Source organism: Engystomops pustulosus, chromosome 6 (genome assembly GCF_040894005.1).
Source record: "Engystomops pustulosus chromosome 6, aEngPut4.maternal, whole genome shotgun sequence".
In the NCBI taxonomy this organism is placed as follows: Eukaryota; Metazoa; Chordata; class Amphibia; order Anura; family Leptodactylidae; genus Engystomops; species Engystomops pustulosus.
The window spans coordinates 29,247,721-29,732,342 of NC_092416.1; the positions used below are offsets into that span (position 1 = coordinate 29,247,721).

General features: G+C 45.1%; 22 protein-coding genes and 1 long non-coding RNA gene across 74 annotated transcripts; 3 read left to right on the plus strand and 20 right to left on the minus strand.

Moving 5' to 3' along the window:
• Positions 1 to 1,561: 1,561 nt before the first annotated feature.
• Positions 1,562 to 16,098, minus strand: PLEKHM2 (pleckstrin homology and RUN domain containing M2). 4 transcript variants are annotated; one of them, XM_072155316.1, is made up of 20 exons: positions 15,950 to 16,098; positions 11,423 to 11,529; positions 11,238 to 11,347; positions 11,067 to 11,166; positions 10,781 to 10,868; positions 9,657 to 9,843; positions 9,462 to 9,521; positions 7,608 to 7,851; positions 6,737 to 7,417; positions 5,974 to 6,043; positions 5,802 to 5,892; positions 5,659 to 5,723; positions 5,493 to 5,581; positions 5,268 to 5,400; positions 4,961 to 5,151; positions 4,816 to 4,881; positions 4,576 to 4,735; positions 4,240 to 4,419; positions 3,539 to 3,655; positions 1,562 to 3,425 (listed from the first exon to the last, which is right to left on the minus strand). In XM_072155316.1, exons 1-20 carry the CDS (start codon positions 16,007 to 16,009, stop codon positions 3,291 to 3,293), a joined length of 2,934 nt encoding a protein of 977 aa, XP_072011417.1. In that variant the 5' UTR covers positions 16,010 to 16,098; the 3' UTR covers positions 1,562 to 3,290. The 4 variants fall into 4 exon arrangements, with proteins under 4 accessions (XP_072011417.1, XP_072011415.1, XP_072011418.1 ...); XM_072155314.1 differs by having other exon boundaries at positions 7,608 to 7,989; XM_072155317.1 differs by lacking the exon at positions 9,462 to 9,521.
• An 11,641-nt stretch (positions 16,099 to 27,739) lies between these two features.
• LOC140134756 (protein DDI1 homolog 2) lies at positions 27,740 to 36,448 on the minus strand. Of its 2 annotated transcripts, XM_072155320.1 has the most exons (10): positions 36,183 to 36,444; positions 33,580 to 33,709; positions 33,145 to 33,372; positions 32,935 to 33,061; positions 32,551 to 32,678; positions 32,339 to 32,467; positions 32,114 to 32,217; positions 31,818 to 32,007; positions 30,311 to 30,369; positions 29,277 to 29,415 (listed from the first exon to the last, which is right to left on the minus strand). In XM_072155320.1, the coding sequence occupies exons 1-9, from the start codon at positions 36,399 to 36,401 to the stop codon at positions 30,353 to 30,355; spliced, it is 1,272 nt and encodes a 423-aa protein (XP_072011421.1). In that variant the 5' UTR covers positions 36,402 to 36,444; the 3' UTR covers positions 29,277 to 29,415; positions 30,311 to 30,352. The 2 variants fall into 2 exon arrangements, with proteins under 2 accessions (XP_072011420.1, XP_072011421.1); XM_072155319.1 differs by lacking the exon at positions 30,311 to 30,369 and having other exon boundaries at positions 27,740 to 29,415; positions 36,183 to 36,448.
• A 1,068-nt stretch (positions 36,449 to 37,516) lies between these two features.
• DDOST (dolichyl-diphosphooligosaccharide--protein glycosyltransferase non-catalytic subunit) lies at positions 37,517 to 42,320 on the minus strand. Its single transcript, XM_072155324.1, has 11 exons — positions 42,119 to 42,320; positions 41,140 to 41,250; positions 40,902 to 40,988; positions 40,554 to 40,657; positions 40,366 to 40,460; positions 40,190 to 40,283; positions 39,886 to 40,034; positions 39,618 to 39,765; positions 39,041 to 39,161; positions 38,852 to 38,958; positions 37,517 to 38,148 (listed from the first exon to the last, which is right to left on the minus strand). The coding sequence occupies exons 1-11, from the start codon at positions 42,264 to 42,266 to the stop codon at positions 37,999 to 38,001; spliced, it is 1,314 nt and encodes a 437-aa protein (XP_072011425.1). The 5' UTR covers positions 42,267 to 42,320; the 3' UTR covers positions 37,517 to 37,998.
• Positions 42,321 to 42,369: 49 nt separating this feature from the next.
• Positions 42,370 to 74,353, plus strand: LOC140134760 (uncharacterized). The gene is made up of 4 exons (XR_011856400.1): positions 42,370 to 42,663; positions 56,635 to 56,777; positions 71,945 to 72,069; positions 72,533 to 74,353. It is a non-coding gene; the product is annotated as an uncharacterized lncRNA (long non-coding RNA).
• KIF17 (kinesin family member 17) lies at positions 48,830 to 64,107 on the minus strand. Of its 3 annotated transcripts, XM_072155323.1 has the most exons (15): positions 63,496 to 64,107; positions 62,490 to 63,366; positions 62,261 to 62,407; positions 62,055 to 62,156; positions 59,710 to 59,899; positions 59,186 to 59,638; positions 58,546 to 58,634; positions 56,615 to 56,766; positions 56,303 to 56,360; positions 56,030 to 56,160; positions 55,494 to 55,725; positions 53,859 to 54,117; positions 52,049 to 52,113; positions 51,269 to 51,386; positions 48,830 to 50,674 (listed from the first exon to the last, which is right to left on the minus strand). In XM_072155323.1, exons 2-15 carry the CDS (start codon positions 62,718 to 62,720, stop codon positions 50,466 to 50,468), a joined length of 2,436 nt encoding a protein of 811 aa, XP_072011424.1. In that variant the 5' UTR covers positions 62,721 to 63,366; positions 63,496 to 64,107; the 3' UTR covers positions 48,830 to 50,465. The 3 variants fall into 3 exon arrangements, with proteins under 3 accessions (XP_072011424.1, XP_072011423.1, XP_072011422.1); XM_072155322.1 differs by having other exon boundaries at positions 56,303 to 56,364; positions 56,619 to 56,766; positions 62,490 to 64,107; XM_072155321.1 differs by having other exon boundaries at positions 62,490 to 64,107.
• SH2D5 (SH2 domain containing 5) lies at positions 70,044 to 84,278 on the minus strand. 5 transcript variants are annotated; one of them, XM_072155330.1, is made up of 11 exons: positions 83,871 to 84,068; positions 83,553 to 83,644; positions 82,049 to 82,206; positions 78,653 to 78,733; positions 77,705 to 77,779; positions 77,440 to 77,557; positions 74,722 to 74,952; positions 74,105 to 74,261; positions 72,520 to 72,604; positions 72,132 to 72,291; positions 70,044 to 72,048 (listed from the first exon to the last, which is right to left on the minus strand). In XM_072155330.1, exons 5-11 carry the CDS (start codon positions 77,716 to 77,718, stop codon positions 71,791 to 71,793), a joined length of 1,023 nt encoding a protein of 340 aa, XP_072011431.1. In that variant the 5' UTR covers positions 77,719 to 77,779; positions 78,653 to 78,733; positions 82,049 to 82,206; positions 83,553 to 83,644; positions 83,871 to 84,068; the 3' UTR covers positions 70,044 to 71,790. The 5 variants fall into 5 exon arrangements, with proteins under 5 accessions (XP_072011431.1, XP_072011430.1, XP_072011428.1 ...); XM_072155329.1 differs by having other exon boundaries at positions 77,440 to 77,586; positions 83,871 to 84,067; XM_072155327.1 differs by lacking the exons at positions 82,049 to 82,206; positions 83,871 to 84,068 and adding an exon at positions 84,127 to 84,278 and having other exon boundaries at positions 77,440 to 77,586.
• Positions 84,279 to 87,389: 3,111 nt separating this feature from the next.
• HP1BP3 (heterochromatin protein 1 binding protein 3) lies at positions 87,390 to 92,336 on the minus strand. Of its 2 annotated transcripts, none has more exons than XM_072155331.1 (12): positions 92,189 to 92,336; positions 91,215 to 91,317; positions 90,977 to 91,133; positions 90,740 to 90,902; positions 90,128 to 90,271; positions 89,943 to 90,023; positions 89,677 to 89,831; positions 89,456 to 89,546; positions 89,179 to 89,338; positions 88,979 to 89,090; positions 88,713 to 88,844; positions 87,390 to 88,617 (listed from the first exon to the last, which is right to left on the minus strand). In XM_072155331.1, exons 2-12 carry the CDS (start codon positions 91,297 to 91,299, stop codon positions 88,332 to 88,334), a joined length of 1,566 nt encoding a protein of 521 aa, XP_072011432.1. In that variant the 5' UTR covers positions 91,300 to 91,317; positions 92,189 to 92,336; the 3' UTR covers positions 87,390 to 88,331. The 2 variants fall into 2 exon arrangements, with proteins under 2 accessions (XP_072011432.1, XP_072011433.1); XM_072155332.1 differs by lacking the exon at positions 92,189 to 92,336 and adding an exon at positions 91,701 to 91,723.
• Positions 92,337 to 115,479: 23,143 nt separating this feature from the next.
• On the minus strand, positions 115,480 to 162,184 carry EIF4G3 (eukaryotic translation initiation factor 4 gamma 3). Of its 23 annotated transcripts, none has more exons than XM_072155334.1 (35): positions 161,764 to 162,157; positions 143,615 to 143,693; positions 143,075 to 143,206; positions 140,889 to 140,981; positions 140,194 to 140,226; positions 139,627 to 139,647; positions 138,578 to 138,760; positions 138,386 to 138,500; positions 137,958 to 138,064; positions 137,747 to 137,869; positions 136,775 to 136,916; positions 134,865 to 135,620; positions 132,974 to 133,053; positions 132,549 to 132,753; positions 131,146 to 131,345; positions 130,799 to 130,918; positions 130,513 to 130,689; positions 130,227 to 130,424; positions 129,987 to 130,133; positions 129,587 to 129,826; positions 128,807 to 128,911; positions 128,588 to 128,720; positions 128,417 to 128,511; positions 128,179 to 128,272; positions 127,938 to 128,052; positions 127,636 to 127,850; positions 127,426 to 127,532; positions 127,173 to 127,345; positions 126,879 to 127,004; positions 126,346 to 126,427; positions 125,606 to 125,704; positions 125,366 to 125,512; positions 125,083 to 125,164; positions 124,861 to 125,007; positions 115,480 to 116,815 (listed from the first exon to the last, which is right to left on the minus strand). In XM_072155334.1, the coding sequence occupies exons 1-35, from the start codon at positions 161,949 to 161,951 to the stop codon at positions 116,634 to 116,636; spliced, it is 5,241 nt and encodes a 1,746-aa protein (XP_072011435.1). In that variant the 5' UTR covers positions 161,952 to 162,157; the 3' UTR covers positions 115,480 to 116,633. The 23 variants fall into 23 exon arrangements, with proteins under 23 accessions (XP_072011435.1, XP_072011443.1, XP_072011442.1 ...); XM_072155342.1 differs by having other exon boundaries at positions 136,775 to 136,862; positions 161,764 to 162,156; XM_072155341.1 differs by having other exon boundaries at positions 136,775 to 136,865; positions 161,764 to 162,156.
• Positions 162,185 to 167,649: 5,465 nt separating this feature from the next.
• ECE1 (endothelin converting enzyme 1) lies at positions 167,650 to 233,599 on the minus strand. Of its 4 annotated transcripts, XM_072155357.1 has the most exons (21): positions 233,524 to 233,599; positions 227,463 to 227,538; positions 227,035 to 227,084; positions 180,238 to 180,327; positions 178,763 to 178,904; positions 177,836 to 178,045; positions 174,860 to 174,984; positions 174,636 to 174,782; positions 174,215 to 174,280; positions 173,941 to 174,129; positions 173,442 to 173,584; positions 173,146 to 173,260; positions 172,347 to 172,457; positions 172,140 to 172,238; positions 171,948 to 172,025; positions 171,654 to 171,757; positions 171,267 to 171,377; positions 170,786 to 170,853; positions 170,520 to 170,710; positions 170,210 to 170,305; positions 167,650 to 168,623 (listed from the first exon to the last, which is right to left on the minus strand). In XM_072155357.1, the coding sequence occupies exons 2-21, from the start codon at positions 227,485 to 227,487 to the stop codon at positions 168,447 to 168,449; spliced, it is 2,337 nt and encodes a 778-aa protein (XP_072011458.1). In that variant the 5' UTR covers positions 227,488 to 227,538; positions 233,524 to 233,599; the 3' UTR covers positions 167,650 to 168,446. The 4 variants fall into 4 exon arrangements, with proteins under 4 accessions (XP_072011458.1, XP_072011457.1, XP_072011459.1 ...); XM_072155356.1 differs by lacking the exons at positions 227,035 to 227,084; positions 227,463 to 227,538; positions 233,524 to 233,599 and adding an exon at positions 210,983 to 211,093; XM_072155358.1 differs by lacking the exons at positions 227,035 to 227,084; positions 227,463 to 227,538; positions 233,524 to 233,599 and adding an exon at positions 186,423 to 186,573.
• On the plus strand, positions 219,769 to 229,944 carry ALPL (alkaline phosphatase, biomineralization associated). Of its 2 annotated transcripts, none has more exons than XM_072155360.1 (12): positions 219,769 to 219,825; positions 223,639 to 223,753; positions 224,150 to 224,269; positions 224,359 to 224,474; positions 225,531 to 225,705; positions 226,800 to 226,975; positions 227,125 to 227,268; positions 227,825 to 227,894; positions 227,980 to 228,114; positions 228,221 to 228,412; positions 228,517 to 228,636; positions 229,203 to 229,944. In XM_072155360.1, the coding sequence occupies exons 2-12, from the start codon at positions 223,690 to 223,692 to the stop codon at positions 229,463 to 229,465; spliced, it is 1,575 nt and encodes a 524-aa protein (XP_072011461.1). In that variant the 5' UTR covers positions 219,769 to 219,825; positions 223,639 to 223,689; the 3' UTR covers positions 229,466 to 229,944. The 2 variants fall into 2 exon arrangements, with proteins under 2 accessions (XP_072011461.1, XP_072011463.1); XM_072155362.1 differs by lacking the exon at positions 219,769 to 219,825 and adding an exon at positions 221,997 to 222,184.
• Positions 233,600 to 235,093: 1,494 nt separating the features above from the next.
• Positions 235,094 to 282,331, minus strand: LOC140134770 (alkaline phosphatase-like). 2 transcript variants are annotated; one of them, XM_072155377.1, is made up of 11 exons: positions 282,264 to 282,331; positions 242,182 to 242,301; positions 240,852 to 240,967; positions 239,667 to 239,841; positions 239,361 to 239,536; positions 239,136 to 239,279; positions 238,713 to 238,782; positions 238,472 to 238,606; positions 238,120 to 238,311; positions 237,337 to 237,456; positions 235,094 to 237,259 (listed from the first exon to the last, which is right to left on the minus strand). In XM_072155377.1, the coding sequence occupies exons 3-11, from the start codon at positions 240,963 to 240,965 to the stop codon at positions 236,985 to 236,987; spliced, it is 1,401 nt and encodes a 466-aa protein (XP_072011478.1). In that variant the 5' UTR covers positions 240,966 to 240,967; positions 242,182 to 242,301; positions 282,264 to 282,331; the 3' UTR covers positions 235,094 to 236,984. The 2 variants fall into 2 exon arrangements, with proteins under 2 accessions (XP_072011478.1, XP_072011477.1); XM_072155376.1 differs by lacking the exon at positions 282,264 to 282,331 and adding an exon at positions 243,581 to 243,812.
• Positions 259,230 to 345,319, plus strand: RAP1GAP (RAP1 GTPase activating protein). Of its 13 annotated transcripts, XM_072155370.1 has the most exons (27): positions 259,231 to 259,824; positions 278,871 to 278,906; positions 299,348 to 299,436; positions 321,628 to 321,718; positions 332,434 to 332,469; positions 332,682 to 332,729; positions 333,395 to 333,433; positions 333,589 to 333,774; positions 334,027 to 334,130; positions 334,952 to 335,030; positions 335,117 to 335,170; positions 335,822 to 335,905; positions 336,133 to 336,233; positions 336,319 to 336,448; positions 338,529 to 338,684; positions 338,992 to 339,063; positions 339,167 to 339,253; positions 339,330 to 339,467; positions 339,726 to 339,857; positions 341,055 to 341,132; positions 341,648 to 341,757; positions 341,842 to 341,955; positions 342,041 to 342,161; positions 342,287 to 342,398; positions 344,775 to 344,881; positions 344,971 to 345,010; positions 345,210 to 345,319. In XM_072155370.1, the coding sequence occupies exons 5-26, from the start codon at positions 332,452 to 332,454 to the stop codon at positions 344,977 to 344,979; spliced, it is 2,079 nt and encodes a 692-aa protein (XP_072011471.1). In that variant the 5' UTR covers positions 259,231 to 259,824; positions 278,871 to 278,906; positions 299,348 to 299,436; positions 321,628 to 321,718; positions 332,434 to 332,451; the 3' UTR covers positions 344,980 to 345,010; positions 345,210 to 345,319. The 13 variants fall into 13 exon arrangements, with proteins under 13 accessions (XP_072011475.1, XP_072011471.1, XP_072011468.1 ...); XM_072155367.1 differs by lacking the exon at positions 299,348 to 299,436; XM_072155369.1 differs by lacking the exons at positions 259,231 to 259,824; positions 299,348 to 299,436 and adding an exon at positions 275,276 to 275,381.
• A 4,144-nt stretch (positions 345,320 to 349,463) lies between these two features.
• On the minus strand, positions 349,464 to 354,410 carry LOC140134772 (chymotrypsin-like elastase family member 3B). Its single transcript, XM_072155379.1, has 8 exons — positions 354,260 to 354,410; positions 354,105 to 354,190; positions 353,934 to 354,031; positions 353,631 to 353,765; positions 352,349 to 352,485; positions 352,123 to 352,265; positions 349,700 to 349,852; positions 349,464 to 349,598 (listed from the first exon to the last, which is right to left on the minus strand). The coding sequence occupies exons 1-8, from the start codon at positions 354,297 to 354,299 to the stop codon at positions 349,578 to 349,580; spliced, it is 813 nt and encodes a 270-aa protein (XP_072011480.1). The 5' UTR covers positions 354,300 to 354,410; the 3' UTR covers positions 349,464 to 349,577.
• A 3,095-nt stretch (positions 354,411 to 357,505) lies between these two features.
• On the minus strand, positions 357,506 to 370,596 carry LOC140134771 (chymotrypsin-like elastase family member 3B). The gene is made up of 8 exons (XM_072155378.1): positions 370,478 to 370,596; positions 360,374 to 360,462; positions 359,565 to 359,662; positions 358,943 to 359,077; positions 358,515 to 358,651; positions 358,002 to 358,144; positions 357,707 to 357,856; positions 357,506 to 357,630 (listed from the first exon to the last, which is right to left on the minus strand). Exons 1-8 carry the CDS (start codon positions 370,569 to 370,571, stop codon positions 357,613 to 357,615), a joined length of 864 nt encoding a protein of 287 aa, XP_072011479.1. The 5' UTR covers positions 370,572 to 370,596; the 3' UTR covers positions 357,506 to 357,612.
• Positions 370,597 to 373,018: 2,422 nt separating this feature from the next.
• Positions 373,019 to 377,676, minus strand: LOC140134778 (chymotrypsin-like elastase family member 3B). The gene is made up of 8 exons (XM_072155385.1): positions 377,607 to 377,676; positions 377,442 to 377,530; positions 377,265 to 377,362; positions 375,987 to 376,121; positions 375,551 to 375,687; positions 373,525 to 373,667; positions 373,216 to 373,365; positions 373,019 to 373,138 (listed from the first exon to the last, which is right to left on the minus strand). Exons 1-8 carry the CDS (start codon positions 377,644 to 377,646, stop codon positions 373,121 to 373,123), a joined length of 810 nt encoding a protein of 269 aa, XP_072011486.1. The 5' UTR covers positions 377,647 to 377,676; the 3' UTR covers positions 373,019 to 373,120.
• A 12,553-nt stretch (positions 377,677 to 390,229) lies between these two features.
• LOC140134775 (chymotrypsin-like elastase family member 3B) lies at positions 390,230 to 393,082 on the minus strand. Its single transcript, XM_072155381.1, has 8 exons — positions 392,959 to 393,082; positions 392,790 to 392,878; positions 392,511 to 392,608; positions 391,938 to 392,072; positions 391,520 to 391,656; positions 390,704 to 390,846; positions 390,410 to 390,559; positions 390,230 to 390,333 (listed from the first exon to the last, which is right to left on the minus strand). The coding sequence occupies exons 1-8, from the start codon at positions 392,996 to 392,998 to the stop codon at positions 390,316 to 390,318; spliced, it is 810 nt and encodes a 269-aa protein (XP_072011482.1). The 5' UTR covers positions 392,999 to 393,082; the 3' UTR covers positions 390,230 to 390,315.
• Positions 393,083 to 402,937: 9,855 nt separating this feature from the next.
• LOC140134776 (chymotrypsin-like elastase family member 3B) lies at positions 402,938 to 405,289 on the minus strand. Its single transcript, XM_072155382.1, has 8 exons — positions 405,138 to 405,289; positions 404,969 to 405,057; positions 404,707 to 404,804; positions 404,078 to 404,212; positions 403,659 to 403,795; positions 403,422 to 403,564; positions 403,113 to 403,262; positions 402,938 to 403,036 (listed from the first exon to the last, which is right to left on the minus strand). The coding sequence occupies exons 1-8, from the start codon at positions 405,175 to 405,177 to the stop codon at positions 403,019 to 403,021; spliced, it is 810 nt and encodes a 269-aa protein (XP_072011483.1). The 5' UTR covers positions 405,178 to 405,289; the 3' UTR covers positions 402,938 to 403,018.
• An 11,524-nt stretch (positions 405,290 to 416,813) lies between these two features.
• LOC140134777 (chymotrypsin-like elastase family member 3B) lies at positions 416,814 to 419,578 on the minus strand. The gene is made up of 8 exons (XM_072155384.1): positions 419,421 to 419,578; positions 419,254 to 419,342; positions 418,917 to 419,014; positions 417,993 to 418,127; positions 417,583 to 417,719; positions 417,346 to 417,488; positions 417,025 to 417,174; positions 416,814 to 416,948 (listed from the first exon to the last, which is right to left on the minus strand). Exons 1-8 carry the CDS (start codon positions 419,458 to 419,460, stop codon positions 416,931 to 416,933), a joined length of 810 nt encoding a protein of 269 aa, XP_072011485.1. The 5' UTR covers positions 419,461 to 419,578; the 3' UTR covers positions 416,814 to 416,930.
• A 7,548-nt stretch (positions 419,579 to 427,126) lies between these two features.
• Positions 427,127 to 430,904, minus strand: LOC140134774 (chymotrypsin-like elastase family member 3B). The gene is made up of 8 exons (XM_072155380.1): positions 430,753 to 430,904; positions 430,582 to 430,670; positions 430,381 to 430,481; positions 429,353 to 429,487; positions 428,034 to 428,170; positions 427,798 to 427,940; positions 427,339 to 427,488; positions 427,127 to 427,261 (listed from the first exon to the last, which is right to left on the minus strand). The coding sequence occupies exons 1-8, from the start codon at positions 430,790 to 430,792 to the stop codon at positions 427,244 to 427,246; spliced, it is 813 nt and encodes a 270-aa protein (XP_072011481.1). The 5' UTR covers positions 430,793 to 430,904; the 3' UTR covers positions 427,127 to 427,243.
• Positions 430,905 to 439,357: 8,453 nt separating this feature from the next.
• LOC140065884 (uncharacterized) lies at positions 439,358 to 448,854 on the minus strand. The gene is made up of 12 exons (XM_072113444.1): positions 448,759 to 448,854; positions 443,385 to 443,416; positions 442,463 to 442,888; positions 441,881 to 441,919; positions 441,570 to 441,614; positions 441,237 to 441,356; positions 441,080 to 441,130; positions 440,825 to 440,881; positions 440,398 to 440,433; positions 440,154 to 440,305; positions 439,682 to 440,041; positions 439,358 to 439,576 (listed from the first exon to the last, which is right to left on the minus strand). The coding sequence occupies exons 1-10, from the start codon at positions 448,852 to 448,854 to the stop codon at positions 440,257 to 440,259; spliced, it is 951 nt and encodes a 316-aa protein (XP_071969545.1). The 3' UTR covers positions 439,358 to 439,576; positions 439,682 to 440,041; positions 440,154 to 440,256.
• Positions 448,101 to 452,083, minus strand: LOC140065627 (uncharacterized). Its single transcript, XM_072113208.1, has 11 exons — positions 452,027 to 452,083; positions 451,102 to 451,536; positions 450,523 to 450,561; positions 450,213 to 450,257; positions 449,858 to 450,001; positions 449,701 to 449,751; positions 449,446 to 449,502; positions 449,003 to 449,038; positions 448,759 to 448,910; positions 448,280 to 448,646; positions 448,101 to 448,174 (listed from the first exon to the last, which is right to left on the minus strand). The coding sequence occupies exons 2-9, from the start codon at positions 451,533 to 451,535 to the stop codon at positions 448,862 to 448,864; spliced, it is 855 nt and encodes a 284-aa protein (XP_071969309.1). The 5' UTR covers position 451,536; positions 452,027 to 452,083; the 3' UTR covers positions 448,101 to 448,174; positions 448,280 to 448,646; positions 448,759 to 448,861.
• Positions 452,084 to 463,100: 11,017 nt separating this feature from the next.
• On the minus strand, positions 463,101 to 466,876 carry LOC140065628 (chymotrypsin-like elastase family member 3B). Its single transcript, XM_072113209.1, has 8 exons — positions 466,730 to 466,876; positions 466,559 to 466,647; positions 466,358 to 466,458; positions 465,330 to 465,464; positions 464,011 to 464,147; positions 463,775 to 463,917; positions 463,316 to 463,465; positions 463,101 to 463,238 (listed from the first exon to the last, which is right to left on the minus strand). Exons 1-8 carry the CDS (start codon positions 466,767 to 466,769, stop codon positions 463,221 to 463,223), a joined length of 813 nt encoding a protein of 270 aa, XP_071969310.1. The 5' UTR covers positions 466,770 to 466,876; the 3' UTR covers positions 463,101 to 463,220.
• Positions 466,877 to 474,455: 7,579 nt separating this feature from the next.
• On the minus strand, positions 474,456 to 478,721 carry LOC140065629 (uncharacterized). 2 transcript variants are annotated; one of them, XM_072113211.1, is made up of 12 exons: positions 478,628 to 478,721; positions 478,491 to 478,524; positions 477,520 to 477,945; positions 476,933 to 476,971; positions 476,639 to 476,683; positions 476,309 to 476,425; positions 476,156 to 476,206; positions 475,901 to 475,957; positions 475,455 to 475,490; positions 475,211 to 475,362; positions 474,735 to 475,098; positions 474,456 to 474,629 (listed from the first exon to the last, which is right to left on the minus strand). In XM_072113211.1, exons 3-10 carry the CDS (start codon positions 477,942 to 477,944, stop codon positions 475,314 to 475,316), a joined length of 819 nt encoding a protein of 272 aa, XP_071969312.1. In that variant the 5' UTR covers position 477,945; positions 478,491 to 478,524; positions 478,628 to 478,721; the 3' UTR covers positions 474,456 to 474,629; positions 474,735 to 475,098; positions 475,211 to 475,313. The 2 variants fall into 2 exon arrangements, with proteins under 2 accessions (XP_071969312.1, XP_071969311.1); XM_072113210.1 differs by lacking the exon at positions 478,628 to 478,721 and having other exon boundaries at positions 478,491 to 478,592.
• Positions 478,722 to 484,622: the final 5,901 nt, after the last annotated feature.

Consider the following 484,622-nt stretch of genomic DNA (forward strand, 5'->3'; position numbering starts at 1 on the left):
CTTGTTGAGAGGTAATGAAGAACCCCCAAGACCACTGTGGCTGAGCCCCAGAGATGCAGTAGGGAGATAGGAGCCTCTACCCAGTGCAAGACATATGAAATCTGCATTTGGTGTGCAAAACACATTAAGGATCCCAGACTATGAGAAATGATAATCTCTGGTCTGATGAGATGAAGATTGAACTTTTTAGAGAAAACCCGGCGCTGCTCATCACCTGCCAAATACAGTCCAATCAGTGACACATGGTGGGGGCAGGGAAGGGACTACTGGGTGTAATGGAAGGAAAGATGAATGCAGCCAAGTACAGAGATATCCTGGATGAGAACCTCTTCCAGATTCTCTGGACCTCAGACTGGGCCGAACCTTCCAACAAGACTAAAAATATCTACATTTCTTTTTTTCCTGTAAAGATGGGGCATAGTGCACATTAATGAGCAAAATATAACTTTTTTGATCTCACCAATTGGCTACAATGAAACAAAAAAAGTAAATTTAAAAAGGGGTCTGAAAACTTTCCGTACCCATTGTATAGTCTCTGCCAGTTTTCCGAAATCTAAAGTAGATGCAGTGGGGAAAGCAGGGAAACTCGCAGGGAAGGGATAATGTATCTCGTATCTCCTAAATGCCACCATAATGGCAGCTTAGCTACAGTGGTTCAGCTCTTGTATGACACATACAGTAGCTCTGCATTATGTATGATAGATACCTGTATAATATAGAAGGGATAAACTGTAGACAGTGAGGAGTGATTCTGCTCCATTTACATCCGTTATAGTCTTCTCCGATTGTAGTGATGGGAATGGAGTAAAATCTATCTAATATACCAGAAAAATATTCTACCGAAGCAGCACTCCTCAAAAAAAAGCAATGTTTCGCCCTCTCTATGAAGGCATTATCAAGCTTGATAATAACTTCATAGAGAGGACGAAACGTCGCTTTTCTATTATGGTGGTACTATATATTATTGATGCACCTGGATCAGCTGCTTTTGAAGACTTGCAGTCGTGATTTACCTACGCAAAGTGCTGCTCCAATTTTCTTGCTTTCTTCTATCTAATATATTCATCTCATCTATCTATATCTCCCTCTTGAGCCATCTCTCTCTATATATATGTATATAATTATATATTAGCACACCATGTCTCTGTCCTTTTTACCTAGTGACTAAGAATGAGAGGACCCGACATAAGGGTTTGGGTTCAGGTTTGGCCCCACAACCCGGACATATTGCCAGATTGGCGTTTGAACTGCCAATCCAGCAAATTGACTGTAGCAACTAGACAGGGGGGGAGAATCAGGAATGTCGACTGGTGTGAGGTCATTGGGGTGTAATGAGAGAAGCCCCTTTCAATTGTCCTTGGAATTTTATTGCTAAATGTCAAATGGTCCTCAGAGAGGGAAGAGAAGACGAGATACCTAGAACTGAATTGCATAAAATGCAGACATTTCCACCCTCTCCCTCCCCACCCAGTCCTTGCATGTGCTTTAAGGTGTACTCCCCTTTTCTCTTTTCCAGTTCTCATTGTCATGCGGCGACTATAGAAACACGAGAGGCGGTGAATAGTAGTGGCGGATTAGTTTATTTACACGTGGCCACCACAAAGTGTGAACAATTAGTGTTTATTTACATACATGGAGCAGATAGAATAAAAAATCAGGTTATAGCAGATCAGATCCAAGCAGTCGCCCCTAATCTTCTCTGCAAGTCAGGACTATGACACATCGTACCAAGACCCCTCTACCCCAAAATCTTATTCGGCCTACTTCCATCAGAGGTTTGGAGCACTAGTTCCCACAAATCCTAGGTCCGGCATTATCCACAGGAGGACAAATAAATACAATGTATTGCAAGGCACCAGAGAAACCTGTAACTATATATGGCAGGAAGCCACAGCTGGGGCTGAACCCCAACAGCGATACCTGTGTGACCCCCGCCTTAAAGGTGCAAAAGGGGAAATAAAAACAATGACACAAGGTGGACAGAGTGTATAAAAGAGAAGGACGATCCTTCCCTCATACAGCTCGACACCATGTGTCCAAATTATTATTAAAAAAAAATACTTGCTTGTCCAAGCTGCCATCATTCAGTGCAAAGGGTTAAATAAATGTGCAGCAGAGGACCCCAAAGTCATGCAAACAAGAAACGGCAAGTTAGGAATGGCGCCTCCATGCATGCAACGCAGAGGAAAGGCATCTACTAGCTGTAGTTTCCCATAGAAACATATCTAAAGACCCCAGAGTTGTGCGGACACCCACCATGACCCTGCTGTGATGGGTGTCAGCATATTTCTCTCTCTCGCTACTTTACATCCTATACAGCAATGCTATTTTCCATAGGAGGTAACGTAGTACACAGACTTAGGGACAGGGAGACTACACTAGGATGTATACGCAACCAGTACCATAGGAGGGAACCTATTCTATAGGCATGGACATTGCAAGAGGTCCTCAAAGATCTCCACGTAAATAAAAACATCCACTGTTTACGTCCCAATGCAGGAAACCCATCCTGGAATCAGACTTCTCACAGCTGAGCGTCTGGTCCAATGCTTTGTGAGCTTAAAAAGGCCTGAAGTGTATTAAATCTCCCAACTTGTACCAAACCCCTCAGCATTGCAAGCCATTGTGAGTTCCAGGGCCTCTCATCTAACCATCAGTAGTAGATGATGGGACAGACCTGGACAATCCGAAGCAAGAGAAAACATTAAAACCACCTCGTCCTACACAGATAGAAGGCACAATATGGAAGTCACCAGTCTTATCTTAGTCGTAGATGAGCACTGTGCCGCCTCTCGCCCTACGATGACAGTGATGACATTTGTAAAAATTGTTAAAATCTAAAAGCAGCAACGTGTTAGGGCACAATACACCCAGTTAATAATAAAGTCATCCAAATCTTATAACCGTAACAGCGTCCCGGCGGTCAGCGCTATAGTGACCACAAGCATGCACATGGCCTAGTCCCGGGAACAGCACTCACCCCCTGCTGCAGACATGGTGCACCCGGATACAAATCATACTGCGTTACATATGGTATATGTATATATGGATACAGCAGGTTAGTAGCAGCAATGTAAGGATCACCATGACCTGGTTGCACTGAGCCCTGTGACACAGAGCGGACTTCCTATGGATTGATAAGCAGCGGGTTGTAGCATATATATACACATTGTCCTATATATATACATAGATACATGTATAGTAGTACAGTCCCAGAGATATCCAGACCAAGAAGCCACCGGGACTGATAGTCATGCAGGGCCAACCATTGGGTGGCGCTGGTCTAGTTATCAGCACCAAGGGTCCCGGGAGGCGCGTCCACGGCACAGGCTGTCGCTGCGCTGCCAGGTGCTATGGATCAACGACAAGGCGTCTTCACACTTCTTCACACAAGACTCAGAAATTAGCTTATGAGGAAGGTCCACCTAAAACAAGGATAGAGTCAGACATAACAGGCTCCTGAGGGGCACCTAGAGATCACCCTCCTGATGTTCAGTCATTACAGTACAGGGAGCCATTGATTCCTTTAATCACTCACCTGGTATAAAGATTTCCAAGATGCCCTCAGCGTGGAGAGAAACCTCTCGAGCTCCTGTCTGCAACTGAAATACAGGACCCAGGGAAGCAGGAACTGACTCCGCTCCTGGCTGAAATCCTGTAGGAAACAAACCACAGATTTATCAGTGCTTCTCTGCCTGGTTTTGGGCGTAGAAGCACTGATATAATCTCAATTTTATTCCAGCGACTAAGCCACCTCCACGCCATGTCGTTGTGGAGGGGCAGAGCCGCCGGCGGAGTGGGCAGGCACGAGGCGAACATCACAGAGTATTCACTGGTTAATGTTCGCTGATTTTTACAAAACAATTGGCCAGGTCGGGGCAAGCTTCTTGATGTATCCCCCATGGCAGTGGGGGGAAGCGTTGCTTTATCATATCCTGGATCACGTCGTCTCTCCAGAGATTGTGGGGGACGTTGAGAAAACTTTTTTTTTTTTTTACAACTTTTTAGTGTAATTGTGACAAAATTAAACTCTATGGAGAAGGGAGTGAGAGAAGGACCCTGCTGTAGAGCCATGTGTCTGAATGGCACATCACTGTCTGATCTAGGTAATGAGGTGTGCCATGTGCGGAGGTCGCTGCCCATTGCGGAGCAGTGGAGCTTTTTTGGGGGGGGACAGGCATTGAAGCACATTTGTTACATTTATTGTGTGTGTCACTTGTAAGAGGTATAAATACTTACCAGTACACAGTACTCCTTCCCATCCACAGTGCTCACACACGTAAGGTCTATTAAATCATTAATGCCAAGGGCTCGGAAAAAGCTTGTTTGACAATCCTGGTGGCATGTGATGATTTTGTCTTTTGTCTGAACTAGACAGCAGGGAATACACGGGGAGGGGACATCACCTTGAGGTATGACCTGTGGAGACACAGTTATACATCATAACCAACCAGCAGAATAGCAAGTGCCGCTCTGGAGTATAACACAATATCAGCAGTTTACATAGATTATGTGTAATGGTAATAAGAGATAACATATAGTATTATATGTGGTATGCGTGGCACAGCGACTCACCCCTTTAGATACAGCTTGGCACAGATGTAACATCCAATCTGCCATTTCTTCTTCGTTGGCAGCGCTCAGCTCCAGGGAAGGCTGATCAGTGAGGATGATCTGAAACGAATGGGCCCTGTCTGTGGTGTTGGCCCTCCTGCATCCTCCACACTGCTCCCCCCTGCAGGGTAGCACAGGCAAATTAGTAAGAAATATAGGAACCAAGTACAATATAATCAGACTGCAATGTCAGACTCTTACCCCAGATTGACTGACAGCAGGGGGATGACGTCCGTCCTTTCTGGGTACTGGTATAAGATTCCATTACTAGAAGAACGCAGTTGCAGACGAGTCAGAGAGAATACATAGCAGCAGAAGTCACCCTCGTGACATCCTGACCTCTTACCTGAGAACCACGTAACACGTCTTCCAGGTCTCCCTGCCCAAGTAGGACACGCTTGCCTTGTAGTGAAGGATCCCTTCCTTGGACACGGCCTGGTCTCTAGATGAACAGTTTGGCTCAGAGAATCCTATGACTTCATCAAAAGGATCTTCCCAGTGCACAAGTCCATAGTAAAGCATGACCACCTCTGAAGCCTACAATGCAGCCATATATAAATGCACTTTCACTCTTTCCACAGCCATGACAGATGTGACCTAGTCCCACTCCCCTACAGCCGAGTACAAGGTCATAAGTAGCTTCTGAATTTTACCTCAATTCTGGACTCCTGAGACACAAATTTTGCCAGTGCAAGTCTCTCCATGGTGGCATCGGTCAGGATACCAGGGTATGGCGGTTCCCGACACCCATTTATCATGGCCGACTTTAACGCAGAGATAAAGACTCTAAAGGGAAAGACATCATGTCATCAGATGCTCCATCGTAAAAAGCGATATTGGTCGGCGGTTATCAGACCGCCATCTGCTGCCAGACTCACTCAGTCAGTGACTGGTCCGACGTGTCCACCAGAAACTGGCGCCGCCTATTTGTACACACGAGGGTCACAGCCTGCTGATCAAGCCCGACCTGTCAGAGATCAGGGAGAGAAGCCATGAGAGCAAGATCAATGACAAGCAGAGACCAGGACATGGCCAGACACCCACCGAGACATAGTCCAGCTCATTGTATGATACGGCTTCCTCTACCATGTACGGTTTATCAGCAGCCCCTGAGCAAGACAAACTGCAAGTTAGTCACAGACTGGACCCCAAAGGGGACCCTTACAGGATGCCAAAAGGGGTCTGACCTTTCCTCAGCAGGTAGATGTAACAGTCAGTCAGCAGCACATAGACCAGCTGCAGGTCTCCCTCCATGTGTCCTGTGCTCATCCGGAACATCTAGAGAAGAGAAAGGACAGACAATGTAACACAACAAGAAGCTGGGATCCCCTCATAGGCCACTCCGGGAGGACCCCTTACCTTAAACAGCTGCTCCTCATTCTCTTTGAAGACATTAATCATCAGTAGCAGGAGAAGGTTATTATCCACCCTGAGGAGACAAGATCAATGTCAGCAACAGAGGAGAAAAATTCTCTTATATTATAGCCAAAAGATTACACCTCCACTATATCAATAGCTGAGCTCCCTGGATATCCTAGAACAGTGATGGAAAATCTGTGAGTGCCCGCACTATAACCAAAACCCACTTATTTTTTGCAAAGTGTCAGCATGGCAATTTAAGCAGTAACTTATTGCTTCTTGCTTTTCAACAACAAAACAGTAGAAAGGAGGAAACATTTGGATCATCATAACTTCCCTCCTTGGTCCCTTGAACAGATAGAAACGCATAGCTCGGAGCAGGAGATCTAATGATAATCGAGCTCTGTCTACACCGCCTCGTCTCTTTAAAACAGCACTGAACCCGGCACATCCTGGTACTGAAAACTCTATGCTGGTGTGATGGCCTAGGTGCCCACTGAGAGGGCTATGACCGTGCCATAGGTTATCCACCACTGTCCTAGAAGACCAACTTATAGCAAATCTCCCCGAAAATACTTATCCTACTGATAAAAGGGCTTCTTCTATACCCACATACATAACTATACCAATATCTGGACTCCCTGTACATTCTTCTATTACCCACTTATACTGATAACAGTATTTTATATATGAGGATACCCCTCTATAGCACTAGGTGCATCTTGATAGTCACTGTACTCAAGGGCAGCCATGAGCATTGTACCTGAACTCGCAGGGATGAGGAGCTTCAGCAGGACTCCCTTGTCCTTCCTCTACACCGGAGTCTTCGGCGATGCTCAGCACTGGACTACTATTCCCACCAGAGTCTGTTGTAAGGTTCGGCTTGGTGCCTGAATGCTCCATTAGCTCTTTAAGCGGCGCTTCTCCTTGTGTTCCTTGTTCTTTTTGTCCAGCATTCTCAGGGCCACTAGGAACATGTGCTGGTTTGCTCTGGCTTGCAGGGTCATGGTCGCCACCACTTGCTGTAAGAGCGTTTGGACTCTCTGGGGTAAAGTAGTAGAAGTCCCTGGGATCCTGCAATCCCTGGTTAATGTCTTGGCTCTCAATGCCACCGGGGGTCTCTCCCGGGGAGCAGGTCCGAAAGGAATGATCTGTGGTTTCTGGATGAGAGTCCCAAATCTCAGGGTCCAGTTGTCCGTTCAGCTTTTCAATGACCTCGCTCAGAGGTTGTCCCACTCGCTCCATGGATGTGTCCTGCATCTTGGGTAATCTTAGGCCGGGTTCGTTCAGTTCACCAGATTTCTCTTCAGTGCCGCCATTGCAGACATTTGCGCTGTGCTCACTCTCCGGGTCATCTGGTTCTGAGGTGCTGGGGAGGGGTCGGTGGCCGCCGTCTTCTGAACGAGCCTTCTTACGCTTTCCTCCTCTTTTCTTTCTTACTATTCTGAAAAACATTACAAAAAATGTGAGCAAATAAACAAGCGAGAGTAACCCCGACTGAGGCCGATCAACCTAATGACTGGCAAAATAAGAGAGACTTATGATGTCACCAGCAATTAATAGTGGTCCGAGGAGGACAACGCTGTGCAGGCAAATACGACTGATATTCTGGGTTCCTGCTCCTCATCACTCACCTTATTACCTCCAGCTCAGAGTCGTTTTCCGTGTACGTAGTGATGTTGGCACTGTCGCCTATCTTCCGGGATGCTCCATGCACGGGGGTTGAATCAGAGGTGGAGAGGCCATCGGTCACATCTTGGCGATTGGCCTGAGGGGGTCGATTAGAAGACAAGGTGGTTTCTGAGGAGGTGACTTCTAGCTCTGAGTCTTGTGTGATGGGGTCACTGGTGTCCGGCGTCTCAGCTGCTGTGCCCGGCCCTGGGGTGACATCAGAAGGTGACAGATCTTGTGTGAACGGGTTGTATCGGTGCCCTGAAGGCTTCCCTTGCGTTTTAAGGCCATTGAGCACAAATGGAGCAGAGCAGGGGAAGCTGCTGCCGTCATGGAGGTCTCCATCTGTATGGGACAGGCAGGTGACAGGGGAGCGGGGAGATCATAAAGAATTGTTATTCACTCACTTAGGTATTCCAAATAAATCCAGGAGGCGATGGGGATTCCAAACAAATAAAGACCCTGGACATTTAGATACAGCAAGACTTCCAATTTAAAAGATGCTATTATTTGCGGTTATCAGCCAGGCCTGCACAGCAAGGCTGGAGAAAACCCCAATAATCCAGTATCCTCTTCAAGTGCTGGAATAACGGAAGTTCCTAGTTATTAGGGGTTTGTATACTTTATACTCTCACATCAAAGCCTATATTCTCAGCGTCAAACCTGACAACTCCAGAGCTGATAACACATCAACGTGCCAGCTCCTCAGCATGGCAGCCTTCGCATCTCACCTCCAGCTCTGGAGCTGTCAGGGGATAAAGAGATTAACCAAAAAAATGTCACTAGGGAGAGGGGAGATACATCACTCCACAGAGTGATGATTCAGGAGGACATTAAACTTTGGGGGAATCAGCGTCCATTGAACACACATGCAGATGTGCACACATATACAGGCATTATACATATAGATAGACCATCAGGTTAGCTGCAAAGCACAGAGCTGGTCGGTTAGTAACAAAAACACCTCAAATCAAAAGTAGCATCAACACAGAGGACAAGAGCGACCCCCGCTGGCCATCTGCAGGGTTGTGAGGCTATATAAAAGTATCTCATTTCACTACATGGACTCTGAAAGTGCTTTTTACAATACAATCTTCCTCTAGTATTCACCAGGGAGTAGTGCAGACGGAGGGATACAGCACAGGAGTCACATAGAACCCATGCGGGACACAGCGGTCTCCTATAATAATCTTTATTTATACAGCGCCATCAAATTTTGTAGCATCTCCTGTTCTGATCCATGTGGCTTCTATATGAGATCAGTGCACCAGATCCCTGCACCCAGTTTGGATTCTGCACATTCCCACCTGACTACATGCGGCTGATTTTCTTTCCAGCAAATACTAGAAGAGGATTGTGTGACATACTGCCGGAGTCTATACAGTGCAGCACAATGCAGAGGACAGTCTTGTATCTCCGATTTTCAGGAAATGAGTTCATTACTTTTAGTTCCTCTCTTTTGTCAGTGGATTCTGAGTCACCATGCCCCAGGCCCCTTTACAGGGGGTTTCATTGGGATTGGATTTTGGAACTGGTGTGAACAGGGTGCGTTAGTATCAACAACTAGCAGCGTTAGGACATGACATGGAGATTAGTGAGGACTTCAGCAAGACACAAGATGCCAGAAGAGAAATCAAATGACAGAAAGGGAGAAGTGAGGCAAGATGTGAGAAGTGGAGGAAAGGGATAGTGCAAAGCAAGGAGGAAGGGATAAAGAGAAAACAAAAAGAGGAGAAGAAAAAGAAGGAATAAGCAGTAAACGCAGAATACAAGGAGGAAGAAGCAGTTTAGGAAGCAGGAATACGGCTGGTCCCCACCTTCCCAGTCTGTGCTGGGGACAGACGGCACCGCAGGGTAAACATCTCCAAAATCATAATCTACAGAGACCAGGGACAAAAGAGTGGATTAGAAACCAGTGCAGACGGACCCTGAATCACAGCAGCTCCATGTTCTTAAAGTGTGAAATCCAGCGCCCCTAAAGTCACAGCTCCGAACCAGAGCACCACCCCTACCTTCACTGGACGGAGCAATGGCGCTGTCATCCCATTCCAAGTTAGTGGAGTTGATTGAGTTGAAGGAATTGAGAGACAGACTGTCAGAACCACGAACATTGCTGGGAAGACGGTCCTCAAAGTCAAGAAGATACTGGGGCTTGTAGTACTCTGGCATGTAAGGGGCCAGGTCCAGGTAAGGAGCATCCTGTAGGCAAGAAGAAAGCGTATACACTGTACAACATGGTCATCTGTTCACATATATACATTATATATAAATATATATGAGAGAGAGAAGAAGACAATGTAAAACTGCCCATTAAGGATTAACTAGCAGAAACAAAGTAATCCCTGTGCAGCCTTCCAAAATGAGAGCTCCAAGCTATACAGAGTGCAGGAACCCACAGAGTAACCACATGACAAAGCTCCTCACATGTCCTTCTCACTAAGGCTGCAGCAACAGGGTAAAGAAAAGCTTCTTCTACAACCTACATTACTTATCCGGTACTGATCCTGAATTATACTCCAGAGCTGCACTCACTATTCTGCTGCTGGTGCAGTCACTGTGTACATACATGACATTACTTATCCTGTACTGATCCTGACTTACATCCTGCCTTATACTCCAGAGCTGCACTCACTATTCTGCTGCTGGTGCAGTCACTGTGTACATACATGACATTACTTATCCTGTACTGATCTTGAGTTACATCCTGTATTATACTCCAGAGCTGCACTCACTATTCTGCTGATGTACTCACGATGTATAGTGCGAGTATTGTCCAAAGTGTTAATAATGTGTTCAGCAACAAAACATCCAGATAATTTTGTTATGAACTACAATCAATGTATAAAAGTTCAATGGAGTCCTGGAAGTGATGAGATGGATCCCGAATCCCAACCTCATCCAATCTGAGATTACATGAATAGAAAGCCTACATCCACAGATTATATGTGGTTAGTTCTCCAAGATGTTTGGAACAACCTACCTGCCGAGTTCCTATAAGAATCTATGCCATTTGAAGACAAAATGTTGTCACCTCATATATTAATGCGATTTAGATTTCTCTTTTTTAACATTTACTTTGCATATTGCCAACTGATAAACCATTAACACTTTTACATCTCACTAGTTCACTACTCACCAGCTCCAGCTCAAACCTAATGAACTCCAGACCTGACACGAGGGTGAGGAAGAGGGTGAGATGATCATGGCTGCAGACCAAGGCGTTCCTGGAAGAGAACACAGAACTTTATATAGCAAAAGAACAGGAGAAAGGGGGGGGGATGCCACGGCATACACAGAGAAAAAGGGGGGGTGTTGCGGCAAGAATGGAGCAAAGTGGGGGTGCACAGTGGCACCACGGCACATATGGAGATGGGAAGGGGAGCTGTGACATGTAAGTATAGGGTTCTGCACCCAACACTTACTTGTAATAGTATTTCTGTAGAAGGCTTTGGTTCTCCTGGAATAGCCTCAGGTAACTCTCCAGGGAATTCTCATTGAGTGCCAGGTACAGCCAGGCCCGACCTGCAGGAGACAGCAGAGGTCAGATGTCTGCAGCGAATCACTGCTGGTCACTTGAGACCACCAATACTCACTGCGGCCCAGAAGCGTGGCCACATTTTGCTGATCCTCGATCTGCTTCACAGCTTCTCTGCGGGTGAAGTGGACGACAAGCACCCAGTACCCCGAGGAGATGTCCTGCAGCCTGCACAGGAAGACACGACCCGGTCATGACCTCTGCTCTGACCCTTGATCTCACATCACATTAACTCCCACTCACCCGTAGAGCAGAGCATGGTCCAGGTGCTCACACAACCTCTGCAGGACGCGGTCATGGTTGCGGATAGCGGGGGTCTCATCCTCACATGCGGCAAAGTAACTCTGCAACTGAGAAGGAAAACAAAGGCGCGTTACTACAGAAAACCTGCATAAATCCTCTGTGCTGCTGAGGTGCGGCTCCTCCCATTATAGAAATCTCCATCAAATTCCAACAAGAAGAGAAAAAGGCTCCTGAAATACTCTGTGCTGCTGGCTGGTAAACACACAATTTATGTCACTAGGTTAGGAGTCTACGCCTTGCTCTGGAGCCTTACCATAAGCCGTTATTACAGTAATTTATTGCACATGTTCACACTAGGAAAAGGGAACTTCAGATGCCACAATGTCACATCACACGCAGTCACGAGATCCAGAGCTGATACTTAAAGGAACCACGACCTGTTAGACTAACACTTGCCCAAACCCATCAGAACCATGCATTTAACGGGTTTCAACTTAAAGCTGCAGCCCAAAATGGCTGATAACAGGGAGCAATAGATATTGATAACAAAATTTCAGCATCTAATGAAGGCCGTGGCGGCTTACACACAGACTGCAGGTGCCTTCCTCGTGACTCCGTAACTGTATTTCCTGATGATCGGGATTCTTCACGTCCATGGAGACATAAACTGGTCTCATAACATTTGCGGAACCCGTGCCATCTGCTATCATGCCAGCCCCCGGGCACTGAGACATGGGGGGGGGCTGGTAGTGCCAGTGGAAGAGCGGGTACATAAATCTAGGTTTAGTTGAGATGGCACATTACAGGAGAGGTGGGAAAATACACACTCCACCCCACAGATACAAGGGGGTCCTGCTGTACAAATGGCTATCAGGCCCCGGTTATTTCTGGCTCCTCCACTCTCTCCAGCTGGCACCAAGGCAGTGGCAGGGTCACTACAGGTCACAAGGTCTATTCTTACAGAAAGGCCACATCCTGACTTAGGAGGGCCCCAAAGTCTGCTGCCCGGCTTATCCAGGAGCCCATCAGTGGGCAAACAGCAGGTCAGAGGCAAAAACAAACATAAGAGGCAAAGCTCAGACATCTGGCCTTGGAGTCTGAGACTCCGCTCCAGGAAAACAAGCAGCAGATCCCAGGAGATTCCCAGTGACGTCAGTGCCCACAGTATACTACACAGGGAGGGGCATCTGCTGCCATCTACACTGTAGGCTTATAGCGGCCACCCACTGCAGCTCACAGCTGGCACCCGCTAAACACCATGTACCACAACTCACAGCTGGCACCCATTACCCCCATTGCACCAGTCCTCACAGCTGGCACCTATACTGCAATGTTTCCCTGCTGGCATCTATTACCCACTATGCAGACTGGCTCACGCCTGACAGATGGCACTTGTTACAAACACTACACCAAGGCTCACAGCTGCAACCATTACCCACATTGCACAATGGTTCACAGCCTTACCTACACTGCTACACCATGGCACACAGATGGCACCCTTTACCTACACCGCTGCACCATAGCACACAGATGGTACCCTTTACCTACACCGCTACACCATGGCACACAGATGGCAGCCTTTACCTACACCGCTGCACCATGGCACACAGATAGCACCCTTTACCTACACCGCTGCACCATGGCACACAGATAGCAGCCTTTACCTACACCGCTACACCGTGGCACACAGATGGCAGCCTTTACCTACACCGCTACACCATGGCTCACAGATGGCACCCTTTACCTACACCGCTACACCATGGCTCACAGATGGCACCCTTTACCTACACCGCTACGCCATGGCTCACAGATGGCACCCTTTACCTACACCGCTACGCCATGGCTCACAGATGGCACCCTTTACCTACACCGCTACGCCATGGCTCACAGATGGCACCCTTTACCTACACCGCTACGCCATGGCTCACAGATGGCACCCTTTACCTAAACCGCTACGCCATGGCTCACAGATGGCACCCTTTACCTACACCGCTACGCCATGGCTCACAGATGGCACCCTTTACCTACTCCGCTACGCCATGGCTCACAGATGGCACCCTTTACCTACACCGCTACGCCATGGCTCACAGATGGCACCCTTTACCTACACCGCTACACCATGGCACCCTTTACCTACACCATGGCACACAGATGGCACCCTTTACCTACACCTCTATGCCATGGCTCACAGATGGCACCCTTTACCTACACCTCTATGCCATGGCTCACAGATGGCACCCTTTACCTACACCGCTATGCCATGGCTCACAGATGGCACCCATTATCCAACAAGCTACACAGCTATCACCTATTATCCCCAGTGAACAATTAATCAAAGCTTGACCCATTACCCATCTGAAACCATGGCTCATTGCTGGCACTCGAAAGATTCATTGTGACAACTCTCAGTTGCCGGCCATCATCCACAGCGCACTGTGAAGCAAAACTGGCAGCCATTACTCAGATACCATAAGAGCTAACAGCTGGCACCCATTACCCACAGTGCACCATGTCTGACAGCAGTGGCAGCAGGGCTGGGGTGCGATGCTGCGTGGCGCCATTCTTGCCCAAGGCCTCTCAGATTCCTCACCACCTGTTGGGGAGTAACCTTAAAAAAAACAGGTCAGACTGTCTTGATCCCGCACCCACAACTAAACCAACAAGAAAAAATAACAGGTCAGACGCCACTGAGAAAGCATCAACGTGATCCAGTCCTAATGTAGACCCGCCATAGCGATGGCAACAAAAACACAATAGAAACTAAGAAAGGAGCCGGCATCAGAATATTATAGAGCATCCAGTGCATCCATGTTTATATATAATGCACAGTCTATATGAAACCCTGTGTATATATAATGTCCAGCCTGTAGGACGCCCAGTGTATATATATATATAATGCCCAGCCTATAGGACGCCCTGTGTATATATATATATATGTAATGCCCAGCCTATAGGACGCCCGGTGTATATATATATATAATGCCCAGCCTATAGGACGCCCTGTGTATATATATATATATATGTAATGCCCAGCCTATAGGACGCCCGGTGTATATATATATATAATGCCCAGCCTATAGGACGCCCGGTGTACATATAATGCCCAGCCTATAGGACGCCCGGTGTACATATAATGCCCAGCCTATAGGACGCCCGGTGTACATATAATGCCCAGCCTATAGGACGCCCGGTGTACATATAATGCCCAGCCTATAGGACGCCCGGTGTACATATAATGCCCAGCCTATAGGACGCCCGGTGTACATATAATGCCCCGCCTATAGGACGCCCGGTGTATATATAATGTCCAGCCTATAGGACGCCCGGTGTATATATAATGTCCAGCCTATAGGACGCCCGGTGTATATATAATGTCCAGCCTATAGGACGCCCGGTGTATATATAATGTCCAGCCTATAGGACGCCCGGTGTATATATAATGTCCAGCCTATAGGACGCCCGGTGTATATATAATGTCCAGCCTATAGGACGCCCGGTGTATATACAATGTCCTGTCTATAGGACACCCGGTGTATGTATGTATGTATATATATATAGATATATATATATATACACACAATGTCCTGCCCATAGGATGCCCGGTGTATATATAAGGTCCAGTCTATAGGACGCCCGGTGTATATATAATGTCCTGCCTGTAGGACGCCCGGTGTATATAAGGTCCAGTCTATAGGACGCCCGGTGTATATATAATGTCCTGCCTGTAGGACGCCCGGTGTATATAAGGTCCAGTCTATAGGACGCCCGGTGTATATATAATGTCCTGCCTGTAGGACGCCCAGTGTATATATAATGTCCTGCCTATAGGACGCCCGGTGTATATATAATGTCCTGCCTGTAGGACGCCCGGTGTATATATAATGTCCTGCCTGTAGGACGCCCGGTGTATATAAGGTCCAGTCTATAGGACGCCCGGTGTATATATAATGTCCTGCCTGTAGGACGCCCGGTGTATATAAGGTCCAGTCTATAGGACGCCCGGTGTATATATAATGTCCTGCCTGTAGGACGCCCGGTGTATATAAGGTCCAGTCTATAGGACGCCCGGTGTATATATAATGTCCTGCCTGTAGGACGCCCGGTGTATATATAATGTCCTGCCTGTAGGACGCCCGGTGTATATATAATGTCCTGCCTGTAGGACGCCCGGTGTATATATAATGTCCTGCCTGTAGGACGCCCGGTGTATATATAATGTCCAGCCTATAGGACGCCCGGTGTATATATAATGTCCTGCCTGTAGGACGCCCGGTGTATATATAATGTCCTGCCTATAGGACGCCCGGTGTATATATAATGTCCTGCCTATAGGACGCCCGGTGTATATATAATGTCCTGCCTATAGGACGCCCGGAATGAATAATGTCCTGCCTATAGGACGCCCGGTGTATATAAGGTCCAGCCTATCTGTCAGTACACACAGCAGAGCACTGCACAGTATCACATGCAGCCAGCAGGGCGGACATGACAGGTGTAGTATGCAGATACACGGGGGGGGGGCGTCACCTTCTTCACAGACAGGTTGATGTTCTCCAGGATCCGGTCCTTCACCTCCCGCGGATCCATCCGCCCTGACACACCGGCTCCCGACCTCCGGAGCTGTCATGTGACTGGAAGGAAGTGAGGCTACGTCACCGCGGGCAGGGCGGAGCTAAACCGTGCTGCGGGGGGTGGGATTATGCTAATTTAGAAAATACAATGCTTTATTCAGGCGGTGGTTGGGCAGGCGAGTCTGGGGGGCGGGGCCGCATAGTTGTTTTGATACATAACACGTGACTGATGCTAGTTCTGTTCTGAGATCATTAGCATTGCGCAGGACTACAACTCCCAGCATGCAACGGGTGAGTGTTATCACTACTGTTCATAGAAACCAATCACATTACAGCTATCATCACTGACTTGTGTCACCAGCAACCAGAGCTGCAATCTGTGCTAGCAATATGGCTGCAGGAGCTTCTGCTACATTAAGTACAGAGCCTGGCAGACACCGCACTGCGCAGACTCTCCACAGGGGGCAGTAACCTCCATCACAGGTATCAGATCTTCCTGTATGGTGAGGTGCACTGCACACACTCTCCACAGGGAGGCAGTAACTCCCATCACAGGCATCAGATCTTCCTGTATGGTGAGGTGTACTGCACAGACTCTCCACAGGGGGGCAGTAACTCCCATCACAGACATCAGATCTTCCTGTATGGTGAGGTGTACTGCACAGACTCTCCACAGGGAGGCAGTAACCCCCATCACAGACATCAGATCTTCCTGTATGGTGAGGTGCACTGCACAGACTCTCCACAGGGGGGCAGTAACCCCCATCACAGGTATCAGATCTTCCTGTATGGTGAGGTGCACTGCACACACTCTCCACAGGGAGGCAGTAACCTCCATCACAGGCATCAGATCTTCCTGTATGGTGAGGTGTACTGCACAGACTCTCCACAGGGGGGCAGTATCCCCCATGACATGCATCAGATCTTCCTGTATGGTGAGGTGTACTGCACAGACTCTCCACAGGGGGGCAGTATCCCCCATCACAGGCATCAGATCTTCCTGTATGGTGAGGTGCACTGCACACACTCTCCACAGGGGGGCAGTATCCCCCATCACAGGCATCAGATCTTCCTGTATAGTGAGGTGCACTGCACAGACTCTCCACAGGGGGCAGTAACCTCCATCACAGGTATCAGATCTTCCTGTATAGTGAGGTGCACTGCACAGACTCTCCACAGGGAGGCAGTAACCCCCATCACAGGTATCAGATCTTCCTGTATGGTGAGGTGCACTGCACAGACTCTCCACAGGGAGGCAGTAACCCCAATCACAGGCATCAGATCTTCCTGTATGGTGAGGTGCACTGCACAGACTCTCCACAGGGGGGCAGTAACCCCCATCACAGGTATCAGATCTTCCTGTATGGTGAGGTGCACTGCACAGACTCTCCACTGGGGGCAGTAACTCCCATCACAGGTATCAGATCTTCCTGTATGGTGAGGTGCACTGCACAGACTCTCCACAGGGGGGCAGTAACCCCCATCACAGGTATCAGATCTTCCTGTATGATGAGGTGTACTGCACAGACTCTCCACAGGGGGGCAGTAATCCCCATCACAGGCATCAGATCTTCCTGTATGGTGAGGTGCACTGCACAGACTATCCACAGGGGGGCAGTAACCCCCATCACAGGTATCAGATCTTCCTGTATGGTGAGGTGTACTGCACAGACTCTCCACAGGGGGGCAGTAACCCCCATCACAGGTATCAGATCTTCCTGTATGGTGAGGTGTACTGCACAGACTCTCCACAGGGGGGCAGTAACCCCCATCACAGGCATCAGATCTTCCTGTATGGTGAGGTGTACTGCACAGACTGTCCACAGGAGGGCAGTAACCTCCATCACAGGCATCAGATCTTCCTGTATGGCGAGGTGTACTGCACAGACTCTCCACAGGAGGGCAGTAACCCCCATCACAGGCATCAGATCTTCCTGTATGGTGAGGTGTACTGCACAGACTCTCCACAGGAGGGCAGTAACCTCCATCACAGGCATCAGATCTTCCTGTATGGCGAGGTGTACTGCACAGACTCTCCACAGGAGGGCAGTAACCCCCATCACAGGCATCAGATCTTCCTGTATGGTGAGGTGTACTGCACAGACTGTCCACAGGAGGGCAGTAACCCCCATCACAGGCATCAGATCTTCCTGTATGGTGAGGTGCACTGCACAGACTCTCCACAGGAGGGCAGTAACCTCCATCACAGGCATCAGATCTTCCTGTATGGTGAGGTGCACTGCACAGACTCTCCACAGGGAGGCAGTAACCTCCATCATAAGCATCAGATCTTCCTGTATGGTGAGGTGCACTGCACAAACTCTCCACAGGGGGGCAGTAACCCCCATCACAGGCATCAGATCTTCCGGTATGGTGAGGTGCACTGCACAGACTCTCCATAGGGGGGCAGTAACCTCCATCACAGGCATCAGATCTTCCTGTATGGTGAGGTGTACTGCACAGACTCTCCACAGGGGGGCAGTAACTCCCATCACAGACATCAGATCTTCCTGTATGGTGAGGTGTACTGCACAGACTCTCCACAGGGGGCAGTAACCCCCATCACAGGCACCAGATCTTCCTGTATGGTGAGGTGCACTGCACAGACTCTCCACAGGGGGGCAGTAACCTCCATCACAGGCATCAGATCTTCCTGTATGGAGAGGTGTACTGCACAGACTGTCCACAGGGGGGCAGTAACCTCCATCACAGGTATCAGATCTTCCTGTATGGTGAGGTGTACTGCACAGACTGTCCACAGGGGGGCAGTAACTCCCATCACAGACATCAGATCTTCCTGTATGGTGAGGTGCACTGCACAGACTCTCCACAGGGGGGCAGTAACTCCCATCACAGACATCAGATCTTCCTGTATGGTGAGGTGTACTGCACAGACTCTCCACAGGGGGGCAGTGACCCCCATCACAGGCATCAGATCTTCCTGTATGGTGAGGTGTACTGCACAGACTCTCCACAGGGGGGCAGTGACCTCCATCACAGGCATCAGATCTTCCTGTATGGTGAGGTGCACTGCACACACTCTCCACAGGGGGGCAGTATCCCCCATCACAGCTATCAGATCTTCCTGTATGGTGAGGTGTACTGCACAGACTCTCCACAGGGGGGCAGTAACCTCCATCACAGGCATCAGATCTTCCTGTATGGTGAGGTGTACTGCACAGACTGTCCACAGGGGGGCAGTAACCCCCATCACAGGTATCAGATCTTCCTGTATGGTGAGGTGTACTGCACAGACTCTCCACAGGGGGCAGTAACCTCCATCACAGGTATCAGATCTTCCTGTATGGTGAGGTGTACTGCACAGACTCTCCACAGGGGGGCAGTAACCCCCGTCACAGGTATCAGATCTTCCTGTATGGTGAGGTGTACTGCACAGACTCTCCACAGGGGGGCAGTAACCCCCATCACAGGTATCAGATCTTCCTGTATGGTGAGGTGTACTGCACAGACTCTCCACAGGGGGGCAGTAACCCCCGTCACAGGTATCAGATCTTCCTGTATGGCGAGGTGCACTGCACAGACTCTCCACAGGGGGCAGTAACCCCCATCACAGGTATCAGATCTTCCTGTATGGTGAGGTGCACTGCATAGACTCTCCACAGGGGGGCAGTAACCCCCATCACATCACAGGCATCAGATCTTCCTGTATGGTGAGGTGCACTGCACAGACTCTCCACAGGGGGCAGTAACCCCCATCACAGGTATCAGATCTTCCTGTATGGCGAGGTGCACTGCACAGACTCTCCACAGGGGGCAGTAACTCCCATCACAGGTATCAGATCTTCCTGTATGGTGAGGTGTACTGCACAGACTCTCCACAGGGGGCAGTAACCCCCATCACAGGTATCAGATCTTCCTGTATGGTGAGGTGCACTGCATAGACTCTCCACAGGGGGGCAGTAATCCCCATCACAGGCATCAGATCTTCCTGTATGGTGAGGTGTACTGCACAGACTCTCCACAGGGGGGCAGTAACTCCCATCACAGGTATCAGATCTTCCTGTATGGTGAGGTGCACTGCACAGACTCTCCACAGGGGGGCAGTAATCCCCATCACAGGTATCAGATCTTCCTGTATGGTGAGGTGTACTGCACAGACTCTCCACAGGGGGGCAGTAACCCCCATCACAGGTATCAGATCTTCCTGTATAGTGAGGTGTACTGCACAGACTCTCCACAGGGGGGCAGTAACGCCCATCACAGGCATCAGATCTTCCTGTATGGTGAGGTGCACTGCACAGACTCTCCACAGGGGGGCAGTAACTCCCATCACAGGTATCAGATCTTCCTGTATGGTGAGGTGTACTGCACAGACTCTCCACAGGGGGGCAGTAACCTCCATCACAGGCATCAGATCTTCCTGTATGGTGAGGTGCACTGCACAGACTCTCCACAGGGGGGCAGTAACTCCCATCACAGACATCAGATCTTCCTGTATGGTGAGGTGTACTGCACAGACTCTCCACAGGGGGGCAGTAACCCCCATCACAGGCACCAGATCTTCCTGTATGGTGAGGTGCACTGCACAGACTCTCCACAGGGGGGCAGTAACCCCCGTCACAGGTATCAGATCTTCCTGTATGGCGAGGTGCACTGCACAGACTCTCCACAGGGGGCAGTAACCCCCATCACAGGTATCAGATCTTCCTGTATGGTGAGGTGCACTGCATAGACTCTCCACAGGGGGGCAGTAACCTCCATCACAGACATCAGATCTTCCTGTATGGTGAGGTGCACTGCATAGACTCTCCACAGGAGGGCAGTAACCCCCATCACAGGCATCAGATCTTCCTGTATAGTGAGGTGCACTGCACAGACTCTCCACAGGGGGCAGTAACCCCCATCACAGGTATCAGATCTTCCTGTATGGTGAGGTGTACTGCACAGACTCTCCACAGGGAGGCAGTAACTCCCATCACAGGCATCAGATCTTCTTGTATGGTGAGGTGCACTGCACAGACTCTCCACAGGGGGGCAGTGACTCTCATCAGAGGCATCAGATCTTCCTGTATGGTGAGGTGTACTGCACAGACTCTCCACAGGGGGCAGTAACCCCCATCACAGAAATCAGATCTTCCTGTATGGTGAGGTGTACTGCACAGACTCTCCACAGGGGGCAGTAACCCCCATCACGGGCATCAGATCTTCCTGTATGGTGAGGTGTACTGCACAGACTCTCCACAGGGGGGCAGTAACTCCCATCACAGACATCAGATCTTCCTGTATGGTGAGGTGTACTGCACAGACTCTCCACAGGGGGGCAGTAACCCCCATCACAGGTATCAGATCTTCCTGTATGGTGAGGTGTACTGCACAGACTGTCCACAGGGGGGCAGTAACCTCCATCACAGACATCAGATCTTCCTGTATGGTGAGGGGTATTGCACAGACTCTCCACAGGGGGGCAGTAACTCCCATCACAGGTATCAGATCTTCCTGTATGGTGAGGTGTACTGCACAGACTCTCCACAGGGGGGCAGTAACCTCCATCACAGGCATCAGATCTTCCTGTATGGTGAGGTGCACTGCACAGACTCTCCACAGGGGGGCAGTAACTCCCATCACAGACATCAGATCTTCCTGTATGGTGAGGTGTACTGCACAGACTCTCCACAGGGGGGCAGTAACCCCCATCACAGGCACCAGATCTTCCTGTATGGTGAGGTGCACTGCACAGACTCTCCACAGGGGGGCAGTAACCCCCGTCACAGGTATCAGATCTTCCTGTATGGTGAGGTGCACTGCACAGACTCTCCACAGGGGGCAGTAACCCCCATCACAGGTATCAGATCTTCCTGTATGGTGAGGTGCACTGCATAGACTCTCCACAGGGGGGCAGTAACCTCCATCACAGACATCAGATCTTCCTGTATGGTGAGGTGCACTGCATAGACTCTCCACAGGAGGGCAGTAACCCCCATCACAGGCATCAGATCTTCCTGTATAGTGAGGTGCACTGCACAGACTCTCCACAGGGGGGCAGTAACCCCCATCACAGGTATCAGATCTTCCTGTATGGTGAGGTGTACTGCACAGACTCTCCACAGGGAGGCAGTAACTCCCATCACAGGCATCAGATCTTCTTGTATGGTGAGGTGCACTGCACAGACTCTCCACAGGGGGGCAGTGACTCTCATCAGAGGCATCAGATCTTCCTGTATGGTGAGGTGTACTGCACAGACTCTCCACAGGGGGCAGTAACCCCCATCACAGGCATCAGATCTTCCTGTATGGTGAGGTGTACTGCACAGACTCTCCACAGGGGGCAGTAACCCCCATCACAGGCATCAGATCTTCCTGTATGGTGAGGTGTACTGCACAGACTCTCCACAGGGGGGCAGTAACTCCCATCACAGACATCAGATCTTCCTGTATGGTGAGGTGTACTGCACAGACTCTCCACAGGGGGGCAGTAACCCCCATCACAGGTATCAGATCTTCCTGTATGGTGAGGTGTACTGCACAGACTGTCCACAGGGGGGCAGTAACCTCCATCACAGACATCAGATCTTCCTGTATGGTGAGGGGTATTGCACAGACTCTCCACAGGGGGGCAGTAACTCCCATCACAGGTATCAGATCTATAAGCCTTCTAAAGTAATTTCCGACTAAATTGCCCCTCCAAAAACAGGTTTTGATGATTTTCGTGATAATTTCACCTAAAGTTATAAACCTTGTAACATCTTCAAAGAAGGAAAGGATGTTCGAAAAATAATGCTAACAAAAGCATACGTATGGAAAATGTTATGATTATTATTAGTTATTTTGCTGATAGGACTAACTTTCCAAAAAGAAGAACATTTTTAATTTGGAAAACAGAATTTTTTTTAAAGAAATTTCACCGAACTGCTGTTTTCATAAATACTAAACATAGTTCCTAATTTTTTTTTAACTAACATAATGTACAATGTGCCATGAAAAAAACAAACAAACAATCTCAAAATCCCCTTGATATGTTATTGTTCCGAAGTTATGACCACTTATAGTGACACAGGGGCCGTGTCAGCAAGGTGCAAAATGGCCAAGTCATAAAGGGGTTAATAAATTAGTAAAAATATCTCTGTTTCTGTTTTATTTCGGTCAAGATGAGAGCGGAGAGTACATTTTGATCGGACCAATTGGCTGTAACGAATTCAGAGTGAAAAATTTAAAGGGGTCTGAATACTTTCCGAAACTACTGTAGGTAAACGGAGGAGATTTCACAAAGAAGAAATTCTAGAAAGGAGATTTCATACCCGACCTGAGGGAGCTGTAAGTTTAATGGGGTAAAATCTGTTCCCTTTGATAACGTACTGGGAAACTGGCAAAAAATGGTCTGTTTCTACAGTTTTCACTTTGCAGCATGAATGACACTTTCAATTATTGGGGGAGATTTATCAGAAGTGTCTGAAGTAAAACTGTTCTATTTGCCCATGGAAACCAATCAGAGCTCAGCTTTCATTTTAAAAACAGCTGTGGCAACCAATCAGAGCTCAGCGTTCATGTTACCACAGCTGTTTTTAAAATGAAAGTTGAGCTCTGATTGGTTTTTAAGAGTAACGACAACAGTTTTACCGCAGACACTTCTGATAAATCTCCCCCAATAATTGAATGAGTAATGCAGACATAATACACATAGTTACCTATCTCTGATTAATATTTTAATAGATGAATAGACAGGGAGAAGGGAGAAGATTGAGAAAAAAACAAAAAAAAACCTTTATTACACTCTAATAACATCCAGTCCTCCCATAATGAAAACCCAGAGAATCTAAACCAAGCAATAAGGAAAGGCACAAAACTGGCGGAGAATGGAGACCCCCGCACCCCACTGCCTGACACTTTAGATGGCGCCCAGACGGACACGTGACCATGGCCCCCACCATATTGATAGAGTTGTCCACTGATCATTGCAGCCGCCCCCAGACCTGGATTGTGTGTTATAGTGTATATATATATAATAGACCACATACCTCTGCTTGCTGTCAGTAAATAGAAATATTCCTGAAAAAAAGACTGAATAAGAAGCTTAGAAGGCCTTCTACTTTTCACAGCTGAGAGTTTGTTACTGTGTATCACTGTAGATAAACACAATTCTCACATCTTAATCATCTGTTTCAAAGTATCAGTCCGGAGCTTAGACACAAGTGCACGTCTAGTCACAGGCAAGAAGGTTTATATTCACTGTAATGATGGGTCGTTCACGTGAACGATGGGACTCAGCTCCCTTCAGTGAGCCAATTGCTCACTTAACCCCCTCCCCCTAATCAGCTAACCACTCCCTGAGGCTCCCTATTATGAATTTAATAGGGAGCCGGCTCTTCTTAATGATCCAGCTCACTAAAGAGAGCCGGACTTCACATCACTAATTCACTGACAGCAAACAGATTTTGAAGGGAATAAAATAAATGGCGACCTTTTCTTTCTCCAATGACCGGGCTCTATAGAAGGTTCTTACATCTTACATGTGGAAGAAGCTTTGGTTATTCTATCGGGAGACTTGGAATTGTTCATACTGGACGTCGGTCTACTCCTTGTAAGGCCATGTTCACACATAGAATTAGAGTTGCATTTACATCATGTTTTTCACTAAAACATTTGATTGCTGGGGAACAGGATAGGTGTAGAAAGCTAATATATGGTCCTGCACCCTACAATCACTGCAGCAGGGGAGACCCCCTATCAGATGTACAATGTATCAGGCTGTACAATGGGATGGACTGGAGAACGGCTCAGGCAGACGGACGCTTTTTCTCTTTGAAATGTATCGGCTATATTTTCTCACCAAAACTAGATCGGGAACCCAGTGATTTAACGCTAACAACACACGACCGTGAACTGGTGGTGATTCACGGACCGAACATGGATATGCGTCTCCAGCCTTAGGTTATTGTCCTGTACTAGTATCATCCTCACAGTGTGGGGCAGTCATAATGATAATTCACATGGGGAATGGGACTCCTGGCATTATAGAGGACGCTATCCAGTCTGTATTTCAAGGACTAAACCCAGGCGTGTGTGAATGGAACCTTAGATTGCATCTGTATTTGGTATGAACTAAACCTGACATGAGCAGAAGTTGGGCCGCACCAGTCTCCTCATACATCTGATTATATAGATGCCAGTGTCTCCAGTGATTGAGGTGAGGCGGCTGTGATGCCAATCTACTATGTGGCCCCAATGGGCCACATTAAGGTGTTGACTACAAGAACCTGACGGTAGGGACTTTATCTATAGTTCATGCAGTCTATAACCCCTGTTACAAAAGAGGTGAAAGGGTCAGAAATACAAAAAATAAACCCCTCTCCGCCCATGATTACTGCTCTACCCCCAGTGCCGTGACCCCCCCCCCCCCAGAGACATCATACGTGTGACTGATATATGGCTCATCTTATAACGCTCCTGTGTGGTTGTAATCTGCTGCTCAGGAGGGGTACAGACAATTTAAGGCGCCATCATCTAATAGACTTCATGTCCATGAGGTAAAGCCTGACACCATAGAACAATAGCATGGATGTAGCAGCATGAATTGGGGCGGGATGGTTCATGTCAGTGAATGGAGCTGCAAAATTTTTCTATTTAATAGATTTAGATTTTCAGCCCAAATCGTTTTCCCTTTTTGCTTTTAGGAGAGAAATCCTTGTATATTGTATCTATCTGGTGTATAAAGTGATGGCTGCACCCCCCTGCCGGTGATTCACAGCGATATGGAGCCACGTTATTCATCTCACTTGGCTTTGGCGCTGCATCTTATCCTCCAGTCATCATGCAGAGCTGCACCCACAATAGGTCTATAAGGATACAACCCTATACAGAAAGAGCACTGACAGCCAAAAACACCGTCAGTACCAATCTGAAACGGACTGGAAGTGGGTTCTTCCAAGAGTCAATGTTATACCTCATGGTGAAAGCATAACTACTAACTAGCAGGGTAAACCTGAGGCCGCATTCACACGGCTGTAGGGGAATGTATGTGCAGCTGTAAGCTTGCGGGCGTCCATACGTCCCCCATAGACCAGCAATAGCTGCATGGAGTGAAACAGTGCGCACACATGCGGCACCATACCACTCCGCACAAGGGAAAAGGATAGGGAAAGATAGGACACGTCCTATGTTATGGACCATGCGCTCTGGATCGCTATGGAGAGAGTAGGGGTCACCCATCCTACTCTCCATTGCGCCTGACGTAGGCCCGCCCGGCTGTAGCCCTGCAAGCATGCGTCAGTGTGAATGTAGCCTTACCTTGGGGATAACATGGAATACAACTCCTTTAAAAGGGAACCTGTCACCAGGAACCTAATTTTCACTAGACAGGTTGCAGAAGCTTATTACACCTGTATTGCACATCTGCCTTTCTGCCTTATATAAGCATTTGCATTACAATATAATTGTGTGTTATAACTTACCTTGCACCCTGACAAAATCCTGGGGTAGTCACAGGGGCTGGACTTTAGTTTGGATGCATTTAAAAAAAACAACATGTGACTTGTCTGTGTTACTCACTCCTCAGAGCTTGGCCCCCACCTTTGTGCTCCTGTACAGCTTCACCTCCTGCTCCTTCTCAGAGGTCACAGCCTGGTGAGATGACATCAGTGGGGGAGGGACAAGCTGTACAGGAGCTCTAAGATGGAGGCAGTCTGCAGCTCAGACAAGTCACGTGTTGTTTTTTGAAATGCATCCAAACCAAAGCCCAACCCCTGTGACTACCCCAGGATTTTGTCATAACACACAATTATATTGTAATACAAATGCATAGAAAAGGCAGAGGCATTTTTGCACTGCAGGTGTCATGGGCTTATGCAACCTGTCTTTAGTGAAAATGAGGTCCCTGGTGACAGGTTCCCTTTAATGGCATTAAATGATGCAAGTTATGTAGCGGATACAACTGCAAGGTCAATGTGGTTTTGATCAGGCTTTATTATACTCCAGAGCTAAAATCAGACTCTCTCCCACATGCCTCTAAAAGCTTGCAGATTTTTATAACAAGTAGTAGTGTAGTGAGTGCAGCTCTGGAGTATAATACAATATGTAACTTAGGATCAGTACAGGATAAGTAATGTCATGTATGTACACAGTCAAAATCTATGTCAAAATAACAATCTTTATTAAATATAGACAACAGGTGTATATGTCTTTTGTTGTCTATATTTAATAAAGATTGTTATTTTGGCATAGCACATGGCTATTTTGTATTTCTGCTTATGTATGTACACAGTGACTGCACCAGCAGAATAGTGAGTGCAGCTCTGGAGTATAATACAGGATGTAACTCAGTAAAGGATAAGTAATGTCATGTATGTACACAGTGACTGCACCAGCAGCAGAATAGTGAGTGCAGCTCTGGAGTATAATACAGGATGTAACTCAGGATCAGTACAGGATAAGTAATGTCATGTATGTACACAGTGACTGCACCAGCAGCAGAATAGTGAGTGCAGCTCTGGAGTATAATACAAGATGTAACTTAGTACAGGATAAGTAATGTATGTACAGAGTGGATCTGTATGTAGACTGCAATTATATACAGTATAAAATATAACTCAAGCTCTGATGTGAATACAGGTCCTGTATTTTTATGGACAGGGTCATTAGTGTAAACATTACTTTTCCTAAATGTACGACAGCAGAGCATTTCATTCCCAGACACAGAACCCTCAGTCGGACCTGGTAGCAGTACACATGCAGGACTGTACGTGCAGCTCTATATGTGACTGGAGTAAAAAACACAATGTAATTTGAGACAAAATATAAAAAGACTTTTGGGAATTATTATTTGGCTTGAGTGCCACTGGGAGTATAGTACAGCGGTGGTGACTCCTCTTACTCAGCGGCAAAAGCGGCCCCACATAAAACATTAAAAATACATTACAGGGGGAAGGATACAAAACTGCATTCATTATGGCTCTCAGATTTCTAGAATGTCCGATCCCTACAGCACAGACACAGAGATCCCTGGTTTAAATCAAACTAAATTGCTTCCATGGCTTGGGAGGCGCACAGTGTAGAACCAGCTCAATGACATTGATGCAGACAGTCCTATCAGGATCGCGCCCACAGGAGGACATTCAGGGTAACCGCTGCAGAGACAAGACGAGGTCGCAGGCCCCCGGCCACATGAAGCAGATCCTATCCATCTTCTGGACACAGAGGACAAGTTCTTGTATAACATTGGTGCAATAAATTAGGTGGGAACGACAATATTCCTGGCGAGTAAAGCGAGCAGCGCCAGCTCCACATTTCCATCAGCTCTTTCCAGGGCTAGAAGGGCATCCTGCATTGTAAACCCTGCGCCCACAATGCGCTCTACAGCAGCCGGGGAGAGGGGACCCAATGGCTGCACGGAGGGGCTTTGCTCTAGGCTTAGTTCTGGTTGCTGCTCATCCCCCTGAACTGGGTTATCGGAGTTACACACTGCGCCGGTGACCACATCACACAGTGTCTGATCAGGAACAGATGAGAACTCAATGCAGTCATCAGAAGAGTCATCTTTTGATGAACCCTGGAGAGAGTCTTCTGTGGTTTCTGACTCAATGTAAAGAGACGTCTCATCTGTGACTTGTCCACTTGTGACATTCTCCTGAGGAAGGTCATTGTCCAGTTCTCCATTTTGGCCAGACTCTTGTTGCCTTCCCTCGTTGACATCGGCTAGATCCGTCTCAGAGCCCATGGTTCCGCCATCATCTCCAGCCTGCACACCTCCTTGACCACTAATGAGCAGTAACTTGTGAAGTTCCTTCAAGGCAGCAGCCAAGGACAAGCAGTGTTCCTCTCCATCCTGGCCAGAGGTGCTCGGTGGCTTTGGTAAATCTTTCTTGTTTGCTACATCCATGTCTCCAGACCCCTGGGCATTAGAGGGGAGGTCAGTGCAGGGCATATGTTGGCACTCTGGACCCTGGACAGTGATGTTCTCCCCACTACTGCAGCTGTCAAGATAAGAATTTATCCGTGTATCCAATTCCATCGCATCTTCAGAAATGGAACAAGGAGCCTCCACCTCTTCTCGTCCTTCATCTTCCACAGGGGCCAATGTGGAAGGCGGAGGTGCATCCCCTTGATGAGGCTCCCATCCCAACTCTTTCAAAGCCACCAAATCAGCATCAGTAACAGCAGTACCAGCAGACCCGACAGCAGCCAGCAAGGGCCCAGGACCCCCTACATCAACAGCTGATGGAGAAGCTGGAGAATCTGCTCTAGGTTGGTTATCAGTACCTGCAGTCCCTAATGATTTGGATATTTGACCCAATTTGCCACTGGATTTTGGATGGAAACCACTGCTGCAGGCAACATCTCCGCTTTCTATGGCAGAAGATTGGGTTGATGTTAAATGCGCAGGCGGGATGCTGTCTGGATTGTGGACAGGGTTGGTAGATCCATCCATTGGTGGCACCAGTGACGGACCTGCCTCTGAGGTAGATTCCTTGTCTGGAAATGACAAAAGCAAGAATTAAGGTTCCATCATATAAACGGCTCAGTATCATTAATGTGAAGGCGAGCACATGTCAGAGCGCTGGAGAGGAGGAGGGATGATCGCTGATCACCCTTCCCCTCTCCATAAAGGAGCAGTGGACCGACATCATATATTTCCCCGTGTGCTCACCACACCGTGACCTGGCGCCATAGGCGTCAATGGGGACCAATATCTGTCCGCAAATGGTGCAGCCTTATATAGGTCTCCATTACATTTGTGTGGTGTGAATGAGCCTTAACGCCGACACGTTCCAAATAACAATCCTATCCAATGACTACCAAGCTACACTGACATCACTGGGAATGCAAGTCTATCCATTAACTAGAATACAATGGGGACATTACTGAGCATGTAGCTCATCCATTCACTACAGGTCCACAGTGACATTACTAAAAATGCATCCTGTGATTTACTCCTCTACTCAATTCCTGTAGAACCAGAGGTGTAACCACAGCGGAATCAGCGATAGCACATGCTATGGGGCCCACAGTGTAAGGGGGCCCCATCATCCTACCCGACACACTGCAAAGTGGAGGATGTGCACCCTTACATACATATTATGCTGCACATTGTACATATGTATATGTGTGATGTATACATGCTGTATGTTTGTATATGGCACTATGTGTGTGTATATGCTCGATATGTGTGCGCATGAGTGTATAAATGTGTGATTGTAGCTCGTATGAGTGAGTATAGAAATAAGTATTTATTTTAAGTGGGAAGGGGGGGGGGGTACAGTCTTTGTCAGTAGACTATGACCTCTACGGAGGCAGCAGGGCTCAGGATTCTATTGGAAGACATTTAACTTTGGAAGAACTAAATAATATAGAGCTTGAGATCAGTTACCTGCGGTACGGCCCCTCCTGCGGTAGTTTACACACACATGCATCACGGTTTCTGTTGGTCTGTGAGGATTAGGAGACAAAACAGCAAACGGGTATTAAGAGAACACAACACATGCAGTTAGTCACAAAACCCTAAGATACCAAATTTGTATAGGTTTATCATTTTTTCATACGTTTACAATTAAAACCTCCTGTACAAATAGTTTTTTTATTCAGCCACCTTCTGGCTCTAATATCTTTTTCATACTTCGGTGTACGGAGCTGTGGGTGGTGTTGCTTTTTTTGTGACTTTTGATGACTTTTTTAATGCTACCATTTTTTGGATTGTACGACCTTTTGATCATTTTTATAATTTTTTTTTGTATTTTTCAAAAAGTTCGACTTTGGGCGCTATTTTCCATTTCAGGGTTAAGCGCAGTGAAAAAAAAAGTTATTATATTTTGATTGAACTGGCATTATCGGATGATACCTAATATGTTTATGATTTTTATTTATATCACTTCTAGGGAAAGGGGGGGGGGGGTGTGATTGGAATTTTTAGGTTTTTTAATACAATTATTTTTTTTTTTACTTTTTTTTATTTTTACTACTTTTCAGACCCCCTAGGGTACTTTAACCCTAGGTTGTGTGATTGATCCTACCATATACTACCAAACTACGGTATGGCAGTATATGGGGATTTTCCTCCTCGTTAATTACAATGTGCTAATCGCACTTTGTAATCAATGGGTTAAAACAAGACAGGGTCTTTGAAAAAAGCTAGGCTGTCTTGGCGACCGATCGCTGCCCCTTGATGACGTCACAGGGAGTGGTGGCACCCATGTGCAGCCATTTGTTTGAAGAAATGGACGGGTATTGGACTGCAATATGCAGCAAAGACTTACCGGCTATGGAGAGGGTTCAGCCCGTGAGCCCTCACCATGCACCCGCACCCGACATGTGATGTACTGTTACGTCACATGTCAGGAAGGGGTTTAAGCTGCTTTTAGAGCCGTTGTGGGGACGTACATCTACGTCCCCATAAATGGCTATGGCCCCCAGTAAGTTGACCACACACAGGCATGGAAAAGAAACAAAAAAAAAAAAAAAAATACAACATGCTCTTATGTATTCCCGTATTTACGCCTTGCTTCGTTATGGAGAAGGGAGGGGTGAGCAGCACGCTCCCCTCCTCCTCTCCAGTGCACAGCTGTAGGCTAGCTCATGCTACGGCTGGGCCAGTCTGTGTGAGGGTAGAAAGGTGAATCTTCCAGTGTGAACTCATGTCCATGGATGACCCCACATCTAGTATAGTGAACGTTCTTATGGCTGCAGTCAGGTATCTATAGCCTTGTCTCTTGTTATTGAGACAGCAAAACCCATGCTGTTATATGACCATTTACTGGAGGTTAGGCTTGGTTGGGCGCTCAGGCACCATAATACATGGCATGCCGCACACAATGTAGTACACATGTACATAACCCGGCATACAATGCAGAACACATGCACATGTCACACATGCACCATACCTGCTTCCTCTGCAGACTTTTGCAATACTTCTGCTAATTCTCGGTCTGCAATGTCTTCAGGGCGTATGTCTTCTGTCCCCGGGCCATATGCCAATCGCGCACACTCTGGAAGTTCACCCTCCGGCAAGAAACTGGTCCGCGTTCCTGTCGTGCCAATGACTAAGACATTCTTCTCCAGGTCAATGGAGCACTGTAGGGGTTGGGATACAAGACCATCAGAAGGAGAACATTTCCCAGAAATAACAAAACTGCTTAAACCGTTTAGATGCTGAAGATATGCGCTAAGTAGAAAATACCTGATGTCGCTTTAACATGTCTAGTCCAAGGAGCATATCCATCGGTTGTTCTTCCAGTATGGAGAATGAGCAAGGCAGGAAATCTCCCTCAATCTGCACCTGAGCTGCAACACGCAAGACACTAAACATTAATATGATTTATCAAAAGACACCAGAGATCTAAGAAATAGCGAGGAATTGAATCATACAGTAAGAATGGACCTTAAGAGAAGGCGTCTGACTCACCAAGGTGCACTCTGCCAATAATCTTCTGTGTGCCCACGCCCTTGGCGATCCCGGCCCATCTCCTGTCCACCAGCCTCATGATGTGACAGCGCTCTGCACAGGCCTGGCTCATTATAGTCATCTGAGCTCCTGGGACAAGTAACAGAGAAGTGTGACCCCCCAATCGCGCAGAGTGAACCCCCACAATGTCCTGTGAATAGAGAGCTCCTCACCTGAGTCTACAAAGGCCTTCACTGGGTAACCATTAACTTTGCAGTTAATGTAAAGCATCACCACCTGGCCAAAACTTTCGGGAGCCTCCTCCATTGCAATGGTCATGTTCTCCTCAATGTTCTGCTGCCTGCAAGAAGAACAGTCACATTCACTACCAGCATTAAAGCGTCACATACAATGGCACAACCAGATCCATAATGTGCCCTCCTATCCTGCTGCATAACTTTATGGTTACTAACCCTCTAGTCACAACCAGAGCTGAAGATCAAGACTATAGTTTGACCAGACAGTGTCCGGCACGGAGCTTCACTATAACCATCAATGTCAGGACTGTAGCTGACAAGCAATATCAAACGCTGTAGATCCCAGATTATAAATCTCACCTTATGTCTTCCTCAATTTTAGCCTGAGCTTCCAAGTCAAACGGGTCAGCAGAAAAAAGCCGGATCCTTTCCTGTTCCCGTCGGGCTCGTTCCTGCTGCTGTTCCAGTAGAACTTTGGTGAATTTTTCTGTGTGAAATAAAAGATAAAAAAAAAAATGAAGCAGCGTTGTTCATTATCCAGCACCAAAGTAAGGGGGGCGTAGTACATACCCAGGTCGCCACTGAGCAGCGCCTCTGCCAGGGGAGGGTTCCGCTCTTTTAGCAGTGAAAGCTCATGAGGATTGGCCAGCAGCATCTCCCGCAGCAGAGCTGGGTTATCCAGCCCCTGAGGAAAGGAGGTGGAATCAGGAGCTGGAGGCCTTGGCTGAGGAGGGGCAGCTGGTGGTCCCGCGGACGTCCCAGGAACAGCAATACTACTGAAGTCTATCCGGGGCATACCTGCGGAGAGGACAGAAGAGTCATCTGGTGCAAACCTGCAAGCTACAAAATGATGGGCACAGCTCTCCCCCTTTTAAGGGGTCCCCTTTTTCTGTACTGCATTGTACAGCAGCAAACTAATATGCTACTCCTGGATGCAGCTCTGGATGTGAATGGTGTATAAGCTATATGTTACCTATGCAATACACTGGATCTATTGATTCTTACCAGGAAACGCTGGAGCAGGACGCGACTCGGTGGGATCTTTCTGGCGTAGGACCACCACGTCGCCATCTTTTAAGCCGTAGGAGGAGAGTGACCTCTGGTTGTCGGTCAACGGCTGCTCTGCATAGATGATCTACAAGACACAGAGGAAAGAGTCACTTCAGATCTACACAACAGCTTCTCACAGACACAAGATCAGGAAGATGGAATATAAGTACAGCTGGCAAATCTACAGTGACCCAACATGGGGCTCCCATAAGGCTTTGCTCTTTGGTAAGTAAAGGGTCGGAGTCCTCTGAGGTGGCAGCTGCTTTGTCTCTATGTTCTACCTGTCAGGCAGGAAATTCTAGTTAAAGCTGCAGCCCGAAACACACAGTCCCTGCATGTCCTCAGCAACCACAAGATGAATGCCATCACCTCGCCCAGAGAATACTGCAGCAGAGGTCTATCTCATCACATGACACAGAGCACTCTGCAGCAGAGATTTATCCCATTAAATGACCCAGAGCAATCTGCAGCAGATATTTATCATATAACATGACCCAGAGCACTCTGCAGCAGATATTTATCATATAACATGACCCAGAGCACTCTGCAGCAGATATTTATCATATAACATGACCCAGAGCACTCTGCAGCAGAGATTTATCATATAACATGACCCAGAGCACTCTGCAGCAGATATTTATCATATAACATGACCCAGAGCACTCTGCAGCAGATATTTATCCCATCACATGTCACAGAGTATTCTGCAGCAGATATTTATACCACTATATCACTCCAGGGGGTATTACAGCTGTGGTTTATCGCATGGTAATAATCAGCCAAGCAGATAGCAATAGATCCAAGTCACTGAACCGCACTAATCCATGATCAACATCTGTATCTCCCTGTGCAATCCTTCCCTATATACATTTATATATTCCGTATCTACACCCTCCTCCCTATAATTGCATTTTGCAATCCACCCCTCCCTAAGAATGTTTGTATCACTCCCACTGTACATATCCAGGTGGGGCCTGCAGCCTATTTCATCACCAAAAATCTAATATATATATAATCCCCAAAAGGTATATCTCCCCCTCAGGTGCATCTGTAATCCCTTCCCAAATATATCTCCCTCTTAAGTATCTCTGTACTACCCCCCTCAATTATATCTGTACCCTACCCAGTATTTAAAACTTCCCCACAAGGATATCTGTATCCAAAGGTGTATACTTTTAACCTAGCCCCTCAGATGTATGTACCCCCCCCAGGTATATGTGTATCACTTCATATAGAACCCCACCCCTGCAGATATATCTGTATAACCCCCCTATGTATATATGTATATACCTTCCTCAGTATAGATCCCCACCCCTAGGCACCCCAAGTATATTTGTAACTCTCTATATATTCCCCCTCTATGTGTACCTCCCCTCATGTTTATATGTATCACTCACTATATACTCCTCCTCTGTATCTCCCCTCCCCAGGTATATATGTGTCTCTCTGTATATACCCCCTCCCCCCAGGTATATATGTGTCTCTCTGTATATACCCCCTCCCCCCAGGTATATATGTGTCTCTCTGTATATACCCCCTCCCCCCAGGTATATATGTGTCTCTCTGTATATACCCCTTCCCCCCAGGTATATATGTGTCTCTCTGTATATACCCCTTCCCCCCAGGTATATATGTGTCTCTCTGTATATACCCCTTCCCCCCAGGTATATATGTGTCTCTCTGTATATACCCCTTCCCCCCAGGTATATATGTGTCTCTCTGTATATACCCCTTCCCCCCAGGTATATATGTGTCTCTCTGTATATACCCCTTCCCCCCAGGTATATATGTGTCTCTCTGTATATACCCCTTCCCCCCAGGTATATATGTGTCTCTCTGTATATACCCCTTCCCCCCAGGTATATATGTGTCTCTCTGTATATACCCCTTCCCCCCAGGTATATATGTGTCTCTCTGTATATACCCCTTCCCCCCAGGTATATATGTGTCTCTCTGTATATACCCCTTCCCCCCAGGTATATATGTGTCTCTCTGTATATACCCCTTCCCCCCAGGTATATATGTGTCTCTCTGTATATACCCCTTCCCCCCAGGTATATATGTGTCTCTCTGTATATACCCCTTCCCCCCAGGTATATATGTGTCTGTCTGTATATACCCCTTCCCCCCAGGTATATATGTGTCTCTCTGTATATACCCCTTCCCCCCAGGTATATATGTGTCTCTCTGTATATACCCCCTCCCCCCCAGGTATATATCTATCTCTCTGTATATACCCCCTCCCCCCCAGGTATATATCTATCTCTCTGTATATACCCCTCCCCCCCAGGTATATATCTATCTCTCTGTATATACCCCTCCCCCCCAGGTATATATCTATCTCTCTGTATATACCCCCTCCCCCCCCCCCAGGTATATATCTATCTCTCTGTATAAACCCCCTCCCCCCAGGTATATATGTGTCTCTCTGTATATACCCCCTCCCGCCCAGGTATATATGTGTCTCTCAGTATATACCCCCCAGGTATATGTATGTATATACGTGTATATCTCCCCTCCCCCGGTAGTCAGGCTCTGTAGCTCCCTCTCGCTCTCACCAGGGACTCTGCGGCCGGGATCCCGCTCTCCAGTTCACACAGGGCGCGGAAATTTTCCAGCTCGAATTCCTGATCCACATCCAGGGAGAAGGTGATCTCCGTCAGGTCTCGGCGGACGCAGTACACGGTGATTAACATGGCGACGGCCGCTGTGATCAACCACACCGAACACTCACAGCAACACCGGGGGGCGGGGCTACGGCGCCACTCATTGCGCATGCGCGGCTTCCGGCTCAGCGCATCACCTGACCATCACGTGGGCCGTAGCGCTTCCGCTCTGTACTGGGCACCGGTCCAGGATCCTCCCAGAATCCTCTACTACAGACTCTCATTGTTAGGAAAGAGGCTTCCTGGGTAGTGTAGTTATCTCCCCCCTCCATCTCACAATGTATGAAGCCGATTGTCCCAAAGTAAGGATAAAAACATCTTCCGGTCTCCACAGATGGCAATATGAATAAATGAATCAAGTTACAGGAATGTCACCATTTACAAGGCTGTGTTATATGTACAGTAGTGCTGAGCTCCTGTGATCAAAGTACTTTTCATGGATTGGGAATGGGGAAAAGGTTTCTACAAGACACCCATAGGTTGTGATCTCATCCTAATATTCCTAAAGTTTTGTTGGAAAGAGATAAAACTTGTGTGCAAACTCCCCTGCCAGATATAGATAAGACTCAAAACAATGAAGCACAACAAGTTATGTGAGACTAAGTGCATACCCCACCCTTCTCCCTCATTGTACGGATTTAGGCTACATTCACACCAACGTATGGGGGCCGTATATACGGCCTCCATACACTTCTATGGTCTCCCGGTGCCATGTGCTGTGTATTCCTATAGAGAGGGGTGGGAGTGAGTAGCACTCATCCCCTGAGCCAATGTATGCCTGTCGTACTGCGGGCAAACAATGTGTGAATGTGGCCCAAGGCTGAATTCACACGATAATACATAGGACACATACGTCCCCATAGGCAGTTATTGGCGCATGGAGCAATATGGTGCCGCCTACAGGTTAAAGATAGAACATGGCGTACATCCCCACGGAGAGGGGTCACCCCTCCTCCTTTCCTGCGCAGCGAACGTATGCCATACGTCCATGTGAATGTAGCCTAATTACATAAGGTTATAACGAGCTACATGTGGAGTAAATCATCGGCTGTGTGCAGCTCATACAACACCCATGACTGAAGTCACATCACTGGCGTCACTCTCACACCAACCAGACCTTGTTACATCTCAACATTGAAATGACTACAGGCTTCAAACCTATAAAAGCAAAAATAATTATTAATTCTATTGTGTCGGGATGAAATAAACTTCAAGGCAAGGAAGGGTTATGGGTGGAAAACAATTTTATTTTTCTTAGAAATGACCCAAATAAATTTTCAAGTGCCCATAACATCCAAAAAATGGGAACAACTCAAAAGAACAGCACCACAGATAAAACGTGACCAGGCTGCCATAGAGGGAAGAGCCTTCACAAATCTTTTCCTCCCTCGTTACGAGTCATAACTAGAGATGAGCAGAACAACATTCAAGTCTGGGTTCGACTACGTGACCTGGACATATTGCCAATTTTGCAACCGGACAGCCAATCTGGCAAATGGTTGTTCCCTAGCTACTAGTCATAACCCTTCCCCCAAACCATAGAGTTTGATGGCTTACAAAACAAATGGCAAATGTACAAAATCTCAACAAATAAAAATTCAAAATTTACATCCAAAATAATCCCACTCCCCCCCAAACCCATCCTTCTGGCCTACGTGGACCGGATGATGACTGCATTCTGTGTTCTTTAAAATTAGGTTAATTTTGTTTAATCAGATTTTTCTTTCTCCTTCATGTGCAGGAAGACTATACTGAAGATGAAAAGGCCGACCATCATGGAGAAGGCACTGGCGTAGTACGGGAAGGCAGAAGGAATGAATCGCTCATACTGGGTGTGTTGGAGAGGCCGTACAGACACCTGTAGAAGAAAGTCACAGTCAGGGAAGAAGGTGCAGGTATCCCATTAATGCAGAACACTAATATTTTATATCGTTTCCTAATAGAGAATGGATGGACCATTCTACAACCTCTTGCGTCAACACCCTCATCCTCATAGTCTGTAAGCTCTTGTGTCACCCCCTCATCCTCATAGTCTGTAAGCTCTTGTGTCACCCCTCATCCTCATAGTCTGTAAGCTCTTGTGATTAGGGCCCTCGCTCCTATTGTTCCATATGACTGTTTGTACTCTGTAATGTAATATTATATTCTTATATTTCCCCTATGATTTGTAAAGTGATACGGAATTTGATGGCGCTATATAAAAGATTATTATTATAACACTGGGATGTGTTCCAACTGTGTAGATATACTTTCATTCATTATCCAGCCCTGATCCTTACATCATGTTTTATACTCCAGAGCTACACTCACTATTCTGCTGATGGTGCAGTCACTGTGTACATCTTGACATTACTTAGACTGTACTGATTTTGAGTTACATCTATTAATATACTATCCTGCTGGTGGAGTCACTGTGTAAATAGATTGTCACCATTGTTGATTAGTGATGTATAATATAAGAGCTGAACTATTCTATTAGTTGCCATTTAAAACAGTCAGCAGGTTTGCAGAGCTACAAATCTTCGATGCATGAGGGGCACAGCATACAGAACAGCCGTTACCTGTGTGGTGGAGTAGAGATGAGTGTACCCCAGTCTGTTATAATCTACTTTAAACTGGAATACACCATACACGTCTGGAAGCTTGAACTGAACGCTGTATTTCCCTCCTGTAAGAAATGCAAACAACATAAATTACAAGTTCTAAAGTAAAATTGAGAGCAAGGAAAGTTGGATTGACAATGAACTTACCATTCTTCTTCAGGAAAGTGCGGACAAAAGGATCAATGCGCACAAATTCCAGTTGAATGTCATCTCCATCAAAGGGGATCCACTTCCCATCAGAGAGCTTCTCAATCACGATGCTGTATTCCTGAAGAGTGAACAGAAGAGGATCATGACCTAATGAAGAATAGTAAATAGCTATTCCACTGACTGAAAAATTCTAGAGCTATATTTTTTTCTCTCCTAGTTTGGCACTATAGTTTGTACGTTAATTTCTAGGAAATCCAGAGTTCACTGAGACACTGTAACAATATCAGACACTTGATCAACTGTATAATAGAGGTGCATAACCATGGCACTTCTGCTCCCAAAAATTCAATTTGCCCACAGAGCTAGTAGAGGTATTCTCACCCTCATCTAGCAGTCCAGAACCAAATTGATCCCTAACCTGGCTTTTGGTCACAGGCCATTGGTTAGTGAATACCGTTAAAGAGAATGCTGTAACTTGTGGATCCAACTGATAAAAGTGAGTCTGCTCAAAGTAAAGCTGGCTACACAAAAAAATCCACAACCCATTATGATTCTGCCAAAAACTCATTCTTACCACAAGGTCAGTGATTGTATAAGCACTTGGAGGTTGGGTTTCTCCAACACGGTGGTGAGACACAGCGCCAACCCTCAGTACACCTTCCTCTTTGAACACCCATCGGGACAAGGCAACAGCCAGTTCATAGTTTCCAGTCTTTGAGTATCTGATCAGGAAGGAAGCATGGATTTTTTAACGAAAACACATAATGATTGAATGTTAGAAAGTCCACACTGTGACCATAGTGTGATGTCACATTTAACTTCTATAAAGTTTGCAGACCTACCTGGTGGAGCCAGTAGCAGCCTTCTGTACAGCAGAGTTAAAGAAAGCATCACTGAAGAAATCCAGGGAGCCGCTAAAGACCACACGGGCATTATTCCTAGCCTGGAGCCCAGCAATCAGGAGGGTGTTCTTGCCAACTGCATGTGGGTACTAGGTAACAGAAATAGGGATATCAGATCCACATGTGAGCAAAAGCACTGTATTACATTATTTTAGGCTATTGGGGTACAGTGTGGTAACATCTGCATCACTGCCATGACAACACAGAAGCTCCCAATTATGTGACAACAAATTATCCTATTTACCTGGGAGATGGGTTTGTCAGGGAAGAAAGAGTAGGAGGTGGAGGAGCCAGTAAGGATGTCCAGAACCAGGGGGTTATCAGGATCGGCCACCATTCTGTACAAGACATGAATATGATTATATCACTGCAGTCATCTTGGAGGCAGCATCAAATAACACAATCAATGAAGAGACTTACCCCACACCTCTGAACAGGATGGGGTTCAGCGTATTTTTGCCCACAATAGTTGGAGCCTTCAGAAGGTTTTCGGGGTCTGCTACAATCAGTGTGTGCTGCAGGGATAATATGAAAACATGATCTAATTCATAGTTTACACACAATCAGCGGATTATGTATCCACCAGCTCAACTATGGAAGTCACTTACTTGGCCGGGATCTGACACGTCATAGTTGTGGTGGTCGATGACAGCAGTTTTTTCTTCATCAAATTCAATACCACATTCACTTCCCAACTCACGGAGAGGATCACCTAACACAGGACCCCAAGATGGTTACAAAATGGATACAAAATAGAAGTAATATGGCTCCACTGTCAATACAGCAAAATATTTTTAAAGGTTTTTTTTTTATCATGGCAAACACTATAATTTAAAAGAAAAGACTAGCTGTGAAAAAATGGCATCCCCAGCCACTGACCTACCCAGAGTGCTTTGAGGCCTGTCTATGCCCTGTAATGTAAACTATTAACCTATTGTTACCAGCTGAGTCCTTACCTATATCTGAGCTGGCCGCCACCAGAACGCTGCCACCACCATCTATGAAGGAGCTGATCGTCTCCACATTGATGTTTCCACCAAAATCTGCAAGAAGCAGCAACAGGGCTCATTTCACAGAGTAATCATTTAAGATGTAAAAAGATAAAAGATGACCCTTTAAGATACCGCAGCTCAAGAAAGCCCTGGAGTCTTAAAAAACTGCAAGAGCTTATACTGGAGGACTGGGCATACAAACCTTCTACTGACGGGGAGAAGATGATCAGATTGTCATACAGGAATTCTCCATACTTGATAAGGGACAGGCTTGGGTCATCTGCAGTCTTGAAGGAAAGATCGAATCCCCTGTCTGTAGATAAAGAAAATACATTATGGTCTAAGGAACTCTATGAAGTACAGGGGAGCAAAAAACTGACAGATGTATTTGCATTACCTTACATTAGGTACAGGTTGTGCCCGATTTTACAGCTCAATCCAATGCACTTGAATAGAACAGAGAAAGCTACTTGGCCCTTAAAGGGGTGTTACCAAGTTTGAGTGTTATCTCCTATAGACAAAATAGGGGGCAACAAGCTGATTGGTGAGAATCTGACTGCTGGGACCCCCCATGATCACAAGAATGGACCACCAGCAATTCAGAGATCCTCCTACTACAATCAATACTATGGTAGTACTAATATCAGCAGAGTCCATAGCAGATAAGAATAACAGTAGGCTTGTATTGTATTCCTACTTGTTATTAAAAACTAATAAACTTAAATATGAAAAAAGGGATAATAGTTGGTACAACCCCTTCAACTCACATAACCAGAGGGTGCACTATGAACAGGTCACACAGTCGTCTAACATCTTTCTTTGACTTGTATAAAGGTCACAACAGCCTAAGCTACAGGTGACCAACGAGACAGCCAAACAGAGTTATGGCAAAGTCTACCCCTATCCTAAGTATTGACAATCAGTATTACACTCCCCTTTAAGTCCTCTGCTTGCACTCAGTGAATGCATCAAATTATAAACAAATCCCGGACTGGAGAATGAGATACAATGTCGCAAACTCTGTGCTGTTTCAAATTTTAGAGGATTGTCTACTGATACATTGTAACAAAGCCTCAGCTGTGAGCAGACGGGAACATAACAAGTCTTCTTCCTGCTGGAAACTAATAGATCGGACATTCGTTGATGGCGGTGCGTAGGTTACGTATTACACAGGCTCTCACCGCTCAGGCTGCGGAAGAAGAGTGAATGCGTCTCCCGTAGGTTGATGTTCTCCAGCAGGACCAGGGTTCGGGATCCGGCCAGAGCCCCGGGGCTCAACGCCAAGGCGGCCAGGAGCAGCAGCGCGGAACACAGGGGAGCAGCCATCATTCCCGGTCCTGAGAGGCCACTTCCACGTCACCGGAAGTGCCAATGAGCCGGCCAATCACAATGCGCCAACTCCTGTCAGTTGTTAATCACGTGACCGGCGCTTGACCGCTATGGCTGCCATCTTAGTCGCGGGCAGCGTCCCTCCATGTCCGCGTTCTAGTCATCGCATTAGTTCATGGGAAGTGGGCAAAGCAATGCGCATGCGCAAGAGGGTAAAGAGTTTCTCTTTGACCAATCAAAGAAGGACAACGAGGTGCTCACGTGACGCGGTTTCAAAAGAAGCGGGATTTCTGAGGTGACTAGAGATTGAGAAGACTCTATACTGCCCAATGTCCATGCAGGTCATACAGGGGAACTACAAGTCTCAGCCAGCGCACCTTATGTTCAGCATACTAATGTATGTCAATTGAGTAACCAGCAGTTGAATTTTAAGTATTATTGTGGTAGAATTTTGTGTAAATTTAGTACAACCCCATTGTTGAAATTGAATATATCTGTGAGGCTCACTCATAATAATCTTACTTATAAATGTCTAATATAGGTCGTTTACTTACTCCACCCACACAGTATCGTTCCCCTCTCAGTAACCCCCCCCCCCCCCACATCTTCCCCTCAAATTGTGGCTTTCACATTTTTAGGCCCCTTTTGCATTGTAGCTTCCATCATGGTGTGCCCCATCTAGCAGCTCCCCATCATAGCAACCCCTCCTCCAGGAGCTCCCCTTCATAGTGTTCCCTCCCTCAGCAGCTCCCATCACATATCCTCTGCGTTCCGCCTCCTGGTAGTGAAGAGGTGCAGGACACAGCGGGGCAAACCAGGAGAAACTCCCAACCGCCTGGGACAGCAGGAAATTCCTGAAAAAAAACGGGACAGGTGGGAGCTATGTAACCCTCATGAGTTTATGGTGTTACTATGGTGATTGCTACAATGAAGAGCCTGTCTGGGGAGGTAAAGTTCCCTGACTCTGTTACCAGACGTAACACAGGTGTAAAATGGCAGAGGGCGGTTTCCCTGATGTATGTGATTATGGTTGCTGCAAGAGCCTTTTTCTGTTTTTTGCACACACCTCCCCTCAAAGGCCAGAACTTTTATATTTTACCATTTACATAGCTGGTTTTCTGTGGGACAAATTGTACTTGCTAGTGGCACCATTTAATATTGTATGCAATCATTTTTATAATACCTCTTTTCTAAATTCCCACCCTTGTCTTTGGCCTTTTCACTATGAGAAAAAAATATACATATTGTATATATCAGAGTATAAGCCAAGGCACCTGATTTTACCACAAAAAAATAATTAAAAAACATTGAAAACTTATTGACTCAAGTATAAGCCTAGGGAGAGAAATGCAGCTGCTACTTTTTAATAAAATGTCCACAAGCAGCACCTGCTCATCAATAAAATATCCAGCAGCAGCCTCCCCTCACTAACAAAATGTCCAACAGCGGCCTCCCCTCATCAATTACGAGGGCGGTTCAATAAGTACCCGTGTTTGATGACAGAGGGCGTTCCTGAGGGAATTTGGTGTTATCATTGTGTGCTGCCTGTCACGGGTACACCTGTACCGAGGATCGCGGGTACACCCGTGCCCACCTGGGCCGCACGCTCCCACTGTTGGGGCTCGCACGTGCCGACTCTTCTGCATTTAAAGGGCCAGCGTCCTCCTAATCGGTGGTGGCATTCCCGGCTCTGCTACATAATTCGGCGGCTCCCAGCATCCCCTGCCGGATCTTCAAGTCATTCTACTGAAGTGAAAGCCCCCTGTGCGTTTCCAGACGCCTTTGTGTTACCCGTGTTCCTGTGGTATTCTCGTGGTACTGTGTTCCTGTGGCGGTCCTGTATCCCCGTGGCCACCCCGAGGTCCTGCCTTTCCTGTGTCCTTACCTTGGCTGCCACCGCGGGCCTAGTCGTGACTGTAAGATCCGGCCATGCACCCCGCCAAGGTCATGTATCCTGCTAAAGCCCTGGACTGTGCCAAGGACCCACTCCAGCTACTGGCTGACCTTCCCAGCACTATCGCCCAGCAGTCTCAGGAGATTGCTGTCCACAAAGTTCACAAACTTCTGGACAAGCTCGCTGTCACTCTTCAACGGATGATTGCCTCCCAGCAGCAGGCTCCCGCAACTCCTCCTGTTGCTCCAGTCACCCCGCCATGTTTTCCGGCAGTAGAGTCTGGACCTGAATTTTTTATGCCTAACAAATTTGATGGCAACCCCAATTTTTGCAGGAGCTTTGTTGCCCAGTGTTCGCTGCACATTAAACTGATGTCCTCCCAGTTCACCACCGAACACACTAAGCTGGCATTTGTTTTCTCTTTGCTCTCTAGAGAAGCCCTTGTCTTGGCTACTTCTTTGTGGGATAGTGATGATCCGGACATGGCTACCTATACCATGTTTCTGGAAAAAAATCTGGTCCAGGATAGAACAACCTCAAGTTTGGCTTCCATGTCTGCCCTACTTGTCCCCGGTGTTCCCAGAGTCTCCCCCAGCCCGGCCAGAGGCCGCTCGGTAGTCTCCCCCGGCCCTCCCAGAGGCCGCTCCGGAGTCTGCCCCGGCCCTCCCAGAGGCCGCTCCGGAGTCTCCCCCGGCCCTGCCAGAGGCCGCTTCGGAGACGCTCCAGCATGCGGTGTCCCAAGGGCCACTCCAACCTCCTGCCAAAAGACGTTCTAGACGTCCTCGACTTGTTCCATGCCAGGTCCAAGCACCACATGGTTAGTCCTGTCTTCACTGTTGCTGCTCTCCTCCTCAAGTGTCCTCTGGAGGAAGCAGAGGAAGAAGTAGAGGATGCTGAAGAGAAGAGGGGTCCTAAAGGGGGGGGGGGGGGGTAATGTCACGGTTACACCCACGATCCTCGGTACGGATCGCGGGTGCTGCCGCTGTCCCCACTCCCCTGGGCCTGTACTTACCTCTCCGGGTTCCAGGCTGTGGTCTTCGGCCAGGCCGCACGCCTATCTCGCCTGGGCCGCCTGCCCTTCTTGTTAGGGCGCGCGCACCAACACTTCTGAGTTTAAGGGGCCAGCTTTCTTCTAATTGGTGCTGGCATTCCCGGGTCTCCGCTACATAATAACTAATGCTAGCATCCCCTGCCGGATCTTCAAGTCATTCTACTGAAGTGAAAGCCTCCTGTGCGTTTCCAGACGCTTCCGTGTTTCCCCTGTTCCTGTGGTATTCCCGTGGTTCTGTGTTCCTGTGGTGGTCCTGTGTTCCTGTTGCGGTCCTGTATCCCGGTGGCCATCCTGAGGTCCTGCCATCCCGAGGTCCTGCTTACCCGTGGTCCTGCCTTCCCTGTGTCCCTACCTTGGCTGCCACCGCGGGCCTAGTCGCACCCGTGGAACGACCTGGTGGCTTCCTGCCGTAGCAAGACCATCCCGCTTTGTGGCGGGCATTGGCGAAGACCAGGGGCCACTTAGATTCCGGTCCCGGGTTGCGGCTTGTACCATCATCTCCCGCAGTGGTCCAGGGAGTCCACAGACTTTAGCCTCAAGAGACTCTCCCACACCCACGTGTGTGACACTGCCATCTATCAAACTACGGCAAAACAAATTGCAGACTGATTGATTGGTTAGTTTGGATTTGGCAGCCATTTGAGTAAGACGTATTTTGTGATTTTCACTAAGTTACTATTATTATTATTATTAAGTGTCCCAATAAACAGCATCCAACTTTGCTTTTATCTCCTCGCATTTTTTCCCATCCAAAAACAAAAAGCAAATTACCGAACCATACTTCTATGACTACAATTAGATATTGGTTCAACGAATTTAAACGTGGGTGAACATCCATTTTTGATGAGGAGCAACCAGGACGCCCGGCAGACGTGGTTACCCAGGAAATCATTCAAAAAGTCCACGACATGATACTCACTGATCGACGAACGAAAGTGCGTGAAGTAGCAGAGGCCGTAGGTGTGTCGTCCAGAACGGCAATTAATATTTTCCATGATAAGTTGATGAAAGGTGATGAAAAAATTGTTGGCCCCAAGGGTGCCGTGATTGCTCACGTATTCGCCCGATCTGGCTCCCTGTGACTTTTTCTTGTTCCCTAACATAAAGAAATGGCTCGTGGGAAATTTTTTTTTAGCTCAAACGAAAAAGTAATTGCCGAGACAGAGGCGTATTTTGGAGAGTTCGACAAATCCTATTTTTTAAAAAAAAATCCTAATGTTTTAAAAAATGGTCTCTTCATTTCTAACACTTATTGAACTGCCCTCGTAAATATCCAGCAGCAACCTCCCCTTGTCAATAAAATATCCAGCAGCATCCTCTCTCATCGATGAAATGTCCAGCAGCCTACCCTTGTTAATGAAATATCCACAGCAGAGCCCCCCCTTTAGTGAAATGTTCAGAGAAGTGCCCCCTTCCAATGAATGAAATGTCTAGAGCAGAACCCCCTTTAAAATAAAAACACTGTACTTACCTCAGTCTTCTTCTCACCCAGACAATGCAGGCACACAGTATGATGTCACGCAGCCGCGACACCGTGAGGTGTAAGGGGTTAATACTCACGATCAGAGACGGCTCTGATTGCAGGTGTTAGAGCGTGGTGCCAGATGTGATATACAGCTGACACCCCCTGCTTCTGGTGTCGGGCTCCATTTGTGAGCTAGTTCCAGAAGCTGAATGTCATAGCATGTCCCAGTGAGGGATGTATCTTCCAGCAGGGACGTACTATTAGGGGTTAAAGATGGGCAGCTCAGTGGTTAGCACTACAGCCTTGCAGCACTGGGGTCCTGGGTTCAGGTCCCATCCATGTCAACATCTGCAAAGATTTTGTATGTTCTCTCAGAGTTTTCGTGGGTTTCCTCTGGGACCTCTGGTTTCCTCCAAAATATACTGGTAGGTTGATTAGATTTTGCAAGTTTTGTGCAGTAATCTGTGTGCGCTATGTAAATAGACAAATCATTATTTTTTATTATTAATAAGCAGCCATTTTTTTTACTTAAAGGGAACCTGTCACCACATTTGCACATACACAGCCAGTGACAGGTTCCTATAGAGGATAATAACTAACTGAACCCCTTCTATTAGCTAAAAATAGTTTTCTTACATCCACATAAATCACCTTTTATCTTATATTCCCTGGCATCAGATGCGGGCATGTCCTGCTTCACTGGCCCCTTACCATCTACTCCTTCCCTTGCCTTATGCCTCCTTACTAGTCACAGTTTATGTCATGTGACCAGAGTGAAATCATCTCAGGTCCTCTTAATAGCAAACTGTTCCCCATGCATGTATCTGACCACATTAAATCACAGCTGCCTCCATGGACTTCTACTCCTCCTCGTCTTCCATGGAGGCTGCTGTAATTTCATGTAATCACATACATGGTGTACAGTTTTCTATTCTTAGAAGGCTGAAGGACTGATCACATGTCATGAATGTAACACAAGGCACTGTGTAAAAAAAATTGACACAATATTTCCCATGTGTACAAATGTCTGTAGTTGAATATTAGCAGACGGTCCCTAAGTACAAGGAGGCAGAGCAGTGATTTGAAGAGACACAGCTGCCAGCCTTTGAGAGACAAGAGTCACAGATACCAGACATGAGTCAGAACAGCTAATTTGCATATCAGAAAAACGCCTCTTTAAGGTTCAGCCCCATTTTTTGTAATCTGACCTACGTCTCTTTATATGGTTATAACTTTTGAACACTTTACCTTTTTCGTTACACATGGTACTTCATGTTAGTGGTAAATTTTGGTTGACGTATTTGTGTTTATTTAAATTCAAAATTTTTTTAAAATTTAAAAAAATTCACCGTTTTCAAAATTGTTTTTTTCAGAGATAGTTAATAACTATTTTGGTTTGTACATTTCCCATATGTCTGCTTCATGTTTACATAATTTTTTAAACGTCTGGCTATTTTACTTTGATGTTGTGCAGCTTACAAATTGGTTTTCCGATTTTGTAAGTAATACATTCATTTAGCGCTAAAATTTACACATTCAAAGATAAAAAAAAAACCCCATCTTATATTTATTTATTACACAAATTCTCCTGTGTAATTTTTGTAGGATTAGATGCATTTTTCAGTGATACTATTTTGGAGGGGCTATGCTCTATTGATGAAAATAAGTCAGTACAATTGCAGTGATACAAATTTCAATATTTTTAATTTTTTTTACTAATTTGGGGAAAGAATCTATATTTTTTGCCATTTTTCTAGTAGCCTAACTCTTTTAATTTTGATCTATATAGCTGGTCGAGAGATTGTTTTTTGTGGTGCATGTTGTACTTTACAACAGTACCATTTTAGGTATGTTTTTTTTAATCGCCTTTCGTTGCGACAAGATAGGTAAAAATCATAATATTTGGTGGGTTTTACATTTTTTTCTTATATGGTGATTTTCACTTTTTTCATGTTATATGTATATTTTATATGTAATGGGGCTTTGGGGGCATTTTTATTGATTTATTTTTATTTAAAAAACTTGTTCCACTATGGGACATGAAGAAGCTGCCATTTAGATTTTTTGTTCATTATAATATGAATTATGGATTAACATGACTCCTAATTGTTACAAATACCTAAGTATGTAAGTAAATACAAACTATGACACTGTTAAAAGTGGAAAGACACTTTAATTCGATTTTGAGATGTATTACAATTGCGGAAACTATTCCAGTCAGATGCATGAATGCTACCACTGGCCATTTGTCTTCTTTATTTATTTCTGACCCGGGGCTGCAAAACATAGAGCTAGGTTACAGGGGTGGGCCTCAGCCCAATCGCATATGTGTTTCAATGGAAACGCATGCTATTGGTAACCAGAACCCGATGTCTTGCATTAAAACAATAGAAATATTCCATATAAACGCATACATGATCGGGCTGAGGCCAGTCCCTCAACCGTAGCGCTGCATTTGCAAATGCAGCACTAGCGGTACATGTGACCGCACCCTTAAATGTCTTGCCTTGATACCTGGCACAAACCTACTGCATGCAGCCGTTTAGGTACATCTCCCCCTCCCTACCGATGCTCTGGAATTCAGTTTCAAAATGTGCGACTGAGTTCTTAGGCCGGCGGCACACGTGGTGTCTGGAACCCATTGGGCCGTTTTTAAGCAGTCCATTAAAACGCATGCGTTTAAAAAAAGATAATTGGTAAAACCAGTCAAAAATGGATGCGTTTTTTAATAGACTGCTTAAAAATGGACCAAAAACGGGTTCATAACGCCACAGGTGCCACCGCCGTTATGGTGCATTCACTTGTGGCGTGTAATGCATGTATTAAATTGATGTTAACAATTTAATTGCACACATTAAACGCTAGAAGTGACTGCTGAGAAGAGGAGATTTGCCTGATTACATTGCTGTCAACATTGTGTTTACACCACATGTGAAAGCCCCTTAAATAACCACCCCTGAGGGAACTCATTGTGAACTCTCAGTCCTAAAAACTTGTGCCATTGCCAATTAACAATGAGGAAACACAAAGTAGAAACAGCTTGTGGAGTATCATGTCCATTAGGGTGCAGTCACACGGTGTGTTCTTGGATAGTTCTTGGTGAGTTTTTAAACGCACTGAAAACTTGAATGTGTTTTTGAATGTTTACCATGCGTTTGGCTGGTTTGAATCTGTTTATCTTCATTTCTAGAAGCGTAGGCAGCTGTGAAACAGATGGTAGTCAGCGAAATGCATGGTAAACATACAAAAACAAACTCACGTTTTCAGTGTGTTTAAGAACGCACCACGAATGGACCGTGTGACCACACCCTTAGCGTCACGTGTGAACGCAACCTCAACTGTGGTATCATGTAAAATCACAATATATTGATCACGGCTTGCTGGGGAGGACAGTCGTTGAGGCTAATTCACATTCCACAGGTGTTTTTTTTAAACCTATACTGTCCGTGTCCTACTGATTTCATGTCCATGAAAAATAGAGCACGTTCTTTTCATGGACCCATCAGACAGATTAAAGTTAATGAATACGTGAACTGAGGATCACAGATAGCAAAACTGTGGCTAGGAGTTAGTTACGTGGAGTCCACCTCTGGCCTCCAGACAGAATGCATCCTTATCCGTATTGTACTTTTTTAGTTCCATGGTAAACCAGCTTTCCCCCAACTATTATACACTCTGTGCCACGGGGAAGCGTATTCAGGCAGTGCAGGAGCATCTTATGGTCCATACTGAAGACCCTCCATACATTAAATCTGTGGGGTACTGGAGCAGCACATTGCCCACGAATGTTCAGAAAGCCTCTGAATTCATGTGGCTTTTGCTTTTCTTGCGTCTGGTTTTGGCAGATGAGACGGGTATCTCCAGGGACTCTAATCTAAATGGCCGGGGGAGGGGTGCATCCAGGGACTGAATCGGGGACACAGAGTTGAGACTCGCCGACAAGATGGAAGGGGATGTGTTGAGCGGAGAGCTGTATGCTGGAGAATTGCTGTGCAGGGCTGCAGGGGGACACAATGAACAATGTATCAATGTTACTGTCATTCAGTAAAATACAACAGTGGTCAGAGCTCTGTAAACATTTTTATATAAATCTATAGACTCCTCCTTCAGGTTTGCTCAGACATATTGGTCCAATATTTCCCTATGCAGAGGTTGCACTTACATTTTTCCAGAAGGGTAATAATACCCCTTTACCATTTTTAAGGAGTAATATCAGCCAAGGAGAAGTATGAAATTATCAAATAGTCAAATGAGACAATTATAGTAATTCATGTAATAAAGGGTGCACAACCTTTTTTTGATCTCCTTAGTAATCTACAGAGCTAAATATGACTGCCACTGCCTCCTCCAGACAAGACTATGGCTGATGCCTCTGACTTCCTTCCCCCCTGAACCTGGCTATGACTGACAACCCTGACGCCCCAGACCAGACTATGGTCGATGCCGACGGACCCTACTATCTACTAAACAGCTGGAGTAGATACATTTATACAGTAATAAAATTACATTCAGCTCCTTTAAAGCAACCATGAGGCTACTGTGGCCCCCTGGGAAAATTAGATTGACACCCTTTTTCTCCACAGTACACTCACCCAAGCTCTTCATCGGATCAGCACTGAGAATTTGGCTGGCACGCTTGGATTTGAAGTAGTTGCTTGCAAGGTTTTCACTGTCACTCCTGCTTAGCATTGCTTTGTATCGGTCTTCCCCCTGACAAGAAATTACATTTTGTATATAATAAGGATATAATAGTGAATCCAATTTTCAATATCGAATTGAAACATATGTAGTAACTTATGTGCCAGGATAAGTAACTAATCAAATCTGCCGTGTAACCTGGGCCATCTATACCCATTGCTGCACACCTGGAACCTGTATAACAGAGTATTCTCACACAGCACCAGGACAGTGCATGTAATGTAGAATGCTGTAATTCCTTATTATGGCCGTGTAACCTGAGCCCTTATTTACACGCATGGAGGGTGAGAGTCCAATATTTAGTCCCAAACACAGTAGTCAGCACCCATCCAAAAAAAAAAATCACTCACAGATGATTCCAGTGGGAACATATATGGCCCATAATTAGTATACAGAATTTATTTTTTTGCAGAATGGAAACTTAAAATCATCTGCTTAAGCACTTATTCCAGGCACGTTTAAGTTTTTCTTCGCATTGCCGCCAGTATGTAAATTTTCTAAAACAATTTTTCAATGTTTTTCAATTCTAATTACTGATAGATTTCAGCTGGTGTCATGACTCTCCACATCTTTTTTGCACCTCTCTTTTTTCATGTGTTCAATACTTTTTACTCTGTGTCATTTTCACACACTGTTAACAAGGAGTCACATGTGGCTAATCACAAAGCACATACCATGAGGGGTTCTCCGTTTTCACTTTGTGGTGTCCTCTTAGGTTTAGCTGATGGAAGACCTGGAGCTGTAGAGGCAAGGAGAACAACAGTTATCCCCTATAAGTAAATGAACATTGTATTGGTATACCCTCACTACCTATTACCAGACTGTGAACTTACTATAGGAAAGAGTGAATCAAATAAGTATCCATATTGTTTTGATAGGTCTTCAGGATAAAATCAGTGACTCCCCTAAAAATTTGTTGTTTCGTTAATCCTTTTATGACCAAGGGTTATTGGTACCTGAATGTCCAGGTCATTTTTCTGTTTCTATTCTGTTCTGCTATTCTTTAAGTGATGAAATCTTTAGACCAGCTATACACATAATAAATGTGTAAATTATGTTTTTTTCATGATGTGCGATTTTAATTTGATAGAATAGTTTTATCAAGTAAATGTTTTTCTTTTTTTATTTTAAAAAATAAACCTTTGTCATTTTGTCATTAAATTTGTATATTTTTAATAATAATATTATTATATAATATATCAATATAAAATAATGTTTTTAACTAATAAAATTGAATAAACTTTTACCAAAATATAAAAATTTATAGCGCCAATCAGCTGTCACGGGTGCCCCTGCAAACCATGTCTCCGATCGCAGGCACACCCTTGCCCCTCTCCATGGCGGCACCCTGTCCCGAATGAACTTACCTCTCCGCGTTCCTGATGGCCAGTGCACGCGTCCCTGCTCCCTGGGACGCACATGCACCGGCACTCGCAGATTTAAAGGACCAGCGCACTGCCGATTGGCGCTGGTCACTTCCGAGTTTCCTTAAAAGCTGGCTTCTCCCAGCAACCCCTGCCGGATCTTAGAGCTCTATGCCACCTGTCCTGACCTCCTGCCGGTCCCCAACCTTGAGACGGCCTAGCGTTCCTGTACCTCAACCTTGGCTGCCACTGCAGACAAGTGGCGCCTGTAAAAAAAAAGACCTGGTGGCACCATGCCGCAGCAAGATCGGGTGCCACTTAGATTCCAGTCCAAGGTGTCGGCTTGTGTCATCGTCCGCTGTGGTCCAGGGGGTTCAGTACCCGGAAGCATGACATCAGCTATAGATGTAGGACGCGCTCACATGGTGCTTTTTGAGGCGCAATTCAAAGTCGCTCAACTATGAACACATACTGTGTTTGCTAGATGGATAAGCAATGTTACTTCATGGAGGAAGCCTTTGGATTGTGTCTCCAAAAAACGCATCATGTGAATGCAGCCTCGGCTCGGTCTCCCTGCAGCTCCCTCTCCTTTCTGACTTCAGCGGACAAGCTGGAGTGGCGGAATTTCAAAAGGCTACAGTGGAACCTAGAAACACAATTCTGGTATCCTATTAAAAAAAGCTTCGCTTTAATATTTAATAATATCAGGATTGTGTTTTACAGAATCAGAAATATCCACTGTTAAAGATACAGTCAGAGAGCCGGGTGTAGTACCAAGAAAAGTCAATACAGAATGTATGGCAGTGTGTATGGCTATAAATCTGCAGCACTCAACCTTTATGCCAGTCAACTGGTGGGAAATGCCAATAACCAGCGCCCAGTAGCCCTTTAGTTAGGATTTGATTATTCAGAATCAGACAATGAGTCAGTGCTGAGCTCTGAGTAGATTTGAAGATATTGTGCTGCCACCGATAAGCATATCCCATGCCCATTTACTACACACAGGGTCTAATAGCCTAAAAGCCTTATTTCCCTCTTCCCTATTATGCACACCAAGTTAAAATGTTAATTCTTTATGGGGTGCTAAGCAGGCCTGGCATAAGGATCGCAGGACATTTACCAGAGGGAAGGCTGGTTTTCTGGACAACGATTTCTGGAATCTTCCAGCCTCCACTGTCTTCATCCCATGAGGCTTCTCTCCTTATTTTATCCAGGTTGCTGTAATTACAGTCTCTCCTGATCAAGGGCTGGATCTGATCTAGTATCTGCTGGAAGAGTATCAGGTCCCTTTCTTGACGTCGTATAGTAACCAGGTAGTCGTCTCTGTCTCGTTCAAATTCTGAGTGCAGATCTTCAATTTCGATCTCTGCAGCTTTCAGCTGTTAAATCCAAAAGAAGAGTAATGTGTGACAAGAAATTACTACAAGACGCTGGGGACATTGGATGTCTTAGCTGTCTGTATTATAAGTGGTGTTTATGTGTGTCAGTCAGCCTTCTTTTCATGTATAGTAAAGCTTAAAGTGGTTAAAGTCTTATCCTGTGTAAAGATGATAACATCCCGATTGGGGGGTTCAACCACCAATGGCATGGGATCTCAGTCGACTAAATCAATGAAGCAGCCGATCTGATAATTGCTGTGGTGCTCCACTGACTCACTATGGGACTACAGACTGGAGATAACATTAAATCTAAATTCCACCCAGACATAAGGTCCGGTTATAGATACTATAAAAAGAGGTACCGTATCTTTTTATTATTCCTGTACTACAACATGATTGGATCATCTGTGTACTAGGGCATAATAATACTTGGGCTACACTCACACTGCGTGTACCAGATCCCGGCAAGCACAGGGTCGGGTGAGAAAGGAGGGTAAGTGAGCGCTGCTAAGCACTCCCCTCTCCATTAAAAGATAAGCGGCCACGCTGCAAATCTGACAAAACAATTCCTATATTTTGCGGCCATTTGGCATGGTTGCAGTACGGCGCCACTGTATTCTGTGATGTAATGGTGACCTTTTTTGCATGTTTAGTTCATGTGCCTTAATATCCTTATGTGCATTACCTCTGTATTGTGTCTTAATACTACACAAATAATAAATGCAAGGACATACTTTGTACTGTGACATCACTGTGTATATTGTCCCCGTATGGTGACATCACTGTGTATATTCTCTGTATGGTGACATCACTGTGTGTATTGTCCCTGTACTGTGACATTACTGTGTATTGTCCCTGTACTGTGACATCACTGTGTCTATTATCCTGTACTGTGACATCACTGTGTATATTGTCCCTGTACTGTGACATCACTGTGTGTATTCTCTGTGTACTGTGACATCATTGTTTGTATTGTCCCTGTACTGTGACATCACTGTGTATATTGTCCCTGTATGGTGACATCACCGTGTGTATTCTCTGTGTACTGTGACATCATTGTGTGTATTCTCCCTGTATGGTGACATCATACTACAACTGTTATCCATGTTTTTAACTTGTAGGTGATAGAGGACATGGTGTAGTGGGGGGGGGGGGGGGGTTAGTACACGTTTTACTCTGGGACTTATTATAACTTGATGCCCTCCAGTCCCTGGGATACATCATACTACAACTGTTATCCATGTTTTTAACTTGTAGGTGATAGAGGACATGGTGTAGTGGGGGGTTGGTACACGTTTTACTCTGGGACAGTGGGACTTATTATTACTTGATGCCCTCCAGTCCCTGGGATAAATCTTAACGTAAGAATTTCTTACCTTCTTCTGGATCTTCTCCAGATGTTTGCTTTTGGCTTGCAGCTCTTCTTGTATAGACTCATATACATTAAGAAGTATTCGGTCACCGCTGTCCTCATCTACATTTTGCATGGCAGCGATGAGTTCCTTTTTGCGCTCATCCGCATACTTCTTCCTGCGCTTGTGTTTTTCCTTTAGGTCCTTGTTTTTGGCTTGTTCACCTCCAACCACTTGCTGCTCCAGCATCTGCAGCCTGAAAGGACACCACCACTTAGTTGTTAGGACACTGCAATTTATCTACTCTCCACTATGAGCCATTTATTGTGTACCTCACCGTGGTTAGGATTTATGATGTGTATATAGAGGTGCAATATATAGTATTTGTATTATAAGTGTAAAAACCTGGACCATAAATATGACTCAATACTCTGTATAACTAAATGATAATCAGAGAAATTGTATCAACCTGAAGCAAAGCAAAGATATTCAGAGGTGCCTCAGGGAGCATATCCAGTATCTTCTTTTTGGGTTAGAATTTACAGGCATTGTTGTCTCACCTGGCAAGTACTTGCTGAGGGCTGACGGAGCGTTTGCCCTCTTGTGGAGGCATGAGTGTGGTTGATGCAGAATCTATGCCCATGTTTTCTCTTGTTACGCTGCGGAGATGTACAGCCACTTGTGCTTCTGGCTAATAAGGAAAACAATAGACGCAAAAGGGAAACATGCAGTGAGAACTGAAAACCCAGAGAATTTCTATTGCGCAGTTTACATGCTACAATAATAGCGATCGTGTGATGTTCATTCATCTGTCAGAATGTTATCTTACATACCTGGTTTTCTGAGCCTTCTGCTGAGGCGCTTGGGGTTACTCCTCCACCATTAATACTGGTGTCTGAAAAATTGACAGGCTTGAGTCATATGTATTTAGCACTTTTCATCATACTGTATAATATCATATATGCACTGACTGCTAAAAAGGAACAATTCAATAAAATAAATAAATAAAATTCAGCCATCAATTGAAGTCTTTGATCAGACTGTAATGATGTATCCTAATGAAAGAGCATTTTGGGAGACCCACTTACACCTCATTACTAAAAGTCCAAGTGCATAACCCTGTAGTGTTCTATAAGACATAAAAGTCACCTGATTTCTTTTTCAGATCTTGCTCCATATCAGCCAGCTGCTGACTGTACGAGTTCCGCAGATTGTTAATGTCTTCTTCTAGCCGAGCTCGAGACTTCTGCTCCGCTTCATACTCTGCCTTTAGCCGGGCAAACCTTTCCTCATACTCCTGCAGACCAGGTCAGATTACAAGTTAATTGGAAATTATAGACATAAAGGGATATTTCCAAATCAGGTATTTATGACATATATACAGAATTTGTCGTAAATACATGGGCCTGCACCTATATTGAAAATGGGGGTCTCTCGATTCCCCCAGCCAGGCCACATGTGCCGCCACTCTCCATTCAAGACTAAGAGAGCAATGGAAATAACAGAGCATGGGTATGATATAAATACCCGTCTTGGAAATACCCCTTTAACGATATATAAAGTAAAGGAAGTAGTTAAAAGGGTTGTGTATATATAAAATTAATTGCATAAGATATCTAAAATGTTATATATCCAAAAGAATCCGCCCATCAGAATAGGCTTCATATATGTGTGTATGTATATATATATACACTCACCGGCCACTTTATTAGGTACACCATGCTAGTAACGGGTTGGACCCCCTTTTGCCTTCAGAACTGCCTCAATTCTTCGTGGCATAGATTCAACAAGGTGCTGGAAGCATTCCTCAGAGAATTTGGTCCATATTGACATGATGGCATCACACAGTTGCCGCAGATTTGTCGGCTGCACATCCATGATGCGAATCTCCCTTTCCACCACATCCCAAAGATGCTCTATTGGATTGATATCTGGTGACTGTGGAGGCCATTTGTGTCCAGTGACCTCATTGTCATGTTCAAGAAACCAGTCTGAGATGATTCCAGCTTTATGACATGGCGCATTATCCTGCTGAAAGTAGCCATCAGATGTTAGGTACATTGTGGTCATAAAGGGATGGACATGGTCAGCAACAATACTCAGGTAGGCTCTGGCGCTGCAACGATGCTCAATTGGCACCAAGGGGCCCAAAGAGTGCCAAGAAAATATTCCCCACACCATGACACCACCACCACCAGCCTGAACCGTTGATACAAGGCAGGATGGTTCCATGCTTTCATGTTGTTGACGCCAAATTCTGACCCTACCATCCGAATGTCGCAGCAGAAATCGAGACTCGTCAGACCAGGCAACGTTTTTCCAATCTTCTACTGTCCAATTTCGATGAGCTTGTGCAAATTGTAGCCTCAGTTTCCTGTTCTTAGCTGAAAGGAGTGGCACCCGGTGTGGTCTTCTGCTGCTGTAGCCCATCTGCCTCAAAGTTTGACGTACTGTGCGTTCAGAGATGCTCTTCTGCCTACCTTAGTTGTAACGGGCGGCGATTTGAGTCACTGTTGCCTTTCTATCAGCTCGAACCAGTCTGCCCATTCTCCTCTGACCTCTGGCATCAACAAGGCATTTCCGCCCACAGAACTGCCGCTCAGTGGATGTTTTTTCTTTTTCGGACCATTCTCTGTAAACCCTAGAGATGGTTGTGCGTGAAAATCCCAGTAGATCAGCAGTTTCTGAAATACTCAGACCAGCCCTTCTGGCACCAACAACCATGCCACGTTCAAAGGCCTCAAATCACCTTTCTTCCCCATACTGATGCTCGGTTTGAACTGCAGGAGATTGTCTTGACCATGTCTACATGCCTAAATGCACTGAGTTGCCGCCATGTGATTGGCTGATTAGAAATTAAGTGTTAACGAGCAGTTGGACAGGTGTACCTAATAAAGTGGCCAGTGAGTGTATATATATGATATACTTTACTTTTGAATTTGGTGGAAAAGTACAACCTTGCTTAGAGGGATGTAATGTTTTGCTTAGGATGTGCACCTCTATAATAAGCTTTTACAATGCCTGCATATTTCACCCAGAAGGTTGGGCACAGAGCTTCTGATGAGATTAGATTTACCTGTCGAATCATCTGCTTCTCAGACTCCACATCAATTTCATGTCCATTTATTTCTGTCTGTATGGGCTTTACCGGAGGCCCCTGAAATTCTGCAAATACAAGAGTGAATTGTACAGAATTTGATCTGTATTACTATTTGATCTGAACCAGTTTTGATCATACATAAATGAACTCTTCACAGTTTTTCTGAAATCTGTGTATGATAACTTTAAGCTAATGATAAACCTGAAGTACATGCACAACAGCTTGTTAACCCAACAGCTGTCTTTTCCAAACATCACACACTTGCACAATGCATATTATCTGAATATGGGAAGGACAGAAAGTTTGTGGGCTACACTGTAGGTACAACCCCAAACTCTTACAGGCAGTATAATATCAGCAAATAAGGAAATCACCATCATGCCCAAATACTAATATTAATGATGGTTACGCACAGGGTTAATATTATACAAAATGTACAGGGTTGTACAGCACTAGAATTACAGGATGTAAATGGTTTTGGTGCCAGGGATTATGCTGTCAGCTAATCTGCCAACTTTTCAATTTCCATTCTTTTTTATGTCCATCTTTACAATGAAGAGCACAATATCCCGTGGACAGTGGTATAATCCATTGTCAGTACTGCATAAGGACATACCTGGAAGTTCCTTGATGTCAGACTGTTCAGCAAGCATTGATTTTAATTTCTTAATCTCCTCCTGGTACTCTCTGAGCAGGGCATCCTTGGGGTCTTCGTTGATCCTTGGCTTGTTCTTGATATTTTTGGCTCGGTTAGCATAACGCAAGGTACTGAGGGTCTCGTCATAGTTGTTGTCAGCGGGAGACAGGCACGCCACCATCAGTGTCTTTGTGTTGCCTCCCAGTGAGTCTTGCAATAAGCGGGTCAGTTTGGAGTCTCTGTAAGGTATGTGTTTAGACTTGCCATCCACAAGGGCAGAGATGACATTGCCCAAAGCAGAAAGAGACAAGTTTATTTTTGTGGCCTCCTTTAGTCTCTCTCCAGTGGCTCCGGTTTTGGATTGTCTCTCACTCCCGGCAAGATCCACTAGATTAAGTTTCCCGGCACGAAGATGATCTTCTCCACTGTCATCTGCCGTCAGAGGAGAACCATATGTAAAATGTTGGCACCTTAAAACCCAGGCCCAAATGTGACACTCTTACCTGTGGTACAGATTTCTATGGTGATGGTGAATATGGAGTGTGACCGAGACGAGTCTTTATTCATCAATGTGTATCCTACAGAACGATTTTTCCATCCAGTTTCCATGATCTTCTCACACTCGGCCACACTATGCACTGTATGTTGTGACAGGGCTTTCACATAGACCCCCTTATCTGGGTGCTCCTTCAGCTGAGGACACAACCATTTAGAAATTTTAATATAAAACTATGGCAGTACTGATCTATACTATATTACATACAGAGGGCATCATACCATGGGACTGTAGGCAAATAGGAAGTATGGGTATAATCCCAATATACATATGATTACTGGGGGGGGGGGGGGGTGGTAGTAATTTTGTAGTAAACAAATGGTTTCATGCATCATTCAACAGTTTTTATGGACTACCATTAGGGACTGCAGGTCCAAAGCCAGTCCTTTACTTGTCTTTTGTAAAATAACCATAAATTACAACATTTAATGTTCCTCAATTAACCCAGACCATAATCCTATGGGGAGTGGTAGTAATTGTAGATAAAAGGGCTAACATTTGAGGTTACATTAAAGGAAATCTACCATCAAAATCAGGCATGATAAGTCAGGACACTTACTGCAGGCACTATGACTGGTAATCTTCTTATATTTGTTATCCATGGCCTCCTACCTTCTGAAATCAACTTTTAGAATTTATGGGGCGTTACTAAAGTTCCTCCATGCTGTGGCTTCACAAGCTGTTATACAGCACAGGAGCACCCCCCTCCCACTGTGCGAGATTACATCAGGCAGACGGATGTGGGAAGTGCAGAGAGAGCGTGGGGGGAGGATAAAATAGTATAACATCCTGTGACTTGGAGGACATGGTGGTGGCCTCCAATCTTTGTTACTATAGGGACAGTGGTACATTTGTCTTTGCCTCCTTTGCCTCGGGAGCATGTACCATGTCGACAGTTGTTGTAGAAACAAAGGGTCACTGAGAAAGTAACAAAGCTTGCCCTGTCAGACCTGGAAGAAACCTAATCTGTGGTGGCTTGTTAACCTAGTCCTGTCCAGAAGCCTTGTACTTCTGATTTCTAGTTACATACTTAATGTCTGCTTCTTTCTCTGAATGCTACAATGGCAAGTTATTATAAGAAAAACAGAGTCCTAGACTAGCTGTGTAGCTTTCATATCTGTGCAGCGTCCATAGGAGCTAATATGTATTCATAGTAAACAACTGGGCCTGCAGCCAATTGTAAAATGTAAAAAAATCTGTGAAAAAATGAATTTATGAGCACCATCTCTGGTAACAAGAAATAAAGAAAATCTACCATAAAAATCCAGCAAGATGCACTGTGACTGGTAATATTCTTATTTGTTATCTATGGACTCCTTACTTTTAAAATCAACTTTTCAAATTATGCTAATGAGCCAGAAAGGCTGGGGGGCCTCTGTGATGTAGCTTCACAAGCTGTTACAGTGTGCTGGAGCACTTCCCTCACCCTCTAAAGCAGTGATGGCGAACCTTTTAGAGACAGAGGGCCCAAGCTACAACCAAAATCCACTTATCTACCGTGAATTGCCAACATGACATTTTAAGCAGTAACTTATTGCTACCTTCTCTTCCACATCTTTCAATCGTATCAGCCCCTGAGGCCACATATACAGTTGAAAGAAGGAGGGCAAATTCAGACTATCATTGTAGCTTCTCTCCAGGGTCTCTCAGTACACGAAGAATGAAGGGTTCAGCAGGAGGACCTCCAAAGATAATGCACTTCTTTCAACGCCTTCTCACTTTTCCCGCAGTTCCAAACAGCCAATGAAGTGTTGCTTTAAAATAGCTCTGAGAGCAGCTTCTCTTAAGTTGCCTGGGACTTCAGGAAGATTTTGTGGATTTGTTTCATTCTGGTGAACTTTGTCCTGAGTGCCCACAGAAATGGCTCTGAGTGCCACCTCTGGCACCCGTGCCATAGGTTCGCCACCACTGCTCTAAAGCTTTCATGTCACACAATGGGAGGGGGAATTTATTCCCGTACAGTGTAACATCCTGTGAAACCAGAGAAAGGAGGGGCTCTGGTAAATACCTTCAGATCCCTTCTGTCTCAGCATAATTTTTAAAGTTGATTTCAATAGGAAGTAGGCCATGGATAACAAATATAAGAAAATGATCACAGTCACGGCGCCTGGATCAATGAGTAAGTGCCCCTGGTTTATCATGATGGATTCCCTTTAAAAAAATATATACATAATAAATTATCTAGAACCAGTGTCAATTTACACAGAATGGAACATGATGTAATTCCTGCAATTTTACAAGTTTTTGGTACCTCCCAGCCCCCTCCTCATGGCACACAACACTGTACAGTACCTCCAGTTTCTGCTTGGTGTCCTCTCCCAGCAAATCCCGGATCTCCTCATTGTAGATCTCCAGGTACGAGGCTCTGACCAAGAATTTGGTATTCTCCGCACACTGCAGCACAAAGACACAAGGATCATCATGGGTAACTTTTTATTGGAGAAATACAGATTTTTTTGGGGACCGTCAAGGCCTTTTTTTTTATCATCTGTTCTCACCTGAATACTTTCAAAGATGTGCTCAAAGGCGCGAGGAATAATGCCTCTCTGTGCCGGGGGGTCCGGGACCCCCTGCATGCTGAATGACTTCCCACTCCCTGTCTGACCGTATGCAAATATTGTGCCGTTGTATCCCTCCGTCACTCCCTGCAATGTGGTCACACAATATGTCATCACACTCCCCAGAAGATAGACATGAGGATTGGTATCAGCATCACCTGTCACTTACCTCAACCAGGGGGTAGGCGATCTCATTGTAGATCTGCTCAGTGCAGTGCTCCACGTAGTAGGCTCCATCAAAGGTGAACTGTTTTGGGGTCTCCTCCACACCTTCAGGTTTTCGGATGAAACATTGTCCCCGGCTGCTGTCCATGGTGACCACCGCCTGGCATTTCAGCTCTCGCTCTCTGTCATTCATGGGGCGACATCGCACCACCACCTTCACGCACTCTGACGCCATGATCTCCAGGGGGTTCAGCTACTCACCCGCCTGAAGACTAGTAGTGATAGTCAGTGCCCTCTACTCCCATTATGTGCGCCCCCATAGTCCACTATACAGATTATAGGGCATTGGATTTACTGTGGGGTGAAGGGCACAAACAGAATGTCTCTGGCCCAGTGCTAGGGTATCTCTCCACATAAAGCTGCACTCTCCACAATACAAGGTGGTCTCTCAACCATTACCTGCGCTCTCTAGCAGTATCCGGCTGTCTCTCAACCACTACCTGCGCTCTCTAGCAGTATCCGGCTGTCTCTCAACCACTACCTGCGCTCTCTAGCAGTATCCGGCTGTCTCTCAACCACTACCTGTGCTCTCTAGCAGTATCTGTCTGTCTCTCAACCACTACCTGTGCTCTCTAGCAGTATCCGGCTGTCTCTCAACCACTACCTGCGCTCTCCACCAGTATCAGGCTGACTCTTAGCACCAGTGTCTGCGCTTTACACCAGTACCAGGCTGTCTCAGCACCAGTACCTGCACTCTCCAGCAGTACCAGGCTATATCTCAGCACGAGTAACCACCCTCTCCACTAGTACCGGGCTGTCTTAGTACCACCCCCAGTATCAGTCTGTCTCTTAGCACAAGTACCTGCAGATTCCACTAGTACCTGGCTGTCTCTCAGAACCAGTACCTGCAGACTCCACTAGTACCTGGCTGTCTCTCAGAACCAGTACCTGCAGTCTCCACTGGTACCTGGCTGTCTCTCAGAACCAATAGCTGCAGTCTCCACTAGTACCTGGCTGTCTCTCAGAACCAGTACCTGCAATCTTCACCAGTACCTGCAGACTCCACTAGTACCTGGCTGTCTCTCAGAACCAGTACCTGCAGTCTCCACTGGTACCTGGCTGTCTCTCAGAACCAGTACCTGCAGTCTCCACTGGTACCTGGCTGTCTCTCAGAACCATTGCCTGCGCCCTCCACAGTACCTGGCTGTTTCAGCACCAGTACCTGCAGTCTCCACTAGTACAGGGCTGTCTCAGTACCGGTGGTCACCCCCAGGATCAGTCTGTCTCTCGGCACCGGTACCTGATGGCAGGCAGTGTGATGTCTCTCCCTGGCAGTGTCCGGCTATCTCTCTCCGGTATAGCCGGTCTCCCGGTTATAAGGTGCGGCCCCGGTCTCTCTACTGCTGCCCCCGCAGCGCCGCCCCCACACAGCGTTCCCGTTACTTAGCAACCGGCGGCCGCCGCTGAACGACGTCATGAGAGGAGGCGGAGGAAAGTATCGGGCAGATCGCTCCGCCACACTACACACCGCTCATGTATACATCTGCACCGCTCAGACAGCGGTCTGCACCGGGACTGCTCACTGTACAACCATTCCAGCCACTGATTAGGATACATTTTTGGGTGGTTGCTCCTGGTGGGCGGATCCGCCAGCGATAGATTAGTGGCCTGTAGGTGGCAGTAGAGGCGGAGTGCGCCGAACACTTACTAGGGTTGATGCTGAGCCCAAGAATTAGTTATGTAGTATATGACATTACATTCTGTATACCCAGTGTACACTGCTAGACCCTTATGTGACAAAGGAACTGCTCAGGCACATCTGATTGGTGGAGAGACGGCTTTCTAGTGTTATAGGGCTGGTCACATGGAGCACAATGGACAGGAGCTCCATGCTCCTAGAGTGGCCACATTCACACTCAGTATTTGAATGTGTTTGCACGGAGACGCTTGAAGTTGGGAACAGGAACCACGTGTTTCTGCACCGCTGGATTTAAGATATGTGCCAGTCTTAAAACATTCGACCTGTTGTGTTCTTCTTAGGGCTATCAGAGCACGCGCCCCGGGGCCTCCACCACTTACCTGTAAAGGGGCCCCCACCAATCAATGGATTATATCATTCGGGTGGTCACATGGTTGTCCGAATTGACCACTATATGTCATTGTTCTGGTGCGGGCACCTCAGTGACGTGACACACTGTGATGTCTGACTACTAGAAGTAGGAGGTCGCGCCATGAACAGGGGAGTGGGGAAATAAGTAAGCAAAGGTTATTGTTTTGATATTTTACTGGGGAGGGCTGTATGTATGTATTTCAGTTGGGGGGAGGGCTGTATATATATATATATATATATATATATATATATATATTGCTTTTATTGGTAGCCGGAACACAAGTAAAAGACAGGAAAGCAGTCCTTGTCACATTAGCAGTATACACGAAAAAAGAAGAAAACAGTGTAACAATAAGTCATATATGAATGATACATTACATATAATCACTTTAAGTATTACTCATAAGCGTTCGCATTCCAGCCTCCACCGCACTCCAGCCAATCTAATAGTGCTAAGCGGATAATATATGGGGGAGCCTTCAGACCGGGGGTAGGGGGGGTTAGCCAGGAAAGACTGGAGGAGAGGCCCCTCCAACGTCTCCAATGGATTGTCTGTAGCCAGTAGATTGTTGGAAGAGGATCTATGGTTGCCAGGTTTTATTGAACTTGGCATATGTGCCATGAAGAGAGGAAGTGAGGTCTTCCATGCGCATAATGTCATTGACCTTATTGATCTACATGGCTATTGTCAGAGGAGTGGTCCGCTTCCAAAGTATTGGGATGCAGGATCTGGTTGCCATTATTAGGAATCTTAGGAGGAGGAGAGGAGGATCTAGCCTTACTGAGTCTCCACAGACGTTGTAGGTCGTGCCAAAATGGGGTGAGAACCCGGGCTGCATATATATTTATTACTTGCAACATTTTCTTTATTGAAATTTTTGGATGTTTTAATCACACAAGATGGGACATTCCACTCTTCCATCTATCGGAAGTCCACAGCAACTAATTTGTTGTTTAGATGGGATAGCCATCACCCGTTCCCCTTACGGAAGGGCATCCCCAAGGGCCACTACATGCGGGCAAGCAGAAACTGTAGCTCTATGAGCGAGTTCCACACACAGGTGAACGATCTAAGGGCCAGATTCCTGGAACGGGGCTACCCGGATGGGATCCTGAGAGAAGCTTATCAAAGTAGCCTTAGGGCTAACCGCACTGATCTCTTACAGGGTTCATGTACAGTAAAAACAGAGGTGGACAATAAACTACGGATTGTAGCTACTTTCGATAATGGATCAAGGGAAGCCAAGGCTATCCTGAAAAAGCACTGGCCCATCTTAATGATGGACCATGATATTAGGGACCTTGTGGGGCTCATAACAACAATTATGTTTCGTAAAACACGCTCTATCAGGGATAGATTGGTGAAGAGCCACTTTGTGGCTCCCAAACCCCAAGGGACATGGCTGGAGAGACGACCCATCGGGAGTTTTAGGTGCGGTGGCTGTATCGCATGCCCATATATCCAGACAGGCAAAACATTCACAAGTAATGTTACAGGGAAGATCTACACTATCAGGGATTACATCTACTGCAAGAGTACTGGTGTCATCTATAAAGTTACCTGTGACTGTGTACTAGAGGATGTGGGTAAAACATACAGGGAGCTATGCAGAAGAGTAGGGGGACATCTAGGTGTTAGCCTACACCAGAGAGATAGACCACTGTCTAATCATGTTGCAATGTACCACAATGGTGATGCATCAGTACTGCGCTTCATGGGTATTGAGGTTTTCCCTCCTCCCATACGAGGGGGCAATTGGGATAGGACCATCCTTCAGAAGGAGGCGAGATGGATTTTTACCCTTAATACCACTCATCCTGGGGGTCCGAATGATCAATTGGTATATACACTCACCGGCCACTTTATTAGGTACACCTGTCCAACTGCTCGTTAACACTTAATTTCTAATCAGCCAATCACATGGCGGCAACTCAGTGCATTTAGGCATGTAGACATGGTCAAGACAATCTCCTGCAGTTCAAACCGAGCATCAGTATGGGGAAGAAAGGTGATTTGAGTGCCTTTGAACGTGGCATGGTTGTTGGTGCCAGAAGGGCTGAGTATTTCAGAAACTGCTGATCTACTGGGATTTTCACGCACAACCATCTCTAGGGTTTACAGAGAATGGTCCGAAAAAGAAAAACATCCAGTGAGCGGCAGTTCTGTGGGCGGAAATGCCTTGTTGATGCCAGAGATCAGAGGAGAATGGGCAGACTGGTTCGAGCTGATAGAAAGGCAACAGTGACTCAAATCACCACCCGTTACAACCAAGGTAGGCAGAAGAGCATCTCTGAATGTACAATACGTGGAACTTTGAGGCAGTTGGGCTACAGCAGCAGAAGACCACACCGGGTGCCACTCCTTTCAGCTAAAAACAGGAAACTGAGGCTACAATTTGCACAAGCTCATCGAAATTGGACAGTAGAAGATTGGAAAAACGTTGCCTGGTCTGATGAGTCTCGATTTCTGCTGCGACATTCGGATGGTAGGGTCAGAATTTGGCATCAACACCATGAAAGCATGGATCCATCCTCCTTGTATCAACGGTTCAGGCTGGTGGTGGTGGTGTCATGGTGTGGGGAATATTTTCTTGGCACTCTTTGGGCCCCTTAGTACAACGCCACAGCCTACCTGAGTATTGTTGCTGACCATGTCCATCCCTTTATGACCACAATGTACCCTGTAACATCTGATGGCTACTTTCAGCAGGATAATGCGCCATGTCATAAAGCTGGAATCATCTCAGACTGGTTTCTTGAACATGACAATGAGGTCACTGGACTCAAATGGCCTCCACAGTCACCAGATCTCAATCCAATAGAGCATCTTTGGAATGTGGTGGAACGGGAGATTCGCATCATGGATGTGCAGCCGACAAATCTGCGGCAACTGTGTGATGCCATCATGTCAATATGGACCAAAATCTCTGAGGAGCTTCCAGCACCTTGTTGTATCTATGCCACGAAGAATTGAGGCAGTTCTGAAGGCAAAAGGGGTTCTAACCCGTTACTAGCATGGTGTACCTAATAAAGTGGCCGGTGAGTGTATATATACACCTTTCCTCTAATGTCCTGCATGTTTGGCCTGCAGATAATGATAATATTTTTTATTAACCTGCATGCCACTGAGTGCTTAACCTATGCCTCTGGATGCATTACTTTAGACCGTGGCTGTAATGAAGCTTTATTGTTAATCCGTGTTCCCATAGCAGTACAAAATTTTTAAAATACACTGGGAAACAATTATAAAATATACCTGTTCCGACTTACATACATAGGACGAACCTAAAGAACTCATCTTGTACGTAACCTCAGGACTGCCTGTATCAGAGGTTGTGTGCTACCGGGCTAAGTACCGGGCCGGTTTCTGGATAAAATGCTCTATGCATCTGCTAAATTTCTTGAAAACTATGCAGGGAACATAACTTGATCATCATAGTATCATATACTTTGTATAGACAGATTCTGAAATAAGGACTAAGGCTGGCGCCACACGTAGCGCTTTGTCTGCGCTTGCAAACGCCTATGGAAACGCCTGCGTACGGGAACGAGCCGCCGGTGTTTCGCATTAAATTAACGCAAAACACCGGCGGCTCGTTCCTGATCGCAGGCGTTTCCATAGAAATGCCGATACGATCGGGCTGAGGCCCGCCCCGGTGGACGCGACTTTGTTTGCGTTTGCAAGCGCAGACAAAGTGCTACGTGTGGCGCCAGCCTAAGTCTTAGAGAGTCTTAGTCCTTTTAGCTCCACAAAAGTTGCTTCTTTTTGAGGATTTCTATACTTAAGTAGTTTATGCCAATGTAGGCAATTGCAATATAGGGTCATACAAATCATAGTAGAAATCAAGGAATACATGTCTATATGATTAAATACTCAGTACATTCCTAAAGACTACCCTATGGCCGGCGGCACACGTGCTGTTTTGTGCTGTTTTTAAGCAGTCCGTTAAAAAATGCATGCGTTTTTGACCGGTTTTACCAATTATCTTCACTAAAATGGGTCAAAAACGTAAGCAGTTTTCAAAAACGCATGCGTTTTTAATAGACTGCTTAAAAACGGCCCGAAAACGGGTTCAAAACGCCACATGTGCCGCCGGCCTATGAGACCAGTAGCTTAGGAGAAGTGAAGCTGCACACTTGCCTCATACATAGATGTACACTCACCGGCCACTTTATTAGGTACACCATGCTAGTAACGGGTTGGACCCCCTTTTGCCTTCAGAACTGCCTCAATTCTTCGTGGCATAGATTCAACAAGGTGCTGGAAGCATTCCTCAGAGATTTTGGTCCATATTGACATGATGGCATCACACAGTTGCCGCAGATTTGTCGGCTGCACATCCATGATGCGAATCTCCCTTTCCACCACATCCCAAAGATGCTCTATTGGATTGAGATCTGGTGACTGTGGAGGCCATTTGAGTCCAGTGACCTCATTGTCATGTTCAAGAAACCAGTCTGAGATGATTCCAGCTTTATGACATGGCGCATTATCCTGCTGAAAGTAGCCATCAGATGTTACAGGGTACATTGTGCTCATAAAGGGATGGACATGGTCAGCAACAATACTCAGGTAGGCTGTGGCGTTGTACCAAGGGGCCCAAAGAGTGCCAAGAAAATATTCCCCACCCCATGACACCCCCACCACCAGCCTGAACCGTTGATACAAGGCAGGATGGATCCATGCTTTCATGTTGTTGACCCTAAATTCTGACCCTACCATCCGAATGTCGCAGCAGAAATCGAGACTCATCAGACCAGGCAACGTTTTTCCAATCTTCTACTGTCCAATTTCGATGAGCTTGTGCAAATTGTAGCCTCAGTTTCCTGTTTTTAGCTGAAAGGAGTGGCACCCGGTGTGGTCTTCTGCTGCTGTAGCCCAACTGCCTCAAAGTTCCACGTATTGTACATTCAGAGATGCTCTTCTGCCTACCTTGGTTGTAACGGGTGGTGATTTGAGTCACTGTTGCCTTTCTATCAGCTCGAACCAGTCTGCCCATTCTCCTCTGACCTCTGGCATCAACAAGGCATTTCCGCCCACAGAACTGCCGCTCACTGGATGTTTTTTCTTTTTCGGACCATTCTCTGTAAACCCTAGAGATGGTTGTGCGTGAAAATCGCAGTAGATCAGCAGTTTCTGAAATACTCAGACCAGCCCTTCTGGCACCAACAACCATGCCACGTTCAAAGGCATCAAATCCCCTTTCTTCCCCATACTGATGCTCGGTTTGAACTGCAGGAGATTGTCTTGACCATGTCTACATGCCTAAATGCACTGAGTTGCTGCCATGTGATTGGCTGATTAGAAATTAAGTGTTAACGAGCAGTTGGACAGGTGTACCTAATAAAGTGGCTGGTGAGTGTATATCTTGTACATAGATGGTAACGACAAAAACCACTGGGATTAGGGTTTGGATTACGAACCAGCAGAAACTGACATGCGTTGTGTAAAAATATATTTATTACTGCAATAAATTAACACCTCTATATATTACACAGGAGAGAGAAATTCTAGAATGGGAATTTATCATATTGTATGATAAGAGGGACCCATATTATTTTGCCTTAAAAGGTGTCTAAAATCTTCTCTGAAAGCAACCATAATTGATAATCAGGCATTTTTAAAAGGCCACGAGTATTAGTGACGCTATTAGTAGCGCTACATGCACAAATGGCGATTACATTGCATTTTGAAATGCAACACAACGGCTGAGGTGAGGAGATTCGCTTAATAACATCGCTGGTAACATTTGCAATGTTAATGTGATGTAATTACTTGCCAACAACACCCCATCTTCATGTATAACTAAAAATACACAATTGTGTTTGGTACATGTATCCCGGACTGTGCACCGACTGGATTTCATTCACCAAACACCGTACATGGGATTCCAAGCATCATAGTTATATATGATGTAAGGAGTCCCTGCTTCCTCACACAACAAAAGCAGAACGTGATTACCATGTGGCACTGTTGTCCTGAAGTTTTGCAGTGGTTCCTTTGATCATATATAACTTATCATGCTTGGAGTCCTGACACAGTGTTTAGTCCGTGTATACCAGACCATGTGGTAGCTGGATTTTACTTTATAGTGTTTGTAGCCTTAGGGACAGCCTGGCAGTGGAGGATTCTGTAGATCAGCAGTGTCAGAGGAGTCTGGCTGACAATCCTTCTATACAATAGATGGAGAGTGCATAGATCTACTTAGGATGACGTGTCCTCTTATTCGTGTGCGTTCACACGTTCAGTTTTTCTGATGCAGTTTTTGATGTCCAAACCAGGAGTGGAGTGAAAAAGAAAGAGGGGGAGCAGCTTCTTCCAATTATTTGCTCTCACCCATTATGATCCACACCTGCTATTGTCTGAACTACATCGGAAAAACTAAACAGGAAATCAGGAAAATTAATTGCAGTTTTCTTAATGCCGCTGCCAAAAAATACACTAAATGGGTGCGTCACATACACACTGACACCTCCCAATCGAGCCGAGCTGCTGAGAGAGGTCCTAGAGGTGCCCGTTATGTCATATTGGTTTAGCTTCCAGCACCTCCCCAGTGGGTGATTTACTCCCATGTTAATCTGGTTATCTCCCTATACACATAGGTTCTGACGAAAAAAACTCAACTCTATCTAACCTCGGGCAACATCATAGACATTAAATGGTCTTCTGCCCTACAAAAATCATGGAAAGTCTAGAGTTCCCTCCCGGAAAAGAAAACTATTTGCTTCCTAACAACAGAGAGAAATGGTTACATTGCTTCGCTCCGGATGTACAGAGGTTATTGGGGAGTGACACTGTTATATCCAGTATACAAACTATAGCGTTATACAGTAGTTACATAATGACGTAACAAAAAATGCAGAAAAATGACATCTCAAGTCATACAAATATACAAAATGTATAAATAATAATAATTAACATGTAAACTATTCACATAACTTTGGCCACATGGTAGTATTGTATTACACGTGTAGTCGTACAGTATATATTATGTGTTCACCATGTTTGGCTCCTTGGCTGACATAATGGTCATGGGCCCAAACTAGAGCCTTGTCGGCCACCTACTACGAACATATTGTAATTTACTACTAGTGCCGGCCTTTACTTCCGTACATTCAAGTAGTGGTAGCGAGACTTATTTTCTATGATCAACATTTACAGAATTCAGGGCAAGATTCTAGAATTCCTGTTGGGTTAGATATGATATATGGGCAGCACTGGTTGGGCGGCGAGGTCTATGTTTGTGGACTGTTCTGTCTCGGCAGAGTCTTTTAGCTTGGGCTCCAGTATGGATTTGTGTTGTGTATGGGAGCGCTGCTGACAGGTCCTCGTATCTTGTGTTTCATAGCATGGATTTACCCGACCGTGAGCCAACTGGAAGAAAAGACTGCTGTCTGTGCCAGAGTGATGGGCCACTAAATCTGTGAGGCTCGCAAATTCAGGCGGGAGATGCTGAGGGGAGAAAACATTGAGGTCAGTAGTTATAATCATCAAGGCTCTGGGTTATTTAAACTGACGTTCTATGGATAATCTACCTCAATATAGTACGAGGCCTGTGGCGTAGTGTAGATCTTGTATGGGATGACCCCACATTTGGTGCTCATATACAGGGTAAATTGACCCCCACACTCCGGGTCTGATCGAATTAGGAACGCTCCCATACGGTCATTCTTCAGGAGATTGATAGATTGGTCCCTACAATAAGTACAGAAGAACATTGTTACAGACTGAATACACAGGGAACAAAAAGGAGGCATCTTGTCCTACATACTGTATCAGAAACAGGAGTGATCGGCAAATGTGGTTAATTTTTCTTCATCTAGTGATGGTCTAATAGTAGATGTTTACATAAAATTAAACAATTATAACTCCTATATTGTTACTATAATATTAATAATAATACTCATTAATCTGTTTCTTCACCTCTCAACCCCAGCACAGGACCACACAGTATCCTGCAAATCCTCCAGCTTCTCCGAGAGCTCAGCCACGACACACTCCGATCCATCTAGAAAACAAAACCAATATACCGTATATACTCGTGTATAAGCCGAGTTTTTCAGCACAAAAAATGTGCTGAAAAACCTCACCTCGGCTTATACATGAGTCAATAAAAAAAATAAACGTACATACTCACCTTCCGGTGCCCCCGATGCTCGTCACGGCTCCCGATCCTCGGCGAAGCTCCTCTTCTGCCGCATCATAGTGTGTGCCGGCCGGCAGATTGCATGGCCCGAAGCATCGCAGAGAAGACAGAAGAGGCGCTGCACCGAACATCGGGACAACGCGAAGGTGAGTATGTAAGATTGTTTTCTTTAAGTGCAGGGCAAACTGGGGGATGGCTACTAAAGGGGGCTGTCTGTATACTACAGGGGAATAGCTGTATACTACAGGGGGTTGGCTGCATACTACTGGGGGCTGGCTGGCTGTATACTACATGGGGCTGCTTGGCTGTATACTAGTAGGGACTGGCTGGCTGTATACTACTGGGGACTGGTTGTATACTACAGGGGGCTGGCTGTATACTACTGGGAGCTGGCTGTATACTACAGAGAGCTGGCTGTATACTACAGGGGGCTGGCTATGTACTACTGGGGGCTGGCTGGCTATATACTACTGTGGGCTTGCTGGCTATATACTGGGGGGCTTTGACCAATTCATTTCCCACCCTTGGCTTATACTCAAGTCAATAGGTTTTCCCAGTTTTTGGTGGTAAAATTAGGGGCCTCTGCTTATACCCGGGTCAGCTTATACTTGAGTATATACGGTAATACTGGTACATGCGACTGCTCCAGTGACAGGGCTGTGGACAGCAGAGGCTATTTTTGGCACAGTTGTTGGAATGCAGCATTAAGGCTCCATTCACACTCGCATCAGAATTGTGGTCCTATAGCAGCTAATTCCGAATTTCTTTAGGGTTCTGTATCTATAGAATTTCTTTTTATTATGGCTATGTATTACATATAGGTTCATTTAAGACCCTACTTCACATTCATGTTAGATGAAATCTACCATCAAAGTTCCAGGGACACTTACTCATATAACCAGGCACCACGAATGTGGTAATCTTCTTAAATTTGTTATCCATGGCCTCCTTCCTTCTAAACTGTTAAAATTATGCTAATGAGCCAGAGGGACTCCTGGGGGTGTTACCAGAGCCCCTCAGTACTGTAGCTTCACAGGTTGTTATACTGTGCAAGAATCACTTCCACCCTCCCACTGTGTGCTAAAACTCCCTGCTGCCGTGAGATTACATAAGGCAGAGGGAGGAGAAAAGTGCTGAAGGAAGCAAGGGGGAGGGTGTGACAGTGTTATAACCTGTGAAGCTACAGCACACCCCAAGAGCTCTTCTGCCTTCTTCTTCTTCTTTAGCTTACTGGTAAAAGTTGCTTTTAGGAGGAAGGAGGCCATGGATAACAAATATAAGAAGATTACCACATTGTGTCCCTGTGTTTATCATGATGGATTTTGATGGGGCATTTCCTTTAATGAGATGGGTAGAACATACCTTTTCCTCCTCTTTTTTGAGCATCAGGCTCATTTTTTGGGCAGCGATAGGCCCCAGAGCGGATGACTTTGCTGCGGATGGCCTTCTTACGGACCAGAGTAGGGGAACAATGAGACTCCACCGATGAGCTTCTCGGCACAATGCTTAGAGCGTCAGTCTGAGGAAGAAAACTTTCTGATTATGAAAGAGGAACACTTTTATAAAAGAAATATTGAAATAAAAGGTATTGATTCTAAAATGGTTTGTGACAGTGCCTTTTAGCTGCAGCCACGTGTCAGTCTCCCAGTTGTTTGGCCAAAATTAGTATAAATTGGGCCAAAGTGCTAAAACATACGGTCCAGAGCTGACCACAGGATAAATGGTGCAAGAAATCCCTGCTTCCCCAGCTTAACAGCAGCACTGATACTGTACAGCGTTGACATTCCTGTTTAACAGGGATTCCTTGCATCAAAGATCAATATGATGTAAGGAATATCTTCCCTTAAGTGTGGACAGCCTGGGAAACAGGATTCTGCATGGTCTGTGATCACAGGCTGATCATAGTCTGAGAAGTAGCTTTCCTTCCCTTTAGGGAAACTAATGGAATTTGGAAATGTTTCAGTATCCTAGGGTCTTACTTGGTCGCTTCCATTCTTCACCTCTGCAGTGACTGACAGCCTTTTAAAGGACACCAAGGCTTTCACATTCTGAGACACTTCTCCAGGGTCAAGTGGCTCCCTCGCCATTACACCCCTTATGCCCTGTCTCTGCGGCTTGCACGCTGTAGACTTCTGTTCACCAACCTCGGGGTGTATCGCCAGGTACAGTAGCTGGAAGGAGCGGCACAGCAGCAGGTTCAGCACTTGGGCCTGTGCAGGAGGAAGACAATGTTACTGGTCTGATGGAATTTATGTACATTATTGTGCAAAGGTTTTACACTTTCCTGAAGCAGAACGACATAAACATTAGACGTGTTCACAGAAAAGTGCAACATTTAATGTGACCATTTCCTAACAATTAGAAACAGATTTTGATGGAACTCTGCAGGGAGGTTGTTCCCAGTATGTTGGGGCACATTTACTTACCCAGTCCCTGCGCGATCCCCGATCCAGACTGTCCGACGAGGATGAACTCTGCCGCAATTCATGAAGATCATGCGCCTGATTTCCTGCATGTGTCACTTCCCCGATCAGGTCCGCCAGAGTTCACCTTCTTCTTCCTGGTGCATGTAAGTGTTTGGCTTGTGACACAAATTTAAATGTGAAATCCCGCGCATAGTCCGAATACGTCAGATCGTCCAACGGCCGCCCGTTTTCCCTGGCGCAATCCCCGAAAAGTCGGGAAACCAATGAAAATTCCGCCGCAGAACCCTTAGTAAATAAGCCCCTTTGTGAAACTGAACACCTCTCTTATGTGGATGTACACTCACCGGCCACTTTATTAGGTACACCTGTCCAACTCCTCGTTAACACTTAATTTCTAATCAGTCAATCACATGGCAGCAACTCAATGCATTTAGGCATGTAGACATGGTCAAGACAATCTCTTGCAGTTCAAACCGAGCATCAGTATGGGGAAGAAAGGTGATTTGATGCCTTTGAACGTGGCATGGTTGTTGGTGCCAGAAGGGCTGGTCTGAGTATTTCAGAAACTGCTGATCTACTGGGATTTTCACGCACAACCATCTCTAGGGTTTACAGACAATGGTCCGAAAAAGAAAAAACATCCAGTGAGCGGCAGTTCTGTGGGCGGAAATGCCTTGTTGATGCCAGAGGTCAGAGGAGAATGGGCAGACTGGTTCGAGCTGATAGAAAGGCAACAGTGCCTCAAATTGCCACCCGTGACAACCAAGGTAGGCAGAAGAGCATCTCTGAACGCACAGTACTTTGAGGCAGATGGGCTACAGCAGCAGAAGACCACACCGGGTGCCACTCCTTTCAGCTAAGAACGGGAAACTGAGGCTACAATTTGCAGAGGCTCATCGAAATTGGACAGTAGAAGATTGGAAAAACGTTGCCTGGTCTGATGAGTCTTGATTTCTGCTGCGACATTCGGATGGTAGGGTCAGAATTTGGCGTCAACAACATGAAAGCATGGATCCATCCTGCCCTGTATCAACGGTTCAGGCTGGTGGTGGTGGTGTCATGGTGTGGGGAATATTTTCTTGGCACTCTTTGGGCCCCTTGGTACAACGCCACAGCCTACCTGAGTATTGTTGCTGACCATGTCCATCCCTTTATGAGCACAATGTACCCTGTAACATCTGATGGCTATTTTCAGCAGGATAATGCGCCATGTCATAAAGCTGGAATCATCTCAGACTGGTTTCTTGAACATGACAATGAGGTCACTGTAGTCAAATGGCCTCCACAGTCACCAGATCTCAATCCAATAGAGCATCTTTGGGATGTGGTGGAACGGGAGATTCTCATCATGGATGTGCAGCCGACAAATCTGCGGCAACTGTGTGATGCCATCATGTCAATATGGACCAAAATCTCTGAGGAGCTTCCAGCACCTTGTTGTATCTATGCCACGAAGAATTGAGGCAGTTCTGAAGGCAAAAGGGGGTCCAACCCGTTACTAGCATGGTGTACCTAATAAAGTGGCCGGTGAGTGTAGGTTTGCTCCAATCCTTGGGTCTTCTCTTTTAATAAGATCAGGACTCTGTGGGGATCATATCATCATTTTCAGCCCTTGTGCTTCTTTATGCAGTTTGTTTTGTTTTTTCTACATTTCTATTTTGTAAAGTATTTTTGCTTTGCAATATATTTTATTTTACTGGACAAGACATTCCCCGAAAATAAGACCTAGTACAATTTTGTTCAGGCTTAGAAATACAAGGCCTCCCCTGAAAATAAAACCTAGCGGCAGTCATTGCAGCAGCTCCCCCCACGTAATACATTAGTATTAGTAAATCTTTTAGATGCTGCAGAAGGTTGTGACATGGGGAAGAATTCATGGAAGTAAATCACTGGCTGATGTGCTGCAAATGTGATCCCAGCAGCTCCCAGGATAAGAAGGGTCATTTATGGAAAGTGCTTTTACCCAAACATGAGAGATCGGGGCCAATGATTCTAATAGAAATGGAGTCACAAGAAATACAGCCTGAAATTCAGAGTTTGGAGAGTCATACGGATGTTAGAGAAGTTGATTTTTTGTTCAACGATAAATGTAAATTCTTGTTGATGAAAAAATAAGACATCCCATGAAAATAAGACCTAGTGCCTCTTAAGGAGCAAAAATTAATATAAGAAACTGTCTTATTTTCGAGGAAACAGGGTATTGTGTGCAGAAAAAACAATTCGAATCAATGAATAAAATCATCCATGTCCTGCGTTGTGCATGTGCGTTACCTCGCTGGGCTGACTGCCGACATACAGGTGGCAGAAGAGCTGATTTGTTTGGCCTTGTGGGTTACGTGACACAAAGGCAAATTGACTGTCCTCCAGCCGGCACGTGGTGTACTGGATCCTACGGAGAGCATGAGCCATTAGCAGCGTCTACATGTAGGAATATGATGAGAAAGGATGGACATTAATATGACTTTTCCTTGTTCACATGGTCTCCACATGAAAAGTCTAAGGGACTGATAACAGCCTATAATATAACTTTATTTACCTCTCCATCAGCATCGTACATCTTCACACCCTGAAGGCAGAACTTCAAGATCACAGGTCTTCGTCTGCCGCAGTCCTGTGGACATAAGCTCTTGTTACAAATAATGGAGTGACTGGGGATCATGTCTTAAGTACAATTTAGGATGTACAGGAAATCTACCACCATAATCAAACCTGATAAACCAGGGACACTTACTCATAGATCCAGGCACCTGGATATTTGTTATCCATGGCCTCCTTCCTTCTAAAATCATCATAATGTAATTATGCTAATGAGGCAGAAGGGGCTGTATGGGTGGTACCAGAGCCCCTTTGCACTGCAGCTTCACAGGCTGTAAAGCTGCCCCCCCTGCTAACTTTTTAAATATGCCAATGTGCCTGAAAAGCTTTGCAACTTTACCTGAGCTCCTCTGTTCTCCGTCTTCACTGGCTGTTACACTTTCTCATTCTCCTTCAGCACTTCGCCCTCCCACTGTGCTGCTGTGAGATTACAGGGGAAGTACAGAGGGAGCAGGGGGAAGGTAAGTGTGACAGTCCGCGAGATAACAGCACAGGGGGGCTCTGGTAAAACCCTTCTGTCTTATTAGCATAATTTAAAATTTTTATAATATAAGAAGATTACCGCAGTTATGGTGCCCCTGGTTGATCATGCTTTATTTGAGGGTAGATTTCCTTTAAAAAGTAAGTATCATTTGAGATGGTTTTCAATATCTTGGGGGGGATTGGTGTGAATGTTTTTCTAATATACTTCATTAAAAAAGTTTGCTTAGTTTGCAAAGTTCCCCCTCAATAATATTTTTATCTCGGTTGATATGTCAGATGTTTTGAGGATTGGTTCTACCTATATATTTGTACAGTGTGAGAGACTGTATGAAACCATGTGTACACATGTGATGTAAGTGAATATTTAAAGCTGTTTCAAATAGGGTTCATCAAATCTACTACTGACCTTCAGGACACGCATCTGTTCCTCTATGATCCACACTCTTCGCTTTGAGTCGGTTTCCTTTACTGCAAATGAGCCGACATACTGATGGAAAAATTAAAAGGGTATTCCAGGAATCAGTATAATTCATATATAAATGGGTCCTTAAAATATAAGCTTATATGTAATTAGTTGTTATTTAAAATTTTGCTCCCGTTAGGAGAAAAATGCTGGTGACATAGACTGTAATGAAGAATTAAAATTCTACTGGTCCTTTAATCAGTCCGTTAATTTCCTCCACGCGGTCCTTTGCAGAGCATACACAGGACAGAAGATGGCCGCTGGTCACATGTCCACATCACATGTCCTGGGCAGGTCATGTGATCACCACTATGTTTGGCTGTAGTCGGTTGGTTGCAGTGCCTCCAGTATGGCTGTGTTTTGGTGATGGCAGTTACACATCATTACTATGGTAACAGAGCAAGAAAGTCTGTTATATCATCACTGGGAGCAGAGCATAAGAGGGAGGAGGAGTTACTGAGAACTAAAGGATCTTGGGACTTGTAGTTTCAAGTGACGGCCATCTTGGTGATAACTTTAGGGAGGCCATAAAATTTTGTGAATCATAAAATAAAACTATTTAAGCTCCATTGTGTGACTAATGACATTTGTTACATTAATTTATTTATAGCATTATGGGGTTTTCTATCAGACATTCATATTCCCGGAATACCCCTTTAAGGTCAGGTCAGAAACTAAGGATCTGTACAAGATTGTGATGTTATAAATGTACATATTTATTCAAGGAGCAGAATATCTGGAGTATAATACGTGATTTAACTATCCGCACAGTATAATTAACATAAGGATGTAGCTCAGTATCAGTGACTGCACCATCAGAATAGTGAGTGCAGCTCTGGAGTATAATACAGGATGTAACTCAGGATCAGTACAGGATAAGTAATGTCATGTATGTACACAGTGACTACACCAGCAGCAGAATAGTGAGTGCAGCTCTGGAGTATAATACAGGATGTAACTCAGGATCAGTACAGGATAAGTAATGTCATGTATGTACACAGTGACTGCGCCAGCAGCAGAATAGTGAGTGCAGCTCTGGAGTATAATACAGGATGTAACTCAGGATCAGTACAGGATAAGTAATGTCATGTATATACACAGTGACTGCACCAGCAGCAGAATAGTGAGTGCAGCTCTGGAGTATAATACAGGAGGTAACTCAGAATCAGTACAGGATAAGTAATGTCATGTATGTACACAGTGACTGCACCATCAGCAGAATAGTGAGTGCAGCTCTGGAGTATAATACAGGATGTAACTCAGGATAAGTACAGGATAAGTAATGTCATGTATGTACACAGTGACTGCACCACCAGAATAGTGAGTGCAGCTCTGGGGTATAATACAGGATGTAACTCAGGATCAGTACAGGATAAGTCATGTCATGTATGTACACAGTGACTGCACCAGCAGCAGAATAGTGAGGGCATCTCTGGAGTATAATACAGGATGTAACTCAGGGTCAGTACAGGATAAGTAATGTTATGTATGTACACAGTGACTGCACCAGCAGCAGAATAGTGAGTGCAGCTCTGGAGTATAATACAGGATATAACTCAGGATCAGTACAGGATAAGTAATGTCATGTATGTACACAGTGACTGCACCAGCAGCAGAATAGTGAGTGCAGCTCTGGAGTATAATACAGGATATAACTCAGGATCAGTACAGTGTCATGTGTCGTTTGGACTTAAGATGAATCAGGATAGTGAATGAAAAATATGAAAAATAGTTTACAGTGGAATGTATCTTGAAGGGTGACTTAACTGAAAACGCAATGTGACAAGGTTGGTGTGAAAAAATTCTGCTTAAGGGGACAGGCCATTTATCTTGATAAGTGAGTCTGCTTGAGAAGCCAAGGGCGCTGTCACACATTCATGGTTTGTTCTTGGTGCGTTGTTGCATGTTTATCATGCATTTAACTGGTTTTAATCTCCCATTTCTGGAAGTGTAAGCAGCTGTATTAACATTTTCACAGCTGCTTACACTTCCAGAAATTAAGAAAGGAGGATTCACACCAGCCAAACACATGGTAAACATGCATTTTCACAATGCACGCAATGCCCAGGTCCCGGCCCAGGCGTCCTATACATTTGTGTGGAAAGAGCATTATACAGACAGTCATGTAACTGCAGTGTTACTGTTTTACTCCTACTGCAGGAACAATCTTTTGTCTTCTTGCATAGTACACATTACAACCTGGTCTCAAATTCCCTAATAGATCAGTGTGTTATTAGGTTGTTTCTCAAGGGAAAGGTCACTGATTTCAATCAAGGAGCAGCCATTCATAGTGGTCTCTCAGGCAAGAGTTGGGCATTGTGACAAAATATTGCTATCAACAAGTGGCCTCATCACAAGGTCTACAAGTTGTGGCTCGACAAACCTGGCAGTGGAGGAGTCACGTATACATTGTAATAATGAGATCACAGAGATCCATGCAAGCACAATGATAGTATCAATATTACAAGTCTATAGATTGGGCTCTCATGGGTACAATTGGGTCTGGAAGAAGGATGGAGGAAGTTTTATGAGGGTTGTTTCATAGCCAAAGGCAATGAATACTTGACCAGCATTGATGGTGGCATTACTGCTGCACTAAATGTGAGTGTCCCAAAAGACGAGTTACTTTATACACTTGTGTTCTATAGGCAGGAAAAGGACAACAATGACCTAAAGCTTATGTTGAGCTTGGAGAAGAAATAATTCAAAGATAATGAAGATTCTAAATTGGCCATCACAGTCCCATGACCTCAACACAATCCAACACTTGTTGGTAGAAAAGAATGAAAAAATTCAAAGTTGAACATTACGCACTAACATTGGAACGTATAGAAGAGACCCGGAGTCAGATTTTTGTCAAGACATGGTTGAATTTGATGGAGAGAATGACCAGAAGGATTCAGACAGTGTTGTCTGATTTACAAAGGTGGATTTATAAATTAATTCAAATTGGCTTTGGAAAAGTCTTCAAGTTCCTCCAACTGCATTTTATTGCACCGCCTCAGTTGAGTTGGGTTTGATTCATATCAGGTACCATGTGGTTGGATTTTTGGATTCTCCCACTGATGACATGGATAGTGATGGCCACACAGACCTGACTAAATGGACATTTTACACTATAAAAATGCTGTAGATCACTTGGTAATCTAAAGTATATTAATCACTAAAAAAAAGTATCTGGTATTTTCTAATACTTTTTTGTAAAGGAGAAGCAACAAAAGAAGACATGGTACTATGTAATGGGATTGAGGAGCCTGGCTTAGGTATAAAGTAAAAATCTACCTGGCACCAAATACTTTCTTGCAGTGGAAAAACATCAAAAGTAGCTAAAGAACTGACCTGACTGTGCAAGCCAAGTGATAGCATCTTCCCTGTAAACGTACATGATGCTTTCATTGTGCACATCCCAGGTAATATATACAGTCTTCCACTTATCTCCCCGGAACCAAATTATGTAATAATCCTCAGGAATTCAAGTTGGACCTCTTTGACACAAGCTGAAAAAACAAAGGGTCTTTTACATTTATGTTCAGACAACAGTAGTCAGTGCACAACCTTGAGGGACCATCTTTTCTACCTTATGAAGAAGGAATTCACACCAGCAGGGGAGTAGACTTCCGCATAACACCCCTCTCTCAGTTCTGATCTCTTATGCTAAATTGTCCTTAATATGACCACACAACCCAATATACAAGCTATTTCGCCACCATTGAGGAGAGCATCCGCAGCTGAACGGGTACCACCTGGTGCTAGCCAGTGCTATACTGTTCTACCCTGACTAATGTAACTTCAGCAGCAGGGTAAAAATGTGTATCATGCCACAGTTACCCTTTCAGATCACATCTATTGAGAACACAGATGAAATACATTGTACCGATGAATGAAACCCCAGCGTCAGCCCCAATGAGTGTAGTAAGAATGTCATCTGCCACCAGACCAACCAGCTAGGCCTCAGCATCCACATTCCCTGTTAGGCCCTGGCAGGCATATTGCACCATGACCTAAAGAAACTGCTATGCACTGTTACACACCTTACTCTAGATAATGGACATTTTTATGTTGTGCTTAAACTGGAACAGGAATATTGTGACAACTAAACAAAGGTTCGAAATCTATGGAATTTCCTGCTATTGACCCTTTAACCCTTCTACAAGGAGTCCCCCAGTAGTTGTCCCTGCAGTGATTGCAATTTGCCAATGGAAGCACAAATGATATGAATACATTTGCATTTGAAAATGACCCTTTCCGCGTCCATACACCAGGCTGTGCCAAACTAAGGGACTCTCCAGAGAAGTGTCCAAGGTAAGTGTAGTCATGAATCAGGAAGGAAACAGGAAGGAAAGTAACTCCATCTTGAAGCAGGGGATGCGTAACAATTATGGATATAAACTTGTATTATAGAGATATTTATTCCAGGAAGGATGATGATCATTATGGTTGTGATCTGCCATTTTTACCAACTACCATCTTTTTAGCTTCTGTATTACAATGTGTATCATTACACATGATGCTGGTTAGAGAAATAACCTTCTGCTGTATACACACCACATGTAGCGAGCCTAGTGCAGGTTAGAGCCTGTTACCTTTCTGACTATATTCTGATCTTTCCTTTCTACAATTTTAGGGAGATCATTTCTTGTGAACACATCAGTTTCCAAGAGACAATGCCCTCTGGAGCTGTGGTGCCGGTCTTTGGGGAGAAGGTTATGACACACTAGTCTACTCCAGGGGACTTCATCCTAGCAACCTCCTGTGATTATCAGGTGTGTTAGCAATATGAATATATATATATATCTATAGAGAGCGAATGTGTGTATTGTATAGACAAAACATTAGTACAGACCTCTGTAAACTTGGTTATGACCCGCTCCTTCTGACATCCGCCGCCGGATGACTCTTGACAAGTCTTCTCCATGTCTCAATCTGTTAGTTGTTCTGTAAGGAACAAGAACAGTAAAATTTTAGGAACTAATATTTTAAATGTCCATTTTTTTCTGCCGATCGCAGCCAATCTTTTCCCCTGCAAATCAGTGAATGCCCCACATTGCTGCTGGGATGTACAATCTGAACTATGCTATGTATCCTATATGGTGGTGTGTATAGGCGATGCAGGGTTTGCAAGTCCAAATGTGTCTCTGTACTTCTATAATCAAAGTCTAACCTTTACAAATTCACCCAAGAAGATGTGATGGATGGACAGTTTTCACAGTGACTTCTCCATCCATTCATCCCCGCTGCTGTTCCCAAAGCTCTGGTGTGTGATGTAGTGTCTGAGTGCAGCTATAATGAGCTGTCCATCAGATTAGCTGTGCGGATTACTCATGATTACATCCAGGTTAGCCGTGTCTGTAGTGACGTACACCCTGCAGAAGGGCCCATCCTCAGATAAGATCCTGCATGTCTTGTCGCCCACTCACATAGAGATGAGACTTTTCACACATTGTTTAAGAGATTACAGCAGCGTCCAAGATTCTGTATGGAAAGGAGTGTTTCTGGCTCTGCGCCTTCCAGATTGCTGGTCCTAGAATTAGGGGTTGTGGATCTGAGGGACGTCATACTGGGCAATCGTCAGATTAGGGTCACTTTTTATTCTGCAGAAATCAAGAAATGGAGCAATGCTGTGTCTAGTGATCACATATAAAGTATATACCGCACACTCCTAACTATATCATATATCCTTAAGCACTGGAAACAGTGTATATATATATATATATATATATATATATATATATACATATTAAAAAAAAAAAAAATTATATATATATATATATATATATATATACAGTGAATTCTCTCCAGCTGCTATCAGTACAGACATGTGGAGCACATTTCACCGCCTTGTGGGGAAATTCCTGTCCAGGAACAATCTAGATTGTAGCGCATAACTTTATGAGGCCTGTTCAGAAAGTTATAAGGGTTGTAATAACTTGTAACCAGGAACTCCATCCTGTCCATAAGAAAACATAGGATGACGGCAAGGAGTGTGAAGTTTCCATTGGGTTATTTATATACTATGCAGCTTCACCTGATCTAAAATTGTGTCCAATTGGCTGAGGGACACATTTCTTGTCTATTTAATTCCATTACAGTTTCTTAATACCGTTATATATCTCATTTTTTCTGGATGCTTTACATTAGCCCCAGGCTGCAATGATCACCTGTAAGGTGTCTATAATGAAGTTTTACTGACTCTAAATCGTCACCGGGACAAAAAAAAAAAAAGATTTTGTCTCGAGCTACAATTATAAAATATATAAGTTCAAACTTACATACAGATTCAACTTAAGAACCTATCTTGTACGTCAGTGGTCCTCAACCATTTTGTATTCGGGGACCGTCTGCACCCAAAATTTGTGCCCAGCAAATACCCCAGATTAAAAAGAGAAGAGAGAAAGGCAATACAGGCGCCACATGTGTGAAAGTAGTTTCTGACTTAAGTGAAGGAATACAATTAGTAATCTGCTCACCTTCTATGGTTGTATAGTCAGTACAACACGTGAAGTAGCTTTAATATTGGGGTGGTTTAGGCAGCCGTCCTGGATTCCTTCTGGCAAAGAGATTTGCCGGAGAGCAGGGTAAAACACTATATGGCGATATTCCAGGCTACCTTCTGCGCCAATCACTCAGAATTGTTCCTTTTTATAACCAAATGTCTTTACCGGGCTCTTCTTCACTTGTATAGAGCCCATATGTAACTGAAGAAGACCCCGGTTCGGGCTTGAAATGCGTATTACCAATTTGTGAATAAAGACATTTGATTATAAAAAGGAATAATTGGCGCCAAAGATAGCCTGGAATATCGCCATATAGTGTTTACCCAGCAAATACCCCATATATAGCCCCAACCCATATAATGTGTCATTTCCTGCAGCCCCCGATCCAAAATGACCCTTTTTCTGTAGCCCCCCTTTAAGGTGACCTATTTCCTTTTCTGTAGCCCCTCTTCATGGTGCTCTCTTTTATGTAACCCCCTCCTATTACTGTATCCTCCCTTTATAGTTCCCCCTTTTATGTACCCTCTCCAGATAGTGCTCCTTTTCCTGTATCCCTCTTCTCATACCACATATACTCGAGTATAAGTCTACCTGAGTAAAATTCATTTTTAGCCCTAAAAATTACCCAATCACATGTAATAAAAGGAAATGCACAACACAACATTGGTAAATATCTCACATGTGAATGAAGGCCACCGCTCCGGCATTTGTGAACATTCAGTTTTCAGGGTGGCTTCCTAAATCGATGATGCAAAGTGGATGAGGCAAAGTAAAAGAATTGCTTTTTTTTTTTAATGGGCAAGGTTACTGCTCAACATGTCCAGTCTAAAGGGAACCTGACACATTTTCACATACACAGTTAAGGGCAGGCACCCATAGAGCCCTATTAACTTATTTACACCCTTCTTTTAGCTAAAAATGGTTTACATTACACCCCCCCCCCCAAAAAAAATCAACTTTATAATCTTACCTGGAATACAGTCAGACATACAGTTAGTAGATAATAGGGCTCTATGGGAACCTGTCATAAATTGTATTTTTGAAAAATGTGGTGACAGAGCAGTGTCATATATGTGGGTATAAACTACTGTCTGGGCAAATGTTCAGAGAAGGGGCACTTGTGCAATGTTAAGCACAGATCTAGACCCATTGGTTTTTGGAAACAACATACCGTATATACTCATGTATAAGCAGAGTTTTTCAGCACAAAAAATGTGCTTTAAAACCTCACCTCAGCATAAACATGACACCCTCTGGTGTCCCAGATGTTTGTTGCGGCTCCCGGCGGCACCCTATGTCTCCTCTTCTATCTTCTCTAGCCGGCAGAGTCTCGTCCATTAAATCTGCCGGTCGTCACACACTATGATGCGCCGGTGTCGCCACTGATGACCTCATCAGATAGAAGCCGCGACGAGCATCGGGGACACCGGAGTGTGAGTATTAAGTTGTTTTTGTTTTCCTGTATATTACATGGGGCCAGGCTGTATGCTACACCCTCAGCTTATACTCGAGTCAATAGGTTTTCCCAGTTTTCTGTGGTAAAATTAGGGGTCTCTGCTTATACTCAAGTATATACGGTAAGATATAAAAGAAAACCAAATGGTGTACTGAACGTTATTATTCAGATGTATTGCATATATCGGTTATGTAGTTATAGATAGGATGGCAAAAACTGAATGTGTACGCTGTGTGGAGTACATTGTGCACACAAAATCTTGTACTGCTTTTCTCTAGCTTTTAAGATGCATTAACTCTTCTCTCCTGTAAACTCTAAACCTGGGAAATCCTGTTGCAATTTTGTTGCACTGTTGAATCTATACTTTTTTTTTTCTTTTTCTGGATGAGAAGCCTTTTTTCATCAGCCCATTGTGTGGTGTCCAGAACAAAATTTTATTTTTATATTCTGAGAGGTTTAAAAAAATTGAAAACCATAAAATAACTTTATATGGGTCTGTACGACAAGGGGAATACTGTTGCATATAATATATATACATACACAAACCCATTTTTGGTATAGCATTATTACACTGGCTATAAAGCAGTATTTTTTTGTTGGTACCAGGACTGTTTTGCAATGTATTCCTTTTTTTGATGAAACACTGATGACTATTGGATTTTCATCAGTTCCTCAAGTGAGTGAAGAGAATGTATGACATGTCACCTACAGAGCAGAACAACAACAACACTTACTAGCAGAATCTAGTCTTTTATTGTAGCAAACAGCAGAATACCCATTGGTTCACTTTGTCTATCCTCACCCAAATCTTTACAAAATGGCAAACATTAAAATAAAGACACAATTGGTTTAAAAATAAGAAAAAAAAGTTGGATTTCTGTACAACATGCTATATCTAATCACTTGCATGTAGACCTACAGATGCCAATAGCTCAGTGTGAGGACGATGGACCAGGTATGTCTGGTGGAAGCCTTATTCCAGGCAATGTATTGCAGGAGGTCACAGCCATCTGCTCCTCAGTTACAACATGCCCGATCTCCGCTGCAGCGGACAGAGACATAAGGAAGACGGGTCAGAGGCAGGCCTCTCATCCCTGGCCCATCATAGACTCGCTAATGGCTGATCTGATGGTGGAAGGGCTCAGATTTATCTGTATCCTACACAGCTAAATGTCAGCACCATCAAAATTATTTTTTTTTTTTGTTATTTTTCTCTCTGGAGAGCAACTAACGGATTCCTTATCAAGCTCCCAGTAACATTATTCTCTACTGAATAAAACAAAAACAGGAATTCCTGCAGAAAAGGGGGCGTTCATAAATAGTAAAACAAATGGTTAAACATTGACATTGATCTTTTTGTTTTAAGCATTTACACAACCAAGAAACCGTCTGGGAATTAAGGAAACTGAAATGGACCATTTGCTGGTTTCAGTCATAGGACAACACTGGAGTAAGGAGGGGCGGGGGGTGCACAGCGGCTACTGCTATACCAAAATAAAACTGATGTGTGAATGCTGCACCATCTCTGAAATCAAACAGGGAGTGGGAGGGGGAGAAAGGAGAAAAATAAGAAACAACTTTAGACAAGTTGTTTTTCCTGGAAATAAACCACTGGAACGGTTTCTCTTTCTCCTGGCTGTTGTCTTGAGGTGCCCCGTTTCTGCGCTCCGGCTTACTTTCTAGACCTCAGCGACTTCCTCGGGCTGGCCTTGCCTTTTGCTGCAGGCTTTACCGCTTTCTTTGCAGGTGCTGGCTTCTTTGCGGCCCGGCTGGCTGGTTTTTTGGCAGGGGGAGGTGGTGGGGGAGCAGCTTTTCCCTTCTTAGCTTTAGGGGGAGGTCGTGCTGGGGCCTTTTTAGGGGCGCTCTTTGCTTTACCTCGAGGAGCCGGAGCGCTCTTCTTGGGCTTAGGAGGTGGAGCTCTAGACCTGGATTTGGAAGGAGCTGCCTTCTTCTGCATCCTGCATACAAAGACGAAATATCATTTTATAAGCAATCCATATCCAGGCAAAATGTTTGTGTATATGTATACTGCTTCTATTGCAGGTTTAATTACCTCCTCTTTGGAGGGGGCTCCTCGTCCTCAGACTCTTCTTCAGATTCTTCCTCCTCCTCTTCCTCCTCTGATTCATTGTCAGACTCATCCTCCTCTTCCTCTGCTGCCTTGTCTGGAAACAGGACATAGGGACTGCAGAAAAGAAACAAGACATGATGCACTCATGTTAGCAATTCAGCGCCAACTGATAAAACCCCGAACCACAAGCATAGAAATAGTGTCCACATAACCGCACTATAGTATATATTAAGGACAGCAATTTATACCTGGGGTAATATGGAAAGCTGAGCTGGTATGTGCCACTGAAGCCTTTCCCGGAGATCTGCTCCATCCAGCCATTCTTCTCACACTTCTGCAGGGTTCTCTTCAGTAAGTGAACTAAGGTACAGAAAACAAAGAAAATTAATTGAATGTCATAAAGTAAAGGGACTCTGTTACTTAAAAAGGTAGCAAAATTCTGTCTCACCCTGGAAGCTGGAGTTAACTCCAGGGTGATTCTCCAGCACATATTTCTTGATTGCAGTGGTGGAGCAGGTCTTGGGCTCATTCATGGCTGTGATGGCAGACAGGATGGCATCCTCAAACCCTCCTCCACTCAGGAGGGGTTTATCACCTGCCCGCTTCAGCTGCAAGACAGAAATCATGAGTCCTAATTAAACCCTGGAAACATCTCCCTTATATAGATGCCCCACTGTGTCTAAAAGGCATCACAAACTCTATTGATTTTTAGAGAGCAAACACACCTGGAATGTGCCAGAAGCTCCTTTTCCTGTGATCTGCTCCAGCTGTCCCTTCTCCACAGCTCTCTGCAGAGCGTTCTTCAGGAGCTGGGGCCTGCCAAACCCGAAACTCAAGTTACTTCAGTGCCAACTTCTTATAATACTGTAATATACACCAGTCTATAGACCATAACCCAAGGGTCTTGACTCTCCACATATACACTGACTACAGAAGCAGATCTCACCTGACATCCACCTTGAGCTTAGGGTAATACTGAGACACGTATTTCTTGATGAGGCTGTAAGAAGCTTCCTTGGGTTCACACAATCTGGTGAACGCCAGTGGCAGGATATCTTCCAGTTTCACATTAGGTTGATCTCCTGCTGCTGAGCTGCTCTTCTGTGAAGTACAATATAAGAGGCAACAAGTGAAGATGTGACCAACCAATGATTTTCCAAATCAGAAACTAGGACACATCTGGGAATACTATATAATAATAACATAACACACCTTCTTGTCCCTGGACTTTGATGCAGATTTTGAAGAGTTGGACACAACCACAAAGCTGCCGGATGCCCCCTTCCCCTTGACCTGGTGTGAGGAAACATAACAAATTAGACTTCAGATGTATTAACCTGTTGTTAGCGGAAATTACACAAGGCATCAAAACATGACAGTCCTAAGTGTGCGCTCACCTGGCGGATATTTCCTCTCTGCAGCGCTCTCTTCAAAGACTGCTTGAGAAGGTATCCTCTCTTCTCCAGCTCTAAAGAAGGATACTTGCTGATGATGTATTTCCGAATCGACACAACAGAAGCTCCCGTCTTCTGGAAACATGCCTGCATGAGCAACCAAACATTAAAAGGGGCATACACCTCCACTTCTACCACATAATCCAAAAGACCTGACATTACACTCAAGAAAACATCAGGTTCAGACTACACTGGGTTTATTTATAACCTGTAACCATGAAGATAGAATGCAGAACATCCTTTGGAGGCCAGGCCACATGTTATCATATGCTGTCAGCGACAGGGTACAGAGGCTTAAAGCTTATGCTGGGAGAGCTGCAGTGTGACCAGTGACATTCCTGCACTCCGTACTATGACGACTATTTCATTGTTTGTATCTTAGGCCACAGTCACGCTAGTGTTTTCCTGTGGAGCGGTGAATACTAGATCCCTGCATGTTACAGATGTGGCTACAATACTTCTAGCTCTGCATATTGTGCCTGAAGTTTATGATTCTTTCATGTATATTTGGGCCCAGGTGGCAGCTTTTTGGAGAACTCTTCCTGTATTATTTACCTTGATGGCTTCAGTCAGTATCTCGTCCAGCTTGGGGCGTGAGGATGAAGCCATATGGGTCTGTTTCTGTGCCCGGGCTAGCTGGCTGGCAGACAGGGTGGCCCACGCTGGAATGGTCTTCTTTACTTTCTTCTCCTTCTCTTTGGACTGCTCCTTTTCCCCACTGAAAGCACATGGGGCGTGTAAGTCATTGAGGGAGACACATCACAGCCCGGCTCATGGTGCCGTGTCACTTACTCTTTCTTGGCCTCGTCACCGGCCTCGCCCTCATCCTTCTTCTCCTCGTTGGTCTCGGACTCCTTTGGCTGCTCGGCCTCGCTGGAGGTTGCGGGGGGAGTTTCGGTCTCTTGCTCCTCTCCAGTGGATGCAGACTCCTCGGAGCTGGCGTCGGCCTCTACAAGACAAGGCAGAGCTGAGTTCACGCTGATCACGGGGAGAGCAGAATGATCTGTAGCCGTCACCCTGGACACATTACCTGCTTTCTTCTCCTCGCTTTCTGCAGCCCGGTTCTTCGGTGCTGCCTCCTGATTGGAGGAATTGACGGAACGTCGGATCGGCATTGTCAAATCACTTGGTACCTTCAGAGAAGAGCGAGGAAGAAAGATCAGATCTAATGCTTTTTAATAAAAAACCTGTCCGATGTGAACAGCGACTAATCCAGGTCACCATTAACCCTACGCGGCGCTGTGTCCTCAGGAGGAGGTGGCGGCTGCAGGTAATTGTTTATAGCCCGGCGAGCCGTCCTCCTGAGCAGCCATCTTATAGGTTATGATTCAGGCAGCACTTGTCAGGACAGAGTCTGGTCTAGGGGGCGACCTTGGATGGTGCTGCACAGTTTTGGGGTGCGGATGCTGATTATTGGGGGCACAGTGTGACTAGATGGAAGGTCATGTAACGCAGAGTAGACGCTGCACGGGGGGGGGGATGGGAGACAGCACGGCAGCACAGCTCATTCACTTACAGTGCCAGCAGCCAATCAATGTCCGAGTGCTGAGAATGCAGCCAATCAGCGCTCAACTGAAAGCGGGAGAAGAAAACACAAAACAAAGAGGCAGCATTCGGTGGGCGGGGCCTAGCTCAGCCAATCAACCGCCGCAGCATCTTTTAAACGGAGCGGGGAAGATGGGCGGGGCTTGCGCCTGCGCGGGGGGGTCTTATTGGGGTTAATAAGGATAGAGCCACAAATAACGGCTAAGAACCGGGGGAAAAAATGCACCGCCCGCTAAACTCACCCCCGAGTAATAACCCGAGCTCCGCGGGCGCACAGCACCGTGCAATCGCTGTTATCTCCGTGCAGAACATGGCGCCGGCCCCCTCCCCCCTCTATAAACTCAATGGCGGCTTCTCCGCATCTCCCCCGCTGACTAACGGGGCTCGGGCTCTGCTCTCCCCCTACAGTCTGCACATATTGCGCGTAACGCGCCCGCCGCCCGCGCCCCGGGATCTTACCTCAAGCTACGGAGCCGATTGAACGCCCTGCAACTCGCAATATCCAAACCTCAGGACACGCCCCCTCGACGTGTGCGCGCCCGCCGACGTCTGCGACGTTGTCTCCATGGCGATCGGGGGCGCGCCCGAGCTGCCGTACAGGGAGCCGTGTGCTGCAAGACGGAGAGTGCGCGCCCTACATGTACAGTACAGTCACAACACTGCTACTAACCCGGGAGCTGTACAAGTATCCACAGACACAAACACATGATATAGTGACCCAAAGTATCCAAATGCATCTGTGGTCACCCCCGAGCCCGCAACATCTGACCAAGGCCCAAATAACATCCAATGCAAACTATTTCCTTTTATTTATCAATTATTTGCAGTGTGTGGCAGTGGCCCCATAGGTTGGGCCAATCAGACTGTACAGGCCAGGAGTCCTTGCATCATTTAGAGGGAATCTTTACATCATATTTCTGTACAGCAAGGACTCCTGACCCGTGCCAAGTATGCAGTCTGTTAGATAAGCCAAACATACAGGTTCGTCGGGGCGATTTCACACCATGCGTTGCGTCACATTGTTTTATGCTTTTTTTGATGCATTCCGAAGGCTTCAGCTAGCATCGCGTTCATAACACGGGAAACACATATGTGATCGGCCCGAGCCCCGCCCTCTGTGCGCTAGCGTCGCATTATGAATGCGACACTAGTGGAGCGTGAGAACGCACCCTGAACGCACCCCCACGTTATGTTTTTGGACCATTTTAAAGCATGCATATTTTAATGTTAAACAGTTTCAAAGCAGCCAAACGCATGGTTATCTTAATTTCTAGAAGTGTAAGCAGCTGTGAAACTGATTAAATCCAGCCGAACGCATGGTAAACATTCAAAACACATGCTTTAAAACGGTCCAAAAACGCGACATCTGGCATCAGCCTAATGATGTCACACATGGCGTTTTTAGGCCGTTTTTAGTTAGTGCGTTTTCAGATCGTAAAAAACGCATGCGTTTGTCAGTTTTTAATTGCGCAAATTCAGAAAACCGGACAAAAACGCATGCGTTTTTCAAAAATGGCCGATGCCACACATGGCGTTTTGAATCCATTTTTGGCCAGTTTTTAAGCAAAAAGCATGCGTTCACTCATGTTCACAGAGCTCGTTCCCATTAGCAGGAGATGGCCTTAAAGCACATACCCAACTTTTATTTGTCCAAAGGCCGCATCATCATACCTCTTTATTTTAAAGGGCCAAACCAGTAACCAACACCCTAGAGCAGTGATGGTGAACCTTTTGGAGACAGAGTGCCCAAACTACAACCAAAATCCACTTATTTACCGTGAAGTGCCAACATGGCATTTGAAGCAGTAACTTGTTCTTCCACTTCTTTCAATCATATCGGCCCCCTGAGGACACCAATACAGTTGAAAGAAGGAGGGCAAATTCAGACTCTCATTGTAGCTTCTCTGCAGGGTCTCTGTAGAGCAGTGGTTCTCAACCTGTGGGTCGGGACCCCAGCGGGGGTCGAACGACCAAAACCGGGGGTCGCCTAAAGCCATCAGAGCCGCAATTCTACTGTGTTTTTACTGCGAGTTTCATGGTTTGGGGTCACCACAGCATGAGGAACTGTATTGTGGGGTCACAACATTAGAAAGGTTGAGAACCACTGCTGTAGAGGAAGATAGTTGGGTCCAGCAGGAGGACCTCCAAAGGTATTGCAGTTCTGCCAGCACCATCTCACTTTTCCTGCAGTTCCAAACAGACAATGAATTGTCGCTTTAAAATAGTGCTGAGAGCAGCATCTCTTCCTGGGACTGCAGAAAGTTTTTTGGTTGATTTGGTCCTATTTGGTGAACTCTGTCCTGGGCAATGGTCTGAGTGCCCACAGAAATCGCTCTGAGTGCCACCTCTGGCACCCGTGCCATAGGTTCGCCACCACTGCCCTAGATGCAACAACCACCACAGCACAAAATACCACCTCAATAATGTATACGGACTCAGACCAGGCAATACATTAGAATCCAGACCAAACAATAACAAAGACCAGATAATAGCAGCCAAATAATAATACTGGAGAGCCATATAGCAGACTGCAAATAATGGAGACCACTTATACAGAACACCCCCATATCAGGCCTAAAGTTACTGTCACGCGGTGCATTCTTGGTCCCTTTTTAAACGGACTGAAGACACATGCATTTTTGTATGTTTACCGTGCGTTTGGCTGTTTGAATCTGTTTATCTTCATTTCTAGAAGTCTACAGAGCTGTGAAACTGATTGAAACCAGCCAAACACATGGTAAACATAAAAAAGCATGCGTTTTCAGTCCGTTTAAAAACTGACCAAGAAAACCCCGTGTGACAGCACCCTAAGCCAGAGACCCCAGATAAATAAATAGTCACATCCTCTGGCTCCTCTTCTCCCACTTTGCAGTTTCTTTTGTGCTACGGGCGCCGCTCTTCTTCTTCCGAGAGCGGTGAAAACAGCTGACAATTACTCACCTCTCCCGAATCATCTCTTCCTCCGAGTGTCGCTCGGCTCCAGGTCCTGATGCAGACTTATAGAACCCAGCACCACACTGCTACCATCTCTATCAGAGATGTAGGTGCTCATTGGACCTGCTGGGAAGTCCAATGGGCAACATTGTGCTGGGCTAGAGCTAGGCACATTCCTGTTTGCGGCCCGCTTCACCTGGGTGTAGATGGGTGCTCACCCCTCCATCTCCATAGGAGCTGTTCAGCCACAGTATAACACTGACAGGAGTAGCGGGGGCACAGCTGTGCAGTTGTCCGTTTTCCAGAACTGCTTACAGCTTATACCGGAAAGAATGGGGAAACATTAGAAATCTGGTAGGGAAACACCCCAACAGACTACAGCTGTAAGTTGTAGGGAACCTTTCACCACATTTTACAGCTAGTGGCAGGTTCCTAGAAAACCCTATAGAAACCTATCTGACCCCTTTCTTTTAGCTAAAAATTGTTTCCCTCATATCCCCATAAACTTGCCTGATATCTCGAAATCTATAGAGTGATTCAAGAGGAGTGGACTAATGTCATGTGACCAGGGTGACATAACAATCCTTTAGTCTCTTGCAAACTGTACCCCATGCACATATCTGACCACATAGAAAAAATCACAGCAGACTGCATGGACTTCTACTCCTCTCCATGCAGGCTGCTGTGATTTCATGAGATATATGCTTGGTGTACAGTTTTCTAATGTTAGAAGGCTAAATAGCCTACAATGATGTCACCCTGGTCACATGACGTTACTGCTGCATGCATGGGCGGAACTGCTGGATTTGGCCCGAGGAGGCCACACCCACCTCAACCTCGCTATAGACATCCTTGAAAACTCTGTAAAATCATAAAGTAGTATACATGGGGATCTGAGGGGAAAATTTTTTGGCTAAAATAAAGATGTCAGTTCGCTACAAGGGCTCTATGGGAACCTGCCTCTAGTTGTATTTGTGAAAGGTTCCCTACAAAGTATTGACTCAGGCAACAAATTTGCAAAAGAATATGTAATTATTATTTTTTTTAATATTTATGTTTTATTAGATTTTATACAAACATAATATACAAAATTTATATGTAATTTTCTGTAGACTTCAAACATACTTAATATTTTATGTGACAGAGCAACATAAAATAAATGAGTTTTCCCTGTAACATTTACAAATTAGGAAAAGTTCAAGGTGTCTGAATACTTTTGCAACCCTCTGTATATACAACCACCATGTACAGGCAGTCCCCGATGTAAGGACACCTGACAGCAGATCCCTAGTTACAAACAAACAAAATTTTACTGATCTTTATCCCCAGGCTGCAGCAATCAACTGTAAGAGTTAATGAAGCTTTATTGTTAATTATCCCCATGTTTCCATTGCAACCTAAAACTTTGAAAATCCTATTGTCAAGGGGACGAAAAAAATTCTTTGTCTGGAGTTACACTTACAAAATGTACCAGTTCCAACTTAAATACAAATTCAGATCAAGAACAAAACCTATTGAACCCGTCCTGTCCGTAACCCGGGGACTGGCTGCATTATACACCTCACTGCTACATGTGCTGTACAGCCATGGATAAGACTACAACCTTTACAAATTCTATTGTTCCACATAGGACTAAAAAGGATCATCAGTTGGTTGTACAATTATGTAATTAATTATGGATGGGACAGATTCCCATCCAAGGATAACTACTTAAAATGGCAAACTTACCACACAACACATGGTTATCATCCGCACACATGTACATTATTTTTTACATGACATAAAACTATATGGGAGATAATATTAAATACAAATTGCCCCTTGTTGGCTTAATTTGACCCCAGAATACTATGCTATCCAGACACCAGGGACTGGTTCCCAATTGTAAGCATTTAATTGGAAACGCATATGCGTTCCCAGAGTGTGGGAAGGGACTCTCTAAGCAGACACTCCATGATCCCTCTGTGCTATGAGAAGATGTGTGCTGACAATGTGCTAAGATTATCAGGGTCCAGGTTTATCTACACTTTCTGAACTGACACATGGAAAAAGAGAGATGAGACAGATCAGAGGTGATGAGATCCATGAGATGGATAGAAAATACATTGACACTTTCCAGCCCTGCTATATCTCAGCTATAATTCACAGTCAGCTCTGCTACACCTCCTTCCCCTGCTTATCTATAGCTTGTAGAGTAATTTTCTGCATGCTGTCAGGAAGAGTCCATGTCTGATTTGGAGGGGGGAGGGGGGTGTGTGTGTGTGTCTGAATGCAGACAGCACACTGCATCGTGCAGAAGCTATTCATGAGAAGAATCTCTCCGACCATAGTCAGAAGATTTACGGTCGTATCCAGGGACAACCAAAATTGTATACACCAGGACTGATAGAGACAGGTTGGAATTATATCTGTGAAATGCTGTATATTTGTTAATAACAATGTGTTATTTTGTTATCCTGAGTATATTTAACCCCTTAATGACCAGGCCCTTTTTTGTTTTTGCATTTCCATTTTTCACTTTCCATCTTAAAAAATCTATAATTTTTTTTTGTTTTTCCATGTAAAGAGCTGTGTGAGAGCTTGTTTTCTGCATAAGAAATTGCACTTCATAGTGATGGTTTTTAGTATTTCATGTCGTGTACTGGGAAGCAGGAAAAAAATTCCTAATGCAATGAAATTGGTGATAAAAAGGAATTTGTGTCGTTTTCTTGTGGTCTTGAATTTTACGGCTTCCACAGTGCGCCCCAAATGACATGTCTACTTTATTCTTTGGGTCGGTGCGATCACGGGGATAACAAATTTGTATAGGCTTTCTGTTTTCATACATTTACAAAAATTAAAACCTTCTGTACAATTTTATTTTTTTTGCCATCTTCTGGTGCTAATAACTTTTTCATACTAAGGTGTACGGAGCTATAGGTTGTGTGATTTGTTGTGACTTTTGTTGAGATTTTCAATGCTACTATTTTTCGGGCTGTATGGCCTTTTGATCACTTTTTAATTATTTTTTAAAATGGCAAAAAGGTGGTATTTTCAACAGGTTGCGTACAAGATGGGTTCTGCAGGTTCTTAAGTTGAACTTAAGTATGCAAGTCGGAACTGTATATTTTATTATTGTAACTCCAGTCAAAAATTTTTTGTTCTCTGTGACAATTGGATTTTAAAAATGTTGGATTTTCATAAGAACCAGGATTAACAATACATCTGAATTATAGACGCCTGTGATAACTGTTATAGCTGATTATTGTAGCCTAAGGCTAATGTACAGTAAGTTACCAACATCCAGAGGTTCGTTTGTAACTAGGGCTCCTCTGTAAGTCAGGTGTTCTTAAGTGGGGGACCGCCTGTATATTGGGATTTTCCTTCTCATGCATTACAACGTGCGAAGGATAAAACGAGACCCGAGGCTGTCATGTCTACTGATCGCCGCCCCCCGATAACATCACGGAGAGCAACGATCTTCACCAAGATGGCGGTCATGTGCCGCCATCTTTTTGAGGCCACTGGCAAAGCTTACACCGTTTGTGGCTGTTACCGGTATGTTTTTGCTGCAATATGCAGCAAACTCTTTCCGGCTATGGAGAGGGCTCCTTAGTTATCTTCCATGTTAAAAAAATCAGTTTGTAAACTTGCAGTATATGCAACTCATCTAATTGAGTCCAATGATAGAAATGGGATCCAGTATATGCAGTGTTCACTGAACTTCTTCCTTGTTCCTGATTGACAGGTCTCACTGCTACAAACATGCTGCCTTGTGAATCTAGTACTTAGGGACCATCTGCCAATATTCAACTACAGATTTGTACAGCTCGGTTTACTTTTACCTTCAGGTCACAGTAGGAAGTTGAACACAATCCCTTGCTGGAACATTGAGAGAGAGAAACAGATTCAGCTCTGCTACATCATAAACCATTCCCTCAGACAGGTGGGTGCTGAGGGAGACCTGGATATCTAAAGAGAAATAAACCTCATGCTGCCTTCAGGAATTGTATTTGAAACATCCCCCACCGGGGCCTAGCCTTTTCTTGGGACCTGGAGACAGCCGGGGCCCGCAGTACCTGAGTGCCTGGCGGTTGCGGCCTAGGCACGCTAGTGTCACGGTGCTTGGTATGGGGAACCGGAGGGCTGTCCTAGAGCCTGGGAGGTCTCCAGCAGTCTCTGTGTGGTGGACAGGGTGCCCGTGATGGTGACAGCCGTAGTAGCAGGGAACAGACGGAGGCAGACATTGAACAAAAATAACTTACAGTTCTTTATTGGAACCGACAGGAGCAGTAGCAACGTGCCTTAACAGAATGGTAGAATGCTGGAGATGTAGTTGGAGGGAGCCACAGGAGTAAATCTTCAGCCTGGATGCAATGGCAGGCTGGGAGATAGCTGTGTCCTAGTAGGAAGCTTCAGCTTGTCCTGGAGTGCTTCAGATATCACCCTTGAAGGTAGGATGATACCGCTTTCCTCTCACTGACTAACTCACTACACTCTTCAGGCAGGGATCTGAGCTCTCCTGCTCTGGTCTGGTGTGCTGGCTGCACTGACTCTTCAGAGTCTGATCTGGTCTGTCTGACTGAGCTTGTCTCAGCTAACTGAACTCTTGTCTGAGAGAGAACTGACTCTAGAATTCCTGACCAGGGTTTTGTTACTCCCACTGGTCAGGTGGTGGCTACTCCTCCAATTACATCTCAGCTCACAGATACAAGATATGAACATATGTGATTGGATGACACATATTATATCACATAAAGCAATTAACTCCTGCCTTACCAGGCAGACTGTACCGCTGCAGTGTTCCCCTGTACTTATGTAGTGTCCTGCTGTGGGGTTGATCAGACCCTACACAGGCAAGCTACATGGTTGGACATATTCGCAACAACTCCTCTGCCTTGCATCGGCGAGGGTGTTGCATATTCAGAGAGTCACATGGCTCCCTCATTCATGGGGGAAGGGGCATTCTTAGCAGTGTCAGTGAGGTGGTGGGGTATTAAGACATGGTGCTCCTCCATGTGTCCTTTTCAAATACATGAAAACTCCCATCACTTGGCTTAGCGACACCCCCTGCTCCTCTACAGCCAATCCTAAGTGAGGCGAGTTATTCATATATTTGAAAAGGACACATGGAGGAGCAGTTTCCCAAGGGTGGGTGGGGGAACTGCTCCTTTCCAGCCACTCCCAGCGGATGACTGCCTAGTCACACAGCAGATGGTATTGAAAGGTACAATATAACATATCTTTTTTTCTGTAAAACCTATTTTTTATACAAAAACACTTAGGCAATGTATGTACTATGCTCTGTGGGGACTGGGGGAGTGCTAAAAATGGGTCTCAAGGTGACAGGTTCCCTTTAAGCTTTTACATACTCTTTTTATAGGATTTTTCTATTACAGGCCAGCTATATGCTCTTTATGTCAATGATCTGGACCTTAAACCCCTCCGATTCTTCTGTACATAGAGACATTGGCGTCCAAGTGGTTTAGAGAGAACAGGTTTCTTCTGCCAAGTCCTTCTACAGATATTATTGCTTAGTGATAATGATTGCCCATGTACCCTCCTCCCCCCGCCTGTCAATATTCTCCCTCCGTCCTGCCCGCAGACAGCCAGTAACGTCAGCCGGCTGTCTGCAAATCTCGTGCACGCACGAGAACTCCTCCCTTGCGCAGCCCAAAGTTTACAAGGAAGGAGCTATTGCGCATGCACACGATTTGCATTTGATTTGATTTTTACCGGATTACGGATGTCCTGGAAGTAGAAAACAGTGCCATCATCCCCTACAGCAGTGGTGCGGCACTCAGAGCCCTTTCTGTGGGCACCCAGGACATCACCCCAGCACAGAATTTGCTAGACAAGACTCAAGACTTCCTCCAAAATCCAGATTTCTCCATCTTCTTTCTATTGTATTGTTGTTCTCAGGACACCACTATGATTGAAACTTGTGATACAGCTGGAATCAATAGGTTACTGCTTACATTGTCAAGTTTGCACTTAACAACAAAAAGTAGGTTTTTGTTGTAGGTTGGGCACTCTGCCTCTAAAAGGTTCACCATCACAGGCTGGCTTGTAAGGACACTCTAGCATCAGTAATCTGGTTGTAGATGCCTTTCACTTACAGCATAATAGATCGCACCATTAAATGATCGCATGTCAAAAAGGAAAAAGAAGGGAAAAAAAAGTGAGAATGATAAAATTAAGCCACAAAATCCCCCATCAAAAGGTTTTGGTAGTGATGGCACAAGCCGTGCTGAGTGAGAGCTCAACCGCTCTTTGGCAACCCGATCCCTAAAGGGATCTCATGTCCCAATGGTCTGGGGACCTCACAGAATAGAAAGGTATCCAGCTAGGCCCAAAAACAGTCCAGTAACAACATCCTGAGATTCCTGGCTGCACATAGCAGCTCCCACTCCTCCATCACAACACTGCAGCGTGGCAGCCACACGCCAGTCAAGATAGTTCCTAGTTTGTGATCCGTGATCCTGAGGATATCCCTGGTTTCTGTGGAGCACTTCATCTTCTACTTTGCCATATTGGCCCTATGTTCTGGATATGCCTCGCTTCCAGTTTTCCATCTATTTTTCTCTGTTTCGGCATATGAAATCTGGAACCTCCAGGTGTTTCCTTTTGTATTATTTTGACATCGGTGGTTGGTATTTTGTCCTCTTATTGAGGAGTTTGACTCACAGCCTATTGGCTGGACATAGGATTTTGGGCCCTGGTCTCTTTCTCCTATGGGCGTACCTCCTCTCACCGTGGACCTACTACTGGATTATATGTAATTTTCCCTTAAAATGTTTAGAGATATATTCCACTGGATATTGCTCTCACTTCTTGAAGGCGCACCTCCTCTTGCTCTTGTTAGGTCTCTGATAAATATATTTGCCCCCCCCCGCCTTTACATCATATTTGGCATATTTGCCATTGTTTTCACCCAGGTTAGACACTGCTCCCTCTAGGGCTTCCCTGGTTGCTACCACTATAAGTAACACTTGTGTGACATTTCACCGTAGTAGCCATTGGTGAGTTGTTACTCTTCCAGTACCTTTATCTTCTTCTCTTTAGTCTCTTCTCTTCTGTAACCCTTGTCCTTTATTCCCCCCCTCCTCTGAGATTGCATCCTTTAAGGTGGGTACGCTCAACTTGAGGGGCTTCAATATCCCAGAGAAGAGAAGAGCTCTATAACGCTATATAGTGCACAAGGACGTGTTCACATTCATTTTCTCCAAGAAACACACTTCAAATCAGGTCATGTCCCTCCCCTATCTCAAAAATACTATCAAACTAGGCACCATAGCATTTATCCCGAGGGTAAATCCATAAATCCAAAGTAGTATTGGCATTCCCCAATCTCTACCACATGAGATCAAAGAGGAGTTTATTGACCCAGAGGGCAGGTGCTTAAATACAGCTAGTGGCAGATTCCTATAGAGCCCTTGTAACTTGTTTCCCCTCATATCCTCATAAAATCATAGTTATAAACTTGCTTTCTTCATAGCCACATCACTAACACAACACTTAGAACAACTCCTCGATCACACGGTCTTCACCATCCTATGGGTTGGTAAAGGAATACATGGAGAGCAACTATACTCCAACACCCTCCCCCACAGGGTATGTCCTCTGCACCAGCCACTCCACAGAGGAACAGCTCCACAATGTCACATGGTCCCAGGGTACTGTATCACCTAATAATATGTGGAGAAGTTTCCTATACAAATTGCATGCATGTAACATTTCAAAAGTCCATATGCAGGTGGTCCCCTACTTAAGAACACAGTTATCACAGGTGTCTGTAATGAAGCTTTATTGTTAATCCTGGTTCTTATGACAACCCAACATTTTTAAAATCCAATTGTCACAGAGACCAAAAAAATTCTGTCTGGGGTTACAATGATAAAATATACAGTTCCGACTTACATACAAATTCACCTTAAGAACAAACCTACAGAACCTATCTTGTACCTAACCCAGGGAGCGCCTGTAGTTCATAGAAATGAAACAATAGGCCAGTGATGGCAAACCTTTTAGACACTGAGTGCCCAAACTGCAACCAAAATCCGCATATTTTTCGCTAAGTGCCAATGCGTCAATTTAAGCAGTAACGTATTACCCCCTGCTTTTTCACAGGTTTAAAGTATAAAGGCACCTGAGGACACCGATATAGTAGAAAGAATAAGACGTTTGCATTATCATTGTAGATTCCTTTTAGGGTCCTGGGCTCTCTGGGACTGCAAGAGGCTTTGAGTCGTGTCTGGCGAACTCTGTGCTGGGGTGATGGCTCGGGTGCCCATAGAGAGGGCTCTGAGTGCCACCTCTGGCACCTGTGCCATAGGTTCGCCATCACTGCAATAGGCCATATCCCGTCACAGTTCTTGATCCTAAGGTTGATATGTCCTCGGGCAGGAACTCTGTGGGCGACTCTCTGTCCCAAAGACTGTGACTACACTTATTATTCCCCACTCCATGGGACCTATAGTTGCATTGACTGGCTCTTAGTTGGTTAGTTAGTAGATACGTCCCCCTTCTACTGCTATAGGCTCCATAATCTCTGATCTTGCCCCTTGTGAAGTTATTAAAACTGACGACTTGACAACAACTTGCTGATGGACGCTCTATGTGTAAATGCACCCAAGACTAAGATACACTCTTATACAAACGAGCATTGTGATGACCCAACTCCCTTGCCATTGCAATGGTCTACCAGATAGAAGACGGGTCTCTCCTCTCCTACTTGTTACACAGAGATAAGTAGCTCATGCAGCCTCCATAGACACATACTGTACAGGCTGGAGTATGCTTCTCTACGGGAGGGAGCAGCCTGATTGTTAAAGCCAAATTGCTTAATGAAGAATATAGTAAAAAATGTTCACCATATCCACCCAACATACTGTTAGGATTGGTACACAAAAGACAGGGGATAGTGTGCCCTGAGCTTGCCCCAACCTCTGTCCCTTCCTATAGCCCCCCCACGCTAAACCGTGGGGCGACTACTTGAAGACTCGAAATATTCTGGGTAAGTGTGGGAAGGGGAACACAAACAGACTGACAAACATAAAACATAAAAGAATCGTAAACAAGCCGGAGTCACAACTAGAGGGTACGTCAAAAGCAGAATCAGTAAGCAAGAGTCAAAGTCCAAAACTAGCCGAGTTAGCAACAATATAGATACAGATACAGAGCAATACAAACTAGCAGCAACCAGGTGGAGAAAGGGATTTTCAAACACTGGCACTGGTGACTAGTGAAGCTGCAATTTATGCAGCCAGAACTCCACCTCCAGAACCTGATAGGTGCTGGACAGCATCTGGGAATTAACCCCTCATGGTGCAGAAACAACCAAGCACCAAGCAGAGGTTCAAAGTCCCAGCCACTCCTAGACAGCGCGAGATCTTAGCAGCCGCTGCCCAGGACGAGAGGTGGAATTTGCGCGGATACGCGCCGGGGTTCGGAGAACGCTGCTGGTACCACCAGAAGAACCAGAAGTCCCAGCAATCTCCCTAGCGAACCTGACAGTACCCCCCCCCCTGACGGGGGGCCTTCGGACCCCTAGATCTTAAAGATGGCTTCTGAGGGTAGGTCTGATGAAATAACCTGAGTAACCGTGGAGCATGAACATCTCTAGCCGGAACCCAAGACCTATCCTCAGGACCAAAACCTTTCCAATGGACCAGGTACTGCAGGGAGTTACCTACCCATCTGGAATTCACCACCTTTTCCACCTCAAATTCCAGATTCCCCTCCACAATAGATGGAGAAGGAGGGTCAGAAAGAGGCAAAACAGGCTCAACATAGCGCTTCAGAAGACTCTTATGGAAGGTGTTATGGACCCGCCACCCTGCTGGAAGTGTAATCTTGAAGGAAACCGGGTTAACAATATGAGTAACAACAAACGGACCCACAAACCTGGGCGCAAACTTCAAAGAGGGGACCTTCAATTTAAGGTTTTTTGTAGATAACCACACTTTATCCCCCACCACAAACGTATCAGATTTAGTGCGCCTTCTTTCAGTTTGTTGGACCATAGAATTTTGTGCCCTCTGAATATTCTCCCGAACTTGTGACCAGAGCGAGCGCAACTTGGATGTAATGGCTTCCGCTCGAGGAATATTAGAGACAGGCACAGATGAAAAAGAGAAACGTGGATGAAAACCATAATTGCAGAAAAACGGAGATACCTGTGTGGACGAACTACAGTGGTTATTAATAGCAAATTCTGCCAACGGAAGGAATTTCACCCACTGGTCCTGACTGTCCGAGACAAAGAGTCGCAGATATTGAATCATCTCCTGATTCATTCTCTCGGACTGACCATTAGACTCAGGATGAAACGCTGAGGAGAATGACAGATTAACTTCCAGTCTAGAACAGAATGCTCGCCAAAATTTGGAAACAAATTGTACGCCCCTATCAGACACAATATCATCTGGTATACCATGGAGGCGTACAATGTTCTGTATAAACAAATCAGCCAATTCTTCAGCTGAAGGTAACTTTTTTAATGGAACAAAGTGTCCCATCTTGGAGAAACGGTCCACTACCACCCAAATCACTGTATAGCCTTGAGATGCTGGCAGATCAGTGACAAAATCCATTGACACTTTAGACCATGGCCTGGTGGGAACTGGAAGCGGAAGAAGAGGCCCCTCAGGACGTCTCCTGGGAGTCTTTCCTCGCGCACAGACCTGACAGGCTTGGACAAATGCGTGCACATCATTAGTCATGTGAGGCCACCAGTAACTTCTCTTTAAGAGATCCAAGGTACTCCGCATTCCCGGATGACCTGCCAATACTGAGCAATGCGTCTCCTCCAACACTCTCAAACGACAAGAAAGAGGAACAAATAATTTGCCTTCCGGAAGGTCTTTGGGTGCAGATTTTTGTCCTGCTAAAATTTGAGAGGAGAGGTGGGAGGAGACAGCTGCCAACACAACACCTGGAGACAAAATATTACTGTCCGTAGTCGCTGGAAGCTCAGGAGTCCCGAAGCTACGGGACAAGGCATCAGCCTTCACATTTTTTGACCCAGGTCGGTAGGTGACCACAAAATTAAAGCGAGAGAAAAACAAGGCCCACCTAGCCTGACGTGAGTTCAAACGCTTAGCAGTATCCAAATATACTAAGTTCTTATGATCTGTGAGCACAGTTATCGGATGAAGAGCTCCTTCCAAAAAGTGTCGCCAGACTTCAAATGCCCACTTAATGGCAAGGAGCTCTCGATTACCAATATCATAATTCCTCTCACAAGAGGAAAACTTTCTAGAGAAATATGCACAGGGCCTAAGTCTGGTGAGAGTGGAGGACCCCTGAGACAAAACTGCACCTACTCCTACCTCGGAGGCATCAACCTCCACAACAAACGGTAGAGAGAGGTCAGGTTGAACCAAAACTGGGGCTGACGAGAATGCCGCTTTTAAAGTTTCAAACGCTGAGCAAGCGGCAGGGGACCAGTTGTTTGGATCAGCACCCTTACGGGTCAGATCCGTGAGGGGTTTGGCGATCACAGAAAAGTTCTTTATAAAGTTCCGATAATAGTTAGCGAAACCTAAAAATCGTTGTAGGGCCTTAAGATTGGTAGGCCGAACCCAGTCCGTGAGCGCCTGAACCTTACTCGGATCCATCTGTACATCAGAGGGAGTCACAACATAACCTAAGAAGGAAACCTTCTGGACGCAAAAAACACACTTTTCCAGCTTAGCGAAGAGGTGGTTTTTGCGCAACCTGGTAAGTACTTGGCGGAGATGTTGCTGGTGAGAAACCATATCAGGAGAGAAAATCAAAATATCGTCTAGATACACCACCATAAACACACCGATGTAATCATGAAAGATGGAGTTCATAAACCCTTGAAAAACCGCTGGGGCATTACTCAAACCAAAGGGCATAACCAGGTATTCAAAGTGCCCCAAAGGTGTATTAAATGCGGTTTTCCACTCATCCCCTTCACGGATCCGAATCAGGTTATAAGCCCCTCTGAGATCTAATTTAGAGAAAACTTGGGCCCCAGAAACCTGATTTAAGAGATCCGGGATCAAGGGGAGAGGACCTGAGTTTTTTACCGTTATCTTATTTAATTCTCGATAATCAATACACGGCCGTAAACCACCATCTTTTTTCTCAACAAAAAAGAACCCGGCCCCAGTGGGCGACTCAGAGGGACGAATATGTCCGATTGCCAAACTCTCATCAATATAACTCTTCAGTGCCTCCCGTTCTGGTACTGACAGGTTATATATACGACCCTTTGGCAATCTAGCATCAGGAAGAAGGTCAATTTTACAATCAAACTCCCTGTGAGGAGGAAGGACTTGGGACAAGGGTTTTGAAAACACATCTGAGTAGTCCGAGAGAAAACCTGGAAGACCCTGATCTTCCGTCACTACTGTACATAGTGAAACTCTGGTCAGGTGATCCTTACAGTGAGGACCCCAATGAACCAGCTCCAGAGTTTCCCAATTAATTACCGGATTATGGATCCGGAGCCAGGGTAGACCAAGAATGACATTTTCAGACAGGTTTTCCATAACTAGAAAAGAACACCATTCTTCATGCATAGCTCCTACCATAAGCTTTATCTGTGGGGTTCTGAATTTGATCAACCCTGCCTGTAGAGGGGTCAAATCCGCACCCGACATCTGGATAGGAGTGGACAATGGAATCAATGACATGCAAAACTGAGAGACAAAATTATAATCGATTAAATTAGTCGCAGCACCTGAATCCAAAAAGGCGCGACCAGTGCAGGAAACAGACTGAAACTTAACCGTACAAGGTAAATACATTCTAGACACAATAGGGAGTACCTGAGCTCCTAAGCAGTCCCCCCGACTACTGCTTAGGAGCGGAAGTTTTCCTGCTGCTGCCTCTTGGAACAGGTGTTGATCTGATGATCAGGACTTCCACAGTAGAAACAAAGATGGCGTCTTATTCGATGTTGCTTCCGCTGTACAGGAGAGATGCTATCCAGCTCCATGGATTCCAATTCTGGACTACCTGGAGACGGACTGGCCGCTGGCTGACAGTCCGAGGACACCCGAGGTGATCGCCTGGATCTTAGGCGACGATCAACTCGGATGACCAGAGTCATAGCATCATCTAATGTCTGAGGCTCGGCATAAGCTAAGACTAAATCCTGTACTCTGTCTGACAGTCCGGACATAAATTGGTCTTTTAGGGCGCAGTCATTCCATTGCGAGTCAGTTACATACTGTCTGAACTGGGCACAATAATCTTCTGCTGTCCGTTTTCCCTGACACAGAGATCTAAGGTGGGAAACTGCAAGTGCTCGCCGGTCAGGTTCGTCATAAATCTGGCCTAAAGCAGAAAAAAAAGCGTCAAGAGAAGAACGGGATGGAGAGTCAGGTGGGAGAGAAAAAGCCCAATTTTGCGGATCCCCACGCAACAGGGAAATTACCACGCCCACCCTTTGAATCTCTGTGCCCGATGAACGAGGGCGTAAAGAAAAGTAAAGTTTACAGCCCTCCCGAAATGAAAAAAATTTCTTACGGTCACCAAAAAACACGTCAGGGAGAGGAACCTTAGGTTCAGGCGTGGGTGGCAGTGGATCCTGCGGTGATGTCTGCCGTGGAACCTGCATAGATTCCTGAATTTGGAGACGGGAGGCTAGATCCTGAACAAACTGAGTTAGGGTCTGGACCTGAGCGACCACAGCTGACAAAGGCTCCATGGAAGGAGAGAATGTAGCAGGTCGGATACAGGATGCAGACCTATGTGTGGCCAGTGTTTCTGTTAGGATTGGTACACAAAAGACAGGGGATAGTGTGCCCTGAGCTTGCCCCAACCTCTGTCCCTTCCTATAGCCCCCCCACGCTAAACCGTGGGGCGACTACTTGAAGACTCGAAATATTCTGGGTAAGTGTGGGAAGGGGAACACAAACAGACTGACAAACATAAAACATAAAAGAATCGTAAACAAGCCGGAGTCACAACTAGAGGGTACGTCAAAAGCAGAATCAGTAAGCAAGAGTCAAAGTCCAAAACTAGCCGAGTTAGCAACAATATAGATACAGATACAGAGCAATACAAACTAGCAGCAACCAGGTGGAGAAAGGGATTTTCAAACACTGGCACTGGTGACTAGTGAAGCTGCAATTTATGCAGCCAGAACTCCACCTCCAGAACCTGATAGGTGCTGGACAGCATCTGGGAATTAACCCCTCATGGTGCAGAAACAACCAAGCACCAAGCAGAGGTTCAAAGTCCCAGCCACTCCTAGACAGCGCGAGATCTTAGCAGCCGCTGCCCAGGACGAGAGGTGGAATTTGCGCGGATACGCGCCGGGGTTCGGAGAACGCTGCTGGTACCACCAGAAGAACCAGAAGTCCCAGCAATCTCCCTAGCGAACCTGACACATACAATATAAAAAATTATTTCAAAGGACGGCTATGCTTTAGTTTAAGTTATTCTTAGATACACACTAATGTAACTCTGTGCCCGGCCTCATAAGGAACACACTATTAACCGGACATTAGTCCTACACAAGATTTTGTGATAGAATGAGGATGCACACCTATGAATATGCAGATAAATGTGTCCGGTCTTTATCTAGACTCCTTCATCCCAAGACACAAGCGATGTACATACGTAATTGAAGACCTGTCATATGGAGGGACATTATGATTTTCTTCAAGAGTGGACTTGGACGTATATACAGCGCTCCCAGCTCTGCCACTGGAAACCGTCACTTCTTTGGACGACCATTGATGTGAAATTATTCGCTAAAGTCATTGCCAACAGACCTTCCCCTCATATCCCCTCTCTAATAGCAGATGACCAAGTGGAGTTTGTATAGGGATGGGAGGTCTGTGAGAATATGACCAAAACATTTCAACTGATTTCCCATGCTCAAAAGCGCGATATCCCGGCTTGCCTACTTTCGTACAGTGCCTAAAAGGTACTCTCACCCAAATTGGTACTGGCCCTCGTTACTGAGGAAAATCATGGCCCAGTATACCTCTCCTTCGGCCCATGTACATGTCAATGGGCAATTATCTCTGTTCTGGATTTACAATGAGCCGCAACAGGGGAGCCCTCTTTACTACTCTATGTCCTGACCACGGAGAAATGTTAACATCCACTTTCATTGGGACAAACTAACTGTAAACTTGCACTAGATGACCTATTCTTGCAGGTTACAGATTCACTGACCTCCATCCCCTCCATAATTTCAGACACCAAATCAGAGGCCGTTAACATTTCTGTGGCTCTAGTCACAGTCAACCAGCTTACTTACAACTTCTCTTTTAAGTGGTAACCGTGCTCCATTAAATACCAGGGGATGTGTGTTCCACCGGACTTATCAGACTTGTACATGAGAAATGACCCATTCCTCGAAAAACTCTACAGAGTCTCTGACTGTGACACCAGAGGCGGAGCATGATTGGGTAGGATTAACACAGTCAAAATAGACAGACCTTCTCCCTCATATTCTCTGCTGCCCCTGTCTTCCTCCTCTTCCTTCTTTAAACAGTTTGAGAAAGCCATCAGTGTGGGATCTTCTAAACTGCGAATCAGACTCTCTATTCTCTGTTTTCCTAAGTCCATTGGAGGTACTGGGCGGTCGATTGGTTCAAATGTGCCATCTATAAGCAATGGATGCATCTGGAAGGGAGCATCTCACAAGTGGCTCTTCAGTCCCTTCCTTGAGTTGCCCCTAAGCTTCGCAATACAGACAGACTCCCTTCCACATATTATCATCAAATCCTCTACTCCTGGGAACAACAGCTCTCTCGTGGCACACTTCCACCAGGTTAGGACCCCTTGCACCATTAGTTGACTATCCTGCTTTTCTTCCGGCCTCTGGAGGGGATTCATTCTTAATAATGATAATAATTCTTTATTTATATAGCGCACACAGATTACGCAGCGATTAACAAAGCTTGTCAAATTGGTCCCTGTCCCAATGGGGCTCACAATCTAAACAACCTAACAGTATGTTTTGAAGTGTGAGAGGAAACCGGAGTACCCGGAGGAAACCCACGCAAACACGTAGAGAACATACAAACTCTTTGCAGATGTTGACCTGGGTGGGATTCGAACCCAGGACCCCAGTGCTGCAAGGCAGATGTGCTACTCACTCAGCCACCGTGCCGCCTCTGGCATAGTCAGTCCACACTTGTCTTTCTGATCTTTTAGATCAGTGGTCCCCAACTTTTTTTTGCCCAGGAACCGGCTGTGAGCATGCATTTTTTCCAGGGACCAGTGGGCAATGGGGTCTGGTGTCATTGTCTCATAGCCAAAAATGTATGTTTGCATGCCCCACTATTATTCCCTGTGTGGCCAACTTTTATGGTCCCATTTCCTGAAAAAGCACCTTCCCACACTTATATTGTCCCCTACCTGTATAGCAAGCCTCCCCTGCTTCCACTGTCACCTCTCCTGTAGTCCTCCCCCCTTCCTGTAGCATTCCCTTTTTCCAATGTCCCTTTTCCTTCAGCATGCCCCCTTCCAATGTCCCCTCTTCATAGCATGTCCCCTCTCCTGTAGCATGCCTTCCCATTTCCCCTAAAAGCTACAGGAAATGGGACATTGGAGCGGACACAAATGTCCCTTTTCCTGCAGCATACTCGCCTTCTCCATTCCCCTGCAGCAGTCTGCTCTTCCTTCACTTCTCTTCTTCATTAATATGTGGCTCTATTTCGGCAGACGCAATGTCATGACATAATGCACTGCTCTATTGCCAGTGCGCGTTAACACGGAAATGAAGTAAAGGAAGAGAGGACTGCTGTGGGGGAAAGGGGAAGGTGAGAATTGCATTTTCTTTTAATAGAATTTTCTTGCGGCCCTGGACCAGGCGCTCCTCGGCCCGGTCTTGGGCCACGGCCCGGTGGTTGGGGAACAGTGTTTTAGAGGACTCTGACAGCCTGCCCTCATTAGTATCCTTACAGAGCTCCTGTCCAGAGACCATTCAATTATGATCCCAAGATAAATGTCAACTCTGCCGCTCTACCACTGACTGAGTTTTACCTCCTTGGTCTTACCCCTCTGACTTTCGCGACCATGACCAGATTCCTCAAGCACTCATTTGCCTCCTCCAGTGTGTCATCTGTATGCATCTGGGAATCCGAGCTGGATAAACAATTCTTGGAAGACGATTATCAAAAATCATTTCTGCTCGCCCACAAGCTTTCAGTCACTTGTTTCTATCCTGTCCTATTGGTACCGACACCATTAGCTCCTGCACAAAGTGCACTGGTCTGTACCGGAAGCCTGATGGTGCTGGAATGCTGATGTTAGCTCTATGCTCCATATTTGGTGAACATGACCCAAACTTTTAACCTTCTGGAATACAATGTTTACCCTCTACTCTTCATTGTCAGGCTCTACAATTCCCCTGTGGGCCTTCTTTCCATGATCCTGGGCTCATGGCCTTCTCTTAAGAAAGGTCTCTTCCTACATTTCTTGACAGCAGCAAGTGCTGTGATCCCACATCATTGGAAAACTACCTCTTGTCCTCTAACTGAAAGGGTTAATGTGATGAATTACTTGTTGAGGATGAAGGAAATTATAGCGGATGTTGACCATCCTGACACGTTTCCGCACCTGGTCTACCTGGCTTAGTAAGAACAGAGCTCTCCCTGTGGTTAGGGTTAGACCCCTGCCGAGTGCTCGTGTTGTGGCTCCTGTGTCCTGACTACCACGTGCCTTGGGGAGGCTCACCTGCCCTTCTCCCTTACATCTCTTTTCTCCATTTACTTGCCTATCTTTTGACTTTTCTATCTATGTGGTTGTTTGCAAATTATGTATTGCAATATAATCCGGTCCTCTCAATTTTTAGAATTTCGGCTTTAAGCCTCAGTGCGACACATAGGTCCATTACTCTGGTACATCGGTTAATGTTTATGTAGACATTACTTTGACCAGAACTCTGTTGCCTTCATTCATTCTTATTGTCAAACTTTGATACGGAAAAATTTATGTTTTTGAAATTAAAAACTATGAAAAATAATTCTCTGTGGTCTCCCAGCTAACTCTCTAACGCCTCTCCAATCCATACTAAACCCTGCTGCCCGGCTCATCCATCTCTGACAGCCTCGAATTCAATTTAAGATACTAACCAAGAATTACAAAGCCTTCCACAACCTGTCCCCTCAATATATCTCTGACCTCATCAGCCAATACCGCCCCACACGTAATCTCCGCTCCTTCACAGGACCTTCAGATTCACTCTATTACCATCCGCTCCTCCTGTAACCGTATCCAGGACTTCTCCCGTGCATCTCCCAAACCCTGGAACACTCTATCAAAACGTACCAGACTGCCCCCCACTTTCCAAACCTTCAAACGTAACCTGAAAACCCACTAGTTCAGGTTCACTTACAAACACAGATTAACTACTCTGCTCCCTCACCTCATGTCTCCATCCCCCCCCCATATAGATTGTGAGCCATCACGGGCAGGGTCCTCCCCTTCTACTTGTCTCATGATCACTGTAGTTAGAGCAACATGGAAATAATAGTGCTCTATAAATAAATAAATTAAAAAATAATAATTGTTGCACCGGAGCTAAACAACAGTCATCATGATATACTCCAAACACAGTGAACACAGATACAGATTAAATATATATATATTTTTTTAAAACTGCAGATCTGCTGTTTTTTTTTTGTCTCATGAGTCAGCAATAAAAGCTACAGGTCTTCCCACACAAAAAAACAACACCCTCCCACAACTGATAGAAGCAGCATAAAAAAACAAAGAAAAAAAACAAGTTATGGGTTTAGAAAGGGGAAATGCTATTTTAGATTAAATAAAATGGGGTGCAAATGTATTTATTTCTGCTCAAAATGTCTGGAAAATTTCCTAATATTGCACATTATGTGGAGGGATCTTACTTCTCTAGCAGAGGGGTTCTGGTTTTGGCACATGTCAGGAGACTGGCCTGACTGCAATTACTTGTGGAGGAGGAAGGATTGGCTTAGCATAATGATAATTCCATTATGTATATAGCGCATACAGATTGTGCAGCGCTGTACGGAGTTTGCCACATTGGTCCTTGTCCCATATGGGGCTCACAATCTAAACAACCTACCAGTATGTTTTGGAGTGTGGGAGGAAACTGGAGGACCCAGAGGAAACCCACACAAACACAGAGAGGACATATAAACTCTCTGCAGATGTTGACCCGAATGGGACTTGAACCCAGGACCCCAGAACCAAGGCTGTAATGCTAAACACTTAGCCACCGTACCACCCCTGTATTTTATTAGTTGGTCTAAGCCGCTTGGTTTCAACAAAAAGACCTCAGTTGACCTCAAGTTTCATACTTTGAAACAAACTGTAATAACCCAATCCTCCTCTTCAAACAAACACAAATTGTGTCACTCACTTCTTGCACGGATGATATCAATACTTTTCTTTCCAGAAATAGGTCATTTTTTTTCTGTCTTGAAGCCACTTCCTGAGCGGAGTCTTCCTTCTTCCCAGGTCTCTCCTGAAATTGTACCTACACACCAATGCCTTAACATGGCCCTTACATTATCTAATGAATGAGATCTCCATAGTCTGTACATAGTGAGTAGCCCCGCCATGTAGCCTCAGCTCCGGCTACTCCACGCCCCAGAAAATGTACATATTAGGGAAATAAAAGTTATAAAAAGACTGTGGTGACGTGAGGATTAGCCCGTAAAAGGACTATCCTCCCATCCTATAGATACACCTTTACATCTAGATCTGTGGTGGTAGGTTTCCTTTAAGAAACTTGTCTTTGTGGTGACTATTGTCAGGTACCCCCACTAAATCCTGTTGTGAGCGCAGTCTGAAGAATAAAATAAAGCCATTAAGGATGCAGCCAGTTTTGTTTTTTAAGAAGTTAAAACTTGACTGCAAAATCTAAAAAAATTTTTTTCTTCCTTCACAGCTCTGTATGGGGGCTCGTTTTCTACGATGTACTAATAAGTTGGAAAAAAAAGTGGGAAAGATTGCAGTTGCACGATTTTCAGATTATTGTCACAGACACAAAGGCTAAGCAGACATGACATGTGCCAGAAATGTGCTGTGTATACACCGAAGGAGTCAGAAGCTGCATAAAATAACATAATATCCACTAGAAAAGGGTCTCATGGCTGAGCCCACACAGACCTATCACTTATTGAAGTAGATTCCCCATTCCCACATCATCACTGAACGGTTTTAATATTCCCTGTTATGCACTTGTTGTCCTAGTAAGCAGAATTGTATCAATATGCAAATTACCTGCTGAGTCTAATTGGGGAGTGGAGCAGCTTCTGAGAGCTCCGGGGCTGTGGCTACTCCACGCCTGAGTGGTCTCTGTAGAACCCTCCCCCCAGGCACCCAGGTGCTTATGGACGCAGCCCAAGCAGGTGCAGTGGGTACCCTGCAGGCTTCATGGGCACAAGAGCCACTGCACTCACAAGTGGCACGGATGCGAGGGGGAGTTCGTGTGATTCTGTACAGGCTACTTACACAGAGGCAACTCCACGTCCCTCTTCAGCTAAATTGCCTATTAATAACATTTCATTTTGTGGCATAAAGGCTGCATACAAGGGAATATTACGGTAAATCCAGTTTACCTGTAGTGATACGCCATGAGGACTCTAACACGGGATCTATTTCAATCACTTGGGCTTAGACGCTTCATCAAACGCTATACTTGTGTCAGATATCGGCCGGCCCTTCTCTCCGAATCACCTCTCGTTAACAAATCTTGCACCTTTGCCAGGAAATGTGATATAAACCTAATCATAAACCTCTTTAATGATTCTACATTACAGTTACTGGAGAGAAAGAAATATAAAATTATGCAAAACTCAAACATATGGTAGAAAAAAAATAATGTAATAAGACATGACAGCACGCAGGGTACAGATAGTTTTATTAGCCTTTCTTTCCATAGGAAACCAGGCTAAAATGAATAGAAATACAACAAAAGAGAAAGCGTGGCACAGTGGCATGTGCCATTATTGTGGAAAGCCGCAGCTCGTACAGGCTCAGAGACACGCTCCCCCCTCCTCTGCACCACTGTATCCCCGGAGGGTTTTTTTTTATTACTCTTTTTATTTCTGCCGGTTCAATTAAATACTGAATTTCAACGAATCTTTCTGACCATGCTTTACACACAGATTTGGTGTTGTAGGGGCAGCGAGCTGGCATTTGTTAACGGCCGGTCTAGGGTCCTACATCGTAGGACTGGGCCGCTGCTGCGGTGCTACACACTGACTGGAGACCAGCGTCTAGAACCCGTCAGTATCGTGTACGGCACCAAAGCTCCAGTACTGGTACCCCAACGCTTTAGTGGCCTGTACTGCATCACTACCCGGGTATAGGGGTATTCTGAGCAGAGGCCAAGACAACTTCAAACCTTGCAAAACGAACCAGCGACTGCTACAACCTCAGGGAGCCGACGCTCAAACTTTCCATAAAACGTTTCATCTTTATATCCTTTTAAATATAAAAGGCAGGCTACAATGCGAGGAAGGAGCCGGGTGCCCGTCACGTGGCTTACGGTCCTGCTTCTCTGAACAGAGGGAACGCCGGCTCGTGTAGTCCTTGGATAATAAATTATTTTCTCTTTCTGAAATGATTTGTGGGTTTTTTTCTTTTTTTTTTTTCTTCTTAACTTTAAAGTCTCTTCTCTATTTTTTTTTTTTATAAAAGAAAAAAAAGCGATGTGGGAAGGCATTTAAAACAAAAAAATATTTACTTCTATAAATAGTGTGTGTGTGGGGGGGGAACCCTCCTTCCCACAAAGCTCAAGGGGATGACCTCCCCTTTAACAATTCTAAACAATGCTGGGATTGGGAAACTCCTTCATCACCTTGCTGCTGTTTCGGATCTTTAGTTTATTCTCTTCACGCTTGTTTTCCTCCATTTGTTCTGTACCCTGATTGGCGAAGAGACAGGAATGGGAGGGCGAAAAAAAAAAATTGTATATAAAGTTGCTGAACCTGACCCTGGCTGTGACTCCTCCAACCTGGCAGCGAGGTCATTAAAACGTCATTTGATTAAGTTTCTAGTTGTCCTCGGACTCCTCCTCTGCCTCTCGCAGCCACGTGAAAAAGGCAGTGACTGATTTTAGTGCTACACCTTTTCCATTCTGCTCGGCGGGGTCTTTACTACTTTCCCACCCGTAGAAGGCGTCCTCAGAAATGACCTCTTCATCGTAAAGACAGTCAAAAAACATCCGGAGCAAGTCTGCCAGGAAGAAACAGGAGAGAGTCAATAGCTGCAGCAATAATATGCCAGAATGCTGACCCATTACATTTTATGTATATAGATCACAACACTGACCCATCATTACATCACTACTGACAATAGATGATGTCACAGCTTATCTCCTCCCCCTCCCTGTACAATGACCTCTATATAGATAACACTGACCCATCATTACATCACTACTGACAATAGATGATGTCACAGCTTATCTCCTCCCCCTCCCTGTACAATGACCTCTATATATATAACACTGACCCATCATTACATCACTACTGACAATAGATGATGTCACAGCTTATCTCCTCCCCCTCCCTGTACAATGACCTCTATATAGATAACACTGACCCATCATTACATCACTACTGACAATAGATGATGTCACAGCTTATCTCCTCCTCCTCCCTGTACAATATCCTCTATATAGATAACACTGACCCATCATTACATCACTACTGACAATAGATGATGTCACAGCTTATCTCCTCCCCCTCCCTGTACAATGACCTCTATATAGATAACACTGACCCATCATTACATCACTACTGACAATAGATGATATCACAGCTTATCTCCTCCTCCTCCCTGTACAATGACCTCTATATAGATAACACTGACCCTTCATTACATCACTACTGACAATAGATGATGTCACAGCTTATCTCCTCCTCCTCCCTGTACAATATCCTCTATATAGATAACACTGACCCATCATTACATCACTACTGACAATAGATGATGTCACAGCTTATCTCCTCCTCCACCCTGTACAATGACCTCTATATAGATAACAGTGACCCATCATTACATCACTACTGACAATAGATGATGTCACAGCTTATCTCCTCCCCCTCCCTGTACAATGACCTCTATATAGATAACACTGACCCATCATTACATCACTACTGACAATAGATGATGTCACAGCTTATCTCCTCCCCTCCCTGTACAGTGATCTCTATATAGATAACACTGACCTATCATTACATCACTACTGACAATAGATGATGTCACAGCTTATCTCCTCCCCCTCCCTGTACAATGACCTCTATATAGATAACACTGACCCATCATTACATCACTACTGACAATAGATGTCACAGCTTATCTCCTCCTCCTCCCTGTACAATGACCTCTATATAGATAACACTGACCCATCATTACATCACTACTGACAATAGATAATGTCACAGCTTATCTCCTCCTCCTCCCTGTACAATGACCTCTATATAGATAACACTGACCCATCATTACATCACTACTGACAATAGATTATGTCACAGCTTATCCCCTCCCCCTCCCTGTACAATGACCTCTATATAGATAACACTGACCCATCATTACATCACTACTGACAATAGATGTCACAGCTTATCTCCTCCTCCTCCCTGTACAGTGATCTCTATATAGATAACACTGACCTATCATTACATCACTACTGACAATAGAGGATGTCACAGCTTATCTCCTCCCCCTCCCTGTACAATGACCTCTATATAGATAACACTGACCCATCATTACATCACTACTGACAATAGATGATGTCACAGCTTATCTCCTCCCCCTCCCTGTACAATGACCTCTATATAGATAACACTGACCCATCATTACATCACTACTGACAATAGATGATGTCACAGCTTATCTCCTCCCCCTCCTGTACAATATCCTCTATATAGATAACACTGACCCATCATTACATCACTACTGACAATAGATTATGTCACAGCTTATCCCCTCTCCCTCCCTGTACAATGACCTCTATATAGATAACACTGACCCATCATTACATCACTACTGACAATAGATGTCACAGCTTATCTCCTCCTCCTCCCTGTACAGTGATCTCTATATAGATAACACTGACCTATCATTACATCACTACTGACAATAGATGATGTCACAGCTTATCTCCTCCCCCTCCCTGTACAATGACCTCTATATAGATAACACTGACCCATCATTACATCACTACTGACAATAGATGATGTCACAGCTTATCTCCTCCCCCTCCCTGTACAATGACCTCTATATAGATAACACTGACCCATCATTACATCACTACTGACAATAGATGTCACAGCTTATCTCCTCCTCCTCCCTGTACAGTGATCTCTATATAGATAACACTGACCTATCATTACATCACTACTGACAATAGAGGATGTCACAGCTTATCTCCTCCCCCTCCCTGTACAATGACCTCTATATAGATAACACTGACCCATCATTACATCACTACTGACAATAGATGATGTCACAGCTTATCTCCTCCCCCTCCCTGTACAATGACCTCTATATAGATAACACTGACCCATCATTACATCACTACTGACAATAGATGATGTCACAGCTTATCCCCTCCCCCTCCCTGTACAATGACCTCTATATAGATAACACTGACCCATCATTACATCACTACTGACAATAGATGATGTCACAGCTTATCTCCTCCCCCTCCCTGTACAATGACCTCTATATAGATAACACTGACCCATCATTACATCACTACTAACAATAGATGATGTCACAGCTTATCTCCTTCCCCTCCCTGTACAATGACCTCTATATAGATAACACTGACCCATCATTACATCACTACTGACAATAGATGATGTCACAGCTTATCTCCTCCCCCTCCCTGTACAATGACCTCTATATAGATAACACTGACCCATCATTACATCACTACTGACAATAGATGATGTCACAGCTTATCTCCTCCCCCTCCCTGTACAATGACCTCTATATAGATAACACTGACCTATCATTACATCACTACTGACAATAGATGGTGTCACAGCTTATCTCCTCCCCTCCCGTACACTGACCTCTATATAGATAACACTGACCCATCATTACATCACTACTGACAATAGATGATGTCACAGCTTATCTCCTCCCCCTCCCTGTACAATGACCTCTATATAGATAACACTGACCCATCATTACATCACTACTGACAATAGATGATGTCACAGCTTATCTCCTTCCCCTCCCTGTACAATGACCTCTATATAGATAACACTGACCCATCATTACATCACTACTGATAATAGATGATGTCACAGCTTATCTCCTCCTCCTCCCTGTACAATGACCTCTATATAGATAACACTGACCCATCATTACATCACTACTGACAATAGATGATGTCATAGCTTATCTCCTCCCCCTCCCTGTACAATGACCTCTATATAGATAACACTGACCCATCATTACATCACTACTGATAATAGATGATGTCACAGCTTATCTCCTCCTCCTCCCTGTACAATGACCTCTATATAGATAACACTGACCCATCATTACATCACTACTGACAATAGATGGTGTCACAGCTTATCTCCTCCCCTCCCGTACACTGACCTCTATATAGATAACACTGACCCATCATTACATCACTACTGACAATAGATGATGTCACAGCTTATCTCCTCCCCCTCCCTGTACAATGACCTCTATATAGATAACACTGACCCATCATTACATCACTACTGACAATAGATGATGTCACAGCTTATCTCCTCCTCCTCCCTGTACAGTGACCTCTATATAGATAACACTGACCCATCATTACATCACTACTGACAATAGATGTCACAGCTTATCCCCTCCCCCTCCCTGTACAATGACCTCTATATAGATAGCACTGACCCATCATTACATCACTACTGACAATAGATGATGTCACAGCTTATCTCCTCCTCCTCCCTGTACAATGACCTCTATATAGATAACACTGACCCATCATTACATCACTACTGACAATAGATTATGTCACAGCTTATCTCCTCCCCCTCCCTGTACAATGACCTCTATATAGATAACACTGACCTATCATTACATCACTACTGACAATAGATGATGTCACAGCTTATCTCCTCCCCCTCCCTGTACAATGACCTCTATATAGATAACACTGACCCATCATTACATCACTACTGACAATAGATGTCACAGCTTATCTCCTCCCCTCCCTGTACAGTGATCTCTATATAGATAACACTGACCTATCATTACATCACTACTGACAATAGATGATGTCACAGCTTATCTCCTCCCCCTCCCTGTACAATGACCTCTATATAGATAACACTGACCCATCATTACATCACTACTGACAATAGATGATGTCACAGCTTATCCCCTCCCCCTCCCTGTACAATGACCTCTATATAGATAACACTGACCCATCATTACATCACTACTGACAATAGATGATGTCACAGCTTATCTCCTCCTCCTCCCTGTACAATGACCTCTATATAGATAACACTGACCCATCATTACATCACTACTGACAATAGATAATGTCACAGCTTATCTCCTCCTCCTCCCTGTACAATGACCTCTATATAGATAACACTGACCCATCATTACATCACTACTGACAATAGATTATGTCACAGCTTATCCCCTCCCCCTCCCTGTACAATGACCTCTATATAGATAACACTGACCCATCATTACATCACTACTGACAATAGATGTCACAGCTTATCTCCTCCTCCTCCCTGTACAGTGATCTCTATATAGATAACACTGACCTATCATTACATCACTACTGACAATAGAGGATGTCACAGCTTATCTCCTCCCCCTCCCTGTACAATGACCTCTATATAGATAACACTGACCCATCATTACATCACTACTGACAATAGATGATGTCACAGCTTATCTCCTCCCCCTCCCTGTACAATGACCTCTATATAGATAACACTGACCCATCATTACATCACTACTGACAATAGATGATGTCACAGCTTATCTCCTCCCCCTCCTGTACAATATCCTCTATATAGATAACACTGACCCATCATTACATCACTACTGACAATAGATTATGTCACAGCTTATCCCCTCTCCCTCCCTGTACAATGACCTCTATATAGATAACACTGACCCATCATTACATCACTACTGACAATAGATGATGTCACAGCTTATCTCCTCCCCCTCCCTGTACAATGACCTCTATATAGATAACACTGACCCATCATTACATCACTACTGACAATAGATGATGTCACAGCTTATCTCCTCCCCCTCCCTGTACAATGTCCTCTATATAGATAACACTGACCCATCATTACATCACTACTGACAATAGATGATGTCACAGCTTATCTCCTCCCCCTCCCTGTACAATGACCTCTATATAGATAACACTGACCCATCATTACATCACTACTGACAATAGATGATGTCACAGCTTATCTCCTCCCCCTCCCTGTACAATGACCTCTATATAGATAACACTGACCTATCATTACATCACTACTGACAATAGATGGTGTCACAGCTTATCTCCTCCCCTCCCGTACACTGACCTCTATATAGATAACACTGACCCATCATTACATCACTACTGACAATAGATGATGTCACAGCTTATCTCCTCCCCCTCCCTGTACAATGACCTCTATATAGATAACACTGACCCATCATTACATCACTACTAACAATAGATGATGTCACAGCTTATCTCCTTCCCCTCCCTGTACAATGACCTCTATATAGATAACACTGACCCATCATTACATCACTACTGACAATAGATGATGTCACAGCTTATCTCCTCCCCCTCCCTGTACAATGACCTCTATATAGATAACACTGACCCATCATTACATCACTACTGACAATAGATGATGTCACAGCTTATCTCCTCCCCCTCCCTGTACAATGACCTCTATATAGATAACACTGACCTATCATTACATCACTACTGACAATAGATGGTGTCACAGCTTATCTCCTCCCCTCCCGTACACTGACCTCTATATAGATAACACTGACCCATCATTACATCACTACTGACAATAGATGATGTCACAGCTTATCTCCTCCCCCTCCCTGTACAATGACCTCTATATAGATAACACTGACCCATCATTACATCACTACTAACAATAGATGATGTCACAGCTTATCTCCTTCCCCTCCCTGTACAATGACCTCTATATAGATAACACTGACCCATCATTACATCACTACTGATAATAGATGATGTCACAGCTTATCTCCTCCTCCTCCCTGTACAATGACCTCTATATAGATAACACTGACCCATCATTACATCACTACTGACAATAGATGATGTCATAGCTTATCTCCTCCCCCTCCCTGTACAATGACCTCTATATAGATAACACTGACCCATCATTACATCACTACTGATAATAGATGATGTCACAGCTTATCTCCTCCTCCTCCCTGTACAATGACCTCTATATAGATAACACTGACCCATCATTACATCACTACTGACAATAGATGGTGTCACAGCTTATCTCCTCCCCTCCCGTACACTGACCTCTATATAGATAACACTGACCCATCATTACATCACTACTGACAATAGATGATGTCACAGCTTATCTCCTCCCCCTCCCTGTACAATGACCTCTATATAGATAACACTGACCCATCATTACATCACTACTGACAATAGATGATGTCACAGCTTATCTCCTCCTCCTCCCTGTACAGTGACCTCTATATAGATAACACTGACCCATCATTACATCACTACTGACAATAGATGTCACAGCTTATCCCCTCCTCCTCCCTGTACAATGACCTCTATATAGATAGCACTGACCCATCATTACATCACTACTGACAATAGATGATGTCACAGCTTATCTCCTCCTCCTCCCTGTACAATGACCTCTATATAGATAACACTGACCCATCATTACATCACTACTGACAATAGATGATGTCACAGCTTATCTCCTCCCCCTCCCTGTACAATGACCTCTATATAGATAACACTGACCCATCATTACATCACTACTGACAATAGATGGTGTCACAGCTTATCTCCTCCCCTCCCGTACACTGACCTCTATATAGATAACACTGACCCATCATTACATCACTACTGACAATAGATGATGTCACAGCTTATCTCCTCCCCCTCCCTGTACAATGACCTCTATATAAATAACACTGACCCATCATTACATCACTACTGACAATAGATGATGTCACAGCTTATCTCCTCCTCCTCCCTGTACAGTGACCTCTATATAGATAACACTGACCCATCATTACATCACTACTGACAATAGATGTCACAGCTTATCCCCTCCCCCTCCCTGTACAATGACCTCTATATAGATAGCACTGACCTATCATTACATCACTACTGACAATAGATGATGTCACAGCTTATCTCCTCCTCCTCCCTGTACAATGACCTCTATATAGATAACACTGACCCATCATTACATCACTACTGACAATAGATGATGTCACAGCTTATCTCCTCCCCCTCCCTGTACAATGACCTCTATATAGATAACACTGACCCATCATTACATCACTACTGACAATAGATGATGTCACAGCTTATCTCCTCCCCCTCCCTGTACAATGACCTCTATATAGATAACACTGACCCATCATTACATCACTACTAACAATAGATGATGTCACAGCTTATCCCCTCCCCCTCCCTGTACAATGACCTCTATATAGATAGCACTGACCCATCATTACATCACTACTGACAATAGATGATGTCACAGCTTATCTCCTCCTCCTCCCTGTACAATGACCTCTATATAGATAACACTGACCCATCATTACATCACTACTGACAATAGATGATGTCACAGCTTATCTCCTCCCCCTCCCTGTACAATGACCTCTATATAGATAACACTGACCCATCATTACATCACTACTGACAATAGATGATGTCACAGCTTATCTCCTCCCCCCTCCCTGTACAATGACCTCTATATAGATAACACTGACCCATCATTACATCACTACTGACAATAGATGATGTCACAGCTTATCTCCTCCTTTCATCATAGAATCTAATGAATTGCTGCCTATGACCATGTTACTGCTGTAAAGCACATCACTAAATGCTGTTATTAAAGCACTGGCAAGATGGACAGTCAATAAAATATAAGCAGATTAGAAAATAATGAGATGTTTTGTTACCAGGTTTTTAAGGAGTCAAAATAAAAGTGAGACATTTCTTATAACATTATACTCACTGGGAGGTTGATCAAGTTTTACTATCAATGCTTGCAGTGCATAAAGTGCTTGTAGTTCTCTCTCTACATTGGAGTCCATGTACTTGAGTAAGACTGAAACCTTCTGTTTGAGAAAGGTAGTGTCCACACGGCAGGAAGAACAGTCCCCTGCAGGAGAGAGAGGTAGGTCAGCTCCCGGCTGTGCTCACGTCTGACCCGGCTGCAGTGGAGAAGACGACTTACCTATTATTGCCGCTTTGCACACTGCGGTCGTTAAAGCTCTCAGGAACGCAGAAGAACTCATCTGACCCTCGTCTAGATTTGCCTGAATAATGGGAAGATTCGGCAAATGTTAAAATACTGAGCAGTAAACTCCTGGACAACACAGCTCCCAACTTTAGGAAAGTGATAGTCACGTTGTCCTTGCTATGACAAAATTATCTGCAGCTGCCAAATTCAAGGTGATTAGGGAGACTCCAAAAAATAACTTAATCCCAGGATGATGTGCCCGAGTGTCCGTACTCACCTCTACCCAGTCAAATATCTGCTCATCACTCGCATTCTCCTCAATTATGAGCTGCTCCATCCGCTTGTTCAACTCCTCCGCCGTCATCTCTTTCCTGGAAAGACTTTCCGATGGGCTGCAGCAGTCGGACAATGTGAAGTCCAGGTTCTGTGGGGGGTAAGGATGTGAACACAGGGCTCAGATGTGATGTCACCCACATGGACAGGGTGCAGACACAAAGCAAAAATAACTCTCTCTTACCTTTTCACTTACAAAGCTCTGAACATCTTCTCCTTCTGGCAGCAAGTCTTTCCACCTTAAACCAGTTTCTCTCCATAAAGCAGCCACTTTCTTATGGCTCTGCAATGGACAGGATTACAGATAACAATCCTCAGCTCAGGAATATTTTTGTCCGATTTATGTTCGCTGTAACTTCTATTTTTCCATGATCAGCATAGGGTAAGATCAGATTGCCGGAGGGGTGACCTTCAGCACCCCCTAACCATCTGTGTACCTGCAAGTTCTCTACACTTCATGCTGTTCACCTGAATAAGGCGACAATCTCCTGCACCACCACCAATAAGAAGATGGCGTGCAGGATGATGTATTATCCGGTCTATACTGAAAATCTAACGTAAAGCTCAATATGTAAATCAGGGACCAAGCTTTAGTTCGCGACAGCTAAAAATACACAAACATGTTACAGGGATTGTCCAAGAGCAAACAAAATTGAACCATAGGACAAATTATCAAGTAACATACAAAGCAGCAGAACTCTTTTTCTGGTCTGCCAAGCTGATGCACTAGAGCCAAAGCGACAAAACATGACCACCACAGGCCACGGCTGGTCCAAGTGCTTATGTACAGTCAAGCAAGAAAACAGGAAAGTAATGCTTTGCCTGAATTTGCCCCAATTTACTTTGATCTTGTACAACCCCTTAAAGGGCTACGTCATGGCAGATCATTATGCAGCAATGAAGTTTCTAGACACTGATACATACCATTTGTTTGCATAGAAGGTGCAATATTTCAGACAGCAAGACACCAGTACGTCCCACAGGGAGCAGCGCCTTATTAAACTCTCTGTCAAGAAGAGAAATACATTAACATGGAAGAATACTCCAGCCACATCCAGGGCTGCATCAATCAGCCTCTGATGACTGTACAGGCAGTCCCCTACTTAAGAATACCAGACTTACATACGACCCCTAGTTACAAAACGGACCTCTGATAATTGGTAATTTATTGTACTTAAGCCCTAGGCTACAATGATCAGCTATAACAGTTATCACAGGTGTCTGTAATGAAGATTTAGTGTTAATCCTGGTTCTTATGACAACCCAACATTTTTAAAACCAAACAACTTCTGTCTGGGGTTACAATTATAAAATATACAGTTCCGACTTACATACAAATTCAACTTAAGAACAAACCTACAGAACCTATATTGTATGTAACCCGGGGACTGCCTGTATTTATATTTGTGCAAAAAGATAGCAGATAGAGTGCTGAAAAATCTCACAAGATGCCTTACGTGATTAATTCTTTTAGAGAAATACCCCCATCCTTCAACATGGGGGTCACCAGTTCCGCCAGGTACAGCCAAATATGTGGGATATCTATCGCCATATCATCCGCCAGCTCAAGCGTCTCCGAAAATCTGCACAAAGTAGTGACAGGTGTGAATACAGAGTGTTCTGCAGTTAAATAATACACAGATCAATGAGGACACACACCCAACGTGCCACATTCATCTATATGAAGATCGAGGGAGCAGACAAGTGCAAGCCAAGGTTCATGTACTAAGCCCCAAGGCAGGATCACTTACCCTGTGAAGAAATCCTGTTTGCTGAGCTTTCCGGACTGCACCAGCTGATACAGAAGTTGTCCCATGTGATCCCTCGTGATCTGACTCCTCTCTAGCGTAGACTCTACACCCACTCGAACGAAGACAGAAAGTGAACCTTGTAAGGCCAGCTCCTCCACACACTGCATGGCCTCCTAGAGACAGACAAGAGACCAGTTCAGAGGATGAGATGTAAGATGCAGATGGGTCCGTTCACAACAGCAGTCTATCTGACCTTGAAGTCATTGATGTGCAGGAACTCGTCAATAATGGCCTTAGACTTTCTTTCTAGCTCCTCTTCTGACACAGGGGACTTGTCGGACTCGGGAGTTTCACACTTGACTTTGAGAGAAACACAAATACGCGATTGGTCAATAATGACTACAGCAAAGGCAAATGATAACCCTGGGGCGTCGCAGGGCCCGCTCTACATGGAATCTCTCACCAGGTTCTCGGAGCTTTCGCTCTAAGCTTGGTGCCTTCTCCTGCTCCGTGGAGACTGGTAAGGTTTTTGGCGTGTGCAATGTCTCTCGCCGTGGCTCCTCTTGATTGTCTATTAGGTCTTTCGTACTGCTGCCTCGCAGGAAGCTGCTGGGACGAGTGGCCGAGGTGGAAGGGGGAGCAGGTTTGTCATTCCTTTCACGGCCAGTGTTACCAGGGCTAATGAATTAGTACACAATCATCATATGATGGTCATTGTATGCTCTATGCACAATCGAGGTGTCTGTTCACATCACAAACTGATACCTTGTTAATATCCTGCGGGTGTCTAGGTCTGAGACTGTGGAGGACGTGGTGGAAGAGACTGAAGGTTGCAGGGCAGAGAATCGATTCAGACTGGGGGCCCCTGGACGTAAGGATTCTGTGACAGAAAGCAGAGACTTTGTTCAAACCAAAAATAAAAGAGTAGATCTGATCTCAACGTATTTACCATCACATGCACAATATGATACGAGTTACATCTAAAACACCAGCATTCACCCCTTACCCGTCTCACTGGTCTTTGCCCCTCCGCTGCTTCCTTTACCCCAGCTGCCGAGCTGAGCTTTGGGCACTAACTGGATCTTCTCATCAATGGTGGGCTGTATGAGGAAAAGGCAAGCTGAACAAAACATATTGGTGCGGCTTCTCCGTGGTATTGATGTGATATACAATGCCCCCCCAGCCCTATAATACACTAATTATACATAATACACACTGCTGCAGAGAATCCCATCACTACTTACCTTGGTGATCTTCAGGAACTTGGTAGGGTCCAGGACTCTGTTATTCTTTGTACCTTGCACCATGTTCCATCCACCCTCCTCTACTCTCTGCACTCCTATGAGGACAAAAAGGCTACAATTAAAGCAACAATCTCCTTATCAAAAGCCAAAGAACTGTGATGAGGAACTTACCTGGCCGCCTCTTCTCTTTGGTCATCAGTTGCTGCACTTTCCTCTGTTCCTCCTGCTCTTCAATTTTGGCCTCTTTGTGGATCTGTTCTATGGTTTTGGGGCCCTGGTCAGCTCTTCGCGACACCCAGTTGCACTGTGTCAAATAAACAAAAGTAAGAGATGCGACACATGGATTTTACCCAATAAGCGAGACATGTAGTGGATGATGTTCGCACTTACCAGTCTCAGGTCTATAACATCCTGCAGCATGAAGCGGATCCGGGATGACGTTTTCCGCTCTTTTACAATCTTCTCCATTTGGTTGAAGTACTGGTCCATGCGCGGCTGTTATAGGTAGATCATACAACAGTCTGTTCAGAGTCCGGGTTTTGACCACAAGCTCTTTACCCATTTCTACCTACACCTGCACCTCAGTAATCTGTGCGCACAATGAACATCCCATTTCTGTGTGTGGGTCTTTACTGACCCAGCAATATTTACAAATGTAACCTTAAAGGGATTATCCACTTTCAGCAAATAATTGATGTGGTTTGTGTAATGAAAAGTAATACAATTTTCCAATATACCTTCGGTATCAATTCCAAACAGTCTTCTAGATCTCTGCTTGCTGTAGAAAGATTCTATGTTTACTTCCAGTGGATAAAAATCTGTCCATGGCTGTGTGATGTGCACCTCCACATGCCGATATAATCACGCAGCTCTGATTACTATCTGTGAAACTAACAGCTCGTGCACCTGTGTGTCCATCACAATACACAAATCCACTGCTAGTAAACATAGTTTTCTATAGAAGGACAGCAAGAAGAGATCTATAAAACAAAGAAATTGATAAAGTATATTAGAAAATTGTATAACTTTACACAAATAATATTACATTATTACACAAACAATATCAATTATTTGCTGAAAGTGGACAACCCCTTTAAAGAGGAAAGGGTCAGTACTATAGACGGATCCAACTAGGCAGACATAACACAATCTAGGATCAGTCTGTCTTACCTTTGCTTTCTCAAAATCTAGATCTTTCCCAATGGTGGTGAGCAGCCGGCAGAGACATTCCAGTGACTCCTCATCGTGGTTTTTTAGTAGTTTCACCACACAATCATGCATGATGGCCTCCGTCAACATTTTCAGCTTAAAAAGTTCTCCAATGAACTTAATGTTTCCTATGGATCTCCGTCGAGCTTTGTCTCTCGCTTCTTCAAGTTCCTCTTGAAGACGAGTCTTCTCCTCTGGCTGCTGAAATAAAGAGCAGTCACCCTTGAATTGCACACTAGGGCAAGCCACATCAACCAAACCCTAAAATACACCCTATGGATCTGTCACTAACATGCAGACACATTATAATCCAGCAATGGTCCCTCCCCAGGTAACCTTCCTACACAGATTCTCATCTTACGGTTGTAGCCAGCTCCAGATCCTTTTGCTTCTTCTCAAAGACGTCATCATCAGCTTTGTCCTTCTCAAACTCCTTCTGACATCGGTTGAGCAGTAATTTACGGAAGTTCACAGTGCTGCCGGGCTTGTCGGCCATCGGTACTTTTAACTGCAACCAAAAGAAAGACGTGTGGTCAGAAATGTGTTACCGGCCTACTACAACATTACACGTTAGAGTATTTGCCCACATCGACATACTCACAGTGGCGAGGCATCTGCACATGTTCGCGTATGCCACGGAGAAGCTAGGCTCATCTATCGCCTTCTCAAAAACCAGGTCGATCACCCCTTTTAGTCGCTCCTCTGTGTCCACAGTCAGGTCCATCACCTGCTTCATTAACTGGTTGAACATCTGAGGCGTCAGCTTGTTCAAAATGCTACGAACTTTCCGGAAAAGTGCCTGCGAACAAACATGTTCACGATATATACTGTGACTAAAGTCCGGGAGCCTCTGCTGCTCACTAGCAGCCATATTTGTACACACTCACCTGTGTCCGGACGCTTTCGGGGTCCTCCACCTGGGAATCTCTCTTAACACTGGGCTTCCATGCATTCTCAGCTTTCTTCAAGTGGACATCATCTGTCACTGAAATGTTCATGATTATTTTTCTGGGCTCCCTCCTCTGCCCTGGCTGTGAACGTCTGGGACCCCCCACATTCAGCAACTAGGGGACACAACAGCAAAATCCTTACAAGTTCACGTGACAAAGCTCAGGATTTTCTCTATGGCTCTGGGAACGCTGTGACTGCTGATGGCAAAGTACAGACACTTACAGGTACCCCACGACCTCCAGGTACTAAACGTCCAAAGTCTGCATAGGCAGGGGTGAAGTCTGGTCCCTTCTGCAGCATGCGAGGGTCCAGGGTCCTCATTGCAATCTTTGGCTGATTGATCTGTTAACAAAAAGTAAAATGTGACAAAAGGGTAACGAGAGGATAACACATCCCACTCACACATCCTAAATACGCAAACTACTACCCAAACATTCTTCAGCCGCATGCCTGAGTATTACACATCTACCAATACTCAGCCACAAACAATGGTAAATCCACCCCCACATCTCAGCAGGTTTGTGCTACCTCCTAACATGCAGCACATGAGACTGCACCTAGACACCTCCCTCTCTCCTCACTTTGTCCAGGACCACATCGCTGATGGGCGGCAAGCCTTCGGGCTTCTGCACACATGCCGGCATAAACTGGAACCCCAGCAGGAAATCCCGATCATATTGCCGTTTTCCTTCATTCTGCACATTAGAGGCTGGAGGTGCAGGGGCATCTGGGGAGGTCTCCTGGGATGGCTGCTCTGCTGCTCCCGATCCTATGACATTAATAACTGGTATCAGATAGTGGAAAACACACAAATATCACATCAACTGACATCACCTACAAGACCCAAGATAGTGGTGGTGAACCTATGACACTGGTGCCGGAGGTGGCACCCAGAACCATTTCTATGGGCACCCAGGCCTTTAACCCAGCACAAAGCTTGTCAGACAGGTAGAGTGACTGAAGGCCTCCTACTGCAGTCCTGGAAAGCCCTAGGTAGTGCTAGGGACCCCAAAGGGATGCTACAATATTACAAATTTCCCCTTCCTGCTTTCATTGGCATTGATGTCCTCAGGACGCTGATACGATTGAAAGCTGTGGCAAAGCTGCGATCAATAAGTTGCTGTTTAAATTTATGTGTCTGCACGTACTGATAAACAAGTGGGTTTTGAACTGTGGTTTGGGCACAATCACTGACCCTAGTGTTCATCTCTGATCACAAATTAATCACCAAGAACATGCATGACATTACTTATCCTGTACTGATCCCGAGTTACATCCTGTATTATACTCCAGAACTGCACTCACTATTCTGCTGGTGAAGTCACTGTGTACATACATGACATTACTTATCCTGTACTGATCCTGAGTTACATCCAGTATTATACCCCAGAGCTGCACTCACTATTCTGCTGCTGGTGCAGTCACTGTGTACATACATGACATTACTCATCCTGTACTGATCCTGAGTTACATCCTGTATTATACTCCAGAGCTGCACTCACTATTCTGCTGCTGGTGCAGTCACTGTGTACATACATGACATTACTTATCCTGTACTGATCCTGAGTTACATCCTGTATTATACCCCAGAACTGCACTCACTATTCTCCTGGTGCAGTCACTGTGTACATACATGACATTACTTATCCTGTACTGATCCTGAGTTACATCCTGTATTATACTCCAGAACTGCACTCACTATTCTGCTGGTGCAGTCACTGTGTACATACATGGCATTACTTATCCTGTACTGATCCTGAGTTACATCCTGTATTATACTCCAGAGCCACACTCACTATTCTGCTGGTGGAGTCACTGTGTACACACATGACATTACTTATCATGTACTGCTGCAAAATTATATCCTGTATTATACTCCAGAGCTGCACTCACTATTCTGCTGCTGGTGCAGTCACTGTACATTCAGTGTACTTTTTTTAGGGCTCCCATTGTTCGGTAGTGAGAGCTCTACCTGATTTATAGGAGTATTCTTCCTCTGTACCGGACGGTTCGACTCCTTCCCCTTCTGAGACGTTATCCGCCCCATTGCGCAGAGGTTCAGTTTCACCGTTCTCCTCCAGCAGCTTAAGGTACGGGTGCTCGGTCTCACCGCCGACGCTGCCATTTTCCTCTTCCTCCTGAACCTTCTCCTCTGTTGCCTCCCCCTGCTCCTGCAACTTAGACACAGACACCATGATAGGAGACAGTCACTCTGTGCCGGGGTCCGCCACATGCTATGTAACAGCTGCTATGAGACAGCACACTGTGACGACATCTCTGTGCTCTAAGCCTGGCATGTCATCAGTGTGATGTGTCTAGTTCTAGAATAGAACATGATGAGGACTTTGAGCGTGTTACCCTCCTCTCCCCCAAAATACCAGCACCACTAATGCTCACCTCAAGGTTCGGCGCCACAACCTCCTCAGCGTCGGGACTCTCATCTTTTGGCTTCTGCCACATCTTTGGTGCAGCTGCGACTGTTTGGGCGGTAAGAAGATCAGTACAATGTAAGGAATGCTTCACCGGGTGGCGACTGCAGTGCCATGTGATGAGCGGGCACGCTAAATTCATCTAGGATACATCACCTTTATATATACTACCAGCTGGCACACAGGACGAAGACTATGAAATGGAGTTATACAGTCCCTGCTGCATTAACCACTCACACATGTGAGAGAAGGGAGGCGCTATTCTCCTTACAGACGACTGCCTTCTCTCTCTGATACATTTCCATGTATAGCACAATCCCTGTCACCAAGGCAATGCCACATCATGTGGGGCAGATCCATGAACCCCAATCTCACAAAATGTTAACTCTCTGTTTGCTGTATTAGGACAGAGCCACGCTAGAAGCCTCGTACCACAGGCAGGGTCTTTGTAATGCCGTGTGTAGGTTATCAGTGATGTCCAGGGCTCGCTCACCCAGAGAGCTGCAATCTCAGAGAAAAGAAACGTCAGTAATTCCAGAGATAAGAGCTCATCGTGTTGTGTGCGGCCTCCCAGTCACCAATGGGACGTTCAGCTCTGCTTTTATGTCGTCGCAAAGAACGAGAGAAGTGATAATTCCCAAATTCGTCAAGTGAGCGTGACACAGCAAGAAGCGGCACAGCAGACTGTACACCACAACCGGCAGCAGGAAGCCCCTAGAGGACAACGTCCCCCTCCCCCCTATTCTCCCAGACGCCTTGCAATGTCATTGAATTCACAGATTATAACATCCAGCTTTACTATTCATTTAACTGGCTGCTAATAAGCTTTGCTCTCCTGAACTTCAGTTCATTTTCCTTATTGCCTCCAGAGCTGCAATCATAATTCTGAGTTTTTTTTATTCCCCATCTGAGGCTTCATATCTCCCTGACTGTGCAGTGCACTGTAGGAAGTGCAATATTCACATCAATGTGGCATGTGATCTTAGTGGAAGAATAGAGATGACGGCTCCAAATAAGACTAAAGTAGCGGATCACGAGATAAGAAGAACAAATATTTAAGATTTACTTAAAATATACAGGAATTGAAACAGTTGTCTAGGATTAACCAAGCAAAAGGAACATGGTGGTCCCCGCCGTAGTCTGCTTAAAGAGAACTTTTCAGATGAAGTAACCCACACTAACTAAACATATCTTTCAAAACTGCAATTACACAGAAGTACAACTATCCCTATAATGTTCTTCCCCATCTATGCACATTCATATTCTTCCGGCTCAGCTGCGCCTCCTCTTCATCCAAGTGAACGGAGCTCTGCAATCATCATTCAGCCCCCCCTCATGAATGAGAGAAACTATGTGTGACTTGCGGAAGAAAACTCAGCTCCTCATTCACCCATTCCTCAGGGATTCTCTTCTTCAGCAAGTCACACAGCCAGTGTCTCCCTCATTCCAGAGGGAGGAGGGAATGATCTGTAGGCTCAGCTGAGCAGGAAGGATATGAATATACCATACTCTGATCAGAGGAAAGACTCACCTGGGGTCATTTGCATAGATGGCGAGTCAACTTTATGAACAGACAGTGGAACTTTACAAGTATTAAGAAGAACAATATAGGGATAGTTGTAGAGTTACGCAATGACAGTTTTCACTTATATGTTTAGTTAGTGTGGGTTAGTTTAACTGACAGGTTCTCTGTAAAGACCCTTATACCCAATGGACAAGATGGACCATATGTGCCTGATGACCGAGGTCAGACCCAAGAGACCCCAAGCAATCCTGGGAATAAAGCCTTGTGATTCCTATAGGCAATGTAGCTCCATTCACCGCTTTGGAAAGGCAAGACATCAATCCAGAGCACTCACCTCCCACAGGACTCTTCCTGGAGCTGAAGCTTAGAAGTGTCACACTGGTTTCGAGTTCAGAGTCAGCTTCTACTCGGCCAATGTTTGCAGAGTCCACAGTCCCATCCAGAATGTCAGTTCTGGTGTCCTCCTGCTCGTCCACATGGTCAGAGCCGATGGATGGAAGAACAGCAGCAGGAGGGGAGGTTTTAGTGGTGCAATGAGCAGCAGCTATTAGAGGAGGAGGGGGGGAATCTGACTGTAGTGGTGATGATAGAGGCACGTTTGGAGATGTGCATTCTATGCTCAGATCTGTGGGGGGCGCCAGCTCTGGCACATCTATTGTACTTTCTTCCCCCATTGCTTTATCTCCCACAGAATTGTCCATTGTCGGAAGTTCATAGCTTATGCCATTCATTTCCTGAGCATCGACTGGGGCATCAGCAGCCACGGGAAGCCCCACTGGTTCCTTGCATAGCTCCTCCTCTACAATATCAGCGGTGGTGGAAGCTTCATCCAGAGATGTAGACTCCTGTGATGTATTAACATCCTCTACATGGCAGGGAAAGGCAGGAGCTGGTGCCACTACCACCGGAGCAGCCACTGTGGCAACAACAGGTATTATTCCAGATGTCTGGAGGAGCTCAGGTCTGGAGTCTGACTGTACGGGGTCTGGGATCTGCTCCAACACCGCACACTTGCCAAGGTCACTGGGCTCTGGGCGCAGGGGGGCAGGAGGAGAGGGTTTCAGGATGATCTCTGGTTTTGGTTTCTCCTCTACTGTAAGACAGGATAGTAACAATGTTTAGTAACTGCACATTATAGGCGGGAGGCTGCATGGAAGAAATTTATCAGGCCTGTGTACCCTCCTGGAAAACCTGGAAAAATATCAGCAATGCCTTACATACAGAAGATGAGGAATGGGCTCAAATTAAAAGCAATCCACCTATCTAAAAAAAAAAACATTAAAAAACCCCTATTAATACTCAGCCCCGCTCCTGGGAGCATAGGAGAGCGAGGCAACGTCACGCAAGAGGAATGAATTCACGACTATCACATGACGTGTATAACTAGCAGCACGGAACACTGGACATCTTGTCCCCTTGTTCCGGGCTGCTAATTTTAACTTTTCTAGGTGATCCCGGTGTGTCAAGACTGGCTACGGACAACGCCGGTATCAAGGTGAAGAGAGGCGGGGATGAGTATTAGTACGGTGTATGTTTTTTTAGGTGGTAGGTTTTCTTTAATACAAGTATCAGCCCCAAACAAATGTGGGACTCTGCTGTAAGATCATGTACAAAGAAAAAACATTGGGATTGAAAAATTCTAAGGGTTTTCCTGGAACCCAGAAAAATAATTTTTAATTATGATCCAGCACAGACACTGTATAATGTAAAGTGCTTGGCAGAAAGTTATGGGGCTGCAGTCCCCGTTTTATGTGGTCTCTGCCAACAGGTGACTAAAAAATATGATCATTTTATTGATTGCTGTCATAGCAATCACTGTCAGCAGCCTTTATGGAAGATTCTCCCAACCTGTGTTTGTAACGATATTGTATGATTGTCCTCCAGAGCGGCACCCACTATTCTGCATAGACCCAGGCTGTTCTTCCACATCAGAAGCAGCTGGAAACAGGTGATCTGATATTAGTGACGTAACCTATGAATGGTCACTATATTTATTTTAGGAGATCTATCAGTATCAGATCTATGCCAGTTTTTATGCAAAACTATGCCTGGTTGGACTTGCAATAGTTTTGTCCGCCAGCACAGCTGGCAAGCGGGCACATCGTGAGGCCTCATAATGTGTCTGCAGTGCTTTATCATATGCCGGCACACAGAGCGCCAGTGTATGATAAATCTCCCCCATAGTCTCAGTCTCCTGCATAGCAGCTCCAGGGATGCCAGACATGAAGGCAGAGGGGCACCTACCTGTTTTGTGTTCCCGGGTGGCAGTGAGATGAGGGCTCTCCACAGCCCCAAACACCACTGGGCTATGCTCAGGAGCCTGGTTGGGTAGCTGCTGGGATTTGAAGTACAAAAGAGGGTGATAATGAGCGCGAGAACAGAAAAACTAGCAAAACAGGGAGAAAAAGCAACGCAGGCAACAGACAGCACAACACAAAGATTCCAAAATGAGAAAGCGCAGGAGGGTGACAGACCAGCATGGAGGACGAGGGAAGAGGTAGGAGCAAAAAAATCAAGCACAAATCACAAACAAAAGAAAGAGGATCCAATTTAAGTAAATTTAAGGTGAGAAAGAAAAGGAAACGGATAAAAAGAAGGAAAGAGAAAGACATTACAATCAGGAGAGATTGACAGAGACATCATAGCATTGTCTGACACAAGAAGCTCACACCCGAGACCGGCGGCAGACCCCCCCCCCCAGATCAGTAATGTCTAAAGAAACAGTAAGAACCATGTATACCCACAGCCTCAAACACCACAAGAGACTAATGATCACAAGCCAAGTAACCTCTGGTCACACCGGATAAAATTCCAGGTCAATTAACTTCCCCTCTACTGATCCTCCATTACATCAGGATTTATACTAGAGTCACTTGAACCATAGAAAGTTGGAAATAGGGCTGGAAGAGGGTATGTTGTTATATACCGTGCCTACAAGCTGTATGTAGGGCTGGCAGAGGGCATGTTGTTATATACCGTGCCTACAAGCTGTATGTAGGGCTGGCAGAGGGCATGTTGTTATATACCGTGCCTACAAGCTGTATGTAGGGCTGGCAGAGGGCATGTTGTTATATACCGTGCCTACAAGCTGTATGTAGGGCTGGCAGAGGGTATGTTCCTGCAAAACTAACTTTATGGCTGGTCATTGTACTAGAAAGCCTTGGCTTCTCCACCAGAGCCGGTTATGGGTGTCCTTACACTATGGCGCTCCCTTACCTGAGGTGGAGTGGGTGTGGAGCTGGGTCGGAGAATTGGGGGTGTAGGATTTCTACTTCCACCCCCTGACATAATTTCCTCGGTGATGTCTTTGCCACCCTGATTGGGGTCTCTGATTCGGATCTAGGAATAAAAAGAATAAATATCTGTGAAATGCTTTCCAGGGATTTCTAGATAGTAGCCAGTTATCCAGACAGTACACGCTGCTTACCGGCTTCTTCTCCCTCTTGGTGGGAGGAGGGGGCTGCTGCGGTTGCTGTGTAGGCACTATGATCGGCGCTGATGGATACACCGGTTGACTGGGGTAAAACGGGGCACCTGGAATGTAAGCACCTTTACATTATCTTTTCATAAATATGCCCACTAGATTTAAATACACTAATCCCCCCACCCCCTGGTACTAGTTGCAGGTGATAAACCAACACCGTTATGTGTATATTTGCATACAGCTTTAGGACCTCATTGCTTAGGTTTACAGGCATGTAGAGGGATAATGAAGGGATAGAGGCAATGCTCTCTAATGGCAGTTTATGAAAATATATTCAGTTGAGGGGGTTATTTTGCCTGACGGGTTCTCTAAGTCTGAACAAGCTCATGAAAAAATCTGGATGATAGGATTAAAGCCAATGGTCTCCTTACCGTAGGGTGTAGGAAACTCCCCAGGTCCTGGGCCTGGATAGAAAGGGCTAGGCCCTGGGGGTTGTACGGGGTACTGCTGAGGGGGTCCCACATAAGGAGGAGTGCTGTGTCGATACTGGAAAAATAAGGCAGGAGAACATTATAGCAAAGGTAGAGGATGACATGGAGAGAGAATAAGTAGCGCTCGGGTACCTGAGGGATACAGTACTGGGGACCCTGCGGCATAGCATACGGCATGGGCAGGTGGTTCACCATCATTATGTGCTGGTTGGTCTGGTAGACAGCAGCGGTGGGGGTCTGTGCGCTCGCTCGGATGGAGGGGTTGCTGTTCTGTATGGCTGCACGTGGAGGCTGGATCTGTGGCCTCTGGAAAAACTAAATAGAGAAAGGAGTCTGAGAAAGGTGCATGTGAGGTCTATGAAACTCTGCATGGAGGGAAGGAAGTAACATGGAGAATGACTGGTGAAAGTGGCGAATAATGAGGCTGTTATCGCACCATGTCATCTCATCCTAGATGGGACCCTGCTGCATCGGACAGACTATAAAATGAAGATAAACACATTATAGACATCTTAGTCGTCGCAGTGTTGCCTACACATCCAGAGCTGCTGGTTCAGTGTCTCTTTACAGGGCACGTCTTGTGTCAGTGTAGCGCTTACAGTAAGCACCACACATTTATATTTGTTAGTACTTGACCATAACAGCCATAGAAACATGCATGCTTGGATCAACTGAGGGTGCAAGTATTCAAGCTACACGGAGAAGGGGATTAGCTAATGCCAGAAATCTCTGATGCCAATCAGAAATATAAGGATCAGGATAGTTTTGAAAATCTTTGGCAATGTAATTTTCTGTGGCTTCTTTGACCGCAGCTCTGGGTGTGACTGGAGTAGAAGACATGATGGGTATCAGAATCAGTACTAAAGAATTAAAGGATGCGCTGAATTACTCAGCATTAGGTGGTGGTTTTATGTCAATAATGTTAAAAAATGAATTTCTACAGTTCATCTGCCACAGCAGAAGCAGCAATTTGTCAGATGACAACCAGATAAGCGCCAGTCCCTCCTCCTGTGATACCCGGTCACCCCTCGCAGTATTACCTCCCCCTATACTGGGAGCATCCTGGTAAATGGCTGCCTGCACTGTGCACATATGACCGCTCCCCCGTTATTACAGCGCCGGCCAACATCCCACACAATATAGATGAAATGGACTCTGGATGAGAAATTCTTAACAATTACCTGAATGGGTCTGAATCCTCCCTTGAATAAATGAAAGCAGCAGAAACAAGGGGAAGTCAATGGAATATGACAGAGAAATCAGTAAAAAGGAAACAAACAGTCCCCCAAACCCTCCAAAAATCATCTGCTGGTACCAGCTTATCATAGTACAGCAACAATGCCAACCCCTCGTTCCCTGGGGGTTGCTAGTCAGACCCTCATTGATCAGCCGGCTAACTTGGCACAGCCGCTTTAAGTTTATGTGCACAGATAAGATTGTAAACTCTGCTAGGACCCACAGCACAAGGATAGTCAGTCTCCAGAAATCTACATTATTTGGCTCAATCAGTGGGGCAGCACTATCAACCCTTATCCCCAGATTTAAAGATGACACTTCTACTTTTGGAATCAATAGTACAGGTAGGAAAGGTATAGTTTAGGAAAATTTCCAAGGGTGATGTCTATTGACTCAACATAAAGTGGCCAAGAGACTTCTTTATGCATCTCATTAACTCAGTGCACATTACGAGGTAAGTCAGTAGGGGGCGACAAGAGAGCAGGACAGAAGGGTGATGAAAATTACGGTACCTGGTGATGTGTTGGTCGAGGTCCAGCTGCAAACTATAGAGAGGAGCGAAAAGACAATCACAAAGGAGAGGCGACAGACACGGCTCACATACAAGATCAAGCTGCACAGGAATAAGGCAGGGGACAGGACAGCAGCGGGTACACGGCCTAAAAAGTGCCTGGAGGATGTTCTGCTCTGTGACCATAACTGGGGCAGTGGGTGGTGGAGAAGAAATAAGGCGACACCACGGCTATAAAAAAATGGCGCCATCTTCAGATACATGGGTGTTATCTCTAACCAGGTGGTGGCAGGTATACATGTGCCACTGGAGGGGGAGTATAACGGCACAATAACCGGCAAGCTTTGACATCCAATAGTAATTGCTATGGGCTTGAATGACTGCCGGACATACAGCAGGGGGCGCTCCACTCCTTCATCCAGAATACAAGGCAGATGGGTTGTAGGAGTGAATGAAGCAACGGAGCCCAGGATTGTGCATTATACCAGAACAACTACAAAATGTTCATTTCCCATGTGCAGAAAACGGATCAGCACACGTGTACATGTGAGGGAGCAGTGACATGTCCAGACTAGAATATCTGCCCTAAAACAGCAGGGGAGGACACAGGCCCAGAACACCAGGCGGCATTCAGCGCTGGAGAGCAGCAAGTCATAAGCACATTATAATATATCAGTATATGAGGACAGGACTCACTGGTGAACGGGTCTGCGGCTGAGTATTCATTGTCTGCGGCTGGGGATACACCAGAGTGGGAGCCGCTGCACTTTGTCCTGTGGCGTATGAGGCCTGCAGAAAGGAGGAAATAATAAGAAACTCAAAAAAAAACAATTGTCTCAGCACATCATCTATAATGTACTGGGTGCAATTATTAGGATAATTATAATTCCTTTGTATAGTACACACTGAGTCCGTGGCGCTGCACAGAGCTTGCAAAATCAGTTGCTGTCCCCAATGGGGCTCACAAGGTAATCAACCTACCAGTATGTTTTGGAGTGTGGGAGGAAACCAGAGGACACCCACGTTAACACGGAGAGAACATACAAACATGTTGACTTGGATAGAACTTTAAGCCAGGTCCCAGCGCTGCAAGGCTGTAGTGTTAACCACCAAGCCACCATCTTATCCTGTATATATATATGGACAGTGTACAGTACCACTTCTCCTGTCCTGTATATATATATGGACAGTGCACAGTACCACTTCTCCTGTCCTGTATATATATGGACAGTGCACAGTACCACTTCTCCTGTCCTGTATATATATATGGACAGTGCACAGTACCACTTCTCCTGTCCTGTATATATATGGACAGTGCACAGTACCACTTCTCCTGTCCTGTATATATATGGACAGTGCACAGTACCACTTCTCCTGTCCTGTATATATATATGGGCAGTGCACGGTACCACTTCTCCTGTCCTGTATATATATGGACAGTGCACAGTACCACTTCTCCTGTCCTGTATATATATGGACAGTGCACAGTACCACTTCTCCTATCCTGTATATATATATGGACAGTGCACAGTACCACTTCTCCTGTCCTGTATATATATGGGCAGTGCACAGTACCACTTCTCCTGTCCTGTATATATATGGACAGTGCACAGTACCACTTCTCCTGTCCTGTATATATATGGACAGTGCACAGTACCACTTCTCCTGTCCTGTATATATATGGGCAGTGCACGGTACCACTTCTCCTGTCCTGTATATATATGGACAGTGCACAGTACCACTTCTCCTGTCCTGTATATATATGGACAGTGCACAGTACCACTTCTCCTATCCTGTATATATATATGGACAGTGCACAGTACCACTTCTCCTGTCCTGTATATATATGGGCAGTGCACAGTACCACTTCTCCTGTCCTGTATATATATGGACAGTGCACAGTACCACTTCTCCTGTCCTGTATATATATGGACAGTGCACAGTACCACTTCTCCTGTCCTGTATATGTATGTGGACAGTGCACAGTACCACTTCTCATGTCCTGTATATATATATATGGACAGTGCACAGTACCACTTCTCCTGTCCTGTATATATATGGGCAGTGCACAGTACCACTTCTCCTGTCCTGTATATATATGGACAGTGCACAGTACCACTTCTCCTGTCCTGTATATATATATGGACAGTACACGGTACCACTTGTGTCCTGTATAGAGTAGATAGTGATAACACCCATCATCCAGGAGCTAGAAGGGAGGATACAGTTATCTCCCTCTTTCTCTGTGTGACTGAGCATATTTCATGTTCATGGAGTGATGCAGTCACAAGACTAAAAATAAACTGCTATATTGAGCAATAATGGAGAAGGGGGAGGCTGCTCTTGGGCACCGGAATCTGCAATTTCCCTAGCTGGGGGCAGGGCTAGCAATTAGCTGAAACCAGAGTAAATTACCCTTAATTACTCTTCACACCCTCTGATGAAAAGCTCTCAGGATTTGGCAAAGTTACCAAGCTGCTACAATCAGAAGCGCCTGCTGCAGAGGAAACCAGTGCACCAAAGACCCCATCTACTGGGGTGTCCACTCCACCCACTGTGCAACTTTCAGTCCATAACCCCCTTCCCCAAACAGAAAGAAAGCATGCCCCTGCCCTGAAGTACTATGTGCTGTTGGGGATCACACTTTCCCTAGCCATATACTGGAATATTTTGTGCTGCTCTTGGTTTGGCTCCATAGCTTATGTACTTTAAGTCCCAAGTCAGGATCGCTGCTCTCATCTCTTAAATACTCTGTGCTGCCGAGTCTCAGTCTAATGTGTTAGGCCTCCTAAACCTTCCCCATTAAGTTCAGCATTTTCTTATTTGGAAACTGAAATTCCTTCTACTGTGTGTGTTGGACCTTGCAAGTCCACGTATCTCACCTGTGAGAGTCCTGGAGAAGAAGCATGTCCTGGTGGTGTCGCGGCCAAATTAGGATGGCCCTTAGTTAAGTCATGTGTGGAATACGGGGAGGGGGCCGGAGGCCCAGGTTGTCTGGCTACCTGTGCCGCAACCTGCAGAAAAGGAAACAGAGACAGAGGATGACCCCAGGACCCGCAGAATATTACATCTTCTCTAATGAAACAGATTTACTGGCTAAGGGCTCAAAATGTGTGTATTCCTATAGTTCCTATCGATGGGCTTCTCAAAATAGTTCTGCTTGTTGCGGTCAGCGAATGGATTGGTTTATATTCAGGGACTATAGACCAGTCCTGTTGACACAACTGAGGAGCTTATTACAATGTATCAAAGCAGATGAAACCTCTCAGGACTGTACAGAGATAGAAAATACACTGTAAAATAATCTCTCAGCGTATACAATGCTTCCATTCTCTGACAGCAGACCAGATCCGATTGATTAAAGGGTTATAAAGGTACCACTGGTCTGTGGAGCGGAGCCACCGGGGTCAGGATATACTTACGGTGCTGTAGACAGCAGAGACGGCTGCGGGGGAGAAGATACGTTCATCGAGGCTCTGCGGCAGCGCTCCCCGAGAAAGTCTAATGTTGGTGGTTAAGGAAGACGCAACATACTGAGGGGAAACACTGACACCTCCACTACCAGCGCAGAACCACACACAATGGGAGAGCTGGGTGCCAACCTCCGGGAGGACAGGGCACAATGAGGGCCTTGTCTGTCCACACTCTGCTTCACACCATTCAGAAGGCACCATCAGAAGGAAGCTCCGAGGACATGGACCAGCATAACCAAACCTGGCACCTTGCCCACAGCCAAGGAATAGGATGGCACAGAGCCTTGTAGGAGACGATATGGCCTCCCTTGTGGAGTGGGGGTGTCATGTAGTAGCTTTACGCCCCCCGGGCAAAGCACTTTTATCAACTATGGAAAGGAAACGATTTACCCTGCAAATACCCTGTCGTTGCTTGGTGCAGTGACCGCTCCCCGGCAGGACAGAGACGGCCTTTATTCCAGTGGGGATCAGTCACGTGACGGGAGGAAGCGTCAAGTCTCCTGTTCCAGAACAGAGCTGGCGGCTTTCGGCTCCAGCTGCAGCCCGTACCCCCCTCTCCCTCCCATTAGAATGGTTTTGGCTGAGCTAAGCAACGAGCAGCGTGTCAGGAGCAGGTTCAGTCCACTGCAGCAAAGAACAGCGGGGGAGCACACAGCCGACATAGGGAACCACCATCAGATGGCAAGAAACAGCCCAGAGCAATGCAATAACCCAAAATTTTAAAAAAATTAAAAATAGACATCACCAACCCCTGCATAATACATTCAACTATATAATAAATAATACACCGCTCAATAGCTATGCAGTCTCAGCTGTATTTCCTAATAACATTGGATGTATTTATAGAAAGAAATTTCAAGATGATATAAGGTCCATAATAACAGGCATGAGGCGAGTAGTGTGACACCACAGGCTGAACACTAGATGGCGCTCTCTGTGCCATGCAGGTGACTGGAGCACATTGAAGAGATCACATCCTCTCCATGTACAGATAACATACAACACAAACAAGGATGGTGGCGTCTATCCTACCTGCACATAGACCCCGGGCTTCCCCATCGTGGTCACAGCTGAATCTCCAATCTTGTGTCCAGTGCTTAGCAGAAGAGCAAAATGTCCAGATCCCTATACAGCAACAGATGCAATCATACTCCAAATTTACCGAATGACAGCTATGGAGGCGACCAATAGGGATCACATGATTGAAAGTAATATGGGGACCTCACAGCCAGATAGACTTGGGGGCCCTTGCACTTCCAGCAGTCAGTCTCGGGGATCGCACACTTCCAGCAGTCAGTCTCGGGGATCGCACACTTCCAGCAGTCCGATAGCCTCAGGAACCAAGGAGATCCTCAGGGTCCTTGCAGTTCTGTTATATAGTCTAGGGGACCATACAGATCCTCAGGGTCCTTGCAGTTCTGTCATATAGTCTAGGGGACCATACAGATCCTCAGGGTCCTTGCAGTTCTGTCAGATAGTCTAGGGGACCATACAGATCCTCAGGGTCCTTGCAGTTCTGTCAGATAGTCTAGGGGACCATACAGATCCTCAGGGTCCTTGCAGTTCTGTCAGATAGTCTAGGGGACCATACAGATCCTCAGGGTCCTTGCAGTTCTGTCAGATAGTCTAGGGGACCATACAGATCCTCAGGGTCCTTGCAGTTCTGTCATATAGTCTAGGGGACCATACAGATCCTCAGGGTCCTTGCAGTTCTGTCATATAGTCTAGGGGACCATACAGATCCTCAGGGTCCTTGCAGTTCTGTCAGATAGTCTAGGCGACCATACAGATCCTCCGGGTCCTCGCAGTTCAGCTGTCAGAGTCTCCAGTTCCTTGTAGCTCTATCAGTCAGATAGTCTCGGTGCTAGAAGTCAGGGCTTTGGTGCTCCCTCTGATCAGGAGCTTTGTGTTGTGCAGATGTGACTCATGTAGGCGCCTGGTAGAGAATGACAGCCAAGCACCAATCGCAGGCGGCTCTACATATCGACGAGGCAGAGACATATAATCCAGACACACAGGATGGGGGTTACTCCAGGTCAGAACACGACGTCTTGTCAGGTGCTGTACATCTACACAGCGGCAGAACGTACACAAGCTGAAAACATTGCTCAACCTTCACCTAGCGGCGGGCAGGGGGCTGGGGAACAATAGCGCCAGATAAGGGAGGGGGGGGGGGGGGGTGATCAGGCACGTAACACAGGCTACAAGAACCTAAACACTGCAGCCACACTCCACGAGGTTATATCCTTCATACATTGTCTCCTCTTCCAGGAAAACATTGTGTTCTGTAACCGTGAAGAGACTGAACCCACAGCGACACAGGACAAGACAATAGTCAGCTCTAGCCTAGACAATCCTCCATACCCCCACATCATGACACGGACCAAACAGACTATCCCCTAACTCCAGGGTCAAGCTCTTTTACCCATGGGGCAATTTAGGTAAGACAAAGGGGGTTACAAGGGCACCCCAAACAAATTATAATGTGTAATCTGGCTCCATTCTATCGGATCAGAACAAACTGTACAAGTACAACCTTCGCTCCAGATCACAGATTTTCCTTTCTCAGACCACAACATATAGAGAACGCTCCAGAACAGGGACCTATGAAACCATTTTTTACTTTTGGGAAGGGGGCCTCTTGATGGCCGCTAGACATACGGAGCTGACAGACTTTACAAACTCCCCCATCATATGCAGGGTAGTCTTTACAGCAAATTGCCTCTCATCTGGGCCAATCTGACTAGGACCCAGTTCACACCCAAGCTATTATCCTCCATCACTTAAATAATAACCAATCTGTTAAAATATCCATTGATTTTGAAGGTAATTAAAGCAGCAAAAGACAAGTGGGGGCGAGCGCCGCACCTCATTGTCCCCCACAATTCAGCTGGCATCACTGTCTCCCTACTCCGTCCATATAAACCGATGTGCCAGTCCCATTATTGGCAGGATGATATAAACACCTCAGGGATTATTATTAGAGCCCCCACCCCCACCCCCCATAGTCACATGATCAGCCTGGAAAATTACACAATGTTATACAAGAATCACAAAGGCTCAGCAACATCTCATAACATGCAGAGACAATGTAACGGAGGGCTCAACACCTCTGCTTGCTGTCAGAGAATAGACACATTACTGTTTATAGCCAAAACAATTATGATCAAATTATTCTCACAGCTGAGGGTTTGTTACAAATGCACCCAGTTTGAACCATTAGCTATGAAATACAAATATATTTTGTCTGTACTGATAAACGGTCCCAAAATATGATGCCCAGAGAGATTGTGTATCCGCACACTGGGACGCTTACTCAAAAATCCAGGCACTGTGACTGTGTTAATCTTCTTCTATTTGTTTTCCATGACCCCCTCCTTCCTAAAATCAACTTTTGTAATTGTGCTTAATAGCCTGTAGGGCTCTGGTGAGCGTTTCCAGAGCCCCTTAGTGCTGTAGTGCCACAGGCTGTTACAATGAGCAGAGCAGGTCTCCCTTCCCCTGCACTTCATGCTGCTGCTAGATAACACAGGCAGGGAGAGATAAAGTGCAGGGCACTGGGTGTGAATGTTCTGCTCATTGTAACAGCCCGTGAATCTGCAGCACCGATAAGCTCTGGTAACCCCATCAGAGCCCTTTAGGCTCATTATCATAATTGAAAAAGTTGATTTTGGAAGGAAAGAGGCCATGGTTGAGAAATATAAATATAAGTAAGTGCTCCTGGTTTATGGATGGATTTGCTTTAAAAATTAGTTGCTTGACAAATAGGCCTGCTTCAAATTACTATCTATAACTATATCTATATAGAGAGGCAGAACTTTTCTTCAAGATGAAGCTTTACTGACAGGAGCAGGTTTGTACTCTATAAAGAAATGCACACAGTGGATCCGCACACTGTCACGGACCTGAACTATTATGTGTTATTACACACTGACGCGGTTACAGCACCAGCCATAGATCAAAACTTACCGCCGAGTACTTCTATCATCTCCAGCGAGTGACTGCAAGATCTGGGACCCCAAACCCAGCTGTAAAACGACTCGATGATAGAATCCCCAAGAAGTGGAATCTTAAAGGGACAGATCCCACCAGTTCATTGGTGGCAGAATGTCCTATAATTTATGCTCGTTACCTGTAGGGGATGATGAGCCCGTTTTCAGATAGATCCTGAGCCTCCATATGATGCAGAAAAGAAGGTTTTAAAAATATGCAAATTTACCTGAGCCGCTCATGGCTCCTCTGCTACTTAAAGGTCGTCTACCAGCAGGATGAAAGGCTGTATGCAAATGAGCTCGAGGGGCTCCAGGCTCCATTAACACCTATGGAGCCTGGAGCCCCTCAGGCTCATTTGCATAAGGTCCTTCATCTTGATGGGAGATGCCCTTTAATTTACGCACATCCCCCGGTTCAGTAATATTCACCCCACCACCCTTGCGCACCCTGAAGGTTTCCAGGGCAGCGCAAGGCATACATGCACAAGATTTCCAGACATATAGGAAGTTATAGGACAGGTGACCATCAATAAGCTGGCGGGAGATATACGAGATGTAAGTCTGGACAAGGGTAATAACAGTACACAGGGCGCAGGCAATAACACGGAGCAGCCGACACTGTGTCAACAAGATGCAGAGACAACTTCCTGCTGAACTCGTCCAAAGGTCAGAGGGAGAAAACGAAAACAGAAAGTAACAGGATGAGTCACAGCGATTGTGCAACAGCCAACAGCAGCTCCCTGCTAAATATAGAGACATGGGGAGGGGGAACCCCACAATACACAGGGGAGCCCCACTACTGCAGGACCCAACACACAGGGGAACAACAGTACTGCAGGACCCAACACACAGGGGAACCCCACTACTGCAGGACCCAACACACAGGGGAACCCCGGTACTGCAGGACCCAATACACAGGGGAACCCCGGTACTGCAGGACCCAATACACAGGGGAGCCCCACTACTGCAGGTCCCAATAAACAGGGGAGCCCCACTACTGCAGGACCCAACACACAGGGGAACAACAGTACTGCAGGACCCAATACACAGGGGAACCCCACTACTGCAGGACCCAATACACAGGGGAACCCCACTACTGCAGGACCCAACACACAGGGGAACCCCACTACTGCAGGACCCAATACACAGGGGAGCCCCACTACTGCAGGACCCAATACACAGGGGAGCCCCACTACTGCAGGACCCAATACACAGGGGAGCCCCACTACTGCAGGACCCAATACACAGGGGAGCCCCACTACTGCAGGACCCAATACACAGGGGAGCCCCACTACTGCAGGACCCAATACACAGGGGAGCCCCACTACTGCAGGACCCAATACACAGGGGAACCCCACTACTGCAGGACCCAACACACAGGGGAGCCCCACTACTGCAGGACCCAACACACAGGGGAGCCCCACTACTGCAGGACCCAATACACAGGGGAGCCCCACTACTGCAGGACCCAATACACAGGGGAACCCCACTACTGCAGTACCCAACACACGGGGGAGCCCCACTACTGCAGGACCCAAAACACGGGGGAGCCCCACTACTGCAGGACCCAATACACAGGGGAGCCCCACTACTGCAAGACCCAATACACAGGGGAGCCCCACTACTGCAAGACCCAATACACAGGGGAGCCCCACTACTGCAGGACCCAATACACAGGGGAGCCCCACTACTGCAGGACCCAACACACAGGGGAGCCCCACTACTGCAGGACCCAATACACAGGGGAACCACACTACTGCAGGACCCAACACACAGGGGAGCCCCACTACTGCAGGACCCAACACACAGGGGAGCCCCACTACTGCAGGACCCAATACACAGGGGAGCCCCACTACTGCAGGACCCAATACACAGGGGAGCCCCACTACTGCAGGACCCAATACACAGGGGAACCCCACTACTGCAGGACCCAACACACAGGGGAGCCCCACTACTGCAGGACCCAACACACAGGGGAGCCCCACTACTGCAGGACCCAACACACAGGGGAGCCCCACTACTGCAGGACCCAATACACAGGGGAGCCCCACTACTGCAGGACCCAATACACAGGGGAGCCCCACTACTGCAGGACCCAATACACAGGGGAACCCCACTACTGCAGGACCCAACACACAGGGGAGCCCCACTACTGCAGGACCCAAAAAACAGGGGAGCCCCACTACTGCAGGACCCAAAAAACAGGGGAGCCCCACTACTGCAGGACCCAATACACAGGGGAGCCCCACTACTGCAGGACCCAATACACAGGGGAGCCCCACTACTGCAGGACCCAACACACAGGGGAGCAACAGTACTGCAGGACCCAACACACAGGGGAGCCCCACTACTGCAGGACCCAATACACAGGGGAGCCCCACTACTGCAGGACCCAATACACAGGGGAGCCCCACTACTGCAGGACCCAATACACAGGGGAACAACAGTACTGCAGGACCCAACACACAGGGGAGCCCCACTACTGCAGGACCCAATACACAGGGGAGCCCCACTACTGCAGGACCCAATACACAGGGGAACAACAGTACTGCAGGACCCAATACACAGGGGAGCCCCACTACTGCAGGACCCAACACACAGGGGAACCCCACTACTGCAGGACCCAATACACAGGGGAGCCCCACTACTGCAGGACCCAATACACAGGGGAGCCCCACTACTGCAGGACCCAATACACAGGGGAGCCCCACTACTGCAGGACCCAATACACAGGGGAGCCCCACTACTGCAGGACCCAATACACAGGGGAGCCCCACTACTGCAGGACCCAATACACAGGGGAGCCCCACTACTGCAGGACCCAACACTCAGGGGAGCCCCACTACTGCAGGACCCAACACACAGGGGAGCCCCACTACTGCAGGACCCAATACACAGGGGAACCCCACTACTGCAGGACCCAACACACAGGGGAGAAACAGTACTGCAGGACCCAATACACAGGGGAGAAACAGTACTGCAGGACCCAATACACAGGGGAGCCCCACTACTGCAGGACCCAATACACAGGGGAGCCCCACTACTGCAGGACCCAATACACAGGGGAGCCCCACTACTGCAAGACCCAATACACAGGGGAGCCCCACTACTGCAAGACCCAATACACAGGGGAGCCCCACTACTGCAGGACCCAATACACAGGGGAGCCCCACTACTGCAGGACCCAATACACAGGGGAGCCCCACTACTGCAGGACCCAATACACAGGGGAGCCCCACTACTGCAGGACCCAATACACAGGGGAGCCCCACTACTGCAGGACCCAATACACAGGGGAGCCCCACTACTGCAAGACCCAATACACAGGGGAGCCCCACTACTGCAAGACCCAATACACAGGGGAGCCCCACTACTGCAAGACCCAATACACAGGGGAGCCCCACTACTGCAGGACCCAATACACAGGGGAGCCCCAGTACTGCAGGACCCAACACACAGGGGAACTCCAGTACTGCAGGACCCAACACACAGGGGAACTCCAGTACTGCAGGACCCAATACACAGGGGAGCCCCACTACTGCAGGACCCAATACACAGGGGAACTCCAGCACTGCAGGACCCAACAGACAGGGGAACTCCAGCACTGCAGGACCCAACAGACAGGGGAACTCCAGCACTGCAGGACCCAACAGACAGGGAAACCCCACTACTGCAGGACACCAAATACAAGGGGTAACCCCACTACTGCTTAACCCCACAATACAGAGGGGATCCCCACTACTTCAGGCCCCCACAAAACACAGGGGGACCCCACTACTGCAGGGTCCCACAATAAACAGGGAACCTCGCTACTGCAGGAACCCACAATACACGGGGGAACCCCCATAGTACAAAACCCCACATTACACAGTGGAACCGGGCACCTTATATGCCAGGGAACCCACTGCTATAGGACAGAACATCCTGGGCACCTTATACACCAGGGGACCCACTCCTAGAGGACAGAACATCCCGGGCACCTTTAGCATTGGGTTCCCTGGTGTATAAGGTGCCCAGGATGCCTTTGTCCTCTAGCATTGGGTCCCCTGGTGTATAAGGTGCCCGGGATGTTCTGTCCTCTAGCATTGGGTTCCCTGGTATATAAGGTGCCCGGGATGTTCTGTCCTCTAGCAGTGGGTTCCCTGGTGTATAAGGTGCCCGGGATGTTCTGTCCTCTAGCAGTGGGTTCCCTGGTATATAAGGTGCCCGGGATGTTCTGTCCTCTAGCAGTGGGTCCCCTGGTATATAAGGTGCCCGGGATGTTCTGTCCTCTAGCAGTGGGTTCCCTGGTATATAAGGTGCCCGGGATGTTCTGTCCTCTAGCAGTGGGTTCCCTGGTGTATCAGGTGCCCAGGATGTTCTGTCCTCTAGAATTGGGTTCCCTGGTACATGAGGTGCCCGGGATGTTCTGTCCTCTAGCATTGGGTTCCCTGGTGTATAAGGTGCCCGGGATGTTCTGTCCTCTAGCAGTGGGTTCCCTGGTATATAAGGTGCCCGGGATGTTCTGTCCTCTAGCATTGGGTTCCCTGGTGTATAAGGTGCCCGGGATGTTCTGTCCTCTAGCAGTGGGTTCCCTGGTGTATAAGGTGCCCAGGATGTTCTGTCCTCTAGCAGTGGGTTCCCTGGTATATAAGGTGCCCGGGATGTTCTGTCCTCTAGCATTGGGTTCCCTGGTGTATAAGGTGCCCGGGATGTTCTGTCCTCTAGCATTGGGTTCCCTGGTGTATAAGGTGCCCGGGATGTTCTGTCCTCTAGCAGTGGGTTCCCTGGTGTATAAGGTGCCCGGGATGTTCTGTCCTCTAGCAGTGGGTTCCCTGGTATATAAGGTGCCCGGGATGTTCTGTCCTCTAGCATTGGGTCCCCTGGTATATAAGGTGCCCGGGATGTTCTGTCCTCTAGCAGTGGGTTCCCTGGTATATAAGGTGCCCGGGATGTTCTGTCCTCTAGCATTGGGTCCCCTGGTATATAAGGTGCCCGGGATGTTCTGTCCTCTAGCAGTGGGTTCCCTGGTATATAAGGTGCCCGGGATGTTCTGTCCTCTAGCAGTGGGTTCCCTGGTGTATAAGGTGCCCGGGATGTTCTGTCCTCTAGCAGTGGGTTCCCTGGTGTATAAGGTGCCCGGGATGTTCTGTCCTCTAGCAGTGGGTTCCCTGGTACATGAGGTGCCCGGGATGTTCTGTCCTCTAGCATTGGGTTCCCTGGTGTATAAGGTGCCCGGGATGTTCTGTCCTCTAGCAGTGGGTTCCCTGGTATATAAGGTGCCCGGGATGTTCTGTCCTCTAGCAGTGGGTTCCCTGGTATATAAGGTGCCCGGGATGTTCTGTCCGCTAGCAGTGGGTTCCCTGGTATATAAGGTGCCCGGGATGTTCTGTCCTCTAGCAGTGGGTTCCCTGGTGTATAAGGTGCCCGGGATGTTCTGTCCTATAGCTGTGGGTTCCCTGGTGTATAAGGTGCCCGGGATGTTCTGTCCTCTAGCATTGGGTTCCCTGGTACATGAGGTGCCCAGGATGTTCTGTCCTCTAGCATTGGGTTCCCTGGTGTATAAGGTGCCCGGGATGTTCTGTCCTCTAGCAGTGGGTTCCCTGGTGTATAAGGTGCCCAGGATGTTCTGTCCTCTAGCAGTGGGTTCCCTGGTATATAAGGTGCCCGGGATGTTCTGTCCTCTAGCATTGGGTTCCCTGGTGTATAAGGTGCCCGGGATGTTCTGTCCTCTAGCATTGGGTTCCCTGGTGTATAAGGTGCCCGGGATGTTCTGTCCTCTAGCATTGGGTTCCCTGGTATATAAGGTGCCCAGGATGTTCTGTCCTCTAGCAGTGGGTTCCCTGGTATATAAGGTGCCCAGGATGTTATGTCCTCTAGCAGTGGGTTCCCTGGTGTATAAGGTGCCCGAGATGTTCTGTCCTCTAGCAGTGGGTCCCCTGGTGTATAAGGTGCCCGGGATATTCTGTCCTCTAGCAGTGGGTTCCCTGGTACATGAGGTGCCCGGGATGTTCTGTCCTCTAGCATTGGGTTCCCTGGAGTATAAGGTGCCCGGGATGTTCTGTCCTCTAGCAGTGGGTTCCCTGGTGTATAAGGTGCCCAGGATGTTCTGTCCTCTAGGAGTGGGTTCCCTGGTACATGAGGTGCCCGGGATGTTCTGTCCTCTAGCATTGGGTTCCCTGGTGTATAAGGTGCCCAGGATGTTCTGTCCTCTAGGAGTGGGTTCCCTGGTACATGAGGTGCCCGGGATGTTCTGTCCTCTAGCATTGGGTTCCCTGGCGTATAAGGTGCCCAGGATGTTCTGTCCTCTAGGAGTGGGTTCCCTGGTACATGAGGTGCCCGGGATGTTCTGTCCTCTAGCAGTGGGTCCCCTGGTATATAAGGTGCCCGGGATGCTCTGTCCTCTAGCAGTGGGTTCCCTGGTGTATAAGGTGCCCGGGATGTTCTGTCCTCTAGCAGTGGGTTCCCTGGTGTATAAGGTGCCCAGGATGTTCTGTCCTCTAGGAGTGGGTTCCCTGGTACATGAGGTGCCCGGGATGTTCTGTCCTCTAGCAGTGGGTCCCCTTGTATATAAGGTGCCCAGGATGCTTTGTCCTCTAGCATTGGGTCCCCTGGTGTATGAGGACAGAACATCCCGGGCACCTTATACACCATGGGACCCAATCCTAGAGGACAGAACATCCCGGGCACCTTATACACCATGGGACCCAATCCTAGAGGACAGAACATCCCGGGCACCTCCTATACCAGGGTACCCAATCGTAGAGGACCCTCCACAATAAAAAAAAGAGACACAGGGGAGGTGAGAGTGTTACTTGACCTCCCCTCCCCAAGAATAGGAAGCAATGTCATGGCACCCCAATGTCAGGTTCAGATAATCCCTCCTATGTGCCCAACAATGCCAGCTTGGCACGGCTCCTCACTGGTGTAAATTTCCAAGCTTTCTGCAGTGTCCTTGCAGGTATCCCATGTGGAAATCACAGCTCCTCGATTTTCTTGACCTCACAGAACTTTCTGCTAGAAGCTCAGGAGATAAACCATACAGAGAGATATAATACTCACGTTCTGCGGGGCGCAGGTTCTCTTCATCTCTAGGGTCTCCGATGCTGTCGCCCAACACAACCAGGTTTTATTACCCAACCTCTACTTGTGTCTGAAGGGTTAACATGGCAGCGGCCCTACATGTAGAAGTATCCATTATATATATGATATCCATCCACCCCCAAATACCTACCACCAAAACACTACACAGTAATAAAGAACATAAGAGTGTGCCTTTTGTACAGTGGGGGGGGGGGGGGGGGGCAGAGTGCTGTGTGTACATTGGTGTGGGGGGGGGATGGTCACTGTACTGTGTGTACAGTGGGAGGTGGGGGGGTGGAGTGTGCACAGTGGTGGTGGTGGTGGGGGGGGGGGGCGCGGGCTGCCCTGTGTACAGTGTGTGTGTGTGTTTGTGGTGGTGGGGCGCGGGCTGCCCTGTGTACAGTGTGTGTGTGTGTGTTTGTGGGGCGCACTGCGGTGTGCGGTATGTACAGTGGTGGTGGTGGGGAAGGGCTGCAGTGTGTACAGTGGTGGTGGTGGGGAAGGGCTGCAGTGTGTACAGTGGTGGTGGTGGGGAAGGGCTGCAGTGTGCACAGTGGTGGTGGGCCGGCTGCAGTAATATATAATGTATATAATGTTGGGGCTCTGCAGTAACGTTAATAATATTGGGGGGCTGTGGAGGAGAGGCTGCATTATTAAATGTATATAGTGATAGGGGCTGCAGTATTATATATGTATATACAGAGGAGATGCTGCAGTATTATATATGTATATACAGTGATGGGGCAGCAGTATTATATATGTATATACAGTGATGGGGCTGCAGTATTATATATGTATATACAGAGGAGAGGCTGCAGTATTATATATGTATATACAGTGATGGGGCTGCAGTATTATATATGTATATACAGAGGAGATGCCGCAGTATTATATATGTATATACAGTGATGGGGCAGCAGTATTATATATGTATATACAGTGATGGGGCTGCAGTATTATATATGTATATACAGTGATGGGGCAGCAGTATTATATATGTATATACAGTGATGGGGCTGCAGTATTATATATGTATATATGGGTGAGATGCTGCAGTATTATATATGTATATACAGTGATGGGGCTGCAGTATTATATATGTATATATGGGTGAGATGCTGCAGTATTATATATGTATATACAGTGATGGGGCTGCAGTATTATATATGTATATACAGAGGAGATGCTGCAATATTATATATGTATACACAGTGATGGGGCTGCAGTATTATATATGTATATACAGTGATGGGGCAGCAGTATTATATATGTATATACAGTGGAGATGCTGCAGTATTATATATGTATATACAGTGGAGATGCTGCAGTATTATATATGTATATACAGTGATGGGGCTGCAGTATTATATATGTATATACAGAGGAGAAGCTGCAGTATTATATATATGTATATACAGTGATGGGGCTGCAGTATTATATATATGTATATACAGTGGAGATGCTGCAGTATTATATATATGTATATACGGATGAGATGCTGCAGTAATATATGTATATACAGAGGAGAAGCTGCAGTATTATATATATGTATATACAGTGATGGGGCTGCAGTATTATATATATGTATATACAGAGGAGAGGCTGCAGTATTATATATGTATATACGGATGAGATGCTGCAGTATTATATATGTATATACAGAGGAGAGGCTGCAGTATTATATATGTATATACAGTGATGGGGCTGCAGTATTATATATGTATATACAGAGGAGAGGCTGCAGTATTATATATGTATATACAGTGATGGGGCAGCAGTATTATATATGTATATACAGTGGGGATGCTGCAGTATTATATATGTATATACAGAGGAGAGGCTGCAGTATTATATATGTATATACAGTGATGGGGCAGCAGTATTATATATGTATATACAGAGGAGAGGCTGCAGTATTATATATGTATATACAGTGATGGGGCAGCAGTATTATATATGTATATACAGTGGGGATGCTGCAGTATTATATATGTATATACAGTGATGGGGCTGCAGTATTATATATGTATATATGGGTGAGATGCTGCAGTATTATATATGTATATACAGTGATGGGGCTGCAGTATTATATATGTATATACAGTGATGGGGCTGCAGTATTATATATGTATATACAGTGGGGATGCTGCAGTATTATATATGTATATACAGTGATGGGGCTGCAGTATTATATATGTATATACAGTGATGGGGCTGCAGTATTATATATGTATATACAGTGATGGGGCTGCAGTAATATATATGTATATACAGTGATGGGGCAGCAGTATTATATATGTATATACAGTGATGGGGCTGCAGTATTATATATGTATATACAGTGATGGGGCAGCAGTATTATATATGTATATACAGTGATGGGGCTGCAGTATTATATATGTATATACAGTGATGGGGCAGCAGTATTATATATGTATATACAGAGGAGAGGCTGCAGTATTATATATGTATATACAGTGATGGGGCTGCAGTATTATATATGTATATATGGGTGAGATGCTGCAGTATTATATATGTATATACAGAGGAGAGGCTGCAGTATTATATATGTATATACAGTGATGGGGCAGCAGTATTATATATGTATATACAGTGGGGATGCTGCAGTATTATATATGTATATACAGAGGAGAGGCTGCAATATTATATATGTATATACAGTGATGGGGCTGCAGTATTATATATGTATATACAGAGGAGATGCTGCAGTATTATATATGTATATACAGAGGAGAGGCTGCAGTATTATATATGTATATACAGTGATGGGGCAGCAGTATTATATATGTATATACAGTGGGGATGCTGCAGTATTATATATGTATATACAGAGGAGAGGCTGCAATATTATATATGTATATACAGTGATGGGGCTGCAGTATTATATATGTATATACAGTGATGGGGCAGCAGTATTATATATGTATATACAGTGGAGATGCTGCAGTATTATATATGTATATACAGTGGAGATGCTGCAGTATTATATATGTATATACAGTGATGGGGCTGCAGTATTATATGTATATACAGTGGAGATGCTGCAGTATTATATATATGTATATACGGATGAGATGCTGCAGTAATATATGTATATACAGAGGAGAAGCTGCAGTATTATATATATGTATATACAGTGATGGGGCTGCAGTATTATATATATGTATATACAGAGGAGAGGCTGCAGTATTATATATGTATATACAGTGATGGGGCTGCAGTATTATATATGTATATACAGTGGGGATGCTGCAGTATTATATATGTATATACAGTGATGGGGCAGCAGTATTATATATGTATATACAGAGGAGAGGCTGCAGTATTATATATGTATATACAGTGGGGATGCTGCAGTATTATATATGTATATACAGTGATGGGGCTGCAGTATTATATATGTATATACAGAGGAGATGCTGCAGTATTATATATGTATATACAGTGGGGATGCTGCAGTATTATATATGTATATACAGTGATGGGGCTGCAGTATTATATATGTATATATGGGTGAGATGCTGCAGTATTATATATGTATATACAGAGGAGATGCTGCAGTATTATATATGTATATACAGAGGAGATGCTGCAGTATTATATATGTAAATACGGATGAGATGCTGCAGTATTATATATGTATATACAGAGGAGAGGCTGCAGTATTATATATGTATATACAGTGATGGGGCAGCAGTATTATATATGTATATACAGTGATGGGGCAGCAGTATTATATATGTATATACAGAGGAGAGGCTGCAGTATTATATATGTATATACAGTGATGGGGCAGCAGTATTATATATGTATATACAGTGATGGGGCTGCAGTATTATATATGTATATACAGTGATGGGGCTGCAGTAATATATATGTATATACAGTGATGGGGCAGCAGTATTATATATGTATATACAGTGATGGGGCAGCAGTATTATATATGTATATACAGAGGAGAGGCTGCAGTATTATATATGTATATACAGTGATGGGGCTGCAGTAATATATATGTATATACAGTGATGGGGCTGCAGTATTATATATGTATATACAGTGATGGGGCAGCAGTATTATATATGTATATACAGTGATGGGGCAGCAGTATTATATATGTATATACAGAGGAGAGGCTGCAGTATTATATATGTATATACAGTGATGGGGCAGCAGTATTATATATGTATATACAGAGGAGAGGCTGCAGTATTATATATGTATATACAGTGATGGGGCAGCAGTATTATATATGTATATGCAGAGGAGATGCTGCAGTATTATATATGTATATACAGTGATGGGGCAGCAGTATTATATATGTATATACAGAGGAGAGGCTGCAGTATTATATATGTATATACAGTGGGGATGCTGCAGTATTATATATGTATATACAGTGATGGGGCTGCAGTATTATATATGTATATACAGAGGATATGCCGCAGTATTATATATGTATATACAGAGGAGAGGCTGCAGTATTATATATGTATATACAGTGATGGGGCAGCAGTATTATATATGTATATACAGAGGAGATGCTGCAGTATTATATATGTATATACAGTGGGGATGCTGCAGTATTATATATGTATATACAGTGATAGGGCTGCAGTATTATATATGTATATATGGGTGAGATGCTGCAGTATTATATATGTATATACAGAGGAGATGCTGCAGTATTATATATGTATATACAGAGGAGATGCTGCAGTATTATATATGTAAATACGGATGAGATGCTGCAGTATTATATATGTATATACAGAGGAGAGGCTGCAGTATTATATATGTATATACAGTGATGGGGCAGCAGTATTATATATGTATATACAGTGATGGGGCAGCAGTATTATATATGTATATACAGAGGAGAGGCTGCAGTATTATATATGTATATACAGTGATGGGGCAGCAGTATTATATATGTATATACAGTGATGGGGCTGCAGTATTATATATGTATATACAGTGATGGGGCTGCAGTAATATATATGTATATACAGTGATGGGGCAGCAGTATTATATATGTATATACAGTGATGGGGCAGCAGTATTATATATGTATATACAGAGGAGATGCTGCAGTATTATATATGTATATACAGTGGAGATGCTGCAGTATTATATATGTAAATACGGATGAGATGCTGCAGTATTATATATGTATATACAGAGGAGAGGCTGCAGTATTATATATGTATATACAGTGATGGGGCAGCAGTATTATATATGTATATACAGTGATGGGGCAGCAGTATTATATATGTATATACAGAGGAGAGGCTGCAGTATTATATATGTATATACAGTGATGGGGCAGCAGTATTATATATGTATATACAGTGATGGGGCTGCAGTATTATATATGTATATACAGTGATGGGGCTGCAGTAATATATATGTATATACAGTGATGGGGCAGCAGTATTATATATGTATATACAGTGATGGGGCAGCAGTATTATATATGTATATACAGAGGAGAGGCTGCAGTATTATATATGTATATACAGTGATGGGGCTGCAGTAATATATATGTATATACAGTGATGGGGCTGCAGTATTATATATGTATATACAGTGATGGGGCAGCAGTATTATATATGTATATACAGTGATGGGGCAGCAGTATTATATATGTATATACAGAGGAGAGGCTGCAGTATTATATATGTATATACAGTGATGGGGCAGCAGTATTATATATGTATATACAGAGGAGAGGCTGCAGTATTATATATGTATATACAGTGATGGGGCAGCAGTATTATATATGTATATGCAGAGGAGATGCTGCAGTATTATATATGTATATACAGTGATGGGGCTGCAGTATTATATATGTATATACAGTGATGGGGCAGCAGTATTATATATGTATATACAGAGGAGAGGCTGCAGTATTATATATGTATATACAGTGATGGGGCAGCAGTATTATATATGTATATACAGAGGAGAGGCTGCAGTATTATATATGTATATACAGTGATGGGGCAGCAGTATTATATATGTATATACAGTGATGGGGCTGCAGTATTATATATGTATATACAGATGAGATGCTGCAGTATTATATATGTATATACAGTGATGGGGCTGCAGTATTATATATGTATATACAGTGATGGGGCTGCAGTATTATATATGTATATACAGATGAGATGCTGCAGTATTATATATGTATATACAGTGATGGGGCTGCAGTATTATATATGTATATACAGTGATGGGGCTGCAGTATTATATATGTATATACAGTGATGGGGCTGCAGTATTATATATGTATATACAGTGATGGGGCTGCAGTATTATATATGTATATACAGTGATGGGGCTGCAGTATTATATATGTATATACAGTGATGGGGCTGCAGTATTATATATGTATATACAGTGGAGATGCTGCAGTATTATATATGTATATACAGTGATGGGGCTGCAGTATTATATATGTATATACAGTGATGGGGCAGCAGTATTATATATGTATATACAGAGGAGAGGCTGCAGTATTATATATGTATATACAGTGATGGGGCTGCAGTATTAAATATGTATATACAGTGATGGGGCTGCACTATTATATATGTATATACAGTGATGGGGCTGCAGTATTATATATGTATATACAGTGATGGGGCTGCACTATTATATATGTATATACAGTGATGGGGCTGCAGTATTATATATGTATATACAGTGATGGGGCTGCAGTATTATATATGTATATATGGGTGAGATGCTGCAGTATTATATATGTATATACAGTGATGGGGCTGCAGTATTATATATGTATATACAGTGATGGGGCTGCAGTATTATATATGTATATACAGTGATGGGGCTGCAGTATTATATATGTATATACAGTGATGGGGCTGCAGTATTATATATGTAAATACGGATGAGATGCTGCAGTGTGTATACAATGCCCCGTTCCCCGGTGTGTAGACAATGATGAGATATTACGGTGTCCCCGGTGTGACAGCTATAACGGTGGCCGGTGAAGGATACGCTGCGGCAGGCGGCGGTTGCAGGGCCCGGATCCCGGGGTGTGAGGCGGCTGCAGAGGAGGCCGGTGGGGGCGGAGGCACGGCGGAGCTGGGCACAGCAGCGACAGCAGAGGGGGGAGGCCCCAGCACCCCGGTCCCGGCTCCGGTGGGTGCGGCGGTTTTCAGGGCCGTCTTGTGCGGTAAACTCATGGCCGGACCGGGTTTAGGGGCGGACCCTCATGGGAGCGCAGTCTGGGGGACACGGGAGCCGCTGTCGGTCTGGGGAATGCGGGGAGATACCGGTAATTTTCCTCACTCGGAGACCGGAGCATCCAACATGGCGCTGTGTCCGCCTCCAGCAGTCCGGCAGGACGGACAATCGGTAATCTCCGGCAGTGTTCGGCTCCGCTCGTGAAAGGGGTGGAGTCAACGAAGACAGCTCAGCAGTCTTCGGAAACGCTCGAGTCAGTTCGTACCAGGAAGAGTTCCTCGGGTGCCGCACTCGTGAACCAATCGGAGGAGAAGATGGGCGTGGTTAATACCGGGGCGCAATCAATAACACAGCTTCGGAACACATCGCAGAGAGGCGGGGCCACGATGGAGTACAATCTGACACAGAGGCCGGCTACAGCGCAATGGGCGGAGTGTCAAAAGATGCACGGATTGAAGGGGCGGAAATAAACGAAGACTACTTCGGGATTATTCGGAAGCCTTCGGTTTCGTTGTGTTATCTATCACAGCGCTCCCCCTAATGGTCAATTATAGACATAACAGCGGAAATAAACCCATGTCATAGGAAGCAATACGGCTGGAAAAGATGTTACCTAGGAAACCGAGACCCGCCTCCCCCTCCACCAACCCCGGGGGCGGAGCTTTGATTCATGGAAAAGTGACAGGACTGGAAAGTCCTTTCATTGCTGTATCTAATCTTATGCTGTGTATCTAATCCTAGCATGTGCAACACTGGCTGCTGAGCTATTGTATCTAATCTTATAACATGTGATACTGTCTGCCCACCCTCTATACATCATCTAATCACAGATGTAACCGATTTTTTTTTCCCTCCCGTCACATTACAGCATAAACAGTAATAATAATCAAAAATATTTGTCATTCCCAATTAACAGACAGTTGCAGGGTATAAACATAGATTAATTATACTGTCTGTGCATCAAACTCTTATCTGTGAGATGCGTCATGTATCTAAGCTTATTGTGTGGTACTGTCGTGTTTAGTCTGTTGAGCTGCCATTTTTATCCTCCTGTAGCATGATAGTCTTCTAATACACTGTAGCCAAATAGCTTGTGATCTAGTCATCCAAGCTGGTGTATCGAAGCTCACCGGCCTATGGAGATACTGGGGTAGCCAATTATCATCCATGTAATTCCATAGTAGAGAATAAAGTGCAGTTTGAGGTTGGAGGCAGCAGTACCTGGACTCCCACTGTTGGTGCATCAGCCAGATTAGTCTTTCAGACCAGTCGCTACACAAATGCCTCCAGTCTTGGCACTGGTTACCCATCTCCTTCCACATACAGTTTAAATAACCACCCTCTTTCACAAAACTTTGCACCTCGCCTACCTCTTCTCTTAGTCTCCCCACCAAACCCCGTGCTATTCCATCTGTCAGGGATCTTAAATCATTCTGTTCAAATTAGTGGTGAGAATTCCAGCTTTTCAGTGAGCCGGCTCCTTAGGCTCCACTCACTAGAAAGAGCTGGCTCTTCTTGCTTCTTCTTAAATATATACTAAAGGAGCCACAGGCCAGTCACCCCGCTCTCATCCTGATTTTATTCAGTTAAAAAAAAAGGAACCAGGTGAGCTAGTTAGGGTCAGGGTTTAGTGAGCCAGCTCCCACCCTGCACGTAAAAGAGCTGGTTCCCTAGAACCAGCTTGTTCACGAATGACATCAAACCTACATTTACATCTCCAGGATTTTTCCTGAGCTACAACAATTCTCCGCAGTGTCCTACGCTGGACTATCAGACTTGGGGTACATTCAGACACCCATTATAGCCACGGTAATCTGGTTGCATGATATGCAAAGACTTCCATGGCTCCCGATCAGCACATGTGTCAAAGCACCAAAACCTAGTCAGACGCCCACTCATCTGCCTCTCCCAACTTCTCCTCTCAGCCAGAATCCAGTCTGGGTGAGCACACAGCCATCTACATGAACCTTATGCAGCCTGTGGCCACAGGACCCATTCTCACAGCCTGTACGCTGTGCAGGATCATATCTTTGGAGAAAAGCTGAGCTTACACAATTTCTGACATTCTGAGGCCACCCTGTGTTATTAGGCTATATGCAAATACAGTTTTCTAGATGGGAAGAGGACATCCACACCTGTTTTGCCACACAACACGTTCTCGGATGGATTGAAAAATGCATGCGTTTGGCTGGTTTTAATCTGTTTCACAGATGCCTACACTTCTAGAAATGTAGATAAACAGGCTCAAAGCACGCAACATGTGGCAACAACCTAAGGACGCCCCCTTATGATCAAGCATGACTTTCAAGAAGCCTAATGACATGATATGGGTTTAAAACTAAACCTGTATATCTATTCCAGAAGGAACAGACTCCTAACTGTAGACAGCGCTGTTTGGCTGTGGTTGTGTACAGCATTTCTCAGAATAACCTAGTGAAGCGTCAATGGCTGTAAGTATCCCCACGCCTGCAAGGCGGACTTAATGGAATTTATGGTGAGTTTGCCAATTAACATTGGACAGTGCTTGACCCCCAGCATGACCCCTGGCTAATACAGTAGTCATGATGGCGTCCGAAACCAGTGCGATCTCCCTAACACGGTCTAAAGAGAACTCTTATATCCTGAGCTTATTGGGCTCTAGAAATGCTTCTACAATTGCCAACAATTTCTAGGATTCTCGTTCTTAAAGGGAACCTGTCACCACATTTGCACATATACAGCTAGTGACAGGTTCCTATAGAGCTCTATTAACTGACAGATGCCCTTTTGCTAAAAATAGTTTCACTTACATCCACATAAATCACCTTTTATCTTATATTACCTGGCATCAAAGGGGTGTGTGTCCTGCTTGGCCAGCCCCTCCCATCTAATCCTCCCCATGCCTTATACCTCCTATTTAGTTTCGATCATGTGAACAGGGTGACTTCTCAGGTCCTTTAGCCGCTTAACAATAGCAAACTGTACCCCATGTATATATCTGACCACACCAAGTCACAGCTGCCTCCATGGACTACTCCTCTCCATCCTCCCTTCCATGGAGGCTGCTGTAATTTCATGTAATCATATACATGCCATACAGTTTGCTATTGTTAGCAATCTAAAGGACCTGCAATGATGTCATATGACATAGTTGTAACACAAAGCACCGTGTAAAAAAAAAAAAAAAAAGATGACACTGTCCTATAAGTAAATAGAGGTTTATATGTATGTAGTTGCATATTAGCAGACAGTCCCTCCGTACAAAGAGGCAGAGCAGTCACATTGGGGCATGGCTCACTGCCAGAAACAAGAGTCAAACCACTAGACACTAATCAAAAGCCAATTTGCATGTCAGAAGGACATCTGTAATTGAAGTACAATGCCTCACTGGCAGCCAGTGGAGAGGACTTGTAACTATCTGCAGGCAGTTAGTCAGGGAGGTAAAATTCTGGTGACATGTCTTTAAGAGACAGTCATGGTCTATCCTCATAGCGCACTTTTGGATTGAAACATACATAATCTATGACCATTTATTTATCTTTGTGAAAAAAGATTTTCATGGCATGGTTATAGCATCTGCAAATGAAATAAGGCCATGTCCTCACACTGCTGTGCCATTCGCTCTGCCACCAACTCACCCTGCTGAATGAAATGTGTACGCAACTTCTGGTTGCAAAGGCAGATCTCCATAAGGAAATTCGGTTTCGTTTCTTCCATCTATCCAAACTGGTTCCCTACACTGTACTGAAGAGATGCAATAAGAATGAAAGTGTCTAGTCCACAGGTGAAAACTGTTGCTTTTGGAGGAGACTAGTTTTTCTCTTATTCCATGTCATGTCTCTAGCCTGCTGGAAAGTGCAGGAGCTGCACGGGAAGACCTAGTTTCTCATCCTGGAAAACGTATTTTCCTACAAGTTTTTCAGTTGTATACCGTATATCAAGTCGCGTAATTGAAATGCAATGCATGTCTAGTTAGGTTCATTGATCAAGCAGTGTGCTAGTGTAGTGTTTTCATGGCATAGTTGAGGATTATACTCCTGTGTGCTGTTAAAGGAAACCTACCACTTGGGATAGGGCTTATAAGCAGGACATGCCTTGCACCAGCTCAGGGTGAGCTGGTGCCGACGCTCATCTTCGTTATGCTTTTAAACGGTTTTAAAGCATTTAATCCCTTTATTAATGTTTATATTGGAAGTAGCTTCCCCGCACCGAGGTCGGCGCACCATGCACTCTTCCACTTCCATTCAGGCGCGCGCACACACGGAGATTAGCGCCGGCACCAGCTCACCCTATCCGAAGTGGTAGGTTTCCTTTAACACCAAGTGTGAATCTTAATTTATTGTATATCGTGTTGTGGTCTGTGCTGCACCAGTATACGCTGTATGTATGTGCAAATGTATGGAATTTTGACTTCTGCTTTTTCAATAAAGCAGAGGAAAATGAAGCAGTGTAATGCTGGGAAGCACAGCAGTGTGAGGACACACCTGTATGGCACTTAGCCAAGCGGTTCCTTTTAATTGTGCTCCTTCTACAACCTTGGGGGAAACTATTCCAGGCACAGCTGCTTCCTAGGACTCCTCTTCCCCAGGTTTATAAGATTGTAGAGCTGCTGTTTGCTCTTGGAGTAGTTTATCTCTTGTGGATTTGGATATAAACCTGCACAATAGTACTGAAGCGGTAGTGAGTGCAGCCGCCCATCTGTGTTCAATGATTCGCCTACTTCCTGCGCTCACATTCCAGAGTAGAATCAGGAGCAGATGTCTAGGTCTCGGCCTGCGCAACCAACAAGCTGCACTGCATGCTGGGTACTGCCCATCACATCGCCTTACACTTCTGAGGGTTTGTTACAACTGTATCCAGTCTAGATAAATCAGAATTAGATGATCCGGACTGCAGATAGGAGACAACTGCACCAGACACCCTGCTGTGTACACGATGCATTTCCAGCCTACAGATGTAACAAGAATGTTTCGATTCAATGACAAGCATTAGTTTTAATAAAAAAAAAAAAAAAAGTTTAAGAATGGAACCTGTCAGCAGGTTTTATCAGGTAGATTGCAGACAGTGTTAGGCATTGACCCTGGAGATGAATAACCCAACTACGTGTTAGGCCACCCAGAGTGGAGAGGAGCAGGAAACACATCCAGTGCACTTTAAAAAGGAAATCTTCCATTACAATCCATCACAATAAACCAGGGACACTTCCTCATAGATGCAGGCACCGTGACTGTTAATTATATGTGTCATCCATGGCCTCCTTCCTTCTAAAATACATTTTTCAAATTATTCCAATAAGCCAGAAAGGGTCTTTGGGCATTAACAGAGCCCCTCTGTGCAGCAGCTTAACAGACTGTTACACTGTGCAGGAGCACTTCCCTCCCACTGTGTGCTGAAACCATTTGCTGCAGTGAGATTACATTAGGCAACGGGAGGGGTTGGGGGCAGTATAACATCCTGTGAAGCTACAAATATAGTAAGATTACCAGCGTCCGCAAGTGTCCCTGGTTTATGAGGGATTTTGATGATAAATTTCTTTTAAAAATCTGGAAGTTTTGCAATTTCTCATTCCTGGTGCTACTAACATACATAAAAAAGGTATAAACCAACTCCTCCTCCCCAACATTGTCCAAAGCCTTCTCATAGATCATTTATTGGATTATATTAAGTTGTGTGTAGTAGAGTCTAGATTTATCCAAGAGGAAACAGGAGGGGCAGAGATACAAAGCAGATCGTTGTTTATTAGGCACTGGGTGAAAAAGTTTTCAGATTTTTATACAAAATGGAGTAAAACGGATGACAAGAGTCAGAAGAGTCTGAGCCGCGCCGAGCGACATCTGACCGATTCTGTATTATCTGGGTAGAAGGACTCAGAGGATCAGAAATAGGCACATAATCGGGGACCACCTGGTGGCAGATCCCCACCCTGCAGCTGGTCACATCTAAAGTGATGGTGAAAGTCAGGGCCAGTATAAATATGTACAAAAGTCACACACACATATATACACATGGAAAAGAATATGTACAGTGAGGGGGATACAGTCGTGGCTATTGCACTGTTCTCCAGAACATGGCAGCAGCGCAACTCCCGCCATCTTGTCATTTAGACCAGGTTCACTTTTAGTGGACATCCCAAAGACCTACGCTACTGGGAACAGGTGGTGCAGTCACAGGATTTACCCTTCAGCTGCTGTGCATTTTAGGAGCTTGCATTACAGGAAGCCATCGATCAAGAGACCCCCATATACTGCAATAAGGTCCTCAAAGCAGGGAGCCGAGGGTCAGCAACTTCAGCAGCGTTACCGATAGTCGTCAGTGCAGCTCATATTGCAGAGGAGAAGTGTAATAAAAAGGTGCATAGTCTACAGTTTAGTGCACGGAATTGTCCGAAAGTGGAAAACGTCACTACAGTTAAGAAAGATCGCAGGTTGGCCATTTGTAAACAATCCCCCAATACTGGGAGGGAACCCTCCCATGCTGTCAGTGGTTTTATCACCCCCCTCATTCACTCCAGTAGATCACCACACTTCACATTTCTTTGCTGGGTTCATAGGGGACCCCTCTGGACACTGGAAATGCTTGGAGAATGCTCTGGAATTGGACACCGAGCCGATGACACGATAGCGGGATGGGCTGTGCGGGTCAGTCATGATCCCTTCATGTGAGCTCTCTGGAGTCCTCACTGAGCACCACACCTGGAAAGAGACAACCAGCAAGGGTTAAACCCCTAAACCCATCCAGTAAATTGCACTACTGAAATGTGGGGCACACCAATTCTGTCCATTATACAAGGTTCTAGTGAGCAGATTCTCAATGAACTGGTCACTAGGATGTCTCCCACACACAGAAAAAATCTTTATGAAGCATCAACAGGATCATATAGGACACTGCAGTGGAGCTCCGATGTGAAAATTCCTACTTGGATCCAGAATCCTCTGTCGGTACTTAGGTGTTCACCCATCTTGCCTTGTACAGGTGCAGCTCAAATATCAGCAGAGTTTTTTTTTTTTTTACAGCAATTCAATAATGTAAAACATTATGTAGAGTCATTACAGAGTGAACTCCAAGTGAACTAAGTGTTGGTTGGGGCTCCTTTTGCAAGAATGACTGCATCAATGCAGCCTGACATGGAGGGATCAGCTGGTGGCGCTGTAGAGGTGTTATTGCATGGAGGGATCAGCTGGTGGTGCTGTAGAGGTGTTATGGCATGGAGGGATCAGCTGGTGGTGCTGTAGAGGTGTTATGGCATGAAGGGATCAGGTGATGGTGCTGTGGAGCTGTTATGGAGGCACAGGTTGTGTCATAGCAGCCATCAGCTTGTCCGCTTTGTTGGGTGCCAGGTATTACCGTAGTACTTTTGGCAGTATGGGCAGATGCCAAGTCCTGCTGGAAAATTTCATCCTGGCAGAGGGAAGCATGAAGTGCGCTTCCTTTGGTCTTGATAAAACACAGCGGACCTACACCAGCAGATGACTTGAACCCCAAACCATCACAGATTGTGGAAACTTCACACTAGACCTCAAGCAGCTTGGATTGTGTCTCCTCTTCCTCCAGACTCTGGGACCTTGATTTCCACATGAAATGCATAATTTACTTTCAATGGAAACAACACCTTGGACACTGAGAAGAGTCCAGCTCTTTCTCTCCTTAGCCCAGGTATGGTGTTGTCCATTGGTCAGGAGAGGATGACACATGGAAGGCAACACTTGTAACCCAAGTCCTGGATACGTCTGTTTGGTGGCTCTTGAAGCACTGACTCCAGCATTGTTGACTCACTGCAAACTCCTGTGACCTTAACCCCATAGAGAATCTATGAGAGACACCAGACCCAACAATGCAGACGAGCTGAAGGCTGCGATCCTTTCCTTCTATAACATCTCTGCAGCGCCATCAGCTGATCACTCCATGCCACAGCGCATTGATGGAATCATTCTAGTAAAAGGAGTCCTGACCAAGTATTGAGGGCATTTACTCTTTTGGCCAACTTTTTTTTTTTTTTTTTTTTTTTTAAATATAAAGTCTTTACAGTTTGTCTAATATATTCTTCTAATTTTCTGAGATTTTGGCTTTTCCTTGGCTGTAGCCATAATCAACATTATCAAGTGTTATTCCTGTTAAAGTGCTCTCTAATGACCTTATACATGAGGTTTTACTTTTTGAATTGAATTACTGAAATATAAAAATGATATTTGTATTTATTGAGATCTACCCGTATAAAAAAGAAGGTTCTTAATCCTGTAGACAACAGCCTCCTGACAACCCTCAGTTATGAGCTTCTTACCTGAGCAAAACCAACAAAGAAAAGCTGATCATTGGTGAGCCCCAAGGACGGCAGCACCTGCTCCTCGCCATTCTTCTTCACCCAGTTCTGGTATGCCTGCAAGACAGCAGAGAACATTGAGAGTAGTAGTCACAACGTTATCCATCTGCATCTTCTAGTCATAGATACAGTTAAAGCTATCCGGTGCCTCCTGACACATACATCGGAGCAGTTCAAGGACCTTTGGAAAGTAATAGGAGTTTGGCTGTAGATTTTTCCGGGCACTAGATCAGCATTTGTGGTGGAAATGAGGAGCTACAGGCAGCCTTACCCTATAGGCAGCTTTGAGTCCTCCGTTGTCAGCAATGTTCTCCCCCAGGGTGTGCTTTCCGTTCACCGCTTCTCCATTCACCTTGTAGCTGCTGTACTGTTCGGTGATGCACTCCGTCTGCTTCTTGAAGGCCTCCACTGATGAGTTCTTCCACCACGGGCGTAGATTTCCATCCTTGTCATACTCCCGGCCTGAGCGGAAGACACAGAGGTTACTGAGGAATCAGAGGATGCAAGAAGCAATGAATAGCAGGATAAGAGACGCACCTTGGTCATCAAATGCGTGGGTCAGTTCATGGCCCATCACAACGCCAATCCCTCCAAAGTTCAGAGCCCTGGTAGAAAGACCGTTGAATCCATTATAAATCTGATAAACACCATAGGACATCATATTGTATCAGTTTTTCGGCTGCCACTTTTTCAGGTTTCCTGAAGTCGGCCAATTTAATCATTGCAATGTATCTCAAGTTTTTCCCCTTTGTGATACGCGATAAGTGTTTAGTCTCACTTTTGCAACTTTTTGTGGTGTGAGACTTTGGTCCAAAATAGTAGTTTACCAAAAGTACGACTTATTAGGCAAAAGAATGGGACAATTCCAAGCCCAAAAGTTGCACAAGTTGATCAAACATCTGGGCTACAAAGATAAATACTGTGCACCGAATGTCTATAGTAGGTGAGAGTTGCAGGGAGGTAGAAAAGAAGCACATTTCACCACCATGCAACTTCATAATAGCGGCAATAATCTTACGTGGGCGAGGAGCTGGTGTAGAACGGAGCCTGCAGGATTCCAGCTGGGAAGACAATCTCATTCTTGGTAGGAGAATAATAAGCATTGACTGTAGGGGGCGTCATACTCCATCTGAAATATGGAGAAGGGGTCAGAAACACCATCATACTGTGCAATGCTTCAACCATCTGAAGGGGGAAGCTAGAGCTGCATACAATTTAAGCTGCAGCTCATGGCATCTGCCTGAACCACCACTGCAGCTTCCAGGACCTCATCATCCTGCATATCTGGGTGTTGTAGTGCAGCAGTAAGATGCAAATACCCCCCTCCCCTAGTTGCCTTTCGTTCCTTGTCCATCTCCAGGGTCGCCTTCAAACACTAAATAGGCCACTTGTTACAACTACTCACTGGTCCCTGTTGGGCGGCTTGCGGAGTTGATCTGCCGTCACTCTTGCTGAGAAGTTGCAGAACCTCATGACGTTCTCAAAGTAAAGGTCCGACGTCACTTCATACTGGGAAACAAGACAGCAGTAAGGGGTTACTGACCCAATACCATGAGAAAAGGTAACAAAAGGCATCCTGGCTTTTATCAGGAGGTTATCCAAAATCAGTGTATCCAAATGTACCCCAAATTGCATTCTAGAACCTCCCACCAAGTTAAGACCCAATATACAAGCATATAAAAAAGCCACCGCCACTTACATCATTAAAAACCTTGTCCAACTCCTTGGGGTCCATGATGAAGTTGGGGTAGCCGATCATATCATAGATCGCTTCAGCCTAGGAACACAAAGAATCACATCAAGAGTAAAGGATACACAATGGAGGGAAATATGTTCTCAGGTTTCCTTTATGGGAAGGCTGATAACAGGGAACAATAGCTTGCGGTCTCACCTTCTCTTTGGCTGCTTTGCGAGTGTCTTCATCCATCCAGCTTATAGTCTCCAGACTCTCCTCAAAGGCATTCTTTATCCCCTTTATCATCTGCACGGCCTGCAAAAAAGAGCAAACGAGGTTTTCCAACGTCTCAAAACTGAAACTAGTGAATAAACAGAGCTACATAGTCACACAAACTGATGCCCTTACACTGTCACTACATACCCTGGTTTTGCTGCTGTTGGCAAATGAGGCCTTGACGAACATGGCTCCGAGAGCAAAGCCAAGGTTGTTATCCGTGTCAGCGATGCAGAACTTCCACCGTGGGGTGCAAGTCTAAGGTTAGAAAGAAAGAAGCTCCATGAAATAAGACAGATGGAATTTCATGTCATTGTCGCACAATTTATCAGAGATTTGGCACTGGCGACTGCACTGGATGAGCTGGATGGCTGCTGTACCGGAAGCAGCCAGCAGGGGGTGTGATGGGGACATTAGAATGCTGGCATCAGAACATTCTGTACATCACTGTTACATATCGCCGTCATCAGGGCTCCTCTACTAGCACTTAAACGTGCCCAGGTCACGCAGCTTCTCACAAAGATGAGCAAAGATCCATACAGGTTTTAAGATCATGACATATTCTAATACAAGTTCAACAGACATGGCCTTTTCTATAATACAAGGTTTTCCCCATCAGGCATGGGTTGGGGTTAGACATCTGCCATGACATTACTTGGGCAGTGTCGCTGATGAGCAGATTCAGGAAACTATTGGGTGCAAATCCATCCAGAAATACAATTTCTGCAGCAGTGACCTGTCCACCAGGGCTGAAGACACTGACCTGACCTTCCACAAAGGGTAGCGCTCCTAGGTGCAGGAAGTGTGGGGGATGTGACTGCGGGACTGTAAAGGGTGCAAATACTTTACAGAAATATCAAGTTTATAATCTGCTATAAATTCTGTGACCAGGGTACAACTCATTATCGCTGCATTCCTCAGATGCTTCATGCAGTCATAATCTCACCTTCTTGGTTCCATACATAACTTCAATGAACTTCTCTTCAGCATCCTGGAAGTGCTGATCCAGTAACATACTAGTCTTCCGCACCAGATTCCAGATCATGTAATTGTTCAGGATCCTGCAAGGAAAGAAGGAATTTCAGACTACACGATCAAGTTGGCATAAGGGTGGTCTCACGGGCTTCCCTGCCTCATAGAAGACACATGAGAAATGCAGTGGTGGTCATATTTATTGTCAGCAGTCCTCCCACTGCACTAAGGCTTTGACTATATGACCCCAGAGGTCGCTGCCCCCTCTACCTCTTGTCAGTGCTGTTGATGAGGTTGGACACTTCCTGCAGATATTCCTTTGCGTAAACCACCACGGGTTCTGTCTCATTGATTTGTACTGGATGGAAAACGGTTCGAAGAAATGAGATCCAGTCGACCACTGGCACCAGATCCTGCAGAGGACAGAGGAGTTTGTCATAAAATGCACATCAGGTAATATGGACAATGAAAATTTGATATATCAGGCCTGATTATTGGTACTTCAAAATCCACAGGGAGGAGACGTAGTGACAACTGATACAAGGAGGGATCTCGATGAAGTGGAAGTGATAAGTTCACAGTTCAAGTGACTACTCAGCTGCCATTCATGAACCCTAAACTAAGGGGGACGAGCCTGGCACTGGTGGAAGAGGGGGATTCAGAAGTGGAGCCCGATTTGTTCCAATGCTTCACCAGGTTCTCAGCTACCAACAAAGAAAACCCTTTGAGAAGGGTCGATCCTCAGCAGGAGAAAGCAAGCGGCACTTACCTTCAGCTCCCCAGCGGTGATCTTGTGGTAGATGAGCTCTTCATCTCGTCTCTTTTCTTGGGGGATGGTGATGTTGGCCAAGGCAGTTTCGAAGTCCAGGACCTCCTCCATCTGTGCCCGTGTGGTGTTCTCCTCTCCCCCAAGGAGAACACCCAGCTGCACCATGAAGTTGAGGTACCCGGTCAGGACCTGGAATGGTGAGTGCAAAAGGAAAAATTAACCCCCAATATGGATGAGAGGCCAGAGAAAAGCGGCAGAGAACATAAGTGCTCACCTTCTCATTTGCAGTTTTATTCAGGTAATATTGCCTGGACGGCAGCCCCAGGCCTGACTGGTCTATCTAGGAGAGAAGCAAAGAAAGCTTCAGAAATACAGGGGCAGGCAGGAACACTCACATTTATATAAGGATGTGGGTATGTAAGACTAAACATACTGTGTACTAGAGTCCAGTGCTACATGGCTCCGGAGCTTATACTCTAGTTACATTCAGAGCTGCTGCACAAGTCTACTCAACAGTGAGCACAGACTGTTCTGGTGCGTTGGAGAAGATGTAGAGCGGGATAATACTTTCCTCAGTACCCATACAAAACGGTGATGATTACAGCTCTGGAGGTTGCTATGTTTATTATGTTATCATGTTATTCTGATTTTGTCCTTGCCTTAATTGACCCTTGATATAACCCATCACTCCTTACCTGGATGACGTTACTGTTGGAGTTTTTGGAGTCTGCACTGACAAACACTGAGAAGAACGGGGAGATTCGGTAATAAGCGGTGACGGCTTGCAGGGTCTCCTGGAAGTTATCCTTATCCCAAGGGCCAGTGATGTTCCAGCCACCAAGCTGCAGGAAGGAGAATGGATAAACACGTGGTCCATACATGGGAGCGGACCCCATATGCCACCCCCGGACAGTCTTACCTTCTCTATCAGCTCCTGCAGAGGCTTGGCTCCGAGTGCCTCAATCTTGGACTCATTCAGACAGGCCTGGTAATATCTCTGAGTCTTGTGCTCGGCCACACTGCTGAAGTTCATGGTCGTGTTCTCTATAGTAAGAAATAGAGTACATCAACAATACAACTAGATTTTAGTACATATTTTATTATACCTATAGATTGTATCAAGGAGTCATATCTTCAGCGCTGGGCCAAGTTATAGTAGTCTGTGTACAGCTCTTATACCAGTCTCTAATGGTCGAATCCAGTTATATTGAGGGCAGAACCAATTTACACTAAGCCACTGGCTACAAAGAGTCAACCCCAAGGTGACAACAGACGGCTAATTGGGCAAAATTCAGTCTGACAGCGCTCAAACCATATACTTCACCACATTGATCTAGATGCCTGTATCCATCATGATAGCGACTCCAAACACCTCCAAGATGGCCACTGCCAGACAAACTCAGCAACTCTCCAGACCCAAATCCCATGGGACATCCTCAAACAGAACATGGAGGAGCGCAAGGTCTCCCTGACATCACAGAACTGGAAGAAGATTCCAAAGGCAGTGACCTGTGACGCTCCATTGTCCTGAACTGTACATCTACATTCCAACTTCTTCCCAGCAGTACAAGGGTCCCTACGTCAGTATAAACCGAGGGCCCCCAGGAGATCCATCTGGCTTCCATTACAGCCCCCAGCTTCAATATTATTGTAGCAGCCTTCGACACCTCCCCTAATGTCAACACCACAGAAGCAGAGTCCCACGCGTTCTGCTCATTCCAGATCCATCAAAGAACCAAAACCAGATGAGCTGCGAGGCCTCGAGAGCAGAGGGAATTCTCATCCGTGTAGAAGAGCTGGGAGCCGATGCCCGGGATATGCTGTAGTTCATAGAAGACGCTACAATTCATTCTAGAGCATTTTAATTTTAAGAGGCAATGTCCCTTTAACTACCCCTCCCCCACAGGTCAGAGTGCAGTGTACTAGCGCCCTGCCCCCATACTCTAGGTGCCCATTATGCCAGCGCCTGCATGTGCTGAGCACCTGTCTCCTAGGAATCACAGATAAGAAACTAGAGCCCGATAATCCATCCTGCTCATAGTTCTCAGGAAGGTTCTGGAGAGGAGGCAGCCGGACCCCATCAACGCCGACCCATCTGTGTAAACATCAAATTCTTATCTGCAGTGTTGACACTGAACAGTGGTCATGGGTGGGAGGGGGCCTTGGGTTTTGGTGAAGGTCAAAGACAGGTCTGTGTTGTTGAGATAAGAACCTCAGATCCTTGGTTTATCCAAGGTGAAGGTTTAACTTCTCAGATTCTGCCATTAGAAGTCTTATGTAAGAGGCAGCCATCACCGATCAACCTTCTTATATCCCCTTCACCAAAGAACGTCAGTATTTTAGGTCGCCATTTAAAAGATCTTTGCTTGTAAACATGATGTTACATTTAAGGGGTTAAATATCTGAGCAACAGTGAAAGGAAACATCTATATATAATCATCAAGGACTACAGAAGGGAAACAATGTATAAATAGCTAAAATGTAATGTCGGCGTACACAAGTATGAAACCAGTCACCAGCAGATCAATAGAAGGACCACTATCCCTTTAAAAATAACGTGTCAGATCTAGGTTCACCGTCTTATAGTCTCTCTACAATCTAACTGCTAATCCAATAGACATCCTGATTTACATCCTGTATTATACTCCAGAGCTGCACTCACTATTCTGCTGCTGGTGCAGTCACTGTGTACATACATGACATTACTTATCCTGTACTGACCCTGAGTTACATCCTGTATTATACCCCAGAGCTGCACTCACTATTCTGCTGCTGGTGCAGTCACTGTGTACATACATGACATTACTTATCCTGTACTGATCCTGAGTTACATCCTGTATTATACTCCAGAGCTGCACTCACTATTCTGCTGCTGGTGCAGTCACTGTGTACATACATGACATTACTTATCCTGTACTGATCCTGAGTTACATCCTGTATTATACTCCAGAGCTGCACTCACTATTCTGCTGATTAAAAATTGTAAATTGCAACCCACACTCCTGACCCAATATCCTGGCTGACCTCCCATAATAAAGAGAAGAATGGGATGACGGCATCTTGGGCAATAATGACCATTCTCAGAATAAATGGAAAAAAAAAAAAAAACACCAGATCAAACTCTGTACATTTACTACATGTTCATTCTGAGCACAGATTTCAGCTCTGGAGTATGTAAAACATACTAGATGTTCCATTACAGACAAATAGTTACACTGGGTTCTGCAGATGTGCAGTACATTGTGGCCATCTCACATCAATCCCCTCTTCCCCACATAAGACAATTAATAAGTAGCTCACAGGGCGGCTGCTGCCTGGGATGAACAACACTTTGGCCCATCTGGTGAGCACCAGGGAGTTACATAATCTGCAGAGTCACAAGGTCCTGGAGCAGTAGCATGGAGACATTTTGGCAGAATCTGCAAGTCCAAGAATTAACTAGATGTCTGATGGCGTCCCAGGTCCCAGCAGAATACAGGGTGGGGGCCTTCACACAACACACAGAGAGAACTTCCACCTCCACTGATGACAGAGAAACCAAACCACTAGTGCAACATTGAAATACAGCAGACAACCCATGTAAGGGCTAGCATGGAGTATTGGAAGGAAGGCAAGTGGTCATTCCAGGAGACAGATTTTTCTGCAAAATTCAGCACCCTCCACCAGTCCACAGAAAGGAACGCAGTGGAAATATGTCTGTTTGACCAGAACCTCCATTGTAAAATGGTGCTGAACCCCCAATGATATCCATTAATGGAATGTGCCATGGAGTCTGCAAGCCATAAACAAGGCCATAGTGGGCGTCAGTTTTCCCAATTGGGACCAAGCTTGCAATATATCGCAGTCCCACCACTTCCATACTAGAAAGCATTGATATCATTGATCCACCACTCACCCAGGACGTGCTTCATGATGGCCTGATTGTGCTCCCACAGCTCATTGAAGGTCCCCCAGCGGGAATGTCCATCAGGGACAGGATTGGCCTTGATCCATCCCCCACAGGCATAGCTATAGAAATCCTCACAGGGGTCCACGGAGCGGTCAAGAAAACGCAGGATAGAGCTGGTCACAGAGATGCAGGACTCCGACAGACAGGTGTCATTATCTGTAGCAGGAACAGTAGGGAAAAGTCACATCAAGAGGGCACAGCAGTGACCTTGACACTGAATAACACCCCTTTTTAAATGACATCTGGTATCCAAATTCAATCCCTAGTGTTCCAACATATGGTGAGCAAATAGCTTTTGGGATCATATGCGTCATCCACATTTTTTCTGGGGTCACAAAGTCAAGTTCTGTTACTGAATATTGCCTTGCACTGACAGCAAGCACAGATCTTGTAAGGGTCTTGTCTGCCTGAACGTTAAAATGTTTTGGTCTTACAATTCTTCCCTGGTTTAAGAGCAGCAAACACGGCTTATATAAAACTAATTGTGACAGCCATTCTTTCTTGATATTGTGTTATAACAAGCCTGAACGCCAGACAGCTAGGACTTCTGCTTTTATAGTGGTGGTCACACTTGCTGATGATCAATCATGGACATGTGATTAGAGACACCTGCCCACTATTTCTCTGAAATATTTTATCACTTTACTTTTTTTTACCTGAGGTTGTATTTACACAATATTAGGATGTTAAAGGGCCACATATCCTATAAGATAATGAAAAACAGACTTATAAAAAGGCAGACTCTTGATTTTAACTAGGATGTACTTGCTGTCAGTGGATTGCAACATTCTTGTGAACAGTAACAAGAAGGTTTACCATTTTATAAATTCCCATGTATATAAATCACAGTGTATAGCATCATGCTACACTCACTCTTCCGATACTGGATGACCAGGGACACCAGACACGCCAACAGCCCGAAGGCTAGGACCGCCACCAGCAGCAGCAGCCTCTTCTCTACGTGTGTCCTGTCCGTCCAGCAGCTGCTGCGGGGTCGTCCTCCTCGTAGACTCACCTGTGGAGAGGATTCCCTGCAGGTTAATATACAGAGTAGATAATGGCCTCCAGACTATGAAGTGTGTTTACTAGCTGACGTCATAAGAAAAGAGGAATTAGGAATGTACAAAACTCTACAATGTGAGGAAACCAAGGGGCCAACGTCAGCGGACACGGCACATTCCTGGCATTGCAGTCATAACCCCCTCACTGCCAGAACTAGGGGAACTTGACAGATCAGTCACAGGGTTATAGGTTTCTGATACATATCAGTCCATTGTATTTAATCACTAGTGGGGAGGAGAGAAACTTAATAGGAGAAGTTACAGAGGTGGACTGGTTTTCAAAATTACTTCCCCCACCCCCCCCAACTTTCCCAAGTTTAGAAAAGAAGCCAAGACCCCCCCCCCCCCCTTATACACACCCAGACTACTACAGGCCACCAGCGCCAAGAAGAGTAACACGAGATGTGGGAAACATTTACCTTGTTTAGATAATGGATTAAGACGATCTACAGACTATTCAGACAGAAACTGTTCAGAGAAAGGAAAACATCCAAACTCCCATATCCCTGACGGATCAGACGTTACAGGCAGGGGCTGGGGGTCATCATTCTGCTCACAAGGGATAAAGAGAAGGGACACTTTGCCCCCACAAATAAGTCTAGACAGAAGTTTGTAAGGAGGGGTGGGGGATCTTACAAAAGTGACCACCGCTTTATGTGAACGAATAGTTCCCTTCCTATCATTCTCCATACTGCGCGTTGCCTGCCCTTTAATTGTTGAATGAGAACTTAATCCCCGGTCTACCTTGCGGAACAAAAGTTGGCTCAGATTTCCATTGTGTTTTGGTCGGGTGACACATCTGGAATCTAAAACATTTCCACACGCCCAGATCCATGTTGTAGGTTTCCACATGCTCCCGGCTCCCACACCCCTGTTCTGGTCTCCAGAGCTTACAATCTCTGCACATCCCAGCTGCCTCTGCAGCTCTCCTAATCTGTGGAGAGGACAACACAGCAGGTCGAAGAGGGGAACGTGTATGCACAAGCAATCCAGGAGCACCCCAAAAACTACTCCTGAGAGAACCAGGAACTACAGGAACCAAATGTCCGGCAGGCCAAATTAGCATTTACACCTGTGTCCCTGCACGGCTATGCTCTAAGGCCCAAGTATGAAGAGCAACCTCATCACATACATAGCACAGAAATCTCCATCCCAAAAACTGGCCACACTTTAATTTTTTTTTATCTTTGATAACAAAGTTCTGCAGAGACACTCCAGGAGTTATTACTTAACCTTATGTAGTTAACCCTGTCCCCCAATATTTGGCACATAGGTGACCCCCCGTACCTGAACTCCGCTGGGGTACACCTCGCCCTCACGGATAGAATCCACCAGATCCTCCTCGTCCTCTCTCGTCGCTCTCTTGTAGGACGACATCTGAAAAGTGAAGTGTACAACAGAGTCTCTTAAAACTTCCATGAACAGGACTACAGGCGCATGAGGGGGGCACTGGGGGTCCTAAGCCCAGCTACTACCCCAGAATACCCCTCCTGCTGCCCCAGCCCTGCATCTCCTTCTCTACAGATCAAATCCCAAGGCAAATACAAGCGGAGCCACAGCTACAGCCCACAGGACCACCCACACAAAGCCTCCTTATGTAAGGCTTATCTGCACCCCCTGCAGGGGCACATGACCAGAACTAGGGGGCACATACTGCTGTTCTCCAGCCTCATCCTCTGGTCACTGCTGTCATCTCTGCCCCCTGGCCTGTAGCTTATTTAGTATTCTTTAACTTGGACTCTGCACCTCCCTCCTTCCTGCCATTATTGACTCAGCAGCCACTCACACAATGAGGGAGGGGAGGCCGCATTAACCCCTTATGTGCTGCTCCATGACGAGGAGGAGGAGGAGGAGTTCAAGTACTCAAACAGAAACAGATCTCCGACACAAGAGAAAGTACATGCAATTACCACAAGCATCCCATCAATGACTACTGACCACATCATCCACAAACAATCAACAATGTCAGAGCATCAGTGCAAGATGAGTGATGCATTATACTCCAGAGCTGCACTCACTACTTATCCCAAGACTCTACAAACAGAATAAAGTCATGTACACAGTTACTGCACCTCCAGCAGAATAATGAGTGCAGCTCTGGAGGTTGGTACCTTGTGGGTGGAGGCTGTGTGTGGAGCTGCTCTGCGTTTGTGCTCCTAAGCTCCTGGCGGAAGATCTACCCACCCAGGGTCTGCCCGCTCTTCTCCCAGGGAGGGAGTAGGGTTCCAGCGCAGTGGTGGACTTGGGCGAGACGTTCTACCAGAAGTTGCAGTAGTGTTGCTCCTACTCCCCTTGGGTCGGTGGAAACTCGACAAACCTGAAAGGCTTCAGATGAGCAGAAAGGCCAAGCAAAGCAGCAGAGTGGTCCTACCAGGGTCACAGCAGGGAAGCCGAGTGCTTCCAGGGGCACGCTAGCCCTGCAGAGGCCACGAGTGTAACGCCCATTGCTCCCAGCTCACAAGCCACGTCCTACTCCTACCTCCTATACAGAAAGGACGGCAACTAATTGCAAAAAGTCAAAATCTGCACCAAAGAAGTGGAGGACAATGAACCTGGAATTTAGGTCCCCCCTCGACAGGCAATGCAGGTTGGGAGCACCCCCGGGGAGGGGGAATTGGTCCTGTGAAGGTGGCCTCTGCCCGAAGATGCTGAGGCTGTCCTGCCGTCCGTTGTTACTCTCCAGCAAGTGTGAATGGTGTTGTGGATGGGGGTATGAGCAATGTAAAAACTCGTATTTTGGGCCCTAGGGGCAATATTTTGCTGCAGCGTCTCCTGGTGGCTTTGAGGAAAGGGGAAAGATCACTCACTGTAGGGGACGGAAAGGTTGCTCTGTCCTTCTGTATATAGCAGCATGGCCCTGGAGCCTTCCGAGAGATGGGGGGGGGGCTCCATTAGGAGGGTTTGCATGAGGATAATGGGGCATGGCTAGAGGAAAGGAGCAAGCAAGGCACAAAGAAAATGAAAAAGGGGGATTCACAGTCTTCTTCCACTGACTTAGAAACCTAAGGTAAAACCAATTCCTCTCAGGTTGGTCTTTTTAACCGGTTCCAAGCCCTTGATAACATCTCTGCTTCAGAGGTCGATGGGGAGAGCCTTCAGGGGAGGCAGAGTGGTGGGAGATGTGAGGACAAGGATCTCACCACCTTTTTTTTGGAACGACTAACTCCAGTCGAGATCTCCACAGTGAAAACTTTGCTGAAGTGGAGTCAGTAAAATAGACATCTTTGGCTTTTGTGTGGGATTAAGGGAAATGCTGCTCCCCCCCCCCCCAACCCTTAAGGCTCATGCACACTAACGTATGTGGGACACTTATACGGCCTTAAACAAGTCCCCCATAATTGTCTATGGCGCGTGGTACGTTGAGTACAACATAGGCTCACTGTACTGTGGCCCCAAAAAAGATAGTGTGCTCTATCTTAGGACATAAGAACGGCCATGGCGGCTCTATTCTCTACGGAGAGAGGAGGGGCGCGCAACGTTCGGCTCTCCTCCTCTCTACCATGCCCGACATATGCCCATACAGCTACGGCCGGGTGGGCACTTGGTGTGCATGAGCCCTTACAGAAACCGTAAGATGTCAGTGAGAAGTAAAGTTGTCACAGTACAGGATCCCTGAAAACATCGCGTAGAGATCCTGGAGGTCGTCAGATCCTTCTACTCACACCTCTTGGGCAGGAAGGATATAGATAGGGATGTGAAGTCTGCTTTCCTGGCTGAAAACGTTCCTTATGTTAGCATGTATTGTGTAGTCTTCGTTTATTTGAGAAAGAATAAATAAATACTCACCTGCTGGTCCAGCCCCATTCAGAAGAAAACTCCAGTGCAGGCTCCTTGGTCTCTATAAAATAAACTTTTCTTTATTCAGCATACACTTACATCGGGTAAAATACAATAGGTTCGGATCCGAACCCATTGTGTTTTACCCGATGTACGTCTATGCTGTATGCTGAATAAAGAAAAGTTTATTTTATAGAGACCAAGGAGCCTGCACTGGAGTTCTCTGCAATTATAAGCCTTTGCCTTGAGCACTCAGAGCGCGGCTGGCTGGTCCACTGTCAGGTGGGAGAAATTTGGAGCGGACTACCATGGGAGTTTAAGTTTGTGTCAAGCAGGTGAGTTATATACAAAATCTCAAATATATACAATATTTTGTGCATGTTATGTACAGAATGTAACTCTAGGGCAGTGATGGCAAACCTATGGCATGGGTGCCAGAAGCGGCACTCAGACCCCTTTCTGTGGGCACTCAGGCCATCTGCCTAGGGCAGTGTTCACCAAATAGAACCAAATCCACCAAATCTTCCTACCGCGCCAGACAACTAATGCAGCTCTCAGCGCCATTTTAAAGCGACAATTCATTGGCTGTTTGGAACTGCAAGAAAAGTGAGAAAGTGTGGACAGGGCTGCATAATCTTTGGAGGTCATCCTGCTGACCCAACATTCTTCCTCTACAGAGACCCTGGAGAGAAGCTACAATGATTTGCCCTCCAAATCTAAATTTGCCCTCCTTTCAACTGTATTGGTTGATACAATTGAAAGATGTGGAAGAACAGGTAGCAATAAGCTACTGTATAGAATTCCATGCTGGCACTTCACAGTAAATAAGTTGATTTTGATTTTAGTTTGGGCACTCAGTCTCTAAAAGGTTCACCATCACTGCTCTAGGGCAGTGATGGTGAACCTTTTAGAGCCCGAGTGCCCAAACTACAACAAAGACCCACTTATTTATCTCAAAGTGCCAACACAGAAATGTAATTTTTGATTTATACTCCCTTCTCTGTCACAGTTTTCATTGATACCAGCACCCTGAGGCACCAATTTAGCAGAAAATAGTCCCAGGTAGAGCTGTCACTTTAAAATACCTCTGCACAGCAAGTCCTGGACTGTCTGGGACTGCAGGAAGATACCTGGAGTCATCTCTGGTGATGGCCCGGGTGCCCACAGAAAGGGCTCAGAGTGCCACCTCTGGCACCAGTGCCATAGGTTAGCCATCACTGCTCTAGGGTATAATACAGGATGTAACTCGGGATCAGTACAGGATAAGTAATGTCATGTATGTACACAGTGACTGCACCAGTAGCAGAATAGTGAGTGCAGCTCTGGGGTATAATACAGGATATAACTCAGGATCAGTACAGGATAAGTAACGACATGTATGTACACAGTGACTGCACCAGCAGCAGAATAGTGAGTGCGGCTCTGGGGTATAATACAGGATGTAACTCAGGATCAGTACAGGATAAGTAATGTCATGTATGTACACAGTGACTGCACCAGCAGCAGAATAGTGAGTGCAGCTCTGTAGTATAATACAGGATGTAACTCAGGATCAGTACAGGATAAGTAATGTCATGTATGTACAGAGTGATTGCCCCAGCAGTAGAATAATGAGTGCAGCATGCGGTGCATAACCGCATTCATTACATTTTGTAACCGTTCTTATAGACCTCTATGGGATGTGAAAGGGGCCAAAATATGTATATATTCTCGGTTGTACATACACAGGGATATAGATGTAATGTCACATATGAGGGCCAGGTCCATGAGCACAGTAACAGCGGGTGCCCAGGGATCTGCGGCGCCCAGGAGAGGATTAGCGGCGGGTGATTGGCTTTGCTCCTGAGCGGCTCTGATCCCTGGTAATGGAATTAGCTGCTCATTACTTTTCTTATTAAGTTGTTTTCTTCCTGTTGGCAGCGCCACTATGTACACAGAGCAGAACTGGCGCTGGCTCCGTGGTTATAGCGGGGTTACATCACGGCCTTACGATAACTTCAGCCCAATGGTGGGTGTGGCTTGTGCTGATGACATCACTAGCGTGCAGTCTCCAGGAGAGCTGGGTGACCTCACCATAGCAGCCAATAACAGGCCACTCACTCAGATTTCCTGCAGCCGTAACTGGCATCACCATATGAGTTGGCCAATTAGCCATTATGGATGCCAACCCCAAGGGAGGGAAAGTGGTGGTTATTTGGCTTGACACCCAGCTTTCCCAGGAACAAGATTTCCTGCAATGTAAAGAGGCAATGCAATATCCAGGAATAGGCACAGAATAAGGGGAGGGGGGTATAGATCCTGCCACCCCTGATCTGCCACTATGCCCCATCACCATGTGCAGCCCTGTGAGTGGTTCACCCGGCAGGGGAGGGGCACAAGCAGCTCCGGGAATGGAGGGAGTACACAAGGTCAGCTGGCACAGACACCAAGCAGTGATCTCACACGGGCGCACACAGTCAGGAACTTCCCGGAAAACTTCTCCACTCCTGGAAAACCAGGAATAGTTACAAAGCGGAAGACTGCACTAAACTGGCACGAGGAGGGAATCTGAATTAACCCACTCACTGACCACCTGGACCGGCACATTTTTCCAGGGGTGGGATGCAGTGGGCTCCCCTGTACAGTAGAGGGGGGGGTGTGATGCTGCAGCGGGGCTCCCTGTACAGTAGAGGGGGGGGGGGTGTGTGATGCTGCGGGGCTCCCCTGTACAGTAGAGGGGGGGGGGGGTGTGATGTAGCGGGGCTCCCCTGTACAGTAGAGGGGGGGGGTGTGTGATGCTGCGGGGCTCCCCTGTACAGTAGAGGGGGGGGGGGGGTGTGATGCTGCGGGGCTCCCCTGTACAGTAGAGGGGGGGGTGGGTGTGATGCAGCGGGGCTCCCCTGTACAGTAGAGGGGGGGTGTGTGTGATGCAGCGGGGCTCCCCTGTACAGTAGAGGGGGGGTGTGTGTGATGCAGCGGGGCTCCCCTGTACAGTAGAGGGGGGGTGTGTGTGATGCAGCGGGGCTCCCCTGTACAGTAGAGGGGGGGTGTGTGTGATGCAGCGGGGCTCCCCTGTACAGTAGAGGGGGGGTGTGTGTGATGCAGCGGGGCTCCCCTGTACAGTAGAGGGGGGGTGTGATGTAGCGGGGCTCCCCTGTACAGTAGAGGGGGGGTGTGATGTAGCGGGGCTCCCCTGTACAGTAGAGGGGGGGTGTGATGTAGCGGGGCTCCCCTGTACAGTAGAGGGGGGGTGTGATGTAGCGGGGCTCCCCTGTACAGTAGAGGGGGGGTGTGATGTAGCGGGGCTCCCCTGTACAGTAGAGGGGGGGTGTGATGTAGCGGGGCTCCCCTGTACAGTAGATGGGGGGTGTGATGTAGCGGGGCTCCCCTGTACAGTAGATGGGGGGTGTGATGTAGCGGGGCTCCCCTGTACAGTAGAGGGGGGGTGTGATGTAGCGGGGCTCCCCTGTACAGTAGAGGGGGGGTGTGATGTAGCGGGGCTCCCCTGTACAGTAGAGGGGGGTGTGATGTAGCGGGGCTCCCCTGTACAGTAGAGGGGGCGTGATGTAGTGAGGTCCCCTGTACAGTAGAGGGGGTGTGATTAAGGTGACCTGTTTTACATTGTACCCCACCCATTATAAACCATACAGAGTTTTGGGATCTTCTGCAGATGACGCCCCAATGTCCACAGATGAGCCCAGTTCCTCCCCCCATACCGTGTCCCGGGTGTGTGTCGGTCGCTGCTGCCGGTGCAGTTGGTCTCCGGTCCCGGTTCTGTTCTTCAGTCCGCCTCTCCCTCTCCGTGATCAGATACTGGAGCCGCTTCCCGCCCCGCCCTCCTTCGCGAATGACAGCCGCACCGCCCAATCAGAGACTAGAAGATGCTTAACCGCTTCCCGACCAGAATAGGGGAAGTGCAACAATGTAACATGTGGATGTACAAGGGGCGGGGCCTGCGCGCCTGCTGGGACTTGTGCTCCCCGTGTCGGGACTGTGCAGTGTGCGGGGGGCGGCAGCTTCTTGGTGCATGGAGGGATTCAGAGGGGGAAACGGCAGAGATCTGGAGATTGAGTTCCTTAAAGTTAGATGCCTTGTGCTACATAGGAGCAGAACTTCCTGGTGGTGGCGGCGGCCATCTACAAGGGTCCTGCCTGGCACTCACCTAGGAGCAGTGCACACAGTATAGTGGGGGTCTGGCTGACAGGTGTCTGGGGTTGCAGCACTTTTATTTCCTCAGTTACATCACATATGATTGTCATGCCATACATCACACAGGTCCCTTTCATATCGTAGACATTTACAATGTGAGCGAGTCAGGGCCGGTTCTAGACAAAGTGGGGCCCTGCGCAAAACTAAAAGTGGGGCCCCAAAATAAAACTATTTTATGACCAGTCACAGTCAGTAAGAGGCTCCTTTAGTATGGTAAAACAAACTGTAATATGGGAGAATTTTATAGGAGATAGATAAATGATAGGGAGATTTATGGGTAGCACGGTGGCTCCGTGTAGCACTACAGCCTTGCAGCGCTGGTCAACATCTGCAAAGATTTTGTATGTTCTCTCTGTCTGCGTGGGTTTCCTCCGGGTCCTCTGGTTTCCTCCAACACTCCAAAAAATTACTGGTAGGTTGATTAGACTGTGAGGCCCATTGGGGAGAGGGACCGATATTTTCTGAAAGCAGACACTTGCCCCATTTTCAAAATTGCATCAAAGATTTTATAGACATAGGGCACCTTCATGCAATTTTGATTCTAATTGAAACATTTTATTAAAATACTTAAAATTTGACTTTGATGGCAAAAAATTTGATCCAAACAGAAAATGTTTACCTTCACATCTCCTAAATGTAATACATGGACACTTGTAGAGTTCACAAATGTGCCCTATTGATATGTTCACATAAATCCACACAATATCACTAAAACTGTAATAACTAGAGATCTGCTTTTCAGCTAGAAATTTTTAGACAGTCACAACCTGCAAAATATATCAATAAAACAAAACACATGTGTGTGTTTTTGGTGTTACATATAACTTTTCGGACATGTTCTGGTCGCGGTGTAGTCACATTAGGCTAAGAGGATTGAATGTTCATCGTATCAGTCAATTTTCCCAACAAAAAATAACTATCACAAAATAAAAGGGAATAAGAGAGAAAGGGCCACATTTATCACTAAGTGTAGTAGTTGCGCCTAAATTCTGGCGCACTGTTTTGCCAGAATTATCACAAGCTACAACCATCTGTGATAAGTTAATTTCCTGCCTCTTATTAATCACTTTACTTTAACAGTTTAGGCGCAATTTTGGCGCAGTTTAGGCCCAATGTTAGATTCAGGCACTTACATGTGATCCTGCTACAAGCTCCTCTCTGCTTCTCCCACAGCCCAGAATGAAGATAACACCCACAGCAGCACCCAGGTGTGTGACACCCAGCACCCAGTGACCTCCTCAGCAGGGGCTTCTCCTGGAGGGGATCCCCCAGTGCTGGTCTCCTGTGCACCCCTGTAATTCTGCACAGTATCCCCCTCAGACACACTGGTGATACTGTGCAGAATTACATGGGGGACACTTGTCAGTACTATCTGCAACATTCTGTAACGTTCTCTTCTGTCTTGCTCTGAGCTCAGGATTCTGCAGAAAGTTTTGTAAATAGAAGGTGATGAACTGTAAATAGAGCCTGCAGCTCCTGACTGCAGAGTATCTAATGTATCTATTATATGTTCTAGTGCAGTGGTGGCGAACTTATGGCACGCGTGCCAGACAGGGCACGCAGAGCCCTCTGCTGGCACGCACGCCATCATCCTCCACCGTGTGTAGAGGCCCGCAGGTCCTCAGTTTAGAAGAACAGCATCTGCCCCTTGCGCTCAGATACAGAGCAGGCAGGTCACACTGCACGGGGTAGATGCAGTTTTTCTAAACTGAGGACCTGTGGGCCCCTCAGATGCAGCACTTGGCCGGGTGCAGGGCAATGTCTGTGCTCCTGTCAGAGGAGCCGCTGCTCTAATAGAAGTTCCCAGTGCAGCGCTGGGAGCAGGAAGCAGCATGGTGAAGCTTGTACCTCCCCCTCCTACTAGGAGACCTGAAGTGGAGCCGGGACAGAGAGAGAGGGGGATGCTGTGACCCGGAACATCCAGAGGCTGCGGTGTGCCTTCCTCATAGATAACTGTAAGTTGTACAGTGTCTACAATTTGTTTATACAGTTCACATACATTTATACCTGTGCTATGCATATATGTGTGTGTATATGTGACATTTACACACATATGCATAACACAAATATATAATATGTCTTTGTTATGCACATGTGTGTGTTTATGTCTGTGTTATGTGTATATAAGTATATGTGTGTGTCTGTATCTGTGCTGTGCATATTTGTGTGTATATGTGTATATATACACTCACCGGCCACTTTATTAGGTACACCTGTCCAACTGCTCGTTAACACTTAATTTCTAATCAGCCAATCACATGGCGGCAACTCAGTGCATTTAGGCATGTAGACATGGTCAAGACAATCTCCTGCAGTTCAAACTGAGCATCAGTATGGGGAAGAAAGGTGATTTGAGTGCCTTTGAACGTGGCATGATTGTTGGTGCCAGAAGGGCTGGTCTGAGTATTTCAGAAACTGCTGATCTACTGGGATTTTCACGCACAACCATCTCTAGGGTTTACAGAGAATGGTCCTAAAAAGAAAAAACATCCAGTGAGCGGCAGTTCTGTGGGCGGAAATGCCTTGTTGATGCCAGAGGTCAGAGGAGATTGGGCAGACTGGTTCGAGCTGATAGACAGGCAACAGTGACTCAAATCGCCACCCGTTACAACCAAGGTAGGCAGAAGAGCATCTCTGAATGCACAGTACGTCGAACTTTGAGGCAGATGGGCTACAGCAGCAGAAGACCACACCGGGTGCCACTCCTTTCAGCTAATAACAGGAAACTGAGGCTACAATTTGCACAAGCTCATCGAAATTGGACAGTGGAAGATTGGAAAAACGTTGCCTGGTCTGATGAGTCTCGATTTCTGCTGCGACATTCGGATGGTAGGGTCAGAATTTGGCGTCAACAACATGAAAGCATGGACCCATCCTGCCTTGTATCAACGGTTCAGGCTGGTGGTGGTGGTGTCATGGTGTGGGGAATATTTTCTTGGCACTCTTTGGGCCCCTTGGTACCAATTGAGCATCGTTGCAACGCCACAGCCTACCTGAGTATTGTTGCTGACCATGTCCATCCCTTTATGACCACAATGTACCCAACATCTGATGGCTACTTTCAGCAAGATAATGCGCCATGTCATAAAGCTGGAATCATCTCAGACTGGTTTCTTGAACATGACAATGAGTTCACTGTGCTCAAATGGCCTCCACAGTCACCAGATCTCAATCCAATAGAGCATCTTTGGGATGTGGTGGAACGGGAGATTCGCATCATGGATGTGAAGCCGACAAATCTGCGGCAACTGTGTGATGCCATCATGTCAATATGGACCAAAATCTCTGAGGAATGCTTCCAGCACCTTGTTGAATCTATGCCACGAAGAATTGAGGCAGTTCTGAAGGCAAAAGGGGGTCCAACCCGTTACTAGCATGGTGTACCTAATAAAGTGGCCGGTGAGTGTATATGTCTGTTTATGCATACTGTATATATGTGTGTACTGTATATGTCTGTGTTATGCATATTGTATATATGTGTGCACTGTATATGTCTGTGTTATGTGTATATAAGTATATGTGTGTGTCTGTATCTGTGCTGTGCATATTTGTGTGTATATATGTGCCATGCATACTGTATATATGTGTGTACTGTATGTCTGTGTTATGCATACTGTATATGTGTGCACTGTATATGTCTGTGTTATGCATACTGTATATATGTGTGCACTGTATATGTCTATGTTATGCATACTGTATATATGTGTGCACTGTATATGTCTATGTTATGCATACTGTATATATGTGTGTACTGTATATGTCTGTTATGCATACTATATATGTGTGCACTGTATATGTCTATGTTATGCATACTGTATATATGTGTGCACTGTATATGTCTATGTTATGCATACTGTATATATGTGTGTACTGTATATGCTTGTGTTATGCATACTGTATATATGTGTGCACTGTATATGTCTGCGTTATGCATACTAATAGTGGTGGTAAAAACGTGGTAGTATTATTTGGCCCTTATGTAGGTAATATTGCTCTAAATTACCATGTTGGCACTTTGCGGTAGATAAGTGGGTTTTGGCATGCATTTTGGGCACTCGATCGCTAAAAGGTCACTGTTCTAGTGTCTGCAGAGCATCTCATGTCTGTATGATCTGTTCTAGTGTCTGCAGTGTCTGGCTGAGCTTTGCTGCTAGAAATGAGCTGTTCTTCAAAGGGGCTTAGTGCTTTCTTCTCAGATAACGCCACCTTCGGGCTGGAGTGTTTTTGCGCCTAAATGAAAAGTCGCAAGTGATGAATGAATGAATGAATGAATGAATGAATGAATGAATGAATAGGCGCAAAAACAACAGAAAAAAAACGATTGATACATGTGGCCCAAAGTGTGTTCTTAGATAGTTCTGCATAGAGAAGGGTTAAAAACATGAATATTAGTTGATATTATCCCTTCTCAGAATGTAGTAACATATAAAGTGAATATTTCCATTATCTGTGAGGTGCAGCAGCTCCTGTGTCCAGCAAATTCTCCCTGCAGCCTGATGGCTAAGAAACTGGATTGGGGGGTGGACACTTCAGGGGGCTGTATCTCTGGCTCTGTGACACATAGAACCTCACTTCTTTTTTCCTATGAAAGAAGAGTCTCCTCTTTTATGTGAATCTAAATGTGTGTTTCTAAAATGTAGGAAAACGGAGATATTAACTGTTAAACTGCCGTTGGGAGTGATTTTTATATATAAAAATGGCACCTGATATTCTCACTTTAAACCTGAATATCTCTGGATCCATAGCACCTAGTAACAAAATTCAAGATTCATTTGAAAGAAGAGATTCTCCCCTTTCTCCCAGGGGCCCTGGGCAATTGCCACCTTTGCCTACCCATAGCGCCGGCCCTGGAGAGAGTCCGTGGCCTGTGGACTAGTGGCTTGGTGGATGGACAAGAACTTACAATTTGGGCAGCCTATTATACTACTAGATCATTACTGCACTTTACAATGAGAAGAGATCTGCAATGATTGCCCCCGGTCATGTGACCATCCCCACCCAGTACAGTATATGGGGGTCATCCTTCTTGTGTCTTGTACTATAAGATTCAGGGCTGGATTAAGATTGGTGGGGGCCCCTGGGCACAAAATCTGGTGGAGGCCCCCACTGAATGTAGCATGTCCTCCTGCTCACCATCTACTATCCCACCAGTAACAAATCTACATACAAACCCCCTCACCCACCCAGTAATAAATTTAAATATACAGCTGCCTCACCCCCCCAGTAATACATCTATACACCTACCCCTGTCCAGTAACATTAACCCCCTGCACAGCACTCAGTTTTTGTGTATTGTAGCAGATGGCGCAGTGTGTAAGGTATACCGGCAGAGAGCTGAATCCAAGCATATAGTGAGCAGTTTGTGCACACTTGGTGGGGGCTCTGGGGCACACGCCCCACGCTCCCATCCTTTAATCTAACCAAGCATACATGTGGTAAAGGAAACTGTAGTTTTACAGAGTCCTTCCACTTCTAGGTTGTCCTTGACAAGACAAAAAAGACCCCAAGTACACAAGGATATCAACTAAGATTGGTTGAAAAATATGCATTTTGTAAATATCACCATTTAAGTGTAGGGTGCCAGCCTCCAGTGATTATTATAGCAGTACCTGGAACACACTGCATCATATTTATGGACCAGTTTCCTGTAAACCAGTCACTATATACATTACAAAGTTGGGCAACATGCCATAGAAGCACCATGATAGTCCACAACATTTGACTGGCATCACTTTATGGATTTGCAACCTTGACATTCCAGGCAATAACCTCTAAGGCACTTGAGGTGGGAGTCATGAGGCCCTTGACCTAAATTTTCTTAGGGACACAACCTCCAAAACACACCTATTCTAGATAAAGGAATTTATAGGCCCCAAAACCCTCACTTTTTCCACTAAGCACAGTCTAGCATAATGTATTACTGCATAGAAGGAGTAGTCACATTGTGGCCCCGCAGCCATGGGGCCATTCCAGCGGTGGTGAGGAGCTGCAGGAAAAATGTACTTGGCAGAACAAACAGCACAATGGGAAATCTACAGAGGATTGACCCTAAGGGAACAAACAGCGAAGACAATGAGCGCCAAGCATAACTACATGAGTACAGCAGTTGGTAAACAATGCGGCAGCTGCCATCAAGGAACAAGTGCCAAACATCAGGCAAGGAAAACAAACAGATACATGACCATGGCTACACTGTGGCTAAAATATAAATCTATAGTTTTGTATATTTTTTGTTGACAAATGTATTTTAAGCAATTGTGGAGTAGGAAACATGTTAACACTTCCGATACTGTCTGGTACCCTGTTAAAGATCCAGAAAGAATACAGAAATCCTGATTACTATGGCAGAAACATTCACCTAATCCTCCTATGGAACCCTCCTATAAACCAAAGGTTCCAAGGGTACAGATTATCCCACCTCCATTATCTCATTTATGCAAGTCTCAATTCAGGGCCGGCGCTAGCACTGGGCATACCCGGGCAATTGTCGGGGCCCAGGGATCCTGGGGGGCCCACATAAGGTTGTACATAAAGAATCAATGGGGGTGAGGGGGCTGTATCTAATGAATCCATAGAGGACGACGGGGGGCTTTATAATAAAATAACCATGAGGGGGCTGCTTGGTATCATATACCAACAAATATTTTAGGGAATAGGAGTTTTAGTTTCTGAATTTTTAATGCCGCCACGTGAGTCCACTGCAAAGGGGCCTATTGCAACCTGGAGCCGACCCAGTCTGAATTATGACTGGAATAGGGGGTCAATACCAATTTCTGCCAGCTAGTCACATTGGAGTGGATGCTGCAGGCCAAATCACCCTGCTGCTGTCTAACTCAGGGCAAACCTAACTTACATGTTTAAAACTCCTATCCAAACTTGTGTCTGCTGCTTCCATCTAAATGACACGTACAGATCCAATGTATCAATGGGTCAATGTATATTGTTTGAACCAAATAAAATATTTAAATTAGGCAAACCCTGTCTGTCTCTTTTCAGTTTCACATCACCTGGTGGCAAGCAGGGTACTCAAATTGTCTTACAGCTTAAACATCCAGCCACTTGCCTGAACCACCATCATTGGCCCATACTCTGTTAGGGTGCAGCCACACGTTCAGTTTTTCAGATGCAGTTTTTGAAGTCAAAAGCATGTACGGATGATAATGGATTGAGACATAATTGAAAGGTGCTACTCCTTCTCCTACTTTTACTCCATTCCTGGTTTGGATATCAAAAACTGCATCTGAAAAACTGAACATGTGGACGCACCCTCAGGCTCTGGTCGCCACGGGTTCAGTACAAAAAGTATTAACCGATATGAGACCGTCCACAACCTGTCATTTGCCGTGTACCTGGTGCCAAAATACATATAAAGATGCAATAAAAGTAATTTTCTACCATGCTTACTCCTGCAGAAAACTCACATAAAGTGGCCATTATTTGCACACATTACACCATTCTCCACATAATGGAACATCAATGCGCAAGGTGCATACGTGTTTATATTAAAAAGATGCAAATGGTTAGGCACACGCAACAAATACCTCAAAGTAGCTTCAGAATTTTTGATAAGTGCCACTTGTGACTCAAGTGGTAACACAGGAGAGGTGCCAGGAGGGTGCCAGGTAGTTAGGAATGTGGAGACTGGGCATGATAGTGAAGTTGGCACATCCTCCAAGTAGATGTGCTGATACATGTCCCGCTCCAGTTTTACGAGACAAAAATCAAGTAGCTACTGATGGGTCGTCTGCTGAGCTACTGTATCCAATCCATCAAGTCACTACTGCAGTGCTATTTCCAATTCTGGTTAGCGGCCATTAAGTAATTGAGGCTTTTATTCATAAGTCAATCCAGGAAAGGGTTAAACTTTAACCAAAGGAAGAATTTGGCAAGGCAGAGTGAGTGGAGCCGATATCTAGATGTTTTGACAGATTTTCAGGGAAGAGGAAGGAAAAGTCTTTGTAGCGTGGTATCCAGCAGATAGCGACTATAGAAATCTGGTTTTATCTCTTACAACGGCAAAGTTGGAAAATGACGACATTAATAAACCATTCCTACTGAAGGGACATGCTGCAAGTCTTAAAAGGCGATAAAAAAAATACACACAATTTATATCTGGACATGGAAAATAGGTGAAGTGACACAAAACAGATCCATCAACATGGGGAAAGGATAGAGAAGGACTGTAAAAGTTTTATTGTCCTCAGATTCGTTCACGGTGACGTTCCTGTTCTGTGTCAAAGGGAAAAAAAAACTTTGTCCTCCCGGACTCTCCTCAATGTTAGTGGTACAGGTGGTTCTGCCTCGTTTCTCCAACATATGAACCCCCAAGTCAAGTAAAACAGATATGGTATGAAATAATGTTGTCTGGAACCTGGGAATGTGGGGTCCTTTATCCAATCATCGTATGCACACAGGACGACCAAGTAATTCTACAACTCTACCAGGATGTGCCCGTGGGACCTAGTGGGGGCAGCACAGCTCAGGCAGGACAATAAGACTGCAATGAGTTCAAAATGCAATGTCTGAACGCTGCCTCAAACTCACACCATGAGCCGCTCCAATATTTACTACAATCAGAACCAAGTTTAGGCCGGCAGCACACGTGGGGTTTTGAACCCGTTTTTAAGCAGTCTTAAAAAACGCATGTGTTTTTGACAAGTTTTACCAATTATTTAATTAAAATGGGTCAAAAATGTATTTTTTTTTAAAAACCCATGCATGTGTTTAACGCCTGCTTTTTTTTTTTAACGGACTGCTTAAAAACGGGCCAAAAACTGGTTCAAAACGCCATGTGTGCCACAGCTTTGTACAGCTCTGTACTGCCCAAATGAGAGGCAGGGGAGTTTCTATCTGGGTGTGGTTTTTATCTTTTTGGTCACTTAGAAGCCGTGTAAAAAAGGTTCTAATGCTACAAAACTGAAATCACAATATCCTTGCATAATGCCAGGCATTGCCCTTACGGTCCCCTTTATTCCAGCTTCACACCAAGGGGGTGTTCCTGCCTGCGCATGCGATGTAGCCGGCCGACTTTTACATGAGGCCACAGCCTCCCGATGTATCCGGCGGCACCGGAGAGGCAGGGATTTCATCATACAATGTTACTTCACTTCCTGTATTAAACCATTCCCAACAGTGTCGGACTGGCCCACCAGAGCACCAGAGGATCCTCCGGTGGGCCCTCACTCAAGACAATACTGAACCCCAGATGTCCATTAGAAAACAACACAATTTGAAGGCTTCTAGAGTATAGGGGAATAATGAAGTGTGGGCCCTCAGATTTTCTCTGGTGGGCCTAAGGAAACCCAGTCCGACACGGATTCCCAATACAGACAACCGAGCAGTTTCGGATGCCTTAAGCTTTCACTAATAAAAATAATACAACTAAAAAGAGGAAGAGAGACTTCCTCCCTGAACAGTTCCAAAAATCTATAAAAATGGTAAAACATTAACATGCTCCCTGACCATCAGAACAGTGAAGCTCAGCAATAGTGTAGTTTTGGAATATATAGTCATTAGAACTGTATTATCTCTGCTCCTCCTGCTCATTAACAAACTTCCGGCAAATAGGACAACCACTCTTGCTCTATCACATGCTGGATACAGATTGCCTTGCAGTTGATAAGAAAACCTGTCATGTTTAAGATCTAATAGATATTCTATGGTGGCCGATCTATACAAGTAGTGTTTATGTGAGCAAAGTCCCTGTGTCTAATCCAGATGCTGAGCTGTATCTACTACTATAGTTAAAGTATATTATATAATAGTACTAGCAACAGTACTAGTTTGAGATATATACACATACGTACTATGGCATTGTAGTATTCCCCTGCAAGTCAAAATGTAGTATTACTTCACTCATTTATGCATTTCCCTGCATGAGTAGAAAAAAAAAATGCTGCAGCCCATAAAATTGTATCAAGTCTTGGGACTTTCTGCCACTATCTCACCGTTTGTCTTGTCCTATGTTAGGCCCACAAGTGAGACAAATCCATAGCCTTCTCTAAAAGGCTGATAAAGCAACACAGTGTAATTACTTGCAGAATGTATCAATTCTGAATGCTCACTGTACGTGAATTGTGGGGGTATTGGTTTTGATAGACTGTTGAAGCCGGACCCCCCCCCCCCCCATGTGACAGAGGCCGGTTATCACGTTGGGAGTCGGCGATACATTTTCATGTAGAAGATTATACTGAAATGCTGAATTTCAGTGTAAAATGGGATGAAGGGGGGCACCCTGTCCTCTACAGATGCTCACTGCTCATGGACGTTTTTGAGGGTGCGATAGCTGTGGATCCTTTTTCAGGCCACATTCACGTGTTCTGTTTTTGTGGTTTGACACATTTGCAAACTGGTCTTTGGCTGTAGGTGTTTATAACCCTAATCTCTTCTCCACCCCTGAAAAATGCATTCAGTCACATGAATAAACCAGCCTTGTCCACATAACCTCACATACAGATTATATTGCACCTCCCTTGAAGAAGCTTATATGCAACAATATATACACTAGGTCCTAATCACAACCAGATATCAAGTATATTCACAATTATGGATAAGATGAACATCTTAAGTGCCACAAAGCAAACCTGTATGATGGTCTAGATGGGAGGTCAACGGCACTCAGTGCTGAGAGTTCACACATGGCAAGGCATGGGTTTTGTAATTACGTGTCTCATGGCCTTATACTCTAGTATATACAGTGACTTTTGAACCCTTTTTTTTGGCCCGTTTTTAATGGAGATAAATTGGGAAAACCGTCCAAAAACGCATGCTTTTAATGGACTGCTTAAAAACGGGCCAAAAAATGGCCTCAAAACGCCACGCGTGTCACCGGCCTTAGCCGACCCAAATAAAAACCAGGTCTCCTAATTTTACCACACAAAAAAAGCCAAAAAACCGGAGAATATCTATTGACGGAGTATAACCTAGGGTGGGAAATGCATTGGTCATAGCCTCCCCCCAGTATATAACCAGCCAGCCCCCAGTATATAACTAGCTAGGCTGCCCCCCCACTCAGTTTATAGCCAGCCCCTAGTATATAACTAACCAGCCAGCCTGGTCATTACAAATGAGTCATTACTCATTTCGGACGCCCCCCCTCCCCCCCCGCAGGTCCTCTTACGTCTAGGAGGTCTTTGCAACATTGTGGCGCACAGGTTCCAACATCAGCCGCTGATGCCGATTTCCTAAATATCAATGTGATTGTGTTGTCCTATGTGGATGTATCCTAACTTGAGTAAAATAAAAATTTAAGTTTACTTCATTAACTATTCTAAAAGCACAAAAATGTAAATGTGATCATTGTAAAAGAACACGATTCTAAAATTACAAAACACTTTCATGTAGCGGTCACACGTGGTGCTCCGACGCATGAATTTTACATGAAACTATGCCTTTGGCCGCTTTAGAGCAATAGAAACACAAAAGCATCAATTTTAAACACACTGAAATTTTAAAGGGGATACCGGTTTAGGAAATGTAATTCACTTATTCAGTTCATGTTGTTCACCTGTTATAATAAAACTGCACCTAAAACATCAAAACTGTTTTCTGCAACGAGTTGTCGTACCCCCGGACGGTGCGGTCACATGTCACGTTTAACGCATGCCTTTAAAAACACATTGCAAAAGCTGAAGAGGGATTTGCCTAATTAAATAGCTGTGAACACTTGCGTTTACAAAAACTCAAGCGTTAACATTTGCGTTTCGTAAATCACTCTAGTTACACCCCTGTTTTTTTTTTTAGTTGTAGCCCTGCCTTTGGATTTTACTTGCTACCCTGGCGGTTCTGTGATTTTTACCTTTTATCTGGTGATCTTGTTTTTAACCCTTATTATTTATCTAGCTTGTTTTTATTGTATTGTTACACTTGTTACATTTGAAAATATTGCATAATAACCTGACATAACACTGCTGCCTGGTTTGTTCATCTCTCCTCTGTCACCATCTAGTGGCTAAAAAGTGCCCAACTCATTCCATGGAATATTAACCATCTGATACTTTTCCACAACCAGTCCCCTCCACACATCTCCGGGCTGCCATGGAGAAATTTCCGGTTACCCCATCCATCCCAGCATGTACGCTACAGTTTACCATTGTGCACCATATGACATTCATATAAAACACAGTTGGCGACTATATTACTGATCAGACACTGGTAGAAGGGGCATCCAGGGACTATCCAGCTGCTCTTGGGTGCAGACCATCATGACCACTTCTAAGCCATAAGTTATTGAGTCTTCAGATACTTGTGCGCCCCATTTTGGCCTTGATCTTCAAAACTTCTCCCCCATATACAAGAACTCCCACAACACAGAGAACCCAACTCTTCATTCAGAAATGCATGTTATTTTATAATCCAGCAGATGGTGCCATAAACCAATGGGTCGGTAGGGGCCCAGTGACTAGAATGGAGAGTGGAAGTCATTATATAATATATATAGTTTACGTGTATGGGAAGCCACCAGCAGGGGATGAAGTCAGAGGATCTGTGTCTCCTGGTAAAGTCTAAAAGTAGATTTTATGGTCAAACTGCTGCATTTTTATTTGCATCTTAAAAACCCAAAGCACTTTACATTCACAAAACAAATAAAGCCTATGGCCGTTTAGACAATCACTATGCGTTATATACTTTATAGCCATCCAGGTGAAATGGCTTCCCAGTAGAATAGTACACAACTATTTGTTCATGACTATTTGTTACGACTACTGCAGGATAGCATCTTCTCCAGGGAACCTTGTGCAAAAGATTACACACCTTTCCTAAAAAGGGGTATGCCCAAATTAGACATTAAATGGGGTTGTCCAGCTGTTAAATACCTAATCCGCTTTCTTCCATAAACCGCAGTAACCTGATCATGTATGGTGCAGGGTATTACAACTTCATTCCGTTTCTCTCCATGTAGATAAGGTGTCATACCAGCACGAGCCATGGTCAGGCGTGGCGCTATTTTTGTTCAAGAGCAGCCATCTTTTTCAACCTTCGGACTACCCCATGCAGCAAAACAATGCGGCAAGAGGATTATGGAGAGGGCTGACAGGTAGGGAGTTTCGTGGATAATGGGAACAGCAGCAAATTCCTGTTCTCATTTCTGAGCCTGACATTCTTGTAATGGTAATTCAATCCGTAACAAAATTGAAGATACCAATTCCTTAACTTCCACAACAAAGTTATTACAACATGAGTTTATATGGACAACGAGGAAGGGAAGGTACACCAAAATCTACAGATTTTTTACTACAGCAAATATTTGTTTAGAATAACCATTTCACCCTCTTGTCCCCTCATTTTTTGGTGCCGTAGCCCACAATCCTAGGGCGTTCGCTATGTGAAGCAGGAAAAGGGCTGAGGACAAGAGATGCAACTATCAAGGTGGTAGAAACCTTAAATTTGCCATCCAACCCCTAATCTTTCAGTTCACGGCCACGAGTAGACACCAATACAGTTACTAGTTCTAGGTTACCAATAGTTTTTCATATACAGGCAGTCCCTGGGTTGCATACAAGATAGGATCTTTAGGGTTGTTCTTAAGTTGAATTTGTATGCAAGTCTGAACTGTATATTTTATCATTGAAATCCCAGCCAGAACTTTTTTGGTCTCTGTGACAATTGGATTTTAAAAATGTTGGGTTGTCATAAGAATCAATATCACTAAAGCCTCATCACAGACTCCTGTGATAACTGTTATAGCTGATTATTGTAGCCTAGGACTAAAGTAAAATAAATTACCAATATCCAGAGGTCTGTTTGTAACTATGGGTCGTATGCAAGTCGAGTGTTCTTAAGTAGGGGACCGCCTGTACAAGCAAATAAGAATGAAAACAAACAAACTGCAAGTGGGACCCAATACTTGGACCTAAAAGTCTTATGGGAATAACTCTTACAATGCTCCTGTATGCAGAGGGATCCAACCTGCTAGGAGTATAGCAGTACAGTAATCCAATTTTCTTGTCCCATATCCAGATAAATTCTTTATTCTTCATCCATTAAAATGTGCGACAGGACAATGTGCATAGTCTGTGCAAAAACTGATGCATTTCGGGCTTTATTGTAAGCATTACTCATTTTTGGAAAAATCGGGAGTATGAGAACTGTTGAATGGGAAGCAGTATGGAAGGCATCACAAAAAACCCAACCCCCAAAAAAAAAAAACAAACCCAAACAAACGTTTCTCCATTCCATCACCATATCCCTTGACAGTGGTCTAAGCACAGCTTTGGTGCGCCATAAACAGAGTCATGGCACAGAGAGACTGGCGTGGGACACTGGGAGGGACTGAGGTGGTAAGTACATGTTCTCATTTTTTTTAAGCAGCCCTCCCCCCTCTACATTGCTCAGGTTTTTTCATCTTTAGACAACCCGTTTAAGCTGGCCTGCCACCTCTCAGCTAAGCGAGTCATGATTTTGGCCGCAGGTGCCCTGCACATGCACAGAGCGAGGGGCACACGTCATTCATGACTATTGGCAGGGTCGGATTATAGGGGGGGCTCCCGGGCATCATGCGATCGCCCCCCCCACGTGATTGGCACGCGATCCCGGTGTGGCTGAGGTGCATGTTACATGGGACTGCATATCTGGTAGGGGTGAACTGGTAGGGGTGTTACTGGAGATGAGGCTGGTGTATGTAGCCGAGTGACTGCTGGGATAGTGAGCAGTAGGATATGTACATACGCTACACAGTGGGGACCTCCACCAGATTTTGCGCCCATGGGCCCCCAACCAACCTTAATCCGGCCCCGAGTATTGGACCAATGCACCCAAGCAGAGAAAGCGTAGTGTACCCAGGGATGAACCCAAACTCTACTGCCTGGGGGAACTGTTAAACAGACCCAGAAAGTAAACACCTTCTCGATCTCATTTGTTTCATGGTCAGAAAATCTACTTTGAAGGGAGATTTAAAGTGGTTGTATAAAAAGTCGAGGCAGAGAGTTCAGCACTGAAGTGAAGCTCACCCTGCCACATTCTGACATCCATACATCTGGGGACATCAGTAACGCTCACCAAGTCTGGAGTATTATGTTAATCACAACAGGAGGGGGTGTCTCGAGATGTGGAGAGCTCGGCCTCCGTGCTGTACTCCCTGCCTCCTTGACTATATGCAACTAAATCAGTTGCTTCAAAAATTTTTTGGATAAAGCGCCCACACTGGGCAAAGATACATGACCTTTAAAAGTGTAAATAAGCTTGACAAAATTAAAAGGAAATCTATTATGACAAGCCAGGGGCACTTGCTCAGATCCAGGCACTGAGACACTGGCAATTTTCTTATTCGTTATCCATGCCCTTCTTCCTTCTAAAAATCAAGCTTATATAATTATTCTAATGAGCCTGAGGAGCTCTGGTGAGTGTTACCAGAACCCCTCAGTGCTGTAGCTGCTACAATGAGCAGAGCACGTCTACCCTGCACTTCCTGCTGCTGCATTACACAGGCAGTTGAGAGAGACATGTTCTGCTCATTGTACAAGTCTGAATCTTCAGCACTGAGGAGCTCTGAAAACACCCCAGAGCCCTTGTGGCATAATTATAAAAAAAAAATTATATATATATATATATATATATATATATATATATATATATAATTTTTTTTTTTTTTTTAGGAACGAGGTCAGGGATAACGAATACAGAAGTGTCACGGTGCCGGATCTTTGAATAAGGGACTCTTGTTTATCATGCTCGCCTTTCATAGTTTATACAGTTGAAAAAAGACACTTGTCCATCAAGTTCAACCAAGGAAGGTTAGGGATTGGATGAGGAAGGGATTTAGGGGAAACAATTCTATATAACATAACCACCTATGTTATTTAGGTTTAAAAAGGCATCTAGACCCTTCTTGAAGCTCTCTGCTGTCCCTGCAGTGACCAGCGCCTGAGGCAGGCTATTAAACAGATTGACAGTTCTCATAGCAAAAAAACCCTGTGTCCTCCGGTGATTAAACCTTGTTTTCTCCAGATGGAGGCAGTGCCCCCTCGTCTTTTGATTTGATTTAATCTGGAACATCTTACCACCATATTTTTTGTATGGACCATTCATATAAATTAATCATGTCCCCTTGTAGTCGTCTCTTTTCCAGACTAAATAAATCTAGTTTTAATCTTTCCTCATAACTAAGACCCTCCATACCCCTTATCATTTCTGTGGCTCTACGTTGAACTCTCTCCAGCTCCAGTGCCTCCTTTTTATGGACCGGTGCCCAGAACTGGACAGCATATTCCAGGTGAGGCCGAACCAGTGCCTTGTACTTGGTAATATTACATCCCTATCACGAGAGTCCATACCACTTGATACATAACAAGATCCTACTAGCTTTAGAGGCAGCTGATTGACATTGTGCGGTTATTCAATTTATGATCTACTAGTACCCCCAGGTCCTTCTCAACAAGGGACTCTCCCAGATTTACTCCCCCTTTGAGGGTAGATTTCTTTTAAAGGAAACCTACCATTTGATTTGATGCATTATGAACCAAACATACATTGATAATGCTGTAGTTGCACTGATGCAGGATCATATCTTGGTTAATCCCCGGAGGTTGAGTGGTTTTGCTGAAAAACAATAACATTCAGGACCTTGGGAAAGCTAGGTCAGAGTGGTTGCCTACATAAACACATTACACATGGAGCCTAGTCAAGACATGACTAATCAAACTAAGCTGGATCAATCATACACAGCAGCTGGGGGATGGTGCAGCAATTGATTATTCTTCCTTCAGGCACAACCCAGGGATTACATCATCCTGTGAAGCAGTAAAAAAACTAATGTGCTAGGAGAAGAGCTGGGCCAGGCACAGGAGTAAGCTTCATTATAATTTTATAATTGTTTTATCAGCAAAACCACTCAGCTCAAAGATAAGCCAAGATATGATCCTGCATCAGTGTAGCTACAGCATTCTCAAGGTATGTTTGGTTCATAATGCATCAAACCAAAATGGTAGGTTTCATTTAAGGGTTTATTGAAGTAATGTTTTCTTGAACTTGCTCTATTGATTGATGTATCAAACTCTTTGAACTTTGCCATTTGCCTTTGTCCATAAAATGGCTCGTCTGGATAGAGAAGCTGTAGATCTTTCTGCAACATTCAAAGGCTGCGAGGCCAAAGACACAGGGAGTGTCTCAGGAGAAGGTTCCATTGGAAACACCCAAAGTGGGCTTTTTACACTTTTAAGACTTGGATTTAAAAAGAGGTTTCACACAAATAAACCTCCACCTTGAAGGGAAACCTTTCCAGTTCAACAACTCCTAGTCAGAAACTAATGCGTCACGCCAGAAGATACAGAACAAGTAGACCACAGGCTCTTAATACAAAGCTGAATGAGGATCCTGGTCCGGGATCCAAAATAGATATCAATAGCATAGAGGGGAAAAAAAAACAAAACAAACACACCCACCACAGGCCAGGATCAGATGAACAAATGCAGAAGTGCGTCTATTCACTGCCGCAACGTATGTCTGGCTTAGATCCTGCCCTTGGCAGGTGCAGTGCATCAAGAGGCTTTACAAGTCCTGTAGAATCCCACATCTGTTCTGTATAAGGGAGGCTGCCTAGTCTATCAAGCCAAGAATTCCTTAAATCATCCCCAAGAAGTTATTTAAAGTGTCAAAGACGCCATCAAATTATGGGCGATATGATGGAAGGAAACCAACATCAACATGTACCAAAAATGGTCGCCCTGTGCAACATCCCCTCCAGGGCCTAGCCTTTATCGTGGTTGGGGATAGCACTAGTCTGTGGTCACGTGCTGGGTAACACGGAGCAGAGGCCTCATCCACAGCCTGGCAGGTCTCGTGCAAGTGGAAGTGCAAGAAATTGGAGGGAGAGGCTGAAGGTTTCTCCCTGGAGCAACCCAAAAGTAGATGTAGGGATCCCTGGTGGTTGTCAATGGGGCACCCTTGGTGTTAACAGCCTTAAACAGCGATCACTTTGAGGCAGGGATTGTACATTGACAGCTTTACAGTTTGTTCATTGGGAACGCAGCAACTGCCACAACAGCAGTAATATCAACTGGGTTGATATGGCTGGTTGGATATCGCTCCTCAGGAGAGGTGCTCACCGCCTGGTACAGGTAGCTTCAAGGGAGGGGATAGATGGCTGCTTTTGCAGTAGGATGAGGCAGAATCCTGAAGGTGGAGGTCTGCTTGGGGCCTGGTCTCCACTCAGGTCACATGTGTCAGGGCAGCGTCCCACAGACACGAGTGCTTTTATGAAGCTCAGAATCTAGAAGTCTGGAACTTTCCAGCCACATGGGGGTTTTATAAACTTTCTTTGAGAGGTGGCAAGCTCGTTATCCAACTAGCACTTTACACTATAGTGATAATGCATCTCATTGGTTGCAAGAAATCACATTCCTTTTCAGGCAGATATTTACTTGCTGTAGTACCATTTCCAGACACTGGAGGTCCCCCTGAATTGATCAGGTTCAGAGAAATCCTATGGTTTGTCGATTTTGCAACACTAGGTTTAATCCTGCATCGGCAGGGGTGTTGCAAGTGCAGATGGCAAAGGTGCTGGGGTTACAGACCTATTGTAGCACGGTCTGGGTTTTTAACTTTGTTGAATTAAACACCAAATTAAGCTTACATGGCCACAGTGCATTAACTAGTTTCATTAATACAAGAGCTAGGCTACCTACATAGATACCATAACCAAGCATAATACATTAGGCAGGTTCCTCCACACAGGCAGCACATTATTGCAATGTTTGGAAGCAGGAGGAGGGCGATTACCAGAACAGGATACGAGAAACTGGGGAGCACACAAACTTCTCACATGTCCATATAGAGCAAATGGTTCTCAATCTGGGGGGGGAGGGGGGGGGCAGAGAAGCGAAACTTTTTTTCTCTACCAAATGTGCTACTGGGGGCTTCCCTGTGACTGTGTCCTGGTGGGATAGGATTCATAACAGTAGCAGAATTACAATTATGATGTAGCAACGAAAATTTTATGGTTGGGGAGGTGGTGGTGGGTCACCACAATATGAGGAACAGCGAGAACCACCAATATAGAGGAACAATTCTAGGATCAAGGTTTTATTAAGACTAGTTAGAATTTATTTGCAACTAAATAGTGCAAGAAACATACAATGTGTCACATAGTGGCTTAAGCAGATGGATAGCAGAACCCCAAACAAAACCAACTTTGGTACCAACTACTAACAAGTGCTATTCCTCAAAAGGGAATGCTTTTAAACTTCATTACTGTTTCTATTAATAGAAATAACTATAAAGGGATCCCAAAAAACAAGGGAGCAGCTAGAAGGCAATTGTGGTAAGGAACTTTTACAGCAGTGAGCGGCTCTATAAGCACCACAAGGAATTGGAGAGCCACCACAACTGCTGTGCAGCCGTTATAAGTAGGTTGTCAGGTGCAGCAGATAGGCGGATGCATGCCTTAACACTTTGTCTGCTTTACAATTGGTCAATGGTTCACGAAAGGAGAGTGAAAATGGGGTGTAGGTAAGGTGGGGCCACCCTTCCTTCCACCCTTAAGGTGGAAGCCAGGGTGTCATTTCTGGCTTCCTCTTGGGACCACCTTCATGAGCGAAGATGCCCGCTATTGAGATAGGGTGAAGAGTTTGTCACGCAGCTGCGGGATAAGGCCCCTGAGGGCGATTTTATGGGAATGTAATTAAAAAGTTTTTGCACTAAGTGTATAACCTACAGGGAGATTAAGTTAATGGTTTCACCCACGTGACGGTAGGTACAGGTAGGACGGGGCTACCTGAGACATATTTGGTGCTCAATGTTTTCTTCTTAAACCTGCCACTTCAAGTGGTAGGTTTCCTTTAAATCCAGTACAGATTTGCAGGTCACTCGTGTTCCCATAGGGGGCAGTTTCCTTTGTTGTTGGCGCCAAATAATCCTAGATTTCTAACTAAAAAAAAAAAAAAAAAAATTTGACGCTCGGCATTTTTAACTTTAAAATGAAAAAAAGATAATTTTTGGAATCTTTGCTTTAATGGCTCAAATACAGCAATTCAGTGGTTAACAAGTTGGTATCCAGGATCATTCCTCAGCCTTGGCATGTATGAAATCTGGGAATTTCTGCACTTGCGTGTAACCACTGATGTTTTAATGGAATCTGTAGGATTGAGCAATGTGTAGGTTTAGTATAACAGGATCAGATATGAAGACTTTGATACAGTCTGACTTGCTGGCGTATCTCCCATGGTAAAAGATACATTGGGGGCACTTCATTCTCTGTGTTTGGCACGGTTGTGGTACAAATGCTGCTGTTTCGCCACTTTCCATTGCACCAAATGAACATAGGAGAATGCAAAGTCAATTTAAAATGCGCCAAATTCATTTTTCATAGAACCGAATTTGTGATTTGCGAGTTGGCACAAAGTTTCATTTAGGCGCAAAATGACTCGTCGCCCCCTGGTGTAGAAATAGGAGAAAAAAACACTACCAAATTTATCAAAACGTCAAGGGACATGTGCGCAAAACAAAAAACACATTTTGCAAAAACATACGCAAAAAAAACAAAAAAAAAAGATACCATGGGCTCACTTGATGAATTTAGATAAAACAAAAATGGAATTGAACAGACGACCGAGTCAAAGACAAAAATTGTAATGTTAAATTCCCCCATCGTCTCTGGAAAGTTCTTTTAATAGATTTAGTTCCATAGATACATGAAAATCATTTTCCTACACGAGGACAGGGGATTATTCATCGGTTCACACTGGAGATTCCCTGCTAGAAATAAAATGCATTGTGATGACCTAGTGCACAGGTGGCAGGAGGTGGCATCGCTCCAGTCCCCTGCACTGGCACTACCACCCACACAGGGCACATAACGTGAGAACTACCTCCACATCAACAAATTCAAAACATTGATCAAAACAGGATAATCACTCAAATACAGGGAAAGGCGATGTACACATGGATATTCTTTTCAGTAGCAATGGAGGGTCAGACATAGTGTGATATTTTTCAACGCATTGAAAATGCATGTGCTTTTACATGTTGCCATATGTTTGGATGGCTTCAAATAATTTCTTTATTGCGGGAACGGTCAAAAAGGAAGGCAACATGTAAAACACACGGGACTCTGCAATGCAAACAAACAAAACACACACACACACGTGCCATGTTGACCGCACCCTTAAAGTGCATGCAAGAGAGTCAAAATGGGTCCGATACCCTCTGTTACAGGGGAACATTGTTCCTAACTGAACCTTCTGCTCTGTGATATATATATATATATATATTTCATATAGGGGAAATGATACAGTATATACTGACAGCAGTCACTGATCTTCTGCAGTGAGGTCTGTTCCTAATCACCAAGTGGCCTCTGCCTTCATCATAAACCAGGTGTGACATTCTCCATTTTAGGGTCTGAGTGGTCTTGGGGGGGGGGGGGGGGGTGGAGTTATGGAGGGTGGGCAAAAGCTGCCCACAGGGATATTTGGGCTGGTGAAGCCAGAAATCTCTTGGCTTCCTGACCCTCCTGGACAAGCAATTTACCCAAGGAACCAGGTTATATTGCGTGCTTTCTGTGAATGTATAGGAGGAAGACTTTATACATTTACCTATAGATATTCCAGGTGTTCTGTGTTTTACCATACATAAGAGTCTGTGGTGCGTGTGTATATATTAGTGCAACTGCACGTACAACCTGTAGCTATATCCCATTCACACATGGATCCGTACCCTGCACGTGTAGTGGAGGAATATGCAACATCCCTGCCGATGCAAGGCAGAGGGGTTGTTGCGAATACGTCCTAACATGTAGCTTGCAGCCTGTGTAGGGTCTGATCAACCCCACAGGTCACTATATAACACTGCAGCGGTAGAGTCTGCCTGTTAATTGTCAAATGTGATGTAATATGTGTCAACCAAATCACAGTTGTTATAATCTTATGTCTGTAAGCTGGGATGCGATTGGAGGAGGAACCACCACCTGACCAGTGGGAGTAATAAAACCCCTGGTCAGGAAAGTTCTAGAGATCAGTGTGGATTAGAGACTCAGAAGAGTCAGTGCAGCCAGCACACCAGACCAGTGCAGCCAGAGCTCAGCTCACTGCCTGAGCAGCTCTGAGGAGCTAGCTAGTGAGAGAAAGGGGCATCATCCTACCTTCAAGGGTGAGATCTGAAGCAACCCAGGACAAACTGAAGCATCCTACTAGGACACAGCTATCTCCCAGCCTGCCATTGCATCCAGGCTGATGATCCATTCCTGTGGTTCCTCTCCAACTGCATCTCCAGCATTCCACCATTTGTCAAGGCACGTTGCTTCGGTTCCTGTCGGTTCCAATAAGGAACTGCAAGTTATTTTTGTTCAACATCTGCCTCAGTCTGGTCCCTGCTACTACGGCTGTCACCATCACGGGCACCCTGTCCACCACACAGAGACTCATACTCTAGACACCAAAGGGCTGCCCGAGGGAGAACCGCTATAGCAGCCTCTCCCTCATCATTTCTTGCCAACACCACCCTGCTGGAGACCTGCCAGGCTGTAGGACAGCCCTCCGGTTCCCCCGTACCAAGCACCGTGACAATAGCGTGCCTAGGCCGCAACCGCCAGCCACTCAGGTATTCCGGGCCCCGGCTGTCTATAGGCCCCAAGAAAAGGCTAGGCCCCGGTGGGGGATGTTGCAAATAGATATATAGATGCTATTGTGCATGAGTCTATATATGTACATGGTCAGGCACTGGATGTGACTCCTGCTACAGGATATATCCAGGAGCTGCTGACACACACACACACAATCCAGGAAGACCAGGAAAGGAAACCTCTGTAGTTGTGTTCTCCATGTAGTTTGTATTTTATGTAGTTACCAATTACCTAGGTCAGTGACTTGAAGTACAAGAGGAGCAAGGAGGTGTGGACAGAGCTGGATTATCATTGAAGCCCCTTAACAGGATGAATCACAGGCCCTGAGAAGAGGGAAGCTACAATAATTTCTCCATCTTTCTTCAGTACGTTTGAATCTGACACAGCAGGGAACCATAAGTTTTTCACAGTGCCAAATGCCAATTTAAAGTATGTGGCTTTTGGTTCCAGTTTTGGGCACCCAGTCTCTAAAAGGTTCGCCATCATTGACCTAGGCCATTTGATCGATCAAAGACTTATTCCATGTCTTATCACTCGTTCCACTCCTACCCCACTCATTTCTTCATCACTTTGAGGCTATACTATAGGCACATGTTATATACACTGAAGATCAAAATTAGGACTACACAATGACCTTCACATTTTTGGAAATTGTGTGTTCTCTATGTGATTATATCCTAATAAACATTAATAAGTATCCAGGAAATAGTCACAGCCCAATCTAAACGCAATAGAAAACCTCTGGAAAATCCTTGGTGACAAAGTTATGGCCAAGAAATCCACAACAGACACAGAAGTGTGGAAGAGCCTGGAAGCGGAGCAGATCCACGAGAGAGACCCGTGATATCCTGCGGCCGGTGCCAAGGTCCTGTGCACGGACTGGTAGAACCTTCGGAAAGTAATTCTCTGTGCTACTGTCATTGCTGTTCAGTAATTAAATTTTGCAAAATGAAGGTTTTATGTTGGTATATTTTGCTTATTTTGTAAAAACACTGTTCTAGTGGCATGATGTACACCCTTACAAAAATAAAGTGATAAAACATTGTTCTCCAGTTTTAATCTCCGGTGTGTGTATATATTATATATAGTGTACTCTAAAAAGAAAGCCCTTGGCAAGTCGACAGAATTCATATATGACTGAAAGGCTTGAGCTCCCAGTTGTTCAATAAACTATTCAGCAATATACTCAGCTCCACCTGCTCTGTAACATGCTGACATGTGTTAATTCCCACCAAACGAGATGCACAGATTGAGCAGAAGCGACTCTAGTGCTGTAGGATTGCTGGCAGTAGGGTGGAAGGGATCCCTTTAAACGTTACACAACCCTAGGTCTTACATAGGGCCGCAGTGTAGCAAGGTTAAGGGCTTTTGACTGTAGCTGAAGGTGGACAATTCCTGGTAGGAAACGTCAGTCTGTACTCCAGACAAAACACTTGATACCACTGTCAAAAAAAAAAAAAAAAAAAAAAAAAGGGCCACCTCACTGTATAATTGCACCAACCACCGAGCACCTACCTCATACGTGACATGTTCTTTTACTGTTCCATAGCCTCCACCAGATATTCTCTTCCCTCCTTGACCCCCCGGGTCACCATTACATGACCTCTGCATCTTCCAGTAAATATTCTGCAGTATATTACAAAGTCATTGGGGACGACTGAGGTAAGCAGGAACTGCTCATAATAAAGGTTTGCCAAGACTTCTCAGCCTGAGGCATTGGGTCTTTATCCAAAACACACAGAAAATTGTGACATCAGTTGTTGTATTTCTTTGGAATTATTGTCAGTAGTTACAAGTCGTCACTTCCTGTCAAATCATTTAATGGAACTTTACCAGTAGCTTGTACGGTGTCACACAGCAGTCCCTGGGGCCCACCAGATAATGGGGCACATTTACTTACCCGTTGTGATTCCGCGGGGCTTTGTCTGACAAGGATTTGGGTCTGCCGCGATTCACAAAGATTGTGCTTCCAATTTCATGCATGTGTCGCTTCCCCCGCTGAGGTCTGCCGGAGTTCACCACCTTCCTGGTGCATGAGAGTGCTGATCTTGTGACAATTTGGTTTTTAAATTCCGTGGTTTGTCCGAATCAGTCGGGTTGTCCGACGTCCACACCCTCCGATTTGTGTCGCATGCAAGCCGGCGCCGATGAGCCACAATCCGATCGCGTGTGCCAAAAACCTGGGGCAATTCAGGGCAAAAAACTAAAGAGTTGGGAAACCCGATGAAAATGTGGTGTTCAGGCCCTTAGTAAATGTGCCCCAATATCTCCATCATCCCCCAAGCAATAGACACTTAAGTGTATCTGGACTACCAGAGAAAGGTGGTTCCCCAAAAAGTAATCAAACCTTATGAACTATTACATTGACTTCTGATGGATCTCGTATTGGGTTAGAGCCTGGGCCCCACCGGAGTTTGGAGCGTGGCGTAGCCTTTGCTCTGAAAGCCCGGAGAGGCGAAGTCACTTCCCAGTAGCCTCTGCCAGAAATTAGCATATAGGCGATAAAGTAGCTTAAAAACCATCATTGGTTAAGGTTAAAGATAGATTTTTGTTTAGAGGGTTACAAGGAACCAATGATTAGATCTACCTTAATAGGTACATTGCTGGCGGTAGTTTTCCTTTAACCACCATGACTGGACCATTTTCTGGAAGGGGTCAGCTGTGTTATATACCACCAAGTATGGAGAGGGCCTGGTCCATGAGCACTCGTCACACACCCATTCACAACTGGCTGATATATTTCAATGTTAGTCAGTCGTAAAAGGGTTAAGGCAATACTGGAAAATAATTATCCTGTAGTTCCATAATTTTTTTTTTTTTGAACATATGATTCTACTTTATTTTTAACTCCACTACTGTTTTTTCCAGGCAATAGCAGACCTGCTATAGCAGACACACACTATAACTTGTTATCAACATCAGTCCCTTATATATACACTCACCGGCCACTTTATTAGGTACACCTGTCCAACTGCTCGTTAACACTTAATTTCTAATCAGCCAATCACATGGCGGCAACTCAGTGCATCTAGGCATGTAGACATGGTCAAGACAATCTCCTGCAGTTCAAACCGAGCATCAGTATGGGGAAGAAAGGTGATTTGAGTGCCATGGTTGTTGGTGCCAGAAGGGCTGGTTTGAGTATTTCAGAAACTGCTGATCTACTGGGATTTTCACGCACAACCATCTCTAGGGTTTACAGAGAATGGTCCGAAAAAGAAAAAACATCCAGTGAGCGGCAGTTCTGTGGGCAGAAATGCCTTGTTGATGCCAGAGGAGAATGGGCAGACTGATTCGAGCTGATAGAAAGGCAACAGTGACTCAAATCGCCACCCGTTACAACCAAGGTAGGCAGAAGAGCATCTCTGAATGCACAGTACGTCGAACTTTTAGGCAGATGGGCTACAGCGGCAGAAGACCCCACCGGGTGCCACTCCTTTCAGCTAAGAACAGGAAACTGAGGCTACAATTTGCACAAGCTCATCAGACCAGGCAACGTTTTTCCAATCTTTTACTGTCCAATTTCGATGAGTCGATTTCTGCTGCGACATTCGGATGGTAGGGTCAGAATTTGGCGTCAACAACATGAAAGCATGGATCCATCCTGCCTTGTATCAACGGTTCAGGCTGGTGGTGGTGGTGTCATGGTGTGGGGAATATTTTCTTGGCACTCTTTGGGCCCCTTGGTACCAATTGAGCATCGTTGCAACGCCACAGCCTACCTGAGTATTGTTGCTGACCATGTCCATCCCTTTATGACCACAATGTACCCTGTAACATCTGATGCTACTTTCAGCAGGATAATGCACCATGTCATAAAGCTGGAATCATCTCAGACTGGTTTCTTGAACATGACAATGAGGTCACTGGACTCAAATGGCCTCCACAGTCACCAGATCTCAATCCAATAGAGCATCTTTGGGATGTGGTGGAACGGGAGATTCGCATCATGGATGTGCAGCCGACAAATCTGCGGCAACTGTGTGATGCCATCATGTCAATATGGACCAAAATCTCTGAGGAGCTTCCAGCACCTTGTTGTATCTATGCCACGAAGAATTGAGGCAGTTCTGAAGGCAAAAGGGGGTCCAACCCGTTACTAGCATGGTGTACCTAATAAAGTGGCCAGTGAGTATATACAATTATCAAAAATATCAACTTGTCACCTCCACATCTCGGCACCTCACCTCTAGCATACCCCCTGCCCCTCACCTTTAACCCTCCATTTCTTAGCTCCTCGTCTGCACCCCACCATCTCAGCTCCACATCCAAATGCTCCCCAGTCTCAGCTGCTCACCCTCACCATGTGCATCAGCTCCTCAACCCTCAAAATAAAATGCGGCTCTTCATCACCCCTCATGCAGGGACAGACACGAAAATACCGGGCAAGTGACATCACACCCTCACGGGATTACGTACACTAACATGTACCATTAGCAAACTGTATACCATGCATATATCTAATGATATGAAATTACAGCAGCTTCAATGGACTTCTACTCCTCCCCATCCATCCTATGGGGCCTGCTGTGATTTCACGTGATTGGATATATACATGAGGTAGATGGTGCAGATGTAACTGGACCTTCGATGCAACAGAGCTCTCCATACAGCTGAATATCATAGCCTGTCAATCGAGGAACATCTACCGACCCTCATCTCTCAGCCAATACAACAGGAGGTTCATTTGGAGTCAGTGACAAAAAGGTACAGAAAGGGAATTATTTTTTTTCGAATGGATTAATAATTGTACTAAATTTTAACCGCTTAGTGCTCATGGAACTGTAAATGTTATGCAAGAACAGTGCAACCCAACAAAGGTAACCGTCTGTAGCAGTCCAAATGACTACAACAGATGCATTATATAGCTCATACACAACTGTCAACAAGATAAACCAGCAAAACATTTTAAGAGGATTATTCAGAACCTGTGTCCCTTCCACACACACACAAACCAACATTATACAATTTTTTGTAAGAGATCTTCCCGAGCCAGGTTACTTCCTTCTACTAAAGTTCTAAGAGGGTGGAGGCGACAGATCGTGTTAGTATCGGACATGGCACTTGCACACATCACTAATAACTGCAAACAAGCAAGACAAGGAACAATGCCCAGGCACCAGTCACAGGAACTTTCCCACACACCTGACATCTACATTCAATGTCCATTCATCTGAAGAAAACCGCAAGGTACAAAAGATGTATCTGCGTCTGAGCTGGGAACCAGGGAATACATTGTTACTTTAAAGGATCTCTCATATAGTGCAGAATAGTAGGAGGGGGGTGGGGGAGTCACATCCCTACAATAAGTGTAGGTTAATAGTCTCCCAAATATGAAAAATGCATTTGCATAGTTCAGTGATGGCAAACCTTTTAGAGACTGAGTGCCCAAACTATAACCAAAATCCACTTAATTACCGCAAAGTGCCAACATTGCATTTTAAGCAGTAACTTATTGCTACCTGTTCTTCAACATTTATCAATCATATCGGCCCCTTGAAGCCACAAATACAGTTGAAAGAAGGAGGGAACATTCAGACTGTCATTGAAGCTTCTCACCAGGGTCTCTCTGTACAGTAAGAATATTCTGCAGTTCTATCAACACTCTCACTTTTACCGCAGTTCCAAACAGCCAATGAAGTGTCGTTTTAAAATAGCCCTGATTGCAGCATCTCTTAAAATTGCCTGGGTCTGCAGGAAGATTTGGTGAATTTAGTCCTGTTTGGTGAGCTCTGTCTTGGGGTCAATGGCCTGAGTGCCCACAGAAAGGGCTCTGAGTGCCACTTCTGGCACCCGTGCCATAGGTTCACCACCACTGGCATAGTTCTACCTTGCTTGGGGGGAGAATACAGTACATGTACACTATGGGGGCTTCCCATTATTTTCATTTGGCTAGCTTAGATTGTTCTTGTTCTATATACTTGGCCTTTATATAGAACATTCATCCTGCGTGACTGGGAATCCATTGCTGTGGGATCAGGGAGAATCGTGCTGATGTGCAGACTTAATGTTTGTAGTTTAAACACCTCCTGGGACCCCTTGTGTTTGCAAATGTGGAGTTTTGGCAAAGTAAGTGATGAGTTTGTCATCTCACAACAACTGCTCCGATAACACAGACATGGGAAAAACAGCACAAAAAAGGAAACATCTCAACTTCCTGGAATGTCTTATCTATAGAGAGGAGCGTCTGGTGCCAGCACTCCGCAGGACATCGCATCCAAGAAGGGGGACAACATCCATACCAAATCCTCTAGATTCTCTGCAATGTCAATGACCAGTCTTGTAGAAATGTAAGGGGGTTAGAATTTAGCTCCCGAAGGACAAAGGAGACAAAAATCCATTGTTTCATTTTTGGATCCATCTACTTCTCTAGCCAGTGGCGTAACTAGAAGCTGATGGGCCCCAGTGCAAAGTCGGCGCCAGGCCCCCCGACTATAAATGTATGGTTTATAGTAATAGTCCTCTCATATGGGAAAGTGACACCATAAGGGCCCCCTAAACCTCTTGGGCCCAGGTGCGATCGCAACCTCTGCACCCCCTCAGGTTACGCCCCTGTCTCTAGCTCTGACACTAGGTGTTCGGCTGCAAGCAACGAGTGCAGCTCTGTCAAAAGGTTTCAGAAACAGGAGGTGCACAGACCTTACACAGGCAAATCCCAAACCAAGACTCCATTTTAGAAAGGAAAAAGGTTTACCGTAACTAGGATCATCAACAGGCCGTATAGAAAACCATTACACAAGAAGGTATATGCAGAGACTTGGGGTGGAATGAATCCCTTAGTCTACATTTTTATTGGCCAACTAAAAAGGATGATACATAGTCTGAAAAGCTATTCATCATATCTCCATCAGGTAGAACACCTACGAATAGAACCTAAATGTATACACAAAAGGAGTCAGAACACTCCAACGTTCTAAAGAGAATGGGAACCTAGCACTACCCAATGCCTAGTTATACAGACAGTCCCCAGGATTACATACAAGATAGGGTCTGTAGGTTTGTTCTTTAGTCGAATTTGTATGCAAGTCGGAACTGTATAGTTTCTAATTGTAGCCCCAGACAGAATTTTTTTGGTCTCTGTGACAATTGGATTTTTAAAAATGCTAGGTTGTCATAAGAACCAGGAATAACAATAAAGTTTAATTGTAGACACCTGTGATAATGGTTATAGCTGATTATTGTAGCCTAAGGCTAAAGTACAATAAATTACTAATATCCAGTGGTCAGTTTGTAACTACGGGTCATCTGCAAGTCAGGTGTTCTTAAGTAGGGGACCACCTGTATTATTCTTCTGCTGCTTCGGAGTGGAGATTAATCATGCGCCGGTGTATGATAGAAGCCCCGCCACTTTGGCACCACCGGAACAGAGGCTCCCTTTCGGGTAAATAGTACCGGATTAGTGGCCAAACACCCAATTGGCAAATTGATGCTGCTAACAACTAACCATTGCTTTGAAAGCTGGGCTCCGATTGGTTTCATGGGCAACTAGAACAGGTCTGCTCCAAGAGACTTGTGATAATTCTCCCCCATAGAGTACTACTGCAGGAACCCCGAAATAGGCACTGGTGCACAGCCAGGACTTGTACCCTTCTTCCCCACCCCCTCTTAGGCCACCCAGGGGCAAAACTGGCATAGAAGTGCTTAGTAGAGTAGTCACCTGCCAGCCCTAAGGAAATTGCCCCCTTTCCTGGGTTTCTCCAAAACACAACTACACCTAGCGGCAGCACATGATAAATCTCCCCCAATTGGTCTCAGACTGGACAAATTTGTCTACCAGAAAAATACTATTAAAAAAGTCAACACATCATAGGTATTAGCCATTAATGGTTCCAGTCCACACTACTAACTATAAGCTTTATATTATATATGTCAGGATTTTCCCTAGGTTACCAAGGGTTCGCAGCTGCACTTCCCTCAGTTTTTCCGATGTTTTTGGGATTCGTGACGCTGGGTCAGGTATTTAACTGGGGATTGTCTCACACGCCATCAGATTGTGGCATGGCTCTGCCGGTTTTCAGGTAACAGAAGTGGAGGGAGGACGGGACGTCGGACGATCCGACTGATTCGGACTGAGTGCGGGATTTAACTTTCAATTTGTGTCGCAAGATTAAGAAAATAGGTGGACTCCGGTGGACCAGAACGGGGAAGCGACACATCCAGGATATCAGGCACACGATTGTAGAGAATCGCGGCACAGTGCATTATCAGACAATACACTTTAGTAAACTCTGCAAGACCGGGTAAGTAAATGTGCCCCATTGTACTTTATGTTCATACACTACTTTTCTGGTCATGGACCAATTTGCTCATCCAGGGAAAGAGGTAGGTTTATTTCGTTTGCAGACAAGAAACATCCACTGGATTAGGATATTCTGTATAGAAGAGCAGACAGGGAGAATGTGAACCTGGGTACACTGTAGTACTAGTTCTAGGAAATGAGACAAGTAATGATCCGGTAATACAAATGTAATCCTCCAGCACTTCTGCTGAGAGGGACTGTATTCTGTGTATACCCCTGAGCAATGAGTCACCTAGTGAATGAACTGTATCCAAAAAGCTTCAATTTTTGCAGGGATAGACCCACAGAATTCTCATTTCACTTGTTTGCCTTTGTCAATTTTTCTGTAGTTTTCTACAGCTTTTCATAAAAACCCTGCACAAAAAAAACCCCAAAACACACACGGATGTGCCAGCCAGTGTGATAGCAGCTAGTATGAGGTCTACATTGTAACCATTTGGCTTACAAAAGGCACACAAGACATCAATTATCTAATTACCCAGTAACAATACCGTAGCCCATAAAAAGACAAAGAATTTACAAAACGCAGAACAAACTGATGACCAACTAGATGAAGAATCCACATAATGCGATGCGCCGAGCAGTCGCCTTCATTTGCAAGACAAAACCGGATGTGGATCCAAAGTGTGGATGAGGCACAAATCTCCCCATTAACATTTGTCTCTGGTGGTTCCACTCCTTTTTTGGTTTGCAAATACTGATGCAAAATTATAGGGAACAATGCATGGTCGTGCGACAGTGGTCTTATAGGGTTAAAGTCCAAGCTCGGGGAGATTCTTGATCTTTTGGCCAGATCTTCCTCTGACGGTTCTTATATAACACATATAGAAGTATGACAACAACTTGTGGGGGTCAGAGGTCAGGGCCTTTTCTGTTCTCACATGGAAGGTATCAAGTGACTGACTATACTACAACATTTGGTCACTTACAAGTTCTTGAAAGCGTTGCTTTGATCAAGGGGGAGAAAAAAAAACAAAAAACAGATGAGCAGAACCAAACATTACTGCAGCCATTGTGATTCATTTAACATGTGGAATAAAGCAGATACTGAGAGGGTAACCCTATAGAACGTATAACTTATCATAATCTGCAGGCTTAAAATGTGTTATAAAAAGTGAAATTCCAAGTACAATACCCATAATATTGTGGTCATTACGGTGTAGCTGGACTTGTGTCTTACCAATGCCTAAAGAGCAGCAGTATAGGACAGGGGTTTCACTCAATTTCTGTTCTGAATTGGCCAGGACGTGGTTAATTCTGTACATGAAGTTTCATTATAAACTCCTCTTTAGGGACCAAAGAGCAGAAAGTCACAGCCAAGAAATTCACTGACCCGTGCCACTACCATTTTACTAGGAATTAATTAACTTGGAGACGGGGCAGAAGAAGGGGGCCTGGGTGGGGGGTTGATTAGAGAGACCACCCCTCTATTTCAGATACTTCCAAAAAACTTTAGACATTGAAGAATATCCCCCAATAGTGTACACTTATAGTGGAAGTGATGGGTTATAAAATCACAAAAGCTACAAAAAACACATTGTCCAGAATAGTGAGAACTATTTGTTCCATATGCAAATCCAACCCCCATGTTTAGATAAATTGACCTCTTAATCCAGAGTCACCCCCTTCTTATTCCAAGTCCTGCTACCCTGACATTTACATTGTGTATCAAGATGTAGCAGAGCCAAGTTTGTTAATACAAGACAAGTGATGTAATATATGAAAACCACACACACACTCCGCTCTCCTACATGTGTACATTCATGCGCTTCCAGCAGAGCACGGTGACCCCAGATCAGGCAGCCCCCACCTCCCCAGGAAGTTTCTGGGTCAGCATCTCACCCACTGATGGACAAGTCCTGTTTATTGCACTGATTGAAAGAATGGAAGGAGGGGGGGGGGGGGGGAATAGAGGATGAGGATGTTAAGAGGGGGGTGTAAAGGGGCTGGGAGCTTTATTTGCATCTTAATGGGTTGTCCTTTAACGCAAAACTTCTTCCCCTCCTTGAACTTTTCTTCAGCTTCTCAGTCACAAGTTGCACAAGAACCCAGGAGACAGGTAAGAAGCTCTCAGTATCACATGCACTTTATAAGAGGTTCTCCTATCAAAGATATTATGTATGTGGGGGGGGGGGGGAATGCCATGGATGGGGGGGTGTTGGTATATGCAAGGGTGATGCCAGCGCAGTTAGCTGCTTAATGTGGGGTGGATGCCAGGGCTGTTTCATATGTTAATTGATGCCAGGGCTTTCCGTATATTTGTGGGTACGAAGCTTTGGCATTTCTGCATGTTCTTTACATAGGTGTGTTCCAGGACTGTATAGATGTAGGGTTGATGCCAGGGCACCAATTTGCACTATGAGGATGCCAGAGATTAATAAATTCACATTAAATTGTACAAGAACTTGATTTTTTTTTTAAATTTGGGGTTGATTTGCTCATAAATGCCTATTGGGGATGCCAGGGAATGAGGGTTTTGGGAATTGTCAGTCTTACGGCACAGGATTTGTAGATAATTGTGCTTACTATCCAAACTTATTGTACAGTCAGATCATGAGTCCAAGTGACAAGTAATCTGAAGGATCAGTATCCTGTCGATACAACAATCCACTACGGTCACAGAAAAGCAGCAGTCCAAAACATATAAAGTGACTTTTTTTTTTACTATACAAGATAATATGGAGGGGACTGGTTGGAATATTGGTTGGAATTTGGATAAACCGATATGTAAGGGATACAATGTATCTAGAGAACACCACGTGATTGCAGAAGCTGAACTTACTGTAGTATTTGTATACTTTATTGGGGGTATTATCATTGTTCAACAGCTCAATCCCATTTATTGCACCCAGTTATCAGCCCTAAATTCCACACATGTCCAGACTGGTGCCAAAAGTCTGATGGGACATGCACTTCCATTCACTGGCTGGTACAGATATAAGCAGCAGCTCTTCTCCGGCAGATTGATGGTCTCTAGCTCCAAGATACAGATTTAGTGCGGATATTCCCATAACTGTGGGGTACAGACACCCTCCCCCTTCATGGGCAGCCCTCACCCGGCATTCACTGCTGACCTACTTGGCCCTGTGACCAACTGCTCTGGTGATGGGAATATGTGCCCCACAAGCCAGAAAACACACAAAAGGGCAGCGTAAACTCATTAAAGGGGACCCTCCGGCTTAACCCATTGCATCACTGATCCTGTGGTCGGAATTTTTAAAGCATTAAGATTCTCTCCATATTTTCCCACAAACATTTGTAATACATAATACACCTCCATACAATCTATACTGCGGTGCTCCTCCCAGCGCTCACATGTGTAGTTAGAAAGCAGATTTTATTATTTCCCCCTATAGTAACCCCTCTTCTGTACGGGAACGTCCCGCCTGAAGACTTTGTATGAAGGGGGTCATATTACTGGCAGCAGGAGCTCATTATCCTGCGATTGTTCTTAGAGAAGACCCATGTGGTGGTGAAGGGAGGGTGGATGTGGGTGAACAGCATGAGAGGGATGATACTACCGCTATCATAAGGGGATGGGCAGGGTTTGTTTTATACAGCTCTGGAATCCACGCCAATCCAAGATATAAACCGTTTCAGTATGTAAATTACCATCAGGTGATGCTGAGGATATAAATATTAGGCCCCCCCCCCCTCCAAGAAACAAATGTGCACCCTGCAATGGTTTCCATAGTTTTCTTAGCTGTACTCCTTAATATAGATCTTAAAGGCGAAGCAGATGAGTTTAATGCCAAAACAGATATCCGTCTATTAAGGCAGATCTGTATTATACAGACATACAGACCCCCCCCCCCCCCTCATCCCATGTAACCCCCTCCCTCCCTTCAGCTGTGATACTTAACACTTCAGGTCATAACCCAGCATTTCACACCATGACAAGTCTGATGGCCACTGTATCCAATCTCATTTGTGTTCTTCACGTGTGGTCCTTTCTGCTAACCAATACTGTGACAAGCCATTGTATCTAATCCCATCCTGCGATACAGCCTTGCTGCATATATGATAGATCCCATATTTAGATACACACGGCAGTGATTTTTTGCCCTTCAGTCTGCATCCTTCACCCATCTAGTGACCCCCGGCACCCAGACTGGAGTCATGTATAACACTAGAGGTTGGTTACTTCTCTCAGGGATACTTAATCCTCAGGTATTATCTTATCAGGTCATAGTAAATCCACGAATCTGCTGAGTGAGACTGCTCTGCATTTGGAGAGTTCAGCCCCTGGCACCTTGTGCCCACAACATTTGTCCTAAGAGACCCCCAGCATCGGAGCCCCTACCTCGCACCATGGCGCTGACCAATGAGATGCATTTCGCCATTACCACCGTTGTCTGCTCCATTGTGGCTTTTATGGTGCTTCTATGTCTCTGCTACTTCACCTGCAGACTGGCGGGGTGAGTACAAGCCGAGGGGCAATGCCCCAATACCAGGCGGGAGGGTCTGCTCTATACACAAGCTGCAGCACATGTAGCTCCGGTTCCATTTACTTAATAGTGCATCATTACTGGCGCAGCCCTTAGGGTGCGGTCAAACGTTGCAGTTTAAACTGCATCGCAATTCGTTTTGCGTTGGTTTTAGGTGGTATTACTTATTTTAATAAGTGAAAGACATTTGTGGAAAAGCTTTCTCCTTCAAGATCAAATTCACCCATTCAGTTCATGTCTTTTACCTGTGAAATTGACAAAACTGCACCTAAAGCCACCTCAAAACTAATTGCGATGAAGTTTTAACAGCAACGTGTGACTGCACCCTTACAGAGGCACAACCCACAAATCACATAAGACTTAATTTCCACCTAGATAAGAAAAGCAGGTTGTTTTTTGTGGTTCAGGCTGCAGTGTAAAGAAAGGAGGGTTAGTTTTTTTTTGTTTTGTTACTTTGGATGAGTACAGAAAACTGGAAAATGGTGCCAAATAGAAACATCAACATAAGAGTTAAGCCGAACATGGCTTCTCCGCACATAATCACTATATCTTCTCCCATGCAAATCCCCACTATAATACTATAACTACTAATGCTGGTGGTGGTGGTGAAGAGAATGTGGAGCAGGACCACTGGTTGTAATTGCAAAAGTTTCTCACCCCTGGATTTGGGGATCCTCTTCCTTGCAGATGATACTTGTCCACATTAATTTTTTTTTTTCATCTTCCCAATAAGACTCCTGGCTGCACCAGCTCCAAAGTTGCTTCTACTCAACACTGAGCAGAGGGGCTGAATACTTATCACTGATATTTCAGTTTTTCTTTATTAATAAGTTTGTAAAAATATGTAAAGGAAAAGATTTAAAGGGATCAGAATACTTTCTGTACCCACTGTATAATATTGCACCAAGGGTGAATAGAAGTAGCCGACTTATCTCCAAGACCTTGGGGATGCAGCCAAATTCCTTTGCTACCAAGTGATGGACTATTTCCTCTAGGGTACACACTTTGTATAATACTGCCTATATTACAGAAAATTATATACATTATAAAACTTTCCCTTTGTACAGGATGGTTATGTTTAAGGTAAATGGGGTGAAAACGCTTTCCCACTACAATTGCATCATTGTGCACTAGTATCGCCGCCCCTCTGACCTTTCGTCTGTTTAATGCCAGGTTTTATTTTCAGCTGTTTGTTTGTACCTTGCTGTCGACTGGATTTTATGCTTTTATCCTTTCCATGTACAAATCTGGAGAGTAAATGAGGGGTTCAGGGGTTTGTGTGTTTGCTCTCCGGAGCCGCGGCTCAAGGGATGCACAACCTGCAATTTATGGGAATATCTGGGATGATTTAGTAAGGCTTTGAGTTATATTTAGGAGTCTAACCCCAATCAGGTCAAGCTTTCATTACCCTTTCTGGCCGGCAGGACTGCACACAGGGTGCTGGAGCTCTTCTGACCACGTGAAGGACAGACAGAATGGACCCGAGGTGGTGGTCACTACTGCTGGTCATCCAAGTGACCATGGGACAGAGCTTCCCAGGTAAGAGACCGCAAACTATTCCACAAGTCATTTGTTGTAGTGATCCAGAATCAGGTGTTATACTACAGACACATCCAGACCGACACAATGAGATTCATTGTGGGAACTCAGAAATGACACAAAGACTATCATTTACATGACCACCTACTAATTGTGGGTAAACCACACAGCATGCACCAACATCCCGCATAGTGGTGACTGCGGCTGTAGACGTGACATAATGATGGTCTGAATACTGGGTCTTTATATTTCACCTACAGCAATACATTACATTAGATCTTGAAAAAGGGCTAGAAGGTTGAAAGTTCATCAGAAAGTTGCAGAACTTTTCATATGTTTGTGCTGCAGAAGACTTCTCCTGTATACCTCTATGTAACCCAGTTTTATCCTCTTTAGAGCAAGAGAAGGACCCAGAATACTGGAGGAAACAGGCCCAAGACACCCTAAAAGAAGCTCTGCAACTGCAAAAGCTCAACACCAAGATAGCCAAGAACGTCATCATGTTCCTGGGAGATGGTACGAAAAGGGTGGACTTGGTACCTGGACACCCCAGACCCCTGACCCCATCAATTAATTAATGACCCTCTTTCCCTGGCATATTATAGGTATGGGGGTACCAACAGTTACAGCAACCCGTATCTTAAAGGGACAGCTTGCAGGAAAACCTGGAGAGGAGACCATGCTGGAGATGGACAAGTTTCCATATGTAGCTCTAGCAAAGGTGAGTCAAGTTTGTGCAATGAGAAGGTGGCATTATTTATACATGACACATGCCGGGCTGTGACTCCCGAGGGGCATGGGTGATGATTTCATGGGTGCATTAAGGGACATTGTGCAATGTGCATATAGTCACACCTTATACTATAGTAAGTGTTGTATCCAGCATGTACTGGTGTTGGTTCTGGATTTAGCAGTGACACCACTTACACTCCTGTTTATTCTTTATTTTCCATGAACTCAGCATTTGTCTCACTTTCCGTGGACAGTAGCCACAAACTCCGGGCATCACAGGGTAGGAAACCACCAGACAAGGAGCCTCCGTATACCTGTGGCCAGGGGAGATTGGGACAGCACCCATCTAGTGGGTGGTGGTTCCCAGCTTTTATGTACAATGGAGCAGAAATCTTTACACCCAAGACACCCCAAACAGAGGAGTGATGGGACATCACCACCACATTGTCTCCTAATCACTGCACACACGATACTATTACTACATCACCCTGGTCTGCTTCATACACACCCAGCTTACTCAATCACCAGTCACACCTTATACTACTGCATCTTTGATGTACAGAAATCTTATCTCTACAAACCACAAGTTAAAGGGAAAGTCAGATGAATGGGGGGGGGGGGGGGGGGTTTCTCATTTGAGGTCACAGGCACCTGGAGCAGGAGACAATACAAGAGAATGGGGACAATACTGGACTATGGGTATAAGAGATAACTACTTCAAACATCCCCAGACAATGCGGCCGCTTCTCTGTGTACCTATTCAGATGGGGCCCAAACATCACACAAGAAGCCACTAATCCCACCTGTAGTAAGTACTATCCCCCTTTATATGAGGGGGTGCGTCTACACCTGGGGAGGGGAACACTAGGGCCCCACAAGTCGTTGTTTCTCAGGAGAAGGAGTCTGGTTATTTACCTTCTATTCTGGGCCACAATATAAAAATTTTTTTATGGTTTTGCTTCAGGAAATGTAATATTAATTCCTTATTTATTAGGTTTATTAATTATAGTGCACATCCTGACCTCAATGCACTTTCCTCCTACAGACGTACAATACCAACGCACAAGTACCGGACAGCGCAGGCACTGCCACCGCTTATCTGTGCGGAGTCAAAGCCAACGAGGGGACGGTCGGTGTGAACGCTGCTGCCGTGCGGGATAAGTGTAACACAACTAAGGGCAATGAAGTCGACTCAATCTTAAAATGGGCCAAAGCAGCAGGTAAGAACACAGCGGGATCAAGACTAGGCTCCTCTCATTACTTCAGTCCTGACACTAGATCCGCCAGGTTGACCCCTATGACAGAAAGCACAACAGTCCAATATACTCCAGTATTTACTGTTGAAGGAAGGAGAGTATAACTGAGTGCATACTTAAGGGTGCCACAATTCGGTGGCCAAAAACGACTGCCCCTCAAATTCAGGAACACTCAAGTTCTAAGTCAACCTCTTATGCTATACTATATCAAAATTGGGTTTCAATCAAGCATGATGAAGGTTCCCACATGGCCATCACCCAGCTTCCCCAGACTAAGGAGTATTGCCCACGAGCCAAGATTTACTCGCATCGTAACAGTGTCTGAATGTCTGGTCCAAATGCTCAGAGACCGGAACTGAATGGACATGCCGAGTTCAGTTCTGTTCTCCAATTGTCCGGACCGGACAGTCAGGCACGCTTCTGATGAGTGTGTAGCAGTCAGCCTAATGGACATGTCTGCTCAGTTTTTTGTGTGGCCCTTGAGGTAGCCATGACAGATAACACAGCCAAGTGCCAATTAAGGGTCCGAGAAAACAATGTAGTCAACCAACTTGTTTCCACCTTCCTGGTCACTTTGGGTTAAAATAATCTGTTCTAAGGGACCAGGAAGCAGTGCCTTTACACTGCCTTGCAATTGTGCGCCAATTCCAGGTCACATGGTCAGCATGCAATTGCAAGCAGTGCTTCCAGGTCCCTCAGACAACATTATTTCTTTACCTATGGAGCAATTAGAAAGGTGGAAACAAAATTGAGAACATCAGTCAGCAGCGAATACAGACTGACTCCATGGATTCACAATTTAGGTGAAACTTGTAATGTCCCCATCTAACCTCACTTGAAATAGGCAGTTGTAGTAATCATAGTATTCTGCTGCAGCCTTAAACAGCAACTAGCTGTACAACTACATGGACCAGAGCGGCAGTAAAGACTAACACGAAGTTTAGAAAGATATGTAGAACATTGTGGTTTTATGTTCACATTGGACCTACCTGTCATGGCATTTGGATAATAGGCACAAAAACATACAAATCTTATCATGCAACATTGTTATTCACCAGGGAAATCAGTCGGAGTGGTGACCACCACCAGGGTAAACCATGCCACCCCAAGTGCAGCCTATGCCCACTGTGTCAACCGGGACTGGTACTCCGATAATGAGATGCCCAAAGATGCCATAGATGGAGGATGCAAGGACATTGCCTGGCAGCTCATGTATAATGTCCCAGACATTGAGGTAAGACCCAAGGAGGCGGGAAAGGGAACATTGTATGGATGGGGAAGTTAACAACTCACGGTTTTGAGAGATTCTGGCCGAAGCCAAATCTGGAGCAGGAGTGGCTTAACTGGAAAAAGAAGAACATACATTATAATAACTTATTACAGGTCATCATGGGTGGGGGCAGGAAGTACATGTACCCCAAGAACACCCCTGATGTGGAGTATCCAAAAGACGAAAGGGCGAATGGAACAAGACTGGACGGACTAAACCTGACCAAAATCTGGAGGGAAAAGAAGCCCAGCAACAAGGTAGGATGGAAGGTTTTAAAGCAGAATGATAACAGGATTTGTGAAGCAAAACTTCCCCCGCCCTTTCATTTCCAAATCTGCAGAAATACTCCCCTGAAATATTCCATCCAATACTCTCATTGAATAATACATTATAGCCTCCTCCCTTGAATGAGCATCACCCCAAGAGCAGAACTCACAATGAGGCCACTTACTTGTTTCAGGAAGTTTAAAACTCATGTCCTACGAGGCCTCAGTCCCAATCTTGCTGGAAGTTGAAGATCTTTACTCCTGGAAAGCAAGAAATTGAGAAAATTTGTTACAATAGATGTTGGCAGGATAGCTTGTTCACAAATTTTAACCTGATCATGTTTAGTGCCATTTATAAAATCCATTTAAGAAAAGTTCTCCCCGTCGACAGAGCTCCAGTATTCTGCATGGTAATATTTTTTCTGCATGCAGTCACCACCAGGGGGAGATCAGGAGCAGACAGCATTTGGCATTAGGGAGTACAGTTTCTCACTCTTAAGTGGGATCAAAATCATCATCCGTTTCCTAAATCTTCTCTCCACCACAGGCTGCACATTATGTCTGGAACCGGGAACAGCTAATGGCTCTGAAACCACAGGATGTCGACTATCTTCTAGGTAAGCCACAGATTTCCTGATCAGGCATAAAGGACCCGGCTATGGGATACCCAACACCTTTTTTTACTTTCTTCACCTGTTCCAGGCCTGTTTGAGCCGGCAGATCTGGTTTACGAACTAGAAAGAAACAAAACTACTGACCCCTCTCTCTCAGAGATGGTGAAAGTTGCCATTAGTATCCTGAAGAAGAACCCCAAAGGCTTCTTCCTTCTGGTGGAAGGTAAGTGACCTTAAGAGAAGACAAGCTGTAGAGTAGCCTAGATGTTACTTCCTTCCCTTGAGTTATAAACAATGGGGTGAAAATCATGAGTCCTCTTGTTTAACAGGTGGACGCATTGACCATGGGCATCATGAGGGAAAAGCCAAGCAAGCCTTAAATGAAGCCGTGCAGATGGACCTCGCCATAGGTTTAGCAGGGGAAATGACATCTGTGGAGGATACACTTACTGTTGTCACCGCTGACCACTCCCATGTCTTTACATTCGGGGGCTACACATACCGGGGCACCTCTATCTTTGGTAAGTTGGAGGACCGATCTTTGGAGAACACATGGATTGGCTGGATACAACTTACTGTATGCCCTGTCCATGATCATGACAGTCGTGGCTATTGTCTATTACAGGTTTGGCCCCTTCACTAAGCGACATTGACCAAAAACCCTTTACATCCATTCTGTACGGAAACGGACCTGGATACAAAATGACTGATGGAACCCGCGAAAACGTCTCCACTGTGGATTATAGTAAGTAGGAAACAGAAGTGAATTATTATATTGTTACAGTGGCAGCCCAGGGGCCATGTCCTTACAAACATCTCTCAACCACCCCCCCTGAGATGGATGCTACATTTGCTGGGAAAGTAAGAGTCAGTGTCCCATTATATCGGAAAGCTAAATTGTATCACTTTAATTTTCAAGATTATTTGCCAGCAGTGAATAGATGTTTACTGTTTAGGCTAATCAGTCTCCAAAATATGGACCATACGTTGGCCCTAGAACTACTCAGCATTGTAACCAGGATGATGGGAGTTACTGCCGTGGAGCAGGACTCCGCACATAGCATGGTTACAGTACAGGATTGTAATCTGGATCCCTGAAGCGTGTTCAGTCTTTAATGTCTGGCCAACGCGTGGTTTGTATTACAGACTGAATGCACAATTAGCTCAGCGTATTGTCTGGAGACGACACGACCAACAAACCCTCAGCTGTGAGAAGTATTTAGGCTTTTGGGGGTTTAACTTAAGTATAGACAGTGTTCCATTCACTGACTATACGCCCGAAAATAAATATCCAACTACTTCTACTTTCAGCTCAGGCCTCCTACCAGGCGCAGTCTGCAGTCCCTCTACGGCAGGAGACGCACGGCGGAGAAGATGTTGCCGTCTTTGCAAAGGGTCCGATGGCCCACCTGCTGCATGGTGTCCATGAGCAGAACTACATCCCTCATGTCATGGCGTACGCCTCCTGTGTTGGACAAAACCAAGATCACTGCACAACTGGAAGTGCGGGGCACGGCACAAGGGCCTCATTGGCCATGCTGCTTAGCGCCTTCATCACGCGACTCATCTTGTAAACAGCGGAGACGCCGGGCTCCTACCTCACACCGCTCTGCTCTGTGGTGGACGTCAGCTCTGCTACACCGTCCAGGGGATCGCTCCACAGAGGGCTGTGTCACACCCAGAAGGGTAAAAAGACCAAAGACTACTCCACAACCACTAACAAGCGGATCACACCAAGCACAACGGATGCCCCCCACACCCCAAGACTTATCCGTCCTGTAGTTGGCATCTTTTTAGTTGGGCATAATGAATTTAGCTGCCATGACTGCTTCTGTAGAAGATATCATCCAGCTTTCCCAGGATATTAAAAGGCCAGTCTAGGAAAGCTGAATGACAACGTCTCCAAAAGCGGTCAGGAAGCCCAATATCTTACAGGACTACTCTGAGGTTTGTATTTATCGGTGATGGTTACAGATTTATGGGGCAGATGATGATTTGTACATTTATAGGATTTTATTTTCATTTCTGTAAATTAAAAAACGACAAATTGTGAAACCTCAAAAAAAAAAAAAAAAAAAAAAAAGGGCAAATTACTGCACCAACACTAGATCAGTCTATTGTAGCTGCCCATTCCAACCTCTAGGGGGTACCACTGTCAAGTCTGAGTGAAGGAGGAGGGGGCGAGCCGGTTGCGTGGCTATAAATAGCCAATATTTTCCCAGCAGGAGGTTTTCCAGCCACAGGATCTTGGCCTGAAGACACAGGGCAGACACACGCCATTAACACGTCTGCCCAGGTTGCTTCTATTTGCGGAGATTCCCCCCTACATGCAGCGGGGTCTGGATACAATGAAGTCCAGTATAGTCCAAGATGACCAAAACCTTTCAGCCATTTATAGAATGGAACAGCAGGAAGAGCAAACATGCGCCAAAATACCTGCACCTAACAAACCCCCAGACACCGGGTGGAATAAACCAGAACAGGATAGTTCAAGGTAAACCATAGTGCAGTGCTACTACGGCTAGTTATACAAGGGAGAGTTGAATCCTGGCTAGTTTCTGGTCCTATACTCTGGACAGCGGAAAGCTGCGGCTAAATTGTAGCACAGGAAAATTTTCTAAATCCCTAGAACTTTTTTACGTTACTGCAATACTGTAATTTAAAGAGTTGTACCAGATTTTACCCCCATTATGCTACTCCCCCAACCTCAAGTAGGATGTGAAATGTCCTTCCTAGAATTCCCTCTTGTGAAATCTCACACATTTACATATAAAGAAAAAAAAATTCTCCTCCAAAGTCATGTGACAGTGAGCAGAGACGAGTCATATTTGCCACTTTAGAGGCTGCAGGGGAAATGGGGTCACTTAAGACAATCATCTTTTAACTGTTTACTATGACACCAGCAAGTTTCTAAAGATAATATTATCTTTCAGAACACATCAGGTTTGTGGTTTGGTGATCTAGTTTGAGAAATAAGCCTGATAACTGGATCTTTATCTGCAACTCTTTGGTTTTGTGATCTTCAGAACTGGAGATAAGAGTTACTTTCCTGATACAATGTAAAAGTGGATATCTTTAATATGACACCAGCAGCATGTTTATAGTGGTTATAGAACCGAAGACAGCAACTGAAGTGGCACTCCCCCCGCAGCCTCTTAATTTGACTCATCTCTGGCAAAATATGACTCTTCTCTAAGATTTTTAAAAGTAAATGGGAGAGATTTCACATAAAAGAGGGGGCCGATTAGTGGAGAAAAATCAGGTGACCGGTTCCCTTTAATACAAATCAGGAAGGGGCTTCTCCTCTTTCCATTGTGGGCCGGTTCGGCGCCTCTGATGGTTACCAGGACATTGAGGAATTGCCAGTTGGAAAGAGCAAGAAAAAGTTCAACCACACAACATTGTTTCCAAAGAAAATCAAAGAGGAGCAGTGACCACGCAGAGCTGGACAGGCGCCCGATGCTGCCCACAATCTGCCAGGAAGGTCATTACTGCAATCGCTTCCAGCCCTCAGAACAAGATGAAATAGTGAGAAGCTGCGAGAGCAACTAATCCTCAAACACACACACACACACACACACACACCACCCTGTGATAGTACACTTAGTCATAGTTTTACTAGAGAAAGCTGTGTGATGTCCAAGATAAAGAAGTCTAGTATAATGGTCTGACTACGACTACAGTCTTACTCAACTTTCCCACAGTCCTGAAAATCCCTGAAGGCAACATGCAATTGTCCTAAAGAAAATAAAATCTCCTTCCTCACTTCAACCGGCAGCTGAAGACACGTCCGGTAGTCAGATTGTTGTTTCCTGAGACATCTTCCAAGAAACACAAAGAAATGGGGAATAAGATGGCGTTGTGTGGTTTATGAAGGGCTGGTTTGGCGACGATCACTGAATCCCTGCACTGTCTGGGCCAATACCAGGGGAAGGGGTGGTGGGCGCACGGCAGGACATACTGTAATCAGGATATTAATGCTCTCTGGCACTCATTACCAGACCCTCCCAAATCCTAGTTCTGCTGAGTGTCAGCTCTTGTGTCAACAGAACAGCGCAAAGCTATGCAATGTATGCGATGTTCTGCAGACGTCTAGAGGATCCTGTGGTGTAATATTCTGCAGAACAAACCATAATGAACGAGCGAAGATTGCGATTTGCCTAAACCGCAAGCACTAGGGGGCGCTCAGTGCAGAGAATTAGCCAAAAACAGCAACTCGTTTCCCCTTCTCTGGAAAAAAAAGTCATTTAGAAAGAAATCTGATGTCTAGATCCTTATTCCGCTTGAATAACCCTCCTGGCAATCTGTTATATGCTCCCAGCACAAAGATACGTTACCATAGTTCTCAAACAGGGACATAGTAAGTTCTACATTGAAATACATGCGATTGGTAACGAGCACCCAGGGGTTTTTATTGTTCCAAATGGGTTGCGCTTAGGTTGATGTCACACATGGCGTTTTTGGTCCGTTTTTAAGCATGCGTTTAACAGACAAAACGCATGACTAAAAACTGGTTCAAAACGCCATGTGTGCCACTAGCCTTCAGTTGGCAGCACATGTGGCGTTTTGAACCCATTTTTGGGACGCGTTTTGAAAACTCATCCGTTTTTTAACCCATTTTAATTAAGAGGATGGGTTCAAAAACGGGTTCAAAACGCCATGTGTGGCATCAGCCTTAGGATCACAAGCCAACCAGAATGTGTGAGTGCAGCCTTGTCCTCCTCTTCTAACAAACACAGGGGTCAGTTCCCCCCCAGCAATGGTCTATTTAGAGCCAAACATTGAGGGCGCGTTCACACGTTGCGTTTTGACCTGCGTTTTCATTGCATTTGAAAAGCATATACAACAGCTGAGGAGAGGTGATTTGCCTAATTACATCACTGTTAACGTTTCCGTTTACAAAACGCATCGTAAACGCAATGTTAGGCAAATTACCTCACATCAGCTGTTGTATATGCATTTCAAACGCAATGAAAACGCAACGTGTGAACGCGCGTTCTGAATGCAGGTGTGGATCATAATGGATAAGCATAATCGAGAGGTAGTATTCCTGCTCTCTCTCACTCCACTCCTGATTCAGACATCAAAAGCGCCATCTGAAAAACTACATATGAACTCACCCTCATACACCAAGCCCATTGTAACCCACCATAGTTCTCAAAACTAACACTGCAAGACTCCCAGCATCATAGTCATCACCAACGATGCTGGGAGTCCCTGCCTCACACTAGTCATTACTGTTCCATACTGCAATTACAATTGCAGTCAATCTTACAAGGAGGCAGGAACATAGATGACCAGGATGATGGGAGTTGAATTCCTGCAGCAGTGCTTGGTCAGTAAACTACAGGCAACATATATGTTTGTGTGTCACCGTGTTATGACTACAACAGGAGCAAAATGTGACTAAGAAAAACCGGGCGCCCGATGTATCAGCAAAAAACACATAGGAAATACCACTATGCACACTATGCATGGTGATGGAGAACACATCATATACAGACACTGTAATGTCCTGTGAATGAAGATGACAATTACTATTATGTGACAAGCAGAAGGCCCCATGTTATAAGCCGGGAGCTCAGTGTAACCCACAGCTCCAGCTACAGCAATGTAATACAGCAGCACTTACCAGGCTCCAACCCTTCACTCAGGGGAGAGACCAGCACCCAGAAGAGCTGCCTGCACCCATCAGCCTTAATTAATAGTTGCTGCATTGCCACTCGTTAATTGCAAACACTAATTAACCCTTTGCCTCTCCAGTCTCCTCTGTGGGAGACCGCGTTCATCGCACATTGGAGCACATTTACTTACCCGGTCCTGTCACGGTCCCGTGGTGCATTGTCCGACGAGGATTCGGAGCTGCCGCGATTCACTAAGGTTGTGCGTCCAGTTTCCTGCAGGTGTCGCTGCTGCGCTGAGGTCCGCCGGAGTTCAACTTCTTCTTCCTGGTGCATGTAAGTGCTGATCTTGCGACACAATTCCCTTTTTAAATTCTGCGGGTTGTCCGACGGCAGGCCCCCCGATTTCTTTTGCATAAACGGCGGCGCCAATGCACCACAATCCGATTGCGTGCACCAAAAACCCGGGGCAAAATGGAAATATTCGGGATACCCGACGGAAATGCGGTCCACGGACCCTTAGTAAATGAGCCCCATTGTGTTTTGAAATGCATTTAGGGTGATGCCACATGTGGCGTTTTGGCCGCGGTCACACGTACCGCCAAGCGTCTTTTCATAACACGACGCTAACGCACAGGGGGAGGTCCTCGGCCCAAACGCACATTCGTTTCCAGAGAAACGCATGCGATCGGCTTAACAATCGCATGCGTTTCCCTGGAAACGCATGTGCGTTCGGGCCGAGGACCTCCCCCTGTGCGCGAGCGTTGCGTTATGACGGACACCTAGCGGTACGTGTGACCGCGGCCTTTTGGTCCGTTTTAAAAACGCATAAATTTTTGACCGTTTACAATGCGTTTGGCTGCTTAGAATCTATTTATCTTAATAAATAAACAGGTTCAAAGCAGCCAAACGAATGAGAAACACTGAGGTCGCGTTCACACATTCAGCTATAGTCGCGTTCATAACGCGACGCTAGCGCACAGTGGGCGGGGCTCGAGCCGATCGCATATGCGTTTCCCGGGAAACGCATGCGATTAATAACCCGATGGCATGCGTTTCTCTGGAAACACATATGCGATTGCCCCAAACTCCGCCCCCTGTGCGCTAGCGTTATGAACGCGGCGCTAGCGGAACGTGTGAACGCGCCCCGCAGGGCACAATCCGATCGCTTGCGCCAAAAACCCGGGGCAATACAGGGAAAATTACCGCAAATCGGAAATATTCGGGTAACATGTCAGGAAAACGCGAATCGGGCCCTTAGTAAATGACCCCCAGTGTAACCTCAGTATGTGATCCAGGCTGAAGCCCTTGGAATGCATAAAAAACGCATAATAAAACGCAACGCATCGTGTGAAAGTGCCCTCAGGCTTGTGCAACCAGGAGGCTTCATGCAGTATTCCAGATGATACAAGACGGATTATTTGCTCTGCAGGTCAGAATATCCATATTATTATTATTATTATTATAGATTAAGATAGATTATATAGATTGGAAAATCAGGGCTAGTTATGAAATGAACTGCAGTACCTTAAATGGGACAATAGATGGCAGCACAGGTCATGAGAAGAGCGAGCAGCCTCATTAGGTCTCTGGATTATGATTTTATTTTAATATTTTTTTAAAATTGTATTGGTGTCTGCAGTATGAAGTCCTCAGCACAGAGACACTGGATGCATCAATGCTAATGAAAACCACCAGTTAGGGTGATGCCACACATGGCGTTTTGAGCCCGTTCTTGGTCAGTTTTTATGCAGCCCGTCCAAAAACGCATGTCATTTTTGAAAACGCATCCGTTTTTGACCAGTTTTAATTAAGATAATTGGTAAAACCTGTCAAAGGCGGATGCTTAAAAACGGACCAAAAACGGGTTAAAAACGCCATGTGTGGCATCACCCTTACTGAGCTATCCGAGGGTCTAGAACGAGGTTTAAGGGCGCGTTCACACGTTCCACTAGCGTCGCATTCGTAACGCGACGCTAGCGCACAGGGGGCGGACTCAGGGCGATCGCATATGCGGTTCAATCGATCGGGTTATTAATTCCCGGGAAACGTATATGCGATCAGCCCGAGCCCCGCCCCCCTGTGCGCTAGAATCACGTTATGAACATGACGCTAGCGGAATGTGTGAACGTGCCCTAAGGGTGGTGGCACAGGTGGCGTTTTTAGTTCGTTTTTAGTCATGCGCTTTCAGTCCATTAAAAAAATGCATGCGTTTTAAAAACACATGGCTTTTTGAAAACACATCCGTTTTTTGAAAACGTTTGTTTTTGTCCGGTTTTCCCAATTTTTGTAATAAAAAAACGGACAAAAACGGATCAGTTTTTAAAAAAAAAAAAACGCATGCATTTTTTAAAAAACCCATCCATTTTTGACCAGTTTTAATAAAGATAATTGGTAAAACCTGTCAAAAATGCATGCCTTTTTTGACGGACTTCTTGAAAACGGGCAAAAACGGGTCCAAAACATGTGTGACCACAGGCTAAGAGAGCCTCTTACACCTCAGTTGTCAGGAGTGATCCCAGTGGTTGGATCACTCCTGATCAGTGATACACCACAGATCAGTAAATGATGGCGTATTCTAATAAGTTATACCTCCACTAGATGGAGCTCCTTACACAAAGACTAGCACCTATGTCATTTCTGATTTCCAAACCAGGAGGAGTAGCATCTCTCCTTTATGTAGTTCTCCACACCTGCTTTTGGCTTGTCAAACAGCATCTGAAAAAGTGAACGTGTGAACGCGCCCTCAGCGTTTGCATTCCGGATCTAGTGATGCACGTTTGGTTTCTTCCATGTACACAATGCAAAACCTGTGTTCTCATGACCAATGACATGATTCATTGGAACAAGCCCATCCCTGTTCTGAGTCAATTTCATTTTAAAACGCAATTCAACCGTAATGTGTGAACGCAGCCTTACGGTGATGGCACACGTGGCGTTTTGAACCCGTTTTTGGGCCTTTTTTCAGCTGTCCGTCAAAAACCGCATGTGTTTATGACAGGTTTTACCAATTTTCTTAATTAAAACTGCGTTAAAAATGCATTTTTAAATGAACTGCTTAAAAACGGGCCAGAAACGGGTTCAAACACCAAGTGTGGCATCACTCAAAGGGCGGATTCCCAAGTGACATTTTTGTTGTGTTTTTAAATGCATCCAAAAGGCAAATGGAAGGGGGTTTGGCCAAAAGGAATGTGCCAAACCCCCTCTAACTTTTGGCTGTTTGGATACATTTAAAACCTTGACAAAAACACCAACTGTGGGGCTCTTCTGCACCCGGCGTGTGCTCGCCTGGGATCCGGCATGGGCGAGCACACAGTAGGGTACATGTAGCCTGATAATGGAGGTTTTCCGCCTGTTTCATTTACTCCAGCAGAGATTTTGAACATGGTAACAAATTCATACAGAAAGTCTATTAGTCGCAGCGCTTTCTGTCTTCTGGCGTTATTAATGTATTTGAAACTGGACTGTCCCTTTAATATCCTTTTATGAAGTCTCCGGGGTGGGCATAGTTTTCTGGTGACAGCTTAGTCCCGAGGTGAGGGTCACCCATGTCTGTAGATTCAGCACAGTGATTCTGGTTGGTTCCGATACAGGCAGCGTAGCCCATGGCGTAGGGTAAATAGCTCTCCTCTAACACGCCATGCAGGAGATGAGCCATAGGGCCTTTTGCAAAAATGGCGACGTCTTCTCCTCCGTGTGTCTCTGATTTCAGGGGCACCGCGGACTGGGCATGGTAGGTAACATTCTCTGTTGATAATAAATGTATTAGTATGATATGAGAAGAGGAAGAATCCAGAGCACAGGATCCCAGGGTCAGAACTCACCTGTGTCCATGCCTGTGATGTTTTCTCGCTTCCCTCCATCTATTTTGAAGCCAGGTCCATTTCCATAGAGGATGGCTGTGTAAGGCATTTTATCTACATCACTAGGATCCTGGGCTAAGCCTGTGGGGTGAAGGGGGTCACATTATTTATGTCTAGTCACTCCTCCGGACATGCCCCATAACCATTTACCAACTCAGTGGGGCTTATTTACTAAGGGTCCTCGGATCGCATTTCCGCCAGGTTTTCCTACATTTTCGGGGAACACGCCGCTGGAACAGGTATTTAAGAGATGATTGTTTAGCATGCGATCGGATTTTGCCGCCGGCTTTCATACGACACAAATTGGGGGGCGGGCCGTCAGAAGATCTGACAGATTAGGACAAACCATGGGATTTAACTTAAAAATTGTGTCTCACGACAAGCACTTACATACACCGGGAGGAAGATGGTGAACTCCGGCGGACCTGAGCGGGGAAGCGACACATGCAGGATATCAGGTGCACGATCTTATTAAACTACCCTCTTCAAGAAACCCAAATGAATTACACAACACCTTTTCCCCAGGAGAGTCAATATAACTCAGGCGCCCTATGCTCTCACTTACCCATCTAAAGGTAGAGCCTATAGTAAAGTTCATACTGAGCCTCCGGGTTCATGAACAGAAGCAATAAACTGGTGCACTACAGCATGTGGTGCATTTGGGGTTTGGGAACAGTTTGGGAACTAACAAACATTTCCTTTGGGGCAGAAACTCAGACATCCTGGATCTGTGGACTATCTTACCTAGTATAGGGTTTCCTCTGGGCGGGTAACCCCCAAGGGTGAAGACGTGAGAGTGGTCTGCAGTCACCACGGTGAGACTATCCCCCTCTGAGGTCAGGGTACCAGCTAGGCCCACAGCTTTGTCCATCTCCACAGCGTCATATAGGGCAAGTTTTGCCTGTCCGGCGTGGTGGCCGTGGTCAATCCGTCCTCCTGGTGTTGTGATGGAGATATTAATGTTACACAAACTGGTACTGAAATCCTATTCACAAGTAGCTATACAAGATCCACTCCGCACCCATAAATATCCATGGGACGAAAAAAAAAGATGGCAGGTGCCACTATTGTCATAGATATAAGGACAACAGCTCACCCTCCACCAGCAGGAAGAAGCCTTTGGGGTTTTTCTGTAGGATTCGAATAGCGACTGAGACCATCTCGGAGAGGGAAGGGTCCGTGGAGGTATTTCTTTGCAGCTCGTATTGGAGATCAGACGGCTCAAAGAGACCTAATAACATAATGGAGATAAGGGGGGTTAGGGAGTTAGATATTCGGCAGCACCCCCATCATCATCAGCCACCTACACGGCATGAGACACCACTGCTACTACTTACCCATCAGATAATCCACCTTTTTTGTGTTGATCCCCAATAACTGCTTCCTGTCCCAGACGTAACGGGTTACCTAGGAAAGATTGGGGAAACTTTTTCACTTCCTAAACCTTTTTGTGTTTAGTTATGCTCCATTCCCATCTAAAGCTGATGTCAAATTATCTCTACTAGCACCTCTAGAGATGCATCCTACCCGCTATTATGCTGCTTTTCCTATGATCATACGCCCTATACAGCTATTTTATAATCAGTGGGGAGTGGGGAACAGGAGACAACTGCCCGGAGCTCACTGAACATCCTCTACAAACATAAGGATGGTGCATGTCAAAATTCAACATGTCCGATCCATCTTTCCCAACATTCATAATAGCCTTACTATGTAATAGATCAGAGCTTCAGAATTTGTGCTTTTTAACTAGTTCACACCTTGGAGGGTGGTTTCTTCTTGCACCATAGCTTCACTAAGTTTTGTCCGTCAAGTCTTGTACCGTTGGCCGTAGGATCCTCAGGGTATTCTACATCAGGGGTACCTTTTGGATACATGTATTTTCTGCCTCCTCCCAGAATAACCTGTGCAAAAATGAAGCAAGTGTCATAAGTACTCCATGGATTATATTTCCCATCACCCATCAGTGGCCCCGGGCCCCTCACCTCGATATCTTCTATGTTGTTAATTAGCTGCAGGGCAATATCCTTGCAGCCCTGCTGGATGGCATCTGGTGGCATGTCAGCATCTGAATACCAGTCACGATGAGCACTGTGGGCATACGCAGCGGCTGGGGTGGCGTGATTGATCCTGGTGGTTGTGACCACCCCAACAGACTTCCCTAAAACAGACATATTAACATCTATTACATGATCCTTATGTAAATCATATATTGTGAGAAGATCATGATAGGCTGTGAGAGTAGTCACTGGCATTACTATACAATTACATTGTGATCAGATACTACACACCTGCTGCCTTTGCCCACTTTAGGATGGAGTCCACCTCATTGCCTTTGGATGAGTTACAGTCTCCCAGCTTAGTGGCAGCGCTCAGCCCCAGGACTCCTCTATTGGTCTTCACACCACACAGGAAAGCAGTGGCTGTACCTGCGCTGTCCGGGACCTGGGAGTCTGTGTTATATGTCTGTGAAGACCCAACAGATATTTGTAAATCCCCCTAAGCAGGACCCCAATCTATTTGAGTAATCTCTCCTACATAGTTTGTTACTCCAGTTATTCCTGGTCCTGGGAAGTTAGAGTATAATGTTTCTAAGATGCATTTCATATGTAGCAAGCCCTTGTACTATGCAGTTCACCCATGATGAAGAAGAAGGTCATTTCTAAGTAAAGGAGGGGTAAAAAGAAAGAAGATGCTGCTGCAAGTGTAAGAGGGAGGGAAAGAAGGACAATGCTGCTAGTTGGGAGAGGGGATAATGTTGCTGCCAGTTGGGAGAGGGGATAATGTTGCTGCCAGTTGGGAGAGGGGATAATGTTGCTGCCAATTGGGAGAGGGGATAATGCTGCTGCCAGTTGGGAGAGGGGATAATGCTGCTGCCAGATGGAAGAGGGGATAATGTTGCTGCCAGTTGGAAGAGGGGATAATGCTGCTTCCAGTTGGAAGAGGGGATAATGTTGCTGCCAGTTGGAAGAGGGGATAATGCTGCTGCCAGTTGGGAGATGGGATAATGCTGCTGCCAGTTGGGAGAGGGGATAATGCTGCTGCCAGTTGGGAGAGGGGATAATGCTGCTGCCAGTTGGGAGATGGGATAATGTTGCTGCCAGTTGGGAGAGGGGATAATGCTGCTGCCAGTTAAGAGAGGGGATAATGCAGCTGCCAGTTTGGAGAGGGATACTGCTGCTGCCAGTTGGGAGAGGGGATAATGCTGCTGCTAGTTGGGAGAGGGGATAATGCTGCTGCAAGTTGGGAGATGGGATAATGCTGCTGCCAGTTGCACGAAGTGGCTTCAATGGAGGTACGTAACCTGCATTGGGATATGAGTTGCTTTTAGAAAGGCTTTTGGTATTGCACTGTAGTTTTGGTGTGTCTAGGGTATATAATGTGGACATATTTTATTGCTACTCTAAGAGGTAAAATGGTGGATTGGCCTTTATCGCCTTCTTAGGATACACAAGAGAACCCTATAATTTCTCTACCTTTGAAAGAGCCACAAAGGGGAATTTGTCCATCTCCAGGCAACTATTTTCTCCAGGTTCCTTATTAATCTGTCCCTTGAGGATGCGGGTGGCAGTGACTGTCGATATTCCCATTCCTGCAGACAACAAAGTTGAAAACTTTCATTACTAGGGATCAAACACAGTCGATTTGGAATTTTTAGACATTGACATTTCATGGAAAATCTGTAACATAAGAGCCAATCTTCAGTGTATGAACGATACGAGCTGCTGTGTGTGGAAGTATTAATTCGGACTCAGTGGTGACCGGTCCAAAGCACAGTCCTGGGGATGCAACAACAACACAAGGGGGTCAATGCAAAGTTTGCTTCATCTGGAAATTACTGTTGGTTCTACATGGAAACAATCAGTTGTCGCTGCAGCTTTGGATGTGGATAGAGTCTATTAGGGGATTTGAATATCATCTAGAAATTCAACCTATAAAATCCTGATAAGAGCTGAACTTGTGATTTAAGGAGCAGCACCCATGAGGATGATACATTGCACAAGGCGGTGACAAGGCTCTTCCTATCCTCCACACCCTAAGTACTTACACCCTTTAATTGAAAAGATAATAAAGCTTTTTGACAAGTGAAATCTCATTAATAATTCTGGGGAAAGTCCCAGGGTCTAAATGTGTTAAAGTAAATGGGTGAATCACATCTGGCTTTGCACCAGGTATCATCAGCTGAGCAAGAGCAAAATCCATGTGTTGGCAGAAATTGGGGTGCCTGCAGGTCCCCATCTCTAAATATCACCCATGGTTGAGCAATAGTAGGGAGAGCAGCACCGGGACATGGGATCTTTGTCCAGAGGTACGGCGCACACCTCGAATGAAACAGGTACAAGGTGCGTGTAAGTCACATCCAACATTTCAGCTCTTCCATGGCTCCATGCTGTGTCCTTATATCCTTCATGTCACTGGTGGTAATGTAGCTGTTGAGACCAAGGTGGCTGCAGGCAAGGGCAGCGGAAGTCGCAACTCAAAACGCACATGGAGGGGCTTGGCTTGATGGCTTGATGCGATCGGAACAAGCAGCACACGTTTCGCATTGTTTACAGGAAAAACACCTGGCGCTCATTCCCCGATTGAACTTGTTCATTGGAAATGTGTTTGCGATCGAGCAAAACCCCTCCCTGTTACATTTGACTTTTTCAAAACACAAGTCAGACGCACCATGTGAATGTGGCCTTACTTGGGTCTAGGTGTAACTGCTTGCGCTTATATTTAGAGATGTGAACATGGTCTTAGAAGACTCCAGAATTATGTCTAGCAGATGAGCTATGAGCAGGCACCACACTGTCTACCCACCATCTCCCAGGAAAAGGATCAGATTTTTGGCTATGTTGGTGTTCAGTTTCTGCAGTTTTAGGGCATCGTCTAGGGTCTGATGGCCGAGGTTTCTCCAGTACTTGGGATCCTTCTCTACATCTGTAACAAAAATGAATAGTAAGAGGTACAAGGAGTCACATACCTGCACACTAATAATAAATAATAAATTATTAGTGAGGTCTAAGCCAAACATAGCAAATTCTGATATCATGGCATTAATCCCTGCTACCCCATAGCATACAGGGGCGTAACTATGAGAGACTGAGCCCCATAGCAGACTTCTGAATGCCCCCCCCCCCCTTACCCATTAAAATATCTAATAATTTGTTTACTCACACATGAGTTGCATTCACACTTTATATATACACCATATATACACCCATGTATCATATACACAGACATATAGCACATACACCTAACATATACACACACGTATAGAGCAAATACACATCACATATACGCATATGTATAGAGCATATTCACCTAATAAATACACACATCTATAGATCATATACACCTAATATATACACACACATGTATAGAGCATATACACATCACACATACTCACATGTATTGAGCATATACACCTAACATATACACAAACAGCAAATACACACATACATACAATTCCGTATACAGTATATACACAACATGCACATATACAGTAAATACCCCAGATGCCGGGCGCCCTGATACTGCAGGCCCCATAGCAGCTGCTACCCCTGTAGTTACACCACTGATAGCAGAGCTTTTTTAGCACACAATTCAGACATTACCTCCACATTACAGCAGAGTTAATTCCAATTAATATAAATGTTGCGTTTAAACAAAAATGGTTTGATTAAAATAAAATCTCCATTCTCCTCATTCAGAGCAGCGCAGAAGGGCTGGAAATGAGCTCCCGAACCGTAGTCAGAGCTCCACAGAACATCATGTAACCCACCTAGTACAGAGACTACAGTATACAATGCCCTATACTCTAGTTACATCTGCTGATGTTTTATGCTCCAGACACATTCAGAGCAGCAGTCACAATTCTGCTGGTCTCCTCTTGGCTCTAATCTCACATCTCAATGCTGTCCCTGTTGGTTTCTTTGCGATACCTGCTGAAGGATATGTAAAGTATCTATAAAATTTTTACTGCCGCTCTGGAGGATAAAACCTGATGTAACTGCACAGACTGGCATATGAGACATGGTGTGATAATAGAATTAATTCTGCAGCTTTGGATGTGACTGGAGGATGAGATCTGACACATCAGCAGAACAGTGACTGAAGCTCAGGAGAAAAGCCCTCTCTGTGGAATCAGTAACAAATGATCATTTCTAAACATAGATTTTCTGTGTGGAGAAATGCAGACTTGGCGCGTGGCACTTACCTGGAAATATCCCGGGTACTGCCACTTTCACCAGCTGCAGCAATGATGCCCACACCAGGACTGTCTTCATGGCCTTGGTATATGCCATCTCTGGCCAAGGTGCCGCTTTATACTCTGGAGGAGTCTGTAGTTTGGTGCTTTGTTATGGGGCTCAGAATCTCATTGTTGGCACTGCCAGCTTGGATGCCCCTTCCTCTTGAAGGATTCCTCAGTGAAAGATGCTGGTGAGGTTTATATCTGGCTGGGCGTCCTCTCAGGTCACAGGGCGGGGGCCCACTTGGCATCTTTATTTATTTTCTTTCTTGTCTCAATTGCATCATTAATGCCTGCAGCATCAGGCATCAGTCCAAGGCTCCTGCACCCGACAACCCAAACCTGCAGGGGAGGGGGGGTCCCCGTACTATAACTAGGTCATAAACCAGTCCACAGCTTCACAAGACAATGACTTTCCATCTATCCATTCTATGGAAGCCCAAAATATTGTCCTTTACAGCTTTATTGTTAAAGGGGCGTTCCCATTTCAGCAAACAAATGTTATTGTTTGTGTGATGAAAAGTTATAGAATTTTTCAATATACTTTTCTGTATCGATTCCTCCCAGTTTTCTAGATCTCTGCTTGCTTCATTGTTTATTTACAGTGCACAGAACTCTGACCATGGTCACACAGGTGCACGTGCTCGTTATATCACACAGCTCTGATTAGTCTCTATGATACTAACGAGCCGTGCACCCTTGTGACCATGGTCAGATTTCTGTCCACTGGAAGTAAATAATTAGGATGATGACACATGTGGCGTTTTTGGACTGTTTTATGCCCTAAGGCCGGTGGCACACGTGACGTTTTGAACCCGTTTTTAGGCTGTTTATAAGCAGTCCGTTTTTTGAGAACGCATCCGTTTTTTACTGGTTTTACTATTTATTTGAATTAAAACGGGTCAAAAATGGATGCATTTTCAAAAAACGCATGCAGTCTTTAACGGACTGCTTAAAAACGACCGAAAAATGGGTTGAAAACGCTATGTGTGCCACTGGCGTAAACGACCTGGCCCTTTTTTGTTTTTTCATTTCCATTTTTCACTCCCCACCATCAAAAATCTATAACTTTTTTGTTTTTCCATGTGAAGTGCTGTGTGACGGCTTGTTTTCTGCACTTCATAGTGACGGTATTTAATATTCATGCCGTGTACTGGAAAGCAGGAAAAAAATGCATTTCGCCGTTTTCTTGTGGAGCGTGGATTTTACGGCTTTCACTGCGCCCCAAATGACATGTCTACTTTATTCTTTGGGTTGGTGCGATCACGGGGATAACAAATTTGTATAGGTTTTATAATGTTTTCATAAACATTTACAGAAATTAAAAACCTCCTGTACAAAAAAATTTTGGGGATTTTGCCATTTTCTGGCACTAATAACTTTTTTACACTTTGGTGTACAGAGCTGTGGGTGCTGTCATTTTTTTGCAACTTTTGATGAAGTTTTCATTGCTTCCATTTTTAGGACTGTACGACTTTCTGATCACTTTTTATTGAATTTTTTATATTTTTCAAAATGGCAAAAAGTGCCATTTTCGACTCTGGGCACTATTTCCATTACAGGGTTAAACACGGTGAAAAACCGTTATTATATTTTGAAAGATAGGGCATTTTTGGAAGCGGCGATTTGAATTTTGTTTTTTTAATATCATTTTTAACTATTTTTTATTTTTACTATTTTTAAAACTCTCTAGGGTACTTTAACCCTAGGTTTTCCCATTGATCCTACCATATGCTGCCATACTACAGCATAGTCATTCATCCTCTTCATTAATTACAATGTGTGAATCGCACATTGTAATAAATAAATTAAAACAAAGCAGCCTCGGGTCTTTGGAAGACCCGAGATTGTCGTGACAACCAATCGCCACTCTCCGATGACGTCACGGGGACCGTCAATCTTCGCGCAAGGCCTAACTGAGGTTTGTTATCATATATCAGTGGTGGCGAGCCTATGGCACTAGTGCCAGAGGTGGCACTCAGAGCCCTTTCTGTGGGCACTCAGGCCATCACCAGAGATGACTCCAGGTATCTTCCTGCAGTCCCAGACAGACCAGGACTTGCTGTGCACAGAGCTATTTTAAAGTGACAGTGCTATCTGGGACTACTGGAGGAGTGGGAAGGTGTGGACAGATCTGGATTATCATTGTAGCTCCTGCTCCGGCCCTGATAATTCTTCCTGTTTATGGGACCGTGGAGGGAAGCTACAATGATCATCCAAATTTCTTCTATTTTCTGCTTTATTGGTGTCCCCAGGGGGCTGATATGAATGAAATATGTGACAGAACAAGGAGTATAAATCACTAATTAGATTTCTCTGTTGGCACTTTGCGATAAATAAGTGGGACTTGGTTGTAGTTTGGGTACTCGGTCTCTAAAAGGTTCGCCATCGCTGCCATATATGAAAATAAACAGTGCAAATCTTTATTTTGTATCAGTAGTTTGTTACAATGTATTTATTTAGCCTCAGAACAATTGTAACAAAGTTTCAGCTATGTGCTGTAGTGAAATCCACAGAACTAAATCATTTATACAATCATCCTATCCCAATCACTGAATGTATCAGTCTTGCAGGAGCTTCTTGGTCCTCCATGGTTCAGTAGAGTCGTCTCACTTCCATCTCTTGAATCCCAATTCTGACTTTGTCCATGTGGACGCTCGGTATTAATGTATGTGCTTGACACAAAGTCAGTTGTGAAAGTGAAGAATATTTTTTATCTTCCACTTATTTTATCCGTCATGGAAATTTGGTCCAGTGATAGGTACTTTGTTATCGGTGATATAACAAAAGGACAAGTCCCATCCACTTATCTCTATAAAGTTTGTGCCCCCCTCCCTGTCGATGTCTTTTGTTTCCTGACACTCACTTCCCACGCAGTCGTTCTACTCATCCCACACGACTAGATAATTGCCGCTCAAAGTCGTGTGATCTGCATTCGGCTGACAATTGACAGGAGGCACAATGTTCCCAGCGCAGCCTCACGTGCAGGATGATGAGACTCCTTCACTGTCTGCAGCATCATCGCATATCACATGTGTGGAAGCGGATATGGAGAATAACCGACAATCCGAGAATTGTCCAGGAAAGTGTCAGGTAATGCCAGTGATGCCCAGGACTATCCTACAGTCACAGCCAAATGTTTTGAGAATGACACAAATCTTCTATTTTCACGTGATCTGTTGCCCTCTGGTTTGTCAGATGTTTTTATCACATACAGAGATACAAGTGCAATCATATTATGTAACAAAAGCTTATTGACAGTTAGAATGAGTTACTGCAGCGAGTCAGTATCTGCAGTGTTGTCCCTTCTTCTTCAGGACCTCTGCAATTCTCCCTGGCAGCTCTCAGTCACCTTCTGGACCCAATCCTGACTGATAGCCGTCCATTCCTGCACAATCACTGCTGCATTCTGTCACAATTTGTTGGTTTTTGTTTGTCCACCCGTCTCTTGATGATTGACCACAAGTTCTCAATGGGATTAAGATCTGGGGAGTTTCCAGGCCATGGACCCACAATCTCTCTGTTTTGTTCCCTGAGCCATTTAGTTCTTCCCTTTGCTTTATGGCAAGGTGCTCCATCATGCTGGAATAGGCATTGTTATCACCAAACTGCTCCTGGACGGTCGGGAGAAGTTGCTCTTGGAGGACATTCTGGTCCCATTCTTTATTCATGGTATTGTGTGTCTTTCCTATAACACTATTGTGAGGGCACTGTATAATGGTGTTATGAGTCCTCCTTATAACACTAATATGTGGGCACTGTATATCGGTATTGTGTGTCCTTCTTATAACACTATTATGAGGACACTGTGTCAGTATTATGTCTCCTCCTGATAACACTATTATGTGGGCACTGTATGTTAATATTATTTGTCCTCCTAACACTTTTATGTGAGCACTGTATGTCGGTATTATGTGTCTGCCTTATAACACGATTATGTGGACACCCTCTTTATAACACTGTTATGTGGGCACACATATGTCACTTCATGTGTGCCCGTTTTTAAAGTGAACCTGTCACCATGATTTTTAGATGATTAGTTACAATAGCCATTGCTCTCCTGATTTAAAAAGGTCAGCATTCTGGATACTGCCACTACTTTATAAAATTTTATTTCACATTACCTGTCTCCCTGTCAGCAGCATGTGGTTAGTCACGGGGCTCGGGGGCATTAGCTGCAGCCTGTGTCTTCTCATGTATTTTCCCTCCTGCCTACTTAATGCACATCACAGGAATAGGGGAAAGGTGGAGGGAGCAGGTGACTCTGGAGGAGAGGGACAATGCATGTGGAGCCTGAGACACAGTAGTTTCAGCACTTTATGACTATGTAGGCACTGTATGTTAGTAATATAAGAGCATGGTATGGCACTATTATGCGGTCACTACATGCCACTATTCAGTGGCACTATTATATAAGCACTCTATGGCGGCACTCTGTGTGAGCACTGCATTTGTTGGAAGTTGGAGTTCTGCACTGAAGTCTTTACTGACAGATCATAGTCTCAAGAGATGAACAATGAGCACAGACAAGTCTTCTACGAAAGTTCTGACAAAAGTGTCTCTATAGCAACATAACCGCACTTCTCTATCTCTTTCCTCTTGAGGATGGAAAACAGATTATCTAATGATTGTTCAGCATTGACCCTGAGCCCTAATGTGTTAATACTTACCGCCCCAGCGCTTGTTGCCCGGACCAGAGAGCCCGGCCGACCACGTCTCTCCCAGCCTCTGCCATTACAGTCAGGAGATCAGAGACCACACTTGCGCACAGCGGCGGTACGGACCTGCGGTTTTATTAACATACAGGGAGGTGGTGTAACAGGGGTTAATCTTTAATGATAGCAAATATTCGGCATGTCTGGCAGCGTAGTATATCATGTAGTAGATTAAAGGATCAATTTACCATGGAAGTTTCTGCACTTTCCTCCGATAATCTGAATGAAGAACTGTACAGTCAACCCATTCCCAGCCTTTAATGGCTGATAACAGCGAGCAATAGACTGTATTCACCAGTCTCTTCTTTTAATGAGACAATAGATTGTTGGTATAGACATGGCAGTGGCGCCATCTACTTGTCAGATTGTGGGAACTTGATTTTTCCATATTACGCTGCCACCTGCTGGATGGGAAAGTCATTACATGGAGACATGTAGCATTTACACCCCGATTCCCTGCCTCTCGTCACCTAGAATTTACATGGCGCCATCTACATAGTGCCGCTAGCATCGTGTCTCCGTCTGCTAAAGCGTTAAATCCCTAATTATCCTGAAATCTGCAAATTACTCTCATAATTAACCAACGGTGCCAAAAAACCCCAAGAAATCTGCTAATTATGTGTAGAGAGAACAGTGATTGACTCACTGCTTCCCTTCTACGCTCACAGCCCCAGAGACAGCAGCAGGAGCCCCAGGGGGGGCAATAACTCTTAAAGGAAACTCGCAGTGCAAACATAAACACCGAGGTGACGTGGCCACAGTAGCTGCATGTAAGAGGATTAAAAATGTTCTTAAAGGGGATGGCAAGACACGTCTGCTTCCTTCCAAAAAAGCCTTCCACAGCTCCTCCCCTGACCACAGGTGGTTTGTGATACTGCACGTAAGCTCCATTCATCTCTACACAGCACAAACCACGGTCAGGTCTGGTTCTGATTTTGGAAAAAGCAGCCATGTTTTTCAAACTTTGGACAACCCCTTTAACTTCAGGACATCGTGTTTGTACAGACCCCAATATTTAGCGCTGAAAATGGTTTCTGAGATTTCCATAAAACCCCCAGGGGGCTTAAAAATAAAGAATATAATATGTAAACCGCTCCGGCTCCATGTTCTAGTGTTGCGTCGTTCATCCGTTCGCAGCCACTTTTGGCTGTGCTGGAATTTTCGGTGGTCATGGTACCACTACTCCCAAACTGTAGTCTCAGAGGGCCCCAGTGACGTCACTTGGGGTAAAGACCCAACTAGTTTTGATTTTGGGTATTTTTATGGGTTACCCATTAAAATAACACAGTAAGTGGTGGGGAGGGGAAAAATCTCTGCATGGAGTCTATTAAGGCAATTCCAATTATATAGAAGTCATTTTAGAAATAGACCCTAGTCCTGAATGATAATCCGGGTCAGGAATCCACATCCAATACATATAAGAAAATCTATGGTAAATGTTGACCAATAAATATATCCCCTTTTGTTAAATATAACATGTTTTTACCAGTGTCATTAGCACACATCCCGGCCTCTTAGGCTGGGTGCACACCTTGTATTTACATTGTGTTTACATTCAGTTAACACCATGTTTACATGGTGCAATGCTTTTGTACCCACAATGTTCACGCAATGTTAACATATTGTTAATGTAATGTAAATGTGATGTGTAATCTCAGCCTTACAGACCATCTACATGTACAAGCGGCTGCCATGTGAATACAGGTCTGTTCATGTCACACAGATCTCTATAATATTTTGTACAATGCCTCTTCATTGTGCACAGACTTACCCTTTTGTACAGCTGACTGATGGTCCATGCTATATAAACTTTTATTATGTGATGTATAATACCGGCTGTACAGCAGACTGCCTCTCTGAACTAACCAGACTTGTATTATCTGCAGCAATGCAGTGAATGTGATTTTCTATAAAGTCTGTATTTATTACGGTACCTGCTGTGTAACAGACTGCCTTTCCATGCTATGGTGGTTTGTATTAGCTGCTGTATAATACACTGTCTGTTCTTTCTGGTTTGTATTATTTGCTGTATCGTAGACTGCCTGTCTGTATGTCTATGGATTCTGCATTATCTGCTGTATAAGAGACTGCCTCTCCATGCTGCAAAGATTATTATCTTCTGTGCAGTAATACTGCTCCTCTAAAGGGCACAGGTTTTAATTTCTGTTACTGACTGCCCTTCCTTTCTACAAAGGTTTTCTGCACAGGTTCATATTAAACACAGGGTCGGATTTACCAATAATGTAACTGATGCACTTGCTCGGGGGCCTAATACACATGTTTTAAGGTATAATTATATAGTACTAAGCTATGTCAGAGCAGAAAACAATGGAAAAATTGCTTTCCTATTAAAAGTTGAGCTATGCAATATGTGAACCCATAGGTATAAACTTTGCTTGGAGCCACCAAACCCACCCCTAATTATACACTAGATGGTCGACTGCATTCAAGTTCTAATGTGGGTCGTCACTTGATACAACATGTCATCAGACATGATTCATTGCCATTCGTGATATCAAATAACTTATTAGGAAAACCTACAGACAAAAGCTAGTTCTCCTGTGTCACAAAACACTGATAAATATGTCCAGTAGTGGATTATAATGTAGGTGTTTTGGGTGGTAGCCCGGGCCCCAAGCCTTCTAGGGGGCTCATGACCACCCCCACCAAATTTTATATTGAGAAGGACCTTCACCGATGAAATCCTGGTACCTGCTCTCATTACACATGTGCACAAGAGCCATTTCCCGGAACTTTGAAGGTCCTTAAAAGGTCCTGAAACGGCGGATTGACAGCAGCAGAAGGGACACATCCTCCATTCCCCAATATCTGATTCTAGTACCAGTTGTAGGAAATGATTCCAGACTTGTAGGGGCTATAATATTCATACAGCCCAGGGCCCATGGACGTCTTAATCAGCCCCTGAATATGACACATAACTGTGCACCATTTCCTGACGTTGTTTTCTTGTTTCCCGTGCAGCCAGGAAGAGGTTAATCCTGGGTAAATCTGTATAACTAGAGAAGCTGAAGATCTGGTAGGAGCTCCATGTGACTCTTTGCTGCTCCCTTCATCTATCTGCTCAGACTCATCCATGGCTGCGGCAGCCTGGAATCTCCCCCTGCAGCGCATCACCCCCTCCTCCTAATCAGACTGGCATCACTGCCACCCTCCCCCCTGCTTACAGCTTGGCATCTCAGGACAGCCTTCCCTCTGCCCCACAGGCTGGCATCTCCGGAGAATCTCTGGATTACTCGTCTCTCATTCCAGACGTGAACTGAGCATCTCTTTTTTTTAAAAGTATTTATTTTTGCAGTTTTTGAATTTTTATACAAACATAATAAACAAAACCAAAAATCAAGATTGTCTGTCACATATTTCCTTCCCCCCAATACAGGATTATTATATAACAGCCATGGTAACAGTCAGGATCTTACTGTGTTTCAAAACTACCTGAGGGATATTACACAGTAGATAACAGCAGGATACTGCAGCCAGACATCTTGTTACAACACAAATAACTATTGACACAGGGACAATCAGTCACACACACACACACACACCAGCACGCTCAGTCTCCTTCATCATGGAGAGGAGTATATATCACATGTGATTATAGGGCAGTATGGGGAGTCGCGCACCATCTGGACCAGATGCGGTCAAACTTCTGGGGACACTTCCTGTTGGTATACAGGGACCGGTAGTGGGGAATGACACTATTAATGAGTAGTATCCATCTTTTTAATGGAGGGGGCTCCTGGTCCTTCCAGGTCATCACCACCACTTTTCGGGCGTAGTATAGGACAAACCTAAAGAAAATTTTGTCATAGTGGCCATTGACAACTTCGTTTATGATGCCGAGGAGACACACAGAGGGAGATAGTAAGCGTGGGAAATCAAAGTATAAATTAAGGAACTCCAGCACTTCGGACCAGAAGACATGGACCCTAGGGCAGGACCAGACACAATGCAGGAAGGATCCGACTTCAGCCTGACAGCGAAAGCAAAGATCATTAGGCATTGCTCCCATGCGAAATAGTCTAGCAGGGGTGAAGTATACTCTATGGAGGAATTTAGATTGGATCAGGAAGTCCCTCGCACTCACTACAGATGTGAAGTAGGACAGTTCGACCTCCCTCCAGTCATCATCTGACAGGTCAGGGATATCCTGTCTCCAGCGTTCACAGGCTCTATCAAACGGTCTGGACTTTTGCTCTTGTAGGAGAGCATAGCACTGAGTGAGTGGCTTAGGGAGGTCCGGGGTACTCATCAGAGTCTCTAGTTTGGAGAATTTCACTGTCAGGCTGAAGGAGCCGAATTGGGCTTTGAATGCGTGTCGCAGTTGCGTGTAATGGAAGCTGGCCGTATTGGGTACAGTATGTCTCTCCCTTATCTCGTTAAAGCTGAGTAATTCTGTTTCCGGGGATAAGAGCTGGCCTACAAATTTCACCCCCGCTGCCCCCCACATTGTCCAGCCCGGGAGGGAGAGGAAGTGAGAAAGCCACGGATTGAGCCATAATGGAGTCCTAGGCGAGAGAGGGGGAGAGCTGCTCGGTTCTACCAGGGATTGTGCCCTACGCCAGCACACCGCTACCGTACGTAGGGGAAGTGGGGTATCAGATGGGGACTTATACCTGTACAGCAGGTTTGTAAGGGCCTCGTAGGAACCTACCAGGGCACCAGCCAGTGCAGTAGCTGCATTACCCATGTCTATATCTATCCACCACTGGGCATATACTAGCTGGGAAGCCAGGTAATAAAGATACAGATCCGGGGCAGCCAGTCCACCCCTAGACTTGGGAGCCTGAAGCAGCGCTAGACTGAATCGCGGGGCGCTACTCTGCCAGTAGAAGGACCTGAGAATGCCGTCCAAGCGTTTAAACAGACTCTTAGGAAGTAGTATAGGGCAGGCATGGAAAAGGTACAGAAACTTAGGGAGAAAAATCATTTTGAATATATTAATACGCCCGTACAAAGACAAGGGGAGAGTGGACCAGGCTTTTAGGCGCGATTCCGTTGCAGCTATCAGGGGTGTAATGTTTAACTCCGTAAATGCCTGGACCTTGCGTGACACCTGGACTCCCAGATATTTAAAGGTGGACACCACCCGAACTGGGACGGGGAGGGAGTGTACCCCTACATCAGATAAGGGAAAGAGGGCCGATTTGTCCCAGTTAACCCGAAGACCTGAGAACCCCCCATAACGTTCTATCAGGGACAGAAGGGATTCCAGAGAGGGGCCCACATCCCCAAGATATACAAGTGTATCATCAGCATAGAGAGATACCTTCTCAATAATAGTACCTCTAGTTATGCCCTTAATGCCCTCAGAGTGGCGGATCGCCACAGCAAGGGGCTCAATGGCGAGTGCAAAGAGGAGGGGAGATAGTGGGCAACCCTGTCTAGTGCCCCTAGCCATAGGGAGAGTAGGTGAGATGTTAAGATTAGTCCGCACCCTAGCCTTGGGATCGTTATACAGTAGCTTAACCAATGCTGTAAATCGAGGGCCAAAACCCATTCTAGGCAAAAGGGTCCACAAATAGGGCCACTCCACAGAATCAAACGCCTTACAATTGTCTAAGGATAATATAAACCCTGGGTCTGGAGACCGCTCCGCCTCTGCTATGTTCAGGTGTAGTCTTTGTATATTTATGTCAGTTCCCCTCCCAGGCATAAAGCCTGTCTGGTCTGGGTGAACCAATGATAATATTACTTTATTAAGCCTTGTTGCCAGAATTTTTGCTAGTATTTTAACATCTGAGTTTAGGAGGGAAATTGGGCGGTATGAGTCAGGAAGCAGGGGATCCTTGCCAGGCTTAGGAAGAACTACAATAAGGGCCTCTCGCATGGAGTCGGGGAGGGAACCACTATCAAGCGCATCGGAGTACAGGCTGAGGAGAAGGGGGACCAGAGTCTCACAGTTATCCCTGTACCACTCACCTCCCAGCCCATCAAGTCCAGGTGTCTTACCGGGGGGCAACGATTGGATGGCCAGTTCCACCTCCTCTGCCGAGAGCGGAGCATCAAGCTCCGATGACTGTGCCTGTGTGAGCCTCCAAAGTGGAAGACTGTCAAGGAATCCGGAGATCTCGACGGAAGAGGCGGACAATCTGGAGCTGTAAAGAGAAGAATAGTAGTCATGAAATACCAAGTTAATGGCCCGGGGTTCTGTGATCAATGCTCCGTTACCATCAACAATAGAGGGAACGGAAGCACAGGGGCGTTCAGCCCGCGATAAATACGCAAGCAGCTTCCCGTTTTTATCTCCAAATTCAAAGATGGACGCTTCCCTGGCTAGCAGGCGTTTGCTGGTGCGCTCCTTCACTACAGCTAGATGATTCCTCTGCGCCTGAGCCCAAGTCTTTTTATTCCCCGGAGTAGGTTTCTCTAGATAATCCTTTTCTGCAGTCACCAGTACAGCCGTCAGCCTTTCCTCCTGGGCATTTAAGGACTTCCTATGGCCAGCTACCCCCGACATGAATGCCCCCCGCACCGAGGACTTGTACGAGTCCCAGACTAGAAGAGGATCAGGATGGGTTGAGTGTACATCCCAGAACTCGCTGTGCGCAGCCCTAACAGTACTCTGGACCGCTGGGGACAGGAGCCAAGCCGGGTGCAGGCGCCATAAGCGGGAGTCGCTGGGGGGGCCTATAAGGAGACTAATGAACAAGGCGGAGTGGTCTGACGCACTGCGCGGGCAATAGGATATCTGGTCAACGTGCTGCATCATATCGGGGGAGACAAAGGCCAGATCAATCCGAGAGAAGCTCTTATGAACAGAGGAATAAAATGAATATTCTCTCTCTTGAGGGTGTTTACTACGCCAAACATCGGCGAGGTCTAGAGAGGTGAGCCACTCATTCAGACGGACCGAGCCTGTGTCAAGACCACTTGTACGATCCAAGGATGGGTTAGGGACTGCATTGAAGTCACCAATACAGAGTAACGGGCTTGGAGGCATAGCAGCCAGCTTACTGGATATTAGGTGCAATACTGCTGGATCAAAGGGAGGTGGGACATAAATAGACGCAATAGTAAAGGTAAAACCCCACAAGGCACAATGTATGACTACATAACGGCCAAAGTGATCCGGTGCTACCTGTATGACCTCTATGGGAAGCGCTTTGGATATGAGTATGGATACTCCCCTGGCGTAAACAGAGTAGGAGGAATGGTAACCTCTAGCCACCCAGGCCCGCTTCAGAGAGAGGACCTTCTGACCCGTGAGGTGTGTCTCTTGGATACATACAATATGGGGGGCCTGACGCTTAATGACATCTAACATCAGAGCCCTCTTGAATTTGGAGTTAAGTCCCCTCACATTCCAGCTCATTACCTTAAGTGAAGACATCTTAGCGGAAGGGAAAGGGGTGTGGGGAAGGAGACGTGAGCAACCAAGCATTCATCCTTTCATACCACAAAGACATAGACAGACAGACAACAGTGAGCATAACAAATATAACAGAACTGAACTAACAATCCCAAGAATACAAACCCCCTGTCTAACACCCTAACAGCAGTAGTGTAGACCTATACCCACTAACAGTCAAGTAGTAGAACAGTGGTCCCTAACTCAAGACAAACCTACACCATTTGTCCCGGGACCTTCAACCCTTAATGAATAGATGATCAGGAGGTTATTAGGCAGCCATATTTAGAGAGAACCAAGAGGAAATAGGGGAGGGGGGGGGGGGGAAGGAGGAAGACGCAAGAAGGTAATGGTAGGGGGAGGTAATGGTAGGGGGAGGTGGGAAGGGGGGGGAGGTGGGAAGGGGGGGGGGAGGGAGGGAGAGAATGGAGTGCCATAAATGGCGCACGGTCAAGATGACCAAGAAGAAATCACAAATCAATCACAGGGTACATTTGTGAGGCACGTAAAGTGTAAACAAATATTAGAAAACTGTAACAGTGATTTGGGACCCCTGGATAACTATTCAGGACTAAGTCCAGCACTGTCATTGCATATCAGATAAAAGGATATGTGAGTCCAGTCACTCAGGAGGTGCGGGCCTTGCAGCTGGAGCCCGTGGAGCTGCATCGGCCCAGTGAAGTGCTTCGGTTGGGCAAGTGAAGAATCGAGTCTTCAGACCATCCACTATTCGGAGCTTGGCAGGGTACATCATGGAGTATTTATACCCCTTGTCACGGAGACGGGCACGGACCTCGGTGAATTGTGCTCGCTGTTTCCTGACGGATGCAGAGAAATCAGGGTAGAAGGACACTCTGCTGTTGGCATAGAGAATTTCTCCCTTGGTACGGACAGCCCTGAGGATAGAGTCCCTGTCCCTAAAGTGCAGCAGCCGGGCCAGGAAGGGTCTTGGATTGCCCCCTGGAGGGCCAGGGCGGGATGGCACACGATGGGCCCTTTCCACTGTGAAGAACGGGGAGAAGGTATCTGCAGGCAGCATATTTTTGAGCCAATTTTCAAAAAAGGATACCGGATCAGTCCCCTCCACTTTTTCGGGGAGACCAACCACTCTGACGTTGTTCCGTCGCAGGCGGTTTTCAAGGTCGTCCGCTCTGTCGATGGAAGCAGACATTTGGCGCTGAAGCTCTCTTATCTGTGTCGGCATAGGCCTCTGGACATCCTCCACTTCAGATATTCTGCGCTCAGTTTCTGTTATTCGCTCTTTGGCTTTGTGAACATCGTGTCTTAAAAGAACAAAGTCCTGTCGCAGCTCATCCACCTTGGTAACCAGTTTGGATTGGCACCCATTAATGGCCGCCAGCACCTCTGCAAATTTGCGGTCCAGTTCAGTGGCCACGTCAGGCGGATCAGCGCCCTCTTCATAACTTACAAGCTGCGGCGGGCTCTGGGAGCCTTCAAAGAGGGAGGGAGAAGAGTTTGGGGACCCCTGAGGAGAGCAGGGCTGTGTGCGGGAGAATCTCCCCAACTTTTTGGCAGCGTTTGACTGAATCTGTGCAAGGACAGCTTGTGATGTGGAGCATTCCTGCGCATCCAGGGGTTCCAGGGACTGGAATGGAGGATCTTCATGGATGGATTCATCATCCGATGGAGGCGCAGACACCCCGGACGCTGCTTTTTGCAATTTAGCCGTCCTCCTCCGGTTACCCATGGCGTCTGGACAGGGGGGCCAGTGATAAACAATCGAGGAGCCTAGCGTCCAGTAATTAGCAGAGATACAGTCTAATCCCACGTGGAGTATTACAGCGGCACTGCAAGGGTTAATATAGAACAAAACCCAGGAGCAGGGGATCACTGGGAGTATGGTGGGCTGCACAGCTTGGGGTCCCCAGGTGAGAGGAGGGCAGCAGCAGGGGAATTACTTCCCTACCTTATTCCTGGCTGCAGTCCGGCAGTGACAGGGTTAACCCTGCGCGCCTAGGCCTCAGGCAGCGCAGGGGAGACCAGCAAGATGGCGCCTCCGGCCGGATACAGGGTTGGCTGGAGCGCTGCAACGATCCCCTGACAGGGCAGGTCAGCAGCACAGCGGGTCGGCGGCACAGCACGGGGGGGGGGGTTCCCTCCCCCGGTATTCAACACCGCTCCGGTGTGCAGCCGCGATATCGGGCGGCTATGGTCCCGCCGCCGCGCGGGACACGTGGGAGGCCGCAGGAGCTGAAGTGCTGGAGGGGACCGCACGGAGCCGGTGACCGCCGCGATACCGCCACCGGAGTATGGGGGCAAGTACCCGCGGCACCGGGGAGCAGACTGGAGGGGGTACAGGTAAGGATGGCTGCCTGGGAAGGGTGATAGGGTGCCAGGTCCCGGGAGCTCCGCGGTGCACGTCCTCCTAGGTCGGCATCAGGCCACGCCCCCCGAACTGAGCATCTCTAAAGCTGCATCTGTTTCCCCTCCCTGGCACTGAGGATCACCCAGCAGGCTCCTGTGGCAACGACCTAATAAGAACCCTTAGATTTTTCCCTCATCCATTCAATTCTGCTTCATTTTCCCTTCATCAACAAGCCGTGTGCATGACACTCCCAGGAGCCCATGTAGTGAGCAGGCATTGCAGATATTTCCATCTGACCCAAGGTGCTAAAAACCATCTTCTGCAGACTCTAAAATCAGCCAGAAAACCTCCAGCACCCACAATTCTGAAGCACATGACCATAAAAAACTATAGTGCACCCCATAATTATCTATAACCCTCTATCCTCTTTAGCTATACTCAGAAATCTCTGAATCTTGAATTCAAGATCCTCCAGCCACAGGATCCGCAGACGACATCTACAGAACTTGCGTCCATCATCTGCAGAACTTGCGCCCATCATCTACAGAACTTGCGCCCATCATCTACAGAACTTGCGCCCATCATCTACAGAACTTGTGCCCATCATCTACAGAACTTGTGCCCATCATCTACAGAACTTGCGCCCATCATCTACAGAACTTGCACCCATCATCTATTCCACAACCAATCTCATTGTCTTCATCTGTACCCAACAATATTCAGAACTCATTACCCCAGAACCCTTATCTGTCCTCTCTAGAACCTGCACCCTCGTCATATCCATCTGGGCCTTCATCATCTCTAAAACTTCACAAAATTCTGACAATCACTGCATATTTATTCCATTGTCTCCTGATGTTGGGAATCAGAATAAGTCCAAATCCTGCATTATCATCACTAGGTACATCAACCCATCCTATTTAGGATCTGCCTCCTCATCACTTTATCTAGAACCTTATCATCTCCAGCACCATAGCATCTCATGATACCATATCCCATCATACAGAGAAGCTTATATAGATATTAGACCCAGCACCCATCATCTCCAGCACCACAGCATCTCATGATACCATATCCCATCATACAGAGAACCTTGTATAGATATTAGACCCAGCACCCATCATCTCCAGCACCACAGCATCTCATGATACCATATCCCATCATACAGAGAACCTTGTATAGATATTAGACCCAGCACCCATCATCTCCAGCACCACAGCATCTCATGATACAATATCCCATCATACAGAGAACCTTATATAGATATTAGACCCAGCACCCATCATCTCCAGCACCACAGCATCTCATGATACAATATCCCATCATACAGAGAACCTTATATAGATCCCGCACCCATCATCTCCAGGGTCTGCCTAATCATCACTAAACCCACCATCCAATCATCTTGAGAAGCCGCCTTATCATCACTAGATCCAGCAGTGCATCATCATCACATTCAGCTTCCCCACATTGCCAGATCCTGCCCCGTCATCAATTGGTCCAGAACTCCATTATCTCCAGTGGTTGCCACATTATCACTAAATCCGGTACCCAACCCAATCTCTACAACCTGCCCTTGTCATCGCGGGATCCATCCTTGCATCTTAATCAGATTCAGCACCAACACCTCTACAGCCCCTGCCCTATCATCACTTGGTCCGGCACCCCCATTATCACCAGAACATCCTCTCCCAGCATCCTCAGCTTTGCTTGCACTGATTTTCAGACATGGGATAGACGGGAGCAGACGAAAATGTCGAGTGCTCTGTGTTAAGGGGGAAAACTACGTCCTTGAAGAGCGGTGAGTGCGGAGGAACCAATATGACGATATATATCTAATCTTTATCTGTGTATGTATAATAACTGTATTGTAATGCTATATCTATATATTCCTGCTGGTATATGTGCCATATATGTATACTATGTGTATTATACTGTTATCTATCTAATGTGTGTACAGTATCTTGGGTGAGATCAGATGCAGGGAAGGGCTATGTCTGGGTTTGGTCTGACTTCTTAGACTGTCAGCTCCTTGGGCAATGTCACGTCTTGTGGAGCTGTCTCTGGGGTCAGCATGTATACATTACATTGTGTGCTGCCTCTATTGTTTGCCATAATTGTGGTAATCTGATAACCTGCAGAGCTGTATGTAATAGCTGCATCCATTTCTATGTGCTTATCCTCCGGCAGCACCCCTTCTCAGTCTATGCTGAACTCCAACACATTAGCTGTGTACACTGGTCATGATATCACCGCATGACAAATTACAGGTCCTGTCCATCACCCCTATCCCACACCTGGGGGTGCACTGCGCAAGTGGCAATATAGAGATGTGTTTTGTTAACCCTGCAGTGACTGACTACAGATCTCTCCATACCATGTGCAGTTCACTGTGATCTACTTTTCCGTGTTATCAGACATTTTTTTGGCTGGGGAGAGACTGTAATGTTCATGGAATGAATAAGTGACAGCGAGTGCAGAATCATATAGCCGGTATGTGCTGCAGATCCCCGGAGACGTCAGTGGTGTAATAATCTGCAGAATATATATCACAATGAACAGCACAATCTCCTGAGAAATCAGTGGTGTGATAATCTGCAGAATATATATCACAATGAACAGCACAATCTCCTGAGAAGCCAGTGGTGTGATAATCTGCAGAATATATATCACAATGAACAGCACAATCTCCTGGGAAGTCAGTGGTGTAATAATCTGCAGAATATATATCACAATGAACAGCACAATCTCCTGAGAAGCCAGTGGTGTGATAATCTGCAGAATATATATCACAATGAACAGCACAATCTCCTGGGAAGTCAGTGGTGTGATAATCTGCAGAATATATATCACAATGAACAGCACAATCTCCTGAGAAGTCAGTGGTGTGATAATCTGCCTGTATCTGTCAGGAGGGAAAGGAGATGCAGCAAAGTTCTGCAGATCTCCGCAGAAGTCAGCGATGACATAATCCGGAGAATATATCACTATGTGATGTGCATACGTCAGGAGGTAGAGGGCACACAGCAACGTCCTGCAGATCTCCGGATGAATCAGTGAACTAATCTGAAGAATTTATCACTACGTATCTGTCAGGGGCTTGAAACGACCATACAAAGTTTTGCACAACCCTCAGGGCGTGTTCACACGTTTGCTTTTTCAGATGCAGTTTTTGGAGCCAAAAGCAGGTGTGGATCATAATAATTGAGAACATATCATTGAGAGAAGCAGCTCCTCCTCGCTTTTCACTCCATTCCTGGTTTGAACATCTGAAAAAGCAAACGTGTGAACGCAACCTAAGGCCGGCGACACACGTTGCGTTTTGAACCCGTTTTTAGTCATACGTTTTAAGTCTGTTAAAAAACGCATGCCTAAAAACGGGTTCAAAACACCACCTGTGCCACCACCCTCAGGCCGCGTTCACACGTTGCATTTTGAAACGCATTACAACAGCTGAGGAGCGGTGATTTGTCTAATTACATTACTGTTTACATTAACGTTTATTACATTACGCAATGTGTTAATATCATGTTTACAATGTTAACAGTAATGTAATTAGGCAAATCACGTCTCCTCAGCTGTTGTTATGCGTTTCAAAACGCAAACAAAAATCAACGTGTGATCGTGGTCTAAGGGCGCGTTCACCCGTTCCTCTAGCGTTGCGTTCATTACCGGGTTCATAACCGATCATAACCCGGGTTCATAACCGCGTTCATAACCCAGGAAACGCATATGCGATCGGCTTGAGCTCCACCCCCTATGAATGCGCCGTTAGCAGAACATGTGAACGCGCCCTCAGGGTGTGTTCACACATTCAGTTTTTCAGATGCAATTTTTGATGTCCAATCCAGGAGTGGAGTGAAAAAGGAGGAGCAACGGCTTCTCTCAAATTATATGTTCTCACCCACTATGATCCACACCTGCTTTTGGCTTCAAAAACTGCATCTGAAAAACGGAACGTTTGACTGCAGCCGCAGGGGGCAGAGGGAATAGTAGGACATTCTGTATAGGCGATCAATAAAATAATGAACAGAATATATCATTATTAGGCGGAATAGGGTAATGACAGGTCATTGGTTTGCTATTGGGCAGAAGATTTCACTATTAAAATGTCAGGAGGAAAATCAGTGGTGTAATAATCTGCAATCCCTATGCTTGCGACCTGAACCAGATGGGGCAGAGCGATGCTCTGCAGGAGTGTCTTATTTCCATCTGCACGTGACGGGCTGTGTTGCGTTTGCTGGAGCGTATGACGCTGTATCCAAGCACAATTGATTCCGTTAATTGTAGCTAAGAGGTTGATTATTAACAGTCAGTGACCTCATTAGTGAATGTGCCGCACAGGGAGGAGGCTGATGGCGGCCCAGTTTTGGAAATGCTTACATTTTGTTTCAATCTCAGTCTCAAGCCCTTTCCTCTAGGTTATTCCTCTTTCCATACATCCTGACAAGCTGATACATCTAAGTAGTTACGGCGCCTTGTAACTAAAGTATTCAGCCCCCTTGAACTTTTCTACCTTTTGACACATTTCAGGCATAAAGATATAAAATTGTAAGTGGGACACAATTATGAAGTGGAACGAAATTTATTGGGTATTTAAAACTTTTATAAAAATAGTAAACTGAAAAGTGGGGCATGCAATATTATTCGGCCCACTTTACTTTCAGTGTAGCAAACTCACTCCAGAAGTTCAGTGGGGACGCTTTCACACGATGCATTGCGGTTTTTGAGCATCAGACCCTGCAAATCTACCAAGGATTTGGCTCCCTCCATCTTCCCATCAATTTTAACCTCTTCCCTGTCCCTGCTGAAGAAAAACCCAAACCATGATGCTTCCCACACCATGTGCGGCAGTGGGGATGCGGCCTCCAACGTGTGCGGCAGTGGGGATGGGGCTCCCGCCGTGTGCGACATTGGGGATGGGGCCCTCGCCTTGTGCGCCATTGGGGATGGGCCCCCAAAGTGTACGGCAGTGGGGATGGGGCTCCCACCGTGTGCGACGTTGGGGATGGGGCCCCCGACGTGTGCGACGTTGGGGATGGGGCCCCCGACGTGTGCGACGTTGGGGATGGGGCCCCCGACGTGTGCGACATTGGGGATGGGGCCCCCAAAGTGTGCGACAGTGGAGATGGGGCCCCCGACGTGTGCGACAGTGGGGATGGTGCTTTCAGAGGGATGAGCTGTGTTGCTATCGTTTGTCATTGTGGACAAAAAATTGGATTTTGTTTTCATCTGACTTCATCTGCATCTTCTTCCACATGTTTGGTGTCTCCCAGGCGGCAATATTACTTACTTCTTGCCTCTTCCATAGAGAGCAGATTTGTGCAGTGTACGACTGATCGGTGTCCTATGGAGAGACTCTCCCACCTCAGCTGTAGATCTCTGCAGTTCATCCAGAGGGATCAGGGGTCACATCTCTGATCAGTCTTCTCCTTGTTTTAGATAAAAGTTTAGAGGGACGGTCGGTTCAGGATCAATCTGGAAGAAAACCTGTTGGAGTCTGCAAAAGACCTGAGACTGGGATGGATATTTATCTTCCAACAAGACAATGATCTCAAACATAAAGCAAAATCTAAAATAACCCTATCCAGGTGTTAGAAAAGCCAAGTTACAGTCCAGACGTGAATCCAGTGGAGAATCTGTGGAAAGAGCTGAAAGAGCTCAGCGTTGAAGTCAAGCTCTCCTCACCTCAGAATGAAGGAGATCTGATTAATAATGTTTCTGGATGCAGGACCATCAATTACAGTGAAGAGGACATTCAAGGAGAGCTTGACTTCAGTGTAAAATTCTCCGCCTCCTTGACTTTATACAACCAAATTACATGTCATTGCAAAATTGATTTTCTGGCTGATGCCACCAGATGGGTCATGAGATAGACATGACTTAGAAGTTGCTTTTAAGGGGCCCAAATAAAATTGCATACCCCACTTCTTAGTTTATTATTTTTTACGAAAGCTTAAAATATCCAATTAATTTCGGTCCACTTCACAATTGTGTCCCACTTGTAGATTGTCTCTCTGTCCCTGAAATGGAAATAGTGGGCTCAGGATGAACATGGATATGTGAATATATAATCACCTGAGTCTGGTACCTAATAGATGAGGAGGGGGGGCGGGGGATCATGGATTCTGTATCATATACAATGTATTATTCAGATTTTTTTGCTTGCTTTTTCTAGTGGTCATTCTTAGTGGTGTGAGTTTTGTGCAAGAGAGTGTTGATTCCTATGATTGTGATGATCCCTATTCCAGAGGACAATAAGGATCATACTATGATACTGGATAAGACCTGTCCCTGAGTATGTTGATGAATCCAGTAGTGATGGATAATTATTTGTAGTAATGGTTCTTGTATAGGGCCCGGTCTAAGATTATGATGATGATTCCTTTGCCAGAAGCTGATAATGTCTGTATTGAGGATGATAATTTCTGTATTGAAGGATGATGATTCTTGTGATGTTGTGGAAATATAATCGCTGTCATGAAGGATGATGATGCTGCTACCTGTACCAAAGGATGATGATGGCTCGATGCTTTGACTTGCGGATTCAGCTGTAGATGCTGCACATGTTGTCGCCTCGGGGAACCATCGGGTGCAGATGCCAACGATGCACAAGTTACATAATGTGCGCTGGTGCTGCAGCTGCCGCTCCTCCAGTGTGACAGGCAGGTGACCTCCTTGTGAGGACGCAGCCTTCGCTGTGTGACATGATTCAATATCCCTCCTCCCTTATCTGTATTCTGTCACATTATTATAAGGTCTGCTTCACATCAAGTGTTCATTTAGTGTGTAGAGGAAAAGTGTCTCCTTCTGGAACTGTGGTCCCATCTGGCTCAGAAGTCCTACACCAACTAATAAGCTAGCGCAACATCGATGGGGCATGGGTTATAGGTTACTTACTAGATTTGTATCACAAATGCTGACATCTGTCTATTTTTTGGGGGATTTGTGTCAATATACCCAAGGTATTGAGGGTCAACTGACATGCATCTTTTACGCCGATCCGGAATGTCCAACGAGGTTTCGGTGCTTCCGTGATTCACTAAGATCGTGCGTCCAACTTCCTGCATGTGTCGCTTCCCCCGCTGAGGTCCGCCGGAGTTCACCTTCTTCTTCAGCATGTGAGTGCTGATCTTGTGACACAATTTAATTTTTAAATTCTGCGGTTTGTCTGAAATAGTGGGGTTGTCCGATGGCCACGCCCCCCGATTTGTGTCGCATGCAAGCCGGCGCCAATGTGCCACAATACGATCACGTGCGCCAAAAACCCCTGTGCAATTCAGCGAAAAATGAAAAAATACGGGAAATGCGTCCGACGGACACTTAGTAAATGTGCCCCTGTATGTTTTAGGAGTGTACTGCTCCTTCCCTCCGCTAAAAAAGTGAAGAATGGAGATTTAATGTATCAGTTCAAAATCCCATTGACATCAATGTATATGTCATCCATTATGGTCAGTTTTATCATGGATCCGTTATCCATGCTTTTTTTCAAATGGAGGAAAAGTACTGCAGCCTCCGTCATTTTTTCAGTCGAAAAAACGCATGGATAACGGATCTCTGCCTAAACGGAACATTGCGGATAACATAAAATTTACGTTTATGTCAATGGGATTTTTAAGAGATACGTTAAAGCTCCGTTAAACCTTTGTTCTTTACTTTTTCAATGGAGGGAAGGAGTTGTGAAATGAGCCTACACAAAAATATCTATAATATAATATAAAAAAAGCTGTTTAAACAAATATATAAAGTATAAAAAAAAAATTGCACATACCCCAGAATAGTACCAATGAAATCACAACTGTCCAAAAAAAAAAAAAAAAAACAAGCCTTCAATTAAATCTGTTGGAAAATGAAAAAGTTGTGACATACAGTAGATGGTGATGCCAAAAAGTTTTTTTTTTATTGTGTGAATGGCATAAAATGTATGGAAATTAATGCCAGAATCAGATTTTTTGTCATCCTCCAGAATTCATTACGAAAATAATTAGTGAACACATTAAATAATACAGCTTATATCGCAAAAGTCACGCCCTCTGTGTTCTAAGGACCAATACTATCTGCACCTTGTAGAGGTTAAAGAAGCTCAAAGCTGGATCTGCCCTTATACAAAAGTGAAGCTGTAATTCAGGTCCTGTGTTATGGCTGATTTGGGATGGGCGCCCTTCTACCTCCTGCTGCAGCCTCCACGCCTAACACTGAACAGATGGAAAGAACGCGGCCCCTGGGAGCAGCGCCATGATCTGTGCAAATTGTGTTTGTTTTCTACTTTGGATCTTTGGAGTTTGGCTGATCCTAGAAATAAACAAGGATTTAGTGGCCGCCTACAGCTGTAAGGATACTGTGCTGGATGATTTGTCACCGTTTATTCCTAAAGTATAATAAATGAAGAGCTGTCATAGTCATATTTTGATGGGGACAAGCAGCTTATAGGTGAATCCCAATAAAAGGTTCTCAGAGTTTGGACAACCCTCATCACTACTATACATATTACCCCCTCGCCTTCCGCTCACTACTATACATATTACCCCCTCGCCTTCCGCTCACTACTATACATATTACCCCCTCGCCTTCCGCTCACTACTATATATATTATCCCCTCGCCTTACGCTCACTACTATACATATTATCCCCTCGCCTTCCGCTCACTACTATACATATTACTCCCTCGCCTTACGCTCACTACTATACATATTACCCCCTCGCCTTCCGTTCACTACTATACATATTACTCCCTCGCCTTCCGCTCACTACTATACATATTATCCCCTCGCCTTCCGTTCACTACTATACATATTACTCCCTCGCCTTCCGCTCACTACTATACATATTATCCCCTCGCCTTCCGCTCACTACTATACATATTACCCCCTCGCCTTCCGTTCACTACCATACATATTATCCCCTCGCCTTCCGCTCACTACTATACATATTATCCCCTCGCCTTACGCTCACTACTATACATATTATCCCCTCGCCTTCCGCTCACTACTAAACATATTATCCCCTCGCCTTCCGCTCACTACTATACATATTACTCCCTCGCCTTCCGCTCACTACTATACATATTACTCCCTCGCCTTCCGCTCACTACTATACATATTACTCCCTCGCCTTCCGCTCACTACTATACATATTATCCCCTTGCCTTCCGCTCACTACTATACATATTACCCCCTCGCCTTCCGCTCACTACTATACATATTATCCCTCGCCTTCCGTTCACTACTATACATATTACTCCCTCGCCTTCAGCTCACTACTATACATATTATCCCCTCGCCTTCCGCTCACTACTATACATATTACCCCCTCGCCTTCTGCTCACTACTATACATATAATCCCCTCGCCTTCCGCTCACTACTATATATATTATTCCCTCGCCTTCCGCTCACTACTATATATATTATCCCCTCGCCTTCCGCTCACTACTATATATATTATCCCCTCGCCTTCCGCTCACTACTATACATATAATCCCCTCGCCTTCCGCTCACTACTATATATATTATCCCCTCGCCTTCCGCTCACTACTATATATATTATCCCCTCGCCTTCCGCTCACTACTATATATATTATCCCCTCGCCTTCCGCTCACTACTATATATATTATCCCCTCGCCTTCCGCTCACTACTATATATATTACTCCCTCGCCTTCCGCTCACTGCTATACATATTACTCCCTCGCCTTCCGCTCACTACTATACATATTATCTTCTCGCCTTCCGCTCACTACTATACATATTACCCCCTCGCCTTCAGCTCACTACTATACATATTACCCCCTCGCCTTCCGCTCACTACTATACATATTACTCCCTCGCCTTCAGCTCACTACTATACATATTACTCCCTCGCCTTCCGCTCACTACTATACATATTATCCCCTTGCCTTCCGCTCACTACTATACATATTATCCCCTCGCCTTCCGCTCACTACTATACATATTACCCCTTTGCCTTACACTCACTACTATACATATTACCCCCTCGCCTTCCACTCACTACTATACATATTACTCCCTCGCCTTCTGCTCACTACTATACATATTACTCCCTCGCCTTCAGCTCACTACTATTCATATTATCCCCTCGCCTTCCGCTCACTACTATATATATTATCCCCTCGCCTTCCGCTCACTACTATACATATTACTCCCTCGCCTTCCGCTCACTACTATACATATTACTCCCTCGCCTTCAGCTCACTACTATACATATTACCCCTTTGCCTTACACTCACTACTATACATATTACCCCCTCGCCTTCCACTCACTACTATACATATTACTCCCTCGCCTTCTGCTCACTACTATACATATTACTCCCTCGCCTTCAGCTCACTACTATACATATTATCACCTCGCCTTCCGCTCACTACTATACATATTACTCCCTCGCCTTCCGCTCACTACTATATATATTATCCCCTCGCCTTCCGCTCACTACTATACATATTACCCCTTTGCCTTCCACTCACTACTATACATATTACCCCCTCGCCTTCCACTCACTACTATACATATTACTCCCTCGCCTTCAGCTCACTACTATACATATTATCCCCTCGCCTTCCGCTCACTACTATATATATTATCCCCTTGCCTTCCGCTCACTACTATACATATTACCCCTTTGCCTTCCACTCACTACTATATATATTATCCCCTCGCCTTCCGCTCACTACTATACATATTACCCCCTCGCCTTCCGCTCACTACTATACATATTATCCCCTCGCCTTACGCTCACTACTATACATATTACCCCCTCGCCTTCCGCTCACTACTATATATATTATCCCCTCGCCTTCCGCTCACTTCTATACATATTACCCCCTCGCCTTCCGCTCACTACTATACATATTATCCCCTCGCCTTCCGCTCACTACTATACATATTACCCCCTCGCCTTCCACTCACTACTATACATATTACCCCCTCGTCTTCCGTTCGCTACTATACATATTACCCCCTCGCCTTCCGCTCACTACTATACATATTACCCCCTCGCCTTCCGCTCACTTCTAAACATATTACCCCCTCGCCTTCCGCTCACTACTATACATATTATCCCCTCGACTTCCGCTCACTACTATACATATTATCACCTCGTCTTCCGCTCACTACTATACATATTACCCCCTCGCCTTCCGCTCACTACTATACATATTACCCCCTCGCCTTCCGCTCACTACTATACATATTATCCCCTCGCCTTCCGCTCACTACTATACATATTACCCCCTTGCCTTCCACTCACTACTATACATATTACCCCCTTGCCTTCCACTCACTACTATACATATTATCCCCTCGCCTTCCGCTCACTACTATACATATTACCCCCTCGCCTTCCACTCATTATTATATATATTATCCCCTCATCCTAAAAAAAAAAATCGGAAGAAGTTAAGGGTTCTCCTAAGTTTAATTGTAAAAGGGAACCCCTTCCCCTTCCCAGATTGGGAGATCAGACCCTCTGATATTCACAACAATTGGGTCCAGTTCCAGTTCTCAGTAATTGATGGAGCGGCAGGTTGAGTTTGTGTCCTGCTGGTTCATTCAATGCTACAGGCGCAAATTCTCACTTTCAATGTGACCCAAAATCTTTAAAATAGCATTTAAAAAAAACTAAAGTCATTAAGAAAAGTAAAAGTAAAATAATAACATGGAATAAAAATAGAACTAGCCAATCACATAGTAGTGCAGGGCGGACATCATTTAAACGGTTAACCCTGTATATACTTCTGCTGTCCTAGGAGGATTTCCCTGGCCTTTTCTTACTTGTGTTTTACTGCACAAGCCATAGCCCAGAAACAGCTTAAAAAACATAAAATTTGTTATTAGATGTGAATCTAATTGTGGGTTGACCTTTAGAGGGCGCTATACAGGAGATAGCCTTGTAGTCAGACAGATTTGAGGCGATTTTGCAGAAAAAAATTGGCATTTTAACAGACTATTTATACCCACTATGTGAATAATTTGGTTTCTCTGATGCACTGGGATAATTACCATGTGATGTGACAAAAGAGGCATAATACAAAGTGATGTCACAGTACAGGGGGAATACACACAGTGATGTCACAGCACAGGGATAATACACACAGTGATGTCACAGCACAGGGATAATACACACAGCGATGTCACAGTACAGAGGTAATACACACAGTGATGTCACAGTACAGGGATAATACACACAGTGATGTCACAGCACAGGGATAATACACACAGTGATGTCACAGTACAGGGATAATACACACAGTGATGTCACAGTACAGGGATAATACACACAGTGATGTCACAGTACAGGGATAATACACACAGTGATGTCACAGCACAGAGATAATACACACAGTGATGTCACAGCACAGGGATAATACACACAGTGATGTCACAGCACAGGGATAATACACACAGTGATGTCACAGTACAGGGATAATACACACAGTGATGTCACAGCACAGGGATAATACACACAGTGATGTCACAGCACAGGGATAATACACACAGTGATGTCACAGTACAGGGATAATACACACAGTGATGTCACAGTACAGGGATAATACACACAGTGATGTCACAGTACAGAGATAATACACACAGTGATGTCACAGAATAAGGAATAATACACACAGTGAAGTCACAGTACAGAGATAATACACACAGTGATGTCACAGTACAGGGATAATACACACAGTGATGTCACATTACAGGGATAATACACACAGTGATGTCACATTACAGGGATAATACACAGTGATGTCACAGTACAGGGATAATACACACAGTGATATCACAGTACAGGGATAATACACACAGTGATATCACAGTACAGGGATAATACACACAGTGATGTCACAATGCAGGGATAATACACACAGAGATGTCACAGTACAGGGAGGATACACACAGAGATGTCACAGTACAGGGAGGATACACACAGTGATGTCACAGTACAGGGATAATACACACAGTGATGTCACAGTACAGGGATAATACACACAGTGATGTCACAGTACAGAGATAATACACACGGTGATGTCACAGTACAGGGAGAATATACACAGTGATGTCACAGTACAGAGATAATACACACAGTGATGTCACAGTACATGGATAATACACACAGTGATGTCACAGTACAGGGATAATACACACAGTGATATCACAGTACAGGGAGAATACACACAGTGATGTCACAGTACAGGGAGGATACACACAGTGATGTCACAGTACAGAGATAATACACACAGTGATATCACAGTACATAGATAATACACACAGTGATGTCACAGTACAGGGATAATACACACACTGATGTCACAGTACAGGGATAATACACACAGTGATGTCACAGTACAGGGATAATACACACAGTGATGTCACAGTACAGGGATAATACACAGTGATATCACAGTACAGAGATAATACACACGGTGATGTCACAGTACAGGGATAATACACACAGTGATATCACAGAATAAATAATGACATCATACACTGGTATAATGCACACATGATGTCATATCCCTAAAGATGTAGAAAACCATTGTGTAAATAGTAAAGGGAGAATAAACCCAAACATTTTTTCATGCCTCTTTCCATCCCCATCGCACATTTTTTGTAACTCCCATGACGATGACGATGATGATGATGATGTAGCTGCTGGAGCGTGGGCACATATTGGCAGCTATAGGGGGCTCTGACAGTCACCTGTACATTTGCTGTGGCACTATGATTGGGAGGTGGAGGGTTAACCGCCACTAAGCGACAGATGTTGTTTACTTTCATTGAGGTGAACGCCATGCGGCGAGTGCGACTTTTATTCTCTGTGCCCAGGAAGGTGCCAGCTGTGCCCAGTGTGTTGTGTGCGGTGGATCAGATGATGGAGCTTCCAGTTGAGCCAAACTCTTTAGTTAAAAAACAGAAAATTCCTCCATCCGTCTGTCTATCCTTCTGCAAATCAGTGAGATAATTAAGAGCTGAGGTTTTGTTACAGTTGTATCACAATTGGTCAGCAGCATGAAAGGCTGCAATGCGCTGAATGCTTGTTGTAATGTATCAGTGGATGTGAAATGTATCCGTTTGGAATACAGACTTTTTACCTTACAGAAGGTTTCTTAGACTGGGTGCACTGTAACAAACCCTCAGCTTTAACAGGTATGTAAACAATAGCCCGTATTCTGTCATTACAGGGATTTGCCACCAGAGGCCGCTACATGTCAGAGGTTTCAATGAACATTTCAATCTTAGGTTTCATGATGGGGGAGACATTGGGGCTCATTTACTTACCCGGTCCCGTTGCGATCCCGTGGCGCGTTCTCTGACGTGGATTCGGGTTCTGCCGGCATTCATTAAGGTCGTGTGTCCGATATCCAGCAGGTGTCAATGCTGCGCCGAGGTCCGCCGGAGTTCACCTTCTTCTTCCCGGTGCATGTGAGTGCTGATCTTGCGACACATTTCGTTTTTTAAATTCCATGGTTCTTCTGAATCCGCCGGGTTGTCCAACGGCCACGTCCCCCGATTTCTATCGCGTGCGCCAAAATCCCGGCGGAATTCGACGCAAAATGGAAAAATTTGGTAAACCCGATGAAAGTGCGTCCGCAGAGCCCTTAGTAAATGTGCTCCATTGGGGCTCATTTACTAAGGGACCCAATCGCGCATTTTCGTTGGGTTTCCCGACCAGTTCCGATTTGTGCCGAATTGCCCCGGGATTTTGGCGTCGCGATCGGACTTTGGCACATTTGCACCGGCTTTCACACGACGGACAACCCGATGGATTCGGAAAAACTGCGGAATTTAAAAAAACAATTGTGTCGCAAGACCAGCACTTACATGCACCGGAAAGAAGAAGGTGAACTCCGGCGGACCTCGGCGCAGAAGCTACACCTGCTGGATATCGGGCGCACGACCTTAGTGAATCCCGGCAGACCTGAATCCTCGTCAGACAACGTGTTGCTGGATCACGACTGGACCGGGTAAGTAAATGTGCCCCATTATACTCGAAATAGAGCCTCAGATGCTGGGAGTTGTGGTACTTATGGAGCCCATAGTAGCAAGATGGACACTTTTCTATTTCTGCTTGGCGTCTGTGTCAGTCTTTACTGTAGTTCTCGCATTCAGTTTATGAACAAGCAAGGCTCATCCCAAAGGGGAATTTCAGTAGGAATTAATGACTATAAATACAAGGAGTCCACGATATAAAATAACCCTTTAGTTATCGCCAGTAACAATGCGGTGTCTGTGATATGGGGTGTAGGGGGGTGTCTGTTAGCGCCTCCCCTCGGATCCCCAGCGCTGAGCTCTATAGACTTGTGTTCTTGGGGATTGTGGATTTGTCTAGAGTGAGATGAAGCTTGTGAGCTGACAATGGGGTCATTCAGTCGCCCATCTCCCCCTCAACTGCGCGGAATCAGCCCCCAGAGTAAGAGACACAGAGAGATTGTAATGACACAAAATTCCAAGACTGTGTTCACACTGCCCCCTCTATGCCATCATCCCTGTGTGGGCACGGTCATATGTGTCTGATATTTATACATTACTATACATAGGAAGGAGGAGAAGGGGTTAAAGGCCCTGGAAACCCACCGCTAGCCCTTCTCTGTCAAGCTTTTGCTCCCTGTTATCAGCCGTTTCAGGCTAACACTAAAACGGATTAATAAAATCTATTGCTCTCTGTTATCAGCCCATGTTCAAATCTGCAGCAGAGGCTACATCCAACATTTCAGATGCTCTGCCGATGCCATGTGTGAACAGAGCCTGAATAATAATCTGTGCTGGTGCGAATTTGGGGAGCAGCACCCTTGTCCCCCCCCCCCTTGTAGGGCGCAAAAGGAAGACAACTAGGGGGGGAGGTCCCAGCTGTCAGTGATGAGCACAGTCCTGGGGAAGAGACTTCTGTCACTCTGCACAGCGCCACCAAGTACCACCATGAACCACAGGAAGAGGAGCTTCACGTTTGGGGGTTACACAGGGTAAGTGCTATAGAGACCCCCGACCACGGCGAAGACTTTAACTCTGCAGTGACCACAAGCGAAAAAGAAACTCCAGGATAACATGGAAATATCCAGCTTTTCACCCTAATGACCTCCTCAGACATCTGCAGAACATTGCTCCCCAGACAATGACACCACTGACCTCCCGAAAGATCTGCAGAACGTTGCTCCTTTTGCCTCCTGATATATTCCTGCAGACGCACAGCAAATCCGCAAAACACTTCTCTATTCTTTCTACCTACTAACAGATGCGTAGAGGTATATTCTGCAGATTATTACTCCCTAGACATCGGCAGAACATTTCTCTGCACCTCCTGACAGATACGGATATTTAGCAGATTTTTCCACCTCCCCCTTTACAATATGAAAGATTATAACACCGCTGACCTGTCTAGAAGACTGCAGAGCGTTGCTCTTCTCTGGTTAACCCTGTGTGGAGAGAGGAAGAAGGATTTACACATAACAGGTTATTACTACACCCTGAGCTTGTGAAAGAGACGAGAGGAAAACACGAGATGTGGATTTCCCATAATCCTCTGGTAGTGACCCCAGACTACCTGGGTAAGGTTCCTGTGACTTTGACCTCACCCCTTCTCCGGCTCTCAACTCTTTAGGTTTCAGGGAACGTCTTGGAGACTGCTGCACCTGAAATCTCTCGCTTTTATCCCATCTTAATCTTCCGCCAGCGCTCATTAGCGACAAATCTTTCCAGACTAATGCAGTTAATTAACCCCGGGGTGACAACACAATTACCGGAGACCCTTTGGGGACATCTGGGGACTGCGTTCTTATCCGCCTACGCAAGACATAATAACAATATTATTCGGATAGTTCCAATGGACACAGTAAAATCCGGTTAAATCAGGGAATTCTTATTTCAGCAATCTCCCACCCAGCTTTTTCAGCTTCCGTAATTTTGCAGCAATGAGGTATTGCTAACTAATTCAGGGCTGTGGGAAAGCTGGGTAAGCGTGCTGATACTTTTGCTGCCCATCGCTGCGGTCATCATATCTATTTACTCGATGGTGAGGGGGGAGCGAATATATTCATTGTCCAGATTACAAGGATTAGCAGCGAGCCGGCCGTCTTATAAACGGGCGCAGTCCTCCATGGATGTGGCATCTAATGATGAGCGCGGTGGCAGACTGGGCTTAACTCTCCTCATATCAAGGCAGGGCTTAGAAAAGTAGGGCAGAAGCGGTGTGGGCACTACGGGGTATTCATTCCTCCAGCTCCCTGACATCATTACACCACTGTCAGTCCTGTGCCCCGGGCGCCTCCAGCTGATTTATGCTGTGCCATTAAAATCCTTGCCGTTTCCAGCATAGGAGACATGCCAGGGTGGCGGAACTGCAAAGACGTGAGTCTGGGGGGGGTAAACGGGTGGGAGAGGGCAGAGGCGACTTCTAGGTAAAGATTAGTCAGTGTAAAATAAGTTCTGATATTTTCTTACAGACCTCTTGTCAATTTTCTTCACCGTTTTCAGGATCTCCGCTTGCTGTCAGTGACTGGAAACAGAAAAAATCCCTAGTACTTCTCACATCAGTCAACAACAGCAGCACAAGTCTCTTTCCTGTCCTAAAGACTTGTTACAATGTATCAGTTTGGAGGCAGACTGCATACAATGTAACATAACCTCAGCCGTGAGAAGGACCAATCACTACTACTTTCCAATAATGTTTCCAATAACTGACAACAAGCGGTGATCTCGGAAACGGTGATGCCTTTAAAGGAAAACTTTTTATTAGAAGCTGCAATGATGATAGGCAGTAATGGATAAGCGTCATTGCGACATATTTTACAATCGTTCTATGTTATGTCCTCATGAGATGCTCTACCTCTGTGTTACGTTTTAGAATGCGCCCATCTCCTAGTCATCCAAATTGTGTTCTAATGTGCGATATAGTTCTCCTTCCCATATGTCTATTGCTGATCATAGTAAGTTATATAGAAATGAGCTTTGGGTTCAACCTTCCAACAACTTGGCCCCAAACTACATCTGAATCCCCCAACACTGACTGCATGAGGGATCAGCCCGAGATTGTCCGTCATGGCTACTCGACCCTATACCACCTGGTATCCGTATATCATATCCGTGCTTTCTCAGCAGAATTATCAAGGATTCATAATCATATATTTGGGAGGGGGTTCTTGGGCTGACCCAGCAATACAGAACCCCTGCTTCACAGATGACATAATACAAGTCCTAAGTAATGATCTTACTGGAGAGATTGTGCAGGTGGAGCAGAAAGACTTGTTTCATTTTGACTTAATCCTTTGAGGCTCATAGTGGTCTAATAGCGATTGTATTACTGGTGCATTGAGGCTGCACATGGTTACCTCAGTGATCCCTCATTACAATGTCACTAATCCGCTTGTGCACTACAGATCTGCATACACACCACCATCTACCAGAAACCAAATAAGCATAATAATCACTGGATACTTCATCCAATAAGATCACTATAGCCAGAAATATACGTATTCTACAATTTTTGCTAATTGATTCACCAAGAAAAACTGGTGATGAGTATTCGACCCGCGGTGATGAGCATTCGGCCCCCGGTGATGAGCATTCGGCCCCCGGTGATGAGCATTCGGCCCCCAGGTGATGAGCATTCGGCCCCCGGTGATGAGCATTCGGCCCCCAGGTGATGAGCATTCGGCCCCCAGGTGATGAGCATTCGGCCCCCGGTGATGAGCATTTGGCCCCCCGATGATGAGCATTCGGCCCCCGGTGATGAGCATTCGGCCCCCGGTGATGAGTATTCGGCCCCCGGTAATGAGCATTCGGTCCCCGGTGATGAGCATTCGGCCCCCGGTGATGAGCATTTGGCCCCCGATAATGAGCATTCGGCCCCCGATAATGAGCATTCGGCCCCCGATAATGAGCATTCGGCCCCCGGTGATGAGTATTTGGCCCCCGGTAATGAGCATTCAGCCCCCCGGTTATGAGCATTTGGCCCCATGGTGATAAGTAAGTAAGCTTTGGTGCTGGTACAGCCAGGAATCTTCTTGGGAAGATCCTACAAGTTTCTCACCTCTGGATTTGGGGATCCTCTGCCTCTTCCTTGCAGATCCTCTCCAGTTCCCTCAGGTTGGATGGGAACGCTGGTTGAGGCCATTTTCAAGTCTCTTCGGAGATGTTCAATTGGGTTTAGGTCCGAGCTCTGGCTGGGCCAGTCAGGAATGGCCACAGAGATGTCCTGAAGCCTCTGCTGTGTTATTTTAGCTGTGTACTTAGGGTCATTGTCTTGTTGGAAGGTTCTGCCCAGTCAGAAGTCCAGAGCATTTGGAAGAAGTTTTCATCCAGGATATCTCTGTACTTGTCCGCATTCATCTTTCCTTCCATTACTGGGACTGTATTTGGCAGCTGATGAGCGGCGCCTTGTTTTCTCCACCACTTATAATTAACACCAAAAAGGTCAATCTTTGTCTCATCAGAGAATCTTATTCCTCATAGTCTGGGATCCTTCATGTGTTTTGCACACTGGATGCGGCTTTCATATGTCTTGCAAAGAGGAGAGTGATAGGTGACTCCCATCTCCCTACTGCATCTCTGGAGCTCAGCCATAGGGATCTTGGGGCTCATCTTTACCTCTCTCACCAAAGCTTTTTTCCCAGCCAGCATAGATAGGCTGGACAGCAAGGTCAAGGAAGAGTTGTGGTTGACCCATACTTGCACTGTGATATCTTATATAGACATGGGTGTGCCTTTCCTAATCAAGTTCAATCAGTTTAATTAAAAACAACTGAAGGAGTAGAACCAGCCTAGGCATAAGTTGTTTGGGACTACAAAGATGATATAGGGCAATAGTGGCGAACCTATGGCACGGGTGCCAGAGGCGGCACCCGGAGCCCTTTCTGTGGGCACCCGGGCCATCGCCCCAGCACACCAGAAAGGACTCAAAGAATCTTCCCGCAGTTCCAAGCAACTTAAAAGATGCTGCTTTCAGTGATATTTTGATACTGACTTCACTACTTGGGACTGTAGGAAGAGGGAGAATTAGACAGGGTCGAATTGTTTTTGGAGGATCTCCTTGTGGCCCCACGATTCTCTGTGAACAGAGGGAAACTGGAAAGAAGCTAAAATGATGAAAATTTTCCATCTTTCTACTGTGTTACTGTCCTCAGGAGGGCAATATGATTGAAAGTTGTTGGACAGGGAACAATAAGTTACTGCTTTAATTTTTGATTGGCACCTCGAAATAAATAAGCAGGGTTTTGGGTTGCAGTTTGGGCACTCGGCCTCTAAAAGGTTCGCCATCACTGATATAGGGGATTTTATGAGGTTCAATTAATGATAATATATCTTATATACTTGAATAATTGCTACACTATTAAGATATATTTGATCTATTATGGCTTTTTGTATGTAATTGTATGTGTATGTTATATACCATTTGCTTTAAATGAGAGTAATAATTAAAGCGGTATACTTTTTATTATACATTAGAATAGCTGTTACTGTAGTATAAAGGGAAGATCTTGTATCACAATGTTATTTTACATTATCCTATTCTATGCAATACACTGTTGTCACATGTCTTGCAACACAATTCTAAATGTTAAATCCTGCACGTTGTCTGAATCCGTCGGGTTGTCTGGCGGCCACGGCCCCCAATTTGTGTTGCTTGCAAGCCGGGGGCGATACGCCAAAATCCGATCGCATGCGTCAAAATCCCGGGGCAATTTCGGCGCAAAACGGAAACCCGACGAAAATGCGCTCCGCGGACCCTTAGTAAATGAGCCCCCATTGTGCTGTGTATGGAGGGGGAACGGCGTACACTGTCCATGCAGTTTAGTATTTGTAACCTAAACTGATCTCTCTCCCTCCTCTTCCTCACAGGCTGGATCAGTCAACCTTCTCCCACAGACGCCTTCGGTGAGTCACCTAATCGCTGCCATTATTATCACTCTTGTGTTTTATATTGTTATGTTAAAAAGCTGCAACCGTTATATAACACAGAGCATAAAAGGTTATAATTTCTGAGCAAAACTGCATCATATATTATATGTGGATAAGCGTTGGTGGAAGAACATGGCGAGCTGGGCCGTTCTGTATCACACGGGACGGGTTTAGATACATGGCTCTGCAAACAGTCTTGCAATTCAGAATTCAATGCAGAGGCTCAGCAGAAAGTATCACACATGATAGGCTTACATACAGCAGCTCAGCAGACAGTATTATATATGACAGGATTAACCACAATAGAATAGGTCTTATGGTTGTTACAGGGGATTTCTGGTCCCTGGGCCATTTTTGATACCAATGACCTATCAAAAAGGTCAACAATTATTAAAACACTGACCCTGGCTAGCCTACCACCGCTGACCATGCAATGTTTGTCAGAACACAATCTAATGTGGACTCCAATGTACTGAAACTGATCCTCAGAACACGCCGATTGTTTTATGTTACCCTCCGGTATCAACGGGCTAATAATCACACAGGGAAAACACTAACAGTAAAGGAGTCGTTGTCTCTAAGTGGCCATTCAATGTAGCTTTTATATTAGATTCATTTCATTTATGTCAATTATTCATTAAATTTGGGCTTGTCTTTGGTGTCCCATGGGTGGCCCTATGGCTGCAAGAAGATATCTCTTCATATACACTGCTCAAAGAAAATAAAGGGGAACACTCAAAGAAAAAAACTACATCTGAATGAATGGCATATTGAGTACTTTGTTCACTGAGGTCCAATGAAGGCTAATGCTTCATTCAACATTCAAAATTGACCAAAACATCAGCCAGAATGCATTGGTACCGAGAAGCGGTATGTGGTCCCCACCTACAGAACCACTCCTATAGTCAGTGTGTCTTGTTACTTTCCTGTGAAATTGATTGTCAATCAGTGTTGCTTCCTAAGTGGACAGTTTGATTTCACAGAAGTTTGATTTACTTAGAATGATATTAAGTGTTGTTTATAAAGTTAGGGTAGCATGCAGGCTTAGTGGTTGGCACTACAGCCTTGCAGTGATGGGGACCTGGGTCAACATCTGCAAAGAGTTTGTGTGGGTTTCCTCCGGGTCCTCCGGTTTCCTCCCACACTCCAAAACATACTGGTAGGTTGATTAGATTGTGAGCCCCATTGGGGACAGGGATTGATTTGGCAAGCTCTGTGCAGCGCTACGTAATCTGTGTGCACTATATAAATAAAGGATTTATTATAAGTGTTCCCTTTATTTTTTCGAGCAGTGCACATTTCCTCTACAAGACAGGTTTTTAGTCACTGAGACGCCAAAGTCCAGCAAAAGGCAATAAAAAGAGGTTCGAAGACTATGGATTCATGATCTTAGATAAGGACATCATCAATGAACCAGGCCCATGTCATAGAATTGGGGTAGATAAGGTTGAAAAAAAGAAATCGAATGTGTTTAGTAGTTCATGGGAAAGCCAAAATACCCTGCATTGGCTGATGCCAGTGGGGAAAGTTTCCTTCCTAACTCCAGTATGGCAGTCAGAACAGCTCCCTGGATCAACTTCAACTATTAACAAAATGTTTTGTTGATATAACCTTTTATATATTTGCTTTCTAAAAACGCTTCCAGGCCTTGAACATGAACAAAGTATCAACCATAATAAATGAAACAGTAAGACCATAATGGTGGTCCAGTAAGGATTTATTCTAGAGATCTCAGACCCACAGAGCATATATGTATGTATACCCAACGCATATAACAATTGCTTCTTTCAGACTAATATATGTGGAATCCTTGAGAGCTTCTGAGTTAAGATAGTTGTCAGAAAAAACCTTATCCAATGTTTCTTAAATGTCTCCCACCACAATGACTTAGTGTCACAAACACCCAGGATATCTGTGCCCAGAGGTCGCATTAACGCCTGTGCATCATCTCTCTCCCTCCTCTTCCTCTCAGGATGGATCAGTCCACCAGTCTGTCTGGTCTGTAGGTTATAGTTTCTGAGGAGACTAAAAAAAGGTTGTGCAGCCCTTGTTTAATGAAAAATGACTATAATTGCCTAAATAGCCAACTAATAACACTTAACGTATTTTTCGGACCATAAGGCGCACAAAAAATCCTTTGATTTTCTCAGAAATCAAAGGTGCGCCTTATAGTCCAGTGCGCCTTATACATGAACCGTACTTACAGACAACAGTTGCCTTGAACTGTGCACAGGTCTGCCCCCTGCTGGTCATTCATCCTTATAATCCGGTGCACCTTATAAATGAACCTAGACTTTTTAGCAGGTATTCATTGATGGTGCCCCTTATAATCCGGTGCGCCTTGTAGTCCAAAAAATATGGTATATATGAGTTATTTATTTAAATTACTCTAAATTTCATACTCCTCCTATGCTAAAAATACTCCTGAAAAATGGTAAGAGGAGTATTGTAACCCTTCTGGAAAAATGTTAGTGCGACCTCTGCTTTTGCTACTAATATATCTTCGGAGAGTTGACTTAAGCTGATCCAATACATGAGGCAGAAGTAGGGTGATGGTTAATACTTACATCTAAATCCTCCAGGAAAAAAAAAACCTCATCAGTGAAAAACAGATTAGGAAGGAAGATGATAAGATATATTACAAAGCTTCTGTTCACTTTTACAGTGCTGCACCTCCCTACTTCTCAGTCTATCGCCCCGTGCCCGTGCTCCTAGTTCCTGCAGTGATCTAAGATTACTTTCTTCCCTATTTCGCACCTCCCACTCACGTCTACCAAGACTTCTCCCGAGCTGCACCTATTCTCCGGAATGCCCTACCGCGGACTATCAGGCTAATAACTAACTACCAAACTTTCACACGTTACTTTAAAAAATCATTTTTTAGGGTGGACCCAGCACATTCCCTCCTACATGCAACTTTCACTTTCTTTTCTCTTAACCTCCACTGATCTCTCCTGTCTATGTGATCCCTCACCACTTGATACCATTAAACAGATTTCTCCAAATATCGATAGCTGCATGTGACTAGTTCCTTCAACATTTTTTATCTATTTATTAATTATGAATGGCTGGAACATTTTCCAAGTCACCTTTGATCCTTATTAATTGTAAGCAGAGCCTTCATTCCTATTGTTTCATCTGATTATCTTATTACTCTGTAATGTCTTCTTTTATTTCTATATGTACGCCCTGATCTGTACAGCGCTGCAGAATATGATGGCGCTATCTAAATAAACCTTTATTGTTCTTATTGATTTATGATCAGTTTGTTGAAGAATTAGTGGATGTTTAAAGCCTGTTATTTCAGGTGACTCTTTAGATGGATGTACTTACTCAATGCCAACCTCAGACGTCAGCCGGAGCGGCTCTCGAGTCTGCAGCAATGTATTTAGGGCTTGTTGCGGTTTCTCCTAAATCTAAATTACCAGGGAATTTATTTATAATGGTCATTTTGAGTTAATTGGGGATGTATATGAGGCTGGCACAGTGTGATGGGGATGTATATGAGGTTGGCACAGTGTGAGGGGGATGTACATGAGGCTGGCACAGTGTGATGGGGATGTATATGAGGTTGGTACAGTGTGAGGGGGATGTATATGAGGTTGGCACAGTGTGAGGGGGGTGTATATGAGGTTGGTACAGTGTGAGGGGGATGTATATGAGGTTGGCACAGTGTGAGGGGGGTGTATATGAGGTTGGCACAGTGTGATGGGGATGTATATGAGGTTGGTACAGTGTGAGGGGGATGTATATGAGGTTGGCACAGTGTGAGGGGGGTGTATATGAGGCTGGCACAGTGTGATGGGGATGTATATGAGGTTGGTACAGTGTGAGGGGGATGTATATGAGGTTGGCACAGTGTGAGGGGGGTGTATATGAGGTTGGCACAGTGTGAGGGGGGTGTATATGAGGTTGGCACAGTGTGATGGGGATGTATATGAGGTTGGCACAGTGTGAGGGGGGTATATATGAGGTTGGCACAGTGTGATGGGGATGTATATGAGGTTGGCACAGTGTGAGGGGGGTGTATATGAGGTTGGCACAGTGTGATGGGGATGTATATGAGGTTGGTACAGTGTGATGGGGATGTACATGAGGCTGGTACAGTGAGAGGGGGATGTATATGAGGTTGGCACAGTGTGAGGGGGATGTACATGAGGCTGGCACAGTGTGATGGGGATGTATATGAGGTTGGCACAGTGTGAGGGGGATGTACATGAGGCTGGCACAGTGTGATGGGGATGTACATGAGGCTGGCACAGTGTGATGGGGATGTATATGAGGTTGGCACAGTGAGAGGGGGATGTATATGAGGTTGGCACAGTGAGAGGGGGATGTATATGAGGCTGGCACAGTGTGAGGGGGATGTATATGAGGATGGCACAGTGAGAGGGGGATGTATATGAGGCTGGCACAGTGTGAGGGGGATGTATATGAGGTTGGCACAGTGTGAGGGGGATGTATATGAGGTTGGCACAGTGTGAGGGAGATGTATATGAGGTTGGCACAGTGTGAGGGGGATGTATATGAGGTTGGCACAGTGTGAGGGGGATGTATATGAGGATGGCACAGTGTGAGGGGGATGTATATGAGGTTGGCACAGTGTGAGGGAGATGTATATGAGGTTGGCACAGTGTGAGGGAGATGTATATGAGGTTGGCACAGTGTGAGGGGGATGTATATGAGGTTGGCACAGTGTGAGGGGGATGTATATGAGGATGGCACAGTGTGAGGGGGATGTATATGAGGTTGGCACAGTGTGAGGGAGATGTATATGAGGTTGGCACAGTGTGAGGGGGATGTATATGACGTTGGCACAGTGTGAGGGGGATGTATATGAGCTTGGCACAGTGTGAGGGGGATGTATATGAGGTGGGCACAGTGTGATGGGGATGTGTATGAGGTTGGCACAGTGTGAGGGGGATGTATATGAGGTTGGCACAGTGTGAGGGAGATGTATATGAGGTTGGCACAGTGTGAGGGAGATGTATATGAGGTGGGCACAGTGTGATGGGGATGTGTATGAGGTTGGCACAGTGTGAGGGGGATGTATATGAGGTTGGCACAGTGTGATGGGGATGTGTATGAGGTTGGCACAGTGTGATAATATGTGCATGGGTAAGGTGCACTATGATGGGTATGTGTGTGAGGCTTACACCAAACTATAGGTACATTTGTAAGGTTGGCACAGTGTTGAAGATGTGTGTGTTGTTACAATGAGACATAAGCTATGTATGAGGCTGGTACAGTAGTATGTGCGAGAGGTTACTAGAGCATGAGGGTATGAGTTAGTTGGCACAGTGTGAAGTTTGTATGAGAGGCATAGTATAAAAGATATACATGTGAGGATGGTACAGTATCATGAGTATGTGTTTTGGGTTACTAGGACATGAGCAGATGTGTGCTGCTGGCACAATGCAAGGTTGGCAAGATGTGAGAGGAATGTCTGTGATGCTGGCACAGTGTGATGGGTATGTACATGAGACTGGCATAGTGCTGTAGGTATGTGTGTTGCTCATGCTGGCACTGTGTGATGTGTGTGAGACTGGTACAGTGCTGTAGGTATGTGTGTGAGACTGGCACAGTGCTGTAGGTATGTGTGTCGCTCAGGCTGGCACAGTGTGATGTGTGAGATTGGCAGCTGTAGGTATGTGTGTGAGACTGGCACAGTGCTGTAGGTATGTGTGTCGCTCAGGCTGGCACAGTGTGATCTGTGAGATTGGCAGCTGTAGGTATGTATGTGTGATTGGCAGCTGTAGGTATGTGTGCTGCCCAGGCTGGCACAGTGTGTGTGGCTCAGGTTTGCACCGTGTGACAGAGATGAGTGTGACTTTGTACCAGTGTCTTGAGAGTTTATGTCACCGTAGTGTGAGGATATATGGGCGCTGTGTGATGCCCACCCCTCGCTGTCATCTCCCGGTGTCGGGGCAGAATATAATCTACCGATCTGTTGGCTGAGAAGATCGCATTGGGGAGTCACGTGACGTCTGCCTGCTGTGTCTGCAGCCGTTAGTAATCCGTCTGTGATCCCGGAGCAACGTCTGAGGTGATTTTTCCCGCGCAGCCGGTCACTTATTATTGCAGCCGTACTCATCCGGTCCGGGTCCCTACACGCCACCAAATCCTCCATCGTTCCAGTCACATCATATTATATTCTACATGGATGGCATCATAATTGTACCTGAAAGATGGCACCACCGAAACCTCCAATCACTGTCATCAGCCTTGTTTTGTGTACAGAAGGGGGGGAGAAGTGGTACTGTGCGTTGTGATTCGGTTATGGGATGAGAAGTGGTACTGTGCATTGTGATTCAGTTATGGGATGAGAAGTGGTACTGTGCATTGTGATTCAGTTATGTGATGAGAAGTGGTACTGTGCGTTGTGATTCGGTTATGGGGTGAGAAGTGGTACTGTGTGTTGTGATTCGGTTATGGGATGAGAAGTGGTACTGTGCATTGTGATTCAGTTATGGGATGAGAAGTGGTACTGTGCGTTGTGATTCGGTTATGGGATGAGAAGTGGTACTGTGCGTTGTGATTCAGTTATGGGATGAGAAGTGGTACTGTGCATTGTGATTCGGATAAGGGGCGAGAAGTGGTACTGTGCATTGTCATTGGGACATGAGAAAGTGGTACTGTGCATTGTCATCCGGATAAGGGGTGAGAAGTGGTACTATGCATTGTCATTCGGATATGGGGGCGAGAAGTGGTACTGTGCGTTGTGATTCGGTTATGGGATGAGAAGTGGTACTGTGCGTTGTGATTCGGTTATGGGATGAGAAGTGGTACTGTGCATTGTCATCCGGATAAGGGGTGAGAAGTGGTACTGTGCATTGTCATCCGGATAAGGGGTGAGAAGTGGTACTATGCATTGTCATTCGGATATGGGGGCGAGAAGTGGTACTGTGCGTTGTGATTCGGTTATGGGATGAGAAGTGGTACTGTGCGTTGTGATTCGGTTATGGGATGAGAAGTGGTACTGTGTGTTGTGATTCGGTTATGGGATGAGAAGTGGTACTGTGTGTTGTGATTCGGTTATGGGATGAGAAGTGGTACTGTGCATTGTGATTCGGTTATGGGATGAGAAGTGGTACTGTGCATTGTGATTCAGTTATGGGATGAGAAGTGGTACTGTGCGTTGTGATTCGGTTATGGGATGAGAAATGGTACTGTGCGTTGTCATTCGGATAAGGGGCGAGAAGTGGTACTATGCATTGTCATTGGGACATGAGAAAGTGGTACTGTGCATTGTCATTCGGATAAGGGGTGAGAAGTGGTACTATGCATTGTCATTCGGATATGGGGGCGAGAAGTGGTACTGTGCGTTGTGATTCGGTTATGGGATGAGAATTGGTACTGTGCATTGTCATTGGGACATGAGAAGTGGTACTGTGCATTGTCATTGGGACATGAGAAGTTGTACTGTCTTTTGTCATTGGGACATGAGAAGTGGTACTGTGCATTGTCGTTGGGACATGAGAAGTGGTACTGTGCATTGTCATTGGGACATGAGAAGTGGTACTGTGCATTGTCATTGGGACATGAGAAGTGGTACTGTGCGTTGTCATCCAGATAAGGGGTGAGAAGTGGTACTGTGCGTTGTGATTCGGTTATGGGATGAGAAGTGGTACTGTGCATTGTGATTCAGTTATGGGATGAGAAGTGGTACTGTGCGTTGTGATTCGGTTATGGGATGAGAAGTGGTACTGTGCGTTGTGATTCAGTTATGGGATGAGAAGTGGTACTGTGCATTGTGATTCGGATAAGGGGCGAGAAGTGGTACTGTGCATTGTCATTGGGACATGAGAAAGTGGTACTGTGCATTGTCATCCGGATAAGGGGTGAGAAGTGGTACTATGCATTGTCATTCGGATATGAGGGCGAGAAGTGGTACTGTGCGTTGTGATTCGGTTATGGGATGAGAAGTGGTACTGTGCGTTGTGATTCGGTTATGGGATGAGAAGTGGTACTGTGCGTTGTGATTCGGTTATGGGATGAGAAGTGGTACTGTGCGTTGTGATTCGGTTATGGGATGAGAAGTGGTACTGTGCATTGTGATTCGGTTATGGGATGAGAAGTGGTACTGTGCATTGTGATTCGGTTATGGGATGAGAAGTGGTACTGTGCATTGTGATTCAGTTATGGGATGAGAAGTGGTACTGTGCGTTGTCATTCGGATAAGGGGCGAGAAGTGGTACTATGCATTGTCATTGGGACATGAGAAAGTGGTACTGTGCATTGTCATTCGGATAAGGGGTGAGAAGTGGTACTGTGCGTTGTGATTCGGTTATGGGATGAGAAGTGGTACTGTGCGTTGTGATTCGGTTATGGGATGAGAAGTGGTACTGTGCGTTGCGATTCGGTTATGGGATGAGAAGTGGTACTGTGCATTGTGATTCGGTTATGGGATGAGAAGTGGTACTGTGCATTGTGATTCGGTTATGGGATGAGAAGTGGTACTGTGCATTGTGATTCAGTTATGGGATGAGAAGTGGTACTGTGCGTTGTCATTCGGATAAGGGGCGAGAAGTGGTACTATGCATTGTCATTGGGACATGAGAAAGTGGTACTGTGCATTGTCATTCGGATAAGGGGTGAGAAGTGGTACTGTGCGTTGTGATTCGGTTATGGGATGAGAAGTGGTACTGTGCGTTGTGATTCGGATAAGGGGTGAGAAGTGGTACTGTGCGTTGTGATTCGGTTATGGGATGAGAAGTGGTACTGTGCATTGTGATTCAGTTATGGGATGAGAAGTGGTACTGTGCGTTGTGATTCGGTTATGGGATGAGAAGTGGTACTGTGCGTTGTGATTCAGTTATGGGATGAGAAGTGGTACTGTGCATTGTGATTCGGATAAGGGGCGAGAAGTGGTACTGTGCATTGTCATTGGGACATGAGAAAGTGGTACTGTGCATTGTCATCCGGATAAGGGGTGAGAAGTGGTACTATGCATTGTTATTCGGATATGAGGGCGAGAAGTGGTACTGTGCGTTGTGATTCGGTTATGGGATGAGAAGTGGTACTGTGCGTTGTGATTCGGTTATGGGATGAGAAGTGGTACTGTGCGTTGTGATTCGGTTATGGGATGAGAAGTGGTACTGTGCGTTGTGATTCGGTTATGGGATGAGAAGTGGTACTGTGCGTTGTGATTCGGTTATGGGATGAGAAGTGGTACTGTGCGTTGTGATTCGGTTATGGGATGAGAAGTGGTACTGTGCATTGTGATTCGGTTATGGGATGAGAAGTGGTACTGTGCATTGTGATTCGGTTATGGGATGAGAAGTGGTACTGTGCATTGTGATTCAGTTATGGGATGAGAAGTGGTACTGTGCGTTGTCATTCGGATAAGGGGCGAGAAGTGGTACTATGCATTGTCATTGGGACATGAGAAAGTGGTACTGTGCATTGTCATTCGGATAAGGGGTGAGAAGTGGTACTGTGCGTTGTGATTCGGTTATGGGATGAGAAGTGGTACTGTGCGTTGTGATTCGGATAAGGGGTGAGAAGTGGTACTGTGCGTTGTGATTCGGTTATGGGATGAGAAGTGGTACTGTGCGTTGTCATTCGGATAAGGGGCGAGAAGTGGTACTATGCATTGTCATTGGGACATGAGAAGTGGTACTGTGCATTGTCATTGGGACATGAGAAGTGGTACTGTGCATTGTCATTGGGACATGAGAAGTGGTACTGTGCATTGTCATTGGGACATGAGAAGTGGTACTGTGCATTGTCATTGGGACATGAGAAGTGGTACTGTGCATTGTCATTGGGACATGAGAAGTGGTACTGTGCGTTGTCATCCAGATAAGGGGTGAGAAGTGGTACTGTGCGTTGTGATTCGGTTATGGGATGAGAAGTGGTACTGTGCATTGTGATTCAGTTATGGGATGAGAAGTGGTACTGTGCGTTGTGATTCGGTTATGGGATGAGAAGTGGTACTGTGCATTGTGATTCAGTTATGGGATGAGAAGTGGTACTGTGCGTTGTGATTCGGTTATGGGATGAGAAGTGGTACTGTGCGTTGTGATTCAGTTATGGGATGAGAAGTGGTACTGTGCATTGTGATTCGGATAAGGGGCGAGAAGTGGTACTGTGCATTGTCATTGGGACATGAGAAAGTGGTACTGTGCATTGTCATCCGGATAAGGGGTGAGAAGTGGTACTATGCATTGTCATTCGGATATGGGGGCAAGAAGTGGTACTGTGCGTTGTGATTCGGTTATGGGATGAGAAGTGGTACTGTGCGTTGTGATTCGGTTATGGGATGAGAAGTGGTACTGTGCGTTGTGATTCGGTTATGGGATGAGAAGTGGTACTGTGCGTTGTGATTCGGTTATGGGATGAGAAGTGGTACTGTGCGTTGTGATTCGGTTATGGGATGAGAAGTGGTACTGTGCGTTGTGATTCGGTTATGGGATGAGAAGTGGTACTGTGCATTGTCATTGGGACATGAGAAGTGGTACTGTGCATTGTCATTGGGACATGAGAAGTGCTGCACCTACAAGTTATTTTCTCTTACGAGTGCTGTCCAAGTCTACATCCAAACACTATTCTAGTTATCTCCTATTCTAGGAAATACTTGTTTGCGACTTTTCTGCAACTGTTTCTTCATATGTAACAATTAGGAAGCAGCCTAAGCCACTATGATAGCTCTGATGAGCAGAAGTCCTAAGAAAGTCTTAACACTGGCGCACAAATCCTGCCTAATGATACATCGGCCCCAAGACGAGGCAGCACTCACATGCCATCATAGTGTTGTCTGTTTTTCATGTTTGTGTTTGCTATGAGATGCGAAAGAGGAGATAGTAACTACAGCACTAGGAATTTAATCGGACCAAAATTCTATAAAAATCGGATTCATTTTAGTGACCAAGATCTAATGATTTTACACTCATTCTTGGGCAACCAGCCTTATACTGGCCACATTTACTTACTTGTCCTGACGTGATCCCTGAAAGTGCAATGTCCGACCAGAATTCACTCTGCCGCGATTCACTAAGATCGTGCGCCCAATATCCTGCATGTGTCGCTTCCCCACTCAGGTCCAACGGAGTTCACCTTCTTCTTCCTGGTGCATGTAAGTGCATTGTCTTGTGACATAATTTGAATCTTAAATTCCATGCTCAGTCCAAATCAATCGGATTGTCCGATGGCCCGCCCCCCGATTTCTGTCACACGAAGGCCAGTGCAGCTGCGTCCGACACAATCCCCAGTTAAATACCTGTCACAGCGGTGCAAATCCCGAAAACTGAAAATCTGACGAAAGTGCGATCTGCAGACCCTTGGTAAATTAGCCCCAGTGTACTGTATGTGAGAAGTTGTACTGTGTAATTTTATACTGGCAAGATGTGAGAAGCACAATGTGGTGTTTTACAGGCCTCACATGAGAAGTAGTATTTAGTAATGTTATGGAGGAAGGATGTGAGATGTAGTACTGTGCAATGTAATACAGACATGACATCAGAAGGGGGACCGTGCAGGTGCTACACAGTGGATGGAGACACATTCTGCTGACTTTGTCCTCTGTATGGGAGACAATGTGGAGGATCACATCAAAATAATTTTCCGAAAAACCCCTTTAATAATAACAATAATTCTTTATTTATATAGCGCACACAGATTACGCAGCGCAAAGAATGGCAAATTGGTCCCTGTCCCCATGGGGCTCACAATCTAAACAACCTACCAGTATGTTTTGGAGTGTGGGAGGAAACTGGAATACCCGGAGGAAAGCCACGCAAACACGGAGAGAACATACAAACTCTTTGCAGATGTTGACCTGGGACTTGAACCCAGGACTCCAGCGCTGGCCTTTAAAGGGGTTATCCTCTATCCATAAGATGCTGCTTCACCCATTACTGAGGATGGTGACCCCAAATCTCTGGTGGGTGGACACAGCTTTCTCAGTCAGATCCACAGTGGTCTCCCTTTTATCCCCTATTCCAGTGGTGGCGAACCTATGGCACGGGTGCCAGAGGCGGCACTCAGAGCCCGTTCTGTGGGCACCCGGGCCATCGCCCCAACACACCAGAAAGGACTCAAAGATTCTGCAGTTCCAAACAACTTAAAAGATGCTGCTTCCAGTCATATATTGATACTTACTTTGCTACTTTGGACTGTAGAAAGAGGGAGAATTAGACAGGGCCGAATTATCTTTGGAGGACCTCTTGCCGGCCCCACGTTTCTCTGTGTACAGAGGGACACTGGAAAGAAGCTAAAATGATGAAAATTTTCCATCTTTCTACTGTGTTGGTGTCCTCAGGAGGCAAATATGATTGAAAGTTGTTGAACAGGGAGCAATAAGTTACTGCTTTATTTTTTGGTTGGTACCTCGCGATAAATAAGGGGGTTTTGGGTTTCAGTTTGGGCACTCGGCCTCTAAAAGGTTCGCCATCACTGCCCTATTCTGTGGATAAAAGATAAATCTTAAACTCGGGACAACTTCTTTAATGTTGTCTGAATCTGATCTATTAAACTTCTTTGATATTGTTTTCATAGGCCTACAAGTATTACATGATTAGTACTTTGGGTCTGAGTCATGTGTGAATGCAGCTAGAGAATTATCACTGTGTTATGTGTTATCTGTGGTTTTGCATGGGGCTGCAGGTAATTTGTACATTATCTGTATTCACAGAGTTATCATGTTCCAACTTGGGACATTCCAGTGTTTCTGCTTTGTTCTGTGAATTCTGTGGCCACTAGGTGGCGCACCATGACCAGTGACTTGGCTGCCAAAGGAGGAAAGTAAGATCTGGTCCTCAATTGTTATCCAAGGGTAACATAATGATGGATGAGAGGATGTTTATTATGCACAGATCTGATGAACTGATAATTTGCAGGTATACTAAGGCCAATCTGGATAAAGATTTAAAAAGATGGACTGGTCGGGGTGCAGTGGACTGTGTGTTACTAGTGTAATGGGGCAGAGTGCGGGTTATTGGTTGTAGTTAGGTTGGCCTGAAGTAATGTAGTGTTAAATGCCTGGTGCAGCAGAGATGTGGTGGTGATTTTCTGGTTCAGTACCAGTTACCATTTTTTTTTTGCCCTTTGAAATCGCTTATAGGCCGCTGGAAATGCCAGATATTTATTTGTCGTCAAAGCCGAAATTGCTGGAGGATTGTGGGAAATCATGTGGGTGAGATTCTTGGGGAACATGCTGGCACTTTCTGTTATATGTGATCAGGATTCTCTTGTCTACGGCATCCTGGGGATAATAATAATCTTTATATAGAGCCATCAATACACACTGGCGCAGATTTACTTACCCGCTCCTGTCGCAATCCCCGAGGTGCGTTCTCCGGCGAGGATGAAGTCCGGTGCGATTCTTCAAGATTGTGCGTCCATTTTCCTCCATGTGTTGCTTCCCCACTGAGGTCCGCAGGAGTTCACCTTCTTCTTCCCGGTGTATGTGAGTGCATTGTGCATTGTTACACAATTTGAATTGTACATCCCGCGCTTAGTCCGAATCAGTAGGGTTGTCCCTCGGCCACGCCCTCTGATTGCGCCAAAAACCCCACCTAAATGGGGCGCAAATCGGAAATAGTCGGGAAACCCGCCGAAAATGCGCCGTGCGGACCCTTCATAAATGTGCCCCATTGTGCAGCATGTTATATGTCCCACATTATCCTTCTCTTACATGTTCTCTTTTAAAGTGTCTCTCCATCACTTGGATTCTTGTGTAGTCTCCTCTGTGAGCGAAAACTCCCTGCCCTCAAAGGGGTTGTCCAGAAATGTTATAAACATGGTTGCCGCCTTTAACAGATAAGCTTGCACGATGGTAGACTGCGAACTGGTGCTACACAGGCTTATATGATCTGCTGTACTGTGTTGCATTGTGTATCGTATCTAAAGTATTTTTGGGAATTTCAAGCTCATTGTATTACCTGTTCCATCTCTAGGGCCCCAGTTCTCTGATGATGTGATATCATTATCCTGTGACTCAGTCAGCAGTTAATATTAACAGTTTGGTTTCCGATCTTATCATATAGATTCCAGGGAGGAAGTTAAACTATAACCACGTAGTAAGGAAGCAACGCCAGCCGACATCAGGACCAACGATCCCTCATTTTGGAAAGACTAAACGCCTATACAAAAGAGGTCAAGGAGACTGATTAAAGCTATACCTGTCTGCAGGGAGTGCACAGTTTAGAGGAAATTATAATGGGATTTGTCATATAAGAGGGGACATTTATATTTATATACGCAATTCTTCAACCCATGAATTTGACTGCATAAATAGCACATCACCTTGTGATGCAAATATTTTGAGCCAAGACTTATGCCTGGTACCAGATCCTCTCCTGCCACTCATTACTGACACAATGGGGCACATTTACTTACTCGGTCCAGTCGCGATCCCGCGTTGTTCGGCGCTGATTCGGGTCTGCCGGGATTCACTAAGATCATGAGCCTAGCAGGTGTAGCTGCTGCGCTGAGCTCCGCCGGAGTTCACCTGCTTCTTCCCGGGGCATTTAAGTGCTCTTCTTGCGACACAATTCTTTTTTTAAATTCCGCAGTTTTTCCGAATCAGTCGGGTTGTCCGACGGCCATGCCCCCAATTTCTGTCGCTTGAAAGCCGGCGCGTGTGCCACAATCCCAGGGTAATTTGGAGCAAATCAGAAATATTCGGGAAACCCGACGAAAGTGCGGCGTTCGGACCCTTAGTAAATGAGCCCCAATATATTTAACTTTCTTTGCATAAGTCTGTTTTTGCAACTTTGACTATTTTCTTCTCCGATCACTCTTTTGAAAGGTAGATAGGTTTACTGGGGGCTTGTTTCTCTGGTGTAAATGATAGCATACGCTAAAGATACATGCACATGGGTGCGGAGGAGTAGGCACCCATTCTGCTGGAAAACCTGCTGTAAATCTACATTTGCTATGGATTTAAAGTGGATTCACAGATGACATCACCTTTTGTATTCAGAGATGGAAACACTGGGGCCTATTTATTAAGGGGCCATGGCCGCATTTTAGTCAGATTTTCCAGGGGTGTGTCAGGTATTTTAACAGGGGATTGTGTCGCAGGTAGTCGGATTTTAGGGGGTTGGGCGTCAGACGATCCGACTGATTCCGACTGAGCACGGGATTTATTATACATACATGAAGAAGGTGAACTCCGGCGGACCTGAGCAGGGAAGCAATCTTAGTGAATCGCAACAGAGTGCGCGATCAGCGGACAATGCACTTTCGGTGAACTCATCTGGACGGGTAATAATAATAATAATTCTTTATTTATATAGCGCACACAGATTACGCAGCGCTGCACAAGCATATCATATTGGTCCCTGTCCCCATGGGGCTCACAATCTAAACAACCTAACAGTATGTTTTGAAGTGTGGGAGGAAACCGGAGTACCCGGAGGAAACCCACGCAAACATGGAGAGAACATACAAACTCTTTGCAGATGTTGACCTGGGTGGGATTCGAACCCAGGACCCCAGTGCTGCAAGGCAGATGTGCTACTCACTCAGCCACCGTGGTAAATGTGCCCCATTATGTGGGTTTGAAAATGCAATATATACATTGCACATGGTTGTGTGCAAGGACCTCATTCGCCATTTTCTGCTTTGGCACTCATTTTATCCAGTAGAAAAAAAAGATTATGGTCTGTATGTAGAAACTGTCAGAGCTTGGTCCAATATGTGGGTTATTTATGAACAGGATAAATGGCCATATTCCCGCTGGTCTGTATCTGATCACACTAGTCCAGTTTTATAGTGAAATATTTAACTATTGTAATCATTATTTTTCTTCATTTTACATACATGCCAATTCTTGGAAATGCGGTAAAATCTTAATAACCGACTATTGAGCGACCATAGTTGATCCGGTTTTGGCTCTATAACGTCAGTGAATTCTGGTTTTCTTTATTTGGTTGTGTATACATGGTAGATGGCAGCTTTTGGTTCCTGTAAAATCTGCCATTTGTGTTCATCCGCCATATTTCCTCTGGTAAGCTGCGTGACGTGGTATTCTGTACATTCTGTTAGTTTCATGTGATCTCTTGATGTTGATCCGACACTTTGTCAGCAGTCGGTAATTTTTTTTTTTATGTCTGCACCCACTTGGAATTGTTTGCTTTCTGTCAGTCAGGAGAAGGTGAGAAAATCTCATCAATAATAAACATGGAGGACATGGCGTACCATCCTGCAGATATTAAGACAACTCTGATTCCAGAACTGGAGGGGTCGCACCACTGACCTTGTCTTGTTGTCGGGGAGCAGCGGGGTCTCCCTGTTTTATATTTCACATAACAATACATGAAGGAGTCTGCATCGGGCCCCCTGCTGTGCTCGTAATCGTCTGCTCCTTCTATAAGACTTTAATCTGGTTACCATGACAACATGTAAATCCTCCTCTGTTCTGGGGGAGACATTTGACAAAAATCCTCAGTTATTTGGAAAGCAGGATGATACGGAGGGAAACAGACAGAACGAGACGTAGACGCCGTGCATCGGGTAATAAGCAGGAGAGTGCCGTTCACTGTGTGGCAACATGTAGCGCTTGTCTGTGTAGCACTATTCTGATATTGTTCAAGGCTACAGGGTCCAACACTGAGGTGCAGATACCATTAGACCTGAACATCATGTTAATCAGCGTATAGATAGAAATTATACTGTTTCCAAAAGTCCACCAAGACGGATCCCCCGGAGGTTGTTCCCCATTCACCCTGTAGGGACAGGAAATTGATTAGGAGGATCCTTGGACCAATACCAGCAAGGACCTCTCAGGATCCAGGCTGATAGTACTTAAAACCATGGATTCTGATGGAGAGGTCCCTGATGTAGCAGATCTGGTCTTATGGGAAGAATGAATGGAAAATCCTAAGCCAGTTTTTGAAGCAGAGGGAACCAACTCTTCTTTGACCCAAATGGAACTACTAAAATTACTTTTGAGAGGTTTTTTTTGCATGACCTTGCTGATCATGGGAATCTGAGGCAAGACATCCTGCTCCAAGTCCTAAGAAGATGCATCTATGCCCCAAGGTGCTTCCCTTGGGTTTAGAGAATAGAATTAAACCACTTTCGAATTTCTCCTTCTGGCAAATAGGTCTAAGGACAGAAGGCCCCATTTATAGACAATCTCCTCAAAGATTTCTTTCTTTAGGCTCCATTCATGAGAATGGATTTGTGTTCTGCCGAGGTAACCTGCTATCATGTTTTCCAACCCCTTTAGATGGAGAGCCGAGATTGAGATGATGTTTTTTTTTTTGGCCCACAAAAATATTTTCCTGGAAATCTTATGCAATTTTGGGGACCTCGTCCCTCACCATGACGTCTTAAATATGCGACTTTGGCCACATTGACGGAAAAGATCTTTATGTGTTTGTACTGTAGTTCTCTGGAACAAGTATTTTAGAGTTTTCAAAAACGCTTTTAGTTCTCTCCTTTCGAAGAGGCAAGAGAAAACTTCCCGGACCAGTGACCCTGTATATACTTTCCTTTCTGGCTGGCATCTGTCTGAATCTAAATTACCGGCCATTGGTTCCAATTTACTCCGTTCTGGAGATTTTTGGGGTCCTTCTACCACTTTAATGATCTTTTTACTTCAGAAGGAATCACTAGACGCCTGTTCAGATGATGATGATTTCTGTCCCATTTTGATAGTATCCAAGATTGAATAATTCTCAAATGGTTCTGACTCCACGCTACACTCTATGCTCAAGGTCATGAGACCCACAAGACTCATGGTTGTTCTCATGGAAATTGACCTCCTTGCCTGGAAATCTTTTACCTTTTTCTAAAGTCGGTCCAGCTTTTCCTGTGGAAAAGTCACACCCAGAAATTCTTTTACCCGATTTGGGGACAGATCTGATTTTTCCATGTTTATGATCCACCCTAAGGCTACATTCACACGATTATAACAACCGAAAAATCTTTAACTGCAGGAATAAATCACTATCTAGTCAAATATCTCTGCTCAAAAGAGTAGGAAGGCCCCAGAAACATCAAAATAACCCCTATCAAGCTTCCATAGAAGAGCACAAATATGCCTCAATCGATAAATAAATCAGAATCTTTATTGTAATTTCAATCGACAGTATATTACAGCAAATACATAAATACTAAAAAAAAAAGGACATCTAAAAACAAATACAGAAAAGTAATATTGTACAATGTATTAACACATATTCAAACATATGTCACAAACACAAAAGTATTAACCAGTACCCACCAGACGCCATGACAGCCCTACATTCACACAATGTGTGCCCGCCATACTGTAGTACCCTGCCGCTCACCCCTGCACCTCACCGTAGTGAAATATGGTGCACGGCGCCGTATTCCGGGGAAAGATTGGACATGTCCTATCTTTCTCCCGGCTACGGAATGGTGCAGCTCCCTTACAGCGCAGTGTGCCCATTGCCGTCCATGGGGACGTCTATATGCCATAAATACACCCTCCATACGTTTGTGGGAATATAGCCTTAGTCTTGCAAGATTTTGATAGAAACTTTTGTTGATCCAGATGGCTTACCAAATATCCAACTAGGAGGAAGTCGCTCAAATATGGAATAATAAGGACATCCTCTATTCTTAGATATTTCACCACTTCTGCTTTGGTGAAGACCTGAGTTGCGGAAGTGACACAAAAGGGTAAAGCAGAAAACTACAAATGTATTTCTTCTTCAAAAGGGGATATTACAGCAAACAGATGGAATTTCTGGGAATCCTGGTGAAATCAGTACAAGATTCTTTAACAAGAATAGGGAAAGGTAGTGACCCATAGCTCTTTCCTCCAGAGGGACTGGATACACCACCCTCACTGCTTGAAGAATTAATACGTCTTCCCATAAATAAAAGATTCAGGGCACTGGAGGGCTGCCTGGATATAAAAAAGGATGAGGAGGAGACATATAAATTCTATATGATAACCATTCTGAATGATAGAGATCACCAACTTGTTCTTTGTAGAATTTCCCCAATGGAAGAATATAGCAATCATCTCTCACCCTGGCACCATTGTTTATTTCTCAGGTTGGCTATAGGAGCTGAACACAAAGGACTTGTTCTTCCCGGATCTGGAGCTATTCCTGTGGCTTTCTCTCCAAGGTTGTTTCCCTTTTATTCTTTGATGAATGTTTTGAGGTTCTAAAGCCTTGAAAGAGCTGTTTCTTATGCTGTTGTTTTGGTTCAGGAAAACCTTTATTCCTATCTGCTGCATCATCTAGGATTTCATCCAATTCTGCTCCAGCAGAAAATAAAATGCCTAACTTTGCCTTGGATTGTATATTCCAATTCTACTGTTTTAACCAAAGCGCTCTTCTGGTGGCGTTTGAAACTTGATAGTATCTGCTGACACATCTGCCAAGAAAGCTGTCGCTGATTTAAGTAGTGGAAGGGAAACCAAAATGATCTCACAAAGGTTGCCTCTTTAAGATGATCCTACTGAGGTTGCCATGATGTTGGTGTTCAGGCTTGCCCTGGAAGTCTCCCAAGTTTTTTTCAGCAGGCGATTTTCTATCAATGGCCTCTTTCAACTGGGGCGAATCATCAATGAGTAAATAGTTTTTTTTATTTGAATGTCCACCTCGGAGACACTATCACAAATTTTTGTCTCCTCAAGGTTGAATAATAGTGTACTTCTAAATACTTTAGAAAGGTTGGCATGTATTTCCGGATCTCTCCATTCATCCGTGACCTAGCCCTTTAAGATTCTCAATAATTGGGAAAACTCTTTTCCTCTAAGGTTGTTAACCCCCGAAAAGCTCCCCAGAACAGACTTCTCCTCCACCACATCTTCAATACTTAAGGTATATTTAAGTAAACCATCAAGATTTGGGATCTAATTGCTCCCCCCCCCTGTTCTCTGGGCAGGCCTGATGTCACATCTGGTCCTGCCGGAAGTGGGGAATCATATGTATTCTGGCGAGAGGTGAGGAGTTGTATGGCATCTGGCACTACCGGGACCTTGGAGACCCAAGTGGAACCCAACAGACTTTGGACAAAGGAGGACCTGCCGGAGGCACCCAGACACATTCGAGACTCCATACCCCACCCCAAAAGAGAGAGAGGTTTTTATTCTCACTCCTATACCTCATAGGTACAGGAAGAACACTGGTGGGAGGTTGAGGGAGGGCCTGTCCCTACAGAGGAAGGGGGAGCAACCTCCGGGGATCTAATGGAAGAAAAGATTGTGCTGAGAACATAACACAAATTTACTAACCTGACCAGCAGAAAGAAGTTGCTTGTTAGGTTTACGTGGAGGCAACTGTATTATTGGTGAATAGTTTCTGACGTGGGCAATCCAACAAAGGGCCGCCCTCAGGGACAGCCGCCAGGTGCCCATTTCTTCTGTGCTGTTATAACTGCTGAATTATGATATTAATATTATAAATGATAAATTACATCTGCATCTTTAGGAGTAGATTATGAGAGCTCTGCACACTCTCTATGACACCTGTGTCCTTTAGATGCAATGACATCATCACGTCGCCTGCAGCCTTACACAGGAGCCCAGCAGAGAAGCCGGGAGAAGGGAGAGTCATGGTATCACTGGCAGGTTAGTTGTATTATTTTTTATTAATGGCCATAGTCCTGGGGCACTGTAGATGATTAAACAAGGGGCTACTAGCGCTGTACATATCTGATGATACATATAAAACAGTAAGGTGGCTGCTGGTGTATATAATTTAGTGTAAGGTGGTGCGGTTTATAATTTAAGGGGAAGGACGCTGATTTAATATACAGACAGTCCCCCACTTAACACCCGACTTACAGACAACCCCTAGTTACATACAAACCTCTGGATGTTGGTAATTTACTGTATTTTAGCCCTAGGCTACAATAATCAGCTATAACAGTTATTACAGGCGTCTGTAATGAAGCTTTATTGCTAACCCTCGTTCTTATGATAATCCAACATTTTAAAATCCAATTGTCACAGAGACCAAAAAATTCTGTCTGGGGTTACAATGATAAAATATACAGTTCCGACTTACATACAAATTAACTTAAGAACAAACCTACAGACCCCATTTTGTACGTAACCCGGGAACTGCCTGTATAGATAAATGAAGGGGAAAGCTAGTGCTATCTATATATAATGAAATTAGGTGACTGCAATAAAAAAATTTTAAAAAATAAGGAGCTGCTGGTGCTATGTATGGAAAAAACTATTGAAGGGGGGTATATAAATATAGCACCTCCTATTAACTTATAAGTATGTAAATATATTCTAGTTCACTGTATATAAATGAGGATGGCACTGTATGTAAATTAATTAGGCGAGGCACTGTTTATAAATCTAATAGGGGGCCTGTATATAATTTGTGAGTGGTGAACTAAGGTGGTTACTGTGTATAGTAAAGTATATTTTTATTAAGGGGACACCACATAATAATTTATTCTAAAGTAAAAGAAATTAGTTAGCGCCCCTCCCCCACTCTCAAATAAAAATTCAATCAAATAAAAATGGTTAAATTTGAAGCTGAAAATAAAGCAGCCGTGTGACGTTGGGGATGGCCTGGTCTGGGTGGCCTGCGTTGGCCATGGGGGGAATCTGGGTGATCTGAGGAGACAAAAAGGTCTGTGCACCCCTTAGTTAATGCATGATGCAGAAATACTAAGTCTCAATTGGCTAGTTAAGCACAGAAAACAGGGGCTGTAATGATTTTCTCGCATAAATATATATTAACAATATATATATTTATTTATTTGTATTACTGAAAATTTCATCCTCCTCCTCGGCTAAAAATATTAACCAAAAGTGGTAAAAGGAGTATTATCACTCTTCTGGAAAATGTCCTCTGTGTACTACAAAACTGTGTCAATCTACATGTCTACTCATTCTCCAAAATAACAGCCTTCGTGCAGCTGATTCAGCAGATGAGTAACAAATTTATGGCACTTTGTAAAGAGGTCTCCAATTTTGCGAAAAATACTCTAGGGAATTTTTTTTGTACAAATTTTTCATAAATATGGTGCTGTAAACACAGCAAAATAAAAACTGATAATACTATGGGGAGTGGGAATTGTGACACTTTGTATATCTGCCATGTTGTATTTTGTCACCTGGTTGGTATCGCAGGTTGGCTGACCGCATCCGCGGTGGAGAAAATGAATCGGCACAAAGCAAGTCTATACAGTTTATTCAGCAGTAGGATGGCGACTGTAGCGAGAAGCGTTTATTCAAGCCTCTGATGTCAGCATGCGGAGACATTAAGCATTTAGATACGCAGCTCGAGAGCAGCATCTTAGCAACAATGGGGGTCATTTACTAAGGGACCGATTTGCGTTTTCCCGACGTGTTACCCGAATATTTCCGATTTGCACCGATTGTACCTAAATTGCCCCGGGGTTTTGGCGCACGCGATCGGATTGTGGCGCATCGGCGCCGGCATGCGTGTGACATAAATCGGGGGGTGTGGCCGAACGAAAACCCGACGTATTCGGAAAAACCGCCGCATTTAAAAACCGAAAAAGTGTCGCTTGGGAAGCGCTTACCTTCACCTGGTCCAGCTCAGTGCATTCCGGCGTTCAGATGATTTTCAGCGCAGCAGCGCCACCTGGTGGACGGCGGAGGAACTACCTTCATAAATCCCGTCCGGACCCGAATCCTGTGCAGAGAAGGCGCCGCTGGATCTCGAATGGGCCGGGTAAGTAAATCTGCCCCAATAACTAATAGGTTATTTATTACCACAATGGGGCAGATTTACTTACCTGGTCCTGTCGCGATCCCCGAGGTGCATTCTCCAACGAAGATGAAGTCCGGCGCGATTCACGTAGCTCACCTTCTTCTTCTTCGGTGCTTGTAAGTGCGTGTCTTGCGACACAATTTGATATGTTAAATCCCGCGAGTAGTCCGAATCTGTCTGGTTGTCCGATGGCCCGCCCCCCAATTTGTGAAAAATCCCCCCCACCTGTGTAGCATCTCATCCTTATGGAGGAGTTTCAGTAGACAGAAGAGGACCTGTGGGGTCGTCGGAAAGGTAAGTGTCAAGATTTTTTTCTCATAGACTCGAGTATAAGCCGAATATTTTGTGCTGAAAAACTTAGCTTATACTCAAATATATATACGGTAGATGGGCGAGGTTTCACTTAAAAGAAAGATCTCTAGAAAAGATATTTCATACCCTACCTGAGGGGGCTAGTAGTTCAATGGGTTAAAATCTGGTGATTGGCCCCTTTAAAGCATATTTTCCTACACAGAAGTGAATATAATAGAAAACATATATGTAACAATAGGACAAATTGCAATCATGAAGACCTATTTGTCCCACTTCATTGAATGTTATTATCCACTTTTCATAACGGCAAAGGAAATCCATGGAGCGATCACCTCCCATTGGACTCCGTTATATCTTTTCTATGCCAGAGATATGGACATTCCCTGACATGATCTATTGTCTGATGTAACAGAACTGAAATCTTTTATAGCAAGGTCTAAAGGGTCCTTTGTAGAATTCCCTAATGTAGGTGAAATCTCACCCGCTTACTTATAAAGAAAAATATCCCCCACAGTTAGGCAAATAGGACTCTTTTCACCTCATTTTTAAATGAGATGAGTCAAGTTTAGTGATTTGCAGGGGAACCTGTGACTTCAGAAGCATTTCCTCTTCTATAATGCCTAGAAACATGATTTTTGTGTAATATTTAAGATATGAATATCATCTATACAGGGTTTATGGCTACAGGACCAGAGATACAGGCAGCTAAAAACGTAGTTGAAAAATGCAGATAAAGATCCAATTCCTAACAATTTTTAACTACCTGTATCTCGGTTTCTGTAGCTTACATACTTATAAGCTTGATGGGATCTAAAAGATGAGATTCTTATCTTTGATATGATGCAAAGCTTGTTTCAAGACACAATAATAGCAAAACTTCTGAACTTACACTACCTATGCAACCACTAAACTTGACTCATCTCATGCGAAACTTGGATGAAAAGAGTTCTATTTGCCTGACTATGGATGAGATTTTTTTTTACTGTAGACAGAAGAGCTTTCCCATAAAAGAAGAAATTCTAGAAAGGACATTTTATAGGCTACCTGAGAATTAGTAGTTTAGTGGGGTAAGGCCTGGTAATGGGTTCCCTTTACCTTTCTGTCCTGATATGGAGTGGAAAAAATGCTCTATGCCAAATAATTCCCCAAAGTTGTGCACTTTCTGATGGAGATGAGTTGTACTGTATTTGAATGAATGGGGTAATCGCCCAGTGCCCTTCCTTATTTGGGGATTTAATAACTGTGACAGTGTCTGGAGAAGTGGTAGATGGGATGTATGTCTTCCCAAGATATATCACTTCTGCCTTTTACTAAAAAGCAACCAGGATGCGTTTGTTCTTTTGCAGACGTCTCTGCATTGGTTTTCTTGAAACCTTCGAGGGACCTTTGTTGCTGGAGTGGGGAAGTGAGGGTGGGCCCCACTCCAGCCGGACAGTCCCGTTTTGGGCTGTCCGTATTATCCCCCTACAGCTGTGCTGGGCTGATATAAGCTGAGCAGTGCTGACCGTTGCGTTTTGGTCGCGTTTTCATTGCGTTTGAAACGCATATACAACAGCTGATGAGAGGTGATTTGCCTAATTACATTACCGTTTACGTTTGTAAACGCATTGTTAACAAAACACATGCATTAACGCGTTGTTAGCGCATGCGTTAACATGGCGTTTACGATGCGTTTTGTAAACTGAAATGTTAACAGTGATGTAATTAGGCAAATCACCCGTCCTCAGCTGTTTTATATGCGTTTCAAACACAATGAAAACGCAGGTCAAAACGCAACGTGTGAACGCGCCCTGAGGAGTACAACTATGAGTTTGCTGCTGTGTGTTTGGGAGGCTGTGTAATAGGCGCAGTCTCTGGTAGGTAGGAGAACCTGTGTTCAGTTAGTGGACAGACGGCTTAGGACTTTTTATACTTTGTTTTGCTACCTTTAAGTTTTTTATTGGAAATAAAACTGATTGCGGACAGTTGAATCAAATGAACTGGGTTATTGCTGTGTCTCGCAAAAAGAGTCTGTGTCGCAAAAAAGAGACGACTATATAGTGTTGGTTTGTCCTATCCATTGTTCTATCTACCACCACCATTGGATATCCTGTTTTGCAAGTGTGTTTGCATGTTATTCAAATGTTGGCTCATTAGTCGCCTCGGTTGTTAAAAGTGACCCTATGGGAGATATTCCTTTGTGTGGCTGGGATGGAAACTCTTAGACTGCATTCACACTGTGCAGGTTATTTTCATTAATGGACCTGTCACTAGGACCTCATTTTTACTAAACACACGTTACAGGAACCCATCACACTTACATTGCAAATATGTCTTTCTGCCTTTTTTAAGCATTTGCATTACAATATAATTGTGTGTTATAACTTACCTTGCACCCTGACAGAATCCTCTGTGTAGTCCCAGGGGTTGGGCTTTGGTTTGGATTTATTTAAAAAAACAACATGTCTCGTCTGTGCTGCTCATTCCTCAGCTCTCAGCCCCCAGCTTTCTGCTCCTGTACAGCTCCTCCCTCCTGCTCCTTCACAGAGCTCACAGTCTGGTGACATCAGTGGGGGAGGGAGGAGCTGTACAGGAGCACAAAGGTGGTGTCTAGGAGCTAAAGAGTGAGCAGGACAGATGAGTCACATGTTGTTTCTGAAATGCATCCGAACTAAAGCCCAACCCTTGGGACTACACAGAGGATTCTGTCAGGGTGCAAGGTAAGTTATAACACACAATTATATTGTAATGCAAATGCTTAGAAAAGGCAGAAAGACATATGTGCAATGCAGCTGTAATCAGCTTTTGCAACCTGTCTTTAGTGAAAATGACGCCCCTGGTGACAGGTTCCCTTTAACACACGCGCTTCCAAACGCATCAGAGCAGCCGAGAAGAGGAGATTTATCTAATTACATTGCAGTCATCATTGTGTTTACTAAAATTCATGTGTTAACACAGTGGTAACAAATGCACTAACATAATGTTAACACATGCAGTAATATTACATTAATGTCTGCGTTTTGTAACTGCAATGTTGACAGCAAACTAATTGGGCAAATCTCCATTTCTCAGCTGCTCTGATGCAATAACGGAATGTGTGAATGCAGCCTTAGGGCGCGTTCATACGTTGCGTTTTGGTGGTGTTTTCATTGCGTTTGAAACGCATATACAACAGCTGATGAGAGGTGATTTGCCTAATTACATTACCGTTTACGTTTGTAAACGCAATGTTAACGCATCCGTTAACATCGCGTTGAAGCAGGTCAAAACGCAACGTGTAAATGCAGCCTTAAAGTAAAGAAGAGAATTGGTGCTGTTGGCCTTTCAGTACGATTTCCCCACTTCCTCCATGACCTTATTCTTTCTTGAACACTGCAGTAAAGTACATGTTCGTATCATTAATCTCATTTAGATAGATATTATTGAACTTCGCATGAGACCCATCCATGACTATATTGTCCACATACGACCAGTCGTTCTGCAGAATCCGTGTGTATAGGTTTTTTAAGTCAATACATGTCCAACTATAGCGTTCTTACCAACCTCTCTCGTATATGTCAAAAGAGTGGCCGCCAGCACATGTCAGGTCTTGTCATTGACCCTATTTGCCCATGGTAGTCCAGGATTGTACACACGCTGTGCATGTATGATGTATCCTAAGTGGCCGTATCCTCATACAGCCAATGTATGTTACATTGTTTCCATATTGTTACATTGTAGCCGCCTTGCATAACATATAGTTGGGGTATAGCTTTTTGAGATACATAATTGCATCTCATCCCGGAGGTGCTGGGAATTCTGGACAGTATAATTGACTATAATGTAAGTAGAAGGGAGAGTGGGGACACAGGATCTGTGCAGTTTATCGCCTCTCCCAAGCTGAACTGATTGAAAATCCCTATATGAAGCCGGCTGGGAGCCCAGGAGGAGTGGGATAGAGGGGGAGGGTAGGATCCAGGCAGCTTTCCTCCCTCTCTCTCATCCGCACGGTACAGCTGCAGGGGAGGCCGCCTGGATTGCAGCGATTGGCTTGGTGTCTCGCTGGGATTGTAAGGGCTGCAGAGCTGGAGGTTTGGGAATCGCCTTCCTGCATCTGGCGCGGTGAGTCCCCTTATCCTCGTTATTAGGGGGCTTTGTGTCAGGTGGGGTCAGGGATGGATAACAGATTGTCAGGAGAGCCTGGATAATCCAGCCGAAAGGGACGATAATGGTTAACTGTATTTCAGGTCCGGTGAGTTCTATCTACATGGGGGTCTTTACCATTGATCGATGGGGGGGTTCCTGTCTTTGCACTGCGTCTATGACCTTCTAGTGCAGTGTCTGCATCCTGCAGAGGATTCTCTTTGTGTACATGTCACCTTCATTCAGGATTTCCAGGTGTCTCCTCCCAGTGCGAAATCTCCAGCTATCTTACTACTGGCGTTGGCTGAAGAGCTAGCGCTTAAATGTTTATACATTTCACTAATCTGATGCCCTAGCACTGCTCACAGCAGCAGTCGCATGTCTGTTCATCCCTGACAGCCTCATATTTCCATTGCAGACACTCAGCCATACATATCATTATGGTATTATGTTATTACACATACAAGGTCTTGTGCGGGCATCAGTGCCAATTCCGTACACAAACAATGGAACATCCTCCATGTCTGACCACAAGTTTGGCCGGCGTTGGGAGTTGCGCATTGAAATTTTTTTAAAGATTGAATTTCAGCCGTGGTGGTGGCTTCTACACAATCACTGGGGGGACTGTGCATTATAGTGACATTCGGGATCCAATACTGACCGCCCCATGTTTTCCCATCTAGATGTCTGTAATCAAAATGGATTTTCTCATCATGCCAATAGCCATGTGCGCCAAGATGACAGAAGTCAAGAGAAGCTGTGCCCTGGCACCAGTTTTACCTTGTGTCAAAACTCTTCTCTGCCAGGAACACGAAACACATTTCAATATGCTGCTTATACTTAATAGGCTCCGGCAGTCCCAGATTCTCAGACAGACACGATTTTATTTCTCCATCTGTGACGGGGGCGCACTGCACAAGGGTCCATGGTGAAAATCCATACAAATTATTTACATTACAATGCAGAATGAACCAGACAGCCGGAAACACTGAGAACCTCTGACAATGCCCAACACCAAGATAGGAAGTTCTCTTCTCTTTTATACCACTGATCCGGGCTGGTGATGGGGAGTAACCACGTCTTTTGTGTTATCATTTAGGATATGGCCTCACTTATACATTTACCGATGGATGGTCCGGTTAGTACACAAGTAGATCTGGTGTCCAATGGGCAGTGCCGTCTGCTTGGTGGCTTCATTTGTATTGAGTGCAGTGATAGAGCTGAAGGTAGATAAGATTCGGCTTAATCATGTCTTTCGTATTCCAATACCTATAATGCAGTTCTGGACACAGTGGGTCAGATTTACTAAAGCCCCTGCGCCAGTTCTCTGTCTGACTTTGCATGTTCTTTTATGTACACACTGCTTGCGCATGTATATAAGATTTGTTTGCACCACATTTGTGTCGTGGCTGCACTGTAGCACTGCATTGCATGTTCTTTTATGTGCACACTGCTTGCGCATGTATATAAGATTTGTTTGCACCACATTTGTGTCGTGGCTGCACTGTAGCACTGCATTCCGGTGCTCGCCATATTTATCATGCAAAGTTCGACAGAAATGTATCACACGCCCCGTGTTAAAGGTGCACCAAAAAATGTTGGTGCATTCTGTCAGGGCAGTGCAGGGAGTGCCAGATTCGTGAAGAACGTGCCCCACAATTCCTGAATCGGGTGCCCCTTGCACACTACACGGGCAAACATAGTGAAGTTTGCACTGATTTTGATACATGTGAGCCAGTGGATCTCTGACATCCTCTCTAGGCCCAGGAGCTCACAATCTAAACTATTAAGTTTCTAATGGTCCTTTTAGTATTAGTACATAAAAGAAGTTGCAGTTAAGGTAGAAATGTAAAGATTTTTGAACTACACCTTTTAAATAACTCCTATAATAGTTATGAATTAGGACGTAATGTGGACACCCCCCCCTGCTTCACCCAACCCAGACTGGAGCCAGTACCAGTACTCCCTTTCCATAGATCTGAACCTGGTTGATTTCTGCTTTTATTGAGCACCATGTACCCGTATAATATAAGTTCTATTTTTATACTTCATTGCACTTTGTATTTCTCCCCATAGTTGAATAAACTCTGCACTGATGCAGCTGTGACCTTGTTGTCCCAAGTGTGCGGCCTCAGCAGTTTATAAAGCACAGCAACCTATTATAGTGGCTCTAAGGTCACATAGAAGGACATGGAAAAACCTTCACTACATATCACCACTGAGCATATCCAGGTCACGCTTCATTTCCCTGTCATAGGTAGCTTATGGTCTTAATATTGTCATTGGTAAACTATCTTGTACATAGGGGGCAGTATTATAGTAGTTATATTCTTGTACATAGGGGCAGTATTATAGTAGTTATATTCTTGTACATAGGGGGCAGTATTATAGTAGTTATATTCTTGTACATAGGGGGCAGTATTATAGTAGTTATATTCTTGTACATAGGGGACAGTATTATAGTAGTTATATTCTTGTACATAGGGGGCAGTATTATAGTAGTTATATTCTTGTACATAGGGGACAGTATTATAGTAGTTATATTCTTGTACATAGGGGGCAGTATTATAGTAGTTATATTCTTGTACATAGGGGGCAGTATTATAGTAGTTATATTCTTGTACATAGGGGGCAGTATTATAGTAGTTATATTCCTGTACATAGGGGACGGTATTATAGTAGTTATATTCTTGTACATAGGGGGCGGTATTATAGTAGTTATATTCTTGTACATAGGGGCAGTATTATAGTAGTTATAGTCTTGTACATAGGGGGCAGTATTATAGTAGTTATATTCCTGTACATAGGGGGCAGTATTATAGTAGTTATATACTTGTACATAGGGGGCAGTATTATAGTAGTTATATTCTTGTACATAGGAGGCAGAATTATAGTAGTTATACTCTTGTACATAGGGGGCAGTATTATAGTAGTTATATTCTTGTACATAGGGGGTAGTATTATAGTAGTTATATTCCTGTACATAGGGGGCAGTATTATAGTAGTTATATTCTTGTACATAGGAGGCAGTATTATAGTAGTTATATTCTTGTACATAGGGGGTAGTATTATAGTAGTTATATTCTTGTACATAGGGGGCAGTATTATAGTAGTTATATTCTTGTACATAGGGGGCAGTATTATAGTAGTTATATTCTTGTACATAGGGGGCAGTATTATAGTAGTTATATTCTTGTACATAGGGGGCAGTATTATAGTAGTTATATTCTTGTACATAGGAGGCAGAATTATAGTAGTTATACTCTTGTACATAGGGGGCAGTATTATAGTAGTTATATTCTTGTACATAGGGGGTAGTATTATAGTAGTTATATTCCTGTACATAGGGGGCAGTATTATAGTAGTTATATTCTTGTACATAGGGGGCAGTATTATAGTAGTTATACTCTTGTACATAGGGGGCAGTATTATAGGAGTTATATTCTTGTACATAGGGGACAGTATTGTAGGAGTTATATTCTTGTACATAGGGGGCAGTAATAATAATAATAGCAATCATATTCTTGGACATAGCAGGCAGTATTTCAATAGTTATGTTCTTGTACGAAATCAAACAAGATCAACATCTTTCAACGCCAAGTGTCTTAGTCATGCTCCATGGATCGTACTAAGTGCAGTGAAGTATAAAAATCTAACTTGTATTATGCAGCTGAAATCAACCAGGTTCATATCTATGGAAGGAGGAAGAAAACCTCCAAAAAGAGAAGGGTTTTGCAGGAGCTGGCCAGTCATTCACTTTCACTTTATTCTGCCTGACTGAAGCTTTCCTAGTTTGTAGTTTTTGCTAGTGACCTTATCTCGACTGGAAGGAGAGGCTGTACGTGAAATATCTTCCAGCACAGTTTCAAGATCATGGAGCAGATACCAGGACACGCTGTTACACAAGGGAGTTGGATAGGTCCGTAGAAGGGCATTAACTCAGTAATAGGACCAGTGTGATCTGTGGGGGGAGAGGAGCACTGTCAGATACGTATGTGAAAACGGGCTGAGGCCCACTCTCGGGCAACGCAGCGCAAGTGCCACCTGTGACTGCACCCTGCACCCTGTAGTGGGGCTTGTGCCCATAGCTCAGTATCATGTCGCTTGATTGTAAGTTAGCTCAAAATTGGCAGATATACAGTTTGAAACCCATTTTATCATTCTACAGGCTTGAGTCTGTTTAGATACAAGTTTTATTAGAAGGGACTGGGACAAGCTTCCCATTCCTTTCTGAAGTTTTTCTGAACTGTAGGCCTGACACTCATCAATAGTGTAGATTTATGGAATACATCATTTATAGTTGTCCTGTGGACTGATAGCTGTGGGTCTCTGAAGCCTCTTGGCAACTTCTCCTTGTGTGGGCTGTCAGTTTCGGCAGACGGCCATGTCTTAGTACAGTGATGGCGAACCTTTTGGAGACCGAGTCCCCAAAGTACAACCAAAACCTACTTGTATGTCGCAAAATGGCAACATGACCATTTGAGCAGTAACTTATTAATCCCTGCTGTATCACAGGTTTCAATCGTATTGGTGTCTTGAGTTCACCAATACAATAGAAAGATGATGGAGAACTTGGATTCAGGGTCCCCTGAAGAGGAACAGTCAGGGTTCCCAGAGCAGGAGCTCCAACAATAATCTATCTCTATCCACACATTCTCATTCCTCCTGTGACCCTGGCATCCAAGGATGTTGCTTTAAAATGGCGCTGAGCTTGGCACGTCCTGGGCTGTATTGGACCGCAGGAGAAAGCCCTGAATCCTGTCTGGCAAACTCTGCGTTGGGGTGAAGGCCTGGGTGCCCACAGAAAGGGCTCCGAGTGCCACCTCTGGCACCCGTGCCATAGGTTCGCCACCACTGTCTTAGTAGGTTATCGATTGCACCATACATAGCTTGGCAATTTTTTAAAACTGTAATCCTGCAATGCACTTTACCATCACTTTATCCCTGAGCTGTGTTTTTCATTATGCTCTGTGTTCACTGATGCTCTCTAAGGCTCGGTTTTGTTTATACGTTGTAAGGACACGTCAGGAGGATACCGACGTTTCCTCACAACGTATGGCACAGACGTATCCCACTGTATGCCTATTCAGTGGGGTATCCAGTGGGATATGTTGCTTGAGGACCCCCCATTCCCCCTGAATACATGAACAGGGTGTTTCCCCAGTGATGTCACTGTTCTTATATCACTGTCACCAGATCCTCCCTCCTACCAAGCGATGTATGCACTTGGCGGGGCTGTGGGGAGAGGTGCAATACACTGCATCCGCTCCCTATTGCTGTCCCTTGCCTCCACTGAGTTGCTTCCTATGTCTTTCCATCCTGATTTTTTTGGGCGTACAGGATGGATAGTGCCCAGACGGAGGCAACCATTATGAGGCCCATTTACTAAGGGTCAGTGGAACGCATTTTTGTCGGGTTTCCCAACGATTTCCATGTTGCGCCGCATTTAACAGGGGAATTACCGCTCGCTAACGGATTTTGGCGCATCGCCGCTGGATTTCGCATGACACAGATCGGGGGGGGGGGCTGTCGGACGATCCGACGGATTCGGACAATGCGCGGGATTTAACATCGCAAATTGTGTCGCAAGACATGCACTCACATACACCAGGAAGAAGAAGGTGAACTCCGGTGGACCTGATCGGGGAAGCGACAGATGCAGGATCTCGGGCGCACGATGTTGGCGAATCGCGCCGGACTTCATCTTCGTCAGACCTTCCGGATCAGCGATCGCGACAGGACCGGGGAAAGTAAATGTGCCCCTATGTCTCCGTCTGCCACTACTTGTCAATGTATATGTTAAGAGTATACATCAGGTGCTCTCCCAATGTATACTCTTAGCATGTACATAAAACGTGGCATGAACCCAGCCTAACAAACCCTGGAGGCCTTCACAAAACATCTGTAGTTATACTGAGAATAAATGACATACAGGAGTACTCTGCGTACCCCTTTTATTTAGTGGTATCCGAGTACAGAGAGCTGAATATAATATGCACTCTACACGTTTTAGGTTATTTTTTATTGCAAAAAGGATTTATCACTTAATTTACAGTTCTCAAATACTTGATACTTTGTGTTGCTCTATCACACAACATACAAAACAAATACATTTACATTTGTGAGCAATATATAGTCTCATTTTATTTAAAAAAAAATCCTTATTTTTATGTACAAAGTATACAAATTGCTATACTTTTAGCCGCTCTGGGATATGATGAGGTCTTCATGTAAATTAGCAGATTGTCCCCCATCTCCCCATCTCCTTCTTGTAATCAACTGGCGTTAACGGTATCATGTGCTATAAATCCACAGCTATTCCAGCAAATGGAGAATCCTTTAAGTGCATTTGATCAAATAGTCTAATTAAATGCAATAATTCCGTAGATTATGGGCCAGATAACGAATGAGAAGATAATGACTGCAATCGAGCCAGAGCTGTGTAATGAGTTACATGTCCTGTCGTGTGAAGCAGTCCCATCCATTATCACATGATAAATTACACTGGAACATCATGGAAAAGTGGTTAGTGAGAATGTAGGATGAGGATAAGGTGTGTGCATCTCCAGGATATCTCATCATAATGTAATTATATTAATATTAGAGTGAAATCTCTCTATAAAGACTTCCTCTTCAAGAAGACAAGCCCCACTAGGTCAAAGCACTGTATTTTCCATACTGCGGTGCATATTGACTTTTCGGTAGTCTCAAAGGGGTTTTAGTGTTGATCAATTTTAGTAATGAAACAGGATTAGGTTCTGGAAATCGCAGTCATGAAATCCTCGTACATCTTTTCCTTGTCTCAATGCACATGTACACAAGAGTCATTTTGGGACCTTTGAAGATCCCACAAAGGTCCTGAAAGTGCAGATTGAAAGCAGCAGAAGGGACACATCTTCCATTTCCTAAGAAGCTTCTAGTACCATATGTAGGAGGTGAATTTCAGACTTGTAGGGGCTATAATATTCATGCAGCCCAGGGCCACCCCTAATATATTATATTTAATGATGTTACTAAAATCTTAGTATGTTAAACATCTCTCTTTTAGGCAAGGTTTAGTGTTCTAGGTATCTTCTTTATTGCTTCCTGTATAGCCTTCTCTAAGGATTGGGGCCTACGTATGATAGATGTCTCCTATATAGCCTTTCTTTGAGGATTGGGGTCTCGGTATGGTAGATGTTTACCATATGGCCTGTTTGGATGATTGGGGCCTATGTATGATAGATGTCTCCTATATAGGCTGCTATATTGGTAGATATCTCCTTTTCAGACTACTGGAATAATTATGATCTTCATGGTACATCTCTCTTCTATAGGAGTCATCATTGGAACTTGGTATTGTTGACGTATCCTCCGTACCATAATTATCACAGCGGCCTATAGAGAAGGGCTATAAAGCCTGCTGTGATGATAGGGTCTTGGTATAGTAGACGTCTCCTCTACAGTCTGCTTTAAAAAAGTTATGTCGGGTAAAGAATACATCTCATATATAGTCTGCACAGATGATAATTGTCCTCTGTAGACCTCTTTGATTACTGCGGTCTAAGGATTAAGACAAGGTATGGAAGATTTCTCCTTTCTTGATGCTTTGATGTATGGTAGATGTTTCCTCTATAGTATGTTGTGATGTGAGGGACCAGGTATAGTAGGCGTCTCCTCATTAGGCTACTGGGATATGTGGGACCAGGTATAGAAGATGCCTCCTCTATAGGCTGCTCTGATGTGTTGATCCAGTTATGGAAGACGTCTAATCTATAGGCTGCTGTGATGTGTGGGACCAGGTATGGTAGGTGCCTCCTCTATAGGCTGCTCCGATGTGTTGGTCCAGTTATGGAAGACGTCTAATCTATAGGCTGCTGTGATGTGTAGGACCAGGTATGGTAGATGCCTTTTCTATAGGCTGCCCCTATGTGTTGGTCCAGTTATGGAAGACTTCTATTCTATAGGCTGCTGTGATGTGAGGGACCAGGTGTGGAAGATGTTTCCGCTATAGGATTCTCTGATGTGAGGGACCAGGTTTACAATTTTGGGTTGGTCTCATCTGTAGACCTCTTTAATTACTTTGGTTTAAGGATTGAGACATGGTATGGAAGATATTTCCTCTCTAGCTGCTTTAATATGTGGGAACCAGTATGGCAGATGTTACCTCTATAGGCTGCTGTGTTTTGTGGGAACAGGTAGTTAAGACATCTCCTCTATAGTCTCTTGTGATGTGTAGGACCAGCTATGGTAGATGCCTCCTCTATAGTCTGCTGTGATGTGTAGGACCAGGTTTGGAAGACATTTCTCTATAGGGTGCTCTGATGTGAGGGACCAGGTATGATAGACATCAGAGTGCCCATCCAAAGTAAATAAATTAAATCATGAAATAGCAATACTTTAAAAAATGTATCAAGATACGTTAAATAACCCAGCTGGTCTTTTGCATGGGGCTTTGTATGGTAGATGTCAACTTTGTTGACAGATGTCTAGTATTTCACATGTCTACTATACTGATCCACAGGCATCAGAGCAGTCTATAAAGGAGACATCTCCTCTATAGTCTCATCTGCCGGTTGGAGCTCGGTATGGTAGACAGTTTCTGACTGCTCTGTTGATTAAGGTTTGGGGCCCCCTGCCGTTTGGGCCCTAGTTTACTATCTACTAGATGTTCCAGTGTCTTTCATCTAAAAATCCTTTAAGCAGATTCATACCTTGTGAAATATTCATGGATGATTCTTGTGGTGCATCCCATTAGACTCTCATTATACAACTGTTGTGTCTCTGCCTCTTGCAGAAAGAATTTACCCCTGGGGGCATGATGCCATGCTGTCCTCCTGTAAAATGGTACATATGATTGCATGTCCTTAGTCTCTGGATACATGCAGATGTATGAAGCTCTGGGTACATATAGTCTTGCCGGTTTAGCCTAAATATAAGATATGTAATGGGGCTCTGACTCATATCTTGAGATAGTTCTATATTGGGGGGGTCTTGGCTCTATAGATTGCACATAATCTTATAGTATGGAAACTTCCTCATATACTGGAGGGGTCTCCGTCTTGGTTCTTAGATTCCACTTTCATCTTCTTCCTCTTTTTTCATGGTCTTTTTCATCACTCAAAGAACACGGCGTCTCGTGAAATTGGGGAGGGGGACACTTAAAAGAATCTTACTTCAAACAGCTGTGCTGCTCTTAACCTCCCTGCAGGGATGGGACGTGATTGCATATTGTTGGGCAGGCGAAGGGTTAAGCGCGAGCAGAACGTTCCTTTCTTCTGGAAATAACATGGTGTCTGCATTATCTTTAAAGTGAGGCACACTGAGCGCATCATCTTCGTGGCCTCAAGCTTCGGGGTCAATGCTATGATGAGGTCAAAGCCACGTGCAGAATCCTGCAGATGGATCACAAATGGGAAATTCTGGAATATTTTAATATGAAGAGGCTGCAGCATCGGCCCTAGGACCAGAGCTCTCAAGGGCCCCAGTAGGAACAATGACATATATACTACATGGGAAGATATAAGGGGTTTTGGGGTTGTCCTTCTCTGCTGAAGCTCTAATATTGAGGTGCAGCTAATAATTTAGTGGCCATAACAGCATAGAGAATGGCATGAAGGGGTGCGGATAAAGATGGCAAACCACTAGGACCAGGGCCGGCGCTAGCACTGGGCATACCCGGCCAATTGCTGGGGCCCAGGGATCTGGGGGGGGGGCCCACATAAGGCTGTACATAAAGAATCAATGGGGGTGAGGGGGCTGTATCTAATGGATCCATAGGGGAGGAGGGGGGCTTTATATAAAATAACCATGAGGGGACTGCTTGGTATCATAAACCAACAAATATTTTAGGGAATGGGAAACTGTTTTAGTTTCTGAATTTTTAATGTTGCCATGTGAGTCCACTGCAAAGGGGCCTACTTAGGCTCTATCGCCCAGGGGCCTAATGAAACCTGGAGCCGACCCAGACTAGGGCACCCCAGATAAGTAATCGCACCCTTCCTCCTTTGAGCTGCTGGCTGGCATAGATGAGCTTGTTGGCATGACTTCCAAGCAGTGAAATCTCTCTCTTGACTGCTCCCTGGTGCCCTTACTGCTTGCCCTGCTCCTTGGGGATGCCAAGACAATAGCAAAACAAGTAGCTAGAAAACAAGGTGCTGAGCCATGATGTGAAATAATGTGCTGCAGACATTCTCCGAGAGGTTGGAAGAAGAGATCAGGTCAGTTCCTCCTTATACAATCATATCCTCTAGTATCCTAGAGACTTTTCTCCATGTGTAGAGTGTCAGCTCTTGCGGCAAGAATCGTCCCGACCTGGCATCTTGTTAATTATTAATGCTCTATGGGACCGCTCGTTGTTCATATTGACCTGTGCCGGTGTGGCATTCCAGTAGTATTGCTGGATCAGATGCCAAATTGGTGTTTAGATACCACAATTATTCCAATTGATTCAGGAATCCTTAATATTTATAGTGGTCTCTCGTGCTGGTAGTTGTATAGGACATATATATGTATACTGATATAGGGCAAATTTCTCCCAACCTGATGATTGTGGTTAGTCTCCTTACCTGTATATACCCTTTATTATTTCTGATCATATTAGATGTTTGCATTTTTTTTACTGACTCCACACTTTCACTAGGTGGCGCCGTGTAGACATCAGTACCATGTAATCGGACTCGGTGCATGTTCTGGCCATTTACAGTATCATACAGAACGGTCATAGGAAGTAATAGATGTGCACTTTACTCCGGTCAGTAGCACCCTAATATTAGGAGATCAAATGTCCCCCCTGCTTTTGCACAGTACACCTTGATTTCCATGATCTCCCTCTATCTGTCAGAGATCTTCTCTGTGATGTTACAAGGTATCTGGTTGGCTGCGGATCTCGGCTTCAGTACCTGCTCCCCTCCTAGCAACACAATTGCTGCAATCTGCTAATTAACTAAACTTCATTACCAGAGAGACGGGAATACTAACCGGCAGGGATGTCCACATGCAGCAGGTTTCTGTGACTGGAAATTTGTTGCTTGTATTAGGACCAGTTCACACCTGCGTTCAGGTTGCCATTTTTCAAAGTTAATAACGGATGACTAAGGCGAAAATTCACCTTGCCTCCATTAAAAAAAAGTAAAGAATGGTGGAATAACAGAGGAATAATGTATCAATTCAAAATCCTATTGACATCAATGTAAATTTGATGTTATCCGTTACGGTCAGATCCGTTATCCATGCGTTAAATGGAGGGAAAAAAAATGGTTATAAAATCTGGGTAATGGAAAATGACACTTAAAGAAAGCAAAGTATCCGTTAAAGGCATCCATTAAAATAAAAAACAGATACTTTGCTACTGATAGATCCGTCCAGACATCCGTTTTAAGGGTCCACTCAGACGGTTCACCTGCCGCGCATCTGCAAAAAATGCGGACATGTGATATCTGTGTTCAGTCCATATTGAATCCGCAACCATTTTTTTCGCATCCGCATGTCATCCTTTTTTTTATCACATCCGGTCCCCCCCCCCCAAAAAAAAACGGATGGGTCTCCAATCTACTTTTTGGCCTGCCCAGTTGGTTACCTAGCAACATTTGAGAAAAAAACACACCACAAACGGATGTCATCTGTGGACCGACCGTTTTTGTTTTTTTTTTTATGGATAAACTGGGGCTCATTTACTAAAGACCCTGCGGCCGCACCTTAGTCGGACATTCCGAGGATTTCCAATCTGCGCCGCATCGTGCCGGGGATTGTGCGATCAGATTTTGTCGCATCGGCGCCTGCTTGCACGCGACACAAATCGGGTGGCGGGCCGTTGGACAACCCAACGGATTCAGACTACTCACAGGATTTAAGATTTTAAATTGTGTCGCAAGACACACACTTGCATGCACTGGGAAGAAGAAGGGGAAGCGACGGATGCAGGAACTCGGGTGCACGAGCTACGTGAATCGTGCCGGACTTCATCTTCGGATCCGTTCGGATCGGGGATCGCGACAGGACCGGGTAAGTAAATTTGCCCCATTGACTTATGGATCACAATGCCATCCGCAAAATAAACGGATAACATATGGACCTCAAAAGCGCACGTCTGAATGAGCCCTAAATTACATATAGTTATTTCCAAAAACAGCAGCTACTAAATAGGATGAACGCAGGTGTGAACTGGTCCATAGTCAGGATCTTGAGATAAATGGAAATTTCTGCAGCTAATGTAATATCGATCTGTTACCCCAAGACACATACCTCAGACTGTAATCCAGGGTAATCCAGATCCAGACACTAATTGGTTCTTATTGGGTGATTGCTGATGCCCATGCTTTGGCTGGCACAATTATATTGGGTCCCCTCTATATGTCCATGTGCCCAGGAAGCTCAATGCTGCCACTACGTTGGGCAGGTTGTATGAGCAGGTGTTGTGTAGTACAGGCGACTCTCCTGACAATATTTGCCATAAAAAAAACCTTCCTGTACGAAACCTGTTCAGGAAATCCGCAACCTCCAGGCTGCATGTAGCAGAGCTCAGTGCGTTAGGCCTCGCACACTCGCTTTGCATGTGCAGGTTTATTTACAGAGGGAATGAATATCCGGGAAAAGGTAAATACACAAATCAGCAGCTGAATGTGTGGCCGTAAGACGGAGGCCTCCAGCGACATGTGTGTGCGAAGCCTGCAACACGAAAAAGAACATGGGGAGCTAACAACCCCCTAAAGAAAAAGGCGAGATATACAGCCCAGCTTTAACCGGTTAAGGACCCTTTCCTGGTTTTTCATTTCCATTTTTCACTCCCCACCTTCAAAAATCTATAACTTTTTTATTTTTACACATAAAGAGCTGTGTGACGGCTTGTTTTCTGTGTAACAAATTGCACTTCATAGTGATGTATTTAATATTCCATAAATTTTATAATGTTTTCATACATTTACAAAAATTAAAATCTCCTGTACAAAATTTTTTTTTCTTATTTTGCCATCTTCTGGCGCTAATAACTTTTTTATACTTTGGTGTACGGGGGTGGGGGTGGTGTAATTTTTTGCGACATTTGATAATATTTTCAATGATATAATTTTTAGGACTGTGTGACCCTTTGATCACTTTTTATAGATTTTTTTTATATTTTTCAAAATGGCAAAAAAGTGCCATTATCGACTTTGGGCGCTATTTTCCATTACGGGGTTAAACGCAGTGAAAAAACGTTAATATATTTTGATAGACCGGGCATTTTTTAGCGCGTCGATACCTACTGTGTTTATGATTTTAACTGTTTATATTTATTTATTAACTTATTTATATTTATGTCAGTTCTAGGGAAAGGGTGGTGATTAGAATTTTATGGGGTTTTTTATTTAATTTTTTTTTTTAGACTTTTTTTTTTACTATTTTTCACACTCCCTACTACAGTATGGCAGTATATGGGGATTTTCCTCCTCATTCATTACAATGTGCTATCGGCACACTGTAATGAAGGGGTTAAAACTAAATAGCCTCGGGTCTTCGGAAGACCCGAGGCTACCATGGAGACGGATCGCCGCTCCCCGTGACGTCGACGATCCTAGGCTTTGCGATCGGTGCTGCGTGTTACAGCCCGTGAGCCCTCTCCATGCAGCGGGACCCGACCGCCGCCGTGAATACACTGCCCGTGGTCTGTGATGGACATGCAGGTACAGGAGCCATTAGGAACACACGGCTCTGATACCTCTCTGTGATAGTAATGGCTTGTGCACCTGTGTTTCCATCAGAAGACCATGGACAGATTTCTATACACTGGAAGTAAACATAGAAGCTTCCTGTATAACAGCAAACAGAGATCTAGAAAAATTTGAGGAATTGATAGAGAAAGTATATTGAAAAATGTTCCTGTCACAAACAGTATCGATTATTTGCTGAAAGTGGGCAACCTCTTTAAAGGGGTGCAGAAGGTTCGGTTGCAATCAAGCTCAAAAGGCTTAGGGCAGTGGTGGCAAACCTATGGCACAGGTGCCAAAGGTGGCACTCAGAGCCCTCTCTATGGGCGCCCGCAGCTTCACCCCAGGGCAGAGTTCATGACTCAAGGCCTCTTGCAGTCCCAGGCAGCCCAGAAACCTGTTAGGAAGCTACAATGATAATCTGAACTTCTCCGTCTTTTTACTGTATTGGTGTCCTCAGGTGCCTATATGATTTAAACCTGTAACAGAGCAAGGAGTAATAAGTAACTACCTAAATTGTCGCATTGGCATCCAAAAATATGTGGATTTTGGTTGTAGTTTGGGCACTCGGTGTCTAAAAGGTTTGCCATCACTGGTCCATAAGATGTCACCAGGGAGAATACAGCTGCCATCAAGGGGGTCAAGAACATGTAGCTTCCCCCATGAAGAAAACTCGGAGTGGATTAACCCACCCCCCCAGGAGAACACAGAGAGCGTGCAGCCCCCATCAAGAGAGTTTGACATATAGGCATCTCCTATAAAGTAAAAAAAAGAAATGTAGCCCCCTTCAAAAGTGTGCAGGGAGCATGTATTTGCTATCAGATGTGCACAGGGAGCGTACAACCTCCTTCAAGAGACTGCAGAGGGATTGCAGCCCCCGGCAAGACCATGGGGCAATAGAGTCTGGGGAGACAACCTGGGCTGCATGTAAAAACTGCAGTGTTTGACCATAAGAACACGTTCAGCCTCCATCACACAAGAGGACTTGGGATTGGTGCCGCATTTGACTCCCGAGAGAAGAGAGTGGGGGAACTTGCATCCCCCATAAAAAGAGAGAGAGTAAGAATGGTGCACGTGCAGCCTCCATCATAAATTAGAGGGGACTGTGGGGTTTACAGGACATGTTTCAGTATAATGTAGCTTCCTTCTTATTGTTTCTCATTGTGACCTGGCTTTTAATAAGAAAACATGGAAGTTTGGGGGGTGTCGTCACCAGGAATATCATTTGTAGCTGGTGGCAGGTATCAGTAGCCTCTAAAATGATGAGTTTGTCAACATTTTAAATTGTTTCAGTACTTTATAAAAGTATATTAGATAATACCTGGCTCCCTGCCAGCACCGTCGAGTTAGTCATGGGGGGGATCAGCTACAATGGGCCCAGTCCGATTCCTCAATTAGCTGACGAAGGCAGTGGTAGTGAACAGGGGAGAGGCGAAGTTAGAGGGGCGAGTGATGGGGCAGGGACTACCCCCCACCCCCACCATAACTCAATGGATGATGCGGGCAGGGTGCTAGGTAATCTCTAATATACTTTTATAAAGTACTGAAACATTGAGGCATTTTTAAACTCCTCATTGCAGCGGCTTCTGGAACCTGTCACCAGCTAAAAATTAAATTCCAGGTGACAGGTTCCCTTTAATGCAATTTTCAGTACAGGTGTTTGGTAGCTGAGGTGTGGGCCATGTAATCTAATATGAGCTAACAATTCCTGCCAGTCGCATTTTACACGAGCAAGCAGGATGTCCGCATCCTGGAGCTGCACCGTGTTCCCCAATCCTAGAACATTAAGCAGCTCAGGATTAACCCTGCACATGCCGCACCTGCTCATCATAAAAGCGTTACATTGTGAATATTGGATTGCGCCAAACATTTAGGGGAACTTACAGTAGATCAATTTGCTTGTCTCTGCAGGGTAAGGGACGTGATGACATTAGTTTCCATCTCATGATCTCATATTCTTCTCTACTTCCTCTTCAATTTCAGGCGTCATGACGGGCAAAGTCAGCTCATTTCTTACACCCTAGATCTATCCAGAGCCAACTCCACCCCCCTTGAAAGTGCTCCCCAATTTAAGGTAAGATGAACCCCTGCATGCTGCCCCCTGGCTTGCACGCTCAGTTTTGCATGCTGACAGTCTGAGTTTTGATGTCCACTCCTGCAGATCAGGTTGTGTCTCTAACTGTGCTAACTGCAAAAAAATCTGCCTCTAACCATCAACTAAACACAATATGAAAAGTAACAAAATATGTGAAAAAAGGCAGGGGTTGTTACTGTAAAAATCTGATTCCAGTTTGGAGACCCTTGAGAAAGAGACAAGTCAATAAAGTGTTTATCCAGGAGTGACAGCGGGGCTCGGCTTTCCTCTAGGACTGGTATGAGATGCTCACCACACACTGGGACTGGCCCCAGCGCTGTCATATATGACTTGGCCTCTGCACTTGACCTCCAGGCATGTTCTGTTTGATATCTTCATGTGTGCCCAGATTTCCTGAAACCAAACAGGAACAACAATGCCAATACAGTTGAGGCACCCTTGAAGACCCCTTTAATGTAAAATTAGTTTTGCCTTTCAGGAGGCTAGGAAAGTTAGATGACTTGCCATTTAGGGGAAGTAATAGGAGCTGTACCACTCCTCAAGTTTTCCCTGATAACAGGAGTCTGCATCCTCCGAAAACCACGTGCCGCAGTGTCTTCTCCTTGCTCTGTGACCTTCATGCCTTTTTTTACACTCAGAAAAGATGAACATTATTGTGACTTCTCTATTCTGTATTTTAAGAAAGTGCCTCAAGTCGCAGAGAAGCAAATTAAACCCCCTCCTACAGTGCAGTACAGTCGTCTCTCCAGAAGCTGCACATTTGCGTTTCTAACCCACTCAGTGACCCTAATCCAGCACCATAACTCAGACTGGTGCTGGACTCGTCCATCAGTATTCCCCAAGCTACTTTCGTGCTGGACCACTCCTTTTCTTCTTCCTCACCAACCAATCTCTGGTGTTGTACCACTCCTTTCCATCCTCTTCTGGCACTGGACCACTCCTTTTCCCTCCTCCTCTGGTGCTGGACCACTCCTTTTCCCTCCTCCTCTGGTGCTGGACCACTCCTTTCCATCCTCTTCTGGTGCTGGACCACTCCTTTTCCCTCCTCCTCTGGTGCTGGACCACTCCTTTCCATTCTCTTCTGGTGCTGGACCACTCCTTTCCATCCTCCTCTGGTGCTTAACCACTTCTTTCCATTCTCTTCTGGTGCTGGACCACTCCTTTCCATCGTCCTCTGGTGCTGGACCACTCCTTTCCATCGTCCTCTGGTGCTGGACCACTCCTTTCCATCCTCCTCTGGTGCTGGAGCACTCCTTTTCCATCCTCCTCTGGTGCTGGACCACTCCTTTTCCATCCTCCTCTGGTGCTGGACCACTCCTTTTCCATCCTCTTCTGGTGCTGGACCACTCCTTTTCCATCCTCCTCTGGTGCTGGACCACTCCTTTTCCATCCTCCTCTGGTGCTGGACCACTCCTTTTCCATCCTCCTCTGGTGCTGGACCACTCCTTTTCCATCCTTCTCTGGTGCTGGACCACTCCTTTTCCATCCTCCTCTGGTGCTGGACCACTCCTTTTCCATCCTCCTCTGGTGCTGGACCAATTCTTTTCCATCCTTCTCTGGTGCTGGACCACTCCTTTTCTATCCTTCTCTGGCGCTGGACCACTCCTTTCCATCCACCTCTGATGCTGGACCACTCCTTTTCTATCCTTCTCTGGTGCTGGACCACTCCTTTTCCATCCTCCTCTGGTACTGGACCACTCCTTTTCCATCCTCCTCTGGTACTGGACCACTCCTTTCCATCCTCCTCTGGTGCTAGTCAATTCCCTCCCCCCTCTTTCTTCTGGTGCCAGACAACTTTATTTTCCCCTCTCTTTGGGTGCTGGACCGCTTTCAGCCATCCTCTTCTGGCGCTGGACCGCTTTCAGCCATCCTCTTCTGGCGCTGGACCGCTTTCAGCCATCCTCTTCTGGCGCTGGACCGCTTTCAGCCATCCTCTTCTGGCGCTGGACCGCTTTCAGCCATCCTCTTCTAGCACTCCCCATCTCAGACTAGTGCTGACCACTGTCCCCAAACCCCTGTATGCAGACCCTCTTTACACCCCATCTGACTGCTGTTGGCTCAGTTTACCCTAATTCTCCCCCATATGATATGAGAGCGCTGGGGCGGCTGTTTGTCATGCGAGCGCCTGGCTGCAGGGTCTCATCTGTCGCTTCTATTATGGAAGGACAATTCTCAGACAATGGGAGCGGAGAACAGGAGCCGCGTGTGACACCTGAACCGCCGACACCAGGACAGGGAACCCGATCCACCACACCCCTGCCACCTACCAGAAACTGCCCCGGGGCCCCATCCAGACCCCCACCCGCTGAGCATCGGTCTCTGTGTCGCCCCCTCTTGTCACATGTTCAGAAGTGTCACAACAATCTACACAGGGCCGGGACATGTGTGACCCTATAGCTGTCACACAACTAAGACACCAATGGACTCCAGAGTTTTTATCATCAAGTATTCAGACTGTGAGGGGCGGTAATGGCGGCCATGGCAGTACTCACCCAAATTTTCCATAATTTTTAAATGAGACTTTCCCCTTTCTGTGTTGGGTGCAGGGGGTTGAGAAGTTAGGCAGTGACCCCTCACCTCCCCCTGACATGACAGGTGCTGTGGGGGAGGGGCGCTATAAATAGAACGTTCTAGAATCGGTTTTGGTGTTAGTTCAGGGCAATAGGCAGGTCCCAGCATCGGATTCGTTACAGTGTTGCAGATAATTCCTGTCAGATCCGTCACATTGTGCAGCCACCTGTTCACAGGGGTCCCGAGGAGTCGGACATCTTTTAACCCCCTCGTCCCTGGAGCAGATGTGTTCTCCCGTGCACAGCGCCGTGTACCTGCCTCCTGCCTCCGCCCATCTGTACAGGGGGAGGAGGCTGCACGGAGCGGAACACACAGCAGCCGGGATCCGGGGAGCGCCGCACCATGGCCGGGAGCAGCGGCGGAGTGTCCCGGGGAGAGGAGGACGGGGACATGGACGCGTCCTGTGTGAGTACAGACACAAGTCATCACCCGCAGTCCCATGTAACACAGGCATAACTCCCTGGGGACACATCATGTAGTAGATGTGTTCTGCAGTCCTATGTAACACCACAGATAACTCAATGATCACTCTCTGGGGACAGATCATGTAGTAGATGTGTCCTGCAGTCCTATGTAACACTACAGATAACACAGTGATATCTCTGAGTACAGATCATGTAGTACATGTGTCCTGCAGTCCTATGTAACACTACAGATAACACAGTGACATCTCTGAGTACAGATCATGTAGTAGATGTGACCTGCAGTCCTATGTAACACCACAGATAACACAGTGATATCTCTCCGAGTACAAATCATGTAGTAGATGTGTCCTGCAGTCCTATGTAACACCACAGATAACTCTACTCACACAGTGATAACTCTATTGGGAACATGTATCACACTTTGGCTTGCCTTTTTCTTGACTTTTGATTTTTGAGACTTTTCCTGGTTCTTGTGCTCATTTGCAACATTTTGCACCTAAAACGGTCTCCTTTTAAAATTTGCCATTCTCTAGTTTGTTTCCTGAGTTATTACCTTAATCCAGATGTGAAAAGTCTCATGTTTTTGCGCAAATCTACAGCTGCCCCTGTTTTCGACTTTTGGAAACTTTTTGCAACTTTTGTTTTAAAAAGTCACATTTGCTACACACCAAACGCCACATGTATCAATAAAGAAAAAACGTTAACATACATCTGACCAGCAGGAAAGCCAAGAAAAGTATCTAAAAAGCCAGACTTATGATACATGCGCCCCTATGAGTACAGATCATGTAGTAGATGTGTCCTGCAGTCCTATGTAACACCACAGATAACACAGTGATAACTCTCTGAGTACAGATCATGTAGTAGATGTGTCCTGCAGTCCTATGTAACACCACAGATAACACAGTGATATCTCTCTGAGTACAGATCATGTAGAAGATGTGACCTGCAGTCCTATGTAACACCACAGATAACACAGTGATAACTCTCTGAGTACAGATCATGTAGAAGATGTGACCTGCAGTCCTATGTAACACCACAGATAACACAGTGATAACTCTCTGAGTACAGATCATGTAGTAGATGTGTCCTGCAGTCCTATGTAACACCACAGATAACACAGTGATATCTCTCTGAGTACAGATCATGTAGTAGATGTGTCCTGCAGTCCTATGTAACACCACAGATAACAAAGTGATAACTTTGAGTACTGATCATGTAGTAGATGTGACCTGCTGTCCTGATGTGGTGGGATATTCTCTGTGAATTGCAGGTGTTGGGTTCTATTGGACTTGGGTAAGTCTTTGGTTCTGTACTGTGATGTTTGCTGTCGTGCAGGACCATAGGTCCCTGGGCACCCTGCTACATTTGGTCTCTGAGCATCTTGGTAGCGTCTTATTTTTTGTGTGGCTGAAACTTATTGAAGAATTCAGGGTCATTGACATTGCATCAGATATTGCTGTGCATCCTGGTGATTATGAATTAAAAGGGATATTCCCATGAAGACAAGTTTCTTCTATGTGCTCAGGATAACAAAATAACACAATGGGGCAGATTTACTTACCCGGCCCATTCGCGATCCAGCGGCGCGTTCTCTGCGGTGGATTCGGGTCCGGCCGGGATTCACTAAGGTAGTTCCTCCGACTTCCACCAGGTGGCGCTGCTGCGCTGAAGTTCCCCGAGGCCCACTGAAATGCACTCAAGTTCATCGGCCTATTCCTGGGTGCAGGTAAGCGCGAGTCTCGCTACACTTTCTTTTTTTAAAATGCGTCAGTTTTTCCGAATCCGTCGGGTTTTTGTTTGGCCACGTCGCCCGATTTCCGTTACATGCATGCCAGTGTCGATGCGCCACAATCCGATCGCGTGCGCCAAAATCCCGGGGGAAATCTGCGCGAATCGGAAAAATTTGGGTAACACGTCGGGAAACCGCGAATCGGGCCCTTAGTAAATGACCCCCATTCTCTTACATTAATTCACTGTATTAACAAATATGCAGCATTTCACAAATATAATTCCAACCGGCCTGCTTAGAGAGGCCCCACCCACACCCTCGAATTTTACACTGACCATCACTGAGTGATAGGAGCTAAAACTGCAATAATACTGTAAAGTAAGGGGTTAAAAATGATCTTTATTGTGTTAACATCACTAAGGGGTTGAAATTTGAGAATTTTCTTTCATGGGAAAACCCCTTTAAGTATGGTGAGCGCCAAAAAGTTTTAGTAAGCCTCACCCAAGACTATTACACTCACAGTCTCTCTGTCTGTCCCTGTATTATACACATATTATTTCTATTATATGTATGTACATTATACACTGTCCCTCTGTTATATGGAGTATAATATCTGTTGTATTGCATGGTCTAAGTAATCAGACTAAAAATAAATCGGAAATTACAATAAACCAATAAACATGTTAGGTGTCGGCGCTTTCCAAAATACCCGATGTATTGACATATAATACATGTATTCCCAAAGTTAATTCCATTACATAAAATAACATCTAAATGTCTAAATCGCCACTGATAAAAACGTGAATAAAAAGTTATCAAAAGGCCGTACACTTCCCAAAGTGGTATCAATGGAAACGTCACCTCGTCCTCACACGTTACGGCGATGTCACTTGGATTTTGCAGGTCATGTAGCTGCAGGCCGTATACACTTATACCTGGTGTCCTCCTTGTTACGGGGTGTTACACACATTCACGGTATATTCGGACCATTCAGTTCTTATGGCGCTATTTACCACAAATCACTCCTGCCCTGCAGGCAGCACAGGTGAAGCTTATTATAACCCTAAAATAGCGTAACTTACCGTAACCATTGACCATGAAGTAAATAAAATGGATTATCCTGTGACTATGACACTTGTGGACAGTCAGGGTCAGGGCACGTGATGAGGTATTTGCCCCGCGTCCCGTCAGTGATTTGTATTGATTATTCACATTAACACCAAAGTTTATTGGCCTATAGTAGAGATCTGAGCGATCGCGGCATGGGTCATATTGTGATGGTGACAAATGGGTTCAGAGCATCCCCAAAACCGCAGGTTATATGGGATGTTACTGTAGTTAGTAGCTTCCAAAGTAGAAGGGAAACTGGTGATCTGGTGACAGGAACTGGGTTCCCGAGGCTTACTGATACACAAGTGAAGATTACACCATCCGGTCCGATGCCGAAGAAGAACCGCCATCGCACAAATTACTCATAAAGTCCCTTGTGTCTGTAATAGAAAGGTGTCTGATCACATAGGACAGTGGTGGCGAACCTATGGCACGGGTGCCAGAGGTGGCACTCGGAGCCCTCTCTATGGGCACCCGTGCTATCACCCCACCGCAGACTCTGCCAGACAGGACTCAAGGCCTCTTGCAGTCCCAGGCAGCCCAGGACCCTAGAAGGAATCTACAATGATAATCAAAACTTGTACTCCTTCTTTCTACTGTATTGGTGTCCTCAGGTGCCTATACAATTTAAACATGTGACAGAGTAAGGAGTAATAAGTTACTGCTTAAATTGTCGCATCGGCACTTTGCGAAAAATATGTGGGTTTTGGTTGTAGTTTAAGCACTTGGCGTCTAAAAGGTTCCCCATCACTGACATAGGTTCATTGCATCTGTTTTGGGCAGCGGGGTCCGAGTGCACAAGTGCATTGCCAGAAGTGCCTACTTTGGGCAATTGAACTGGACCAGGGTGTCATGGAAGAAGGTGCTGGCTCTGGTGTAGAGCATGTGTCATGCTGCTCCATGCACTTGTATGAAAGGTTCAAAAATTGCTGAGCACAGCGTCGGGAATTTGTAGCATTCCTATTCGCTATGAGCCGACACTCCTATACTATGCTGTACCTGCCGCAGCACCCATTCTGTAGGATCCCTATTCTCTGGATTGCGGGGAGTCCATTCTGGGGATGGGTTGGGGTCTTTATCACTGATCGGCTTGTGCTGCCTTAACCTGTGTCAAGGTGGTGACATATATAATATATATATATGTGTGTTTATGTAACATCTAGGGCACTAGTATGACAGCTGGTATAACTGGTGCCGCCAGTCCACATGTTATATCAAGCTAATGGGAGATTATTACACGTTACACATTAATTATTTTATCACAATGTCGCTCAACCTGCCCGACTTCAACATCACCACATTCCTGCCCGACAGAAGGATAGGAATTATGTAGAGGAAAATTTTCAGATCCCGGAGTGACCCCACAGGATGCAGAGTATTTCAGGAGTGAAGGGTCTTATATGGTCTGAACATCCTCATCCCACGACTCTGTACTTCAGGTCTCAGCGTTTGTCCCCTCGTCTTGTCTTCGTGGCTTCCAGCCTTGGAGAACTTTCGCCTGACCTGTCGCAGACACGGTGTAGAGTTGTGCCTGGTGTTTTTCTTGGCAGGATTTTGTTTCCTGGCGCTAATTCCACAGGGTAAACACTTGAGGCAAAAACACTGGCGGATTTATCATGGAGCTGAAGAACATCTAACACTCCTGGCGTCAGCAGCCGCTCTCATATGTAGTCCTTCAAGGAGAAAAAGTTGCGTATTTTCCACTATTCACAATCAGAGCTGCAGTCCAGAATCCAGAGTTGCAGTCGCAGTGCTACAGTTAAATTTCATCTTATTCTCCAGTTGCATCCAGAGCTGCAGTCACAATTCTGCAGTTAAATCAGATCTTTCTACTCCACTCACAACCAGAGCTGCAATTACAATACTGTGGTTATGTTAGTACTTTTATATCTGACGCATACAGAGCGGTCATCATAATCCTGAAGTTATACTGTGTCTTATACTCCAATCGCACCCAGAGCTGCAGTGAGAATCCTACATTTATATCACATCTTGTACTCCAGTTGCATCCAGAGCTGCAGTAACAATTCTGTGAGTGTTAGTATTTTTATGTCAGTCACTTACAGACTACAGTCTCAGTCCTATATTACAACCGCACTCAGAGCTGCAGTCACAGTCCTTCAGTTATAGCACATTGTGTACCCTTAGTCGCATCCAAAGCTGCAGTTACAATTCTGTGGTTAGTTAGTACTTTGTCAGTCACTTTCACAGTTGCAGCCACAATCATGTGGTTATAGCACATCTTCTACTCCAGTCGCATCCAGAGCTGCAGACACATTCCTGTAGTTAGATCACATCTTATACTCCAACCCCACCAGAGCTGCAGCCTCAGTCCAGCAGTCATATTGTGTCTTATACTCTTGTCTTATTAGGAGCTGCGGTTAGACTAATGTCACTAATGTCCTATAATCTAGTCACATTCTGAGCTGCAGATATGTTATTATGTCCCCAAATATTTGCTTAGTCCCAGATGGGAAACAGTAGCTCTTTTATTTGTTTTTTGAGCACCCATCTCACACCTTGTACCAATATGGTCACAATTGGTGCATTATGTAACTTGCGCCCCTTCCTCTGGTCATACAGAAGTTTCCTGCCTGGGGGGGAGATGTGCACCTCCGGCTTCCAGCAATGACTACATAGATTGTTGTGTCCTGGATCCTGGATTAGGCCGCGCTCGTGTCCTCCGTGTTACACACCCAGTGCTGGATTGTCGGGACGCACTGTCCCCTGATAACACCAGCCACCAATTTCCAGCTGGACCAGCCCAGATTTATGATCTGACATCACTGGAGGCTAATTATACCTGCAGCACCTGTATATCACATGTAGCGCAGACAGCGAGCCGGCCAGTGGTGACCCAACATCCAGGAGCCAGCCGCAGGATGAACAGACACAGGATGGGAAGACTGCAGGGTCACAGGATCAGCACTGGCATCCTACAGGTGAGGGGATCCAGATATAAGAACAGGTGAGGGGTGACCGGCCCTGGTATAAGAGCAGGGAATGGGTGAGGGGATCCAGATATAAGAACAGGTGAGGGGTGACCGACCCTGGTATAAGAGCAGGGAATGGGTGAGGGGATCCAGATATAAGAACAGGTGAGGGGTGACCGTCCCTGGTATAAGAGCATGAAATGGGTGAGAGGATCGATATGTAAGAGCAGGTGAGGGGTGACTGACCCTAGTAGAAAAGAAGGGAATGGGTGAGGGGATCCGGATATAAGAGCAGGTGAGGGGTGACTGACCCTAGTAGAAAAGAAGGGAATGGGTGAGGGGATCCAGATATAAGAGCAGGTGAGGGGTGACTGACCCTAGTAGAAAAGAAGGGAATGGGTGAGGGGATCCAGATATAAGAGCAGGTGAGGGATGACAGTTCCTTGTTTAAGAGAAGGAAATGGGTGAGGGGAACTGGATATAAGAGCAAGTGACGGGTGACAGTCCCCAGTATAAGAGCAGGGAAGGACTGAGAGGTGACAGTCCCTTGTCTAAAAGAAGGGAAGAGGTGAGGGGGATCCAGATACAAGGGCGGGTGCTGGATGCGATTATCTGGACCAGGAGCAGGAGGTGAGTGAACGGACGCCAGTATAAGAGCAGATGAGGGGGTGATGGTGTCCGGAAATGATGATTGTAGCTGTAACTTTTCTCTTCCGTGGATGTAAGTTGCTGGACATGTACGGATCAGTGTGACTTCCAGCTGTCGGTATAGACCTCTGCTCACTGTATGCGCATATGATGATGAGTCTATGTGCTTTACCATACACAAAGGATAAGTTTACAATCTTGGGCCCTGTTGGTTCTCCTAGGCTGGATACAAGAGGACATATGGATCCAGGTTCTGTACGCTATCCTGGGCAGCATTTGCCTAAAGATGTTGACGCTAGCTGACCCCATAAGTGCTCAATAGTCAATAAATGGCTTTAAATGCCAAATAGAGGCACATCCAGCAGCGGACAATTTCTCACCTAGAGGATCTCTACCCAGAAGTTGCCCTCGGGAGCCTCTTTAGTTGGAAGTGGCGCTTTATGGCCTCAAATGGCACTATGAGATCACGTCTGTCATCATTCACCCATCTACCTAATGTCTGGGTTTTGTAGCAATCCGACATTTCTCTCTTTCAATGCTCTATCAGTGTGTATGTTGTTCTTATAAGCCCTGATACATTGTAACAAACCCTCAGTAGGAAGGAGCAGCCGTCTAAATGTTAATACCAGTATTACCAGTCACTGACAGCAAACAGAGGTCTCATAAAGCGTCTTGTGATGTGTTGCACTCCGTGTTGATGGCCGCCTATATACATAAAAATGTTATCCGCCTGAGGGACCCCACCATGTGACCTATATCGCCGCCTGACATGAGGTGACATATTCCCCGTGTCGTGCGTTGCGGGCGCCGTGATTGCTGCCAGTGGCGTCTGTCATATCAGAAGTGGCGCACGTCTAATTCACATTTCCATATGGAAATCTCTGTGCTCTGCTCATTATCAGAAGAGATGTCTTATTCCGGCTGCAGCTGCTCCGTATAATCATTTAATCCTGGTGCAGGGGTGGGGGGGACGCATTTCTAATAACCGGAACACATATTAATGTGCATCACGCTGCCTGTCAGTCTCCGACGCTCAGTATGGTCTCCATATTCATCGGCCCCATCAGTAACATCTGTGAGGCGCGAGGCACCAAGCACCTCATTGGGAGAGATGGCTCCTATTGTGGCGGATACTTGTCATGGTACAGGTGTATACATTGCTCCACTCCTAGGAAGTTTTGGGATACCTTTGTCTTGCTGAGGGTTTGGTTTTGTGTAATTTTCCACTGTTTATATTTATTACTGATAATTATACATAATTTTTTTCTCTTGTAGAACTCGGACTTGTTTGAGATGATTGAGAAGATGCAGGTAAGGTCCAGACCGTAAACATTGACGAAACCTTATATTTCCACTAATCTCGCAGCTGAGGGTTTGTTACTGTGTGTGAGTTTATACTCTAAGTTCTCCTCTGCACCAATACATTATAACATACCCTCAGCTGTATGCAGGACTAGCTCAGAGCAGATTTATGATTCTTTATATGCAGCGACTTCTGCTCAGCCGTTTGCTTTGTCTTCCAGGGCTGCAGAATGGACGAACAGAGATACTCACTCCCCCCACCCCTCAAGGTAAAATCACCAAATGCCTCATACTATCCACACTAACCCGGCTCTGCTGCATCCTACAATGGATTACAATACAATATATGATGTGTCTGCTGCTCTGGATGTGACTGGAGTGTAAGACCTGATGTGACTGCAGCTCTGAATGTGACTGGAGTGTAAGACCTGATGTGACTGCAGCTCTGAATGTGACTGGAGTGTAAGACCTGATGTGACTGCAGCTCTGAATGTGACTGGAGTGTAAGACCTGATGTGACTGCAGCCTGAATGTGACTGGAGTGTAAGACCTGATGTGACTGCAGCTCTGAATGTGACTGGAGTGTAAGACCTGATGTGACTGCAGCTCTGAATGTGAGTGGAGTGTAAGACCTGATGTGACTGCAGCTCTGAATGTGACTGGAGTGTAAGACCTGATGTGACTGCAGCTCTGAATGTGACTGGAGTGTACGACCTGATGTGACTGCAGCTCTGAATGTGACTGGAGTGTAAGACCTGATGTGACTGCAGCTCTGAATGTGACTGGAGTGTAAGACCTGGTGTGACTGCAGCTCTGAATGTGACTGGAGTATAATACATGCTGTGATTAGATGCTCTGCTCCACTCCTCTTCTTACTCTTACTCTGATATTACGAGGAGATAACCGGCTATAACAATGTCATTACTTATTGCAGACAGAAGAGGATTATATCCCGTATCCCAGCGTCCATGAGGTAAGAGCCAATATGCGTCAAGGCCTCTAGACTTGAGTCATTACCAATTGGTCTTGTTGTCTGTCCATACTGGATAGTAGAGGGGAACTGCATCTGCACCCCCAGAAATCTGTGGATCCCATCCTAGGACCTGGACTGTGTTCTCTGTCCTGCAGGTTCTGGGAAGGGAAGGTCCGTTCCCCCTAATTCTTCTGCCTCAGTTTGGGGGATATTGGATTGAAGGAACCAACCACGACCTATCACAGCTTCCCGACCCTGAGAACAACCAATCACCAAGTACAAAAGTGAAGCTGGAGAGTAACCACACGGCGCGGCTGTATCGGAAACACTTCCTGGGAAAGGTAAGTCCACATCAGCAAAGGGTGTACTGACCTCTGTTATATGCCTTCACACTGTATACAGGGGTACTTTCCCTGGTAAACACATACTCTGACATCCCCTCATCTCTGTATATACAGATGCATTTCCTACTGTGTATAGACTCCAAGCCCCCACTATATACCATGCCCATGGTATATACAGACACAGTGACCCCCTAATATATACAAGTGATGTATAGACATTCACTCGACATCATTGTCCTTATATTCCAGGAACACTTTAACTATTACTCAGTGGACGCTGCTCTCGGTCATCTGGTTTTCTCACTGAAATATGATGTCATTGGAGACCAGGAGCATCTCCGCCTACTACTGCGGTGAGGTTTACACCCTGTACCCACACAGCAGCCTCATTCCCTGGACTGCCATTATCTTGGTCACAGCTTTCCATAGATTTCAATTTAGGAGCATAAGCTCTACCTGTTTTTTAGTTTTTACTGCAGTTCTAGATTTTTGTTCATGCACCAAGGTGCTCAGGATGGAAGAGGACATTGGAACCTGTCACCAGGGACCTCATTTTCACTAAAGACAGGTTACAGAAGTCCATTACAGCTGCAGTGCACATCTGCCTTTCTGCCCTCTCTAAGCATTTGCGTTACTAAATAATTGTGTGTTATAACTTACCTTGCACCAAGACAAAATCCTTTGTGTAGTCCCAGGGGTTGGGCTTTGGCTTGGTTGCATTTAAAAAAAACAACATGTGACTTGTCTGTGCTGCAGACCGCTCAGCTCTCAGCTCCCACCACCGTGCTCCTGTGCAGCTACTCCCTCCCCCCACTTGTGTCAGCTCACCAGGCTGTGAGCTCTGTGATGGAGTAGGAGGGAGGAGATGTACTGGAGCACAAAGGTGGGGGCTGAGAGCTGAGCAATCTGCAGCACAGACAAGTCACATGTTGTTTTTTTAAATGCATCCAAACCAAAGCCCAGCCCCTGGGACTACATAGAGGACTCTGTCTTGATGCAAGGTAAGTTATAACACAATTACATTGTAATGCTAAGAGTAAGCAGAAAGGAAGATGTGCACTGCAGCTGTAATGGGCTTCTGATTGATTGGGGAGGGCAGTGACTATACATGTGTGACGCTATTGTTGGATTTGCGTCCTTTTGGAACCGACTATTTATTTCCATTTTATTTCAGGACAAAGAACCAAACGTACCACGATGTGATCCCTATTTCTTGTCTCACCGAGTTCCCAAATGTTGTCCAAATGGCCAAGGTAAGAGCAGTATCTCCTATATGGCTGTAGTTCATAGTTTTTTTTCTCATCACTAGTTGCTATGCTAATGTGTCCTTGTTTTCCAGCTGGTGTGTGAAGATGTGAATGTGGATCGATTTCATCCCGTCCTCTACCCAAAGGTGAGTGGTGGTAACATGAGCTGCGGCTGAGCGCAGTAATGTCACATGTGATCCGCGGTGTGACACAGGACACCGGCCTCTCCCCGTAATGTGTGTGTATTCATTACGGCCCGAGTCCTGCGTCATCTCTTACAAGTCATGTGATCTTTGCGATTGCCGATACAGTATATCTGTAAAACGGTGATGACCTTTTAGTAAGACAATGGGGCACATTTACTTACCAGTCCCGATCCAAAATGATCGACGAGGATTTGGAGATGCCGCGATTCACTAAGATCGTGCGTCCTAGTCCTGCATGTGTCGCTTCCCCGCTGAGATCCGCCGGAGTTCACCTTCTTCTTCCCGGTGCATGTAAGTGCTGATCTTGCGACACAATTTTGAAAGTTAAATTCCGCGGTTTGTCCGAATCAGTCTGATTGTCCGATGGCCACACCAACGATTTGTGTCGCATGCAAGCCGGCGCCGATGCGACACAATCAGATCACGTGCGCCAAAAACCCGGGGGAAATTCAGGGCAAATCGTAAATATTCGGGAAACCTGACAAAATGCGTCCGACGGACCCTTAGTAAATGTGCCCCAATAACTTCCTCTAACAGCAATGACTTTAACAATGACTCGTCTCCCATAATGGTGACCTATTATCTTTCCAGGCCTCACGTCTCATCGTCACCTTCGATGAACATGTCATCAGCAATAACTTTAAATTTGGGGTCGTCTACCAAAAAAACGGGCAGGTCAGTAACCGCTATTATTATTCACATAGCGCCATTTACTGCTGTAGTGCTGTACATGACGCAATATCAGCGTGATGCATAGTAATAATTAATACAGGATAAATCACAAGAACTTACAATCTATAAATGACCCTTTTGGGGTGTGAATTGGGTGGGGTACAATCTCTTTCATGAGCATCTCTAGGGGTTGTGGGATCTTACTAACACCCCATTGTCTTCATTTTTAGACCACAGAAGAAGAATTATTCAGCACCTTAGAGGAGAGTCCGGCCTTTGTGGAGTTCCTGGAGCTTCTGGGTGAGCGGGTTCTCCTACAGGATTTTAAGGGGTGAGTTTGGGTCTTTTGGGGGGTGGGTGGTCACTGCTGGTCCTATAGGCTGACCCAGTGGTAACCATACCATTGAATTCTACAGATTTCGCGGAGGTTTGGATGTAGCCCATGGGCAGACAGGGACAGAATCCGTTTACTGCAACTTTCGAGGCAAAGAAATCATGTTCCATGTTTCCACCAAGCTGCCATACACAGAGGGCGATGCCCAGCAGGTAATACCCACCAAGCTACGTGCTGACTAATCCTGAGAATGGAGAGCGATGGCAGAATACTGTCAGAAAATAATGTGAAGAGACTGATGGAAGCTGTAATGGTGGTCACCAAGCCTTCCCAGGAACAGATGGCAGATTTATATTTTGATACTTTTCTTTTTTCTGGCAATTTTGAGGGATTGGTAACTGCTTTTTCAGTAATGGTAAACTAATAAGAGATATTCTGCAAATGCAGTGCACATAGGAAACCACTGAACAAACAAAACAGAACCTTTTACTGCTAGTATGGAGACCCCAGCCCTCTGCCTAGCGCTCAGCGTAGAGACCCCAGCCCTCTGCCTAGCGCTCAGCGTAGAGACCCCAGCCCTCTGCCTAGCGCTCAGCGTAGAGACCCCAGCCCTCTGCCTAGCGCTCAGCGTAGAGACCCCAGCCCTCTGCCTAGCGCTCAGCGTAGAGACCCCAGCCCTCTGCCTAGCGCTCAGCGTAGAGACCCCGGCCCTCTGCCTAGCGCTCAGCGTAGAGACCCCGGCCCTCTGCCTAGCGCTCAGCGTAGAGACCCCGGCCCTCTGCCTAGCGCTCAGCGTAGAGACCCCGGCCCTCTGCCTAGCGCTCAGCGTAGAGACCCCGGCCCTCTGCCTAGCGCTCAGCGTAGAGACCCCGGCCCTCTGCCTAGCGCTCAGCGTAGAGACCCCGGCCCTCTGCCTAGCGCTCAGCGTAGAGACCCCGGCCCTCTGCCTAGCGCTCAGCGTAGAGACCCCGGCCCTCTGCCTAGCGCTCAGCGTAGAGACCCCGGCCCTCTGCCTAGCGCTCAGCGTAGAGACCCCGGCCCTCTGCCTAGCGCTCAGCGTAGAGACCCCGGCCCTCTGCCTAGCGCTCAGCGTAGAGACCCCGGCCCTCTGCCTAGCGCTCAGCGTAGAGACCCCGGCCCTCTGCCTAGCGCTCAGCGTAGAGACCCCGGCCCTCTGCCTAGCGCTCAGCGTAGAGACCCCGGCCCTCTGCCTAGCGCTCAGCGTAGAGACCCCGGCCCTCTGCCTAGCGCTCAGCGTAGAGACCCCGGCCCTCTGCCTAGCGCTCAGCGTAGAGACCCCGGCCCTCTGCCTAGCGCTCAGCGTAGAGACCCCGGCCCTCTGCCTAGCGCTCAGCGTAGAGACCCCGGCCCTCTGCCTAGCGCTCAGCGTAGAGACCCCGGCCCTCTGCCTAGCGCTCAGCGTAGAGACCCCGGCCCTCTGCCTAGCGCTCAGCGTAGAGACCCCGGCCCTCTGCCTAGCGCTCAGCGTAGAGACCCCGGCCCTCTGCCTAGCGCTCAGCGTAGAGACCCCGGCCCTCTGCCTAGCGCTCAGCGTAGAGACCCCGGCCCTCTGCCTAGCGCTCAGCGTAGAGACCCCGGCCCTCTGCCTAGCGCTCAGCGTAGAGACCCCGGCCCTCTGCCTAGCGCTCAGCGTAGAGACCCCGGCCCTCTGCCTAGCGCTCAGCGTAGAGACCCCGGCCCTCTGCCTAGCGCTCAGCGTAGAGACCCCGGCCCTCTGCCTAGCGCTCAGCGTAGAGACCCCGGCCCTCTGCCTAGCGCTCAGCGTAGAGACCCCGGCCCTCTGCCTAGCGCTCAGCGTAGAGACCCCGGCCCTCTGCCTAGCGCTCAGCGTAGAGACCCCGGCCCTCTGCCTAGCGCTCAGCGTAGAGACCCCGGCCCTCTGCCTAGCGCTCAGCGTAGAGACCCCGGCCCTCTGCCTAGCGCTCAGCGTAGAGACCCCGGCCCTCTGCCTAGCGCTCAGCGTAGAGACCCCGGCCCTCTGCCTAGCGCTCAGCGTAGAGACCCCGGCCCTCTGCCTAGCGCTCAGCGTAGAGACCCCGGCCCTCTGCCTAGCGCTCAGCGTAGAGACCCCGGCCCTCTGCCTAGCGCTCAGCGTAGGGACATACCCACATAACTGGGCAGCAGCTCTCCATTTTTGTTGCTGTGCACACACACCTACTCATATTTGTTTGTAGTGTAGTGACCCTGGTAGGATGTGAAGAACCCTAGGAGGTGCTATCGCCTTTGCTTCTCTCCATCCAACTCTCATATTTTCTTCCTAATTTTCTTCAGTTGCAGCGTAAACGTCACATCGGTAATGACATCGTAGCCATAGTTTTCCAGGATGAGAACACGCCGTTTGTCCCCGACATGATCGCCTCCAATTTCCTGCACGCTTACATTGTGGTACAAGTGGAGAATGCCTGCACCGACAACACTGTATACAAGGTAGGTACATGAGAAATGGATCACAGGTGCCTGGTGCCAGGTATCAGATCCAGTTACTTGCTGGGGCTGACTTCCATGCCCTGGGTGAGCGCTGTGTTTAGGATTCGGCTCCTTGCAGCGAGTCTGGAGGTGATGCTGATCAGCAGTGACAGGAGACGGTCTCTGGTCTCACCCATGTCGCACCCTATTAACACTGATGGAGGGTGATTGTTCCCAATAGCTGCAGCGTTGTCTTGTCCTTGCATCTTGCTGTTTGTTATAGCAGACCATGTGACTGATGCTATAATAACCGAATCTCTCCTCTCAGGTCTCGGTCACTGCCCGGGATGACGTGCCTTTTTTTGGTCCTCCACTTCCAGACCCTGCAGTTTTCCGCAAGGTAGGATGGATCCGTATTCTACAATATATTCCATTGTTCCATCATTCTCTCTGTTATCCTAGTGACCTACTATACTACAAATCTGTATTCTGTCTTTACCCAGGGGACTGAGTTTCAGGAATTCCTTTTAACTAAACTGATCAACGCTGAATACGCCTGTTATAAAGCTGAGAAATTCGCCAAATTGGAGGTGAGTGTTGTGTCACTGCAAAAATGTTGCAAGTTGTGTCTTGGCTGCTGTGTGTCTTACCTCCTATCACCTCCAGGAGAGGACGCGCGCCGCTTTATTGGAGACGCTATACGAGGAACTGCACATCAACAGCCAGTCCATGATGGGGCTTGGTGGAGATGATGATAAGATGGAGAATGGTGGTGGTGGAGGGGGCTTCTTTGAGTCTTTTAAGGTGAGATATACATAACAAGAGGAGGCTCTTTATAGAAGTATGATAGTCATGGATGATGGAGTGTAATAAACCCTATTATATGTCTATGACAACAGTGACCCCTAGTGACCATACAGCAGTACTTCAACTTTTTTTGCAAAGTTATTACAGACTTTATGAATAGTTTTTTGTTCTGGCAAATATTGGCTACCACTGGTACAGCTGCTATCACACAAGGCTGAGTTATAGGAGATGTAGCATTATCATTTATTCTTCTAGAGAGTAATCAGGAGCCGCAGCCAGTCCATGGACGCTATGGGTCTCAGCAATAAGAAGCAACATACAGTGTCCACCAGTCACAGCGGCAGCTTCGGGCACAACAACCAGGATATTCCAAAGCCACCAGGAATAGTAAGTGTCCCATCCGGAGCTGGTGACGAGCAGTGTATGCACGGGGTGTGTTTCCTTCTCAGGGGTCCCCAGGACCTCTATGGACTGTCACTGATGGCTGGGAAGCAATAGGGGTTGCAAAATATGTATAGATGTTTGACATTATCCCTAAGTATAGTGCTAGGCTGAGAGGTGAGTTTAGTCCTTTTAATTAAAGATTGGGAAGCTTACAGAGGAGACAGGGGACCCACATTAAACAAAAACTATGTGCAGTTTGCCTGTGTAGTGTGCAGGGGGCGCCAGATTCAGGAATTGTGGCGCACGTTCTTCATAAATCTGCCGCCCCCTGCACTGCTCTGCGAGAATGTACCAACTTTTTTTTGGTGCACCTGTAACATGGGGTGTGCGACTTTGCATGATAAATATGGTGCCCGGTCTGACTGTGCACCGGAACAACTCTTTCAGTGGAGAATTTTGTGTCGGGTATAGTGCAGATGTGACACAAATGTGTGGCAAACACTTTATAAATACACGTGCAAGCAGTTTGCACTGAAAAGAACATGAAAAGTCAGATAAAAACTGGTGCAGGGGGGTTTAATAAATGTGGGCCACAGTGTTTAAATCAGTCATGTGCATTTTGATTTCGGTAAGGGAGTCGGCTGACCAATCTTTTTCCTCACCTCTCACATCAGACTTTTTTTTGCCAAACCACAGTCCTCCTCTAGAACCTACTGTCTTTCCAAAGACACCTCTACCTTATAAGGGACCACTATCTCTTCCCAAGCCTCTTGGGACCCTCTTTGTACATTGAGGACCCTAATAGACATTAGATTTAGTCAGAGTGTTACCTTTATAGATAATTCCACTGTGGGTCGATCTCCCTTGGTAAGTGGATGAATTGCTAGAGTCAGCCCATGGGTGGAGGTAGTGCTCTGTGATTAACCATTTCTGATACAATCTGTCCATTCTGTGCATGACTTGTTCTTTTTCTCTCTCTTTTTTTTTTCTTCGCTTCTCTCGTCTTGTTACTTATTCTCCCCTCTTGTCTTCCTCTCTCGCCATCATTATCCGTCCATTGTTCCCTCCCCTCTCCCTGTGTAACGTGAACATCTCTTGCTCCTACTCCTCTTGGCGTCTTTGTTCTTGCTCTGCTTCCCACGTGACGTCTCTTCTTCATCGCCTCCATGTGTTTGTGCCGCGCTCCCTCCTGCTCACTAGTCATTGCTCGTGCCAGGGAGAGCTCCCGGTCGGCATGGACGCCGCGGAAGTGCCATAGGCATAGGAACCATAGAAGAGGTGGATTATTTCTCCTGCTATGTGTGGTGATGACTGGGTTCAGATTTGTACTGACTTTATAAGTGTCCGTTCCTGGAGGTGACCGCTGCACTGAGCCGCATTCATTGCGTGCAAGGGTCACACGACGTGATATCATAACTTGTGGTGTGCATGGTGTTGGCCATGTGCGACCCACTGTGGGTCAGCGGACCAAAGGCAATGGCATTGTTTAAATTCCTTACCATTTGCAGGTTCTATGCTTGCTGTCAGTGAATAGATACATTTATTGCCTACATAGAGGTCCTGACCACAGCTTAGGGTTAGTTACAATGCATCACTGAGAGGAGCGAGTCTTGTGCTGTTGCTTTCAGTGAATTGACCAGACAGGATAGGATTGTAACAAACCCTAAGCTGTGAGTAGGACTAAGTCAGCATAGCAAAAAATGTATTTAGTGATACGTTGTAGGATCATGTTTAGCAGAGTAGTTGCATTTTGTAATGTGGCCCCACATTAAACAGAATCAAATCTCTTCCAGTCTCTAATCGTCCCCGGAAAAAGTCCAACTAGAAAGAAGTCGGGTCCGTTCAGCTCCCGCAGGAGCAGTGCCATTGGTATCGAGAACATTCAGGAGGTCCAGGAAAAGAGGTAAGTTCTGACTTAGGCAATATTCATGTGGGTAGGGTGCTACTTTATGTTATTACTCCAAATTTTGTCTGAAATATTTTATAGAGAAAGTCCTACAGGCCCCCTGAAGACCCCAGACAGTGGCACCTCGTCTCAGGAGCCGAAATCTGAGAACTCATCCAATCACAGCTCTCCGGAGATGCCCACAACAAAGAACAGGTAAGTGCAAAGTGTAGGTTGGCATCCTATAGTTATAACAAGCCCCTCGAAGGGAGTCCATCCGCTACTTATCACTACTTTACAGGATGGATTCAGGTTCTAGACCAGAAGCCCAAAGAGATTTCTCTCGGTCATCGTCCAGCGCCAGTAGCTTCGCCAGCGTAGTGGAGGAGAACGAACTATTGGATGAGGAGGACACTGGGATGGTAAGAACCAACTAGACCCTGATCCAATATGATCTATGTATTGAGTTGTAGAGTAGTGAGATTCTTATGCTGCGTTCCTGTGGCACTAAATCCAGGATTCACACTCAAGTGTCATTTCTTTTCAGGACAGCGTCTCGTCCTCAGGCACTCCTCAGAAGCGAGACTCCTTCATATATAGCACGTGGCTGGAGGATAGCGCAAGCAGCGTGAGCACTGCCAGCGGAGGAAGCACATCAGGTAATTCATGATCTAGAATTTACTTACCAGTCCAGTCGCGATCCCCGAGGTGCGTTGTCTCATGTGGATTCCCAGCTGCCTCGATTCACTAAGATCGTGCGTCCGATTTCCGTCATGTCTTGCTTCCCCTCTGAGGTCCGCCGGAGTTCACCTTATTCTTCCCGGTGTATGTGAGTGCATGTCTTGCGACACAATTAAAATTTTTAATTCCGCGGTTTGTCAGGATCAGTTGGGTTGTCCGACAGCCATGCCCCCCAATTTGTGTCGCATGAAAGCCGGGACCTATGTGACAAAATTTGATCGCGTGCACAAAAAACCTCTGTGTAAATCTGAAAAATTCGGGATAACCGATGGAAATGCGTTCAGCGGACCCTTAGTAAATGTGCCCCGATATGTCTGTGCACCATAGAATGGCAGTCTACTGTACAGAGGATTGAAGGGTCTGTACTGTTCATTGGCTTTCAAAACTTTACTTGATTCGTCTCTATGGATGGACATCCAGCTCACGGATGGATCAGTTTACAGCTGTGTAGATGTCTATGGATAAGGGAGAGTATATGAACCTATTTTGTCTACCTAAATGAGTAGACGGGCCCAGGACATAACACATAAACCAATTGTAATTCAACAATACTTTATTAAGTTAGACATACAAAGACAAATAAAAAATTAATTTCAATAAAAAATGTGCAGCCACAGATGGTGGTAGGCAGAAAAAGGAGTAACACCATTGGATCTAAAGGGAAAAGGGTACTGCATAACCAATTTTGTAGGGATGAGGTATACCAAGTATTTTTTGTGCCATTTGGATATTTCAATGTTATTATAACAGCATATTGCACTTGCCCCAATAAAGTTTTAAGGTAAACAGGGTTTCTTACCCATAATCAAGCAGCAGATTCCCAGGTCCAGGGTGACTCCTGCCCCGACGTACGTTTCGGCTCAAATGAGCCTTCGTCTGGGGGTGGCGTCATCCATGTCTAGGTAACCTTATAAGCACATAATGGACCAATCAGCATACATCGCTATGACACGTGATAGCACCACGTGACGGTTACGTAGGAAACGCAGACAGCCTTCATAGACATGCGCACTGGGTACTTACTCCCGGTTCGCGCCGTCTGTCTCCTAATTTTCAGAGCATGCGTAGTAGGAGAAAAGAATTTTGAGAGAGAAGAGAAGACAGTCTCGTTGCGCAGGCGCAGTACACCTGCTCAGTATACGCTATGCATAAGGGAGAGTGAAGAACTGCAGAGACACACAGTTACATGCTGCCATGAGAAATCTATAGAAAGTGTAGAGAAGAGCATCAAGAGCACATGAAGGACTGGTACCTTCACTGTGTTAGACCAGACATGGGTTTTGGTTCACAATAACTGAAATAAATTATTAAAGAGTTATTACCTAACAGAGATGATGTGAACTGAAAGAAATACATATGTGCAGCTATTACTCTAGACAGGGGGGAAGGAATACCCCAGTATTGAATTGTCTGTTAGGTTAGAGCTTAAAGAGGACCTCTCACCACCTCTGATATTTGGTGTCCACCTCAGCAGTGTCTACTAATGTAGGGACTCCTACATAGATTGTGGGGTACTTTGAATTTTTTTTCTAGCCCCCACAGTTGCTAAGATATCAATCCCAGTCTCTAACCATTGTAATCTTGTCCACTGTCAGAGAGGAGGTGCTGGAGCAGAGAAGGGGGCATGTGTTGTAATAATTTCCTCAGTGTCTCAATGTTTATCATAAAATACCTTCTGCACTAGCACCTCCTCTCTGACAGTGGAGTGCATTACAATGGTCAGATACTGGGACTGATATCTCAGCAACTGTGGGGGCTAGAAAAAAAATACAAAGTGCCCCTGAATCTGTAAAACAACCCCCATGTATTTACCAATATGTGAGGTGGTGAAAGGTCCTCTTTAAAATTGCTGCAAGTGTAGAGGAGTCTGTGGTTGGCAGTGGTAGCCAGTCACTGCATAAATGTGCCAGTAACACTCTTCCCTATACGCTAAGTGGGCTAGTGCATTCGCTATATAGCCTGCGACTTCTCTGTCCACCCCAATACCTCCAAAAGGCCGGAGCCTCCTAATGTACTTTCATCATACGCCAGCACACTATAAATGTCCCCCATTACCTTTAAACCTGTCAGTGTCAGCTGGAGATTTGGCTGCAGGTGGTACCCGGAGTGTGTGGCTGATCTGTAAGTGAAGTCTAATTCCGTGCTGAGACTACCCACCTCCGTCTATATATTATAATGTAATTTATAATATATAGTGTCATAGTGACATTTTGTGTCATGTTCAGACACGCTAAGGCCGATTGTACTGCAGGATCCTCTGCTTACAGTTGACTTTATTCTGCTTTATTTGGCAGGTTTCCCACGCTCCCCACACCCAGATGTTCGGAAAATGAGCGGAGACTCCTCCTACCCAGAAATTAAAATCCAACTTGAAGAAACCAACCCAAATGCAAGCAATCAGGTGAGAGCTGACACGAGTGTGGCCGATCCTGTGCCACGTGAGTATTATTCCGCACTGACCGCCTGTATTCTGTCTCCTCTGCTCTATAGCGCTGCTAGCCCCCTCCCAAATCTGTATCAGTCTTCAAAGGTACGTATCCTACTTTCTGTATTCTTCCAGTTTCCTCCGCTTTTACTTTTTGCTAAATATTCTTACCAAACAGGTACTGAGTGATTACTTTTAAAGGGACCTATAAGGTCATGATCAATGTGTTTGTGGGAGTCCATATTGGGCATTTTCTGGAGTGGTGAAGATTACAGCCGTTGTTATTTTCTATCCCCTCCCCCAGCCTCAGCCAAGGAGGCCGAAACCATGCGATTTGCGTCAGTCTTCAGTCTTCGATTCAGTCGAGTGCAATCGTTACACCCGTGGTCTGTGCCACTGACTGATCACGTCTGAGACAAGCGACGCAGATGCCTGGACTCCTTCCACCGGACTTGTTTCCTTCAGTGGACCTTGCAGTCACTCCCTCCGTCTCCAGCACTTAATAATAAGGGAGGCTGCGCCCCCCACCAATGGTCTGAATATGCAGTGTGAGGGTCCTGAAGCCACAGGGCGACAATACGTGGAGGTCTGCAGACAGCAGCCCCGGGAAAAGTGAACACAAAACAGTCTTTGTGATGTAAATAATTTGTAGATGCCGTAAAGTTCATTCAAACTCAGGATGTCAATCAATGCACAAGTTCTTGGACTGGACGTGTTCACTGGAACTGAAAAAGTTACTGTATAGCAAACCCCCCTCCCCCCTGTCTACGGCATGTCACGCGTGTCCCAGTGTGTCCTCGGTAACTTCACGTGTGATCATCTTAGAACATGTCTGTTGCTTGGTCTGCACAGGGCGGTATGTCACCCTCCCCTCTCGATATAGACTTGCGATACCGCGTATATATAAAGCTTGTATAAGGGCAGGTGAGGTGACACGGGACGACACTACTACTCTCAACCTCCCTTCATCCTGGGTCATCAGTAACCACTTCATAGACGTCACCCTGTAAGAATCCTGCCATGTTATGGTGCCAGCACCCGGCAGGACCTGTGATCTGTGTGTTGGCATGGAGTGAGCGTGGTTTTGGATGGGGACGGCCGCTCTCTTTGCGGTCAGCATGCTCAGTGTCTGTTCTATGGACTTGTAGGTGAAGCATCCAGCTCCCCCTTGTGGCTTCTTGTTGTAATGACGTCACCTCCGTTCTCTTCTGTCCCTCGTCCTGGAAACGATAAACAATATTTTTCCATTCGGAGTAAACTAACGTCTCGCTGTGTAATTGTTTTATGTGTAAAGATAAAAGAAAAATAGAGAAATGATTATTTATCTGCAATGAGATTATTTGTAAGAAAAAAAATTTATGGGATGAAAAGTAATAAAATGAGAAAAAAACCTGGAAAGCGGCTGTAAGTGAATGGAAAGTCTGCACTACTGTGACATACAACTACACACTACATTGTATCGGCCGCTATATCCATGTCTACACTATATCTACCGCTATATCCATGTCTACATAACATCTACCGCTATATCCATGTCTACATAACATCTACCGCTATATCCATGTCTACACTATATCTACCGCTATATACAAGTCTACATAACATCTACCGCTATATCCATGTCTACATAACATCTACCGCTATATCCATGTCTACATAACATCTACCGCTATATCCATGTCTACATAACATCTACCGCTATATACAAGTCTACATAACATCTACCGCTATATACAAGTCTACATAACATCTACCGCTATATACAAGTCTACACTGTATCTACTGCTATATCCATGTCTACACTGTATCTACTGATATATACAAGTCTACATAACATCTACCGCTATATCCATGTCTACACTATATCTACCGCTATATACAAGTCTACATAACATCTACCGCTATATACAAGTCTACATAACATCTACCGCTATATACAAGTCTACACTGTATCTACTGCTATATCCATGTCTACACTGTATCTACTGATATATACAAGTCTACATAACATCTACTGCTATATCCATGTCTACATAACATATACTGCTATATCCATGTCTACACTATATCTACTGCTATATACAAGTCTACATAACATCTACTGCTATATACAAGTCTACACTATATCTACTGCTATATACATGTCTACATAACATCTACTGCTATATCCATGTCTACACTATATCTACCGCTATATACAAGTCTACATAACATCTACCGCTATATCCATGTCTACATAACATCTACCGCTATATCCATGTCTACACTATATCTACCGCTATATACAAGTCTACATAACATCTACCGCTATATCCATGTCTACATAACATCTACCGCTATATCCATGTCTACATAACATCTACCGCTATATCCATGTCTACATAACATCTACCGCTATATCCATGTCTACACTATATCTACCGCTATATACAAGTCTACATAACATCTACCGCTATATACAAGTCTACATAACATCTACCGCTATATACAAGTCTACACTGTATCTACTGCTATATCCATGTCTACACTGTATCTACTGCTATATACAAGTCTACATAACATCTACTGCTATATCCATGTCTACATAACATATACTGCTATATCCATGTCTACACTATATCTACTGCTATATACAAGTCTACATAACATCTACTGCTATATACAAGTCTACACTATATCTACTGCTATATACATGTCTACATAACATCTACTGCTATATCCATGTCTACACTATATCTACCGCTATATACAAGTCTACATAACATCTACCGCTATATCCATGTCTACATAACATCTACCGCTATATCCATGTCTACATAACATCTACCGCTATATACAAGTCTACATAACATCTACCGCTATATACAAGTCTACATAACATCTACCGCTATATACAAGTCTACATAACATCTACCGCTATATACAAGTCTACATAACATCTACCGCTATATCCATGTCTACATAACATCTACTGCTATATCCATGTTCACATATGCTGCCCTGTGCTCTGTACGGAGAAACCTATAATATCCCTGGACTCTGTAGGGGGTGCTGTACCTCCTGCTGGGGGTCTGAGCCTTTTAAAAGTTGTGTTGGGTATAGAAATGAATGGGGAAGACTTGTAATACTAGAGATGGCCATTGGCAGGAGGGGCGCTGCATGTAAAGCTGAGCCAAGTTGAGATTTTGGACTTAATTTATACCGTAATGGTTAAGAATATGCACCAGATATTGACTAGCCATGAAAGGCACCAAGGGTTACTCAATAACAATTTAGCAGGTAACATGTCAGCTAGGCCGACGTCACCTCTTCTCTCCATGTAATCATTATTATCTTCTGTTATGGAGGAGAATCAAGAAAATCGAATACTGAAGGTTAGTATAAGGGAGATAACCGTCTTGTACACACCAGGTTATGGATGGTAAACAGAGGTCATCATTTACCATCAGGATTCTATTTCCACTATTCCCCTCCATTAAAGAAATGAATAATGAAGATGTGAACTTGGCCTCAAATAGTCTATCAAGTACAACCTCTAATCCTCCCTGAGGTGAATGTCTTGCCAATCCCAAATATTCCATGGATCAGCATCCTTAAAGGAAATCTACCACCAGGATGAAAGATTGTAAACCAAGCACACTGAAATACTGGTGAGTTCCCCCTCTGGCAGGTCCTGCTCTTATTTTAGCTCCTTAGGCCCTTGTTTTTACAAAAAATGCAAATGCAAATGAGCCTCAGGTGCTACAGACTTTATAGATGTCAATAAAGCTTGGAGCCCCGAAAGCTCATCTGCATAATTTTGAAACCCTATTTCTTAAAAACAAAGGCATACAAAGCTACAAGAAGAGCAGCTTCTGCCAGAGGGGGCACGCACCAGTATGTCAGTATGCTTGATTTACAATCCCTTATCCTGGTGGTAGATTTCCTTTAACATCTCCAGACCTCTCCTATACATAAGGCTAGAGGCACTTTATTCTTAGTGATTTCAATCTGTTTAGAAGTGTGAAATTTTACCAATGGCACCAAAAAAAAAAAAATCCCATTGACTATGATGGGGTCCGTTGGGCTTTGGGGGTCATGTTGCAGGAGAAATCATTCAATCAATTTTTTTATTTATTTCAACATTGTTGAACATCACGTTCCCATGAAAACTGACCCATATGCTGGTCCGATCCCGCTGCACTGGATGGGAGTCCTTGCATCATAAAGAAATATAATGCAAGGACTCTGCCAGCTGAAGCGCAGCATTGGCACTTGAATAGTTGTTAGAGGTGCACCCCTGTCAATATGTAGAGGATACTCTTATCTGAGTTACAGCTCTTTGTACTGTCCATACACTGAAAACAAGATAACATCAGTGTCCAAATCTGTACACAATATATGCTATATATATATATACTATACGTGGTGAGATCTCACACAGTGCACTACAGCAGGATGGGCTGATACGCTTATATATCTACAGGACAAATCCTATAAGGAAAGCAGCAGAGTGGTAGCTGCAGCTTTGAATGTGACTAGAGCTGTTGAAATGGATTGTCAGCTGAAGAAGACACAATTTCTTGCCATTTTACAATGTTTATTCAATGCATTACTGAAGATCACAGCCAGGAGAGGGTTAATCTTGGCTCTGGAAGAGATGTGATGCTGTAATTGAGGCGCCATCTTGTGCTCACGAGTTTTTATTGATAATCTGGAATGAGAATGAATGGGCTGTGAATAAAAATCCCCGGAGTTGTAGTTTTAGGTGATATATTCTATGTCCCCCATGTCCCCAGTACCACTGATACGTACGTCGGTGATCCAGTCATTGAAGGCTGAGACACGGGTGAAGACTGTCGGTTTCTTCAGAGCATTACACCCAAAAGATGACACAAAGCTGGCGATGCCATGGACTTGCCACCTGCCGTTGGCGTCCTGGCAGTTCAGGGGTCCTCCAGAGTCGCCCTACAATACAGAAGTGGTCAGAAGAATCACAGCTCCAAACACAAAAACATAAACTTGTGGGAACTGTAATTCTTACACTGAGAACAAGATTTAGAATGAGCCTACTCTAGTCACATCTAGAGCTGTATTCAAAATCTGCATATCAGATTTTCTGGTGCCAGGGCTGTGGAGTGATAAAGTGGACTTCAAAAACATTTAATAAATTGTTAACATTTCCTTTAAATGGCTGTTCTATTCCTGATCTAAGGATTTAGGGTCAGGGGTAATCAACATTGTGGGTCCAAGGGTCATATTGTCATACTGCTCAACTTTAAGGGGCCATATCAGTAATCAGCACCTTAGATGCACCAACAACCAAAGTACAGCACAAAATATCACCCCAGAAAAGCTAACTACCACAGTACAGCAATAACTACAACCCAGCAACCAGGTACTGGTGACCCCCAGAGCAGATAATAATACTTGAGACCCCCGGAGAAGATAATAATAGTACTAGAGACCCCTGGAGCAGATAATAGTACTAGAGACCCCCGGAGAAGATAATAATAGTACTGGTGACCCCCAGAGCAGATAATAATACTAGAGACCCCCAGAGCAGATAATAATACTAGAGACCCCCGGAGAAGATAATAATAGTACTAGAGACCCCCGGAGCAGATAATAATAGTACTAGAGACCCCCGGAGCAGATAATAATAATACTAGAGACCCCCGGAGAAGATAATAGTACTAGAGACCCCCGGAGAAGATAATAATAGTACTGGTGACCCCCAGAGCAGATAATAATACTAGAGACCCCCAGAGCAGATAATAATACTAGAGACCCCCGGAGAAGATAATAATAGTACTAGAGACCCCCGGAGCAGATAATAATAGTACTAGAGACCCCCGGAGGAGATAATAGTACTAGAGACCCCCGAAGCAGATAATAGTAGTACTATAGAAAACCCCACAGCAGATAATAGTACTAGAGACCCCCGAAGCAGATAATAGTAGTACTAGAGAACCCCGGAGCAGATAATAGTACTAGAGACCCCCAAAGCAGATAATAGTAGTACTGGAGACCCCCGGAGCAGATAATAATAGTACTGGAGACCCCCGGAGCAGATAATAATAGTTTTGGAGACCCCTGGAGCAGATAATAATAGTTTTGGAAAAACCCTGGAGCAGATAATAATAGTACTGGAAACCCCCGGAGCAGATAATAATAGTACTGGAGACCCCCGGAGCAGATAATAATAGTACTGGAGACCCCCGGAGCAGATAATAATAGTACTGGAGACCCCCGGAGCAGATAATAATAGTTTTGGAGACCCCTGGAGCAGATAATAATAGTTTTGGAGACCCCTGGAGCAGATAATAATAGTTTTGGAGACCCCTGGAGCAGATAATAATAGTTTTGGAAAAACCCTGGAGCAGATAATAATAGTACTGGAAACCCCCGGAGCAGATAATAATACTGGAGACCCTCAGAGCATAAAACTACTAATACTGGAGATCCAATAGCAGACTTACAATACTGGAAACAAATACCGATACTGAAGACCCCCAGAGCAGTCAATAATCCTGGAGACCCCACAGAAAACAATACTGGAGACCCCTAGAGTATAAAAATAATAATTCTGGAGACCCCAGAGCAGAACTGCACCAGGAGAGGACCTGGTACTTACCACTCTGGGGTCCTCTACTGCTGGTGGTCTGCATCTTGACCTTGATGCATGCAACCAATGTCAGGAGTCAGAACACAGAGCGGCAGGAGAGGACCCTGGAGGAGCAAAATCTTCTTTGCTGCACTGACCGCTACCCGGCCTCCTGAACCATAATCAGTTATGTTACATCAGTGATAGAAGAGCTCATTACTCTGACAGTCAGCAGATTTCTGGACCGCAACTCATGGATGTCGACATGGCTTGTGCACTGCTGACCCCCCTCTTAGTTGAAATGATTGTGGTTGCACTTTGTGTACATGCTCAGTAGTGAAACGCTATAGTTGAGAGAAATAAGGCACTGGGAAGAATTGCCTGCTAGAGTGACCAGGAAACAAGACCATTTTGGTGGAGCTGGAGTCAGAGTTGAAGTTCGGGAAATTAAGGAGTCTGAGATTTGGCTTACTGACTCCTCAGCTATGCTTAGTGGGATCCAAGAAGTAGACAGGACAATTGTAAGTGCAGCTCTGGATGTGAATGGAGTAGGAAAAGCAGTATCCTTACGTTTAGATTGGTGCTATACCTAGAGGTGATACATTGTTAGGGCGCCAGGCTTTGTACTCACATTGCAGCCAGCCTTGATGTCCCCACCAGCGCACACCATGCTGCTCTTCACGGTGCTTCCCCACCAGTCTCTCTGGGTGCAGGTCTGATGATCCACCACTGGGAGCAGAGCCTGCTGCAGAGTATTAGGGAGAACTCCGCCAGCTGTGGAGACATCATCACCATAAGACAGAACCCAAAAATATCACAAAGCCTCCCCCAAACCATCAGATCACCCTCTCACGTACTGGTCAGACGGCCCCAGCCGCTGATGTAACAGGGGTAGTTATTGGGGAGAAGCTCTCCGGCAGGGGGCAGACATCCCAGCTTCACCTCATCATTCAGCAGGGCAACGTGAGATAACTTTATGAGGGCAATGTCGTTCCTGGAAAAGTATGGCAACAATTGTAACATCAAGTATCTAAACTTTTCATGTGTGATACAGTCCTGAGGTGCCATGTCCTTTCCTCTGATATGTGATACTGTCTGCTGAGCCTCTGTATCTAATCATATCCTGTGTAATTCAGAGTACTGATCCATGGTGTATAAAGTTCATTTTGGGAGCACTGTATCCGGGTCCGGCACCAGTACTGGGTATAACTGGGCAAGTAACAGGGCCCAGAGCTGCTGGGGGGCCCCATGTACATAAGGAATCCATGGAGGTGAGGGGGGCTGTATGTAAAGAATCCATAGGGGGTGAGGGGGCTCTATATAAAATAACCATGAGGCGGCTATTTGGTATGATAAGTTAGGGAACATTTTAGGGAACAGGAGACTTAGTTTCCGTTTTTAATGCTGCCATGTGAGTTCACTGCAAAGGGGCCCACTGAGGCTCTGCCACCCAGGGGCCTACTGACACCTGGAGCTGACCCTGGCTGTATCTAATCCTAGCATGTGTGATACAGCCCACTGAGATTTTCTATCTAATCCTAGTATATGTGATACAGTCTAGTAAGTGGATATATCCATTCTCATCATGTGTGATACGGGTTACGGTGTCTAGTGTATCTAATCCTAGCATATGTGATAATGTCTACTCAGATGCTGTATTCAATCCCATCCAATGTGATGGTGTCTAAGCTACTATAACTATTCCTATTATGTGTCCTACTGTGTGCTGAGCCGCTATATCTAATCATGGCATGTGTGATACTGTCTTCTGGGTCACTGTATCTAATCATAGCATGTGTGATACTGTCTGCTGAGCTGCAGTATCTAATCATAGCCTGTGTGATACTGTCTCTGAGCTGCTGTATCTAATCATAGCATGTGTGATACTGTCTGCTGAGCTGCTGTATCTAATCATAGCATGTGTGATACTGTCTTCAGAGCCACTGTATCTAATCATAGCATGTGTGATACTGTCTCTGAGCAGCTGTATCTAATCATAGCATGTGTGATACTGTCTTCAGAGCCACTGTATCTAATCATAGCATGTGTGATACAGTCTGAGCTGCTATATCCATTCCCATTCTATCAGCTGAGCCACCGTATCTAATCCTATGCTGTATCTGTGATACGGCCTCTCACCCATTTGATACAGAGCTGCTTTTCCATCCTTCATGGACAAAAATGTCTTCCTTCTTCACCGGAATGACCTGCTCCGCTCCCTCCAACACGCTGCGGTCATGTTCTCCCACCACCACCTGGTATGTACGACTGGACCTAAAAATTTAAAAAATTCAAATCTGGGTCATCCTCCAGGGAAACGGAACGTTCAATAAGATGTGGCAGACTGATACATTGTAACAAACCCTAATAAATTCCATATTGCACTTGAATAGTAAGGACTATAGCGAAGGTGCTGAGGACTGTGGTCTTCCTGGTACTTACGAGATGCAATGTGCTGCTGTCATGACCCAGTTTGGGGTGATGAGGCTTCCACCACATGTATGGGAGAAGGTATCTCCATTCTTATACTGCAGGGAAATCTGGGGATACGGTGCAATGTGTTAGTATATAGTATATATAGTATATAGTACAGAGCAGATGAGGGGTCCTTACCTGCCAGGGCCAGCTATGGGGTATGGCATCTTCACCATTCACCACACGGCTACTGGGGGCATAGGTGGGCACCCCACAGCCATACGCTGTAGGGAAAGTATAGCATTAATGTACAGTATCAGGCATAACTGTATGGCCTCACTGTAAGGACTTACCTCCGGCTGCCAGCAGGAAGGTGATCAGAAGCTTTTGCATTGTGTAAGGTGGCGGCTCCTGGTACCAGACGCCTCTTATACTGCGCGTTATCAGGAGCGCTGGGAACTGCAGACACCAGAGAACAGGTGCTGTCAGGTCCTGTGCCCAAGGCTGCGGGGACAATGCCAACAAAATGTTTCCACCATCAACAAAGAAAGAGGGTCTACATCCATTTATATCAGTTTCTGGGAAAGCTGGGTGACCACTAATGTCAAGGTTCACGCAGATTATAGCAGATTTTACATTTTGGAAAATTGGGAGGTTTCTGATAAACCTTTTTATTAGCAAACATAAAAATAATCCTGATGAATGCGAAATATTGGACGTCACCCAATGACACGTATCTCTACATGCTTTAGGGAGACGTTACATATATTTTTCCAGTTGTAGACTGTAACCCATACAAAGTGATTGGGGTCCCCAGACTCACAGACTGCCCCCTACGGGTCCTGTGATGTCCATCATTTGGAAACAGCTGGGAATCATAATACCGGAGACAGGTGACGGCGGCAAAGGTCATGTGACCTCGTGGTGCCCTGTGCCAAGTACATGAGAATTAATTCAGCTGTGAAATAACCAAAGATCAAAATTCAAGAGCACATGAGCTTACAACCCACATAAAGGGTAGACCCCAAGACCCTAAATACTCCAATAAGGGGGGAGACATGCAAAGGCAATGATGCTACTGGCAGCCACTTCTCTCCCAGTAAAGGATCATTTTACAAAAAATGGCCTCACTAAGACCCACTGGTCAAGAAAGATCACTTGCATTTAAAAATAAAAATTATCTTTATTTATTCTCCTTAAAAGTATAACGTGAATATCACTACAGAAACCGGAATTTTAAAAATCTACAATCACCAGGACCCAGGGGGGTCAATACAATTCTAAGGATATACATTTGTGGCCTGAGCGGTGTGTACTGTGGTGTTTTACTTTATATAGTATCAACAATAAAGTGATGGAATATGGACATAAGACACTATGTGGGAGATTTATCATTAGGCAGGATTTTGGGCAGATGTCTATGGGGCTCATTTACTAAGGGTCCGAATCACGCATTTTTGTCGGGTTTCCCGAATCTTTCCGATTTGCACCGAATTGCCCCGGGACTTTGCCGCACGCGATCGGATTGTGCTGCATCGGTGCTGGCTTTCACACGACACAAATCGGGGGTGTGGCCATTGGAAAACCCGACGGATTCGGAAAAAACATGGAATTTAAAAAAAAAATTGTGTCGCAAGAATAGCACTCACATGCACCGGGACGTAGAAGGCGAACACCTGATGGAGTTAGGCCCTTAGTGAATCCCGGCAGAACCAAATCAGCGTCGTAGAACGCGCCGCTGCATCGCGACTGGACCGGGTATGCACCCATATGTGTTAGACTGTCATGTTTACACCAGCCTGATTTATAGTCCGGTGTATGTGCAGTGTTACATGCCTTCCTATGTGAGTATCAGCTGTGTGTGCTCTACGCACATAGGGGCATATTTATCAGGACCTGGCGTGGCACAGAGGCCCTGAAATAATCACAAATGCTAGCTTATTGCTAGCACTTGTGATTATTTGCCAGAGGCGTGAAGGAAGGGGGGGTGTCAGCCGGCCGGGAGTGGGCCAGCGCGGGACGTTATTGTACCAGTGCCGATGCACTCGCTGCTGCCGGCGACTTTCCATATGTGAAAGTCGTCGGCTGCGTTTTTTTCTACGCCGGGCCCTGCACAGCCGGCTGCCCTGATACATCAAGATAAATATGCCCCATAGACTGCACCAGTCACACGTATGTTCAACATCTGCTCAATTTCTGCCTTTTTGTGATGTTTTTGCACAGGAAATTTTCAGATACCTCAAACATAAAATTGAGCAAAAACTTCCCCCAATGGACCCACATACACCACCTCCTACGTGGTGTAGTTTTGCGACTAAATTTGCGTTCTTTTGAAAAATCTGAGTTGATAAACGCGGTGTTGCACACTCTGTGGTGTATTTTTTCGTGACTTTAGAGATGCGGTTTTTTCTTGCTAAAAAAAACCCCTGCAAAAACGATGTTTGCACAAAAAGTTGCGACAATTCTAGGCCAAGAAGCCACATAGAACTAATAATAAATCTCCCCCCTAGGTGTCAGTCCTGAGTCACCATTTATCAATTGTATCTTGTGAGGATGATACAATGTTACTCTCTCGATGGTGTTGATAGTAAATAGTGTTATAGTTGTATCAACAGTAAGACCTCTTCCACACTTACGTTGCAGATCACATCAGGGTGCAATGTGAGAAAAACTGACGGGTTTTTTTGCTGCGTTTTTGGTCCTTTGTTACTTGGAGTCCTTAACCCTGTTTTGCGTTTTTCATGTGTGTTGTTCGCATTTTTCTTGCATTTTCGGTGCGTTTTTCACGCACGTTTTTAAAATCACATGTTTCTTAAATAGGTGTTTCCTGCCTTTTTTTTCACATCACCTAGCAACCCATCCATTTAAAACACATTGCACTCGCATTGCACTTGCAATGCTTGCGAGTGCAATGCGTTTTTGATGCGTCTCCATAGACTTGAATGGGGAGTGAAAAACAAACGCATGCACGCACGTGAAAAAAAAAACGCAAATAAGGACGAGCCCACTGGAAACAATGGGACAGAGTGCAATGCAAGTTCTGCGCGTCAAAAGCACGTGCAGAACACGTGTGTGAAAAAGGCTAGTGTGGAAGAGGCCTAAGGTGGTTGGGATATGGACACTCTCACTTTAAATCTCCACTGTGTCACTTGGAAGGAGGCATCCAACTCCAATCACACTTTTGTGCCTTGGGCACATTTATTGCACTCATACACACACACTGCCACTATCTTATCCCATCTGCGTCTATATAATTTGGGTCCTATGATTGCTACATAAAAACTAAAAGAACACTACAGCCCCACTCCCCCCCCCCCCCCCCCCCCGACATGCTTCTTCCTCAGGGATGCCGGGGCTAAGTAAAGGATCAAGCTCAATAAAACGTAACATAAGGGCAATCTCTATTCTCTGGCCACAAGATGAGCTAGAAGCTCTCCTGAAATACTCTGTGCTGCTCTCACGTATTTGCTCCGTACACTTTGTTTAACTCTTACTCCTTAATCTCTCCTTAATATCGGCACAGTCCCTCCTGAAATAATCTGTGCTGTAACTATTGCACCACAAAAACAATAAAGAAGAAAAAGCTGATGATTTGTCTTTTTATTTTTTTTTAAGTGAGTTTATAGTGTAGGGTCAGGCATGTTGGGGTCTTGTATGGCCGTTCTCATACATCATGATGCCGGGCGTCCAGGTGCATGGCTGCAGCTCAGTTGTTGGTGATTATCTGGAAATATAAGAATTGTCAGTGCACTAGATGTCTCTGCCCCTCCCAGTGCCATATTATAATGGGATGCGCTCACCTCGTCCATCCAGTCATGGAAAAGCGAAACACGGGTGAATACGGTGGGTTTCTTCAGGGTGTTGCATTGCACAGGCACAAAACTGACTATCCCATCAATGTACCAGCGGCCGCTTGCATCCTGACAGTTCAGGGGTCCCCCGGAGTCGCTCTGGTCACAAACAGAACAGGGGGTCAACACTAACGGAATGCAAATTTAATTATGAACATGGCCTCAGCTTTCCTGGGGTCTACACTGACAGATCTGTAGGGTTGAAAGTGTGGACTCAGCTAATCTCACCCATCACATCACTTACACTGCAGCTGGCCTGTCCGTATCCCCCGGCACAGATCAGAGACTCATTCACAAGGTTTCCCCACCAGTCGGGTTCTGTGCACTGAGTATGGTCCACGATGGGCAGCATTGCTTGCTGTAGGATCAAGGACTGAGGGCCATGGTCTGCACAGGACATATAGTACAGGAAAGGGTTAATTACATACAAAGAAAAAAATATGTCAGCTCACGGCAAGTGAAATAATTATTCCATTTGCTTTGGAACTTGGTGCACGAATGAAACAGCCGCATCAGATGGTTGAGCACTTCCAATGTAGAAATGTGAAATCCAGCACTTGTTCATTAAAAGTATAGAGTCTAAAATGTGTTGGTCCATAAGGAGATCATGACATGTCTTGTTATTTTATTAACCAAGATGAATTAAATTGGATGTTTTAATGAACTAGTTCTGGATTTCACATTTCTACATTGTTAATTACATAAGGGCACTCTTATACATGATCTATATGTATCGCTGCCACCTCCGATCACTTACTGTAAAGGAGTCCCCAGCCAGGTCCATAACACTCCTGGCCCCCATAGACAAGGCGTTCTCGGGCCGGCAGGCAGCCCAACTGGACCACGTCATTCAGTTCTGCCGCACGTGGCAATTTGATCAGTGCAATATCATAACTGAAGGAAACAAAATATATATAAGGATCCTGTCCACCAACCATTCTGCCCCCACAGATGATGACCTTGCAACAGTGTTGTTTAGGATCAAAGTAAGTGGTAAGGGGCCTTTCTCTCAGATGGAGAGGGGGCCCCATTCTTGTTATCAGGTGGGTCCTTGTAGTTGGGCCCCCACTGATCAACATGTTATTTCCCATCCTTTAGACAGGAGAAAACTATGAATCTTAGATCATTTTGTGCACATACCCGGGGTCAGTGGAGCCTTCTCGGATTATGGAAGACAGGACTTACCCACACTGCGGGCAGTGATCGTTCCAGTTGGGGTGGCCAAAGATGTCTTTATTATTAATGGGGAAGTATTGCTCAGTGCCTTCCTCCACGCTGCGGTCGTGTTCCCCCAGAACTATGCGATAAGTTATTTCATAGCTGTAACCATAAGACATAATCATTATGAGTCCTGTACCCATATACACACTGCCCCCTGCTGTAGGGGCCAAGTACAGCAATCAATGATAATACTGCGCCCTGGTGTAAAATGAAGTCACGTGTAGCAATAGTCACTGCCCCCTGCTGTATCATGGGTTCACATACAGCAATCCATGATACTGCCCCCTGCTGTATTATAACATCGTGTATAGCAATGTTCAATTGTCATTCTCCATGGTGCATTATAAGGTATCAAAAAGCAATTTTAAATAGTCATACTGCCCCCTGCTGTATTATATTGTGTGCGGTGATTTACTTCTGGATATTACAGAGTCATGTACAGCAATGTCTGGCAGTGATACTAATGCTTGGTATGTATTAGGACCATATACCACAATGTTAAGTGATCTTACTGGATCTTCTACTCACTGCCTATATGAGCAGCACAAACCCAATTCTGTCCATAAGGAAGATGGAAATAACTTACGTGATGCAATGAGCTGCAGTCAGGACCCACTGCGGGGTGATAAGGCTGCCACCACAGGTATGGACATAGCCATCTCGTAGCTTATACTGCAGAGATGCCTGGAAGACAGGAATAGGGATTACCATAAATACTTGAGTATAAGCCAAGTTTTACGTCACGTTTGTGCTGATAAATACTTGAGTATATAAAAAAAAACTTAATGCTCACCCCCGGAGTCCTCTTCTCCCCTCAGCTCCAGCTTCCCGGCAGTGCGGGCAGAGGTACATCTATGCTCTCTCCCCGTGCGTACACAGGGACACGGCGTGACTGTCCAACTGCTGGGAAGCTGGAGCTGACCGGAGAAGATGAGCTGCAGGGAAAAGAGGACGCCGAGGGTGAGTACTAAGTTTATTATTTTATCATGAAAGGGGCTCTGCTGGACATTTTATTGATGAGAGGGGGCTGCTGCTGGACATTTTATCAACGTGTTGCTGCATTTCCCACCCTAGGCTTATACCTGAGTCAATAAGTTATCCCAATTTTTTGTGGCAAAATTAGGTGCTTCAGCTAATACTTGGGTCGTCTTATAGTCAAGTATATCTGATAATGTTGTAGATATCCATAGTAATAATAATCTTTTTTATAGTGCCATCATATTCCGTATCGCATCCTCACTATTCTCTCCAGGATATAAAAAGTTAAACTTTTTACTTCATCTTTCACTGATCTTAAGTTAGATCATGGCTGATCATGCTCCTGTCACATCCAAAGCTGCAAACACAATCCTGTTAGTTGATTTCACTGTAATGGGACCACTTTCCGTCACTTACCATCCAGGGCCAGCTGTGCGGAGCTGCATCAATTCCATTTACAACCCGAGAGAGGGGCCGGTAGGTGGGCACCCCACAGCCATGGGTGGCTGCAGAAACAAAAGGCAACAATAAGTGAAAAAAACAAAAGCAAAATAGAAAAAGATGTTATTAACCCCTTAACGCTCTGCGCCGTAGCTCTACGGCGCAGAGGTATAAGGGATGTATGAAGAGGGCTCACGGGCTGAGTCCTCTTCATACAGAGGTGGGGGTTTTTGCATTTTGCACAAAACCCCCACCGCTAATAACCGCGGTCGGTGCTTGCACCGATCGTGGCTATTAACCCTCTAAACGCCGCCCGCAAAGTCGCGGGCGGCGTTTAAAAGACGGCGGCGCGCGGGCGCCGCCATCTTTTTTTCGATCGCCACGCCCCCGAACGTCATCGGGGGGCGGCGATCGGTTACCATGGTAGCCTCGGGTCTTCTCTTGACACGAGGCTACATGGTTTATGCAGGTTTATGCAGGTTCGTTACAGTGGCTCATTGTAATGTAAGACCTGCAAAAACGCCATATATTGCAATACTGTAGTATTGCAGTATATGGTAGGAGCGATCTGATCATCTAGGGTTAATGTACCCTAGATGGTCTAAAAAATAGTGAAAAAAAAAAGAAAAAAAAAAGTTTAAAAAATAAAAAAAATTAATAAAATATTAAAAGTTCAAATCACCCCCCTTTCCCTAGAACGGATATAAAACATAACAAACAGTAAAAATCACAGACATATTAGGTATCGCCGCGTCCCAAAATGCCCGATCTATCAAAATATAAAAACGGTTGCGGCCGGCGGTGACCTCCGAGGCGGGAAATGGCGCCCAAATGTCCGAAATGCGACTTTTACACCTTTTTACATAACATAAAAAATGAAATAAAAAATGATCAAAATGTCGCACAGACCTCAAAATGGTAGCAATAAAAACGTCGCCTCATTTTGCAAAAAATGACCCCTCACACATTTCCGTGCGCCAAAGTATGAAAAAGTTATTAGCGTCAGAAGATGGCAAAAAATTTTTTTTCAGTTTTGTACACATTCGTTTAATTTTTGAAAATGTATTAAAACACAATAAAACCTTTATAAATTTGGTATCACCGCGATCGCACCGAACCAAAGAATAAAGTAGGCGTGTTATTTGGAGCGAAGAGTGAAAGTCGTAAAAACTGAGCCCACAAGAACGTGACGCACGTGCGGTTTTTTTTCAATTTTTCCACATTTGGAATTTTTTTTCAGCTTCGCAGTACACGGCATGTTAAAATAAATAACATTACGGGAAAGTAAAATTTGTTACGCACAAAATAAGCCCTCACACAGGTCTGTACACGGAAAAATGAAAAAGTTATGGATTTTTGAAGTTGGAGAGCGAGAAATTAGCCGAAAAACCCTCCGTCCTTAAGGGGTTAATAAAACTTACCTCCGGCAGCCAACAGCACAGTCACCAGAAGACTCAACATCTCAGAAGAGACAGGTCAGGGGCTGCGACCTCTATATACCTGGCTGACATCACCAGACGCCTCCACATGGTGCGGGGGACACAGCGCTATCAGCAGTCACCCCCGCCAAGACTAATACAAGCACCTGCAATCTTCATCCAGAAATTCTGGCATCATGGCAAAAAGGTAAAATTCCCAACACACACACAACACATGATACTATTCTGTTCTTACTATAAATAACCATTTTACTATTTATAGCAATGTACATCATTGTAATTATATAATGGGGCTCATTTACTAAGCGTCACGCTGCTCACTTTCGATGGACTATGCACCTTTTTTGGGGATTGCACGGCTCGGACAGGTATTTAGCAAGTGTCTGCTCCGGGATTTTGGTGCACGCGACAGATTTTTGGCACAGGTGCGCTGGATTCCATGCGACAAATTAGGGGGCGTACCGTCGGACGATCCAACTGTGGTCCCCGCATGGTGCCGTTGCATACACCTTGACATCAACTGCTTACATCATTGTGTGTGCCGGTGGCGGGGTATACACTAAGATGTCGGCAAGCGGCTGAAGTCATGGTGTGTGCGACACAGCTCGCGGTGACCCAAAGACGGAGCCGAATCTGAAGACAGAAGAGGACCTGTTGGAGGCGTCGGAAAGGTGAGTACACAGGGTTTTTTTGTCATAGACTCGAGTTACGGTTTTTCGGCACATTTTTTGTGCTGAAAAACTTGGCTTATACTCGAGTATATACTGTATATATCTTTTATCTCCTATTTATTATCTATCCATCGATCAATCAATCTTCTATCTTTCTTCTACTGTATCTCTCATATCTATCTTCTATCAATCTATCTATATATATAATCTACTCTATGTAAATTCAAAATAGAGACAAGAAAAAAGATAGTTCCTGCTCACCTTCTGTCGCACATAATCCCCAGCGCGAAAACATCCAAAGAAACCCCACGGACCGCAGGCACGAACTCCAAAACGAACAAACGATGTCTGCGCTTTCAGGGATATTGCAGATAAAATCAAAATTCTTTATTGTATGCCGTTAAAATCCAGAATTGGCAGATAGCATAGGTGTGAGGGTCCAAGTATAGCGACCTACGCGTTTCGCCCTTAAGCGGGCTTAGTCATGGTCTGTAACAAACAGTGTACAATATCTCGATTTAAAAACCCCCCGCTCCCGAGATGGCGTGTGACGTCACGGTCACGTGATGTGAGTCACGTGATCGGACTAAGCCACGCCCACTCCGGAACGGTACGATTCCAAATACAATAAGAACTGTAATGAGAATTAAAACACAAATCTATATAAAGGTAAGATGGATGAATGAAGACTTAGGATAGAATTACATGGAAGCCTGTAAAAAAGAAAAAAATGGAAGAAAATTTTGTCATATTGAACTGTAGCTCTAAGTTAACACACCATATGAAAGTGTGAACACACATGCAGACACTAACATAAGTGTTAGTTAGAAGTACATACTTTACATGGAATAACACAAAGCACATATTGGTTAGTAAATGGTGACAAAGTATCAGATTGACATGACACGGAATAATGAAAACATGCTCATTAGTAACAAAGAATCAAATCCTGTCTAAGATTCAAACCTAGAGGTTGAGTTGTTTGTAATGTGAACATCCAATATGTTTCTCTGTTCATGAGTTTTCTCCTGTGGTCTCCCCCTCTCTCTGGTTTTTTCACTTTTTTGATGCCCTGCCATTTAAAATTACTGTTGTCACCATTATGTACATCGCGAAAATGCTTAGAGGCTGCTGACATATTAGTTAAATTAGAATTTTTTATGTCTGACAGATGCTTTCTAATCCGGACTTTCAAGGAATTGGTGGTGTAACCCACATATTGTAGATTGCACTCCACACATGATATTAAATAAACAACACAAGTGGTGTTGCAGTTCATATATGTGGTGATGTTGTATTTTTTCTTGGTGGTACAAGATGTAAAATTATCTATAGTCAGAAGATGTTCACAGGTGATGCATCTGAGGTGCCCACATTTATGGTTGCCAGGATGATGCAACCATGAATATTTTTTATTACAATTCTCTTTGGTGTGGCTTTTAAATACACTTGGGGAGACAATTGAGCCTACAGTGGGGGCTTTTTTAGAAATAATTCTCACGCCGTCTGACAAACATTCTTTAAGTTCTACATTTTGCTCTAAGATAGGTAAGTATTTAGTTATAACTCTTTTCACAAGATGAAACTGATTGCTGAACCTAAAATTCACACATTTTTTTGGCGGTAACCATATTGATTATTTAGATGTAACAATTCAAGGTCATAATAACATTATCAATGTGTCTCCTTTTCGAAAACCTACAGCAGGGAATAGTGTACTATTAGCTACCTCTTGCCATCCTAGGCATGTCATTGACAATATACCCTATGGTGAATTAATCCCCCTTCGTCGAAATAGCTCTTCAGACCAAATTTTCAATACACAAATGCTAGAATGGGAAAAGAGATTCAGAGCAAGGGAGTACAAACCAGATGTTCTAACCTCAGCTCGAAATAGGATCCACAAGGTGGACAGAAATACACTCCTCGTAGATAGGAAATATAATCACAACAAATTAGATGCTAACGAATCCAATCCGAAACCAATCACTTTTGTGACCACCTACAGCAATCAGTTTCATCTTGTGAAAAGAGTTATAACTAAATACTTACCTATCTTAGAGCAAAATGTAGAACTTAAAGAATGTTTGTCAGACGGCGTGAGAATTATTTCTAAAAAAGCCCCCACTGTAGGCTCAATTGTCTCCCCAAGTGTATTTAAAAGCCACACCAAAGAGAATTGTAATAAAAAATATTCATGGTTGCATCATCCTGGCAACCATAAATGTGGGCACCTCAGATGCATCACCTGTGAACATCTTCTGACTATAGATAATTTTACATCTTGTACCACCAAGAAAAAATACAACATCACCACATATATGAACTGCAACACCACTTGTGTTGTTTATTTAATATCATGTGTGGAGTGCAATCTACAATATGTGGGTTACACCACCAATTCCTTGAAAGTCCGGATTAGAAAGCATCTGTCAGACATAAAAAATTCTAATTTAACTAATATGTCAGCAGCCTCTAAGCATTTTCGCGATGTACATAATGGTGACAACAGTAATTTTAAATGGCAGGGCATCGAAAAAGTGAAAAAACCAGAGAGAGGGGGAGACCACAGGAGAAAACTCATGAACAGAGAAACATATTGGATGTTCACATTACAAACAACTCAACCTCTAGGTTTGAATCTTAGACAGGATTTGATTCTTTGTTACTAATGAGCATGTTTTCATTATTCCGTGTCATGTCAATCTGATACTTTGTCACCATTTACTAACCAATATGTGCTTTGTGTTATTCCATGTAAAGTATGTACTTCTAACTAACACTTATGTTAGTGTCTGCATGTGTGTTCACACTTTCATATGGTGTGTTAACTTAGAGCTACAGTTCAATATGACAAAATTTTCTTCCATTTTTTTCTTTTTTACAGGCTTCCATGTAATTCTATCCTAAGTCTTCATTCATCCATCTTACCTTTATATAGATTTGTGTTTTAATTCTCATTACAGTTCTTATTGTATTTGGAATCGTACCGTTCCGGAGTGGGCGTGGCTTAGTCCGATCACGTGACTCACATCACGTGACCGTGACGTCACACGCCATCTCGGGAGCGGGGGGTTTTTAAATCGAGATATTGTACACTGTTTGTTACAGACCATGACTAAGCCCGCTTAAGGGCGAAACGCGTAGGTCGCTATACTTGGACCCTCACACCTATGCTATCTGCCAATTCTGGATTTTAACGGCATACAATAAAGAATTTTGATTTTATCTGCAATATCCCTGAAAGCGCAGACATCGTTTGTTCGTTATATAATCTACTCTATATTTATGCATCTATAAATCTATATCATCTTTCATATTAATTTTCAGCATCAATTCACCTTTGATGAATGTCTTGGCTAGAGATAATTGGGGGGAGAAAAATAACACAACAGGTGATTGGGAGGTTTGAAGAAGAGTGGGTGGAGTCTTACGTTTTCTGAGGGCGGGCAAGAATAAAATTGGGCAGAATAAAATTGGGGCCTAGGCAGGGGGGGAAGTACGCAAAATGCCTAGTTACACAGCGTAAAGACGCATGCGCAGTGAGCGGCAGGCTTGCTCCTCACCGCGCATGACAAAGATAGAACGTTCACTGCGCAAGCGGATGGGACGTCATAAGGGGGGTGGGGGTTTTGAATATAGATGAACAGGGCACCGAGGGAATTAAATATGCTAAATAGAATAAGGATGTTACATTTTGAAATACAGCCGCCCCCAGGACTTTCAGGAAGAAGCTGTCAGGGAGCCACGTAAAGTTTAAGAAGGTTTATTAAACGAACAGCTGAAGTCTAAGGTTTTACAAAAGCATAGCCGGCATCGGAATACACTGGGTGTCAGCTGTAACTAACAGCTGACATACCAGTGAAACACCCGTGGTCAGAGTGGACTCCGATCGCGGGTGTTTAACCCGTTAAATGCCTCGGCCAGCGTGATCACAACATTTAATTTGCCTGACCGGGGTCTCTTCCCCACAATGCCCCCCCCCCCCCCCGCCGTCTTCGGGGGCGCTGATCTCTGTTATGTCAGCCCTGAGGCACAGCGTCAGCCTTTGCATGTGCATGTGCAGATGTTGACAAAGCTAATACCCTACAATACATCAGTATTGCAGGGTATTATCATGAACAAGCAATCAGATGAGAAAAATGTGCTTAAATAAAAATAAATGAATAAAAATGGCCATACTCCCCATAAACACATAAAGAGACATATAGCGCAAAAAAAGAAAACAAAAACACAAACCCTACATATATAGCATCACTGCGCCCGTATCAACCCATAGAATTAAAACAGATCATTATTGCACCTGCCTGATGAACACTGTAAATAAAAAAACGTTAAAAACCCTCCAAAAATTATGATTTTTACCTATTTAATCCCATAAAAAATGCAATAAAAAGTGATAAAAAAAACATATGTACTCCAGAATGATACTGGTGCAAAGTACAACATGTCCCACAAAAAAACAAGCCATCAACCGACTCCGTAGCCAAAAAAATAAAAATGCTATGCCACTTGGAAGACGGCGATGCAAAAATGATAGATTTTTCCCCACATTAGGGTTTTATTTGGCAAATTTATTAAAACGTAAGAAAAATATTCATGTCTGGTATCCCCGTAATCGTATCAACCCATAGAATAAAGATAACAGGATTATTAGGCTAAACGGTGAACACCAAAAAAAAGTTTAAAAAAATCCAGTACAGAATTGATGCTTTTCTACTCATGACTTCAAAAAAAAGTTTATACATTTTCAACAATAGGTGATACCAACCCCAAAATGGTAACACTGGAAAAAGCTTCTCATCCCGTAAAAAGATGCAGTCACATGGCCCCAATAATGAAAAAGCGAAAATTTTATAGCCTACAAAAGGGGCCAATGAGAAAACTAAAATCCTGGCATCTGCAAGTCCCTCCTGCGCCTCGCTGTGCCCCCATAAAACAAGTCACAGCCACATGTGGGGGGTCTCTGTACTCAGGAGAAATTGCAGAACAAATTGTATGGTGGGTTTTCTCTTTTTATCAACTGTTTCTGATAGTTTGAGAGGTGCAGATTTGAAAATGAAACGTAGGGGGGGTTCTAATGTTATATACAGGCAGTCCCCGGGTTACATACAAGATAGGGTCTGTAGGTTTGTTCTTAAGTTGAATTTGTATGTAAGTCGGAACTGTATATTTTATCATTGTAATCCCAGACAGAACTTTTTTGGTCTCTGTGACAATTGGATTTTAAAAATGTTGGATTGTCATAAGAACCAGGATTAACACTAAAGCTTCATTACAGACACCAGTGATAACTGTTATAGCTGATCATTGTAGCCTAGGAATAAAGTACAACGAATTACCAATATCCAGAGGTCCGTTTGTAACTAGGGGTCGTATGTAAGTCGAGTGTTCTTAAGTAGGGGACCACCTGTATTTAAAATATCATTAAAAACAGTTATTATCCCAAAAATAGTCAATTCTAAAAATAAGGGAAAACCGATATTCGATTTGTAAGACACGTGACATTATCCCGACATTTCAAAAATGATGAAAATGTAAAGTAGAATCAGTGCATGCTGGGGGTTGTAGTTACACACTGTGAAGCTTTAGCTATAGTTCCCTGTCAGTGCATGCTGGGGGTTGTAGTTACACACTGTGAAGCTTTAGCTATAGTTCCCTGTCAGTGCATGCTGGCGGTTGTAGTTCCACACTCTCTGAAGCTATAGTTCCCGGTCAGTGCATGCTGGGGGTTGTAGTTCCACACTCTCTGAAGCTATAGCTATTGTTCCCTGTCAGTGAATGCTGGAGGTTGTAGTTCCACATTCCCTGAAACTATAGTTCCCTGTCAGTGCATGCTAGGGGTTGTAGTTCCACACTGTGAAGCTTTAGCTATTGTTCCCTGTCAGTGCATGCTGGGGGTTGTAGTTTCAAATCCCCTGAAGCTATAGCTATAGTTCCCTGTCAGTGCATGCTGGGGGTTGTAGTTCCACATTTCCTGAAGCTATAGCTATAGTTCCCTGTCAGTGCATGCTGGGGGTTGTAGTTCCACACTCTCTGAAGCTATAGCTATAGTTCCCTGTCAGTGCATGCTGGGGGATGTAGTTCCACATTCTCTGAAGCCATAGCTATTGTTACCTGTCAGTGCATGCTGGGAGTTGTAGTTCCACATTCTCTGAAGCTATAGCTATTGTTCCCTGTCAGTGCATGCTGGGGGTTGTAGTTCCACATTCTCTGAAGCTATAGCTATTGTTCCCTGTCAGTGCATGCTGGGGGTTGTAGTTCCAGATTCAATGAAGCTATAGCTATTGTTCCCTGTCAGTGCATGCTGGGGGTTGTAGTTTCACATTCAGTGAAGCTATAGCTATAGTTCCCTTTCAGTGCGTGCTGGGGGTTGTAGTTCCACACTCTCTGAAGCTATAGCTATAGTTCCCTGTCAGTGCATGCTGGGAGTTGTAGTTCCACATTCCCTGAAGCCATAGCTATTGTTACCTGTCAGTGCATGCTGGGGGTTGTAGTTCCACACTCTCTGAAGTTATAGCTATAGTTCCCTCTCAGTGCATGCTGGGGGCTGTAGTTTCACACCAGTACTCCTACACAAGTCATCTGTATGAGGTAACACAAGGTAATGTACATGAGGTAATATACGTCATGTACACACGGTATACACCCCAATACTGCATCACAGATGCATCAGAGCCGCTCGCCTGGGGCAGCGTCACGTGACCCGCCCGACGCCTTCCCGCCCTTTCCTCCTGACAGACGCCTCCTGAGGAGCAGTGCACACAAAGCAGGTATCTCTGCAGTATTACCTCAGGTTTCTGACAGGAAAATCCCACCAAAGTGTAATGGTAAGAGCTGGGAGTCCGGTGCTGTGTGTATGGAGGTGTCTGCTCATTATATAACATACAGGCTGGAGATGAAAGGTAAAAGCACTGGTATGTTTGATAAAATAGGATATTACTGAGATTCCTTTCAATTATAACATATTATACTTATATATACATATTTCTTGTAGTGTTCTCTTTGGAGCTACACCCCCACCCAATACTCTGCAGGGTGCACTGTATACTTCATTGAAAAAGTTGCAGCCTAAAATATTTGTTGGGTATTATCATATTTTCTAAACTCACCACAGGATTCTGCTTCCCCTGCACCCCCAATATATAGCCAGCAGCCCCTGCCCCCCAGTATATAGCCAGCAGCCCCTGCCCCCCAGTATATAGCCAGCAGCCCCTGCCCCCCAGTATATAGCCAGCAGCCCCTGCCCCCCAGTATATAGCCAGCAGCCCCTGCCCCCCAGTATATAGCCAGCAGCCCCTGCCCCCCAGTATATAGCCAGCAGCCCCTGCCCCCAGTATATAGCCAGCAGCCCCTGCCCCCCCAATATATAGCCATCAGCCCCTGCCCCCCAATATATAGCCATCAGCCCCTGCCCCCCAGTATATAGCCATCAGCCCCTGCCCCCCCAATATATAGCCATCAGCCCCTGCCCCCCAATATATAGCCATCAGCCCCTGCCCCCCAATATATAGCCATCAGCCCCTGCCCCCCAGTATATAGCCATCAGCCCCTGCCCCCCCAATATATAGCCATCAGCCCCTGCCCCCCCAATATATAGCCATCAGCCCCTGCCCCCCCAATATATAGCCATCAGCCCCTGCCCCCCAGTATATAGCCATCAGCCCCTGCCCCCCCAATATATAGCCATCAGCCCCTGCCCCCCCAATATATAGCCTGCAGCCCCTGCCCCCCAGTATATAGCCTGCAGCCCCTGCCCCCCAGTATATAGCCTGCAGCCCCTGCCCCCCAGTATATAGCCTGCAGCCCCTGCCCCCCAGTATATAGCCTGCAGCCCCTGCCCCCCAGTATATAGCCTGCAGCCCCTGCCCCCCCCCCCCCAGTCTATAGCCTGTAGGCCCTGCCCCCCCAGTATATAGCTTGTAGCTCCCTCCTCTAGGTATACCTAGTAAGGTAAAATGTGTACTCACCTTCCCATGCTCCTCTGGCAGCTCCTCTTCTATACACCGATGCTCGATGCATCGGCTTGGTGTCCCTGCACGGTCCGTGGCACGCTGACCTCATAGTGCCGATGGCGGCATGCACCTTCCAAGAGAGGTGATCAATCTCCCTAACAGATACTGACCTGAGGAGGGTGCTATTTGCAACTACCATCCTGCCTCTGCGTTGGCAGGGGTGTTGCAGAGGCCTCATCAGCAGCCTGACAGGTTTCCGGCAGGTGAAATGTACAAGAAATGGAGAGTAAGGTTGAAGGTGTAGGTTTCTCCCTGGGGCAAACCCCCGATGTAGATATAGGATCTAACCTTTAGATCCAATCATCACCTCCATACAATTAAACAATAACAAAGCATCTGATTGGTCACATAATAATACCTAGCTTCTCAGGCAGATACTAGCAGCTGTATTACTATTTATAGACACCAGAGGTCTCACAAAGGTGATCAATCTTTGTGGCACATGTATATCTATTGGGACCATTATTTTGTAACAGACTGTGTTGTCAGTATGTAGCAGAGTTGTCCAGGAAGGAGTGGCCTCAGGTTTCAGTAGGCCCCTTGGCGGCAGAGCCTCAGTGGGCCCCTTAGCAGTGAACTCATGTGGCGGCATTAAACTTAAGATACAGCCCCAATGGAAAAATTATATACATTTGTAGGTGTAAGGATAAATTATACAGCCCCTCATAGTTTTGATGTAAACATGCTCCATGAAATAATATAAAGAGGCTAAAGCCTCCATGAGCTGAGGAAAGTAGCGACTTCTCTCCCACTAAAGGATCAAACTTAACCCCTTCAGGACGCAGCCATTTTACAGCTTAAGGCTCAGTCCCATTATTTGTATTCTGACTTGCGTTGCTTTATATGGTTATAACTTTTGAACACTGTTACTTACCAAAGCGATTATGAGATTGTTTTTTCCTCACATGTTGTACTTCATTTATGTCTGCTTTACATTTTCATAATTTTTGAAATATCTGGATAATTTATTTAGATGTCAATCGGCTTACAAATCAAATATCATTTTCTGTATTTTCAGAATTGACTTTTGGGGATAATTACTGTTTTTAATGAAATTTTAAATATTTAACATTAATAACCCTCTACCTATGAACCCATTTTCAAATCCGCACCCCTCAAACTATCAGAAACAGCTGTTAGGAAGATTGTTAACCCCTTGAGATCTTCATAGTAATTACATCAAAATGGAGGCGAAATTTACACATTTCCAAAAGATATGTGGGTGTTACTTGTTTTATGGGCGCACAGCAAGGCAGGAGGGAAGGAGCACCCTGCAGCTGCCAGGATTTTAGTTTCTTCATTTGCCCCTTTTGTAGGTTATAAAATTTTAGCTTTTTCGTTAATGGGGCCATGTGACGGCAATTTTACTTTTTTGGCTATGGAGCTGGTTGATAGCTTGTTTTCTGTGGGACATGTTTTTTTAAAATAATTTTTTATTGCATTTTTTGTGGGATGAAATAGGTAAAAATCTTAATTTTTGGTGGGGTTTTAAATTTTTTTTCTACGGTGTTCATCAAGCAGGTTCAATAATGATAGTTTTTAAATCTACGGGTCATTACGGACGCGCTGATACCTGCGGACACCCCTGCAGTCCCGATCGGACCTCAGGGCTGCCATGACAGTGATCAGCGGCCCCTGAAGATGGCCGATCGTTGGGGAAAGACACCTGGCAGACACGTTAAATGCCGTGATCGCGCTGAGCGTGGCATTTAAAGGGTTAAACACCAGCGATTGGAGCCCACTCCGACCCTGTGTTGTACACTGGGATGTCAGATATTGGCTGAAGATGATATCCACTGTATTCCGATGCCGGCTCAGCATCAAGGGGTTCATGAAACACGAGGGCATTCTCTACTCTCTGGCCACAAGATGTGCTTGAAGTGTCGCGCCCCTTCCCTGGCCTAGATTCTAATAGAGGAGCCGCCATATACACTACTCAAAAAGGGGGAAATGGAAAGGAGTTTGTAACGCCAGTCGGGATGTTCGACCAGGATGCGGTCAATCGCTGACACTCACACTTGTAATTGAACTTCAAGGCCACCGACCACCTTGGTTAGCTGACACTCTTCAATGTCAGGATCCTCAATGTGTTCCTCACAGGCAGTACACTTTGTAACTCACTCTGCCTCTGCTGGGACACAGTCAAGAGCTGAGTATTCTCCATAATCTTCCTCTTCTACCACACCATAATAGTGGTGCTGAGGGTCATCTGGATTTTACACCTCTCCGCACTGACCTCCTTGCTTGTCTCTCTCAGAACTTCTCACTAACTTCTAACTCCTCCTTTCTTCGTTTTTATTTTATTAATTAAGGGTATATATGCAGTACATTGCCATTACTGTAGTACCCGACATTTTACACAAAGTGGAGGGTGCTACAGAAGCTCTCCTAAAATACCCGGTGCTACTCAGGTATTTGTTCTGTGCTGTCACCATTGTAGCACAATTACATTAAAGAATAAAATGCAGATGACGCTTTGTCTTTTTAGGAATTAATTTTATTTTTAAGTGAGTTTTTGTGTATGATCAGGCATGCTGGGGTCTTGTGTAGCCGTTCTCATACATCATGATGTCGGGCGTCCAGGTGCATGGCTGTCGCTCAGTTGTTGGTGATTATCTGGAAATATAAGAATTGTCAGTGCACTAGATGTCTCTGCCCCCTCCCAGTGCCATATTATAATGGGATGCGCTCACCTCGTCCATCCAGTCATGGTAACGTGACACAAGGGTGAATACGGTGGGTTTCTTCAGGGTGTTGCATTCCATGGGCCCAAAACTGACGATCCCATCAATGTACCAGCGGCCGCTTTCATCCTGACAGTTCAGGGGTCCCCCGGAGTCACTCTGGTCACAAACAGAACAGGGGGTCAACACTCATTATCTGGTCAGATGTTAACATAAACGCAATTCAAGTGTGAACATGGCCTCAGCTTTCCTGTGGTCTATATTGATAGTTCTGTAGGGTTGAAAGTGTGGACTAATCTCACCCATCACATCACTTACACTGCAGCTGGCCTGTCCGTATCCTCCGGCACAGATCAGAGACTCACGCACGGTGTTTCCCCACCAGTCGGGCTGGGTGCACTGATCGTGGTCCACGATGGGCAGCATTGCTTGCTGTAGGACTAAGGACTGAGGGCCACCTTCTGCACAGGACACATAGTACAGGAAAGGGTTAATTATATACAAAAAAAACCCCTGAAACAGTCAGCTCAGGGCAAGTGAAATAATTATTCCATTTGGTTTGGAACTTGGCATGATCCCCTTACAGACCAACCCGTGCCAAACTATATATGTTATAGTTCTTACTCATGGTCCGAGGGCACAGACACAAAACCATTTAAAAAGTTAAACCAACAGCGATACAGAATCTCCAATTACTCGCGCATGCGTTTTCGAAAAAGTAGCAATTAACAAACATTTGTTACAAAAGAGACACCATTAGGACTAAATAATAGAATGGATACAATGTATAGATATTATCATGTCCTTATTGTGTTTCTTCTGTAACAAATGTTTGTATCTTGCTACTTCTTAGAACACACATGTGCGAGCAGCTGGAGACTCTGCACCGCTGTTAGTTTCAATTTTTAAATGTCTTTGTGTCTGTGCCCCTTACACCACGAGTAAGAACTAAAGTATAAAGTTCAAAATTCATTGGTCCATAAGGAGATCATGACACGTATTGTTATTATTTTTAACAAAGATGAAATAAACTGGATATTTTAATAAACAAGGGATGGATTCACATTTCTACGTTGTTAATTACACACTCTCTTATATGTGATCTACACTCACCGGCCACTTTATTAGGTACACCTGTCCAACTGCTCGTTAACACTTAATTTCTAATCAGCCAATCACATGGCGGCAACTCAGTGCATTTAGGCATGTAGACATGGTCAAGACAATCTCCTGCAGTTCAAACCGAGCCTCAGTATGGGGAAGAAAGGTGATTTGAGGCCTTTGAACGTGGCATGGTTGTTGGTGCCAGAAGGGCTGGTCTGAGTATTTCAGAAACTGCTGATCTACTGGGATTTTCACGCAAAACCATCTCTAGGGTTTACAGAGAATGGTCCGAAAAAGAAAAAACATCCAGTGAGCGGCAGTTCTGTGGGTGGAAATGCCTTGTTGATGCCAGAGGTCAGAGGAGAATGGGCAGACTGTTTCGAGCTGATAGAAAGGCAACAGTGACTTAAATCACCACCCGTTACAACCAAGGTAGGCAGAAGAGCATCTCTGAACGCACAGTACGTCGAACTTTGAGGCAGATGGGCTACAGCAGCAGAAGACCACACCGGGTGCCACTCCTTTCAGCTAAGAACAGGAAACTGAGGCTACAATTTGCACAAGCTCATCGAAATTGGACAGTAGAAGATTGGAAAAACGTTGCCTGGTCTGATGAGTCTCGATTTCTGCTGCGACATTCGGATGGTAGGGTGAGAATTTGGCTTAAACAACATGAAAGCATGGATCCATCCTGCCTTGTATCAGCGGGTCAGGCTGGTGGTGGTGGTGTCATGGTGTGGGGAATATTTTCTTGGCACTCTTTGGGCCCCTTGGTACAACGCCACAGCCTACCTGAGTATTGTTGCTGACCATGTCCATCCCTTTATGAGCACAATGTACCCTGTAACATCTGATGGCTACTTTCAGCAGGATAATGCGCCATGTCATAAAGCTGGAATCATCTCAGACTGGTTTCTTGAACATGACAATGAGGTCACTGGACTCAAATGGCCTCCACAGTCACCAGATCTCAATCCAATAGAGCATCTTTGGGATGTGGTGGAACGGGAGATTCTCATCATGGATGTGCAGCCGACAAATCTGCGGCAACTGTGTGATGCCATCATGTCAATATGGACCAAAATCTCTGAGGAATGCTTCCAGCACCTTGTTGTATCTATGCCACGAAGAATTGAGGCAGTTCTGAAGGCAAAAGGGGGTCCAACCCGTTACTAGCATGGTGTACCTAATAAAGTGACCGGTGAGTGTATATGTATCACTGACACCTCTGATCACTTACTGTAAAGGAGTCCCCAGCCCGGTCCATAACACTTCTGGCCCCCATAGACAAGTCGTTCTCGGGCCGGCAGGCAGCCCAGCTGGACCACGTCATTCAGTTCTGCCGCTTGTGGCAATTTGATGAGCGCAATATCATAACTGAAGGAAACAAAACATACATAAGGATCCATTCTGCCCCCACAGATGATGTCAAGGTGTTTGGAATTAAAGTAAATGGTAAGAGCTGTAAGAGGCCTTTCCATTTGTTAGACGGAGAGGGGGCCCCATTCTTATTATCAGGTGGGCCCTCGTCCTTGGATCCCCACTGATCAACATGTTGTTTCCCATCGTGTAGACAGGAGAAAACTATGACTTTTAGGACATTTTGTGCACATACCCCGGGGTCAGTGGAGCCTTCTCAGATTATGGAGATTTGGGGATAGGAGGACAGGACTTACCCACACGTCGGGCAGAATTCGTTCCAGTTGGGGTGGACAAAGATGTCTTTATTGTTAATGGGGAAGTATTGCTCAGTGCCTTCCTCCACGCTGCGGTCGTGTTCCCCCAGAACTATGCGATAGGTGTTTTCATACCTGTAATCACAAGACAAAATCATATTCACACTGCCCCCTGCTGTCCATGATACTGCCCCCTGCTGTATTATACAGTCATATACAGCAATATCAGCAGATTATACTGCCCCTTGGTGTATTATAGGTTATTATACTGCAATGTTTAGCAATCACACTGCCCCTTGGTATATTCTATGGCAGTGATGGCAAACCTTTTGGGGACTGAGTGCCGAAACTACAAGCAAAAACCACATATTTTTCACAAAGTGCCAAATGGCAATTTAAAGTAACTCACAGGTTTCAAACATATTTGCGCCCTGAGGACACCAATACAGTATAAAGAAGGAGAAATTCGGATTAGTATTGTAGTTTCCCTCTAAGGTCCCTCAACAGGAGGAATCACAAGTCCAGAGAAGGGTCTGCAATGATAATCCAGCTCTGTCAGCACCTCCTTGCTCCTCCTGCACTTCTAGTCACTTTAAAATAGTGCTGAACGTGGCATGTACAGGGCTTCCTCTGACTGCAGGAGAATGTTCTAAAGTGACCTGGGTCCTAAATGGTGACCTGGGTGATGGCCTGGGTGCCCACAGAGAGGGCTCCGAGTGCCGCCTCTGGCACCCGTGCCATAGGTTCGCCACCACTGTTCTATGGTATCATACTACAATTTTGAGTAGTCATACTGCCCCCTGCTGTATAATTGGGTATCATACTGCCCCCTGCTGTATAATAGAGTATCGTACTGCCCCTTGCTGTATAATAGGGTATCATACTGCCCCCTGCTGTGTTATATTGTGTGTAAAGTGAGAAAGTCATCGCTGAGACAGAGGCTTATGTTGGAGAGTTCGACAAATCCTATTTTTGGAGGAACGTTTTGTCAGGAACGTTGGGAGAAGTGTATTTTTCTAAAAGAGGACTATGTCGAAAAATAAAATTTTTTGGAAAAGATGGTGTCTTCATTTCTAACACGGGTACTTATTGAACCGCCCTCGTACTACTTTGTTGTATGACAGAGTAATGTACAATAATGACTGGCAGTTATAGTGGCGCTTGGTATATTTTCGGACCATATACTACTACATTTAGCTAAATATTTATTGAATCTTCTAGTTACTGCATATGAATGCAGCACAAACCCAATAAGAAAGATGGAAATAACTAAGTTACCTGATGCAATGAGCTGCAGTCAGAACCCACTGTGGGGTGATAAGGCTGCCACCACAGGTATGGAAGTAGCCACCCGAGTATTTATACTGCAGAGTTGCCTAGAAGACAAGGATAGGGATTATGTGGTAGATATCCATAGCTCTTTCCACTGTAATGGCAGCACTTCCCATAACTTACCATCCAGGGCCAGCTGTGCGGAGCTGCATCAATTCCATTTACAACTCGAGAGAGGGGCCGGTAGGTGGGCACCCCACAGCCATGGGTGGCTGCAGTAAGAGAAGGCAACAAAAAGTGAAGACAAACAAAAGCAAAACAGAAAAAGATGTTATTAATAAAACCTACCTCCGGCAGCCAGCAGCACAGTTACCAGAAGACTCAACATCTCAGAAGAGACGAGTCAGGGGCTGCGACCTCTAATATACCTGGCTGACATCACGAGACGCCTCCATATGGTGCGAGGGATCCAGCGCTATCAGCAGTCACCCCCGCCAAGACTAATTCAAGCACCTGCAATCTTCATCCAGAAATTCTGACATAATGGCAAAAAGATAAAATTTACAACACTCGCAACACATGATATTATTCTGTTCTTACTATAAATAACCATTTTACTATTTATAGCAATGTACATCATTGTAATTATATACAGGAGATCCCCAGGTTATACCAGCTGTACATATATCATTATATACAGGGGATCCCCAGGTTATACCAGCTGTACATATATCATTATATACAGGAGATCACCAGGTTATACCAGCTGTACATATATCATTATATACAGGAGATCCCCAGGTTATACCAGCTGTACATATATAATTATATACAGGAGATCCCCAGGTTATACCAGCTGTACATCATTGTAATTATATACAGGAGATCCCCAGGTTATACCAGCTGTACATATATCATTATATACAGGAGATCCCCAGGTTATACCAGCTGTACATATATCATTATATACAGGAGATCCCCAGGTTATAGCAGCTGTACATATATCATTATATACAGGAGATCCCCAGGTTATAGCAGCTGTACATATATCATTATATACAGGAGATCCCCAGGTTATAGCAGCTGTACATATATCATTATATACAGGAGATCCCCAGGTTATAGCAGCTGTACATATATCATTATATACAGGAGATCCCCAGGTTATACCAGCTGTACATATATCATTATATACAGGAGATCCCCAGGTTATATCAGCTGTACATATATCATTATATACAGGAGATCCCCAGGTTATACCCGCTGTACATATATCATTATATACAGGGGATCCCCAGTTTATACCGGCTGTACATATATCATTATATACAGGAGATCCCCAGGTTATACCAGCTGTACATATATCATTATATACACGAGATCCCCAGGTTATACCAGCTGTACATATATCATTATATACAGGAGATCCCAAGGTTATACCAGCTGTACATATATCATTATATACAGAAGATCCCCAGGTTATACCGGCTGTACATATATCATTATATACAGGAGATCCCCAGGTTATACCAGCAGTACATGTATCATTATATACAGGAGATCCCCAGGTTATACCGGCTGTACATATATCATTATATACAGGAGATCCCCAGGTTATACCGGCTGTACATATATCATAATATACAGGAGATCCCCAGGTTATACCGGCTGTACATATATCATAATATACAGGAGATCCCCAGGTTATACCAGCTGTACATATATCATTATATACAGGAGATCCCCAGGTTATAGCAGCTGTACATATATCATTATATACAGGAGATCCCCAGGTTATAGCAGCTGTACATATATCATTATATACAGGAGATCCCCAGGTTATACCAGCTGTACATATATCATTGTTAGCAATAGTGATTGGAGGGCTGACTCATAACAGTGTTGGCGAACCTATGGCACGGGTGCCAGAGGTGGCACTCTGAGCCCTCTCAGTGGGCACTCAGGCTGTTGCCCCAGCACAGAATTCACCAGACAGGACTTGAGGGATCCTCCTGCAGGCCCAGGTAGCCCAGGACGTGAACCACTCTGGGTCTATCTGAGACTGCAGGAAGAGAAGGTGTGGACAGGGTCAGATTATCATTGGAGCCATTGAAGCTCCTGCTCTTGGCCCCACAATTATTCACATTCAGGGAAGCTCCAATGGCAATTCTCCCACCTTCTGTCAATGATATTGGTGTCCTCCGGACGGTTGAAAGCTGTGGTATAACACGGACCAAGAAGATTTTAATAATTTAATGCTAGAATTGCTGTGTTGGCACTGTGCAATAAATAAGTGGGTCTGGTTTGCATTTTGGGCACTCGGTCTCCAAAAGGTTCGCCATCACTGCCCTATAAGTTACCCCTGAGGCACACAGCAAAATGCTCCGGACTCAAGGAAATTGAAATTTCAGTAAGCAAATTTCCACATTGCTGGTCATTAGTCGGCAGCACACACATGGGATTTGGAAAGCAGTAATTAGTGAGTCTGTCCAGTTCCCTGCTTCAGCACCACTTTGCCAAAGGCCCTGAGTCCTCAGAGGCAGAGATGTCCATCTCTTAGTGCTTCACAAAGGTGGATGGAGACGACCAAGAGGCCATTGTGCATATCTGAAGCAATGACACATGACCAAATCCTGCCCATGAGACTGATGTAGAGCAAATAGAATCCCTTACCATAAAGGGAATAACAGATCCTGATGGTACTTTTAATCCACCTGGCAAGGGTAGACCTTGAAGCTCCATACTGTTGATAGAACGGGGTATTGGGGGGGATGATTATGGGGGAGAGACCCCCAACAGGCAGTTTAAATTCTTCACCCGTGATCGGTGTTACACTTGGGTGTCAGTTGTTACATTGAATACCGATGACTGCCCAGGTCCGATCTCGAGCTGAGAAATGTGAGAGACCTGTGCTGTAGTCAGAGGAGCAGGAGAGAACAGCCAGGCAAGGAAATTAGCAGGAAAGGGACTAGAAGACCCCTGGAAGGGCCTCTGTCCCCAGAGGTATATCCCTTCATGTGTCCCTTGCTCCTTTGTGAGGTCTCCTGTGCTATAGTAATCTCTGGGATGGGGATCTCCAGTATTATAGTAACTTCTGGATTGGGATTTCCAGTAATATAGCCTTCTCTAGGGGTCTCTATTATTACAAACCTCTGCCCAGGGGTCTCCATTATTATATGTCTGCTATGGGCTCTCCAGTATTATTAGTGCCCCCTCTAGCTTGGGGGTCTACATTTTTATAATCTGCTTCAGGCAATGTTCAATTCATTATTCTTGTCTGGTTTGAGCACTGTATTTGTAGTCAACTCCAGGGTCTATTAGTTATTGTGCAAAAGTAGCTTTATGCAGTTTTGGTTTCTGGGGTGGCATTTGTGCTGTACTGTGGTTTTTTTTCACATCTAAGATGCAGGTACCTAGTGCAGACCCCTGATGCTGAGGGGTATGACATTGCAGCTCTCCCACCAATAAAGGTTGTGAACCCCTGGTCTAAAAGATTGGACTGTCTGCAGCATAACCTCATTTGTTCCTCGCCAGATGATTCAGTTCCCAGGGCAGGTACGAACATTTCTTCATGCAAGGCCAACTGAGAGGGCACTTTGGGAATAAAAGTTGGCATTGTACCTAGTATTGGGTAATCATCCATAATTCTCATGGACGGTTCCTAACAAGAGAAGGCCTGGATTTCACTTATTCTGCGAGTACAGACCAGGGAAAATGTCTTCCAGGAGAGAAGATGTAAGGCTATGCCTTGAATTGGTTCAAAGGTTCTTTGGGCAAAATACTTAAAAACAACTCCAATGATTGTGTCTGTGCCAAGTTTTTCTCCACGTTTGCACAAAAAAAAGGTGTTTGGTGCTTGTATATGTATTTTCGGCATTATGTGCTTGCTCCACTATGGTAGGGTGGCTACAATTTGTCGGCGTGTTGGTGTGTTCCTAGTTTGTGCCACATTTATTACTGCGCTTCACCATTATTGTGTTTCAACAGCATGACGAAAACTGTACCAAAAAAAGGTGCAACTATGTTGCATCCTGAAAACTGACCAGATTTACTAAAAGCGTGCAACACTATTTAATAATGTGGCGCAAAGCGAACATTAGTGTGGCAAATTGCACCAGTTTTGATATATCTGGGCCAATGTATTCAGTATTTCTTCTTAAAAAAAATTATTTTGAGAGTTCCCTTCTTCCAGGCCGTAAGGTGAAGATAGATGGGCTGGGGTTAAGGAAACCATTCTGGTATAAAAGGTCTTTGCAGAGATGCAAATGTCTACCCCATCGGGGCCTCACCGCTGTGTGGGGGCAGCTGGATTTCTTGGAGTCGACCGGAGTGGCTGGTTGTAGTTGAGACCTAGCACCAAATGTGTCACAGTGGCTTGGTCTACTGAAACAGGCTTTGACCTCATACGTCAAGGCCAACAGTGAGATGCAAGAAGAGGAAGAGGCACTGGGGCACTCCTAGTGGGTGTAGTACTGGATCCAGTTGCAGATGGTGAATCGGAGCAGCAGCCAGTGATCACATTGCAGACAGTGGGAATCTTACAGTTTCTTTATTGGTAAATAGTCCAGAACATCAGCAGGTAACAGCATCCTTTCCATAGTAGAAATTTAGTAGTATCTCTGACTTGACCTGGGTGTCAATAGGAGCCAGGTTGTCTCTGCTACTACTGCAAGAGTGAGACTGACTGAGAGCCCAAAACAGAACTTGAATTTATAGAGCTAATTTGTGTAGACAGTTCTGGAATATTCTGAACTCTCCAACCAATTACAATGTTGCCTACCTCAGAAAAGTTACATTAATTTCAAACATAAGATAAATAATTAGCACATTAAAGGGGTTTGCCCATTAAAGAAAATTCTCAAATTTCAACCCTCTAGTGATGTTTACACAATAAAGATCATTTTAACCCCTTGTTTTAAAAATGTATAGCTCCTATCATTCAGTGATTGTCAGTGTAATATTCTAGAGTGTGGGAAGGACCTCTCTAAGCAGATACTTAATGATTCCTCTAGTGCTATGAGATGCTGTGGGCTGACAACGTGCTTAGATTATCAGAGTTCAGATTTATATACACTTTCATTTAGCTTCTGAACATTCTACTAGTATCTAACACATAGAAAAAGAGAGATGAGACAGATCAGAGGTGAGAGAGATGCATATGACACACAATGACATTCTCGGTTCTGCTATCTCAGCCGTAGCATACACTGTCAGCTCTGCTGAGCCTCCCTCCCCCTCCTCTGGATAAAGACATTGGGGCACATTTACTTACCCGGCCCATTCGCGATCCAGCGGCGCATTCTCTGCACAGGATTCGGGTCCGGACGGGATTTATGAAGGTAGTTCCTCCGCCGTCCACCAGGTGGCGCTGCTGCGCTGAAATTCATCTCAAAGCGCCGGAATGCACCACCTCGGACCAGGTGAAGGTAAGCGCTTCTCAAGCGACACTTTTCGGTTTTTAAATGTGGCGGTTTTTCCGAATACGTCGGGTTTTCGTTCGGGCACGCCCCCCGATTTCCGTCGCGCGCATGCCGGCGCCGATGCGCCACAATCCGATCGCGTGCGCCAAAATCCTGGGGCAATTCAGGTACAATCGGCGCAAATCGGAAATATTCAGGTAACACGTCGGGAAAATGCGAATCGGGCCCTTAGTAAATGACCCCCACTATCTGTCTGTAGCTTGTTGCTTTACTCTTCTCACACTGCTGTTTGCTGGCAGGAAGACTCTGTGTGAGCTCCTCTTGGAATGTAAGGGTGGGGGCTGGAGACAGAGAGGAGCTCAAGGCAGCGTCAGACAGGAGAACAATCTCTCCTCCCCGACCCTAGACTTCTGATTTATGGTCGGATCCCAGGACAACCGAAATTGTACACACCAGGAATGATAGCGACAAGTTGAAATTATATCTTTGAAATGCTGTGAGTTAGAGAATGTTTTATTTTGTTATCCTGAGTATATTTAACAATCCTGTCATTGTTGCAATAGCCCTTTAAGTTCTTAGTGGCAGACATGATGCAATGCAGAAGTCAATGTTCCTTTTGGACAGTAGGTAAGCAGCAAAGGATCATTATCGAATAGCTTTAGTATAACCAGATGAAAGTTCAGAGGAAAATTACAGTGTTAAAGGTGATGTACACTTAAAGGTGATGAATGTAGTGATGACCTGTCTTGCAGGACATTACATACCCCCTTGGTAGGAGAACAAGATGATCATGGCTCGGCTACCAAAATAGTGATAGAGAACTGGACCTGAGAACATCATACAAGACAGGACGCTGACATTTAAGGCACCAGCTCAGAGCACGGGGTCACCCAGTGACGTACCCTATTGAAAGGACATACACCCATGGCATGGTCTAGAGCAGCGGTGGCGAACCTATGGCACGCGTGCCAGAGAGGGCAGGCAGAGCCCTCAGTGCTGGCACGCGGGTCCTTTGAATTTAACTCAGGTTTAAGCAGTATCGGAGCCGCGCTCCGAGACTGCAAAAATCCATGACAGGGCAGGGTGCTGACACTGCCTGCTCTGTCACACTGATCATTGCAGCGCACAGGACAGTAAGCGTCCCAGCGCTGGCAGCGTAATGATGTCATTATGCTGCCAGCCCTGGGCACCTTACTGTGTGCAGAAGAGAAGAAGCCGGAGGAACGCGGGTTTCCTGCCCGCCCCTCCCCTAAAACTTTGCCCACAAGCCGCGGAAACTCCCAGAACACCCTGCCCACTACTGCAAATCCCACCGCCTGGCGGAATTCTGCCCGCTGCCACAAACCCCACCTCGGCCCAAACCTCGCCGGCTACCGCAACCGACTCCGAACACTACCAAATGGGCCCCCCCGCCCGTACTCTGCCCGCTAGACCCTCTGCCCGGACTCTGTCCGCTCTCCGCCCACTACTGCAATTGAACTCCGGCCGCTCTCACTCCCCCCCCCCCCTCCCCAACTCCGGTCACTGCACCCCCCCCCATCACTCCCTCCCCTGGAACTCATGCCGCATTACCCCCCCCCCCCCCGCAGCCCTAACTCTGGCCGCCCACCCTCTGCCCATTTGCCCATCTACCCTACCAACCTTCCCCCCCCCCCCCCCCCCCGGAACACTAGACACCTGAACTTTTGCCCACCTTGGACAACCAACCAAAGAGCAAGTAATATATGTATTTCTATGTATGTATTTAGGTATATACATGTTATATTATATATTTATATGTGCATTTATATATATAGCTGTGTAAAGGCTTATTTTTTGCGTAACAGTTATTTATTATTCCATGTCGTGTACTAGGAAGCTGTAGATTTTAATACTATCGCTGTGCGCTCCAAATCATTTGTCTCCTTTATTCTTTGGTTTGATGCAATCACAGTGATACCAGATTTTTAGGTTTTATTGTGTTTTAATACTTTTTCAATAATTAAAACAGTATATGAAAAAGAAAATAGTTTTGCCATCTTCTGACGCTAATAACTTTAGTGCACGGAGCTGGGGAGGTGTGATTTTCTTTCTTAATGAGCCATTGTTTTCATTGCTACCATTTTGAGGACTGCGTGACCTTTTGATAACTTTTTATTACTCTTTTTTTATATGATGTAAAATGGTGTAAAAGTGGCATTTCAGTGTGTATAGGACTGCTGCCTCTTCCTCAATGTATGAAACAAGTATAGGAGTTTTGAAATGCAAATAAAACGCAATGAGAGAGAAGCTGCCTCTGATTGAGAATGTATCATTTTATTGATTCTAAACTAAACCGTCAGTTTTATGGTTAAATTGCCATACTGGCACTTTGCGATAAGTAATTAGGTTTTGGGTTGCAGTTTGGGCACTCGGTCTCTAAAAGGTTCACCATCACTGGTCTAGAGGGAGCATCACAACTCCGACAATAGCTAAAAGGGGAGAACCACGACTCTCAGAGGCCAAGTTTTCCATATACAATACAATACATAAATATATGAAAGCACAGGTTACAGGAGGTCCAGCTATCTGCTGCATAGTCTAAAAGAAGTTGGCAAATACTCAAATATATTGATGTAAAATACTTTGCACATATGGCATATACCCAATAGATTGGGTACAGGGCGCTGTTGTTATAGCCTAGATGCAGGGCAAAAGCTACACTCTGGAGACCTACCTATATTCATAAAAGTTTTTTGCAAAGTTCAATGTTCATGCACCCTGCATCCAACAGAGATGGGGGTGTAACTAGCACAAATGGGAGGAGTCCAAGATGTTTCTTGGCTTATGAACAGGGGCAAGTCCAGCAATGTCTCTGGCTTAGAGCAATTAAGGATAGGGTCTTCGGCCCAACCTGGAATGAAAATTATTTACACATTACCTGGAATAGGGCTTCAGTCCAGTCCAAGGTTATGATGCAGCTGCAGGCTCTGTGAAACAGGGAAGGTGGCACCCCGAATTTGGAGCTGTAGCTGGAATAGTATAGGGGTCATCTTCTGCCAGTGATGCAGTGCAACACCCCTGCCAATGCAGTGTGTTACGAAATAGAACTTGTAATAGATATAATGGGAATCATTGAGACTGTTCACCTCAGTGAGACCTCCAGTGTCTATAAACGGTAATGCAGCTAGTAAATATCTGCCTGAGAAGGAGTGTTAATTTTTGTGATCAATGAGCATGTTTAAACTTATATTTTACAAAGGTGCCTGTTGGAAAAGAGAGCTTGCCACCTCACAAGGGGAGTTTATAAAACCATCCTAGGCCATCCTAGGTCCGCAGATGGCTATAAGGGCCATGTACAGGATTACTATAGATGGTGCATGGAGATGTGCCCTGTCCTGGGGAGTTGCAGCACACGGCGCCCCCTCTGGTAGTCCAGCCAGAACTCTTTCTTGGTTTCGGGATCATAGTCTGGCCTCTCTGAATTGGGCATCCGTCTCCCCCTTTAGTCCAGGGCCCTCGGGGACCCTCCTATAGACTGAATTTGATCCAGTGGCCTACCTTGAGGTTGTGTAGTCCTTACAGCGAAAACATACCCTAATGTAGTTGGTGGGCAGCAGTAAGTCTAAGCTTGGTTAAGCTGCAACCACAATAACAGTCACAAATACCTACAGGTTCTTCCTTTGGAGGTAGCAGAAGAGACGCCATCATTTCTGTAGGAACTGCACTTATGGTAAAACATATTCTTTCCTTCAGATGATCTATTCCATCAGTCTGAGCGGTGCTTGGAAACTTCCCGCTAGTCAGAAACAGGGCTTAAAAGGCTGGGACTTTTTTTTGCACTGTACATGCTTTCAGTGCTCCTGTACAGCTCCTCCCTCTCCCAGGCCTTGAGCTCAGCCCCTGTGAGTGAAGGAGCTGTACAGGAGCACAAAGTCACTTGATTTTTTAAAATACATCCAAACCAGAGCCACTCCTGGATTCTGTCAGGGTGCAAGGTAAGTAAAAACACATAATTATATTTTAATGCAAGTGCTTAGAGAAGGCAGATAGGCATCTTTACAATGCAGATGTGATGGACTTCTGCAACCTATCTTTACTGAAAAATTAGGTAACTGGTGACAAGTTCCCTTTAAGGAATTAGGCCAAGAAGTCATTTTTCAGGCCTGAAAACTACTGGTAGATACAACAAAGAGGACATAAAATCAGTGATATGTTTCTAGAAGTCTTGTATAGAGGGGCAGCCGCAGCTCATGTGGCAGAAGTCCACACCCACACTCCCCTGTCAGTGAATGTGATTCCTTAAGAAACTTTTTGAGGACCAGTAATTGTGGTTTAAGAAAGATGTGCAATATGCCCCCGTGGTGGCAGCCAGGGCCCAGAATACTGAAGTGGCTGGAAATTGCGGCCTTGGGCACACTATGGTCACGGTGCTTGGTATGGGGACCGGAGGGCTGACTTGCAGCCTGGCAGGTCTCTAGCAGGTGGTGTGTGCAAGAAATAAGGAGGGAGAGGATGATGCAATGGTTTCTCACTGGCGCAACCCCTGAGTGTCTGTAGCCTGGTAGTAGGTTCAGGCTGGGCTGGTACAGATGGAGCTGAGTCCGGTTGGTGGATGTTAGCTCTGGGCTTAAGTCTCCGGACTTGCCCTGGGTGCTATGCAGCAGGCTTGAGACACCTGTAGTTTCTGATATTGGGACAGTGGCAGACAGACCATGAAGTCTGGTTCTGTCTGCAGCCAGGCAGTGGCTACAGCTGCAATCACGAAGTTCTCACCCTAACAACTCCTGACATGGAGAGGGCGCTATTTGCAACTACCACCTTGCCCATACATTGGCAGGGATGTTGCAGATGTTTAAGCATTTCAGGAGAACAACCAATTTAACTACCGTATGTTCTCGAGTATAAGCCAACCCGAGTATAAGCCGAGACCCCTAATTTTACCACCAAAAAACTATGACGCGGCCGCTGCTGACGTCATAGTATGCGCGGCCACTACTTTAGAGGGGTTGTCCACTTTCAGCAAATTATTGTTTGGGTAATAAGTTATGCAATTTTCTAGATCTATATATACTAGTTTTCTAGACCTCTGCTTGCTGTCCTGCTATAGAAAGCTTCTTTGCTTACTTTCCATGGATAGGAATCTGTCCACAGTCATGTGAAGTCACACAGGCGCACAAGCCATTAGTATCACAGGGAGTTATCAGAGCTGTGTATTATAACAAGCCGTGCACCTGTGTTACATCACATGATCATGGATAAGTTTCTTTCTGCCATCGGTACATACTATGATATCAGCAAGCAGCTGACATCATGGTATATGCAACGGCAGCGCAGGGTCCCGGAGACAGAGCTTCAGAAGACAGAAGAGGAAAGGAGAGAACAGAGGGGGCTGCTGGCTATATACAAGAGGGGCAGACACTTGCTATATACTGGGTGGCAGCCACTGGCTATATGCTGTGGGGCATGCACTGGCTATATACTAAGGGGGCAGGCACTGGCTATATACTGGGGGCAGGTACTGGCTATATATTGGGGGTAGGTACTGGCTATATACTGGGGGGCAGGCACTGGCTATGTCCTGAAGGGCAGCCACTGGCTATATAATAGGAGACAGGCACTGGCTATATATGGGGAGCAGACATTGGCTATATACTGGGAGCAGACATTGGCTATATGCTGTGGGGCAGGCACTGGCTATATACTAAGGGAGCAGGCACTGGCTATATACTGGGGGGCATGTACTGTCTATATACTGGGGGGCAGGCACTGGCTATATGCTGTGGAGCAGCCACTGGCTATATACTAAGGGGGCAGGCACTGACTACGTACTGGGGGCAGGCACTGGCTATATACTGGAGGGCAGGCCCTGGCTATATACTGGAGGGCAGGCACTGGCTATATACTGGAGGGCAGGCACTGGCTATATACTGGAGGGCAGGAACTGGCTATATACTAGGGGGCAGACACTGGCTATATACTAAGGGGGCAGGCACTGGCTATATACTAAGGGAGCAGGCACTGGTTATATATAAGGGGGCTGCTGGCTATATACAAGGGGGCAGACTCTGGCTATATACTAGGGGGCAGGGGGCTGCTGGTTTATATACTAGGGGGAATGGACTGGCTATATACTCGGGGACTGTTGGCTATATATGGGGGGCATGTGCTGGCTGGCTATATGCTGGGTGCAGGTTGTGACCAATGCATTTCCCACTCTCAGCTTTTCCCACAATTAGGTACCCCGCTTATACTCGGGTCGGCTTATCATTGAGTAAATACAATATACTGGATAAAAATAAATTATATTGTCTGCATACAGACCAATGCAGTTTTCTCTCTGACCACAGTTCTTTGAGATTTGCCAGGAGTTTCTGCTCTAGAGCAGACCATTTCCTCTGAACCAAAAGATCGCCTACATGGGCACCACAGCCCCAGTTTGAGGCATCCAATGTCATAACTATAGGATCTGTGTACCGGAAAGATCTCCCTTTGATGGTGTTCTTGGATCACCATCTTGAATAGCTTATACTGGAACAGTCATGGATTTGTCTAGCAAGTGCTGGATTTTCGACCACTGCAACAGTATTGATGTAGCTTTTATGGTGAACATTCCCAAAACTAACATGACCTACTGGATTGTCGTCCTTGGATGAAGGATGAAACGTCTGACTGCCCTCCTCAGATTTATATCTTTGTCTGAAGATAAAGAGAGGGTCATTTTGGTGGAGATAAGAATAAACCCCCAAAACTTCTAGCAGGTTGAAGGGACCAAAGAGGATAAGTAAAACCCATGTTTTTGAACAGTTTTTAAGACTACCACTAAGTTCTTGTTCATGAAGTCCTGTTTTGGGAGATCAGAAGCCAGTACTCCAGTTATGGTATGACACAAAGAAAATATTCTTAAGTATACTCACGGTAACAAAATAACGCACTTATAATTCTCTGTTATTAACAGAAATACAGCTTTTCACAGATATGATTCCAATATGTCTTTATCAGTCCTGGTGTACACAATTTTGGTTGCGCCTGGAACTTCTCCTGTCCGCACACAGGGGAAGGAGGTATATCAGAGCTGACTGTGTGTGTGTAAGAGGTGAGTTAGCAGAGCTGTGAGTGTCATTGTGCTTTATAGCCATCTCATGGATCTTATCATCTCATCTCTTTATCTATGTTTTAGAGACCAGTTGAATTTGTTTATTAGCTAAATGAAAGTGTATATAAACCTGTACCCTGATAATCTAAGCACATTGTCAGCACACAGCATCATGAATCATGAAATTTCTGCTTAGAGATTCCAATTCACACTCTGAAATCTTACACTGACCATCATTGAGTAATACGAGCTAAAGTTAGGGGTTAAAATGATCTTTATTGTGTAAACATTACTAGGGAACATTTTGAGAACTTTCTTTCATGGGCTAATCCTTTTAATGGAACATGAGGGAATTCTCTATTCACTGGCCACAAAATGTGCAAGAAGTTCTCCTGAAATACTCTCTGCTGCTCAAGTATTTGCTCTATGACTATTGTAGCACAAAACAATAAAGAAGGAAAGACAGGTGATTTTTGAAGTTATTTTATTAAGTGAGTTTATAGTGTAGGGTCAGGCATGTTGGGGTCTTGTATGGCCGTTCTCATACATCATGATGTCGGGCGCCCAGGTGCATGGCTGCAGCTCAGTTGTTGGTGATTATCTGGAAATATAAGAATTGTCAGTGCACTAGATGTCTCTGCCCCTCCCAGTGCCATATTATAATGGGATGCACTCACCTCGTCCATCCAGTCATGGAAAAGCGAAACACGGGTGAATACGGTGGGTTTCTTCAGGGTGTTGCATTCCATAGGCCCAAAACTGACGATCCCATCAATGTACCAGCGGCCGCTTGCATCCTGACAATTCAGGGGTCCCCCGGAGTCGCTCTGGTCACAAACAGAACAGGGGGTCAACACTCATTATCTGGTCAAATGTTAACATGTGAACATGGCCTCAGCTTTCCTGGGGTCTACATTGATAGTTCTGTAGGGTTGAAAGTGTGGACTAATCTCACCCATCACATCACTTACACTGCAGCTGGCCTGTCCGTATCCTCCGGCACAGATCAGAGACTCATGCACGGTGTTTCCCCACCAGTCCGGCTGGGTGCACTGATCGTGGTCCACGATGGGCAGCATTGCTTGCTGTAGGATTAAGGACTTAGGGCCACCATCTGCCCAGAGCAAAGTAGAGGAAAGGGTTAATTACATACAAAAAAAAAACCTGAAGCAGTCAGCTCAGGGCAAGTGAAATATTTATTCCATTTGCTTTGGAACTTGGCATGATCAACGCGTGTCAAACTCTTAACTATAGTTCTTACTCATGGTCTGAGGGCACAGACACATAACCACTTAAATAGTAAAACCAACAGCGATACAGAGTCTCCGATTACTCGCTCTTCAGTGTTCTAAGAAGTAGCAAGATACAAGCATTAGTTACAAAAGAGACACCATTAGGACTAAATGATAGAATGGATACAATGTATAGATATTATCATGTCCTTATTGTGTTTCTCCTGTAACAAATGTTTGTATCTTGCTACTTCTTAGAACACACATGTGCGAGCAGCTGGAGACTCTGCACCGCTGTTAGTTTCAATTTTTAAATGTCTTTGTGTCTGTGCCCCTTACACCACGAGTAAGAACTAAAGTATAAAGTTCAAAAATATTGGTCCATAAGGAGATCATGACATGTCTTGTTATTTTTTTTTTTTTTTTTAACAAAGATGAAATAAACCAGATGTTTTAATGAACTGGTCCTGGATTTCACATTTCTACATTGTTAATTACATACAGGGCACTCTTATACATGATCTATATGTATCGCTGCCACCTCCGATCACTTACTATAAAGGCGCCCCCAGCCAGGTCCATAACACTCCTGGCCCCCATAGACAAGACGTTCTCGGGCCGGCAGGCAGCCCAACTGGACCACGTCATTCAGTTCTGCTGCTTGTGGCAATTTGATGAGCGCAATATCATAACTGAAGGAAACAAAAGACATATAAGGATCCTGTCCACCAACCATTCTGCCCCCACAGATGATGGGATCAAAGTAAGTGGTAAGAGGGGTAAGGGGCCTTTCCATTCATTAGATTCTTATTATCAGGTGGCCCTCGTAGTTGGGTGCCCGCTAATCAACATCTTATTTTCCATCCTGTACACAGAGGATTACTATGAAACTTAGGACATTTTGTGCACATACCCGGGGTCAGTGATGCCTTCTCAGATTATAAAGATGTGGGATTGGAAGGACAGGACTTACCCACACGTTGGGCAGAATTCGTTCCAGTTGGGGTGGACAAAGATGTCTTTATTATTAATGGGGAAGTATTGCTCAGTGCCTTCCTCCACGCTGCGGTCGTGTTCCCCCAGAACTATGCGATAGGTGTTTGCATAGCTGTAACCACAAGACATAATCATTGTAAGTCCTGCACCCATATACACACTGCCCCCTGCTGTAGGGTCAGGTACAGCAATCAATGATAATACTGCGCCCTGGTGTAATGTAAAGGCATGTATAGCAATGATGTATCATGGGTAGACATATAGAAATCCCACATACTGCCCTCTGTAGTCTTATATGATGATCTACAACAATGTTTCAAAATCACACTGGCCCCTGGTGTATTATATTGTGTGCGGTAATTTCCAGCTGTTGTACTACTTTTTTGTTATTACAGAGTCATGCACAACAATGACTGCCAGTCATACTAGTGCTTGGTATATTTAAAGATATGTATCTCAATATTTAGGGATCTTACTGGATCTTCTATTCACTGCACACCAGAGCAGCACAAACCCAATTCTGCCCATAAGAAAGATGCAAATAGCTTACTTTATGCAATGAGCTGAAGTCAGGACCCACTGCAGGGTGATAAGGCTTCCACCACAAGTATGGTAGTAGTCATCCTGGTACAGATACTGCACAGTTGCCTGGAAGACAGGAATAAGGATTATGTGGTAGATATCCACAGTATGGTGGGCAAGGTTAAACTTTTTACTTTATCTCCCACTGATCTTGAGTTAGATCATGGCTGATCATGCTCCTGTCACATCCAAAGCTGCAATCCTGTTAGTTGTTTCCACTGTAATGGCAGCACTTCCCGTCACTTACCATCCAGGGCCAGCTGTGCGGAGCTGCATCAATTCCATTTACAACTCGAGAGAGGGGCCGGTAGGTGGGCACCCCACAGCCATGGGTGGCTGCAGAAAGAACAGCCAATAATTAGTGGGGAAAAAAGTATAATAGAAAATATAAGATAGATGTTATTAATAAAACTTACCTCCGGCAGCCAGCAGCACAGTTACCAGAAGACTCAACATCTCAGAAGAGAGAGGTCAGGGGCTGCGACCTCTAATATACCTGTCTGACATCACCAGACGCCTCCACCTGGTGCGGGGGATACAGCGCTATCAGCAGTCACCCCCGCCAAGACTAATACAAGCACCTGCAATCTTCATCCAGAAATTCTGGCATCATAGCAAAAAGGTAAAATTCCCAACACACACAACACATGATACTATTCTATTCTTACTATAAATAACCATTTTACTATTTATAGCAATGTACGTAAATGTAATTATATACAGGAGATCCCCAGGTTATACCGGCTGTACATATATCATTATATACAGGAGACCCCCAGGTTATACCGGCTGTACATATATCATTATATACAGGAGACCCCCAGGTTATACCGGCTGTACATATATCATTATATACAGGAGATCCCCAGGTTATACCGGCTGTACATATATCATTATATACAGGAGATCCCCAGGTTATACCAGCTGTACATATATCATTATATACAGGAGATCCCCAGGTTATACCAGCTGTACATATATCATTATATATAGGAGATCCCCAGGTTATACCAGCTGTACATATATCATTATATACAGGAGATCCCCAGGTTATACCAGCTGTACATATATCATTATATACAGGAGATCCCCAGGTTATACCGGCTGTACATATATCATTATATACAGGAGATCCCCAGGTTATACCGGCTGTACATATATCATTATATACAGGAGATCCCCAGGTTATACCGGCTGTACATATATCATTATATACAGGAGATCCCCAGGTTATACCGGCTGTACATATATCATTATATACAGGAGATCCCCAGGTTATACCGGCTGTACATATATCATTATATACAGGAGATCCCCAGGTTATACCGGCTGTACATATATCATTATATACAGGAGATCCCCAGGTTATACCAGCTGTACATATATCATTATATACAGGAGATCCCCAGGTTATAGCGGCTGTACATATATCATTATATACAGGAGATCCCCAGGTTATACCAGCTGTACATATATCACTATATACAGGAGATCCCCAGGTTATACCGGCTGTACATATCAGTATATACAGGAGATCCCCAGGTTATACCGGCTGTACATATATCATTATATACAGGAGATCCCCAGGTTATACCGGCTGTACATATCAGTATATACAGGAGATCCCCAGGTTATACCGGCTGTACATATATCATTATATACAGGAGATCCCCAGGTTATACTGGCTGTACATATATCATTATATACAGATGATCCCCAGGTTATACCAGCTGTACATATATCATTATATACAGGAGATCCCCAGGTTATACCAGCTGTACATATATCATTATATACAGGAGATCCCCAGGTTATACCAGCTGTACATATATCACTATATACAGGAGATCCCCAGTTTTCTCAGATGTGCATATAAAATTATATTAGGAAAATGTGCTCACCAAAATGTTGGATTGCTGTAGTCTGAATTAATTAGCAATAGTGATTGTCAGGCTGCCTCCCTATAAATTACCCCTGAGGTACACAGCGAAAAGTTGTGCTGCCTCCGGACTCAAGGAAATTGAAATTTCAGTAAGCAAATTCCTGCTTTCCTAGTCGTGGCTCGGCAGCACACACCGGATGAGTACTTAGTGGGTGAGTCCTGAGACTGTGCAGTTGACTGACTTTGGCACCGCTTTGCTGAAGGATGAGTCCTCTGTGGCAGAGATGTCCATCTTGTAATACTTTACAAAAATGGATGGAGAAGACTAAGAGGCCACTTTACATATTTTAAGCAAAGACACAACCAAATTCTGCCCAAGAGACTGATGTAGAGCGAATAGTGTGCTCTACTAGTTGTTCTGGAGAATCCTTATCAGCAAGGGAATAACAAATCCTGACGGTATCTTTCATCCGCCCAGAAATGGTGGATACAATTTAAAGCTCCGGAGCTTCGGAAAGGTTGGGTTGACTCTATGTATGAGGATAGCTCACCTGATAGCTCATCCAATGTATGAAGAGAGGATTGTAGCTCATCTTCTGGATCAGGAAAGGATAACAACAAGACAATCTCCTGTTGTATATTGGACATGGATGCTACTTTAGGCAGGAATCCTTACTAAAGGCTCAAAATGAGTAAAAGCAAAAAATGGACTAGGAGGCACCACAACAATATAAAACTGTCACATTTTATTTACGTAGGAGATGCTTTTTTCGATGGAAAACGTCTTTTCATCAGTTCCTAAAAGCACATAAAAAGATTCACACATTGAAAAGGAGGTGAAGGGAAGACACTAGACAAATCCAGTGGCAGTAATAGGGTGATGAGGTCTTGAAATAAGAGAAGTCCACATGAGAGGAAACATCAAGTGCATGTCAATAAAAATATACAATTGTTAATAAGGATCTAATGAAGATGGAAACATTTCATTCCTTATGCAAATAACATTTTATATGTATATGGCGTCTAGTAGTACATTTTCTTAAATGTTACTTTACTGGATCTCCTGATCCGGATTTAGGACGCTGTGCTGCCACTATTATTACAGACTTATCAAAATTTGGTTACTCTCCCCAGCCCATAGTGAACTGTGGTACCTGTGGGATGTTATATTTCTTGTCTAATATACTACTCTATGGGGGCGTGAAATGCCTTCTATATATATTGTAAAGGCTCTATGTGATGTGAATTTATTATGAACCCCAGAAATATAAATCTGGATCTTTTGTCTGAGACAGGATCAGCCAATCGTACAAGTATGGAACCGCTGATATTCCCTGTAGGTGAAGAGATGCTGTTAGGATTATACTTCGGTAAACACTGGAAGACATCTGAACTAAGTGTAGAATATTGGAAATCAGGCAAGGATATCAGTAGAACAGGGACTGGAAGACACCAGAAGGACCTCTGTCCCCAAAGGTATGTCCCCTTCATGTGTCCCTCACTGCTTTGGGAGGTCTCCTGTGCTATAGTAAGCTCTGGGGTGAGGACCTCCAGTATTATAGTAACCTCTGGATTGGGGTTTCCAGTAATAAAGCCTTCTCTGGGGGTCTCCATTATTACAAACCTCTGCCCAGGGGTCTCCAATTATGATATATCTGGTATGGGGACTCCTTTATTTTACCCCTGCTATGGAGTCTCCAGTATTATAGCCTGATCTAGTGGTCTCCATTATTATACGTTTTCTATGGGCTCCCCAGTATTATTAGCGCCTCCTCTAACTTAGGGGTCAACATTTTTATTTTCTGCTTCAGACAATTTCCATCATCATCATTATTGTCTGTAAGTATTGTACTTGTAATCAGCTCTGTGGTCTTTTAGTTTTTATACAAACTGTAATATTATGCAGTTGTGGTTTCTGGGGTGGCATTTGCGTTGTACTGTAGTTTTTGCCACATCTAGGATGATGGTTCCTAGTGCAGACCTCTGATGTTGAGGGATATGACATTGCAGCACTCGGACCAATAATGATTGTGAACCCCTGGTCTGAATAATTGGACCGTCTGCAGATAGCATAACCTCATTTGGTCTTGGCCAGATGATTCCGTTCCCAGGACAGGTAAGAAAATATCTTCATGCAAGGCCAACTGAGAGGGCACTTCGGGAATGAAAGTTGGCATTGTACCTAGTATTGGGTAATCATGCATAATTCTCATGGACGGTTCCTTACAAGAGAGAGCCTGGATTTCACTTATTCTGCGAGCACAAACCGGAAAACTGTCTTCCAGGAGAGAAGATGTAAGACTAGTGCCGAACTAAGGTTGGTCGGGGCCCCTGGGCGCAAAATATGGTGGGGGCCCCCATTGAATGTAGTCAAGACAGGGAACAGCAGTCGTTATATACCACTCCCCAGCAATAACTATACACAGCCTCCCCGGTAATCACTATATACAGCCCCCAGACATCACTATATACAGCTCTCCCAGGAATCACGATAAACAGCTCCCCCAGCAATCACTGTATACAGCCCCCCAGCAATCACTGTATACAGCTCCCCCAGCAATCACTATATACAGCTCCCCCAGCAATCACTATATACAGCTCCCCCAGCAATCACTGTATACAGCTCCCCCAGCAATCACTAAATACAGCTCCCCCAGCAATCACTATATACAGCTCCCCCAGCAATCACTATATACCGCTCCCCCAGCAATCACTATATACAGCTCCCCCAGCAATCACTGTATACAGCTCCCCCAGCAATCACTATATACAGCCTCCCATTAATAAATATATACATCCCCCAGTAATCACTATATACAGCCCCTCCAGCAATCACTATATAAAGCTGCCCCAGCAATCACTATATACAGATCCCCCAGTAATCACTATATACAGCTCCCCCAATATTCACTGTATACAGCTCCCCCAGTAATCACTATATACAGCTCCCCCAGCAATCACTATATACAGCTCCCCCAGCAATCACTGTACACAGCCCCCCAGCAATCACTATATACAGCTTCCCCAGCAATCACTATATACAGCTCCCCCAGCAATCACTATATACAGCTCCCCCCAGCAATCACTATATACAGCTCCCCCCAGCAATCACTGTATACAGCTCCCCCCAGCAATCACTGTATACAGTTCCCCCAGCAATCACTGTATACAGCTCCCCCAACAATCACTATATACAGCTCCCCCAGCAATCACTATATACAGCTCCCCCAGCAATCACTGTATACAGCTCCCCCAGCAATCACTATATACAGCCTCCCATTAATAAATATATACATCCCCCAGTAATCACTATATACAGCCCCTCCAGCAATCACTATATAAAGCTGCCCCAGCAATCACTATATACAGATCCCCCAGTAATCACTATATACAGCTCCCCCAATATTCACTGTATACAGCTCCCCCAGTAATCACTATATACAGCTCCCCCAGCAATCACTATATACAGCTCCCCCAGCAATCACTGTACACAGCCCCCCAGCAATCACTATATACAGCTTCCCCAGCAATCACTATATACAGCTCCCCCAGCAATCACTATGTACAGCTCCTCCAGCAATCACTATATACAGCTCCTCCAGCAATCACTATATACAGCTCCCCCAGGAATCACTATATACAGCTCCCCCAGCAATCACTATATACAGCTCAACCAGCAATCACTATAAACAGCCCCCATGAATAAATATATACATCCCCAGTAATCACTATATACAGCCCCTCCAGAAATCACTATATAAAGCTCCTCCAGCATTCACTATATACAGATCCCCCAGCAATCACTATATACAGATCCCCCAGCAATCACTATATACAGCTCCCCCAGCAATCACTATATACAGCCCCCAGTAATCACTATATAAAGATCCTCCAGCAATCACTGTATACAGCTCCCCCAGCAATCACTGTATACAGCTCCCCCAGTAATCACTATATGCAGCTCCACCAGCAATCACTATATACAGCTCTCCCAGCAACCGCTATATACAGCACCCCCAGCAATCATTGTATACAGCTCCACCAGCAATCACTATATACAGCTCCCCCAGCAATCACTGTATACAGCTCCCAGTAATCACTATGTACAGCTCCCCCAGCAATCACTATATACAGCTCCCACAGTAATCGCTATATACAGCCCCCAAGATTACCTATATACAGTCCCACAGCATTAACTATATACACCCCCTATAACTATATACACTCTCTATACTAACTATATACAGTCCCCCTATAATAACTATACACAGCCCCCCTATAACTATATACAGTCCCCTATAATAACTATATACACACCCTATAATAACTATATACAGTCCCCCTATAATAACTATATACACCCCCTTATAATAACTATATCCTGTCTCCCTTTAATAACTATACACAGTCCCCCTATAACTATACACAGTCCCCCCTATAACTATATACACCCCCTATAATAACTATATACAGTCTCCCTATGATAACTTTACACAGTCACCCCACAATAACTATATACACCCCCTATAATAACTGTACACTGTCCCCCTATAATAATTATATACAGTCCCCCTACAATAACGATATACACACCCAATAACAACTATATACAGTCCCTCTATAATAACTATATAGAGTACCCCTATAATAACTATATACACCCCTATAATAACTATATACAGCCTCCCTATAATAACTACATACACCCCCAATAATAACTATATACACCCCAATAATAACTATATACACCCCTATAATAACTATATACAGCCTCCCTATAATAACTACATACACCCCCAATAATTACAATATACACCCCTATAATAACTATATACAGCCTCCCTATAATAACTACATACACCCCCAATAATTACAATATACACCCCTATAATAACTATATACAGCCTCCCTATAATAACTACTTACACCCCCAATAATTACAATATACAGCCTCCCTATAATAACTAACTACATACAGTCCCCCTATGACAACTATATACAGCCTCCATATAGTATACAAACCCCAAGAAAGGAAGCAGCACTCCAAGATAAATAGTGAATATTCATTCCACCAGTGGTAAGTGCTACGTTTCGGCTGACTCTATGCAGCCATTCTCAAGCATCCACAGTGCTGCTCCTTCTTCCTATTTATCTGCCTCCATATAGTAAATAACTACATGCAGACTCCTATTATTGCTATATACACTCCCCCCCCCATAATAAATATATACAATCCCCTATAATAACTATATACAGTCGTATATAGTCACGCCATCCTCCTCTTCCTTCTCTGTGTCAGATATAAACAAAGATGGTGCCGCCATTTTTATTTACATGCTATCGTCTATGACAGAACAGGGAACTTATAGTTCCCTCGATCTACCATAGACGAAAGGCAGACACATCGCCGAGTTCCGGCCCAGGGAGCCCGGAGCCATATACACTGTTGGCAATTCGGGCGACCATCCGAATCGCCCACATTTGGTGGGGGCCACTTTAAGGGCAAAGTGTTGGGGCCCCGGACCGCGTGCCCAGGGAGCCCCCCTATAATCTGGCCCTGTGTAAGGCTATGGCCCACATTTACTTAATAACAGTGCAGTCTTCACTATGTGCAGTTTGCCTGTGTAGTGTGCAGGGGGCGCCAGATTCAGGATTTGTGGCGCACGTTCTTCATGAATCTGATGCTGTCTGTACTGCTTCGGAAGAGTGCACCAACTTTGCATTGAAATGCCCCTTTTAGTGAAGAAATTTGTGTTGCATGAGGAATAGTGCAGCCGGACACTACTTAAATACATGTCCAAGTAGTTTGTACATAAAAGAATGTGCTAAGTCCGACTTGGGCCTTAGTAAATGTGGCCCAATGTCTTGAATTGGTTGAAAATACTTCAAAACAATATATAAAACGTGTTGGTATGTGTTCCTAGTTTGTGATCCCACATTTGCACACTATCTTACTCCGTTCTGTCATAATTGTGTTGAAGCAAAGTACAGCAGAAAAAAGGTGCAAGGTGAAAACTGACCCGATTTACTAAGAGCGTGCAACACTATTAAATAATGTGGCGCAAGGCGAACATTAGTGAGGCAAACAACATTAAGGCAGATTGCACCAGTTTTCATATATCTGGGTCAGTGTATTTATTATTTCTTCTTTAAAAAAACCACTGATTTTGTGAGTTCCCTTCTTCCAGGCCGTGGGGTGAAGATAGTCTGGGCTGGAGTGAAGACCATGCTAGTGTAACAGGTTGCTTCCAGGGACTTCCAGAGAGGCTTGCTGTAGTTCAGACCTAGCACCAAAATGTGTCACAGGGCTTGGTCCACGGGCGCTGTCAGGGAGATGTCAGAAGACCAGACACTCCTGGTATGTGTGTAGTAACATATCCCCAGGTAGATGCTGAAGGGTAGGCCTGTTATGTTAGTGTTAGCAGGCACGGAATAACACTGCACACAGTCCAGAACATTGGCAGGTAAGCTGTAAAGGATCCTTCCTGTAGGTACACACAAGGTGGTAAATTGCTTGTCTGTGGTGATGATTCCGTAGTAGTAACTCATACATGACCTGGGTGTCAGAGGGCTGGCAATAGGAGCCAGGTTGGCTCTGCTGCTTCTGCAACAAGTTGGGTGCATTCCTCTGGAGGAATCTCAAGATTGAGATTGACCCAGAGCCCAAGATAGACTTACTTTATTAATGTTTATCCGAACTAGCTTTGGATATAAACATTAATAAAGTGATAAAATGCTTAAAAACAGTTTAAAAACATAACGAAGATAAGTGCCGGCACCAGCTCACCCTGAGCTGGTGCACAGCATGTGCTGCTTATAAGCCCTATTCGAAGTGGTAGGTTTTCCAGGAGTTTCTGCCGTGGAGTCGACCATTTCCAATGGACCTAAATATCGCCTACATGGGCACCCCATCTCCAGTTTGAGGTATCCGATATCTGAACTATAGGATCTATATAAGGAAAGATTTCCCTTTAATTGTTTTTTTGGACCACCAGATGAGTTCTTGAAAAGCTTACACTGGAACAGTCATGGATTTGTCTAGTGATTGCAGGGTTTTCGACCAATGCAACAGTATTGATGACTATAGATTCTATGGCAGAAGAGAACATTCCTAAAACTGACATGACCTATCGGATTTTCGACTTGGATGAAAAATCAGACATCTGACTGCCCTCCTCAGATTAATGACTGTGTCTGATAATAAAGAGACGGTCATTTTGGTGGAGCTGATATTAGGAATTCTGGCAGGTAGAAGGGACCAAAGAGGACTTCTCTTTGATAAGTAAAACGCTAATGCTAACTACCACTAAGCTCTTCTTCATCAAGTCCTCTATTTGGAAGAACAGAAGCCACTCATCCAGGAACTGTACAATATGAATTCCCTGGATTAGGACGAAAGCAGCCACTTATCTCCCAGTAAAGGATCAAACTTAAAGGAAACCTACCACATGAAATGGTAGGTGTAAGCTTCAAAAACCGAGCACCAGCTCAGGGTGAGCTGGTGCCGGAGCATATTTTCGTTATCCTCCTATACCGCTGTATCACGGTTTAAACACTTTTTAATATCTTTATATGTCAAGCCGATTCGCCGCAGCGTGGTAAGCGCTCGGCGCACCATGCCCGCGACCGTGCACACGGCTCTCCGGCATTTCCTATTCAGGCGCTCAGTGTGGTCATGGTGCGCCGAGCGCGTACCACGGTGCGGCGAACCGGCTTAACATATAAAGATGCTAAAGTGTTTAAACCGCGATACAGCGGTATAGGAGGTATAAGAGTGTGAACCTAGGGGGCACTGGAGAGCGACCCACAACCAGGGTTGAAAAGGACCTTGACCACTCCCATCCCTGGCCAACTCCAGAGGGAGAGCTGACAGCAAGCCAGTGCTGTGTGTCCTGCAGTCAGCAGGAGGACTTGGGACCAGTTGGAGACAGACAGGTGGTCTGTCCCAAGAGAACTGGGATCCAGAAAGGACATTGTTTTGTTTGAGCTCACTGAGAGCCAGAGCGCCTAGGAGGAACCCCAGCAGTGTTCCTGAACCTAGAAGGGAGTTAGGGCTCAAGAAGTGAGGTAGTGCCCTAAGTAGAGGCTAGGCTGTTTATTATTTTTGTTCCTGTAAATGTTTTAAAGCTGAATAAAGCCGTTTTCTTTTGGATTGCTACAAGCTCCTACATTACTGTTTTTGGTGCTCAGCAGCACAAAAGTTGCCTGTGAGGTCCAGAAGCTTCTACCTTTGATGCTAAGTTACCCCCAAACCCTACAGAGGATAACGAAAATATGCTCCGGCACCAGCTCACCCTGAGCTGGTGCTTGGTATTTGAAGCTTACACCTACCTTTTCATGTGGTAGGTTTCCTTTAATGAAACATGAGGACATTCTCCACTCTATGGAGATGATCTATTAGCTCTCCTGTAATACTCCTTTATTTGTTATTGTAGCACAAAAACATTAAAGAGAAAAAAGGCAGATGACAATTTGTCTTTTTGAAAATTTATTTTATTTTTAGTGAGTTTATAGTGTATGATCAGGCATGCTGGGGTCTTGTGTAGCCGTTCTCATACATCATGATGTCGGGCGTCCAGGTGCATCGCTGTCGCTCAGTTGTTGGTGATTATCTGGAAATATAAGAATTGTCAGTGCACTAGATGTCTCTGCCCCTCCCAGTGCCATATTATAATGGGATGCGCTCACCTCGTCCATCCAGTCATGGTAAAGTGACACGCGGGTGAATACGGTGGGTTTCTTTGGGGTGTTGCATATCATAGACCCAAAGCTGACGATCCCATCAATGTACCAGCGGCCGCTTGCATCCTGGCAGTTCAGGGGTCCCCCGGAGTCACTCTGGTCACAAACAGAACAGGGGGTCAACACTCATTATCTGGTCAAATGTTAACATAATGTAAACACAATTAAAATGTGAATTTAAGTTTGTATGTGGCTTCAGCTTTACTGGGGTCTACAGTGGTTGAAAGAGAGGGCCTCACCCATCACATCACTTACACTGCAGCTGGACTGACCGTTTCCTCCGGCACAGATCAGAGACTCATGCACGGTGTTTCCCCACCAGTCAGGCTGGGTGCACTGTTCGTGGTCCACGATGGGCAGCATTGCTTGCTGTAGGATCAAGGACTGAGGGCCACTGCCTGCACAGGACACATAATACAGGAAAGGGTTGATTACATACAGGACACTCTTATACATGATCTATATGTATCGCTGCCACCTCCGATCACTTACTGTAAAGGAGTCCCCAGCCAGGTCCATAACACTCCTGGCCCCCATAGACAAGTCGTTCTCGGGCCGGCAGGCAGCCCAACTGGACCACGTCATTCAGTTCTGCTGCTTGTGGCAATTTGATCAGTGCAATATCATAACTGAAAGAAACAAAAGATATATAAGGATCCTGTCCACCAACCATTCTACCCCCACAGATGATGGGATCAAAGTAAGTGGTAAGAGGGGTAAGAGGCCTTTCAATTAGGTAGATTGATAGGGGGCCCATTCTTATTATCAGGTGACCCTCGTAGTTGGGTCCCCACTGATCAACATGTTATTTCCCATCCTGTAGACAGGGGATTACTATGAATCTTAGATCATTTTGTGCACATACTCCGGGGTCAGTGGAGCCTTCTCAGATTATGGAGGACATGACTTACCCGCACGTCGGGCATTCATCATTCCAGTTGGGGTGGACAAAGATGTCTTTATTATTAATGGGGAAGTATTGCTCAGTGCCTTCCTCCACGCTGCGGTCGTGTTCCCCCAGAATTACGCGATAGGTGTTTTCATACCTGTAACCACAAGACAAAATCATTGTAAGTCCTGCACCCATATACACACTGCCCCCTGCTGTAGGGTCAAATACAGCAATCAATGATAATACTGCCCTCTGTATAGCAATGTTCAACCATCATACTGCCCCTTCTGTATTTTGGGGTGATCTACAGCATTCCATGATACTGCCCTCCACAATATTATATATGGTCTTGTACAACAATGCTTAAAGACCGCACTGCCCCTTGGTGTATTATTTGGTATCATACAGCAATTTTGAGTAGTCATATTGCCCCCTGCTGTATTATGCTGTGTTTGGCAAATTTCCACTTGTTTTACAACTTTTTTGATATTACAGAGTCATGTAAAATAATGTCTGGCAGTCATACTGTTGATCGGTATATTTGAGGACCATATGCATCAATGTTTAGTGATCTTACTGAATCTTCTACTTACTGCACATAAGAACACAAACCCAATTCTGCCCATAAGAAAGATGCAAATAACTTACCGGATGCAATGAGCTGCAGTCAGGACCCACTGCGGGGTGATAAGGCTGCCACCACAGGTATGGAAGTAGCCACCCGAGTACTTATACTGCAGAGATGCCTGGAAGACAGGAATAGGGATTATGTGGTAGATGGTAGGTGGGCACAGAGATGTCCTACTGATCCTGAGTTATCATGGCTTATCATGCTCCTGTCACATCCAAAGCTGCAAACACAATCCTGTCAGTTGCTTTCACTGTAATGGCAGCACTTCCCATAACTTACCATCCAGGGCCAGCTGTGCGGAGCTGCATCAATTCCATTTACAACTCGAGAGAGGGGCCGGTAGGTGGGCACCCCACAGCCATGGGTGGCTGCAGAAACAAAAGGCAACAATAAGTGAAAAAAAAAGCAATATAGCAAATATAATAAAGACGTTATTAGGAAAACTTACCTCCGGCAGCCAGCAGCACAGTTACCAGAAGACTCAGCATCTCAGAAGAGAGAGGTCAGGGGCTGCGACCTCTATATACCTGTCTGACATCACCAGACTCCTCCACCTGGTGCGGGGGATACAGCGCTATCAGCAGTCACCCCCGCCAAGACTAATACAAGCACCTGCAATCTTCATCCAGAAATTCTGACATCATGGCAAAAAGGTAAAATTCCCAACACACACACAACACATGATTGTCTTGGCGGGGGTGACTGCTGATAGCGCTGTAAGGTTCTGTTCTTACTATAAATAACCATTTTACTATTTATAGCATTGTACATCATTGTAATTATATACAGGAGATCCCCAGGTTATACCAGCTGTTCATATATCATTATATACAGGAGATCTCCAGGTTATACCGGCTGTACATATATCATTATATACAGGAGATCACCAGGTTATACCGGCTGTACATATATCATTATATACAGGAGATCCCCAGGTTATACCAGCTGTACATATATCATTATATACAGGAGATCCCCAGGTTATACCAGCTGTACATATATCATTATATACAGGAGATCCCCAGGTTATACCAACTGTACATATATCACTATATACAGGAGATCCCCAGGTTATACCGGCTGTACATATATCATTATATACAGGAGATTCCCAGGTTATACCGGCTGTACATATATCATTATATACAGGAGATCCCCAGGTTATACCAGCTGTACATATATCATTATATACAGGAGATCCCCAGGTTATACCGGCTGTACATATATCATTATATAACAGAAGATAATAATTAATTAGCAATAGTGATTGGCAGGCTGACTCCCTATAAGTTACCCCTATGGCACACAGAAAAAAGTTGTGCTGCATCCAGACTCAAGAAAATGGAAATTTCGATAAGCAAATTTCTGCTTTCCTAGTTGTCGATCGGCAGCACATACATGGGATTTAAAAGTGAGTACTTAGTGGGCGAGTCCTGAGGTTTCTGTCCAGTCCCCTTCTTTGGCACCGCTTTGCCAAAAGCTGAGTCCTCTGAAGCAGAGATGTCCATTTTTTAGTGCTTCCCAAAGGTGGATGAAGAGGCCACTTTACATAGGATCCTTACCAGCATGGGAATAACAGATCCCGATGTTATGTTCAATCTACCTGGACCCTTGAAACTGCATAATGGGGAAGGAATGTGGCATCTGACCTTCTTAAAGGACAGGTTGCCTCTAACATTGATGCTATGCAACACCCCTGCCAACGTATAGGCTGGCTGGTAGTTGCGAATAGCGCCCTCTCCAGGTTTCTAGCACTGGGAGATTATGTAAGAGCAGCTGTAGCCTCTCCCTGGACAGGCAATAGTGAAATGGGTGTAAGATGTTATCCAATTATGTGGCTGTATTGTAAACTGGAGTGTGATTGGAGAGGTGCTACCACCTGACCAGGGAGACTATAAAACCCCTCCCAGGAACTGAGTCAGGAGACTAATCCAGAGCTGCAGCTTCCACAGTTTGGACACAGCTCCACCCCAATTCTCCCAGCCTGCATCTACTACCAGGCTGGTGCTTTATTCCTGAGGACCACTCTCCACGACCACTCCAGTAATCCAGATCTGCTATTTGACCATTTTGGCTCGTAACCTGTTGTTCAATAAAGAACCGTGAGTTGATTTGCACAATATTGCCTCCGTCTGATCCCTGGATACGGCTGTCCACCACCACGGGCTCCCCCATCCATTACACAGGGACCTATCTTACAGATAATGAGGGATTGCCCCAGGGAGAACCATTACATCAGCCTCCACCTCGATATTTCTTGCACACACCACCTGCTGGAGACCTACCAGGCTGTAGGACAGCCCTCCGGTCCCCAAATAAAGCACCGTGACCACAGCGTGCCTAGGCTGCAACCGCCAGCCACTCCGGCATTCTGGGTCCCGGCTGCCTCCAGGCTCGAAGAAAAGGCCAGGCCCCGGTGGGGGATGTTGCAGCTACTTTAAACTGGGAGGTAGTAAACATTACTCATTTAACTCCACATTAAGGCAGTTTAGTAAAGATACATAATCCTACCCGTAACATTAACCCCATAAACCATTAATAACTAAACATAACTAAGAAATGATAACACAAGACTTCCTGTTGGGCAGAAAATGTCACAACTATTTATTGCTGATAAACTCAATTATTATTATTTTAATATTCTCAAAATCAACTGCAATCTCTGTTCTGTTAAAGTCGCCCATGCACCGCAGATAATAAGTATGAATAACTGGCTTTCTAGAAATTCACAATTATTACCTGCAGAGTCTCTAGGGAAGCTGCTTCCTCTGGAGATGTACTGAGGCTGCACAGCACACCAACAGCCCCTCCCACAGCTCCTGCACAGCGTCTGTGTGCTGGGCCCCGAGCCTCCCCCTCCCTTCTCTGATGCCAGTGACCTGTGCTGTAGTCGTAGGAAAGGGAAAGAGCAGCCAAGCATTGAAATCAACAGGACAGGGATTAGACAACACTGGAAGGACCTCACCGGGGCTGCAGTTTTAGTATCATAGTATATAAGGCTGGAAGGAGACGCAAGTCCATCAAGTCCAACCTTCAAGAATTAAATAAATGTTTTATCCCCATAACCCGTGATATTTTTTCTCTCCAGAAAGTCATCCAGGCCTCTCTTGAACATGTACATAGAGTCGGCCATAACAACCTCCTGCGGCAGAGAGTTCCATAGTCTCACTGCTCTTACAGTAAAGAACCTTTGTCTATGGTGATGGTAGAATCGCCTCTCCTCTAGGCGTAGAGGATGCCCCCTTGTCCTGGTCACAGGCCTAGGTATAAAAAGATCTTTGGAGAGATCCTTGTACTGTCCGTTCAGGTATTTGTACATTGTAATGAGGTCTCCCCTCAGTCGTCTTTTTTCTAAACTGAATAATCCCAAATTTTGTAATCTGTCATTGTATTCTAGTCCCCCCATTCCCCTAATAATCCTGGTTGCTCTCCTCTGCACCCGTTCCAGCTCTACTATATCCTTTTTATATACTGGTGCCCAAAACTGTACACAATATTCCATGTGTGGTCTGACCAGGGATTTGTATAAGGGCAGAACTATGTCTTTATCATGAGAATCTATTCCTCTCTTGATACATCCCATAATTTTATTTGCTTTAGCAGCCGCCGCCTGGCTCTGGTCACTAAAATTAAGTTTACCATCCACCAATACGCCCAAGTCCTTTTCAGCTTCAGTTTTACTAAGTAATTGACCGTTTAGAACATAATTATACTTTTTGTTTCCATGGCCCAAGTGCATACTTTACATTTATCTACATTAAACCTCATCAACCATTTCTCTGCCCATCCCTCAAGCTTCCACAAATCCCTCTGTAATGCTAAACTATCGACCTCAGTATTTATTACTTTACACAGCTTAGTATCATCTGCAAATATTGAAACTTGACTGTGTAAACCCACTACAAGGTCATTAATAAAAATATTAAAAAGAAGTGGCCCCAATACTGACCCCTGTGGCACTCCACTGGTAACATCAACCCAATCTGAGAATGTGCCATTAATGACCACCCTCTGTTTTCTATCACTAAGCCAATTACTTACCCAGATACACAGATTTTCTCCTATTCCCAGCAGTCTCATTTTATATACCAACCTTTTATGTGGCACGGTGTCAAATGCCTTTGAAAAGTCCAGATATACAACATCCACAGCGTCCCCCAGATCCAGTCTTGAACTTACCTCCTCGTAGAAACCAATCAGATTAGTCTGACAGGACCGATCTCTCATAAACCCATGCTGACGCTGGGTTATAAGGTTGTGCACAGTGAGATACTCCAGGATAGCATCTCTAATAAACCCCTCAAATATTTTCCCCACCACAGCAGTTAGACTTACGGGTCTGTAGTTTCCAGGATCGCTATTTGATCCTTTTTTGTATATTGGTACCACATTTGCTATGCGCCATTCCTGTGGAACATAACCAGTCCTCAGTGAATCTTCAAATATTAAAAATAACGGTCTGTCTATCACCGTACATAATTCATGCAGAACCCAGGGGTGTATGCCATCTGGCCCAGGTGATTTATCTATCTTAGTGGTTGCGAGGCGGCGCCGTACCTCTTCCTGGGTTAAACTGTTGACATTATAAAAAGAATTAACATTATTCCTCATTGTGTCTTCCACCAGGGGATTTTCCTGGGTAAAGACAGTTGAGAAGGCGACATTCAGTAGATTGGCCCTTTCCTCATCTCCTTCCACCATGACCCCCATGTTATTTCTAAGGGGACCCACACTCTCTGTTTTTAGTTTCTTATCATTTATATACTTGAAAAATAATTTGGGATTATTTTTGCTCTCCCTGGCAATATTTCTTTCAGTCTCTATTTTTGCGGCCTTTATCTGTTTTTTACAGGATTTATTTTTCTCTCTATAATCCTGTAATGCCTCATCGCTACCTTCACGTTTTAGCACCTTAAACGCTTTCTCTTTCTCGCTTATTGCTTTCCTTACAAGACTAGTTAGCCACATAGGCTTTTTCTTGTTCCTTTTATGCTTTTTCCCATAAGGTATGTGTTTCTCACAGGACTTTTTCAGAATATATGAGAAAAAGTCCCATTTTTGGGGGGGGCTTTTGTCTTTGAGAGCATTATCCCAGTCTATGCCTTTTAGGTCTTCCCTTAGTTGATGAAAATTTGCCCTCCTGAAGTTTAGAGTGTTGGTTGCCCCTTCACTAACGTGCTTAGTAAAGTGTAATACAAAATCAATGATATTATGATCACTATTCCCCAGGTTCCCCCCAACCTGTAGTTTTGATACCCTATCAGGTCTGTTGGTAAGGATAAGGTCCAGCAGTGCCCCCCCCTCTTGTTGGCTCCAGGACTAGTTGCGACAGGTAATTGTCTTTTGTTGTTGACAAGAACCTGCTACCTTTGAAGGACCTGCATGTTTCTGCCCCCCAGTCGATATCTGGGTAATTGAAGTCCCCCATGATAAGCACTTCACCTTGCTTTGAAGCCGCATCCATTTCACTTATCAGCATTTCCACTGCTGCCTCCATTATATTTGGAGCCTTATAACAAACCCCTAGTAATATTTTATTTTTATTTTTCCCTCCTCTTATCTCCACCCATAGGGACTCCACATTTGCGTTACTGATGTCATCTCGCAGGACGGGTTTGAGGCAAGAATTCACATATAAACAAACCCCTCCACCTTTTTTATTTATACGATCCTTTCTAAAAAGACTATAACCATCTATAGTAACAGCCCAGTCATAGCTACTGTCCAGCCATGTCTCGCTGATACCCACTATATCATATTTCCGTTCCAACATCAAGAGTTCCAGTTCCTCCATTTTGTTTGTGAGGCTTCTGGCATTTGTGTACATGCACTTTATATGGTTTTCCCTGTCCGTATTCCTTTTGTCCTTATTCCCCAATCTCATTCCAGCCCCCCTTCCCCGTCCTCCCCCATGGACTATGGCTCTTCCCAGCTCTCTATGTACACCGTCTATTTGCCCTGCACAGGTGTAGTTGCCCTCCCCCCAGGTCTCTAGTTTAAACACTCCTCCAACCTTCTAGCCATTTTTTCCCCTAAAACAGCGGCCCCCTCCCCATTGAGGTGCAGCCCATCCCTACTGTAGAGCCTGTAGCCCACAGAAAAGTCAGCCCAGTTATCCATGAACCCAAACCCCTCCTTTCTACACCAACCTTTGAGCCACTTATTTACCTCCTTGATCTCCCGCTGCCTTTCTGGTGTGGCACGTGGTACAGGCAGTATTTCGGAGAAAATTACCTTTGAGGTCCTTGCCCTGAGCTTATGGCCTAAATCTCTGAAATCATTTTTAAGGACCTTCCACCTACCTCTTACTTTGTCATTAGTGCCAATGTGGACCATGACCGCTGGTTCCTCACCAGCCCCTCCCAGTAATCCATCAACCCGATCCGCAACATGCCGAACCCGAGCACCCGGCAAACAACACACTGTTCGGTATGCACGGTCTTTGTGACAGATTGCCCTGTGTGTTCCCCTAATAATCGAATCTCCCACTACCAGCACCTGTCTGACTTTGCCTTTGCTCCCATTACCCTTCTTACTGGAGCACACATTCCCCTGGTTGCTAGCGGCCACATCTTTCTGCAGCATTGCTACCCCAGAGCTGATATCCCCCTCATCCTCCAGCCTGGCAAACTTATTGGGGTGCACCAGATCAGGACTAGACTCTCTACAACTCTTCCCTCTACCCCGCCTTCTACATGTTACCCAACTAGCTGCCCCCTCACTCTGCACCTCCATACTTCCCTCCCCACAACCATCTTCCCCAGAGAGTTTGTGCTCCAGGAGCAGCAAACTTCGTTCCATATTATCAATTGCCCGCAGCCTTGAAACTTGCTCATTTAGATCCAGAATCTGGGCTTCCAGATGAGCAATTTTCACACACCCCACACAGCAGTATTCCCCCTCGAACGGCTGTTCAAGGAAAGCATACATGGCACAGGATGTACACCGTGTAGCAATGCCACTTATGGAGTCCATTGTTCTAATGGGGATTACAATAGAATTATGCACAGAAAGAAGAATTTACAGTCAAAGTAACACAGAACACAGCAGTTACCTGCTAAAGCCCCTCAAACTTAAGTCCCTTAAACGTAAGTCACACTTAAGACACTGCACACACTTCAGATCAATGCACACTCGCTGCCAAGCTCATACACTCGCTTTGCTAATGCTTTTTTTAAAAGTTATCTGCCACAAAAATCTGCAGAGCTCACTGCACAAGATCTGGCTGCAGTTTTGGTTTTAAGTCTCCGGGCTAGCCCTGTGTGCCAGGCAGTAGGCTTGAGGTACTAGAAGTTCCTGGGATTAAAGGCTGTGGCAGCACTGAAGGTGTCCTGCACACTCTCTCTCTTGACCCTGCTGAGACAGACAGACAGACTGACTCCAAGATGGAGTCACTCACTCTGACTAGACTGAACCATGTGGCCAGACCATATGCTCTCATCCAGCAGGGGTTTTTATACTCCCCCTGGTCAGGGGGTAGCACCTCTCCATTCACCTTCCAGCTTGCATAACAGACAGATCATTGGATAATTACATACACCAGTTGTATGTTGCCTCGCCAGGCAGTACCTACAACTGCAATTACACTATATTCCAAGTTCTAGAAACATCCTACAGGGTTCATGACTCACCCTAACAGCTCCTGACCTGGAGAGGGAGCTATTCGCAACTACCAGCCTGCCTATGCATTGGCAGGGGTGTTGTACTTCTTTCCTCAAAGGTCTCCTGTGCTATAATAAGCTCTTGGGCGAGGTAGGGATCTCCTGTATGACAGTAAATTCTGGGGAGGGATTTCCATCAATATTTCCTGCTCTGGGGGTCTCCCTTATTATACGTCTGCTAATATTGGTGCCTGTATTTATTTGGGGGACTCCATTTTTTATTATGTGCTTCAGACAATTTCCATAATCATTATTAATGTCTGGTATGAGCACTGTATCTGTAGTCATCTCTGGGGTCTATTAGTTATTGTACAAATGTAATATTATGCAGTTTTGGTTTCTGGGGTGGCATTTGTGTTACACTGTGTTTTTTGGCACATCTAGGATGCAGGTACCTAGTGCAGACCCCTGATGCTGAGCAGTATGACAATGCAGCCCTCCGACCAATAAAGGTTGTGCAACCCTGGTCTAAAGGATTGGACTGTCTGCAGATAGCATAACCTCATTTTTTCCTCGCCAGATGATTCCTTTCCCAGGACAGGTACGAAAATATCTTCAATCGAGGCCAACTGTGAGGGCACTTTGTGAAAAAAACTGGCATCGTACCCAGTATTAGGAAATTGTCCAAAAAACAGGCAAAAGAGAATGTCTGGATTTCACTTTTGCAGGCAGAGCAGATGACCACCAGGAAAACAGTCTTCCAGCAGAGAATATGTCATTTGATGTATATAATTGGTTCAAAAAGTTTTTGGGTAAAATACTTCAAAACAATAGCTGATTACCGACAATAGCTGATAACTGGGGGTTTCAGTTCTAAAGAACCTTGATAAGAAGATTTTCAGAAAATCTCCTCCAAAATTATTTTACAACAAATTTTACTAATTTTTATGTGTACGAGCAGTACCTTTCATATTTATATTTGTTCCTCCATGTTTTTATGCATTTATATAATATTTATTTTATTAGTGTCAATATTTACACCAACATTATATATTTTAATTAATCTATTGATGTGTAATACTCTAGCGATTTGTCATCTGCAATGGTCTATGTGATGTATTGTTTTATAATCCTGTACAAAAACGGGGATCTCACCCTAACCTTGACCCCCGGTAATTCACGTGACCCCATATACGTACTTCCGGGTTCCCGGTCAAAGGATCAGATATAATGAGTTCAGTGTTCATTATGTTTTATGCCTGATGAAAGCCCTAGTCCAGGGCTGAAACGCGTCGCATCTCAAGTTGTATCAATAAAGCGGTATCCTTTTAAAACCACTGGACCCCCGCGTGGAATCCATACGTAGCGCCATCATAACCTCGCTTTCGGGCAACAAAGGATATTCATTCACCGTTCCTGGATCCTGGTCCATCAGTGAACGTGGAGTTTCGAGGTCGGCAGCTATGTCCTTCTACTTGCTCATTTCATCTAAACTAAGGTGAGAGTCGCTCCTTTTACTCTTACCATTGAACCTAACTTTATCACACGATTGTTGCGCCTTCTTTCTTCTTGTTTTCTTTCTTGGGCACTGGGGATTCTTTCCCCACCACCTTGATCCCAGGTCAACCTAGCAATTAGTAATAACTATACAGGCTGTTCTCTATTTAAGAACACCCAACTTACAGACGACCCCTAGTTACAAACAGACCTCTGGATGTTGGTAAGTTACTGTACTTTAGTCCTAGTCTACAATAAACAGTGATAACAGTTATTAAAGGTGTCTATAATGAAGCTTTATTGTTAATTCTGGTTCTAATGACAATCCAACATTTTTAAAATCCAATTGTCACAGAGACCAAAAAATTTGGCTGGGGTTACAATGATAAAATATACAGTTCCGACTTACATACAAATTCATCTTAAGAACAAACCTATAGAACCTATCTTGTATGTAACCCGGGAACTGCCTGTACCTAAATATTTAAAAACGAAATCAACTTTAGGTCCCTCAAGGACAGTTTCTTGAGGTTTGCCAAGAGTTTCTGCTCTGGAGCAGACCATGTCCTCTGGACCCAAAGATCGCCTACATGGGCACCCCAGCCCCAGTTTTAAGCATCGGTTGTCAGAACTATAGGATTTGTGTACCGAAAAGATTTCCTTTTGAAGGTGTTTTTAGACCAGCAGACAAAGCCATGTATGCTGAAACATACGTGGGGGAGGTGACCTGCAGCTTCAGTAAGAAGTGATATTTAAACAGTAAAGATAATTTTTAACCCCTTTACAATTTTACTCAGTTTTATTGCTGTTTCAGCTCCTATCACTCAGTGATGGTCAGTGTAAAATCCCACTCTCTAGGCAGATATATAATGATCCCTCCAGTACTATGAGATGATGTGTGCTGACAATGTGCTTGGATTTTTAATGTACAGGGTTTATCTACACTTTCATTTACTTTCTAAAAATTGTTTTAGTATCTGACACATAGAGAGAGAGAGATGAGATGCATCAGAGATGATGAGATCCATGAGATGCCTATTACACACAATGACACAGTCAGCTCTCCTACATCTCTGCTCTACTACTATAAGATCTGATGTGCCTCCCTCCCCGGATAAAGAACTTATCTGCCTGTAGCTTGTTGCTCTCCTCTTGCTGCTGCTGCTGATGTTTGCCGGCAGGAAGTGAGTGTGTATCAGTGTGAGCTCGTCCTGGACTGCAGGGAGAAAGAAGAGCTCACACAAGATGGCTGCCGACCCTAAAGTCACAAGATGCAGGGTCAAAAACCAGAGGCAACTGAAATTGCGTACACCAGGACTGATAGAAAAAGATTGGAATTATATCTGTTTAATGCAAAGTCTTTTTGTTAATAACAGTGAATGGATTATTTTGTTATCCTGAGTGAAACTTGTCTTTGTGGGAATATTATTAAAGTTATTATATTGTACAGATTATTGTAGAGTTTAGCCTTTTAAGTCAGGTCACAGACATTTTACTGAGAGTAACTTGATGGTTGGTCTTTCCCTATGGGTATATATATATATATATATATATGAAGTTATTACTGCACTTGCACTTTATCTATATGAATTTAACTTTTGCTGCCTCTTGCCACTTTTGTGTCAGGGAACACCTGAATGTAGCATCCAAAACATGTTAATGTCATGTTCTATGATTTTTTTGTTGTTGTTGTTTAATACAGTAAATTGGATTATCTGATGATCTGGTGATTTCCGTTGCTTCTTTGGTTCTTTTACCACCAGATGAGTTCTTGTATATCTTACACTGGAACAGTCATGGATTTCTCTAGAGATTGTAGGCTTCTCGACCAATGCAACAGTATTGATGACGGTAGCTTCTAAGGTAGAAATGAACATTCCCAAAATTGATATGACCTACTGGATCCTTAGATGAAGGATCAGACATCTGACTGCCCTTCTCAGAATAATGACTGTAATGAAGCCCAAGAACTTTTGGCAGGTAGAAGGGAACAAAAGTGAATTCTCTCTGTTAAGTAAAAACCCATAATAACTAGCACTAAGTTTTTCTTCATCAAGTTCTGTCTTTCGGAAAACAGAAGCCAGTCGTCCAACTACTGTACGACATGAATTCCCTGGATTAGGAGAAAAGCAGCCCCTTCACTCCCAGTAACCTAGCAGATTATCATCCTTGGATGAAGGATCAGACACAGTAGTGGATTAAGTCTCCCATGGGCACTGGGCTGTTCACATGAGTAGGGACCCCCCCGACATCCAAACATGTGTCCCGAGGCCTGATCTCCTCTGCCAAACAATACCCCTGCAGCCTGTACTGGCCCCCCTTTAATGAAATGTCCACAGCAGAGCCCCTTTTACAGAAATGACCACAGTAGAGTCACTGTTTAATGAAATGGCCACTGCAGAGCCCCCCTTTTATCAAATGGACACTTCAGAGCCCCCCTTTAATCAAATGGCCACTTCAGAGCCCCCCTTTAATCAAATGGCCACTGCAGAGCCCTCCCCCATAAATGAAATTGTACAGCAGAGCCTCCCTTTCATGAAATGGTGACAGCAAGGTCCCCCCCTTTAATAAAATGTTCACAGCAGAGCCCCTCCATTCACAGAAATGTTCACAGCAAAAACCCCTATGAAAATAAAACGCTGTACTTACCTCTGGCTTCTTCCCCCCGCAGCTTCGTCCTCTCTTCTTCCGGCCTGCACGCGAAACTATAAAATCACACATCTGCAACTCCAACATGTCCTAGTGTATGCACGCGGGCTGGAAGAGGAGAAGACGTAGCAGTGGAAAGAAGAAGCCAGAGATCTTCATATAGGGCCCGTGTATGGTCAGGCGTGGGTCCCTCAGAAGCCGAAGGCCCCAGGCACCCGCCCATACTGCCTTTTTGAAGATCCACCATTGATCAGACATCTAAATACCCTCCTCAGATTAATAACTCTGATGATAAAGAGAGGGTCATTTTGGTGGAGTTCATAATGAACCCCTAGAACTTCTGGAAGGCAGAAGGGACCAAAGAGGACTTCTAAAAATTAATAAAAAATGTTTAATTTTTAAAGTGTGTTTTTGTGTAGGGTCAGGCATGTTGGGGTCTTGTGTAGCCGTTCTCATACATCATGATGTCGGGCGTCCAGGTGCATCGCTGTCGCTCAGTTGTTGGTGATTATCTGGAAATATAAGAATTGTCAGTGCACTAGATGTCTCTGCCCCTCCCAGTGCCATATTATAATGGGATGCACTCACCTCGTCCATCCAGTCATGGAAAAGAGAAACACGGGTGAATATGGTGGGTTTCTTTAGGGTATTGCATATAGCAGTCCCAAAACTGACGATCCCATCAATGTACCAGCGGCCGCTTGCATCCTGACAGTTCAGGGGTCCCCCGGAGTCGCTCTGATCACAAACAGAAGAGGGGGTCAACACTCATTATCTGGCCAAAGGTTATAATGTAAAGAAAATTCAAGAGTAAATTCAAGTGTGAATGTGGCCTCAGCTTACCTGGGGTCAACAATGGTTGAAAGAGTTGGCCATTTATCAACTAATCTCACCCATCACATCACTTACACTGCAGCTGTCCTGACCATATCCTCCGGCACAGATCAGAGACTCGTCCACGGTCTTGCCCCACCAATCGGGCTGGGAACACTGAGCGTGGTCCACGAAGGGCAGCATTGCTTGTTGTAGGATCAAGGCCTGAGGGCCATTATCTGCACAGGACATATAGTACAGGAAAGGGTTAATTACGTACAGGGCACTCTTATACATGATGTATATGTATCGCTGCCACCTCCGATCACTTACTGTAAAGGAGTCCCCAGCCAGGTCCATAACACTCCTGGCCCCCATAGACAAGTCGTTCTCGGGCCGGCAGGCAGCCCAACTGGACCACGTCATTCAGTTCTGCTGCTTGTGGCAATTTGATCAGTGCAATATCATAACTGAAGGACACAAAATATCTATAAGGATCCTGTCCACCAACCATTCTGCCCCCACAGATGATGGGATCAAAGTAAGTGGTAAGAGGCCTTTCCATTAGGTAGATTGATAGGGGGCCCATTCTTGTTATCAGGTGGCCCTCGTAGTTGGGTCTTCACTGATCAACATGTTATTTCCCATCCTGTAGACAGGGGATTACTATGACCGTTAGGACATTTTGTGCACATACTCCGGGGTCAGTGGAGCCTTCTCAGATTATGGAGGACAGGACTTACCCACACGTCAGGCAGAATTCGTTCCAGTTGGGGTGGACAAAGATGTCTTTATTATTAATGGGGAAGTATTGCTCAGTGCCTTCCTCCACGCTGCGGTCGTGTTCCCCCAGAACTATGCGATAGGTGTGTTCATAGCTGTAACCACAAGACATATGGGCACATTTACTAAGGGCTTTGCCCCACACTTTCGTAGGACTATGCACGTTCTTCTAGGCTAAAATGGCTTGCACAGGTATTTAAGAAGTGTCTGAGCCACTATTGTGTCGCACGTGACTCTTTTGTGTCGCTGCTGCGCCGGCCTCCATACAACACAAATTAGGGGGGGTGTGCCAGCGGTCGTTCCGACTGATTCGGAACGAGCACCGTATTTAACTTGCAAATTGTCTTGCATGTCCTATGTTAAAGGTGCATCACAAAAAAAAAGATGGTGAACTCTATCGGGCTAGTGAGGGCAAGTGACAGATTCATGATTTCTTGTGCACAATCTTTTAGTGCATTTTCCGACTTTCTAAGTTAATGTGCCACATAATCATTGTAAATCTTGCACCCACATATACACACTGCCCCCTGCTGTAGGGTCAAGCAATCAATGATAATACTGCCCCCTGCTGATTTATAACGTCTTGTATAGCAATGTTCAAACTTTCTGCTGGACCTTGGAGTATTTTTGTGTGTTGTACAGTAATTATACTGCCATCCACAGTGTTATATGATCATGTACAAAAATCATACTGCCCCTTGGTGTATAATAGGGTATCATACTGCCCCCTACTGTATTATAGTCATGGTCATGTACAACAGTCATACGACCACTTGGTATATTTAAGGAACCACAATGTTTCGTTCTTACTGGATCTTCTACTGTCTGCAAATATGAGCAGCACAAACCCAATTCTGCCCATAAGAAAGATAGAACTAACTTACTGGATGCAATGAGCGGCAGTCAGGACCCACTGCGGGGTGATAAGGCTGCCACCACAGTTATGGACGTAGCCACCCGAGTACTTATATTGCAGAGATGCCTGGAAGACAGGAATGGGGGTTATGTGGTAGATATCCATAGTGTGGCAGGTGCAGAGCCCATCCTGCTGTGTGCCCACAATCCTCACTGCTCTCTCCATGATATGAGAAGTTAAACTTTTTACTTTATCTCCCACTGATCCTGAGTTATCATGGCTTGTCATGCTCCTGTCACATCCAAAGCTGCAAACACAAGTTGTTAGTTGCTTCCAATGTAACGGCAGCACTTCCCATAACTTACCATCCAGGGCCAGCTGTGCGGAGCTGCATCAATTCCATTTACAACTCGAGAGAGGGGCCGGTAGGTGGGCACCCCACAGCCATGGGTGGCTGCAGTAAGAAAAGGCAACAATAAGTGGAAAAAAGTATTACAGCAAACACAAGAAAGACGTTATTAAGAAAATCTACCTCCGGCAGCCAGCAGCACAGTTACCAGAAGACTCAACATCTCAGAAGAGAGAGGTCAGGGGCTGCGACCTCTATATACCTGGCTGACACCATGTGACGCCTCCATATGGTGCGGGGGATACAGCGCTATCAGCAGTCACCCCCGCCAAGACTAATACAAGCACCTGCAATCTTCATCCAGAAATTCTGGCATCATGGCAAAAAGTCCCAACACACACAACACATGATACTATTCTGTTCTTACTATAAATAACTATTTTACTATTTATAGCAATGTACATCATTGTAATTATATACAGGAGATCCCCAGGTTATACCAGCTGTACATATATCATTATATACAGAATATCCCCAGGTTATACCGGCTGTACATATATCATTATATACAGGACATGCCCAGGTTATACCAGCTGTACATATATCATTATATACAGGAGATCCCCAGGTTATACCAGCTGTACATATATCATTATATACAGGAGATCCCCAGGTTATACCAGCTGTATATATATCATTATATACAGGAGATCCCCAGGTTATACCAGCTGTACATATATCATTATACACAGGAGATCCCCAGGTTATACCGGCTGTACATATATCATTATATACAGGAGATCCCCAGGTTATACCAGCTGTACATATATCATTATATACAGGAGATCCCCAGGTTATACCAGCTATACATATATAATTATATACAGGACATCCCCAGGTTATACCAGCTGTACATATATCATTATATACAGGAGGTGTATAACTTATAACAGCTGTACATATATCATTACATACAGGAGAGGCCCAGGTTATACCGGCTGTACATATATCATTATATACAGGAGATCCCCAGGTTATACCAGCTGTACATATATCATTATATACAGGAGATCCCCAGGTTATACCGGCTGTACATATATCATTATATACAGGAGATCCCCAGGTTATACCGGCTGTACATATATCTTATATACAGGAGATCCCCAGGTTATACCGGCTGTACATATATCATTATATACAGGAGATCCCCAGGTTATACCAGCTGTACATATATCATTATATACAGGAGATCCCCAGGTTATACCAGCTGTACATATATCATTATATACAGGAGATCCCCAGGTTATACCAGCTGTACATATATCATTATATACAGGATATCCCCAGGTTATACCAGCTGTACATATATCATTATATACAGGAGATCCCCAGGTTATACCGGCTGTACATATATCATTATATACAGGAGATCCCCAGGTTATACCAGCTGTACATATATCATTATATACAGGAGATCCCCAGGTTATACCAGCTGTACATATATCATTATATACAGGAGATCCCCAGGTTATACCGGCTGTACATATATCATTATATACAGGAGATCCCCAGGTTATACCAGCTGTACATATATCATTATATACAGGAGATCCCCAGGTTATACCGGCTGTACATATATCATTATATACAGGAGATCCCCAGGTTATACCGGCTGTACATATATCATTATATACAGGAGATCCCCAGGTTATACCAGCAGTACATATATCATTATATACAGGAGATCCCCAGGATATACCAGCTGTACATATATCATTATATACAGGAGATCCCCAGGTTATACCGGCTGTACATATATCATTATATACAGGAGATCCCAGGTTATACCAGCTGCACATATATCATTATATACAGGAGATCCCCAGGTTATACCAGCTGTACATATATCATTATATACAGGAGATCCCAGGTTATACCAGCTGTACATATATCATTATATACAGGAGATCCCCAGGTTATACCAGCTGTACATATACCATTATATACAGGAGATCCCCAGGTTATACCAGCTGTACATATATCATTATATACAGGAGATTCCCAGATTATACCAGCTGTACATATATCATTATATACAGGAGATCCCCAGGTTATACCAGCTGTACATATATCATTATATACAGGAGATGTCCAGGTTATACCAGCTGTACATATATCATTATATACAGGAGATGTCCAGGTTATGGCAGCTGTACATATATCATTATATACAGGAGATCCCCAGGTTATACCAGCTGTACATATATCATTATATACAGGAGATCCCTAGGTTATACCAGCTGTACATATAACATTATATACAGGAGGTCCCCCACCGGGGCCTAGCCTTTTCTTGGGGCCTGGAGGCAGTCAGGGCCCAGAATACCGCAGTGGCTAGCGGTTGCGGCCTAGACACACTAGTGTCACAGTGCTTGATATGGGGACCGGAGGGCTGTACTAGAGCCTGGGAGGTCTCGAGCAGGTGGTGTGTGCAAGAAATATGGAGGCAGAGGCTGATGTACTGATTCTCCCTGGGGCAACTCTTGAGTGTCTGTAGGATAGGTCCCTGGGTAATGGATGGGGCAGCCCGTGGTGGTGACAGCCGTATCCAGGGATCAGATGAAGGCAACGTTAATTAACTTACAGTTCTTTATTGAACAACAGATAGCAGGCAACGGGCCTAAACGGTAAGCAGCAGATTCTGGTACTGGAGTGGTCGTGGAGAGGGGTCCGCAGGAATAAAGCACCAGCCTGGTAGTAGATGCAGGCTGGGAGACTTGAGATGACTGTGTGTCCAAACTGTGGAAGCTGCAGCTCTGGATTAGAGTCTCCTGACTCTGGTCCTGGGATTGGTTAAGTGTCAGCACTGAAGGTGTACAAAACACTGTCTCTCTCTGTTTACTCTGTCTCTGCAGATTGGTCTGGTGCTCTGTAGAAAGACCGGGAGGTCTATAGCATGTGCTATTCAAGCGAGCTGGTGGTGGTAAAGAGGCATGTGCTCCCACTGCCCAGGGATTTTATACTGACCCCTGGTCAGGTGGTAGCACTTCTCCAATCACACTCCAGTTTGCAATACAGCCATATCATTGGTTAACAACTTACACCCATTTAACTATTCCCTGTTCAGGCAGAGGCTACAGCTGCTGGTTACCTGAGATCTCTCGGCATTATCCCTTTGTTGAGTTGATCAGGGTTACCAGATGACAGGTAGAGGGCCTTATTCGCAACTCCCCCCTTGCCTATACGTTGGTAGGTGTGTTGCATTTCATTATATACAGGAGATCTGTATATTGTATCATGTATTCCATGAAGAACACCGGTGTGAGATTCTGGAACAATTCTAGCATAATCTGTATCTGGACTTTCTTGTCACTCGCTGCTTTGTGAGGTCTCCGGTGCTGTAGTAAGCTCTTGGGCGAGGTGGGGATCTCCTGTATTATATTACATTCTGGGGCGAGATTTCCATCAATAGTTCCTGGTCTGGTGGTCTCCATGATTATACATCTGTTATGGGGGTCTCCAGTATTATAGCCTGCCATGGGGTCTCCATTATTATATGTCTCCAGTATTATTAGTGCCTGCTTTAACCTGGGGTCTCCATTTTTATAATCTGCTTCAGACAATTTCCATCATCATTATTATTGTCTGGTATGAGCACTGTATTTGTAGTCAGCTCTGGGGTCTATTAGTTATTGTACAAATGTACAATTTGAGCGGTATGACAATGCAGCCCTCCGACTGATAAAGGTTGTGCAAGGATTGGACTGTCTGCAGATAGCATAACCTCATTTGGTCTTCGCCAGATGATTCAGTTCCCAGGACAGGTAAGAAAATATCTTCATTCAAAGTCAACTGAGAGGGCACTTTGGGAATATAAGAGGGCATTGTACCTAGTATTAGGCAATTGTCCGTTATTTGTATGTACTGTTCCTTACAAGATAAGGCCTGGATTCTACTTATTCTGTGAGCACAGCAGATGGCCACCAGGAAAACAGTCTTCCAGGACAAAAGATGTCACATGTCACATACAATGTATTGTATTGGTTCAAAAGGTTTTTGGGTAAAATAATTCAATAACAATAGCTAATTCCCAGGATGGAAGTGGAGCTTTTTGACAAAGAAACTTTTGAAGAGTTTCAAAATCTTTCGTAATCTGCACTTTTAACATTTTAAACTTCTTCAGGCCATCTTAAAGAAACTGGATCTATACTTGCAGAAGCTTTTTTCGTGGAGCACTATTGCCTGCAAAACATGCTGATAGACCTTCCGTGATTTTGTTTTTTTTGATGCAGATAAAATTTTTATTATTTCTTCTAAATAGACCTGATTTTGTGAGTTCCTCTTTTCCAGGCCGTAAGGTGAAGATGGTCCGGGCTGGGTTGAAGGAGACCATTCTGGTGTAACAGGTCTTTGTGGAGAGGTAGATTCCAGGGCTCTCCCCCTGACAGCGCTAGTGCAATGTCTACATCAGTGACCTCAGTGTGGGGGCAGCTGGATTCCCAGGGACTGGAGTGGCTTTGTAGTTGAGACCTAACCCTAAGATGTGTCACTGTGGTTTGGTCCAAAAAAACAGGCTTTGTCCACATCCATCAGGGAGATGCAAGTATAGGAAGAGGTCACAATAAAGATAAGTGATCCCCCTGGGGCACTCCCAGTGTGTGGTAATGGGTTGCCAGGCAGATGGTAAAGGGTGCCCTTGGGGTTAGTGCAACATCCCCCACCAGGGCCTGACCATTTGGGCTTGGCGGCAGCTGGATTCCACTGGTACCTCAGTGGCTGGTTTAAGCACAGCCTAGCACTTGACTGGGTCATGGTGGCTTTGTCCAGATGGAACAGGCCTTGTCCACGCTGAGAAGATGCCCAACAGGTGGATTTCAAAAAAGAAGGAGATGCCATGGATGGATAGAAACAGTTCTTGCTGGGGCACTCCCAAGCTATATGTGTGTGAGAATCCCCGGATAAATGGTAGAGGGGAAGCCCATTATGTTATGTGGCTTTGAAGGATCACACTGAGACAAGGGATGTACATCATTAACTCATGGTTCCTTTATTCCAGAAGACAAATGCAGCAAAGGGATACAGGCCAAGGTAACAGTTCAACTGGTCCAGGTCCAAGTTAGCTGGTCTGGGATTTGGTCTGGAAAAGGATGCTCACAGCCTGGTTTCAGTATCTTCGGGCTGGAGAGATGAGGCTGCTTTAGCAGTGTTCCAAGGAAGGCTCTGGTAGGTAGAGTCCTGCAGAAAGCCTGGTCTGCAGGTCATGTGTCTGGACAGCAGGTCTCAGACACATTTGCTTCTCATGAATACTGGAACTGCTCTCTGAAACTTTTCAGCCATAAAGAGTTTTATGAATTTTTCCGCCATTTAGGAGTTTTGGAAGGTGGCAAGTTCCATTATCCAACCTGCAACCTTCTTACAATATGGAATTAACATTTAATACACATGACATCCTTTTGGTCACAATGTAAACATTCCCTTCCCAGACAGGTGTAATGTAGCTGCAATACTAAATATAGGTTACAACGTTACTAAGGAATGAATACATAGCATTAAAGGAAAAAGTCCTGTTCTTAAAGGCAACTTCCTATGGGAATTACACCCCCAATTAAATAAATTGTAAGAATCCAAAGGACTAATGCATTGGGATCTTCTATACTAAGGCCTATCAGCAGTAAATCTATAGCGCTAATAGAAAAATGTCCCTCCAGAAAGAAAATACTACACATATAGATGTATATCTGAAATCTATATACCACAAATATTAATATAAATATATTGCAGCAATGAATATACCAACCACATAGATACCAATGACTATGCCGCACATATAAATATTTACCAGCAATGAATAAACAGCACATAAAAATATCCTGCACAAATATATATAACAAAAATGAATATACTGCAAGCATAAATATATATCAGCAGTAAATAACCACAGATAAATATGTGTCAGCATTAAAAGTGGTCCATCCATTCTTCTTCCTGTAGTCTCCTCATCTTGCCAGTCCTTCTCCATCAGGTAAAGAACATCATGGAAACTTCTCGTGGAAGTGACTTATAACTGCCGGATATGCCACCCTGGTGACTGTGGCCTCTAGAGAACATGTCCACACTCCGTCCCTAAAGAAAAATCACTGTCAATATAATGTCCCCTAGGAAACAGCTAAGTGATCCACAATGTGACCGCTGCATATGCAGATAATACACTGGAACCCCGCAATATATAATAACATATACTACCATATCATTGGGATCGTTGGTATTGTCATCAAAAGCTCTCTCCAGTGTGCTAAAACACATTTTTGTCCAGTAACTTTATAGTTACGCTTTAAGTCCTGCCATCTGGTCCGGACCAGACCATGGAGGAGGGCTCATGGCATAAAGACCAACTTAGACCAATTGACTAACAGGCCCCAGTATGAGCAGAACTCATTAAGTGTGTGGATATATTGGATAAAAATAAATTAGATCGCTAACACACAGACCAATGCAGTCTTCTCTCGTAGCGCAGTTCTTGGCGTTTATGAACTGGAGCTGACCATTTCAAAAGATCGCCTACGTGGGCACCCTAACCACAGTTTGAGGCATCTGATGTCAGAACTATAGGTTCTGTGTACCAGAAAGATTTATTTTTGTAGATGTGTGTGTATGCTGAAACGTACGTTAGGGAAGTGATCTGCAGCTGACCATGGATAAGAGGCATTCACTGTATGATAGAGTCATATGATTCCTGACCCATATTCAGGGACACATCTGCCATGAGGCAAGATGAGAATTTCACCTCAGGCGGCAGATGTCTGAGCCCTGAGGGGGCGGCAGTTCGGGTGCCAATTGCAAAATTGCATTTGTGTCTTTCAAACATAGACACCAGTAAGTCTGTGCCTTCTGAAAGTCATGTTTGATCATGTTTTTTTTTTTTGTTTTAATTTGTAAATTGAGTGGGCCAAATATAGCTGGGGATCAGATTGGCTGGAGGGCAGCATTTAAATTTTTATCCCAGGCAGCAAAAATGCTGGAATTGGCCCTGCACTTATTTATAGCATATTATATTGTACAGATTATTGGGGAGTTTAGCCTTTTAAGTCAGGTTATACACATTTTACTGAGAGTAACGTGATCTTTCCCTATGGGTATATATATATGAAGTTATTACTGCACTTGCACTTTATCTATATGAATTTAAATTTTGAGCTTTTGTCTCGGGGAACACCTGGATGTAGCATCCTAAGAACTTTTGTCATGTTCTGTGATTTTATTGTTGGTAAATAAAGTTTTTGGTTCTTTTACCACCAGATGAGTTCTTGTATAACTTACACTGGAATTATCATGGATTTGTCTAGTGATTGCAGGGTTCTCGACCAATGCAACAGAATTTATGACTATAGATTCTATGGCAGAGGTGAACATTCCCAAAACTGATACGACCTACCGGATCCTTGGATGAAGGATCAGACGTCTGACTGCCCTCCTCAGATTAATAACTCTGTCTGATAATAAAGAGAGGGTCATTTTGGTGGAGCTGATAATGAACCCCAAGAACTTCTGGCAGGTAGAAGGGACCAAAGAGGACTTCTCTCTGTTAAGTAAGACCCCATGTTTTTGAAGAGTTTTCAAGACTACCACTAAGTTCTTCTTCATCAAGTCCTCTGTTTAGGAGATCAGAAGCCAGTCATCCAGTTACGATACCACATGAATTCCCTCGATTCGGAGGAAAGCAGCAACTTCACCCCCACTAAAGGATTAAACTTAATGAAACATAAGGACATTCTCTATTCTCTGGCCACAAGATGAGCTAGAAGCTCCTGAAATACTCTGTGCTGCTCATGTATTTGCTCTGTGCTGTTGTAGCACAAAAACAATAAAGAAAAGACAGATGATGATTTTTCTTTTTAAATATTGATTTTATTTTTTAGTGTGTTTTTGTGTAGGATCAGGCATGTTGGGGTCTTATATGGACGTTCTCGTACATCATGATGTCAGGTGTCCAGGTGCATCGCTGCCGCTCAGTTGTTGGTGATAATCTGGAAATATAAGAATTGTCAGTGCACTAGATGTCTCTGCCCCCTCCCAGTGCCATGTTATAATGGGATGCGCTCACCTCGTCCATCCAGTCATGGTAAAGTGACACGCGGGTGAATATGGTGGGTCTTTTCGGGAGGTTGCATACCATAGTCCCATAGCTGACGATCCCATCAATGTACCAGCGGCCGCTTGCATCCTGACAGTTCAGGGGTCCCCCGGAGTCGCTCTGATCACAAACAGAACAGGGGGTCAACAATCATTATCTGGTCAAATGTTAACATAATGTAAACGCATTTCAAATGTGAATTCAAGTGTGAACATGGCCTCAGCTTTCCTGGGGTCTACAGTGGTTGAAAAAGTGGATCTATAATCAACTAATCTAACACACAATTATATTGTAATACAAATGCTTAGAGAAGGCAGAAAGGCCGATTTACGATGCCGGTGTAATGGGCTTCTGTAACCTGTCTTTAGTGAAAATGAGGTCCCTGGTGACAGGTTCCCTTTACCTAATCTCTCCCATCACATCACTTACACTGCAGCTGTCCTGGCCGTATCCTCCGGCACAGATCAGAGACTCATCCACGGTGTTTCCCCACCAGTCAGGCTGATTGCACTGTTCGTGGTCCACGATGGGCAGCATTGCTTGCTGTAGGATCAAGGACTGAGGGCCATCGGCTGCACAGGACACATAGTACAGGAAAGGGTTAATTACATAAGGGCACTCTTATACATGATCTATATGTATTGCTGCCACCTCCGATCACTTACTGTAAAGGCGCCCCCAGCCCGGGCCATAACACTCCTGGCCCCCATAGACAAGACGTTCTCGGGCCGGCAGGCAGCCCAACTGGACCACGTCATTCAGTTCTGCTGCACGTGGCAATTTGACAAGCGCAATATCATAACTGAAGGAAACAAAAGACATATAAGTGCAACATCCCTGCCAATGCAAGGCAGAGGAGTTGTTGGCATTAAGCCCCTTATATGTGTGTCCCCCTGGTAGTGAGTCTGATCAGCTCCTCTGCAGGACACTACACATATACTTAGGTAATTGTGCAGCGGTAGATTCTGCCTGGATAGACAAGGGTTAAACATTATTTCTTGTTATCATCCAATGATATGCCTCAATGCACTTAACTGTGAACTGGAGTGTGATTGGAGGAGGAGACCACCTGACCAGGGATTAACTAAACCCTTAGTCAGGGGAGGAGTCAGTCTCTTCAGGCCCAGCTCTGATAGTGAGCAGATGTGTCTTAGGCCCAGCTCTCCACACAGGAGGAGAGAGTTCCAGAAACTTCAGAGAGAGCAGATCTCTCAGGCTCTCACCACAGGAGAAGCTCCTAGGCCTCAGCAACTACAGACAGAGTGACACAGGACAAACAGGACAAAGCTGCAGCTTCCAGCATTGGACACAGCTACATCCCAGCCTGCCCCTGCATCCAGGCTGGTGACACAACTCCTGAGGTTCCTTCTCCAAGATCACTCCAGTACTGCACTTGTACAGAATCATTTGGCGTGTTGTTACCGTTGCTTCGAATAAAGAACTGTAAGTTACTTTTATGCACAACATTGCCTACGTCTGGTCCCTGCTACGGCTGTATCACCACCAAAGGCGCCCCATCTATCTACCAGGGACACATACTACAGACTCTAAGGGCTGTCCCAGGGAGAACCAGTACATCAGCCTCTCCCTCCATATCATTTCTTGCCAACACCACCTGCTGGAGACCTGCCAGGCTGCGGGACAGTCCTCCGGTCCCCATACCAAGCACCGTGACACTAGCGTGCCTAGGCCGAAACCGCCAGCCACTCCAGTATTCTGCGCCCTGGCTGTCTCCAGGCCCCAAGAAAAGGCTAGGCCTCGGTGGGGGATGTTGCATAAGCATCCTGTCCACCAACCATTCCGCCCCCACAGATGATGGGATCAAAGTAAGTGTTAAGAGGGATAAAGGGCCAATTCATTTGTTAGATGGATAGGGGGCCCCATTCTTGTTATCAGGTGGGCCCTCATAGTTGGGTCCCCACTGATCAACATGTTATTTCCTATCCTGATTATGAAGATGTAGGAATAGAAGAACAGGACTTACCCACACCATGGACATTCAGCATTCCACTTGGGGTGGCCAAAGATGTCGTTATCGTTAATATGGAAGTATTGCTCAGTGCCTTCCTCCACGCTGCGGTCGTGTTCCCCCAGAACTATGCGATAGGTGTTTTTAAAGCTGCAACCAAAAGACATAGGAGGTCATTTACTAAGGGCCCGAATCGTGTTTATACAGCGTGTTACCCGAATTTTTCAGTTTTTCACCGATTTTGCCTGAATTGCCCCGGGTTTTTGGCGCACGCGATCGGATTGTGGCGCATCGGCACCGGTGTGCACGCGACGAAAATCGGGGGGCGTGGCCGAACGAAAACCCGACGGATTTGGATAAACCGCTGCATTTAAAAGAAAAAAAGGGAAGCTGGACACGCGCTTACCTGCACTCGGCCTGGCTTGGTGAAGTTCAGTGCATTCCGATGAACTTCAGCGCAGCAGCAACACCTGGTGGACGTCGGAGGAACTACCTTAGTGAATCGCCGGAAGATCCAAATCCTCCACACAGAACGCGCCGCTGGATCGCGAATGGACCGGGTAAGTAAATCTGCCCCATAATCATTATAGGTCCTGCACCCATATACACACTGCCCCCTGCTGTAGGGTCAGGTACAGCAATCGATGATAATACTGCCCCCTGCTGTATTATAACGTCATGTATAGCAATGTTCAACCTTTATGCTGCCCCCTGGTGTATTTTGGGGTGTTGTACAGCAATCTTACTACCCTCCACAGTATTATAGTTACATAGCAAAAATCACACTGCCCCCTGGTGGAGGATATCATAATGCAATGTTAAGCAATCGCATTGCCCCTTGATGTATTCTATGGTATCATACAGCAATTTTGAGTAGTGACTACATGTACTGTCATGTACAACAATGATTGGCAGCCATACGACCGCTTGGTATATTTTAGGACCATACACCACAATGTTTAGGGATCTTACTGGTTCTTCTACTCACTGCACATAAGAGCACAAACCCAATTCTGCCCATAAGAAAGATGGAAATAACTTACGTGATGCAATGAGCTGCAGTCAGGACCCACTGCGGGGTGATAAGGCTGGCTCCACAGGTATGGACATAGTTGTAATCCCGGTTCAGATACTGCAGCGATACCTGGAAGACAGGAATAGGGATTATGTGGTAGACAGGGCTGATTCTAGTCTTTTTGCTGCCATAGGAGAAAATTTAAATGGCAGCACTTTCCGTCACTTACCATCCAGGGCCAGCTGTGCGGAGCTGCATCAATTCCATTTACAACTCGAGAGAGGGGCCGGTAGGTGGGCACCCCACAGCCATGGGTGGCTGCAGAAACAAAAGGCAACAATAAGGGGAAAAGCAAAAGCAAAACAGCAAATATAAGATAGATGTTATTAATAAAACTTACCTCCGGCAGCCAGCAGCACAGTTACCAGAAGACTCAGCATCTCAGAAGAGAGAGGTCAGGGGCTGCGACCTCTATATACCTGGCTGACATCACCAGACGCCTCCACATGGTGCGGGGGATACAGCGCTATCAGCAGTCACCCCCGCCAAGACTAATACAAGCACCTGCAATCTTCATCCAGAAATTCTGGCATCATGGCAAAAAGATAAAATTTCCAATAAATACAACACCTGATACTATTCTTACTATAAATAACCATTTTACTATTTATACCAGCTGTAATTATACACAGGAGATTCCCAGGTTATACCGGCTGTACATATATCATTATATACAGGAGATCCCCAGGTTATACCAGCAGTACATATATCATTATATACAGGAGATCCCCAGGTTATACCAGCTGTACATATATCACTATATACAAGAGATCCCCAGGTTATACCGGCTGTACATATATCATTATATACAGGAGATCCCCAGGTTATACCTGCTGTACATATATCATTATATACAGGAGATCCCCAGGTTATACCGGCTGTACATATATCATTATATACAGGAGATGCCCAGGTTATACCAGCTGTACATATATCATTATATACAGGAGATGCCCAGGTTATACCGGCTGTACATATATCATTATATACAGGAGATGCCCAGGTTATACCGGCTGTACATATATCATTATATACAGGAGATCCCCAGGTTATACCGGCTGTACATATATCATTATATACAGGAGATGCCCAGGTTATACCAGCTGTACATATATCATTATATACAGGAGATGCCCAGGTTATACCAGCTGTACATATATCATTATATACAGGAGATGCCCAGGTTATACCAGCTATACATATATCATTATATACAGGAGATGCCCAGGTTATACCGGCTGTACATATATCATTATATACAGGAGATCCCCAGGTTATACCAGCTGTACATATATCATTATATACAGGAGATCCCCAGGTTATACCGGCTGTACATATATCATTATATACAGGAGATCCCCAGGTTATACTAGCTGTACATATATCATTATATACAGGAGATCCCCAGGTTATACTAGCTGTACATATATCATTATATACAGGAGATCCCCATGTTATACCGGCTGTACATATATCACTATATACAAGAGATCCCCAGGTAATACCGGCTGTACATATATCATTATATACAGGAGATCCCCAGGTTATACCGGCTGTACATATATCATTATATACAGGAGATCCCCAGGTTATACCGGCTGTACATATATCATTATATACAGGAGATCCCCAGGTTATACCGGCTGTACATATATCATTATATACAGGAGATCCCCAGGTTATACCAGCTGTACATATATCATTATACACAGGAGATCCCCAGTTTATGTGTCACGGGTGACCCCGAGATCCATGTCCTGGATTGTGGGGGCACCTGTGTTCCGCTGTTCTGCGCAGCCCCCGCTCCGGTCCTGTGTCATAGGTGTCCCCGCGATCCATGTCGTGGATCTCGGGTGCACTGGTGCTCCGCGGTATGTGCTGCCCCGCTCCCCTCGCCTGTACTCACCTCTCCAGGCTCCTGGCTCTGCTCAGGTCCCGGCCTGTAGTCCACGCGCCTCCTTCCTTCCAGGCCGCGTGCTCCCGCTGCTAGGGCGCGCGCACCCGACTCTCCAGGAATCCTTATTGGTGCTGGCATCCCGGCTCTGCTATATAGCCTGGCCACCCCCCGCATCCCCTGCTGGATCTTCATGTCATTCTACTGAAGAGAAAGCCTCCCAGAGCGTTTCCAGACCCCTCCGAGTTTCCTGAGCGTTTTCAGACACCTCCGTGTTCCTGTGGTGTTCCGGTGGTGTTCCCGTGTTCCTGTGGTGTTCCTGTGGCCATCCCGTGTTCCTGTGGCATTCCCGTGTTCCTGTGGCGTTCCCGTAATCCTGTGGCGGTCCCATTGTCCTGTGGCAGTCCTGTAATCCTGCGGTGGTCCTGTAATCCTGAGATGGTCCGGTTATCCTGTGGTCTTCCGAGGTCCTGCCAGCCGTCCATCCGAGGTCCTGCCAGCCGTCCATCCGAGGTCCTGCCATCCCGAGGTCTTGGCTTCCCGTGGTCCTGCCTTCCCGTGGTCCTGCCTGCCCTGTGTCCCTATTTTGGCTGCCACCGCAGGCCTAGTCGCACTTGTGTAGCGACATGGTGGCTCCCCGCCGCAGCAAGACCATCCCGCTTTGCGGTGGGCTCTGGCGAAGACCAGGAGTCCACTTAGACTCCGCTCCCGGGTTGGGGCTAGCATCATTATCCCCCGCGGTGGTCCAGGGAGTCCACTGACTTTAGTCCCAAGGGACTATTCCCATAGACTTTGACAGTAAGATCCGGCCATGGACTCTGCTAACATCAAGATCTCTACAAAAGCCATGGACAGTCCCAAGGATCCGTACCTGCTACTGGGTGACCTTCCCAGCACTATCGCTCAGCCGTCCCAAGAGATTGCTGCCCAAAAAACAACTCTTGGACAAACTTGCTGCCACTCTTTGGATGATTGCCTCCCAACAGCAGGCTTCCGCGACTCCTCCTCTTCCTGTTGCTCTAGTCACCCCGCCATGTTTTTCGGCAGTAGACTCTGTACCCGAAATTTTGACGCCTAACAAATTTGATGGCAACCCCAATTTTTGCAGGAGCTTTGTTGCCCAGTGCTCGTTGCACATCAAACTGATGTCCTCCCAGTCCAAAACCGAACGCACTAAGTTGCCATTTATTTTTTCTTTGCTCTCTGAAGAGGTGCTGGACTGGGCTACTCCTCTATGGCATAGTGGTGACCCAGACATGGTTACTCATACCAAGTTCCTGGCAAAAATCCAGTCCAGGTATGAACAACCTCAAGTTCGGCTACCTCGCCTGTCCTGCTTGGTCCCGGTGTCCCCAGTGTCTCCGCTGCCTCCCAGAGCTGCTTCAGCGGCGCCTCAGCCTCCGCAGCTTCCCAGAGCTGCTCCAGCGGTGCCTCAGCCTCTGCAGCTTCCCAGAGCTGCTCCAGTGCCTCTGCAGCTTCCCAGAGCTGCTCCAGTGCCTCTGCAGCTTCCCAGAGCTGCTCCAGTGCCTCTGCAGCTTCCCAGAGCTGCTCCAGTGGCTCCGCAGCTTCCCAGAGCTGCACTAGTGGCTCAGCAGCTTCCCAGAGCTGCTCCAGTGGCTCCACAGCCTCCCAGAGCTGCTCTAGTGACTCTGCAGCCTCCCAGAGCTGCTCCACTGACTCCGCACTTTCCAGAGCTGCTCCAGTGACTCTGCAGCTTCCCAGAGCTGCTCCAGTGACTCAACACCTTCCCAGAGCTGCTCCAGTGACTCTGCAGCTTGCCAGTGCTGCTTCAGTGGCGCCCCAGCCTCCGCAGCTTGCCAGTGCTGCTCCAGTGGCACCCCAGCCTCCGCAGCTTGCCAGTGCTGCTCCAGCGGCTCTCCAGAAGTTGCCTCAGCTTCCGCAGCTTGCTAGAGCTGCTCCAGCTTTTCCTGAAGCCGCTCCTGAGACTCCGCAGCTTCCCACGGCTGCTCCGGCCTCCACCAGCCTCCCCTGAGGCCGCTCCAGAGTCTCCACCGGCCTCCCCTGAGGCCGCCCCAGAGTCTCCACCGGCCTCCCCTGAGGCCGCTCCGGTGTGCCAAGAGCCACTCCAGCCTCTGCAGCTTCCCAGTGCTGCTCCAGCATTCCAAGTGCCACTCCAGTCTCCGGCCAGAAGACGTCCAAGTCGTTCTCAAGATGCCCTCGGCTTGTCCAAACATCTCATCGAGGTTTGTCTTCTTTCTGCTTTCCCCCTCAGGTGTCCTGTCACCAAGATGAATTGGTGGAGACGGAAGAAGAGGCTAAAGAAGAAGGGAAGAGGGGCCCTAAGGGGGGGTGGGTACTGTTACGGGTGACCCCGTGATTTATGTCTCGGTTCGCGGGAGCACCCATGTTCCCCTGTGCTGCGCAGCCCCCGGTCCGGTCCTGTGTCATGGGTGTCCCCGCCATCCATGTAGTGGATTGCGGGTGCACCCGTGCTCCGGGGTATGTGCTGCCCCACTCCCCTCGCCTGTACTCACCTCTCCAGGCTCCTGGCTCCGCTCGGATCCCAGCATGTAGTCCGCGCACCTCCTTCCTTCCAGGCCGCGCGCTCTAGCTGCTAGGGGGCGCGCCTGACTCTCCAGGAATTTACAGGGCCAGCGTCTTCCTTATTGGCAGTGGCATCCCGGCTCTGCTATATAGCCTGGCGACTCCCAGCATTCCCTGACGGATCTTCAGGTCATTCTAATGAAAAGAAAGGCTCCCTGAGCGTTTCCAGTCCCCTCCGAGTTTCCTGAGCATTTCCAGATACCTCCGTGTTTCCGTGTTCCTGTGGTGTTCCCGTGTTCCTGTGGCGTTCCCGTGTTCCTGTGGCGGTCCCGTAATCCTGTGACAGTCTGGTTATCCTGTGGAGGTCCGGTTATCCTGTGGTCTTCCGAGGTCCTGCCAGCCGTCCTTCCGAGGTCCTGCCAGCCTTCCAACCGAGGTCCTGCCTACCCGAGATCCTGCCTTCCCGAGGTCCTGCCTTCCCGTGGTCCTGCTTGCCCTGTGTCCCTAGCTTGGCTGCCACCACAGGCCTAGTCACACCCGTGGAGCGACCTGGTGGCTCCCGGCCGCAGCAAGTCCATCCCGCTTTGTGGCGGGCTCTGGCGAAGACCAGGAGTCCACTTAGACTTGCGGCTAACATTGTTGTCCCCCGGGGTGGTCCAGGGAGTCCACTGACTTTAGTCCCAAGGTACTATTCCCATAGACTGTGACATTATGTAGTTGTATATAGCGCTTGTGTACCGTTGATTTAAGCATCCGCTGTCTTTTACCTATATATACTCTATTTTATAAGTGAGTGGCTGCACCAACATATTATTGTGAGATATACGCTCTGTTCTTTATTTGTCCTCCTTTGTATAAACTTCATTTCTATGCAGTATTATGTTGTCTGTTATCGCCGTATAATGTTACACGACTGGTTGTGGGGCATGCACCCGAGATCTATCCTAAGGACTGATGCGAACAGGGTTTTCAGTCACAGAGCAACTCTCGGCATTACAGCTGATGCGCAAGTGCTTCTTAGTACTTCCTCTACTTGGAACACACGCAAATGCCTGCCATTGGCACTGCACCTGCTATCAGCCATAGGGGGCGAGTTATCTCTATATATATGGTCTTGGGCTTGTGCCATACTTCATTTTACCCCTGAGGAAGCCTGTGCAAACAGGCGATACTCATGGGGATATATCTCCTCTAGCTCCTGAGACTTTACACTTGATGCACTTTAGGTAACTATGTATTTACTTATGTAGGCTGGGCATATGCAGTATTTTATTTATGTGATATTATGCTAATATGTTTCCTGGCCTATAGTGTTTGGCTTTTCATTATTACATGTTGGTTTGATAGTTAGTCTGTTATGTCAGACTTTTTTGTCATGTGAGCTATTGGAATTATGCACTGGAGTGCTTTTTATTTGTCTTTAACCTTATGAATTTCTAAATAAAGATTACTTGCTATTAATTACATCCTGTCTTTTTGAAATGTTTTGAAAGGGACAATCTACTGAATGTCGCCTTCTTGACTGTCTTTACCAAGGAAAATCCCCTGGTGGAAGTCATAATGAGGAATGATGTAAATTCTTTTTGGAATGTCAACAGTTTAACCCAGGAAGAGGTACGGCGCCGCCTCACAACCAATAAGATAAATCACCGGGGCCAGATGGCATACACCCCCGTGTTCTACATGAACTATGTACCGTGATAGACAGACCGTTATTTTTAATATTTGAAGATTCCCTGAAGACTGGTTATGCTCCACAGGACTGACGCATAGCAAATGTGGTACCAATATACAAAAAAGGATTAAAAAGCGATCCTGGAAACTATAGACCTGTGAGTTTAACTCACAGGCGGTTGCAGCCTAGGCACACTGTGGTCACGGTGCTTGGTATGGGGACCGGAGGACTGTCCTACAGCCTGCAGGTCTCCAGCAGGTGGTGTGTGCAAGAAATATAGAGGGAGAGGCTGATGTACTGGATCTCCCTGGGGCAACCCATTAGTGTATGTAAGATATGTCCCTGGGTAATGGATGGGGAGCCCGTGGTGGTGATACAGCCGTATCCAGGGATCAGACTGCAGGCAACGTCCTGCAGTCCACTTAACTCTTGCCCATACCTCCCAAAATTTACGGAATAGAAAGAGGGAAAAATGGCTGCACGCTATGCGTACCGCGGCGATTCCCCCTAAGCCACACCCCTAATCACGCCTTGGCCACTTCCCAAATTTTTATTACTAATAATTATCTCCATAATTATAATAATCATCTCAATAATAATAATTATAATTCTCTCTATAGTAATTAAAAAAAAGGATGTGAACCCACAAACCTCTAAACTCCAACTACAACAGAGACACAGAGTCTCTTTCCACTAGGCTTTTGGCTTAGTGGATATTAATGGGAGGATTTTATGTAACTAAGTCTTTTACTGTTACATTGTGACACAGGCTCCATGCACTAGTGTACAGAGATACATCTTCTCAGAGATTATTATTGTAATTATTGAGACAACTATTATTATTATTTTTATTATTATTGTTATCATGGAGACGATCATTATTACTATTTTCATAATTATAATAATAATCTCAATAATAATAATAGCAATAATCTCTGCGAAGATCCCTCTCTATATACCAGTGGGTCACAATGTAACAGTGAAACTCTTAGTTACATAAAATCCTTTTATTGACATCCACTAAGCTTATAGCCTAGTGGATAGAGGCTCTGTCTATCTCTATTGCATGTGGAGTCTGAGAGGCTGTGGGTTCAAATTAATTTATTGAATTGAATAAAGAGATTGTCCCACCTCCGAGGGCTTCCCCAGACACAATCTCCCAGCTGCCTGTGACCGCGGGGCAGAGGTTAAAAAAATGGGACTGTCCCGCCAAATCCGGGACATTTGGGAGCTATCCAAAGTAACAAAGGGTCGCGGCACTTCTTAAAAAGCAATGTATTCTGTATTTCTTCATTTTAAAATTGCAGAAGACATGGCAGAGGTTTTTCCTACGCGTTTCGAGCGTTAGGTGCTCTTAGTCATGACACCTAACTCTGCAGGATTGAGGATTTCCTTATGGATTGTCACCCATGTGTGAGGACTTGGTAAAGATCAGGGTGAGCCGTATTACTTTTCTTTTTCACTTTTATTTGGGAGCTATGCTTGCCTGTTCAGGCAGAATCTACAGCTGCTGATTACCTAAGACTTACTGAATTCCCTCTTTATGAGTTGATCAGACTCACTAGATGGGTTCTAACAGGTAGAGGGCCTTCTTCGCAACTACTCCTCTGCCCATGTATTGGCAGGGGTGTTGCAGATGCTATCCTGGAGTATCTCACTGTACATAACCCTATAACCCAGCATCAGCATCGGTTTATGAGGGTTTGGTCCTGTCAGACTAATCTGATTGGCTTCTATGATGAGGTAAGTTCTAGTCTGGACCTTGGTGCGGCTGTGGATGTTGTGTATCTGTACTATTCCAAAGCATTTTATACAGTGCCGCATACTGGGTACATAAAATGAGGCTGCAAAGATCCGACAGGGTTAAATATGATTCTAGGTAAAGCTAGCGCCAATTAACGGCATGCACGGCCAAGGACCCGGAAGCAGGAGCGAGGGCTGGTGAGTAGCTGTGGCGCGGAGCTGTGGCACACAGAGGCGCACGGGTGAGCCTGACACTTGGGTTGAGGGACCACCCGAGACAGCCCATGACCAACCAAATTAGAATTACAGCACAATACGGTTACCAAATAAAACTACCATTAGACCCATATTCCAAAACAATAGTGATACAATTTCCAAATCTTTCTCTCCAAACAGCAACCCACAGCATAACGGCAAGAAACCAACATACTGATAATGAGCACAAGACTCTACACACAGAGCAGTATAACCTATAATTTCCCAAATAGACACTGGTATAACATTTGTTATGCCAAAATTCCGAAGATAGTAAGGGACCACCACCATAGCACCCCGACGTACGTTTCACCGTCGCTTCCTCTTTAGAATTTTGGTATAATGCACCCGGGTGGGTAATGTGACTGTTGACTGCCAAAATTGGTTACTTAGATTGTTGTATACTTGTGTATTGCCAAATGCTTGATATACCATCGCCACATCTCTGTTTTTGTGGATTTTAGTGTATGTTTTTAACTTGGTATTTATTTCATGGAAGTCGGTGCTATTGTGTATGATTTACTATTTATGACTATTTTGATCCTATATACTTATATTGGTATTAATAATGTCAGCAGAAATTGACCTTATAAACCACTACCGCTGTGTTGTCAAGCAGTTGAACACCTTCTAGATCGTTTTTTGTCTTTCATGACCTTATGTAACACAGCACAATTATCCCTCATCTCACTGTCCTGTAGGATTATTTATGTGACATAACACACCCAGATCTGCTACATAAGTCCCTGTTACACTTCAGGAGATCATGGATGTGATGCAGATACATCTTGTGGGGGCTCCATGACAGCGATGCAACTATAACCCTCAGTGGATGTTTTCAAATGTTGTTTAAAGGACTGAAAAACTCCTTCATTTTATTTTAGTGCTTTATTTCTTTTTAATTTATATAATGTAGTATAGTTATCAGTGAATGCAGTTAAGGATGACACATCTGTGCTCGGTCCAGGTCCAAGTCATCTCTCTATAGGAATAAGTCTGTTCATGTCTTCCTCCAGGATGGCAGGACCAGGGATTAGATACTTCTTCTCCATAGTTTCTAGATGGCAGCAGCAAATAAGGTACCGGAGGAATCTGCAGGAGACAAGACCAGGAGAAAGTGTTACTGAGGAGCCCTGATGTGGAGACCCTCTACCATCATCTTGAAGCTGCTTGGACTCTTCCAAGGAGAAGTCTTACCATGGATCACAGTGATGTCTCGGTGAGGGGGGCAGCGTCAGGTGGGCTTTGCAGAAGGCAGGGGACTTGTCTTTCTCCTGTATCCTAAGCTGGAAGTCTACTGCTGATGAGTGGAGCAGAACTTCTCCCCTCCTTCAGATCAATTCCAACATATCAGACGCAGAAGAAATTACATCCCAGGATCAGACTAACAGATGGTAAATGGCTCTATCCAATGGAAGACACAGAGGATACTCTTAGATCTATAAGGCCGGTGATAAATGATGCTGTTCATGTCTTCCTTCAGATGGCAGAACCAGGATAGTTCTACTCCATGTTGTCTGGATGGCAGGAAACGGAGAAACCCGCAGGAGACAAGACCTGGAGAAATTGTTACTGGTGAGTCGGCATGTGAAGACCCTCTACCATCATCCTTATGATGCTGGGAGTCTTCCTCCTGGGAAAGGAGCACCGTTACATGGAGAAGACTTACCATGGATCCCATTAATGTCTGGGTGAGGGTAGCAGAATCTGGAGATCTGTTACAGAAGGCAGTGCCAAGGGACTTGTCCTCTTCCTGTTTCTTCATGGTTCTTCTACTCTACCGTGTCTATGCTGATGCAACACAGGAGGAATCTGAGGAACCTGCAAGAGACAAGACCATGAGACATTGTACCATCATCTGAATTTCGCCTCAAAATAGAAGTAAAAAGAGTTTTGGAAAGTTGTGTATTTACCTTGAAGGTCTTCTCTCTCCCCTGCTGCTGCTTCTGCTGCAGAAAGATAATATTTCATTATTAATATGTCATTGCATAGGAACATTTAGTGGAGACCCTGGTGCTAGACCATGTACACCCTGTACCCTCCTGCACAAGAATAGCAATTTACACACAATATACATTTGCAAGACTCTTTAAAGTGGATTTCCCACCAAACAAGTTAGGGCCTAACTTGCAGATCGGTGGGGGTCTCAGTGAGGAGACCCCCACAGATCACGAAAATGAGGGGTCAGATGGGATCCCAGGTACCTCTGTCAGACCCCTCGTCGCACCCTGAGCATGACCGTTCTGCTCCATACATCTCTATGGAGATGACGGACATTGCCTATGTAGTGGATAGGGCCTAACTTGTTGGGAAAACCCCTTCAGGAGAAATATCACTTACCTCTTCTTGCTGCTGCTGTTCTGCAAACACTTTGGTCTCCACCACCTGCGTCTTGGCCTAAAGGAAAAAAATAAGTAGATAAACCATCTCCATAACATGGGTGGAGGACGTGTCCCAGGATGAGTCTAGGAGGTTCTATACATTGATATTGTTCTGGGTCATGTTCTGAGTGCCAGAGCTCAACACAGAAAACTATGTGACCCCTATGTGCACTCCAGTAATATACTTTCAGTCCTATTTCTTTTCTATACTTACAGGGGAGACTCCTCACTCGCCCCGGCCTCCATCACCTCCTGTCCTAAAGGTCTATAACAGAAAATAGAGAGAAGAATGTAGGATTATTGGTACTTAGTATATATACAGTATATAGTCTGTATATAATCATTTTATAATATCTGAGCTTTGCACTCACCTTCTTGGACTCACTTCCTCCACCTCTGCAACCACTTGCTCCTCCTCTTCCTGTGGAGTCTGCTCCTCCTCTTCCTGTGGAGTCTGCTCCTCCTCTTCCTGTGGAGTCTGCTCCTCCTCGCTATATGATACAAAACATAAATTATTTCTTTATTAATGAATGAGATTTTTCTTTAACCGCTTTTTGGTGCAGATTATGGATAAGAATTGTCTATAGTGGTTCTATATTCTTCCATATAACAGAATGGGATGAACCATAATAATCCACTGTGAGATGGTAACTGAAAAATACTGTTTATAGGATACAACAAAGTTTGTGAGATCGTAAACTTACATGGTATCAAGTGTAAATGGAGTCAATTTCATCACTGTTCTTATCCTAAAATACAAAACACAGCGCTGGTTACTGGAACTGCCCTGTACATGTCCCCCTTTATATCCCTTATATCCCCTTTATACCCCTTATGTCCCCCATATTCCCCATATACCCCACATGTCCACTATGTTGTAGCTAACATGACTATTTCCCAAAATAGAAATTTAGAAATTATAATAAATATCTATAATATTTATAATCTACCAACAGAATTAACCTCTTCATATAAGTTCAGAATCTTATACAGAATAGTAGTGTCATGTTATTACCGTACTGGCTGGTCAGACATGGCCACGCGCCTCCACCACCTGTTGGGGAATATGATGAGATACATGATATATACAGGAGATTCTCAGTCATTGACAAGATACAATGTAACATCACTATATATTCCCATATATACAACCAATCAGATCATGTACAAGACCATTGCTCCTCTATGTCATAGTTTATATGCTTGAAAAAAAGACACTTGTCCATCAAGTTCAACCAAGCAAGGAAAGGGACTGCATGAGGAAGGGATTTAGGGATTTATGTCCTGTGTTACCCTTGGAATAGATATTGGGGTCTTTCCTCTACTGTTGTTTTATGTATCATGGTGACGCTGGGGAATATGAAGGTCAGGAGATTATATGCTACATATTATAGATTGGACTTTCCTCTACACAATGGGGGAGATTTATAAAAAATAGAGGAAATTAAAGGTGAAGTTGTTACCCATAGCAACTGCTTCCATGTGTGTAAAGCTCATTGGAAAATGCAAATTGTGATGTGGTCTGTTATATAGAGTAGTGCTGCAACTGTATGTCCTATCCTAAGTAAATAATGAAATTAGTTATTGATTTACTTACATCGCCATCTCCTCCTCTTCTTCCTCCTTGCTGTTAATTTCCTCCTTCATCTCGGGCACTTCCTCCTCACTGATGTAAATCGCCTCCACTGCTGTCTCTTCCACCTCCTCCTCCTCATCTCCGATGTAACCCTCCTCTTCATTACTCTCCTCCTGCCTGATGTAAATCACCTCCACTTCAGTCTCTTCCACCTCCTCCTCTTCCTCTCCGATGTTACCCTCCTCTTCATCACTCTCTCCCTGGCTGATGTAAATCGCCTCCACTCCTGTCTCCTCCACTTCCTCCTCATCTCCGATGTAACCCTCTTCTTCATCACTCTCCTGCCTGATGTAAATCTCCTCCATCTCCTCCGCTCCGATGTTATTATACACCTCCATCACCAACTCCTCCACCTCTGCCTCCTCAATCGCCTCGTAGTCATCCATTCTGTAAGCAAAAAAAGATAATTAGTGCCCAGAATATCCTGTACGATCTCTACACATGGAGACATAATGGACATCATCAAATTGTACCCAATATCTCATCCTAAGATGTGATGACTTTAGGGTTCCCTCTATTTTTATATATGTGATCATCAAGACTCCATTATATAGCAACCATCTACAGCACCCATGAAAGGTTCATGAACCCACAAAAGGAACCAATGGAGACCCAAAATACAATTTATTATAAAATTACATTCAATACCCTTCCCTGCTATTGTCCCCAGTAATCAGTAATTTAAAGGGCTCTAGAGCAAAACTCTACAGGGGTTTTGCCACATCTAGTTCTTAATATGCATCTTGCAGCCACCACAAGGGGGCGCTCACTACATACAGATTTATACAGCTATTATTATATACAGAGGGACCTGCATACAGAGAGCTCCCCCTAGTGGTGGCTGCAGGAAGACATTGTACATTTACAGGAAAGATGAACTTACCGCAATCTCACTCTATATCTCACCGACACCAACTGTACAACAGAGGAAAAAGAAAGAAGTGGCCATTACTAAAGAGGAGGAGACATGATAGAAGAAAGGAGCTGAGGACACAGTGGACTTACCTCCAACGCCTACAACAAACCCTCAGAGGATTCTTAGTTCCGCAGCTCCTTATAAACCTGCGTGATGTCATATTGTAGGAGGGAGGAGCCAGCAGCACAACATTCCATGACATCATAAGCAGCAGAAGCTTTTCTATAATGATAAGGCAGCCAATCAAAAACCAGGATGATGTGTGGGGAGGAGCCAGCAGCACAACATTCTGTCACATTCTATTATCAATTAACTTTATTTACAGTGTTTTGTTTTACACCATATTATAGAAATAATGTCCCCGGCTGTTTTACTATTGAAAGAAAGAATTGTTCCGGGGATTGTACATAAAAGTCTTCGTACAATGGGAAGATGTGGAGGATTTTTATAGGGTTTATGTTATTTCTTCAATTTCCTTATAATAAATATAATAGAAAAGCTAAAAACTAGGAGAATAAAGTGATGATAAATGAAAGACATGGAACCAAAGAGCAGGTTATTGTAACAGAGACATAAAGAAGTAAAGGACATTTACTATGAGTTATTATCACTGACGTCTCCTCCATCATTACCTAAAGCATCAGGAGGAGGAATATCTGCTCAGTACTTTATATCTCACCTACTAAGCAGATATCAGTGTTGTACAATCTCTGATCAGATTCATCATTATACCAATTCCATAAACTACTTCTGCTACAATATTTCCAAGTAGGCAAAAACCTGTAACAGATCGTGTCCTAACTGGAGACACTGGTTACAATTTAGTTACAATCTATCACAGCGTTCCTAGTGGTGTGTATAACTATTAGTAAAGATTGTCTATTTAAAGGTATCTACCACTTGGTAAGGGGCTTTTTTTAACTAAAGGAATCTGCACCGTCACGTTTACAGTCGCCACATTTTGCACAGCCGCTCTCTGTGACTCAGGGAACGTCATAGACCAGATTTTGAGCTGAAATTTTCACCCTGCGCTTTCCAAAATCCACTTATTACCCACCATATGCAGGAGCCATTGTCTGCTGCTGCGGTAGTTGGAAGCTGTGCCGTGATTGGTTGCTGTTCTGCCACAGGACATTAATATGAGCTCTGAGCTGTGATTCGTTGCTGTTCTGCCACAGGTCATTAGTATGAGCTCTGAGCTGTGATTGGTTACTATAGGCAATGAGTATAAGATACTTATGTATGTGGTAAGATGGAGAGAGACAGAGAGACTGACCGTCTGTGACAGGGACTCAGACAGACTGCGACAGGGACTGACAGTCAGTGACAAATATAAATAATTTTATTTCTATTTTGTTATAGCTAAAAGCAGTTATTTACTATCCTGGGCAATACCAGGAGCTACATCTAGTAAAAATATATAGGGGCTCATTTACTAAGGGTCCGAATCGCGCATTTTCGTCGGGTTTTCCAAATATTTCCGATTTGTGCCGAATTGCCCCGGGATTTTGGCGCATGCGATCGGATTGTGGCACATCGGCGTCGGTTTTTATGAGACAGAAATCAAGGGGCATGGCCGCTGGAAAACCCGACAGATTCGGAAAAACCGCGGAATTTCAAAAAAAAGTTGTGCCACAAGAATAGCACTCACATACACCGGGACGAAGCAGGTGAACTCCGGCGGACTTCAGCGCAGCAGCGACACCTAGTGGATATCGGGGGCACGGACCTTAGTGAATCCCGTCAAGCTCCGAATCAACGTTGGACAACGCGCCGCGGGATCGCGAATGTACCGAGTAAGTAAATGAGCCCCATTATGTCTTGTCTCTTATTCAAACCTGAGGGAATGCATGTTTTTAGTGGAAAGATCCAAAATGTTTCTCTTTTGAGCAAACACCTTGTGTGATCCCTTCATTTTTTCGGCTTAAAGACCTTTTCAATGGCTTCTACTTCACAGGAGATACAGTTACCTGAATGTACGTAGCGGAAATGCTTTGAAATAATATACAATTGCGACAACCGGAAAAGGAACACAATGGAACGGCGTCTAAAACTGATTGCCACGTTCCATCAGTAATATTTCCCACATCATTCTGACCGGGAAGCCATCCAGGAATTTTCACAAGAGAGGTTGATCAAGGAGCAAGGAGATTAAACCGGCCGGTGATCATTTTTAGTCACACTAGGTCAGTGATGGTGAACCTATGGCACGCGTGTCAGTGCTGACACGCATAGCCATTTTCAGTGACACGCGGCCGCCGAGGAGTTAAGTTTAATCCTCAGGTGCAGGCTGAGAGACTGTTACAAACTGAGCTCCCAGCACTCCCCCCTCCTCAACCTCCTTCCCAAGCTGTGTCTCCAGTCAGCACAGGTATCATCCCGGGGCTCAGCACCAGGAGAGGTGACCTGGCCATCAACTCCAGACACTCCTCTGCAGCTCCTGATAGTAGTGGTGGGGGGAGGGTGGCAGCACAGACAGAGGCTACATCAATGCTGCCTCGTGTGATGTCCCAGCAGCTGCCACCTCTACACTGACCATCTCCACAGCAGGGACCAGTGAGGAAAACCACTCTCATCATACAGTGAGTAATGTCAGTATAACTCTGCCACCTCTACACTGACCATCTCCACATTAGGGATGAGGGAGGACAACCTGCCACTTACATCATACAGTGAGTAAGGTCAGTGCACTGTATGATGAAAGACAGTCATCGCCAGACATTGCGATTATTTCGCTCCTCATGAAGGAGATGCGGACAGCGGCGCCTGCGCCCTCGCTATAACCTGTGAACTTTCATAACTGAAAGTTTGCATGTTACTAAGCATTTCCACACCTGTCTGATTGTAACCGATCTATTACAATGTGCGATTTGCACATAGTAATAGATGATGTGGAAAATCCCCATATACTGCCATACTGTAATATGTCAGTACATGGTAGGATCAATCAGACAACCTAGGGTTAAAGTACCCTAGAAGTTTAATAATTATACATATTTGTTATTTAAACTATAAATATCGCAAGATTATGTTTTTTTTTGTCAAGGTGACACACCACCTGAGTTATGCTCGGTTTTTTGGCGAATTTTGACACACCAAGCTCAAAAGGTTGCCCAACACTGCACTCCTCCCCGTGGAAATTTGTTATGTATGGCACAGGGCAGCGGACCATACTTACATAGGTCCCCGCTACCGGAGACAGCAGATCTCCAGCGGGAACTGCAGACCACGCGGCACGAACAACTTCTGCCGCGTGGTCTGCAGTTTCCGCTGGAGATCTGCTGTCTCCGGTAGCGGGGACCTATGTAAGTATTGTCCGCTGCCCTCCTCCACCTCCCCCTCACCTTCCCCACTCACCTTCCCCGCGTCGCCGCGTCTCTTCTCGGCGTCGCGTCCCGTCGGGTCTCCGCTCCGCCCCCGGACCTCCGCCACGCCCCCGACCCGCGCCTTATAGTCCGATGCGCCTTATATATGGAATTATTACATATATAAGGCGCATCGGACTAATGCGCCTTATATTCCGGTGCACCTAATGGCCCGGAAAATACGGTAGATTGTTGTATACTTGTGTATTGTGAAATGCTTGTTATACATTGAATACTGGAGACCATCGCCACATCTCTGTTTTTGTGGATTTTAATGTTTGTTTTTAACTTGGTATTTTTTGATTGCCATATCTTGTGTAAATAAAGTTTGTACAATTATTTCATTGAAGTCGGTGGTATTGTGTATGATTTACTATTTATGACTATTTTGATCTTATATACTTATATGGGCATTAATAATGTCAGCAGATATTGACCTTATAAACCACTACCGCTATGTTGTCAAGCAGTTGAACACCTTCTGGATCGTTTTGTCTTTCATGACCTTGTGTGATGGAATCATCCATAAAATCAACTTTGAAGTGAGATGTAAATTGGTTGTATTAATTCACCTCAATAAATGCTGCTGACCTTTCTAATAAGCAATTGTTATTAACTCTGTTAGTGATTGTCCCTTATGTAACACAGCACAATTATCCCTCCTCTCACTGTCCTGTAGGATTATTTATGTGACATAACACACCCAGATCTGCTACATAAGTCACTGTTAGGCTATATTCACACTACCGTTGCCCGCCTGTACCGTACCGTAGCGGACAACGGCAGTGTACGGGGAGAGGAGGAGGAGGTGAGCGCAGCTCACCCCCGCCCCTCTCCATAGGAAGTTATGGCGCACGGTGCCGTACTACGGACAAAGATAGGACATGTCCTATCTTTTTCCGGGGTACGGAGCGGTACGGTGCCGCACGTGTGCTGCACCCTACCGCTCCCGTAGGGCGCCGTGCGCCCATTGCCGTCTATGGGGGACGTATATCGGCCGTATATACGTCGGCCGTATATACGTCCCCCATACGGCAGTGTGAATGTAGCCTAACACTTTAGATCATGGATGTGATGCAGATACATCTTGTGGGGGGCTCCATGACAGCGATGCAACTATGACCCTCAGTGGACGTTTTCAAATGTTGTTTAAAGGACTGAAAAACTCCTTCATTTTATTTTAGTGCTTTATTTTTTTTAAATTTATATAATGTGGTATAGTTATCAGTGAATGCAGTTAAGGATGACACATCTGTGCTCGGTCCAGGTCCAAGTCATCTCTCTATAGGAATATGTCTGTTCATGCCTTCCTCCAGGATGGCAGGACCAGGCATCAGAAACTTCTTCTCCATAGTTTCTAAATGGCAGCAGCAAAGAAGGAACCGGAGGAATCTGCAGGAGACAAGACCAGGAGAAAGTGTTACTGGTGGACCCTGATGTGGAGACCCTCTACCATCATCTTGAAGCTGTTTGGACTCTTCCAAGGAGAAGTCTTACCATGGATCACAGTGATGTCTCGGTGAGGGGGGCAGCGTCAGGTGGGCTTTGCAGAAGGCAGGGGACTTGTCTTTCTCCTGTATCCTAAGCTGGAAGTCTACTGCTGATGAGTGGAGCAAAACTTCTCTCCTCTTTCAGATCAATTCCAACATATCAGACGCAGAAGAAATTACATCCCAGGATCAGACTAACAGATGGTAAATGGTTCTATCCAATGGAAGACACAGAGGATACTCTTAGATCTATAAGGCCGGTGATAAATGATGCTGTTCATGTCTTCCTTCAGGATGGCAGAACCAGGGATCTGATAGTTCTACTCCATCTTGTCTGGATGTCAGGAAACGGAGAAACCCGCAGGAGACAAGACCTGGAGAAATTGTTCCTGGTGAGTCCGCATGTGAAGACCCTCTACCAGCATCCTTATGATGCTGGGAGTCTTCCACCTGGGAAAAGAGCACCATTACATGGAGAAGACTTACCATGGATCCCATTAATGTCTGGGTGGGGGTAGCAACATCTGGAGATCTGTTACAGAAGGCAGTGCCAAGGGACTTGTCCTCCTCCTGTTTCTTCATGGTTCTTCTACTCTACCGTGTCTATGCTGATGCAACACAGGAGGAATCTGAGGAACCTGCAAGAGACAAGACCATGAGACATTGTACCATCATCTGAATATCGCCTCAAAATAGAAGTAAAAAGAGTTTTGGAAAGTTGTGTATTTACCTTGAAGGTCTTCTCTCTCCCCTGCTGCTGCTTCTGCTGCAGAAAGATAATATTTCATTATTAATATGTCATTGCATAGGAACATTTAGGGGAGACCCTGGTGCTAGACCATGTACACCCGGTACCCTCCTGCACAAGAATAGCAATTTACACACAATATACATTTGCAAGACTCTTTAAAGTGGTTTTCCCACCAAACAACTTAGGGCCTAACTTGCAGATCGGTGGGGGTCTCAGTGAGGAGACCCCCACAGATCACGAAAATGAGGGGTCAGATGGGGTTCCAGGTACCTCTGTCAGACCCCTCGTCGCACCCTGAGATTGATGGAGCAGAGGGATGTGCATGACCATTCTGTCCCATACATCTCTATGGAGCTGACGGACATTGTAGTGGATAGGGCCTAACTTGTTGGGAAAACCCCTTCAGGAGAAATATCACTTACCGCTTCTTGCTGCTGCTGTTCTGCAAACACTTTGGTCTCCACCACCTGCGTCTTGGCCTAAAGGAAAAAAATAAGTAGATAAACCATCTCCATAACATGGGTGGAGGACGTGTCCCAGGATCAGTCTAGGAGGTTCTATACATTGATATTGTTCTGGGTCATGTTCTGAGTGCCAGAGCTCAACACAGAAAAGTATGTGACCCCTATGTGCACTCCAGCAATATACTTTCAGTCCTATTTCTTTTCTATACTTACAGGGGAGACTCCTCACTCGCCCCGGCCTCCATCACCTCCTGTCCTAAAGGTCTATAACAGAAAATAGAGAGAAGAATGTAGGATTATTGGTACTTAGTATATATACAGTATATAGTCTGTATGTAATCATTTTATAATATCTGAGCTTTGCACTCACCTTCTTGGACTCACTTCCTCCACCTCTGCAACCACTTGCTCCTCCTCTTCCTGTGGAGTCTGCTCCTCCTCTTCCTGTGGAGTCTGCTCCTCCTCTTCCTGTGGAGTCTGCTCCTCCTCTTCCTGTGGAGTCTGCTCCTCCTCGCTATATGATACAAAACATAAATTATTTCTTTATTAATGAATCAGATTTTTCTTTAACCACTTTTTGGTGCAGATTATGGATAAGAATTGTCTATAGTGGTTCTATATTCTTCCATATAACAGAATGGGATGAACCATAATAATCCACTGTGAGATGGTAACTGAAAAATACTGTTTAGGATACAACAAAGTTTGTGAGATCGTAAACTTACATGGTATCAAGTGTAAATGGAGTCAATTTCATCACTGTTCTTATCCTAAAATACAAAACACAGCGCTGGTTACTGGAACTGCCCTGTACATGTCCCCCATTTACCCCTTATATCCCCTTTATACCCCTTATGTCCCCCATATTCCCCATATACCCCACATGTCCACTATGTTGTAGCTAACATGACTAGTTCCCAAAATAGAAATTTAGAAATTATAATAAATATCTATAATATTTATAATCTACCAACAGAATTAACCTCTTCATATAAGTTCAGAATGTTATACAGAATAGTAGTGTCATGTAATTACCGTACTGGCTGGTCAGACATGGCCACGCGCCTCCACCACCTGTTGGGGAATATGATGAGATACATGATATATACAGGAGATTCTCAGTCATAGACACGATACAATGTAACATCACTATATATTCCCATAGATACAACCAATCAGATCATGTACAAGACCATTGCTCCTCTATGTCATAGTTTATATGGTTGAAAAAGACACTTGTCCATCAAGTTCAACCAAGCAAGGGAAGGGACTGCATGAGGAAGGGATTTAGGGATTTATGTCCTGTGTTACACTGGGATAGATATTGGGGTCTTTCCTCTACTGTTGTTTTATGTATCATGGTGACGCTGGGGAATATGAAGGTCAGGAAATTATATGCTGCATATTATAGATAGGACTTTCCTCTACACAATGGGGGAGATTTATAAAAATTAGAGGAAATTAAAGGTGAAGTTGTTACCCATAGCAACTGCTTTCATGTGTGTAAAGCTCATTGGAAAATGCAAATTGTGATGTGGTCTGTTATATAGAGAAGTGCTGCAACTATATGTCCTATCCTAAGTAAATAATGAAATTATTGACAGATTTACTTACATCGCCATCTCCTCCTCCTCTTCCTCCTTGCTGTTAATTTCCTCCTTCATCTCGGGCACTTCCTCCTCACTGATGTAAATCGCCTCCACTCCTGTCTCTTCCACCTCCTCCTCCTCATCTCCGATGTAACCCTCCTCTTCATCACTCTCCTCCTGCCTGATGTAAATCACCTCCACTTCAGTCTCTTCCACCTCCTCCTCTTCCTCTCCGATGTTACCCTCCTCTTCATCACTCTCTCCCTGGCTGATGTAAATCGCCTCCACTCCTGTCTCCTCCACCTCCTCCTCCTCCTCATCACCGATGTAACCCTCCTCTTCATCACTCTCCTCCTGCCTGATGTAAATCTCCTCCATCTCCTCCGCTCCGATGTTATTATACACCTCCATCACCAACTCCTCCACCTCTGCCTCCTCAATCGCCTCGTAGTCATCCATTCTGTAAGCAAAAAAAGATAATTAGTGCCCAGAATATCCTGTACGATCTCTACACATGGAGACATAATAGACATCATCAACTACTATGCACATCCTAAGATGTGAATACTTTAGGGTTCCCTCTGTTTTTATATATGTGATCATCAAGACTCCATTATATAGCAACCATCTACAGCACCCATGAAAGGTTCATGAACCCAGAAAAGGTACCAATGGAGACCCAAAATACAATTTATTATAAAACTACATTCAATACCCTTCCCTGCTATTGTCCACAGTTATCAGTAATTTAAAGGGCTCTAGAGCAAAACTCTAGAGGGGTTTTGCCACATCTAGTTCTTAATATGCATCTTGCAGCCACCACAAGGGGGCGCTCACTACATACAGATTTATACAGCTATTATTATATACAGAGGGACCTGCATACAGAGAGCTCCCCCTAGTGGTGGCTGCAGGAAGACATTGTACATTTACAGGAAAGATGAACTTACCGCAATCTCACTCTATAACTCTCCAGCACCAACTCTACAACAGAGAAAAAAGAAAGAAGTGGCCATTACTAAAGAGGAGGAGACATGATAGAAGAAAATGAAGGACAAAACAGGAGCTGAGGACACAGTGGACTTACCTCCAACACCTACAACAAACCCTCAAAGGATTCTTAGTTCCGCAGCTCCTTATATATCCGTGTGATGTCATATTGTAGGAGGGAGGAGCCAGCAGCACAACATTCCATGACATCATAAGCAGCAGAAGCTTTTCTATAATGATAAGGCAGCCAATCAAAAACCAGGATGATGTGAGGGGAGGAGCCATCAGCACCACATACTGTCACATTCTATTATCAATAAACTTTATTTACAGTGTTTTGTTTTACACATTATAGAAATAATATCCCCGGCTGTTTTACTATTGTAATAACAACAGAAAGAATTGTTCCTGGGGATTGTATATAAAAGTCTTCGTACAATGGGAAGATGTGGAGGATTTTTATAGGGTTTATGTTATTCCTTCTGTTATTTCTTCATTTTCCTTATAATAAATATAATAGAAAAGCTAAAAACTAGGAGAATAAACTGACGATAAATGAAAGACATGGAAACAAAGAGCAGGTTATTGTAACAGAGACATAGAGAAGTAAAGGACATTTACTATGAGTTATTATCACTGACGTCTCCTCCATCATTACCTAAAGTGACAGCACAAAGGGGGAGAATAAATATCTGCTCAGTACTTTATATCTCACCTACTAAGCAGATGTCAGTGTTGTACAATCTCTGACCGGATTCATCATTATACCAATTCTATAAACTACTTCTGCTACAATATTTCCAAGGAGGCAAAAACCTGTAACAGATCGTGTCCTAACTGGAGACACTGGTTACAATTTAGTTACAACCTATCACAACATTATATGTATAGAACTACTCCTAGTGGTGTATATAACTATTAGTAAAGATTGTCTATTTTTTTCCAAAATCCACTTATTACCCACCATATGCAGGAGCCATTGTCTGCTGCTGCTGCTGCTGTGGTAGTTGGAAGCTGAGCCGTGATTGGTTGCTGTTCTGCCACAGGTAATTAGTATGAGCTCTGAGCTGTGATTGGTTACTAAAGGCAATGAGTATAAGATACTTATGTATGTGGTAAGATGGAGAGAGATGGAGAGACTGACTGTCTGTGACAGGGACTGAGACAGACTGTGACAGGGGCTCAGACAGACTGCGACAGGGACTGACAGTCAGTGACAGATATAAATAATTTTATTTCTATTTTGTTATAGCTAGGAGCAGTTATTTACTATCCCGGGCAATGGCAGGAGCTACAGCTAGTAAAAATATATAGGGGCTCATTTACTAAGGGTCCGAATCGCGCATTTTTGTCGGGTTTTCCAAATATTTCCGATTTGTGCCGAATTGCCATGGGATTTTGGCGCATGCACATCAGCGGCGGTTTATACGAGATAGATATCAAGGGGCGTGGCCGTTGGAAAACCCGACGGATTCGGAAAAACACAAAAAAAAATGAGTGTCGCAGGAATAGCACTCACATACACCGGGACGAAGCAGGTGAACTCCGGCGGACTTCAGCGCAGCAGCGACACCTAGTGGATATCGGGGGCACGAACCTTAGTGAATCCCGGCAAGCTCCGAATCAACATCGGACAACGCGCCGTGGGATCGCGAATGGACCGAGTAAGTAAATGAGCCCCAATAATGTCTTGTCTCTTATTCAAACCTGAGGGAATGCATGTTTTTAGTAGAAAGATCCAAAATTTTTCTCTTTTCAGCAAACACCTTGTGTGATCCCTTCATTTTTTTGGCTTAAAGACCTTTTCAATGGCTACTACTTCACAGGAGATACAGTTACCTGAATGTACGTAGAAATAATATACAATTGCAACAATTGACTTGCTTCTCCAAAGGAACACAATGGAACGGCGTCTAAAACTGATTGCCACGTTCCATCAGTAATATTTCCCACATCATTCATCCATTCTGACCGGGAAGCCATCCAGGAATTTTCACAAGAGAGGTTGAACATGGAGCAAGGAGATTAAACCGGCCGGTGATCATTTTTAGCCACACTAGGTCCTGAAATAGCTCTTCTACATGTGTATTGAAAGCCAAAATAAACCAGGGACATTACTCATAGATCCAGGTATCGTGACTGTGATAATCTTCTTAGGATTTGTTATCCATAGTCTCCATCCTTATAAAATCAACTTTTAAATTTATGCTAATGACCCTGAGGGTTAGGGTTTCTGGCTTTCCAGGCTGTTACACTGGATCACCTTTCCCCTTAAGATCTATGAGTAAGTGCCCCGGGTTTATCATGCTTGATATTAAACATAAGAATCTCATCTGCCTGATTCGGGCTTCAGCTGCAGATAAAGGTCCAGTTCCAGCCTATGGGGGATATTTATCAAACGCTGGGGCTCGTGCGCCAGCGTATGATCGCCCCGCCGCTGCAAATTCGCAGCCCGATACATCAAGAGGCTTCTGCCTCTTGATGTATCGGGCTGCCAGCAGCACAGCATTTAACCTACGCCACCCCTGCCTGGCGTAGAAAAAGACGCAACCGACGACTTTTCACGTATGAAAAGTTGCCGGCAAAACTTATCAGCCAAAATTTACCACTAAAATGAAGTACAACATGTGGGGAAAAAACTATCTCAGAATCACTTTGATAAGTAACAGTGTTCAAAAGTTATAACTAGAGATGAGCGAACATACTCGTCCGAGCTTGATGCTCGTTCGAGCATTAGCGTACTCGAAACTGCTCGTTGCTCGGCCGAATACTTCGCCCGCTCGAGAAAATGGCAGCTCCCTCCGTTTTGCTTCTTGGCGGCCAGAAACATAGCCAATCACAAGGCAGGAGACTCTGCACTCCACCCAGCATGACGTGGTACCCTTACACGTCGATAGCAGTGGTTGGCTGGCCAGATCAGGTGACCCTGGGATAGACTAGCCGCTGCCCGCGCTGCTCGGATCATTCTGTGTCTGGATGCCGCTAGGGAGAGAGCTGCTGCTGGTCAGGGAAAGCGTTAGGCTGTTCTATTAGAATAGTGTTAGGCAGGAGTGATTCTACAAGAACCCAACAGCCCTTCTTAGGGCTACAATAACGTTATACATTTTTTTTTTATTTGCTTGTGGCTGGGCTTGCTGGCACTAGTAGTGCAGCTAGTACCATATTGTGAGGAATTAGCAGGGGGACTTGCTACCGTTGTGTTTAGCTCTTAGTGACACACATATCCACCTCAAACACCGAAGTGGGACAATTTATTAGGGGTTTGAGTAGAATTAGGCAGAGTCTGCTGATTTATTTTTTTTTACCTTTATTTCTTTTTATAGCTCAAACTCATCTTGCAAAGCAGTGTGCTCTCATTGTAGGCTACAAAATAGCCATAAGAGAACCCCAACGGCTTACTTAGGCCTACAATAGCGTTATATTTTCCTTTTTTTGGTTTGCTTGTGGCTGGGCTTGCTGGCATTAGTAGTGCAGCTAGTACCATATTGTGAGGAATTTGCTGGGAGACCTGCGACCGTTGTGTTTAGCTTTTAGTGACACGCATATCCACCTCAAACACCGAAGTGGGACAATTTATTAGGGGTTTGATTAGAATTAGGCAGAGTCTGCTGATTTATTTTTTTTTACCTTTATTTCATTTTATAGCTCAAAGTCATCAGGCACAGCACAAAATCCAGTTGTGTGCTGTCAGTGTAGGTTAGAAACTAGCCATAGCAATAGGATAGCATCGTTTTGTTAAAAAAAAAAAAATTAAAAGTTTACACTTTAATTTGGACAATGTTTAATCCGAGGGCTAGGGGTAGAGGACGAGGGCGTGGACGTGGCCGTCCAACTACTGCAGGGGTCAGAGGCCGTGGTCCTGGGCGGGGTGAGACACCACCTGCTGATGAGGGAGCAGGGGAACGCCGCAGAGCTACACTCCCTAGGTTCATCATGTCTCAAGTTACTGGGACTCGTGGTAGAGCACTGTTGAGGCCAGAACAGTGCGAAGAGGTGATGTCGTGGATTGCGGACAATGCTTCTAGCCATTTGTCCACCAGTCAGTCTTCCACGCAGTCCACCCATGTCACCGAAATCAGCACTCCTCCGGCTCCTCCACCTCAGCCTCCTTCCCCCCAGTCTGCCCCCTCCCAGCAAAATTTGGCATTTGAACCGGCATACTCTGAGGAACTGTTTTCTGGACCCTTCCCACAGTCACAAACCACTTGTCCGGTTGCTGCTGAGCAATTTTCCGATGCCCAGGTTTTCCACCAGTCGCAGTCTGTGGGTGATGATGACATTATTGACGTAGTGGAAGAAGTGTGTAAAGAGGTGTCGGACGATGAGGAGACACGGTTGTCAGACAGTGGTGAAGTTGTTGTCAGGGCAGGAAGTCCGAGGGGGGAGCAGACTGAGGGATCGGAGGATGATGAGGTGACAGACCCAAGCTGGGTTGATAGGCCGGGTGAACACAGTGCTTCTGAGACAGAGGCGAGTCCTATAGCAGAACAGGTTGGAAGAGGCAGTGGTGGGGCCAGACGGAGAGGCAGGGCCAGAGCTGGTGCATCAGCGCCAAATGTTGCCCGTAGTCAAGCTCCCGTGGCGAGGGCTAGATTTTCAGAAGTCTGGAGTTTCTTTAAAGAAACACCGGATGACCGACGGACTGTGGTGTGCAACCTTTGCCAAACCAGGATCAGCAGGGGTTCCACCACTACTAGCTTAACTACCACCAGTATGCGCAGGCATATGAATGCTAAACACCCCACTCAATGGCACCAAGCCCGTTCACCTCCGGCCGGGCACACCACTGCTCCTTCCCCTGTGTCATCTGCTAGTCAGCCCCCTGCCCAGGACCACGGCCCAACACCTCCCGTGCGAAAACCCCATCTTCGTCTCCACGATCCTCCACAGCATCCACCAGCGTTCAGCTCTCCATACCCCAGACGCTGGAGCGCAAAAAGAAGTATAGTGCAACCCACCCACACGCCCAAGCCCTCAACGTCCACATCTCCAAGTTGCTTAGCCTGGAGATGCTGCCCTATAGGCTGGTAGAGACCGAGGCCTTTCGAAACCTCATGGCGGCGGCCGCCCCTCGGTATTCGGTCCCCAGCCGCCACTACTTTTCCCGATGTGCTGTCCCAGCCCTGCACAAGCACGTGTCAGAGAACATCATCCGTGCCCTGACCAACGCCGTTTCTGACAAGGTCCACCTGACCACGGACACGTGGACGAGTGCTGCCGGGCAGGGCCACTATATATCGCTGACGGCACATTGGGTTAACTTGGTGGAGGCTGGGAACGAGTCTGACCCTGGGGCTGCTCATATACTGCCAACGCCGAGGATTGCGGGGCCTACCACGGTCCAGGTCTCAAAGGCCTACTATGCCTCCTCCTCCTCCCACCCCTCCTCCACCTCCTCCTCCTCCGAATTACCATCCGTGGGCATGGCGCCATCAGTCGGTAGCTCTAGGCACAGCAGCAGTGCCATTGCTAAGCGACAGCAGGCGGTGCTCAAACTGCTGAGCCTAGGCGATAAAAGGCACACCGCCCAAGAGCTATTACAGGGCATCACAGCGCAGACTGATCTGTGGCTGGCACCGCTGAACCTGAAGCCAGGCATGGTTGTGTGTGACAACGGCCGTAACCTGGTGGCGGCTCTGCAACTCGGCAGACTGACACATGTGCCATGCCTGGCCCATGTGTTAAATCTCATAGTTCAGCGTTTCCTCAAGACATACCCCAATCTGTCTGATTTGCTCACAAAGGTGCGCCGCATCTGTGCGCATTTCAGGAAATCCAGCACAGATGCTGCCACTCTCAGGGCAGCGCAGCGCCGCCTCCAACTGCCCGCTCACCGACTGTTGTGCGACGTGCCCACGAGGTGGAATTCAACACTGACCATGTTATCCAGAGTTTACCAGCAGCGCAGAGCGATTGTAGACTGCCAGATGTCAACTTCCACCAGAACTGGTAGTCAGGTCAGTCAGCTTCCTCAAGTCTACAATGAGGAGTGGACGTGGATGTCTGATATCTGTCAGGTGCTGAGTAACTTTGAGGAGTCAACACAGATGGTCAGTGGCGATGCCGCCATCATCAGCCTCACCATCCCGCTGCTTGGCCTGTTGAAAAACTCTCTGGTCAGCATGAAGTCGGAAGTTTTGCGCTCGTCACAAAAGAGGGGGGAAGAAGATTCCCTTGTTGATAGCCAAAGCACCCTTAGGTCTGTTTCTCAGCGCATATCGGAGGAGGTGGAGGAGGATGAGGAGGAAGAGGAGGAGAATGTTGGCGAGACAGAAGAGGGGACCATTGTTCAGTCCTTCACTGTTCAGCGTGTATGGGCAGAAGAAGAGGAGTTGGAGGAGGAGGAAATGGGCAGTCAGGCCAGTGAGGGGAGTGAATTCTTGCGCGTTGGGACTCTGGCGCATATGGCAGATTTCATGCTAGGCTGCCTATCCCGTGACCCTCGCGTTCAAAGAATTTATTCCAGCACCGATTACTGGGTATTCACTCTCCTGGACCCACGGTACAAGCAAAATCTTTCCACTCTCATCCCTGGAGAGGAAAGGAGTGTGAGAATGCATGAATACCAGCAGGCCCTGGTGCACAAGCTGAAACAGTATTTCCCTTCTGACAGCGCTAGCGGCAGAGGGCGTACTTCTGCGGGACAAGTAGCGAGGGAGAGTAGGCGAGCAGGCAGCTTGTCCAGCACTGGCAGGGGTACGCTTTACAAGGCCTTTGCCAGTTTTATGTCACCCCAGCAAGACACTGTCACCTGTCCCCAGTCTCGGCAGAGTAGGGCTGATCTTTACAGAAAGATGGTGAGGGAGTACGTAGCTGACCATACCATCGTCCTAAATGATCACACAGCTCCCTACAACTACTGGGTTTCAAAGCTGGACATGTGGCATGAACTGGCGCTGTACGCCTTGGAGGTTCTTGCCTGCCCTGCCGCTAGCGTGTTGTCCGAGCGGGTTTTCAGTGCAGCTGGTGGCATCATCACCGATAAGCGTACACGCCTGTCGACTGACAGCGCTGACAGGCTGACGCTTATCAAAACGAATAAAGCCTGGATTTCTCTGGATTTTCATTCTCCACCAGGTGAAAGAAGCTCAACCTGAATAATGTATGCACTCCTCCTCCTCATTGTCCTCCTTCTCCTCCTCTTTGTACACTAAAGCATAGGAAACTGGCTATTTTTTTCCAGGGCCAACTGGCTCTAGCTATAGTACTCTATGTATTTAATTTTTCTGCAGGACCACCTACCCGGTCCTCTGTTTTAAGCAATTTTTGGGAGTGCCACATACAGGCACTCAATCTATTTAATTTTTCTGGAGGACCACCTACCTGCTCCTCTGGTTTGAAAACTTTTTTGGACTGCCACATACAGGCACTAGCCAAATTAAATTGTCTCCATAGCAGCCTCCACATGTCGTCTTTTTAGCTGGCTCCACACGTTGTCTCCATTGCTACCTCCCCACGTCATCGCCATAGCTGCCTCCAAAAGTCGTCCATATAGCTGCCTCCATACATTGTCTCCTTATCAAACGAACTGTGTCAGGCAGAATTTTGGGTTGTTTTCATGGATTCCACATCAAACTTGTTAACTTTGTCGCCACCCTGCTGTGTAATCCACAAAATATACTGGCAAACTTTTATCATTTACCGATATTATTTCAGCGCTTCTTGCGCATCTGTTTACATTCCCCTCACCCGCCATATCCCAAACTTATATGAACGCTACTACACTTGATCTTATACAAAAGGTTCTTAGAAGTGCTGTTTGGGGAGTAGCCTAGAGACAGGGGCTTGGATTGGCGAAAGCTCGCCTGGCAGCGGAGCGCCAGCTCCATCCCAAGATCCTCCGAATTACCATCCGTGGGCATGGCGCCATCAGTCGGTAGCTCTAGGCACAGCAGCAGTGCCGTCGCTAAGCGATAGCAGGCGGTGCTCAAACTGCTGAGCCTAGGCGATAAAAGGCACACCGCCCAAGAGCTATTACAGGGCATCACGGCGCAGACCGATCTGTGGCTGGCACCGCTGAACCTGAAGCCAGGCATGGTTGTGTGTGACAACGGCCGTAACCTGGTGGCGGCTCTGCAACTCGGCAGACTGACACATGTGCCATGCCTGGCCCATGTGTTAAATCTCATAGTTCAGCGTTTCCTCAAGCCATATCCCAAACTTATAAGAACGCTACTACACTTGATCTTATACAAAAGGTTCTTAGAAGTGCTGTTTGGGGAGTAGCCTAGAGACAGGGGCTTGGATTGGCGAAAGCTCGCCTGGCAGCGGAGCGCCAGCTCCATCCCAAGATCCAACTAACATAGTTTTAACTGCAGCACCTTTAAACTACTACTAGTTCACTGCCTCCATACATGGTCCCCTTATCAAACGAGCTGTGTCAGGCAGAATTTTGGGTTGTTTTCATGGATTCCACATCAAACTTGTTAACCTTGTCGCCACCCTGCTGTGTAATCCACAAAATATACTGGCAAACTTTTATCATTTACCGATATTATTTCAGCGCTTCTTGCGCATCTGTTTACATTCCCCTCACCCGCCATATCCCAAACTTATAAGAACGCTACTACACTTGATCTTACACAAAAGGTTCTTAGAAGTGCTGTTTGGGGAGTAGCCTAGAGACAGGGGCTTGGATTGGCGAAAGCTCGCCTGGCAGCGGAGCGCCAGCTCCATCCCAAGATCCAACTAACATAGTTTTAACTGCAGCACCTTTAATCTACTACTAGTTCACTGCCTCCATACATGGTCCCCTTATCAAACGAGCTGTGTCAGGCAGAATTTTCAGGTGTTTCACCAGATACATAGTGGAACTCGGCCCATCTGTCGCCGCCATGCTGGAGAGCTGAAGTTGCAATCATAGCAGCACAATATGGATGCCCCATACTGTCGCTCTTAATCATGGAACCATTTCCGTAAAAACAATTAAAAATAGAACCACTATGCTATTCCATTATTCCTAGGTGAAATATTCAAACGACCCGGCCTGCTTTGAAAATTATAATTTTTTCAAGGTAAACGCTTCTGGCCCCCATGCCCATTTTGGGTGGGGAGGAGCCGAGAGACAGGGGCTTGGACAGGCAAAAGCTCGCCTGGCAGCGGACCGCCAGCGCCATCCCAAGATTAGGCAGCCTCAGAGGCATCCATGCATGCTGCCCCTGCTGTTTCCTGTCCATTTCGCCTCCACGATCCTCCACAGCGTCCACCAATGTCTCCATGTGCAACTTTCAACTGTCTATACCCCAGACGCTGGAGCACGAGAGGATATACAGCACATCATCCCCCTATCAAACGAGCTGTGTCAGGCAGAATTTTCAGGTGTTTCACCAGATACATAGTGGAACTCGGCCCATCTGTCACCATGCTGGAGACCTGAAGTTTCAATCATAGAAGCAATATGGATGCCCCAGTAGTCACTCTTAATCATGGAAGTCGTCTCCCTGGCTGCCTCCCCATGTCGTCCCTTTATCAAAAGAGCTGTGTCAGGCTAATTTTTCGGGTGTTTCACCAGATACGTTATGGAACTTGGTCACTATGTCGCCACCATGCTGTGTTATCGACTAAATATACCGTCAACCTTTTGTTCACATAGGAAATCATTTCAGCGCTTCTTGCTCACCTCCTTTGGTGAAACCTGAGTCCATTTAGGGTATGTCGCCATGAGACTCTCTAGCCTGCCACTGCTGCCGCTGCCTCTGCATGCCGTCCCCTATAGTGTCAGGGTCAATTATTGGATGTTTTAGATGCTATCTAGCCTCATTCGGTCACTCTGTCATGGCCATGCTGTTGCCCATAATTTTGGCATAATGGTGCGATTGAGCAGCCTCAGAGGCATCCATGCATGCTGCCCCTGCTGTTTCCTGTCCATTTCCGTGGTGTTTCCATCCTTTTCTGAGGTTCCCAGGTGTTTGGCCAAGCTTCCCTGTGCAGAGCCTTGGTCCCCTTGAAAAATGCTCGAGTCTCCCATTGACTTCAATGGGGCTCGTTATTCGAGACGAGCACTCGAGCATCGGGAAAAGTTCGTCTCGAATAACGAGTACCCGAGCATTTTAGTGCTCGCTCATCTCTAGTTATAACCATATAGAGCGACGCAGGTCAGAATCCAAAAAATGGGACTGAGCCTTAAGCTACAAAATGGCTGCGTCCTTAAGGGGTTAATTCACTGTTATTAACAAAAATACAGCATTTCACAGATTTCAGTTGCCTCTAGACACGACCCAGTAACTTACGGTCGGGTTGCGACCATCTTTTGAACCCGTTTGTGGGCAGTTTTTAAGCAGTCCATTAAAAATGCATGTGTTTTTGAAAATGCATCAGTTTTTTTTCGTTTTTTCCAATTATCTTCATAAGGATAATTGGAAAACGTTCAAAAATGGTCAAAAAACTGCTGCGTTTTCAAAAACCGCATGCGTTTTTGAACCGACTGCTAAAAATGAGAACAAAATCAGGTTGAAAATGCCATGTGTGCCATCGGCCTTAGATTTTTATCTGAGATTGTGGAGCTGAGTTTGTCTGTCTCTTCTGTGTGGCTGAAGCCACGCCCCCTGCACGGAGCTCAGAGACACTCATTACTTCCTGCCAGCAGATGGTTACAGATTATTGGGGAGTTTAGCCTTTTAAGTCAGGTTATACACATTTTGCACAGTAACTTGATCTTTCCCTATGGGTGTATATATATATATATATATGAAGTTATTACTGCACTTGCACTTTATCTATAAGAATTTAAATTTTGCTGCTTTTGTCTTGGGGAACACCTGGATGTAGCATCCTAAGAACTTTTGTCATGTTCTGTGATGTTATTATTGTTGTTAAATAAAGTAAATTTTGATTATCTGGTTATCTAGTGGTTTTGCTTGCCACTTGCCACTTCACTCCCATTAAAGGATTAAACTCTATTCTCTATTCTCTGATGAGCTATTCTCCTGAAATAATCTGTGCTGCTCACATATTTGCTCTGTGCTGTGACTATTGCAGCACAGAGCTGCACTATTCCAAAAATAATAAAGAAGAAAAGGCAGAAGATGATTTTTCTTTTAAAATATTGATTTTTATTTTATTAAGTGAGTTTTTGTGTAGGATCAGGAATGTTGGGGTCTTGTGTAGCCGTTCTCATACATCATGATGTCGGCCGTCCAGGTGCATCGCTGTCGCTCAGTTGTTGGTGATTATCTGGAAATATAAGAATTGTCAGTGCACTAGATGTCTCTGCCCCCTCCCAGTGCCATATTATAATAGGATGCGCTCACCTCGTCCATCCAGTCATGGTAAAGTGACACGCGGGTGAATATGGTGGGTTTCTTCGGGAGGTTGCATACCATAGTCCCATAGCTGACGATCCCATCAATGTACCAGCGGCCGCTTGCATCCTGACAGTTCAGGGGTCCCCCGGAGTCGCTCTGGTCACAAACAGAACAGGGGGTCAACAATCATTATCTGTCCGCATGTTAACATAATGTAAACGCGTTTCAAATGTGAATTCAAGTGTGAACATGGCCTCAGCTTTCCTGGGGTCTACAGTGGTTGAAAAAGTGGATCTATAATCAACTAATCTAACACACAATTATATTGTAATACAAATGCTTAGAGAAGGCAGAAAGGCAGATTTACACTGCAGGTGTGATGGGCTTCTGTAACCTGTCTTTAGTGAAAATGAGGTCCCTGGTGACAGGTTCCCTTTATCTAATCTCTCCCATCACATCACTTACACTGCAGCTGTCCTGGCCGTATCCTCCGGCACAGATCAGAGACTCATCCACGGTGTTTCCCCACCAGTCAGGCTGATTGCACTGTTTGTGGTCCACGATGGGCAGCAGCGCTTGCTGTAGGATCAAGGACTGAGGGCCATCGGCTGTACAGGACACATAGTACAGGAAAGGGTTAATTACATAAGGGCACTCTTATACATGATCTATATGTATCGCTGCCACCTCTGATCACTTACTGTAAAGGCGCCCCCAGCCCGGGCCATAACACTCCTGGCCCCCATAGACAAGGCGTTCTCGGGCCGGCAGGCAGCCCAACTGGACCATGTCATTCAGTTCTGCCGCACGTGGCAATTTGACAAGCGCAATATCATAACTGAAGGAAACAAAAGACATATAAGTGCAACATCCCTGACAATGCAAGGCAGAGGAGTTGTTGCGAATAAGCCCCTTATATGTGTGTCCCCCTGGTAGTGAGTCTGATCAGCTCCTCTGCAGGACACTACATATATACTTAGGTAATTGTGCAGCGGTAGATTCTGCCTGGATAGACAAGGGTTAAACATTATTTCTTGTTATCATCCAATGATATGCCTCAATGCACTTAACTGTCAACTGGAGTGTGATTGGAGGAGGAGACCACCTGACCAGGGATTAACTAAACCCTTAGTCAGGGGAGGAGTCAGTCTCTTCAGGCCCAGCTCTGATAGTGAGCAGATGTGTCTTAGGCCCAGCTCTCCACACAGGAGGAGAGAGTTCCAGAAACTTCAGAGAGAGCAGATCTCTCAGGCTCTCACCACAGGAGAAGCTCCTAGGCCTCAGCAACTACAGACAGAGTGACACAGGAAAAACAGGACAAAGCTGCAGCTTCCAGGATTGGACACAGCTACATCCCAGCCTGCCCCTGCATCCAGGCTGGTGACACAACTCCTGAGGTTCCTTCTCCAAGATCACTCCAGTACTGCACTTGTACAGAATCGTTTGGTGTGTTGTTACCGTTGCTTCGAATAAAGAACTGTAAGTTACTTTTATGCACAACATTGCCTCCGTCTGGTCCCTGCTACGGCTGTATCACCACCAAAGGCGCCCCATCTATCTACCAGGGACACATACTACAGACTCTAAGGGCTGCCCCAGGGAGAACCAGTACATCAGCCTCTCCCTCCATATCATTTCTTGCCAACACCACCTGCCGGAGACCTGCCAGGCTGCGAGACAGTCCTCCGGACCCCATACCAAGCACCGTGACACTAGCGTGCCTAGGCCGAAACCGCCAGCCACTCCAGTATTCTGCGCCCTGGCTGTCTCCAGGCCCCAAGAAAAGGCTAGGCCCCGGTGGGGGATGTTGCATAAGCATCCTGTCCACCAACCATTCCGCCCCCACAGATGATGGGATCAAAGTAAGTGTTAAGAGGGATAAGGGGCCAATTCATTTGTTAGATGGATAGGGGGCCCCATTCTTGTTATCAGGTGGGCCCTCATAGTTGGGTCCCCACTGATCAACATGTTATTTCCCATCCTGATTATGAAGATGTAGGAATAGAAGAACAGGACTTACCCACACCATGGACATTCAGCATTCCACTTGGGGTGGCCAAAGATGTCGTTATCGTTAATATGGAAGTATTGCTCATTGCCTTCCTCCACGCTGCGGTCATGTTCCCCCAGAACTATGCGATAGGTGTTTTTAAAGCTGCAACCAAAAGACATAGGAGGTCATTTACTAAGGGCCCGAATCGTGTTTATACAGCGTGTTACCCGAATTTTTCAGTTTTTCACCGATTTTGCCTGAATTGCCCAGGGTTTTTGGCGCACGCGATCGGATTGTGGCGCATCGGCACCGGTGTGCACGCGACGAAAATCGGGGGGCGTGGCCGAACGAAAACCCGACGGATTTGGATAAACCGCTGCATTTACAAAAAAAAAAGTGACGCTGGACACGCACTTACCTGCACTCGGCCTGGCTTGGTGAAGTTCAGTGCATTCCGATGAACTTCAGCGCAGCAGCAACACCTGGTGGACGTCGGAGGAACTACCTTAGTGAATCGCCGGAAGATCCAAATCCTCCACACAGAACGCGCCGCTGGATCGCGAATGGACCGGGTAAGTAAATCTGCCCCATAATCATTATAGGTCCTGCACCCATATACACACTGCCCCCTGCTGTAGGGTCAGGTACAGCAATCGATGATAATACTGCCCCCTGCTGTATTATAACGTCATGTATAGCAATGTTCAACCTTTATGCTGCCCCCTGGTGTATTTTGGGGTGTTGTACAGCAATCTTACTACCCTCCACAGTATTATAGTTACATAGCAAAAATCACACTGCCCCCTGGTGGAGGATATCATAATGCAATGTTAAGCAATCGCATTGCCCCTTGATGTATTCTATGGTATCATACAGCAATTTTGAGTAGTGACTACATGTACTGTCATGTACAACAATGATTGGCAGCCATACGACCGCTTGGTATATTTTAGGACCATACACCACAATGTTTAGGGATCTTACTGGTTCTTCTACTTACTGCACATAAGAGCACAAACCCAATTCTGCCCATAAGAAAGATGGAAATAACTTACGTGATGCAATGAGCTGCAGTCAGGACCCACTGCGGGGTGATAAGGCTGGCTCCACAGGTATGGACATAGTTGTTACCCCGGTTCAGATACTGCAGCGATACCTGGAAGACAGGAATAGGGATTATGTGGTAGACAGGGCTGATTCTAGTCTTTTTGCTGCCATAGGAGAAAATTTAAATGGCAGCACTTTCCGTCACTTACCATCCAGGGCCAGCTGTGCGGAGCTGCATCAACTCCATTTACAACCCGAGAGAGGGGCCGGTAGGTGGGCACCCCACAGCCATGGGTGGCTGCAGAAAGAAATGGCAACAATAAGTGGAAAAACAAAAGCAAAACAGCAAATATAAGAAAGATGTTATTAATAATACCTACCTCCGGCAGCCAGCAGCACAGTTACCAGAAGACTCAACATCTCAGAAGAGACAGGTCAGGGGCTGCGACCTCTATATACCTGGCTGACATCACCAGACGCCTCCACATGGTGCGAGGGATCCAGCGCTATCAGCAGTCACCCCCGCCAAGACTAATACAAGCACCTGCAATCTTCATCCAGAAATTCTGACATCATGGCAAAAAGATAAAATTTCCAATAAATACAACACATGATATTATTCTGTTCTTACTATAAATAACTATTTTACTATTTATACCAGCTGTAATTATACACAGGAGATTCCCAGGTTATACCAGCTGTACATATATCATTATATACAGGAGATCCCCAGGTTATACCAGCTGTACATATATCATTATATACAGGAGATCCCCAGGTTATACCAGCTGTACATATATCATTATATACAGGAGATCCCCAGGTTATACCAGCTGTACATATATCATTATATACAGGAGATTCCCAGGTTATACCAGCTGTACATATATCATTATATACAGGAGATCCCCAGGTTATACCGGCTGTACATATATCATTACGGTATATACAGGAGATGCCCAGGTTATACCAGCTGTACATATATCATTATATACAGGAGATTCCCAGGTTATACCAGTTGTACATATATCATTATATACAGGAGATCCCCAGGTTATACCGGCTGTACATATATCATTATATAAAGGAGACCCCCAGGTTATACCGGCTGTACATATATCATTATATACAGGAGATCCCCAGGTTATACCAGCTGTACATATATCATTATATACAGGTGATCCCCAGGTTATACCGGCTGTACATATATCATTATATACAGGAGACCCCCAGGTTATACCGGCTGTACATATATCATTATATACAGGAGATCCCCAGGTTATACCAGCTGTACATATATCATTATATACAGGAGATCCCCAGATTATACCAGCTGTACATATATCATTATATACAGGAGATCCCCAGGTTATACCAGCTGTACATATATCATTATATACAGGAGATCCCCAGGTTATACCAGCTGTACATATATCATTATATACAGGAGATCCCCAGGTTATACAAGCTGTACATATATCATTATATACAGGAGATTCCCAGGTTATACCAGCTGTACATATATCATTATATACAGGAGATCCCCAGGTTATACCAGCTGTACATATATCATTATATACAGGAGATCCCCAGGTTATACCAGCTGTACATATATCATTATATACAGGAGATCCCCAGGTTATACCAGCTGTACATATATCATTATATACAAGAGATCCCCAGGTTATACCGGCTGTACATATATCATTATATACAGGAGATCCCCAGGTTATACCGGCTGTACATATATCATTATATACAGGAGATCCCCAGGTTATACCAGCTGTACATATATCATTATATACAGGAGATCCCCAGGTTATACCAGCTGTACATATATCATTATACACAGGAGATCCCCAGGTTATACCAGCTGTACATATATCATTATACACAGGAGATTCCCAGGTTATACCAGCTGTACATATATCATTATATACAGGAGATCGCCAGGTTATACCAGCTGTACATATATCATTATATACAGCAGATCCCCAGGTTATACTAGCTGTACATATATCATTATATACAGGAGATCCCCAGGTTATACCAGCTGTACATATATCATTATATACGGGAGATCCCCAGGTTATACCAGCTGTACATATATCATTATATACAGGAGATCCCCAGGTTATACCAGCTGTACATATATCATTATATACAGGAGATCCCCAGGTTATACCAGCTGTACATATATCATTATACACAGGAGATCCCCAGGTTATACCAGCTATACATATATAATTATATACAGAAGATCCCCAGGTTATACCAGCTGTACATATTTCATTATATACAGGAGATCCCCAGGTTATACCAGCTGTACATATATCATTATATACAGGAGATCCTCAGGTTATACCGGCTGTACATATATCATTATATACAGGAGATCTCCAGGTTATACCAGCTGTACATATATCATTATATACAGGAGATCCCCAGGTTATGCTGGCTGTACATATATCATTATATACAGGAGATCCCCAGGTTATACCGGCTGTACATATATCATTATATACAGGAGATCCCCAGGTTATACCAGCTGTACATATATCATTATATACAGGAGATCCCCAGGTTATACCGGCTGTACATATATCATTATATACAGGAGATCCCCAGGTTATGCTGGCTGTACATATATCATTATACACAGGAGATCCCCAGGTTATACCGGCTGTACATATATCATTATATACAGGAGATCCCCAGGTTATACCAGCTATACATATATAATTATATACAGGAGATCCCCAGGTTATACCAGCTGTACATATATCATTATACACAGGAGATCCCCAGGTTATACCAGCTGTACATATATCATTATATACAGGAGATCCCCAGGTTATACCAGCTGTACATATATCATTATATACAGGAGATCCCCAGGTTATACTGGCTGTACATATATCATTATATACAGGAGATCCCCAGGTTATACCAGCTGTACATATATCATTATATACAGGAGATCCCCAGGTTATGCTGGCTGTACATATATCATTATACACAGGTTATACCAGCTGTACATATATCATTATATACAGGAGATCCCCAGGTTATACCAGCTGTACATATATCATTATATACAGGAGATCCCCAGGTTATACCGGCTGTACATATATCATTATATACAGGAGATCCCCAGGTTATACCAGCTGTACATATATCATTATACACAGGAGATCCCCAGGTTATACCAGCTGTACATATATCATTATACACAGGAGATCCCCAGGTTATGTGTCATGGGTGACCCCGAGATCCATGTCCTGGATGGTGGGGGCATCCGTGTTCCGCTGTTCCCCGCTCCCCATGTCGTGGATCTCGGGTGCACCGGGGCTCCGCGGTATGTGCTGCCCCACTCCCCTCACCTGTACTCACCTCTCCAGGCTCTTGGCTCTGCTCAGGTCCCGGCCTGTAGTCCACGCGCCTCCTTCCTTCCAGGCCGCGCGCTCCCGCTGCTAGGGCGTGCGCGCCCGACTCTCCCGGAATCCTTATTGCCGCTGGCATCCCGGCTCTGCTATATAGCCTGGCCACCCCCCGCATCCCCTGCCAGATCTTCATGTCATTCTACTGAAGAGCAAGCCTCCCTGAGCGTTTACAGACCCCTCCGAGTTTCCTGAGCATTTTCAGACACCTCCGTGTTTCCGTGTTCCTGTGGTGTTCCGGTGGTGTTCCCGTGGTGTTCCTGTGGCCATCCCGTGTTCCTGTGGCGTTCCCGTGTTCCTGTGGCGTTCCCGTAATCCTGTGGCGGTCCCTTTGTCCTGTGGCAGTCCTGTAATCCTGCGGTGGTCCTGTAATCCTGAGACAGTCCGGTTATCCTGTGGTCTTCCGAGGTCCTGCCAGCCGTCCCTCCGAGGTCCTGCCAGCCGTCCATCCGAGGTCCTGCCATCCCGAGGTCTTGGCTTCCCGTGGTCCTGCCTTCCCGTGGTCCTGCCTGCCCTGTGTCCCTATCTTGGCTGCCACCGCGGGCCTAGTCGCACCCGTGGAGCGACCTGGTGGCTTCCCGCCGCAGCAAGTCCATCCCGCTTTGTGGCGGGCTCTGGCGAAGACCAGGAGTCCACTTAGACTCCGCTCCCGGGTTGCGGCTAACATTGTTATCCCCCGGGGCGGTCCAGGGAGTCCACTGACTTTAGTCCCAAGGTACTATTCCCATAGACTGTGACATTATGTAGTTGTATATAGCGCTTGTGTACCGTTGATTTAAGCATCCGCTGTCTTTTACCTATATATACTCTATTTTATAAGTGAGTGGCTGCACCAACATATTATTGTGAGATATACGCTCCGTTCTTTATTTGTCCTCCTTTGTATAAACTTCATTTCTATGCAGTATTATGTTGTCTGTTATCGCCGTATAATGTTACACGACTGGTTGTGGCGCACGCACCCGAGATCTATCCTAAGGACTGATGCGAACAGGGTTAGTTTGTGTCGCTCGGACCTCAGCAAACCGGCGCATACGCAGTAAAAAAAATTTCAGTCACGGAGCAACTCTCGGCATTACAGCTGATGCGCAAGTGCTTCTTAGTACTTCCTCTACTTGGAACACACACAAATGCCCGCCATTGGCACTGCACCTGCTATCAGCCATATCTGGGGGCGAGTTATCTCTATATATATGGTCTTGGGCTTGTGCCATACTTCATTTTACCCCTGAGGAAGCCTGTGCAAACAGGCGATACTCATGGGGATATATCTCCTCTAGCTCCTGAGACTTTACACTTGATGCACTTTAGGTAACTATGTATTTACATATGTAGGCTGGGAATATGCAGTATTTTATTTATGTGATATTATGCTAATATGCTTCCTGGCCTATAGTGTTTGGCTTTTCATTATTACATGTTGGTTTGATAGTCTGTTATGTCAGACTTTTTTGTCATGTGAGCTATTGGAATTATGCACTGGAGTGCTTTTTATTTGTCTTTAACCTTATGAATTTCTGAATAAAGATTACTTGCTATTAATTACATCCTGTCTTTTTGAAATGTTTTGGAAGGGCCAATCTACTGAATGTCGCCTTCTTGACTGTCTTTACCAAGGAAAATCCCCTGGTGGAAGTCATGATGAGGAATGATGTAAATTCTTTTTGGAATGTCAACAGTTTAACCCAGGAAGAGGTACGGCGCCGCCTAACAACCACTAAGATAGATAAATCACCGGGGACAGATGGCATATACCCCTGGGTTCTACATGAACTATGTACCGTGATAGACAGACCGTTATTTTTAATATTTGAAGATTCCGGGAAGACTGGTTATGCTCCACAGGACTGACGCATAGCAAATGTGGTACCAATATACAAAAAAGGATCAAAAAGCAATCCTGGAAACTACAGACCTGTGAGTTTGTCTCACAGGCGGTTGCAGCCTAGGCGCGCTGTGGTCACGGTGCTTGGTATGGGGACCGGAGGGCTGTCCTACAGCCTGGCAGGTCTCCAGCAGGTGGTGTGTGCAAGAAATATAGAGGGACAGGCTGATGTACTGGCTCTCCCTGGGGCAGCCCTTAGTGTATGTAAGATATGTCTCTGGGTAATGGATGCGGAGCCCGTGGTGGTGATACAGCCGTATCCAGGGATCAGACTGCAGGCAACGGCCTAAATGATTCTGGGGCAGATTCCGGATTACTGGAGTGGTCATGGAGAGTGGTCCTCAGGAATGATGCACCAGCATGGTAGTGTATGCAGGCTGGGATTTAGCTGTGTCCAATCTGTGGATGCTGCAGCTATGAGTCCTGGGTTTTGCTGTGTGTCAGTGCTAGTGGTGCACAGACACTGTTTCTCTCCTTTGTGCTTGAAGATCTGATCTTGTGGTAAGACCCGGGCCGAAGAGACCTAGCCCTTCCCTGTCCAGGGGTTTTGTTAACCTGGTCAGGTGGCAGCTACTCTCCAATCACACTCCATCTTACATGGTGCAATGGTAGAAAGAATCACATCCACTTAACCCTTGCCCATACCTCCCAAAATTTCCGGAATAGAAAGAGGGAAAAATGGCTGCACGCTATGCGTACCGCGGCGATTCCCCCTAAGCCACACCCCTAATCACGCCTTGGCCACTTCCCAAATTTTTATTACTAATAATTATCTCCATAATTATAATAATCATCTCAATAATAATAATTATAATCCTCTCTATAATAATTAAAAAAAATTAGCCCAGCTCAGGATGTGAACCCACAAACCTCTAAACTCCAACGACAACAGAGACACAGAGTCTCTTTCCACTAGGCTATTGGCTTTTACTGTTATACTGTGACACAGGCTCCATGCACTGGTGTACAGAGATACATCTTCTCAGAGATTATTATTGTAATTATTGAGACAACTATTATTATTATTATTTTTATTATTATTGTTATCATGGAGACGATCATTATTACTATTTTCATAATTATAATAATAATCTCAATAATAATAATATCAATAGTAATTAACTCAATCTCAATAATAATCTCTGAGAAGATCCTTCTCTATATACCAGTGTGTCACAATGTAACAGTGAAACTCTTAGTTACATAAAATCCTTTTATTGACATCCACTAAGCTTATAGCCTAGTGGATAGAGGCTCTGTCTATCTCTATTGCATGTGGAGTCTGAGAGGATGTGGGTTCAAATTAATTTATTGAATTGAATAAAGAGATTGTGTCAGGGGAAGCCCTCGGAGGTGGGACAGAGGTTAAAAAAATGGGACTGTCCCGCCAAATCCGGGACATTTGGGAGCTATCCAAAGTAACAAAGGGTCGCGGCACTTCTTAAAAAGCAATGTATTCTTTATTTCTTCATTTTAAAATTGCAGAGGACATGGCAGAGGTTTTGCCTACGCGTTTCGAGCGTTAGGTGCTCTTAGTCATGGCACCTAACTCTGCAGGATTGAGGATTTCCTTATGGATTTTCACCCATGTGTGAGGACTTGCTAAAGATCAGGGTGAGCCGTATTACTTTTCTATTTCACTTTTATTTGGAAGCTATGCTTGCCTGTTCAGGCAGAATCTACAGCTGCTGATAACCTAAGACTTACTGAATTCCCTCTTTATGAGTTGATCAGACTCACTAGATGGGTTCTAACAGGTTGAGGGCCTTATTTGCATGTATTGGGAGGGGTGTTGCAGATGCTATCCTGGAGTATCTCACTGTACATAACCCTCACTAGATGGGTTCTAACAGGTTGAGGGCCTTATTTGCATGTATGCAAATTATATGCATGTTGCATTTGCTTATTTGCATGAACCGGAGGAATTTTGGCAGTAAACAGTCACATTACCCACCCGGGTGTTGCATTATACCAAAATTCCAAAGAGGAAGCGACAGCGAAATGTACGTCGGGGTGCTATGGTGGTGGTCCCTTACTATCTTTGGAATTTTGGTAACACCCGGGTGGGTAATGTTACTGTTTACTGCCAAAATAGGTTACTTTGCTTGTTATACATTTGAATACTGGAGACCATCGCCACATCTCTGTTTTTGTGGATTTTAGTGTATGTATTGGTATTTTTTGATGGCCATATCTTGTGTTAATAAAGTTTGTACAATTATTTCATTGAAGTCGGTGGTATTGTGTATGATTTACTATTTATGACTATTTTGATCCTATATACTTATATTGGTATTAATAATGTCAGCAGAAATTGACCTTATAAACCACTACCGCTATGTTGTCAAGCAGTTGAACACCTTCTAGATCGTTTTTTTCTTTCATGACCTTGTGTGATGGAATCATCCATAAAATCAACTTTGATGTGAGATGTAAATTGGTTGTATTAATTCACCTCAATGAATGCTGCTGACCTTTCTAACAAGCAATTGTTATCAACTCTGTTAGTGATTGCCCCTTATGTAACACAGCACAATTATCCCTCCTCTCACTGTCCTGTAGGATTATTTATGTGACATAACACACCCAGATCTGCTACATAAGTCACTGTTACACTTCAGGAGATCATGGATGTGATGCAGATACATCTTGCGGGGGCTCCATGACAGCGAAGCAACTATAACCCTCAGTGGACGTTTTCAAATGTTGTTTAAAGGACTGAAAAACTCCTTCATTTTATTTTAGTGCTTTATTTTTTTTTAAAATTTATATAATGTAGTATAGTTATCAGTGAATGCAGTTAAGGATGACACATCTGTGCTGGGTCCAGGTCCAAGTCGTCTCTCTATAGGAATAAGTCTGTTCATGTCTTCCTCCAGGATGGCAGGACCAGGCATCAGAAACTTCTTCTCCATAGTTTCTAAATGGCAGCAGCAAAGAAGGAACCGGAGGAATCTGCAGGAGACAAGACCAGGAGAAATTGTTACTGGTGGACCCTGATGTGGAGACCCTCTACCATCATCTTGAAGCTGTTTGGACTCTTCCAAGGAGAAGTCTTACCATGGATCACAGTGATGTCTCGGTGAGGGGGGCAGCGTCAGGTGGGCTTTGCAGAAGGCAGGGGACTTGTCTTTCTCCTGTATCCTAAGCTGGAAGTCTACTCCTGATGAGTGGAGCAGAACTTCTCTCCTCTTTCAGATCAATTCCAACATATCAGACGCAGAAAAAATTACATCCCAGGATCAGACTAACAGATGGTTAATGGCTCTATCCAATGGAAGACACAGAAGATCTTAGATCTATAAGGCCGGTGATAAATGATGCTGTTCATGTCTTCCTTCAGGATGGCAGAACCAGGGATCTGATAGTTCTACTCCATCTTGTCTGGATGTCAGGAAACGGAGAAACCCGCAGGAGACAAGACCTGGAGAAATTGTTACTGGTGAGTCCGCATGTGAAGACCCTCTACCATTATCCTTATGATGCTGGGAGTCTTCCACCTGGGAAAAGAGCACCATTACATGGAGAAGACTTACCATGGATCCCATTAATGTCTGGGTGAGAGTAGCAGCATCTGGAGATCTGTTACAGAAGGCAGTGCCAAGGGACTTGTCCTCCTCCTGTTTCTTCATGGTTCTTCTACTCTACTGTGTCTATGCTGATGCAACACAGGAGGAATCTGAGGAACCTGCAAGAGACAAGACCATGAGACATTGTACCATCATCTGAATTTCGCCTCAAAATAGAAGTAAAAAGAGTTTTGGAAAGTTGTGTATTTACCTTGAAGGTCTTCTCTCTCCCCTGCTGCTGCTTCTGCTGCAGAAAGATAATATTTCATTATTAATATGTCATTGCATAGGAACATTTAGGGGAGACCCTGGTGCTAGACCATGTACACCCGGTACCCTCCTGCACAAGAATAGCAATTTACACACAATATACATTTGCAAGACTCTTTAAAGTGGTGTTCCCACCAAACAAGTTAGGGCCTAACTTGCAGATTGGTGGGGGTCTCAGTGAGGAGACCCCCACAGATCACGAAAATGAGGGGTCAGATGGGGTCCCAGGTACCTCTGTCAGACCTGTTGTCGCACCCTGAGATTGATGGAGCAGAGGGCCGTGCATGACCATTCTGCTCCATACATCTCTATGGAGACGGACATTGCCGATGTAGTGGATAGGGCCTAACTTGTTGGGAAAACCCCTTCAGGAGAAATATCACTTACCTCTTCTTGCTGCTGCTGTTCTGCAAACACTTTGGTCTCCACCACCTGCGTCTTGGCCTAAAGGAAAAAAATAAGTAGATAAACCATCTCCATAACATGGGTGGAGGACGTGTCCCAGGATCAGTCTAGGAGGTTCTATACATTGATATTGTTCTGGGTTATGTTCTGAGTGCCAGAGCTCAACACAGAAAAGTATGTGACCCCTTTGTGCACTCCAGCAATATACTTTCAGTCCTATTTCTTTTGCATACTTACAGGGGAGACTCCTCACTCGCCCCGGCCTCCATCACCTCCTGTCCTAAAGGTCTATAACAGAAAATAGAGAGAAGAATGTAGGATTATCGGTACTTTGTATATATACAGTATATAGTCTGTAATCATTTTATAATATCTGAGCTCTGCACTCACCTTCTTGGACTCACTTCCTCCACCTCTGCAAGCACTTGCTCCTCCTCTTCCTGTGCATCCTCCTCTTCTTCCTGTGGAGTCTGCTCCTCCTCTTCCTGTGGAGTCTGCTCCTCCTCGCTATATGATACAAAACATAAATTATTTCTTTATTAATGAATCAGATTTTTCTTTAACCACTTTTTGGTGCAGATTATGGATAAGAATTGTCTATAGTGGTTCTATATTCTTCCATATAACAGAATGGGATGAACCACAATAATTCACTTTGCGATGGTAACTGAAAAATACTATTTATAGGAAGTAACAAAGTTTGTGAGATCGTAAACTTACATGGTATCAAGTGTAAATGGTGTCAACTTCATCACTGTTCTTATCCTAAAATAGAAAACACAGCGCTGGTTACTGGAATTGCCCTGTACATGTCCCCCATTTACCCCTTATATCCCCTTTATACCCCTCATGTCCCCCATATACCCCTAATGTCCCCCATATTCCCCATATACCCCACATGTCCACTATGTTGTACCTAACATGACTGGTTCCCAAAATAGAAATTTACAAATTATAATAAATATCTATAATAAGTTCAGAATCTTATACAGAACAGTAGTGTCATGTAATTACCGTACTGGCTGGTCAGACATGGCCACGCGCCTCCACCACCTGTTGGGGAATATGATGAGATACATGATATACACTGGGCAGGAGATTCTCAGTCATAGACAAGATACAATCTGACGTCACTATATATTCCCATAGATACAACCAATCAGATCATGTACAAGACCATTGCTCATTTATGTCATAGTTTATATGGTTGAAAAAAAAGACACTTGTCCATCAAGTTCAACCAAGCAAGGGAAGGGACTGCATGAGGAAGAGATTTAGGGATTTATGTCCTGTGTTACACTGGGATAGATATTGGGGTCTTTCCTCTACTGTTGTTTTATGTATCATGGTGACGCTGGGGAATATGAAGGTCAGGAGATTATATGATGCATATTATAGATTGGACTTTCCTCTACACAATGGGGGAGATTTATAAAAATTAGAGGAAATTAAAGGTGAAGTTGTTACCCATAGCAACTGCTTTCATGTGTGTAGAGCTCATTGGAAAATGCAAATTGTGATGTGGTCTGTTATATAGAGAAGTGCTGCAACTCTATGTCCTATCCTAAGTAAATAATGAAATTAGTTACTGATTTACTTACATCGCCATCTCCTCCTCTTCTTCCTCCTTGCTGTTAATTTCCTCCTCGGTCACTTCCTCCTCCCTGGTGTAAATCGCCTCCACTCCTGTCTCTTCCACCTCCTCCTCCTCCTCATCTCCGATGTAACCCTCCTCTTCATCACTCTCCTCCTGCCTGATGTAAATCACCTCCACTTCAGTCTCTTCCACCTCCTCCTCTTCCTCTCCGATGTTACCCTCCTCTTCATCACTCTCTCCCTGGCTGATGTAAATCGCCTCCACTCCTGTCTCCTCCACTTCCTCCTCATCTCCGATGTAACCCTCCTCTTCATCACTCTCCTCCTGCCTGATGTAAATCTCCTCCATCTCCTCCGCTCCGATGTTATTATCCTCCTCCATCACCAACTCCTCCACCTCTGCCTCCTCAATCGCCTCGTAGTCATCCATTCTGTAAGCAAAAAAAGATAATTAGTGCCCAGAATATCCTGTACGATCTCTACACATGGAGACATAATAGACATCATCAACTACTACGCAATATCTCAACCTAAGATGTGAATACTTTAGGGTTCCCTCTATTTTTGGCTTATTTTTTCATCATCATCTTTAGTCCTCTCTCATTATCCCTTATACTATATCTGATCATCAAGACTCCAGTATATAGCAACCATCTACAGCACCCATGAAAGGTTCATGAACCCAGAAAAGGTACCAATGGAGACCTAAAATACAATTTATTATAAAACTACATTCAATACCCTTCCCTGCTATTGTCCACAGTTATCAGTAATTTAAAGGGCTCTAGAGCAAAACTCTAGAGGGGTTTTGCCACATCTAGTTCTTAATATGCATCTTGCAGCCACCACAAGGAGGCGCTCACTTCATACAGATTTATACAGCTATTATTATATACAGAGGGACCTGCATACAGAGAGCTCCCCCTAGTGGTGGCTGCAGGAAGACATTGTACATTTACAGGAAAGATGAACTTACCGCAATCTCACTCTATAACTCTCCAGCACCAACTCTACAACAGAGGAAAACGAAAGAAGTGGCCATTACTAAAGAGGAGGAGACATGATAGAAGAAAATGAAGGACAAAACAGGAGCTGAGGACACAGTGGACTTACCTCCAACACCTACAACAAACCCTCAAAGGATTCTTAGTTCCGCAGCTTCTTATAAACCTGCGTGATGTCATATTGTAGGAGGGAGGAGCCAGCAGCACAACATTCCATGACATCATAAGCAGCAGAAGCTTTTCTATAATGATAAGGCAGCCTATCAAAATCCAGGATGATGTGAGGGGAGGAGCCAGCAGCACAACATTCTGTCACATTCTATTATCAATAAACTTTATTTACAGTGTTTTGTTTTACACCATATTATAGAAATAATGTCCCCGGCTGTTTTACTATTGAAAGAAAGAATTGTTCCGGGGATTGTACATAAAAGTCTTCGTACAATGGGAGGATGTGGAGGATTTTTATAGGGTTTATGTTATTCCTTCTGTTATTTCTTCAATTTCCTTATAATAAATATAATAGAAAAGCTAAAAACTAGGAGAATAAACTGATGATAAATGAAAGACATGGAAACAAAGAGCAGGTTATTGTAACAGAGACATAGAGAAGTAAAGGACATTTACTATGAGTTATTATCACTGACGTCTCCTCCATCATTACCTAAAGCGACAGCACAAAGGGGGAGAAGAAAGATCTGCTCAGTACTTTATATCTCACCTACTAAGCATGTATCAGTGTTGTACAATCTCTGACCGGATTCATCATTATACCAATTCTATAAACTACTTCTGCTACAATATTTCCAAGGAGGCAAAAACCTGTAACAGATCGTGTCCTAACTGGAGACACTGGTTACAATTTAGTTACAACCTATCAAAATGTTATATGTGTAGAACTACTATTAGTGGTGTGTATCATATATACTAATATATAGAAAAGTATAGTTTGTCTATTTAAAGGTATCTACCACTTGGTAAGGGGCTTTTTTAACTAAAGGAATCTGCACCGTCACTTTACAGTCATCTTGCACAGCCGCTCTCTGTGAATCAGGGAACGTCATAGACCTGATTTTGAGCCAAAATTTTCACCCTGCGCTTTCCAAAATCCACTTATTATCCACCATATGCAGGAGCCGTTGTCTGCTGCTGCTGCGGCTGTGGTAGTTGGAAGCTGAGCTGTGATTGGTTGCTGTTCTGCCACAGGTCATTAGTATGAGCTCTGAGCTGTGATTGGTTACTATAGGCAATGAGTATAAGACGCTTATGTATGTGGTAAGATGGAGAGAGACAGAGAGACTGATCGACTGTTACATGGACTGACAGTCAGTGCAGATATAAATAATTTTATTTCTATTTTGTTATAGCTAAGAGCAGTTATTTACTATCCCGGGCAATGCGAGGAGCTACAACTAGTAAAAATATATAGGGGCTCATTTACTGAGGGTGCGAATCGCACATTTTCGTCGGGTTTTCAGAATATTTATGATTTGTGCCGAATTGCCCCGGGATTTTGGCGCACGCAATCGGATTGTGGCGCATCGGCGCCAGCTTTCACGCAACAGAAATCAAGGGCTGTGGCCGTCAGAAAACCCGACAGATTCTGAAAAACCGCGGAATTAAAATAAAAAATTGTGTCACAAGAATAGCACTCACATACACCGGAACGAAGCAGGTGAACTCCAGCAGACTTCAGCACAGCAGCGACACTTAGTGGATATCGGGGGCACGGACCTTAGTGAATCCCGGCAAGCTCCGAATCAACGTTGGACAACGTGCCGTGGGATTGCGAATGGACCGAGTAAGTAAATGAGCCCCATTATGTCTTGTCTCTTATTCAAACCTGAGGGAATGGATGTATTTAGTAGAAAGATCCAAAATTTTTCACTTTTGAGCAAACACCTTGTGTGATCCCTTAATTTTTTTTTTTGGCTTAAAGACCTTTTCAATGGCTTCTACTTAACAGGAGATACAGTTACCTGAATGTACGTATATAATATACAATTGCGACAATCGACTTTTTTCTCTAAAGGAACACAATGGAACGGGGTCTAAAACTGATTGCCACGTTCCATTAGTAATATTTCCCACATCATTCATCCATTCTGACCGGGAAGCCATCCAGGAATTTTCACAAGAGAGGTTGATCCAGGAGCAAGGAGATTAAACCGTCCGGTGATCATTTTTAGCCACACTAGGTCCTGAAATAGCTCTTCTACATGTGTATTGAAAGCCAAAATAAAGCAGGACATTTACTCATAGATCCAGGTATTGTGACTGTGGTAATCTTCTTAGATTTGTTATCCATAGTCTCCATCCTTATAAAATCAACTCTTAAATTTATGCTAATGACCCTGAGGGTTAGGGTTTCTGGCTTTCCAGGTTGTAACACTGTATCACCTTCCCCCTCAGGATCTATGAGTAAGTGCCCCGGGTTTATCATGCTTGATATTAAACATAAGAATCTCATCTGCCTGATTGTTTCAGGCTTCAGCTAAAGGCATTGTTAGAAATGTGCGCTGCAGATAAAGGTCCAGTTCCAGCCTATGCCTTTACTTGCCTGTATCTCTGGTTCTGTAGCTCCTAGAACCACAGGATGTGATGTGCAAGATGAGTCTTGTCTTTAATATGACAGAACTGAAGATAGATACGTTTGAAGTGACTCTCCCCCCGCAGCCTCTAAACATGACTCTTCTCTGTTCATTTTAACATGACTTTAGAGATGTTTTTTTTTTTGTTACAAGTAAACAGATGAGATATCACATAAAAGAGGGAATTCTATAAAGAACATTTCGTACCCTTATAGTTTAATGGCATAGAGAGTCCCATATCAGTTTAACCGTTTAGTCACCAGACTATTTGGTGTGCCAAATGTCCAAGTCCTTTTTGTTGATTTTCACTTCTTTCCCTCCTAAAAGCAATAACTTTTTACATCTTTCTTTTTTAGCCATATGAGTGATTTTGTTTTTTCAGGTGGAGTTAATTTTTATTGCCATCATTTATAGAACACTAAACTAAATTTTTTTTTTTTAATATGAACCCATTACCTGCACTGTTGTCTCCTGGCTTGGCGTTTGCGACTTATAGTTTTTAATAATGGTGCCATTTTAGGGTTAATTTTTTTTCAATTGTTTTATTTTATTTTTTTTTTACAGTGAGGACTGTATTAAAAATTAATTGCATACAAAAAATATTGGTCATTTCTAATTTTTTTTTTAAAAAGGTTAATTTTTTAGCTTTTTATCTATTCCACAAGGATTCGTTCACCTATATTACACAGTGAACTGAGGCTCCAATACCCTACCCAGCTCTCTGCTAGGATAGTAATAGTAACTGAAGGGTTGGCTCTCTTATTGGGAAGCACAAAAAGGGGATGAGGTTTCTGAAATTCTGTGCACTGAAATTAAGCAGATGCGCTAAAAAATGTGCAGGGAACTAGACAAACTATAATATGGTGCATATACAACTGAACAACTGAAAGGTCTTAAACAACTCCAGATTTATCATCCAGCTGATCTAGTCCTACTCTGCAACACATTGGTAAATCACTATTGTCTAAAAAAACTAAATCCTGCATAACCATAACTATGTCAATGTGTAGAATAAGGCTAAAATTTACTTACAGGATTTTACTTTTCCTGCAGTCCAAAGGCAGCACAAGGAACATAATGAGACTTGGACCCCTAGTTACAATCACATAGAGACTTTAGAAAGAAATTACCAAAGCAGTAGCCCCTCCTATAAAAGGCAAGAAGGAAGAACCCCTTGTATATCTAATGTAGCAATATGAATAATTATATAATGAACGGAGGATGTCTTGTGCTGCCTTTGGACTCCAGGAAAAGACAATTTTGTAAGTACATTTTAGCCTTCATGTTAATCCTTCAGGCAGCACAAGGAACACAATTAGACTTTTAAAGCAATATTTAGGAAGGGTGGGATTGACAGATCTTTTTATAGCCATTGCTGGTACACAGATTTAGTCCATTGGGATGTGATCAGCTTCTGCCCCCAAATTTGCTGATAAGCCAGTGGGATCAGCCTTAACACACAGTGGAGCTGGTAATCCAGAAGTATAACACACTTGTAGATGGCAGCTCTTATCCATCCAGTGTGGGTAGCTATGCTGGACTTCTGTTCTTAGTTAGGGCCTCCATGTTGAAAGGTAAACTCTTCCGATTTTTAAAAAACTTAGACTTTTGAAGACAGAGAACAGCCCTATAACACCTAGCGAATGACATTTGACTTGATCTCAATCTTAAATATCTGAAAATAGGCAAGTAGATCGCTTGAGTGATATCTCCAAAAGATGCTACTTCTGATAAGTAAACCCTGGTATTGATCCAAGCACTGAATATTCACCAAGATCCCGTAACTTGGGCTCTCTGAAAGGTTTTGCAAAACAATGAGGGCACATTCACACGTTGAGCTTTGGTTGCGTTTTCATTGCGTTTAAAACACATTACGATTTACCTAATTACATTACTATTTACATTTGTTAACACAATGTTAATGCATAGTATCATAGTATCATAGTATATAAGGCTGGAAGGAGACGCAAGTCCATCAAGTCCAACCTTCAAGAATTAAATAAATGTTTTATCCCCATAACCCGTGATATTTTTCCTCTCCAGAAAGGCATCCAGGCCTCTCTTGAACATGTACATAGAGTCCGCCATAACAACCTCCTGCAGCAGAGAGTTCCATAGTCTCACTGCTCTTACAGTAAAGAACCTTTGTCTATGGTGATGGTAGAATCGCCTGTCCTCTAGACGTAGAGGATGCCCCCTGTCTATGGTGATGGTAGAATCGCCTCTCCTCTAGGCGTAGAGGATGTCCCCTTGTCCTGGTCACAGGCCGAGGTATAAAAAGATCTTTGGAGAGATCCTTGTGCTGCCCGTTCAGGTATTTGTACATTGTAATGAGGTCTCCCATCAGTCGTCTTTTTTCTAAACTGAATAATCCCAAATTTTTGTCAGTGTATTCTAGTTCCCCCATTCCCCTAATAATCCTGGTTGCTCTCCTCTGCACCCGTTCCAGCTCTACTATATCCTTTTTATACACTGGTGCCCAAAACTGTACACAATATTCCATGTGTGGTCTGACCAGGGATTTGTATAAGGGCAGAACTATGTCTTTATCATGAGAATCTATTCCTCTCTCAATACATCCCATTATTTTATTTGCTTTAGCAGCAGCCGCCTGGCTCTGGTCACTAAAATTAAGTTTACCATCCACCAATACCCCCAAGTCCTTTTCAGCTTCAGTTTTACTAAGTAATTGACCGTTTAGAACAGTGATGGCTAACCTATGACACGCGTGTCAGTGCTGACACGCGTAGCCATTTTCACTGATACGCGACTGCCTGAGAGTTAAGTTTCATCCTATATGACCAGGTGCAGTAGCCAGGAGGCTGAGAGATTGCACTGAGCTTCCAACACTCCCTCCACCTCCATCTCCCCCGGGCCGGCCCCTCCCCATGTGTGAGCTGTGCCTAGTGTCTCCAGTCAGCACAGGTATCAGCATGGGGCACAGCAGGAGAGGTGACCTGGCCATACACCCAGGAGGCTCCTCTGCAGCTCCTGTTGTGGTGGGGAGAGGGAGGCAGCACAGTCAGAGTCCACATCGCTGCTGCCTTGTGTCATGTCACAGCAGGGGCCAGGGAGGACAACCACTATCATCATACAGTAAGTAAGGTGAGTGCACTATATGATAGAAGACAGTCATCAGGGCTTGTGTGTCAGTTTTGTGCTGTATAAGCCCTGAAATAATCGCAACGCCTTGCAAATCGCCAGACATTGTGATTATTTTGCTCCTCACACCTTCTCCATGCCAAGAGGGTATGAAGAAAATGCAGACAGCGGCGCCTGCACCCTCGCTATAACCTGTGAACTTTCATGACTGAAAGTTCATAGGTTACTAAGCATTTACACACGTGTCTGATTGTAACCGATCTATTACAATGTGCGATTTGTACATAGTAATAGATGATTGGGAAAATCCCGATATACTGCCAGACTGTAGTATGGCAGTACATGGTAGGATCTATCAGACAACCTACGGTTAAAGTACCCTAGAAATTAAATAGTATACATATTTATTTA

Bases quoted from the DNA above. Each gene is read 5' to 3' on its own strand.
- PLEKHM2 (XM_072155314.1), bottom strand. From the start codon at position 16,009: ATGGATCCGCGGGAGGTGAAGGACCGGATCCTGGAGAACATCAACCTG. The intron at 11,530-15,949 runs GTGACGCCCCCC...TTTCCTTCTCAG, and splicing joins TCAACCTGTCTGTGAAGAAG to TTGCAGAGTTACTTTGCCGC. The intron at 5,152-5,267 runs GTAAAATTCAGA...GCTGCATTGTAG, and splicing joins CTCAGGAGTCCAGAATTGAG to GCTTCAGAGGTGGTCATGCT.
- LOC140134756 (XM_072155319.1), bottom strand. From the start codon at position 36,401: ATGCGCAATGAGTGGCGCCGTAGCCCCGCCCCCCGGTGTTGCTGTGAG. The intron at 33,062-33,144 runs GTATGTACTACG...TATTTCACACAG, and splicing joins GCTGCTCAGTGGCGACCTGG to AAAAATTCACCAAAGTTCTA. The intron at 32,468-32,550 runs GTGAGGAGCTCT...TACTTGTCCCAG, and splicing joins GAAGGCCTTTGTAGACTCAG to GAGCTCAGATGACTATAATG.
- DDOST (XM_072155324.1), bottom strand. From the start codon at position 42,266: ATGATGGCTGCTCCCCTGTGTTCCGCGCTGCTGCTCCTGGCCGCCTTG. The intron at 41,251-42,118 runs GTGAGAGCCTGT...CTTTATCTACAG, and splicing joins CTTCTTCCGCAGCCTGAGCG to ACAGGGGATTCGATCTTTCC. The intron at 40,658-40,901 runs GTAAGGACTCAG...GTCCTGTGTTAG, and splicing joins GGCGGCCAGCTCAGATATAG to GTGATCCTCTCCGTGAGTTG.
- KIF17 (XM_072155323.1), bottom strand. From the start codon at position 62,720: ATGGCGTCAGAGTGCGTGAAGGTGGTGGTGCGATGTCGCCCCATGAAT. The intron at 62,408-62,489 runs GTAAGTGACAGG...ACCACATTGCAG, and splicing joins TCGCCTACCCCCTGGTTGAG to GGAGTGACGGAGGGATACAA. The intron at 59,639-59,709 runs GTAAGAGTGTCA...CTCTGACGGCAG, and splicing joins CATAGAAATCTGTACCACAG to ATGACAGTGGAGAAGATCAT.
- SH2D5 (XM_072155327.1), bottom strand. From the start codon at position 83,624: ATGGAGAAGACTTGTCAAGAGTCATCCGGCGGCGGATGTCAGAAGGAG. The intron at 77,780-78,652 runs GTCAGTAGTAGA...TTATGTCCACAG, and splicing joins AACAGATGCGTGTCCTGAAG to GACTGCGGCAGACGAAGACC. The intron at 74,953-77,439 runs GTAACGCACATG...CCTCCTGCACAG, and splicing joins TCGGCAGTCAGCCCAGCGAG to GCCCAAGTGCTGAACCTGCT.
- HP1BP3 (XM_072155331.1), bottom strand. From the start codon at position 91,299: ATGCCGATCCGACGTTCCGTCAATTCCTCCAATCAGGAGGCAGCACCG. The intron at 89,547-89,676 runs GTGAGATCTGCT...CGGGTTTGGCAG, and splicing joins AAGCTCAAGGTGGATGTCAG to GCCCCAGCTCCTGAAGAACG. The intron at 88,845-88,978 runs GTATAAATTGCT...TCTTTTCTGCAG, and splicing joins AGCTTTCCATATTACCCCAG to TCCCTATGTCCTGTTTCCAG.
- EIF4G3 (XM_072155333.1), bottom strand. From the start codon at position 161,951: ATGAGTTTACCGCACAAGACGGCCCTGAAAACCGCCGCACCCACCGGA. The intron at 127,851-127,937 runs GTATCAGTTTGT...CTAATTCATTAG, and splicing joins ACCCGCAGGATATTAACAAG to CCCTGGTAACACTGGCCGTG. The intron at 125,705-126,345 runs GTATGTATCAGT...TGTCCATTGCAG, and splicing joins ACCTTCTATGCAAACAAATG to AGCCATAAGAAAGTGGCTGC.
- ECE1 (XM_072155356.1), bottom strand. From the start codon at position 211,078: ATGCAGAGGTCATGTAATGGTGACCCGGGGGGTCAAGGAGGGAAGAGA. The intron at 172,458-173,145 runs GTGAGATTATGA...TTCTAACCTTAG, and splicing joins TTATGTATGGAACCAAGAAG to ACTTGCACCCCACGGTGGAA. The intron at 171,758-171,947 runs GTAAGTGGCGGT...CTTGTTTCCCAG, and splicing joins TGGACAAGGTTTTTAATGAT to TATGAAGTGACGTCGGACCT.
- ALPL (XM_072155360.1), top strand. From the start codon at position 223,690: ATGGACCCGAGGTGGTGGTCACTACTGCTGGTCATCCAAGTGACCATG. The intron at 224,270-224,358 runs GTACGAAAAGGG...GGCATATTATAG, and splicing joins CATCATGTTCCTGGGAGATG to GTATGGGGGTACCAACAGTT. The intron at 224,475-225,530 runs GTGAGTCAAGTT...TTCCTCCTACAG, and splicing joins CATATGTAGCTCTAGCAAAG to ACGTACAATACCAACGCACA.
- LOC140134770 (XM_072155376.1), bottom strand. From the start codon at position 243,668: ATGGCATATACCAAGGCCATGAAGACAGTCCTGGTGTGGGCATCATTG. The intron at 238,783-239,135 runs GTGTGAACTAGT...AATCTTTCCTAG, and splicing joins AGAAGAAACCACCCTCCAAG to GTAACCCGTTACGTCTGGGA. The intron at 238,607-238,712 runs GTAAGTAGTAGC...TTATGTTATTAG, and splicing joins AAAGGTGGATTATCTGATGG to GTCTCTTTGAGCCGTCTGAT.
- RAP1GAP (XM_072155365.1), top strand. From the start codon at position 275,355: ATGCCAGGGTGGCGGAACTGCAAAGAC. The intron at 336,449-338,528 runs GTAATACCCACC...AATTTTCTTCAG, and splicing joins CAGAGGGCGATGCCCAGCAG to TTGCAGCGTAAACGTCACAT. The intron at 339,064-339,166 runs GTAGGATGGATC...GTCTTTACCCAG, and splicing joins ACCCTGCAGTTTTCCGCAAG to GGGACTGAGTTTCAGGAATT.
- LOC140134772 (XM_072155379.1), bottom strand. From the start codon at position 354,299: ATGCAAAAGCTTCTGATCACCTTCCTGCTGGCAGCCGGAG. The intron at 354,191-354,259 runs GTAAGTCCTTAC...CTTTCCCTACAG, and splicing joins CTTCCTGCTGGCAGCCGGAG to CGTATGGCTGTGGGGTGCCC. The intron at 349,853-352,122 runs GTGAGTACAAAG...TCTGTATTGTAG, and splicing joins ACATCAAGGCTGGCTGCAAT to GGCGACTCTGGAGGACCCCT.
- LOC140134771 (XM_072155378.1), bottom strand. From the start codon at position 370,571: ATGAGGTCAGCGTGCCACGGACCGTGCAGGGACACCAAGCCGATGCAT. The intron at 359,663-360,373 runs GTAAGTGACGGA...CCTGTCTTCCAG, and splicing joins CGCACAGCTGGCCCTGGATG to GCATCTCTGCAGTATAAGCT. The intron at 358,145-358,514 runs GTAAGTGATCGG...TGTCCTGTGCAG, and splicing joins TGGCTGGGGACTCCTTTACA to ACCATGGCCCTCAGTCCTTG.
- LOC140134778 (XM_072155385.1), bottom strand. From the start codon at position 377,646: ATGTTGAGTCTTCTGGTAACTGTGCTGCTGGCTGCCGGAG. The intron at 377,531-377,606 runs GTAGGTTTTATT...CTCTTACTGCAG, and splicing joins TGTGCTGCTGGCTGCCGGAG to CCACCCATGGCTGTGGGGTG. The intron at 373,668-375,550 runs GTAAGTGATCAG...TGTCCTGTGCAG, and splicing joins GGGCTGGGGACTCCTTTACA to AAGGTGGCCCTCAGTCCTTA.
- LOC140134775 (XM_072155381.1), bottom strand. From the start codon at position 392,998: ATGTTGAGTCTTCTGGTAACTGTGCTGCTGGCTGCCGGAG. The intron at 391,657-391,937 runs GTAAGTCCTGTC...TGTTTCCTTCAG, and splicing joins GAATTCTGCCCAACGTGTGG to TTATGATATTGCGCTCATCA. The intron at 390,847-391,519 runs GTAAGTGATCGG...TGCTCTGGGCAG, and splicing joins TGGCTGGGGGCGCCTTTATA to ATGGTGGCCCTAAGTCCTTA.
- LOC140134776 (XM_072155382.1), bottom strand. From the start codon at position 405,177: ATGCTGAGTCTTCTGGTAACTGTGCTGCTGGCTGCCGGAG. The intron at 405,058-405,137 runs GTAAGTTTTCCT...TTGTTTCTGCAG, and splicing joins TGTGCTGCTGGCTGCCGGAG to CCACCCATGGCTGTGGGGTG. The intron at 404,213-404,706 runs GTAAGTTATTTG...TTGTGGTTACAG, and splicing joins ACTGCAGCTCATTGCATCCG to GTATGAAAACACCTATCGCG.
- LOC140134777 (XM_072155384.1), bottom strand. From the start codon at position 419,460: ATGTTGAGTCTTCTGGTAACTGTGCTGCTGGCTGCCGGAG. The intron at 417,720-417,992 runs GTAAGTCCTGTC...TGTGTCCTTCAG, and splicing joins GAATTCTGCCTGACGTGTGG to TTATGATATTGCACTGATCA. The intron at 417,489-417,582 runs GTAAGTGATCGG...TGTCCTGTGCAG, and splicing joins TGGCTGGGGACTCCTTTACA to ATAATGGCCCTCAGGCCTTG.
- LOC140134774 (XM_072155380.1), bottom strand. From the start codon at position 430,792: ATGCTGAGTCTTCTGGTAACTGTGCTGCTGGCTGCCGGAG. The intron at 427,941-428,033 runs GTAAGTGATCGG...TGTCCTGTGCAG, and splicing joins GGGCTGGGGGCGCCTTTACA to CCGATGGCCCTCAGTCCTTG. The intron at 427,489-427,797 runs GTAAGTGATGTG...GTTTGTGATCAG, and splicing joins ACGGCCAGGACAGCTGCAGT to AGCGACTCCGGGGGACCCCT.
- LOC140065884 (XM_072113444.1), bottom strand. From the start codon at position 448,854: ATGAAGAAACAGGAGGAGGACAAGTCCCTTGGCACTGCCTTCTGTAAC. The intron at 443,417-448,758 runs GTAAGTCTTCTC...TCTGTTGTACAG, and splicing joins AGACATTAATGGGATCCATG to TTGGTGTCGGTGAGATATAG. The intron at 440,434-440,824 runs GTAAGTGATATT...ATCTTTCTGCAG, and splicing joins AACAGCAGCAGCAAGAAGAG to CAGAAGCAGCAGCAGGGGAG.
- LOC140065627 (XM_072113208.1), bottom strand. From the start codon at position 451,535: ATGGATGACTACGAGGCGATTGAGGAGGCAGAGGTGGAGGAGTTGGTG. The intron at 450,562-451,101 runs GTAAGTAAATCT...ATTCCCCAACAG, and splicing joins GAGGAGGAGGAGATGGCGAT to GTGGTGGAGGCGCGTGGCCA. The intron at 450,258-450,522 runs GTAATTACATGA...TTTGTATTTTAG, and splicing joins ATGTCTGACCAGCCAGTACG to GATAAGAACAGTGATGAAAT.
- LOC140065628 (XM_072113209.1), bottom strand. From the start codon at position 466,769: ATGTTGAGTCTTCTGGTAACTGTGCTGCTGGCTGCCGGAG. The intron at 464,148-465,329 runs GTAAGTCCTGTT...TGTTTCCTTCAG, and splicing joins GCTGAATGTCCATGGTGTGG to TTATGATATTGCGCTTGTCA. The intron at 463,466-463,774 runs GTAAGTGATGTG...GTTTGTGACCAG, and splicing joins ACGGCCAGGACAGCTGCAGT to AGCGACTCCGGGGGACCCCT.
- LOC140065629 (XM_072113211.1), bottom strand. From the start codon at position 477,944: ATGGATGACTACGAGGCGATTGAGGAGGCAGAGGTGGAGGAGTTGGTG. The intron at 476,684-476,932 runs GTAATTACATGA...TTTCTATTTTAG, and splicing joins ATGTCTGACCAGCCAGTACG to GATAAGAACAGTGATGAAGT. The intron at 475,491-475,900 runs GTAAGTGATATT...ATCTTTCTGCAG, and splicing joins AACAGCAGCAGCAAGAAGAG to CAGAAGCAGCAGCAGGGGAG.